The sequence below is a fragment of the Cnephaeus nilssonii genome (assembly GCF_951640355.1).
Source record: "Cnephaeus nilssonii genome assembly, chromosome: 6".
In the NCBI taxonomy this organism is placed as follows: Eukaryota; Metazoa; Chordata; class Mammalia; order Chiroptera; family Vespertilionidae; genus Cnephaeus; species Cnephaeus nilssonii.
The window spans coordinates 41,603,939-42,180,654 of record NC_137077.1 but is presented as its reverse complement, the minus strand read 5'-3'; the positions used below and the strand labels follow the sequence as shown (position 1 = coordinate 42,180,654).

Here is a 576,716-nt window from a genome sequence, read left to right as displayed (position 1 = left end):
TTAACCTCCCACCTCACTTGTGCTATTATCCCCATTCTACTAATTCTTCAAACATATGGAGATTTCCAATCTATTACTACCTTGTTACTGTGAAACACCTCATCTACCTTTTCAGTTGTGGTATAGGATCTAAACTTATGGTCCAATGGTAATAGCCAGAGGGAAAGGAGTGAGGGGAGGTGGAAGAGGGCAAAGGGGGAGTGGCTAAATGAAAATGAAAAACGGCTTTACTTTGGACAATGGGCACACAATGCAATATGCAGATTGTTTTGTTGAGTTGTACACTTGAAACCTGTATGGTTTTGTGAACCAATGTCACACCAATAAATTCAATTTTAAAATAAATGAATAAACTTAAGTTTCAATATTATGTGTGACTTTGAAACCTGGGGACAATCAGGAGAGCCTCAAATGGCCTAACTGCAAGTTCCCCTCTCCACTCTACTGCCACAAATAAGGGCCTAGGCAAGCAACCTTCCTGATCATGGGACCCAGGCACAGTTCTTGCTTAACCCTGAGTAGCAGGTCTTGGTTCCCTGCAAGCTGCCAAAAATATTAAAACAAGCTAATCACATCCTCCTGCAGAAACCAAAGGGTAACCTATTCTCTTGTCACTACTACAAAGCCAACTTCCAAGAATCACTGATTGTTCACTCTGATTCCCAGTGCAACCCCTGTGTGGCTCTGCATGGCAATTGGTGTCCTCCTCTCTCTCCTCATAACCCTAGGGCAGGAATTCCTTCCTCACCAATGGGGTGAAGAGGAGACGATCAAAACCCTAGTCCTTATAATCCATCCTAGTTTCCATGACTCATCATTACAATCATCATTTAACAAACAGGTTTAACTCCCTTCCCCTTCATTTCCATCATCATACCGTTGTAAATTCAACTATCTGCTCTACATTTGCAGTAAACTCTTTACTGAAGGAAATAACCAGTATTCCCTGATCTTCCTTTAAAGTCATGACCACACATTTTAAATGAATACTCAACACTACCTGTAATTCTTGTATATTCACTTAGTAATTTCCCACTCCCTGATAGGAGTATTTCACACTTGTATCTTACAATCCCCAGTCTCCTATGCCTTATCCCCCCCAACTCACTACACTCATTATATTAACCTTCTTTTTGTTCCTTGAACTCATTGAAAATGTTGCCATCTCTGGGTCTTACTGCTAGCTATTCTTTCTACCCAGAATGCTCTTCCCCCAAATAATTACATGACTATTGGCAATAATAATTAGACTCAAATGTTACCTCCTCCAAGAAAAGACCTAGCTAACCACACCAGCTATAGGAGGCCCCTATACATTAATCCACTCTACAACATTATCCTATTTGTTGTTTTCAAAGCACAAACTAAAATTATTTATTTATTTGTCTATGTTTTTAATAGTCTTTATTCCACCAAAATGAAAGCTTCATGGGAGTCAGAAATTTTTTAACACTATTCCAAGAGTCCAAAACAATTTCAGGTACAGAGAGATGCTTAATAAAAATTTGCTGAATTAATTATTAGGGATTAATTTTCACATAGAAGAGAGACAGTAGGAATACTAAGCATTTCCCATTGCATTTTGGCAGCTCTCCAATTTTATCTTTTAAAATGGAGTTTCTGTTATAATTTTTAATAATTTACAAACTAAGAAAACTTCATTTAGGCAAACTTTCTGTTTGAATCACTAATCATTTATGTCTCCTTAGGAGTTACAAATCTTCCAAAGTCACTATACATTACTGATGACGAAAGTTTAATCAAGAATTTGAATCTATACCTCAATCAATATCAATAAATCTGTTTTCCTACACCTTCAATCATGTTTATTATATTGATTTGGCTTAATGATGATTGGCATATATTTGCAATAAGAGGAAATAACTAATTTTTCTAATATAAATTCATTCCATTTAAGATTTTGGTCTCAAATGTTACCTGAAACCCACATTGTCAGCTCCCCAGATTCCTTATATTACTGTGACCTATACCACTATATTCCATTACATACCACTCAAATTCATGACATGTAATTAAATATAAATAAAACTGTGTCAGGAAACAGTACTTAAAATAATTTAATTCTATAGCTATTTCATGGTGTACACACTGTGCCAGGCACTGCAGGAGATTCACAGAAGAGTAAAGTGTAGTGCCTGCTCTCAACACACTTACAGCCCTCAGACGCACCGCTTTGAGAGATAAAGGACATCATTGCGTAAAGTGTTTCATTGGGGTGATCAGATCGCCTAAAAACACCAACAATTTGATTTAAAAATTATGTACCTGATGACAGAAACTTGTAACAGCCGAAGGTTAAGTGTAGCTTGACACCCATAATTTACCAACTAAAATTATCTTGTCTTCTTATATTTTCTTTTAAATAACTTCAGGGGAATAATATTTGGCTTGGGTTTAAACCCTGGCCAACTCTAAAAATTGTTCTGCGGTATCTGTAAATTATTCTAATGTTATTTTTCTACCTTATGTTTTCCAGTACTGAAGATAATATAAAAATAACCAAGTAAAATCACTTTGTTCAATAAGATTTGGTCCAAATCTTAGTTTGATGAGTCCAATCATTCAAGTTACCTCTGGAGGCCAGTTACTGGCAGATCATATTTGACAGGCTCATGTCATGTCAAATTCCTCCTAAGGCTCAGCAGCTATTAGTAGCTGAAAGCATTTTGTAAACATTCTTTAAATATCTTGTTTAAAGAAAAAAATGTTTGGGGATACTGAATGAAGAGAAAACAATTTTTTAGAGTGTTAGGTCAGGGAACTCACAACAAGGGAAAACCCATTGCTTTGCCTTTGTGGTGAGACAGCCACCATAAATTTAGATAGTTGTCAGGAATGATTTATCCTTCATATCAACTAGGTTCTTGGTCCATGGGTTTTGCAAGCCACTTTGTGTTGGACATATGGTCCTGCTTATAGAAAGTAAGGAGAATGGTGAGACCCATTGGCCCACCACCAATGCAGATTTTAACTCTAAGGAGCTTTAAAGAATTAAAGTAGAGGGTATGTGTTACTTTTCACAACATATGTGTTTATTTGTGTTTCTCATTACTTTTCCTGAATAGGAGTGGAGAGATAAAAGGAACTAAAGAGCAGTGGGACAGATCTTTTACAAAGAGAGAGGAGTTTACTTTTTATTTCTCTGTTGTTCACATATAAATCTCTACAGCTATGATCATGGAGAAAGTGCCCAAGAAAGTCACCCATTACAATGGCAAATGAATTTTATCTCTGATGCTAAAACATTGACAGTGCTGCTTGAAACAATGTGCTAAGAAAAGCACGTGGCATATATTTGCTACTGCAGAACTGGGCATAGGGCTCTCTTTGACCCACACACTCCTTGAATCAAGTCAACATTTAATAATGGAAAACATCTTGGCACTTCGGCGCCACCAGGCAGGAGGAACCTTCTGGGCACCATAGTCTCACTCTTGGTCTTCTCTTCTTTCCTTTCTACCTATATATTTCCTGTTAATCATTTAAGGCCCAACCCAAACTCCAACTTCCTCAAAAGCCTTCCTTACAATTCTAACCCCCACATATTATTCTCTCCACAGAAACTTTATGACATATATAGTGTATGTCACTTAAGTTAGCATTTTATTAGATACTAGAGGCCCGATGCACGAAATTCGTGCAAGAGTATGCCTTCCTTCCCCCGGCTGCCAGCACCGGCTTCCCTCTGGCACCCGGGACCTGGGCTTCCCTCTGGCCACCGGCAGGCACCTGGGACCTGGGTAGCCCCAGTTTCATCTGGAAGGTAGTCTGGAAGGACGTCCGGAAGGATGTCCAGTCTAATTAGCATATTACACTTTTATTATTATAGACTAGAGGCCCTACGCACGAAATTTGTGCACAGGTATGGTCCCTAGGCCTGGCCTGCAATCAGGGCCATCTTCCCCAGCTGCCTGCAGCTGGCCCCGCCCCCCACTGCCACCCACCCCTGGTTCCCCGTTCACCATCGGGTGATTCGGAGCCTGCCAGCCAAGGGGGGAAACCAAGATGTCAGCCATTCCACCCGTTCCCGCCCCCACTGTGGGTTGCCCTCTGTGTGTGGGGTGACTGGTGGGGCAGGGGCCTTGGCCTGGTGTCACCTGCATCCCCCACCAACCACCCCTGGTTCCCTGTTCATCATTAGGCGATTGGAGCCTGCTGGCCAGGGAAAGGGACCAAGAGGTGGTCAGTGCACCTCATAGTAACTGGCCGAGCAGTCATTCTGGTCATTCCACCATTAGGGTCAATTTGCATATTACCCTTTTATTATATAGGATTGTACTGTTTTCTAGCAAAAGCCTAACTTCAGGAAAAAAATAACCCCAAAGATTTGTATTTCTTTCATTATTCCTTACAGGGCCCAGTACCTTGTTGGTCACACAATATATGCTTTGGAAATGTTGATCTTGTATTGAAAGGAAGGTTGTGGATGCGAAACTGTTGGCAAGTTGCTCTCAAAATTATCAAGCTCCAGTTTATCTTAATATAGTCACTAATCAAGCAACCTATATAGACAAGCTGCAATAAATAGAATAGCTTGGCCTCTCTTCTCAAATGAGTTAATTTAGCAAAGTAATCTCGATTTTAAGTTAGGATCACATTTTCCAAGTGACATCAAAAGCTTCAGTTACAGGCTCTTTTTTTTTTTTCTTCTACTGCTACTTATGGTTGCACAGAGACCCCCAAGGCCTGCTGATTACATTCCTTGTGACGGGGTTCAGTGCTGAATATCCCCTGCTGTCATTGATGGATGTAGACTTACCTTAGGATTCATGTAATCCAGGACTAAGGTTTACCTTCCCAAAGGGAAGGAGGCAAATCTTCCTCAGGACCAGAATTCAATGCATAATGTGGGTAAAAATGTCTATTGCATAGGGCTGTTTAGAGGTTTACATGGAGATGGGTGGTGATGAGCCCTTAGTTGGTACCTTAATACAATTGGTTAGGCACTCAATAAACGAAGATAGTGTTGCTAGTATTATAATCTTGATTTAATTATCCATCTCCAACCTCGGCATCTATGTCTTAGTAATCCAATTTGTTCTTTTGGTCACTTTTATTCAGGGATTTTTCTTGTCTTTGCCATTCGAACCCCTCATAGGTCCCTCTCCATCCTATCAATCTTCCAAGGCTGAGATGGTGGAATACAATGACCATGACTGACCTTTTCCCAATAAACTGGTTCACATCTAACAGAGGCCACCCTCAAACTTTTTATGTCCTTATTTGTCCTCTCTGGCAAGCTGTTTGGGGGTCTCTTTGTACCTTTTAAAAATCAGATCACTTTGAAAAAAAGAACTAAAAATCAAAACAATGTTCATGAGCTGTTTATTGCAATTCTGGTAAGAGACCAGATGGGATGAAGATTAAAATTAATAGCTAAAATGAAGTAATAAGGCTTGGAAAGTATCTGTTAATACCAATTATCCACATTCTTTCATGCTATCCTCTCATTACCATGGACAATTGAGAAATGAAATATGCAAATTCAGTGTTATCCAATTTAAAAAAGAAAAGAAGAGTTATACTAAGGAGTTATATTATGACAGGGAAAGAAACTATACTTAAGGCATTATTTTCTTATTCTAAAATGTCATCATTTCTTTTCTTATCCAGATTCTCTGTCAAGAAAGACATTTTTTCCCCTGTGCCTGGCTTCTGTCTCAATCCATGTGCCACTTAAAAATGAAGGGACATTTATGCACTTATTCAAGGCCCACTTTATGTCTAATTTCAATAGTAAGAGTAACTTTTTTTCTGCTACCAAGTAAAGAATAGAAATTCAACCTTTAAAAAATGAAAATTTTCTATCTTGACAATTGAGTCAAGATGAATTTTAATCCTCATGATTTGTTCTACTTTGTAAGACTTTTGTAGTCCTCCCATAATTTCTTATGTTGTCCTACTTTATCTTTCCTTGTTACTTTTATTTACCTAATAATCTTAAGAACATAATATTCTGAATTTTAGTTAAATACAAGATATTCTTTTGATAAGTGTTTATTATTATATTGAATTTTGCCTTCTTCAGAGAATCAAACAAGTAAACAAACCAAATTATTACCAATTATGTGTTGGAATTTACTCATTAATGCTTGCTTCAAGATTTCTGTTCAGCCCTTTTTGCCATTCAATTGCATCCAGCAAGAATTTATTGAGCCCATACTCTATGTCTCAGCATATATAAAGGAAAAGTAAAACATAATTCCTAACCATAAGAAGTAAATAGTCTACTTGAGATTTATTTAGTGTCTACCATGTCTAAAGCACTATATTAAGGTGTATTCACATATCAACAGTTACATAACAGTACACAATAGAATACTAGAGTTTAAGAGAAATTACTTTGGATTCAGTTCCATCTATGTTCAATGACAGTCATTAGCTACTTTGCCTGCCAGGCCCAATATCCTTTCCTAATTTTATAATTTAACTGATTCCATCCATGTCCACTGAAAGGTATAGCCCTACTTTATAGCATGATCCTTTCTGCCCCAAACAAGAGCTGCTTAGATCAGTTGTTGATACTTGATTAATAGAGGCAATCCATAGACTGGAGGAAGCTCATTCTCTTCCAATATCTCTCTCTCTCTCTCTCTCTCTCTCTCTCTCTCTCTCTCTCTCTCTCTCACATTTTTAACTCAAGATAAAGAGACTATATTTCTTTTGTTTCCCTAGCCCAAGGAGATATACCCAAAAAAATATTACTATGAGAAATGTCTGATATTTTACTGCCTATTTTTTCTTTTCAGATTTTTTTGGTTTCAAGTCTAACAGTTAAGTCTTTAATCCATTTTGAATTTATTATTGTGTATGGTGTAAGAAGGTGGTCTAGTTTCATTTTTTGCATGTACTTGTCCATTTTTCCCAACACCATTTATTGAATAGACTCTCTTACCCCATTATATGTTTTTGCCTCCTTTGTCAAATATTAACTGACCATAAAGACATGGGTTCATTTCTGGGCTTTTTATTCTGTTCCATTGATCTATATGTCTGTTTTTATGTCAGTACTATGCTGTTTTGATTACTATGGCTTTGTAGTATAGTTTGATATCAGGTAGTGTGATTCTTCCAACTTTGTTCTTCTTTCTCAAGATTGCTGGGGCTGTTCAGGGTCCTTTGTGGTTCCATATAAATTTTTGGAATTTTTTTTTAGTTCTGTGAAATACACCATTGGTATCTTGATAGGAATTGCATTGAATCTGTAAATTGCTTTGGGAAATATGAACATTTTAATGATGTTAATTCTTTCTATCCATGAACATGGCATATGCTTCTACTTATTTGTGTCTTCTCCCATGTCTTTCTTAGTGTCTTGTAATTTTCCCACTATAGGTGTTGTACATCCTTGGTTAAATTCATTGCAGCATTATTTACAATAGCCAAGATTTAGAAGCAGCCCAAGTGTCCATCAGTAGATGAGTAAATAAAAAAGCTGTGATACCTCACACAATGTAATACTACTTAGCTGTAAAAAAGAAAGAAATCTTACCTTTTGTGACAGGATGGATGGACCTGAAGAGTATTATACCAAGTGAAACAAGCCAGTTTGAGAAAGACAAATACCATGTGAGTTCACCTATACATGGAGTCTAATGAACAAAGTAAACTAACAAACAAAATAGAGGCAGACTCATAGATACAGAGAACAGAATGACAGTTGTCAGAGGGGAGGAGGGTTAGGGGGCTAGGTGAAAAAGATGAAGGTATTAAGCAAAGGAGGAAACTAATAGACACTGACAGCAGTGTGGTGATTACCAGAGGGAAAAAGGGTAGGGGAGGTAGAAGATGGAAAAGGCGGGATAAATGATAATGGAAGGAGACTTGACTTGGGGTGTGAACACACAATACAATATGTAGATGATGATGTATTATAGAATGCATACCTTAAACCTATATAATTTTATTAACCAATGTCACCCCAATAAATTTAATAAAAATTTAAAAACAAAGAAGAGGAAAGAAAAGAAAAGAAAAGAAAAGAAAAGAAAAGAAAAGAAAAGAAAAGAAAAGAAAAGAAAAGAAAAAAAAGAAAAGAAAAAAAAGAAAAGAAAAGAAAAGAAAAGAAAAGAAAAGAAATATTTATTTATTTCAACAGCCACGTCTTTACAAAACCTTTAGGTAGATTTTGAAACTTCACCCCACAAATGTCCCTATTGGTTCTCTGAACCACCTAATATCCTCCTAGTAGATTCATTTTACTACTGAAGTTCACCAGAGTCTGTTTCTATTACTTGCACTAAAGAATGTTGTAGCAGAGCCGGCTGATTCTCCACCAAATATCTGTGCTCCCCTTCCCAAAGTTGTTTCTAGGAGATGCTTCCAGCCAGACTCTGTTACCAAGTACCTTGCCACCCTTCTGTGTTCCTGTGGCTAATTCTCATTTATAGAATATAAATGTCAAGGATTTGTGTCATTTACAGACCCAAGTGGTAAACAAGTAGGTGAGGCTTCTCTACCTTTCTTTCTTCCTGTGTCGGTAGAGTAGATGTTGCCACCCAGAGCAACCTTGGATGCCACATGTTGAAAATGGTAGATCCTCCATCAGCATGAGTCCCTGAATAACTGTGTGGACCAGAGTACCACATCCTCCCCCTCCCCACGACCCTTACCTCCTCCATCACCTCTTCTTGCACATTATGAAAAACTACTATTGTGTTAAACCATGGAGATTTCAAATTGTATCTATTATAGCAGCTGGCAGTACTTTAATACAAGCTAGCCAATACAAATGAAAATGTGAAAGTATTTTTATTAGCATTTTGAAGACTTTGAAACAACTGGGGAAAGCCTATTTGGCAGGGGCAAGAGTCATCTGACACTCCTCCCAACGATCCAGCTGTCAGGATGCCAGACACTGACCTTCTCACTCACCCTACCCCCACTCCATTCTCTCCTTACCAGCAGAAAATGACATTTTCTCTTTCCTCAGCAAGGAACTGCTCAATGTATATGCTTTCCAAGATGAATTAAGTTCTGAGGTCAGTGTTGCCTTATTAATGACATCATGAAGCTATCTTAACACTTCTGTCTTCTTACTAGTACTTTTGGAGCCTTCAAAGGGACTCTGAGCCAGAAAGATGCAGGTTGGACAGATCCAAACACACAAAAAAAGCAACTAATATGTCCTCTGAGAGAAAGAGCTTGGAAGGAGGTTGGAGAGCTATGGTTTCTATTAGTGTGGATAATCATGCTTGCACAGGACTAAGAACATTGAGATATATGTGTCAAAAGTTCTAAGTTTTCCACACCTGACTACATTAACTATATTAAACAAAATGTTTGTCCTCATTTTTTTTGCCTGTAATTCTTTCAATAATAAGTTACCAAGTAATAATCTGCAGCTTTGTGGTGTGTGGCGGTGTGTGTGTGTGTGTGTGTGTGTGTGTGTGTGTGTGTGTGTGTGTGTGTACAGGATCAAAATGAGTAAGAAATGCTTATCCACAGACTTTTGAGTGTTTTCTGAGCACCTGGTGAGTAACTCTCCCTGAGCCTGACCCTTGGGCCCTGTACACCACTACTTGTATTTTTTGGAGAATGTCTGTTTGGAGGAAGAGTGGGGACTGGATTAGCACAATCCCATTTGAACCAGAGCTCTGCCATTTGTTTTATATAAATTTTAACCTCCTTGTGACAACTTCCACAGCTGAAAAATGAGTTGTGATATTTGCCCAGCCTCTCCCAGCAGAAACTAGGAGAGAATGTGCAGAAATGCAGAAGTGAACGTTCATACAGCTCTGGAACTCAGGCTGTGCAGGGCTCCAGCTCCCTCATTGTGTACGGCCGTATCATCACGGCCCTAAAGCTTCTGTCCTCTCACCTTTTGGCCGAGGAGGGTGTCAAAAAGTGAACCTTCCTCTCTCTCTCTGTTTTCTCAACTATAAAACAGGGAGAATAATATACCCTTGGCTAGTTTGTTGTGCTCACCGTATCTAAGGTACTTAGTGCAGTGCCAAGAAATCTACATATGGACCCTCAGTAGTTGTTGCAATTGTAAAAATTATGCATTGCCTGAGGCCAAGCAACATCTTTTTGAAGTCTTAATAGAGGATGTCTGTATTTCTGACAAGGTTTTTCATTGCCTTATGTACTCCAGTTTCATCTATCACTCCTCATTCCTCAAAGTTTTGTGGGGTTCTTTTAGAACTCAGTTGAGGGGATTATTAACACAGTCCCATTATCTTCTCTCCAGAGTGTCCTGAAAAGTATTCGCCTGTAAATTGAAATTTACCAACTCAACCATTGTTGGATTACTAGAATAACCACTGCATGATTGTAATTGTTCTCTCTCTGGCATTGTTTACCTTTATAAAGTTCTTTGTGAATATCCTTCTCTTCAGAGTATGTATGGTAGTATATAATAGACTTGTTACTTTTGCATTTATTTTTTTCTGCCTTTTTCATAATGTAGTCCTGAACTATTTACAGTTAGTTCTATATTTCAATACTAGGGATTTGCAAGTCTCTGGTGTGTGTGTGTGTGTGTGTGTGTGTGTGTGTGTGTGTACATATCTTCCATTTCTATCAGTGTGGAAAATGGTATTTGCAAATTTTTTTTTGTGAGGTTGGCATTTAGAGTTAAGACATTTTGGGAAAAGATTGTTAACAACATAAAAATGTAAAGGGAATTACATTAACTATGAGTGGTTATGTGTTTGGTTTTGAATGGATCTTAAGATACCAGATTTTTAAAAGAGCTTAAGAAATATTATCTGATGATAACTTGGATGATTTTGATGCAATTTACACATTCTAAAAACAAGATGTAAGTTCTTGTCCCCTGGATGTCATAATGTCTCCTTTTAAGCCACCTTGTCAAGACCCATTTATAACCTTCTTATGGGGTTCATAACTCTTTCTTCTCACTTACAGATTTCCTACCCATTAAAGACCATAAATTAAAGCACACCAAGATAACCATTAAAGTAACATACTTCTATTATGAAAGATCGTTGGATAATACCCAGTATCTTTGTTTCCAGTTCTTATAAAGAGTTCTTTTCTTTTTCTAAAACCTCAAAGCCCTACTTCACCTAATTGGTTAGTGCCCCATACATTTTTCATTTTCTAACACAGATCTCCTTTGAAGTGATAAGATTAAAAAACACATATACATTTTCTCTTTCAATCTAAAAAGTTACAGTTCTGTGTGAAATTTAATATTATATCAAGTTTTAACACAAATCATCACCAAGCTGTGAAATCAATACCTTGAAAGGACCAAGGTTTAACCTTAAAGAATTTACTTTGAATTTGAGTTATAAACCTCAGAAGGAAAATACATTGAAAGGTTGCTATAACATATACACCTTGTTTTGTCTGACCATTTGTATCCTATCACTATTACTAAGATGTGGAGAAGTGCCTAGAGGAAAGGAGGAAGGAAGGAAGGAAGGAAGGAAGGAAGGAAGGAAGGAAGGAAGGAAGGAAGGAAGGAAGGAAGGAAGGAAGGAAGAAGGGAGGGAGGGAAATTCAGAGAGGGAGAGAAGAGAAAGGAAAAGGACAAAGTGGGGAGGGAAGGAAGAGTGAGAGGAAGAGAAGGAGAGAGGGAAGATGAAGATTCTTGTCTAAATTGTCAGAAAGTGGACTTATTTTATCTCTCAGAAGGAGAGGAGGCTTATGATTTTTTGGTGCTGCTCTGTACCGTGGAGCCCACAGAGAAATAGTTCTACAGGGAAATTCCCCAGTAGGTCAGTTACTTCTGAATCTCTGCATTTTGGAGAAGAAAAATTAAAACTCTTGTTTTAAAAAGAAACTAATATATATCTACAGTCTATTCTCCCCATCATAGTATATGGTATATGATTCTCCCAGCCCAGATCAGAGACTTTAGCTGCTCTGATTCAACAATATTGAATGTAAGAAACTAGCCATATTATACGCTGGAGTGGTACAATCAATATTCTGCCATTCCTGTGCTTTGTCTACAGTCACAATCTAGTTTTAAATTAAACTCACAGTGTGGAATTTAGTTAAACAAAATCTTCACTTATCTGGGTTATGGTAACATAATAAACTCAATTTCCATAAACCAGGCAATAAAACGAATCTTATAACTTTGTCATTCTATTACATGTAGAAATTATGTAAGTGGTTAGGTTGAATTTTTCACTTTTGGGGCTTATAACACAGCCCTTTTAATTTTGCCTGGAATACCTTTTTCCAACACATAAACATAGTGAGGACATGTACCTTTCTTCATGGAAAAGATTATTTGCCATTGAGTTCCATTTCTCTGCATCCCCAGAAGAAGGGGAATGGAGGCCCTGCAAACCTGCTGATATGAGTTATCAGGATGTGTAAGGAAGGATTTGTCAAGAGGTCACTGACTTTCCTGTTCCTACTTGCCAGACTGACTCAACCACCGAATTCCTCTCCTTCAAATGCATTCTTCCTGTTGCCTGGACTCTGAAAAGTCATAGATATTAATATGTTTGGCTCTATTTTTCTGGCAGAGTAGACTCTCTTAGCTATACTCTGGAAGAAATATTTTTTTCTTGCCTTCTGGCAGTCTGTGAATAGGTTAAATCAACTCATACATTTTTTAAAAGCCAGTGTTCAACTGGTAGACTGAGATTCTGGTTTTCAGAGCTACAGTGAAACATGTACTGATTTTTTTATTCAAAGAAAGGTAATTTGTTTTTGCATTTTAAGAAAACTCTTTTAAAATAGAGTTCAAGTGAAATTTCAGCTATGCTATTTAACTTTCAGCTACATTACTTGAATGAGAAATAAAGTTTAGGGGCCTCACTGAGAGAATTAATTTTTAATGAGAAGAAAAAGAGTATAGTATTCTTATGGAGGACATACACAGATTCTGTAAATAATAATAATTGCAAATAAGACAAGAGCAAGTACTCTTTTCCTCATTAAAAAATTGTATTCATGCAATATCTTCAAAGTTACCAACTTACTTCCCTTCCCATCTAAAGCCCAGTATCACATCTACTCCTTCCCTCCTGGTATATTTTCTATCTGTTCTCTGGGTTATGGATGCCAATCTCTTCCAAACAGAAGCAGCTACATCTTCAATCTGGTCAAGTATTAATTGAGCCTTGCCTCCAACCTGGGCAGAGAATGCATGAAGTAAGAACCACAGTGGCTCAGGTAACATCACTGTAGCTGGAACAGAAAATCTCTGGGGCTGGAACAGAAAATTCAGTGATGAAATAAGGTCAGGCACAACATTCACTATCCTCCCATGGACATTTCAATCTAAAACCACTGTAGACCTTGGGCCAAAGAGGTCAAGATGTTTATTCTTCTCTTCACTGGGGGGGGACGGGGGGGGAGAGAGAGAGAGAGAGAGAGAGAAGAGAGAGAGAGAGAGAGAGAGAGAGAGAGAGAGAGAGAGAGGGAGAGAGAGAGAGAGAGAGAGAGAGAGAGAGAGAGAGAGAGAGAGAGAGAGAGAGAGAAACTACAACTCAAGGAGACAGAAACGTGAGGATCACTTTGCTCTTCTTGTCCTCATTCTGAGAACATCTCAGAGTGTCTTTCCACAACAAGATGTATTTATTTGGTTTGGTTTGTTTGTTTTTTTTTTGTTTTTTTTTGCCCTAGATCTGTTGCCTAGTTTCATGACTTGACTTGAAATTTTTCTCCACCTTCAACACCCAGCCCCATTTCATCTGGTTTCTACTTTGCCTGGATGTCACTTTCTCTAAAAAGCCTCCTTTATTTTCCAAAACTAGATTAGGTACCCCACTCAATGTTCCCAGGGCCTTTATCTTACTGTCTTTCAATTGCCTACCTGGAATATCCCTGAGGACTGAGACATCGGCTGGCTCGGGGAGGAAGACCAGAGGAAGAGTGCTAGTGAGTTAATGAATGAATCGCAATTTTACCTTCTCATTTCCTCCCACTTTTCTCTCATCATTCATTTGTTGTCTTTCCCAACTGCCTTCATGATAGCAAAGATAAGAGGGGTTTAGGGTGGTAAATAAAACACTAGATTTGGTTTCAGAAGCCCCGAATGCCCTAATTTTGTTATTGTACTCTTTGTGTTACCTTGAACTAAGTTTTCCTTCAGCATCTTTCAGATTTGTTGTAAAGGTAAAAACAAAATATACTAGAAAACAGCCTACAAACTTTAAAGTGTCATTCAAATGTAAAGTACTATCAGAAAAATTATTTCCCATTCCTACCAGTTGAATATAACACCTGCTATGGTTGGATATAAGTTATCAACAAAATTTTTTGTAGCTATAACATTCATCCTACTAAACTCATTGATTGAGAACATCAGAATAGATGGAAGAGAACATGAGTTGGTACCACAAATATTTGGATTTCTAAAATCTAATTCAAGAATTAAGAATGTGGCTCTCCTCCTCTGGGCCCAAGGTCTTATTCCTTGAAGGCATGCCTCCTGTCAGTCAGCCTTATTCCTTTATTGCTCTCCACATAAACACCTCCTTCTCTGGTCCACACACATGGTTCCTGTGTCCCTCCACATGGGCTGCCCTTCCCCCTCTCTAATATAATTAATCTCAAGTACATATTTTCATTTGTGGTAAGTTTCTTCCTCTAAGTCGCACATGAAGTCCATTCACAGTGGAGAGTGTGTTCATATATTCATTCATTCATTCTATGAGCATTTATTGGCCTCCTACTATGTGCAAAGCACTGCTCCTGGTGTTGTAGGGAACACCAAAACAAATGAGACCTACTCCTTCTTCAGAAAAACTTATATTCAAGGAGGGAAGACACAGACTAAACAAAGAACTGTTATCTGATGTTGGTATGAAAAAGAAAGAAAAGTAGTCTAAAGAGGATTAATCAGTGTACTATAGCAACATGAGAGGAGTGATAGCTTCTAACCAGGCCAACTACGGAAGGCTTCACAGAGCAAGGTAATTTGAGCTAGGTCTTGAAAAAGAGAAACAAATAGAGATTAACTTACTCTAAGCAAAGGGAAAATATGAGTAAAATAACAGGGCTTTTTGGAGAATTATGAGTGGTTTGGCATAGGACATATGGAGGGATATAGTAGGACTTTAACCTGGCAAAGTTAAATTTAAGTCAAACACAAATTTCTTGTGGCCATGAGATATATACAATTATTTTACTCAGACAAGGTAAACATAGTTCTAAAGTAAACTGAAGGGATAGAAAATGAACATTCTTTCATCTAATAAGGATATATGGAGCAACTTTAGTTGGGACTGTGCCAGGTGCTGGAAATAGAGCAGGAAGCATGGAAGAGGCTCTACCCTTGAGGTGATCCCCAGCCTGATGGGGAGACTGACTGACTGTTAGATAACTATGGTACAGTGCAGCAGTAGAAATACAGAGTGCTGCCCAAGGCGGAAGGTAGTTGGGAAGAAGAGGTGTCCAAACATTATGCTCCCTAAGAGAAGATCTGCTGTGTCTTGTTCATACCTCTATCTCTAGTGACAGAAAAAGGCCTGGTTCATAGTAGATATTTAATAAATATGTTGATTGAATAAACTAATTGGTTGATATTGTATGAAGTTCCACCTATATCTCAAATCATAAGAATGAATACAGATAGCCTATCAAAAATGGTCATAAGTACAACAAGAGTGACTTTTCATCCCAATCTCTTAATTTTTTTTATTTACCCACATAAATTTACTCCTGTAATTTTCTAAACCTTCACTGTTGCTGATGCACCGAATTCAATGTCTGTTATTCTGTAAGACAGGATTTGATACAAAGTAGGTACTCAGTAAAGTTGTATTAGATAAATAGTTGGGTGGGTAGATGGGTGATGGGTGGATAGATAGATGAATGAATGGATGCATGAAGGACTGAGTGAGTGACTCATTCATCTGCAAGAAGCCTACGTATATTGAAGAACCTCTACACAATGTTACTTCACTACATGTATTTTTCTGATCCATTGAGGTGACTGGGGAAATGTCCATAAAATTTAAATAGCATTTTTAAATAAAGATATATAAATGTTAATTATGTAGGCCCTTAGTTAAGAATTACTGCTCTCATCAAAAGAAAAACCACAAATTCCACAATTAAAATAAAACTAATAGATCATATAGCCATACCTTAAAGGAAGAGTGTTAAATAGTTCAAGCACCATTCAGAAAGAATATCCCACTAAAAATTCACTATTACAACCATGTAAGGGATTTTTTTCCTTTAAACATATGCTCCCTATTTTTTAAAAAAACTTCCACATATTCTCAAAGATATTAGTCTTACCCTCATGGTTCAACATTCCAAATGCAAAATTTAACTGTTATCAATATAAAGCATCTGCTTTCCACATACGCCAATTTTTTTCAGAAGTTCCTTAAATGACATATTTTAATGATATCTAAACATGATACCTGTTCAAGACTTAGAAAGGCCAGAAAGACATTTAACTAGACCTCTAAAAAATTTTGGATTTCAATGGTAAGAATTATATTAACAATATGTACCATGTATTGACATCTATAATGTTTTACTCTAAGCTAACCACACAGAAAACATTATTTCTGGTATTCACAATTTGCAATGCAGTCACAGTCACCAAAAAATATTTCCTTTGAAACTTCCAAACTAACCTTGGCCAATATATACCAATAATGGTGTAAATTGGTAAACCTCTCTGGAGGGCACTATAGACTATTTCAAATGTCTCCAAATCTGCATCCCTTTTAACCCAGAAATTATAAAAATTATAAAAGGAAAAGTTTCCCCAAGATTTTTATAATAGCAAAATAGAAAAAATAATTTAAATGTCCAACTACAGCCATGGAAACTTATGTCATATAAAAACATTTATGGATGTTAATATCAAGTCCTGGTTTACAATTAAGTGGGGAAAGTATGTTATAAAATAGTATGTAAAACTATCCAAATATGTGCTTGTTTGTGTGCACACATGGACACAGGGACCTGCAAGGACAAAACCCAAGGTATTAACAGGGGCTATTCTAGGTGATAGGAGTATAAAGAACTCTTATTTCCTCCTTTTCACTGATCTATATTTTCAATTTTATTTTTTTCACAATAAGCATTGCTTTTACAACTTTTAAAAAGTTATTTTAATTTTTTAAATTATAGTTTTCATTTTTAAAAAATTTGTTCAACCTCAAAGAGAATAGCCCACAATTTAAGTCTATTTCCAGAGTTATTGGGATGCTTTAGCCATCTTGTAAAGAGACCCTGGGTTTCCACCTCAACATTTTATATCCCTGCAAATGCATGATGGTGCTATTTTTAAAAGTTCAAACTATTTATATATTGAAAAATTATATTATGCCCCTTCTATTCTTTCCTTTTTTTCTTGGTCACCTCCTTCTTACGTTTGTAATTGATTTGATGAGAGCTGGGTTGACTGAACTCTGAAATTTACCAATGCTCCAAAGCTTTTCTTACTAAAAAATTTTAAATATGTTTTTATTAATTTGAGAGAGAGATGGGGAGAGGGATAGAGAAACAGAAACATCAATACATGCTCCCTACTGGGGATTGAGCCCGCAACCTGGACATACATTTTAACCAGGTATAGAACCAGTGACCTCTTGGTTCATGGGTCAATGTCCACCCTTTGAGCTATACTGGCTGGGCGCTTACTAAAATTTTTAACTCAATTTATAATGTCTAACCATTGTTTTCCAAGGTGATAGTTTGCCACCTAAAACAAAATAAAATCTAAGACTTAAATTGTACCATTCTTACTCGTTTATCATTTTCTCCCATTTTAAAGAAACAGATCTTCTCCAATGAACCTACATACAAGTCCATTTTTATGAGAAAACTTCTTAAGTGACTAAAACTTTCATAGACATCCATCCCATCATCTTTTTAAGTTTAGTGGATCATGTTTTCCAGAAAATGGAAACTATTGGAAGAAGTCCAAGAAAGACCAGAGCAGGGTCACCATACATTATGAACTTTCAAAAAGAATTTCACTTACAAATATTTTGACTTGCAGCCTCTTAGTTTGAAAAATGTTATTTTCTGAGGTATATAACTAAGCTCTCCAAACAACACCACAATGAAAGAGGCATCTTTGATCTGTTTACAGGTAGGATAATCAACCCCCTTGTTAAAATCTCAATTTGGGGGTTTGTGTGTGTGTTTTCAGTCAGAACTTTTGCCTAAGGCAGGGATGAAAAATTATAGCCACACAAAATGTTAATCTATAAAAGTACTGAAATAACAGAAGCAAGGGGGAAATGTCAGTATATGTGTACAAAAATTTTGTATAGCGTACCAGCCTCGGAGTCAGACAAAACAGGACTCACAATCCCTGATTAGCCATTTTCTAGCAGCATCAACTTGGGGTAGGTCGTTAACCCCTGAAAAGCCTCAACATCCGCATTGGTACAAAGGCTTCTGAACTGGCCTACCCAACAAGGTCTTCATTTTAAAGAGGATTGAATGAGATACTTCATGTACAACACTTCACAGACCGCCTGACACACAGTAAGCTCTCCATACACATAAACTGTCATCATTTCTGAGACACCGGCATCTCTTCTACAGGCTGGTTATCATGAACATGTCGTGGATGTAGATCACAAGACATCAAAAGATGGCAATGTCCATGAATTGCATAATAATTTTCACTGGTAAGTAAAGTGCTATTCTGCCCTCTGTATACCACGGTCTGACCTTGAAAGGATTTTCCAGACACTGATGAAAGTCACAGGAGCTCAGGTCTGCAGTCACAAAAAGAATGTGGCTCTTAAAAGCTTACGGCAGACCACAGATATGGGGCAGTTAACTTATCAAGAGGAAATGGGCTCTGGTTTGCTTTGCAGGCCTCAGATCCAGGAGCTGCGAAATTGAGTCACCAGCTTGCTATCTGACCCTAGGCCAGCCACTTAACCTCTCCCTGACCCCATTTCCTTACTTAAAATCAACTCTCTGCTCATGTTCCATTCAAGTCATTATCTCTACCCACAAAAATTGGTAGTGACTAAGGTGGCCCATAGATTTTTGAAAGTTAATTTCAGTGTGTTGGGTTTTACAAAATAGAGTTGTGAAAGGTTTGGAAATAAATAGGTCCAGCTCTGCTTTTTGGTGTTCTGGTATTATTTTAAGGTCTCTCTTCCTGGAATAAAATCACCAACCCAGACAATAAGCTTTGTCTGACACTGTGACCCGAGTTGCTGATGAAGCTTCTTGTGTTGGTATTTCTGGGAGTGACAGAATGGAAAGGAACAAGAGTCCCTTTGTCAGAAGGGCATCAAGAGGGAAATAAATTTTAGTTATTTAAAGAGAATGTAGGACAAGCCAGGCAGTGTCATTTGTTAGAACTAAACCAGGAAGTTATATTATTGGGTTTTACACTCTGCCACTGTCTCCCTACTTGACCTAGAAGTAGTCTCTGAACCAATAAGCTGCCCCAACTACCCACGTACACAAAATAAATGTACATACACATCCCTGAATAATCATCCAGATATGTTTCTCACCTTCCTGGGATCTACTGTGAACACCTTGAATGCAGAGGTATTTTGTGTTTGGTTTTTGTCCTCATTCACACAATCACTAGCTCCATATATGTTGCTGACAAAAGGGGTGATGAGGGAAATTAAGTGTCTAAAGTGTCAAACCTAAAAGCAACTAAAGTTTACCCTATTTGTCAGTTTTTTAAATATCAACCATCTTCAGTAGAAAGCTTTATACAATATTCTATACTTTTTCCTGCCTTCTTGCTGACTTGACATCAGCCCCATCACCATGGGTTGATTTCCTGGACTCTAGTAAGTTTTTTGTTTCCTCACTTGCTACCAGAAGCAGCCCTTCCTGCTTCTAATTTGGTTCTTTAAGTTACTGATAAATTAACAAGGCATATCAGTTAAAGTTAAGTTCAGCTGTAACAGAAGCCCAACTGTAGTAGCTTAAACACAAAAGGTGTGTTCACTTGCGTGAAGGAAGTGTAGAGGTAAGCAATCCAGGGAAGAGGGCTCCACAATGCTATCGGAGGCCTCCTGTCTTTGCTCTGCCCTATGTGATTTATCACAGTCTAACGAGGCTGCTATTACAGCACCATTTCACAAACCAAAGAGAAGAGAGGTAAGGATAACAAAAAAAAAATATTACAGAAAATTTACCCATCTACCCAGACATATAAGAGTATATTGATAGACTACCACTCCACTACACAAATTTAGATGCACTGATCTAGTGGAAGAAATAAACAGATATAAATACGATGAGAGTTCTTATCATGCTGTACTGTTCTGTTCATTAATCTGTCTCCAGTTCTAAAAAGAATATTCCACAAAGGAATGCACAGTCTGGTTCATCACTGTATTCCTAGGTCTTAGTACAGTGCCAGCTACATAGAAAGCCCTAAAATTATAGTTATGAAATGAATTCTATGAAAGGGCTTCAATCTAGGTGCTGATCAAAAGAGTAAAGGAATAGCTACCCTAAAAGTCAAGGTAAGATGTACAATGATAAAACTTTGGGCATTATCAACAGAGGCTTGTCTCTTATCGGATCACCCATCACTAGATGATCACAGCAGTTGTTGGGATGCAGGAAAGGTCTGGGAAATGACTGGAGCTAATTATGTTGCCAGAAGCTTTAGAGGAAATTGGGGTTCTGAAGCCTGAGTTTACCAATGACTGGGATTGGTTTATATTTTATTTTCTTGAAAGACTTTTGCTGGAACCCAAGATTTATAAGTATGTTTGCTAAATGATATTCAATTCATGTGAAAATTAAGCTTAAAAGGGAGATGAAACCAACCACTTAAATCCATCTTTTAAGTATGAATTATAGCATAATTATGAAACATAATGATCACTAATTTCACTTTCCTACTAGCTGAAAAGGAACTGGGAAAGGCATTAATTAACCAGTATAGCCAAACTTCTTTTCTGTGGGTGTTTGTTTTGTTCTTGTTTTTGTTTTGGCCACAATTTCTTTAATTCAAAGAAAGGAAATAATCTTATATTTCCTAGGTATGAATTACAAAAGTAAGTGATATAAGAAAAAAAATATTTTAAAGAAAGCAAAAGATAAGTTTTTGTGTGTATAAAAAATTATAATTCAATGTGTATTTTGCAGCCTTTCCCCCATCTCCTAAGAAGATAAATAATATATTCTCTATGTAAAGGTCTAGCAACTGATAATACTACCTGTTTCGTCTATCTGAGGAACAGATGTGGCAAAAAAAAGTCTGATCATATGGTCTAGTAAGAATGGAGGAAATTACATAAAAACTAGTGGCCTGGTGCATGAAATTTGTGCATGGAGGGGGGTTCCCTCAGCCCAGCCTGCATCCTCTCCAGTCGGGGACCCCTTAGGGGATGTCTGACTGCCGGTTTAGGCCCGATCCCTGGGACCGCTGGCTCCTAACCATTCACCTGCCTGCCTGCCTGCCTGATTGCCCCTAACTGCCTCTGCCTGCCTGCCTGATCGCCCCCCAACTATTCTCCCCTGCTGGCCTGATCTCACCCCCAACTGCCTCTGCCTGCCTGATCACACCTAACTGCCCTCCCCTGCCAGCCAATTTGGTTCTGATTGGTCGGTTTCTATGCCAGTCAGCATCAAAAGCTCCACCTCCTAGGCAGCCATTGACTCCTCACAGTTCACCCAGATTTGGTTCTGATTGGTCGGTTTCTATGCCAGTCAGAGTCTCTGGACCTATTTCGGGCCTGATCAGAGAGGCAGGGCTGATCAGCAGCCCCCAGGGAGGCCCAGAGAGAAACAGAGGTGCAGCTGCTGGAGAAACAGAGATGCAGCTGCTGGCGAAGCCTGGAGAGAAAGAGAGAGGCAAAGGCTGATCAACAGCTGGAGGCTGCAGATCAGACCCTGCCTCTCCCTCTAGGCCTCTCTCCGGGCCTGATCTGCAGCCCCCTCAGCAGTCAGTGCTGGGTCGCTGCGCCCACACCGGTGGCCACAGCGACCCAGCACTGACTGCAGGACTGACTTCCGGTGTTCGGTCGAGCCTTCGGTTGGTCATTACAGACCCTGGGTTTTTATATATTAGGATACTTTCTTTCTCTCTGCAATTTAAGATGACGCAAAGGAGAATTTGTCTAAAAAGAGCTTTCCATTAAGAGTTAATTATTTAAGTATTATTTTCTTTTCATGTTAACTTGCTCAGATTCCCATTTTTATATTAAAATATAACCTAATAACAATGGTAGATTCTGAAGTGGGAATTCAGAGCTCTATAAGCACTTTTTTTTTTTTTTTTGCTTGGTTGCTACTTGATCAATCAATCAAAATTTGTTTGGGGTACTTACTATGTGACTAACATTTTCTAATCTTTATTTGCCTTGATTCTGAAATTTTTATTTTTAATTTAACATTTGAATATAGTATTACCTGTAAGTTCTCTCACATCCTTGAATGAATAATGTGGAGGATCAATGGATGAATGAATGGTGGATACATGATGCATTAATGGACAGATAGACAAATGGGTGAATGGATATACAAAGAGAGACAAAATGCTACTAACACATAAAACAGTAAGAATATAAGACAACATATAAAAAAGTACAAAATGTACAATACAAATTCTATTGCTGCAGGAATTCAGAATTAATAATAGATGGCATTGACAGGGAAATGTTTATGTATTTTAGTCTCATACCCCAGCCCTCGAAAAAAGATAACTCCTACACAACATCTATCACCTAGATTTTTCTTCTTTCAAGGCTGCAGTCATTGCTGAAGAAAAATCGCATAGCCTCTTTCTCCCCTTCCCTTCATTGAATTTTTGGCTTTTATTGCTTTCTTCATTTTAGGTCACTAGTCTTCTTCCCTCTCTCTCTCAGAAGATTGCATCTCCTACTTCACAGAGAAATTTCTAAAAATCAGATAAGAATTTTATCATTTTTTGTTGTCAAATTCAATCAATACAATTGGTCCTTAACTTTCTTGACCTCTCTGGGGCATTTGACACTGATCACACCTTTTTCCTTGTTGAAATGGTTTTTCTTGGCAACCATGATGCTCGTCTGACCTCACTTCTCTCTCACTTATCTGGCTCTTTCTTCTCAGATCCTTTCATAGGTTCTTCTTTCTCAAGTTATAGTTTTCTTTATATTAGTCAGCAGATGCTACAATAATGCTGCCTAAAAAAAAACCCTCCTCAAACTCAGGGACTCACAATCACAAGCATTTATTTTTGCACTTTTAAGTCTTCACAGAACTGTAGTTCGGTCTAACAAGAGTAGGCTCAGCTTCAGACTGTGTCAGCTGGACTGGACTCCAAGTTGCAAGTAGAGTTCAGATCTACTCTGCCTGTTTTTATTCTGAGTACAAGCTGAAGGGACAGCAGCTGTTGGGGGCATGTTTCTCCCACAGAATATCATCAGAACATAATAAGGGAAGCACAATTGCACAATTGCATTGCACAGTTCAAGTGTCTGCTCACATTATGTCCACTAACATTCCATCGGCTATAGCAAAGCATAGAGCCCAGACCAATGTCAAGTTATGGGTGTATAATCCATCCACCATGAAGCTATTGCAAGGGTATGATGTTCAATTACCAGGAAATGAATAATTCAGAATAATCATTCAATTTTGTTTTCCAGGGTTCTTTCCTCAGCCCTTTTCCCTTCTCATCTCTTCTTGGGTTTTTATGCATACTCATTTTATGTTAATGATCCCTAAATCTATATAGCTTCCATCTAAATTGTTCTGCTGATCTCCAGACCAATATAACAAGTTACAAATCTCTGGTTGGAATTCTTGTCTAAAATTTATATTTAGCTTGTCTGAAATTCAAGATAAAATAACAATTTAATGAATTATATACCTTGTTATAGATAAAGAGCACAAACTTGTTACGCTCATCAAATTAATGCTTAGCAAGGGGTTATTATGTGTCAGGCACTATTTTAGTTTCAAGAGATAGAACAGTGAAAAAAAGTTTAAAAGATTGCTATTCTCATGTAGCTTACATCATTCACATGCTGTTAAATAAATCTAAATTGTTATGTATCAGTCAGGGTTGCATCACCATGTAACTACAAATAATATAGTAAAAGGGATTTATTATAGAGGTTAGTCCATAACAGTTGTGGGAGTCTATGCAGGCTGAAGGAGGAGTCTATGCAGATTGTTTTCTCTGGGACTAGGGTTGATCCACCATAGTTAATTTACTCTAGGTCAGCCAGAGAGGGAAAGCTGAATATGGATGAGAAGAAAGACAACCAGAAATCATGAGGATGATCTGGGACCTATGTCTGTCTCTCACCATCTCAACTTTAATACCCTAGGCGGCCTGCTGTGCCCTCCCCCATGAAGCTGCACGTTCAATTGGCTAAGCATGTGGGGAAGTTGATGGAGGGCATCTGATGAGAGCTTGTAAGCCGCAAGACTGGGAGCTGCCCTGCACCAGCTAGGTAAGCCAGCAGACCTGCAATTACATGGGTGAGTTGCCACTGGGCCTGGTGCCCAGCACTGACCTTCAGAACTCAATATGGCTGCAACGTCCCTTGAGCTTTCCAAATCTTGGACAAAATGTCTCCTGTGGCCAACTCTAACCAAAAACCATTCAGAAAAGAGAATTTTGAGAAATGTAGTTTCAGAGTAGCTAAATTGACACGGCACAAAGCCATCACAATTTGTTAAAGTAGGTTTAGTTGTGAGTATGCAAAATAGGACCAGAAGCATAGATACATGGAACAGAATGACAGATCTCAGAGGGGAGGAAGAGATTAACTAAAGAACAAATATGTATATATGCGTAGCCCATGGACACAGACAAAAATGGGGCGAAGGCTTGCGGGGGGCGGGGGGGGGGGGGGCGGGGGGGGGCGGGGAGGGAGCTGGACGGAGGGAGGCAAAGGAAGTAAAATGGGGGATATCTGTAATAGTATCATCAATAGAAATTAAAAATAAAAAGTAAATTATGCTTTCTTTAAAAATATTTAAAATGAATGTAGGAGTGGGCAAAAGTAGGTTGATAGCTATGAGTACAAAACAGTTTATTCTTGTATTATTATTTACTAGCGGCCCAATGCACGAAAATCATGCAAGGGGCTCGGCCCTCACAGCCATGGCCCTTGCAGCTGCAGCTTTGTCCGGAAGGTCGTACAGAAGGACGTACGGAAGGTCATTCGGAAGGTTGTCCAGCTGCCCGGTCTATTTAGCATATTATGCTTTTATTATTATAGATTGTATTATTTTCCATACAAACAACCGTTAACCTACTTTTACCAACCCCTGTATATATCAGGGGTCCTCAAACTTTTAAAACAGGGGGCCAGTTCACTGTCCCTCAGACCGTTGGAGGGCCGGACTATAGTTAAAAAAAAAAACTATGAACAAATTCCTATGCACACTGCACATATCTTATTTTGAAGTAAAAAAAACAAAACGGCAAAAACACCCGCATGTGGCCCGCGGGCTGTAGTTTGAGGATGCCTGGTATATATATTTGTGTGTATGTGTGTGTGCATGTATGACTTAAACATGACCTGATTGGTATATAGAATTAGAGGTGAAAGGATTCACCCAAAAGGCAACGTATAACAATTTATCATGTTAAACAGTTTGGCCTAGCTTCAGAAGCTTATCTTTTAGAAAGTGTGATTAATAACATACTTGCCTGCTTAGGGACCTTACAAAGATTTTATGGAACCTGATCAAAAGATGCTAGTACATCAATATACAAATCCCAAATGTTAAGAATTTTTAAATGTTTGGAGGAAAAAATATTACATAGAGACAAAAAAAAATCCATTCTTTACATGTACAAGAACTTCTGGCCTCATTTACTGCTCTCCTGCAGTAAGTTATTGGTGACCCCAAAAGGTGAATGCCCCAACCCCATGACTAACTTGCATGCAGGTACTAATTTAGTCTCCTGGAAGCATCTGGCTCATCACTTTTACTATAGTTTTCACACAGATTCTGAAAAAGGTGTCAATCACTTGACTATCTGGGTACAACTGACATAATTTAAAACAGATGTCACATCTCAATAATGGAAAGAAGCTTCTGCTTGGAGAACGCTGAAGGTACAGGAAATGCACGCAGCCAGCAGGCCCTGAGGCAGAGCCCACTGGGCAAATTCTTAAAGTAGAAGTTGACCTGAAGGACACCCTAACATTCACTTTCTTTACCTTTTCCCTTTGCCCTCTCTCACCATCTACTCATCCTTCTTCCTGGATCTAAGGAAAGAAAGCAATAAACTAATTCACACTAAGGTGTAAAAACCTGATAAGACTGCTCTGGGACATTAACAAGGTCATAAACCAAGGAAAACATCCTAGCAATGAGATTTGGGGGAATCTTGAGCCAATAAGGGAGGAAATAACCTAGCCCAGATTCCCTCAGATTAATCCATCTACTCATTTAGAGCCTGCCTTATCCCCTCTCACAGAGGACTCACAGATGGTAAGAATGAGGACTGTTTTTCCTCACCGCTAGTGCTTCCCCATGGACTCCAGATGTAGGGGAACTTCAGCCCACCATTTGTGCTTGTTTCTTTTGAGCAATTTAGGTGTTCTAACTAGTAACAGGCCAGCACTCTCCCCTCTGGTATGCTGCTTTTTCTACGGACTGAAACTCATAATCAGAATGCTCAAAATAGCTTTCTCCACATCTCTTTTCCTCACTATTGAAATTTCTCTGCAAAACTAAATGATTCGGTGGATAGATAGATAATAGATACCTATCATAAAGGAGAAATATGAATTTTCAAATAAGCAAACAAAAGGAAATGGAATTCAAAGGAGCCTGAAAAGATTTCCTTTGCTGATATCAGGAAGTCTTTCAAACCAATGCTTGAGTTTGCACACTCTACAGAACTGTACTTCTAGCCTTCCACAGTCCTAAAGAAGCATCCTTAATGGTCTAGCCTTGAATCCTCCTACCCTATTGTCTGCCCTTCTCCCTCTCCCCCTTACCTCACACACCCGCCCCCCTCCTCATGCCAACGCTCCATATCCCCAGTCTTTAAGCAGCTCAGATCCATTTTAATGCCAAGAGAGCACTGCATGGGGCCCCAATTTACTGGAGCCAAGGGCAAAAATAAAGCAATGAAATTGTTTGCAGGAGCTTAAAATAACTAGTCTGGCAAAGCTAAGCTACACTTTGAGAGAGAGGGCAGAGAGACAGAAGAGAGGATTCTAACCATCCCGCTGTCCATAAATGACCTCCCTGCTCTGCCCAGCAGGGCACTTCCTCCCTATGAGAACATCTCCCCCCAGGCAGTGGCCGTCTGTCATTCAGCTTTTTATCTTTCACCCACATACCATCTTTTTAAATGTCTGCTGAATAGGAAAAGACCAGTGGCAATGAGAAAGGGCTCTTAATGTAATTTAATATGACTTCAGAAACCACAGCCAGGAGACAAATACATCAGTGGAAGTATTTTTTCTTTTAGAATGACCAAAATTTACTCATCATGAAATCCTGTGTTGTAAGCATGTCCCAAAGGATTGCAAAACAATAGCTAGATTCACCAGCTTCTTCCTTGCTAAACAAGACTCACCCTGTCCCTTAAGGCAGCCAGCAACCCAAAAAGGCTTTGCACCCTGTTCCAAAGGGCAACTGACTAAGAATAAGAAGGAGCCTTAAAAAAAAAAAAAACTGAAAAGAGGAAGTCCTGGGCCTGTACCGTCCAGGGCACTGAACCAAGTCACTTGGAGGTCCAACAATTGGGCATAGGTTAATGAACACCAATCTCAGCGCTTCTCTACAACAGGCACAGAACCAACTTGATGCGCCAGCAGGCGCTCAGACACTTGCCTTCTTGCCAAACCCTGGGGCAAGCTGGATCCGGTCTCCATTATCTCATTTGATTCTGAGCCACTGGCTACAATGGTGGGTGAGGTCCAAGCCCTAGTAATTCCCTAGGCTTTGAATGGTTCCCAGGAACTCAGGTCAGCTCAGGCACCTCCACGGAGTCCACGCTCAGACTGCATATCTTCCCCTTCTCCTCCACCAGCAAACAAGCAGCTTCCAAGCTGAGCCCTGGAGACTTCCAAACTGGAGGGAGCCAGAACTAAGACCGGATATTCTTAAGCAAATAGGTGCAGGAGCTGGCATGAGCACCAAGCCAGGATTTCTCAATATGTTCTGAACATGCTGATTCCCAGACAGATGACCAAAGTGTCAGGTTTATATTACATCTCCTTCAAAAGTCATATTAAAGACCAAACTTGTCCCGAATAAATAAATGCCATCCACAGCCATCACAAATCACAAGGCACTTTCTCTCATAGCTATAGCTACCTGAAAAATTTGGGGAGGTTTAGAATCAAGTCTTAGTTTATCTTGATATCCCCAGAATCTAGCATTGAGTCTGGCACACATGGGTAAGCAACAAAACTTTATTGAGCTTAATTATCTGTGCTGGTAATATGATACATATCATAGATCACATGCTCCCTTGTGTTAAACCCATTTGTATATTATATTGACTTTACTTGTACACCATATGATATGTATGTAGAGGACTCAAGGCATCGCAGGTGATCAATAAATATACATTCATCAGAGAAATGATGAGTCAGAGAAATGATGAGTTCCTCAGAACGAAGAAATTTGTAAAAAGCTAATTTGGGTTTATTATTTCAAAATTACCTGCCACCAAAATTTTTTAACCACCATCACTAAGAAGATGCAGAATGATATATAGGTTGTCCCCAAAAAATATATACAAACACTTTGAATAATTATAAAGGCAGTTTTTATTTAAAAAAACATTTCATTTTCAAAATACCAGCTGTTAAAGTGTATATACATTTTTGGGACACTCTGTATATTAACTGCTAATCAATACTCTAATGGGCACAAAGGGGAAAGAACAGCCATCCCCCAAAAGTCAAAGGTTTAGTGCAGAGTGGAAGACTTGTTGCCTAGTGAGTTAGTGTTTTCTGCACCAGCAGGGCTACTTGGTAAACTCCCTGCAGCGGGAAAGCTTTGCCTGGTGCTGGTGGTCTCTGGGTGTCAGCACCTGGCTCCTGGGCTCATTGCCCAGCAATCTGGAGCTGGGGGTAGACACATCTCAGAGTAACTTTTCCTCTCTCAAACATACGACCTTTAGTGGGTTGGGGGAAATGGTTCCCATGAATACATCTCATATCAAGAATTGTATGGTATCTACATATTTGTGTAATGCCTTTTCAGTGTTAACAAATTCAATTTGGTGACTATTACAAGAAAACAAGAAATTCCTACATTAAGGTAGAGATTTAATGCAAATCAACTTCCTGTGTGATACAGATTATGAAGCAATTCATTAAAAGAAACTACTTTTCAGAGGGTCTAGAAAAATAGAACCTGGATGACATCTTAAATATACACCATTCTCATTTTACCCAAGCTAAATAATTGTATGCTATTATAATAATACACACTATTACTAGGTAATAATAGGGCTGCATTCATATACTAAGCACTTTACAAACTACAAGCACAATGGTATTTGCAGCCAAGGTTACTGTCAAGTTTGCAAAAAGCTTGCTACCTCCATTCTCACATGCTCACGTGCCCTAGGACAACTGACTTTTCCAAAATCCTTACAAAAGTCACAAAAGGGAGAGGTAACTGAGAAGTAAAGAAAGGTGAGGGAGGTTTGCTGTTCACAAAAGGACCTGGGTTTATGGAAAAGAGCATGGACTTAAACTAATGTGGATTTGAATCCTGGCTCTTATTTATAAGCTGTGTGACCTTAAAGATTTAACCTCTCTTTTCTAATAGAGAAGAATGGTGATAATAATACCCTTCAGAAAACTGGTACAAAGATTAAGCCAGAATAATGTCTATGAAAATACCTTGCATTGCACTCAGAAAATAGTACATGCTCATGAATACTTAGTTTTCTTCTTTAGGTAAAAATTTTGCTTAAAATTCACAGTTGATACTGGGGATCTTGGAGAACTTTGTTTACTCCCCCTCCCCATTGTTCCTACACTCTCCCAGGTAGCTCTATGCTCCATCCTCACAGTTCCACCCTCCATTCTCTCCTCAGTCTTCAAGCCAAATAAAAATTTTATCTCAGGTAAATGAGACTTTAATGAGTTAAAAGGGTACCTTCCTACAGACACGAGAAGTTTTTTACGAGTCTAGAATTTTGGTTCATCTTGGTATCCTAAAGCAACATCAGGTAGAGGAATTGGTCTGCGAGTCTTTTTAATTCAGAAAAAAAATAAAATTAAAATATGAGCTGAAAAATCTGAGTAGCCCTGTTCGGGGACAGGTGTGGTAACCAGTGTAGTGGAGACTACAAGGAAAATGCTGTATGTTAACCTAGATCATTGCACGGGGTACCTTCCTTGCAGGGAACTCAGAGCCCTTTAATGCCAAAAGTTGCACTTGTGCTGGAAATATATTTGCCCTATTTTAGAAGCTACTAAAGGGAACAAACTTTAACACTGAAAATTCTTCAGATGGTTTCCCTTTAGGATATATTTAGCTCAATAAAGGAAAAGTAATTTACTTGGAAGATTTATTATGCATTTTCAAAAGGTAGACATTTACTCTCTCCTCATCACCAGGATTAGGCACAATTATGTCATTAACCTTCCAAACATTCCTTTTGGATGGTGGTGAATTTCCCAATAACCCTTATGGTCAAACTGAGGTCAGAGGTAAACAAAAGGTTAAGTATCACAGACTCTAGGGTCATATAACTTCAGAGGCAAAAACCATGATTGGAATCTAGGTCCTCTGACTAATTGCCTCACTGCCATCCAGGCTGGTGTGACTCCTCTGATGGCTACAGAGGCTTTTAGTTCCTGATGCTTACAGGTCATAGGAAAGCTCAAAAGAGATGGGACAGAGAGGGGAGGCTCCTTAGCCTGCTCTATCATGGGTCCCAGCTTCCATAGCTGGGGTTTTATAGAGAAAAATCTAGAACCAATGAATGGGTCCACTCAACAAGGTCACTGACCTGGAGCAGAGCAGCATCAACAAGTACAGAAACCACACAGGGTTCTTGCAGCTGAACTTTTTCTTGCTCTCTACCTCGAAAATAGCAGAAAATCCCTGTCCTCACATTATGTGAATTATCTGCTTTGCATCTCAGGTCCTATGTTTGCAAAATTAAAATAACTGAAATTTAGTGAGATTCATGCATTTTCTTATTTAATCTTTATAACAACCCTACAAGTTACATATTATGCTCCCACTTTACCACTGGGAACACCAAGGCTCCGAGAGGCCAAGTGACTCACCCAAGTGAAGCGACAGAACCGGGACTGTTACTAAGCGAGGTTTAGTGGATTCCAGAGTCTGTGATCTTTCTGTTGTGCTTGAATTTTCTCTTTTTTTAAAAATATTTTTATTGACTTCAGAGAGGAAGGGAGAGGGAGCGAAATATAGAAGCATCAATGATGAGAGAGAATCATTGATCGGCTGCTTCCTGCACGCTCCACCATGGGGATCGAGCCAGCAATCTGGGCATGTGCCCTGATCAGGAATTGAACCTGGGACCCTTCAGTCCCCAGGCTGATGGTCTATCCACTGAGCCAAACCAGACAGGGCTGAATTTTCTTATAGAGAAACTTTCTATAAGGTAAAGGCCTGATCAGACCATTTCTCTCTCTCTCTCTCTCTCTCTCTCTCTCTTTCTCTCTATCTCTATCTCTATCTCTATCTCTATCTCCCTCTCTCCCTCCTGCCTTCCCTCCCCCTCCTATATCTCCCTACAACTTCTGACATTATGATAACTCTCTTTAACTGGTATTGATTTCTTTAAAGTGAAATAAATTCAGCCTCAACCAGGAATCAATTTGGCTCCTCCTGTGTATGCCAAGGAAAGACTATACATAGATATTGACTCCACAATACTTGGTTAGTCTCAAGATCCCCAAGAGATACCCAAATTATGAACTTTCATAAAAGGAAAATGGTGAGATATATGGCCGCCTGGAGTAGCCACAGATTCTAATGTCACTAGGATAGTAGAATTTAATGTTATACTTGCTAGAAAAAATAAAAATAAAAAAGCATAAGAGGGAATCTTTAACGTAAACATGACCTCTGTCACATCCTCCTCTTGTTACTTTTTTCCCTTTACTCCTAATTTAGCAACACCCCTCCCCAGTCATGAAAATAAAAAATGTCTCTTGCTTGAATGTCCCCTAGAGGATAAAATTTCCCCCAATTAAGACTCACTCACCTCAGTCATGCACTTAGATACTAAAAAGCTCTAGGAAGCTTCAGAGTGTTGTTATACAGCCCTGAGATCACTTTCAGGAAACTACAATGCTTATTCATCTTAAACGGCTGATATTTTGGACTCAAAAGAAAAGTAGAGGGCATTCTCTAGATGTAAACTGCAGAGAAGGAGAAAAATAAAGTTCCAATCTTAGAGAATTTTGAAGGAAGTAACCATCCATTTCCTATGTAGTAAGGGGAACAAAAAAATGCTAGCATGAAAAGGGTTTTTCTTTAAAATATAGGTCCCTTTTCATAGCCAAGACATGGAAGCAAGCCAAGTTCCCATCCATAGAGCACTGGGTAAAAAAGTTGTGGTACATATATACAACAGAATATTACTCAGCCATAGAAAAGAATGAAATACTAACATTTGCAATGGCATGGATGGACCTGAAGGGTATTATGCTAAGTAAAATAAGTCAGACAGAGAAAGACAAATACCATGTGATTTCACTTACATGCAGAATCTAAAGAACAAAATAAACACACAAATAAAATAGAAACGGACTCAGAGATACAGAGAACAGACTGATGGCTACTAGAGTGAGGGGTGTGGAAGGGGCTGAGGAAAAAAGTAAAGGGATTAAGAAGTACAAAATGGTAGTTACAAAATCATCACAGGGATGTAAGGTATAGCATAGGGAATACAGTCAATAATATTGTAATAACTATGTATAATGTCAGGTGGGTACTGGAAATATCAGGGGTATCACTGTACATTATGTGATTATCTAACTACTTACTATGCTGTACACATGAAACTATTATAAAATGATATTTAATGTCAACTGTAATTAAAGAATAAAATTAAAAATAAAATGTATGTACCTTTTCAATTGAATCTTTTTAAACATGATAAATTATGGGAATCAGGAAAACACAATTTTCCATTTCTACCCATAGGACTTTTTTTGTGGTGCCAATAAATCAGAGCATAAACTTGAAGATATTTAGATGGCTTCACTTCTCAATTCTTCTTAATACAAATTCATTAGAATAATTTTCTAAAAATGTGGGAAGGGAATATCTATTGTTAATATGCTGTTTGAGTCTTGCAAAACTGTTTTAGTTCTGCAAAGTTTTTGCCTTTATTCCTTGGCCTTAATTAAGTTATAAAATAAAGAAAATGCTATACAATATAGCAATATAAGTATTGATTTAGTTATGTTTGATCTTCTTTTTACCTTTTTCATTTTAAATTTCTTATAAGTTGGCTTGAGTCAGTTACACCAGGAATTAATCAATGAAGCCTTTGTGTGGATATTAGATTTATCTGTGACTCAATACTATTTTACAAGTGAAACGCAAGCAAATATCTCCAAGCATTTTAGTGCAGAGCCAGCTATGGGAGGGTTGGATTGGGAGTGGCTAGAGATGGAATGATTATAAGCAATAGGACACATGCACTATCTAATCACCAGAGGAGTCATTCCATATTGTTAAAATAGAGGCAGAATGTTCTAAACTCTTGGAGAGGATTCAGATGAAAGCATTGTGTGTAAATATAAATATACACATACATCATCATTTAATCCTCACAACAACCCCAACGGTAGATATTGTGATTATTCCCATTTTCTATTGAGAAATTGTAATACAAAAAAGTTAAGTGACTAGTTCACAGCCAAAAATGACAGGATTTGAACCCTGGTAATTTACCTCCCAAATTCATTCAACTATTACACAGAATTGCCTTTTTAAGAAATTAGAAACAGAGATCTAGGAAGGAACTGGGATCATTGTCCCAAAGATGTATTAAGTGATTAATCATTTAAAATATGGCCATAAAGAAGGAAGACCTGGCAATTATTGTTAATTTTATCTCTATAGAGAGATATTCCTTTGGAATTAAGAAGAAAGGGGCCTGCAACTACCCTGCTGCTATCTATACTCATTAAATTAACCATGTAATTGTCAAATGCCAAACCCACTTGGTAGATACAGCCATAATGTTATTCTTTAAAGATAAACAGTTTTGCAAACAAGCATCTTCCCACTCCCACTGACAACTAAAAAGCATCTCTGTGTGGGAGGCGGAGTAATTACCTCAGATGTGAAGTAGGGACTCCAAACCCATGAGGAGGCTCTTCATGGTTGCCTCAGAAATACTGCTGGGGGTAAGGATTGCCCTTATAACTGTGCTACCCAATACTATAGCCATGAGTCAAACATGGCTATGAGGTACTTGAAATGTACCTAGTATGAAGTGAGACATGCTATAAGTATAAGGCACACTCTATATGAAGACTCAGTAGGAAAAAAAAAAAGCAAACATCTCCAAACATTTTAGTGCAGAGCCATCTATGGGATGGGTGGACTGATAAAATATCTCATTAATAACTTGTATATTGATTACTTTTTGAAATTATAATCTTTTTTTATATTTGGGGTTGAAATATTTAATGATTTCATTTTATATCTTTTAAGGTGGCTGAATAATGACCTCCCAAAAGATATCAACATCCGAATCCCCAGAACCTATGAGTATATTATTGTACATGGCAAAGGGGACTTTGGAGATGTAATTAAGTTAAGAATCTTGAAATGGCAATATTATTCTGGATTATCTGGGTAGGCCCAAGGTCACCACAGGATCCTTAGAAGAGGGAGACAGAAGGAGATTTGACTGTAGAAGATGCTACACTACTAGCTTTGCAGATGGAGGAAGGGGCCACAACCCAGAGAATGTAGATGGTCTCTACGAGCCTGAGTTGTCAAGGACACAGATTCTCAGCTGTAAACTCCAGAAGGAAAACAGCATAACTGATGTTTTTATTTTAGACTTCTGACCTTAGAACTATAAGAAACTTGTGTGGCTTTTGGCCACTAAATTTGTTGTAACTTGTTACAGCAGCCATAGAAAACCAATATATGTAGTTACAAGGAAATTTAAAATTACAAGTGGCTCCCTCTTGTAGCTCACATTATATTTCATCAGGACAGCCCTGCTCTATGCTCTGCTCTGTCAGTCCATTCTCCTGCTAGAGTGACCTTATGCTGTCACTTCTCTGCTCAAATGCTGTCAATGGCAACATAGGTGGATAAAATGAAGCTCAGATTATGTTTGGCTTTCAACTTTGTCTCTGTCACTTCACATTTTCCAATCTTTGCAGTTTCATCAGCACTATATCCCCTAAATGCCTTATCTTTCAACCAATCTGGTCTACCTCTATTGCTACAAATTTCCCTTATGTTCCTGTTTTTGCTCCTTTTTCCAAGATGTTCCCTCTACCCTAAATGCATTTTTTTTCCCATTTATGCTCATCAAAATCCTGTCCATCTTTCAAAATTTAGTTTAAGTTTCAATTCTCTATGTAGCCTTCCCCAGCTCCCAATAGGAGTTAATTTAGCTCCACTCTATACTTCTTTTTTTAAAAATATATTTTATTGATTTTTTTTTACAGAGAAGAAGGGAGAGGGACAGAGAGTTAGAAACATCGATGAGAGAGAAACATCAATCAGCTGCCTCCTGCACACCTCCTACTGGGATGTGCCCACAACCAAGGTACATGCCCTTGACCGGAATCGAACCTGGGACCTTTCAGTTCACAGGCCAACGCTCTATCCACTGAGCCAAACCGGTTAGGGCCACTCTATACTTCTTGTAGTGTGTTATCGCTGGTGTGGTAGCATTACTGAAATCTGACTTAGAGTTGAAATGGTCCTGCACTGGAGCTCTTCCAGAAGCAGGAGCCACCTTCCCCATCCTGGTCTATGTTCACCAGTGGTGCCCTTGTTGTGCCAGGGAGAACAGTGCAGAAGTTTCAGGGTTGAGTCTCAAGGGGCAACTCTGGGTTTCTGCTCCACTGCTGTAGTACAGGTGCTGAGAATTGATCTGTGGACACCATAGATCTATTTGAAGAGGGGACTTCCGGAAAAGACTGGACTTTCTTTGTGAACTGGTGGAGACTCAGCACTGGTGAGATTTGACATCAATGCCTCATCTATGTGCCTCAATTGTACTCACAGGCTTGTAAAAGCTGAAACATACTGGAGACGAAGATAGGCAAGAGAATCTGTGATACCCAAATAAAAAATTTTAAACAGAAAAAAATGTGCTTCCCACAGTGCTTGGGTAGTATTCATGCCAACCTGCTCATTTATGACAGAACCACAACCAGAGCACAGATCTCAAGACTCCTAATCCATCATCCATTCAAGTATTCTCCCCTGCGGTCATTTTTCTGTGGTGAGGTCTTCAAATAAAGATTTTTCTTTATTTCCATGAATTAAATATTTTCATAAACATTAATTTCAAATTTCATTCATTGAAAACTATGTACTGGGGAAAAAGGCCAGATGAAACCTGTTATGCAATGGCAACATTAAAGGTCCCTTGATTATATTTATAGGTGATGACAGCTCTCTATTCTTAGTTCCCTGAGTGACACCAGCTACCCATCATGAAAATTCTGAAACATTGCCCCCAAAGAACAATGTGTTAAATTATGCCACTTTCACCACCTTGTAAAGTCATAGCTCAGTGCTCCTGGCCTGAAACTTCTGCCTTCAGATGGCTCGGGTTGAAATTGGACATAAACTTAGGAAAGGTGTCTTACATTTATAGAGTTATATACAGGCTATATTACTTTGGTTGATCCACACAGTAACCTTTGGAAGGTTGGTAAAACAGATATTTTCATCCCTATTATATAGCTGAGGAAGTTCCTAATGGTAGGATGTGGTAGAGGGGAAGTTCAAACTCATGTTCTCACACGTGATCAGAAAATATATCTTAAAATGTAGACAACTCACAGACTGTTAGCTTTAAAAAGAAATCATCTGTTCAATACCCTGGTTTTACTGGAAGAAGTAAGACTGGCAAATTTCCTCTCATCACTGAGCTTTTGGCTTTGCTGGTCCCACTTCATTAAAATATTCTGCCAGCTGTCCTCCTCACCCCAAACCCGAATCCTCACAGAGAGGCTATTCACATCCAGAAGCTTTGACTAATCCCCCTGACGAAGCCAGAGTCCCTATTCAATAATCTGCCTGCACCCTTGACTTCTCCATAGCACATACTACTCCAGTAATTTCACATTTATTCATGTAATTCTTTGATGATATAAGATTGTATAATCAATTTAAATATGTATCTTCCTCTCTAGTTAATAAGCTTCATGAAGGTACCGTTGTATCCCCAGCATCTAGGAGAATGCTAAATTTGAATAAATATTTACTGGATAGATTCATTTATCTTGAACTCGTGTCTCCTGATTCTAGTCCAGTTCTTTTTATCTATTGTATGATGGAAACCTGAGTTAATCCTTCTCCACTTATATTCAAAAATTGGTCAGAATTCTCTTAAAAGCAGAGTTTCTTAACTGAGAGACAGTGAAAATTCCACACACAAACCAAAAGATAATGTATTCACTCTCACAGCCCAAGGGCCCCTATGTCTAATAGAACCTACCGGTGGAGAGACTCTGGTTCCTTAATCTTTTTATCCCTGACGTAGCTCAAGTATCTCAAGCTTCACTAAATGGTGAATAGAGATAGATCTCTACTAGTATTAACAGCTAATTGTCTTTGACTCCAAAAGGTATGCAAACTTTTAGAAAAATCTCCCTTCAGTCATAAATATGTGAAGCAATCTTCAGGACAAATATACCTGGCCATTGCTCCCCATCACTCTCGGGTAACCCAGGACCAAACAACTCCAGACCCTCAAAAATCTCATTGAAGTCCACTCTGGGTCAGAGATTCTGCTTCTTGGCATTGTTCCCAGTGAATTCTGTGGCAGTGAAACTGGCGTACTACGTGAGAGCTGATGAGCGGAGACTGTTTCTGTATAACCCACAGCCATTTGTTGTGAAGGTGCTCTTCCTCTCCACAGGCTCCTTCTCCCATAGAGTTCAGGTGGAAATGGGTCCTGACATGTTAAACTGTCATATTCCTCCCCTCTGACCTCCAGGCCAAAGCTGGGTCTGACTCTGCGGGCCAATCTCCCTCTTCCACTCTGGAGAGCTCTCTCCAGAGGTCTTCTGAGTTTCCAAATGGCCCCCACCCAAACTCCATTCGGGTTACCTTAGTCCGAGACATATTTTTAAATGATTTTTAAATTTGTTTTCTTTTACTGATTTTTTAGAGAGAGAAGAAGGGAGAGGTAGAGATAGAAACATCAATAAGATACCGAAACCGGTTTGGCTCAGTGGATAGAGCGTCGGCCTGCGGACTCAAGGGTCCCAGGTTCGATTCCGGTCAAGGGCATGTACCTTGGTTGCGGGCACATCCTCAGTAGGGGGTGTGCAAGAGGCAGCTGATCGATGTTTCTCTCTCATCGATGTTTCTAACTCTCTATCCCTCTCTCTTCTTCTCTGTAAAAAATCAATAAAATATATTTAAAAAAAAACATCAATAAGAGAGAGACATCGATTGGCTGCCTCCTGCACACCCCCCACTGGGGAATGAGCCCACAACCAACTGGGGTATGTGTCCTGACCGGGAATTGTATGGGCAACCTCTTGGTTCATGGGTTGATGCTCAACCACTGAGCCACACCAGCCAAGCCAACAGACAGGTTTTTATCAGTCTGGCCAAGTTCACTTTTCTTGCCAAAGGGTCTTCAGACCCTTTGTAAATCAAGGCAGAAAAATATGCCTGAGAGAACTGCCCCCTAACTACAAAGACCAGAAAGATCAATGCCCTAGCTTCTATCCAACAAGATCACCCTAGATGAATTCGAATGGACAACTAAGTCTTCCAGGTATTAGAGACACTTAAAAAACTACCTAAAATAGTGGAAAGTATCACCAGATCTGCAATAAAAGAAAAGAAACCTTTACTTAAATTCCATTTTTTATTACTTGCTGTCTAGATTACCTCAGGCAAATCTCTCTCTGAGCTTCGATTTCATTATCCATTAATTGAGGACCAAAATACCTATCTTAAATAACTGGTGTGAGTATTAAAAATGAAATAGTGTATGTCACATGGCCTAGCACAAAGAAAGTGAAACAAACATTATTACTCTATGACCTTCCTTTCAAAGGAATTGGGACTAAAATACAGAGAGAAATAGACCTATTTACAGACATAAAAGAATAGGGGGGAGAATGTAGAGCCCAATATTAATATCCATAGATTTACTCAGTACAAGAATTCTTTCTCCCAGCTACATTTACACCTCACCATCAATTCAGAATCCAGTCTTCCCTAGGGATTAGTTGATAAAACTACTGCTATCTATGAGCCCATTCTTGAGAAAATTGAGGCAAGGAGGAAATGACTTTCCACGTACATCCATGAAGTTATTAGAAGCATGATGTAAAATCAAATTAATCATAATGTAAATGAGTAAAAATATTAAAAGGAGCTATACTTTTAGACTTCTTGGTATTTCACAAGACCAGTCTAATAGCTGTTTTTTTACTTAAAGCCTACTGCATATCAGACATTCTGCTAAGTGCTTTATGCAATATTTTTATTCAACAAATATCTATGGAGCATTTTCTATAAACCAGGCATTGTAATAGACACTGAGAATCTATATAATAAAAGCCTTAAGTGACCATTATGGCAGAACAACCAGTTGCTATGATGCGCACTGACCACCAGGGGCAGATGCTCAATGCAGGAGCTCACAGCTAGCTAAGGAGCAGCGAGCCGAGTGGTAAGGAGCAAGCAGGTGAGTGCTAAGGAGCGAGGGATCCGGGATTGTGAGAAGGATGTCTGACTACTGGCTTAGGCCCAATCCCCCTGGGCCCCCCGAGGGGTCCCAGACTGCAAGAGGGTGCAGGCCAGGCTGAGAGACCCCCCTCCCCCCGTGCACGCATTTTGTGCACTGGGCCTCTAGTATAATGATAAGCAAAAAGAAATATGGTATCTGTTCTCATGGAGTCCTGGGCAGGACCCAGACACCAATCAAAAAGTCACAAAAGTAACTGAGCATTTACACACTGTGTATACACCGTGAAGAAAAGTTACACAATGTGAATAAAGTTTACAGTGGTGTGTAAGGAACAGCTTCCCAGCAGAAGTGGCATTTGAGCTGAAATCTAAAGGATAAATAATGGTGAACCAGGAGACCAAGAGGGAGAGAAGTCTCCAGGCAGAAGAAATAACATGTACAAAGCCCCTGGGGCATTTGCAGACACTAGGTCCCATGTGGCTGGCTCATAGACAGAGAGGGAAAAATGAGGCCAAATCGGTCTGGAGCAACCCTGCAGGGCCCTCTATCCACCACTGGAAACTTGAGTCTTCATCCTTAAAGCAACAAGAAGTCATTGAATCAATCAACCAATTAATGAATCTATTGAGTGTTTCCGGATTTTTCTGGGACATTATCTTACTACAAACATCTACAGAATATATAGTACAGAATTCAAATCTGCTAGACCACTAAATAAATACTCTCTGCATCTGATTCATAATCCAATAGCCCTGGTGAGTTAATAGCTGCCAGATAGGACCAAATCTTTTTTCCACAAACTCCAGTGCAGACTTTTAGAATCAAACAGGCATGATGATACATATGCTATGCCGCTCAACACATGGGTTCAGTAGAGATGGAAAACTAATTCATGATGCTAAGACAGATCACCACTTCTCATATATGTTATTATAAAAGTAAGACATTTTGAGGTAAAAGCTGAATTTTGGCTTCAAAGGCTCTAAAGACAGCTACATCTGCACCACTCAACATAGCAATCTGGAAGTTCACATGGTGAGAATTAAGCATTTCTCAGTTTAAACTGTGAAATGCATTCAAAACTAGAGTTTTCTATTAAAATTTGCATTTTCTTTCATACCTGGCCAGCAACTGTCGTCTTGTTACAAAGTCACATTATTTATAGCATGAATATTATTGAGATGGGCTGGTGCTCTGATCTCCACGGGCTGTCACGGGCTGGGGAAGGCCTGATGAAGTGAGGACAATTCCTCTTGGCTCTCAGTACAGTAGGTGAGATGGTGTAAGACCAGAACACAGCTCATCAGAAGACTGCTTTAAGACAAGGTTTGGGAAAGCAGAAACTTAGGTTAAGTAAAGTTTCCAGATGCAAGAAATGTCACAATGAGTCCGTGATTTCTTAAAGCTTTTCATCTCCTACCCCTTGTGCCAGGGGTTGCAAATATTTTCAGTGTTTCCAAGCCCAGTTATCATTGTTGCATTTATTAGCATCTCTCTTTAGTCTATTAGATTGACTTCATTTCTATTAAGTTCACTTCAGGAGTAGCATGCCACTTGTTAAATAAAAATGGGTTTCATTTAAAAGTTTTCTATTTTAAGATGTTTTTAGATACCTTAAAGCAAGCAGAAATATCCTAGGTGGTTTATGTTTGTTTATTTGCTTTTTGCCTAAGCTTAGTTAAGTAACTACTGCTCTTTATTTTGGTCCAACTAAGGACCCTGAGCCAAATATACAAAATGTATAAGAAATGAAGAAGAAGAAGAGCCCAGCCAGTGTGGCTCAGTGGTTGAGCATTGACCTATGAATTAGGAGGTCCCAGGTTCAATTCCTGGTCAGGGCACATGCCCAAGTTGCAAGCTCGATCCCCAATAGGGGGCGTGCAAGAGGCAGCTGATCAATGATTCTCTCTCATCATTGATGTTTCTATCTCTCTCTCCCTCCCCCTTCCTCTCTGAAATCAATAAAAAATATATTTTTAAAAAATAAAATGAAGAAGAAAAAAATTGTGTTAAATTTTTAGGGTCAACTGTCTTCAGGATCATGAATATATGCATTCCTATGAAAAATACATGTCATTGTGTAGTCAATTCCTAATTTCTGAACTGGCAACTCATCCATGTCCTCTCATTTTTTTCTGCCCACCTTTTGGCCAGGATGATTATTACTGTTTCATCATAACATTGATAAGAGGGAAAAGTAACAATTTATGGAATAAAACTCTGTGGTGTTTTGTTAGCAGCTCTTGTGACAGTTTGCTCAGACAGGGCACCGACACTCTCTGATCCAATGGGATTTCTGCCGCATCGGAGGAAGGCCATCCATGCTCTCCTCTTCCATTGTTAACATATCTAATCAAGACCTTGACCTAGAGTTCTTCAGAATTTGGAGAAGAACATAATGGCACACAAATTTAACAGCTGGACTCCCAGCACACTTATACTTTGCACAACACAATTCCACATAAAAAGTTGTGTGGGGTCACAGAAGGAGCACTCTGAGTCAGGAAGCTGGATCAGCAGCTCTGCCTCTGCTAGGAACTTGACTCGTGATCTTGAGTAAGTGAAGATTCAGGGCAAATTTCCGCCCCTTTCACAACTACCCCAAGTAGAATGCGACATTCTGTCATCCTCAGTACTCCTCCAGCACTCTCCCCATCCCTTTCTGTGGATCTGTAGTAATAGTTTGCAAACATATAGATATCTCTCTATTCTCCTCCAATGCTCATCCCTTTAGTTTCTTTGGGAGCAGAAATAAATCATTCATTTTCACCTTTTTTTAATATATTTTTATGGATTTCAGAAAGGGAGAGAGAGACAGGAACATCAATGATGAGAAAGAATCATGAATTGGCTGCCTCCTATAAGCTCCCCACTGGGGATCGAGCCCACAAGCCAGGCATGTGCCCAGACCGGGGATTTGAACCATGACCTCCTGGTTCATAGGTCGACGCTCAACCACTGAGCCATGCTGGCTGGACACATTTTCACCTTTTTACTGACTTTCAGGGTACTTGACATATAGGAGGTCTTCAACAAATGTTTGTTGTATAAATGGAGGAAGATTCATAATGGGTTCAACTCTTTAAAATTAGACAGGGTTCAGGTGATCTGGGACTCCCATCCCAGTTTTGTCATTGTCAGCACTCTGATCCAAGTCCCTCATGTACAGGTAGAATAATTATACCTAATTTACAGAGCAGTGATGACTAATTTAAATAATTATTACAAAATACTGGCATATAAAAGGTTTTCAATAAATATTATTTCTACTCCCCTCCCCCACCTAAAAAGGGGTATATTCTGTCAAGTTCTAATGGGCAAAGTTAGTTGCTGGTGCTCCTCTAGAGATCTTTATGCATCTCTACCCGTTGACATCACATGTTTTGAAATCTCCCTCTCTTCTCTTTCCCCAAGAAAATTTCTGTGGCCTTTCCATCTGGGTCATGCATGGCTCACTACTAAACTGGTTAATGTGTTTAGTAATTCTCACACATTTTGGAGACATTGTTGTTGCCAAAATAACTGAGGGGCGAGAGTCAGAGATGCTAAGCATCCTGCAATACCCAGGAAATTCCTTACTACAAAAAAAAAAAAAAAAAATTACACTGCCGTAATGTCTGTAATGCCTCCCACTGTAAAGAATGTTTTAATTGCAGAAATTTCAAAAAGTCTTATGGTGGAGCCACAGAGAGAAAGGACTTTTCTGTGACACCATATTATGGCCCCTCTTCTGCCCTTATATAGTCTTTGGCCAGCCCATCTCTCCTGATGTATTTCTGTAAGAAAAAAAAACCTTGTACTTCCATCTCCCACCAAGTAGCTGGATCATGTCCACAACCACTCTTACCCCTAAAACTGCCCACTCTTTCTACACATCTGACCTCATGGTCTAACTACATATAATAAACTCTGTGGGAATCTTCTCATGGGTAAGGGCCATTTCTTTTCACTTAAAACAGTGATGATTGACCTGGGAAGCAATAATTAAGTCTGGGTATAGATAAACAGTAGGCAAACTTGCACAACCAAATTCCTCATTACAACCCGGCCAATGTTACAACTAATGACAAGCTGTGTCAAAAATAATGACACATGAAAACCCCTCACTCAAGTGTGTTTAGTTCAAAGACAATCACTTCTAAGCACAAAACAAGCCCCCTATTCATTCGGATGTCATGCAATTGTAAAGTTTATGCTGCCTAATTTGGAAAATGGTTAGCTGATGCATATTTATATTTCTGTCTAAAAACTAGAGTGTTAAATCTTTTCCCCTGAAGAGATGCCGAGTTGATCAAAGATAAAGTATTGTCCTAATTCTTTTCAAATGTAGACCATCTTTAAAAAGTTACAGCAGGAAACGTGTCTATGATTAAATAAAGTTAAAACTCACATGATGCTAGCAATTTAAGATTTTTATCTTTTTGATGGGACTAATCTCAAAGCATTTTATTACTGGATCAAGTCCCTTTTTCCAGAGCCTGGGTTCTGTGTCCAGGACCCAGCAGGTCATAGGTTTGACTCTCAAAATACACAATTTATGGAATAAAACTCCTCCAAGGCTGAACTGAAAAGCACAGAAGGTTCTGGAGTGCAGCAGTCTGCCTTAAATCCTGTGTATTCACAGGCACTGGGCGTCTGGCCCTCTGGCTCCAACCCAAGGAAGTTGCTGGTTCGTCCCTGGGGTGATTTAACCTTCACTCCTCAGACAGCGCTTATTTAAGTGCTTTGCTCCTCAGATCCAGTCTTTGGCCCCCTTGTTCTTGAGGGGCTCCCTGAACCTCTTGTTTCTGGTCTATGACCCACCGAGGACCCCTCTAATTAGAATGGAAGAAGCAGATGAAGCTGTCCCTAAGCACTTTCCCGTGAGCCTGAGATCTCTGACATCGCCTTTCAGCCTGAACATTTTGAATCAGCCAGAGCTGGTTTGCGTTCCCCATATGATGTGATTACCTGAACGCAGTGTAGCAGGAGGCCTAGACCAGATGCTAGAGGTGGTTTCGAACTAAGGCTTCTTATTCCCTAAGATTAAAAGATATATGCTAATTCTGCTTTCCAGGGCCTGAGGCATCAGATTTGTCTGTGAAGACTTCCCCCAGATTGGAAGGGAAGTGTCATTAAAAACATCATTAAAGTTTTTTCTATTCTCAAGCAGGGCCCCACAGTCCCTTAGACAGCACAATTGCTTTCCTGCTGCCTGAAGACCCATTCTTTGGGGCCTAGGCAGCATCTTGAGAAGGATGGATAGCTCTGGTCATATTCTCACTGCATCTTCTCCCAACACAAATCCCCTCAGGATGCTGCTCAGTAAATGGCTGGCAAACTTCAGCCTTCTCCTCAGCATCAATGACCAGACTGTAAGGAGCACTGCCTCAACCCTTATCTCCCGGGTATCTCACAGGCATCTGTGAGGTCCACGTTATTTCTTCCACGTCACACACAAGAAAGCTGTGGTCCGGCTTCCACAAGTGACCAAGGATCAGAGGAAGAGGAGAGCAGAGCTCACACTGGAACCCCAGCTGTCTGGTTCCAAGACCAATGCTCCTGCCACCACCCCTGCAGCTGGCTTCTCTCTCGGGCTCCCTTCCTGGCAGCAGCAGGGAGCACCCGCTGGGCCTGAGTCCTTGTTTACAGAGGGCTGCTGGTGAATTGACAGCAAGAAGCCAGCGAGCATTAGCTTGCAACAAATGTGGGTCTCTTCAGCTTTGCTTATGACTGTTTTAATCGGACAAATCTAAATAGGACACTAGCGTGGGTATTTATTTTAATTCAGCCTCCAGACCACAACTGGGGAGCATGTTGCTGCTGGTTCTTAGCAGGTCAATTAGTGGGTGAATGCTGGCATCCTCCAGGGACCGTATCTTGCTTTACAATACTTGGCCTACACAAGCGCCCTTAAATTATAGGAATTGAAATACAACATATTACATACCCGGGTCCACACAATCAAAGGGAACTACCCTAATTATGTCTCGTCAAAAATGGCTCAACGAGGTCCCGAATTGTTTAGGTAATTAAGGGCGAACCAACACCGCTTGTCAGAATTACCCAGTTGCATGTGATTTTCTGTGCTCTGTAGACAAGCCCTATAAACCTTCGTCATTCTTTTGTGTACTTTATAGACTTCCATTTATGTTTATCTTTACAGGCTTATGTGAATTTTTATATTTTACAGGCTCAGTTATTTTTGTGGGTATTTCTCAACTTAATGAAATGGTTCTTTCACAAGCCTCAGTTTCAACATTTACAAGATTCATCACTAAAGACAGGAGAGGGCCTACTTGAAAACAGTCTGTCAATTCACTCTTCTGCCTGGGACATTAACGACATGCAAGAAGCCACGTATGCAGACGGTGTAAGACAGGCAGCGGCTCCCCCAACTGTGAAAGGGGGGGACCTTAATTGTTATTTCAGTGGCCTTTGGCATTCATCTCATTTCGTTACTCTTGCCACCACGTCCCAATTTCTTCCTTTCTTTGCAACTAAATCATTCTGAACATGTTATTCTCTGGGACACTGATCCCATTCACATCCATCGGAGGGGAGAAATATAATAAGCTAAAAGTGAATGGATCTGTTTTTCCCTTCTAGTTGAACACAACAATGGGATGTGTTAAATATCCTTCTCTGACTCTTTTTATTGCCATGTTTTCCTGCACCTAATCACTTTTCCTTCTGCTGTCTGCAGCTGAACAGACACTGGAAGTCAGCTGCAAACCCTCCAGTAGAACAGGTTTTTAAATGTTTTGCTGCCTGTTAATTGTGTGGCATTGTCCCTCGTTCTGCATTTGTGAATGGACTATGCTGTGTGTTTGGAGCTAAGCAGACAGCTCAGTAATTTGCCACCAACAGTTTTCTCGATGAGCAAACTCTCCTCTGTGATCCCTGCAGTCAAGGTTAGAAAACCAGGAAGTAGAGAGTTGGAGGAAAATCCTAACTTCAAGGATGTCTCAGTGCTGAAGTTCTCACTAGGGTGCCACTGCCCCAAATCATCAGAGCTCTCTCCAAAACCAATGTCCAGTCTCATCCTCATTAATAGTTTTGGTCACCCAGATGAATTCTTTTCATTGCCAGAGGGGGAGAAAAGGCCTCGGTTTTTATGATTTTATAACCCTGTCATTAGAAACGTTTGAAACGGCATTCCACCCTCAGGTTGCATTGTGTGGTTATGAACTTCATTGGATCACTGCTCCATCAACCTGACGTTAACTGCTGCAATTTACAACTGCTCCAGCTCTCCATCTATTATGGTACCTTTAGCACTGGAAAAAGAAAGAGGGGGTGGGAGGCACCTCTGCTGCCCAGGGGATGTTTAAAAGAATGTGATGTCTTGTTAAAACCTGAAGGGGCAATGAGGGGGGGAGAGGGAACCTCTGAAGACAGCAAACCAAAGCCTGGTAAGGAATAAAGCCTCGCTCCTGCTGTGAGCATTGGTGACCTGGCAAGTCCTGCAAGGCCAGGGAGTGAATAATTCACTGTGCGAGTCATAGGCCTCCTGGTAGGCCACAGCATTGCTTTGTCTTACAAATATGTTCTCCCACAGAATCAGACTTTGACAGGCGGGGCTGCTCCAGAACTGTTTAAACAAAAGCCTTATGTGACAGAAAGAGCACCCTGTGATTTTGGCACAAGGCTCCCAGCGCTGAGGTTCCTGGTGAGCACTGGGCTGGCTAATAAAGCGGCAAGCATCAAAGCAAAGGCAATCACACCCGGAACAGGTCAGAAGACGCCGAGCCCTTGTTCATGTTCATGATGAAAGTGTGATGAAGTCAGACAGGAATCCATTTCACCACACACATCAAGTAAAGGCACATTCATTGTCTAATGTGGACCCACCAAATGAAGAAAGTAGAGTGTAGCTGGGAATCCCAGGTGACTTTTAAACCTTGGGTCTTGCAATTTAATTAAAATAGAAAAAAAATATATGTCTCCCTTGGAATGAACCAAAAAGACATCAATATTGTTTGGCTGAATTTACTCTTTTTGGTGGCTTGAAAGTAAACTACAGAGGGTTTTTTGGAGGCCACTGTAACTGGTTGATTTTCTTGGGGTTTGGAAGGAGGGCCTCAAGTGTTAGGTCAAAGGGAAAGATAGTCTGAGTTCCTAGCCTCTCTTTTTCTTTTTCTTTTTTTAAAATATATTTTTATTGATTTCAGAAGGGAGAAGGAGAGATAGAAGGAAACACCAATGATGAGAGAGAATCATTGATTGGTTGCCTCCTGCATTCCCCCTATTGGGGATCAAGCTTACAACCTGGGCATGTGCCCTTGATCAAAATTGAACCTGGGAGCCTTAAGTCCACAGGCTGATGTTCTATCCAATGAGCCAAGCCAATTGAGGCTAGCCTCTCTTTTTTTTATAAGGAGACCAGTCAGTGTGAAGATGTCACAGAGGGAAGCTGTAACCCACCTCACCATTCTTTTGACATTGTTTCTGTAAATGCTGATTCTCATTAATATATAGCTTGTAGGTAAACAGCATGTTTGTATAAGAATCCTAGGAACTAAATTCAGAAGATATAGACTCTAACCTTTAGTCATCCTTCAACCATAAAACCAGGATGATATAAAACCAGGATGACAAAAACCAGGATGATACATACCAGACCATCACTTGACCGGCTTCAAGTTCCTTATCAGGATGGACTGGGCTGGTCATCCTCTTCCCCTTCGTCTCTTTGTTCTGCTTTCCCTCTTGCTCCTTATAAAAAACCTTTGCCTGCACTGAGGTGGAGAGATAGGCTTTGTGACAAGAGTCCCCCATCTTCTCAGGTGTCCAGCACTTGAATAAATCTCTTTCCTTTTGCACCAGCACCTGTCTCACAAGTTTGGCTTTCATGGCAGCAGGGAGCCTAACCTTGGTTTTGGTTACAAGCGATGAATGAAACAGAAAGATGTTAGAGCCAGCCTCAAGGAAGAACATTTCACAGACTTACCTTCCTCATTATGTTCCCCTTTCTGCCATCTGAGGAAGTAAAGTGTCACAGAGACCTTACAAAAGACGTAGATTACCCCATAAGGCATCTGACCTTCCTAGAGATCAATGTTTCTGTGACTTAGCTGATTTGTAAGTACAGGATGGGGACATATCTGTCTAAATTGATACATAACCATAACTAAATTGCACATTGCTATGTATCACAAACTGCAAACTAAGCTAAACCAGCCTTGAAACACAGACTCCCCAGCAAAGCTCCCATATCTCTGAGCAGAGACTCAGAACCTGGCCCATCTCTTGGGAAAAGGCTCTAAAAATCCTAAAACCAGGATAGCACATACTTGGCATGAACAGTCACTTCTCTCCACCTCCTCAAATAGGCTCCAGGATAGAAGTGATGTGAATTAGCCATGGGGCTCTTTCCTGCTACTCAGATGAGAGTTAGTATTGGCCCACATCCCTGCCAATCTTCAGCATTGCCAGGTTTTTGTGTTTTGGTTTTTTTTCCTGATGTGTAGTGGTATCTCATTGTAATTTAAATTTGTATTTCTCTGGTAAGTAGGGCAACCACAAAATGTATCATCTAAACCAAAAGTAAAAGGGACTGTTTTTAAAATTTTAGCAAGCAAAGAAGAGTAAACTCAGACTGTTATTGACAAACTGGAATATATGATCCCCCTACTACTAACTAAAAGGTTAAGTACTTTTTTATATATTTGTTGGCTATTTGAATCTCCTCTTGGAGAAATTTTTCTATTGAGTTATCTATCTTCTTCTTACAGATAACAGAAGTTCTTTATATATTCTCTTTGCATTTTAATTATATATATATATATATATATATATATATATATATATATATATATATATATACTAGAGGCCTGTTGCACGAAGAGATTCGTGCAATAGGCCTTCCTTCCCTTGGCTTCCAGCACCGGTTTTCCTCTGGCACCTGGAACCCAGGCCTTCGCTCCGGCAGGAGTCAGAGTCTGCCTTCTTCGTCTTCACTGCATACTCCGGCCAGAGTCTGCAGTCTTTGTCTTCTCTGCAGACTCTGGAATCTTTGTCTTCGCTGTGGCCAGAGTGCCACTCCTGTAGATCCCTTTGCTCGCCCCCCCCCCCCCGCCCTCCCTCTCATAGCAGGCGTCCTGTCCCACCCGGTCACTCCATGCCTGGAGCAGCTGGGCGGCTGCCATCTTTCTCCTTCTAATTTGCATATTATCTCCTGATTGGCTGGTGGGCATAATGGAGTGATGGTTAATTTGCATGTTTCTCTTTTATTAGTGTAGAATTCATTGCATATCCTACCTAATAAAATGGTAATATGTGAATTACCATCACTCCGCTACGCCCACGATTAAGCCAGCGGGAGGCACAGGGGGCGGGACTCAGGGTGGCCAGGGTAGCCGATTGGGCCAGCGGGATGCTGAGCTTGCGTTGGCACGAGCTCAGCATCTGCGCCATGGCTGTGCTGTGGAACAGAAGGGGCCTCTGGGGCAGCGAGCTCACGTCCCGCCGTGGACCATCAAAAGCGGGGGAGCTGGGTGCCTGTCTGCTCCGGCACCAGGCCTTTCGGAAGCCTCCGCCGAGCCGGAGGCTTCTGAAAGGCCTGGTGTACCAGCGGACAGGCACCCAGCTCCCCCGCATCGAAAGCAAAAGCGTGTAGGGGACCCTACACGTGCATGATTCAATCATGCACTGGGCCTCTAGTATTTCATATTTATTTACATATGTATATTTCATAAAGATATATTCTTATAAAATTAATTAATTAGTTAATAACATACCACTAATCTGTTATATTTTAGACTTTAACATAACACATTGCTAACATGCTTGAAAATAAGTGCTCTACAACATTGCAATTAAAATGCTTTATACTTTGCTTTTATCTAGATCATCAGCCCATGCTGTGACATATTAAGGCTTTTATTCAGAGTCTATTTTTCTCATTGAAAGTTTTTCTTATAAACCAGTATTACACATTTTAAAATATATTTTTATGATTTCAGAGAGGAAAGGAGAGGGAGAGAGAGATAGAAACATATCAGCTGCCTCTTGCATGCCCCACACTGGGGATTATGCCCACAACCTGGGTATATGCCCTGACTGGGAATCAAACTGTGACCTCCTCGTTCATAGGTCGACACTCAACCACTGAGCCACGCCAGCCAGGCCAGTATTACGCTTTATTTTAATTATGAAATATCTCAATTGAAAATTAAAAGTTTTTTTAAAAACTTTTAATTTTCTATAATTTTGTTAATTATAGAAAATAACAATGAACATTCTGGAACATTTGCCATATTTGCCTGTTTTACTTATGTTTGTAAGTAAAACATTACAAATATAGTTCATAATTTCATCTTGTCATTCCCCAATCTTATTCCATTTCTCCCCCTCCAAAGAAAACATCTCTAATGTTTTTCATTTTCATATGGCTTTAATATTGCAACTTATATATAGTCATGTTCTTACAACACATATATGGTATGTTTTATATATGGTAATAATTCTGTACTTTTTAACTAAACAATCTTTTTTGAACTTTATACATATTTATACACATGGTTCTAACTAATTCATTTTTAATTGATAGGTTAGTAGGCACCTATCACAATTTCTTCATTCTCCTCTTGATAGACACTGAGGCCATGAGACACCTTTGTTAAAAACAATGCAATAATAAATAAAACTCCTAAGTATAAGGTTTCTCTAAGGGATATATCTAGAAGTGCAATAGTTGCTTCATAGAGAATACTCAGATACAACATTACAAGATATTGCCAAAGTACTCTCCAAAATGTTCTCCCTAACAGTATATGTTCTCAACCTTGTGTGCAAGTTACAACTGCTCCACCTTCTCCACAGCACTTAGCATTGTTCACTCTTGCCAATCTGATGGGCATGAAATTGTATCTCACTTTTCTTTTTTTGTATTTCCAAAATTACTAGTTAGTTTGAGCATCTTTTTATTGTCCATTTTAACTCCCTCTTCAAAGAATTACCTTTTGGTTTCTTTTGCACCTTTTTTTTGGGGGGGGAAGGGGGTTGTTTGTCCTTTTTTTTATTAACTTATAAGAGTGCTTTATACAGTCCTTTAATAATTTTTGGTCAGTTATATGTATAACTAACATCTTTCATCATGAAACTTACCTTTAAATTTTGTTATAGTGTATTCTGTTGAACACTTACGTTAAATTTTAGTGTAGTTAAATATATCAGTCTATTCTTTCATGCTTTGACCTTTTTGTGGTATCTCTAAAATTCCTTCTCTACTCTCAGGTTATACAGGTATTTTCTTTTTGTCTAAATACTTTTATTTTTTAATTTCATATTTAGGTCTCGGATATACCTAAAATGATTTTGTATAGGTTGAGGTAAGGATTTACATTTATACATGTGGCTAACAGATTGTGCCAGCAAAATTTATTGAATATTTTCTCCTTTCTTCTAAAATGATGTAAAATGTAACCCCTATCATATATACACATGTATCTGTGATGAGCTCTCTGTTTTTTGATTGGTTTAATTGTTCATTGTTACAGTGTATAATAGGCCTTGAGATCTGATAGGACATGTCCCCCACATGTTGTTAATCTTCACAATTTTCTTATTTTTCACAACTTTTCATTTAATGTTAATTTTAGGATTGAATACCACAAAATATCTATAAAAATGTATTAGAATTATACTAAACATATGGATTAATTTGAAGAGAATTAACATCTTTATAATATTTAGTTATCTTCATCATGTACATTATCTACCTCCCCACTTATTTCGTTTAGAAGATTCTGTCCATTCGTTATTAAATTTATTTCTATCTACCTTTTATTTTTGGTTCTTACTATAAAATGGCTCTTTCGATCTATTTTATTTTCTATTTGTTTCAGAATGCTGATATTTTTATGTTGATCTTATAGCTACCAATTAATGTTGCTAAACTCATTATTTCTAAGATTTACTTACAAATTCTTTTTGTTCTTCTAAGTGGGGAATCCTATCACCTGCAAATACGGATAATTTGCTCTCTTCTTGATTAATCCTTTTATTTTTACTTGTCTCGTTTTATTGAATGGAATCTCCAGTACAAAGGTGAAAAGACAACTTTGTCTTTGACTAAGGGTATGCTGAGGAGGGAGCATGCCAGCATTGTAATGAGGCTGTCCGGCCAATGCCATGTTCTTTCTCATTCATGAGCCCAGCATTCTCTCACGTTCATGTACATATTTAAGATTATGCTTTCTTGGATTTTATTCCTATTTATACTTATTTTACTTTGAACTCACCTTTCAGCTTTCAATCTTCCACCTAAATTTAGACAGGCAAAGGGCATGCTCACAACTGACACATCATCCCACTGGGATTTGAGGCCACAGCACCACAGTAACAAACAGGGTATATTTGTCCAGATCGTTTCCTCTGCTCTCCTCTCTTTAGAATCTGTATTAGCAATTGGGAAATGGTTGAGCATTTAGGTGCAGTCCTCTGTATTCCCCTCCAGTTGTCTAACAGAAGTCTTAATACCAAGACTTGCCCTGGAAATGGAACCAAAAGGCACCCACCAACACCTGCCTTGTCACCACCCCCATCAGAGACTAGCAGAGTGCCTGGGCAACACTTGGTCCAGACTTCTCCCCAATCCTGGAGAAACGATTTGGGGACCCTCATGATGCAGGGTTCTAGTAGGTCCTCTGCAGTGAAATCACTGTGGGCAGGTTTGGGGGGTCCCTACCCCTCAGTTTCTCTCTCTCAGATCAAGAAGTTGCTAGGCACTTCCAGGCCTTTTCAAACGTCTTCAATTATTCATCCAATGAACAGAACTAAATAAGCTATTTTCACAAAATGATCCTGTTTTTAATTAACATTATCTCATGTTGCTCACCAATACCTAGTTTCTCTCTAGCCTCCAACAATCTTCTTTTCCCCAGAAGTATACACACTTCTGTAATCACACTGTCAGGAATGTCCCGCATTCTCCCCAAACATTAAAAGCCTCCTACAGTGTCCCCAAAGATGCTTTCTGCTCCACTGACCTCATCTTGTGATGGAAACCACAAGACACACTGCAGCACCACACCAGTTACCTCAAACAGCACAACGGTGATGTAGGACATGGTCGGAGACATGGTCTTTGAGAAGCAAGGGTGGATAAATGCTCCCTGAACCCCAAAATTGTCACTCGTAAGCAGGGATGATAATATCTTTTTGTGATTGTTGGGAGGATGAAGTGAAAAAATATATATGTGCCTAGTAGTGAGGCTAAAGCAGAGAAGGTGTTCAGAAAATGGTCTTCTCATTCCACCCATAATTGGGCCCTTTGCCCACATAGTAGAATGGGAGGTGAAACAATTCTGGAAACAGAGCTACTTGTGTGTGGTGGAGAGAAAGTTTAACCAGCCTATATTAAACCCTTCCTGTGTGCCAGTCACTCATGTAAGCACTTTGCATATGTGGTATTCTCTGCCACCTTTCAGATCATGTTTTGGAGGCACAGAGTGGTTAATCTAGCCACCCAGCTAGAACACACAGAGATACATCAGGGTTAAGAGGATGAGAAGCAGATGCAAAGTAAATAAAATTATGTTCAAAAGGTTCACAATAGTGTAAATAAATAAATCCCTGAGAGTTGTTTGGACATAGAGAGGAATTAGGTGTGGGAAGTGGCCTAAATGATACAGGATTGATATAAACATCTTGGATATTTGGGTCAAATATCAAGCATTATAGGAATACTAGAAGCCCGGTGCACGAAATTCGTGCACAGCAGGGGGTTGTCCCTCAGCCCAGCCTGTACCCTCTCCAATCTGGGACTCCTGGAGGGATGTCCGACTGCCCGTTTAGGCCCGATCCCAGGATGGGGCCTAAACGGGCAGTCGGACATCCCTCTCACAATCCAGGACTGCTGGCTCCCAACTGCTTGCCTGCCTGCCTTCCTGATTGCCCCTAACTGCTTCTGCCTGCCAGCCTGATCACCCCCTAACCACTCCGCTGCCAGCCTGGTTGATGCTTAATTGCTCCCCTGCCAGCCTGTTTGCCCCCAACTTCCCTCCTCTGCCAGCCTGGTCACCCATAACTGCCCTCTCCTGCAGGGTTGATCACCTCCAACTGCCCTCCCTTGCAGGCCTGGTCCCTCACAACTGCCCTCCCTTGCAGGCCGGGTGCCTCCCAACTGCCCTCCCCTGCTGGTCATCTTGTGGTGGCCATCTTGTGTCCACATGGGGGCAGGATCTTTGACCACATGGGGGCAGCTATATTGTGTGTTGCAGTGATGATCAATCTGTATATTACTCTTTTATTAGATAGGATTAGAGGCCTGGTGCACGGGTGGGGGCCAGCTGGTTTGCCCTGAAGGGTGTCCCTGATCAGGGTGGGGGTTCCCTTGGGGTGTGGGGCAGCCTGAGAGAGGGGCCTGTGGTGGTTTGCAGGCCGGCCACACCCCCTGGCAACCCAAGGGGAGGCCCTGGTATCTGGAATTTATTTTCCTTCTACAATTGAAACTTTGTAGCCTGGAGAGGAGCCAAGCCTGGGGCTCCGGCAGCCATTTCTGTGGCAGTTAATTCACCTTCTACAATTGAAACTTTGTTGCCTTAAGCAGGTGGGCCCGGCCAGGGTGTGCGGAAAGCTTTGCTTCCCCTGTTGCCGCCGGCAACCCTGGCCTGCTCTCTCAAGCTCCATTCTGCCGCCCTTTGTTTGAATTTGTTTACCTTCTATAATTGAAACTTTGTAGCTTGAGTGGAGGCTTAGGCCTGCATCGGCTATGGAAAGCTTGGCTTGCTCTGTTACCTGGGAAACCTTGCTCACTGTGGCTGTAGCCATCTTGGATTGGGGTTAATTTGCATACTCGCCCTGATTGGCTGGTGGGCGTGGCTTGGCTGGTGGGTGTGGTCTATGTAGCGGAGTGATGGTTAATTTGCATATTACCATTTTATTAGAGAGGATGTGTAGAATATAGAAATACATGTTCAAAGGCCGTTGGAAATGTAAACACAGGAGTACACACAAAGGTACAATCTGATTAGAACAAAGAGTTCAGTTTTGAGTCATTCTGGGCTACATTTACTGTAACCGTTAAAAATAAGGGATGATCTTTACCACTTCTAGACTGAGAAAAGTGCAGGTTTTGCAGATCAATTAAAATGTTCACGATATAATCAATTTTGAAAAAGTTTAGGTTATCCATGCATATTCATGAAGGCCCTCTAGAAGTTGTGTTCCTAACCTTTAAAAGTGACATCACAGGTTTTAATTTCCTCCAACAATGCGAACAAGCTACTCAAATTATTAAATATTGTGGTATTATCTCTATACAGTCTGAATGCTGGTCTCAAGCCAAACCCCCATCTCTTTTCCCACTACCCAGTGAAGTCCCTGTCCCTAGCAAGCTGAGAGTCATACGAGGGCCACAGCTGAATCAACCATCACAGAAAAGGGCAGGCTCAGGGAGGCTGGACTGAAGGGGAGCCTGCTAAGGGAGGTGGCAGTCATTTTGCCTCATGTGATAGGAAGACAATCATTGCAGGAAGCAGAGCACAGCGCCCAAAGCACTGGGCAAGGGACAACAGGAATGGTCCAGTAGACCTGTCAGTGTCAGGAAGCCTCACCAGGGAGGCCCAACATACAGTGTTGGTGCCAAAACAAAAGACAGCAGAGCTATAGGGGATCCGGGAGGGGCTGACACTTGAGCACAAGGAAGGTCAGAGGAGTGGAATGCCGAAGAGCAAAGACCCAGATGTGAGTGTGGTCAAATCTCAGTAAGGGGCTCAATGATGTTGGGCAAGTTATGCACCCTCTTTGAGCCTCTATTTACCTACTTATAATTAGGGATGCTAATATTATCTACTTTGCAAAGTCTCCGTAAAGATTAAGTAGGATGATGTATGTAAAGCACTTAGCACTTTGCCTGGCACAAAATGTATTAAGTACCTAATATATGGTAGCTGCTATTATTATTATTATTATTATTATTATTATTATTATTATTCAGGGCTTCTGTCACCTGTCAGAAATGTTCTAGGCACTAGGAAGTAAACCAGCAGGTACAGGAGAGAGTTCAGCTTTATTAATTAATTAATTTATTTATTTTTATTGATTTCAGAGAGGAAGTGAGAGGGAGAGAGAGAGATAGAAACACCAATGATGAGAGAGAATCATTGATTGGCTGCCTCCTGCGTATCCCTCACTGAGGATCAAGCACTCAACCTGGGCATGTGCCCTGACCAGGAATCAAACCGTGACCTCCTGGTTCATAGGTCAATGCTCAACCACTGAGCCACTGCGGCCAGGCAAGAACTCAGCTTTAGAAGGGCCAGGTTTCTAGGTGACTTTGAAGAGGAATCACACATATGAGAACAAGATGGATAGGGAATACAGAGACTGGATGAGGACTCAAAGGTGGAGTATTAGAAGCTTGGTTTTCAGAGCAGGGGCACAAGGTCTAAGCCAGATGCAAAGCCATGCCAGCAGAAAACGGTGACCTGCCACTGAGCCTCAGAGGCTGGGGTAGAGCTCCTTCGTGCCTCCATCCAGAGTCAGGCTTAGTCGCAGAGACCAGGACAGGGCTGAGCTGGCAGGCGGCAGGAGCAGCTGGAGAAGACGGTAGAGGGTAAAGATCAAAGCAGATGGAACCCCGGGGATCCTGGGCCAGACACGGTTGGGCTCTCTACACTCTATGCTCCCTAAGCTGTTGTTTCCTCTTCTGTACAATGCACTCAGTATGCAACTGGATTTGATTATGTACATCTGATAGAATAATGATGTTCAGCATTTTCCCCCCTGGGGAAATGTGTCAACAGGATTTCAGATCAAGTTTTACAATAATGAAGCAACCATGAAAATGTGGCTGTCCCAGATCTCTGCTCTCCAAAAAATGTCATGTCTTCCAGACATGATACACTTATGAGTGAACATCAGATGTTCAGTTTAAAAGTGTGTATTTACTTGATTATGTGCCCACAGGAAAGCCTGCAATTAGCTTAAAGTGAAAAGCTTTGTGGAGTTCCAAGGACATAGCATTTCTCTTAGAAGAACCTGTGTTGTGTAATGTGATCTGTACATAGAGTGGATCCGCAAATAGCCCCAGGCAAATGCCTAGTGCTCCGGAATCATGAGACTTTCCTTATGAAGTGTCAGCCTGGTTGGGTCAAGTCTTAAGACAGACATAATTATCTCTAACATGATGATATTTCATACCAATACCAATATATAACTTTGGGTTTCGGCTTAGGAGAGAACATGCAACTGGTTTGGCCCCAGTAGAGTGTGTGATTGCAAAGACCACACCCTTACACCTTTTAAGTTTTTTTACAACTCCCCAGAACAGATATATAGTGGTTTTCTGGCCGCCTAGCAAGAAACCTGGTGCCCCTAAGCTATCCTGGCACAGCCTCTGAAAATTTTTAAGATGAGCTAAAGTCAAGGAAAAACCGATCTGGGTAATTAAAAGGCACATAAACAAAAGATCACTTACCAAAATGACTTGATACCCTTTAGTAAAACCATTGTAAATTGTGCTTTGGGGAGAACAAAATAATAAAATATTATAGCAAGTAAACACATTATTGCATTAAACGTAATCTCAGAGCCATGGACTTGGCCAATTCTGCTTCTATAATTTTCTATGATCTTTGTTATTTTTAGCTTGACAAAAGCCCCGAGAAACCAGACTTCAAAACAATGATCCTTGTTACAGTGCTGGGGCAGTGACATAATGCAACACATAAAATGGGATCCAATACAAAATTCTAGATGGGCCCCTCTTTGTTGTACACCATGTACACACATACACACATGCACACACACATACATACACACACACAAAAATCATACCATCTCCCACCTTTCTCCACTAAGCTGAGTGTATTGTTAGGCTCACAGGGATGAGTTCTGAGCGTGAAGGAAGAGTGAGCTCTTTGTGCAACAGAGGAGGGAGCTCTCATGGGGCAAGAGAGAACAGCAAGGAGGCCTTGCCCGGAGGGAGAGGACACACCTTCTCTCTCAGCAAAGGGAGAGACACAAAAAGCCTCTCATCTCCACCCACTGTGCAGGCCCCTCACAGTCCCTGGGACTGGACAAAAACAACCTTTGGATCCAACATCGCCATGGGCTTTCAATCCGCCATTGGGTCAACTAAAGCCAACCCAACATTTAGAAGGGTGGGTCAAGGTGGATCTCACTTATGGTTAATATGAAGAGACATTTTCCCAGATCATAAAGAGCCTCAGTGAAGTCAGATTGGAAAATCACCAATAACAGAAATATTGAACTGATTTTACAAGGCTTGCAAGGGGACAATAAACCAATATTTGCAGAGACTCTTATAAGCCATAGACTGTGCTGTTCCCTTTACATGGCTATGTTATTTAATGGCTATGTTACGTTAGTTAACTCTGAAGGAGAGAACATGTCCCTATATTCCATTAGAAAAGTACAAAACAGTACAGATTTCTTCAAGGAACACCAAATCCTGCTCAGGAAATACCAACCCAATAACATTTTGGCAACCAAATTAGGAGCCAAAATCTCCTACACATAGGCTGTAAGTATTCTTCATTTTCCTTTTTGTGGGATCAGAACTAAATTCTGGAAGTCAGAGTATGCTCAAGGTTAAGAAATTCCTTATACCCATGCTCGGCAAACTGTGGCTCGCGAGCCACATGCGGCTCTTTGGCCCCCTGAGTGTGGCTCTTCCACAAAATACCACAGCCTGGGTGAGTCTATTTTGAAGAAGTGGCGTTAGAAGAAGTTTAAGTTTAAAAAATTTGGCTCTCAAAAGAAATTTCAATCGTTGTACTGTTGATATTTGGCTCTGTTGACTAATGAGTTTGCCGACCACTGCCTTATACCATCAAATTAAAAAAACTAGACTTCCTAGACAAAATTATAACAATCCCTCACATTTACATTATGCACTTTATTGAATGGGATACAAAAAAAGAGCAAGATATTCCTCTGCCCCTCCCAGAGCTCATGTAGAATGCCACAGACAAGCTAGCAGGCAACTACAATGATGTGGGCTAGAAGGAGAGGCTGCTGGGGAAAAAGACTGGAGGGTTCTTTCCAACCCAACCTCCCAAGGGACTCCCTATGAACTTCCAAACACCCTCTAGTACCAGGTGTCATTGTCAATTTTATAAACGAGGAAGCCAAGAATTAGAAAGGCTAAGTGCCTTGCCCGAGTCAAACATATATATTCAGATGGGGAGTCTTGATCACATTACACAATATAGCATCTAAGCATGAAATTGTTCATCCCTAAAGCAATAATTTATTGAACAGGACACAGATTACTGTAAAGGGCTGATGCCATTTTCAAAGGTCCCTAACTTAATCTCAGGGACTAGTTTTAGGACTAGGGGAATTTGATTCAATATTTTTAAGTCTCCATTTTAGTCTTACCTTTTAACCCCACAAAATTATGAATCTGGTTCAAATTCCTTTCAGAGAAACCACTGGGGACTATTTCTTTATCAGAGTATCTTTTCTATTAATGCGAACTAGAGTTGACCCTCAACATTTACAAAGGCTAACACTGTAAAAAGAATGTAATTTTCTCTACAGAATGTAGGCTTTCATTCACACCTTCCATTAAGAAATATTTTATTGAGGGCAGGCAATAAAATATAACCAAACAATTTAAGTGACCCCTTTCAGAGCGGAAAACACCACAGTTGATTGAGATTAGATACCAAGCGGTCAGTTATGCTCATTCATCAGTGACCTGACTCATCTCAATGTATCAGCATCACTACACATGCATTCAAATCTCTGCTTCAGCAAAATTATAAATACTACATGTCCTGGATATTTCAGTTTTGTATGTAATTGAAACTATTAAGGTTAAATCATTTTTTTATTTTCAATTACAGTTGATATACATTATTATATTAGTTTCAGGTGCACACCCCAATGATTAGACATTACATAACTTACTAAGTGATCACCCCAATAAATCTGGCACCCATCTGACACCATACATAGTTATTAGAATACTAGAGGCCCGATGCACAAAATTCGAGCAAGAGTAGGCCTTCCTTCTCCCGGCTGCCGGCACTGGCTTTCCTCTGGCACCCGGGACCCTGGTCTAATTAGCATATTATGCTTTTATTATTATAGATTATTAATTATATTCCCTATGCTGTACTTTACATCCCCACAACTCTTCTGAAACAACAATTTTTACTTCTTAAGCCCTTCACCAAGGTTAAATATGTTAAATCTATAAATGCTATAGGTTCCAGTACCTGATTCTGGAGACTTGCATTCTAGTGCTGTTTGGCTGTGAGGCAATGGGTCAAGAATTTCACTCTCTGTGCCTTAGTTTACTCATCAGAAAAACTGAAGTTGAAGTAGATTATTTCTAAGATTTCTCCTGACCTTACTGATTCTATGTTGACTAAGAGCAGCTTTGAAGTTGTAGATTGCAATATGAAGACTGTTTTAGTCTGTTCATGTTTCTATAGCAAAATATGATAGACTGGGTGAAATATAAACAACAGAAATTTATTTCTCACAGTTCTGAAGGCTTGGAACTCCAAAGCCAAGACATAGATTTGGTGTCTGGTGAGGCCCCTCTTCCTGGTCCCTCGATGGCCGTCTTTTCACTGTCCCCTCAGATGGCAGAAGGAATGAAGGAGCTCTCTGCGGTCTCTTTTATGAGGGCTCAATTCTCATGACCTATCACCTCCGTGAGGCCCCTCCTCCTAATACTCTCACCTGAATTTGGGGGAACACAAACATTCAGTCTATAGCAAGGGCAACTATTTGTTAGAAGTAATATACACATTATCACCTCAATTCATTGTCATTAAAAATATTTTTTTACTCTCTTCAGGGAATATATTTTAAAATTTGCCTCTATCACTATACTGTTGTCCATTGTAGCAGGGGAGGTGGGGAGATGGAAGAGGGCATAGAGAGGGATAAACGATGATGGGAAAAAAAATAATATAAAATTTGCCTCTATTATACAATTACTAGAAGCCCGGTGCACGAAATTCGTGCACGGCGTGGGGTTGTCCCTCAGCCCAGCCTGCACCCTCTCCAATCTGGGACTCCTGGAGGGATGTCCGACTGCCCTCTCACAATCCAGGACTGCTGGATCCCAACTGCTTGCCTGCCTGCCTTCCTGATTGCCCCTAACCGCTTCTGCCTGCCAGCCTGATCACCCCCTAACCACTCCACTGCCAGCCTGGTTGATGCTTAACTGCTCCCCTGCCAGCCTGTTTGCCCCCAACTTCCCTCCTCTGCCAGCCTGGTCACCCCTAACTGCCCTTTCCTGCAGGGTTGATCACCTCCAACTGCCCTCCCTTGCAGGCCTGGTCCCTCACAACTGCCCTCCCTTGCAGGCCGGGTGCCTCCCAACTGCCCTCTCCTGCTGGCCATCTTGTAGTGGCCATCTTGTGTCCACATGGGGGCAGGATCTTTGACCACATGGGGACAGCTATATTGTGTGTTGCAGTGATGATCAATCTGTATATTATTCTTTTATTAGATAGGATAGAGGCCTGGTGCACGGGTGGGGGCCAGCTGGTTTGCCCTGAAGGGTATCACAGATAAGGGTGGGGGTTCCCTTGGGGTGTGGGGCGGCCTGAGCAAGGGGCCTGTGGTGGTTTGCAGGCCGGCCACGCCCCTGGCAACCCAAGGGGAAGCCCTGGTATCTGGAATTTATTTTCCTTCTACAATTGAAACTTTGTAGCCTGGAGCAGAGCCAAGCCTGCTGCTCCCTCCGGGGCAGAAGCCATTTCTGTGGCAGTTAATTCACCTTCTACAATTGAAACTTTGTAGCCTTAAGCGGTGGGCCCGGCCAGGGTGTGCGGAAAGCTTTGCTTCCCCTGTTGCCGCCAGAAACCCTGGCCTGCTCTCTCAAGCTCCATTCTGCCGCCATTTGTTTGAATTTGTTTACTTTCTATAATTGAAACTTTGTAGCTTGAGTGGAGGCTTAGGCCTGCAATGGCTATGGAAAGCTTGGCTTCCTCTGTTACCTGGGAAACCTTGCTCTCTGTGGCTGTAGCCATCTTGGATTGGGCTTAATTTGCATACTCGCCCTGATTGGCTGGTGGGCGTGGTGTGGCTGGTGGGCGTGGCTTATGTCGCAGAGTGATGGTTAATTTGCATATTACCATTTTATTAGAGAAGATAAAACCTGGAAAGAAAGTGCCATGATTGTGTGTAATAAAAAAGGAGCAGCAGCCATACCAATCAAACAAATGAACATTTCACCGTTTCCATAAAACCAAGTAGTCAACATATATATTCTTCTAATCAACTGTACTACACTAGTCCTCCCTTATTCACAATTTCACTTTCCAAGGTTTTCGTTGCCTGCAGTCAACCACAGTGCGAAAATACTAAATGGAAAATTACAGAAATAAACAATTCATAAGTTTAAAATTGTGGGCCGTCCTGAGTACATGATGAACCATTCCAAGTTCATGATGAACCATTCCAAGTTCATGATGAAATCTCGCGTGGTTCGCTCCGTCCCCCAGGACATACGGTAAATCATTGCTTTGTCCTGCATCTCCACACAGTACACGCTCCCCGCCCAATAGTCACTTAGTGGCCTCTTGGTTATCAGATGACTGTTACAGCAGCGTGGTGCTTATGCTCAAGTAACCCTTGTTTTACTTAATCGTGGCTCCAAAGCACAAGAGTAGCGATGCTGGCAATTCGAAAAGGTCAATGAGGAGCCATAAAGTGCTTCTTTTACATGAAGAGGTGATTACTGTACGGTAAGATATTTTGAGAGAGAGACCACATTCACATATATTGTGGTAATTATTCTATTTCATTATTATTGTTGTTAATCTCTTACTGTGCCTAATTTGTAAATTCTACTTTATCATAGAAATGTATGCATACGAGTAAACGTAGTATAGGGTTCAGTGCTACTGTAGTTGCAAGCATCCGCTGGGGGTCTTGGAACGTACCCCCCGCAGATAAGAAGGGAGCTACTGTAAGGCTTCATGCAGTACGAGGTACTCAGTTCTTAAATCTACAGAAATTCAAAAGCTGTTTAAAATATCCTGGACTTTGGGCCGTACTGTAATCATATTTCACATTGCTCATAATTGCTTTTAAGTGTGTGAGTGAAATCTAATTCTAGATCACCATTTTCCAAAGCAGTCCCACAATGACTGTGGCAGGTTTGCTGCACGACAATGCCTTTCTCAAGCTTGCATAGCGGTGGTGATAAAACTGCTGCTGGTGATTAATATTCATTGGCTGCCACAATATGCCTACAAAACCATATGTGCAGCATAAGCCTTCGAGCATCCTGGGCTCAGAGACAATCCTTTTCCCCTAGCAGGACAGCCAACAGCAAGTGCAGGGATCACAAAGGTCAGTTGAAAGCTCTGGTCACAAACTGGGCTTTCTGCGAACAGGACGCAGCTCACAGAGCTGGCCTGTAAATGTTTTTAATTTAGTTGCCAGTATTCAAAAATTGGAATCTGCAACATTTTTAAAACCTGGACTTCTTGCTTCACTTGAATTAGAAGTTATGGCAAGGCCCACATTTCTGCATGGCAACATGGATTGGAATCGGCCCCCTATAAAAGGGTTTCTCCACATCCCCACTTCATTCATTCACAATATTGTTCTGATCGACATTACATTTCCAACCCGTGTTTAAACCTATTTTTAAATAATCTTTTAGGAAAAAATATGAACATATGGCCTGAGTTAACTCAGAGGAGCATGTCCTGCACATGGGGCTCATTTGCCTGGGCCTGGCACAGCGCAGGCATGCAGAAATGTTTGCTAGACCAAACTGAACTTAATGCAATACACGGGAGGAACCTTGGGTACCTGGGTTTAGCATTTTGTGATCTCTGGGAAAATTGGAAACAACCAATTTCGATAAGGGGATAGTATGACCATGGGTATGGGCTCCTTTACCACACTGGCATCTGGTGGCAGTGTCCTAATGCCCCTCTCCCAATGAACCGTGCACCTCAACACCCTCATTAAACTAATGACTCCACCAAACAGCCAAAGTTCTTCAATCAACACCAGCATCAAAGCCATATTGGTGGCAACAGAGGCCAAGAGGTTTGGAATTATATGTATCACCTGCTCCCTGCAGCAAGTAGTGCCTTAGGAAAACTAAGGACGTGTGCCAAGCACTGTCCCCTGACCAACTTGATCCCCAAATTCTACAGACTTGTTGCATTAATGAGCTCTCAGCCCAACGCAATCAAGTACACGCATGCACACACACAAAACACACACACACACACACACACACACACACACACACACCACACGTTCACACAGGCTGAGATAGTGTGCTTGCAAGAGTGGAACAATGGCACAGAAACAAGCCATACAGATGCTTTGTCCATGGCTTTCCAGTCAAGAAGTTTCCAAAAAATATGATACATTTATTGCATACTGTCTACGCAAGAAGTTTTAGCCTAGGTAAAATGTTCATGTTTGGCCCTAGCCAGTATGGCTCAGTGAATAGAGTGTCAACCTGTGGACTGAAGGGTCCCAGGTTTAAATCCAGTCAAGGGTACCTACTTCGGTTGCAGGCTCGATTCCTGGCCCTGGTCAGGGCATGTGTGGGAGGCAACCAATCAATGTGTCTCTCTTACATTGACGTTTTTCTCTCTCTATCTCTCCCCATCCCTCCCACTCTCTAAGAATCAATGGAGAAATATCCTCAGGTGAGAATTAACACACACAAATATATCTTCATATATGCAAACAATAGCCCACTTAATTTAGGACATGATATGGTTAAATCGTAATACCTTTTCTGCTGCTTTAAGCAAAGGCTTCTTATTGCTTTTCATAGAAAACATTAGAGCTTTCAGGTTTTTACCCAGTGGTTTCAGCTCAGTCATCCTGGTGCCAAAAGCTGCAGATCACAAACCCTTTCACCACCAGAGCTTGGGCAGAATGAAGATCTCAGAGAGCAGGAGCTCCACTGGATCAAGCACAGCACAGTAGGACGAGAGAGCAGAGCCCAGAATGGACCACACACAGAGTCAATATGCCGTGTCAAATGTTACTTCATCAAGATGTTTCTGCCTTCATCTGCCCCACACACACATTGACCTATTTGCTGTGAAAACTGAGACAATGGAAGGGGAGTCCGTAGCATTGACTTGATAGTCAATAAATATTACTTCAATCTAAATTTCCCACCTTTGGAATCTGGATATAAGTGACATGCTTTCATTTTCCTAGGAAAACCTAAAAATTATGCCATTTGTTTACTCAACCATGTGAAGAATCAAAGGTCAGCTAAGCGTACCACATTCACATAAAGATTGTAATGAATTTTTTCTATAAATGGAAAAATGTACATCCTTCTTATGACAGTAGGTTGGACATGAAAACAATGGATGACTAAATGTATTCCTTTTGAACACATTTGAGTAGGGACTTTAAATATAAAACCATCTTTAAGTGAAAAATGGATTCTGTATAAAATATTCATTGCACATTCTGAATGTATTAGAAATTTAAAGTGGAATATTTTTAAGTAATTGTATTCCAGATATTCCTTTTTATACTCAGATACACTGGTGTGTGTTTTTTAAAGATCTAATTTAATAGTAGAAAACTAAAATGGGAATTTCTAAAGGTAAAAATGTCGGAGTGTAATTATTTAAAATGTGCTTTTTAATTTAAGCTCTAAAATTAAACAAAAACATACATTGTACTATCTTTTGCAGTGGATTAATAATCCAAATAATTTACCTGTAAGGGTTGTAATTAAAGTAACATATTATCCCACCTAGAAATTGCACTGTCTTCTTCACATTGCTGCTCTGCTTATCCACTCGATACCAATTCCTATTCATTCTCTCTGGAAAATGTTGGACTTAACCAGAGAGGATGAGCTACTGAGATGGCCAACTTGATCCCCAAGTTCTACAGGCCTTTGGCATTAATGCACTTTTTAAAAAATAACAAAGAGAGAATATCATTAATGACTAAAAGAAATTGGGAAAATTTTGAAATGCTCCCTGGCTTTGAAGTATAATTGGAAAGACCTTACAAAGTAATGACATTAGTTTTATGAAGAATAACAGGCAGTTAATTCTGACTCTCGTTTCCCCTAATTTAATTCAATCACTTATTTTACTTCCTCTAAAACTTATTTGCTATAACTTTCAAACAGTTGCCAGAAGAAGATAGGTTCCAATGCTGAGATTTTCAAAATTATGAATTTGACACCCCCAGGGTACATGGCATGGAGCGTGGGGATTGTTGGCTCAGGCAAAAGACTAGAGGCACCACGCCAGGTCTCCACCCTTCCAGCCTCAACTGCCAGAAACAGTATTATATTTCCCTGTTAATGGTACTCACTATAAATGAAACTTTTAAACTCACAAAAATAATATTATGGAACATATTATGCAGAAACATTTGTTCCTCCTTTTCCAGCTCATCTGGATGGGAAGCAGCACATGTGTCTAACATATATGGTGAGCAGTTGACAGCAATTCCGGGGAACAGTTGGGTTCGTGGCGCTTGGTTGATGTTAATACTGTGAATTCCTTCCGGTTGGTCATTTATCCTCAGGAAATGTCCTGATTCTCTATCACTATTTTCTAAGTCTTGGAACAGATTATCTCTCTGAGAATCTTTGAGCTGTCAATACACGGAGGTCTTTATGTGGTTGCTTGGAAGACGTTGCCAACTTTTCCCAGATCTAGGAAAATCTCTTTCTCCTCTAGTCTTGTTGGCACCAACAATTCTCAGTGAATATTTGATAACAACAACAACCAAAAAATACATGAGCAATCTAATAGCTATTTTGTTTCTGGGTTTGCCAAGGTGATCAATCACATAGAACTTCCCATCAACAATTTGTATAACTTTCCTTATTCGAACACATGTTGTGGTGAGATCTACCTCCTCAATGGATAATGTTAAAGAAATTTATGAATTTGTACCACTTCTAATGACTCACTTAGAAAAAAAAGCATTTGGGGGGAATTCATGAGATTAAGGAAAATGTAATAAAGAACAAGTTAAGATTTCCCTCATGCCTGGAAAAAAAATCAAACATTGTTTTACATCAGAAAGCTTGACAACTACTACTCTATGTGTGTGTGTTTTTTAATATTTACTATAAACAGCAGTAAGAGTTGACTCCTCCTCTTTTTCCTCTGAAGCACTTTGTGTTTTTGGTAAATACCACTAGCATCAACCAGTGGATTATCTTACTAACGTGGCTTAGGTGCTGGCCCCCAGCACCTTCAGGCTTGAGAACATGGAGAATATGGACTTCCAGGAAACCAAAAAGTAGTTTAGAAAAAAACGGCCATAACATCATCCCTAGAGTCCATTCCCTTAAGAAACCCCATTGAAGGACCTCTTTACTACTACTCCTATTCAGACTTCACTAACTTGTTCTCATTGGGTTAGATCTGTCTTATCTGATACAATTCTCTATTGCCTGGATGTAGAACTATGGCCTTGTTTCATATAAGTCTCTTCATTTTTATTTCTATGCATGCTTGTTTGCATGTCAAAGAGGCCTTTGCTAAATGCTTCAGCATCATGACTCCCACCTTTGGCACAAAGGAAAGAGGCAGTTAGTCTCCTGAACTCTCCCCTGTGCCCATGCAGAGGAACAAAGGCTTTCCCTGAGGAGTCAGGCCGCCTACAGGATAACCAGAAAAAAAGCATCTTCCTTCTACAGAATCTTCAGGAGCATTAGAACATGGAGCCCAACGATAGGCTCATTCTCATCACATGGTACCTGGGTGTGAATGCCCAAGGACAGTTGTCTAGTCCTTTTGCAGAACAGGACTGGCTATGAGGAGAGAAAGGTGAGGAGAAAGCTGTCTGTGAATGGCCAGTCATGTTGGGCCTCGGCATAAACCCAGTGCTGATGAGCTACTTTGGTCCTGAGCCAGCTGACTCTGACACAGAACATGCTGGGGCTCACTGTAACGTACGGGAGAGAGCTGTTTGTTCACTGAGGGCATTTTTGAAGACACTGTAGCCAAGAGGTAAAGTATCAAGATACCTGCTTAAAATAGATGGTGCTCCTGCCAAGGATAAATGCATACAAGACGAAGGCTTCGGCACTGGGGCTCTAGACGGTTGTTGGAAGCATCTGCTTACATCTCCAAGAGGAATATCAATCCTGCAGGGTGTGAATGTTCTGGTGAGTCAACCTGTGACAAGAGCATACAAGTTAATTACAGTTATCAGAGATTATTTCATATTAGTGCAGCAGCAAACCTGTTAGCCTGGTCTTTAGCTCTTCTACTAACGGGGAAAGTTATCCCCTTGTGTATTATGGTTATATGAGCGCACTGAAGCTTGCCAAAAACATTTTTTTTAAAAGCCAGTGCATAAAGCTGGTTGGGTTTTGATATCTGCTGTCTAAAGCTTCCACAGAGATTGGATTAATAAGAAAAGATTATGCTCAAAGTTGCAATTTGGAAACCCCCAAAAAAGAGACATGTCCTACAATTTAAAAGGATCTATGGAAACCTTTTCACCCAACTATCACACAACAGCAATTAGAGCCTGAGATGCCGGAAACTGAATTCATTACCAAGATTACCATCATGGTTTAAAATAAGGATAAAAGGGGGTGTAGCCTGGGACTGGGGGCACAGGAGCAGGCTGGGAGATGACAATGGAGGAAAAGGGGACATGTGTAATACTTTCAACAATAAATAATTTTTTTAAAAAAAGAAAAAATGAGGATAAAAGCCATGCCTTTGAATGCTAAAATATAAGCTCATTCATGTCAAGTTGCTGCCTCTAACAATATCATAAACAGACGACAATTTGTGGAAGTCAAGTTTCACTTTCATGAAAAAATAATCGCAGTTGGAAGGGCAAATAGGAGTCAACTGTGCGGGCCTCCAATCCTCCACCCTTCACCTCTGATCCCACTTTGCAAAGGAGGAAGCTGAGGCATGAAGAAACAAGGAGGTTTGCCCCGGTCACAGAGCTAGCTGGTGCCAAAGCAAGAACCAGAGCCGCTGTCAGCTGACTCCTAAGTTCCTGCTCTTTCCAACCTCCACACATTAGAGATGCCACCTATGTATTCCTAGCTTCTTACAAATAACACTATTCTGCAAAATATTACACAATCCCAGTTTTAATCCATTTTTTACAATGAGTCCATTTACAGTTTTAATGCACATAATCTAAATAACCAATCATTATACGTGATTAGCCTGGATAGAAAAGAAAGTGGAACACTGGTACAAAATACATTTTCATACCCAAGTTAAAGACGTAGGTGGAGCTAAAAGCCACTTTTTTAATATACTGGTATAAGATCCCACCATTTTTCTAGATTTGAGTTTAAAAAGATAATCGGAATTCCAGAAAGTGTGAGTGATTAGCAGGTGTTAAAATTGTACCAGTAGGGATCTGAGAATGTAGGGTTAGTGGATAGGGAATGAGCCCTAGTTTGTATCCCAAACCCAATCCAGATCAACCTTAAATCACAGGGTGTGCAGCCATCCCCCCACTAGTCCCAACCCAAATCCCATCCAAGCCACAGAATAGCCCAAGCAGAACAAGTCAAAAACTCTCCATGTAGAAGATTGGCCAGGAATGGGGCAAGGCTCCGATTTTAACCAAAATTGAAAAGCAAATCAACAGCATGGAATCATAACCCTGGTATTCACTGCCATCTGATGCCATCATTGCCATGACACAGAGACGTATAATAACTAGCTATTGTTGTGGAGCCAGAGCTGATTTGACATGAACCAGCAGGAAGGACCGCACTGGGCAAAACTGGCAAGTTTGTTTGGTTCTCTATCCATCTTCCATCCCAAGGGGCCTCTTTCCTTACCAGGGGAATCACAATCCTTGGGAGCCTCTGCCTTCCTCTTCATGGTAGTTTTTTTAGAGTCCATGCTAAAACTTCACTCTCCGAGCCTGCCACAGTCTCTCCACCAGGCAGGCATCCTCCTCCCATCACCACTTAGCTTCTCGGTGTCCTGCCTTCAGCAATTCCTCACCCATGGAAACCTGATGACAGACAAACCCATACTGGCTTGTTAATGATTGAAGGTGATTTAATGCTAGATTGACAGCATTCTAAAGATAGAAAAAGTGGCAAATTCTTCTGTGACATGCCCAGGTACTCGCCAATAACTGTCAACTCTCATAAATCAGCATGGGGAGGAAAAGCACAGCGATTCTGAAGCAAGTATCCCTAAAGGCAAGAAGAGAAGGTCACAGGCATCAGGAGCCAGGCCAGATGATAAAGAGCTCCGGCAGGGAGGGGAGCAGCTTGATAATTCTGAGCTTTACTGCGTCTAAGTGTGTCTCGGGCCCTTGCACAGACATTAATGCCCTTTATCAGGGAAGCAGAAGGGAGAGCGTCAAGATTGAAAATCAGACCGTGTGAGTGTGAATCTGGTTCCACCATTTAACAGTTGGGTGACCTTGGCCAATTTGTTTGACCTCTCTACACCCGAAGTGCCTCATCTGAATCTCATGGGATTATTTTGAGGAATCACGTGAGCTAATGGCAGTAAGGTGTTTTACACAGTGCTTTGCAAAGAGCAGTTGCTGGGCAATGTCAAATCATTAGTGTTACGTTTTCAACATGAGCCTTCCTGGTCACCATAACGAAGCCTGTGCACTTTCCGTTTCATCACGCTTCCTCTGCAGCCAGCAGCAGCAGCAGCCTCCTAGCACCAAGGAGGACTAGCACATAGTGCCGAAGAGTGCAGGCTTTGCCATCCTGCAGAGCTACGTGTGATTGCTCCCTCTGCCACATACTGGCTTTGTGACCCTGCGTAAGTAATTTCACATCGCCGAGGTTTCTCAGTTTCCTCATCTGAAAGTGGGAGTAATAACATCAATCGCCTAGGCTTCCTGCCAAGATTGAATACAATAGAGCACGTGAAAATGTTTGACACACAATCTGACATGCATGCAGGAAATGCTCGGTAGTAATAGCTGTCATCATCATCATCATTATTCCATCTTAGGCATGGGTGCTTTAATGACTCATCACTCTGCCCCAGTTGCAGTCCTGACCCAAAAACCTTCATCCATCAATTCTCAGTTCAAATGTCACCTCGCGGAGCAGCTCTGCCAGGCCCTGGCCCTTTGAAGTCAGTCCCTCCACACCTTACTTTGTTTATTTACCTCCTTGTGATTGTCACAATCTGTGATTAACTTGGGGGTTTGGGTTGACTTGTTTATTTTCTTTTTCTCCTTACTGAAATGTAAACTCTATGAGAGAGGAGGGGGCCTTATCTGTCTTCTTCATTACAGAACAGGGTCCGGGTAGCAGAAAATGCTGGGAAAATATCTGAAGAGTAAAAAAAAAAAGGAAAATAAAGAGAAAACGCTGATGAAGGAACTATTTCCAGGTTCCTTAAGTTATACGACTAGACTGTAGGATCCCCGATGGGCAGAGAGTGTTTCTCTCTCTCTAATTGTCTGTTGTATACCCATACCCAGCAGAATCAGCTCATGATCAATGTTTGTTAAATGAATGCATGTACAAATTCTACTCTCAGACCCAGCCTTCTGGCCCCTGGTGCCCTCAAGGACTTATTCTGAGGGTATCTGAGGGGTATCAGTGGGAAGTTATCCAGGCCAGTCATCAAATATCTACCCTGTGAGGCTGTGATTATCAAAGTTTGGTTTGCATAAGCATCACATGGGAAGACTTAAAATCCATATTCTTGGTCTTCACTACAGCTGATACTGGATTAGAAGATGGATGGGACCTCATATCTGCATCTTATTATACTTTCCAGATGTTCCTGATGTAAGATATTAAGGATAACACTTTGAGAAACTCTCATTAAAATATCTACCTCAAAGAAGATGTTTAAGACTTAGTCTTGCCCTGGCCCGGTAGCTCAGAGTGTCGTTCCATACACCAAAAGGTTGCAGGTTTCATTCCTAATCAGGGCACATACCTAGGCTATGGGTTGGATCCCCAGTCAGGGCACTATGGGAGGAAACTGATCAGACAGTAAGTCCAGAAAGAATAATGCAAGACTTTTAAAGGTTAAGATGAGTATAGGTTAAAAAGTGCTCTTGAACACTTTGGGAGTGCATAGAATGGGGACATCTAGGTGGGCTCTAAGACCTTTGAGTTTGACATCAAGAGAGGAAAAGGTCATTCCCCCATTGGTGCCAGGAAACTAGAAGTTTCCTCCATGTACCAAGCCATTTGACTAAGCAGTGAGTTACCAATATTGTTGATATCCTCAACATCTCAGGAAAAAAAAAAAATGTGTCCTGATTTCAGAAGTCTGACCTCTTCCCACAGCATGACCCACTGGATGGAGGCACTGCTAACAGAAGTTTCTGGAGAAATGAGTTCAGTTTCAATGTTGTTTTGCTCTATATTTTATGTTTTTCAAGGACATTCTTTGAAAACAAAAATGATGGGGCAAACTTCAAAAGCTTTGCTTCTACTTTTTTTTAGCTTCTTTTCAAGAGCTGGATGAATGTGGGAGAAATAGAATCAGGGTGGATACTTAAGAATTACATAAAAAGAAAAGGGCAGATTTGAGGGGGAGAAGGTAAGTTCTTACTTCATTAGAAGAAAAACTGTCAATTCAATTAGTATTTATTTCATTTCTGCAGGAGGACGGGCATTGCTCTGTGTAACAAAATACTGAAGAAGAGATTTCTATTTCATACATTAAATAAATTCGAGCTAATTAGTAATCATGTTCACTTTCTTCTAAAATTGAATCATACTATGGCAGAAAATATATAACAAAGTATGTCATACTCTACCGTTGGAAAGTCCCTTATCAGCTCCAAGATTTATGTTACCACCCAACCTTAACACTTTCACCTGGGGGGCGGGGATCATTTTTTAAAATCACATTCAAACATTTTTCTCTGTGTCTAACCATTTCACTTCATTTTTACACTTAAAATTTGGGCCATGAGTAGGATGAGGGTGGTCTTTCTGCTCCGTCGTTTTCTAGTAGGTTGTTTTAAAGATATTTAATCCATGTAAGAGAAAGGAAATAGATAATGTTGAACGTTTGCCTGGTCAATGTAAAATGTTGGCAAAATTCCACTCTCTGTTCTTCAGGATTCTCAAAAGATGAGCTCATATATTTAGTGTAGGATTTAACTCTCCCTTCTGTCCCCTAAGGGATTCTTCCATTCATGGAGTTCCTTCTGAAATCAGAACAGCACATGATTTGAGCAATAATACCTTAGAATGTGTGAGGTGTGGTGAAAGTGGTTGGTATTGAATAATCAGCTTACTGGGTATTCTCGATAATATCCTAAAGCTGGTTAAGTATGGCCTGAGGGAACCTTAGTTTAAAGCAGGTCAGTTTAGCCCAGCTAGTGTGGTTCAGTGGTTGAGTGTTAACCCATGAACCAAGAGAACACGGTTCAATTCCTGGCCAGGGCACACGCCTGGGGTGGGCTCGATCCCCAGGAGGGGGCGTTCAGGAGGCAGCAGATCAATGATCCTCTGTCATCCTTGATGTTTCTATCTCTCTCTCCTTCTCCCTTCATCTCTCTAAAATCAATAAAAACATTTTTTTTAAAAACAGATCAGTTTAGACAACTTCACATAGTTGTCCTATAATCTATAACTAATGTCAGTTATAGATTTGCTGGATGCTTCAAACATAGAGAGGGAAACGAGAGGATTTGCTGCTCTCTGGGACTCCACTCCACAAGGAAGAGCTGGTTATTGATATGGAAGGGAGTGGCAATGTTTCTTGAAATTAAATAAAAACAAACCAAAAAAAGGAATATGTGTGTATAGATATTCTCCCAAACTCTAGATAGGATGTTTAAAAATCAGAAAAAAAAATGAGCTTATGGAGGACAGAAGCTATAAAAGGAAACACGTCTCAAGAAACTCTAAAAATTGCAATCCCTGCTAAAACACGTTGAGTGATCTTGGTGAGAAAAAGGAAGAACAGAATTGAAGACTGTGATGGCACAGGCTGCTCTCAGGGAAGCTCCGATTTTAAAACTTGGATGTGAACAGTCCAGCTGACTCCACAGCCTGGCTCATGCTTGTGCTGCCAAAATGCCTCCTCCGTGTCCTGCACTCCCACAATACCATGAAGATCTACCATTTATTGACCATTTACTATGCATCGGGGGAAGATACCAAACTTCTTTTCACAAATCATTCAATCTTTATTACCACACTGCAAAGTAAATAATTATTTTCTCTAGTCTAAGGATGAGACAACTGAAGTTCAGAAAGACTATGTAAATTGCCTTGAATCACATATAGCTAATGAGCAGTAGGGTTGGGATTCCTATAAATGGGTTTATATTGTACTTTTAACTAACTTATGAGGAAAGTGTAATAGGAAGATGGGGAGATGACATAATTTAGCAGAGGACAACAATAATGATGAGACTAAAGACTTATTGTACACTTACTCTATACATTTCATCTCTACATATCTCATCTACATGTATGTCTCTTCATATATTATCTCACTTAATCCTCCACCAACAACCCTATACAGTAAAAACTCTTATTATCCCATTTTAGACAGGAGGAAACAGATTAACCTTCCCAAGATTACATGGGCAAAATTTTGAGCCCCTCCTCTTAAGCAGTAGGTTATAATTCTTTGCAAAAGGAGGCAGTATTGACAAATTCCTTTTTACCTTCAATTAGTCATTCAACAAATATTTGCTAAACACCTGCTGAAAGACTGACTGCCACTTTTCTAGGCACTAGAGATGCAGCAGTAAGTAAAACAGACACAGAAAATAAAATAAAATAAAACTCTTCCCTCACAGAGCTTAAATTCTTGTGGGGAAAGTCAAATAAAAAAATAATATAAAATAGTGCAGCTGGCCGAAACCGGTTTGGCTCAGTGGATAGAGCGTCAGCCTTTGGATTGAAAGGTCCCAGGTTCGATTCCGGTCAAGGGCATGTACATTGGTTGCGGGCACATCCCCTGTAGGGGGTGTGCAGGAGGCAGCTGGTCGATGTTTCTCTCTCATCGATGTTTCTAGCTCTCTATCCCTCTCCCTTCCTCTTTGTAAAAAATCAATAAAGTATATATATTTTTAAAAAATAGTGCAGCTGGCATGGCTCAGTGGTTGAGCATTGACCCATGAACCAGGAGGTCACAGTTCAATTCCTAGTCAGGGCACATGCCCCAGTTGTGGGCTCGGTCCCCAGTGGGGGGCATGCAGGAAGTAGCTGATTAATTATTCTCTCTCATCATTGATGTTTCTATCTCTCTCTCCCATCTCCCTTCCTCTCTGAAATCAATTAAAGCATATTTTTTTAAAAAGAGAGAAAAATAATATATAATATATGTTAGGTAGTGATAAGTAGTAACTAAGAAGAAAAATAAAGCCAAGGAGAAAAAGAAGCAAAGACAAGACAGAAAGTATGCATAGGAGAATGAAATCCTAGATAGAACATCTACAAAAGGTTTCACTGAGACTTTTGAACTAAGAACTGAAGGAAATGAGTGCATGAGCCCTGTGGTTATCTGGATAAAGAGCATTTGGGGCATAGAAACAGCAAGTGCAAAGGTCCTGAGACAGTAGGCTGCCTGGTGAATTAAAGGAAGCAGTGTGGCTGAAACAGAGTGAGAGAGGAAAACTGGAGGAGAGAAGGCCAGAGATTAATTGGGCATAGAAGTGACAGAACCAGATCATATAGTAGGTTATGGATAGAACGTTGGCTTTTATTTTGAATAAGCTAGAAAGCCATTGCAGGGTTATAAGGAGGAGAATGATATGATGTGGCTTATGTTTGAGAAGGATCACCCTGGCTTCTGTGTGGAAAACAAACTAAAACAGAGCAAGGATGAAAGCAGGGAGACTAGTTAGGAGGCTATTGCAAATATCTGATAAGAGATGATGAAGGCTCATCTAGGGTACTGGAAGTAGGGAAGGTGAGGGGTGATTACATGCTGGATATATTTTAAAGGCAAAGCCAAAAGGATTTGTTGATGTTGTGAGAAAAAAAATACCATAAATCAAGGACTCCAAGATTTGGGAGCTAATCTACTAAAAGACTGGAATTGCCATTATAGAAATAGGAAAGAAAGGTGTTTGGAGGGAAGGGATAAATACCAAGTGTTGACTTAGATCTTGTTCAATTTGTGATACCTATTTGATCTCCAAGTGGAGGTGCTAAGTAAGCAATTGGAGTATGAGGTACAAGGCTAAGATTCTGAGGAGGAACTGGGTTGAAAACATAAATTTGAAAGTCATCAACATTAGAAATGTAACTCAAATAAACAAATTAAATTGGAATAAAACAATGTTACTGAAAGCCATGAGAGCAGATGATACTAGTATCAGGTAGGGAACAATAGAAAAGAGAAAAGGACCAAGGACTGACCCTGGGCTTTCCCATATTTAGAGTTTAGAGATGAGAAAGTCACTGTGGAGAAAAGTAGGCAAGAAGAAACCAGGAAAGCCATTGTCCTAAAAGCTAAGTGAAAAAATATTCCGAGAAAAAAACACCAACTGAGTATGTTAAATGGCTCTCATAGACCAAGGAGAAGATGATCACTGATCACAGGATTTAGCAATGTGGATGGCATTGGTGACCTTAACCAAAGCAGTGTTGGTGGAGTGGGGACGTGAAGAATCAAGGAGATCTCAAATACAGACAACACATTCAAGAATTTTTCTTATTTAAGAAAATATAAAAAATGGAGCAATAACTGAAGATGCATGGAATCTATGGAGAGATCCAGGCCTCACATGGAGGGACACGAGCAGAAAAGGCATAGTGTGTGGACACATATGCAGATGGGAGGTAGGTGTGCTGGGAAGAACTGTGGAAGCACTCTTCTGATGGCTTCCATTTCCTCACTGAAGTAGAAGCAAGGCCATCAGCTAAAACTGAGGGAGGGAGGATATGTTAAAGCTTGGAAAAGGCCTGGCTGGCATGGCTCAGTGGTTAAGCATCAATCTATGAACCAGGAGGTCACGGTTCAATTCCAGGTCAGGGCACATGCCCAGGTTGCTGGCTCAATCCCCAGTGTAGGGTGTGCAGGAGGCAGCCAATCAATGATTCTCTCTCCCTCTCCCTTCCTCTTTGAAATCTATAAAAATGTTTTTAAATGGTTGGAAACGAAGGAAAAGGAAAGAAAGAATTCTCTAGGAAAATAGAAAATTATATTCAATAAGAAAACACACCACAATCGATGGATAGAATTGTGGCCTGTTTAAGGATAGTGATCATAAATTTGAGGTGCCAATAGGAAGCACACTTAAGTGTTTTTTTCCTTATTCATACTAATAGAGCTATAGGCATGGAGAAAAAAAATGAGTTGAATTTAATGAGGATTAGAGAGCGAGTACAACAAAGAAAGGGGTGGTCGTGGGAGTTGAGGTTGTGAGCAAAGGGACGATAATAATGATTGGTCATGTAATTTAAACTAGGTAATGATGGGAGAGAGATTATAGGGATGCTGGTGGGGGGCGGTTAAAACGTGATAGAGTAAATGTATTAACACAAGGTTTTCATGTACACTTGTAAAGTCTGTGCACTGCACAAAACCGCCCAGCTGAAATCCAGGCTGTGTCCCAAGCCATGAGCCCTGGCATGGGTCTGCATCACCCAAAGAGGACCCCTCTTTCTGATTTACCTACCCAAAGCATCTGTCTTTGGTGTTTAACTTTGGCAGAGACACTAGAGTAAAGGTCCTGAAGTCAAACTGCCATAGGAACTGAGCTATAAACTTGAAAAAGGTGGTCAGAGAATTGAATATTTGAAATTAAGATTCCGGCAAGGTTCAAGTTAAGGGTAAAAGCAAGGTCTCCTGGAGTATGACTGACTATGAGAGGGAGTTGCTGAGATAGGACAGAGGGCAAGATAATTGGAGGAGAGAACCTCAAGAATCTCCTACATGTATATTTAAATTGTCAACAATTAAGAAAGAAAGAATGATGAGGGAATGGCAGTGAGCCAAAGCTAACATCTTCAAGAGGTCAGGCTGAGTGGTCCAAGATGTGCTAATTGACTGCAACACAGAAGGGGGACTACTGGGTGAATCACGTTGATGGCATGAGAATTGTAGCTGAGTGGTTTTATTGAGGAGAGAGAGTATAATCCAGAGGTGGAAATGAGGAGCAAAGGAATTCACCTACCTCAACTCCAAGCCCAACTGTACAACAAGAAGGGAAGGGAAAATAGCAAATTCTTGAGAGGGCTTCAGGGGAAGCAGTGTCTTGAGGAGAGCAAGAAGGTGAAGAGAGGATTCAGTGAAGCCTTGAGGATATGGGGAATTGTGCTGACAATTGATCTTAAATTCCAAGGGGCCAGTGAAATCATTTGAGGAGAGGTAGGGTGTGAATGACCCACGTCCTGTGTGGTTCAGGGTTCAGGATCTGGAGAAGGGCCACACGCAAATGACAGAGACGAGACAAGAAATAATAATTTGGAAATATTGGGGGCCAGGCGGGAAAGCCCAATGCAAGAGAAAGGACTTCCACTGGTGCTCAGGCCTAGCCAACCTTTTATTCAATTTTGGACACACATCTAGCCCTTAGTCAGGCAGGTAATTGCGGTAACAGACAGACTATCCTAAAGGTCAGTAAATATTAGAAAGATTTACTCTGAGACTATTTGGTCAGGAAATTGCTTGAGCCCCCATTGTCTGGATTAAACAATCGGTGCATAGCTCTGGCCCTTGCCAGGGGCTCAAGGGTCACCAGCATTCCGGGCTCCTTGTTTACACTTCTCTGATAGTGAAGACTATGGTGGCTTCCCACAGTAGAGTCATAAGGGAATTAGAGTCTAAGGATGAAAATGGTTGGGCAGACCTGGGCTTCATGTGACAAGTGAATTTATGAGAGTAGTTCCAGTAGTCCCAATGCAGTTGAGGAGTTAAAGAACATATATGTTAGCAGGGAGATAGCAGGGGCTTGGGGTGTATAGAAACCTAAAGAATTCTATGGCATTCTCTTGACTTCTACTGAAGGAGACCTCCAGGCCAGCAGAGGGTCCTATTCTTTTGCCCATCTAACCCAGCATTGCCCAACAGAACTTTCTGTAGAAATGTTCTATTATCTACACTATCCAATATGGTAGCCACTAACCACATGTACCTCATAACCCTATCCATATCCCCAACCTTTACCCATTCTCTTTACTACTAACAGGAAACCTACTCCTTATCTGGCCTCCAAAGAAAATGTTCCTCAAATTAGGAAGCATAGAGTGAACCACATAAAACAGACTGGAACCCCAAGGGAGCTAACACCTATTCCCTCTGAATAAATTGGAGTCGATAGTTCCAGAGAAATCATTAGAGGTGATAATTAGAAATGAACACACATTATCACAAAGGTTTAGCTTAACAAAGTTCTAGAATAGATTATTGCAGACCTGATTTCTGACACCTACTAAAGGATATTCACCAGAAGCCAGCATTGCCTAAGAAAATGGTATGGAACCTCTCTAGGGACCATTTTACAATCACTCAGTAAATGTTCTCTGCTGATGGTGACAGCACACTTTGTCCCCAAACATTCACATCTATCCTAGAAACTTCCTGGAGTCCAAGGAAGTCACAAGTCAGAAAGGATGGCCTGTACCTGGGGAACCAGCAGCAGAGCAGCATATAAATTAGGTACCTCCAGACTCAATGAGCAAAGAATCGAAGCACATCAAAATAGATTAAGAAGAATTAAGTTGGGAACATCAAATGGGATAATTTCCATTCCCATTACTGCATACATGGGACACCAGAGAGAGAAAGGCAAAAATAAAACCAGTTATTTCCAATGCTTCATTGAAAGAGAGAATCGCATTGGGTTTTCCTCCTTTCCCGGTGGGTTTCATCACTGTCCCAGCAGTGGCCACTGCAGCACTGCCTCTAGGATGCTCACCGCCCTGGATGCTGGATCTAAGTGGTGCTCTTTAGCAAATAGGGAGATTCAAGTCAGAGTGAGGACAAGGGAGAGAATTTGAGCTCTCCAACCAAAAGCCACCCAGAAAAAAGCAAAGGGTTTTCTTTTCTAATCCTTTAAGAGAATGCGTATTTTTTCCTCGTCTCCAGGGAACCTTGGCCATCTGAGGATGGTGTGCATGCATATGCATGTGTATGCATGTGTGTGTGTGTGTGTGTGTGTGTGTTGTATCACCTGTCTTTCTCTCAAAGGCAATGTCTCCCTTTGTAAAGCTCTGGTGACGGCTGCTTGCAGGGGTTAACACAGTGTCGCCACCACTGACCCCCAGGCAGACACGGCTTAATGAGTCAATAAGGGCTAACCTTCAGGAGCTATTAAGTCCCTGAGAGGGGAAGCCAAGAAACATCTGTCTCCTCTGCTTGACAACGGTGTCATGTATGGGACATGCTTTCCTGGCTCCGGGAGTTAGCCAGGCAGCTAATAAGCTGAATTCCAGGGAAAGGGAAATCTGCAGGCCACTAATAGAAAGCACTCTTTCTGTCATCCAGTCACAGTGATATCCTCGACCAGGAAAAAAAAAAAAAGCAAGTAGTCTGCAAAAGGTACCAATTATAATTTTCCGTTAGAAATAAGTGATGTTTTGTGGGCAGTTCCTTTGTGAAATTATCTCTTAACATAATTGAAAGCATGGCTACCATTTATTGAGTACTCACTATGGACTAGGAGCCATAATAAGCACTGTAGATGCCTCTCCTCCCGTAATCCTCAAACCACCTTATAGTCTTGACACCATTTAAATGATAAACTGAGACTCGGTCCAAAGCTTCATCTAGGACCTTCCCCACGGTGATAAATGGTGGAGCCAGGGCAGTCTGACCCCAGCAGCCCTCAATCATTAGGATGATATTGGATAAACGATGTCCAAGGTGAAGGCGACAATCAGCCACCACACGCTGAGCTGCAGCCCCTGTGTCAAGTTGAAGATCCTGTATTCTAATTTAATAAAAATTATCCTGCATGGTCTTCCATGTCTGCATATCTAATTTTAGAAAACCTATTGTCTGACTTCCAGGTTTGACTCTCTGCTCACATGGAGTCAGATTAGCTTTCCCTCTCTCCACTCTCCAAATTAATGATAGTATCTGTATGACACTGAGCTAATCTAGTGCTCTCCAGGAAGTCATAATTGCTCTCAGTTGCTACTTCAAACAATCTTCAGGCTCATTTCGAGATCACTGCCAATTAATTTTTTTAAAGTCTTCAAAAGTAAGAAAAGCTCCAGAAAAATCAAAGATAGAAAAATGCTGTAACTATGATCATGATGTAAGCCCTTGTGGTATCTAGTGGATATGATGGAGAAATGAAATGACATATTAGGTAACTGACATTTGGTAAATGCTTACCATTTGTTTGGCACTGAGGTAAACCTTTTACATAATTTATCTTACTTATGTCCAAGGTAGACATTTCTCCACTTCACAGTTGTTAGAACTGAGGTTCAGAGAGGTTCCATAAATTTCCCAGTGTCGTTCTGCTAATAAGTGAAGACCTTGAAACTTGGGTAGTGACTCCAGACTTTGACTCATGGGAAGAATCAACTCGTTGAATCCAAAAGCCAAAGAGTGTTTAATATTAGATCTCAGAGCACAATTTGTAGTAGGGCCCTGGAGCACTTTAGATGCCTCTCCTCCCATAATCCTTATATTCTTGACACCACTTAAATGATAGTGTGCTATCTTTGGCATTTCTTATTCAGTCTCATGCTTATCACAATTGCAGATGACACAAATATCTCTAACTGGCAAATTCAAAATTCGATTAGACAATAGGTAAGATGAGGTTACTTAAAATAAATTCATGTAAATAGTTTTATGTTGGTTCACAAAGCCAATTACATACTATGGAGGGGAAAAAACCTGGGTGGATAATGGCTCATTTAAAAACTTCTCTTTAAAAGCTAAAACAGCCTTGGGTTACAGTGATAAATGTAAAGCATCAAGGAGACTTATTCTACACTAGAGGCCTGGTGCACAAAAATGTGTGCACTCAGGGGGGCCCTCAGCTTGGCCTGTGACCTCTCACAGTCTGGGAGCCCTTTGGGGATGTCTGACTGTCCCATGGGGAGCAGACCTAAGCTGCAGTCTGGCCTCCTTCTGCGGGAGGCAACGGCGACCGATCAGGAGACGGCGCAGGACAGTGAGCGGCCGCCCCCCAACACCCCTCTTGATGGCCCCACTGCCGCAGCCAGTCGCCACCATCCCCTGACCACCATCCCCTCCCTCTGCCCACTGGCACCCGCCTTGGCTGGCCTGGTGCAGCCCACTCACCAGCCCCACCCCCACCCACCCAATGGTCATTCCGCTGTTTAGTTGATGTGAATATTAGGCTTTTATTATGTAGGATGTGGTGTATTGAGTCTTTAAAAAGAGATTCTCAAACTGAGATTGCTTCCAAGCAAAGCAATCAAATGGCATAAAGTGGGGAGATCTTGCCATATACAAGGTGGGACAAAAGTTGTGAGTACACAGAGCACAGACTTTATTCTTGTGTTATGATTAATTATTGTATTTTTTCCATACAAACAACTGTAAACCTACTTTTGCCCCACCCTGTATATTGAATGATCTGAATCTGGAACAATGAGCCTGAAAAGGAAAAGATTTAGGAAGGTAACATACAATACAGCATTAAATATATAAAATAGGGATTTGACTTGTTTTTTGTTGTTGTTGTTGTTTTGTTTTGCAAAATCAGAATAAGGAAGTTGGGTAGGTTTACTGTGGTGTCTAATAAGACAATAAGTGAAGTCTCCTGGACCCGCAGCCTAATGAGCAACTGAATGAACAAATGAATAAGATGTTAGAGTAGAAGCTAAATGACTATCTCTCAAGGTACGGTGTCCAAAGAGTCCTGAATGTGTGTGAAAGTCTCGATTTTCTGGGATTCCACAGTCTTTATTCTGGCAGACTATCCAGTTGCCACTAATTCTAAGGATGTGGACTCTGAGAACCCCACACACATCCTGGCATTCTTCTCTAAGGCCTCTCTTTCTGGGCCAGATGTTTTAGATCCTCATAGGCTCGGCACATCAGGAGAAGGTCACTTGTAATGTTCTGTCTCCCACAGCACAGAACCTTGTGCTACATCAACCCGCAGCCGAGGGACAGGCTAGGGACTGACCAAAGGCCAAGTCTTTCAAAAGCAAAGTCAGGAAGTCACAAAGAGGTGGAAGCTAGAAAGTCCCTGCAGATTCGGGGGACACACTCCAGTAACAGACTGGGGATTGGGTAACAATGCTCCTGGTTACCCCCACTTCACCCAGCAGGAAGACTTGGCATTAGAAAGAAACTACGGAACTGCAAAGTGGATGGCCCATGGCCCAGGCAGTGTTCCAAATGCATTACAATTGGTAACTCATTTAATTCTCCCATCAGCTCTGCAGGATCTCACACCCTTTCTACAGACTAGGAAACCGAATCCTAGAGAGAACTGACAAGGTCCCCAAGAGCACACAGTGAGTAAGCACAGGGGCCAGGAGCCCAGCCCTGGGCTCCTAACCAAGCTCTCTATTGTTGGCTGAGTTGTGAATTTGTACTGCCACCCCCTCTTCTTAAGGTGAAACTCCCTAGAGGCAGCTTCTGACATTGAGCACCTAATATGTGATCAATAAATAATTATTGGATGCAATTAGTACTTTAAGTCCCTGGAAATTGTTGATGGTGACCAAGATATTCAGGACTAGGATACGTCCAGAGAAACATCCTCATGCTGCAGTTTAATCCTTGAAATAAAATCTGCTTATTCTCCCCATTCCACTTTGTCTCCTGTTGTTTTTTATTATTTTATTGGCATGTTATTGTTATTTAACACGGGATGCACAGTCATTTATTTGGGTGTAGGCAAACCAAAGGATAAATGTGGAGACCTAAAAGTTCCAGTATCCTTTGGGTGCCTCACTTCCTGAAGAAAAGAAAAAAAAAATACTTAATTTAAACTTGTCAGCTGGTAACTTAGTTCAGAAAGTAACTTCCTTTACCAGAAAGGACATGATTTCCCTAATATACACTCAAGCCTTTCTTTGAAAACAGGTTTCACTCTCAAAACAGTGTACTTTTTGTGAGTTTAGTTGAAAGCCCCAAATTAAGAAAATCTCAGTTTTCCAAAGCTCATAGTCGAGGAGGCCTGAGAACTGCATGAGGGAGATGTGGGACCAGAAGGACTCACCCCTGTGCTTTTGTCCAGCTGTGGTGAGGCCTGAGATCTGGCTCAGCTCAGTTACAACAGCCTCAGTAAAGCAGCCAGCGGATGTCCTGTGGGAGCAGGAGTGGACTTCACAGGAATTCCCGCAGCCCTGGCCTTCACTCTCGGTCCAGCTGGCTCGCAGTCGCAACAAGGCAGAATCCATTAGCTGAATGACCCCCAGCAGCTGTGGTAGCCTGAAGGCCCCATCCTCTGCGATTCACCAGGCAGCTAGCCAGTTCTGAGCCAACTACTTTCTGTGTGATGAATCAGCTCTGGCCCTCAAAAGAGAGGCATGTCCACATGTGCAAGGTCTCTGGGCTGTGCGTGTCCCTTAGAGTCATTCCACTTCCACCTCACCAAGAACACCCACGATTGGGCAGGCACTGCTCTGGGCACTGGGAATCCAGCAGAGGACAAACCAGTCAACCCCCTGCTCTTATAGCAGTTACATTTTTAATCTATCCTACAGAAACAATCAGAAATACATCCCCCAAAATGGCATAGAATAGTACTGACCTTCAACAAATAGACAGCCAGATATTTCTCCAGCAAAAGAGGTTTATTCGGGAACAACAAAGAATTGCAATTGAGGACATTTGGTCTAAAGACAAACCACACACAAGCCCAGAGAAACTAAGGAAAGGAATACTCTCTTATGGTCTTGGAAGTGGCCGTTGCAAAGAAAACTAAGTTCAAAGTGTACTGACTTTTCATTGGCTGAGTTAGGACATCTTCCATTGGATGAGCTGTCGGGCCAGGAGGAATCTTTCCTTCCATCTGTTGAGGTAGCAATGCGTATCACTTCCTGCCAGAGATGCAAGATACTTCTCTTCCTGTTGGGATCTGTGGTGTGTGCTGAGTGACAGATGTGTGAGAGTCCTCCTAGCACAGTGGTCGGCAAACTCATTAGTCAACAGAGCCAAATATCAACAGTACAACGATTGAAATTTCTTTTGAGAGCCAAATTTTTTAAACCTAAACTTCTAACACCACTTCTTCAAAATAGACTCGCCCAGGCTGTGGTATTTTGTGGAAGAGCCACACTCAAGGGGCCAAAGAGCCGCATGTGGCTCGCGAGCCGCAGTTTGCCAACCACGGTCCTAGCATCCCAACTCCATGTTAAATGAGATGTCTATTTATTAATTTTCACAGTAATATTACAATAGCAAAGTATCAGAAACAATCTATATAACCAATAATGGTAGACTGGTTAAATAACCATTTAAAAATCACGTTATATAAAAATACCTAGTGATTTAGACAAATGTTTCCAATATATTAAGTGAGAAAAAAAGAAAAGATTACAAAGCAAAGAATGCAATATGACTCCAAACTTGTGAAAGGAAAAAAACGCATATATGTTTATTTTATACCACTGGCCCAGTGCACGGATTTGTGCACATTGAAATTAATTAGAAGAAAGATTTGTGTGGTAATTATGTTACGGCAAAAAATTACATGTCAAAAATAGTATATATAACATAGTATCATAAAGTTAGAACACACGTGCGATTGGCACCAGCGAGAGCTTTATATGTATCGCACATGCGTGAGTCAACGTTTATTTTTAAATTGCCAGTGCGCATCATATGTACCAGACAGTCGGTCAGACAGTCGGATGGACTGTTGGTCACTTAGCCTTTTATATATAGATAACGATGTTATTACATAATAAACATATAAAAATTTTTCATCTATGCATATAAAAATAAACTGGAAAGATATACACCAAAATGTTAACTACAGTTATCTTTGGGTAGTGGGATTAGTGGTGACTTTATATTCTTTGTATTCTCTACAAAATTATCTTTGGGTCAAATTTATGTCTCAGTCAGGGTCCAGCTAGGAAAACAGTCCACACCAGGTAGTTCAGTATTAAGAATTTCATATGGGAACTAGCTGCAAATGCTTGATAAGAGATGAAAAGTACACAGGGAACAGTGAGCCCAGCAATTAGCAGAATCAAAAAGCTCCAAGAAGAGGGAGGAGAAAGAAAAGAGGTAGTGTTACCAACATCAGGAGCCAGAGCCGCTCAGTGGGATCTGTGACTCCCAGCAGAGAAGACAGGTCCTCTTTGGGAACACTTGAAGCAAAGGGAGGACAGAGGAGATATCCTGGTTCTGTGCACTACACCTATGCCTTCCAATCCCCTGCATGGCTTCCCACAGGCTGAGCCAGAGCCAGTTGGCAAGGAAGTCTGGGAAATGTAGTTTGAAGAGGAAGGTACTTGTAATATACAGAGTCCAAGGGAAAGGGGCGGGGGTTATGGATCTGAGAGCCAAAACACAAGTACAATAGATTTTTTCATAAATGCATTATTTATGAAAAATAGATGCTATGTTTTTTAGGAGAAGAAAATCTAGGACATATTTCCAAATATTCTCTTCCTCTTGCAATTCAAGAACTTAAATGAAGCGCTTGTTGTTTGCAAGCCATACAGAGGCATGTACATTGTCAAAATAAACATCGTCAGAATGCTGATGGTATTAGGGGGAAATTCATAATCCAGGTCTCCCTTCTTGCTTCTCAGATTCTCACCCCCACTTTGCCAGGTGCCCCTTGGCTGAGTACCCTCAGCTGCCCCAGGTTTCTGAGACGGTGCCCACTTGGGCAAAGTTAACCTGTCTCTCTCTTCTCCACCCAAACTCTCAAGCAAACCCTACCTGTTCCAAAATCTGCATTAGCTGGGTCCCTTTTGATGCTACTCTGAGAGATTTAGTGTTGAAGTGAGAGAAAGGTGTATTTGAAACAACAAATTAGCTACTTATTCATCTCACAGGGTATGTGATTAAAGGGCTGCAAATGTTTCAATTAAATTCAAACAGTTTGTATTGACTTACTTGTCCATGTCTTCAAGTCCTCTCTTGGCCAGAGTTACAATGTCCTGACCCTGACATCGTGTGCCAATACTCCCAGAAGTGAGCATTCTTGTGGGAGCCAAAGGCTTTGACCAATGCCTGGTGCATGTCCCTCTATCCACCCTACTGGCACCCTTTTCAATTGCATTACCTTTCTCTTCTATGACCCCAAGCACAAGTGCTGATCACACAGACCCACTTACACTACTTCACACCCTCCTTTGAAGGGAGAGCATCACTTTACCACTTTGTGACTGGAGTTTTTTTTACTGATCAGAGGTAAAAGAGGCCGAAGGGGCAGGAAGAATGGGGGGTGGGGAGGTCAGAATCCTGTAGAAAAGCATGTAAGTGTGGGCTGTTGAATCTAAGAGATGGACCTGATATAAAAGGAAAGTGTGGGAAGAGATTTTAGGAAATGTCATGGAAGTGAATCACCAGATTGGGTAACAGTGGGCAGATAGGACATAAATGGATGGAGCAGAATTGACCTTAAGACAAAGTATGCATGGGACAAAGGAGTTCTGCCAACAAAGACTAGGGAATTGGGTGCTAGAAAAGCCTGGGGGCGGGGGCGGGCAGTCAGTCATGCTCCGCAGGAGCCAAAAGCCATTTCACCAGGCAGATGCATTACAGACGCAGCTACAAATGATACAGTGCTGGGGAGATTGGAGGAAAAGGTAGACCTGGGAGTTGTTCACATATAGAAACATGAACTGTGTCAGGGGTGCACTAAATGCTAATTGCTCAATCACTCTGTGGGGTGAAACGATTTGCAAATGGAAGTGGATTATCATTGTTCCATCGATGCAGTTACTGAATATCATTTCCCTCCCCACTAATGAGAACTCTGGGTGAGTTTCCACAAGATTTGCTACATTTCCTGGTCTTTGGTAATCTCGTGACATCAGATCCTCCTTTAACTCCAGCCATTTCCTCCAGAATGTAAATTCCTTTCGTATAACAAAATCCACCCTAGTATATGGGATAGAATAAAATGATGCCCCGGTCATGTGAATGTAGAGTAGCATGCTACAATTCTCCAAAATTAAATGACTCATCATGTCTCCATGCCTTGTCTTAATAAAAATGATAAGTGTGAATATACACATCACTTGCTAGGCACTGGTAATAGAGAGGAATTGCAAAGACGAATAATAACCATAGGCCAGCACCTTACAATGTAAGCGTATTCCCCACAACAAAAGCAAAAACTAAGAGACGGGCAGACAGTGGTTATTTAGGAATGCAGGTTTGGGTTTGAGATCAGTCCCAGTGCTTAGTAACCTAGTTCAGTGGCTTGGCCCATTATTTAACCTCCCTAAGCCTCACTTATTTTATTATAAAATGGGGATAATAATAGTAGTACCTCATAATAGTATTGTGAGAGTAGATGAGAATGCATTCCAAGCCCTCAGCACAGTGCCTTGCTTCATACATGTTAGCTATTAATATTCAGAGAGTTGCCTCAACTCTCTGTTTTGCTGTGTCTCTGAAGTCTTAATCTCTCATTCCAATCTGCTCACTTCCTTCCATCCAACTCTACAGGCCACAGCAATATCCAACAACCCACATATATTTCTTGAACCGGAAGGCATCTTATAAAGTGTGTATCCAGCCAAGAATGCTCAATCAAGCATGTGTCAGCCCCTCTGGGCACCAGTGGTATTGAAAAGCACTAACCTACTCTCAACTTCTCATTTTCCAGAGGAGCAAACTGAGGCCGAGAAAGGTGAAGAATCTTCCAGGGTCACAACACCATTTCCGGAATCTGCTTATTGACAGACCTGGCTCCGAGCTGAGACTGAGAGCCAAACATCTTGACTCTGATTGCACAATTTTGGCACTACTTCAGGCTGCCTTATGGAATTCAGCAAGCATTTCCTGAGAAACCACAGAAGAGGTCATGAAGGAGAATAAGATGGTGACCCTGCCAAGAATGGCATCGAAACCTAATCAGGGAAACAGGCATTGGTGGTGTTAAGAATTCTAAGAGACGTGCCAACAAAGTGCTAAGATGGTTTAAGTGCTGCCTCTAATTCATGAAATGTTCATAAAGAAGGTAAATTTCTACTAGACTTGGAAGGCTAGGGAGTTTATAAACTCTTTGAGCAAAGGCCCAAAGGTGGTGGAGAGGAGTTGGGGGAAAAAAACTAATACAATCTTCTTGAACAAATGAGATGAACTATAATGCTGAATATCTGGGTCCAGGAAAAGTCAATTGTCCAAAGTATTGTATAAAGATGAAAGTGGGAGAAAATGCTTCTTCTGTTCTCTTCCCAAAGTATCCACAGAGCATCTGCTTTCTGCCCATCACTGGTTCTGAAAGATGGGAAGTCACAGAGAGTAGCACCAAAAACAATTCACATGAGATTCCACTCGGAAGACATTCAGGGGGATGAAGAGGCTCACTTCTCACTCTTTGGAAAAGTGTAAACAAACAGGAATACAGCCAGGCCCTCTATTCAAAAGTTTTGGGGATGTTGTTGGCAGTAATTAGGACAATTGTCATTGTTATAGTTGATTCTACTTGAGAAAAAGTAAAAACGCCAATATTTTTACATTTCTGCCTGCTCTTGATTTCCAGTAAGCAATAACTACAGCTTTCCATCACGAAGTAAAACTATTGAAATAATAGAAATAACACAGTTCCATTTTTTTACAACCTTTTAAAATACTAAGAATAGGTTTGGAGTAGATTAAATACTACCATCTTGTACTGGTTAGCTATTGCTAACAAACCACCCCAAAACCTGTTGGCATGAAACAATTATTTAACTACGCTCTTGGATTCTGTTTGGTTAGGAATTTGGAGAGAATACGGCAGAGATATCATTATCTCTGCTCTTTGAGGAGACTCAAAGTCTGGAGGCTGGAATCATTGTGGAGGCATCTTCACTCACTGGTGGTTGATGCTGGCTGTCAGCTAGGACCTCAGCTAGACTGTCCATCAGGGCACCTACTTGTGGCCTCATTATATGAGCTAAGAGAGGCTTCCTCACAGCATTGAGGCTGGGATCCAAGTGTGAGTGTCCCAAGAAAGCAATACAGAAGTGTATGTCATTGCATGCTCTAGCCTCAGAAGCCATATAATGTCACTCTTGTCACTTTCTTGCTTGAGGCAGTCACAAGATTACCCAGGTCCAGGAAGAGAAAATGTAGACCCCATGTTTCAATTGGAGGACTGCCAAAATCACCCTGAAAGAATACGTGAGATGGGAGATATTACTGCAGCACTTTTTTTTTTTTACTTTAAATGATTTTTTAATTTTTCAATTATAGTTGACATACATTATTATATTAGTTTCAGGGGTACAACCCAGTGATTAGACATTATATAACTTACTAAGTGAGCATCCTCATAAATCTGGCACCCATTTGACACCATGCATAGTTATTAGAATATTAGAGACATATTCCCTATGCTGTACTTCACATCCCCGTGACTACTATAACTGCTTTGTACTTTTAAATCCCTTCACCTTTTTCACCCATCCACCCAAACCCACACACATATGGCAACCGTTAAAATCTTCTCTTTACCTATGAGTCTGTTTCTATTCTGCTTGTTCATTTATCTTATTTCTTAGATTCAGCTGTTCATGGATATGTATTTATTGCCATCTTATTATTCATGTAATACTGGTTTAACATTTCATATAATACTGGTTTGGTGGTAATGAACTCCTTTAGCTTTTTCTTGTCTGGGAAGCTCTTTATCTGTCCTTCAATTCTAAATGATAGCTTTGCTGGGTAGACTGATCTTGGTTATTGGTTCTTGCTTTTAATCACTTTGAATATTTCTTGCCACTCACTTCTGGCCTGCAAAGTTTCTGTTGAGAAATCAGCTGACGGTCATACAGGAGCTCCCTTATAGGTAACTAACTGCTTTTCTCTTGCTGCTTTTAAGATTCTCTCTTTATCTTTAACCTTTGTAATTTTAATTATGATGTGTCTTGTGTGGGCCTCTTTGGGTTCATCTTGTTTGGGACTCTCTGTGCTTCCTGGATTTGTAAGTCTATTTCCTTTACCAGGTAGGGGAAGTTTTCTGTCACTATTTTTTCACATAGGTTTTCAATATCTTGCTTTCTCTCTTCTCCTTCTGGCACCCCCATAATGTGAATGTTGATATGCTTGAAGTTGTCCCAGAGGTGCCTTACACTTCATTTTTTTTATTCTTTTTTCTTTTTGCTGTTCTGATTGGGTGTTTTCATCTTCCCAATCTCTGATTTGATTCCCTTTTTCATCTACTGCACTGTTGATTCCCTTTAATATATTCATTTCTGAATGGTTCTTTTTTATGTTTTCTAGTTCTGTTTTTATGTTTCCTATCTCTTTGTTGAAGTTTTAAGTTTATTTACACTTCCCCTACTTTCACTGAGCATCCTTATAATCAGTGTTTTGAACTTGCATCTAGTAGATTGCTTGTCTCCACTTTGTTTAGTACTTCTACTGGAGCTTTGTCTTGTTCTTTCATTTGAGATATGTTTATGTGTCTCCTCATTTTGGAGGCCTCTCTGTATTTGTTTCTATGTATTAGGTAGAACTGCTACATCTCCTGGGCTTAGTAGAGTGGCCCTATATAGTAGGTATCCTATAGGGTCCAGTGTCACAGCCTCCCCATTCACCCGAGCTGAGCACTCCAGGTACACACCCCCCACCCCATGTGGGCTGCATGCACCCTTATGTTGTAGTTGAGCCTTGATCCAGGCCGATCAACTGGTTGCAAGAACTGGCTGTACCCACCATGGAGGATCAGCAGTGCAGGGGCCCACCCCACAGAGCAGGACTTACTAAAGCATGCTTGCTGAGTCTGCCCCTTGAGTGTGTCACTTGTGGAGGTCACAGGTGGTTGGATGGTGCTTTGATGTGATCTGCAGATTTCCATTGTGTGTGCTGGCTCTGGGACCTCCTGGGAGGTGTAGGCCAAGGTTAGCCACTGCCTGTGTTCTTCCCAGAGCCACCCAGCATGAGCTACAAAGCAATCCTCAGATGACTGGTACTTTGCTGGACTTGCAATTGCCCAGAAGAGGCCAATATGCAAACCAAGGACCATTGCCACTAGAGGTGCAGGGCACACTAAGGCCAGATACTGCTTGTTTGAGAAACTTTAGGAAAGTCTGAAGCATGAACCAAGACAGGAAATTCCTATGGAAAAGCCACTGCAAACTTCATATAACTTCTCTGAATTTCAGTTCTCTCATTTATAGAATGGTATGAGAATACTTCCTACCACATAGGATCATGGTGAATACGATGAAGGGGAGTTGCATGTGTAAAGTGCTATTTGAATATTATTTTCTGAAATGAATAACTCTTGCAAGTTGGGTGGGGCAGGGTCTCAAGGAATCACCAGGATATGTAAACAGTTTTAGCCAAGCTGATGGAGACTCAGATATGGTGCCTGCCAGTTGCTCAGCAGTGGGAGGGCTCATCAAAAGAACAATGGCCTCTGCCAGCACTTCTTTCTGAGTAAAAGTTGTCCCTCCAGCTTTCACCCTGATGCCAGGCAATTCAGTTCCTCCTTGTATGTCTCTGGTGACTTTTAGTCTGCTGTGCCAACACTGGAGCTCAGAGGGAGTCAAAGTAAATCTAAGCATGGGCCCTCCAAGATGAACTTTCTGGGACTTCAACAGACCTCTGCTCCCTCAGCCTCAATGCCTGCTGGTTTTCACAGAAGTTATAGGGACTTCTCTTCCCAGCACTGGAACACTGAGCTGGGGAAGTGGGGGGTAGCTATTGTGGGTCTGGGATCCCTCAATCATCAGGGGGGACCTCAGCAGCCAAAATATCCATCCTGATTTTTATCCTCTACATGTGTGTGTGAGACCAGCCAGTTCCCTATTACTGCCCCTCCTACCAATCTTGATGTGGCTTCTTCTTTAAATCCTTAGTTGTAGGACTTCTGTTCAGCTAGATTTCAGGTGGTTCTGAATAATGATTGTTCTGTAGTTTAGTTTTAATTTTTATACTAGTGGCCCGGTGCACGAAATTTGTGCACAGAGGGGGGGGGGGTTCCCTCAGCCCAGCCTGCACCTTCTCCAATCGGAGACCTCTTGGGGGATAACCGGCAGTCAGATATCCCTATCACAATCTGGGAATGCTGGCTCCTAACTGCTCACCTGCCTGCCTGTCTAATCACCCCTAACTGCCTCTGCCTGCCTGCCTGATTGCCCCTAACCCCTCTGCCTGTCTGCCTGATCGCCCCTAACCTCTCTGCCTGCCTGCCTGATCACCCCTAGCTGCCTCTGCCTGCCTGCCTGATTGCCCCTAACTGCTCCCCTGCTGGCCTGATCTCACCCCCAACTGCTCTCTCCTGCAGGCCTGATCTCACCCCCAACTGCCTCTACCTACCTGATCATCCCCAAATGCCCTTCCCTGCTGGCCTAATCTCGCCCCCAACTGCCCTCCCCTGCAGGCCTGGTTGCCCCCAATGGCCCTCCCCTGCCGGTCTGATCTCGCCCTCAACTGCCCTCCCCTGCAGGCCTGACTTTGCCCCCAACTGCCCTCCTCTGCCGGCCAATTTGGTTCTGATTGGTAGGTTTCTATGCTAGTCAGTGTCAAAAGCAATGCCTCCTAGGCAGCCATTGGCTCCTCACAGTTCACCCAGATTTGGTTCTGATTGGTCAGTTTCTATGCCAGTCAGCATCAAAAGCTCTGCCTCCTAGGCAGCCATTGGCTCCTCACAGTTCACCCAGATTTGATTTTGATTGGTCGGTATCTATGCCAGTCAGCGTCTTTGGGCCTATCAATGGGGCCTGATCAGAAAGGCGGGGCTGATCAGCAGCCCCAGTGGAGGCCTGGAGAGAAATGGAGGCGAGGCTGCTGGCCCAGCCAAAGAGAAAGAGAGAGGCAAGTGCTGATCAACAGCTGCCACACAGACTATGGATCAGACCCTGCTTCTCTCTTCAGGCCTCTCTCCGAGCCTGATTCGCAGCCCCCTCAGCAGTCAGTGCTGGGTCACCACAGCAACCCAGCGCTGACTGCAGGACTGACTTCCGGTTGGTCAAGCCTCCGGTTGTGACGGACCCAAGGTTTTTATATATTAGAATGGTTGTGAAAGGATGTGAATACCGTGCTTACACGTACCATCTTGACCAGAATCTACTTTACTGCAGCATTTTTAGAACATACAATCTGTCACACATCCCAAAGAATGTCCTACATCTGCCTACACTCATGCCTAAAACTTGCACCATAAAAGGAGTATCCTGTGGTGATCAAGCTATTCAGCAAGAGTTATTCATTTCAGAAAATAATATTCAAATAGCACTTTACAGTGTCCAACTCCCCTTCATAGTATTCACCATGATCCTATGTGGTAGAAAGTATTCTCATGCCATTCTATACATGAGAGAACTGAAATTCAGAAAAGTTATATGAAGTTTGCAGAGACACTTGGGAGGGTAAGGATAGACTCAGAATTTGAACTCAGAACACTGGATTCTAAAGTCTACATTATTTTCACACTTCCTTTCAAGTAAGTGAAAATGTGTTTATAAATTGTGATAAATACTAATACATACATAGCAATCACTAAGCATCGAATGAATGGACAAATGAATAAACACTAGTCTCTAAACATTATTTAACAGAACTGCCAGTCACTTTATCAGAGCACTACGGAAATGAAACACTAGATATCAATAAACAAATAAATAAATACTGGACCTTAAAAATATTTTAACAGAATTGCCAGTCATTTATCTGAGCACTAAGGAAATGGGACACCAGCCAGGTTAGTTTTGATGAGACAAAAAAATCTCTTTGGAGGGTAAGCCCAAAGAAATGCAGCAGTAGAAATCTCTGAAAGCCAATGCTGACTCTCAGATGGGGGGTGGGTACTGTGTCAATGCTAAGAATAACATTGTGAGTGCTTTCAAACTTTGCCCTAAAAAGTTTGTAAGGGGAATTTTTATTTCTATTTTTATTTTCAATAATAACTTCAAGATGCAATAGAGAATTTATATAATTCCTAGTCGAGAAGTAAGTAAGTTTCTTTAAGATAATTAAATATTCTTGGAACACTGAAAGAGTTGATTTTTATGTTTAATTCAAATTTTTCCTTCAACTACAAGTTTTAATTAGAGTATTACTTGTCTAATCTAAAATTTTAAAAAATTCTTATCATCTCCTCCCAGTACTACTCCCCAATATTATTCTAGGAGTCAGCAAACTTTGGAGGAAAGCAATCTTGTGTAATTTTTTAGAGTTAATCAAACCTTACTTGGAAATTAATTCTGAGTATTAGTTATACCTGAATTAAATGTATTGAATTCATTATTAAAAACCAAATTATTCGTTCTACCTCAATTAAATGCACAGTGAAAGTGATCAAATAACTTAAGATCTCACTGTTACCTTTAAAATGTATTTAAGGATAATAAGTGAGGAAGTAAATTCTCAATATTTTAAATGTTTTAAGCATTGGCATTGTAGGTAGAGAAACTGAAAATTTTCAAATTCTGGTTAGACATAAATGAATACAAGGATAATCTTAATATTTCGAGACTACAACCATTTTTTCCTTAAAACATTCTTTCAGTACCCTTGCTTTGCCATTAAAAGTTCTTTAACATTAAAGTTGCTAAACAATGGTCATTTATGTGATTTGTGTATTTATAAATCTGCCCCAGATAGGTACTGGAGCACAGAGACCAATTCATATTTTACATAATTCAATGTGCTTCTTTTTATTTCTCTGCTGAATAGAAAAATAGTAACTCTCAAGACTGTAATCTTCTTTATAAAATGGGCCATTAATGATTTACAAGGGTGGTTTGTTTGGGTTCTTTTTTTCCAAAGGAAGGGAAATAAAACTTTGCATGAGTTTTCTTCCAGGCTGGCTTTTTCAGAGCACTAATAGGGAAAAAGTTATAAAATATTGTGAGTAAGTAGAACCAAGTCCAACCTCTCCCCCCTTGGCTTCCTGGACCCTTTATATCTGCTGTTTATTTGTTTTCCCCATTATTTCTTTTTCCATCACCCCCTATCCTTCCTGCTCAAGAGAATCCTTCTTTATACCTTTTCTGGACCCGTGTCCAGGTCATTTTCCTCTGCTTCTCCATTTATGGTATCCCTCATCCTCTTCCAAAGTCCAGATCAGACGTCACCCTTGGCTGGAGCATCCTCTAATACAACGATTTTCAATGTATAATGGTATGCCATTATACAAGGCTGTGCTGCAAGAATTTTTAAAACATGCAATACCTGACTATTTAGTCAGGGGCACTGACTTCTTTTCCCTTACATTTTTAAACAAACAAAACCAAAAAAAAAAAAAAAATGACAGCCAACCCAACAATAGCCATCCGGTGGGAATGAATCAAAATTATACCTACTTATTTTTATCAGATCAGCAAAAAATAGATATGTTTTGGTGTGTCGAAGAATTTCAGTAATTAGTTTATGAGTGGCAGGAGATGAAAAAGGTTGAAAACCACTGCTCTACTACATCCAGGGATCATTAATCACTCTAGCCTCATCTCATACTGTAAGTGTAATGTAACACTTATTTCATTCTGGTTGATTTTTAAGTGGTAGCTCTTTACATATTCACCTCCCCAAATAGATTGCAAATTGTAAAATCCCTGAGGAAGGAAGCCATGTATTATTTCATTGTGATAATCCTGCACAATGCCTTACAGTAGGCTCTTGGTTTTGTTAATGTTTATAATAGCTCTTATTTATTGGTTTAGCATTTTAAGGAATTATTTCAACTCAATGTCACAAGAACCCAATATATAAGTACTATCATTATCATTTCCACTTTACAAAAGAGAAAATGAGATCATAGCATTTAATTAACTTTCCCAATGTCACAGTTAGTGAAACAAGAATTTGAACCTGAGTGTCGGATTCCATAGCCTAAACTACTATCCTCTTAGTTTACCTCCCACTTGGTAATTTTACAATCAATTTAAATGAAATCAAGAAACACATAGATGTTATTTATTCACTCAAAATGAACACTTAAAATGGGCAAAAGAAATAGCTCCATTTCTTATGTATCATCTTTGCTTATCTACAGACATTAGCTGTCATTTACAACTAATCTCTGTAATTTGATCTCTCATATGCCAACACCTAGATTTTCTTAAAACAAGATTTTTTTCCTTTGACCAAAGTAAATCTGTCCTCCCATAGTAGTAATATCATACTATCATGAGTATTAGCAAAGCACACTACTAATCATTTCACTCAGATACACTGTATATAGTCATGGAGAATAAAAGAGAAAATATTCTTCCATTAATATTCCTTGTATCCACTAAATAATAAAGTAGGGAGTAAGCAGGAGGTCAAAACAAGGGTTCAAGTTGTGTCTGCATAGCCAAACCAGAGTCAAATATCCAATAGGCTGACTGGTATGTTTTTAAATTACTTTACCACTCAGATTGGTCAAATCAATTTGTTTCATGTATGCCAGCAATCACCATGTTGTAAATGCTTTCCCCATGTACCTACTTATTATGTACAACATATCCTAGAACAATAAGAGACAAACTAATTGAGAAGCATTTAACCCAATCTTTTTCTTATTCCTCCAATACATTCTCCACACTGCTGCTACAGCAAGCTTTCTAAATGCAATCTTGAATGAAAGAAATGAACTTCATGTTTATTCCTAATCAGCAAAATGTGGGAGCAACCGAGATGTCCTTCAGTAGGTGAATGAATAAATAAACTAAGATACATCCAGACAAGGAAATATTATTCAGCACTAAAACACAGTGTAGGGGTAGGATGTATATGGATACTTCTATATCTTCCTCTCAATTTTACTATGAACCTAAAACTGCTCTAGAAAAATAAAGTCTTCTGAAAAGAAAAGATAAATGAACCTCTACTCATACCTTTTACCTTATACAAAAAATAACCCAAAATAAATTATAGACCTAAATGCAAACCTTAAACTATAAAATTTCTAAAAGAAAATATAGGGTAAAATCTTTACAGGTTGCTTAGGCCAAGATTTCTTAGAAAATACACCAAAAGCAGGATCCATAAAAGAAAAAAAAAAGATAAACTAGACACATCAAAATGAAAAGTTTCTACTCTCTCAAAGACACTGTTGAGAAAATAAAAAGACAAACCACACACTGGGAGAAGATATTTGTAAAACAGCAGATAAAGCATTTGTAACCAGAATATGTTTTTTAAAAAACCTCCGAACTCAATATAAGAAAACAAACAACCCAGTAAAATAAATTGGACAATAGATTTTGAAGACACCAAAGGAGATATATGCATGGCAAAAAAAGAAAATTTTTTTAAGCACACATGAAAAATATTTACCATCACTAATCATATGGGAAATGCAAAATAAAATCACAGTGGGGTACCATTACATACCTATGAGAATGGCTAAAATTAAAACACACACACACACGCACACACACACACACGCACACACACACACACACACACACACACACACACACACACACACACAACACTGACAATACCAAGAGCTGGATGCAGAGCCACTGGAACTCTTACCGTATATTACCAGTAGCAATGAAAGGGTATAAGCACTTTGGAAAACAGTTTGACAGTTTCTTACAAAGTTAAATATACTCTCTCCACATGACCCAGTTATTTCACTCCTAGGCATTTACCCAAAAGAAATGAAAACTTATATTCATACCAAAAAAATGATTCCTGAATATTCATAGAGGCTTTACTCAAAATCACCAAAAAGTGAAAGTAACCCAAACGCCCTTCAACTGTGACATGGATAAACAATCTATAGTATGTACGTACAATGGAATACCACTGGACAATAAAAGGAAATGGACTGCTGATACACGCATCGAATGGTTGATTTTCAAAAGCATTATGCTAAGTGAGAGAAGCCACACTGCCCAGATTATACATTATATGATTACATTTATATGACATTCTATAAAAGTCAAACTGAGAGGAACAAAAAAACAGATCAGTGGTTGCCTGGGATGGGGGGGTGACTTCCAAAGGGCACCCTAACCCTAAAGCACTCTGGGCGTGATGGAACTATTTGACATTTGTCTGTGAGGGCTTGTACAGGACTATATGCATTTGTCAAAATTTGTGGAGTGGTACACCAAGAATAGCAAACTCTACCATATCTAAATTTATAATTTTCTTAAACCCATCCATGGCTCCCCATCACTGACAGGGAAAAGCTTCATTTGCTTTACACCAGCATTCCAGGCCCTCCCTCCTCTCTAGGTTCTTCTCCTTCCCTGACCTCAGACAGGTCAAATCACGTGTCTGCAAGTGGCCTCACCGTGTCTCACCTTTCTGCTAGTCTGTGGTCCTCCAAACATGCCCCGGCCCATCACCGCTTCGGGCTCTCTGCCCCTGTGTCCCACCACATACACCTGCTGCTCCAATCAGGCTGGATTCCTTGTAGGTCCCCAAGATGTGCAGGCGATTTGTGCATGCTCTGCCTGAAATTTTCTTCTGCCTTCACCCTCTTTCATATGAGCCTGGTGAACAGTCACTTGTCTCTTAAAATTCTGTTCTAACATTACCCCTTTATGAAACTTTGCCTGAAGCCTCTCCCAGGAAGAGTTAGTGCCCCCTCATGCCCCTAGGGTACCATGTATAGACTTCTATCTTGACACTAAGAAACATAGTAGGCATTTGTTTCCACATCTGTTGTGAGCTCTTTGAGGGCAGAGACCTTCTTATTCGTTTTGTATGACCACTACATAGAATATTTCTGGCACATGAGTGCTATTTGATGAATGAATCAATGAATTAATCAATGAATCAATCAATGAATGAACGGACAAACAAATGACCTAATAAATCTCCTTACCTGAAATGCCCTACTGGTCCACTTAGAAAAGTCTAAATTGTCCTTCAAAAGAATACTCATGATTACTCCACTTCTAAGTAGCCTGCCCAAGCACCTGCTCTAAACTTTTTGATATTTACCCACTAGTGTTATAATTACCTCTTGACTGCACACATTTATATAGAGATAATTACATTAGACTGTGAGTTCTTCCAGGGGTTCACTAAACTCTAAATCACCAGCCCCCAGGAGACAATGCCTGGCTCGTCATTCAATAAACATGTGTTGGCCTGAGCTTTTTAGAAAAATAGAATCCATGCCTTCCTTGGTCTCCCAGTCCTGGGCCTGGTTAGGCGGCAGTGCTGCTTACCATAGGAAGTGTGTGAAAAGAAGAAAAGTTACACGCATTAAGTTCTTAGAGAAGGGAAAAGGGGCTCACACTTGTCAGAGTAAAAAGACATTCATAACCCAACAGTAATAAGTGTGGGAATTAGAAATGACCTTGAACCACGTTTTTCTCTGGAAAAATAATCCCAGAAAGTAATAGGAGAAGCAAAACTGCTTATGCCAAAAGAACACTTGGAAGGTAAAACCTGAAGTGAGGTGACACACACTATCTCTTCCCAAAGGACAGAACTGGTTTCAGGTCTCCGCTCTGCAGCACCTCCCCAGGCATGTCTGCAAGTCACCGTTTCACCTCAGCGAAGGTCTGCAGTGTCACGGGAATGATTTAGAACCTGCAGGGGGAAAGGAGTCCACTAACGAAGCGGGTAGGGGAGGATTCCCAGTTCAACTTGGCCGGGATACATTCAGAGTACAATGTACTAACATACTCTTCAAATCTCTGAGAGAGGGAGTTTCAAAGAAAATGACCAAAACAAATATTTATGTTACAGAAGAGGACTCTGTGAATATTGAATTTTTCCAAAACTCCCTCATGGAGCAGCATATTATCTCACAATTCATCTATGAAATCATTGACTAAGCCTCTCTCTCTCTCTCTCTCTCTCTCTCTCTTTCTCTCTCTCTCTCTCTCTCTCTCTCTCTCTCTCTCTCTCTCTCTCTCTCTCTCTCAAGATATCACTGCCTTTGCCCATTTGCAGCTTGTTAGTTCATCACCTAACAGGTAGTAAAATATTATGAGCTTAATGAGACTGTCCATCCACTGTGTAATCCTAGGCTTGTACCTTAGCAAGTCCTTTACCTGAATAGAAAAGACAGTTCTGCTACTTATCATAAAATTCCCATTAGTTATAATATTTTAAAATATATACCTTTTTCCTAGGTATATATGTCTGTGTATCTGTGTCTATGTTGATTCTTTTATTTAGTTACATGAGTCTTTTTTTTTTGTAATGTTTTCATTGATTTTTAAAAAGAGGAAGAGAGAGTGATAGAGAAACATCGATGAGAGAGAAACATCATCGATTGGCTGCCTCCTGCACGCCCCCTACTGGGGATGGAGCCAGCAACCCCAGCATGTGCCCTGATGGGGAATGGAACGGTGTCCTCTGGGATCCTGGGTTGACGCTCAACCCCTGAGCCACACAGCCTGCACAGTTAAATGTATCTTACTAGTAAACTTGTTAAGCAGAAATGCACTATAGACCTAAAATGTGTAGGTCCACATGCAGGGCCAGGACTAGGAGAGTCAGAAGAGGTGCCAAAGTTACAAAATTTAAAAGAGCTACTCTCAGGGGCCCACACAGAGCTTTTTCACTGTCAGTCCTATTGGTCTAAGGCAGTAGTCGGCAAACCGCAGCTCGCGAGCCACATGTGGCTCTTTGGCCCCTTGAGTGTGACTCTTCCACAAAATACCACGTGCGGGCGCGCACGTACAGTGCGATTGAAACTTCGTGGCCCATGCGCAGAAGTCAGTTTTCGGCCTGGGCGAGTCTATTTTGAAGAAGTGGCGTTAGAACACTCAAGGGGCCAAAGAGCCACATGTGGCTCGCGAGCTGCGGTTTGCCGACCACTGGTCTAAGGCTTTGGAGAGTGATGCAACATGATGAGGTACTGTGTGAAAAACACACGCATCCTCTCAAAAAAATGTCAAGTGTTTCCTCCTCACATAGCTGACTACTTCTCAACCTGCAGGTGCTAGCTCCAATGTCTCCTCTTGGAGAGAACGTTCCTGAACACCTTCTCTAGAATAAGCATTCCCTGTTGTAGTCTATCATGGCATTCTCTTAAATTTCTTCTCTGCATTCATCAAAATGTATAATTGCTGCTTCTGTATTATCATTTTCTCATGAAAATGCAAGCTCATTCAAGCAGGAATTCTCACTCTCTTGTCCACCATTATGGTCTCATTGCTTAGCACAGTGCCTGACACATAGTTGACACACAATAAAATATAAATGAAACTGTAATGAATGATTTAGGGCCGTGGTTGGCAAACTGCAGCTCGTGAGCCACATGCGCTCTTTGGCCCCTTGAGTGTGGCTCTTCCATAAAATACCACGGCCTGGGCGAGTCTATTTTGAAGAAGTGGTGTTACAAGAAGTTTAAGTTTAAAAAATTTGGCTCTCAAAAGAAATTTCTATCGTTGTACTGTTGATATTTGGCTCTATTGACTAATGAGTTTGCCGACCACTGATTAAGGGGATGTTTCAAATCCAGATGTGACCTCTGCCCTACTGTGCTGGTCAAAACAATTTCAAAAGCCAAACCAGTTTCATGAAGAAGGGTTTCTTGACAGGAGTGTCAAAGTATTTGTAAGTACATTTTAAAACCATCACAGCAGCTCACTTCCTAGGCACAAATTATACAGGCAAAATACATATACCTCCTTCCCAAGACCCCTAGAGTTTCATGGCATCAAGGTATCAGGCCTCAGGTTCACAATCTCATCATCAAATCAAGTGCAAATTACCTGCCCCAGGTACAGTTCTTTGGGCGTGGTTTTTAGGTACAGATCCTCTCAATTTGAAGACTTACGAAATAGAATGACAAGTTGTCTGTCCCACATACCTAACATATGATGGTGGACCGGACTTTAGACAAGCATTATAGACACTCCCATTCATAAAGGAAGAAAACAAGAAGCACTTAGTAGTCTCTGGCTCGTGGGCACAGGTTGCCAGTTCCTTGCTTAAGGCCCAGTCCTACTTCCAAGGAATGATACTCTGTGGTTCTTGGTGTTGGTTTCACCCTCTAAAGTTATTATTACTCTTCCATAAAAACGAGCCTGTTTGCAGATGAGTAGGTTTCTCAGCCCTTCCTGCCCATGTTAGTTGGAAGGAACAAAGGCCTCTTTTCATTTTGTTTTGTCTGTGTCCTTTTCAGTTCAAGCTGATACAATTCCTTTAAAATTTTTGTGGGATTTTTGTATGTTAATGTATAATCCACTCCATTACTCCAAAGCTCTACAAATCTCTTTAAGGCAAGCCTCCTCTACCTTGGGCTTTCTTGTGAGGTTGCTGTTAGAAAATGCCCTTAAGAGTCTCAAAAGTCCTATTGTTTAACAGAGAGGGTCTGTGAGGCAAGCCCATAAGATCCTTAGAAGATGTTTTGTCTATTTGACAGGATCTAGGAGGCGCCACCTGATGTCTTTCTGAGGTCTTAATAAGGGATGTTATGGGACCACCTTGGATTCGATCTTTGCCCTGAAACTATTCCTTAATTTGAGACGGTTTCTTGGTTTTGGTTTTGTTTGCCATCTGGTTAGACTAGGAATAAAGAACATCTTCATTTTCCAACATAGGGAGTCCTGGAATCTTAATATTTTTCTCTAAATGTTTACTAAAAACTGAACATTTGCATTTGGAGCTTTTCTCTCTCTATTTGTATCTTAGCATACACATCTGAGAGAAACCAATTGGCCTTTTCAATATTCTGCCTGCCAATTTTCTTACCCAGATCCATCCGTCCACTTGGTACATTTTCTCTTTTCTACATTACTATAGGTGACAATTTTGCTAAACTTTCCATGACCATGTGAACAAAGACCTCCTTTCCCTGCAGTAGTCAATAAAGTTTTCCTCGCTTTCCTTTAAACTTTTGCAACAGATTCCTCAAGGTCCATCAAGCTTCTGCAAACAATTTCTTCAGGGCTCTTCTAGCATCTGCCTGCTGCTCAGATTCAAAGCTAATGCCACGCTTTAAGTTTTTGTTATAGGAGAACTTCACTATAAAGTAAAAAAAAAAATCTGTTTTACTTATCTACTGATGTGTAGCAAATCCCCCCAATACTTAGTGGCTTAAAACAACAACAAGCATCTTATCTCTTATGGTTTCCGTGGGAAAAGCTTTACAGGGTAATTCTGGCTTGGGGTCTCTCTTGTGGATGCCATCAAACAGTGGCTGGAGCTAGAACAGTAGGGGGATTGGAACAACTAGGGGATGGCCAGGCAATTCTCTCTTCATGTAGTTCCCAGGATTCTCCAGGAAGTCCCTCTGTGGGCTTCTTCACAGATGGTGCTTGGGGCTCTAGCATGAGCGTTCCGGCAAGCAAGGCAGGATCTGCATCACTTTATGTCTTTGCTTTGAATTTGCAGATGTGCCCGGCAGGCCTGGCTCAGTTGTTGAATGTCGACCTATGAACCAGCAGGTCACGGTTCGATTCCTAGTCAGGGCACATGCCCAGGTTGCAGGGCTTGATCCTCAGTGTGGGATGTGTAAGAGGCAGCCGATCAACGATTCTCTCTCATCATTGATGTTTCTATCTCTCTTTCTCTCCCTTCCTCTCTGAAATCAATAAAAATTATTTAACAAAAATAAATAAATAAAATACATAAATAAAAATTTGCAGATGTAGTTTCAAACTGGCACATCTAAGAAGTAGTAAAGTTGCCCTTAAAGTACTTGCTACCAATTAATTAAAGGAAGTGGATGGACAGATTCATTCACTCATTCTATTACTCATGCATTTATACTCCTTTAATCCTCTGTATATATTGTGTTAATAGACATATCACATTGTTTTCAAATAACCTGCTTTTGTATCTGTCTCTTTCCTTACACTGTTACATCCCTCCAGGTGAGAACTGTTTTATTAATCATTGTATCTCCATTAATCCAACTCATAAAAGAGGCTCAAATAATAAAAGAGGCTGATTAAATAAATGAATAAATGGCAATTGTACATTGTTTACAAATACTGAAATGGAATATTTCCTATGAAGTAATAAATCACCAAAAACTAAATTTATGTTTCTATTCCCTGTTGCCAGGAAACGCTGTTTCTATTAAGAAAAGTCAATAGCATCATTCATGTTTATATTGGCTTAATTTTACAAATGTACATTTTCAGATCATTTTTTGTACCACTCTTTGATATAGTCATCTACCTACACATAAACTACATTGAGGGTAAACCTTTCCCCAGAGTCTAAACAACTGAAGCAAGTGTCAGTAATTCCTCGCTCCCCCCCCCCCCAAAAAAAAAGGCTTGATCTAATCACAGCATAGCACTGACTACTCAACATGGGAAAAGTAACAAAAGAACACTTTTTTTTAAACAGCAGCCTGAGCAGGAGAAACTATCATGGCAAAGGTATGGCCCCCATGAGGAGGACTAACAAAGCTCCGCTATGATTCTGGATTCACTTCCATCTTGCTGAGACTAAGCTAAGGAAGCCTCAGGACACAAAACATCTTTAAGTGCAAAAATCAGATGACTTTGAAGCCAGGGTGTTGGGAAAAGATGTACAGCTCCAAGAGACTTGACTACGATAAATAAGACAATATGGTAGCGTATAAGGCCGGGTTTCCCTCTGCATGAGAGATTCAGGGAATAGGGCAATGGACATTCAAAGTATGCATGTTGCAGGGGGGTGGAGGGAGCAGCAAGGAGGGACAAAACAAGAAGAAAAAAAAAAGACCCAAGATAAAGATTTAAGCAGAAGGAGACCAAACAGGCAGATTCTCTCTCCACACCTTCACACCCTCACCTACGTACCAGGTTCCTCCCAAGATGCGGGCTGGTTGGGGAAGCTGCCAGCGACCGTCAGCGAAGACTTGGCTGACCTCCGGGCACTGCAGCCCCAGAGCTTAAAGGCAAAGCAGGTTGTTTTGTTTTTGTTGTTAACTCTGTTACCCAATGATCTTTCAAGCTAATGGATCAAGTTGACTAGTCACACATGCAGCCGTTTGGTTCCTTATATCAGCTCCTTTATTTGCCCCCTAAGAATCAGATGAAACAACTGTTTGGTATTTCACTTAGAGCAGAAGATGTTTGGTATTTCACTTTAGCAGAAGATGTTTTCCAAGCCCCTCTCCCTGGCGGGCAGAGGACCCTTGTGCTTTGCCAGGGCTCACACAAGTTCTGGGAAGCTGTGGGGGAACCAGCAGGTACATGAAGGAGAGTTGTGAGACGCTGAGAAGGAACAAGGATTGGACAGAGATGGACAATTATAAAATTAAAGTGCATTTTTCCACAACAAATTCTCATCTGTTGAGAACTGTTGTTGTTCTTCTCACCCTTGAGAAAACCATTGGCTATTCTCCCAATTCAAAAGTTACATGGAAACGTATCGAAATGAAAGTGCTGCATTTATAACATGTCTTTGGGAAAACTAAACCTTATCTCAAAACACATGAGCTGTTGATGCCATGAAAAACAATCCTGTGTGTCAGGAACATGATTGAGGTGAGGTCAGCAGAGCTCCGCTCCGCTCTGAAATGAAGTCACACAGGACAGAGTTACTGGACGACATCCTAATAACCTGAGCACTCACGTCATTTGATTTCAGTCTCTGATCAAAATGGTGCTTCAATCAAGTTTCCTGTTTTTCCGCCCTGTTACACAATGATCCGTTAAGGCAGGTGGATCAATTTGACCAGCCATCCATGCAACCGTGAGAACGAAATTTACAGTTCACTTGCAAAAGCTGGCATCATGCAGATACAATGCCTGAGAGGCGGTTTGGCATTTCCGTTTACCATACTATAAATCTTTTCTAGTGAACAAAGAGGGAAAACTATCAAATCTTTAATTGCATTTAAATGAGAACCCTTTCCATTCCCTCATATACACTCTTCAATCAAAGAACCTAAAAGCTCTAATATGAGGTGAAGCATTCTATGCTTGCATATGCAAGCAACTCAGCTTTTTCCTAAATTTTGGAACAGGAAACCCTTGAAACACTTCTAAGCTTCACATTTAGTCGAGATGTGCCAGACACTGCAGAGATGGAGTTATTTTCTTAGCCAACATAGGATGAACAGCATGTGATCCGCACACCTTTTACTCTAGCAACAAGCTGCAGGGACTGAAATAAGGTGGATATACTAAGTTTATGAGGAAAAAAATGCTAGGACTCATCCTATCTCGAATTTGCTAATTAGGAGATGGAAAGCAATCAAGTTCCAATATTTTGAACTGTAAAAAGAATCTAAGTTTAAAAGTCGACTTTTAAAAAATTTATCTTTATTGCAAGTATTATAGATGTCCCCTTTGTTTTTTTGTTGTTTTTTTCCCCATTGACCCCCTTCACCCTGTATCCATCCCTCCCAAGTCTTCACCACTCTATTGTCTGTGTCCATGGGCTATGCATATCCTATATAATAAAACCCTAAGATGCAAATTGACCGAACGGCAGAACGACCAGTCACTATGACGCACACTGACCACCAGGGGAAAGACGCTCAATGCAGGAGCTGCCCCCTGGTGGTCAGTGTGCTCCCATAGGGGGAGCGCCACTCAGCCAGAAGCCAGGCTCACGGCTGGTGAGCACAGTGGCAATGGTGGGAGCAGCGCTAAGGAGCAGTGAGCAGGCAGGTGGTAAGGGGCAAGGGCTCCTGGACTGTGAGGGATGTCTGACTGTTGGCTTAGGCCCACCCCAGGGAGTGGGCCTAAGCTGACAATCGGACATCCTTCGAGGGGTCTCAGACTGCAAGAGGGTGCAGGCCAGGCTGAGGGATCCTCCGGGTGCACGAAATGGGCTTCTAGTATGCATATAAGTTCCCCAGTTAATCTCTCCCCTGCCCCCAACCCTACCCTCCCTCTAAAATTCATTAGTCTGTTCCATGGTTCTATGGAATTTCCTCAAAAAATTAAAAATGGAACTCACATTTGACGCAGTGATCCCATTTCTAGGAATATATCCTAAGAAACCCGAAATACCAATCAGGAAGAATATATGCACCCCTATGTTCATAGCAGCACAATTTACAATAGCTAAGATTTGGAAACAGCTCATGTGCCCATCAGCAGATGAGTGGATAAAAAAGCTGTGGTACATTTACACAATGGAATATTACGCAGTGATAAAAAAGAAGGAACTCACCATTTGCAACAGCATGGATGGATCTGGAGAGTAAAAGTTGACTTTTAAATTATACGTCTTAGTACGTTTCCCACCAAGAATACTTAGAAAATGAATTATATACAATTCAAAATAAAAAGACTCAAATTTCAAAAACAATTATGAGACATTTCGTTAAAATTTTGAAAAAAGAATGGCAAGAATGAGGTGAAACAGGTCCTTACATCTCTCCCAGCATGATGTATTAATAAAATCATTTTGAAAGTAGTTGTGATATGTATCATGATCCATAAAAGTATTAGTGTTGTTTGGCCCAGATTTTGCAATTTGAATAATCAATCCTAAGGAAGTAATTTAAAAATATATGGAAAGAAAGGATGCTTTCATAATATTATTTATAGTGACAAGAATTGGAAACGATTTAAATGTCCCAGAATTAAGGAAATAATTATATAATTTGGTATCCAGCCAACAATATGGACATAGTTAAGAAAACTGTGGTCTTGTTAGGGCAATAAAAAGCAAAGGCATATTTTTCCTTTTTAGTAAGTTCCAAACTTGCTTGAAGGTGGTTATAATATAGTTACATTTTAAAAACCATTCTTAAAGTCCTAGAAACCCCACCAGTGCACTTGAGTGTCATGAGAGCACAACACTGAGGACGTTTTGCCAAAGAGGCTATAGCTAAAGAGGCAGCCCCACTTCCATTTCTCCAACAATAGGTGTGTTTCTCAATACGAAGGCAGCCATTTGATCAGACTTCATGAAAACAGCATACAGTTATATAGCTTGCCAAATAATTATATTTACTGCGTGCTGGGTGCCTGCAACCACGATAGGCTTGGGGAAGAAGGGAAGGCAACATGTCCCAGCCTTTAAATTGCTGCTGACAAATCATCGCAGAAAAATCAGAGTTGCTGAGAATGGGTGCCCAGGGTAACGTGGGTGCACGTGGAGGCAGAAGGCAGCAAGTGGGGTGAACAGCCTCTCTCTGTGACATTTCCCCACGGACATTGCTTCTGGCGTCTGGAAAGATAAGCACGACTTTATCAGGCAAGCAAGTCGAGAAAGGGCATTCCAGGCAGGGACCCCCAAGCAAAGGCCTGAGACAAGCACACCACAGTATATTCAAGGAGTTAGACAGAAAGTAGGGAACACCGGGGCTTGTTAGCATGTTAGAAAGAAAACAGATCATGAAGAGCCTTGTGTGCCATCATAAGGCACTTAGGCTTCAGTTAGCAATTTAGACTTTGAGTTTTCTCAAGGTTTTCATTTTCATTAGAAGTGTAATCACTTAGAACTAATAAAAAATAATATCGAATGTCAACTGTACATAAAAAATAAAGCTTTTTAAAAAGAAATATAATAAAACTCAAAAATAAAGTTTTGATGCATTTTATATGTTCAAATTCAGTTTCTTGGAGATCAAACGGTGAGAAAAATAGGGCTATTTTGATAAATATAAGAATAAAAATGTAAGTGCAAAAATTTGAAACTGGGGTTAGCTGCAATCATATAGCAATCTCAGCACCCAATTTATTTCTGAATTTTATTGTGATTGTGAAGAATCAAGAAAAATTCTAATTCAAAAAGCTAAGAAACCAAATCCTACCAGGGTTGTTTTGGGTTTGGTTTGGTTTGATTTGGTTTGGTTCGACCCCCAATACTTCACCTTGCAATCTCAGGCCACTCCTGAGATCAATGGATCCTGAAAGCATTTCTTGAAGAATATACATTTTGTTTCAGATTTGAGTCACTGAAGTATTGAACAAGCAAGTCACATACTTATCACAAATATTGATCCAAAGGCTACCTTCTGCCTATGTGCAGTAGGAGATTAAAGGGGCTTCTATGTTATAATTTCTCCTTTTTAAACTCTCTCTCTCTCTCTCTCTCTCTCTCTCTCTCTCTCTCTCTGTGTGTGTGTGTGTGTGTGTGTGTGTGTGTGTGTGTGTGTATGTGTGTGTGTGTTAGCACAGGTGGCATGGTCTGAAGGAGACTGGCCTCTGTCACCTTCAGCTCTCTGATTTGGCACCACTGAAAGTGAGCAGCAGTCTTTCAAGTAGATTCATTCTCAGCAGGAAAAGAAAGGAAAGGAGGAGGGATGGGAAAGAAAGGTGGGAAGGCGGAGGGCTCTTCCTCATAGAAGAACGTCAGTTCATAAAAGTGGAGGGCATGGTGGATGTGGAAAAATCGCCATCTTTGTAACCATCACAGTAAGGACTGGTTTACTAGTAAGCAAAAATCACCAATGGATGCTCAATCTAGGGGAGCAAGTTGGATGCAGAGCCAGATATGTACACGTTCTTAAAGTGTCTTCTCACCAATTGCTTATGAGTTGCAAGGGGAAAATAGTAGCTATACAGTCAGTGAAGAAACTAGCCAATACCATGACCAGATCATCAAAATTAAGGTCATATGCCTCCTGATGCAACGTCCTGAGAAGGACACGGCATTTCTTTGTAGTATTCACTCTGAAATTGTACAACTGAATCTCATCATGACAAAGTCTCATAAAACTCACACTGAGAAACACTATAAAACTAGTCCTATAACCCTTTTTTAAAATGCCAATATCACAAAAGAGAAAGAAAAGCTGAGAAACTCCTTCAAATTAACAGACTAAAGAAACATGATCCCCAAAAATGCAACATGTGGTCCTATATTGGATTCTATAGGGGGGGGGGAAGATCTTGTAAAAGACATTATTGAGACAATTGATAAAAACGGCAATGGACTGTAGATTAGATAACACTATCATGCTAATATACAATTTCCTAAATTTGATAACTGTACTGTGGTTACATAAGAGAATATATTTGTTTCTAAAAATACACATTGAAATATTAAGGAGTAAGAGGGCAGGATATAGTCAAGCTATTCTCAAATAACTCAGAAAAAAATGAATGTGTGTGCTTGAAGTCAACAGGTATAGCCAAAAATTAATAAATCAAATGCTATTATAAGCATATTATAGAGAGAGAGCCCAATTACTAAAAGAACTTGAAGAGCTAAAAGAGTTTAAAGTGGTTTCCCCTGAGGAGCACAACTGAGGAAGGAAGAGGTGAGGAAAAGATTTGCTGCTTTTCTGTACCATTTGACATTTTAACCATTTAACAAAATTGTCGCTTAAAGTAAATGACGATTACTCCAGTAAGTACTGAGACAGAGGGACTACGAGCAAGGGAAAGATGTGAACAGATTGTGCTTTGGGAAGAAATCCTGGCCGAGTCTGAAGAATGGGGCAGAAGGAGCTGATGGAGACAGCCTGTTGGAGTCCGAAAGCTTTAATGATTATTCCTTACATTTGGGTTAGGCTTTGCAACCTGCAGTATTCTCTTACTCCATTCTCTAAACTGAATCCTCACCACTCAAAAAGGCAACAATTAGACACCGGGTTTCAGAGGAAATGAGCGTGCAAGTGAAGCATTATGCAAAGAAAGCATCGCCAACCTGACCCCCACTTAAAATCCACAGTAAGAATACCAACAGGCTGCAGCTGCCAGGAAGCTCCGAGGCACTTCATGTTTATCATAGGATCTGTGCTGAGTTATAGTTTAAATATATCTGTTCTGTCTTCTTTCCTCAAGGCTCGGGGTCTTTTAATGCTATATTCTTACTGGAACAAACTTACTGTCATATGCAGGAATGGCAGTCTTCAAGCTACCCGTACACCAGCCCCCCAACCCCCTATCGCTGCCCCCAAAGAGAACAAATGGTCAACAGTGGTCTGGACTGGGTTGTTTTCTATTCCCTGGGATCTTTTTTAATCTTCTCCAATTTGCCACTCTGGCTGCAGAAAAACAGGCACAGTTGGCCCAATCCGGGATGTTCGTCCCACTCGGGTTCCACCAGCTCCACCCCAACTCGCCTCCCCGGGATGAAGCAGAAGCAGCGGTTATGATCCTGAACCTTCTGTGTGGCCTGGGGCAGAGCACTTGACCTGCATGATTTGAATTACTAGGTGTACCGGTTAATAATGCGGATTTTGTAATCAAAGAAAACACGATAGTTTCAAGAGAAACATCAAAAGTGCTTTATTCAAAGTAATGCCCATTGCTAGCTACACATTTCCCCCATCTTTCAGGTAATTTGTGGATACCGTCCCAATAGATCTTTTCTTGTTTTGAGGCAAACCATTCAGAGACCCAATTTTCCATTTCTTCGTACGTTTTGAAGTGCTGCTCAGAAAGTGTGTGTGCCATCGATCAGAATAAGTGGTAATCTGAAGGAGCAAGGTCTGGTAAATATGGCAGGTGGGTTAATACTTCCCAGGCAAGATCTTTTAAAGTGTCTTTAACTGGTTTTGAAGTGTGTGATGGTGCGTTATCATGAAGCAAAATTACTTTGCCGTGCCTCCTGGCACATTCTGGTCATTTCACGATCAAAGTGTGGTTCAAATTGATTATTTGTTGTCGGTAGCGATCAGTATTAATGGTTTCACCTGGTTTTAGAAGCTCATAATACACCACCACCTTCCTGATCCCACCAAATGCAGAGCATTGTCATCTTTCCAGAGCGATTTGGCCTTGCAGTCAATGTTGATGGTTGACCCGGATCAACCCATGATTTGGTGCACTTGGGATTCTCAAAATAAATCCACTGTACATCGCCAGTCACAATTTGATACAAAAAAAGACTTTCTTTTGTGCTGTTGAAGCAACATTTTACTGATGACTTTTCGGTTTTTCCTTTGTCTTTCGTTCATTTGATGTGGCACCCATTTTCCTTCCTTTAAAATCTTTTCCATTGATTGTAAACGATCGGAAATTGTTTGCTGAGCAACGTTTAATCTCTCTGCAAGTTGTTTTTAAGTTTGACTCGCATCTTCATCCAATAATGTTTGTAATTGTTGGTCTTTAAACTTTTTCGGTTGACCTTGTCGTTCTTTGTCTTTCACATGGAAATCATCACTTTTAAAGCATTTAAACCATCATTCACAAGTATCTTGAGATGGCGCATGTTCACCATAAGCTTCCCAAAGTATTCAGCAGCACTTTCTTCAAAATAAAGTAATGAATTAAAACTTTCCGCAAATGCTCTTTTTTGGCACGAAATTCGACATTTTCAAGCATAAAAATATCTATGATGTTAACACCTTCAGAAAAGTTGACATATGAAGTTTTGAAGCTTGTTGTCAATACAACAAAATAGCATACATATCAAATCGCATATACATATATATATATATATATATATATATATATATATATATATATCAACATACGTGTAACTCCATCTATTGAAAAAAATCCTCATTATTAACCGCTTCAACCTAGTATGCTTCCTGCAGTCCTATGGGGTGAGTACTATTTTGTCGTCCCCACCTAGCTGTGAAGAGAATAACATTAAGAGAGATTTAGTAGCCAGCCAAGGTTACACAGCCAGTTAGCAGCAAAGCTAGGTGGGCCTCAGTCCCAGAGTGTGACGCTCTGAAAGCGTATGTGTATGCATTGTGGTAAATGCAGCATTATTCTTGGGTGGTCTTCCCGGGCCACATGTCGCTCATTCCTTTAGCTTTCACTCAAGGTGAAGTAAAGAAGGGGGTCTTTGTGAAGCAACAGAATGCACCAGGTTCAGGGAGCCTTTGCCTCTAGTTCACCCCAGGAGTAATGTATTCATCTTATCTTAGCAGTTGCTTAAAGGTACTAATTCAATTTCTGGGTTTTAACTAGTGGATAAAGACAGGCCTATTCCTGAAAGGCTGTGATACGAAGCATCTGAGTCAGATTACACCAGAGCATGTGCTGGGATATTTTTAGCACAGGACTGTATATAGGACATAGTTTTCTGGTTGTGTCACAATCTTGCAGGTGTGCTTTCTATTCACATTTTGAACAAAAATAGATACATACATCGGTGATAGAAAGATAAATGCAATACAGTTTCTGCCCTTGAAGAGTTCCAAGACTAGTTACAGGGACAGAAAAAGTAGAAATCTAGGCAAAAAAGAATGTTTAAATCATGGCATAATGGAGGCATAGGAGCACAGATAGTAGGAATTTAAGACATCTTAGCAGCCTGCTTCATTTGTACTACGTATTAGCTGCCAGGTGCTGGAAAGACAAGGATGCACAAAAATCAACAGTCCCTGCTCTCAGGGCACTTCCGTCCTCGTGGGGGAATCAGGCCTGGTCCAACCGCAGCCCCGGAGAAGAGTTACAGGCTGAGAAAAGTGCTACGAAGGAACTCAACGCTGTCCAGGGAAGACATACAACAGGAGACTCGACAACTTGAACAGGAGCTGGGACGCGCGTTCCTGATTGGCAAGCCTTCCCCTGAAGAGGTGACTGTTTTGAGCTGAGTGAAGAGGAGAAAGGAGGCATTGACTTAAGAAAAGGAAGGGAGGGGTGGGGGGCAGGCTGGTGTGGCTCAGTGGTTGAGTGTCAACCTATGAACCAGGAGGTCATGGTTCGATTCCTGGTCAGGGCACATACCTGGGTTACAGGCTCCATCACCACTGGGGAGGCATGCAGGAGGCAGCCGATCAATGATTCTCTCTCATCATTGATGTTTCTATCTCTCTCTTACTCTTCCTTCCTCTCTGAAACCAATAAAAATATATTTTTTGAAAAAAAAGAAAGAAAAGGAAGGAAGTAGAGTACATTACAGACAGAGGCAACCACATGCCAAGGCCCTGTGATAAGAGAAAGCAGAGCCTTTCTAAAACCTTGCAAGAAACTCATGTGACAGGAATGCAGAGAGCAAGGGAAATGGGTCCTAAATGATAAGGGGAAGGCACACAGGGACCCAGCCAACAAGAGCAAGGATATGGGTGGGGGAGATTTAATGGTCAATAAGACTCTTCCCTTCTCTCTATTTAGCAGTTAGGTACCCTGGCACTTAGGCAGCTTTTGATTGCCTTTCAATAGCCATGCGCAGTGACAAAAGAATCACAGAGCACTGCCAATGTTCAGACAAATCATGTAACCTCTTAGTCTCTTCAGTTCAACATTTTGGTCCAGGTAAATGTTTTTAAATTTTTTCAGTTATGTGAAAATTTTTAACATAAAAAAATATTAGACCCTTTCCACTACCAAAAGTTGGTAGTGCTTTTACTAAACACTGATTGGGAAAACATAATGATAAATAGGTACTATGCTTTCAGTCCAGACTTTAAATGAATTTCAACAAAGTTAATGATAGTACCCATGTACATTTGAAAAGTTATAACTCATGTATGCATCCCAGACATGTGCTTTCTTTCATTTACAGGGCAAAGTTTATGACATACATGGATTTAAGACCACTAATAAACCAATGGCACCCCAATAAGTTCAATTTTTTAAAAGGAACACTTACAAAAACCATGTGGCCCATGGTTTGGAAATCACAGGTCTAAATAAACTAGTATATAAGGTTTGTTTTAGCTCTGAAATTCTGATTCTATCAATTTTCAGTAAGAATGGTCTTAATCCTTCTACATAATGGAGCAAATGGCAGAAATCACTTCTCCTTTGGCTAACACTGCATCTGAAATCTTTAAATCACAAAGCCAATTGGGGAAATCTGCTTACATTGACTATGATTTAGTGAGATTCTAAACATGTGTGCTCTGCAGCTGATTAACAATGCTCTTTAATGTGTTTTTAAGCTTCCTGAACCTCTTAACCTCAGCTGTTCTGAACCTTGATGTCATCAGCCTTGATCTCTCTATGTTCACATTTTCTCTGTGGGCTTTACTTTCAGACAGGCCCTTTCCACACAATGACTCCAAGAGCTCCAGGCTGGCAGCCTCTAGCATTGCAATTCCAGAAAGAAGAAAGAAAGAAAGAAAGAAAGAAAGAAAGAAAGAAAGAAAGAAAGAAAGAAAGAAAGAAAGAAAGAAAGAAAGAAAGAAAGAAAGAAAGAAAGAAAGAAAGAAGGGAGGGAGGGAGGGAGGGAGGGAGGGAGGGAGGGAGGGAGGGAGGGAGGGAGGGAGGGAGGAGGGAGGAGGAAGGAAGGAAGGAAGGAAGGAAGGAAGGAGGAAGGAAGGAAGGAAGGAAGGAAGGAAGGAAGGAAGGAAGGAAGGAAGGAAGGAAGGAAAAAACTATCTTCTCTCTGGCTGGTTTGGCTCAGCGGACAGAGCGTCGGCCCTCAAACTGAAGGGTCCTGGGTTAGATTCCAATTAAGGGCACGTACCTCTGTTTCAGGCTCAACCCCCAGCCCCAGTCTGGGGTGGGTGCAGGAGGCAGCCAATCACTGTGTCTCTCTCACATTGATGTCTCTCTCTGTTTCTCCTCCTCCCTTCTACTCTCTCTAAAAATCAATGGAAAAGTATCCTTGGGTGAGGATTAACAAAAAAGGGAGAAAAAACTTCATATCTATACTAATAAAGAGCTAATATGCTAATGGTCGATGCCCCGTAATGGGTAACGACCAGGTCATTAGCATATTAGCTGGGGCGTTGCGCTGGAGATGGGGCAGGAGCGGGGAGGCACCCGGAGAAGGCGGGACCATCCCGTGCTGGGGAGGGCAGGGGTGAGAGCCCACAGCGGCCCCCTCACCAGTCCTTCACCACCCACAGCTGGCACTCTGAGTGCCCCGCCGCCCACCTGCCAGGGGAAGGAGCACAGCAGGCGGGAGGCTTCCACGCTCTCCTCTGGCGCCATGCTGGGGCAGAGCCGCCACATTGCTCCGGAGAGGGGGCAGAAGCGGGGAGGTGCCCAGAGAAGGTGGGACCAGCCTGAGGTGACTCGAGGGCCTGAGGGCGGGGCTTGAAGCGGCCAGAGAAGGCCAGAGGGTTTGGGGGCTGGGCCAGGCGTGCTGGAGCTCTGCGTGGACAGGTTCCGGCGTCAAGGCAGGGCTGCAGGTGGGTGGGCAGCGCTGGGCTCCTAGTTTTTAATAATTCCTATAAGAATCCTCAAATTGAATCTCTTTGACCTGGATTAGGCGCCTTGTGCCCATTCCTGGACCAATCACTCTAGCCAAGAAGATGGAATTTATTGATTGACCACCCACGCACTTGGGAGTGGAGAGGTGAAGAGAGGTTCCATTTACCTTGGGAAATACCTAAGAACGGGATAGCTGGCTCATATGGTAAATGTATCAAGTAATATACAATAAAATAAGTGTAAGAAATTGCAGGACCATTTTCCATTACTCCAGAATAAGTGATGCTATAGAAAGGGTTCTTGCAGCGCCTCTGAGTTCACCGATCTTGCCTCAGAGAAGCAGCCATTGATACTTTGTCTTACCTATTGTGTACTCCTTCAATGCTCCGACAATTCAGCCTGGGAGAAAGCAAGCACTTTGTGTCTTTCTATACGAAAGTATAGAAAGTATAGGACTGGTTTTGTGTTGAGGGGATAGTGTGTGTTGCTTAGATGTAGCTTAGATTGGGGCACTGTCTGGATCCACAGAGTCAAGCAAAGCCTAGAATGAACTACGCAGGAAGAACAAGAGACTGGCATGCTTTCTTCCTAGGCCCAAAGGAAGGAAAGCAAGCCTGGGGTTCTGCAGTATAATACTTGGTGTGTGTTCAGCATTCAGCATGAACAGTGCCTGAATAGATGTCTTCCAAAAGTATGAAAATGTAAGCAGATAAAGTGTGACAATCCTACGGCACTTACATTGTTGGTTGTCTTTTCTTCCGATTGGTCTGAGTACCTGAAACAATTCCTGCAGCCTAAATTGCTGGGGACTCAGATTAACTAGCATCAAACCAATCCTATAATGGAATCCGTCAGCAATTACACACAGCAAGAGGTTAAGCAAATCTTAGGGAAAGCTTTTTACTAATCACAGAAAAAGCCACACTTGACTTCTATTTTAACCCATCCCACTGTATTGAACCCAATGAAAGGAATCAGAGATGGCTGCATAAAGAATATAGGTACGCTTCAGTGGTCATTTTTGTAGAATTTTAAAAATTTACTTTCCTGGTTTAAATTCCATAATGCAACACCTTTCCGTCACTTCTACTGCAACTGTAAAATAGAAAAATTGACATATGTGTAAAGAATATAATAGATCGAGGATCATATCTGACAAAGCTGTAGTTATAAGAATTATGGTGGATGATAAGTAGCAACTGGAGAACCTCAAAAAGCTTTCTGGCTTGTCTTGGATGGCCACCCAAAAGTTTCATTGCTCAGGCAAACATTCCGTCTCTGGGATTTTGGAAAAACTGGACTGGAACTCTTATGAGAACCTATACTTCCTTCTTCTGGTTTGATGACCAATATTACCCAAATAGCTTCTCTCGTTGTATTTAGCACTTCTGCTATAGCTGCTGCCAGAAATCAGAAGTTTAGAGATCTTATCACAGTTAAAAACAAACACTAAAATGGTTGAGCCACTCCCATGGTTGAGTGAAATCTTGCCAGTCCCTTTTCCTTCCCCCAACAATGTCCAGATACAGAGGACTAGCTTTCCTGACGTTTCTCCCCACTCTCTTCCTAGATTGTTTTCACCTTTCTCTTTTCTGAGAAGGAAACGGGGCTACCCACTTTTTTTTTTTTTTAATTATCTAGAATGTGACCAGGAGATGATGTTTTCGTGGTCGCCCTGGTTGGAAATGCTCTCTCCTCCCCCTGAAGGCCAAGTATGCTAGTATCCTATGTTTGAGCATCACTCCTGTGATATTTAACCCTCACTTACTTGTTTTCTAATTAGTTTTGTCCATATCTTTTTCCTCTAATAGAGCAGTTTCATCATGGACCTGGGCATGTCCACCCAGTTTTTGCATCTCCCTTGACATCTAACCGTGTCTTACAGCAAGCAGACTCACAAGAAATATCTGTTGAACAATTGAATGAATTCAGACATTGAAGAAATATTTGGTGAGCACCTACTATCTGCCAGGCACTATTCTAGGCACAGGGGAGAGCAGCAGGGAAGCACGGAGATAACACTTATTCTGTTGAAGGAGTCTGAGCTCTCTTGACTTGCACCCATAGGATACAAAAGGGTTATTTTCTCACAACACAGAATATTCGGCCTCAGGTGCTACTTTAGTCACATAGAGATAACTGAGGAGTGGTAAAGGGCATGTATTTTTTTCTGTTTACCATGTACCATTCTAAATAAAGCAGTGCTAGCATTGCAGCATCCTATCCAAGAACTGCATATAGTCCACCTGAATACTTTTATAGATTTTATTCTATCTTTAGGTCTCTGTGATTCTCAGATATCCAAAATTGATGTGTATTACTCATTGAAATTCAAAATGGTAATTTTTAGTCACAAGTAGGAAGTAAAAAAGGAGAATGATTGCTTCAAGATCCTGCAAGATGTTTCACTATAATTACATGCAGGATTTAATAATGGCCAAGTCTGACACATACATTCCAACATTCTGTTGAAATTAACTGAGGTAAAATATTTGTGGGTCTTTTCCCGCTTTTCTTCTCTCTATATTTTTAATTCAAAAGAATGAAAGGAGCCTGATTGCCAACTGAAGAGAGTTCTCTAGATTGCCTTTTTTTTTTTTTCAAGTTGCATAGCCACAATCATGGTTACTTGTTACCTGTCTCTACCTTTGGTAACACTACCTGGCGATCAAGTTGCATTAAGAGATGCTATTTTTATATCATGCCATTGGGCATATGCATAAAAGTTTTTAACATCTGACATTATGCAACAGAAAGACATTAGAACTAGCTCCAAATGAATTTCTTATTTAACCAATTTCTAAAAAAAAAACTTATTTTTTAAATGTACCAATTGTCTAGCAGAGTTAAACAATTATGATTCTTTCAGGTCACTGTGTCTCCTATTCACCACATAAATAGCAGCGTGATGGTCTAGAGCAGTTCAATTTCTTACTTTCCTTATATGCCTTCTTTCTCATGTAAAAGCATTAAGGAATTTTGACACAATGATAAGCTGCTATTTAAAGCCTTCACTTGTGAGATTGGAATGCAGTGCATTCAGGAGAAATGTACAAGCTATGCATTCATGCTAGGTCAGAGCCAACAACATGAGCATTGTTTAAAAGCAGGAAACAATTGGCTTTTAAAATTTCCTTGACCTTGATTACATTGACTGTGGAGGTGATTATCAGAAAAATTTGATAATATGTTTAATATTCTTATACAGTCTTATAGGAAGCAAAATATCCTGGTGATAATTAAAAACATTGCATTGCTATCCAGATGTTTTGTTCTTTTAATGCCAAACATCTGGATTTTAAAAAACATTTGGATAATTGAGTGCGTTTTTAAAGGTATTTTTTAATGTGAATTTATGCTTGCTATCAAGTGGTCATAGTTGCTTAGTCAACATCAGAACGTGACTGTTTTGTAGTTTTATATTATAATACTAGAACACAATCTCAAAAGCATATCTGGAAGAGATTTATTTCCCAGGTAGAGTCTTCCTTGATTTCTGAAGAACTTGCATCCAGTTGTCAAGGGATGTTTATAAAAATAATACATGGATGAGTGATCATTATCTAATGAAGCTGATATTTTACAGGAGAGGCTTTGCAAAGCCAGGATTACACATCAAGATGGAATTGAAGGAAACTTCATTTCAACTCAAGGAGCTGGAGCATGATCAGAGGGTTATCAAATTCATAGGCTAACACGCACCTAAAGCAAGCGAAAGAAGTTCTTGCATGACACATTGGACACCTGGTGATTATTAGCAAATAGACTGAAATTTTCACTAAGGGAAATCGCTATGAAAATTGATGAAAAATATTAATTTCCTTGGAATTATTGTTATGGAAGTAAAACTACATTTGATCTAAAGATATAGTAAATAACTAGAACCAAACAGAAATTTGAAGCAGTTGGGAGAAGATAGAACTATATCAAAAGATATTTGGTATTACATTACTTTATATGTAAACAAAACTCTATTTTTGAGGATAGGAGAAACTTTTCCCCATTTATTTTGTATCCTTCTTTAGTTCTCTGAACAGTTTCGTATACATCCTATGTACTCAGTTAAATGTTTGCTTATTCTAAAAATGTCTCAAAATAAATGACCAAGACTCTAGGCTTGTAATTTATGAACTGTCTATAAAGAAAGATTTTTTTAAAAATCTCCATTCTGCCTGCTAAATGCCTCCAGGTACTTTTATCTAAGTTTGTTTTATCTACATCAAAAAGTAATACAAATGAACAAAGGCATCCCAAAGTTCTTATTTCGTTGCCATGGATAGAAGAGAAACAAAAGGGGGAAAGGAAGGGGAGAGGGGAAGAATCCTTTCAGAAGAGATACAATGTCCCAAGCACAGTGCCAAATATTTTATATCTGTTGAGCTATTTGAAGACTTGGTTACTTCCTTCAACAAGTTGGCAATTTAGTAAAGAGGATATGATGGGTACTCTACCCATCATCCAAGGTAGGATGTGAGCAGTGCTCTAAGATAAGCACAAACTGAGAGCAGAGAAAGGGACCACTTTCAACTGGGAAGGTCAAGAAATCCTACTCATTGAACAATGGCTAGGATTTCCACAGAATGAGAAGGTGCGTGGTGGGTAGAAGCTGGGGAATCTAGAGGTCAGCATTTCCATATGTTGGAAAATGTAGGGTAGAAAACGAGTGGGAAATGCACTTTACCTGGTGGATAGGGTACATCAGTGCTTTCCAGACACATCAGATCAAAAACATTATTTGCTTGTATCTATAGGGAATTTTCAAAATTAATTCTTGGAAAACTTTTTCTTCTTTAAATAAACACTAAAAAATGATCATTAACATCAGGTAAGTTTGGGAAACCCTCCTAATGTGAGGGTAGATTGGAAGAGGAAGGCTATGTATGCATTTGGATGTTATCCACTAGGCCAGTGGTCGGCAAATTCATTAGTCAACAGAGCCAAATATCAACAGTACAACGATTGAAATTTCTTTTGAGAGCCAAATTTTTTAAACTTAAACTTCTTCTAACGCTACTTCTTCAAAATAGACTCGCCCAGGCCGTGGTATTTTGTGGAAGAGCCACACTCAAGGGGCCAAAGAGCCGCATGTGGCTCGCGAGCCACAGTTTGCCGACCACGGCACTAGGCAGTCCATTTGCAGATAAGAATTTTACTGCTTTGGTCAATAAGCAAAATATTTCTAAATTTTCTTTCACTGTATCCCTTTGACTCTTAAATCACATTCTTTTAGACACTAGGGAATTCAGGACAAACAGGTAAATGCAATACAATTCTCCACATGCCTGTGCTGAGCAACTGAGAGACTATGAAGTGTGGATCCTCACAGCTGGAGCAGAGGAGGCAGCTGCCATGCTGTGTGCTCTTACTGGACTGGGTTAGGCTATGTTCTCAGTGGCATGTTTAAACAATCCTCTGAAGGCAATGAAAAGCAGTTGTATATTGGTCATGGCTTCCTCTGGGTTGCCCCATTGACAGGACTGGGGTGTGTATTGATTGGATGGGGTATGCCAATCTGACTTGGTCTCTTCTATCTCGACTTTTTAAGTAGCTGTTGGGGACTGAATAGACAAAATGAAAAGGCACTGCTGCTGGATTCAAACCTTTTTATTTATTACTTTTTAAATATGTTTTTATTGATTTATAGAGAGAAAGGGTGAGGGACAGAGAGACAGAAACATCGATGATGAGAATCATCGATCGGCTGCCTCCTGCATGCCCACTACTAGGGATCAAACCCAAAATCCAGGCTCGTGCCCTAACCGGGAATCAAACCAGTGCCTTCTTGATTCATGGATTGGTGCTCAAACCTTTTTATTAATGAAAACGCTCATGTATGTTTTGTGACGTTGATATCATGCTCTTTCTGAAATATATATATGTATGTATATGTATTCTTATTGTATACTGCTAGCAGAAAGCCTATTGGCATGATGGAGTTTGTAATGCCCCAGAAGAACACTTCTTCTTTTCACTTTGTCCCTTTTTTTCCTCCCGGTTTTATCTTTCTGGACTCAGGTCCTTTTTTATAAACTCACCTCTTCTTGGCTTGGCTCCTTCCTGCCCCCCTTTCAAACCTGGTTCAGCCCTTCCTGCTCCTTCACAGGCTGTCATCATCTGAACTCATTCTCACACCTCCTGGCTGGGTCACATCTCTACTCTCTCTCAAACTCTCTGCTTTTCATTCTTGCCCATGAGCTCCATCGGCCCATATCTAGCCCTGCCTTTTCTGACTCCTAGTCCTTTCCTTTTGCTTATGCTCCTCTTTGTGCCCTACTGTCCAGCCTCATTCCTCCTGTCTCCACGTTTCCTTCCCAGCCCTTGATCAGCTTGAAGCTACAATAGTATCCCTAAGTTCTGCTTAGAGATAGAGCTGAACAGTGATTAGCAACAGAGGCTAAGAAGAAAAGGGTCGACAGCATAGGTTCTTGGACTCTATTGTTTGGTCCCAAATAAGAGCCTCTTGGTGCCTCATCCTCATCATTACTATGGGCCTGCCAGAAGCATGTAACTCATGGAGCTGTTGTGAGGATTGAGTAAGCTCATATATGTCAAGCACTTAGATCAGGTCCTGGCAGGTTAATATCATATGTGTTCACTGTTATTTGTGTCTTTGCTCCTGGCCTGTAACTTATGTCTTTTTTCTTCACATTGAACATCTCTGCACATTTGCCCAGTTAAAACATTAGCATATTATTTGTAAAAAAAAAAAGTTCTAATATTATTCTTTAATGTCAGAAAGATGAGAAACTTGCTTGATTGCTACACTATTTGTCTCTGTGTCTGTGTACGATAGTGCACAACAAAGACTCTGTCATCCCTTTCTCCTCCTCACGCCTGCTCAAAGAAATGGCTGGTCCATTTTTGTCAGCAATGAGTTCACAGCTAAGGTTTGGATTGGTGCAAGTGATGCCTCTTTGCTACCCTAACACTAAGAAATAGCAAGTGTCTCTTTATCTTTTTCTTATTTGTTTCTAGCTCTGTACCTTGGCAATTGGTGTAATGCTCGTGGGATACAAATCAAAATTACAGAAAATACGGAAGAAGGAATAGAAAGAAGAGACTAGAGAGGAAGCATTTACAAATTGCTGAAGGATGAGTACCAGCACCTTATTTTAAAAGAAGAAATGAATTGCAGGTGGGTGAGACCCGTCATCCTCTAGAACAGAAGATCTAAGAAATGTCCTACATCAGATTCTCCTGGAGGGTTCTATCCTCAGGATTTCTGAAAAGTGCAGAAATTTTAAACAAATTCCCAGGTGATGCTAACCGTGTAGTGTAGGGGCCACATTTAGCTATAGACTTTTCTTCCATCCCTTTTTTTCATAATACTTTATTCTTTACTTTGTATTCATTAAAAAAACTAATAGTGTTTCCCTTAATGTCTTCCTGCTTTAAAACAATTTAGTTTTCATTGAAGTTACTACCATGTATTTTACTTTCGTTCCTATCTTCTCTGTTTATAACGTTGTCCTAATTCCTTTACAATAAATTCCTCTCTTCCCCGAGTCCATCTCCACTTATCCTGCTGCCACACCCAAACTCCTATTTCTCACTTGCACATCCTGCCCACATGACCAATACACACTGGAATAGGGACTGTCCCCTGGGTAAGGGTATAAAAAAGCAGGGTCATGGAGTTGGATTAAAGCAAGCGGGACATTACCATGAGAATTTTCCAAGAGTGTGCTGAGCCAGGAAGAAGACAGGAAAACAATAGGGTCAGAAGCTCAATGCTAGATGACAGACATGAAATCTGTCAGGCTGAATGTTAAAGGAGGACTCTAACAGACATCTGTCACTTTTGCTTTCTCCACACTCCTTCCCTCTTTTTCTGGCCCAGCATATAACTTTTCCTCTAAGGAGCTGTTTCTTTTACACTTTGTGAGACTGATAATTTGGAGGCCAACTGTCATTATTATTCCATCACAAGAATATAAACTCAGTAGGAGGAAATAGCTGAACTTTTTGTTCAAGCTGCCTGATGTCTAAAACTGTGCCTGGCGCATAGCAAACATGTATTTATTGAATCAATGTAGGAGATACTCACTGAATAAATGAGCTCAGGTCGCAATGGAATTCTGCTTTAATGCCAACATTACATGCAATAGACTGCTGATTGCTAGAACCTGGATGTTATGTGATCAGAAATAAAATTTACCCCTCCTGCCCCAAAATTAATTAATTAATTAGTTAATTAATTAATTAAAGTAAGCCTCGGCCACAGAGCATGTGGACTATGCCTAACCAGATCTATAGTTTATTTTTTAAAATACATTTTTATTGATTTCAGAGAGGAAGAGAGAGGGGGAGAGAGATAGAAACATCAGTGATGAGAGAGAATCATTGATCGGCTGCCTCCTGTACACCCCCCACCAGGGATCAAGCCCAAAACCCAGGCATGTGCTCTTAACCAGAACTGAACTTGGGACCCTTCAGTCCTCAGGCAGTCTCTCTATCCACTGAGCCAAACCAGCTAGGGCTAGATCTATAGTTAAAAACAAATTTTAAGTTCCTCAGGAATAAAACCTTTTTATTTCAGTGTAGCTATCCTATGCTCCAGAAGGTGCCTAATGGTTTTTTTAATGAGTAGAATGTATAAATGAATAGCAAAGGTTTATTAAGAACTTCAGGCTGATGATGATAACACTTGAACTAAATCCCCTTCTAAGTTTCGCTTTCCCATTTTCCAGCCTGAAACTCTTTGGTCTGTAAACCAAATCCACATTCTTTGTCCGAGTAGAAACATTGCCTTAGAAACACATAAACACTTCCTTCTGAGTTTACAGAGGCAGATTAAGTACACATGACAGTATCACCTATTTCTCTCTATAACTGAAGCAATTTTTAATGTACTACTATTACTTTTTTCCTCTTTAACCTCACTCTCCACCTGACCTACCTGTTGCATTCATCTCCATCTGCCATGTTGAAAATCCATCTAACATTCCCCTCCATGGGAGAATAGCCAAGTTCAGAGACTACATTCCTGAGGTTCGTTTTCAAAGATAACTCAGGTACTATCTGAATGTGTTGACTATCTAACGGTTGTAATGGGTAATAGGACACAGGTTTCATTTCCTCTCTTCTGAAATTAGCATATTCTTTTAAACTACACCATCATAGGTTAGTCTTTTTTTATTTCCTTTTTTTAAATGGCATCTAAAGATTCACTGAGTTATTATACAGATGCACCAATACACATCAAAGATTACTTTCTCTCCTAAATAGTTTAGTACAAGAAGTACAGTTTACCCTTGAACAACACGGGTTTAAACTGTGTGAGTCCACATATATGTATATTTTTAAAAAATAAATTCTCTGGCCTGTCTGGTGTGGCTCAGTGGTTGAGCATCCACCTATGAACCAGGTCACAGTTCAATTTCCAGTCAGGGCACATGCCCAGGTTGCGGGCTCAATCCTCAGTGTGGGGAGTGCAGGAGGCAGCCGATCAATGATTCTCTCTCATCATTGATGTTTATGGCTCTTTCCCTCTCCCTTCCTCTCTGAAATAAATAATATATATATATATATATATATATATATATATATATATATATATATATATATATATATTTAAAATAATAAATAAATAAATAAATAAAAATAATAATAAAATAAATAAATTCTCTGAATGTATTTTCTCTTCCTTATGATTTTTTAAATTACATTTTTCTTTACACCAACTTACTTTATTACAATAATACATATAACATACAAAATATGTGTCAATCAACTGTTTATGCTATCAGTATAGCTTCCTGTCAACCATAGGCTTCTTAGTAGTTAAGTTTTGGGGAGTCAAAGTTATATGTGGATTTTCAACTGCACAGGGACATCAGCACCTCTAACCCCCATGTTTTTCAAAAGTCAACTGTAATTATATAGAATTATGTTTCAAAAAATTATCTGGGTGATTTTTTAAAAATTATCTTTATTCTTGAAAGTACTACAGATGTCCCTTTTTTTCCCCACCATTGACTCCCTCCACCTCAAACTGGGTGATTTTTATTATTGAAATACTATCAGTGTTTACTAAAATTACGCTTTTCATGTGTTCGTGCATACACAGAAGAACTTGTGCTTCTGTTTGAAGAAGTATGAAAATGTTAAGCAGCCATCCCCGCTGCTGGCTCCAGTCACATAGTATCTCTTTTCATTCAAACAGAACTTTTTTTCAGCAGTAAGAGCGTGGCAAGACCTGAAGGAGGTCCAGCCTTTTGGCACAGGAGTACAGACACAGCTCTACTGTTCAACACTGAAATGCTATTTATTAGATAAACATTACATTGAAATCGCCAAAGAACATACAAGGCCATTACAAGAGTAGGCTTTTTTTGCCACCACTTATTTCTTTTTATGTTATCTTCTTAAAGGAGGACTTTCATACCAGAGCAACCTTGGGGAAAATGAGACCACAAAAAAGGCTTTCATGGTGGTGATTTCTAGACCCTCCATTCTATTCTTTTGGATATTTCCTTTTGAACATGGGCTCTCTTTCCCACAGCTATGCTTGGCCTCCTGGTTTGCAATGACGTTATGTCTGTGTTGGTGACTTCCCAAACTGCCACTAGAGAAAATCAGTGCCACAAATTTAACATGAAGAACTAAATTCTAGCCTCAGTTTTTCCCTTCTAATTCAAGGACTCTTTGAATGTAGTCTTGATATGAGCATTCATTTTATTTATTTATTTTTTCACTTGTAGGTATGGAAGAAAAAATAAAGGTAAAAAGAAAATCCAAATGCCACATCTATATCACCAACATTGCATTTATTCCCCCCAATTCTGTCAACAAATAATTATCAGGCACCTTCAGTTTGAAAGAAAAAACAAACAAAATTATCCAGGAAGCACTATGATAAATAAGAAACAGTATTATTGCCAAAGAACTTACCATCTATTAGGGATACAAGGGGTAAATTAGCTACCACACACACTTTTGAGTATGTACCAAAAGAAAAATATAAGTAAAGAGAAATTTGAAAAGAAGAAGTTACCTCTGGAGGAAAATGAAGAAGGTAAATTAAAGAAGCTGTAATAAGGGTAAGTGATTTGAGCTGGATCTTATAAAATGGTTAGAAGTTCAAAAGGCTGAAATTGGAGGAAATAGAGGAAAAGGCATGGGCAAACATCAAAAACAAGTGAATGAGGTACATGTTGGAAGAACAATGAATTGTCCAGTTGTGTGGCCATGACCCATTTGGGCAGCATGAGATGTGGTTTGTGATAGCAACGCCACCCATGTACACTTCTGTTTGGCTCTTGCTCTCCTCTGCATGGCTCTCCAGCATCAGCTCCTGTCAGTGTCCCCATCTTGCAGGAGGAGGGTTGACTTCAATGATCATTGTCATGGCCCAAGAGAACCAAGACCAGAAAGCCATTAGGTTGGACTTAATTCTGATCTAAGGGGTTAGAAGATAAATTGTATGCATAGTCCTTAATATGAATAAGAAACTTCAGACCCTTCTTGCCCACTGCCATTAGCCAGAGAACTGAGTGAGGCTCAATAAAATTTTTAAAAATAACAAATGAATGACGGAAAAGATAAGAAAATTGATCGCATATTTGTGGTTGCTAAAATTATTAGCAAACTGTTAGCTTTTGATGAAGCCATCTGGACATGGTATTCTTCTAAATTTGCCATATTTTGTTAACAAATACATCTAAAACATAAACTATTAATTCAAAGATTATTCATATTCAAATTTCTAACCATTTCCTTGGGTATACATGTCTTCTCCTAGATCGTGCTTTCATAGCTCAATAGGGGGAGAAATTCCTGGAGTAGCCCCACATTTGATTTGAGTTGTTAAAAATCAAAGTACACTTTTTTAAACTTCTCAGTGCTCCACTTTTCAAACTGAAATGCTATGACAGTATTTATGTTTGTAATTTTCTAACATGACCAAGCAAGATAGAAAATGTAAGGCCAAAAAGATTAATTGCTGCTGAAAATGCAACCCCATCACAAATTATTTTAAAAGCCCAGAACTAATGAAAAAAGAGTTAAATCTATTTGTTTTTAAGGAAAAACTTTCTTCGGTCCAACTCCAAGAGATGATTAATTGCGGCGATTTTCTCATGTGTTCCCCTGATCTCGCTGCACTGCCTTCATTGAATTCAAGTGGCAGTTGGGGCTGAATAGCTTAATATCTTCGGGTATCACATGTCCTGCTTCAAATGTAATTACAAGTTTCTAGAAGCTGAATATAAAGGACTCATTTATAACGGCTGTTCAGGTTGTTTACTATAGACCATACATGCAGTTATTCAGAACTGTAAACTCATTCAGTTACTAATAGCCATTTTATAAAAAAAAAAAAAAAAAATGAATAAACCTCTTGAAACAGGGAGGTTTTACTTTAATCAGTACCTCGATGTTAAATGTTGCCGTTAGACCAAAGTCCAAAACTGGGGTTTGAGTTTGTGCCATTACGGTATAAATCATTCATCAGTCTGTATACTCACACTGACCCGCTTCTCTGCTGCTCCCTGACCGGCCTTAGCATCTGAAAACCAGAAAACGGAAGTGCCTCTCTGCTGAGGAAACATGACGGTGGTCCATCTGGAACCCTGAGCCATGGTGAGGAACCGTCTATGGTGCATTCATTGTTTGAAAGCCGCAACAATCCCTAATTAGGAAAATTCTAATTAGCACAGTGGTAACACAATGTGCTTGGAGTTTAGTCTGTGTTGTCATTTTTGTGCTTTCATTTGTATAGTCAACATTCTGTCCCTTGCTTTTCTTTCGGCTCCTTTTTAACAACAACAACAACAGGTAAATTCTTATATTTCTTGCCCTATTTCAGGAGTTGGAAGGTTCTATGACACTAATAAGTGTGAAACGTGACCTGTCACCTAGTTGATTGCTTTAGTTTATGTAAGGCAGTGAAAACATTACTTAAATTAAACACCATTGGAATTTTTATGAAATTTTATTCATTTTCAATAAGATCTTTTTTTTTTTTTTTTTTGAGACATTAGCAAGTTGATCTGTCCTTTTTTCAATCGGCTTCATTTTTCCTCTCAGGAATAACATAGATTATCAAGGGTCTTTTTTTTTTTTTTTTTAATTGATTTCAGAGAGGAAGGAAGCGGCCTCTGGGGTTCCAGAACTGAAACATCAATAATGAAAATCATTGATCGGCTGCCTCCTGCATGCCCCGTACTGGAGACAGCCTGAAACCCAGGCATGAGCCCTTGACTTGGAATCGAACTGGGACCCTTCAGTCCCCAGGCTGACACGCTATTCACTGAGCCAAACCAGCCAGGGCTATCCCAGGTCTTTATTTCATCTGGTACCTCTCAGATTGCTGTTCGCCCAGGCCCTGAACAAAACTATGAAAGACCATCTCTCTTCAAATGCAATATTTCCATAGGAAATTGTGAGACCAGCTACCCTGACTGATAAATGACTGGCAAGATTGGGTTTACTCGTACAATAAATGTAATTTTCTCTATTTCTAATATTCTACCACATGTATGTTCCTATGGGTATTTAGTCCTCTCCATAGAGGGCAAAAAAAAAAAAAAAAAAAAAAAAAATGTTCAACTAAGAATATCCCTGAACTGCTGCCGGGGAGGGGGACGGTATTAAGTGGGGTGCACTAGAGATGTTAGGCATCCGCCTGGCTGCCCAATGGGGAAATCCATTTTCAGTTCCGTCTCCCAGCAGAGTAGCTTTCCCGGCCGGGGAAGGCGGAATCTTCCCTTCCCAGTACCACACACACCGAGTAGTGACTCCGGTAGGACAACACGCCACCCGCGGATGCACACGCGCCGGAGCGCATTGGAGGGTGAGGCGCCGCTAACGCAGCCGCGGTCGTGGTACGCCAAGCAGGTCCCGTTGGCAGATGGCACTGGAGGGAAGCCAGCAGGTACCAGCAGGTCCTGGCCCCTCCACAGGCGGCCCCTGGGGTCCCAGAACTGTTCCCTCGGTCAAAGGTTATGCCGTGGAAAGACACAAGAGACAGCTTTCAAGCAGCTTACATTCCAGAAGAGACAGGGGAGAGAAAAGAAATCATGTCCGGTGCTCGGAGAGGTGAAACACCGGAGCAGGCTACGGTTCTCCAGGTTTACGCTGAGGGATGGGAACATTGGCTTTAGTTCAAGCTGTAGGGACAGCCTCTGAGAACCGAACTTGGGAGCTGAGAATTTCAGGCAGAAAGAACAGAGCACAGCGCTAGCCGGTTTGGCTCGGTGGATAGGGTGTCAGTCCGTGGACTGAAGGGTCCTGGGTTTGATCCCTGCACGGACCTGGGTTGCAGGCTCTATCCCCGGTGGGGCATGTGTAGACACATCCGATTGATGTATCTCTCTCACATGGATGTTTCTCTCTCTAATGGGAGGAAGGAAGGAAGGAAGGGAGGGAGGGAGGAAGGAAGGGAGGGAAGGAGGGAGGGAGGGAGGGAGGGAGGGAGGGAGGGAGGTTTGCTAGAGCCACCGTGACAAGCACCCCAGACAGAGTGCCTTAAACAACAGAAGTACATTTCCTCACTGTTCTGGAGGCCAGCAGTCCAAGGTCACAGTGTCCACAGCGTTGTTCTTTCTGAGGCCTCTCTCCTTGGCTTGTAGATGGCCGTCTTCTCCTTGTGCCTTTGCAGGCTCTTTCCTCCGTGTGTGTCTGCTCCCTAACCTCCTCTTCTTTTAAGGACACCGGTCATACCGGATCAGGGCCCACCCATGACCTCATTTTATCTTGATGGCCTCTTTACAGACTCCGTCTCCAAATACAGTCACACTCAGAGGTACTGCGGGGTTAGGACTTCAACATATGAATTTGAGACCACACTTCAGCCCATGACAAGCTTAGCGCAGTATGGCGAGCAAAAGAGAGTAGAGAGGGGGAAGTAGAAGGTAAGGATTCCAGGTACTATTTTATATGTTTTTCCAAGACTTATAACCATAAGCTGAGCCCTTTCCAAGACTTATTTCCGTGCTTTATTCAGTGTATATTATTCCCAATAATTTTTTGAATGACTTATGTATTGTGCAGACTTGGTGCATAGTTTTATACACTTTCCTTGTTATGTTGAAATCATTGGCACAAAATGATGTGGCACTAACGATAAAATAGTTCTCATGTCATAGTATTATCATGAGGATCTAACTAGATGATGCATGTAGTCACTTAGCACATTGTCTAAAATATAGTAAGCCCTCCAAAATGATGCCTGCTTATATAATTATTGTAATCATCCTTATTGGCAAGTGAGCCCCAGGACCCAGTCAGGAATAATGCTCTCCTTGCCTCCCCCGCCAAAAAGGAAAAGTGAGGCTTGTCCCTGAAGAGCCTTCTCCAGACACATCCTCAACTAACTACAGAGCAAGCTCAGAAGATAAGAAAATGACGTGCTCACCACCTTTTGAATGTTGTGAGGAAACAAACTTGCTCTGTTGATGGGGATCTAGCCCGGTCATCTGGGATTGAGGTGCCTGGGCCAGAGGAGAGCTCACTCTGTGTGAGGAAAAGCAGACCTTTTCCTCCCCCAGGCTCACTGCTGCCCGACCCCTCGGCAGGGCCTTTCTCCATTTCTCACCGTCGAAGGCCATCCTTTCTGTACAACTTTCCTTCATTAGCTCCTATGTACCATCCCTACAGGATATCAATACAAACAAATAGAAGGGAGCAAGCGAGAGAGTTTTTTAAACTCCCCTAATTGCTGGAAACAAAAGCCCTCAGAAAACTCCAGAAGGGCCTTTGGCTTGTGTGAACAACTGTATTTTATTCCGCAGTGAGCAAGTAAGGATACAAGGCTTCGTTGGGACTAGTGGAAGCAGCTAAAAAAGAAGTAGGTGAGCTAATCATTCAGGCTCCTGGGAGAGGAGTAAAGGGAAGACCCAGGATCCTCCCGGGATATCCCTCAGACATCGAAACCAGAAGGGGTCCCATGGCTAACTTCTTTGAAACTCACCTAGTTCCTCACCTGTTTCTCACCTCCCATCTCTCACCCAGCTCAAACCCATGTCACAGGCCACAAGAGTTACCACCTATGGCTTAGTAACTGAATTCTCACTCACAATTCCCAAACATATGAGGAGAAGGGAGAGGCAAGAATAAGAATAAGGGGAAAAGAAAGGGCTGAGAAGGTAGAGCAAGGGATAGGTTTCTGGCATCCTCTTGGGAACTCTGAACACGTTTTCCTGAAGAAACATTGTTATTCATGGTTTTTGTGTCAAATAGACCCATTAGTGCTCTTATTTGGTGGTTCCTGAGAGAACAAAGTCCCTTTTATTGTGGGTCCTCCTATCTAATAAAGAGGGAATATGCTAATTGACCCTCACGTCATTGCAAAGATGGCGGTGCCCACCGCCAATAAGGAGGGAATATGCTAATTGATTGCCACGCCCCCAAAGATGGCGGTGCCCACAGCCACAAGATGTGGCGCCCAGTCCCCTCAGCCCCGCCGGGGCAGCAGGCCCGTGGCAAGGCTGGGCCCGTCCCCCCCCACCCCAGGCGGGCCCGGCCACTCCACGCGCCTGCCTCCAGAGGCCCCCGGTCCCCTCAGCCCCCCAGCCACCCAGGGCCGGCTCAAGACACAGGCAAGCCTCAGATGGAAGCTGCCCAACTGCCCAGGGCCACCCAAGGCTCAGGTAACCAGGGCCGGCCAAGGCTTATGCTGCTGGCAGTGGCAGTAGCAGAGGTGTGATGGGGCGTCACCTTCCCCTGATCACCAGGTTGCCTCCACCCCTGAGGGCTCCCGGACTGTGAAAGGGGGCAGACTGGGCTGAGGGGCCCTCCTCCAGTGCATGAATTTTCATGCACTGGGCCTCTAGAATTATATAAGCTCTGATGGCTAGCCTGGGAGCGTGACCTCTGCATGGTATTGTTCCTATTGGAAAGGGCATTATGAACTGAGTAGAGATTCCATGCATATTTGTGTTTTGTTATCCTGACCACATGTGGTGGACAGAATAATGACCCTCCAAAGCTATGCATGTCCTAATCCCCAGGACTATGACTATGTTATCTTACCTGGGACTTTCAGATGTGGTTAAGGTTAAGGACCTTGAGGTGGGGAGATTATCCTGAATTAGTCAAGTAAACCCAATCGACTCATGAGAATCCTTAAAAGCAGAGAACCTTTTCTGATGAAAGCTGGTCAGGAGGCAATGTGACTATGGAAGAACGGTCAGAGATATATAGCATTGCTGTGTCTGAAAATGAAGGAAGGGCTACAAACCAAGGCATGAAGGCAGTCCCTAGAAGCTGGGAAGATGAGAAATGGATTCCCCCAGAGCCTACAGAAAGGAAAGCAGCACTGTCTGCACCTGGACTTTAACCCAGGGCAACTCATGTTGGATTCCTAACCCACAGAGCCATACAATAATACATTTGTGGGTTTTTTTTAATCATCCTGATTTGATGCTAGCAATAACTAAATACCACTAAAGTCATGTGTGTTTAGTTTAGGAAATTTGCAAATTTGGGGAAACATTTAAAAAGCAAACAAAAGTCACCTGCCATTCTATTATCCTACAATATTCATTATTAACTTTTAGGGGTATATCCTTCCAGTCTTTTTTCTCCTTACAAAATTAAAGCACACCTTTAACAAGTCCATTTTTGAAAACACAAATACATGTTTTTCCCCATCTAAAGTAAAATCATACTTCACATGTTATTTTTATAACATGCTTTTCTTTTATATAGTGTGAATATTTCCCCACATGATTATACATTTTTTATAGCAGTGTTATTTTTGGCCACATAATATTCCATTTTATAATCAAATCAAAATTATGTTAAAAATTCTTCTAAAGGTGACTATGTTGCATTAACTTCTAAGGTTGTGGTTATAGATTATATATGTATATGTTTATATATTATAATATTACTGTATTCACTTATAAATCTACTAGATTCACTTATAAATCTACTAGAGGCTCAGTGCATGAAATTCGAGCACGGTCCAATCCAGGACCCCTCAGGGGATGTCCAACTGCCAGTTTAGGACCAATCCCTGCACAACCCAGGACCGCCGCTGGCTTCTAATCACTCACCTGCCTGCCTGATCACCCCTAATCACCTCTGCCTGCCAACCTGATGCCCCTAACTGCTCCCCTGCTGGCTTGATCGCACCCTAACTGCCCTCCCCTGCCAACCTGATCACCCCTAACCACCTCTGCCTCAGCCCCTGCCACCGTGGCTTTGTCCAGAAGGAGATCCAAAAGATGTTGGTCTAATTAGCATATTTCCCTTTTATTAGTATAGATACCAGTACTATACATTGTCACATTATTTTCCCATCACTTTGTCTTCAATTCCCACTCAAAGACTTTCCAATTTAGAAGTTTCTAGTATTCATCATGACGTATGATCAGTCAGGCATTGGCCAGCAGGTGTCAGGATAGAAAAGGTCAAAGGTTCATGCACAACCTCAATACAGGCACACATATTGTACTATATTAGTCAGCTATATCTAACTCATTAAAGAGTCTCACTCTGAAAAGGAGATTTAGTTCAATTTTCCATTGAACTTCATCTCTCACAGAAGGCGATCCAGCCTTTTCCTAAATATTCCCAGTGACTGGGAGCACTCTCCAACATTAGACACATTTTTCATGTTAGGGCCACACATTAATAGAAAATATAACATCCTTTTCAACCCAAGTCTGTCCCCTTCTAATACCTACCCACTGGTCTAGTTGACACTCCCAAGAAATACACACTATCTTGATACCTTATTCTGCACGGTAGCTTTTCAAATATTTGAAGACGGCATCATAACCATGAAATGTGTGGATCTCCTAAAGAAGTGCTGGGATTTTGAGATCATGATTGACCCATAGTTAAATCCTAGAGACATGTTGTGCCGACATTCTCTTAGAGCTTTGTTGTACCGACATTCTGTTACGAGTCTTCAGAAAAATGTCAAGCAATTCACTTATAACTGAGAAGGCAACAAATAGAACAATTTCTCTCTCTTGGGCCTTCATTTTCTTGGATCTAAATTTCAAAGTTCTGGAGATACTAGAAACATTCCAAGGGGGTAGGGGTTAAAAATAGTGTCTCCCTCCTGGAGGACAACCAAGAGCTGTTCAGGGAAGTATCTTCCTAGAGAATCACGCGCTAAGGAGAGGTTAAAGATGAATGGGCAGATTATCTAGTTTTTATTGTTTGTTTGTTTTTGAAACATCGGTTTAGCAGTTTTGTTTTGTTTTGTTCTCCAAACTTCACCTGAGGATATTTTCCCATTGATTTAGAGAGAATGGAAGAGAGGGGGAAAGACAGAGAGAAATATCAATGTGAGAGAAACATGCCCCGACCGGAAGAGCTTGCAACTAAGGTACATGCCCTTGATGGGAATCAAACCTGGGACCCTTCAGTCTGCAGGTCGAGGCTCTATCCACTGAGCCAAACTGGCTAGGGCCAAGATTATCCAGTTTCATGTTGTCTCCTTCCACGTTGTTATTCATCTAGCCTGGATTGCAGTCCTAATAAAATATTCCAATCTTGCCTCAACTGTTACCTAGGTATTCAAATAAGGATCATGGAACCCCTTTGGTAGCTAAAGGGCAGAATTACCATCCTGGCAGCAGTCATCAGCAAGAGAGCTTTAAGGTAGGGGTTGCAAATAGGTGTCATCTTTAATGCCAACACCAATCAATTAGTGGTGGCTGCCTGGAGCACTGTTGAGAAAGAGTCTGAGGCCATATCCAGATTCAGCAGAAAAGAATGCTTTGATCGATTACTGCTATAGATCATGAATATGACAGGGGGAGTAGCAACATCGAAGAATGATGAATACCATCCTTCCCCTAAAGGAAGTTGCATATCAAGGAATATGGGTTACAACCTTGGTGGATCTGAGTTTCCTTTCATTAAGAAAGAAAACGTGTTTTATTTGGAAGAAAATATACTAAGAAAGCTATCATTTCACACCATAATTTTTCTAGGACATTTGACATCCAGGTCGTCCTCCGTGGGCACATTCCAGTTTGTCTCCGTACCTTCTAAAATGCTCTGCCCAGAACTCCCGGGAAAGTGGTGGAGTAGGGACCAGCACAGCTGAATACATCCCCAAGTATTCTTGGAAACACAGAAATAGGATAAAACCTACAAAGCAGCAAGAGTAGCCTCCAACACCTTTCTCACATCTAAGATAAACAAGGGAAGTGCATTGAACAAGTCTGACACCTCCAAAAAGAAACAGGCAAAAACCTGAGGAAGATGCCCCAGTGGCAGAAACTCTAGTACTAGGGTAAACAACTTCTATGCCATAGTTTTTAAATTCATAATTTAACAGGTATTGTAGAAATAAAAGGTGAAACACTTCATTAAATAACATTTAAGAAATAAGGCTTATTTATAGAGAAATGTAATGATAAAGTTTTATATAAAGTAAAAATACCAGGCCGGAAACACAATCATAAATGTTCAACATATTCCTGGACTATTCTAATTTATTTGTCTGCATAGCTGATGATTTTCTTAATTGTACATGAAACCAAAAGTCACGGGACAGAACAAAGTTGAACAGTGTCTAGTCTTACTTTAGGGAACTATGTGGTCTCTAATTAAAAGCTGTGCAGTCCAAAGACCTCTTACCCGGCTGGCTTGGTCCCAGGAGAGTCATGAAGTTTTGTGCTTATTGTTGTGTTTTTGTGATGTTTCATTGTTGTTTTTATTCATTCCAAAGCTTGGTTGATTAAAGCAAGCTGGGGTCAGAGGGGTAACCTCTCCAGGGGACTCTAACGAGAAGCCAGGTTGAGTTTTAGCTAAATTCTTATACAGTTTCGTTTACCGTCTCAATACTCTAACAATTACTCAGCCCGGCATACCAGCTGCTGGGATAAAAATTGACCACGAGATAACGTCTCTCTGTTCCCAATTCAGCCACGGCCCAGCACTTTCTCATGTATGCAAACTGTAGATGTTGTGTCCAATCTAGGAGGACCTCAGAGAAGCACGGTGCCAAATAAAGACAGGGAGGGCAAACGTATACATAATCAGAGTATTTCTTCCATCATGCTCATCAGTCCAGGGCTATGAAGACTTGGTTCCCAGAGCGCAGTTGTTTTTTCCACAGAGTAAGAGCATTTGGTACATTTCTGGCAGATGGCGAGATAAAGTCCATTTGCTAAAGAAGCCACTCCTTCTTTGATGTGGTTAATGATGACCTCTGGGGGTACATACCAACCTTATCAAAATCCATCTGGGTAGCGCTCTCTCTTGTAAAAATGCCTCCTGTTGCTTTACTATTAGTATTGCTTTCGTGCCAACAGTGTTCCTGACGCTGTGTAATCCCAGGAAGACAGAGTTCCACACCAGTGACTTGAAACTTGAATAAGACAGACCCAGAAACTGAGACATAAAACTACAGGTGAGAATGTGGGCAGATCCTGAAGATTGTAACTTGCCTTTTTATTTTTCTTCCTCTTTCCTTTTGTTATCCATTAATCCATAGGTTTACTTTTTCCCTCCCGCTCCTTATTTTTTTTCTGTGTTACAGAATAGAACTTGCTGATTGTAAGGGGAAAAATTTTTTTTTCCCCCAGAAAAATGCCAAAGTACATAAAGAAATATGTGAAAGTTCCCTCTCACAGTTCCAGGGCTAACAGTGAGGTGTGTGTTATTCCAGACTTTTTTCCTATGTGTATCCTATACATGACTTTCAATGTTGCTTTAAAAAAAAAAAAATCAAAACAGTTCCACACAGACACATTCACACAAAATGAATTTTGTTAAGATCTTTTAGGAGAGAAGTTTTAAGTCAGCCTTGTAGATTCAGAGGAAAAGGACCCCAAGGATTCGTATGGGCAATAGGAAAATGAAACTAGGAGATGAGCGGAAAGTCTAAAGCCATCCATGAATGAAGAATTAAAGGAAGACTTCAGAGTAAACCAGAGAATTGAACAGCGGCAACAAAAACAATAGAGAGAAAAGGGAAATGTGTACCTTATTCTTAGTGGTATGCCCAGGGTCTAGCATAGTAGGTTTGTTTGGTTTGGTTTTATTTACTAAATGAACACTCTATAATCTCATTCCATTGTCAAATTAGAACCCAGGAAGGCAGGAATACGTTTATAATAGTTAATGAGACAAGTAATTAGCTTATGATAATCATTTTGAGAATGGGAAAAAAAATGACCTTTGATGCTGGCTTTTACATGTGGGAGAGGAAGAATGTCAAGGGAAAGGCAAGATAGACCAAATGTAGTTGGTGATTATGGCAGACATCGGGGGAACACTGTAAAGTACTTGTTTGGGAAGATAGCCAGACAGGATGAACTGAAAGCCCGGGGGAAATGGATGAACATTTGTGGAGCTCCAGCATGTGACAGCGTCTTTCTAGTGGGTTTATTCATCAGCAACCCTGTGAGGGTGGGGTTAATGATATCCATTTAAAGATATGGAAACAGGGTCAGAAGGTCTGGTGTCCCAAATCTCTCAGCTAATAAGTAAAAGAATCTATTTTCTTTTTTTTTTTAAATGTATTTTTATTGACTTCAGAGAGGAAGGGGGAGAGAGAGATAGAAACATCAATGATGAGAGAGAATCATCAATAGGCTGCCTCCTGCACACCCCCTACTGGGAATTGAGCCTGCAACCCGGGCATGTGCCCTGACTGGGAATCCTGGTTCATAGGTCGACGCTCAACCACTGAGCCACGCCGGCCAGGCAGAATCTATTTTCCAACCCAGGCTTTAGTGCTCTAAGCTTAAACCGCATTCCATGTGACCAAAGCTTCCTCCAGAGCAGTGTGTGGTAGGGATGGGCTTATCAAACTGACAAACAGTAGCACAGAGTCTTGCTCAGAGCATACCATTCGCATCGGCATCACCTGGAAGCACAGGCGTGGGGGCCCCACTCAGAATTACTGAGCCAGATCTGCATTTTAACAGATCCCCAGGTGACTGGTACTGTATGCATCTGGAAGTTGAAGAAGCACGCACGCAGAACATCATCTTCCTTAGAACTCAGCACCACTCCTTTAGGAGAATTTCAAGAATTCTCTACAACTGAAAAGCCTGTAAACAGTGAGAAGCTACTAGAACTTTCATTTGGTCCCTGGAAAATTGGGTGTGGGACCCTCTTTAATCGTTTCATCCTTGCTCTGTGCATATCAGATGGTTCATATAGTGAACGGAGTTAAAGTCAAAGGCCACAGTTGCTCCAATAGGCAAAGAGTGGACCAATGCTTTGCAACAGCAGCCACCAAAAAGGCAATTTTCCACTCAAGCTCATTCCTTTCTTTTCTATCCAAACATATGACAGCCAATTTTAGCCCCATCTCTACTGCTTAGACCTCAAAAAACAACCCCTCACAAGCTGTGCATGTTGTGTGGTAGGGATGGGAAAGTGTTTGCTTTGGAAACTCTCCCTGTGTGTCTATGCACTACTGGGTTTAGGTAATTAAGACCCAGGAGAGTGAGAACTTCATTCCAGTTGGTCCCTCCCACTCACTCAAGATGCAGCTGCCGCTGCACAACTGGAAGCAGGGAGCTCTCCAGGCTGCTGAGCTCTGTCGTCAGCTGCCCAGTGGCCTTGAGAAAGCCACTTGTCCTTTCTGTGCCTCACTTGCCTCACCTGTAAAATGGGCCTCACCTAGTTCACAGGACACTAGGAGAATTAATTAGTGTTTGCAAAGCTTTGAGATTCCCTAGATGAAAGTGACTATATAAGTGTAAATTATTATTATTATTATTATTATTATTATTATTATTATATAAAGTATGGATACCAGATTAAGCATGGGATTATATGTCAGCCTCCTGGGGAAGGTTGATTTCTGGATAAACAAAAAGTGCTATGGACTGTCATTATCCACCCTCCTTTCCCATGTCTGATCAGGAATGCATCGTGATGTTTGCTAGGCTAATGTTGCAAAAGGAAGTCTTCCTTCGTTCACTCGTAATGAATTCAGATGAGATGGTAATGCCTAAAGATTAGGAAATCTCTTGAGCTATGTAGCTCCAGGATCCAGCAGATCCTGCAACCCATGTGCATTGTAGTCGCCTGGTGAACAGGTACGGCGGCAGTTCTGTACCCAGCCTAATTACCGAATCAGCCCAATTAAAAGTTTGCATTTCCCTTTCAGACATACTCTAAATGAAAGTATGAATAAATGCCGAGTGAATTTTAAATCTCCCCCAGATGATCTCACCACACAACAAAGTTAAGGAAATCTGTGAGGGATTAAGGCCACTTCTGTTCACCCTGAACAAAACTGAACCAGCTTCACAGCACATGTGCCGTCCTTTCCCTCTGCTAGGACCTGGCTCTGTTGTGTGTGTGTGTGTGTGTGTGTGTGTGTGTGTGTGTGTGCGCGCGCATGTGTGTGTCACAGGGCTGGAAGTTCCAGGTGCCAGCCAGGCAGAGCTGCCACAGAAGGAAAGCAGAACTTTTGAGGGACTAACTCAATAAAGAGCACTTAATGTGGGGTCCCACACTCCAACAAGCGGCAAGGGGTCTACGGACTCCCCGAAATAGCCTGAGGCGTTTATGTGCATGTGGATTTTTCTGGGGGGAAGGTCCACAGTTTTCAAAGATTTTTCAGCGGATTGTGTGACCTAAAGAGCCAAATGTTTTCCTCCCATTTAATGTCGCTATCCTTGGACAGAAACAATTTCAGTTCCCCTGGGACCCTAATTCACACTTTTTCCTGATAGGGCAGTAATAACTACACGTGACATCATGGTCCTCACAATTCCTTTGCCACGCTGATCATTCTTAGGCTTGATAAAGTCAACGTGAGCCTATAACCTGAATCTGGTTCTGATTTTATGTTCCGTTAGGGATGCTCTGTTATTCCAAACCTTTCTTCATTGGGAATAACATTTGGGCTCTGCTGTCCAAGTTTTCACTAAACTTCCAATGCTTATCCTGTCCATTGAACTGCCCTTTCACTGTATTAAAATGATGAGACTAGGATTGAGATTTGGGGGCGAGGGAACTTGGTCTGAGAAAGTATGAGTTTTTATTTTATTTCAGATAAGCTCCTGGAAATATATATATTTTCCAGAGCAATCAATCAGAATTCTCTTGGCAACTAAGCAAACCCACAGACCCCAGTTCCCTGGCGTGATTTATGAGATTTGCTTCCCAATAAAGTGGAGGGTATTCCTGAAGAACAGCTTCTCACCCAGCAGTTTTTAATTGTAGCTTCCGAGCTAAGCCAAGCATCGGAAAGAAACACAATGGATGCAAAAATTCAAGAAGCGCAAGAAGAGATGGAACAAATTCTATTTCGAGGCAGAACATTCTCCTTAAATCACTTTCTAGCTCAATGACTTTGCATTTTTTACTGATACAAATATTAATTCAAATGCTAGTATATAGCATAATTCAGAGAGGATCATAACAGCATTGGGTAGGGTAAGGATTTTTTTAATTCTTTTTTTAATGGTTTTTTTTTTTCTTTTGAAGGGAGAGGGAGAGAGAGAATAGCATCAATGTGAGAGAGAAACATTGATTGGTAGCCTCCCCTACACACTCTGACCGAGAAACTAACCTGCAACCTGGGTATGTGCCCTGACCGAGAATCGAACAGGCAATCTTTTGGTGCACAGGACGATGCTCCAACCAACTGGCCAGGGTGAGGATCCTTTTTAATTATACTAAAGAACATCGGACTGGGAGCTAAGGGGCTTGAGTCCTAGGACATCACTTGCTTCCTATATGAATTATCACTTTCTTCTTTGTACATTGAGGAGGATCTACTAGACACCCTCCAGTTCTAAATTCTACACTCATGAAATTTAGACAAGTACTCTAAAGACTATTTAGGGGCATCCTGTTCAGGTTTCTGATATCCTTGGCACCACAAGGAAACCTTTATTAAAAAGCTGGTTTAGCCCTCAGTGGTTAGAGCATCAGCCCATGGACCAAAGGGTTTGATTCCCAGTCAAGGGTATGTACTTGGATTGCAGGTTCAATCCCTGGCCCTGTCGGGTGTGTGAGGGAGGCAACCAATCAATGTGTCTCTCACATTGATGTTTCTCTCTTCCTCTCTCTCTCTCTCTCTCTCTCTCTCTCTCTCTCTCTCTCTCTTCCCTTCCTCCATTCCACTTTCTAAAAATCAATATCCTCAGGTGAGGATTAGCAACAACAAAAAAAAAAACCGCTGGTTTAGACTAGGAGCTGAGCTTAGTGCCAGATATTCAAGATAAAGAAGACAATATCCCTGCACTCAAAGAACTCCGAATCTAGCAGTTTAACATTAATATAATACTAAGGGATTAAACTAGCAGAACCAGCAAAGTTCCATGGGCACACAGTGAGAGAAAACAAGGCAAGGGCATTTGAAACAAAGGAGGCAGTATGAATACTTCCAGAGGCCTGGGCATATGAAATGCCTGATTAGATCAGGACACAGAATGAGCCCAGGACCCTGCCTGCTTATGTACCCTAGTGAACCAGGCCAGGCAATCTAAAAGGAAATACCAAAGTCTCAAGTCTCTGTCCTTCTAGTTAATCTGTCCCTACTTCCTCCACTCTGGACTCATCCTTGTGCCCTCTACTTCTAGAGTCAAGCAAAAGGCAGCTCCACCCAGAGAGAAGGACCACTGAATGCTCCCAAAGTTCATCATTACTCATCATTTCTTTGCTCCTTCCGCCTCGCCTGACCCTGTGTGGTTTGTGCCTAATAGAAGGAAGGGTGGGATGGAAGACTGGGGCTGCCTTTGGCTGCCTTTGGCCCTTTCTGCTGCAGGGTGAAGAATCATTTCACTTCTACCCAATTTCCTATTCAAATGTCTTTACTTCTTTTTTTTTTTAATTTATAAATTTAAACAATCTCCCCATGGTGTGTGAAGCAAAAACCACACGTGGATGCCTCTCTACAAACCCCAATTCTTGTCTGTGCACTTACTTCATTTTGGAAGTGGGGGATGGTTGTTGGAAAAAACACCCATTACATCCTAGACCTCAGCAAGGGGCAGGGGCGGCTCTAAGTCTTAGCAGGCACATCCCTCAAGAAAAAAACAAGGTAGACAAGGCAGCGTAGGGCAGCCAGCAACAGCGATTAGGAGTCCGCATCCCCGAGCGGATAATATGAGGTTTCTTCTGAATAAGAGCAGTCTCCATGAACGCGATCCGCAAAAAAAAACGGTAACTCGGACATCCCAGCCAGCGCCCTGGAGAGGCGGTGCAGACACCACGCTGCTGGGAAGTTAAAAGTGAACCAGTCCTTCCTGTATTTACTTCTTTTCCCATTGTTCAAGTTGATTGGCATTTCTTGAATAGCTCCTTGCTCCTCTTTCCATATCTTCTGTTGCAAAGTAGTAACCAGATCTCTTCCCTGGGAGTACAGACTGAGAAAGTAGAGTGTCTGGGCAAAATACATTCCCATCAGTATTAATGTGTTGCTCTTCATAGAAGATGACAATATAAAGAGGGCTTTCTGGCCCTAGCCGGTTTGACTCAGTGGATAGAGCATTGGCCTGTGGATTCAAGGGTCCTGGGTTCGATTATGGTCAAGGGCACATTGGGGGTTGTGGGCTCGATCCCCAGTAGGGGGTTCGCAGGAGGCAGCTAATCAATGATTCTCTCTCATCACTGATGTTTCTATCTCTCTCTCCCTCTCCCTTCCTCTCTGAAATCAATAAAAAAAAAATGTTTTTTAAGAGAGCTTTCTGGATTAGTATTAACTCATTCTTTCGTCCCATCTTCCTTGGGACTATAGGAACATTACTGGTAGGCAACTAAACCAACAGTACAACAACCAGGATTCACACTGAGATCTTCCTGTCTAATGCTCACACTGAGCTACCACATTAACTCATTAGTATCAAACTAGCAAGCAACTGCAACAATCTACAGTTCTTATGCAATTGGTTAAAATAAACTTTCCCAACAGTATTTAGTCAAACAACCGATGTTTCCCCCAAAAAGAGTTTTGTAGTCAAATAATTTGGTGATTAAAAAGCTAAACAGTCTCCCTACTACAGGACTTCTCAGAACCTTTAATGTGCTAATTTGGTTGGTAAATCTTTAAGTAAATGATTTACAAATTTATTAGACCTTTTATTCCCAATATAAATAGGAATCACCCTAACGAACTATTAAAAATCTATGTTGCCAACCCCCACTCCCAGATAATGAGAGTCCAAAGCAGCCACGGAATCTTTATTTTAAGACATCCCAAGTGTCTCAGATGCACATGACCTGCACGCTGAGAAACGCTGACCTGGACTGTTTTCCTAACAGGGCTCTTCAGAATACAATTTGGGAAATGTTAATGCTGGTGTAGGGAATTAACTCAAGGTCACTCAAAAAGGCGGGGGGGGGGGGGGGGGAGGGTATTTGTTTTGTTCTACTACATCATAGTTCTCATTCACATTAGTTTGAACACGTTTTTTGTTATTGCTGCAAGGTAAGACCTCATCAATGAAAAGGGGCAAACTCGCAATAGACTTGAGAGGGGACAGCCAGTTATTGACAACAAGACCCCAAGGTTCTGGTACCCAAAATTAATTCTAGCAGGGCTAATGGTACCAGGGTCATGGTTTAAAGGCAGAGAAAGAGCAGAACACTGTAATGGGGGGAGGGGAGTAAATTTAAACTATAGTAGAACTTAGCAAAATATCAGGTTAGCTCTCCAGGTTTTTGTGAACATCAACAATTAACCACTTAACACCTCTGAGTTATCAACCATCAAGTACCAGAAAGTAAACACACCAATGGGATTTTGATTCTTTGGAATCAACAATATGTGAAATGGGTCAGAGCTGTATCAAGCCAGGAATAGTGCTAAATACACACTGGAGCAGTGTCAAAGTGGAGAGTATTCCTACCGCTTCAGTAGGACCCACTCCAGACTCTCTGGCTAATTAAGAAACAGTACCTTAGGGTACACAATGGCAGGCAGCACTTTGGTAAAATGAAATCAATATTTCAAAGAGGGAAAGTGCAGTGTTTTTAAAATGCAGAGTAACTATGTTCTAACTGGGTTTCTGGAGACAGCACTGTGATTGAATACAGGTAATACTTATTGTCTAAGGATAATTAACACTAGGTTTGTAAAATCATTTTAAAAGTGAGTCAACTTAAAATAAACAATATTTCATTTTTAAAAGGAGAAAGAAGTCATAAAACAAACTGAAATTATTACGGTAAGTTTATTTCATCTATCTGTGACTTAAAATGCAGTGAGACATTGAAGGCTAACATTATACAGCATTGCATGTTTGAGTGAGGACAATTTTTTGAATTCACTAGGCAATATTTTTTTATTTAACTTATTTTCAAAAACAGTAATGATAGCATTCAAATATTTAGCTATGGAATTCCCACCTTTTATTTAATTTTAGAATCGTGTATTATCAAAGTTGTAAGAGAGTCTCTGGATTAGCAAGACTTTCATTCATGTTATAGAAACTTAGGGTGGTTTAAGCCAGTTTCTTATCCAACCAAAATACCAGTGTTACCTGACATTAAGAATCTGTTCGCTCTGAAACCCTCAGCTATGCTGTCCTTTTTGTTAGCAAGCTCTCCCCAAAGAACCAAAATGGTCCTTTGGCTACTTTAGGATTATATTTTACTGCCATAGCAGCAAAGTAAAAAGCAAAAGGCCCCTTCCCAATAGTTTCAGCCAGTAGTGTGATGTAAATGTTTAACAACTGGCTTTCTAGGAAAAACAAATTGTAGTTTGTAGCATTTGCCAATTTCCATAGTGTAAATATTTCCACCATGGCCAGTTTCAACCTACCAACTTGCCATCACTAAACACGGAGTTGGGAAGAGATTTGCAGTAGTCCATTCTATAGTATCTTCACCATATACATACAATAAACATAAATAACCTCAAGAGCATCTATACTAATAAAAGGGTAATATGCTAATTAGACCAGGTCGACCAGCCATCTTCCAGACATCCAACTTCCTTCTGGACAAAGCCATGGTGGTGGGGGCCAAGGCAGAGGCAGTTAGGGGTGATCAGGCCAGCAGGTGAGAGCAGTTAGGGGGCAAGATCAGGCTGGCAGGGGGTTAGGGGTGATCAGGCTGACAGGGGAGGGCAGTTGGGGGAGAGATCAGGCCGGTAGGGGAGAGCAGTTGGGGGCAACCAGGCCAGCAGGGGAGGGCAGTTGGGGTTATTAGGCAGGCAGGCAGGTGAGTGGTTAGGAGCCAGTGGTCCTGGATTGCGAGAGGCATGTCTGACTGCTGGTTTAGGACATCTGGCAGTCCGACATCCCCCGAGGGATCCCGGATTGGAGAGGTTGCAGGCCAGGCTGAGGGACACGCCCCCCATGCACAAATTTTGTGCACCAAGCCTCTAGTAGGTAATAATAAAATATAGTACAATAATTAGAAAGCTTTGAGTTTTGAGGATTCACTACCTTTATTTTAATATAGTTCAATTGCAAGTTTATATATTCTAATTTTTAATAATAGCTGTTTGCCCTAGCCAGTTTGGCTCAGTGGATAGAGTGCCAGCCCTTGAACTGAAGGGTCCCGGGTTCAATTCCAGTCAAGGGTATGTACCTCGGTTGCAGGTTCAATCCCTGGCCCCAATCAGGCACGTGCAGGAGGCAACCAATGATGTCTCTCTCACATTGATGTTTCTCTCTGTGTGTCTCTTCCCCTCCCTTGCACTCTCTCTAAAAAAAAATCAATGGAAAAAAATATCCTCGGGTGAGAATTAACAAGAATAAATAATAACAACAATGGTTATGTTTAACAAATATTTTGCAAAATTCCTAGAAATTAACATTGGCTCTTGCAGGCCAAGATGAGCCAGCACACCCCTAGTCACATCAGAAATTCAGAAGGAAAGTTCACAGTAGCCTGGCTTGGGTCCTATGCCCATTTGTAGAGCCATCTCTAAATCCCAGGGGAAGTGGTGTACTGACTGGCCAAACCTGGCATGTGTCTGGGGATGGATTTAGACTGCAAGCGTGTAGACTGGGGAAGAGTCTATAGTGGTAGGAAAGAGTGGTTCTTCAATAGAAAGTGAGAGAAATGGGCTGGGCAAGCAAAACAACAGACATCCATTTTAATAAATGAAATACTGCACATATAGATAACAAGGGTAAGCATAGAATGTATAGTCCACTTTGAACGTAAATATACTATTAATTATGCTGGAACTATAAATAAGGAATGTAAGGCCCAGGTAAAATAATAGGCTGTCTTAGAGTCACACACATCAAATGAGCCAGGACTAGAGACCAAATGGTCTTCTTCCTAGTTCAGTGCACGCCATAGGCCTCCATTGTGATGGTGTTCCTTTATTTTTCTCCCTTTGGCATGGTTGTCAACTAGAAAATAAATAAAAAAAAAAAAAGGATAAGAATATACTTCGTGGTTGAAGCTATCACTTGAAAATTTACTTTTTTAAATTATGTAGAGTACTTTGTACATTTCAAAGTTTCTTACCTAATGTTTTAGCTCGCTACATGTTACTGGTGAAAATATGGAATATTGAGAACAATTTAACAAAAGCCTTAAGAGCCGATACCCTCTCTGTCCCACCAATGTGACGTCTGTGAACTAGAATCTCTTCTGTTTCCCACGTGAAGGATACATTCAGACAGCCACGGCTTTTAAGAATCCAGTAAAGACTTCCCTGAGGTTTGAGAGACTCTTCAAATACAGTTTATAAAAGAGTCAAAGGATCTAATTTGGAAATTCATTTAACCAGCGGAAATTGAAGGAATAGAATTATCTAAAGGATATGAAACGGGGAGAATATTATGGTATATGAATTTCTTTAATATCATTTAAGGGAAAGTTTATGAATGCAATTTTTAACGCACACAAACACATTTCTTTTGCAAGTTATAATGAATTTTTAAGCTATACAAACTCATCTAATTGAAGATAAAATACTGCCCCAGCAAGGAGCCCTGACTGTAGAAATCCATTTCCCTAGAAATGCATTTATTTTGCAGTTAAATAGTAAGTGAAGGAGTAAAAGAAGAAACAAGGACGCTTCTGCGGAAATGTTCGCTCCAGGGCCCAGATTTCAGAAAGTTAGAGCTTTTGCATCAGAAAGAGGACTATACTTGGGAACTGAAAATATGGGTTCGGGTCCTGCCTCTGCAACTAACTGGCTCTATTACGTTGGAAAAATAACTTTACCTCTCTAAATCTTAAATTTTTATTTTAAAATGTGGAGAAAATTGTAGCAACTATACAGTTGAAAGTACAATGGCTGGTACACATTGGATGCTCAATAAATATTTGTTAAATGAGTTAAACGTGTTTGTGAGGTTACTTTGCAAACTGTGCAGATATAATAGTACTTCCCGTTACTATAGTAATAGCAGCTGACTCAGTAACATATATTACTTATTTATTTTTTTGTGTTTCCTGCCCCACCCCAACATACACAAATACAAGCACCATGAAAGCAGGAATTTTTGTGTTTTCTGATTTTATTTCTCAATTGTTTTTATCTTTTGGGACTTAAGGACCTCGGGGCAGAAAAATAAAAATGACTATGGAAAGTTTTATGTTTCAGGCTCTCTCTTCTCATATAATCTTGATAACCAGACTAATATATCTATAGCAGAAAGAGCTCTTGGCTCTGAATTACCAAGGGCTTAACATGGTGAATTCAGTGTTTTCTTGATACAAATTCTGTCCTGATCTCAGGAGGATGTGTTTGAATTGCACCAAACACATCTAAGGAAGAGGAAGCTAGGAAAGACTTAAGGTAGACCAACTTGTCATATGTTACAATAGGAAGCTGAGCCCCCCTCCTCCTGAACATAAGATCCATGAGGGCAGGGATTTTTCTCCAGCGCCTAATACAGAACCTATAACATGTGATCCTCAATTAACAGTTGTGAAAAATAAATATTTTGGGGTGAACTTTCCCTTAGATTTCAGAAAACAAAACTGGACAGTTGAAAGGCCAAGTCTGTGAGATGGGCCTGGAGTCCAAGAGACGGTTATCATAATCTTTACAGAGCAGGAGAGAGACAGGGGCACGCTGAGTGCAGGGGAAGGGAAATATTGGTGTGTAACTGAAGAGAAGAAAATATATTTCAAGGACTGATAGAAATAAAAGCCTGAAGATGATGGGACCGTGTATTTTTTATTTTATTTTATTCTCACCTAAGGATATGCTTAGAGAAAGGAAGAGGAGAGAGAGAGAGAGAGAGAGAGAGAGAGAGAGAGAGAGAGAGAGCTATGTGAGAGAGAAATATCCAAGGGTTGCCCTATGCATTATGCACCCGCCCCCAGGCATATGTCCTGCCCAGGCATTGAACTTACAACCATTTGGTGCACAGGACAACAATCAACTGCCACCCAAGCAGGCAAAGCCCATGTATTTTTAAGCAGCCTGAAGCTCCTAAAAGAATTAAATCAGCCAATAAAAAGAATTTTTTTTTCTATATTTTGAAAGGCTGCCACTTAGAAGCATCAACCTCTCTTAAAATAATCAGCTCTTGCCCTAGCTGCTTTGGCTCAGTGGATAGAGCATCAGTCTTGAATTCCAGTCAAGAGCAGGTACCTTGGTTGCAGGCTCCATCCCCGGCCCTGGTCAGGGTGCACGTGGGAGGCAATGTTTCTGTCTCTCTCCCTTCCACTCTCTCTAAAAATCAAAGGAAAAATATCCTCGGGTGAGGATTAACAAAAAGTAATAATAATAATAATAATAATAATAATAATGATAATAATAATTTGCTCTTGGTCACTTAGAATAAATACAAGAGAGAGGAAAAAGGCTAAACCCACTCAGTGCCTTAAAGCAGCTTCAGTGTTACCTATTTCAGAGGCATTCGCCAGAAAGTGAATTCTTTTTTTCTCTCAGACAAGCCCTGTTGTCTCAATGCTTTCTTCACGTGCATCCTAACTTTGACAGATAATTAACCAGTAGTTGGGAAACAGCACTTCTCAAAGTGACAAGGTACCTTTTAAAATACCTTATAGTTACCTGAAAAGCCTCTCTCATCTCAGAAGTTGTGACTTCCTCAGTTTCCCTAATGGCTGACACCTCCAGGAGGTAATTAAAGTTAGCTCTGTGCAGCGCTCTTAAAAAACACTGTTCCTTTCAGACTTCTGAGCGTAAAAAGGACATAAGGGTGCATTTCCGTTTAAACCTGGTGCAACAGACTCCTAGTAAAGGCTCCATAGAGATTTCCTGTAAAGCGCGGAGCCGTAAAAGGCCCGGAGTTTCCTGCCACACAACAGTGACACCGATTAAAACGAAGACCAAAAACGACACACCTTGTTAACGCGTGCTGTGATTCTTTATCAACGCCATGGAAACTGGAATGTTCTTTTATCCTTCTGAACTTTCTTGAAATGACTACCCAAACTCCCTTAATACACAGGCAGGAATGCACTTGGCAAGCTTTCTAGAGAGAAAAGAAAAAAACAAGAGCTCAGCTTTGAAATTACTTGACATGATTTAATGTGAGTCTTAGACAGAGACATGGAAGCCATTGGCCAAACCTCAGGCTGCACATTGCAACGGAGACCTGGACACCAGAGGGGATATCATTGCTAACCATCCCTGGGAGAGGCAAGCAGGTTCGCGAAATGTGTAAATAACAAGTCCATATGGTGATGACTGCAGGACCAGAGCCAAGGGGATAGGCCAGGATCTCGCTCAACAAACATGTCCACCGAGGCCCTCGAAAGCCAGCCACACAGTCCAAGCCGTAGCCCTGCTCTCCAAGGCGCAAGCAGCTTTCTCCGACCCAACAGAACTCAGACACCGGCCTGGAACTGCTGAGCCAAAACATGCTCCCAGTCAAACACAGGACTTTACCTCCAACACTGTGATAAATGTAAACTGTTCTAGAAACGACTTTTAACAATTGGATATTCTATGGAAAGATACAGTAGGTCTTAGGGTTACGTCGGAGATCCGTTCCTACGGTGCGATGTAACGCGATTTTCGCCGTAAGTCGGAACCCACCTACATTAGCACCCATGTCACTCACATGGAGCACACACACAGCAGTCATGAAGTGAAACAGTAAAAGGAAATTAAAAGAAAGATAACAATTCCTGACCTTTACTTGTGGTAAATAAATAATAAAAAAACATAAAGCACGTATGTACATACGTTGAAATGAAGGAACTTGTATTTTTTATAAATAAATGGGAGATGGCGACGTAACCACGAAACGACGTACGTAGAGTCCGACGTAACCCGAGGACTGCCTGTATTGCATACTGCTGTACATCATCTTGGGGAGGAGGTAGGGGGAGATCATCGTTACTGAAATAGCCTTGTGTTTGGACAGGAGTCGTGGCTACAGAATAAGAGCAAATGTGGTGGAGTTGGCTGTCACTGTCTGGACGGGGACTCTGCAGAAGTACACTTGTGCAATGGTAACTTGGAACTGCAATCAGTCCATTCACATTTTAATTTCACTGCGGTTTAATTGTAAGAAGTGTAAAAGCAAACAGTTGGTATGAAACCCAACTGTGGCCCGGCCAGCGTGGCTCAGTGGTTGAGTGTTGACCTATTTAACCAGGAGGTCATGGTTCAATTTCTGGTCAGGACATATGCCCGGGTTGCAGGCTTGATCCCCACTGGGGGCATGCAGGAGGCAGCTGATCGATGATTGTCTCTCATCATTGATATTTCTAGCTCTCCTTCTCCCTTTCTCTCTGAAATCAATAAAATATCTTTTAAAAAAGAAAAATCCCAACTGTGTTTTTCTTAATGGTGTTTTATTTTATTTTTTCTGTAGACCATTCCCTAACAATTAGAATGATTAAGAACTGATTTCATGATCTGCCACATGTATCTGATGAATAATCAATCAATTGATACAGTGATTTTATTTTACAACTTATATTTAAATTAAAAAGGGAGAGGAAATTCTTCCAAGAAGTTTTTTTTTAAATGAGCTTTACTTAAATGATGTTTAAAATAAAACACTAAAGCACTAAAGTAATTCAAAGTTACATCTTCTACTCCACTTTCACGTATGACATTTCAGTGACTGGGTCATGAAAAATAAAGAAGCAAGAATTTGATAAAATAGGTTATTCCTATATTTGGAGTTAGCCAGTTCATCTGCCTGATATTCTGACCTGTGGGTTTATACAGACATTTTCTTAGAGACAGCTGAAGTATACGGAGAGGAACTCTGACACTGTAAACAGAAATCCTATTCCTAAAAAGGCCATTGATTACAATTGTGTACCAAGTCACAACCGGTCTAAGCCTCGTGTATAATATGGGGTCAATAATTCAAATTTCACAATGTTATGCTGAGAATTAAGGATAATGATGCACGTGAAAATGCTTGGTAAAGCCCAACCAATTGTGGTTGGATGTTAAATTTTAAATGAGGGTCCCCTTCAGTTAGGAGCCAAAGCATAGAAGCTAATGCCTTGCTTGCTGCAGCCTAGTCAGGGGGACTCTGTCTGAGTCTCTCAGAAAAGCTGGGGGTTCCGTGGATGGCAGGGCAGATGATCCGCAATGCTGAGCAAGGGGCTAAGGGCAGTGTCTTAGGGTTGTCTTATAAAGCAAAACATAGCTGGTATTTACTATGTATCGCACACTTTGAAAAGCGTATTAACCTATTTATACCTGACCACAAACACGCAAGATAGAGGTGCCATCAGGATTTCTCCCATGCTACAGGTTGGACAACTGAGACAAAGAAGAGAGGATAGAAAACATGAAGCGGTTCGAGGCTTCGCAGAACCAGAACACAACCCCAAGCTCGAGGCCCAAGAGCCTGGCTTCTTAATGCCTCTGGTGCCCACACCAGCACAAGACAAGGAACGTGCCTGAGGGCCTATGTCCCAGCAGTGCTGTGAGGACCAAAGAAGCCTGGCTTCGAACAGAGAGCCCCAGGCTGCTGGGTGTGGGGTCCTGGAGACCAGAGGCAGTGGAGAGGCCAGTGGCCACCAGCAGTGATGGAAGTCAGTGTCCGGGCAGGTTGCATTAACCTCAGCAAGGACAGGGGCTGATACCCAGGGAGAGGACAGGACAGGGCTTTTCACCAGGACCAGATGCTCATCTGCTGCAAGGCATTACTTACCTTTCGTGGGCAAAATCAAGTGTTTCCTTCCTGAAGGAGTGTGGAGCCTGGAGAGGAAGATGGCTTCATGGGGCGGGGGGGGGGGGGGGGGGGGGGGGGCGGGGGGAATAAATCGTAGGCTCAGAGCTGCCCATTCGAGGTCTTTCATTCACTGTTCCCTCAGCCTGGGTGCTCTTCCCCAGATTCCTAGAGTCTTTCTCCTGCTTCATGTAGGAGTATGTCCAAAAGCACTCCTAGGGCAGTGGTCGGCCAACTCATGAGTCAACAGAGCCAAATATCAACAGTACAACGATTGAAATTTCCTGTGAGAGCCAAATTTTTTAAACTTAAACTTCTTCTAACGCCACTTCTTCAACATAGACTCGCCCAGGCCGTGGTATTTTGTGGAAGAGCCACACTCAAGGGGCCAAAGAGCCACATGTGGCTCGCGAGCCGCAGTTTGCCAACCACGGTCCTAGGGAGACCCCCATGGCTCTCTGTGCTCTCGCCCTGCTTTAAACTACCATCACCTGCTGTAATCACTTTGCTTATTATCTTTCCTTCAACCAGCACGTAAACTCTGAGCATGAGGACTTTGCATCCTTTCCTGCTTTCATCTCAATGCTAAAACTGGGCCTCGTGCATAGTAGATGCTCAGTAATAGTTCTTGGCGGACTGAATGCGTCAGAATGTGCGCATGTCAACTCCAGGGCATACATATTTAGGATAACAGAGCTAAAAGGGAACTTAGAGTTCAATCTGGTGGATCCCAAATGTGTTGTGTGTGTGTGTGTGTGTGTGTTTAATCATCAGAATGCACTCTTCAAAGACTCAAATATAAGTGGGGAAAGCCTTAACAATGCGGCTTGACCTTTGGAGTGAGTGGGAAGGCACTTTCTAGGAAGAATTGTAGAGGACTGTTCAGAGACCACTTATCTAGAACAACTGCTTTATTTTGCAACCGAGGAAAGTGAAGCCCAGAGAGGTTCTATGATTTGCTGAGAGTCACTGATTCCAAAAGCTCATTTTCATGAACTCCAGTTTAAATGAATGGCACATCTGCAAGGGGCCTGCTCTGTACCAGGCCGAGTTACGTTTCTGGCTCCAGAAGTAAGCCCCTTGTTTAGATTTCGGGCGATGGCGACGCTGCCTGGAGACTCCCGAGTCATGGGACTTCTTGACTATTACAAATCCAGGCTCTGGGTAAAGAGTTCCACTGCTTAGTTTTCTGTTCTAATATCTAAACTTTGGCAAACACAGCTAATGGCACAGCATGGGTCTCCCCTGGCTTTTTCTTATCATTCCCCTCGCTAAGCCTACTCTTGCACACCCAGGATCTTCACTCCTCTCCTTCTGCCGTTCAGCGAGGTTCCTCTCTCCCCTCATCCCGCCCCTCCTCCAAACAGAGCTGTGCCGCACATGGTCCACATCTGTCAAAACGCCCTCCAGCTACACACTCCAAAGTACTTACACACACAGTTCTTCCTGAGTATGTGCATGCATGCGGTGCGCTCTCTCGCTCTCTCTCTCTCTCTCTCTCTCTCTCACACACACACACACACACACGTGCACACATATGCACACACACACAAACCTCACTCAGCTCTTGCTGTAATAGGCTTTACCTTCAAGTCTTTGACAATCCTAGTGCTCCCCTCCCCCCACCTCCGCCCACCTTTTTGTATCTTTCCTCCTCCTCCTCCTCCTTCTCCTCCCCCTCCTCCTCCTCCTCCTCCTCCTCCTCCTTCTCCTCCAGGCTATGCCAGGCCTGACTCATTTGCCACTTTACTCCATTCCATGGTTCCTGCAGATGGCAGGGGGAGTGGCACCATTGGCCATGAGTACCAAGTGATATGTTATTATGGAAAATTCTTCTGTAAATGAAAGTCAGCCATCTGGCAAAATGTGTAACAAGCGGGGAACCAAATCGAGAAAGAAAAATCCATGAAACGTTTGCTCATTTCAGGTTGGGGAGGAAGATCAAAACAGAAGACGATCTACTAAGATCCACCTAGTTAACACAGAACAGCCTAGATTAGTGAAGAAACACCTGTTTCCAGCCTTGTGTACCTAATAGTTAAGTTTTAGGTCTCAAATTAAGTTTTGCCTAGAGAAACTTGTGGGAGGCAATATTTTTAAACAAGTTAGTTGGAGAAAATTTCCACCGTTGCCTGGAATGTGAATAACATTATTTTGTCTTGATTTTACTTTAAAAGTAAAGCTATCCTATTAAAAGATGTTTAAGTTTCTTGTTAATTTTAAAAAATATTTAATGTCAAAATTTTAAAATTATATAACATTTCTCTTTTGTGTCTATATTCCAAATACTCTGGTTTTTTTAATTCTTCTATTCATGTAACCTTATATCAGAAGAGAAGGTCAAATGATAGAGTTAGAATTATAATATATTTCTTCTCATAAAAAGCTATACATCAACCACAATGAAGATTTTTCCACTTTATTTTTAACTGAGACAGAATTTTGGCACAAAGCCGAGAAAGAATGTGCTTTATGAAAAACAGACAATGCTGACTTTTCCATAACTTGGCTCTCTCAAGTGGAAAGTTATTTTCTAGTAATGAAAATACAAGACTATTTACGTTTGAATAATAATCATATTTGAATTAGTCACATCATTGTTGTGATAGGAATTATCCCTGTCAAAAGTGGAAATGGGAAGTGGTGATTATCAAAACAATTTTCAAGGACCTCTTAGTTCCCCAGTATGCAAATGAGATGATAACATGCAAATCTCAAAACATTCTAATCAGTCCTTCAAAAATAAATCGTTTCTGGCTCCTACCAATGGAATGTGTCCTCAGGAAAGATCCAGGATCCAACATTTGATCCGCCCCAAAAGGACCAGGGCCTTTCCGTTGCGCTTGCATTCCACAGATGGGAAACTTCAAACTTGGACTCTATCTTTCTAAACCTTCTTTCCTGATTGTAGCTACATCTTGCTCTTCCTTGTTTGTTTTCCTGGGCTCTGACCTCCAACCTCTCACTCACACCAAAAAGTTCCTTCCAGAGGGGAATCTATGCCCATCCAGAGTAGCTCAAGTTGGTCAGAGCATCGTCCAGTTCACTGATGGGTTATTCGTTCAATTCCTGGTCAGGGCACATACCTGGGGTTTGGGTTTGATGCCTGGTCGATGTTTTTCTCTCTCCCTTCCTCTCTCTAAACATGTCCTTGGGTGAGGATTTTTTTTTTTTTAAGAGAGTCTATGACTGTGAATGAAAAAAAGGAAGAAAATCTCCCATTGCTGCCCGGCCAGCTTGGCTCAGTGGTTGAGCATTGACCTATGAACCAGGAGATCATGGTTCAATTCCCAGTCAGGGCACATGCCCGGGTTGCGGGCTCAATCCCCAGTGAAGGGCGTACAGGAGACAGCCAATCAATTATTCTCTCTTATCATTGGTATTTCTGTCTTTCTCTCTTTCTCCCTTCCTCTCTGACATCAATAATAAAAATATATTTTTCAAACAAACAAACAAACACAAACCTCCCATTGCCCAGCTTGATGTTGAACTATTTGTTTATACGTCTTTCCCATCCGCTCTTATCTTTATCTGCTCCTTGGAGTAGTGGCAGTGCCAAATGAAATACCGACTCAGTAAATGTGGGCTAGTTAAGATCCTTTTGATTAGAAGCAACAGAAGAAAACCTCACAGTTGCTCAGGCAAAAACAAACAAACAAACAAACAAACAAATAAATAAATAAATAAAGTGGGAGGTTTTTCATAAAGATACAGAGGTGAATTCACACAACACAGTAAGGAATGTGGCCAGGCTTCAGGAGGACTAGAACAGGAATGGAAAAGGGGTCAAGAATTTCTCCACCCCTCCTCCAGACCCTTCTGCCTCGTCCTTCTCAAGGTACTAATTTGTGCATCAGGTGAATATGAAATAGATGCCCATTGCTCCTAAGTTTAAATATTAAAGTTTCAGTCTCTCGGAAAGACAGGATCTTCTTCAAAATGCCACCGAAAGAGCTCTAATAGACCCAGCTGCACACCCTTGACCTAATGATGGTGAGGGCGGGAGCCATAGAGTTGCTTGGTCCATTCAGAAGGGGTGGGTGGCAGTGCTGATGTGCTGGACACACACAAGATAGTAACTACCCGGTGACTGAACCAGGAAAACTAACCAGCAAATGGGGTCAGGGTGACAGGAAAGAGAAATCAACATTATTTTAGCCAGCAGAAAAAATATATATTTGTAACAGACAGGGCTTAACTAAGTGGAAACCACATGGAACCCCAATATAATAGGAAGATTAAATGTATAACTTGGGTGACCTGTGAGGAAGGATTTCTCGTCTCTTCTCAGAAATCCCCAGGAAAATGATCCCACTGAATTACAGCTTACATACAGCAAGGCTTCTGAAATTCTCTGATAACTTTCTTTTTCAACTTTGTGTGAGAGTTGAGGTCAGCGAGGAGGAGTGTGGGAGTGTTGCGGGGGGGGGGGGGGGGGCAGGAGGGGGCAGCTGGAGAAGCAAACATTTGAGGTGCAGAAAGCAGCTCCATTCTGCTGTGCCCCGGAGACCAAAGGAGGGGGAACTTCTCCTTCAGCATCAAAAAGCCTGTGTCATCAGCAGTCAGCTCCACCTCAATCTGCTTCTTTGGCTGTAGTCCCTTCAGCCTAAAGCGAAGAGCAGTTAGAAACCAGGCTCTCGGTCCAGACAGCTCCCTCCACTTAACATCTCCCAGGCCCAGGATCCAGCGCCCTGGGTGTTGTAAGTTCCTGCGTGTCTGTTATATATCACCGCAGCAATGGTGTCTCCCAAATATAAACGGGATGTTGAGAAAATGGAGTGTCTTTGCAAAGCTGAAAAACGGCACAATGTACAACAGAAGGCTGTCGCCTCATATTAGCATTAACTAAGGGACTATCTCAGGCTTAAACCCAAAGACCGGAAGAAACCCAGTTGTAAGAAAGGGTAAGACTATTTTTTTGAAGGTATGAATGACCTTAGAATGCCTCTGGGGACAAACACAAAATCTAAAAACATACATTTAATGTCTATTGAGCATAGTTCTATCCTAAAATACTATCATCTAAAATTAGAGCAATTGAATAAAGAAGTCAGCCACTAGTGACAGTATTAAGAGCTTAGCTTTGGGTGGGTCTACCAGATCTCCCACATGAACTGCAGCCCATTCCCAGGACTCGGGAATATTTTTGTGTCACTTTCTTCCCATCTGTCCCAGCAGAGCACTCACCCGCCATGAGGGAGATGGCGGTGGCAACAGAACCTTCTTCCTTTTGCACTTCTCTTCTCCCCTCTTAGAAGCTTCAATTGTACAAGTGTTATTTGAGGGAACTGGAGACAAAGAAAGAAAAATTGAAGAGAACAGGGCAAGCATGGACCCACTTAAATTTTTTTTAAAAAATGGTGCTGTTGACTTTCAATTCCAAAGTAAAAGTCTACAAATGACTTACTGGTCAACATGGTCATGAAAAATATGCTTTAGCGTTTGTAAATTCCCTGTAAAGAAAGATGAACTTCACAGACTCACTTGACTTCTTGCCAAAGAATTTTTCAAAGACCCTAGGACCATTTATCTCCAAAGGGGGTGCTGGCTGCAAAGCCTTGTTAAAAACCTATGAGATTTTCACTTCTGTCATCCTCACCTTTCTGGGGAATATCAATGTTACTGAAACCCAAATGAGCTCTTTATCTGAGAAACCTCATGTCTTCCCTCGGTCTGTCAGTCAGTCTTTCAAATACTTTCCCCGTGATATCTACTATGTCTTTCCCCATGATATCTAGGCACTGCATTAGATGCTGGGGAGGAGACAGTAAATAACATAGTCACTATCATTGGGGGCTTCCAATGGGTGGAGGGGAAAAAACAGTGATAAAAACAATATGTAGGGATGAGGACAAATATGTGATACCTTAATCAATAAAGAAATTAAAAAAAAAACAATATGTAATATTTCTGCCTGGAATCCCCATGAAACTATTGCAATCCTGATAGTCCTGCCCCTGCTTGAGCTGTGTGTGGCATAACATTGTTCACTCCTCTCCACAGCCAAATAGCTGCAGTGTTGGAAAAGACAACATTTTCTGATCATGGAAGTACCAAATATTAAGATAAAGTATCACTAAACATAGGAAAATCTAGTAGAAAAAAAAAAAGCAGATAGATTACAATCTTCAGAGAGAAGGGCTGGGTTACAGAAGCACCAAAAAAATGAAACAAAGTGTCTTCAAGTGAGATGTATAATATAGAAAGAGTAAGTTTGAACAATTAAGCACATGCTGAAGAGCCTAAATGCCAGGACTAGGGTAGGGTTGAGTACAGTCAACATATGCTCCTAAACCAGACATTGGATCCTGCTACTCCCTTACTTAAACATCTCCCTTGGATGGTGGTAATCATTTTGCAGTATAAAAATGTATCAGATCAACACATTGCACACCTTTAAATTACACAATGCTATTATATGTCAATTATAACTCAATAAAACTGGAGGGAAAAGGGGGGAAATAGAAATCTCTTTTGGCTCCTTGTTGCTCACTTAACAAAACTCTAAGAATTCACATATTCACACCATAGTTTATGAAGAAGGAGGAGGAGGAGGAAGTGGAGTGGGAGTAGGAAAAGAAAGAAAAGAAAGAGAAGGAGGAGAAACTACAATATGCTATGTAGCGTTTTAGGCAATGAAAATACAAGGCCATGATCACTGCACTAAAGAATCTCAGTCCAAATGAGAACGCAGATTTAAAAAACAGCTGAGATACAACGTCTTCAGATCCATATCATATTAGGTACAAGGTGTCATGGAAGCACAAGGAATGGAGAGCTGAATTCCTTCCCAGCACGAAGGGAAATAAGAGAAGGCTTTAGACAGAATAGATTTTCAAATGAAGACTTGAAGGATAAATGGGAATTCTTTAAGAGCTAGAGAAAGAAAAGGCAACACAGCAAATTCATCACAACAAAGGGACTGAAGCATGATTTCACTCATTCTTTCCTATGGAATTACTCATTTTTTCAGGAGGATCAGTCAGCCAACTCAGTCCAGGTGATTATACCTGTGTCCACAGCCGGTCCTAGCAAGTGGAACTCTGGGTTTTAAGAAATAAGGATGTTTTTATATTTACCATGGACAATCACAAGTTTTGTATACCTGTGCAGCTTAAGATTTATGAATGTATTTATTGCCCGGTTGATTTTTTAATCTAAAAATCAAGAGTGCTTTAGGAAAAAAAAATTAAAAAATGAAAGGAAAAGCTGGCAATTATCCACATAATTTGATGCATATCAATAATCTTTATTGCACATGCAAAGGGAGATAATTGGGTAACAATCTGGTAATTTTGGCTATAACTGAACGGTATGATTTATTTATTCTCAAAAGTCTTCTAGGTGCCAGACTTGGTGCTAAGTCATTGAAAAGATACAACCCTCCTTCAGAAAGCATACATTCTACTGGGAAAGACAGACAATAAATAGGAATATAAGTTTAAGAGATAATAAAAGGTGTGACAAGTTCCAGGAGGGAAATGCAGAGTGAAATGATAGACAGCTGCTCCTGCCTGGGGCAGCAATGCTTCAGCAGAGATATAAGTGAGCCTGAAAAAATTTTTATTTCCAGAGCTACATGCTTTGTTTGGGTTTCTACATGGATGAATTAATAATCCTATCTAATAAAAGGGTAATATGCAAATTGACCGTCACTCCAACACACAAGATGGCCACCCCATGTAGTCAAAGATGGCAGCCCCCAAGTGGACACAATATGGCCGCCACAAAATGGCCAGCAGGGGAAGGCAGTTGGGAGGGACCAGGCCTGCAAGGGAGGGCAGTTGGGGGCCATCAGGCCTGCAGGGGAAGGCAGTTGGCGGGGGACCAGGCCTGCAGGGGAGGGCAGTCGGGAGGGACCAGGCCAGCAGAGGAGGGCAGTTGGGGGGGACCAGGCCGGCAGAGGAGGGCAGTTAGGGGCAATCAGGCCAGCAGGGGAGCAGTTAGGCGTCGATCAGGCTGGCAGGGGAGTGGTTAGGGCAGGGATCCTCAAACTTTTTAAACAGGGGGCCAGTTCACTGTCCCTCAGACCGTTGGAGGGCTGGACTATAGTTTAAAAAAAACTATGAACAAATTCCTACGCACACTGCACATATCTTATTTTGAAGTAAAAAAACAAAACAGCAAAAACACCCGCATGTGGCCCGCGGGCCGTAGTTTGAGGACGCCTGGGTTAGGGGGTGATCAGGCTGGCAGGCAGGTGAGCAGTTGGGAGCCAGCAGACCTGGATTGTGAGAGGAATGCCCGACTGCCCGTGTAGGCCCAATGCTATCAGGATCGGGCCTACACAGGCAGTCGGACATACCTCGAGGGGTCCCAGATTGGAGATGGTGCAGGCTGGGCTGAGGGACACACCCTCCCTCCCCCCCCCCCCCCCCGCTGTGCACAAATTTCATGCACCAGGTCTCTAGTTGTAGTATAAACAGGAAAGAATGCATTTTGGAGCTGGACACCCAGAATCTGCATTTGGCCACTTTGGGCAAATTAATTCTTGTTTCTGGACATCTGCTTCCTCCGCTGCAATTTGGCCATCATCATATCCACTTAAGTAGTCCACTGATGGAACTAAAGGAGGAAAATTCAATAATAGTATTTTCATATACATTCAGATACATGTGTCTATATTAAGTCATTAATACCTCAAACCCTAGAACATTAGCACCATTATTATCCCATTTTACAGATGAGGAAATGATGGGGAACTCAAGAAGTTCAAAATGTTTAGCTTTAGATACAGTTAGTGGGCTTGGTGATTAATGCATGTAGAAAGCTATTGTTCCAGGGACTGGAATGTATGACTGGACCTGCTCTGACTTCAGGAAACCCGCAAGCCGTTCGACCCCCCTGCCCCAGGAGGACTGCAAGCTGCCAAGATGGTATCTGAGCCATTGTGCTCTGGGGAGAGAATGCCTGCCCCACCCTCCGCCTGGGACCCCCTTCAGGATGCAGATAAAGAATCACCCGTCAGCAGATGAAGGGATGCTCGGAACCGACTGCAGCTTTTATCTGATTAACCTTTTTCGTTGAACTCCAAACCCCTTACCTACTTTCTCCTCAATTCCAAACCCTTTACCTATACTTTTCTTCTCCTTATAAAACGGGTCGGCTTGAGATGAGATTTAAGATGGTCTTTTTAGGGTACATAACCTGCCATCTTCTCAGATCGCTGGCCATCTGAATACAGCGCCCATAAAGATTCAAACCCGGCCTCTACTTACTGGTTCTGGCGGTGAGAGGCAGCACGAACGCTGGCTTTCCCGGTTTCAGAAACAGAGCATCCATAAGATAGAACTGGGGCTTAAACGGGGGCAGTGTCTGCTGACCCCACGCTTTATAAATACTATGTCATGTTGCCCCTGATATCAGTAGCTACCAAACAGGGCTCAGTTAGTCTTCTTCCCTTCACTTTGAACAAATACAGTTTTAGAAAACAGAAATCCTTTTACAAATGAATCCTAAGAAAGTTATGGATGAGCACAAAGCGTTCTCTAAAGAATGCTCATCACTACTAGAGAACTTTTATTTTAAAAAAATCTTTTTAATGCTACTGTCCAACAAATGTATCATATAGCCACAAAATAATGGCTTTAAAATAATATTAAATGTCATGGAGAAATGTTCATGATATATGAACTAAAAAGCAACTTTCACTTATCCAGTGTGATCCATTTTTGTAATATATGTATGCCCCCCCCAAAAAAAAGACCAGAGAATACATTTTCTTTGTGCCTTTCTAAATTTTTCAAAATTTTTATATTGAACATGTTTCTACAGAACAAGAGAAACAATAAAAATTGAAGTGATCAAAACACGACTCCTTTTTAAGTGGCCTGTTCCTTTTTGTCCGTTCACATTATGTTTTTCCTTGTGGAATAATACTTCTATTAACAAAAACAAAGCATTCCAGCCATATATTGCATTCTCAGGAGATGAAGGACCACAGGTGGTCATTAATAATCATTTGCACTGTCACCCAGTTTGTCCTCTAAAGAACACCTCCTCCAGGAAGCCCCTCGCACCAAGTGAATTGTTTTCCTCGCCAGGATCTTACCCACCTCTCCTCTCTGAAGCAGCAAGAGGGGCAGGTGAGGTGGCATGTGTGTTTCAGGCGCAGCATCTGGTTCCTTGCCGCTTCAAACAATGAAAACGTTGCTCTTCAGTGTGGAACAGAGCTGAAGAACGGGTTGCTGGAATGACATTCATTTAATGGCCATCCTGCCATGGTAAGGAAATCAGACTTCATTGTATCTGAACTGAGCTGGGAATCTCATCAGCATTCTTCTGACTGCAGCCACAGATGATACTTTTGGGTAGAGAGCCCTATAGCGCACTAACCTATAAAACAGATAACTAGGGGAAGCACTTCTCTATCACAAACGAAGCTGCTTTACTTTACAAAAGATGCCCTTCGGAGCTTTTTTCGAGTGTGGACCCCTGTGAGCGGCTGTTTGTTTCTTTCCAGGTCATTAACTATTTGACAGAAGGATGAGTTGAGGCCAAGGTGGGCTCCAGAGCCAGGGCCACTAGGAGCTAGAAGTCAATGAAACCTGGAAACTGAGCTTTCTGGTTAGAACCCCGCCCTTTTTTTTCCTGCCTTGTGTCTGGGAAGAAACTGCTAGGGAGCCAAGAAAAGACAGGCAGATTCTCAAGACTAATTTTAGTGTACTTCTGAGAAAGCTACAATAGGGTTACACGTCTGGGGGAGAAGGGAAGGAAGAGGAGGAGCGGGGGATGGAGGAGGCTCCTGCAGACCTCGGTGGGAGGCCTGTCCCTCTGACTGGACAGGGTGACTGGGGTTTTGTTGCTCCCAGCAGGACTGCAATGGGAGGAACTGTGAATTACAGATCTCTGTCAATGCCAGCTCTGCAGCTGCAGCTTTGGGACAAGGGCTCTTGTTTTTGCAAATTAAGAACTTGCCCTAAAACTATCTGCTTGGAAGGACCCTAAGGAAGATCAGTCCTGGAGATTCTTCAACCTCTACTGTAGTCACAGGCCCTGAGTTTTGAAGACATCTGTATCTCCATTAACTGGATGGACCCAAAGACCATTCAAAACAAAAATAAGATATACCCCGTTTATCTCATCCCATTCCCTCAGAATCCTATGCCCACAGCTTTCTCTTCAACACACGACAGGCCTGGACCTCATAGTCTATTAGCGGCCCTCCCAGGTCCGCCACACACACACACACAGCCCACACCCGAAAAGCGGGCTGGTTTTAGGTTTAACTGCTCAAGCGTGGCTTTCTGTTTCACTTAATGAAAAATTTAATTTTCTGGCAATCATTGATCTGGTGTCAGTCCTTCATTCTACGGGCAATGATTTATGGCCAGATTGTATGATGTGCATTGATCCAAGGCTTTTCATTCTCCTGTACAGCCTTTATTTTCCACTAGTCTCAGAACCAGAGTCAGTGGATTTGCTCTCTGACAGCCAAAGCATCATTTTCAGTAGCAAATGCAGGAGTCAACCGTAACTCGCCTCTGATTTTCACTTGTACCTAGCCTCGTTGGTACCAGCTTCAAATCCAAGGTGCCCACTTTGGCCAACAAAAGATAAGGATCCTTTTTCTGCTGATTACAAGGCACCATGTTTACACTCCAGGAGTGGCCTCCCGAAGCAGTTGAACCTGTTGACCAATTACTGCCTAGAAGAACAGCTAAGTAGTAATTATGTCCAACCAAACTCAGCTCCCTGGTCAGAGGCACTGTCACTTCTAAATAACTTTTTCCTAAAGATTTCCTCATTCATTTATACAGGGCTCCATTGGGGGGGGCGGGGAAGGGGGACGAGGAGCTGAATTAGAATCCAATCAGGTTGCATTCCCACTCAAAATGAAACATGATTCAGGAGTGAAATTAAGATTTCTGTAGGGAGGAAATAAATGAGTTTGGGGTCATCTCTTCCTTCAAAATACTCTGCTATTTTAATGGGACAGAATTGGGAGGGATGCAGCTAAGTTTTTCTTTAATTTCTTAAACAACAAAGAGCTCAGAAATGAGAAAATCCTCTAATTTGCCCAGAGATTTTACTGCGTTTATTGCCCATTATTTTACTCAGAGACTTTGTGTAGGTATCCTTTTGACAAATTTAAGAGCTTGTGATTCCTCTTCCTTCAAAACAAAACAAGACAATCTCCCCCCCCCCCCAAAAAAAAGGGCTTTCTTTTGTGGAAAAAAAACCACACAACCTTGATCCTTGAAGGCTTTGCAAATTGTCAGATTTCCTACCTTATTTTGGCAGCTAAAAAGTTAGTGCCTGGTTGGGGAACACTGGATCCCAGGAGAAAGGCTGAGAGGGAGACTGTTTACGTATGCATTTTTTACCTTTTGAATGTTTAAACTTATGCATGTATTACCTACCTAAGACTGTATAAAATTTAAGTAAGATGGCACATGGCAACTTAGAAGGCTGTTCTTTATTCTGCTATTATTCCCCACCCTGGCTTTGGTGAGAATCCCGAGGTTGCTTTGCTTTGCTTTATTTGTATAAGACCCTTACTTGGCAGAATGAAAAGTTAGCAACCTGATGGCATCCCTCTCCACTCCATACTTCTTGACTTTTGTCTTCTAACCTAGGTTTAGGGTTTTGACTCTTATTGAATCAGTGCCTTTTATTATCAGTTGCCTCAGATTCTTCATGAAATCAAACTAGGTATGAATACACAAATACCAACACACACCACATACACACACCAAGTCACACACACCAATCCTAGTGCTGAAAGACCCCTGGGAAGCTCCTCTTCCCATGCCCTGATGAATGAGGGAGGCAGGCCGGGAGGGTTCCTACTGGACCCAGACCCAGGTCTTCATAACTCCCATTCCATTGCCCTTTCCATCAACATTGAAAGTGCATTTTAAATCAACGCTTTATAAAAGGACTATTGCATACCACTTGGAATAACCTAATAATTGCAAAAGTTATCTCCAAGAGCTAATATTTACTTTTATAGAAAAACTAGAGGCCCGATGCATGAAATTCATGCAAGGGTAGGCCTTCACAGCCCCGGCTACCTGCTCTCCCCCACCACCACCCCACCCCATGCCTGCACCCACCTGTGCCTGGCACTGCCTGCATCTGCTGCCACACACCCCCGGTTCCCCAGTTTCATGGAGCTCCCCCTCTGCTGGGCTATCGTGGGGCAATGGCGCCCTCCCCCCAACCCCCGCCACACACCAATCGCATCGCACCCGCCTTGGCTGGCCTGACGCCAGTGCGTGTCATAGTGTGGTCCTCCGGACAGTCGTTCTGCTGTTCCACCATTCAGTCGATTTGCATATTATGCTTTTATTACTATAGATGACATGAGCCCAAATATATGTATCTTATGCTTTAGCAGCGCTTTTATATACAGCAACTGGTGTTACTTTGAGGAAAAGAACATTATTGTTGTCAGTTTCTGCTCTGCTGGTTCCTTCCTCCCCATCATCGTAAGCTAAAATATACACCACTTAGCACAGCATCCAGGGTCCTTTAGACTTCCGCTGTCCAGCCTTGGCCTTCAGCTCCCTACTTCCCACCATACCTAACTACTTCTGGGCTCCTGAGCATGCCATTTCCTCTCGTGTTTTCATGTGTCTGCCCACGCTGCCCCTCCCCCAGGGACATCTCTCTTCCACCAAAACCACTCCTCCCTCCACATTTCTTCTTTAAAGACTCAATGTCACTTCCTGGAAAACTCTCAGTGGCCTCACAGATATCATTAGCGGTTCCTTCCTTTAGTTTCCCACTAACACTTTGGAGGTGCCTCCTTCAGCATTGATCTCATTGTTGGGGGTGAATATTTATGACATTTGTCTCCCTAATAAAACTGTGAACACTAGAGCAGGCCAGCTCTTTTTCATAATTCTCTCCCCCTTTATGCATTGTGCTCAGCATAACATAGGTGATCAGTTAGTATTCTCAGAAGGAAAGAAGAAACAGAGGGAAGAAGGGAGGCCATCGTTTGGGATGCGGAAAGGAAAAAGCCCTCCTGCCCTGGCTGGCGTGGCTCAGTTGGGTAGGTGTCATCCTATGCACTGAAAGGTTGCCAGTTCGATTCCTGTTAAGGGCACATGCCCAGGTTGAGGTGCTCGATCCCTGGTAGAGGACAGCCAATCAATGTTTCTCACATTGATGTTTCTCTCTCTTTCTCTCTCTCTCTCTCTCTCTCTCTCTCTCTCTCTCTCTCTCTCCCTTCCTCTCTCTCTAAAAAATCAATAAAAATATTTTTAAAAGAAAGAAAAGAGAAGAAAGAAGCCTTCCTGCATGTCCCCCTTTGGATTGTGGTCTAAGTAAAAAAATGTTTGCCCTGAAGCTAGTGGCCCAGAAATAGCTGCTTAAAAAAACCTTTACAGAAATCAGTGCATCGTGGGCCTTGGGTAAGAAAGAGAGCAGGCACACGCTTTATTGCCTCCTTCTCTTCTTTCTATCTAGGCACATGCCTGGGAGCTACTGCTCAGTGGAGCGTTCGCCTTGCCCTGTGTAAAGGCAGAGAAGCACTCCTGTTAGCCTTCAGCACTGAGTGACATGCAGAACGCCCGGCGCTCTGCCTGCATAATAGTTATTACACACAAGAGTGAGCGAGCAGTGACTTTCCAGCCCAGGCGCGATGTAGGCCACCAGTTCATTGTACCACCCGGTCCCTAGTCTCCTGAACTTTACTTAATGACACCAGTTTCTCCAACTGGGAAGGAACAAAAGAAAAAAGTAGTCTGACAGCTGAGGTCTAATCCCCACTGAGCCATGTGATGTGAGCACATTTTTTCCTCTTTCTTCTCATCGCCTCCTCTACAAAATGAGATGTTTGCACTAATGGCCTCCCGCAGCTCTTCTTGATCTAAAAACTGTGATCTTGTGTCAGAGCACATTGAGGACCAGGGATCACACACTTAATCGATGTAAGAGAAGGCCAATCAATATTTATTGCATTCAGATGATGTGCAGGCTCAGTACCAAGTACAGAGGTATATGTGAGGGGCGTAACAAAGCCTCAGAAATGACCCCTACTGTCAAAGGGCCAGCAATCTAATCAGAGGGTTCAAACACACAAAGTAAGTCAAATATTATCAGGGCAGATGTACAGAGTGCCAGATGAGGGGGAGAGAGGGTAAAACTTTGACATGTTAGCAAACCTCACTCATCACAGAACCGGGAGGGAATGAACCACCGGAGCACTGGCAATAATACATCTTTATGATGTTCATAAACCGGTGAATGATCTATGGTTTCCTGTTAGACATTTTAAATCCATTTCAGCATCAAATTTAAAAAGTGAGAAGAAAAGAAAACGCAATCCTCCGGCATTAACTAACCCTCAAGACCGTAATAAAAACAATGTCACTAACAGTAACAGTAAGAACTCGCTAAGCGCTGGTCACCAAGTCCATGGAGAGGAGAGGTCTTTACACTATTCTCATTTCTCTCAGGTCCTGAAGGCACAGGACTGCCTGCCTCCTCTCACCCATTTTACGAGGGAGTATGAGAGCTAGAGCTGCTTACCAGCAACGCCAACTTCAGACTAGACGAGTTTTCCTACAACTGGCCAGGTTGTGCCTCACAGAAGCACGCGCTGGACCTCACCGCCTTGAGATCTCATGGTGCATTTGGAAAAAATGTACCCCTGGTTCTCTGAGTCCATTTTCAGCTCCTTATCTGTGAGGAGGGTTGTGTGGGTTTTTTTTCCCCCTTTTTCTCATATTGAATTATTCTGCTTTGGTGGTTGAAATAGAATTTTTTCACAAGAGTGGGTTGTAACTCAGAAACTCTATAGAGAGGATGGAGTGCGTTGATGTGCACGGCACCCTAATGTCTTCTGTTTGTCTATAAGGCTCCTTCCCCTTCATTACTTCACAATGTAGAAAGCGAAACGAAAAATGAATTCCCTGACAGGTAACCAACCCTGAAAATTAAAATATAACCATCTGATGATTATGTCAGTCTCCCACTTAGCTTTTAACCTGATGGAGTTAGTAAACTAATTGCCTTGATCCACTCTGCCCGACCACATCATGAGTGACATATTGCTTTGCTAATGCTTTGGGACAGTGATGCAGGGGAGAGTATGCCCTGGTCATGTGGTCAGTGCGTTCACATAAAAGGCTAACTTCTAGGCCCATCCATGGCTCTCACTCACCAGAACACTACATCCAGCTCCCAGAGGATCAGGAATGCTGCTCCAAGCTGCTCCCACCCCTTCCTCCCATGTGACTGCCTGTCGATTTCAGAGTTGGGGAGCAAAATCAAGTTTCCTTTTTTTTTTTTTTTTCCTGCTCCTGAAATGGCACATAGCCACCATGTCACTATGTCCCCCTTCCCATCTTAAACTCCAGAAGAAAATGGCCTATGAGCCTGGCAATCTCTCTGTGAAAGTTGTCCCTTTCTTGTACTCACAGCCTATAACCACACTATTGAGCGTGTAATGCTTTTTCTTATGCTTGCTTGAGCTTCGTTTTATTTTAATGCCCCACAAATCCCGGGCTCAGGGTGGCAGTTGGGTCATGCGGTGGGAGTATGACTGGCAATTATGGAATTATTTAAGCTCCCCGACATCTGGGAACCTCTGCGCCAGCCGGAGCATGGTGAGGGGAGGAGCTCATTCAGACCCGGCAGGTCACACTTGGAGGTATTTATGGAACACCATGCGCTATCTACGGGAGATCTTCCAGCCAAGGGCCAGAGAGTAAGCAGCATCCTGAAGCAGGTATTGCCACTTTTCCTAAAAAGGAGACAAAGTGTAGCAAAATCTAAGATCTAGAGTTTGAGAGACAGAGGGTTGATTTCAGTCTTCCTTCAGTGATTCAATGGCGCGTCCCAAAGTTCCTTTAGATGGGGGGAAAAAAGAGAGAAAATAAAGCCCCATTTAACCCATATTTCCGAAAGGGCATTAAAAGCCATCATGCCACACTCTTCAGCTGTCAACGTGAGTAAGTTTTGGCTGTCTCCTCATTGCACAAAGAAGATCTGAGATGAAGCCGATAGGGTTAATAGCTGTGAGCAAAAAGGACACTCCCCCCCCCCCCCCTTCTTTCTCTCTTTTTCTCTGACTCACACACACAGATGTGATGTGAAATAGATAGTATCTGGATTGGAGTATAAATGAGGAAGCCAGAATCAGAGAACCAAAATAAACCAAACACCAATCTGTCCACCAGCCCAGCCCCTCCATTTGGCGATGGAGGTCTGGAATTAATCTTGTTCCCCAACGTTGGGGATCTCCATGGGGCTCCCCCACACAGCAGCTGTGCCCCTATCGCATACCGACGCCATTGGATTTCACCCTGCTTCCTCATTTGGCCACCGGGACTCTGGTCCACACTTGAACCTCAGCAACTTTGGTTAAATGCTGACAACCTGACACTCCCTCTTCCTGAGGCTAAGACCCTGCCCCTGCACCCTAACCTCTGCTTCACCCAGCCCGCTACCCCCTCCTCCCCCCCATCTCCAGCTGTCTCTACTGCCCAGATGTCTGCCCTGAGCTCTTCAGACATGGACCACACTAGCCCTGGCCGGATCACCTTCTGGATGTGCTGGCCAGCCCTCCCCCACCTCCCTCCCTTCTCCCTGGCAGCCCTCCTTCGAAGCCCCAGTTATCATTCTCTTTATATCAGCATCTGCTCTGTTGCAGTCCCTGTGCAAGGCACTGGAGCTGCTACCCTGAATTAGGCAGCACTCTGCCCCCAAGGAGCAGACTAGTGAAGAGCCAGCAAATCGATTAGTACAAAGATTGCTGTGGCAAAGGGGTGGACCCTGACCCAGTCTCCTTTCTCCACTCTCTTTTGTAATGGCCTTCAATTCTCTCATATATCCTGGGAAGGCTGTTTTCACAAGAAGCTATCAGTTTGGTTCACTTGACTGTTAAAATAGGTAGTAATTCCTTTTTTCATGAGCAACATGGAATGGTTGCATATTAGCCAGAAATTATGATTTCAAAATCACTGCTGGCTAACCTCCCAAAAGCCTGATGCACGTTACTGACAGAGGACTGCCTGAAGGTCTTGCAGATCAGATCAGCCAGTCCACTTTACAGAGCCCTCCTGAGGTCCCCAAGGCCCACCCGTCAGGCCCTCTGAGGGCCTCCAGCAGACCTCTTAGGGGTTTGGTGGAACTCTGAGGCCTCCACAAACTCATTTTGCTCTAGACAGCCTAAAATTTTACAGAAGGGGTTAGGTATTACCATCTTCTGGAAATACCTTCTTCTTTTGAATTCTTCCACACCACTTTCTCCCTAGTTCCTTTTTATCTATCTTTTTGGCTATTTTTTAGTCCATTTTGAAGGTGATTTTCTTGTTTCATCCTAAACTGAACTTACCATTTCCTCACGTCGAACTTGACCCTGCATTTAAGCTCATTCATGATGCAGCCTCTGCCCATCTTCCCAAGCTCATCCAAGCCTCCACTACCACTCTGCCTTGCTCCTCATACTGCGCACTCACCTCCTCATACATGTGCGTGCACATGCATACATCTTTCCCTAGGTTAGCTCATCTTTTATGTGCTTCTTCTTACAGGAAGCCTTCCCGGCCTGACTCTACCTCTGACCCCTCCAACTATGTGCTTGCTTCTGCTATGCACTACCAGAGCACTCTGGACTACGCACTTTATTGTAATTGTCACACACACTGTGAAGTGCCTGTGACAAAGTGAAATGAATTAAATTGCTCCTTCTGAAAAATGAATTTTCTGAAAAGTGAACTGAGAGATGCTTTGAGAAACAGCCCCAAGAAACACACTGTTGTCTGCTATGTAAAGATGTTGTTGAGGATGTTGCTCATCATTTTTCTCGAGCCTTCTTCATGCTTCTTTCTGCTCTTCAATTTAGCCAACAGTTGTACTTCTCCAAATAGGATTGTTTTTAGCTTAGACACATTTTCAATTGTGTGAGAATTATGTAATTCTTGCTATATTGGCTGCTAGAAACAGGAAAGCTAAATTGAGGCCCACTCTTTATGGGATGAATGCTATGAATTTGTCTCATCTCTGTTTTCCATTTCATACTTACTTTCAAATTACAATTTCAGGTTAACTTGCTATATGTTCTTGTTGCACAATTGTATGAGGATTTAAATCTTTTTTGGAATAAGTTCAGGCATAATCAATCAAATAACATATGAAGTGATAGAGGAGTACAAAGTCAAACAGAGAAACATCGCTTCTAAATGGGGAAGGGGTTACCAGTCCCTTTAATCTGGGAGTCACTGAAACCCCAAATGGGCTTAAAAGACAACAACAACAAAATATTATTTTAATCTGAAACGTTCAGTGGTAGCTTGTTTTTAGGTAGGCTTTGGTCCAGGGTCTCAAAGAAAATCCAAAAGGGTAGAGACTTTGCTTTACTGTTGAATTTCCAGCAAAGAGAAACGTAAGTGCTCAATAAATATTACTCGAATTTACTGTTGCGGGATTTCTAAAAGTTCCTACAAAGTCCTGGGCCCAGACCTGGATCACATGCCCATCCCCAAACCAATCTTTTGATCAGTGGGATCCAGAGCTCTAATTTCCCGGAATTGGGTCACATGATCCTTAACAGCAAAACCAAGGATGCGTCTCCAAGGAAACTGCTGACAGTGGGGGAAGGTGGTTCCCCAAAGGAAATCTGGGGCATTACAAAGAAGAAGAAACAGATGCTGGTCAGACAACACAACAAATAAGCACATCAATGGACTATCAAGGAGGCGATGCTTCATTTGAATTATAAAGGGTAAGTGGGAGCTAGTTAGCAGGGCAGTTATCAGTGGGTAACATTCTAGGTATGTTCAAAGCACACAGGGATAGACTAGCTTGATGCTTTTGAATAACTATAAATAATTTATATGGTTAGAGCAAACAAGGGCGGGGAAATAATAAATGAGAGATAGGCAGAATGCAAATGAGGCACCTTTTAGGCCAATCCCAGGAGGGTGCAGCAGATCCAGAGAGCCCTGGAAAGCCGGTGTGGGGTTTCCAGTAAGGGAACACGCCTTACAGCTAAGACTAAGCAGGTCATAACAAGGTCAGGACTGATTCACCCTGGAAACACTGAGTGGGGCTGAGTCTGCACGTTGGGAAAGGAGTCCCAGATGTGAGCAAAATAAGGAAACTGGGACAAAGCAAAGCCTAGAAATCAAACAGACCTGGGAATCAAACCGGGCTGCCACACCATCAGGTTCTTGCTTTTTTAATTCCCAATCTTGTGGCCTAAACTGCTGTAGACTCTTCCTCTTCATGTGAAAGTACTCTTCAGTAGCCAAGAGGCATTCATAGCATGATTTGGTTGGGTGTAGATTCATTTGCTGGGGTTGCAATAACAAAGAACCACAGACTGAGTGCCTGAAACAGAAATGTATTGTCTCCCAGTTCTGGAGGCTAGAAGTCTGAGGTCAAGGTGTCAGCAGGGATGGTTCTTGTGGAGGGCTATAAGGAAGAATCTGTTCCACGTAGCTCGCCTAGCTTCTGATGATACCTTGGCTCGTGGACACATCACCCTGATCTCTATCTTCTTCTTCACATGATGTTTCCTGTCTATTTCCAAATGTCTCCTTTTTTTCTCTTTGCTTGTTTGTTGTTGTTTGTTAATCCTCACCGGAGGATATTTTTCCATTGATTTTTAGAGAGAGTGGAAGGGAGGGGGAGAGATAGTGAGAGAGAAACATCGATGTAAGAGAGACACATTGCATGCACCCCAACCAGGTTCAGGGATTAGGCCTGCAATTGAGGTACATGCCCTTGACCAGAATCACCCCGCAGGTCAACACACTATCCACTGAGCCAAACCTGTAGGGCCAAATCTCTTCTTTTTATAATGATTCCAAGTCAGGCCGGATTAAGGTTTATAACCTGATTACCTCTCTAAAGGCCCTATCTCTAAATAAGGTTAAATTCTGAGATACTAGAAGAGAAGATTTCAAAATATGAGGACCCAATTCTTTTTTTTTTTAAAGATACATCATATATAATAAAAGCCTAATATGCAAATTGACCGAACGGCAGAACAACCGGTCGCTATGACATGCACTGACCACCAGTGGGCAGATGCTCAACGCAGGAGCTGCCCCCAGCTCTCAGGCCCCAGACCAGCCAAGGCGGGTGCCAGCAGGGGCCCCTCCGGTTGCCCCACGGGTCACCCCACAGATTGGCCCTGATCACCAGCCAGGCCTAGGGATCCTACCCATGCATGAATTTTGTGCACTGGGCCTCCAGTTTCTTATAAAAGCTTTAAAAGAAAAGTAGACATTACCTAAGTGAATCAATGCTATATAATAGAGATGTAATATGGCCGAAACCGGTTTGGCTCAGTGGATAGAGCGTCGGCCTGCGGACTCAAGGGTCCCGGGTTCGATTCCAGTCAAGGGCATGTACCTTGGTTGCGGGCACATCCCCGGTGGGGGGTGTGCAGGAGGCAGCTGATCGATGTTTCTCTCTCATCGATGTTTCTAACTCTCTATCCCTCTCTCTTCCTCTCTATAAAAAAACCAATAAAAAATTAATTAAATAAATATGTAATATGCAAATTGACCTTCACACCCTCGCACAAGATGGCCGCCCCCATGTGGTCACAAGATGGCCACCCCCATGTGGTCACAAGATGGCCACCACAAGATGGCCAGTAGGGGAGGGCAGCTGTGGGCGACCAGGCCAGCAGGGGAGAGTAGTTGGGGGCGACTGGGCCTGCAGGAGAGGGCAGTTGGGGGCGATCGGGCCGGCAGGGGAGCAGTTAAGCTTTGATCAGGCTGGCAGGGGAGTGGTTAGGGGGTGATCAGGCTGGCAAGCAGAAGCAGTTAGGGGCAATCAGTCAGGCAGGCAGGCAGATGAACTGTTGGGAGCCAGCAGTCCCGGATTGTGAGAGGAACGTCTGACTGCCCACAGGGATCAGGCCTAAGCTGGCAGTTGGACATCCCCCAAGGGGTCCCAGATTGGAAATGGTGCAGGCTGGCCTGAGGGACACCCTCCCTCCCCCCCCGCCCCCCCCCCCCCCCATGCACCGGGCCTCTAAGTTTATTTATAAAAGGTATGGTACCATGTTGGTTTGTAAAGACAAAGAAAATACCATTAATATGAAAAAGCCAGAAGTCTACAATGAAGAATGTTTTTTCAAATGAAATTTTTAAATGATTCTTTCTAACTTGTAGGATTTTGCATGGAGGCTAGTATAGAGAGGGGTGGTTGTGAGAAGATGTCTTATAAATTGGCATTATATAAACTTTCCACCTATCAAGTCCTTTCTGCACACCTAGCATTCAATCCTCCCAACAGTTCTCTGAGGTGGATGTTATTATTTTCACTTACAAAGGAAGAAATTAAGCATCTCCTAGAGCAGTGATGGGCAACCTTTTGAGCTTGGTGTGTCAAACTTTGCCAAAAAACTGAGCATAACTCGGGTAGTGTGTCACTTTGAGGAAAAAACTAACTCCAAGACTCTAGTCGCAAATGTTTCATCCTCAGGAGCAGCAAATGTTTCATCCTCGGCATGCGGCCGCCTCAGCAGCTGCATGTCAGAAATGGCTACACGTGTCAGTGCTGACATGCGTGTCATAGGTTCGCCATCACTGTCCTAGAGGTTAGCTAGATTATTCTAGGCTAACTGGATAAGCAGTGGGGCTAAGATTTGATTCAGATTTCTCTGGTTGCAAATCATCACATGTACGATCCAACATAATTTTATGAGGGTCCTGGTTGAAGACCAAGGGCCACATTTGGATTGAAAAGGTAAGATGCTGCTCCCCAGTACACTTGTTCAAAGAAGCAATAAGCCTCTTGTGGGAACAACTGTATATGCCCTAGATCTAGAATGCCTGACATGTTTGCTCCATGTATAGTAGATGCTCAATAAACACAATTCTTGTGAAGTCACCACAGAGCTATTGCCTCTGATATCAGTCTTATCACAAGAAAGTAGCACTTTCCATTAATAGAGAGACCCAAATGCAAGAATATATTCTCCTCATGAGCTTCTCCATACCTAACTCCTCCTGCTACTAATGCCTACTGGCTCACAGAAGAGGGCTTTCTCATGATGATGTGGCTGTAGGAATTGAATGATGCCATCTTCCACTCCATTCTCCATTGATTCCAGTCCACTGCCATGCAGTTTGTTGGGAAACTGCTTTCATTTGAAGGTCCTGATTGAGAAAAACAGATAGGCACCCAAAGATGCTAACAAGGAGAGTGGACATTTTCCCCTCGAAAATACTGCTGTTCACTACCTCTATGGGTGGTATAAATAATTTTGTCAGTCTGGGGCAGTTCTGGAGTTTAGATAAAAGCTAAAAATGTATAGCTTAACGGAAGCATTTGTAACTCTGGCAAGGTAGACACAACTTGAAATGCAAACTCCAATAAAATGCTGAGGAGCAAGACAGCCTAGGTTGCTTTGCCCAGATTCCCATCAGTCACAAACACACACTGAGCAAGTGGGGTTATTTCAAAAGCCACAGCTTTGTTTCCTGAGTTATCTGTGCTCACAGATAAGGAATGCAGCCCAAGTATCTGGAGGGGAGAAAGTTTCTACAGTGCAGGAGAGATCTGAGTCAGAGCCCAGCACCGAGGCAATCATTTCCCTGGTTTTGTACCCTCTTCTCCTCCTTTTGCCTTTCGATGTTATTTCCTTACGGCTTCTTTTGCATCTGCTCAATTTTTGCTGAGAATTCCCTTGTTTCGCTCCCAATGAAAATCAAGATTTGGGGAAAAAAAAATCTGAAATTAGCAGTTTTGATTTGAAATAAAAATTGCACGAATCAACACTCTCCCCATCACCCTACGCCCACATACAGTACATACACCCATCCTCATCTTCCTGGAAGATAAAACAGTACCCTAGAGGGTGTGGAAGATGGAGAGGTCAAGAAGCTTTGCAGAGACACTGCCAAGTTGGGGTTAGTAGCTGCCCTGGGATCTGCAACCTGGGGGGGGGGGGGGGGGGGGGGGACGGAGGAACGGGTAAAGAGGGGAGAATAGTACCTACACAGTGTGAGACCCCACTGCAAAAAGTAAGAGGTTCTAAGGTGGCATCAATGTCAAGGCAAAAACTTTCAGACAGGCTGAGTTCTAGTTGATTCTGGGCGAATGTGCTTGAGAGCCCAGCTCTGGGAATTGGGCAGACTGAAAACATGGAGAGTAGCTTGACCAGTGAAAAATGATCGTCGTGATCAAATTCATAGTTTGACCACCACTTGAAGTGCACCGTGCTAACCTGGGCCTGGCCCCTGTCGTTGGGGTGGCTGCACTCACTCTTCACACTTGGGAGCTTTCTTGGAGATGCACAGGGCCATCGAGGAGGGGAAGGAAACGGACTAGAGGCTGAATCTTCAGCGTTTTGCTCCGAAGCAAGTGACAGCCCAGCCTGTAGGATTCCACAGATATAGGATGCAGTCCAAGTGGGTCTCCAGCGAGGCCAGGCGCACAGGAAGGAATCTAGGAATTTAATTAACTACCTATCCCCCCCCCCCTCACACACACACACACACACACACACACACACACAACCAATGGGAAAGAAACCCCAATAGGCAACCCCCAAACCGTTTGATCAGAGAAAATTGGGTTTGTCCTTTTTCTCCCTTCACGTCTTTCAATCCATTTGGGGGGGGGGGGGCATAAATCGGGGGCGGGGCAGAGGAGACGATGCAACTGCCCTTGGGAACCCGGGCTGCGCCTGGGTGAACTTCTAGCAGATAACCCGCCCCCTGCTCAGTCCCGCCGCTGCGCGCAGAGCCAGTCCTGCCCAGCGGGCCACGTTCGCCGCCTGCCTCGCCTCCGAGAGCCGGGAGACCACCTCGCCTTTCGGGCCCAACCCGGCTGCGCGTGGGCGCGCCGAGGGCCTGGATCCCGGGCGGCATCCGCGCTCCGCGTTTTCGCTCGCGCCTGGCCCGGCGGCCGAGGGCGGGGTGCGCGGCGGCGCGCGGCGCGGGGCTGAGCCGGGGAGCACTCGCCGCAGCCGGCAGCCAGCGCCGCGCACCTCCAGCGGCCGCCGCCGCCCGACAGCGCGCCCCGGACGTGCCTGCTCGCGCCCCCTGCGCCCATTTCCCCGAGGGGCGCCGCGGCCGGCACGGCGACGGTCCGGGCTCTGGATGGTCCGCGCGCTGCCCGCCCTCGCCCGCCCCTGACGCCGCGGACCGCAGCCCCGCAGCCCCAGCGCGGCGCCGAGGACCGTCCAGCCGAGTTCTCCGTCCTCCGCGCGGGGTGAGTAGCAGCCCGGCTCCGGCGGGCTCTGCAGAGGGGTTGCGGGCGCGGCGTGGGGGGCGAGCCCTGCAGGGGAAGGCCGGGCACCCTCGGTGTCACTGCGGGGTCTGTGACACCTAGGCTGGGTCGGTGCGGCAGAAAAGCAGGGAGAAGGTCACAGTCGGGTTGTGGGGGGCTGTGTCGACTGTGAAAGCAGACCTGGGCTGCAGCACCGAGAGGGCTGCCTGCATGGCTCCTGTTTGCTGCATCGCAACCAACTCTCCCCTGGATTCTCTCCTGCCTGGAAGCCCGCGCGGTGGCCCCAGAGTTGGGGCGATGCTGGCGCAGGGAGGCGAGGGTGCGTTGGCTTGTGTCCGCCGCTTAGGATCGCCTGTCACCTACCGGCGTCGGGAGGGAGGGTGCCCGTTCTCTCTCGAGGCTCGGGGGCAGGGGGAAGGGGGGGGGGGGGGGGAGGACCGACTGCTTTTTGGCAGGGGTGCCTCAGCTCCCCGCCCGGCGAGGAGGTTTTTCTGGATGCAGCACGTCTGTGAGAAAGCATGGGAGCGTCTCCCTTCCTTCAGGCAGAAAAAAAGTTAAAGAAACTGGGCATGTTAATGATTAGCAGGACCGGGACTCAGGATGCAGCAGAAAGCTGTTAAATTTTCATTGCCCTCTAAGAAAAAGGACCGGCAGCGCCGTGTTATTTTGGGACTTGGGGAAAATTGTCCACAGATTGTCTTCAGGAGGCTGAAGAGCGAGGTGGGGGTGCGGGGGGGGGGGGGGGGGGATCGGCTGGCCCCGCACTGAGTTCCAGTTTGCCCAGGGAGGATGCAGAACCAACAAAGCCAAACACGTTTGCTTGCTGATGTGAGAAAGCGGATGGATGGGAGGCCGGACTGCAGCCACGGACGAGGTGAAGAACACGCCATGGGAACCTGCAGCAAGAGAACGCCTTGCCTCTCCGGAGGAGTTCAGAGGCGTCGGTGCCGTAAAAAGCCTGTGCCTATATGTGTGGGGCCTTTAGGATGAACTTTATGAAGGACAAATTATACTTAATGAAATTGTCTCTGTGCACGCCGGCCACTTTGGTCTACCTACTCATTTTAATCAGTACCTCAGAAGGCTGTGTCTGCAGTTGATGTTATATAATTGATGGGCTTCAGCATCAGATACGTTTTAATGCACTTTGGGAGTGAAAGGAACTTCCATCTGCCCCTTCAGCCAGGCCCAAGGTGTATGTAGCCGGGTGTGGGTTGGCTGCGTGTTTGCCCTGATCCGGCTCCAGATGTGTGAGCTCAGCTGTTGCCTGTCACTTAGGTGACAACTGGCCTTTTCCCACTAAGCCTTTGCTGCCTCCATTATCCTTAGGGAAGTGTCAGTGTTCAGCCGCCTTCTATTATCCAGAGTGGACGCCAGCCCCTTGGGAGGCTGCGGCCTTGTTTGACCATCCCCAACAATATGTCTGTTTTCAGACTCTAGGAAAGAAAAAAAAAAAAATTCCCATGACAGCAAGATAGATACATTTTGAATTAAGCACCAACTTAATCCAAAGATTCTGCTTTAATCAAGACAGCTCTGGAAGGATGATGCAATATTTGTCAAGCCTTTTTCTCTGGAACAATATTTACTCCCACCAGGGGATTTTAAACTTAAACAGCAGCCATTTATCTTGCTGTCTGGTGGGGCCCGGTTCAGTTGGCCTCCAATGTGGTCCTAGCTTAGGTGGCTGGGCTGGGCCTGGGACAGAAATCTGTCATTGTAGCCCAGCTGGAGCCTGAAGAAAGCAAAATACAGCACCTGCTGGTACCAGAGGGTTTTTAAATGCCATCAACTGGTGAGTCAGGAAACACAGAAGGAGATATTTTACAAGCTCTTCCAGAAATGTTTATACAAAGGATTTAAAGGTTAACAATGCATGTGCTCTACATATTAAAACTAAAAGGTGCTAGAAATAAATGCACATTTCCCACAGTTAAGAGTTAGCACACTTGATGATGAACTTGAAAAATCTCTGCTTTAATACATCATGGCTAACAGTAGTGACTCATTCTTGTGAATAAACCCAGGGAGACAGGAAGGGAGGGAAGGAATGGAGGAGGGGAGGGAGGGAAGAAAGAAGGGGGAGAGGGAAATTGGATGGTACATAGAGGTAGCCATGTTGATGTGAGCCAATGGTTTTCCTTCCTTAATTTGGTACCAATTGGTAATTTATCACTCTGTGAGCCTGTTGATTCATAGGTTTTTTTAAAAAGAAAAGTGATATATTTTACTAAAGTGGCAGATGTAATCAGTTCTGCCAGCAAAACCAATGAAACTTTAAAACATGATAAATCATGTTTTTATAATCAAGATCCATGGAACCACCATTTGTTTTTATAATAAAGGAGGCTGTAATGAGTCAGCTTGGGTCACCCAAATAAAATCTAATATCAGCTGGGGAGAAAAAAATCCTTATAGGGTTAATAGCTAAACTATTAAGAGTCAGATGTGGGTAAAAGTCTGGTTATTCATAATATCCTCTCCTTTTGATAACTCAGAAATGATAAAAGGTTAAAATTTGAAGTTTTTTAAATTAAGGATTTTAAAAAGTAAGCTTAAATCTAAAGAGTGACATTTTAAAGAGTGACATTGTAAGATACCTTCTCTAAAATCTTTTATAATGACAATAATAACAAAACACAGAGTTGAGTATTATGAGTGACTCTTCATAATACTCAGGAAATGGAACAAGAATTTAAAAAAAAAAAAGAAAAGAAAAAGAAAAATTCCCAGTAATTAAGTAGCTCTTTTTGTGGCCTATACCTATAGTTTGGGTTGTCCAACATTATGGGAAATTATTTTGAAGAAAGATTATCATTGGTATTCTAGTTATTGCAGTTAATTTCCTCCTTAAAGTCATTTATAAAGAGTAATTATTTCCTTTTACAGAAGAAAAGTCATTTTAAAAATCTAAGTGACTTTCATTGAGGATAGAAATGTTCAAGATGTCACTTGATCAGAATAGGGGCCTTCCTCTTAGAAAAATAGCTCCCTCTTGTTTCCCCTTCATTTTGCATAAAATAATATCAATTCTTGAACTCTTCGTTGTGTGAGAATATTCAATGTGCTTAAATCCAAGTGCAATGATTCCACAATCAAGAGGAGTTAGGAAAGTGAATGAGCTATGTTTTTTGGTTGGTTGGTTGGTAAGTTGGTTAGTTGGTGGTTTAAGGAACCATTACTGCTTTTTCTTGTGGTCACAGAATAAAACAGTGCCCTATTTCCCACTAATATCTTTAGAAGGTTGGTGTGAGCTAACGAGTTGGGAGAGGAAGAGACAATAATCCGGGTGCCAAGTGGTACATTGGTGCCGTTCCTGGAAACCTCAGGCAGCACGGGGGAGCCGGCGCTCCAAGACAGAGTGCCAGTGACCGAGGTGGCATCAGGGAAATTGCAGCCCTCCCCGCTTCTGGACTTCTCCACCGCTGGACACACATCAAGTGCAGCGCCTCAGCTCCCCAGTCACTAGTACTCACACCTTATTGGTGGCCGTGCCATCCTGGAGTGAAGGGCCTTAACCGCGTGTGTGTTGGTGAAGCAGCGTCGTGGAGCAGTGGGAAAGGCCTGGCCTGACTGCGTGGGGATCCACCTACACCTCGTTTCCCCCATGCCCCTCTCTGCTGAAGGAGAGATGGTGGGAAGAGACATGCCTTGCAAGTTGGAGCCCGCTGATGTCATGACACTTCTGGCGCGGAGACGCAACAGAATAATCAGATCCCTTTCCCGCGTGCCAGAATGACACGATTTTTCCAAGAACCGTTCCCGAGCCAGTGGTCGACTGGCCCCAACTCTTTCCAGTTACTAGGGGGGATCAGACCTCTCCACGAGAATGTAATAACTCTCCCCGCGTCTCTGTTTTGTGCACATGTTTAAACTCTCAGTGCATTTCGGTCACTTTTAAAGGGACCTCTCTATAGGAACAAGAATGATTGCCCAGCCTGAACTGATTAGACCCTTTCGGGTTCATTTCCCTATAAAGAGAGATTTTAAATTTAAAACAAAAATAAAAACGTCAGCAAGGCAGAAGCAAATGTCAACATTTTAAAACGTAGAGCTGTAAACTAGCAAGCAGCTGTCATTTACCTTTACTTAACTCCCTTCCCCACCCCCCTCCTCCCTAAGTTTGGTCCTAAGTGACCCTAAAAAACAACTGACCAATTAAACTGAAGTTCCATTTTTCTCACTGGGTAGATTGGAGGTAAACTCTTGGGAGAGATGCCTTTCATTTCTAGTGGATTACACTTCAGGAGAGAAAAAAAAAATGAGTTTTGTTATTTCAGTTGCTCTGGTGCTGAAGTCATGATCTCCTTTCTAAGAGTGTGTCCCGATTCCTGATTTATAGCCCCCACCAGCTTTTGCTTTGTGTATGCCCCTCTCTGTTTCCTTCTTTTGTCTTTGGGTCTCTGGAAAGAAAGGTTTGTCAATAACACGGTGAAAATATTGCAGTCAGATGCAGACCTGTAAGGAGACTCCTCCGTGCAGTGTGCTCTCACTCAGCTGCCCTTCTTTTATCTGAGGCTCAGATCCCACAGCTCGCAATTATGGTCTTTGACTTCGGTAACAATTCTGTTTGAAATGTTTCCAATTACACACAATATTGGCGGCATGTAGCAGCTGCATGCCAAAAAGCATTTCGAAGTATGTTCCAAGAATCAGGCTGTGTGATTGCTTTTAATTTAAATAGAGGCTATTGGGTTTCCTGTGACGTTTTTTTAGAACTACCTTCACACACACCCCCATTTGTGTTACCTTTAAAAAAAAAAAAGTCTGATATGAAGTAGACCCACTGAATGTGATACAGCATTGGCCCTGGGTTTCTAGGATGGGCCTTCGCTTTGAGCCGGCAGAACTGAACCGTTCGAGGAAACCTGAAAGAGACGTTGTACAGCAGTTTGGATTTCCCCAAAGGAGAAAAGGTTATCTGATAGCATATGATCGGTAGCTAATATTTTCAAGCGTTTCCCCCTTCTTTTTTTAGGAATCTGTCGTTATCATTATCTTTTTACATCACTGGAAATTGTTTGGTACACTATCTTTCCTTCAAATTCCTCTGTTCTGTTGTTTTTTTTTCTTTTTGTGAGCCCATGAACATGTGTGAAAAACGCATCAAAAGGGGAGAATAAGGACAATAAGAATATTCTTAAAATGGGAGATGTGGGGGGGGCGGGACCAAACCCTCTAGATTTGCCCCCTCTGTGGGCTTCAAATCTCTGAACACTGAAACCTTTTAAAACGGTAGTGGTTAAAGTCTTTTAATAGCTACCAGATATACTTGACTTATTAAATCTGCAAATAAGAAAATGTACACTCTCAGGACGGGGAGTGAAGGGATTGGTCATGGGCCTGGAGGGGGTTCTGTTGCCAGGCTGGTTTGTTGGCCCATTGGAAACACAACACCTAGAGCTAGAGGCTATCCAACAGCAAGGTGCTAAGATGGCCCTCATTAAGATGTTTTCACATAGGCTCTTTCAATCCTGGCAAAAACATCCCATAGAATATAGTGCTTCTTTGGGTTGAACAGTAGTTGACTTGCATAAATGCCAAGATCTCTTCTGGCATTTTTGGAACTCCTCCATCGTGTAATAAATAGTGCTGTATAATCCAAATTTGTAAATGCCATGTTTCATGTAGCCCCTGTAGAGACAGCTGAAATTAACCCCGGGCGGCAGGGATCGTTGAGATCCTGGAGGTTAGGTTACTGCCTAGATCCAAAGAACGACCACGAATGAACCGTAGTGGAGGCCTTTGATCAGACCTAGGAGAAGGTGTGAGGCTGGCCTTGGTATAGCAGAGTACTGTGAAGCGGTGCCCGCCAGCCGCCGCTGAGACCTTTCCTTTCTCCTTGGAAACTGTCTTTCAATTAAGTAGACCTTCTTAGAGGAAATTTGCTCAACTCAAGGTAAAACGAGGTTTATGCTGCGTTACCAGCTGAGCACCCCCATCCTGCCAGACACCCGCCCCACATAGGCCCATTGCTATAGTGACAAAACCTACAGTAACTATGGTTGAAATAGAATGTCTATTAAAACCCTTTTCTATATTGGCCAGCTCTTCTGCCCTCATTAAAATGCTGTCTTCTGGATACACACCTATGCACTCTCATACACACACACACACACACACACACACACACACCATTCTGTCAGTCTAATAATAGTAAACTGACTTAAAACGATGTTATAATTTCACCAAAGGCATGTATACTTTTTTTTTTGCTTATCTCACTGTTAAGCAAATAATATGGTAATCTCCTGAAGAAACTCTTAACTTGTTAACTGTAACTGGTATCTCCGACTGTTACTTACATACTTGAATAATCTAGGTTCCATAGTTAGGATCTGAAAAAGGGCTAGATAGAGTGGCATTCGCTTTGTTTTAAAACATGTCTTCCAAACAATGTAGGGCATGGTTGGATTTTATGCAAGAAGACTGCTTAGTGCTCTCATGTTGAAATACTTGTTATAATGTGTGTCAAAAGAGACGGCATTTTAAATTCTTCTGTGACTATGTAATTAATAAGTATGTTCAGTGCTTGAAGTATATGCATATTACATAATTTTTAGCAAGAGATAAAGTTAGGTCTGAAGTGCATTAGAGAATCACAGATGTTTCTTGTAAGGAAATACATATGCTCCAGAGGAATTTTGAACTGCTTTCTGATGCTTAGCTTTGTTCATTGCAAGGATCATATGAATAATTTCATTGAGTGGCCTTCGTTCTTATTTACACAAGCCCTGAGAAAGGAGCCGAAGTGATAAATAACTTGCCCCCCCTCACCTAGTTCTGTAATGCTTCAGCCTTTTATGTTCTTGTGAATGTGGAGGGAGGAAATAAAATATACAGAGAAGATGTTTGTGTTTAACTAACTTAATCATATACTAGTATGTTCCCTTTGTGGGCCTTCTATAAGTTTAAACAGCTTGGCAGGCTAATGGCCAAAAACATGTCCTCAAATACTGCCAAACATGTTAAAGGCAGACCAGGCGTTCCGCATATTGAGGTATTGGAAATGGATTTTTTTAACCTTCTGAATTTAAAGGAATAAACCAGAAAAAAAAAATCACACTCTCCTTTCCCCCTCCTTACCCACAGAAACCAAAATTATTATTCATTGCAGTGCTGAAATGAGACATTGATAGGAATAACGATACTTGTGTGGGAGTGTTTTAAACTAGTTTGATTTGGCTGGTTTGGCAGGAAGCAACCAGGTTGCCATGGTGTATGATGGGTCTTTTTTTTGTATGTATATGCTTGCATTGCCTGTAGACACTGGCTCTTTAACTTTGGTTCAGTAACTTTTGGCCAAGTACTTTATCCTGTTTCTTCTTTGAGCAGACTTTCAAGAATAGACAGTAGTGATGTGGTATAAACACACACACACACACACACACACACACACACACACACACACACACACAAGACCGTTTTTCTATAGTCTTTTTCTGAAAATCAGAAAACTTGGACTGTAGTACAATAGCTATGTGATTTCCCTCTCAGCTTCTCTGGGCCTCAGTTTCCTCATGTATAAAGTGAGGGAATTAGGCTAGATCAGTGCATTTTAACTAAAGGTTTGAATTGTAAACACCTATAGAGCTTTTTCAGAATGCAAATATACGAAGATGTTTAAGGCAGTAGGTTTGGGGTGGAGTCTTGTACATTTAACTTGAAAGAGCTCCTCAGGTAATTTGATGCACCAAGGAGCTACTGATGAGATAATCCCTAAGAGTGTATTCCAGTCCTAAAATGTTATATTTCTAATCCTATAGGCTCAACAGTCCCCTTCCTTCCTTCCTTCCTTCCTTCCTTCCTTCCTTCCTTCCTTCCTTCCTTCCTTCCTTCCTTCCTTCCTTCCCCTTCTTACCTTTCTTTCTCTTTTGTTCATTCATTCATTTATTCATTCACTCATTCCTAACAGCTATGTTCATTCCTAATGCTGCTTTTAAAATCTTATACTTATCATTTTAACCTAGCTCCAGGAAGATCTTTGTTCCGCTCCTGTGAGTCGATGGTAATTAATGTTCGGGAAGAGCCATATTTGTTCACCTTTTGGGTACCCTCCGCCTTACACAATGCCTGGCATGTAGCAGACACTTAACTTCAACAGAGAGTCCCAGAAGTCAGGAAAGTTTTTGAAAATGTAAAATTAGTTATGTTTTTAAATAATATACTCAATATGGTTGTTGTTATTTTTTGTCAACCTCCAGATACCTTTCAGGTAAAGTGCCTCTAAATTTAAAACAATGGGTATAATGGTTCATCTGGAAAACAACATTATAAATACATTATTTTTCTTATGTTTCCGGATTTTTGGGATACTCTATAGTGTTTTGATTGTTTTTGTTTGTTCTTTTCAGATTAACAATTGCTTTAAATTTGAAGGTACTTCACTTGAAAAGATAGCTGATAGTTAGAGGTTGACCCCCCGCCAAAAAAAAGATATCAAGCATATTACTTAAAAGTATAATTAGCATACTATTGAAAATTAGTTTATTCTATGAAAAACATAATTTACCCTTGTTTCCTTACCTATTGGGCTCCTTCATTTATTGAATAAATGAATGTCCAATTTTCTGTTGTCATCTTAGAGTGTGTCCATTTAAAAAATAGTCCCTCCCAGCTAGTGTGGCTTAGTGGTTGGGCATCAACCCATGCACCAAGATATCACCAATTGGATTCCCAGTGAGGGCACATACCCGTGTCATGGGCTGGATCCCCAGCTGGAGGCAGCCAATTGATGTTGATTTTTTCCTCTTCCTTTATCTTTCTCTAAAATAAATAAATAAATAAATAAATAAATAAATAAATAAATAAAAATACGTTATGAAAAGAAATAGTCCCAACCATATCACCACAAAGGTTTCAAAGCTTATCTGACAAATGTACAACTTTATTACAATTTTAAGTCTTATTTTTAAGTATTTTAAATTAAAAAGATTAAAACAAATTAAATAGCTCTTTACAGATTGGGACAAAAGTAGGTTTACAGTTGTTTGAATGGAAAATAATACAATAATCCTATCTAATAAAATAGTAATATGCAAATTGACCATCACTCCAACACACAAGATGGCTGCCCCCATGTGGTCAAAGATTGCTGCCCCCATGTGGACACAAGATGGCCGCCACAAGATGGCCGCCACAAGATGGCCAGCAGGGGAGGGCAGTTGGGAGGGACCAGGCCTGCAGGGGAGGGCATTTGGGAGGGACCAGGCCTGCAAGGGAGGGCAGTTGGGGGCGATTAAGCCTGCAGGGGAGGGCAGTTAGGGGTGACCAGGCCAGCAGAGGAGGAAAGTTGGGGGCGACCGGGCCTGCAGGGAAGGGCACTTGGGGGGGACCCAGGCCTGCAGGGGAGGGCAGTTAGGGGCAAACAGGTTGGCAGGGGAGCAGTTATGCATTAATCAGGCTGGCAAGGGAGTGGTTAGGAGTGATCAGGCTGGCAGGCAGAAGCGGTTAGGGGCAATCAGGAAGGCAGGCAGGCGAGCAGTTGGGAGCCAGCAGTCCTGGATTGTGAGAGGGATCCCAGATTGGAGACGGTGCAGGCTGGGCTGAGGGACACCCCCCCCCCCGTGCACGAATTTCATGCACCGGGCTTCTAGTCTACCTAATAAAAGAGTAACATGCTAATTGACCATACCTTCGTGACACCTACCAGCCAATCAGGAGTGCTTATGCAAATTAACCAAACAAAGATGGCAGTTAATTTGCATACACTTCGTGCATCAGGCCTCTAGTTAATAAATAATATAAGAATAAACTGTTTTGTATACTCACAACTATAAGCCTACTTTTGCCCCACACTGTATTAATGAGTTTTTCTTTGGTAGTGTGTTTGTGTGTGTGTGTGTATGTGTGTGTGTGTGTGTGAGAGAGAGAGAGAGAGAGAGAGAGAGAGAGAGAGAGAGAGAGAGAGAGAGATTAAGCCCTTTGTCCTTTTCAACAACTGAAATACCAATTTCCTTTTTTTTTTTTGGATTAGTGATACAATCTTAAACTGGTTAATTATAAATTATTTTTTATAGCCAGCACTTATTTTGATCCTTCTATAGTCATAATTCGATATATCTTTCATACCATATAAAATGCTTTAAAACTGTTCATATCCATACCTTCTAGAAGTTCACTTCCACAATGTATATGCATTTTTGTTCTAGATAAGATAATTCAGAATTTCAATAAAATATGATAAGCACACTCAGTTTTTCTAATAATAACTATGATGTATCTGAAAGTTTTATTATTAAACATTGGAGAATTCTGTTGCAAAGTTTTGTGAAAATTGATTAAAAAGGCTTGTTGTCCATAGTGTGTCTTTTCTTTTTCTTCTTCAGTCTTTGAAATTTTGGGTTATTTCCTATCATTATCCATTATTTACCATTACTGTAGAGCAAAGGTAGGGAACCTTTTTTCTGCCAGGGATATTTGGATATTTATAACATCATTGGAGGGCCAAGCAAAATTATCAACTTAAAAATTAGCCTGCTATATTGGGTCAAACATTTCATTAACTCACCCCTAATGCCTTGGCAGGGCCAGAACAAATGACTTCATGGGCCTTGTATGGCCTGCAGGCCGGACGTTCCCCACCCCTGCTATAGAGCATAAATAGACAAAATAAAAAGAACTTAAACCAGTCAGTACTGCTTCTGGTTGTGAGCTACACAGTACAAAAGAAAGCAGAAATTTGATACTCTATGTAGGTCATTTGAATTTGTTGTTGCATATGCCATTCTTAGAGGGGAGGGTGTTTTGTTTTAAGAGCTTTAAAAACCCACCATTCCAAAACCTGGGTAACTGCCAGTTTCCTTTGAGCTTCTTCGCTGTGTAGGCATGGCCAGAAGCAAAGTCAGCTAGCTTCGGCACTTTTTTCATCCCGCATGCCCATTGCCAAATCAAATAATCAGGGCCTCAGAGTGGAAATGTCTACCTGAATTATCTAGGTTGTTTGCACAACGTAACTGGAAAGCTCTCTCTTTTGATTATGTGAAGAGATACTGTGAGGGACTTTAGTTAGGAAAAAAGATTAAGTTGTATGTACAGGGTTTAAGGGTCATTGGAGATAAACTGAGAGTTGGTTCAAGTATTGTATAAAGCTTTATTATTTGTACATTTCACTTCCCTGAAATTTACAGCGAATCTCCCTGTTTGTGCTAGACTTCAAGCTAATACAAAAGGACACCTGTAGGTCTTTCCAGATGGGCTCTTGGCTCACTCCATCCTTTTGGTTCTCTGTTCAAAAGTCACCTGATGTTAGATAGGCCTTCCTGAGCACCCTACATAAAATAGCACCCTTGCCTTTCCTCAGACACCATCCAGCTCTCCTGAAACCCTTTAACCTGCTTCTCCAAAGCACTTATTATCTGACAGATATTTACTTAATAGTTGTCTCTTCCATGAAAAAGTCTTTATTCCATCTTGTCTACTGCTTTATCCCCATTCTTAAAATATGCCTGTCACATAGTAGGTGGCTTAATACATATCTGCAGAATCAATTACTATCTTCTATATATATAAAAGGCTAATATGCAGTGTCCCTCGGGAGTTCAGCTGGGAGTCTATCACTCAGTATGATGTGCACTGACGACCAGGGGGTGGCACAGAACAAAGGAAGGCCCCAGGTGGCAGCCAGCAGCTGGGGAAGGGAGGCCCCGGCCAGCAGCCAGAAGGAAGACCCTGGCCGGCAGTCGGAAGGCCCCAATCAGCCCTGATCGCTGGCCAGGCCTAGGGACCCTTCCTGTGCATGAATTTCGTGCACTGGGCCTCTAGTAGATATATAGGAAGCTAGCTAGCTATGCTTCTAATTGGAACACTCCCTCCCCAATCTAATAATATGTAGTGCTAAGCAGGTTAGAGAGTTTTAAACTTATATTCTCACTAGAGGCCCCGTGCATGAAATTTGTGCATGGGGGGTGGGGTCCTCAGCCCAGCCTGCACCCTCTCTATTCTGGGACCCCTCAGGGGATGTCTGACTGCCGGTTTAGGCCCAATCCCACAAGCAGTCAGACATCCCTCTCATAATCCGGCAGTCGGACATCCCTCTCGTAATCTGGGACCGCTGGCTCCTAACCGCTCACCTATCTGCCTGCCTGGTTGCCCCTAACTGCCCTCCCCAGCCAGCCTGGTCGCCCCTAAATGCCCTCCCCAGCCGGCCTGGTCGCCCCTAAATGCCCTCCCCAGCCGGCCTGGTCGCCCCTAACTGCCCTCCCCTGCCGCCTGGTTGCCCCTAACCACCTCTGCCTCAGTCCCCACCACTGTGGCTTTTTCCGGAAGGATGTCCGGAATATGTCTGGTCTAATTAGCATATTACCCTTTTATTAGTATAGATTCTTATGACAGAACTATAAAGTTAGCAAATGGCCACTCTCATTTTAAATAGTGAGCATTTGTGGACCATTTTAATGTTATATGTAAAATAAAGACGTAGCCAAAACCGGTTTGGCTCAGTGGATAGAGCGTCGGCCTGCGGACTTAAGGGTCCCAGGTTCGATTCCGGTCAAGGGCATGTACCTTGGTTGCGGGCACATCCCCGGTAGGGGGTGTGCAAGAGGCAGCTGATCGATGTTTCTCTCTCATCGATGTTTCTAACTCTCTATCCCTCTCTCTTCCTCTCTGTAAAAAATCAATAAAATATATTAAAACAAAAACAAAAAATAAAATAAAATAAAATAAAGACATGTAACAGTATAAAGACAGAAACCAGTATTATGTTTTGACCTAAGCAAAAATTTTCAGAATAGAGATTTTTGTTGTTGTTTGTGTGTGTGTGTGTGTGTGTGTGTGTGTGTGTGTGTGTGTGTATTTGCAGCTAAAGTATCTGAGCTGCATAAAGCCAGAGAAACATGCTAGAATATAAGGAAAGAGACAGATCAAATAAATACCGCTATCCCTTCTTTCCACCACAAAGTGACCAATGAAATGCAATCATATAGCAAACTGATGCCATATTAATAGAAGTAAGATTGAATATTTGCAACAAGAAAGCTATGTGACTGTCCTTTTCCTAATGCACCCACACTACTTAGTAAACTCTAAAAAAAGAAAATAGAGGCAATATCATCAGACAGTCTTGTGATGTTGCTCTGTATGTTAGAACAGAGTTGTTACTTTCACTCAAGAAGTCCTGACTTAAAGTCCCTGGCTGAGTAGCTCAACCAGTTAGAGCATCGTCCCAATACACCAAGGTTGTGGGTTTGATCCCCTGTCAGGGCACATACACAAATCAATCAATGAATGCATAAATAAGGGGAATAACAAATTGATATTTCTGTCTCTCCCTTCCTTTCTCTCAAATCAATAAATAAAATTTTTTTAAAAAATCTGACTTAAATTCTATAGGTGAAAAGCTAATCCTCTAAGTGATGTCAGCTAGCTTGTTAGGAAACCTAGTTGCTTGAAATTATTATTTTAGTGTCTTAGTTTCCATAGTTAAATTGGCAGTGAGTCAGCTTTCCTGTTAAAGAGCTAAGCCAACTTATTGTCCAGAAATTATCATGTTTTTAACTCAGGGGTTCTTTACTAAAAATAAGACTGTCTGAAGGACACAAAGCACTTTCAGATGCCTCTCATTTGCCTCCACTGCATTTTGTGTGGAGGTCTAACCAAGGTTATCTCTGATTTACTGATGAAGAAATTGCCTGTCAGTTCAAGCCACAGCTTCCCAAGGAGCTTTAGTTTGGCAGTTTCTAAACAAGTTAACATTTGCCGTTCAGTTTTTAGAAAGAAAAAGAAAGAAAGAAAGAAAGAAGTGTGGCTCAGTTGGTTGAGCATCGTCTAAGGTACCAAAAGGTTGCTGGTTTGATTCCCAGTCAGGCACGTTCCTGGGTTGTGGGCTGGATCCCCAGTAAGGGGGTGCAGGAGGCAGCCAATCAATGTTTCTTTCTCCCTCTCTCTCCTCTAAAATCAATAAAAACGTATTTTTAAGAAATAAGCACTAGTAACTGATATAAAATTGTACAAAGATGTTTTATTGTTTTTGTGAATATTACTGTGTCTGTGTGTTCTAAATTAAATGCTCTCAGATAGCCTCTCCTAGTAACTAACTTGCATGTGATCTTGGATAAGTCACTGAATTTTCTGGACTTCTTACCTGCTCTTGGACTCAGTTTTCTCAGTTATAAAGTGAGAAACTTGGTGAATTTTTTTACTCAAAATTTCCTAATTCTAAAATACTGTACTGGATTTGGAGACTAACTTCAGGGGGGTATATAATACATTGGAGCTGATATTATTTTTTATTAATTATCACTATCTAAGTGTCTGACTAAAATTATTTAACGATCTACTTAAAATTATTCCTATTACCCAGATGCAACTTTTAAAAATGACCTCTTTATTCATGATTCAGTGTGGATAATTCAAAATTCAACAATAGCTGTGTTTTAAAGAGTTAAGAGAATATACACTTTCCCTTACCAAAAGTCTTTCTTAATAGGGTACATTAGTGTTTAATATGAGGAGCTAAAAAGTACAGTAATATTAAGAGCAAATTATTAATCTGATATACACTGAGTGGCCAGATTATTATGATCTCTGAACGCATAATAATCTGGCCATTCAGTGTATATCCTCTATAATAAAAGGCTAATATGCAAATTGTCCCCTCGACCAGGAGTTCGACCAGCAGGCAGGCTGGCCAACTGCCCATTTCCCCTCCCCCTGGCCAAGCTGGCTGGCCCCCACCCATGCACAAATTCATGCACTGGGCCTCTAATACACACACACACACACACACACACACACACTCACACACGCACACACGCGCGCGCGCACAGACACACACTGAGTGGCCAGATTATTATGCATTCAGAGATCATAATAATCTGGCCACTCAGTGTATTTACAACAATGGCATCTTATGTTCAGACTAAAACTTACAAATGTGAGTTCCGTGTTTCCACATAGGAAATGTGGAAACTTTTTAAAATGGAACTCAAAGTGGCATGTTCACTTACTCATGTGATCAACAGTGACTGTAACTTTGTATAAAAATGTGTGTGTACATTGACCAAATTGGAATTAATGTTGGGAGCTTTAGAGAGAGTTTGTTGTAAAAGAAAAATAACTCAATATCCATTTTAGCTACATTCCTAGTATTTTTTAAACTGTAATAATATTCTTATCTCCCCCACTCTCCAAATAAAAGGTGGTGTAACTATACAATAAATGGCAAAACTCTTTCTCTATTAATCTTAAATACTACATGTTGGCATATGTCACCATACCTACTGGCCTGGGTATTCCATTTTTGCAGCACTGTGATTAATTAAATCACTAACTTCTTAGCAAATTCTCAGGACCTTGGATCTTATTCGCATTCTAATTAGGCTCAGCCTGAAGTCACAAGCAGCCCACCTTGAAGTATTATAGCATCTGTATTATATCTAAGAAGATGGAGTCTGTGAGTTGTTCCCATGAACACGGCATCCCCCTGCAGGTTCCTAAGTGACTGAAGTGCTGTTGCAATGGGAAGGACTGTATAAATGTGACATTAATAATCACCAGTTTGAATCTGGGTCACTTTAGCCATGACTCAAAGATCAAACGCTATCAGATGGTAATGAGTGTGTGAAAGTACTGCAGGAAGACATTCCTTCCCTTAATGACACCTTTGTGGGCCTTCTCAGCGACGGTTAGAGTAAAGCCGGCTGGAATAGAAGTAAAGCCGCCCGTGCCCCTTGGTCTGGAGGCCAGCCCACCAGGGTCCAGTGGGCGCACTTCTGCGGACATGTTGCAGGAAAGGTTCGCGGTGGTTTCTGTTGTTGTAGCTGCTTCCATGGATATACAGACCCTTTCATCTTTAGCCTCCTTTGCTGACCATTTATTTATTCACTTCAAAGGATGGCAGCTCTTTTGCATAGTCTCTGCCATCTTTTTCCTCTTCCTGAAAACTAAGGAGAAATTGCACTTACAAATAAGTGGACGTTAACCATTTAATGTTACACGTAGCTGGTTTTATTTCCGTTTGCGGAGATCATTTTCATTGGGACACACCTTTATGGAGCCCCTGGGGTTTGCCAGGCCCTATGGTAGGCTCTGGGAATACAAACATGAAATAAAAGAGGTTCCTGTCTTGAAAGAGCTCACTGTTTTGTAGGGAAGGAAGGCATTTAAGCAAAATATTGTGGTAGAGGCAGGAATAGAGAAATGTACTAGATATAATAGTGTCATAAAGGTAGATTATAGTGTGGATCACGGAGGAAGGCTGCCAAGAGAAGGAGATGGTTGAGCTGGGTATTAACGATTGAATAGGAGTTGGCCAACCCATTAAATTGGAGAATGACCCAGTCTAGGTAGGTAGAAGACTGTGGGCAAAAGCAGGAAACATGAGACAAGCATGATGCTCAGTGAATAGCAAGACGATATTTGGATCTAAGATTAGTTATGCTTTTAAATCATGGACTTATTGCCACCTTTATAAAACTTCAGTTCCAATCAGAAAGCATAACTGTGATTCTTTTTCATGTGGTTGACTTTAAACTTCTGAATAAGTACTCTCTATTCTCCGTCAATGTTGCCTCTACCTGGCCAGCCTGCCGGGCATTTACATGTGTGTCTTTTCATTGTTATGGTGCTACAATCTAAATTTATTTACTCTTTGGTTTCACTACCAGGTTTCAGTTTTAGCCTCGAGTGTTTAGACAACATTACAGAATGAGTGTTATACTTTTATGACATTTGCTTTAGTACTGTAAGAGCTTTCCATGAAAGCTAATGGTTGGGAAAAAAGAAGCGTGAATGTCACCAAGTGGCGTCCATATGTGTTTTATTGTGTCAGTTTTGTTTTCATGAAAACTTTTTTTTAATCTTAAAAAAAAAACAAAAAAACCCTTACCAAAAAGAAATAGCAGACAATAGGGATGAACACTATCTTCATTTCCTGATTGTTATTTCTTGAACTCCTGTTGTAAAAACTATGATTCAGCTGGGGGAATAAAAGCCATAACAGTATAATTTTAAAATACTGTACTTTTATTTTTATTTCTTTAAATATATTTTATTGATTTTTTACAGAGAGGAAGGGAGAGGGATAGAGAGCTAGAAACATCGATGAGAGAGAAACATCGACCAGCTGCCTCCTGCACACCCCGTACCGGGGATTGTGCCCGCAACCCATGTACATGCCCTTGACCGGAATCGAACCTGGGACCTTTCAGTCCGCAGACCGACGCTCTATCCACTGAGCCAAACCGGTTTCGGCTAAAATACTGTACTTTTAAAAGCAAATCATGTATGTTTGTTTTTCAAAGCTATAATCTATTCTTAAGTTGGAAGGTTCCCCTGTGGTTCAATATGTGGTGCTTCAGTGTGGTGATATTAAAATTGTGATTTAACATATTTTGGAATTTCTGCCATCTAGTTGTTCATTGAGCAATCGGGATGCTTTCAGGCAGTCTGGCGTGTGATAAATATTTTGCAGCATATGTGGCTGAACATGCCAATTTCAAAGGGCTTTACGAGCTTTGATTAATTTTCACAACCACCAGATGCACTCTGCCTCATTAATGGGAAGCCCACAGACAGTAGAGCTCAGAGCCTTGCTCGAATTCTTCCAGCAAAGTGGGTTTCAAACTTCTTTTGGATACCTACCCACTTTTCTCAACCTCAGCATGGGAAGTGGGACTGTTCTTGCTGGAAGGCAGAAAAGGGGCTCGTTATAGGGCCGTCTTATGTATCGAAAAAAAAAAAACATACGAGATGCCAAACTTGAATTCCAGATAAGTAATATTTTTAGTATAAGTGTGTTCCAAATATTACAAGTCCCTAAAAATAAAAATGAGTTGTCTATCTGGAATGCAAATTTAACTGGGTATCCTGTGTGTACCTGACAACTCAGAGCTCCTGGCTGTCACCCCACCCTCAGCCACGTGCGGGTCCTGGTTCTCTGGACACAGTTTGAAAACGACAGATAGGAGAACTCTATCCAGAGGCTGAGAGAGAATGAATAGTACAGAATGGGATCGCCTCCTCGGCGGTGTTAGAGAACCTCCATGATCAGGCATCCATCGCTGCACATAAAAATTTCAAAGAATTGCTGCCTGTCTTGTTTCTTAGGGTAAAATATTTTAGTCTCCCAATCTTTGGGAGCCACGTTTGTTGAGTCACCTGTTTGTAAAAGTCCGTTGAACTCCTGTGAGTAAGGAGAACTGATGCTGTAATCGGAACTGCAGGCTGGCCAAGTAGAGTCCATACACGTAAAGGGAAAAACGGGCGGGAGCTTCTGCGTGTGATTCGAAAGCAGCCCCGGGGACAGATGTTTCACACCCGCTTCTTCTCGTCTTCTGGCCTCGTTGGCATGCACCATGTTTTAGTGGCCCTGGCTTGATGACAACACCCATTAAAATTATTGGGTTATTTTGCTCCAGTATTTTAAATTTTTTTAAATTGATTTCAGAGAGGAAGGGAGAGGGAGAGAGAGAAAAAAAATATCAATGATGAGAGAGAATCATTGATCAGCTGCTTCCTGCATGCCCTCTACTGGGGATCAGGCCCTCCTGTTTTATAGGTTGACACTCAACCACGGAGCCACACCGACCAGGCTGCTCCAGTATTTTAAAGCAGTCCTTGGATATCACTCTCACTTTTCAAACCAACTCGCCCATGGAGTGTTACTTCTTCGGCCACTAAACTTCTCAGTGTAACCCAGCACAATCTGATTGGCGGTCAGAAGCCATTAAGTTTGTTTAGTGTAAAACAGGGACTCCCGGATTAACTGACGAAACATGTTTCTTTAAGTATACAAGAAACTGAGGACCCTCTTCTGCCTCTGTGGGAACCCAAGTGTTTGATGCGCTGATAACTCCCTATGTTGTTGTTTTTTCTATTTGCAAAAATGTCAGGAGTGATTTATTTCATGGTGATTAAATTAGGAATGGGTATGATTTTATTCTTTGTTTCTTTTTCAATTTTTCCAAAATTTTTGCTATAAGTATGTTACTTTAAAATCAGAAAAGCAAGTATTAGTGATATACAGGGTGGGGGAAAGTAGGTTTACAGTTGTTCATATGGAAAATAATACCATAATGAATAAATAATAATACCAGAATAAACTCTGTGTTTCACGTACTCACAACTGTAAACCTACTTTTGCTCCACCCTGTATTTTAAACATTTTCGAAGGCACAAAAGCCCATAAACAATATTTCCATTTTTAAATGGAAATCATCTGAGATTTAGATGATAATTTTTAAAATTTGTAAATGTTTATATATCTTTGAAGGTCAATTGTAATGTGAAATCTACCCAAATTGTTTACACTTAAAATTTATCTCATTCATTCATGCATTCGTTTATTCATTCAGCATCTTTATTGAAGAAATAGAATGTAGACATATTTCTACATATTACAAGAAAGGGGGCGGTGGATGGAAGGAAAAGGAAAGGGAGACCCAAAGATAGAGGACCCATGATCTCCATCCTTCAGGACGTTACTATCTTGTGGGGCTGGCTGGAGATGTACTCAGACAGGTACATCTGAAATGAGAAAAAGTGATTGGCCTTAATTAGCAAATGGGCTCTCTGATGTTCAGGAGGCTGCGTGTCATCATCAGTACTGGAAGATCACCTGCCATGAGAATCCCTGGTTGTTTTCACACACCAGGCCTGGAGCCCTGGCCTGTGTTGATCAGTAGTTAGATCAGCCCGCGCACCAGAGAGGGGCAGATTCTATTCCTGGTCAAGGGCACGTACCTGGGTTCCAGGTTCGTAACCTGCCCAGGTTTCTCTCTCACATCGAAGTTTCTCGTTCTGTCTCTCTCTCCCCCTCCCTCCCTTCTACTCTCTCTAAAAATCAATGGAAAAAGTATCCTTGGGTGAGGATTAACAAAACAAAACAAAACAAAACAAAGCAAAACAAAAAGGCCTAGGACGCTGCTTCCCACTGCTGGCTTTAGATACAGGCTGGATTTGTGCTGGGTAGTTTCCTCCTACCCTAGGCTAGTTTCAGGGATTTTGCTTTTAATGAACTATATAATATAATCTACTGGGACATTTTCTTTTCTCTATTAGCTTCTTTTTTGAATTCTCATGGAGCAAGGAATAGCCTTGTAATTTTATTCTTAGGATACTTCTTCATAAAATCCCTTTTACTGGTCTTTTTTTATTTTTAGTCTGAAACTCATATGAATCTGTAATATGGAAAAGCCCAAAATATTTGTATTTTTTCTTTTAAAATATTAACACGTGCACAAAATTACCCATTCATTATTTTTACCTCCTTTTCACAGTTCATATGGGCTACATTTTACTCTGCATTTCTCAGTGACCTGATGAAGGTGGAATTTAACAGGCCATTTGAGGGGATTTGCATGATAAAACCTAGGAAATTAAAGGTTTTGTGTTTGCTAAGAGAACCTTTGAGGTTAAGGTTAAATTCACACAAACTATTGCATATTAAATTAACGGAGTTATTGCTGACATTACTATGTAAATGTGAAAAATAATCTCCCAAATGTACAAAATAGTTGCTTTAAACTAAAGCGAAATATTTTCTTCTTTAACTATATGCGTTAATGTTTATATAATAATTTTCAAGAACTTACTAAATATGAAATTTTTTACTTGTTTAAATGCACTTTTGGATTTGGAAATCCACAGAAATAAATACGAAAGAACTTTTTAAATCTTTCATTTTTCATATGAATAAACTCGGAATTTTCTAGAAAGAAAAAATATGTGTGCCATTTGGAACTGCCTAATCATAATTCTGGGATCTATTGAAATCAAATAAATGTCTTGATCACTTGAGCTGCCAGATGGAATTTTATCTCAAACCAACATAGCTTCTTTCATACTTTAGGACTCCTGTGATTTTTATCACAAAATCACATCATACCCTATTTGGAAGGCAGCCACTCAAGCGTGGAATATGACAATTGTTTAACAGTGCGTAGTAAAACTTACATAATTTATGACTCATGGAAGGGAACAGGATCCAGTTGAAACTTCAGGGTAATTCAGGTAGGTGGACATAACCACCCAGGTGTCTTGGAACTATTCCCGTTTGAGTTGGCTAATGAGCTCATAGGCTGAGGCCTCCCGTCCTGTGCTGGCTTACTTGTCCATTAGCTCAGTGCCACCCAATGTCACGCTGGGACATTGATTTCACATTGACTCACAAAGGAATGCCTTGGGTCACCCAGGGACTGTCTAGTCTGCAGCAGGTGTCCTCTGCGGGACTCCGATTTCAGAATCTGCTGTTCAGCTGATGACCTAACCCCTCAGCCGCACCACCCAGAGCAGAATGTCCAGTGCCATCTTAAACACGAACCTTGGTGGAGTGCTGTAGTTCCATCATCGATCCATCTGTTCCAGGATGACATCACCACGAAGGAGTTAATTTGTCTTGTTCTGAAAGTCATGTTCAATTGCACAGGTCAGCAAAGGATGACAAATGACTGCTTTTTACTTTTCCTCGAGTCTCTGTCTCACTTTTTCTCTAAGATTGCTGAACAGGACAGTCAGTTTCCTTAATCAGCACAGCTGGTGCCATGAGAATGACATACAAGCAGAAAAAAAGCTAGTGCTCTCTAAAATCTGAGTTACCCAGTCCAGAACGTTAAATCCAGCATAGACTTAAATGGACTTGCTCACAGAAAGCCTCCCAAATCCAACAGGCACTAGATGGCAGTCTTAAACAAACTTGAAATGACCTTTCCTCTCTTCATACAACTGTATTACCTAAAAGCACTCACTTTTGTTCCAGAGGAACTTGGAGTTGAACTCTACTTCATAAAAATTGCATCTCTAAGGGCACTCTGAAGCTTGCCACATTATAGAAGTTTGTTTTAATTAAGAACAATTGCTCATATGCTTTTAAGGCCCATCACTGAACTAATTTATTTATGAAGTTATTGTAATGCATGTTTTAACTTTACATTTAAAATGTCAGAAAGCTTTTCTTAGACTTTAAAAGCTAGAAAAAAATTATGGTGAAAAATTATGCAGCTGTTAAAAATAAAGATACAGAGGTAAATTGTACGAAAAGCTATTCGGGATATATTTGAATAGAAAAGGTAGATTATAAAATAGTAAGTAGGCTGTGATCTCTCTGGGGAGAACAGTACATGCCTGTGTTAGTGTTTGTGTGTCTATGTTGGTCACTGGGGGATGAGATTATGGATTTTTACTTTCTGCTTATTTTCTACCAAAAACTATGGTGTTTTTTTTCTGCAGTACAATAGATTTTTTAAATGCATACAATAGAGTTAAATTGTCTTCCTGATCTAAGATGAGCTTCTTGGAAATATTGTCATTTCCTTTTTTCCTCATGTTATTTGTTATTATTTTCACTGTGGGATTTTTGTCATTTAAAATAATGCAGAAAGTGTTTCTCGTGTTCCAAAGTATAGTGAAAACAGATATTATACATATTAACAAATTCTCAATGATGATTTACATGTTCAATTTATTTATTTTTTTGTTTCATCTCCAGGTGGGTGCTTTTTGGATCAGATTCCATTCACAATGAACATTTATTAAACACCAAAGATGAGCAAATCACAAATTATAAATAATGGGTTTTAAGGTTGGAGGTGAAGTTTTGTTGAATTATAATCAGTTTTTCTTTGTGCTGTTTCGTGTGTGTGTGTGTGTGTGTGTGTGTGTGTGTGTGTTTAATGATGAATGTGTGACTCAGCTAAAGATGATAAATAACCCTTATACTTCTTACCTACCTTCTGCCTTGGACCTTGATGTCATTTGGAATTAATGTTTTTTATAAGAAGGAGAAAAGTGTGATTAAAAACAATTGAAGTATTTTTTTAATTAACAACAACAATATACCAAAAGTTTAATTCCATTTGGGAAATACTCAGAAACAATCTGACAAAACTGAAAATTTCTAGAGCAGACTGTATCCTAGTAACTTTTATAAAGAAAACTCCTACAGGGCAGTTCCGTTCGGGAGGGGTCAGTGCAGACATTGGGAGACATTAGTGATTATACACATAAAGAGTATATCTGGGGATGGGTGGTGGGAAGAGATTAACCAAAGAATTTATATGCATACTAGAGGCCCAGTGCACGAAATTCATTAACGGGTAGGGTCTCTGGTGGTAAGCACACGTCATAGCAAGTGATCAAACTCCCAGTCTCCTGGTCGAACTCCCAAGGGGACACTTTTCATATTAGGCTTTTATATATATAGATATGCGTAACCCATGGACACAGACAATAATGTGGTGAAGGCCTGGGGTGGAGCGGGGGGGCGGGGGGGGGGGAAGGGATGGAACAGGTGTGGGGTGGAGGGGGTCAATGGGGGAGAAAGGAGGACATCTATAATACTTTCAACAATAAAAAGTTTTCTTAAAAACAGAATGTATCCTGCCCTTAATAGAATGTCTGACATAGGATGTATACTCCATATACAGTATATTTGTTCATCAATTGTGTCCATTGGGAATATTTTTTGTATACAGTAGATCATTTTGGATTGGCAATCTGTATTCATTTTATTAAAAAGGCTTTAGAGAAGGGTTTTAGTAAGTCTAAATCTGCTGGGCATTAAATTATATTGATTCCTCCACATGACCAGATAGTTCCATTGCATACAATTATTTAAAATAGTAATAATAATGTCTTTGCCCCTCATATACAGGAATTGGAAGCGTAAAGAGATTAGCTAACCCTTTGGCAAGGAGAATGGCATGCAAATTCACCCAATTCATTCAGCCTCATTACCTCCATTACACTGTTTAAGACATGATCTAATTCATCTCTTTCTATTTTCTCTTCTGCACCCTGAACTTTCAGGTCCTTGAGGAGAACTGTGAGCTGCTCATGTTTGTTTCTATTCTTAAAATCAAGCATATAACATGGGCTTTAAATTGTTTTACTGGCTGAATAAATAAATGTTTCTCAAACGAAGGGCAAAGTTTGGTACACCAGATCTTGATGAATGTATCATCCCCTGTGAGAGTCACTGTCCGTTTCTGTATCTCTGGTCCCCAGCTGAAAACAGCACACAACGTTTGATGAGTAGAGAGAGAGCGATGGAGTGGGGCTAGGGGTCCTTAAACTTAATTAAAGCTTCAGAGTGGACGGTTGTTTTTACAAACACATTCTCGTTTCATCCTGGTAACAAACGATGGGTCGATTGTCTCATTTTATAAATGAAGAAGCAGGTTCTTTCTAAGTGGTTGGGAGAATCACTGTGGGCCGCAGTTACTAAATGGTAACACCATTAGACTTCAAGTCTTCTGAACAAGGCCAGTACACTCTGTCCCAGTTTGCTTAGATCAGCTCTTAGGGTACCCACGCCGAGACACCGGTCACACAGTCACCTCCCACTCCAGCGCTCAGTTTGCCATGAACTGTCCTCTAACCTTCTCCACCATCTGCATCTCTCCTCCTGGGTTGGTAGCTTCAAAAACCACCTAGGTATCCAAACTGGACTCGTGGGCATTATCCTCAACTCCTCTTTTCTTTTTCACATTCATTCAACCAGAAGTCCCATACAATTCACTTCCTAGACATTTCTGGGACCAGTCATCCTCTTCTCTCTGTAGGAAACACACCTCTGTGATCCATCTCCAGCATAGTCAACTTTTCATGGGGAACCGGTTACTGAATTTCCCCGGGGTAATCTCAGTTCACTGATCCCCCATCCAGGGTTCTGGTCAGCAGTCTTGCCCCCTTCCGAGTGCTCTATCTGAAATGAAAAGCTGACTGCCATTCCTTTGTTCAGTTTGTGCTTCCCCTAGGAGCCCTCCATAGCCTGGCTCTCTCACCCCTTCAAGCATCTTCCTCTAGACCCTCTCTTACCTTTAACCGTCAGCAACACAGGCCAGATGAGAGAGTCCCACATCGCTTGCTTAAATTGTCTCTTTCCAGGGCAGAGCCACATTCTTCCCCCTCCCCTACGCCATTCCCTGTGCTCTTCTGGCTCCTTGCAGGTGACTATCTTAGCCACAGAATCAGACTTTAAAAAGCAAGAGACTTGGGGAAAAGCTTCCCAGAAGCTAGTTGTAGTTCATCCATCAGTTCCTTTAGCAGAATCCTCTCCAGCACCCGCTCCTCACCAGCCTCTGGTTTAAACAAACAAACAAACAAACAAACAAAAAGAAGCTAGGGAAACTGGCTATGGGGGAAAAGCATTGAGGGGGAAAGCAGTTGTAAACAAATGCACACAACAAATGGGTAAAACCGCAGTCCTGGCCAAGCTCCTCCACTGGGCCACTGGGAGGGACTTGCTGCTTTGGTTGCAGGGGGGAGTGAACTCGTAACAAAGGCTTCCTTTTTGTTTACCTCTTCCCTGTCCCTGCGCCCTCTAAGGACCCATCATAAATTCCACACTGCCTTCTTTAATGCCAGCTCATCCTCGTCTTTATGACCTCTGAAAAAGAAGCACTTTGAGGATGGGAGGGGCAGTTTTGAGATGGGTCAGTTGCTCCCAGGCCCCTGCTCAGCTCCCTTTACTCCCAACACATCCCCTTCTTGACAGTACTTCCTGAAGTCTCTTGGTTCTTAAGATGACCGCAGACTTTCCCTTCCACCCGGCGTGCTGTTCCCTCTCTCCAACTTGCCTGGCCGACTAAAGTGTGGAGGATCCCTGTTTTAAAACTCTCAGAGCTGATGGCCCTCCTCAGACATCACCCCCAGCCCTGCCATGCTGGCTGAATGCTTGCTCAGCACAGAAAGAGCTGCTGACCCCAGACGTGTGCTGAAACCAATGGCAACTCAGGTTTCAATGAATCTGGGAGCCCCAATTAAGATATTAATGTTCGTATTTGTTCTTGATGGTACTGACTCAGATATTTATGAATAATATTTTTAAACATGTGGGTATCTGTGTTAACTCTTCTTAGGATTCTTTGTTTGCTTTGTGTTTGTTAGTGCTAATGTTCTTACCCCAAATACAATGTATTTAAATAAATGCAAATTTAATGCAGGCTAATCCTTTTAGCAGTAATTGAATTATTGTTCTTTATTACCCAGTGAGCTCTATAGCTGGATCCATTACAGTAAATGGATCCTTTTGCTTTGATTACATTCCACTAGGACTTTAGAATCCAAATGATTCCGCAATTGTGGTGGTGGGGGGGGGGGGGGGGGATTGAATCCTCTTACAGCTAAGCCTTTCAAGGACATTTCTTTAAATACTTCAGTGCAGTTTGGGAAATGTTTGTATTCGTCGTAGATTTGAAAATATGACCTTAAGAAAGATTTCAATGGCATTTTGGAAAGGGACATTTTTCATAGTGGGGGGAAGGGTGGCGTGATGAGTTCAATTTTCTTGATGTTTATTTCACTTTAGAATTGCTCCCTATTTGCGGTGACTACATCCTGGTTTATGCCCATGTGTCAACATAATTATTAATTGCACTCTAAGCGTGTCCTGTTCTGCATGATAAATTATGTGTTCTCCCAATCTATATTCTACTTATTTTTCAAACAATTGATCAGGATTTTTGTTTGTCTGTAATTAAATCTTGCAAAGAAATGAAACAAATATATATATATATATATATATATATATATATATATATATATATATATGCCTTTTAAAAACTCCAATATTTGTGTAATTTGAGAAAAGAGCAGTCAGTATTCTTACTCATCCGGCTTGAACTTGGCTTACCACAGGCAAGTTTCTTTTTGTGATAATAACTTAGCGCTTTATCTTCCAGAGCCATGAAATTGTCCCAAAAAGCAACTTAGAAATTTTAATAAAGTCTGCTAAAATTGGAATGCAGGCTATGTCTTTGTTGGTGATCTAATGTTTCTGGGCAGTAATCCCCATCAACTGTCTTCGCAGTGAAGTTTCTTCCACCTCTATATCATGTATATAATTTATTGTTTCTCATTTCCTTCTATGATGTAGGGAATTGAAGCCAGTCTTCCTAGGAGAATGTTTACATCTCTTCTCCACATTCTGAGCTTGATATTTAAATGTTACCTTTGCGCATCTGCCTGCAGGTCTTTTGTCTTGCTTTGGTTCTATCTGTTATCGGATCTTTGTTTTTCCTTACATTTATTAATTTATCATTTCTTCTATTCCTAGTTATAATTTTTAAATTTATTTATTTTTAAGATATCCTCCAGGGTTTCTTTATTTCAGAATTTGTTGTCCTTAATACTTTATACAGCTGATTTCAAAAGCATTTAAAGTACATTAGCAACTTTTCTTAACTTCCTTAGTTATAATATGTAAATAGCACAATTTGAGTCTTTTTAAAAATGTTGTTAATATCTTTTACATCCTCAAATTGAATTTCACTGCCTTTTACACACTCTAGTGGGGTTTCCTCCTTCTCCTAATCTTTCCCTTTGTAATAGTACCATGTTAGCAAGTATACTTTAATTTTCTAACACAATAAATGAGATAAGATATCTTTGCCTTTTAAATGATTTGAAAATGGGTGAGACATTACATTTTCACCTGTTGATCTTGGAGCAGCCATAAGATGGTAGTTCAGTGATTGTGACAAAGTATCAGTCTGTGGTTTTGAATTAGTAATAGACCTTGGCCATTCTTAGAGATGAGTTTTCATAGTTCCTGTACATAAGCATTCAGAATGTACAACTAAAATGGAAAATAAGATAAATTTCCTTTTACACTCTGATAAAGTCTTTGTAACATGCATCTTATTTAGGGCTTCTAAAAAATATGACCTTTAAATTGAAACCAAACCAGTTTATGCATTCTTTGACAGAATGGAGTTAACCTTCTACTGTAAATAACTTATTTGAAAATACATACCCACAGAAGATAGATGCCATCAGGAAGCTATTCTATGACTGAGAGTTACAAAATCCATTAAGTTCAGTGGTGTAGGGGGAAAAAAAATAGTATTCAGGAGAAAAATTTGGGTGGAGTGACAGGAAGCTTAGTAGAAGAAAGAAGGCCAGAGAAGTAATGGGAGTGGTTCAAAAGCACTTTCTTAATGAAAAATGCCTTTGTCTGCTTGAGACTTTCCTATTGTGTTATTTTTTCCCCCACTGGATCTTTTCCTCACTAACACACACAAAAGCAAAACAGAATAAAGGTTGTTACTAAATATATAGTCCCATTGTTGGCTCGGTATCCACCATCTTGCTCTACCAGATGACAGTTTGTTATTAGTGGCCGGTATTTGAAGGATGTTGGTTTGATAAAGTATAACCCCTGAGCCACTTCCCTAACATGATCTTCCTAATATCTTCAGACCGTTTCTGAGGCTTATCTCGTTCTAATCTTGTCTGGCAATGTGACAGATGCCTCGGGGAAGCGGGAAGGATATAACCTGTCTTCTGAGATTTATAGCATTTCAGGCACCACAAATCCTGTAAGACATTTTTGTTCTTTGGGGGGCTAGGACTGCATTAATATTTTTTATATTAATAACATGAGTTAGCAGCATTATTACTGGTTAGCAGTAATAGTTCATGTGTTATTTGCATGAAGATGGTGCTTTTGACCTGCCAAGATATAGGGATTTATTTTTTCCCAGAATCAGCTGCACATCCAGTCTTGCCTTACCTTCCTTGTGAACAGTGGTGGCCACATGTAAGATGACTGCCCAGAGCCGGGGATACTGGCTTAAGCCATGGCAAAGCACAGATGTGACTAGACAACTGTCTAGTCTGGAAGACAACATAGAAATAATCAATGCTTGTGTTTAATGGAAAATTTGATCACATGTGCGCTCTCTCTCTCTCTCTCTCTCTCTCTCTCTCTCTCTCTCTCTCTCTCTCTTCTCTCTGACATTATTTCCACACTATCCAACAAATAGTTTCAGACAAGAGAAATGGTATAACTAAGTTTGAACACTGAGTTTGAATAACTATATGCTGAAAGATTGCCCATTTTATCTGAGGTATCTAAAAATTGAACTCTCCACTTACGTTTGAAGAACTGGTCCCTGCTTGTTTCTTGTCCAGTGTGTGTAGAACTGTGGGTTAGCACATTCATTTTGTGAAGTAGGGTTTAAGGAGCATGGATAAAATTGCTTTATTTGCCTACTATTTGTATATTGTAGAAAATCCTTCAGCACAGGCTCCAGGCTTCACACCTGGAATATAGCTTCCCTACTGTGGGAACTTGGTAAAGACCTTTAATTATGGTCGGTCAAACCAGGTAGAATCAATACCGGAGCCAAAGACAGGCCAGTTACTTATACCTAAGGGAAGAGGCAGCTGGATGTTTCCTTTCGTACAGAAAGTCTCACATCGGTTTGACTTGGATACATTTTCATTGGGAAGGTGCATTTAAATAACTTCTGAATATAAGCTGTCTGACAGCTCATATGGATTATACAGGTTGACAGTATTTTCTAACAGTTTGACATGGGGGATGATGGCAGTGACATGGGAGAAAAAGATTTCTTTGAGTTTTGATGCTTGTTTAGCACTTCACAGAGGCCTGAACTCATTGTCCTTTGATTTTCCTTTTGGAAATAGAAGTGCTTTTTTATTTTTTTATTTTTTGCAAAATGCTTACTGCTCCCAATTGCTTAATTTTCTACAGAAGTGTGCCCTCTGCAGTGCAGCCTAAAAGCTAGGACTCCTCTAGGGAGTACAGTCAATAACACTGTAATAACTGTGTGGTGTCAGATGGCTCCTCGACTTACCAGGGTGACCGCTTCTTAATTTACATGCAAATGTCTAATCACTGTGTTGTACACCTAAAACTAATAGAATATTGTACGTCAACTGTAATTGAAAAATAAAAAATATATATATTTTAAAAAAGAATTCTCTTTAAAAAGCTAGGACAGACATCACAGATGAAAAATATATACAATCCATCATGCCATTCAGTACGCACAGTTCGATGGCAGTGTTTGTTTTTAATGTCTTGCCTGTCAGCTAGCTATTTGACTAAGAAAATTAACTAATTCAAGAGACTTGCGTTTCCAACAGTGGCTTCTGCCTGCTCAGTATAGCTCCCTTGGCTGCGGTTCATGCCGGATCAACGGCATATATCAGCTCTGGCTCCTCCAAGGGAAAATGAAGTTCTTTAAAAGAAAATAAGGTCATAAAAGCCAAGCAATAGCACTTTATTACTCTCGGTAAGAAGACTTTAACAACAGAGTGTTTCTTTGTAGCTTAGAGACCCAGCAGCGCTCAGTCCCGGGAGCGTGGGGTCCAGCGCCCACTCCTGGCTGGCATCTGCTGGGTGAAGCCCAGGGCGACACCCGCTGGGGACCCAAACAAGCAGCCTCCTGTTGGAGACCTTCGCTGCATTTTCCACAACAGCCTCGGAATTCTCCTCAGGCAACTTCACATCTGGAATTTTAAAGAAAGTTTGCCCTTCAATAAAATGGTAGTAAATCTTAGGAAACATTGTACAATTTTTTTTGTTGTTGTTGTTGTTTTAATTAACCTGGCATTTCTCTACTAAACCATTAACAAATTATTGGTTGTTCCCTCCCTCCCTTTTTTACCCTGAATGGCAATAATGGACAAAGAGAAGAATGATGAAGTGCTCTTTTGTGTGTTCCTTTTGAAGGAAAGGGGCATAAATATTCCGTAGCCTATCTTTTACATTTCTTACCCAAGAATATGTATGCGCTGATCCAAGGCGTAGGTATTACATTTCAGGTACACAAAAGAGCATCATGTAATTATGAGGATGTAGAGTTTGTAAGGTTAAACAACATTGGAGCACAGGTCTGATGGGCAGCTGTGTGTGACACGTCTTCATGTGGTCTGTAGAAAGACACTGTCTTCCTGGGAAGCCCAACTTGGAGGCTGTCATCACTACAATATGCCAATTACTAAGCGCGTGAAGCATCTCCCTGAAAGCCCATTTTAAGGACGCCAGCCTGCTATTAGAATAGTCTAATCAAACTCTGAAAGCAACAGTTTCTCGTTTTAAAATGTCAAAGCTGTTCCCTTTTTGATTGAAAAAAATTGTGATGATTTTGGGATGAGGATCTCCGTGTGTCTTTGAGGAGCCTTTTTTATAGATAAAGAAAAAGTTTGCATGGTTGCATAAAACAGTCATGAAACCTAGAATTTGGATTTGCCAGTCCTGTAAAAACAAGACGACTCCCGCAGAAACCTCAGAATGGTACTAACTCGGATGTTCCACGAATTGTGCGTGACTGATAACGTAAGAATGGAGCCAGCCCTTCCAACCGCCAAAGCAACTTTTAAACAGACCGACATGGAAATAGAGCATTTGCAGAAAGGGAGAGAGGGTGGCATGTGAATAGGTGATATGAAATCTGAAGTTTTCTTTTCTGTTTGCTATTTTGATTATTGATTTGTGCCCCCCCCCCCCCACTTGTATTTATGAAGTATATGTTTATTGATTTCAGAGAGGGAGAGAGAGATAGAAACAGCAATGAGGAGAGAGAATCATTGATCGGCTTCCTCCTGCACGCCCCCCATTGGGGATTGAGCCCACAACCCCGGGCATGTGCCTCCCGGTTCATCAGTTGATGCTAACCACTGAGCCATGCTGGCTGGGCTGCCCCCACTTTTAAGGGAAGCATGTGGGGGGAGTGCAAACTAGGGCTTGCTCATCTCTTCTTCTAGTAGACAGAGAGACCCAAACTACTTGAGCTTGCTGGTTATTTAGAATTTGAATTGCATTTTCCCAGACAAACAATGTGACCAGTTACAGTTCACTTATTCCTTCATCCACTTAACAAAGACTGACTGAGCTACTCCTCAGTCCAGGCACTTTTCCCAGGCCCGTCCACAAGACGTTAAAGCAGAGTGCGTGTTGAAAAAACGGACTTTATTTCAAAAGCACCCAACCACTGTCTTGAACCCTCTTCCAAGCTCTGCTTGGTGCAGCGAAGGCCAGGCTCCTGTCACCGAGTAGCACCCAGCGGTCACCACTTCAGTAGAAACGAATGACCTGTGTTCGGTCTGTGTCCAGCACTGAGTTGTGAACCCTTTGAAGGCAGGGCAGTATCTCCTGGCACATCGCAGATGCTCCAAAAAGATTTGTTGAACAAATTTCTGCATTATCCATTTCAATCCCTCTTTGAAACCCATAATGCAGTTCTATACTGTAGAACATTAAGAAGTCAGGATGGAATGTATAGACTTCTTGACTAATGGTCGAACTCATTTGTTCAGTCATTTAATAAAGATTTATTGAGGCTTGACTCTGTGTCAGACCCTAACTCTGAATAAGGGTCAAGGTGCAAAAGCACAGACCTGGAGCCAGACTGCACGTGTTTGAATCCTGGCTCCAACATTTACTTGCTGGATGACCTCAGGCAGGTCGTTTAACCTCTTCTGTAAAGTGGAGGTAATCACAGTCCCTCTTTTAAAGGGTTGGCGTGAGGATTGAATTAAATGCTTTATATATACAATGCGTAGGCCCTGTGTGGGTATTAGTTGTTACTGATGTGGCTGTGGTGTTGGTGGTTATTCCAAAGAGCAAGGACAAGCCTGTGGTGAGATGAATGAACCTGGACAGGTAGGAATTACCAGGTCTCCCAGTTTGGGAAGCCATTGGAACCTGTTAAGCTGGGGTACAGTGGTAGTGAAGACTGTCTGGAGTTTTTTGCCTCTGCCAAGGCCAGAGAACCTCATTCAGTGAATTCAACAGCAATCGCTAAAGGCTCCCTTGTAAGTGGCCACTTGAACATAATCAATAGGGCTTTTTATGTCTGCATCACAGAAAAGGATATGGATTGTATTCAGGAACTGAGTGGGCTGGTAAATGTTTGCTCACCTTCAAAGTGGAATTAAGAGATACATAATATTTCAGACCTACCTTCAGGCTATTTGTAAAGAAAATCAAATTTGGTGATTAAATACTGAAAGGTGTAATTCTTTTTACTCCCTGGCCCTTTAGTATAATGGAAGGTTTATGTGCACTGAGAGTAGAAGTAAGGTTATTGCTAATTCTGCGTAACCAAGCAGCATATAAAGAAAATGTATATAGAAATAATAGTCATTCTAGAAGGCCTCCAGAGGGATGCTTTTACAAGCTGTTCTGTAATAAGTAACCTGTGTTTTTATTGTTAAAATATCTAGAATATATTAAAACTTACAAATATCTATTTGTTATATTTCAAAATTGTGTTAAACCATAATGAGAAAGATTTCATCTGAAACTTGACAAAACATTAAAATAATTATTTTTGTGTTTCCTTATTTAAAAAATTAATTATGTGTATGTAGTACTTAGGTAAATATATGTTGTGAAAGACTTTAAATTTTAGAAGTGGGGATAAGAAAAGAAAAGAAACATAGCTAAACAGATTTTATATTCCCACATAAAGATTATTGTTTTCCACATATTTTTGAACACAAAAATATGTGGAAAACAATAATATAAAAAATATTGGGCTAAGTTCATTCTATTTTTCTCTGTGTTCTGACAGAAAGTATGCATTCTAAAAGAGTTTAAAGATTTTTTTTTAACTATACCCAAAGTTAAATGGGATGGTCCAATTTTTTTTTTAATTGGACCATTCCATTTAAGTATTTCTGGTTCCTCCATTGAATAACTAGTGAACTCTTAACAAGTCTAAAAGGTAAATAGAGAAATCATGCCCACCTTTGGAACACATCAACATCCTATTCCATACTTTTTTTAAAAAGGAGTATTAGGAATATACATTTTTATAGTTTTCTTGGAAATAGTGTCTTTCTCCAGCTACCATTGTGATTATTTTTATAGTGTTTTGTTTAATTCTAAAAGTTTCCATTTAAAAGATGAGTTATTTTATAATTTTCCTTTTTTGCTCAGTGGTATTTTCTAATTTCTTTACAATAAGAATGATAGGTACTGTATAATGAACAATTACTACATACAAGGCTTACATGAATTTTTTTTCTTAATATTCATAATACCAAGCAAAATTAATTCAGTTCTAAGGCCCTATATAGCATTAGCTTACTTAATGCCTGCCACAACTTGATGGGTATTTTATTATCCCCATTTTTCAAAGAAGGAAACTGAGGAACATGTTCAGTGATTTGCCCAGGTCACCTGAGGTAAGTGGCAGAGCCAGGCTTAAACCCAAGTGGTCTAATTGTACAACCCACTCTCTTAACGGCTGTGCTATGGTATCTTTCATTCCATCACATTCCGATTGTCTGATATTATCTGTACTGTACAGACGAGGAAACGAGCTGAGAAAGTTAGTTAAGGCACTTGCCCAGGCTGACATATGTGGGAAATGGTGGAACTGGGAGAACATCCAGGTCCCTCTGATTCTAGAATCCATATGCTTTTTAGTAATATAATGCAATGGACATGTTGGTTTGAGAAAAAGGTTTTGGGGAAAAAAATAAACTGAGGGTGACATATAAATATTCCTATTCTAAGACGCCACTTCCCTGTTTGCCAGAAAATTTGTTGTGTTTACTCTACTTTAAAATAGGGTCTTTATGTACAATTCTGATAGAACTCCCGCTTGTAACTACTGTTCACAACTGCCTAAGCTCAATTCTTTGCTTCCTCCCTTGATTCCCTTTTAAAAGAAGAGAGGGGACGCCTACCTCCTGTCAGGGAGGCCCCGGCAGTGGATCCGTCAGGAATTGATGGTTCCTGAGATGTTACTGGTAGTTCTTACAGTGCAGTTGGCCATAATGATAATAAGAATAAAAAGAATAAATATACCTCACATCTGTGGGGCACTTTCTCTGTTCCAGGCTCTGGATTAAGCACTTATCATTTGTTGTCTTATTTGATTTTCACAATGGCAGACATTATCATTTTCTCCATTTTACAGAAGTAGAAATAAGATATAATGACATTAGGTAACTTTCTTGAATGTATATGAGTAGTGAATGGCTCATAGAGATTTCAGTCAGTATCTGTCGTGCTTTAGAAAAACCCATCTTCTTAACCCCCGCTCCCCCCGCCCCCCATGCCATTCTGTAGGTTAAGGACCATGGGAATCACCAGGTAAACATTATAGAAACCAGAGTGGGCTTTTTGGTGGGCATCAGCTGCTTCTTACCAACTGGTTTTAAAAATTCAAAACCCTTCATTCTGCTGACGCAGAACTGCATGGGCTCTGTCTGTGAAATGAATGGGGTTGCTGCACTGCACCCGTCCAGATGCGGACAGTCCACTGGCTTCTTTTTGGGAGGGAGGACGTCCAAATAAACATCTCCTCCTCCGTTAGGCCACACACAGAGGGAAGCACCGCGCTCGGAGCTACTGGCCTAAGGTCCATGCCTCTCCTGGCCCGGCTCCCCGCCTCCTTTATGGATTGGCCACCGAACGGAGATGGCACCCTCACTCCTTACAGGTGGATCCGTACCGACTGCCGCTCAGAGGAGACGTTAACGCTTCCCATTGTGTAGGCTGCTGTGTGACAAACGCCTCCTGTTTTCCTGGGGCCCTTCACATCTGCTAGCAGACCTGCAGTCAGAATTGCCAGGAGCTTTGAGAGATGGCCAGTTCAAAGGAGTTTTGTTTGGAGCGATCCCAGCCGACTTCCTGTTTGCTAGGCCCGGAAAAGAACCCTCCTACACACAGGTAGGAGACCCAGAAGGCGGATATGTGGTTCCGGTAGACATTTATTTTCCCCATCTTTATTTTATTTTTTCTCATGATCCCCTCAACATTCTGATGTGTGATCACAACCATCTGTACAATTATAGTTATTTAACCTACTGTAAGTTTAAAATTGAAGGTTGCATAGGTGTACATTAACAGGGGTGGTGCTGATAAATAAAAAAATAGAGGCAGCTGATCACAACAGCATTTTAAAATTAATGAATGCGATTGGCTTTAATTATAAAAGAAATGCATATGTCTAGCAGGCTTCCTCAATAAGATCTTTTATGCTGACTGCGGCACATATTTCCTCAAATAATTGCAGAGCTCAGCTTTATCATTAAGCAGATGGTTTCTATTAATTCCCAAGGCAAGTAAATGATTGCAATTAACCAAATACTCAAAACTTGAGGATTTTAGAGTTCAGGCCTATGGCTTCAGACATGAATCTGTGTTTCCCTTTTTTCTAGAGATGCAAAGAAGAGGAACCCTTTTGACAATTTCATATTTCCCACTTTATATGGGAGCTTTGAAAGTAATTTTAAGAGTCCTCAAAGCTAAGTTCCTACTAAGTCCCTGTTGCCCTACTGCTTCTCAATTGTTGTGGTTTTTGTCTCTATTTTTTGTTGTTTTGGTAGTGCAGAAGGGGTTAAAAATATTCCAGGTAAATTTGAATTCCAGCTGAAAGAGTTCAGATACTCTGTACATTCAGGTAGTACCATACCGGTTATTTCTTTTAAACAAAAGGCTGCTTTGCCTTTTTGCCCTAAGATACAACATGTGTGAGACTATTTCATTGGCATTTCCAAAGAAAAGATAGACTGATGATGCCTAGCCAGTGTGGCTCAGTGGTTGAGCATCGACCTACGACCCAGGAGATCACAGTTCCATTCCTGGCCAGGGCACATGCCCAGGGTTGCCAGCTTGATCCCCAGTAGGGGGAATGCAGGAGACAGCCGATCAATGATTCTCTTTCACCATTGATGTTTCTATCTCTCTCTCCCTCTCCCTTCCTCTATAAAATCAATAAAATATATATATATATATATTTTAAAAAGAGTCAGCGCAGAGATAGTACTTGAGCTGAGGCTAGAAGGATGAATAGAAGTTTCCCAAGTTGTCGGCATGGTGGGGAAAGAAGAGTGTGTACAAGGCAGGGAGGCCCCAAAGCAGGGTAGGTTCAGGGACCTCTCGGATAATTACATGTTGCCAGAATGCAAGTTTCAAGGGAAGAGGGTTGGAAGCTCAGGACAGACTGGCCGGCTGGGGCCAGATAATGATGCCCTTGTATGCCTTGCTAGAGAGGAGTTAAGATTGTATCCGGTACGCGATACTCTTTGTGGCAGCAATCCGGAGAATATTTAGGTTAGAGGATGTGAGACCAGACTGGGGAGATAAGTGAACAATCTATTGCAAAATCCAGGGAAGAGAGAGAAGTCCATGGTGACTTTCAGGTTTCTGGTTTAGGCAGCAGCTAGGAAGAAGCAAGCATGTTCTATGAGATAGGGAATGTGGAAGGAGAAAGTAAAGGCTGCCTTTGAGTCATCCAAGTGGAGATGCCAGTGTGCGGTGGGGGTGCAGGGTGAGGGTGTTACGTGGTCCCAGAGCAGGAAGGAGACATATGGCTTTGAGTCACAATAGGCCCTGCCCTGAGCACTCTGCATCTGACTCATGACACTATGTCCAGATAAGCTTAACAACAGATAGTTTAACCTTTGCTTCCCGTGTCTCTTAAACTTTTAATTTGTATTCACACAGATCCCCTTTGGTGTGGATTCTGCTATAGCTTGTTGGACGTATGTCCTTACCCCTGACCATGCTTCAGCAGTACCGCTTGATGCCACACACGCCTAAGAACAATGGGACACGAGGAACGCTGGGGTGGGTGCAGGTTGTCAACTAATGTTATTCTTACTGCTTGTATTCTAGCTTCCTATGGGGAGAAGCTGCCTTTATCTAAAAGCTAGAACCACGCAAGTTCTCTCTCTTCTTCTTACACTAAATCATAGAGCCTCTGAGACTCAGGTTTGCATCTTTATCATTAGTGTAAATCGGAGGTGGAGTTGGATAGGACAGCACATTTTTTTTCCATCCAAAATAACGACCTCTATCTTCCTGTCATCCTCACCTCCTCTCTGAATACTGACCATTAAGGCCCAGGTCAAATTTCACCTCCACACCTCCTTGAAGTGAGCCAGCCCTTGCTGCTTGGAACTTACTATTTTGCATCCCTTATTTGCCACTTAGCTCATGCTGCATCATAGAGTTAGTTATTCTGGTGGCATGGATGCCTTGTAATCCTAGATCAAACTCTCCTCATGGGAGACCCTGTCTTTGTCTTCTGTATTATGCCTATGCTTAGGAAAACACATGGTAAATATTTTGGTGTCAATATATTAGGGGAATTTAAAGATATAGGATGTGTGTGTGTGTGTTTTCTACTACATATACTGTGAGTGTTTAACCTTGATTTTCCTCTCATAAATTAAACTTGTCAGTTATAGACATAGCTGCCTTCATTAGGTCCATAATATTATTCATCTGAGAACCTTGAAAGTGTGTTTATGCAGTACCTGACCTTTAATAATAATAACTCATATTATTTGAGCATCACGAATGTTATCCCATTCTGTCTTTGAAAGTAACATCATGAATTAGGTGTACTGTTTTCTCCTTTTGACCGATGGGAAAACAGCCTTAGAGAAGATCAGTAACCTGTCCAGAGACACATGGCTGTGGAGCAGCAAAGCTGGGACATGTGCCCAGTTGGGTTGAGCTCCAACTCCAAGTCCTGGGGTTTTATCTATTGCATTGTGCTACTGGCTCTTGTGCATTTATTACATGACATCATCTGCCCGGGGACCTTCTGGATACCTGTTGTTAGCTTGGTTTACAGATGATTACATCTGTCTCCCAACTCTTGCTCTTTAGGCCAACCACTTCCTCTTACTAGCACTTGCTAGGAAGCTGCCTCCGGTGGAGGTTTGAAGTAGCTCATTTCTAAGACCCTTCCCATTCTCAGAGTCTGTGTAATAAAAGATAAATATATACGGGAAATAACATTACCTGGGTAGAAATTATTCCAGCTGCAGAAAGTAACTTCAGATCTGCTCTAGATTGCTCCTACTTGTGAGAATGGATGCATACTGGGAACCTGCAGCTAATTACAGGGAAAAAAAACAAACAAACAAAACTTGGGTATGTTTTGTCATAGCTATTAATAAGCAATCAACATGGCTGGTTTGAACTTCTCTCCTTCTTTTCCCTTCTTGCAAAATAGTTGAAATGCAAGGAAAGTGAAAGGCCCAGAGACCAACCACCACCACCACCAAACAAAGAAATAGAGTTCTTGGAAAATTCACAAAACTATGTCATTCATCCAGCAAATGTAAGCGGTTTTATTGCCTTTTTAGAAAAGTTGTTCCTCATTGAAGTCAGCTTGAGACATTCCTGAGGACTGAATGGAAGATTCGCCTGTTAAAGGGTTCCCAGTGAGGGAGAATATTTAATTCTTTCATCAGTTTGCCTCATACATTCCTGAGAGCTGGAGAGTATAGAGTCAGCAGCAAGGCAGGTGAAAAGTTCCTTCCATTATATGAATCTGTTTTCATTTAACTTTTATTAATGTCCACTACTCCCAGTTTGTCTCTATATAACATAATTTTGTCTGTGATTGATTACCAGTCCATTTCAAATTTATGTGTACTGTGATTTAATTAACTTTACCCTTAAGCAGTGTGTTTTGAGACATATTAATGAGGTGGGAGTCCTCTCAGAGTATTCATAATTTATACTTTTTTTTGGCTTGGCATCAAACTTTGAAATTCTACAAGGCAAAGAGCTGAATTCCAAGCCTACATGACTCCAAGGAAGGTCTCCATATATTTTCAGGCATCTTTGCTCATCATTGTTTAGAAAAGATTACCTTCTTACATCTAAATTCTTCTTTTCTCTGCAGCTGGTTGAAAATTTACTTGGGGGAAAAAACTGAGCTGCAGAGATTTTTTTTTTTACTGAATCATTCAAATTAGTTTCATGATAGTCCTTCTAAAAAGTAATATTGAATTTTAATGTGTTGAATTTTAATGTTTTTCAAGAACACAGTAAAACAGGTTACAAATAAGCAATTTAATGTATGTGACTCTGAGAGATTAGATATTTCTCCTATGTTCTGCTCAGTGCGTGCTTGCTATGAGAACTGCAGAATGCAGCCTTGCTTTATTGTCATCCATCCAGTGACATTCAACAAGTATTTCTGAGGCCACACTATGTGCTAGGTGCTCTCGGAATTCAGTGGCTAGCCCTAGGAGTTCCTACCCATTTCTCCTCCGTACCAAAACATAGGAAGAGCAGCTAATCCTCATCTAGTACAATAGGAAGTCAGGGGTAATACTAAACTTTTAAAATAAAGTATAATAGTTTTACAGATTTAGCAATATGGAGATAAGTATCAGAAGAAATAACTCCAGAAGTTAAAAGTAGTTGGCTCTGGTGGCCAAACTGTTTCTGTTTGCAAGCCTTTTAGCAGTGTTTTTCTCTTAAAAACATTTGCATGGATATTACTTTGATAAAATAAAATTTTAAACATAATTAATTTTACCAGATGGTGGTTCTTGGAGTTCTGGGTAGAAATTGAACCCTGTCCTCATTTGATGGAACTCTCCTGCCCTGCAGAGGGAAAGGTGCACCTACCTTACTTGCCTCGTGGTGGGAAAAGCCCTGGACCTGGAGTTAGATCCATGAATTGGAGCATGGGAGTGGGGAGATTTTGCCTCACCAGATTCCCAATCCCAATAATGAATGTTACAGGAGGATTTCAATTGGTGAAACATGGTAGACTACAAACATGGCCTGAAAATTAGCTACAAAAATCAAAAGATTATTGAGGAATAGGATTATCAACACAGTACCAAAAATATAACATTTTTGCACTAACCATTAGTAAAGAATAAAATAATACCTTATAATGGAGAAATCTGGTGTTCACCAGCTTAACCAAGTGATCATCCTAAATTCAGTAGTAGTTGGGCAACCTGATATTTCTTGATGTGAAGCAATATGAATGAAGTACACATCACCAATGAAATCTTTCCAAGAACGTTTAACCTGACTCCAAACAAGCCTTACACAGTTTACAGGAAATGGAGGGCCTACCACCATATGCTAAGAGACAATATAAAGAACCAAGTCCAGAATGTGGGTCCACTACAAGGCAACTGTCCTGACTCTTCAAAAAGTCAATGCCATAAAAAAAAGGAACAGTATTCTAGACTAAAAAGACTAAAGAGACCTAGTGACCAAATGCAACATACAAGCTTGATGGATCCTCATTAGGAGGAGAAGAAAAGCTGCATTAGAACATCTTTTAAACAAATGGGAATTTTGACTATAAATTAAATATTTGATATTATGGGGGGAAAAACAAAACTATAAAGCCCTGTTTTATAACCTTGCCTGCTTTGGCAGCATAGAAAAATAAAACCAAAGGCCACAGAGCCGTATCTCGGTGAAATCTAGCATGGGCACAGCCCAATTCTTGGGGCTTCCCTCTGCGCCACACTCTGCCCACCGAATGCCATGGCTGTAGCTTCCAGCTCTGGCACTTACCAGGTTGCTGCTATTTCCCAGCTTCCTCTCAGAGCTCCATTTTCTTGCTAAGATAAAGCAGCTCTACCAACCGCATGAGGATTGTGTCCAAGTGAGTCTTAGGCTGCCTTTGTAAACGGGGAAGTGCTGTATGAATGTGGAGTCTCCAGCCTGTTTCTCTTCCTTGTTCCAGACTCCCACACCCCATGGAGGGGAGTATTGACTCTCTGTTGCTGACTAGCACTGGCATAAGCATCTTAAACGTGAACACATCCACCACTCTCCCTTCAGAGACAGGTCAGCCTGATGCAGGGAATGTGCCCATGTGACCCCTTCTCACCTGACCCCTTTGGCTGGCGGTGAGAGTTTGACTGGCCTTCACCATGGCTGCTGGGACCACTGTCTCTTGTCCCCGACCAGGAAAACGGTTCTGGCTCTACCTCAGTTGGTTTTGCGCTCAATAAGAGAGGAGAGGAATTGGCACGATTCTGGTATGAGCAACAACCAAACTAGATAATTAAGGACAAAAATAATCCTCTTTTTGACCTGAATAAGTAAAAATTTTCTCTATACAATATGAATTATACATTTAGTTGCCAACTCCTGCTTTGTTCTGAGCTGTCTGGACCTCACTTCAGCACCTCGGTGACTCGTCGCTTTCTTCCAGAAGAGGACCTCTCAGGTAGCTGACTGTACCTGGATAGTAATGTGTTTCTTGAAATTGTACCTCATTGTCTTTGAATCATTTTATCTATGAATGGGGTTTATAGAGCAATTCCAGGTGAGCTGATAACATACTTGCTTGCTTTTAAAAAACAAATGCCTAAATACCTCTTTTATTTTTCTCTTAAATATACACTCAGTGTGTGTGTGTGTGTGTGTGTGTGTGTGTGTGTGTGTGTGTGTGTGTGTGTGAATGAGGCCCAGTGCATGAATTTGTGCATGGGTGGGGTCCAGCCAGCCTGGCCAGGGGGAGGGGACATGGGCAGTTGGCCAGCCTGCCTGCTGGTCGAACTCCTGGTTGAGGGGACAATTTGCATATTAGCCTTTTATTATATAGGATATACACTGAGTGGCCAGATTATTATGCATTCAGAGATCATAATAATCTGGCCACTCACTGTATATCTTCTGTATCTTAAGGGAAGATTTCTAAATACAGAGTAAAAGGTCGGAGAGGAGAAAATATTTCACAGCCACTGCGCTATGATAAATTCCTTTCAACGTTCATTTAAAGCTTACCGTGTGCTAAGTCCTTGTTTATTGTGGTAAGCGTCATATTGTGAGTGCATTTAGTGCTCTGAACAACCTTACTCTCACTCCCATTTTACAGATGAAGAAACTGAGTCTTAAAGGAGAGCTAATTTTCCTAAGGCCAATGCGATGAAGAGGCTGAATGGAGAATTTGTAGGCTGGCAGTGGCTCCAGACTCAAGCCCTCAGTCACCGCACTGCTGCCATCTTCCTGTCCCAGCAGTTTCCTCTCCTCCTGTGGGAGAAAATGCTGTCATTTAATTACCCTCCCCAAAGTGAAGTGGGAGTTTGAGGAATCTTAGCGCCAGCTTTTATTGGCTTAGGTTATGTAGCATAAATAAAACTATTGATTAAACTCTTGAAACTTTCCTATCTTTTAATGTGTCCAACAAGATCTTAAACAAAACCAGGGAGGGTCATGCTGTACACACAGTATAATTCCTGATTGACTTGACTAGGTGGAACGATATTATGTTGTATCTTCTCACACCCGCTAGAATGCCAACTGGAAGAGATATCAAGTATTCTTCTCTAGGACATTAGATTAAAATTAAGGGGCTCTGTTCCACCACTTCTTTAACTTTCTCTGAAGTCCAAAATCAAAACCAGAACTCTAGCATACTTGACATTTCTTTCAGTCTTGTGCATTAATAAAACTTTTTTTCTTGGGATACATTTAGGAAGGCACAAAGGACTCTTATTTCTTTAGAAACTTAATGCATAAATATTTTCTGTTCTTTTAAACAGAAAAATTACTGACCTTTTCGACTTAACTGCAAGGTTCTTAATAACTGATTAAGAATAGTAATCACTGATATTTCTAGAAAAATAAGATTGCTTACAGAAAGCTCTGATAAGAATTGTAGAGGTGTCTGCTCATACCACGACAACTGTCAGCTGTCCCATTAGAAAAGGTTAGCAGTATTTTCAGGATAGGATGTAAGATCTCAGTAATATAAAGACAAAAGATTTCTGATTGTGTTATTTTTGTGAATATTTAAATCATTTTCTAATTTTAAGATAGAGTTTGGATATTCTATTTGTTTGTACTTTCAGGAGACTGTTTAGCATCCCTTTAGCTATCAAATAAACATCCTTTTCTCATTTATTTATTAAATTATTTGAAGTATATATGCTCTAGTGGAATTTACAATTCCTTTTAAAGCCATTAAATATAATTCATTTCCATGTGTTTTCATGAAGTTGATAGTGCAGCTACCTGTATCTCACTTTTGGGAAATCAAAGGCAATAAATGGTTGGGTTAAAGATCTGATGTCTTTAAAGAGGAAAAAAATGTTTATGTGTAACATTGCAGCAGTTAGCACCAAATGTAATGCACTTATAGGTAGGAAAACTCACTACCCATGTGCCCCCACACTATGCAGTCCATGTTGAAGGATGTGATGAGTAAAATTAATAAGAAGTGGCTCTATCTTAAGCAGCTTCATATCTAATTGGGAAGACAAAAATTATATACTTTAAACTATTAGGGCACTAAACCTTTCAGTATTAACTGCAGTATTGAGCTAAAACCTTGATACTCCCAAGTGTGATCCTCAGTTCTATTGCTTGGAGCTTATTAGGATTGTAGACTCTCAGACCCCACCTCTTACCAACTGTATCAGAATCAGCATTTCAGGACGATCCCCAGTGAATACTACACATATTAAAGCTTGAGAAACACTGAGCTAGAATAATGCAAGCAGTGTGTTTTAGACCCCAGAGCACTGCCCAACAGAACTTTCTGCAGTGGAGGAAACAGTCTATTTTATGTGCTGTCTCATGTGATTGCTGCTAGCTGATGTGGCTGTTGGGCACTTGAAATGTGGGTAGTGCTGTTGAGGAACTGAATTTTTAATTCTGAATCTAAATTTAAGTAGCCACGTGGGGCTATTGGTTACCATATTGGACATGGCAGGAGAACAAAGGGCACTAGATCAAGAATCGAGAGAATTAATATTGTTTCAGCACAGACACTAACTGTATGGACCATCTTGGGGAAGTATTTTTGACCTCTTTGTGCCTCCCTTTGGTCATCAGTAGATGACGGATTGAATTAAGTTATCTTATAGTTGTATTTTAGTATTACTGCTACAAGACTATTCTGTTGAAAGAATGCTTCTTTGAACAACTGAGTCTTGACATGCCATTTTAAGAGTATATTCAGGGCAGAGTCACCAAGGCAGGAAGGAATAAAAGATAGATTTACTAAGTGGTGGTTCCACAAAGGAGAAGAGCATAGTTTGATAATTGGCACATATAAAATATTCAGAACATGTCTTGTTCCTCGCTGTATCCCCAAGGCCTAGAGCACTGTTCGGTACAGAGTGAACACTCACTGAATATCTGTTGCATGAATGAATCAATGTGAAGGTTAAATGAAAACTAACCAAACAGTTGGTATTTAAGTTCATTTGATTTGGTCTCTGTCACTGGGTTTGTTTTATTCTGCTTTGTGTTTTTGTTCCTTGGTAGATTTGTTCAAAAATAGTCTCACTTCAGTGCCCAGTTAAAGCAAAACTGAAGTAATTCAGTAGGCATATTTGTATAGAGCGAGATGTTTTCATTTAACCAAACTGAAATACAGTCTTTATGTTGAAATTTCATAAATATAAGAACTGAGAAGAACCAAACAACCTTATAAGTAGATTACATATTGTTTTATTAACCTTTTGCACTCGGATATCAAGTGTGACTCGACACGGTTAGCATCGGTAGCAGCTCTTTTTATACTCTTTGAATGTATCAATAATTTGAAATATAAAAAAATCCAAATAAATAAGTTTGTATGAAAAGAAACTCCAGTTTTTTATTCTACTGCCACGCTTTGTAAAATCTGGGGTATTTAAAAAATTAAATCCCGAGTAGAATAAAGGAATCGAAAAAAGCAAGCGAGTGCAAAGGGTTAAACAGTTAATTTAATACCATCCTATATAATAAAAGCCCAGCGACTGAACAGCAGAACAACCAAAACGACTGGTCGACCAGTCGCTATGACGCACTGACCACCAGGAGGCAGACGCTCAATGCAGGAGCTTCCCCCTGCTGGTCAGTGTGTTTCCACAGTGGGAGCACTGCTCAGCTGACTGGGATGAGCCGGCTGCTCCCGCAGCAGGAGCAGCCACTCAGAGGGTGGGTCCCAGCCACTCAGCTGACTGGGATGAGCGGTGCTCCCACAGCGGGCCCTGCAGGCCACACCCCCCACCAGTGCACAGATCCCGTGCACTGGGCCTCTAGTTGTTAATAATATGTATACTTACCAGTACCCCCAAACCCACTAAAGATGGATTAAATTTTCCATGATTTGGGTATGATACTGAATGAGTCCTCAAAGCAAATAGGGAGAAAAACCTACACAGGTGCATCCCAAACAAGGAATAGGCCTGAGATATGGAAGGGTGGGCAAGGGAAGAGAGAAGAGGCAGAAGAAGACAGTGATATGTGGTCATCTCAGGGGCAGGTCAGGAAACCTCAGCATCAGGTGTCCCAAAGGAGCTGGCAGCATCTCAGCCAGGTGAGCAGGGTTCAGCAACTTGGGGCCCGGGGTCTTCTGCAGGAACATTCAGGGTTCAGGAACTCGGGGCCTAGGGTCTTCTGCATGGGTGTTCAGGGACTCACATTAGAGAAACTGTGAGAACTGAGCAATGAAGCGGGGACCGAAGAAAAATTCCCAGTTCTGAAGACTGGGGCACATAAGAATGTAGGAAACCAGAACCCAGAAGCTCATGGTTAGTTCTGGGGCCCTGGATCCTGAGTATGGGAGGGCTGTTCATGTCCAACCTCAGTGAGGAGGGAGCTGGATATAGAATTAATCTGGACAAATACAGGGGTGGGCAAAAGTAGGTTTATAGTTGTGAGTACACATGACAGAATTTATTTTTGCATTATTATTTATTTGTTAATTGTTGTATGAATTATTCTTATTAACCTACTTTTGCCCACTCCTGTATTGTCATTGGTCAGGAGGAGAGATCAACTACATGTCAGGAAGACAAAAACCCATCAATTCCTACTACAGCATGCGATGTGGATTTCTTTGTCCTTCTTCCATGGTTTATATATGAACGAATTTGGTCTTTAAGATAGGTTTACCTTCTAGAAACATAAATCTCAGTTTCTTGGTTTTTTTTCCAGTATCCTCTTTTCAAAAAACAGTTCCTTTCCTCCCCACTCCCGGGGGCAATGGACGTGGGGCCGGGGGCGGGGGGGGGGGGAGGCTGGGGAGAGGGTGCAAAAATTGGAAGAAGTGCAGTGCACCCAAGAGGGCAAGAATTCTTCTGATTCTGGTATCAGCAGTTCCCGCTCTGCCCTTCACAGGCCAGGTCACCTTAGGCTAGTTACTCACTTCTCAGCTCGCTAATAATACCTACCTCAAAGGGCTGCTGAAAAGACTTAGTCTACTGTTACATGTAAAACCCTTAGCATGTGCCTGGCTTATCAAAAGTGCTCCCCACATTTTATCTCTTGCTATTGTCGTTAATAATAATAACACTATGGCTTACACACTGCTCTCAGCCTCTGTGCTAGGTTCCCTCCCTTTCCATAGTAGCCAGCAATGGACTCATGAATTCACCTGACCCCCATCCATCCTGGGTTAGTGCATGTGCCTCTGCAGGAAGGCACTTGTTCCCTCTTTCTGCCTCTCATCCATCAGTTCTCATCATCATGGGTTTTTCCATTGTCAGTGAAGAGCCCTTTCCTGACCATCCCTCCTCCCCAAGTCTTCTGTTATTTTCTTTCCTGGCACCTTATTCTTTTCCTTTATTATCCTCACCATCAGCTGTAATTATCTTTGCAGGTTTGTGGTTTTGGATAGTTCTCCTACTAACTGTAAGCTCCTACTTAATGCATCTAGTAAAATCTCAGTAAATATTTCTCATTAATGTCTCATGTTTTCTGGACCTACCTCAGTTGTCCGTCATAGGAGCTTTGTTGAGGATACAAGGAGGAATGCCATAAGTAGCTAGACGGGGCGGAGCTAGTGATGAGGGAATATTGAGAGAGGAGGTTGAAGAGGAGAAGTGGGTTAGTTTTGTCCTAAAAGCCTTTTGGGGGGTGGATAGTTGTGTGGGTGCAACACGGTGAAAGGGGTCAGCAGAGGAAGAGGTCTGCCACGTGGAGTGGATGCCATGCGTACACATTCATTTCCGCTTAGTCTCACTTTTCCAAAGTGGATTTTTGTCTATAGTTAGGATCTTTGCCATTTTTTAAAAATATATTTTTATAAATTTCAGCGAGGAAGGGAGACGGAGAGATAGAAACATCAACGATGAGAGAGAATCATTGATCGGCTGCCTCCTGCACGCCCCGTACTGAGGATCTAGCCTGCAACCCAGGCATGTGCCCTTGACAGGAATCGAACCTGGGACCCTTTTGTCCACAGGCTGATGCTCCACCCAGTGAACCAAACTGGCTATGGCACCAATTTTATGTGTTTTCTCTTTTTTTGTGTGTGTGGTTTGGAGGTACAAAGAGGTGTTATGGTCACATTGCCTGTTTATTATACAGTTCCCCGAGTACTTTGTATGGAAACTTTATAAATAATGGCTATTTATAATTGTTGTCTAGACTTAAAAAACAGTCATTTAACAGGCAATGAAATAATTTACTTGCAGTTGTTATACTGTAATTACACACACTGCATTTAAGGGGCCAGTGTTTGGGGCTCAGGCTGAAAATATGTCTTGTTCATAGTGGTGAATTACTCTTTATGAACAATGAAATGTGTATTCACTAGTATGGAATACAGAACAAGGACACTACAGCCACTTCTCAAGGATCAAATTATTAGTTGAATGTCTAAGGTCATGATAAATCTAATAAATGCTGGAGAATATTAACATAGTTGTTTTTTATCTTCAAAATAACACATGTTTATTGTGAAACATTTATATAATACAGAAAGACTATAACCCTGGAGTAACACTGGAAACTTGTACCTTCTATGCTTGCTTTCTCCTGTTCATGAATTTTTAAAGCATACAATTAGAACCCTACTGTACATGTCATATAACCTTTTAAAATTTTAATATAATATTAATGATTTTCTACGTCTAAACATTGTCTGTAGCTGCTCTGTTCAATACTGTAACCCCTGGCAACCTGGGCTGTTATGCACTAGGATGGTGGCCAGTTGGAACTGAGATGTGCTATAAATACAGAAAACATACCAATTCAAAAGGCAATGCAAAAATAGTAAAATAATCTCATTATTAATTTTTATGTTAACTAAGTGTTGAAGTATTTCAAGTACATTGGGTTAAATAAAATATGTTAATAAAATTAATTTCACTCTTTCTTTTACTTTTTTTAACGTGCCTACTGGAAAATGTAAAATTAGAAATGTCACATTCTATTTGTGTTGGACAGTGCTGGTTCTGTAGCAATATTTTGTAGCTGTGTAATTGATTACATGAATATAAAACCAATTCTTAACCAACTCCGTCTTGTTAAATCTTCAAGATGCTTCTTACTTTTCAGTATTAAAAATTACTCTCTGAACACTGTACATAAATCTTTTCACACATCTCTGATTGTTTCTTTAGGATTTACTGCTAGAAGTAGAATTGCTGGGAGAATGGAAAATTTTAAATGAGTAATGTTATAAATAAAGAAATGAAAAGTAATGTTTTTTCTTCTCTTTATTCAGTTATGTTCTCCTGGTAGAGAAAGACATGCTTCCCATCGTTAGCAATTGCTCATTTTACATTGAATCAAAAACACCATATCAACTGTATTCAAGTAAAGTAAAATTAGCTCTAAGTTGTATTTGAAAAGCCTGCTCTGAATGCTCATGTTTCATGTGAAAAGCATTATGGGTTAGAACTCAGCATTATTCTTCCTCCTGAATTAAAACACATATACTTTAGGTTGTTGATTGGGGATATGCATGAAATGGGAAAGATTAACAATACATAAATTTTTAAAACTTTCTGATTTATCTTTGTAATACTGTGTGATGGGCAGGGGCTAGGGATGATGAGTTTAAAAGATCATTTATCAGAGTTCCAGTTATTTTATCTATTACTTGTATAAAGTTATAACCTAACACTATTGTTATGCAATAAAAGCAAAGCCTTAGGATATTTAGCAATAAGGCATATATTCAGTGAACAGGGTTGTACTTTTCTTGTAATCTAAATTGGATAAAAGACACTGAATTTTTTGCATCACACAGCCAGTGTAAAACCTTCCTTTCTTACATAGGATTTTTGCATTTTGTACTTTTCTCTAGTGTCTTAGGGATTCTTAGGGGAAATGTCTGGAAGCTTTAGGAGTTGCTGAACTCTCTTTCATATTCCTTGGGTAGTATCAAAGAAATTTGATTCAAGAAATAGAGTTTATGTTTGACTAGGCAATTTAGTATTATTGAGGATTTATTGGGCTAAATAGTGACTTGAATATAATTTAAGGGGAATGATTTGTGGCATTTCTAATGTATAAAACGAAGTGTGTCTGCTTTTCTGTCACTGTTTTATTTAAAATAAGGAATTACATCAGCTACCAATGGAAGAAGAATAAATAAAAATCCATAATTTAATCCAACTTGGCAAATTCTTCCCTTTTCCTAACTTTGTATCTAAAGAATTTGAAGAATCAACCCTACCCCCATGAGGCCAAAGACTCCAAGCTGGATTTTTCTCCTGATGAGTGCGGGGAGAAAAGTGGACTGATTTTTACAGAATAGTTCTCATAACTACAAAAGAAAAGATAATGTCATATGAGACTCTACCATCTACAATTGGGATTATTATTTATAGTTGCTTTGTTTTATCTTCCCTTCATAGTAGGTAATCATTTGAAATAGAAATATTTATAAAGCTCTTTTGTTTCTAATTTGTGGTAAACTTTTCCCATCTTTACCATCTGATTGCAAAAGAGTTTCTCCATTAATTTAATGAATACCTTCATGGTCTGCCTTTCAGATCATGTGCATGAGAGTGCAGTATGTCCTGCTAGCATGGGATAATTTTCCATTTTAGAGTAGCAATGGATCCGGGATGGCCTGACTTCTATAAGAATCACATCTTTATCTAATTGATAGCATTAAAAAAAACAATATTTTATTTCATATAAACAAATAGAAACACTTTTTTCTTAATCTTATTCTGGCTTAATTTATATCTCCCAGGTATATAGACAGGCAGCTGCCATTTTGCCTATTAGAAGTATGAAAAAATTTTAGAGGTCATTCATTTGTATTTCTTTTAACTTCTGAATATAATTAATGGAATGGGGTGGTGGAGAGGGACATCTGTAATACTCTTAACAATAAAATTTTTAAAAAAAAGAGGATGGGGGAAAATTAATGGAATATTTAAATTACATATTAAACCTTTGCCATGTGCAGGGTTATCATGCAGTGCTGACATAAAAGTTCAATAGGAACATGTTTAATTGAGTAATTCAGGCTACAGACAATGCTTTCAGAGAAATATTTTGATTACAAATAAAATCAAAGTAAAACATCTAGTTTTGAAGGACTAGGTATTTTTCATAAATTAGAAAAAATATATCTGCCAAAATTCATTTGAGTGTAATTTGTGTTTTCATGTGTAATACCACAGAGCAGAAAGTCTAAATCTGACACATCTATTCATTAAAAAAAGAGTAGAGCCCTTGCCAGTTTTCTCCTTGGTTAGAGCATCAGCTTGTGGACCAAAGGATTTCGGGTTTGATTCCCAGTAAAGGGCACGTACCTGGGTTGCAGGTTCACTCCCTGCACCAGTTGGGACGCAGTCAGGGTGCGTGGGGGAGGAAACCGGTGGATGTGTCTCTCACATCGATGTTTTTCTCTCTCTCTCCCCTCTTCCCCCCTCCTTTCCACTCTCTCTGAAAAGCAATGGAAAAAATATCCTCAGGTGAGGATTAATACACACACACACAAGAGTAGGGGAAGAGAGGCTATTTCAAGAGAGGCTCTCCTTAGTAGATGCACTTTAGAGGCAAAGAGTCATCTAGATGAAGATTTATTTGAGATGTAACCAGGAGTATTTCCTAACTATGATGATGGAGAAGCTGTGCAGTCCTTTTAAAAATGTAAATAGCACAGCTCATTCACAGGTTCACTGGATAGCTTACATATACATATTAGAAGCGTGATGATTATTTCTTGATTTCCTTCACACATGAAATGGATTTTCTTTTAGAGCAGTTTCGGGTTCACGGCAAAATTGAGAGGAAGGTACTGTATAGAAATTTCCCACAGACTTCCTGTCTCCACACATGTATAATCTTCCCCATCATCAACATCCCCCACCAAAGTGGCACATTGGTTACAATTGATGAGCCTGCATTGACACATCATAATCACCCAAAGTCCATAGTTTACATTAGGGGTCACTCTTGAGGTTGTACATTCTATGAGTTTAGACAAATGTATAATGACATATATCCATCATTATTGTGTCATGCAGAATAGTTTCACTACCCTAAAAATCTTTTGTGCTCTATTTATCCCTCCCCCACCCCCACCCCTGGCAACCACTTGATCTTTTACTGTCTCCATAGTTTTGCCCTTTTCGGTTGGGCTGCATACCGGAGGCAACCAATCAATGTTTCTCTCCCTCTCCCTTCCTCTCTAAAAAGTCAATAAAAAATATTTTTAAAAAGATATAGCTATCTTAGCTTTGCACCACATATATTGGTATTTTAAAATGCTAGAGCACTTTGATACATGTTTCCAACACTTAAGATCATTCTACTTAAACAGAAGACGGCTCAAATGCTCTACATTATCTTCTTGGGAAGAGGCCGTTGTCCCCTCCTTGTCCTTTGTGATGGACTTCGGTCCATCGATAATAAAGACCTTTAACATCTGTTGAGCCCTTACACGTGGCGGGCATGGTGCTTTGTATGTATTATTTTCTTTGCTCACATCAACAACGTTATGATGTAGGTTCTTCTATTGCCCCTGTTTTAGAGAGCAGGACGTGGAGGCAACAGGGAGGTGGCACCATTAGTGAGTGGCAAAGCTGCCAAATGAGCTAACTAAATCCTCACCCAAGGATATTTTTTCCATATATTTTTTAGAGAGAGTGGAAAGGGGACACAGGGGGTGAGAGAGAGAAACAAACATCGAGGTGAAAGAGATACATGATTGGTTGCCTCCCGCATGTGCCCCAACCAGGGCCGGGATTGAACTTGCTACTCAGGTATGTGCCCTTGACCAGGATTTGGACCTGTGACCCTTTGGTGCACAGGCTGACACTCTAACCACTAGTAACACTGGCCAGGGACAGACCCATGTTCTTAACCGTAATGCCTGCCTCGCTATCTTCCAAACAAACATCTCTTCTAGAAATGATCATATCTGATGTGGAAGAAATTTAAGACAAATGTGCAAATGTAAACAATGGTTATTACCAACAATCTTTACTCAATAGTTTAATTTTGACCCTCCTTTTATTATTTCAGGAAAACTTCAAATACTATTGGATTAGTAGAAAAATTATGAAAAAACAATCAAGGTTACACAGCTAAAATTCAGGTGCTTATACTTTCCGGTTCTTTGTTTTTCTATAACACGCAGTGCTTCAGAATAGCCTTGATTTTCATAATCATCAGATGTTCTATGCAAAACATTTTGTAGAGCTGCTGTATTGTGGAGGTACTTGCTGTTTCAAATTACCTATGTTGCAAAGGCTATTTTAATGAAAATAAAATTAGCTTAAAGATAGGAAGTGCTTTTGATTGGCTCAATGAAGCCATGGTCAATTCAATTAAAATGTTAAAATATATTTCAGAGGAAATAATGCTTAGAGTCAAATTAATTCAACACAGTTGTTCCTGAACTCTTACTGTTTACCTTGGAATGGGTACTGTGTTTGATACTTTGAAGATAAATGTTATTCACAAAATGCCTAGTTAATAAAAAATTGCTTCAGAATGCTGTTTGACATCAAAGATCTTTATCCTGAACTTTGTGATTGGGTCTTACTGGGTAAGTTTTCACATAGATAAGATTCTCAGGTTTATCCAGATCACCTGTTTTGACTGTGTCTATCGATATATTTCCACCTGTACTACATAATATGACTCCAGATTTTTACCCTTCAGTGCACCCAGAAGGCTCATATTTATAGTTGGGCATCCCTTGAGCCATCTGTAACGCCGAGTATGTGAAAGACATGCATGTGAAAATTCATTGCTTCTACCAGTTCCCAACCTATTGTTTCAAATAAGGTTGGGAACAAATGCACTAGTGTGAAAAGTAGTTTGTTGAAATATTTACCAGGTGATCCTCTTTGTAAAGGAGCCATGAAAAGACCTACTTTCCTACTTGTCTTGTTCAAAATTCAAGAGTTGTGCCTCCATATAAATTGGGCTAGAGGGAAATAAAAAAGACAGGCAACCTAATTAACCTTTAAATGCCTATTCTAGGTTTAAAGGGGACTTCAAAAAAACACACCAAACTACTTTTAGAAACACCATTCAACTAACATGGACTGCTTGGGACACGGGTAGTCTTTATATTTAAGTGGTTAAGGATAAAATGGATGGAGTACCATAAAACATGCTTCCTCCACGAGAGCTCCCCGAGAATTCTTGGATCCCTCAAGATCAAGTTTGTGTAACATATTAACTTTAAAATAACCTTCCCAATTTCTTCTTTTACACAAAGATTTTACTTGGTAATGGAAAAACACAAAACTTTGTCCAGCCACCAAAGTAATAAAACTCACTGTGGCAAAATGCTACATGGGTTGCCAAGGAAACATGGGGTGCCAAGGAGAGGAGCATGAATACAACCAAGGCTCAAATCCTGCCATGTGTACATGGCTCTCATTTCCAATTTTTAGGGTATATTTTTTGACCACATATTACATTTATTAAAACATGACACATTTTCAGATAGCTATACTTTCTCTTGGCACATGAGGTGCTAATTCTGTGGACTGTGCTGTGATATAATTTAGAAACCAGATTTGCAGTGCTAAACTTGTAAATATCAGGGCCAAGATGCAGCCTGAATTAGTTAGCTAAGAAAAAAAAAATCAGTAAAACTTGCCATGCTTTGATCTGGTTCTGTTGCAATGGACTCTATAGTCATTTAATTCCACATTATTCTAGTTGTAAAAGCAAAGTATACAATGGCATTTCTCAAAACCCCTGATTTCACTTGAAATAGTTAGGCAACTAAAACCAAATTAGGTTGTTCTGAAGGTAAGTGTCTCACTCTTCATTGTTGGATTATATAGATACTAGAGGCCCGGTGCACAAATTCATGGGGGCTGATAGGTGGGGGAGGGGTCGAGGGAGGTTGGCCAGCTGGCCCCACCCCCAATGAGGGGGAGGAGAAGGGGCGATTAGGGCCCCAATCGGGCCAGTTGGCCGCCACAGTGCGCATCATAGTGACTGGTCGTTCCAGTGGTTCCATTGTTCCGGTCGCTTGACTTTTATATATATGGATGGTTTTTATAGGAGACATTCTCGGTGCTGGGAGAAATGGGATAGATTGCAAGAAGACTGTTGCTTTTGACGTTTAGCTTGTTAGTTCATTTATACTGTTATCACTTTTAACTATATTCTGTCATAACCATTTTGAAATTGAATTACATTTTAATTTTAAAGGTATTTCCCTTCATCCATGAACTCCATAATTAGTAAAGAAATAGTGTTCCTCAAAATGATTTTTTAAAGGACTTTTGCCACGTTTTTTTTACTTTCAATGAGTCCATATTTATGTTACTACAATATAAATTGTCCAGATAGATTATAAGGTACATTTTTAACTCATTTATTCTTCCCTCATTAGATTTAAGCACACACTACCACATCTTGACATTTTATCTGATTCAACGTGAGCATATATTGAAATTTCTTTGAAGGTTACATTTAGGTTTGTCATACCCCACTATATTGTTAACCAACCAAATTCAATCAACAGTTTGATCTTCTGCCTAAATTACAGAACTTTATTTAAATTAAAAAACCTTTTGACTTGAAAGTGTATTGTTAGGTTAACGCAGATAACACATAAATTGAAGCCTCAATCAATTATAATAGGAGAAAGGACCATTTGTCATTGTCTTCTTCACAGTTTCTCCCCAGGGTGCTAAGCACTTTTCATACATCATCTCTTTAAATTCTCAGCATTTTACGTTTCTGTTGTGTAGCAGAGGAACACCAGGCTAAGAGGGAACGGAATGACTTTCCCCACATCATGAAGTCATTGATAGAAGGGTCAGCATTGGAACTCAGGTCTGTCCTACTGCAGAGTCCACTGTCAATATTCTCCTCACGCACACTGACCACCTAGGTCCTACCTCTTTCTTCTCTACATTCTAGGTTATGTTGGCAAAGCATTGCAAGGAGTTAGGTTGCCAGTGTGACTGGGGGACCTCATCTGTCCCCCTGTGGAGATCCCATATTCCTCTCTTACTTCTATAACTTCAGGTCCACCACAGATGTGGTGACTCTTAGATATGGAGTGCCCTTATCACTCATCATCCAAAGCTGGACACTTGAGAGGGTGAAAGAGGATGCTCTCAGTATTTTTACCTCAAAAGGAGGCACAAAGTAGGATCTTCCAGAGCAGATGAGATATGTGGTTACCCTACACAAAGCAGTGGTTTGCAGGGAGGGTGTGACGTATGAGAACTCCAGAACCCCGGGAAGGAGTGTTGTGGGTGAAATATACCATACTGGGCTACTGCTACTGAAAGGGAGAGGAAGACTGAGAAATTCTGGTTTAGATCAGTATTTCTGAATTTCTCTCAAGCGTGTGCCTCTGTTGCTAAAACACATAGGTCTTCCTTTAAAGTTATTTAAATTGCTAACTGAAGTAAACATTGGATTCAAACACTCCAAGTTCAGTCAGGGTTCTGCTTTATTTTCAAGCTACCCAGCGCCAGGCCACCTTTCTGGTCACTCTTTCTCGAGGTGCTTCCTCGCCTGCCCTACCTCTGGTCTGGAATTGTGCAGAGCAGTCTCGTGGGAATGTTCATCCGGCTGTGGACTGACCACAGGAGCAGGCCGTGTCACCAAGTGAAGGGATGCTGTTTTGTTACCATCACCACCACTGACCAACATTCACCCAGAGGAAGGGTGGCGTTGGTCAAGTACATTAGCCACAAAAGTCTGAAGTAGCTCTTCTATGTGGTAAAAGTCTAAAGCTAATGCTAAAAATTAAAAAAAAAAAAGCCTGTTAACTACACAGTGGAAGCAACCTTTTGGTTCCCTAACTTAATGCTATTTAAGAATTTGTCATGTTGAAGATATTTTTCAACATTAAAGATAATAATGATTACTAACTGAGGGTTATGAAGGTTAGTGAGAAATAATGTAACCCTTCTTTTAACATTTCTGGTCTGATTCTCCCAAATAAAGAGGAGGATTATTAGTTATGAAGCCACAGTGCATTTCATAGCAGACATGGTGCTTTAGATGAATTATCACTTTTACTGCCACATCAACATTACGATGTAGGCACTATTGTTGCCCCATTTCAGAGATTAGGATATAGAGGCACAGGGAGGTGGTACAGCTAGGAAGTTCGAAAGCTGCCATATGAGCCAAAGCTCCAAGATTATTGTAACTAAGTACAATTTACAGTTTTTCAGAAGGCTAGAGGGATAGTATTGCTAATTCTTTGAGAAATATTACTCCTGCCTCAATCAGTAGATAGATACTCCTAAATACATTTCAAGATCATTTAGTTGAACACTAATATTGAATACAGTTCAGTTTTAAATAAAAATGGGATTAAAATTTATCTTATAACTTTAAAATACTTGAATTCAATAGTGTTGTAGTTTTAAAATTGGCAGACAGATGCACGGACAAATATAGAAACATTAAGGACCACTGAACTATTTTTAACACTTTCAAATAACGTTGGCAGCTGTTGCTAGTGTCAGAACTTAAATAACCATTGCTTTGTTAAAAAATAAATCCACAACATATGGATTTCAACATGTTGTATGTTTATTGTTTGTACTTCTTAGGGAAAGACACTTCAGTTGAAAAAATGAGAAATTTTCCAGGGTATGAAAAATCATCCTTGTCAGCAGGCAGGCAATCATAGTGTTATCAACATATCTGTTCTCAAATATGTCTGATGCTATGAATTTAGATAACTTGAACACTAAAACTGGTGTCTTCCTGATGGGATGAAGGCATTGTATTGGGTAATATCAGGCATGCATTGTTTCAGCAAGTTTACCTCCCAGGATAGGGTGCATGGGGCTGAGTGAGTGTAGAAGCCAATAGAGAATAAGTTAAAAAGGAAAATGAAATCAAAGTAGTGACATCTCTGTGGTCTACAGAGAAGAGATAAAAGGTAAAAGAAACAGTAAAAAGAGATGAACATGGTTGCCTTTGGGAAGCAGAAAAGGGGAGGATCAGGGACTGTTATTTTTCAAAACAAGTCTTTGAAAATTGTTTGCTTTTTTAACTATGTGCTTGTGTCATTTCAATGAAATTAGATTTCACAAAGAAATTTAGAAAATGGAATAGGCAGATACTTTGTTCTTAGTTTAGTTTGGGAATGTGTATCTTTCAATCTGACAAGTCCTTTGACACATAAAATAAATGGTTCCGGTTTCATTTTAACTCATCAGCCCTTGAGTTTCCCAAGGTGTTTCTGTTGGATTGCATGTGTTAGTGGAATCATTCTTTTGTAACAACGATTAAGCTGTATTTGTGTAGCTATTTCTTATGGGAATACTGAAAAGAGACTCAGATAAAAAGATGATGATCTTTCTCCTGAAGAACCGGCACATGCAGAGGAAAATAGGAAATGCAGAAAATAAAAGGTTCTGAAATCCCAGAATAGAAGACATAGTTTCAGTTGCTGCAACCTGAAACTAATTGCTTTTATTAGGCCATTAATGTTTCATGTTTTGGGGATATATTTGTATACTGTACAACTGCTGGACTATTTTATTGCAATGATGACGCCTCAAAGGATTTTAAAAAGCAACAAATGTATTTTGGAATGGTTATAGTCTTGGGGCTGCTATGTGTACATTATTGAATAGCTTCCTAATATACAATGGGATGGTATCCATGTTTTATTGTATAATGATTCTTTAGAAGAGACACACTAAAGCTTTGAGGGAGGGGAAAAAATGAAGAAAGCATTGACGGTCTATAAATAGGGACTGGATAGTGAGTGACCTCGAGGCAAAGAGCAGCTCTTACTCATCTTTGCACCCCCTTGTCCAGCGTAGTTTCTTATATCCACTTACGAGACAAATATTAATTGAGTACCTATTATGCACCAGGTTCTAGAGCTTCGCCAGTGAACAAACCAACAGAAATCCTTGCCTTCATGAAGCTTACGTTCCAGTTGGGTAGGGGGTAAGGACAGAGACAGAGGCCAAACAGATGGTTATGTAAAATGCTTAGTAGTCTGTCACATGGGGATGGGCTCTATGAAGATAAACAACTCAGGAGCAAGAGATGAGGAGTGTGGGCAGAGGGAGGGCAGGAGATGCGATTTTAAATAGGGTGGACACACAGTAGGCACACTAAAATGCTTGTTCAGATTATTTCTTGACAAAACCAATGTGTCCAACTCTCTGGGAACTTTGAACTGCTTATTTGGTTTAGTAGTAAGACCATCCTGTTGGGCATTCAAGCACATCATTGGGGTTGAAGCAAATACAGGAACCTGGACAAAACCAACAAGGTTGCATGAATAGCGCAACCCCAGTGTGGGCAGAGGGATGGTGTAAAGGAGAATCAGATACAGATGCTGGCTTCCCAGGCCTCCCAGTCCTGTTGGTCCTGAGCAAGGCCACCAAGCGCTTTGCAAAGTACAAAGGATTCCCTGTAATAATGAGAGGCTGTTTGCTTGTTTTTAAAACACCCTTGATACCCTGGAATGTACAAAGCGCAGGCTTTGAGAAAGAAAGAAAACCTTACAACTTAACCTTTGATCCGAACGAGATCAAGCTGTTCTTCATTTGGCCTCCTGCTTCCAGTACCTGGGTGCCTGGGTTTCTTTGAAATAATATTATTTTTACATGTCTCTAATACATATCTCCAAGGAAGGGCTGGGGAGCCTCAAAGGTGAGCTGTTCAATCACTTTCATAGATATTGGGTTTCTATACCCCTTCTCCTGTGGAACCTGATTTGGGAAAGTCAGTATTTGTTTTTGACTTTCAGGGAAGTCAAACAAAAAGGCCAACAGATGAGAGCCCTCCCCACAGGGCAGGCCTCACAGGGAAATCAATAAATTCTTTTCTGTTACCCTCATACCTGTAGGCTTCCTCTCAGCATCCTGCAAGCCAGGATAGTCTTTTATTCTTATTTTTATCCACATCTGCAAAATCCATGAGGACACCTGCAGATTATTCTGGGTTATGTGCAGATATGCCTCTCTCTCTCTCTCTCTCTCTCTCTCTCTCTCTCTCTCTCTCTCTCTCTCTCTCTATCTCCCCCTCTCATTATGGGCTGGGCTGAGGATGCAGCCCCGAAGCTCAGCCTCCATTCCCCCGCCAGCTTCCTCACCCTGGTGGAATAATGAGACTCTGTCTTGAGAACACGTGTTTATTGGTAAAGACTGAGAGTCCTTGTCTAACTCCGCGGGTGCAGTGCCCTTGACTATCCTGCCTGGCCTTACTTGTGGGCTGAGCTGTTGGAAGGCGTGTGTGTAAACACCGCAGTACCGCAGTGAGGGGCGAACTGGGGCGGGGGGGGGGGGGGGGGGGTCACCCTCAGTGCGTGCCTGCTTCTTTTGAAGTGTCTGCTGATTGCACCATTGTCATGCCAGTGGGGAGAAGCCTTTGTTTCCCGAGGCAAGGCTCTGAAGAGCCTGCTGATAAGACTAGGGACCCTGGTGTGAAACTGACCCTTTGAACTAGGAAGAATCTTTTAAGGTAAGCAAGCCTTGGCATTTCTATCACACAACTTTTTATTAGCGCTCTTAACGGAGCAGGTTGGTAGCCGTGCAGGTTGCTCTCCTAGGTTAGTGTTCTTGCTAGGCATGTAAATAAAGGTACTGTGTGTTTTTTAAGTTCTTCTGTATTAACACCGATGTGGGCTGTGGGCTCCTTCTTTACAAAGATAAAAACAATCCACTTGCCCACCTCAGTAAAGATTTGGGGGAAAATAGCATTCATCTGGGGGAATCACTTATTTACTCCTGCGATGAGATTCATTACACCAGGAATAAAATACTAATGAACCGCTAAGACTTTCTCAAGAAATGTTACACTTTCCGACTGAAAAAAATGACCTTGATTATCTTTCAGACCAAATGGCATGAGCCATTTCTTAGGAAAGGTCTCTGGTCAAACAGAAGGTAGACATGTAGAAGAAATGGTAGTCATTTTTTAATTGACACTTTAATATCTCCAGTGTTCTGCAGCGTGGGTATTCTCATAATATTAACTGCCTTCACCATTCAGCCCTTTAGTCACTCAACAACCCTTCGTCAGTCGTTACTAAGTGGCAGGTGTTGTTGGGCAGTTCTCAGATGCCGCTCTGAGCAAGGCAGTCTTGTTCTCCACCTTCCCAAGGCTTCCAGCCCAAGGCACCAAAGAGGCAATTAAGGGTGAGCAGACCATGGTAGGAAGTGACAGGTGAAGTTTTTCCTGGGCTTTACTTTAAAGGAAGAATTGCGCTTTCCTTTTTCAACGGTGCTTTGAGAGTTTCCATGTTTTATGTCTGAGTTTCCTTTCCAACTTTTCCTTCACGTTAGCCTCGGTGCATCCCTAGATGGTTTCCCAAAATAGAATTTTCCACTTCAGACTAAGGAGCTGCAGATGACGGGGGGGGGGGGGGGGGGGGGGGGGGTTGAAGGCACACGCCTGGGAACTTTCATTTGCGGTTCTACACTGTCTAAACCCCCAGGCGACAAAAAGGGCTCGAGTGGCTGCTCAGACTTCCAGGCCCAGTGCTTCCGTGGGCCTCCCTGTAAGGCAGGGCCCGCCCCGCCCCGTCCCGCCCCGCCGGCTGCTGCTCTCCGAGGGAATAAATGCAATTGTTTGTTCTCCACCACGCTGGGGTGTAGCAACAAGTTCTAAAATAGCCTTTTGTTTAAAGTGGCCCCTATGCATACAGCTGACCCCTGTTTCTAGGTTTTCTAGACTGAAGAAGTTAGCGAGTTACAGGATTTCACAGCCAAGGACCTTGCAGATCGCCTACCATTTTGTAGATGAAAAACTGAGGCCCAGATGGGTCAAGGTCCTCCTAAGCAGAAGCAGAATCACAGTGAGGAGCCCGCCCTCCCCCTCCATCCAATACTCAGAGTGGAGCCCCGCAGCCCCTGAGGACCCCGAGGGCACCCCACTCCACCACTGCATCTCTCCTCCTCCTTCGCGCTGCTTTCTGCCCATCTGTGTTTTGAAGCTGGGCAATTTGGAGATACTTCCCACGTGTTTGACCTAAAGCAGATTTCTCTCCCTATTGTTTTTCCTTTAAATAAACACATAAAGAGTAAAGCCAGGTCTCCAGGTCCCGTCCCTCCATGTAGATATCATGCTAAGTGAAATAAGTCAGTCAGAGAAAGACAAGTATCACATGATCTCACTCACATGTGGAATCTAAGTAACAAAATAAACTGATGAACGGAGTGGATCCAGAGGCACGGAAGGAAGCATGGAACAGAGTGCGAAATCTCAGAGGGAAGGCGGAGAAGTGTGGGTGGGTGGGTAGGAGGTAATCAACCAAGGACCTTGTATGCATATATGCATGGCCCATGGACACAGACAACGGGGCGGTGAGGGCCTGGGGTGGGGGCACGGGCGGGCTGGAGGCAGTCAATGTGGGGGGCGGGGGAAGGGGGGCATATGTAATACTTTCAACAATAAAGAATTATTTTTTAAAATAAGATATTTAGAATAGCTCTCAATAATAAATAAAGCTCTAAAGAATAAAGCTATTTATGCGACAGTTCTTTCTCAATGAGTTCCGTTGATGAATTTTAACACTCTTAATTTGGTATATGTTGTATATCTATGTCTACAACTGTTGAGCCCAGACCAATAAAGGTTATCCTGAACATTGCAGTAGGGATTTTCAGATTTATTACTATTTGCCTTGTTTTTTTTCTTTTCCCAAACAGTAGCTCATTTGTGGGAATTACATTACACATAATGTTCAGGCATACTTCAATTTTAAGCCAAGAAAGTTTAAGGTAATGGTACATAATATTCTAACAGGAAAGTATGTTGTGCTAAGATTATTACCATATAATAAAGTTCATAGTGCCCTAAAGCAATAGAATATGAGGATCCTTTATAAAAATACTTAGTCTAGGGCCAACACCCCATCCCCTGTCCTTTTCCAGTTTCCTCCCCCTCAAAGCCACAGTCTCCATACTTCTCATTTCTACTTTCAAAAGAAGGATTATTATCTTTTTCATGATTTTTTTTTAAATGCAAAAGTGGTGTACTCAGTCATCATTAATATACATGTGGCTCAGCGGTTGAGCGTCGACCCATGAACCAGGAGGTCACAGTTCAATTCCTGGTCAGGGCACATGACTCTGTTGCAGGCTTGATACCCAGTAGGGGGCATGCAGGAGGCAGCCAATCCATGTTTCTCTCTCATCATTACTCATCATTGATGTTTCTATCTCTCCCCTTCTCCCTTCCTCTCGCTGAAAATCAATAAAAACATATTTAAAATATATTTTTTTCACTTTTGTTTGCTTATACAGTTAACTTTTATAAAACCCAAAAGTGACTAATTGATGGATTAATAAAAATGAGATGAACATAATTGCATTTCATATCCTGATAAAAATCACACGGGAGCAGGAGTCGTCATCGTATCCTGCTGTGTACCCGCAGACATGTACTTACCTTGTTCTCTGGCTAATGAGGAGAAATTAACACTGTCACTGTGTGATTCAGCTCAGTGATAAGTTCATGTATCATCGTTCACATGACCAGCCACCAGACATCTTCTGTTTCTCTGCCTTAAATCAACACAGATGTGCTGGCTTTGGAAATGTCCATCAACCTCTTGTAGGCTCTGCTGCCTGCTCAGATGCAGCCTGCACCGATGGGTGTGATGGGATTAGAGGTTAGTTCTTCCTCACACGACTGTGATCATAGCTCAAGAAAAATTCTCCCATGCATTCATCAAATCAGAAGTCTGAGCACGAGAAAAGCTATAGGACTGGTGCTGGAAAAAAGGAAAAATGCTGTAGCAGAGGAGAGTAAGAGACACAGTTGTGAACTGATTGTCGGCTGTCACTTGGCGGCAAATAAGTTGTGGGATAGGGGAAACCTTTCCGTCCTCTGCCAGTGAATTAGAGTCTGTTTAGTTCAAAAGGGTTCAAACACCTTCCCAGCTTATGTCTGTAAGGACCGTGTGATTTATTGTTTTCCTGCTTTGCCTACACAACTTGATCTGCTTATGTATTTTCAGTAAATAACCCCTGTCCCCCCAAATGACCTGTGATCTGCCTGCTATGTGTCCATGTGCTGGGATGCTCATGAACATTTAGAACTCAGGAGACGGCAGCTGCCCAGCAGCAAGTTTCAACAGTGGGGCAGCAGTTCACTTACATCAGCGGGAGCAGCACTTGCCTCAAAAGCTTCATGAATGTGCAGCTTATGCACAGGGGATGCAGTGAAATTGCAGGAACTGTGTGCATAATTAAAACCAAGCATTGCATACCCCCACAATAATGGGTTTAAATTTTAGATGTGAATTGGCTTTAATTTCTAAATTTCTCATTTCATGTTGTTGTTTTTTTAGTCCATTCTTCAATGCATAAGAAACCATCGTTTTCAAAGGTTTTGTGGATTGAAACCAGCACCACAAGCCACACCAAAAGAATAGTTTCACCTGACAGAGTAAAAAGGAAATTAGCTTTCACGTGAGAAAGACATCTTTACGAAGGGGGGTGAGGGGCAAATCCCTTAAATGAAATGTAGTCCCTCAGAACTTTTCATAAAAGAGATCTGAAATCCCCTCATCAGCGTGACTGCTTCGTGAGCAATATTGAAGATGCGAGTGTGCAGGCAGAGTTTTGCATTGACTTAACTACACTGTGAAAACTTAAAGCATCTCCACTTTTTCATTCCACAAATTTACCATTGTCTTAGGAAAACTAGTTACTAACGTGAATGGTGTCTCTAGACCAATGGTTCCTAAACCCAGTTACCAATTGCAGTCACCTAGGGGGACAGTGTGACGTGCAAATGTTTGGGTCGTAACGGAATCATAATCAACAGGGCTGTGATCCAGGCATCTGTATAGCTTAAGGCTTTCCAGGGGATTGCCACTCAGCTCAGCAGTACTTGCTTTTGATCACCCTTAATGTAGAAAACCTAATTCCCATCCATATCTGCTAGCAAATACTCTTGCCCTAGTCTACAAATAGAATAGTTAAAATTTATTCAATAGACATTTTTGGAGTATTTGTGCAAGACAAAACGATTCCACCTTCACTGGGAATTATTGGCCTGCAGCCCACAAAACACACATGCCCACGTCCAAATCCCTCTGTCTTCATGGAAACATGGTTAAGGGGCGGGCCCCTCGCAGACTTGTTGGGTTCTAACCACCAAACTGGAAGGTGGCCATTTTTTAAACCTCACAGTCAGAGGAGCCACGAGGAGGGAGGCGTCATGTGTGAAGCAGAAAGGAGACAGTCTAAGACCGCGGTCGGCAAACTCATTAGTCAGCAGAGCCAAATATCAACAGTACAACGATTGACATTTCTTTTGAGAGCCAAATTTTTTAAACTTAAACTTCTTCTAACGCCACTTCTTCAAAATAGACTCGCCCAGGCCGTGGTGTTTTGTGGAAGAGCCACACTCAAGGGGCCAAAGAGCTGCATGTGGCTCGCGAGCCGCAGTTTGCCGACCATGGGTCTCAGAGAATACGGCCTGGACTTCTGCCGGCTGCCTTTTCTGAACCGAAGCCGTTTTCGAAGCTCAGCTACCTTCCTGCTCTGTGTGGCCTGAGACACCTCTAGATCCTTACAGTAAATGAGCCCCTTTCCTCCTTGAATTGGTTTGCTTTCTGTTGCTGACAGCCATGGAGTCCTAATGCAAACTTCATTCAGTAGTTTCATCAAAATAGCTCCCTAACGCCCCTGTCACGCTTGGATGCCACCCGAAGAGAGAAGCAACCCGTCTGTGGAATCCGTTCCTGAGTGACTCTCATTCATTCCATTCAGATTCTCTGCCCACTGAGTGTGCTGCTTTTTGGGAGGCAGGTGCCCTTGCGTTCCCTGCCAGAATATTCCTAAAGACACTGGAATGATAACTAAGCAATTTTCCTGTACTCTGCCCACCACATTTCCCTGAACAAGAAGTTTCCTCTCCTGGCACCACTCCCAGGACGCCTGTCCAGGAGCGGCACCTCCAAGCTGACTTGGCGCTGTTTGCAGAAATCAGCTCTTACCATCCCCTGCTTGTTAAGTGCCCTCCTATCTTAGGATGTACCCTTTGCCTAGGACCCCACTTTTCTTCGCATCTCGTTTCCTGTTTTAATAAACCATCAGCAGAATGGATACTGCGATGTGATTATTACGTAGAATTCCTGAAGTCCACCTCTGCTTTTTGTAAGGAAGTGGGTTTTTGTTTTTGCCACAGACTCAAAAGTTAAAATAGATGATTGTCTAACGCCTCTTTTTGCCAGGAATCACGTTTGTCACATAATTAAATAACCAGTCCCGTCCCCCCACCCCCAACCCCAATAACTAGTATATGCGGATGGATGATGGCAGGACCAAAGGGAGGTGATTTGTGGAGGTTGTAGAAATCTCACATTTGACCTCGCCTTAGGGGATGAAGAAGGTGTGGGGATAAATCAGAGGTTCCTAGAGCAGAGAATTGCCCCAGCAGCTGGGAATATTCTGGTGTGTATTGATTTGGGATGAGGGATAAAGAAGCAAAATGGAGTCACTGTGGCCCCCATTCCCATTTCCTACGACCATAGGACCCAGAAGGAAAATCAGCTTGCATAATTTCTGTTACTTTTTATTTACTTTTGGCGGTATAGTACTTTCTTAGAACAGATATTGAAGCCAGCGGCTCTTAATTGTTTTCTGTGTGTGTGTGTTACATTGAAATAGGACATCTCTTGTGATGGTTTTGCAAGATTGGTATGGTGATAGTCTATTTTGGGAAAATTCCGGGGATTTTAGTGTGTCTTAATTTCTTTACTACCCGGCACTCCGAGGAATCTATCCCCTTGTGTAAAAGGAGTGTGAGGGGAGTCTGGACATGCTCATCCCAGGTGGGAGTCACTAAGCCCAGGCCTCTCCTAGATGAGTAACAGGTGTGAAGTGTTGTCTGAGGGCTCTTCTCTTTGACAGCTGAATTGAGCCATAAAATGTTTGAGTAATTTATGCAAGTCTCTGGAAGCCCACATATAGATTGTTAATCCCGGGTTCAGAATGCACTAGTGTTGATTTCACAATGAAATCCTTAATTTTTTTTTTTTTATGTGTCTCTTACCTTTAGCCTAGGTGAAAATACGCAGATTTCCTCGTAAGTCAAAATGAATTTTGTAAACTGTTATCCATGGTATTAACATCTTCTCTTGGCTTTTAAGTAAAATGAGAGTTTATCATAATCATATGTTTCAGTTCATATTTAAAAATATTACAAGATGGCCATGACTGGGGTTAAGAGACCCTTAGAACATCTTTAATTTCAGTTAACTGCTAAATTTGCATACTCTTTTTGTAAGCTGGATTTTTCCTCCTAAAAAAAATAAAAAAAGCAAAGCAACATGTGGTTTGTTACATTCATTGCTCTTCTTAGCCTGTTTTGCATTAGGAGGTTATGGAAACCTAAGACTGAGCGCTCCATAAAGAAAGCCTTACGGCAAAGGAAAGAAATAGAGAAAAGAGACATCTGAAACTTGGCCCCTTTTCCCTATCTGCCCTAAAAATACATTCCAGTGTAAAATATGGGTCCTTGAAAGTTGGAAGGAGAAAGGAGCAGAAAAGCAAATAATTTTTAAGAAAATCATTAAGTACCTTGGTTAAGTAGTCCCTATATATCTCCTTTAAGAACATCTAAAACATAAAACCTTCTGGAACAAAGCAAAACTGTAAATGTCCATTCATTCTCAGGCCATCCTGTAAATTTACCTTTGGTTCTCCTCTACTCCAAACAGAAATTGCCACCAGGAATCTACCCAGTGAGGATCAAGCCGCCATTCCTGTAGGTAGGCTTCTAGGAGTAACATGGCAGGGACCTCAGCCCATTTTCTCCTAATTTCTCCTTGTAGTGTCACCAATGATGGTGGCAGTGAATATTTTCCTCACAGTGCTCAGAAAACCTGCAGGCTAGGTAGTACACTAGTGGTGATCTTGAATTCTTTTTCTCCTTATAATCTTATTATAAATTAAATTGTTACTACATAATACCTGCATAATAAGGCCTACATGTTCCTCATAGGCTTTCAAGGATCCCAAATATTTATGTATGTGATCATCATATTTATTTTCCCTAAGAATTCTTTTAATTAGGCATAAGAAACAGAATGACCAGCAATTTTTTTTTTTTGGGGGGGGGTAGGTTTTAATTCTGAAAAAGAAAGCTTCACTTCATGAAAAGTATTGTTAGGGATTAGACACCTGCATGTTTGAGAAAGTCATTTTAAAGCTTCTTGGAAAGACAAGGAGATGGTCATGAGTGTTGGCTTGTGTAGGAATTTGCCCTCTTATCTTCTGAGTAGTGGCTCCATTTGAAGACATTGTCTTACCCATATCATTGGATTCTTTCAAAAAAAAAAACTTTTGACTCTTCAGGTCCCGAAAACATGACATATCATAGAACTATTTTCTAATGATACTTTCAGTCTTTGCTCAATTACTCCCCCATCCGAAACATACTTTTCCAAAAGGTAGAGAAAGCATTTCAGAGATTCCTGGAATCCTGTTAAAATCAACTGAAAGAGAAGCTGAAAACTTCAGAAATGGTTGCTAGTGGAAAAGGTGGCTTGGTCTGTTATGTAAGCAACAGTGCAGTCAGGTCTTACATCGGAACCAGGGTTTGTGTTAAGTGAAAATGTTTGCCCTTCAGTAGGAAGCAGATTGTCTTCACAAGCCAATCTGACGTTATATGAACCCTAATTATTTGAGCTCATCTGCAAGAAATTTTTGTAAGGGGACATATTGGCCGTAAGAAATGCTGCCAGACAGATGATTAATTCTATTATCTTCTTTTTTCATTTGCTGCAACTCAACTGAAGGACCTTAGTAAAAAAATAATAATAACGTATTATGGTCCTGGGAGTTGAGCTGTAATCCATTTTGTCTGACAAGTTTATTAATGGCTGCATTACTTCAGTGCCTTTTGCCTTCAGGATGTCATGTGAGATGTGTTCGGTAGAATGGGTTGCCCACAAACTGTGAACTGAACCATTCTCATGATCTGTCCTTCGTTCAGCATAGTCTGCCTTTGAGTTGAAGAGGTGATGGTTGGGCTGCTGAGCCCATCTGAGAGGGACACGCATACCCATATCTGAGTAGGAGCTTAGTACGCTCTGATACGGGTAATGACTTAATAGGCAACAGAGCAACTATTCTATATAAGTGATCCTCGAATACAGGCTGGTTTTGTTGTGTTTGGACAATGAGATGATTTTGTAGCTATAGAAATTAAAATGGTTGAGTGAACTACTTTGAAGTTCAGGGTTTCATTTGTCTGAGGGTCCCCAGGGTTGGCAATGGGGGCCGCACAACTCTTGAGAGAACAAAATACTGGCATTAAGCTTCCCTAAAGGAGGCTTCATTTCTACCTAAAATAGTACAGTATTTAAAGCTTCTAGAGTTATTCTCTCTACTCTCAGCTGATGTTGCTGAGGGACAAGTTGGGGAAAGCAAAGCATTTTGTTTTGCTACTTGTAAGAGGCTCTGCTTTAAAAGCAGATGACAGTTGTTTATGATTATAGGCTCTGATGTCAGACCAGGTTTTGAATCTGGGCTCTTACACTAATTAGCTCATGATTAAATGGTTGAGTGACTTACCTCACTGTTCTCATATAAGATCTACCTCATGTTGTTACAAAGATTTAAAAAATATGTATAGGATCTAGCACAACGCCTAGCATACAAGTACTTCATAAGTTTATATAATAACAAAAGAGGTTCATTTGGCGCTATTCTGTTCTTAATATAGCACCCAAGTTAGTGAAGTAACTTGTCCAGAAAGACACACAATTCTAATACGTAGTTGACTCCACATTCTGTACTGATTCCACCACTGTCCTAAGTCACTGCCTAGGCCTTGAAAGGAAGGCCCTGTACCAGGTACTCAGTGGAATGCCCTAAGGCAGTGCTTTCCTTCCCTACAGGATGCTGAGGATGTTCTCCAGATCCACTGAGACCCCTCTTATCCCTGACAAAGAGCTACTTCACCATGACCATTTCCAGAGAAAGCACACCCAGGTTTTCCTTTGGAAACCCTTGTTTTCGTCTCTTTCTATACCTCCTTTGCCTAGAGATTGTGTTTTGTCTCTAACCTAACTTCCAGTTTCACTATCCCACACACTCTAAGGTTGACGTAATACATCTCCATCACTCTACATTTATGCTTGTCTTGAAAATTATTCTTCAGTGTGGTCTACAGCAGGCTGTTACGGACTTGGTTGTGTCTTACAGGGTAGGATTGCAGCAGTGTGCATGGGTGTTGGATCAGACAGTTTTGCACAGGGAACTGTTACAGCCCATGCCACTCCAGGGTGTGGCACTAATGTAACTGACTGGAGAAGAGTCCACTCCTGTAGTCCTGGCTTTTGCACCTTACCACGATTAACCACATTTAACCAAAGTCTCCTCCATCAGGTCATCTTTATTATGTTCAGTACTGTGATTAACAGAAGGGGGGCAGTTGCTGCTCTCAAGAAGCATCCAGTCTGGACTCAAGGTGAACATATTCAAAATGACGAACTGACCACTCAAGAGAGAGGGTATCATGTTGTGGGCTATGTCAATCCAACAATCCGACATCACTGTTTTCACCCAGAATATCTGGACACTAAACTAATTGGGATGGACTTGGCAGAAGGAGAATGGAAGCATTTGCGAAAGCTCTTTGAAGGAGCAAGAAACACAAGAAGGCCTATTTCTTAAAGGTGTACCTCTTCTATACACTCATGTTAACCAAAATAGAGGGCTCTAACCCATCCTTCTTGGTGTAGCTGCTCAGTGTAAAGGTTGAGCCGCTGGGTTATCCCAACGCTGAGTGCACATAGGAAGAGAATCCCACTCACTCCAGGGAATAGAATTTCTGGTTGGAAAAGAAACGAAGCTGTCGTTTGGGTGGAGGGACTGGCCTGAGTAAGATGGGAGTCTTGGGACGAGTGGAGGGTCCTGGAGCAGTGGACGTGCAGAGTAGAAGCCTTTGGCCTAATAGGGCTTCTGGAGACACTTCCTAGACCCACCCTAGTTCAGCCTGGAAGGAAGAGTTAGCAGGCATATTAAAGTGAGTGGCTACACAGCTGCACGTAATGAAGCAGCAGAATAAGGCACAGTGGTCATGAAACAGTATGATCTGGTTGGAAACCACTAGTTCCAGAGCCAAAGTGAAGTGTGGCAAGTGATGGGGCTGGAGCTGGAGAGATCAGTGGGGGCCTGAAATGGAGGGTCTTCACTGCAGAGAGCCTTAATTTTACCCCACGGAGGTGCTGGGAAAACTGGGAAGAAGGGATTTTAAAGTAGGAGAATGGTATAGTCAGGTTTGTGGTGGTCAAGTGAAGGAGAAAGAATGTAGGGATGAGAAGACCCAAGAAGATGAGTTAGGCTGCATGCTAGGGTGGGGAGGATCGGCTGCTGCCAATCATTGGGGTAGTGAGGAGGGATACGGAGCCAACAAAGAAAAGTTAAAGGGTGCAAAGATCTGATAAGTAACTGAATGAGGGTAAACAAGAAGGAGGGCACCCAGAGTGAAGAAAACATCTGTGATGATCAGTTTCTGGCTTAGTGGGTGGTACCATAAACAGACCAGGAATAGAGGAGGGAGGAGGATATTGATTTGGAGGTGGATGGAGAACATGATTTCGAAAAATTTGAGCTTTCTAAAGGGAGTTCAAGTTAGCCAATTAGTTTGAGTTCTAGCAGATCTTATCAGCCAAAAAGAACAAATGACCTAAATGATAAATTTGATGAGATTTCTTTTAACATTAACACTGGAAAATTGAACCTCAAATTAGTTGACTCGCTTTGTAAAAAATCCAAATAAAAACGAAGAAAAAACAGTCAATGGACTGATAATTAAGATATAAATAGGAGTGCTTCCTTTGTGCAGCGTCTGAGACAGGTTCTGTGGAAGATCAATAGGAACAAAACCATCTTCACCACTCAACAAACATTTACTGAGAATCCACTATGTACCAGGCCTGTGTGTCTCCGCACTTGGGATAGATCACAAAACAAAACAGACGTGATCCCTGCCCTCAGCCCCTCTCTAATTCAGTGCACTGTTGAAGAGACGAACGCTGCAAGCAAAGAGGAGAAAGGAAATATGAAGACTGACTTATACCAAACAACTGTTACTCATCTAGAACTATGTGGCTCAAGACCGACAGAACAATTTGAATTCCAAATCCTGGCCCTGGCCCAATCTAATTAAAGCTTGTAAGCCAGTCTCCACTACAAAATCACCTCCTTTCAATTCCCACGGTTGCAGAAAGGGACTTGGGATCTTAGATAAGATAAAGAAATGTTATGGAAAGCTGTGCTGACCTTTTTCTTTTGGGCAAGAGGCCTTTGGCCGCCTGGAATCGTTCTTTGCTGACACCTCTCTGAGAACACCTTGAGTATTGGTGCGGAGTTTAAGGAGCATAAGTAAATACACGAGTGAGCAAAATAGCTTTGAGCACGTAGTTCATGAAATAAAGCAATGAATATTGTATAATATTACATTTTAAGACAGAGCAATATTTATTACTTAATGGTTTGCATAAACACTAACTGCTAGATTGTAGATTCCCACTGAACACAATAACTTTCCAAATGTCATGTTCATCTCTTGGGTAGTCCTTTCACATAGATTATCTTCCAGCCTGAAAACCACGCACCTGTTTTTGTTTTATAATGTGCTCTTTAACACAACAGGACATAAAAAACATGTTTTATTTATTTATTTTTAAATCTTTATTGTTGAAGGTATTACATATGTCCCCTTCTCCCCCCCCCCGACCCCCCATTGGCCCCCTGCAGCCCGCCCCAGCTCCCCACCCCAGGCCTTCACCACCTTATTGTCTGTGTCCATGGGTTATGCATATATGCACATAAGTTCTTTGGTTGATCACCTTCCACCCATCCACCCTCCCCCGCCTTCCCTCCGAGATTCCACACTCTGAAACCATGTTTTAAATATCAACAGGAAGATCAACGTTGAGATTAAAAACGAAAATCCTTCAGGTTACCTTGAGTTTGTCTCCCGTGGACAGTGAAAAATATTTGCAGTTTCAAGTGAGAACTCACATCAGGGGTGAACTATTGGTTGTCTTTCAAGGAAACTATGGGAATGCTGACTCATTGAGGAATGTGGGCACCCCATCTGCAGCCCCGCCCCCCCCCCTCGCCCCGCAATCCACTCTGGGCTTCCACAGTTCGGTGTATTCACCCTCAGACACACTGTGTTGTCTTTCCTACCCTTGCCTACTGAGGCAGCGTCCAGGCTTTTCCCATCTGGTTGCCCTGCACTGTTCTCTCTACCCTCCCTCTAATTAGGGCATAGATACAATCATGTCACTCTTTGCTCAAGCTTCTGTGGCTTTCCACAGCCCCTAGAATAGCTTAGAGGCTTGTGCAGCCCTTCACAGCCTGGCACTGCTTTCTTTTGGTACTGTCTCTAGCCCCCACCGCCCTACCCCCCTCTTACTCCTCCCTCTCGGTCCTCACACCACATTACCATGGGCTTGCTAAGAGCTGCTCACTGTCTTAGACATCAAGCTTTGATGGGCTCAACCTGGACTCAGCCCTGTTCCCTATCCCAACTCCCTTAATTTCCCTGATCACCCACTTTTAATCTATAAAGGTTCCAGTTTAAATGTCACCTCCCCTTCACACTTCCTTGATCCTCATCTTCTAACCAGAATCAATTGATCAACATTTCCCATTATTTCTGTCTTAGAATTTTAGCCACACTGCAACTGTAGTATAACCACAGTGCATTCGTTGTTATGTATTTCGGAAAATAGAATCATTTATTTTTTCCACTCATCTTGTATATTTTCCTGTGCTTTCTTTTTGGAATAAATCAAGATATAAATAGAATATGAAATTTAGAATAGGTAATCCTTAGCTAAGGGGAGCGTCTAGGTCTAATAGTGCTGTCCTCCAACAAATACTTTTGGACTCAACCAAAGAATCTGTCAGTGAATCATGGATGGGCACACGAGGCACCAGTTGGAGCAGCTCCTGCTCCAGTATGTCTGGCTCCATGGAACTATGGGACCGGTGACACCCCCTTCTCAAGTATTGTAAAGAAATGCAGCAGAGATTTCTCTCTTCAAGTTTGAACCTGGGAGGAAGATAGCAGGGAGCGGAACTATGTATTTTCCCATATCCACCAATGCTTAAATCAAGAACGTCACTTTCTGCTTCAAACTTTTCTTTCTTATATTAATTATAGAGGCCCAGTGCATAAAATTTGTGTGTGTGGGGGGGTGTCCCTCAGCCCGGCCTGCACCCTCTCCAATCTGGGACCCCTCAGGGGATGTCTGACTGCCCGTTTAGGCCAGATCCCACAGAGGATCGGGCCTAAACCTGCAGTTGGACATCCCTCTTGCAATCTGGGACCGCTGGCTCCTAACTGCTCGCCTGCCTGCCTGCCTTCCTGATCGCCCCTAACTGCCTCTGCTTGCCAGCCTGATGTCCCTAGCTGCCCTCCCCTGCCAGCCTGACCGCCCCTAACCTTCTCTGCCTCAGCCCCTGCCACCGTGGCTTTGTTTGGAAGGACATCCGGAAGATGTCTGGTCTAATTAGCATATTACCCTTTTATTAGTATAGATTGTAGTCTATTTCCTTTATTGTTTTTTAAACTGTTTATAAAAGTCTTATATGATCATTATAAAAATAAAAAGATTATAAATGGTGTAAAAATATGAAAATACATTTATTTTACAAATATAAATTCAAAAGTAATAGTTTCCTATAATCTGCCTTCCCCTAGAATCTGTATTACTAGTCTACTATTTATATACCTCTAAATAGTTTTTCTACGTGTATACTAGCTTATATATTATTAGTTGTAACAATGTGATCATACTATATATTTTGCATCTTAATATATCTTGGATATCTTTTCATGTATCGATCTCCCAATGTTTATTGGAATAATTATTCTTCATTTCTTAATGTTTTGGCAGTTTTTCAGCAGTGTAGTCTTAAGTTTATGTTAAGCCACAGATCTCTACAGGAGTTGAAAAATTTGAAGAACTCAAGGTCAAGAAGCTTGAACGCTATTTTAATGATTTGTCCATGAAAAGTAACAAACATTTCCTGGATGGGGAAGGGGTCAAAACAGTTGGGACAGAGGAGTGAGGTAGGCAAAGATGGCTGTCAATTGATACTAAAAGTTAAAACCCTGAACAAGAGTCAAACAAAAGGACCTGATCCCATATTCTCCCACCCAGCGTGGGCTGTAGACTCAACACCGCACAGCCGTGAACACCTATCTGATATCAGTGTCATACCAGCTATTGTTTTAAAAGACTCTGAAAATATTAGACCTGGTGGAGCCTCTGGCAGCATCTAGTTTCAGCTGGAAGAGCCTGAAGGTCACCTTGGGAGAGTGGAGGATGAGAGGATGGGAGGACGGGAGTTGTGGGGGAAGTCTGCGAGAAACCCAGGCAGAGCTTCAACCGAGCAGTTTCACTTTCAGCTGATTCTATATTAGGATTTCTATTTTAGTTGAGATATGGATTGTGTTTCCTCCTCAGAAGTTATAACCATTGACCTAGCCCATGTCATTTTTAGAAATGAAAAACAAACCAGAAAACAACACTGATACCTTAGAGAAGTGATTTATCCCAGTGTCACAGAGCTAGTAATTGGCAGAAAATAGACATTTAAATCTCCTAACTCCAAACCCAATGCATCAGGGTACTTTGAAGGGAGGATTTGCTCACTCACTTCAGAAGAGGTCGGAGAGGGGGGAGGGGACGTTGGCTGGGAGGATTGGAGTAGTAAGTCTAAAGAGGGATTGGGTGTAGAAAATGTTAAAGAACCAGTACTCTTTAATCACATTGCTTTAAATATAATCAAAGGGGAAAGAAAATAATTGGAGACCTGGAGAAACTGCAACCTATTATAAAACACCATCCTGCCTGTTCGCTCTGGGAAGAGCTGATACCTGCCTTGGGGCCCTTCCTGAGGGAGCTACAGGCTCAGATACCGGTAACTAGAATTTACAAATGTTCAGTGACCGGCAGGGTATAGGGCCCAATCTGAGGTACAACAGATATGTTCAAAATTAACAAGAAAGAAAAGCATTTCATATAAACTGTCAGTGGTACCAAACTTGGTAACAAGCATGAAGAATTATTACAATTCTCTGGACCTCATTTCTTTATCTGGACAAGATGTACCAGGTAGGTGGTTGGCAACTCTAAAATTGTATGATTTTGTGATTTAAAAAAATTTTTAAAGCCATTTTAATTAGAAATTACAGTCTACATATATGCATATTTGCACTTCTTAGTCACCTATCTCTATGTAGGCAGAACAACTCAAGGTCAGAACAACCAAACTGCTGTCCTAGACTATGCCTTCACTGAAGACTCAAGCTGGCACCCTACTTACCATTATATATGCCGACTGGCCCTCGGACCCAGTGAGTGAGATGTCATTCGATGACTGTTAGAGTCCTTGACCTCTCTTCCGTATTAAGAAACTTAATGACATCCAATCATTTAAATAGACTCTTCCTAGATTGCTGGCAATTACTTACAAATCCTTCCAAATGTCTGAGACCAAGAACAACTCTGACTCTTAAAACTAGAAAGCAGGTCTGTTTTACACATGAGAAAAAAAAAAAAAGGCATGGAGCAGACCTCAAGGTCACCATGTACAAATCACAGGAGAACCAAGGAATACCACCAATATATGTTGTACTTTACATTTCGTACTTTACCTCTTTCTTCCAGACCCAATAAAGCTGGCTGGCATTTGACAAACAAACGCCCTTGGCATTTCTGTTTTTCTTTCACAGTCTCCTCCCGTAGGATGTTGCAGTTCAGTCTGGGTTTAGATTAGAAATGGAGTTATCTGTACAGGTATGGTATAGCTGTGAGGGCCTGAGTAGAATGTCCAAAATCATTCATTCACTTAACGCCTGTTAATTGAGCTTGTCCTGCTATGTGCCTGGCGTGATTTTAGGTGCTGAGAATACAGGAGAGAATCTCCAAAATCCCCACCTTTTAGCAGAGGAGAGAGACAGCAAACATGAACACATAGACCTGAAGCAAAGCTAAGTTCTATGAAGATAAATAGCAACAGGAGGGAGGGGTGATATTTGGGATTGAGGGGGTTGGAGAAGGCCTCTCTGAGGAGGTGAGAGTAGAGACCAGGATGGGGTGAGGGAACCAAGTCCTGTGAATTTCTGGGCTTCCTTTCCCAGCCTCCCTTCGAGTGTGATTTGCAAGCAATGAATATTCCCACCTGGCTGAAACAAAAAGGTGCTGGTGGGGGTCCTTGCTCTCCATCCTGTAAATCCACCCTTGACAAAAACAGTGCCTTTCAGACCGGACTACATGGGCTGTTGTATTCAGATTGAACATTAGCTGGAACCTTTTAACTGTCTCCAAACTGCTTCATCGTCAAAAAAGTTACAAAAGCAATAAAGCTGACAGTACCTGTTGAAAATGCAAGGAACAGTATGTGTAAGTAATTGTGTTAGAGGAAGCACACGTTCAATGGCTGGCATTTAATACTGAGAAGTGTTGCTGTGGTTTGTAGTTGGGAAGGCTCTGTAGCCTTGGCTGCTGTGTGTCACTCTCCTTTAAAAGCTGTTTCAGGAAGGATCCACCTGGCTTAAAGCATTGGCGTGCTGATCCTCCCTTTGTCATAATGACGTGATGGTTTGCTGTAAATCAATAACTGATTGCACATTTGTCCAATAGATACTGTCAATTGATGACTTCCGGGAGGAAGCCCAAACAGAATGAAGCAGGAAAAGGAAGATCTAACCTAGGTATTCATGGTTAATTTCACAGCTCCACAGAGGACCTTTGAAGTCCTCTCCCCGCCCTCCCGCAAATCCCCACACTATCTGAAGGCTGGAGGAGCTCTATCTTAGAGCTGTTTGGGAACTGTCTTCAAAACTAGAATGTATACTGCCCAACAGAGAGTCAATTTGAATTTCAAATCCCGTTGTCTCAAACAGTGTTTCCAAGCTAGCCTACCAGCAGAGCCACAACGTTCTTTTTTCTTTTCTTGTTTCTTTTCTATCTCTGCCACTTTAAAAAAGTAACAAAACAAAAAGCAACTTCTCCAGCAGAGATAACAGAAATTGGCCAGAGTTATTTACTTGGCTGCTCTATTTATGGCAACTTGTTTGTGTATTTTTAAATCACAGTTACAATGAGCTATTGTTCAGTTGTGTACTGTAGAAACATATATGTTGCAAACGACTCCCAAGGAATCCTGATGGTACCAGGTTCTTTTCTTTTACCTAACCAAAAAAGTTAAAAATAAAAAAGCAGGATACCGAAGGAATTTGACCGTTTTAATTTGCTTTTATTTGCTAGCCTTTTATGAAATGGCAAAGCTATTAAATATTGCCTCCTCTTCTCTCAATTTCCTCTTATCACCATGTGATAAGGAGGCGATTGCAGAAATTAAAATCTGTTGTTGAGAAGAGATGCAGACCTCTGCTGCAAATATTTATCATTGCTTTCTGGGCTTGCTTGGAGGTTCTGTTTTTGCTTTTCTTGGCCCTTTCTGTGGACACCTGATGCCAAGCTTCCCTTTCTCTTGGTGTACCTAGAAATAGCTCCGAAACAAGATTAGCCTTAAAGTGTGGGGCAGGCAGGTTCTTGTGTTCGAACAATGATATTCACTTAACCTACTTATAAAAACTTTCAGTCATGTACTTGATTAAGTGCATCCCGTGACCTGGCTCCTCTTCTTTTTGTGGCTATTTACTGATAAAAATAAATCTCCTGCGCTAAGCTGTAGGAATCACTTGGAAATGCGAGAAAAGTCCTACGGGGAGAATTCATATGTTAATGAGCCCTTCCCGGGGAGAACTCGGTTCTTCGTGCCATTTGCTGACATCATTGTTATGGGCAGAGTGGAGATGATTTCTTTAAGAGGTGGTTTTGCATATTCTCCCAGCGCTCTGTGGTCCGCGCGTGCACCTGCGGGAGGGGGAGTTTACATAAGCGTCTTGGGGCACTTGCCTCTCCGCTGCTCCACTCGCTGAGGCTCGCGGCGATGGAGCGGGTGGACCGAGGTAGGTGCCGGAGCCGCGCGGCTGGCCAAGTGGGTGGGTAGCTTTTCGAGGAATAACGTGCTCGCAGGACCTCGTGGAGACCTGCCAGGGGCACGGTCAGCAGTGACAGTTCCTGGAAAGAGAGGGCGGCGGCGAGATCAGGCTGGGCAGGCGCCTCCTGCGGACCGGAGCGGGGAACCGAGCCAGCCTGGCATCGCGAGCGGGGCGGCCGGCCCGCCGCGCTCCGCCGAGGGTGGGACCGGCAGGAAGCGAAATGGTTACTTTTTTTTAATGCGGGCTCTGGTTACTTTTGAAGATCGGTCCCAGGCGGGCCCCCGGAGCGGAGCAGAGTCGGGGTTTTTCTCTCCGCGGTGGAGGATCCTGGGGAGACGCAGAGCTGGGACTTGGGGGATGCGGTGGCCTGGACGAGGCGACTCTAACGCGGGGAGCAGAGTCAGCGACGCCGGCGGGGACAGAGGGTCTCCGGGGAGCAGGAGGACCTTTTGCCGACCCCCCACCCCGACCCCTCCCACGGTTGGTTGGGGGCTGCAGGGGTGAGAATCGCCGCGTTGCACCGAAAGTGGGCTCGGCGAGGACAGGCCGGGGAGAGTGCGTCACGGCGGGGCGGGGGCGGGGGCGACCCCCTCGCCCGCCGGGCGGGGCCAAGCGCGGCGCCCTGTCGGGGGGCGCGGCCCGCCGTGGTTTAACGGGGGCCCGGCGCTCGCTGCTCCCTCCCTGCTAGGGTCTCCTCCGGAAATGGGTGGGCGAGGGTGACCGGGAGGGCACCCTGCCCTGTTTCCCTTCGCGAGGCACCGCGCGCCGGCCGCCAGCCTCGGCCGGTCGCAGGGCGGGTGGGCGGCGAGTGCTCGCCGAGGGGCTCGGGAACCCGCGGGCCGGGGCGGGGGCCCCGAGGGGCTGCAGGCCGCGCGTGGCCCCGCTGCCCGCGGCCGCAGGTGGGAGCCGCGGTCCGGGTCCGGGTCCGGGGCTGGATGGCCTCGGGCGGCGTGGACTGAGCGCCGCAGGCTGCAGGGGTGCGCGCGTCGGTGCGCGCCCACGGGGAGGAGGCTTCTGCTCCGACGTTGGGGGCCCCGGGCCACTCGGTACCACCGTTCAGCCGCGGGGCGAGTCTCTTGCTTGGAGGTGACCCTACGCCGGGAGGCGGCGCGAGGCTTTCTTCCGGAGACGGGTAAGGGGGTTCGAAGGCGACTCCAGCCCCGGAGACCGGGGCCCTCTTCTGGGTGGGCGTCGCGTCAGCGCCTGGGAGGGAGGGGTTCACTCCCCTCCGCTGGGTCTGGAGCTCGGCCTCCGGGTGCGGGAGGCCGCGGACTCCGAGAGGGAGCCGGGGGATCGATGCGACCCACGGCCCGGGGCGCCCCCTGGCGGCTCGAGCCGCCACCGCCGCTCGGAGGGTAGGGATCGCGGGGCGCAGGGGGCGCTGACGCCGGCTCCCAAGTGTCTCTGCGGATGCGGGCGTGGGGTGGACCCAGCGGATCCTCGACAGCCGCCGCTGAATTTTCCCCGAAGAAGGGTGGCATCCTTCCCCCCCCCCCCCCGACTCCCCTCCTGACCCCCTTTTTCAAAAGCTCGGGTTTCTACATTAATCTATGTCAGTGTACACCAGGCTATGTGTGGAATTTGTTTTTACAACTCGAGTCTTGTGACTTCTCAAACACTTTCTTGAAGTGTTTTCTCTGGAAACTTGTTTCAAATGAGTGCTGTACGTTTCACAAAGAGGAGTGTTGTTCAGAAGCCAACAGGTGACAGGGTGAAACCCGAGTCTCTGTGTACATTGGAGTCAAGTCTGGCTGCCGTTTCCTTGGGCCGCGGTTGAAAATAGAAATTCAGAAAATCAATAGGAGACTGACTGGAACACAATTTTAAGAAAAGACCTGCGTCCCCCCCCCGCCCCCCCCCCCCCCCCCCCCGTTACGGAAAACATAATGAGTCCATTGGAACCGTGCCTCGCGCGGTGCGCCTCACACCGCCGCATGCGTTTTGGGTTTTGTCCTGATAGACCGGTTTGCAGCCAAATAACCTGACCCCCAAAGCGTCGCTCTGGCAGGGGACCACGCTTTGTCATCGTGTTTCCTCCTTTTGTTAAGCAATCTGTCTTACTGTCGTGGAATGTATTTGTGCATGAAATTAGGATGCTTGGAAACCCGGCAGGGCCCCCATTTCCTCTTGGAAAAATGGATAGCTTCTTGGCAATGGGATGGTGCACGACAGGCCACGCCGTTGTTGGGGGAAAATGTACAAGTTGGATGGACGTTTACCTGGAAAATACAGAAAATGCCAAAGGACACATGGCCTCGTGCCACTAATTGCTGGTACAAAGTAGTTTTAGTTGAGGGATGTTTCATAAGCGATAGGTTCAGATACCTTCGTTACGTTTTTGCTTTTAATTTTTTTATACAAAATATATTTACTTTTTATTCAAGTTATCTTTACAGTTCACGTCGGCGTAAGTAAATGTGGGTTATGCTCTGTTAGCAGCGACTTTGGTCTTGAGCAGACCATAGGCATTGATAGCTCTTTGGGTGTGTGGAAACTTTAAAGAGATCATTGTAGTCATTTTGCTAGCCTGTGCCTTTTATAGGCCTCAGGCTTTTTTATTTTTATTTTTTATTTTAAGTTAGGGACATCATAAACAAGGAGATGTGTGCACCCATAAGGGTTATATTTTGTGTACTGAGAAGAATGGAAGTGTTACAAGTTTCACTGCTACCAAATTAGCCTGGAGTTAAATTTAATTCACCTGCATGTTTAGCCTAGCAGCAGAGTAACTTGATTTGGGTATGTGTGATCTGCACCTTCTTGTTAACAAGCAGTTTAACAAAGAAGTTGTTAAGTAGTTTGTGGTCCACTGGGTGGCACTTAGCAGCAGGGGACACCTCGGGGATGTTAGCCCACGGACTTGACAAATCAGTATCTGTTCTGGTTTTGGGTGATCAAAGGATTTCTAACTCCCCTGGGCATGTTCACGTGAGAAATACTTATTCATAAAGACCTTACCATACCAGGGTAGTCTTCACGTGGGAACTAGAGTGGGATTACATTGGGGAAAGTTTTTGTAATTAGGGGTATGACCTTAGACTTCATTTACATTGGCGGCCACTGAAAATTATTTTGTTTTCTGTTCACATGCTTTTGATTTGATTTGGTGACTTGGTCCAAGAAAATGATGAATGATGTTATAGGAGCCCTACCAGAACTGATGTACAGTTATCACCTCAATAAGGGTCTGATTGAATTCATTGTCCTCAACTCCCTCAGACCCTCACTCTCCATCTGACTTGCCTATGTAGTTTCCATATTGGTACATGACAGATGTTTCAATCAGGTAAGATTTGAAAGTGTCTTTGACCCAGTTTCTCTCTTTCCTTTTACCTTCTTTCCGAACATGTTTGGGCTCTCTTGGTGATAACGGCTAATAGGTCCCTCCCAGGTTCCCTTTCTCTTTCCTGACCATCTCTATCCTGTTAATTTTCCTTAAGACCAGGAGTGGCACCCGCCTACTCATAACCTTTTTGTCCTCTCCCATTGCCTAGAGCAGTGGTCGGCAAACTGCGGCTCGGCTTCCGAGCCTCGGTTTGCCGCTCTGTTGACTAATGAGTTTGCCGGACCACTGGCCTAGAGGATTAAGTGCAAAGTCTTCTGCTTGACATGTACTACTTTGAAAGTTCATTCAGTGCTACCACTGCCACCCATTGTTGCTTCTGTGGAAGAATCTGTCTTCCAGTGAAACTGTCCACTGTTGACTGCCTCTGGACCTTCATATACTGTGCTGACGTATTAAGCTTCAGGGAAAAATAATAAAGGTTTAAATATAGATGTCAAGGTCAATCAAAATAATAATCCTTAGCTACTCTGGGTGCAGCATACAGCTCATCAGAAAATAAATGGTCTCCAAACACCAAAATAGCATTGCAAAATAATAAAGCTACTTTTTAATTCGAATAACACCTTCATGTACTGTATGTTATCTTATTTAACCAGTGATGACTGCGCTTATGGGAGGAATGCCTAAGCCCTTGTCCACAACATAATTATTCTATATGCTTTTAGATAATTTTTTTCAAAGGAATAGTTGCCTAATTTACAGCGTATTGAAAGCAACACATTTAAAAAGATTTGGAGGTTGTTGGTTGTGGGCCATGGGAAAAGGTTACTTAAGAAGAAACTCAAGTAGCAGGAACCCAGACGTCATGAGAACAGGGAGAGAAAAAACTTATAAAAACTTGTCTACCATCTTAGCCACGGGGCCATGCACTCCTGGACATCAGCTCTACAATGTGAGGTAGCCCTCGAACCGGCCCTGTATTCTAGTTGAGGAACCAGGTTCTCAGGTCACACCCAGCTGGGATGGCTGGATTAGAATTCCTGTGTCTTGAATCCTGAAGCCAGTGTTTTTCTACTGTTGATTTTTTACTCCCAAGTGGAAAGATGATCAGCCAAAGACTAAATCATATAGAATTACACATATAACCATCATTAAAGAAAGCAAGAGAATGTATAATGGAATTTGGAAGCATTCTCGGCGCGATGGATACTTTTTTTCAGTTCTGGCTTTTAATGGAATAAATGTCAGTTGCCTTCTTTCTGATTTTTCCCAGAACCATTCAATAACGGTCTTTAAAGATAAGGATGAGTGAGTTAATGGAGTGAATGCATCTAGCAGTAAATTTCATGAGAAACCTCTCATTACATCACCATGTTGGATGAATGAAGCTGTACTCTAATTTGGGTAACAAGCGCTACCTCACAGCCAAGCATACTAATATACTGGGTCCTTACAATAGTTGCTCTCCCTAACACCACTGGAAAGATCCTGCCATGCTCTGTAGACCATTATACGTGCTGTGTGTGCATGCACGCACGCATGCGTGTACACATGTATACGCGTGCATGTGCTTGCATGCGCACTGTGTGTATCCTGTTAGAAATTTTATGTAGGGATGGGTTAGGATCTGAGTCCAAGGGATCTGGGAAAGGTGGTCAATAGTTGGGCAAAATTGTTTGCTCCACAGGAAGCTAGAGCCTTCCCAAACTAAAATAAATGATGAAACTCACATGTTCACATGTCAACATTCGGTCCTTTTTTATTTTATTTTATTAACATGTTGTTCTTATTCCAGATGTCGCTGGTTAGCTTCAAGGAAATCTATGTAGTCACAGGGAAAGTAACAATGCCAGTTGGTGCCCATCAATAGTAACTTTAATTCTTTATATTCATATAACTTTTTCTTCTTTAAAACTTTCATATCCTTAGAAAATAGATGCAATTTTTAAGAACCAGGCCCCAAGATGTGGTGGCTTGTCAAAGGCATGAAGACTTCAGGGCTGAGTCCACTGAATGCTGAGAGCACCAGATTCCATTCCCCTAAGGATTGCTCTTCCCTTGGGTCACATGTTCTCTTGACAATTATGATGACGGAGAAGTCATACATCTGAGAGCTGTTTGTCTTTGGGTCTTTTTAAATGGAAAGAAGTAGCTATTGAACGATTCCAAAGGGGGAAGGGAGAAAAAGGACAAAGGAGGGATATGGTTCCATTTTGTGTTGTCTGGCTTGAAGTTACTCCCACGATAACCCTTGTCTTTCTTATCTCATCTCTCTCTACCCAACCTCGGGCTTCTTTCTCCCCACCCTAGTGTCCACGTCTTGCTCTTCTGTTTGTCATCATTTCTCTCCTTGACTCCTGTAGTTGGCTTTTAGTCTTCTCTTCAAAATAAAATCTGCAACTATCATAACCTGCTCGAATTTAATTCCATTTCCTGCTCTTTGTGCTTGCCGTCAGTGCCATCTTTGATGGCGGTGTTCGTTCTTAAAGGTGTTGCTTCCTCTCACATTTCCTTAATGGTCAGACTCTGGGACATGAACAAACCCAACCCTGAAAACGTTTACTTCTCTCTGCATTACAAGACTTATTTACATCCAGAGTTATAAAGAGGTGGTGGAGCGGTGGGGCCCCTACTGATTCATTCCCTTAACAGGGTCAGTCCTAGTACAAAATGGCTTACTGCATAGTTGTCATTCATGTGTGATTGGGTTCATTCAGCTTAGTACAGCATTTCAAGACCAGGATAATAAACCTGCCTCCCCATAATCACAGAATACTGATGGTTTGAACTATTTGGGCTTTTTATTCTATTTATCTCCAGCATCTAACATCATGCCTTGCACATTGTTTTTTAAAGGAACATTTTCTAAACAGCTATGTTTAATTGAACTATGGTTTGGTAAGAGAATATGAAAAATACACACTTTCAAATGGTGTGTTGTGTATGTGAGAAAGAGGAGCAGGAAGAGGGTGATAAAACAAATGAAGCAAAATGTAAGCAGTTGATGAGTCCGGGCAAATGCTGTAAAGGAATTGCCTACTCTTCTTGCAACTCTTCTGAAGTTTGAAACTACATCAAAATAAAAATTATTTATAAAAGTAAAATACAAAATAAATAAAGGAACATCTAAGTGGTTCTGAAAAATCAAAACAAAAAAACCCCACACCAAACAACTTGAAAAAAATTTCACCCACTATCATAACCCCATTTGTAAACTGATTTGTGTCCCTCTTTCACGTGATTAACCTTAAGAGACAACACCTGGAAATGAAATTAATGGAATTTTTCTATCAGATTTAATTCACCCATGGTTTCATGTTTAGCCTAAAAGGAGGTATTTTGGCAGACCAAACAGTCACGTTTACGTGTCATTAGGAAGAGCAAATACCATATAGTCATATACATGCCTACGTAAGGGATATTTGTGAGATCATATTTTTATTACTTTTATTATTTTAACCTTTTGCAAGGGCAAGAACATGCTCAGCAGTCAACTGCTGTCGTATGTGATGAGATGAGACAGTGATATGCTTAAGAATATATTCTGGGTCTGCTGACAAGTACAAGTCATTTTAAAAAAGTAAGAATCCAAAATCAACTTTTTTTGTTATTAAAGAAAAACAGAAGCATCTCTTACCACAACCTGGTAGGTGGAGGTCATGCTATATAACTTTTATTTATTTTTTTAATATTTTTGTTGATTTCAGAGAGGAAAGGAGAGGGATCGAGAGAGATAAGAACATCAATGATGAGAGAGAATCATTGATCGGCTGCCTCCTACACGCTCCCGCAGCCCGGGCAGGTGCCCTGACTGGGAATTGAACTGTGACTTCCTGGCTCATAGGTTGATGCTCAACCACTGAGTCACGCCAGCTGGGCCTCTTATTTTTCTAATGTTTATTTTTGGTCAGCTCTGAGAACTTTCTAATAAATGTAAATGACTTGTTATTTTGTGTAATTATCTGCTGACACAAAGGAAAAAGAAAGAGGCTTTCTCCAAAGAATCAACTCTGAAGCAACAATTCATGAGGCCATTGAATTTTTATGATCCTTTCAACTGTCTTCTCCTCGAAGTCCTTCTCTGGGCCAAGTGGACGGTCTCCCATCCAGTTACGTCCCTTTGCGTGCCTGCAGTGCAGTCGCGCGGCTGGTTCACCAAAGGAAAGGAGCTGGGGCAACAGATCCACCTTGGGGAGGCAGGGGCTGAGGGCTTTGAGGTCACAGGCCGGGTTCTAAGGGTGCTGCCAGTTCCCTTACTGACCTTGGACGGTTGACCTGTGGCAAATCACTCTGAGGCCGTCTCCTCCTCGGTTAACAAGATACACCCTGATTGGGTTGCTTGATATGGTGATTAAATGCCATAACACTAACAGGCGAGGCCCAGAGAACTATGTTAGCTGTCAGAGGGCCAACAGGTGAAACCAAAAGCCGTGATACAGTGACTGTCACTCAGGACCCTTCCGTTGGTCTCTCCTCTCTCCGCGCAGTCGCGGAATGAAGTGCTCAGTGTGGGTTGTGGAAAGGCTGGAGGGTGTGTGCGAGTTGGAGGCCTGAGATGTGGTGGCACATCCAGATGATTGGGAGGTGGGGGTTGTGGCCGTCAGTGCCGAAGTTGATTTACGTTGAATAGGATGGTCACTTACTGTGCCTTTTCCATAAAAGGCTAATCAAGGAATACAGCCCTCAAAGGAACTCAGATCTTTGGCAATCTGCACCTTTGTGTTACCTTAGAAAACCCATGGTTTATCTTCATTTGTGGTGTTTTCTCTTGTTTTATAAGATCGTGACACTTAATTTTTAGGTTCTATGTAATATTTATGTTCTTTGTAAGTTTGTGCAGCGTAGGTACCTTAGTGTCTTCCTCCTTGGCCAGATGTGTCAAGGGACAAATAGGTATATTTCATGATTCAGGTGAAATTTCATTGCAAGCACCCCTGCTCCTGGGGAGGTGTTTGAGTTACTAATTCAATTCTTAACTTCTAGTTTTGGACATATGGGAGCTTTTGTTTGTTAGTGTTGTGTGTGTGTGTGTGTGGGTGTGTGTGTGTGTGTGTGTGTGTGTGTTTAAATGAAAGCAAAAGACTAAATCCAAGAAATGTTCTGTCATTAACACATTCTTTTTTATTAAGGAGTAAGTGCAACGCCCTGTGTTAGAAAGCCTTTCCTAAGTCAAGACATGAATGAGTTGCACCTGTGTGAAATGATGACTTGCTTAAGAGGTCATAACCTCCCAGTGGTGGTGTAGGAAATGAGGTCATCTTTACTTTTTGTTCAGGGCGAAGGAAAGTTAAATTTATTAGTTGGAATAATATCTACTGTGTGGCTTTGCTCCTACTGCTGGGACAGATCACAGCCAATGGGTGTTTGGCCTTCCATTTGTGTCTTTGAGGTATAGAAGAAAAACCGTACGCTTTTCATAATCATATGTTTTAGTAAGTAACCTTTTCTAACAGGGTAAGTATTTAGAGTCGCGTTGAGATAATCACTGATAAATGACTTAGTTTCAGTCTGGAAGTGTTGAGGTTTTTCCTACCTGTTTAAGCAAACAAGGGAATTTTTTAAGGCAGAATAATTTTTAGAAGTCTGATGTGGCAGGCACATAGTCTGGATCCTGGCTTTTATTTTAGCTGGGTGACCTTGGGCAAGTCACTTAACTTCCTTGAGCCTTGTTTTCTCTAAACTTGGGTTGGGCTATTTATCTACAAATTTTTTTTGGTAGAAAGAAAGGGGCAGTTATAAAAAGCTTCATCTGATTCTGAAAATCTTGTATCTTTGTTTCGTCTTGGGGCTTTGGGATGAGGGGTGGTTTTTAAAAATCAGAAAAAACTTATAAGGAACATAAATGGTGATGATCAAGTTCCCTGGGTTGTAGGGCAGGGACTGTTTCCGAGACGCCTTTATAGCCCTTCATCTGAGGGGACTTCCTTTGCCCAATAGCAGGCTGATAGCATGTCACACATAGTAGGTGCTGCAGAACGTTTCAGTGGATGCCTGCTAATAATGCAGCTCAACACTAACAGTCAGCACGCTGGGTTTTATTTTAACCTCGCGCTTGGATTCAGTTATTTTTTGTTGAAGGAACTCATTAATGAATGTCTGGCTAACTTCAGCCCATAGATAGTAAGGGCTTGCAGATTTAACATGCTATATAAGGATTTAACTGTGCTATTTCTACCCAATGAGTAAACTAAGTTTAGTGTCTCTCAAAACTTTATTAGAAACCTGAAACCTAAGCAGTTTGGCCCAGCGGACCCACGCCGCAGGCCGCAATGCCTGGGTGGGGAGAATCGATGAGGACATGTGGGGAGTGGAGTGGGGTCTGGGGCCATTTTTCATGGCACATAGTGGGGAAGGTGGGAAGAGGTACAATCCCCACACTTCTTTTTTCAACTCATGGGACTTCACAGGGATTTCATTTGTGGGAAGTGTAATCTGATGTGTCAGGCAAGGCGATTTTCTTGAACCTTTCCAATGAACCATTGTGTGGAGAAGCACCTTCGAAGGGCCACTGGGACTAAACTAATGTTGGTGGCATCTTCCGAAATGCTGAGCTGGAAAGGGGGCTATTTCTGCATTATGGAGCCCTGATTTTAAGTGTCAGTGGGCCTGGGGGCTGGGGGCGGTGAACTAGTAAGTTGGGTGTTTTCTGAGGGCCCAGCTATATGTAAACAGGCATCCAATAAGAGCCATGCCTGCAGGTTTTCAATTTGCTTTTTCTTATATTGTCCACAGCAGCCATTGTTTGATGTCCTGTGACTGAGAAAACCAGCCTTCGAACGTTGCTATGCCTTTGGAGATGGAGCCCAAAATGAGCAAACTCGCCTTCGGGTGCCAGCGAAGTTCCACGTCAGATGATGACTCTGGCTGTGCGCTGGAGGAGTATGCCTGGGTGCCCCCCGGACTTCGACCGGAGCAGGTGGGAACCTGGTCGTCCCGTGTTGTGTTTTTCAATGAGTTAAGATTTTTAAAGAATTTTTAACAATTTCTAGAACATCACTGCCACACTGACACGCTACCCTCCTCAGTCCTCTCTCCCCTTTGGATGGTTTTACAGTTTTGCTTTTCAAGGTCATACCTCGTTTCTCAATGAAAGTTTTCTATTCCTCTTGAGCTCTTGGGTCCAGATTCCTAGGAGGATGCTCTGGTGACCGGAATCCAGAGCACTGCTCATGCATTTGTTAAGTGGGTTTCTGATGAGTCCCTTTGCAGAGAATGAGAGGAATTTAACCTTTTGAAAGACTCCTATAGCAACAAAAAGGTAATAAAAGAGGCAAGTTTCCACGCCAGCTCTCAGCAGAGCTTTTGCTTTGGAAGAGAGGAAATGCAGAGCTGGGAGAAACCATCTGAAGTGTCATTGCGTTGACCTTTGATAACCTTGCACATAAAAGAATCTGTCACCACTCAGTGGGGATGGAACACTAATATTGAAGAGCTAATTTGGGGCTTTGTTTGGATTGCTATTTTAAGGAAGATGAGAACATTCTGGATGCCTATTTTTATTTTCCCAATGTCCTTATAATGATGAACTTGTTAAAAATTGCAGGTGATAAATGTTATCATAGGGCTGAGGCATAGTTTGAAATAAAAGGTGTGCGGTTGCTTGAGTTATGGTTGTTTCCTGTATGGTGGGAAACTCTCTTGAGAATAGGGGCTTCTCATTCTTCAAGGGCCTAGCATCATACTTGGCACACAGGTGTACTCAGTGTTTTTATAGCTGCAAACGCTGCTGTCGCTGATACAGTGGGGAGAGGGGAGAGTGCCGGTGCACTAGATAGGAAAGCGATATTTTGACAAACTGCTTATTAATAAAGAACCCCTGCCCTAGCGGATTTGGCTCAGTGGATAGAGTGTCAGCCTGCGGACTGAAGGGTCCCAGGTTCGATTCCGGCCAAGAGCACATGTCTGGGTTGTGGGCTCGATCCCCAGTGGGGGACTTGCAGAGGAGGCAGCCGATCAATGATTCTCTCTCATCACTGATGTTTCTGTCTCTCTCTCCCTCTCCCTTCCTCTCTGAAATCAATAAAGAAATATTTAAAAAAAAAAAAAAAAGAAAGAAAGAAAAAGAACCCCTTTTAGAAGCTTAGGGTGGGTAGGTTTTGTGAGATACTAAGGTATTGAAGCAGGCAGGCCCCCAATTCCCCAATCTCCTGTCTTTCTTTCCTGAATCCCTTTTCTTCTTTCTCAGCACTGTGGTATTCTTGAAGGGATGCTCCTTTAAATAAAACAGGAAAAAAAATGAGTTCTCCTTTCCAAATGAACCAAGTCTAGCTCACTATGGCTCCCCTCCAGTGTCTTTGGGGAAATTGACTCCGGTATTTAGAAAATAACACCCATGGAAGCAAAGAAAGCCGACGCTTGGAGAGAACCTGATAAGGGAGAGTTTACAGAGGGTAACAAAACAGCTTTTTGTCTTTGTAACATGTAAATTTCAGAGATCAAATTCAGCGTGCTTGTGTGCTGGCGGGGTTTGGGACAGTGTCGCGCCGCCTGTGTGGCCATTTGTAGCATTCACCCAGGACTCTCGCTGACCCTGGGGAGACTGGGCTGGGGAACTGTGGCATTAAAGGTGCATATTTTATGGCGTGTAATTTATGACGGCCCTAATTGTCACTGCAAATTACATTCCTGAAGAGGAGTTAGCAGCTGGCTGCGAGTTGGCTCAGCTGGTCTTCTCATTAGCACAAGAGGCCAAACCTTGTCCCTGCAGGGACAAGTAACTTTTTAAGATGGAGTGAGCGAAGACGCTCACTTTCTCCATGTCTCTCTCTCCCTCTCTTCCTCAGATCCAGCTCTATTTTGCTTGCTTACCAGAGGAAAAGGTTCCGTATGTTAACAGCCCTGGAGAGAAACATCGAATTAAACAGCTTTTGTACCAGTTGCCACCACATGACAATGAGGTAAAATAACAGGAAGAAGGCTAAGAAAATAAACACCAAGCATTGCGATGTCCCTCATAAACCCCAGCTCCTCCCATCTCTTGCCTTTCTTCAGTTAAAATATGGCCGGAGAATACAGCTTTCCATTCTTTCGGAGAGAAAAGGGTGTCAGTGCAGTAAACACAAGTTGGTTTTTACAGTGTTTGCAGCCACCCACCGGAGACCAGGGGCCTGCAGGTGCCTGAGACCGCCCCACCCCCTCATCCAGGCTCAGTGCCTCACGGTAGTTCAGGCCCGGAGTTGACTTGAGTGCCTGCAGAATGTAGAGCAAACGTGGCAATTAAATTGAAACCTTTTGTAGAAAGGTTAATATGTTACATTTTCTTAGAGTCTCTGCTGACAAGAGTTGAAATTAAACATTTCGTATTTTAAGAAAAGAGTGTTCTTTTAAATTGCTTTTCCCTCTTGCTAGAGGCCGTAAGGCTTTGAGTCAATGAAAGGTCTGGTGTTATTTCTAAACTGGAGATGCAGGGGGCAGGCCAGCTAAGCGTGCGCTTCGTTTCTGGAAATGGAGAGCGGGTGAGGGGGATGTGCTCCAGGGTGGTCCTTCTGTGTTCCTCCCGCGCAGGTGCGGTATTGCCAGTCCTTGAGCGAAGAGGAGAAGAAAGAACTGCAGGTGTTCAGCGCTCAGCGGAAGAAGGAAGCGCTGGGAAGAGGCACGATCAAACTTCTGTCCAGAGCCGTGATGCACGCCGTGTGCGAGCAGGTAGCCCTTTCCAGGACGAGTGGCCCGTGGTGGTGATGTGGATGGAGTGGGCTGGGGGTGGGAGGGTGACAGGGCCAGCACACGTGTGGGCCCCAAAGGCCTCCAAAAACTAAGCCAAAGAAAGGCAGCCTAGCTCTTCATCAAATGGGGATTCATGTTTATAACTGGCTGCACTGCCGGGTGTGCCGGGACAGTCAGTCTGCCCGTAGGCAACCATCGGGTGACCTCCTGCTCCCCCTAGGGTCCTGGCAGGTTGGGCGGTGCTAGGGTACACCTAGTGTTCACAAAAGGCAGACATAATGAAGACATTCAGACCCTTACCGGCCATTCTCAGCGTCAGAAACGCACCCAGCAGGAGGCTGGCTCAGGGAAACCACCCTTCATGTGAGTGGGACAAAACCCTTTTTAGGAACAGTCTTGGGGGGAAGTCTGTCGGAGGCCTGCTCATTTCAGCTGAGAGTCGCACCTAATCCAGCATTAAGGAGCTACTTAATCACTCATAGGAGGGGAGAAAAATAAAAAGCTTTCCTGACAAATTTGGGACTTAGTGGCAAGTGGAGAGGCTGAGAATCCCGTCATCCCAGAAGGATCGTTCTTTCTGTTTTCAGTGCGGGTTGAAGATCAACGGAGGCGAGATTGCCGTGTTCGCCTCGCGGGCGGGCCCCGGAGTGTGCTGGCACCCGTCCTGTTTTGTCTGCTTCACGTGTAACGAGCTGCTGGTGGACCTCATCTATTTTTATCAGGATGGAAAAATTCACTGTGGCAGGCACCACGCTGAACTGCTCAAACCCCGGTGCTCGGCATGTGACGAGGTAAAAACGTTCATCCCTTAACGCTGGGAAAAATAAGCTCCCAGTCAGCCAATATTCCACTGTTCACCTCTAAGCAAAATAAAGAGCGGGCCCCAGGCGTCTGTGCCTCGATAAGTGGGAGGCTCTTGATGGATGGGAGAGAAAAACGAGTGGCAAGGAGAGCAGAGCAGATGATCTTATTCCTGTTAGGGAAAGGGGGAACAAACCAAGACTGTACACTTGTTTGTACACATCCAGACACAGTACGGCAAGTCATGCACTACGTTAACAGTGGTTACCTGTGGGGCACGTGGGAAGGGATGGTGGTGTGAAAGGAATTTTTTTCTTAAGCTTTTTAAAGTCATTTTAGATTGACAGAAGAGTTGGAGGTGTTAGAGGTCCTTACACCCTTCTCCCAGCTTTCCCTGTTGTTAGTATCTTCCAGAGTTATGTGCATTGAAACTGAGAAGTTAATATTGCTGTTATACCATTAACTAAACTGTACACTTTAGATTTCTAGTTTTGCTACTTAATGTGTCTTTTCTATTCTAAGATCCAATCCAGGGTACCTCATTACATTTTTATATATATATATATATATATATATATATATATATATATATATATATATATATATATATATAAATTTTTTAGTCTCCTTCGCTCAGTGACAGTGAATGTTCAGTTTTTTCTTTATACATTTGTTTGGGGTTGTGTGTGTTTTTTAATAATGTGACATTTGAAAATTTTTTTGAAACCAAAAATGCAAAGAACGGAGTCTTTAGTCTGCCGATGGCCACCAGGTCAAGCGAAGCAGCAGCCATACAAGTGTGGCTCACACAGCCCAGCGTCTGGATTGCTGTACATGTTGACTCCACAGACATTTTTACGAGTTTTCTATTAAAACACAGACCACTGAATTATTTCAATGTTAATGTCTTCTTTGCCAGATTATGCCAATAAAATGCAATTGGGGAGCAAAATAATGACCAAATTAATTATCTCCAATGAAGAAACCTGTTTTATTTTTCAATTATGGTTGACATTCACTATTATATTGGTTTCAGGTGTACAGCATAGGGGTTGGACATTTATAAAGTTTAAACAAGCACTTAGTTTCTCTTTTTTTCACATTTTCAATGACGGCTCTTGTTTTATAGCGAAAGCAAGTTAGAGTCAAGCTTGAGGCTGTAAGAAACAAGGTTAGCCATCTCAGCGACTTGGCCTTGGAAAGAGCTCGCAGTGATTCTCTGTCATCCTCTCTTTCCTGTTCCTCTTAAAGATCATTTTTGCTGATGAGTGCACGGAAGCGGAGGGTCGCCACTGGCACATGAAACACTTCTGCTGCCTTGAGTGTGAGACGGTCCTGGGCGGGCAGAGGTACATCATGAAGGACGGCCGCCCGTTCTGCTGTGGCTGCTTCGAGTCTCTGTACGCGGAGTACTGTGAGACCTGCGGCGAGCACATCGGTGAGTCACAGCCCGGCCTGTCTGCGCAGCCTCGCTCCCATCAGCCTTTGTGATTGTCCACAGTCTATTTTTTTTTTAATTGAGGTATAATTTACATACAGGAAATGTACAGATCTTAAATGTTTCAGTTGTATGAGTTTTGACCAATGACTATAGAATCGATTCTCATTTGAGGGATTTGCATTCTACAAAGTCGCCTGACTGATGGAATACCGAGCATTGCTCCTAGGACAGTGGCCGGCAAACTGCGGCTCGCGAGCCACATGCGGCTCTTTGGCCCCTTGAGTGTGGCTCTTCCACAAAATACCACGTGCGGGCGCGCACGTACAGTGCGATTGAAACTTCATGGTCCATGCGCAGAAGTCGGTTTTCGGCTCGCAAAAGAAATTTCAATCGTTGTACTGTTGATACTTGGCCCTGTTGACTAATGAGTTTGCCGACCACTGTCCTAGGGGAAATACAGGGATAGGTTCCTGCCCGCCCCCAGTCACATATATTGCTGGTTCATTAACACTGAAGTTGCAGCCAGCAGCACTGTACCATGTGACTGAATGAAGCTTATCTAACACACGTATTTTTTCTATAAGGCAGATCACAGCCTTCCTGTACTTAGGATCACTGGACAGCATCTTAGCACTATGCTTGAGGGCCATTTAAATAGCAAAAGCACCAAAAAAGTACAAAAATCTAAAGGAAACATGGTATAAGTAGACCACGAATATGCCACTTGCTGAAAGCACAAGAGCGGAAACAGAAGGCAGAGGATCACCTTGTTTGACCTCACCTGGGAGCATATATGGTGGTCAACTCAAATTTTTCACCCCTCTGCACATGTCCGCAAATGACCTTGAAAACGGCAAATACTGATTTGGGGGTTACAAACCAATTTTAGCAGGTAGGCAGATTCACAGATACGGACTTGGTGTGACCCACAACCCTATCAAGAAACAGAACCTTCCCATCACCCCTCTTCCCGTCTCTTCCTGCTCCCTTTGTTTCAAGGTTGAACTGTAGCCTGTTGTTCTGTCCTTTCTCAAAACAGGTGTGGACCACGCCCAGATGACCTACGACGGGCAGCACTGGCACGCGACCGAAGCCTGCTTCTCCTGTGCCCAGTGCAAAGCCTCTCTGCTGGGGTGCCCCTTCCTCCCCAAACAAGGCCAGATCTATTGCTCAAAAACGTGCAGCCTCGGCGAAGACATCCACGCCTCCGATTCCTCCGACTCTGCGTTTCAGTCTGCTCGGTCGAGAGACTCCAGAAGAAGCGTCCGGATGGGCAAAAGCAGCCGCTCGGCGGACCAGTGCCGACAGTCTCTCCTCCTGTCCCCCGCTCTCAACTACAAGTTCCCTGGCCTCTCGGGCAGCGCCGACGACACCCTCTCTCGGAAGTTGGACGACCTGAGTCTCTCCAGGCAGGGAGCGGGTTTTGTCAGGGACGACTTTTGGAAAGGCAGAGTCGAGCACGAAACCCCAGAAGACCCCGAAGAATGGGCCGAGCATGAAGATTATATGACGCAGCTCCTCCTCAAGTTTGGTGATCAAAGCCTCTTTCAGCAGCAGCCCAACGAGATAGATATTCGAGCCAGTGAGCACTGGATATCTGAGAACATGGTTAAAAATAAGACCGAGTTAAAGCAAAATAACCAGAGCCTCGCAAGTAAAAAATACCAATCTGATATGTATTGGGCACAGTCACAAGATGGCCTGGGAGATTCTGCGTACGGCAGCCACCCGGGCCCGGCAAGCAGCAGACGGCTCCAGGAGCTGGATCTGGACCATGGGGCCTCGGGATACAGTCATGATCAGGCACAGTGGTATGGAGATTCCCTGGAGTGCTTGTCAGACTTGAAACCGGAGCAGAGCGTTCGGGATTCTATGGATTCTTTGGCTTTGTCCAACATCACAGGTACGTACGTAATCTAGGGATTATGCGGTGTTTGGAAAAAGAGCCACTAAAAAGTCTGTTCTGGAAATTTACCGTTCGGCACCAGGAGTGGCTACGTTAATTAAAATTGGAGACCAAGGGAAGGAAGGCGTCTCATCCAATGCCAAACGCTGTCTAGCAAAACAAACATGCACATGTGTGTGCATATATGTACACACACACACACACACACACACACACACATATATTCATATATATTCTTAATATACATATACTTTAATATATATTTTTTATTGATTTGGGAGAGGGAGAGAGAAATAGAAACATCAGTGATGAGAGAGAATCATTGATCAGCTACCTACTGCACGTCCCCACTAGGGATTGAGCCCGCAACCCAGGCATGTGCTCTGACCGGGAATTGAATGGTGACCTGGTTCATAGGTCAACGCTCAACCACTGACCCACACCGGCCAGGCTCATTACACTTATTTTAAAGAGGAAGAAACTGACTTATTTCAATAATGGAGTCTGTATTTGCGTCTGAAAGATACTGTACTCTTTGGATTGTACTGTATAAAATTCAAGTTATTAAAATCAGTCTGCCACTTTATAAGCTCATAACATTTTTTTTCCCTGCATTGCCCTTTGGCAACAGATAGCTCAAAAATAGCTGAATAGTTTTTTACCCAGAATATAAAATAATTTCACTTTAATGTTTTCAAAGCACATTCATATCAGTTATCCATACTGTATCCATACTGAAAATGACCCTGAGCTGTATAGAGTGGATATTATTGCATTTTCAAAATGAAGAACTTGAATTACCAGAGGCTAAATGCCTAACTTCACAGAGGTTTTTCAAGGCAAGATCAAGCCTGGAACCCAGTTTCCCTCCTGTATCTCATATTTGCAATAATTGTCTTTGGGTGCAGAAATGTTACCTGGCTAGATATAGTCAAACAAATGACATCCAGTCCTTTCATAAAGGTGACATTTCCGTAATGTAGACAGGAAAGGCTTTAGCCCTGTGCCAGGTGCTGCAGCGGCAAGGAGGGATGAGCCAGCGACCCCCCGGGTTTCTGTTGGACTTGTCAAAGGAGAGTTGAGCAACGGTGGATGAGACTAAATTATGAAGCACCTCCTGTTTTGTTTTTAAAAATTTTTAAGATTTTTAGATTAATGTTTAGAAAGAGGAAAGGGAAGAGAGAGAGAAACACCAATGTTCTCCCACTGACCGGCTGCCAGCTGCACACCCCCTACCGGGGATCTAACCTGCAACCAGGGCTTGTGCCCTGACCAGGAATCAAACCGGCAACCTTTTGGTGCACAGACGACATTCCAATCAACTGAGCCACACTGGCCAGGGTTAGCATCTCCTGGGGTTTAGGTCCTATATTAGGAGTTTTAACATTTATCAAAAAATGGACATCATTTGGTACACAGATTGTTAGGGCTAGACATTCCTTAACAATACAGACTGAATTAGGCTCCCTTTAGAAAGTAGGAAGTTATGTAGTACCTACTAGACACCAGTCCACACCAGTCCTTACTGTCACTTCTGTCTGCTGGGTATTCATTTACCTTCACTTGCCTGGGCCCTCTTAAAAAAGGAGAACAGTATCAGTTTTGGGAAAAGTTTCAAAAGTAAGGCTAATTCGGAGGTGGCATGTTATTTCCTGGGTTGAAGGGGAAGAAGACTGGATGGCAGTCTAGGTTAGGGGCTGGCAGACTTCTGTGAAGGGCTAGATAGAACTTCTGGCCACACAGGCTCTGTTGCACATACTCAGCACTGCCACTGTGGAAAGCAACCGTAGATAATACGTAAATGAGTAGGTGTGGCTGTGTTCCAATGAAACTCGATCCACAAATAGGCTGTGGGCCGGATGTGGCCCTTGGGCTGTGGCTTGCTGACCACAGTCTCGGTATGCAATGAGGAAAATGAGTGTAGGTGTAAGAGGAGGACGATACGGTGGCCATGTGGATGCAAAGGAAGGGACTGATGGAGATGCTCAGGTGAAGCCATCTGGCTCAAATGGATTGAGAGGCAGAATTCTACCATGTCATGTGAATAAAGTAATCATGAGGTATTTTAAAAATAAATTTTTATTGATTTCCGAGAGGAAGGGAGAGGGCGAGAGAGAGAGAGAGAAACATCAATGATGAGAGAGAATCATTGATCAGCTACTGCACGCCCCACACTGGGGACCAAGCCTACAGCCCTGGCACGTGCCCTTGACCGGAATCGAACCTGGGACCCTTCAGTCCGCAGGCTGACACTCTATCCACTGAGCCAAACCCGCTAGGGCTAATGATGAGATTTTTATGAAGAGCTTTTACATTGCTGCTGTTCATGCCATGTCCTGTAGGCTCCAAAACCACTGGACTCCTAAGAAAGGCTGTGCCCCTTGGGTCAGTAACAAAACTCATACCTCCCCTCTTTATATGCATGTTGTGTTTACTTTGTGGGTGGAAATCAAATATTGAAATGGAGGAGAATTTCCTTTGAAATGCTGCCTTTCAGTAGCTCGTTTGCAATAATTGTCAGACGATTAGGGTCACGGAGACTCACATCTTGTCTTGGCTTTTCTTGTAGGGGCTTCGGTGGATGGAGAAAGTAAGCCGAGGCCATCCTTATATTCCCTGCAGAACTTTGAGGAGATAGAGGCCGAAGATTGTGAGAAGATGAGCAACATGGGGACTCTGAACTCCTCCATGCTGCACCGGAGCGCCGAGTCCTTGAAGAGCCTCAGTTCAGAGCTGTGCCCAGAGAAGATCATGCCCGAGGAGAAACCGGTCCACCTGCCGGTGCTCCGGCGATCCAAGTCCCAGTCCAGGCCCCAGCAGGTCAAGTTCTCGGACGATGTCATTGACAACGGGAGCTATGACAACCTGGAGATCCGGCAGCCCCCGATGAGCGAGAGGACGCGGAGGCGGGTGTACCACTTCGAGGAGCGAGGCGCCAGGCCCCACCACCACCACCACCACCACCGCCGCCGGAGGAGCAGGAAGTCGCGCTCTGACAACGCCCTGAACCTCGTGGCGGAGAGGAAGTACCCGCCCAAGGACCGGCTGCGGCTGTACACGCCCGACAACTACGAGAAGTTCCTCCAGAACAAGAGCGCCCGGGAGATCCAGGCGTCCCTCCAGAGCGCCGACCTCTACGGGCGCTACGCCCACGCCACGTCCGACTACGCGCTGCAGAGCCCGCAGGTGCCCCGCTTCCTGGGGCTGTACGGGGAGGACGACGACTCCTGGTGCTCCTCCTCCTCCTCCTCCTCCGACTCGGAGGAAGAGGGCTATTTCCTCGGACAGCCCATCCCCCAGCCCCGGCCCCAGAGGTACGCCTACTACACCGACGACCTTTCCAGCCCGACCTCCGCACTCCCCGCGCCTCAGTTTGCCCCGGGCATGACCAAACACAAGAAGAAAAAGGGACACAAGGGCAAAAACTGTATTATTTCTTAACCCAGTAGCTGTGGCGGTCCTGTCTCAACGTAGCCATGAACCCTCTTGACTCATAGCCTTTTTCTTTCGTAGGAAAGTTGCTAAAATAGTTGGAAGTGCTTTGCCCACGTACATGAGCTCCCCCCCCACCCCACCCCGACTGCTGTTTACAGCGTCAGATTAACACTCAGAAGGTGTGATTGCTCCCATGGACCCTCCCCGGATGGTGCCCGTCAGGTACATTAGGGTGCTGCATAGCTGCTTCGGTCTCCGGTCTGCGAGAGAGTCTTCTAGAGACTGTCCGTAAGGTGATTGGACGGGGGGGGGGGGGGGGGGGGGTACTGATTTTAGACGACGGAGAACTTCTCAGCCGCCTTTGTAAAGCAATAGTGTTTGTCCGTTGTCCGCGCCAGGTTGGCCCAGGGCCTGAGCGGTTGGTCTGTCTGTCTGTGCGGCACGCACGTACTCACACCGACCCAGCCAACACTGTGCGCCCCATCTCACGAGGCCACCTCGTCCCCTTGCAGCCCTCTTTAGCCAGGTAAACTTTGTATTATTGTATTAGCTCCAGCTACAGATTGAAAAACAAAACAAAAAAAAAACTTTGCTATTTATAATGTAGTATTTCATAGACTTAAAGTGTATTCCTAATTTAACGGTGCAAATATTAATGTACATAATGTACAGTTCAGATTTTAAAGCTGATATTTTTATATCCCTGAATTGCAAGATGTTTGTTACACTGCAGTGCTAGATTTGTTAGGGAACCAGAAAACAGCATTTATGGATGAAATGATTGCTTGTATTTTAGTCAGGGTTTATAAGTTTAGATGGTCAAATTTATATTGCCTAGTGATGGAGAGTTCAATTTTTTTTATTCCCCCCCCCTCCCAATATTAAAAAGGCTCTGTATGCATGGTGGGGCTATGTAAATAGTCTTTAAAACTATGGCCCTATTAATCTTCCGAGTGTTATTTATGGGTCAAGCAATGTAAACTGTATAAATGTAAAAACAAACAAAAACCCCATATAGACCCCTGGAATATATGGTAAAAACAAGTAGAAACTGTTTGGGTGGATGTTTTTTTTTCCCCACTTGGGGATGGTGTATGTGGGGGGGAGGGAGGTCCCATGTTTAGCAAGGTGGTGATTATCTCATGGGAAGAGACCAAAACTACAAGGATCTGCTTTTTTGTGGCAGAGGACTTTGTAGATTTATTATTTGAAGAGAGGTTATTCCTTTTCATCCCTCCCTTCCAGCTAATTTGTTGGCTTTTAGCAGCAATTTTGAAAACCGGGCCTTCTGATTATGTTTTTCTTTTAAAATCTTTAAATTAGAGGATGCTGTACCACTGACTATTTCAACTTAATAGGAGGTTCTATTTCAAGGGAAAATTATCTTAGACTTGAACTAATGAGCTGATATTTCGGTATGTGCCATTCTTGCACATCCGGTGCAGTCCTAGCTGAGGTCCCAGTGGTATTTTGGACCTTTTGGAAGGTATTAAATAAACAATAAATAATAAACAACTACTTTTCTGAACACAAATTTTTGCAAACATACCCAGACAGCTTCCACTTTGCTCCTGTGTTCCGGCATGACTTCTTTTCCCGTTCTTCTGCCGTTACCAGACCACCATTTGATGCCTGCACGTCCTAGTAGGTGGGAAAGAGGGCTTGTGGCACAGAGGCACGGCTGTCCATGTTTACCGGAATGAGAAAAGCCGCTAGGCCTTGGGAAGGAGCCACACGAACCCAGTAGGTAACCAGTGGTCGACAGCATCCCTTGCACACATCCCTGGACACAGCAAGCCTTTGTATCTGGGCTACACAGAGCCCTTCAGAAACACACCACTGCTGAGAGCTCTTTACTCAGTAACTCTATCATCAGTTCCCTGGTCTGGTTCATTTCAAAACATCAACAATGAAAAGGAAATGCATGCACATGGCAAAAAAATTCAAACAAGAATGAGTGTCTCCTTTATACTCTTCACCCCCAGTCCCTCAGGCCCCCTCCCCAAAGGTAACCACTGCTATTCATTCCTAGTGGAGCCTTCAGATGGTAAAGCCTAGTTACATAAACACACCTCTTCTATTTTTTTAAAATATATTTTATTGATTTTTTACAGAAGAGGAAGGGAGAGGGAGAGTTAGAAACATCGATGAGAGAAACATCGATCAGCTGCCTCCTGCACACCCCCCACTGGGGATGTGCCCGCAACCAAGGTACATGCCCTTGACCAGAATCGAGCCTGGGACCCTTTAGTCCGCAGGCCGATGCTCTATCCACTGAGCCAAACCGGCCAGGGCTAAACACCTCTTTTAAAAACAGTATCAAACTATACACACTGAGACTTGCTTTTTTCACTTTACATGTGGACATTTCAAATTGGTGCATATAGACCTACCTCATGCTTTCAATGACTGCATAACAGTCCACTTTTAGATATACTGCCATTCACTTAACCTTGGTGCTGGACCTGAATTTCCTCATCGACACCTTATCCTGCACTGGCAGGTGTGCACAGCAATTCTGAGCAGCACACTCACTGGGACAAAGGCTATGCATGTAACATGTTGATGGGTATCAACAGTTTTCCTCCAAAAAAATTACCCTGATTGACATTTACACTAACATTGTGTGAGAACCCTTATTCTATCACATCTCACAGAACATAGAAACACATTTTTTTTTTAAACCTTTGTGGAACCTAATGCTGCCAAGAATGGGCATCCTTTAGGAAAGACTGTTGCTATAGGGTGCTCATAGAGGATGGATAACAAATAATAAACAGATCATGCTTAGCCTGGGAAAATGTGGTTATAAATGAAGTCACGGTCCTCAGTGGTTTTCAAGTCATTCTCAAAAGATTAGTTGCTTTTGCTTCTCACACTTAATTTTTACATTTCCTTTTATAAGGGTTAGATTGCCAAAGGCTGAAGGAAATGCAGAAATATTTACAATGATAATGCAATCTTTAAAGCTTACTGGCAAAGGAAGAAAGGAAAGCGACTGCCTTGCAGTTCTATCAAGACTTGGCAAGAAAATTAAGCATAGTTGCTAAAAGGTGATTTAGTTAACAAGAGTGCAAAATGTGTGGCCAGTCACTAAAACTAAACTCAAAAATTTGGTCCCAAGATAAATCTCAGATGTTAAAACACTGCCTCTAATCTCAGTATGGGTGAAGCAGAATCCTAATGGTTGCATTTTCCTCACTTCAGGCCAGATTGGAGAACATTTGGCTTATGACCCATGGAGGGACGCTAACAATGACAGCAGGAACTCTGGTGGTGTGTGCTACATGCCCATGAGTCCGATTCCCGGGGATCCTATGAGTGGGTGATGCCCACAATGTCCTGTCCTCAGCAGCCCTGCTCAGCTCTGTAACTCCTGCCTGTGGCTTCCTTGATGGAGTCAATCCATCTGGTATTTGATCTCCTTTTCCTGCTGCCTTCTATTTTCTCAGCATTATTGTCTTTTCCAAAGAACCTGCCTTCTCATGAGGTGCCCGGAGCAGGACAGCTTCAGTTTTGTCATTTTTGCTTCCAGTGACATTTCACGCTTTATTTGCTGTAGGACCCACTTGTTTGTCTTTCTGGCGGTTTAGGGTGTCCGTAGAAATTTAACACTGTATTTCATATGAGTCCATTTTTTTCTTCCTAGCCTCCTTCGTCCACCTTTCACATCTGTACATAGTAATTGAGACTGGAAGGATGTGGATGACCTTAGGTTTGGCCTCGAATAGCACATCCTTGTTTCTTGTGATCTCCTAATTCTTCCACTGCCTTCTCTTGGTTGCAGTCTCCATGGGAATTCATGACTGGGCCAAGATAAGCAAAATCTTTCACAATTTCAATGTCCTCATTGTCTTTGTTAAAGTTGTATATTTCTTCTGTAGTCATGATTTTATCTTCTTGCTGTTCAAATGCAGTCCTGTTTTGGCTTTTTTTTTTTTTTCTCACTTTCATCAAGTTTCAAATTATTGCTACTTTCTTCCCATAAGATGCTGTCATCTGCAATATTTACTGATATTTCTTCCACTAATTATCACTTCCTGAGTCTAGCTCAGTTCTTCATGTGATATGTTCTGCATACAGATTAAACACATAGGAAGATCAGGTGCACCCTTGTCTGACACCTTTGCCTATAGGAAACCATCTGTCCCTCCATATTCTGTCCTGACAGTGGACACATCAGGACAGTCAAGGGCTGAGGCACGCCCACTTTCAGTGCAATCCTCAGCTTTGCACAATCAACACAGTCAAAGGCTTTACTGTTGTCTATGAAACACAGACTGACCTGAAATTCTTTGGAACACTCGTTTTAGCTCTCGTTAAAAGGTAATGATTCATTTTGTGTATGCATTTGCTATTCTTGACTCTCTGCTTTATAGTTCCCGAGTTAAATAAAAAGTTCCAGAAGTGAAAGGAGATACCATTTGTTGTCTAACCCTTTCACATTACATACAAATTAAGGGCCTTTTTAAAAGGGTGGTAACATTGGGCACCCACGACTGCTAGATTTCCATACATGGCACACATCCCTGCCCAACTTGGCCCTTGGGTGTTGGGACACAGACATGTTGGTGTGGACTTATTTCAGGAATGCCCAGAAAATTTCACTACAGCCATTATTGACATCGTGTGGGCACACGCGTGTATTGAGCTTCGTTTCTAAGGGACACTTGACTCCTGCCACGAAAAGGAGAACCAGGTTGCTAGACCTTCAGATTAAGAGAAATTGGGAATTTGAACTTTTGTGAAATATCCCAGTTTTAAAATACTAGCAACTAATTCAAACATTTCTAAAACATGGTGAATAAAATACGCCTGCTATCAGCAAGTCTCCAATGCATGAGTTATAAATTCAGGAGCCTGAAGCTGATCCCCTGACCTTGGAGCTGCCTAGGGGAGGCACAACAAATTCTTGTTTATGGAAATACATGTGACCTTTTTGGATACACAAAGAAGAAAATTTAATGGGATAAAAAAATTACACTAAGAGTCTCATTGTCAATTCAATGTTAGTAACACAATTATGATAAAAATCTATTTTAGTTAGTCAAATGAGGAAGTTGCTAATTGCCTAGGTAGGTTCTCTAGCCATTCTTTGGACCTGTTTAAAAGCAGAAGGCATGCTCCTGCCCTGTCCACACGGGTTCTGCAATCTCACACACCAGGAAGGCTTCCAGGTAAACGGGGCCAAGGAGAAATAGGCAGGAGCAAACTGAATTTTGCACCTCTGAGTTCACATATTGCCAAGGTCATAAAATCCTGACTTTTCCGGGGAGTAAGTGTAAGGGTGGCTTTCACAGATAAGTGTGGAGGAAAAGATAATGGGTACATATAGAATTGGTCACAGGATTAGAGCCAAGTTATTCTTTTTAAACAGACCTATTAGAATTTCCATTACAGGGATCAATTTTAGCCTCAACTTTTCTTTTTGCCAAGGAAAGTTCACATCTCTCCTGCTGTGTGCATGGGTGCTGTTATGCCAACTTGAGAAGTAACTTGCAACCCCTTCCCTGGAAGCATTTGATTCCAGACAACTTAGTACCACGAAGAATAGGAAACCAGTATAAATGCTGATAACTTGTTTCAGCATTTTTATAAAAGTGAACCAAGAGACTGACCTTGAAAAAGACGATTACAAGGCTAATAGAACCCACCACTAAGTTGATCTTGGAGTGGTGCAAAGCATCCTGGACTCCAGGAGTCAGGCGTTCCGGCTGAGGAGACTCGCCTCCCTCATTAATTCGAGCAGGTTAAGTGCTCTGACCAGTTTCCACTCTGTAAAGTGAGAGCCACACCATCGCCAAGGCTTGCTTCCAGCTTCAGTGCTTGGTGGAGACTGGACTGAATTTTTCAGGTCAGAAAAGTCTTCCCACTCAGCAGTGTCACTTCCCTTTTTGTGACTCTTTCTTTCATTTACCAACATATCTGTCTGGCCAGGATTCCAGAAAGGATCCCTCCAAAGACCACGGCTCGTGGGAGCTGGAAATTTTAAAGCAAGCTGGTGCTTTTTAATATTAATGCTTGGGATTCTGAGTGAGCAAGAGGTTACACTAAGTCATGAGCAAGTTTGGAGATAATCTCCCCCCAGAATGCATATGCTTCAAGTCAGCGTTAGCCTCGTTAATTAGACAGTCTGAAGACTGCAGCAAGTTATGTGAAAGGTATCATCCTCCCTCATGTTATTTCTCCCGTTACCAGGATGAAAAGGAAGATTTTTTTTTCTGTATCTCAGAGGGCTGCTATTGGCAGCAATCTTAGCCTGGAATCTCCGAACATGTTGTAAGCAAAGCTGAAAAGGTGTTAACTATATTTAATTAATGTTGGTTCCTAGGAGAGTTGAATTACCAGGTTCATTCCACTTAAATGGCTCATCTCCAGCTCCACCAGGGGTCCAGGTATAGCTCCCATAGAGCCGAGTCCTGGGCTGTAACATGCTACTTGCCCCTTAACTACCCCTCATGAACCTCAAAGGTGTTTTCTATAACAGCTCCAAAGCAGAAATCATGGGAACCAATACAGAAGGTAGCAGCAACTGAGGGTAAAGTGATAACCAAGCTTTTCCACCATTTCCAGGAACACTGAATTCAGAGTTTAAAGATTTGAGCCGCCAGTTTTGCTCAGTGGTTAGAGCGTTGGCTCTCGCACCGGAGGTTCTTGGGTTTAATCCCCAGTCAAAAGCACATACCTGGGTTGCAGGTTCGCTCCCCGGCCCTGGTCAGGGCGCTTGCGGGAGGCAGCCAGTCGTTGTGTCTCTTTCACATCAATTTTCTTCACTCCCTTAGTCCTCCCTCTCTTTCACTCTGTGAAAATCAATGGAAAAGGTATCTTCAGGTGAGGATTTAAAAAAAATAAATAAAGGTTTGAGTAAATCTCTGGCATTCCCACTTCCAGCAATCTGACCTTAAGGCAAGTTATAACTTCTCTTGCCCTTGAATGTAAAATGAGAATACAATCCCCACCAGCTTATTACATGGGAAAATGTTCGTGAGTCAAAAAAACACTAGAATGTGACTTTAACCTTGTTTAGATAGTGAAATAACTGAGAAACATGGTGCTTCTCATAATCCTATTTAGTATATTAAACCTGATACACATTTTAAGCCACATCCAATATGGTACACTAGATTCTACTGTAAAAAAGTAGCAGGATACCAGGTTTTAAAAATGGGAAGTTCCTGCCAAAGTGGGGCTAGTCCCACACACCGACCCCAGCTTAGCAGTTAAGGACATTATCCCTTTGCCAACATTGCCACCTCAGGACAGAGGCGGGGCAGGAAGGCCATGGCCATCAAGCTGCCCCGGGGAGAGGAGATGCTGAGAGAGCTCCGTCTCTCCAGGGCCCTGGGATGGATCAGGTTGCTCCTATGTTCACAGGAGACCACCTCTCAATTGAGTAGCCCTGCAGCAATGGACACCACCCCTGTGATGTCCACGGACTGCAGTGCTGGGGCGCCACGTCGCACAAGCCCGTGGCACAGCTAACATTCAGTCCTGTCTAGGAGAGGAAAGGGAAATCAAAAGATTGAGCACAAAACAGATGCCTCAGCCTGGTGAGCTGCTCGCTGATGGACTGCATCTTCTTCCATTCCTCCCCCAGCCTCGGCCCTGCCTCCCACAGCCCCACCCACTGGGGGCTGACCCCCTCCTGGCTTCAGAAGCCTTCCCCACCTTACCCACCAGACAAAGCGCAGGCTGTGGGCAGAGGCCATCTGGGATCTGGTGCCAGGGAGGAGCCCAGGTGGCTGGAGCTGGACCGACTTGAAGGTGTCGCAGACACTGGGCCAGTGTCTTTCTCAGGAGTTTGGTCACGAAGGATGGACTCTTCCCACTTGGAGGATGTAGGGACAGTCACTGGATCCTCTCCCCTTCTCAGGCAGCTTGCCCAGCCTCATGCTCTCAGTGAACCCTCAGTGCCATCCAAGACAGTGTCAGGGTCTCAGCCAGGAAGTTCATAAGTGGGGGTGCCAACAGGTGACCCCAGAAATGGGCCCTGGGCCAAGGGGAGCTTTCCCGTAAGAGGCAGTTCTGAAGGCCACATGGCCATTGGCCAGGGCAGCTCTGCCCCTTTTTCCTCCTCCCCATCTTATGGGTATTCTAACCAGGAAACACAGACAGCACATGGGTAACCTGGGCATGGAGGCATACCCCAGACATCCTCTTGCAGCAAGTATCTATATAGGTTGTGGTTATTTTACATGTTCTTGAATGTTTATATTTCAGAAAACCTCTACCATTTCATACATACACACATGATTGACAGTTTAAAACCTTATACAACTTTAATGATCACGGTCTATCATTAGAACACCATTAATCTGTGGGAACAGAGCTCAAAAAAACAGCATGCTATAGATCCAAGCTGTCTCTACTGCTATACAAATATGCACGAGGCTTTAATGATATTTCTCATCAAGTGACATTTCAAATATGACTTGAAACAAACTCAGTGGACTGGCAAAGCCTTTTATACAACCAGTCCCCATTACTCCAAGATCGATTATTACAATGGAAATGTGGGCCTGGTGCCACCAGCCAAGGGCAACTTCAGTGAAGCCAACCCTCCAGTATCATTTACTTGAGCAAAAGTGAGCCGCTAACAAGAAACCAACCATGTGGCTTAAACCAGTGGTCGGCAAACTGCAGTTCGCGAGCCACATGCGGCTCTTTGGCCCCTTGAGTGTGGCTCTTCCACAAAATACCACGTTCTAGGCGAGTCTATTTTTAAGAAGTGGCGTTAGAAGAAGTTTAAGTTTAAAAAATTTGGCTCTCAAAAGAAATGTCAATCGTTGTACTGTTGATATTTGGCTCTGTTGACTAATGAGTTTGCCGACCACTGGCTTAAACAATAAAGACATTGATTCCTCTTTCACACAACAGTTCAATATTCCATTTGGTCATGCAAGGATCCAGGCTCCTTCCATCTTGTACTCTGCAATAAATCAAGGCTGGGTTGTTATTGCTTCAATTTTGGGAAGGGATAGAAAAGAGAATGGAGGAGGCATATTTATTGTCCTAAGGGTCCCAGACCAGAAGTAACAGTACTTTCACTCCAATTCCACTTGAGAGAACGTAGTCTAACTTGGTCATACCTAACTACAAGAAAAGTAAATGCAGTCCTAATGAGGCAGTTATATGACTCAATTTTGACTCCATTACCATGGAATAAGGAGATAATATATTCTAGCTACCTTAGTGACTAGCCTCCCTTTTTTAGTATCACTGAATTGGGTAACATCAGTGCTCTCAAGAGAACTGGCAGGAAGGAGATGATAAATGTACTGTGCTAACCCACAAACCTTGGTGTGGCCCGGAGAATGTGGCCGTTACGGGAGCTCCAGGTGTCAGCCTCAGCAGCATCACAGCCGTACAGCCACCTGGGTGGCCAGCAGCCTGCAACACTGAATACTGTCCACCAAGAATACTTCAGGGATGGCCAGACCACCATCTCCAAAACGTTTGCCAAGGAACTGTCAGTCTTGGAGTTTAGGACCATTGGCAGGAAGCTCTGAAAGGAAGCTGAAACCACTACATAATATTTCGGCAAGGTAGCAGAGTCCTTTCTTAAGGGGATCTGGCCTCCCCTTCCTTCAAGAGGTCCCGCATCTGTGAACTGGCTCAGGGCTAGGAAGTGGCTGAGGGTGTATGAGAAATCAACATTTTTGACAAGAACAAATAAATACAAAAGTAGTATTTTCAAACCTCATTGTTAAGTAGGAGAGAAAGGACAAAGTTATAAGCATTCAAAATCCTTCACATTCTGCTCTCAACCTACCCTTTTCCACATTCCTCTCCTACATCTTCCCCAACCAGCTTCAGTCCCTATACTGTCCCTTCCTTCTAGACTTCTAATACTTCTCTTCTTCTGCTGGAGTAAGACCCAGGGGTTAAATTTCACTTCCTTTGTGAAGTCTCAATAAATTTGAATCCCTAAAACATCCCAAAGGATGCTAGGAACTGGGGTCACAAAGACAGCATGGTTCCAGAGTCCTCCAGAGGTTACTACAAAGATGTGGGATTTTAATCCTGCAGTTCTCTGAAACCAGGCTCATAATTACACACCCACTGAGCACTACTCTGGGCTCGATTTTATGTTTAACTGCTTTCTCAGATATCAAGACTCCCTATGACACCAAAGGTAATAGTTTCTCAAACTTCCTCCATCCTGCTGAGTGGATGAACTGAACACAAAGGAGTAATCTTGCAGTAGAAAGGAATAAAAATCTACATTTCAGCAAAACACTTCAAAACCGTTAAAAAGAAAAACGACAATATAATTATTTAAACCTAGTTGCTTTATTTTGCACTTTTAAAATTCACAAAAAGCTTCACAATATCTGCTTTCCCCTTTTGATCACCAAGGCTTTATAAGACAATGAAAATTTTATCACATCAGTTGGACATACTCAAAAACAATGGATAATTTACAAACAAATTTTTTTAATGAAGAACATTTTGCAAAATACACACGCTGGTACCCATCTGAATTTATCTATCCTAAAATTAGACTTTAATGCTTAAAGAAAAAAAAAAAAAACACACAGAGAGATTTAACACTGACAAACCTACCAGAATAAAGCTGGTGGCAAGCTTATTATAAACCGCTTTAATGTTTAAATGTTATCTGTTGAACCTACATTTAAATGCATTGTGGGTAAAAGTCCTATAATTTAATGAATTTCAAAAAAGTGAACAACTCTTTTGCCTCCATGGTAATTTCTCAAGTTTATTTATTAAATTGTGACATCTCGACTAAAGAAAATGGATCCTGGAACTACAACACTGAAGGAGAAGAAACACATGGGGACAGGGGAGAAACAAAATCAGTACTTTTATTCTTTCTAAGGTGGTTGTAATAAACAAAATCATTGCTCATATTAATAAAGAATACCAGAGATGATATGTGGGGTTGAGTTTTGGCTATGTACAACATCTAAATGGCAATAATTAAAATTCAAGGTCTTATATAGGAAACTTAAGAAAATAATAGTTGCCTTCGATTCAATTTTAAATTTGTGTAATGACATAATACATTTTTTGAGGTACCTATTATAGGACCTGCTAAAATTATTTATACTGCTATGTCCACATTTAATAAAATGTTTATCTACTCTGGGTAGTTAAGATAGTATCAATAAAGGCCACTAAAAAATGATGCCAGAATTCAGGTGAGAAGAGTGGAAATGGAAAGAGGATGGGAGGATAATGATATTGGGTAGTAATAACAAACATAATTTTTAAGGTTTCCTAACTAATGCCACAAAATTACATATTTTGGCTAAATGCCCCTGGACAGCTGGAAGTGATCAGGAAATGAGTGGAATATCCTAATCATCCCAGTTAGATTCCTAACTAACCTGTTATTTGGATGGCTAACTCATAAAGGATGGTTTACACAGACTGCTTGGTGAAAGGTCATTGTTCGAGGCTTATTACCTACTCTGCTTTGTTTCTTCCAAGAACACCTTTGAAGGGCTAAGAACCCCTTAGAAAAGCAGCAAAACAAAGAATTTTTTAGAATTCAAAGAGATTAACAAAGGCATAATTGGTAAATAGTTTAATCATGGATATGTTATCAGTCTTCTTTCTTGAGATAGGGAATATGGGCCAATGGGAAAAAAATGTAGCTCTACTACTCCCTCAAATTCTAAATTTTTTTCTTTCAATTAGAAATTTTAAAAGAAATTTCAGCTTTAAAATGGCCCTCATCTTTAATCTCAAATTACCTATATATGATGTTGTCTAAGACACACACAATTCAGGATTATTTTAATAGAAGACATTAATTTAGGTTCATTTACTTAGAAAACTGGATTTTATTGTGAGGTGTCTTTTAAGAGATTTAAGTGCTCTAGTTACCGCAATGAGAATTTATACTCAAAGCAAATATTCTCTAAGATACCAAGGTATTCAGTTGATTTGGATCTTATACTTAAACATATTAAAACTTACAAAGCCTAAGATAAGCAAGCAACAAGTCAATAAGATCACAACTTAGAATTCTAACATTTTCACATGGTATCAATGACTATGAAATGCAAAAATCTTATAAATGTTTAAGTGGAATGATCTCTAAAAATTACACTAGTGTGACCAAACAAATGATCACATACTATGGAAGACGATAGCACATGAGTAAGTACAGAAAGCTGTTCTCCAGGACTTGAAACATTACTTGACCCATCATTTTAGAGGGGGGAAAAGGTAAGTAATTAATTAGAAGGCTCTACACACAGATAAAACAAATTCTAATTAAAATATCTTAAGACTATTTTAGATGTTTATTTGATATTGGAATTGTGGTCAACTATCATAAAGTATTTCTCTTCATCAAAAAAAAAAATCCGTATTTTAAGGATTTACACAATCCAGTGGGGGATGGGGACTATCCAGTACCTTTTTTTTTTTTTTTTTTTTTTTTGGCCTGAGCAAGTAACTTTTTAAAAAGGCTCTCCAAAGTCTTGACTAGAGGTGTCATACTCTGCAATGAAATGCTTGAGTTCTTCCACACACCGCTCACCTATTTCATGTAAATTCTGTCTCAATGCAAACTGTATGGACTTTTCTAATGAAGGATCTTTTTCAATCAGCATTTTCACAACCATCCCAAAAGTTTCACAGTCTTGTCGGTAAACCTAGAAAGATGAAATACATTGTCGTTAGCTGAAAGTGAAAATAACTAGTCAAAGACTGAGCTGGTTCCGTTGGCAGAATTATGATGCTAAAGTTCAAAAGGGAGACAGTAATATAACTGAACCTCTGTCGACCCTGAGTAGTCACTAATTGCCAAAGGCCATTTAAACCTCTATCTTTGAGGTTTGCTGACAACTTCAATGAGCAGGAAAACACTGCTATACCCCATCACTGACTACCGAAGTTAGGCATGACTTTTGTCAGCATAAGGCAGTCTACAAAAAGGACATCAGACTAGAGGTGAGAAGAACTAGGAACAAAAGACTAGCGAGGTAAGGCACATTAATGGACTTATTAATTTACTTGTTTGGAAGAAAAAAGTTTCTGAGCACCTAACTTCAGATCATTTGTTTGAACCATGACTAGATGACAAATTCAAAATTCTGTTTAGTACAGTGGTCGGTAAACCATGGCTCGCGAGCCACATGCGGCTCTTTGGCCCCTTGAGTGTTCTAACGCCACTTCTTCAAAATAGACTCGCCCGGGCGGAAAACCGACTTCTGCGGATGGGCCACGAAGTTTCAATCGCACTGTATGTGTGTGCCCGCACGTGGTATTTTGTGGAAGAGCCACACTCAAGGGGCCAAAGAGCTGCATGTGGCTCGAGAGCCGCGGTCTGCCGACCAATGGTTTAGTACATAACAAACAACTATAAGAATGCCAAAAGTATCTACTTAAAGAAAATTTCCAAGCTATAAATATCTATATATATAAAAGCCAAGTGCCTGGAATGACCGGTCTCTATGACTGGCCCGATATGGGCCCCGATTGGCCCCCCAACCTCCCTTCGCCCCTCTCCCCCGCCAGCCTGCCCCTGATAAGCTCTCCCACCCTGACTGGGGGCAGGGCTGGCTGGCCAACTGCCTGCGGCCCCTTGCCCCTGCCAGCCCAGCCCTGATCAGCCCCCATCAGGGGGGGCCAGCCAGACCCCACCCATGCATGAATTTGTGCACCGGGCCTCTAGTTTAACTATGAAGTCACCAAGGTAGAGTGTGTATGCACATGTATATATAAATCCATACATATTACTTATATACATGTGTATATATTTTCTACCTCAGTGTTTATATTTTACTTTAATATAATATATAATTTTTATCAGTAGCAATTAGATGTTATTTCCTGTCCAAAAATTGCTGTTTCCTCCATACTATTAAGAAATGTAATTTCTTTAATTTATAGTCACAAAATACATTTTAGATGTCTATGTTATTTTTCAAACTTTGTTATTCATGCATTTAGAGAAAATTATAGTTAAATCTCCATGAAAATTAAGTGAAATACAAATTACCCTTTTTAAAAGAACTATTAAATTTTGACTTTTCTAAATTTAACAAAAACAATTAATATAACATGTTTATTCTCTGAAAAAGAATTTTGTTCATTTAGAAAAAAATAATTTGAGATATTGTTTGGCTTGTGATAGTGTTTACTCCTCAAATGATCATTGCTAGCTGTGGTAATTGCTGCTGTATTTTTAAAATGTCTGCAATGTTTGATTTCTTAAAAATAAATATTTAAAGAATATTTAATTTTGACTCTCACTAATAGGTGGCTAAATTATATTCAATTCATGTCCTTGCTCTTGAAAACCATCCATAAGCCTCAAGAAAATCAATAGGATAAGTTCTTCAAATGACAGAGAAATGAAATATATAAATCCCTTAGCTGCTTTCTCCATTTCAGGGTGTGCATGTGCACCCCCCCTCCCCCCCCACCCCCCCCCCCCACACACACTTTTGCTAAATAATGATGAAATTTACTTATAATAAGTTTAATTTCAGCTATTTAAACCAACCATTTATTCCAGTTTATCCTAAGATTTACATGACCCAGAATTGATAATACTACTCTAATAAACCAACATAGAAAACAGTATACCATTCACATACTATAAGTGATGTCAAGGCAACAGAGCACATTAACTGCTCTAACAAACACAGAGTACCCAAGTCAAGCCAATGCAGCCCCCATGGGGGGAAGTCAGAACCATGATGTTTCAGTCTTAGTGGAGGTAAATTCCTTACCAAACCAGCCAGCCCACATAATAACAGCATTCTAATGCCAACCACAGGCCTCAGCAGACCACTTTGTGGGTGGCCTAAATTTTATAGGCTCCTTTATAACAGATGTACTAGATGAGGATAATGTTACACTGTGAATTAACCTGCAAATTCTTTAATGTAAATCTGCTGTTTTACCTAAACTCTAACTCTTCGTTTAGCATATTTACAGAACATAAATGTGCTACAGATGTGCATATCAAGAGTAAAACCATATTAAAATGTGTTCATACACTTATTTAAATTGTAAACTACTATCACTCTGGAGACAAGGTAATACAAGCATTTAAAGATTGTGTTTTATTTTTTAATTGTAAGTCCTTTTTGAATTATTCATTGAAATAGACAAATATTGTACATTAGATAAGAACAACTAGAACTGCCCAAAGCAATGCAATCTCCACTAAAGGGCAAATTTTCTAAAGAGACTGCTTCAAATACACTGGTAGGCCATTAGACAGGAAATAATTAGTTTTTTGTTAAAGGAAGAACCACACCCTCCAACATTTTATAAATAAAATTCACAACTGTCAGAAACCTATTTCCGAAATCTGTTCCACAGTAAACTCAGTCCCAAACAGGAAGGGTGTAGTTATCTGTAGGAGAGTTTGTTTGCTTATGGTCCCTAGCTGGAAATGCATTCTAATCTTCAGATTTGATATCTACAGGCCACACAGGAAGATTATTTTGTTGTTGCTTTTCCCCCTGATTGGACTTTATCAAAATGGGAAACAGGTTAAAGTTTGGGTGGGGTTCACATAAACTGCAAAGAAAGGTAGTTAAATTTGCCAGTATAATAAAAACACTACCCAAATGTGGTTTCACACAGTCCTTTACTATAGTAGCCTGTGTTAATTAATTCTCCCAAAGTACTTCTAGGAATAAAGGAATATGATGAAATAAACTGCCAAGGCATTTTACTATTAATTATGCTTCTGGTGATTGGAAGAAGAGCATCTGGCCAAACAAGCTCAATGGCAAGCTTGTTCTGTATCTAAAATACCTGTAATAACATAAAGCACCTCTAAAATGTGCTTTAGGCCTCAACCCTGATCCCACAAATAGAGAAACTAAAAATTAAGACCACATGAGTTGTTAGAATTTTCATTTCAGACAAGTTTTCTTTAGCATTAGCATTCCACTGCTGTCTGAGAAATCAGATGGAATGTCTGAGGTCAGAGCTGTGCTATCTAATACAGCAGCCAACTAGCCACAGGAGGCTACTAAATTTGAATATGTATGCATATACTTACCTTAATATTTAATTTACAATTTAGTTTATATTAATGTTAGGAGGTAACTGGTTAACTGCAAAAGTGAGGCATGCACACAGCCTTAAAAAGCTGGGGAATCAAAGAAAAACAATTATTTTCTCTATTGTTGTTGCCTCATCATTCTATATATTTTCCTTAATCTGAACTCATTTGGTTCAAATGCTGTATGTCCTGTGACCATCCTGGAAAGGTAAGGTAAACACAGACTATTAAAACAAAGCATAAAGGAGACATTTAGATGTTGAAGGTGGTATTGAAGCTGGATAAAACAGAGAAGCAGTTCCATGAACAGGCTTATTGAGTTCAAATCTCGACTCCACTACTGTGGGAGGCTGAATAATGTCCTCTACCCCACATCCAAGATGTCCATACCCTAAACTCTGGAACTCATGAGGATGTTACCTTACATGGTATAAGGCAGTGGTCGGCAAACTGCGGCTCGCGAGCCACATGCGGCTCTTTGGCCCCTTGAGTGTGGCTCTTGCACAAAATACCACATGCAGGTGCTCACATACAGTGCGATTGAAACTTCGTGGCCCTTGCGCAGAAGTCGGTTTTCAGCTCTCAAAGAAATTTCAATCGTTGTACTGTTGATATTTGGCTCTGTTGACTGAGTTTGCCGACCACTGGTATAAGGGACTTTGCAGATATGCTTATGTTAAGGATTTTGAGTTGGGAGATTATCCTGGAATATCCAGGTGGGGAAAATGTATCACAAGAATCATGAAAACTAGAAATGCAGGAGGGCCAGAAAAAAAAAAAAAGGAAATGTGACCACAGAAATAGAGGTGGAATGATGAGCTTTAAAGATGGAGGAAGGAGCCACCAGCCAAGGAATGAGGCAGCCTCTAGAGAACCGACAAGTCAAGGAAGCGATTCCCCCCTAGCAACTCCGGAGGAAGTGCAGCCCTGCGGACTCTGGTTTGGGCCTGGAGAAAACCATTTCGAGCTCTGCATGTTTTTTTCAAGCTCACATGGAATATTTACCAGAATAGACAACATCCTGCAATCATAAAACACACCTTAACAAATTGAAAAAACAGAAATCATACACTATATGCTCTCAAACCATAAAGGAATTAAATTAGAAATCAACAGAAAGTAGAAAAAAATCTCAAAATATTTGGAGATTAAACAACACACTTCCAAATAACACAGAAATTAAAGAAGTCTCAAGAGAAATGTAAAGATATTTTTAACTAAATGAAAATACAACTTATCAAAACTTGTGAGATGCAGTAAAAGTAGAGCTTAGCAATTTATAGCATTGAATGCACATTAGAAAAAATAAAGATATAAAGTTAATATTCTAAACTAGAAAACAAGAGCAAATTAAATACAATGTAAGCAATGAAATTGAAAACAGGAAATTAGAGAAATCACTAAACCTAAAGCTGGTTCTTTGAAAAGATTAAAAAAAAAACAAAAAACCTCTAGCCAAGCTAACCAAGAAAAAAAGAGAGAAGATACAAATTATTTAATATCAAAATTGAAACAGGGGTCATCACTACTGACCTCCTGGGACATTAAAAGGATAATAAAGGAATATTATTAATAACTCTCTGCCTGCTAATTTGATAGCTTACATGAAATGAACCAAGTCCTAGAAAGACACAGTGTCCAAAACTCAGACAAGGATAAATAAATCATCTGAATAGGCCTATATCTATGAAAGAAATTGGATCAATAATTAATAAACTTCCCAAACATTTAAGGAAGAAATTATACTACTTCTCTACAATCACTTCTAGTAAACAGAAGCAGAGGGAACATTTCCTAACATTCTATGAGGCCAATATTACCCTATTACCAAAATCAGACAAAGACATTACAAGGAAAGAAAATTACAAGACCAATCCTATATAATAAAGAGGTAACATGCAAACTGACCCTCACACCCTTGCACAAGATGGCCGCCCCCATGTGGTCAAAGATGGCCACCACAAGATGGCCATCAGGGGAGGGTAGTTGTGGGTGATCAGGCCAGCAGGGGAGGGCAGTTAGGGGCGACCGGGCTGGCAGGGGAGGGCAGTTAGGGGCGACCGGGCTGGCAGGGGAGGGCAGTTAGGGGTGACCGGGCCGGCAGGGGAGGGTAGTTGGGGGCAACCAGGCCTGCAGGGGAGGGCAGTTGGGGGCAATCGGGCCGGCAGGGGAGTGGTTAGGGGGTGATCAGGCTGGCAGGCAGGTGAACGGTTGGGAGCCAGCAGTCCCGGATTGTGAGAGGGATGTCTGACTGCTGGTTTAGGCCCACAGGGATCAGGCCTAAACCGGCAGTTGGACATCCCCCAAAGGGTCCCAGATTGGAGAGGGTGTAGGCTGGGCTGAGGGACACCCCCGCCCCCAGTGCACAAATTTCATGTACCAGACCTCTAGTCTATATATATAAAAGGCTAATATGCAAAGTGTCCTCTTGGGAGTTCGACTGGGAGGCCGGGAGTTCGATCGCTCACTATGACGTGCACTGACCAACAGGGGGCGGCGCAGAATGAAGGCCCCGGCTGGCATCCGGCAGCCCAGGAAGGAAGGCCCTGATCGGCCCTGATCGCCGACCAGGTCTAGGGACTCTACCTGTGCACGAATTCGTGAACTGGGCCTCTAGTAGCTCTCATAAACGTAAATAGCCAAAAATTCTCAAAAAAGATTAGTGAATCAAACAATGTAGTAGAATTATGCAACACAACCAAGTAGGATTTATTCCAGATATACAAGACTCATTCAACATTTGAAAATCAATTATTAGAATCCATCACATCAATAGGCTAGAAAATCCCAGCAAGTATATATATGGAGGAACTTTAAATGCTTATTGTGAAGTGAAAGAAGCCAGTCTGAAAAGGCTACACAATGCATGATTCCAACTATATGACATTCTGGAAAAGGCAAAACTATAGAGACCTTAAGAAGGTCAGTGGCTGCTGGATGAAGAGGGGGGATACATAGGTGAAGCACAGAGCATTTTTAGGGTGATGAAACTACTGTGTCAGATGCATTCTGCATTTGTCAAAATCCAGAGAATTATATGACATGAAGAGTGAACTCTAGGGACTTTAGTTCATAATAATGGATCAACATTGGTTCATCAATCACAACAATGCAAAATGTTAATGATGGATGAAGCCCTGTATGGAGAGGGGGAGTATATGGGAACTGTCTGTACTTTCTTAGAATTTTTCTATAAACCTAAAAATGCTCTAGTAAATAAAGCCTATTTTAAAAAAAGAATCACACAAGCAAATTTTTAAAGGGGGGTAAGTTATTTACTCCCGGTGCCTCAGATTCAGCATTGACAGACCTGACTATGCTGTTATAAGGATTAAATGAGATAACCAAGAGCACTCAGAATAGTACTTGCTATACAGAAAGCATTTAGTATAAAGTGATGCTGATGATGGATGGAAACAGGAAAAACAACTCTTCTGACTTTGTCTAGAGAAGGGAGCATTAGAAAATGGTATTAGGACTAGTTCTTTTTTTAATGTTTAATATCTAATTTTGACATTGAAGACTATAGTTTGTTTTATCATTAGTGCTTTTATTTTGATTTCAGTTTTATCTCAAGTTGTCCTTCACTTTCTGCTAACATTAATAATATACATATTTAAAAATCAATATGATGATCACATTTGCCATTTCAAGAACTAATTCTTTAAACATGAGAAGTTCACTCTAGGGAAACATGAAGAAGGAAATGGCATTATGGGGAATTCAACTGGTTTGGCATAGCTAAAGCATAGATTATGTTCTCCTTCAAAGTAGATCATGAAGAGCTTTCTTTCAAGGAGTTTAGACCTCAAACTACAAATTAGCAATAAGCAAATGGGAAAAGAGCTACAAGGAGGAAGCGGGTCCCTTTGATGTATCAGGAAGAGAGAATGGTTAGGAATTAATACTACGGACTCCTGAGAGTGGGTACTATGAATGTCACATGACATGATGTATTAAAGATGAGATTAGAGACTGTACAAGTAATTAAGAAGCAATATGGATATGATAATGTAAAGAATGATGGATGGAAGATTTTTAATTCATTTCAAGGGGAAGGGTACTGGGAATGGGAGATAAGTTCAGTAACTAATACATAATTGAAGTATCCATCAAAAGGAATTTGAGTAGTGAGTCTAGACTTCAGAAGAAGGAAACAGAAGAGAGAGGATAGGAGGAAGGGAGAGAGGGATTGGGGAAAAAGTTATCTTTACATTGAGGCCAGTTGAGGCCATGGGAGTTCCTTAAAGAAAGGGGTAAGTTCTTTCTAGTCCCAGTATTTGTACACAGTAGATACTCAGTAAATGCTGAATGAATAGCTAAAGTCAGCTCTAAGAGAATGGTAATATAAGATCAAGAGGCAGCCCAGAGTAGACATCTAAAATCATAAATATCAGCCACAGAAGAGACAATACAAGACTAAAAACCAGAAGAATGAAAGCACAGGTGCCAAGGAAAGTTTGTAAAATAAGGATATAGTCAATCAAATGCCAGAGAAAGACCAAAGAAATTGACAGACAAAATACAGTATATTGATTGAATTTGGATATGAGTAACTGGTTAACTATAAGAGCAGTTTATTGGGATGATGAAGATAATAGAGCTGTGCTGTCTAATATAGACACTAGCCATAAGTAACTAATTAAATTTTAATTTTAATGAATTAAATTTAATTTAAATTAAAATTCACTTCCTCAGTCACACTAGCCCTATGTCAAATACTAGTGGCTTCCATATTGGACAGTGCAACTTTAAAACATTTCTATCATCACAGAAAAGTCTGTTGTTAAAAAGAGCTATGGAGTGAAAAAAAGATGAACATGTAGTGATAGGTGTTAACCTGGTAAGTTAAATAATATATATATTTGCACCTATTTTGTCATTAAAGTGGAAATAAAAGCTTACTACTTTTAAAGGACCGTTGTGAAATATAGTTAGTATCTTTGAAATGTTCTACAATATTTTGATGAAATGCAAGTAAAAATGTAAGTTAAAACAAGTAACTCCAATAGAGACTTAATATACAAGCAAACATTCATAATGTCTCATGTGTTGATGAGGTTGGATAAAAAGTGACAGCATATTGATGTTAAATAGTGGAGACAAATTCAGACCCTTTAATTTTGAGTCTGTAGTAATGTAGAAGGCATCAAAGCTATTATAACTATGTTGCTCTTTGTGCTATATTAATAGAAAATATATCTTTGAAATGTCCTCCTCATAGCTGCGGCCCCATTGACTCTTGGAGCACAGATGCTAAAAAGGCCACTGATATTTGCTAAGAAATGCATTATGAGCACATGGGTTAGATCTCAAATGCCTTCACTGAATATGTGGGTGCAATTATTACAGCCACATAAAAAAGAAATTGCAAGGCTAATGATAAAGTGGATAAATGCTAAAAAAAACAAACACACCCCATAGAAATCAATGTTGATAGAATTCTCATCCATAAATGCAGATCAACTTATAAATTTACAGGATTCTAAGATTAACATATAAATGGTTTTCATTTTACCCTTTCCAGCTTACTTGTTCTTTCAATCACAATACCCTAAATAAACAAAAATAAAAGTAATTTCAAAGAGTTGAAGAATCCTTCACTGATGCCAAAAGCAGGTCCTACAGAGATTAAATATAGGAACTAGACACAACTTAAATTAATACTAAGTGAAAAAAGTTGCAAGGGAAATAAGAGATACCATTTATGTATGTTTTTTAAAGTTTATTTAATTTAGGGATACATATATATAAAAATACAAACACATGCATTAGAATGACAGCTGTGAGAAGGGAGGGAGCCAGAAAGGATCTGAAAGGGGTCTTATCTATATCTGTAATATTTTATTTCTTTAAAAAAAGAAGAAAGCCACAAATATTGATCTCTAGTTAATGGCATACATGCTGAATTAGGAACAAAGTGTAATGAAATTTGCAATATACTTTAATATGCATCAAAAATAAGATTAATTAATGGATGAATAGAGGAACAGATATATGACAAAATAAATAAAATGAAAATGTTAAAGAATCTAGGTGACTATATGGATGTGCACTGTATAATTCCTAATGTTTGAAAATTTTCATAAAATTCTAAGGGGAGAGATGTAAAGTAAAATTAGGAGCAATGATGGATATATGTGTCTGATCATCTCAGCTTACAAATGAAAATGGTTCTGTTTTGCTTAGACCTTGGATGATGAACTCTGCATCTTCTCAATGCGGGTTGAGAATGACAAACATTATCCTACCTAATAAAAGAGTAATATACAAATTGACCATACCTCCGCTACACCCACAAGCCACGCCCACAAGCCACGCCCACAAGCCACGCCCACAAGCCAATCAGAGCGAGTATGCGAATAAACCCAACCAAGATGGCTACAGCCACAGAGAGCAGGAGGGAGGCTTGGATTTCCCAGGCAACAGAGGAAGCCAAGCTTTCCACCTGCCCTTGCCAGGCCTAAGCCTCCACTCAAGGCTACAAAGTTTCAATTATAGAAGGTAAACAAATCCAAACAGAAATGGCGGCAGCCACTGAGCTGGAAAGAGAGGGAGGCTAGGGTTGCCCCCGGCAATGGAAGAAGCAAAGCTTTCCGCACATCCTGGCTGGCCCAGGCCTCCGCTTAAGGCTATAAAGTTTCAATTATAGAAGGATAATAAACTCCAATAGAAATGGCTGCCGGCCACAGAGCGAGCAGGAGGCTTGGCTCCGCTCCAGGCTACAAAGTTTCAATTGTAGAAGGTAAATAAATTCCAGATACCAGGGCCTCCGCTTGCATCGCCAGGGGGCGTGGCTGGCCTGCAAACCACCACAGGCCCCTCGCCCAGGCCGCCCCACACCCCACGGGAACCCCCACCCTGATCCGGGACACCCTTCAGGGCAAACCAGCTGGCCCCCACCCGTGCACCAGGCCTCTATCCTATCTAATAAAAGAGTAATATGCAGATTGACCATCACTCCAACACATAATATGGCTGCCCCCATGTGGTCAAAGATCCTGCCCCTATGTGTACACAAGATGGCCACCACAAGATGGCCAGCAGGGGAGGGCAGTTGGGAGGCACCAGGCCTGCAAGGGAGGGCAGTTGAGACGGACCAGGCCTGCAAGGGAGGGCAGTTGGAGGCAATCAACCCTGCAGGGGAGGGCAGTTAGGAGTGACCAGGCTGGCAGAGAAGGGAAGTTGGGGGCAAACAGGCTGACAGGGGAGCAGTTAGGCATCAATCAGGCTGGCAGCGGAGTGGATAGGGGGTGATCAAGCTGGCAGGCAGAAGCAATTAGGGGCAATTAGGAAGGCAGGCAGGCAGGCGAGCAGTTGGGAGCCAGCAGTCCTGGATTGTGAGAGGGATGTCCGACTGCCCGTTTAGGCTCGATCCTACCGGGATTGGGTCTAAACGGGCAGTCGGACATCCCTCGAGGGGTCCCAGATTGGAGAGGGTGCAGGCTGGGCTGAGGGACACCCCCCCTTCCGTGCACGAATTTCATGCACCAGGCCTCTAGTCCTATATAATAAAAGACTAATATGCTAAGTGTCTGGTCATCCATTCAACCAATCAAAGTGTAATATGCTAATTATATGCTAAGGCCACTCAACCGCTCGCTATGACGTGCACTGACCACCAGGGGACAGAAGCTCTGACTGGCAGGTTAACTTGCTACTGGGGTCCAGCCAATCGTGACTGAGCGAGACGGGCCAGACACGCCCTGGAGCCCTCCCGCAGTCCCTCCACGGCTGGCCAACCTCCCACGTCCCTCCCTGGCCCTGTGTGTGCACCAGTAGGGTCCCACGGCCTGGCCTGCACCCTCTCGCAATCCGGGACCCCTCAGGGGATGTCGGAGAGCCAGTTCCAGCCCAATCCCACAGGCCAGGCCAAGGGACCCCACTGGATTCATGCAACGGGCCTCTAGTTATAGATATTAATGAATCTGTAAGTGCATATATAAATTTGAATGAAAGGCAGCTGTGCCTACCAGACAACTAGAACTCACATGTGCAAGGCACTGGATTTCATCAGCCCTGTAGCACATCCTGCTCAAGGAAATTAGGTTCTAGTAAAAAGAGTGATACATTTAAGATAACCATAAGACAAGGTAGAATAAATAAATGCCATGAGAGAAATAAAAAGTATTAATAATTCCTAGTAAGTAATTATTAATAATTCCAAAGAAAAGATAATGGGTAGAAGGGAGAGGATTAAAAGCACTGAGAATGTTCCATGCAACTTAGAAGCTTGCAAACAAAAAGCATAGTACGTTTAAAAAGTAATAAAAGGAAGTTTTAGAAAAGATGGCTAATGGACAGACCAAAATCAAAATGGAGATAGATATAAACAGGTTGGACTTCAAATAACTTATAGACTTATGGTTTAATTCCTCCTTGGAGTTAAAATAACTTATGTTACACTGTAGACATTTTTTTCTTATTCATCAGACAATAAACCACTGGAGATTGTTGATTACAAGAAAAGTAATGTATTCATTACTCAATATCCCCTTCAAATCTGATTCAGTAGGCCAGGAAAAGTAATTTTGTGTTTCAAGCCAGTTACTGGTTTGAAAAAAAAACAAAACACTTCTAAGATTCAAAACTTACAAAAAGGCTAAATATAAAGAAAAATATTCATAATAAAGACTAACAACAATTAAATCTATATATATAAAAAAAGAGGTAATATGCAAATTAGGCCGGGACTCCCTAACGGGTCACGACCAGACAGGAGGAGGTTGCGCACACAGGTGAGGCCCAGAGTGGAGACAGAAACAGAGGCAGGGGAGCCTGCCCGAGCAACCACACGGGCTCGGGCGGCCCTGGAGCGGGCACAGGCGGGGGTCGGGGGACACTGCAAGTCAGGCATGGGTCCCGGCCCCCCGCGGCACCGATCTGGCCTCCCGCGGCAGCCGGTGCTGCATGAGTCAGGTGTGGGTCCCGGCCCCCCGGGGGGCACCTCCTCGCACAATTTCAATCGCACGCTGGGCCTCTAGTACATTATAAAATAGGTTTAAAAATTCTAATTGCTGAAAAAGTGGTTAACAATAAACATTTTGTTTGGAGGTTCTAGCAGGGGAGCGCAGCTACTTGTATACCCTTGACCGAAGACCGGTCCTCTCCTCTGGGGGGAAGGTCGTCCTCTTCAACCGAGCGCGCAGCTTCGGGAGGGACGCACATGGATCGGTGAGGGAGGAGGGGGACACCCGCCTAGCCAGCCAGATCAGCCGAATCAACCCTGGCGATCAATGGGGTGACAGATGTCGCAGCCAGATCGCCCTCACATCCAACAATAAACATTTTGTAAAATGACAAAATTTTCATGTGGCTTTTAATTTCATGTCTGAGAACAATATAAATTCTTTAATAAAGTCAGGGAGGGAAAGGCTTAATTAGAAATTTTCTCAAGTTAATGTCTAAAACATCCATCACAATGAAAGAGATCACAGGTTAAAATGGCAAGTCAGCTTCTTAAAAGATATTTGTCACTTAGAATGTATTTCAATTGACTAAAAAAATCAATTTTAAAAGGTATATGTAATATTTAAACTGATTATTTTACATATAGCTAATTGTTATAAAATAAATTATTATATTGGGTGAGAAATGAAATGAAGCTAAGGCGTATACAAGTAAAAGAAGAAAATAATATACAGTTTAAACTATGGTTATCAAAAAAATGTATTTTACAATTAGTTCCAAATAAATCTTTTTAGAAAGTAATACATTTTAAATTGCTCATGAGGTAGTTCAGTCCTCAAATGATTTAACATTAAAAATCAAAAAATTACAAAGTCCTGACTGTACAAAAAAGTCATGTTTTAAATTGACTAAGGCCAAAGAAAGGAAGGAAGAATTCAAGGAAAATGGAGAGGAACCCTACCTAGGCAAAGGTCTTTATAGCTAGAAATGGTGATGGGTTACAATTTTAAAGGGTTATCGTTTGTTTAAACAAAATAACATTTTGAAATTATTGGCATTTAAGAAACATTAAGTCACTAACAATATTTTCATGTAGGTTTTCACATTCTTTTATGTACCAGGAATCCTCACAAGTACTCTGAAATTGCTATCTTAATTTTATAAAAATAATGAAGCAGAGAGAGTAAAAGGAGTTAGTTTTAAGAAGTATGCTTAACATTCCCAGCCTAGGTTTCTCATCTATCTCTTACCATACTGCTGCAATAACTCACGAGAGTTATATAAATCCAAAACATAAGTAAAGCCCTAACTGAGACTAAATCCTTAACAAAGATAAATTAATCTGCTTCGTTTTGAAGAGGGATATACAGCAAGTGGCTTGGAGGGGCCTGGAAGGCAGATCAGCTGATCATGATTCCTAACTATCATGAAACATTATGTGTGCGTGTCCTTCATGTTTAATACTTTAAGTCATGTCCCTAGTGAAATCTGAAACTTGGATTATTTTTCCAGACAGCTTCAGGGATGTCACTGAGAAAAATGTATGAAAAACAAACAGGTAAGATCAGCCATCTTTACCATGCTCAGAAAAGTACTGCTGTTTTATAAACTGCATATGCTGGGATGATTAAAGAGCACTTTATGGTTGAAATGTGGCATTTTCAATGTGTTCTGCAGGGGAGGATTGATCTTTAGCTTTTTTTTGCCAGGTGATTCAGTGAACCAGGTACATTCACTCTATTATACCATTCCTTTCGTCATTAAAATTCTGTAATTATATAGGTGATTTTAGGGGAAATCATTTTCCCACTATGAAATTTCTCCATGTCTCATTCTGACAAATTAAGTTATGGTTTCAGCACACGTGTGCTGTTGTGCTACTTTTTCTTTTTCTGTTTCCTGGGATTTTGGACAGTTTAAATATTTTGTATGTACTGAAGTTTAGAAAACCTTTCATTTTTGTTACAGTATTCAAGGTATTGTGAATTTTCAGCTCAACATGAAGTTCTTGTTAATGCAATAGTTATGAGAGACTTAAAATGTTTGCTAGTCTCTTTTTTAGTAAAGGTGATGGCAGTGGGGGTTGTTAAGAGGTCACTGAAACCAAAGGTGCCAGGGAAAAGGCAGGAAACACTAATGGTGGGCACGATTAATTATAACTCCAGTATAGAGCAGCTTCTGCAGTTTCTGCTCAGCTGTCTCTTCCCACCTCCACCCCACATCTCGAGAGAAGCCTCTCTGTCAGGTATATTTATATTATGTCCACTGAAAACTATGTATTTATAGAAGATAGAATTTAAGGGATTTTGGTGAGGAAGATGAATCCCAGGGTTTACAACATTATAAACTGGGTGTATGATGCTGACATTGCCAAGCAATATGGGGGAAAATGGATGGCGGTTGAGTAGGGAGGCATGTGGAGAAAGAAGGGAACTAAAGAAGGGAAACTGCCTAATGGCCTTCCTGTTCCTGGCTCTAAACCTGGTTTCTGTTGTATTTCATAAGCTTTCAATATTTTCCTTTTACTTGCTAAAGGTAGTTTGAGTGGGTTTTATAACTGGAAACCAAAAGGAACTTTTGGTTAATAGCCTGATATATGAATCTTATCTGGCCTCCTGGGAGCAGCAGAGACCTGTGCAATCACACCTGCGCTGCAGCGTATCTGCTTGTCAGCAGTGCTTTCACACTGGCAGGAATGCCAAGGTGATGGTATGAACCTATTTTCTCTTCAATGAAATTGCAAACCCATCACAGATGCTTCACAGGCTTTATCCAACACAGTTAGAGGGAGGCTATACTTTTACATGGTGAAATCTAAACAATTACCAATCTTTCGAATTCCCACTGAAAATACAGCTTTTGTTACTTTTGAGAAAAAAAAAAGCAATGTATCTGCTTTCAGCTCATCATATTCAAATGTAAGAAATAGAATATTATCAGTCTACTTAATCATACTTCTACCAGAGCTAGGCTTTTCAAACAGATAATATATAATACCACTCTGGATACTTCTAAGATGTGTTTCTTCTTCCCAGAAAAAAGGTATTATTAATGACTAACACAAATAGCCCAACTTTATTTTAAAAATAGGAACTGCAGTATCACGTATATTAAAAGTAGGTTAAAATTAATTAATATTTAAAATAATTCATTATTATACTTTTATCTCTGAAGGCATTATATACACTGGGGAAAGTCCATAAATTCCACTGCATATGAATGAAAACATATTTTCAAGGCCTACCTACATATATTTTTCTAGTCTATGCTTTATAAAAAATATTTTTTATTGATTTCAAAGAGGAAGGGAGAGGGAGAGAGAGATTGAAACATTAATGATGAGAGAGAATCATTGATTGGCTGCCTCCTGAACGCCCGCCCCCCCCCACCCTCATGGGGGGCATTGAGCCCACAACCCAGGCATGTGCCCTGATCGGAAATCGAACTGTGACCTTCTGGTTCATAGGTCAACACTCAACCACTGAGCCATACCAGCTGGGCTCTAATCTATATTTTGAAAAGCAAAGTATATAGAGCAATTGATATACAATCTAAATGAATGTGATGTCCACTTAACATCACAAATAAATGATGTCTCAAATAATGCTGAAGTTCCTTCCAAGAACCTGAAAAATACTTATAACAATACTGTGTACACAAATGAACAGACACATGCTAGAAGCACAACGCTCTCGTGATTCCATCAGTCAGCTATGCTGCTACTTCCATTTCATTCTCAACGTAAGCTCTGGGTGCTGGTCACAAGGACGGTATTAGTAAATTTTAGTAAACGAAGATCTAAATCTGGTCCTCAAAAAGCCCATTTGAAGATAGAGTTTAGCTATGGCCAGGAATTTGAGACAGGAATCCAGTCAAATTAAATTTTTTGGTAATGTTTGCAGGTGATTTGGGGTAAGCTGATATTACTAAATACTGTATTTCTACTTATTTGAAATTAGGGCAAAAAATGATGTAATATGAATTCTACTGGAATCCTGAAGGTATAATGAAACTTACCATATGTATTTTCAATATGTTGAACATTCATTAAAATAGTGTTTTAAAATTTGACTTGCTGGTTTAAAAGTATATACTTTTAAATTACTAACTATGTTTGTTGACAAAATCACTAAAACTGGACTGATTGGTATATTTTAGGTAAGAATAATAGAAAAAAGCAGGAAAAAAATCTTTGTTTGGATTAGCAGCACTGGACATTGAAATGGTTCAGATAAAATAAGGGTCAAAGGGCTGACCACCTTACTAAAAGAGCCAAAAAAAACAGTAGACTGTGGCTTCCCCTTTAACCTTACTTCATGCAACATTACCATGTGCTCACGTAGATACAACATAGACAGAATTTTTTCTTATAAACACATCCTGGAAAAATGCATTAAACCATTCCTCTCCTCATATATATTTTCAGTACCCTATGTCAATAAAAAGCACAAATATCAAAATGTGGCTTCATTCTCTGAGAGTTCAGTGTCTTCGTGTTACAGTATTTAAAAGTCCAGAAAGTAATATTTATGGTTAGGGCTTATTTCCTGGGCAAACATGAAATCATTTGTATAATTGCTAAATTATTCTACTTTTAAAAGGGACTACAGGCAGTCCTCGGGTTACGTCGTTTTGTGGTTACGTTGCCATCTCCCATTTATTTATTAAAAAAATAAAAGTTCCGTCATTTCAACGTATGTACATATGTGCTTTATGTTTTTTATTATTTATTTACCACAAGTAAACGTCAGCAACTGTTATCTTTCTTTTTTTAAGTTTTTTCACTTCATTACTGCTGTGTGTGTGCTCCATGTGAGTGACGTGGGTAGGTGGGTTCCGACTTACGGCAAAAATAGCGTTACATCGCACAGTAGGAACGGATCTCCAACGTAACCCAAGGACCTACTGCACTTCCATGCTTGGAGAGGTATCACAGTCTGGAATCTGACTCTGTTGTATACCTCCTTATTGCTATTCCTATAGTCACAATGCTGTTGTGGAACTAACAATACAACCCTGTTTCTAATTGTTTAGCTTCTAGTTGTTCTATTCTAAACTGCCCTACTCACAGATGCCAGCATCCTAAAGATGGAAACGCCTTTTCAGAGAACACTGCTGCTCTGGCTTCCAACATCTGATCCAATTAAATTCTTCAACAAAATCTGAACTACTAAAATCTTATCACTCACCAAAATGCCATCCACCACATATTTTTTAGTATTTTACCTGTTCTCATAGATCATCAAAATTCCCTTACATGCTTTTCTACTACTTTAATTGCTTCAAATTTTTGTACAAAATATCTTGCACAAACTTATTCCAGATCATTTTTTCTAGGTTACTTTAAATATTTAAGAAATGTATGTTTCTTTCTGTCTACCTCTTTCATTATACTGAGGGCAAACATTTTCTTTTGCTTCCTTTGTAACTGTCTCCCATTAAGTATAAGGCTGGGAACAAAATGGATCTTTAATTATCTCTGATTAACTTAAAAGCTTAAAATCATATATTTTGGCCTTGGCTCAAACTTTAATTAGATAATTTTAGCCATCCTATCCAATTGATCCCATATGCAAATTCTTTAAAATTAGTAAATAAATTTGTTCACAGGACTGTCAATAAATATTGTTCCTTTATCAAGTAAAGGTCATAATTACATCTTTACTTGATTTAGCATTACAAGGAAAGTGAAGTAAAATAAATATTCTCAAATCAAACAGGCAAGAAAGTTTATATAATAAAGTCATTTCAAAATAGTGAAAAGCCTTAAAACACAATACCTTGAAAAGTATAATTTTATTATTTCTAAATATATAGTCACCTCAACTTTTGAAGTATTTAAAATGTAAAGACCTTGATTCAGATTTTTTTTTGACAAATAAAACTTTCTTGTATAAAGTTATTCACAGAATCGTGCTGATGGTTTGCTTAGCAAAATGTTTTTTTCTGTAGGTTGTGTAAAGTGATCCTTGATCCAATATACAGACCACATCTTGGGTTAAAATACCCAATTCCTGCTGTACAGATTAACAACACTCTACTATTCTGTGGGAATCCAATCTTCTAACCAGAGTATAAAAGATTTGGTCTAAAGTTCTCCCCCACCCCCTAAGACAATCATACTGTAGGAAGAAAATAAAATTCAGTTAGAAGCAGGTTACTTCAGTGTACATTCATAGAGTTTTCACTGCTAAAATTGAACCCCAAGGGACAAAATAATTTTTTAAAGACTACTATACAAAGAGACAAGTCTTAAAATGTCAAAAAATATGTATCATCTTTTGCAAAAAACAAAAATAAACCACACACACACACACCAAGCAAACCTAAACCCCAAACAAAACTCATCCAGAAATGGTACCACTTAAGATGTCACTATTTAAGAAATCAAAAGAATTATACACTAAGATGAAATAATTAAAAGGTAAATGTATTGCATATAAAACAAGAGAAAATTTTCCAGTTCTGCCTCTGTCGCCATTGTGTAAGTGTGACAGGAAAGCTGTAAAAACTTTCCCCAAACACTAAATCTCATCCCGTGATTAGAGCCAGTATTTATCTGATGTAGCTCAATTGTGTAGCAGCTGCATTTTGCATTCTATTTTATTTAATTACAGTTAAGTTATTTCAGTGTTAGAGACAAAAGCCACATTAAATTTGAATAACCAAAATACAACTTTAAAAGTCAAATTCTGGCCCTGACTGGTGTGCCTCAGTTGGTTGGAGTGTTGCCCTGTGTACTGAAAAGTTGTGGGTTCAATTCCCGGTCAGGGCACATATGGAAGGCAACCAATTGGTGTTTCTCTTTCATATCGATGTTTCTCTCTCCCTCTCTCCTCCTCCCTTCCTCTCTGAAATCATTCTCCTCACATATTGAACACCCTCAAAACTATCCACATAAAAATCAGATTACACCATGTTTTCTTAGCCTTCGATTATATTTCAATATAATTACACAGTAAAAGCTATAAATTCAAGTCCTTTGCATCATAAAATTCAACCTCTTATGACCTTGAAGAATGAGCCACTCATATCCACAGGTATGTAAAAAAAAAAAGGAAGAAAATGTAAAAAATGACCACAGATGTAATTTCTTACTTTGCTCCTACAAAAGAAGCAACTTCTCATTTATACTGAACAAAAAAATGTCATTTAAATCTAATTCAATCTTCAAAACTACACAAAAAGAAGCCTTTGCCTTCAACCCTTTTTAAAAGTTTCCCAGAGACACAACTCTTATAGAAAGGTAGGCTCATAAGCACTTTAAATATCCAGTTTTACTTTGTTTAATAGACATCATGGATTTTATGGTCATGGAGCCCCGAGGTCTGGGCTATTGTGTGACCCTGGGCACATTACATAACTCTGTAAGCCCCAGTTGCCTTATTTGCAATGTGGGGATTATAACAGTACCTTAGCTCACAGGGCTTTTGCAAGGATTATGTGATAGAACAAACATAAAGTACTTAATACTCGGAAACCATTCACTTAAACACTTGAAGGCCTACTAGTCAATAAATATTTGGGGACCTGCTATGGACCAGCTCTGTATACCTGGTAAACAAGAAAACATATAGTCCCTATCCTCAGAAAGCTTTCCTGTTTTATGTGTAGAAAGATAAACAATCAAATGTATGAAAACACATCTATCTATATAAAGCCTAAGCAACCATCGTAACCGAATGGACGACCAAACAGGCTGCGTGAGGTGACTAGGCCGGCAGGGGGATTAGTGAAGGGTGACAAACAACTGAGCAGCAGGCTGTGTGGGGCGACCAGGCCTGCGGGGGGGGGGGGGGGGGGGGGGGCAGTTGGGGGCAACCAGGCCAGCAGATGGGGGCAGTTGGGGGCGACTAGGCCAGCAGGGTGGCAGTTAGGGGCAATCAGGCAGGCAGACAGGTGAGCAGTTAGGAGCCAGTGGTCCTGGATTGTGAGAGGGATCCCAGATTGGAGAGGGTGCAAGCTGGACTGAGGGGACCACCCTCCCCACCACCCCTGTGCACGAATTTCATGCACCGGGCCTCTAGTAAATGTATAATTATAGTAAGTGTTACAAAGGAAATAAAGTAGGTTTAGTAATGAAGGAACTACTTTGATTGGTCAGGGTGATACGGAAATGTTTTAGGGTAACATTTAAGCAGGGGTCTGAGAGGTGAGGAGAAACCAGAGAGAGAATTCTAGGCAGAAAGAATAGCATCAACAAGGCCAAGAGAAAGCATGTTCTGAGAGGCCGGTTTGACTGCATCACAGTGAACCACGAGGGTAATATGAAAGATATTTGGAGGGAGAGGTGGTAGACAGGACCAGCAGATCTCTATAGCAACAGTAAAAAACTTCGGGTTTTTATTCTAAATATAATGGGAAGCCACTGGAGGGTTTTGAGTAAAGAAACCATTATATTTAACAGGTTTAAAAGTCAGGAAATAATCATAGCAACATTCCATTTGGCTAGGAAGATCTAGATTCAAAGCATTCTAGAGCACTGAAACACACCTTTGTTTAAAAATACTATTGTTTGTTCCTTTTAAGTGGAAAATTCTTAAATATATTAGCCATTTCCTGCCTTAATTTTTAAAAAGACATCTTAAAAACACTGAAAAATAGAGCCTCCCCTTTTAAATGCATCATGATCAATAGCAATGCTGAGTTATGGATATAAGTTTAATTTGTATCATTTGCCTCTTTAATTCTGAACTGCACAATATGTAGCTGCTCAAAAACCTGGGCAACAGAACTGGTCAAACTTCCTGGAATGCATGTAACTGAATGAAAGACAAAAGAGAGTAAGTTTGTGTCATTAATTTTTCCCCCCAATAAAATCATCACCTTCTCTGCCTTATGGGTGAGCATTTTTTGCTTATTTAGTAACATTTAAGGTGTTTTTCCTTGGTCAACTATGGATAAACAATCTGGTTTGTCTTTTCTATTCTTACTCAATGGATGCTGCTGTGAATGGTTGGAAAAAGTCCAAAACTGCAATTATTTGATCCTCCATGACCTCCTTAATCTCTCTTGTTGACTCCATATCAACATACAGCATATGGGGCACTCTAAGCCCTTTCCATGCTGATAGCACTCTCCCCTCCCTATCCCATTTCCCCTTACTTTTAGCAAAACTGCCTCTCTCCTTAACTTATCTCTTCTCTACCTCAAAAATGCTGCCACTTTATTCTACTTTGCCCTAGTGCCAGAAAAAGGTTTCTCTAAATTTTGAAGGTTATTCCCTCTATCTGTGCTACTGATAGACTTCTTGCTTCATCTATCATTTCATCTGTTTTTATCTTCAGTCTCTGTCAAATAACCCTTACCTTTCACAAGTGGTCAAAAATAACGAACTAGGTCTCAGGTTTTATTTCTTCTCCTGCCACACACTTGAATGTACTTGTTCTCTATTTCTGACTCCACCAGCCTCTTTCAGGCTCTCATCCTTCATCTAAAGTGTAGCCAAACATTTCTGTACAACCAAACTAATCTTCAAAAAAATATCCTGATCCTAATTCTCCTGTATTTGAAATTCATCCAGAAACCATACTGCCTGTCAGCTTAATTCACACTCTTCTAATCTAGCATTTAAATTTTCAACAATCTGGCTCTAATCCACATATCCTCAGAAAACTATCCCAGGCTTGCTATCTACTGTCTTTTCTCTACCAACAACTTTCTGTAAATTATAATCTATAATCACATCCTTTTAATTTCTCATGTACTACTTGGGGACTGTACCCTTTAACTTGAGATTTGCATGCACTAACTTGAGTTGTTAATGCCAGAACTGAACTGCCATATACCTGTTGGGATTGAAACAGAGTATTTTCTTCCTGATTTGTATCCTTTATAATAAAACTATAATCTTAAATACAGCACTTTCCTGAATACTGTCAGTTGTTCAAGCATATTATCAGGCCTATTGGGAGTCATGGGAACCCCAAAACTTGTAGCCAGTGGATCAGAATGCAGGTGGCCCAGGGACCCCCAAAGTGCAGCAGATGTCTGAAGTAAAGGCAGTCTTGTTGGGACCATGCCCTTTAACTTGTGGGGTCTGCACTAACTCTGGTTGATTAATGACAGGATTGAACTGCAGGACACGATGTTAAAACACAATACTTCCAAAGTCTTCCTACCAAATCAAGACTATTCAAGATCCTTCTATTAAATCACAATAATTACAATTTTACCAACATCTACTCTATTAAGTCATAGTAATAAATGTTGTGACCGGAGAGTAGGGTTGAGGAATGAGGGTATGGGGGTATGGGGGAGAGATTTAAAAATGCCCATGAAAGATAGGGTTTTACCCAAACTAAAGTACTTGTAATTGTTGATTATTCCCTTTAATTCCCTATTTGCAATCTTATGTGCATGTCATTCACCCCATCTATAATCTTTTATCTCCTACTCTACCTAAGAGAGTCCTATCTGAATTTTAAGGATCCAAGCAAATGTCACTTCTGAACTAAAGCCTCTTTAGTTCTCCTAACTGAAACATATGTATCACAGGTCTAATATAAACTTGAACAGGTCAATTGAGCTTTGTTTTCCTTTTCCAAGGATATTTTTTCCACTGATTTTTAGAGAGAGTAGAAGAAAGGGAAGGAGGGAGGGAGGGAGGGAAAAAGCGAGGTAGGAAGGAAAGGAAACATTGATGTGAGCACATTGATCGGTTGCCTCCCGCATGCACCCCAAGCAGGCCAGGAATGAACAAATGAACTGGCAACCCAGGTACGTGCCCCCTGACCGGGAATCAAACCCAAGACCCTTCAGTCCTTCAGTGCCTGGAGCCCAAACTCCAACCACTGAGTAACACCAGCCAGGGCTGAAACTAATTTTTAAAAATCTGTTTCAAGGCAAATAAGCCTAATATCTATATAAAAGCCCAGCGACCAGAATGACCAGAACAACCGGTGGCTATGACGTGCACTGCGGCAGCCAACCAGCCTGATCCAGGCCCCAATCACCACCCCCTGCAACCAGCCCAGCCCCTGATTGGCCCCCAACATCCTGATCAGGGGCGGGGCTGGCCAGCCAACCACCCATGGCCCCTCCCCCCCAGCTGGCCCAGCCCAATGGGCCCCCATCAGGATGGGCCGGCCGGACCCCACCCTGAATTCGTGCACTGGGCCTCTAGTAATAAATAGGAGTAGTCACATTTCTAATATAAACATGAACAGGTCAACTGAGCTTTTAAAATACATAAAATGAAGACAGGGCAAAACAATACACTGTTATTTTCCAGAAAACTCTCCTGTCTCAAAAAAACTTAGAAACACGTTCTTTTAAAAGCATAACTAAGCTCTTAAAGTAAGAGGTATTGTCAGCAGTCATAAATAAAGAAGCAGTAAAGAAACCAGTGTGATAAGCTAACATCGTGGGCCATGGCTGCCCCAAAGAACCTGGAACTCGGAGACTGCTGGGGAATGGGAGGCATGACCTCTGGCCCAGTCAAGGTACAAGGCCTCTACAGAAAGCTAAAATTTTTGTGAAAGGATGAACTAGAAAAAAGAAAACAAACAAAAATCACCGGTCAGTAAAAGAAAATGACAGGTAAACTTCTCCGTCTTAATCTGGGCTCCAAGGAAGAGGTGCAGTTTCCTCTAAGAATTTATTAGCACAGGTCGGACCTTCATATGCATTTGAAGTTCTAAATATAAATTTACCACTCCAAAATACAAATTATATGAGGGAACATGCTTCTGTGAGCAAGAGTCAGCAGAAACAGCAAGCTGGATTAAAGCTCCGAGACTTTAGATACTGAAATCTAAAGTCACTGAAATGATAAATGATAGAAAATAAGATGTTTTAAGGACTGAGAAAATGGAAATATGAGCAATAAATCTAATTCTAGACATTTTTAAAAGAAAACCAATTTGTTCAATTTTACAAACTGAACTTCTAAAAGTGAAAAATACAACTGAAATTAAGAAGTCAATAAATAGGTTAAACAGCAAATTAGAGACAACTAAAATAAGTCATAGATTCCTGAACAAAAATTCATAATTTCAGATTTTTTAAAAAACATTTTTATTGATTTCAGAGAGGAAGGAGAAGAGAGATATAGAAACATCAATGATGAGAGAGAATCATTGATTGGCTACCTCCTGCACACCCCCTACTGGGGATTGAGCCCACAACCTGGGCATGTGCCCTTGACCGGAATCGAACCTGGGACCCTTCAGTCTGCAGGCCAATGCTCTATCCACTGAGCCAAACTGGCTACAGCCATAATTTCAGATTTAAAAAGGTAATAAAGATAAAAGAAAAAAAGTTTAAGATACATGAAAAAAAAACTACCCATGTCCAACAGGAGTACATAAAATTAGAATAGGGAATAATCAAAATTCAAAGAAATCATACTTTATAATTTCCTAACTCTAATGAAAATTACAAAATCTCAGAAAGCATAAATTATCTTAAACAGGAAAATTTTTAAACAATCCATATCTAGACACATTATAGTGAAACTGCACATTAAAAGTAAACAAACTTTAAAAGTAACCTCTTCCTTGCCCCTTCATAGGTTGTCATAAGGATACAATTTTTTACACCAATAATAATTTTAACATCAATCTCAAGATATATGTCAGTCATATGTTATAAATTTATAAGAAATCCTCTCTTGTAGACTCTGAAAATCATAAAAATCTGGCTGTGTTTTTGCAACCAAATGAATGAGATGGTTCTGCTTCTTCCGTTACTTCCTAATTCCTTGAAGGAAAAGATTCTTGAAGATTTACTCTAGTAAATCTGAAATCAAGCAAAAATGGCAGAGCCAAACTACATGGGACTGAGGGTGCTTCGGGCACTCTAACCAGTTCCATTCATTGAACTATTAAACATTAACTGTGAGCCTACTGAAGGTGAGGAACTCAGGATGATACAAAGATGATTAATTGGGTCATCTTCCTTTCAGCCAATTGAAAAGGTATTGTAGGAGAGCATATGCTAGCTATGGGAAGGAGGAAAAGATGTTACTAACTTTTGACTGTGCAGCTTTCATGGCAAACAGTACTTGGTTGTGTAACTGGTGACTTCAATGAATAAAAATAAAATTTTAGAGTAAATAAAACAAAACTTAGAAAGTTATACATGCTGCAAACAAACTATCCTCCCATAACATCAGGTTTCAACTAAAAACACAATTAATTTATTTTATGCTTTTGCTTTACATACGGCCCTGATCTCTTTCACAATCACAATCAAGAATGTACTACATTAGAAAACATGCAATGGAAAAATATTTTTATGTAATAAATCCTCTACTGAGAGAATCACATGCATTTCTGCAAGCTTGATCCTAGTGGTACCAAGAAGTTTTACTAAAATCGCTTATGATTAAATATTTTAACAGAATTAATGAGTACTATTTAAAATCTCTAGATTAAAAAAATCTTTATTATTACTAAGACCTCATTTGATCTGTAACATTTGGACCACATATACAGTTATAAAGGGATGAAAAACATATGTAGCATAACAGTTGTTGAAACAGCACAAGTGGTTTTTCTTCTTAGCTCTCCTCAAACAGTGCCAATAAAGAATGCTAATAATAGAATAAAACTTCAGGGCAGAACAATGTAACCCATAATTAGACATCAATGCAGTATAAAACTGTCAAAGCTCCTGGGCAAGAATTATTATCGAGGACCCTCAAAAGAAGTGTGTGTGTACATGTATGTGTACGTGTGTATGTGTATATGCCAGTAAAGCTAATGAAACCAGATAAATAATCTTCCAAGTTAGAAATAGCCTAAAGATTGAAATAAACACCACAATTTAATACAGCAAAAGACAATGAAATGTGTATGTTTAAGCAAACATTCAGGAAAAATTTGACATAAAGTGATTTAGTGGGGAGAAAGTGACTACTATATTTGCTGACATGTAATTATAAAAATTTAAATTAAAAAAAAACTTAAAACTTTGTAACTTGAATTCACATACCATATATATGATTATTTCAAATTTACCCTGAAATAAAATATTTTCATCAATCTAACATGGGGATTGTATGGATAAAATAATAACTAAAGGGCAAAAGCCCTTTAGTTATTATTTGCTGTTGTATATATTTTTAAAGTTTTCCCCCAAGCAAATTAATCTTTAAAAGATATATGTACAAAAATCAAGTCCTACCAGCCTCAATACAATCATAACCATCACAGATAAATGGAGATAACAATATAGCAGTATATTATCACCATCCTGATAACACATTTCAGGTATTTAATATTTACTTTGCCTTTTACGTTTTACTTCTAGTAAAAGGGAATCAATAGATGAAGGGAATTGGAGGAGTCATTTTTTTGGTTCGTGGTTTTAATCACATCAATTATCATTTCAATCTATTCACAAAGACTATAATTCAAAACACAAGGATTACCAAAGGAACAGATTGCTTTTTAGTGTAATTTATAAGTTACTTGGTAGGAGTTTGGGCCTTATTTTTCTAAGTTAGGATTCCAGGCTATCCCACAAAAACCTTGTAAGCTCACAAGAGTTAAATACCTTTCATCTACCATGAAAAATAGTACAAAATAGTAATAGCAGCCATTTTGATTACTAACAATGTCCTAGGCAACTTAAATTTCTATTCTCACTTAATTATAACATTATCATGAAGTGGGTAATATTACCATCCCCATCAGAGTAGTGAGCAAAAGCACAGCTCAGAAAATTGAGTTTCTCAGAAACACACAGTAAGTGCTGAACTAGGATTCAAGCCAAATCCTCTAATTCCAAAATTCCTACACTACTTGTTATAACTACTACAATAATACAGCAGCATTGTGGCAATTCTCTATAAATCCTTCTATTAACTATGTAAAATTCCATAGTGTGGTTACACTAGAATCTAGTTAGTCATTGTTCTTAGGGAGAAGATAAGGATCCTTGATGGGAGTTAGAGACACAAGAAGCAAAGAAAGGAACAGCAAGGACAAATATTTAAATAAACCCAAATAAATATTAACTGCATAAAATACTGTTTGTATATTGTGGGATTTAAAATATACATGAAAGGCCCAGCTGGTGTGGCTGGCTCAGTGGCTGAATGCCGACCTATGAACCAGGAGATCACGGTTTGATTCCAGGTCAGGGCACATGCCCAGATTGCGGGCTTAGTCCCCAGTAGGGGGGTGTGCAGGAGGCAACCGATCAATGATTCTATTTCATCAGCGATGTTTCTATCTCTCTCCCTTCTCCCTTCCTCTCTGAAACCAATAAAAACATACTAAAATATACATGAAAGTAAAACATAAACAGTAATAGATCAATCAAGAGGAAGTTCAATGGCGTTAAAATGCTATAAGGTGCAGCCCTGGGTGGGTAGCTCAGTTGGTAAGAGCATCATCCCAATATACCAAGGTTGTGAGTTCAATCATTGGTCAGGACACATACAAGAAGCAACCAACGAATACATAAATAAGAAGAACAACAAATCAATGTCTCCCTCACTCCTTCACTCCTTCCTTCCCTCCCTCCCTCTCTCCCTCCCTCTTTTCCTTCCTCTCTGTGAGATCAATCTTTAAAAAATAAAGTTAAGACAGCAGATTTTATAGGAGGGATCACATCTAAAAAACGGGTGATGAGAAATAAAGGAGAAAAATATTAGAACAATTTATGTTTTAGGAATTCCTCAAGGAATTCTAAGGAAAAAGAAAAATCTTTTTGATGGTACTTCTTATGTCTAGAAATATAGATAAGGACCAGTGAGATTAAAAAAAAAAAAGCCAAATGGAAAATGTGAAAGCAAAATTACAAAGTCCCCCGAAATTAACAAAATATTTCATCATAAAATTATTTTTATATTCATTTTTAATAAATGGGGGGAAATAAAAAACAAGAACAGAAGTAATAGGACAAGCCCCAACCCTGACCGTGATGAGAAAATGGCTCTCATGGTTAACTCTATATAAGAAACTTGCTATAAAATATTCCTAAGAAGTAATCTGAAAGTAGTCAATATTCCAAAAGTAATACTTATATAATACCATAATCACTTCGTGTTTTTCAACATACAAAGGGCTTTCACATAAAATTGTTTATTCTGAGGGAGAATGTGCAATTAATCCCATTTAACAAATGAGGCAAAGGGCTCTGAGAGGTTAAAACACTAACTGGAAGCATCCAGCATTGACTATGCCACACACACTCCAGTACTTACATGCAAAGGACTCAGAGACCACTGTCAACTTACAAAAAGGGAACTGAATAGCAAAGGATAGTAATTTGAAACCAGTCGAGAAAATCCGTACCTGACACTGGTGGACAGTGGAGGAAGAGGAGAGGTGAAAGAAGGAAGCTCACACTTGAGTTTATGCCATGGGAACATTTGAGTTGTGTCCTTTTTGTTTAGTAATGACATCCCTGGGGATAAGGTCCAAGATGGCCTCACCTCTTCTGGTACTTGTAGCATTTTAAGTATAGTTCTGATTAGACTTGGTATCTGTACTGTCAATTTTTATATTTTTTATAAAAATAATATCTTAACAGAGTCATCAATTTTTATATTTATAGATTTACATCAGATATAAAACAATTTATCTTTCAATTTAAAGGCTGAGATGCTTGGATTTGACATTTCAAATTTGATACAACTCACTTCATGATATAGTTCTCAGATGAAACTCCCTTAGATAATGAAAACTTTATACTTGTACTTCAGCAACAAGTTTCTGTAGTAGGAGCATGACCAGAATCTGAGTGATAAATTATAACATTTAAAGACTTTGAAATTTGGCCAAAATAAATTATATATTTTCTATGTGTTTTGGGAATGAGACTTTTTCAGAGGTAAATCTTATGTGAGTATGTATTACCAAATCTATATATGTAAAGCCTGAACAAGTGGCTGGTAATAATGGAGTGTTAAATAAAGTAGGGTAGACTTGATGTCTAGACAAGATAGTGGTGAGAACTGCACTTTTAAGAGGTTCAGTACTTGCTCTGATAAAAAAAGAAAAACAACGAATGTTTCTATTATGTAAGGCTAGTATGAAATGCTTAGATCATGCATATATAACAATAGAGTTACCACTACTTTGAAAATAATTTCATTTTAATCCATCATATGTTAAAAGCTGATTTTTTTCCATGTTCCAACTCTAGTTAACATTTCAAGAAGATGGTATATTTGATTACTCTTCTAGCCTTTTTAGTTTAAAAGTAAAGCAAAATATCCTATTATATGTTCACAAAGAAAGAGCAAAAGCTAGTGAGAGTTGCTGGGAACCATCAGCTGTTTATTTATTTATTTAAATATATTTTTATTGATTTCAGAGAGGAAGGGAGAGGGAGAGACAGAGAGAAACATCAATGATGAGAGAGAATCATTGATCGGTTGCCTCCTGCACGCCCCCTACTGGGGATCAGACCCACAGCCCGGGCATGTGCCCTTGACGGAAATCGAACACGGGACCCTGTAGTCCGCAGGCTGACCCTCTATCCACTGAGCCAAACCAGCCAGGGCCCATCAGCTGTTTAGATGGTGACTGAAACTATACACTGCAAAAGGCCCACAGGAAGAACAATGATCAAATATAGCATCTTATTTGCTGAAGAAAACATTTTCTGTACAACTCATTAGCTAAACAAACATCAATTAATTAGACTGATTATAGCAATGGTATATTTTAGTTTTTAAAAAACGTTTTACCATAAAATCCCTGTATCCTTATGAAGAGGTTAAAAAAATTAAAACGCCTAAAAACGTATAATCAAATCTGAAATTAGCTACACATAACAGTGTGTCTCGAAGAAGCACTCTTAGCTATATATTTTTAGTATGGTTTAGATTAGAAAGGGACCTAAAAGATTATTCAATCCAATTTTTTTACTTTGAGAAAAAAAGTAAAAAAAAAAAAAAAAAAGCTAATGAGCAGCCCATATGGTCACAAAAATGGTGAACGTGTAAAAAGGCATCCAAATTTGAAAAGAAGTAAAACTAATTATTCGCAGATGACATGATATTACACATAGAAAACCCTAAAGACTCCATCAAAAAACTACTAGACTTAATGTAATTGGCAATGCAGCAGGATACAAAATTAACACCCAAAAATCTATGGCTTTTTTATACACCAATAAGGAACTTACAGAAAGAGAAGCTAAAAAACAATCCCATTTACCACTGCAACAAAAAAAATTAGGATACCTAGGAATACACTTAGCTAAGGAGGTAAAAGACCTGTCCTCAGAGAACTACAGAACGTTGAAAAAAGAGACAAGAGGAAGACATAAATAAATGGAAGAATATACCGTGTTCATGGATTGGTAGAATCAATATCATTAAAATGTCCATACTACCCAAAGCAATCTATAGATTCAATGCACTCCCCATTAAAATACCAACAGCGTATTTCACAGACCTAGAACAAACTCTCCAGAAATTTATACGGAATAAAAAAAGACCCCAAATAGCTGCAGCAATCCTAAGAAAGAAGAACAAAGTTGGAGGGATCACAATACCATATATCAAACTATATTACAAAGCCACTGTTCTCAAAACTGCCTGGTTCTGGCACAAGAACAGACATATAGACCAATGGAACAGAACAGAGAACCCAGAAATCAACCCAAGCCATTATACTCAATTAATATTTGACATAGGAGGCAAGAGCATACAATGGATTCAAGACAGTGTCTTCAATAAATGGTGTTGGGAAAATTGGACAGATACATGCAAAAAAATGAAACTAGACCACCAACTTACACCATACACAAAAATAAATTCAAAATGGACAAAGGACTTAAACATAAGACGGGCAACCATAAAAATCTTAGAAGAATCCATAGGCAGCAAAATATCAACATATGTCGTAGCAATATCTTTACCAATACAGCTTTTAGGACAATGGACACTAAGGAGAAAATAAACAAATGGGACTACATCAAAATAAAAAGCTTCTGCACAGCAAAAAATAAAAAATAAAAACGAAATAACAAAACAACAAGAGAGCCCACTGCATGGGAGAACATATTTGCCAATGTTATATCCCATAAGGATTTAATCTCCAAAATTTATAGGGAACTCATAATAAAACTTTAAAAAAGGAAGATAAACAATCCAATCAAAAAATGGGCAAATGATCTAAATAGACACTTTTCAAAAAGTATACATACAGAAGGCCAAGACACATATGAAAACATGCTCAAAGTCACTAATCATCCGAGAGATGCAAATCAAAACAACAATGAGGTACCGCCTCACACCTGTCAGAATGGCTATCATCAACAAATCAACAAACGACAAGTGCTGGTGAGGATGTGGAGAAAGGAACCCTCGTGCACTGCTGGTGGGAATGTAGACTGGTGCAGCCACTGCAGAAAACAGTATAGAGTTTCCTCAAAAAATTAAAAATGGAACTCCCATTTGACCCAGTAATCCCACTTCTAGGAATATATCCCAAGAAATCAGAAACACTAATCAGAAAGGATATATGCACGCCTATGTTCATAGCAGCACAATTTACAATAGCTAAGATTTGGAAACAGCCTAAGTGCCCATCAGCAGATGAATGGATTAGAAAACAGTGGTACAGCTACACAATGGAATACTACGCTGCTGTAAAAAAGAAAGAACTCTTACCACCCCAACAGCGTGAATGGACCTAGAGAGCATTGTGCTAAGCGAAATAAGCCAGTCAGAGAAAGATAAATATCACATGATCTCACTCATTTGTGGAATATAATGAACGACATAAACTGATGAACAAAAATAGATCCAGAGACATTAAAAGCATCAAACAGACAACCAAACATCAGAGGGAAGGGGGGGGAGGTGGGGGGGTTCGGGGGGTGTAAGAGATCAACCAAAAGTCTTGTATGCATGCATAAAAGCATAACCCTTGGACACAGACAGTAGGGGGCTGAGGGCATGTGCTGGGGAGTGGGAGTGGCTGGGGAGAGGTCTATGGGGGAAAAAGGAGACATGTGTATTACTTTAAACAATAAATAATTTTTAAAAAGGTGAAGGTGTAGTTCAAATAAAAATAAAAATTATATATTAAGTAGCTTGATCTAGACTCACAATAAAATCTTATTAACCTATAAGGCTAATGGCCTAGACAGGCAACAAAATGATTTGTAAATTAACTTGATTTTTCTTAGTTAATTAGAGTAAGTAAAGAGGTTCTTGGATGGCTAGGAAATAAAATTTCTTTAATACATCAAGGCTGGCATAGCTATCAGTGACTATAAAAAATGTCTTTACTAGCCCTGGCCAGTGTGGCTCAGTTGGTTAGAGCATTGTCCCATGCATTGAAGGGTCATGGGTTCCATTCCTGGTCAGGGCACATATCCAAGTTTCAGGTTCAACCCAGTTGGGACGCATACGGGAAGCATCTGGTCGATGTTTCTCTCTCTCTCCCTCTCCCTTTCTCTCTCTAAAAGTTAAAAAAAAAAAAAAAGTCCTTACTAAAATAAATGTACATTCTGTTTGAGTCCTTTTAAGTTAAAAGAAAGAAAACAAAAATAATCCCCTTAATAAAGCGTTTCTTAATACTCTCTATATTTAAATGTTTTAGAACACCCGATTAGCAGCATATCTAGATCTGAAATTATTCTCATCTACATTTTATTTATAAACTAGAGGCCCGGTGCACGAAATTCGTGCACTGGGGAGGGTGTCCCTCAGCCCAGCTTGCACCCTCTCTAATATGGGACCCCTCGGGGGATGTCCAACTGCAGGTTTAGGCCCGATCCCTGTGGAATCGGGCCTAAACCTGCAGTTGGACATCCCTCTCACACGGATCGCCCCAGGCACCCCCAGGGAGCGGCCACGCCCCCATGCCACGCCCCCTGGGGTGCCGATCGCCCCAGGCACCCCCGGGGAGCGGCGGCACGGGCGCGGCCACGCCCCCCGGGGTGCCGATCTCCCCAGGCAACCCCAGGGAGCAATGGCAGGGGCGTGGCCACGCCCCCCGGGGTGCCGATCGCCACAGGCACGCTCGGGGAGCGGCCACGCCCCCTTGCCATGCCCCCAGGGGGTGCCGATCGCCCCAGGCACCCCTGGGGAGCGGCCACGCCCCTATGCCACGCCCCCAGGGGGTGCCCATCGCCCCAGGCACCCCTGGGGAGCGGCCACGCCCCCATGCCACGCCCCCCAGGGTGCCGATTGCCCCAGGCACCCCCGGGGAGCGGCAGCATGGGCGCGGCCACGCCCTCCGGGGTGCCGATCACCCCAGGCACCCCCAGGGAGCGGGCACGGGCGCGGCCACGCCCCCCCCCCAGGGTGCCGATGGCCCCAGGCACCCCTGGGGAGCAGCGGCACGGGCGCGGCCACGCCCCCCCGGGGGTGCCGATCGCCCAGGCACCCCCGGGGAGTGGCAGCAGGGGCGTGGCCACGCCCCCCGGGGTGCCGATCGCCCCAGGAACCCCCGGGGAGCGGCAGCATGGGCGCGGCTACGCCGCCCGGGGTGCCGATCACCCCAGGCACCCCGAGGAGGCGGGCACGGGCACGGCCACGCCCCCCCCCGGGGTGCCGATCGCCCCAGGCACCCCCGGGCAGCAGCGGCACGGGCGCGGCCACGCCCCCCGGGGTGCCGATCGCCCCAGGCACCCCTGGGGAGCAGCGGCACGGGCGCGAACACGCCCCCCACGGGGTGCCGATCGCCCCAGGCACCCCCGGGGAGCGGCAGCAGGGGCGCGGCCACGCCCCCCGGGGTGACGATCACCCCAGGCACCCCCAGGGAGCGGGCATGGGCGCGGCCACGCCCCCCCGGGGTGCCGATCACCCCAGGCACCCCCGGGGAGCGGCCACGCCCCCATGCCACGGCCCCCCCCCGGGTGCCGATCGCCCCAGGCACCCCCGGGGAGCGGCCACGCCCCCATGCCACGCCCCCCGGGGTGCCGATCGCCCCAGGCACCCCCGGGGAGCGGCCACGCCCCCATGCCACGCCCCCCGGGGTGCCGATCACCCCAGGCACCCCCGGGGAGCAGCTACACGGGTGTGACCACGCCCCCCGGGTGCCTATCACCCCAGGCACCCCCCGGGAGCGGGCACGGGCGCGGCCACGCCCCCCCGGGGTGCCAATCGCCCCAGGCACCCCCGGGGAGCAGCTGCACGGGCGTGGTCACGCCCCCCGGGGTGCCGATCGCCCCAGGCACCCCCGGGGAGCGGCAGCAGGGGCGCGGCCACGCCCCCCCGGGGTGCCGATCGCCCCAGGCACCCCCGGGGAGCGGCAGCAGGGGCGCGGCCACGCCCCCCCGGGGTGCCGATCACCCCAGGCACCCCCGGGGAGCGGGCAGGGGCGCGGCCACGCCCCCCGGGGTGCCGATCACCCTAGGCACCCCCGGGGAGCAGCTGCACGGGCGTGGTCACGCCCCCCAGGGGTGCCTATCACCCCAGGCACCCCCAGGGAGCGGTCACGGGCGCGGCCACGCCCCCCGGGGTGCCGATCACCCCAGGCACCCCCGGGGAGCAGCGGCTCGGGCGCGGCCACTGGGCACCGCCATCTTGATTTTATCAACGGTCGACAGGCCACCCGGAGTCCCGCCCTCAGCCTCCGCTGGCCCAATCATGGGCATAGCGGAGGTGCGGTCAATTTGCATGTTTCTCTATTATAAGGTAAGACTAGAGGCACGATGCACAAAATTTGTGCAAGAGTAGGCCTTCCTCCTCCCCTCCCCCCGCTGCCAGGACCCGGGCTTCCCTCGCAGCCCTGGCTTCGTCCGGAAGGACGTCCGGTCTAAATAGCATATTACGCTTTTATTATTAAAGATTATCAGATGAATATAAAATCAACTCTTATTTCAACAGAGACTTAAGTAGAAATATCTGCATTTCCATAAAATAGCCTTATGTTAGAAGAGTATTCTGAAATAGCCAAAGATGTTTCAAAAATAAATTTGCCTTCACAGTACTTGTTCTTTTTTTAGTTATTACCCACCAAGTAATAAGAAAGAAGAGACTTTTCCCCATACAAATGATAAATTTTCTGTGATTTGAGGAATACCGTGAATAAGGCATTTAAAGAATATTTTCAGGCATATCCCTGCAATTACACTAGTTTCGATTTTAGTAATTGTATCTACTAATATAATTTTTAAGAATGATTAACAATAATTGGTATTATGCAAGATACTAAGATCTTCTGCAATCATATACTCGTTATTCATTAGAATCATGAGAGGTTAACAGACACTCTCGTGATTTCTTATACAGTTATTAAAACCTGCACAGCACTTCATAAGACATAAAAACACAGGCATTTGACACCCATAGTATTAAATCCCCCCCAAATTGCTCATTTTAAATGTAATACTTTATTTTAAAAATATACATATAAATAAATAAATAAAAATACACATATAAAACTTATTTTTTAATGTGGAGGAATCAGAGAAACTGTATTTTAAAACATGGTTCACAAGGGATTATATATATTTATTACTAGGGAACTAGTTAGTTATACATGCTGATATAGAATGGTCTCTAAGATACATCAAAGAGGGAACATAATATGCCATTTGTATTTAAAGAAAAAGATACAGAGACACACAAACCAACTATTATCTTTACTCATTTAGATGAATTGTGCTCCAGATGCATGGGTGTGTGTATATGTGTGTATATGTATATATGCACAAATATAATATATAAATTGTGTGTATATATACTGGCACACATATATATTCATATCACATATGAGTATATCTACATGCTGAAGGCGGAGGGGAAGTGGGCAGCTAAGAGTTATGGGTGAGAAGCAAATTTGTTTTATACTACATAATCTCTTGTACCTGTTGAATTTTATGCTTGTGTATGTTATTACTTAAAATACAGCCTTTAAGGAATGGGTGGAGGACATTTAACATAAACCAATCAGAACACTTACTTTTGAGATATGACCATAACTTTAGTTCCTAACTAAATCCTTATTACTGTCAGTATAATCAAATGTTCATACCTGAAAAGACTCATAAATATTTGTTTGGGGTGATACACAGTGTTACAACTGTCAAGACTCATCCAAATGAATATTTAAATATTTGTGCATTTTATTATATAGCAATTATACCTATTTAAAAATTGATAAACTAGAACTTCTCTAATTTACATAAAAATAAGGTGGTAGCTTTCAACCATTTAACACAGTATAAACTACAGAAAAATATAAGAAAAAGTCACCTCCTCTAATTCCTTGTTACTCCAAATATATTCCACAGACTAGTAGAATCAGCATCTTCTGGGACAATGCTAAAAATTTGAATCTCAAGTCCCATCCCAGATTTACTGAGTCAGAATCTGTATTTTAACAAGATCCCAAAGTGCACATTAAAGTATGTGAATCTCTGATAACCTACCAGAGAATGTATGGTAGAAATCCAAGAAGCTCTACAGATGTACAACAAAGAGAGCGAACTGTAGTGTAAGTACTGTGCCTGGAGGGTGAATAGATGGAAGGTTCTTTGTTCAAGACTAGTCTGCACAGGAAAACATCCTAATAAATTCCAGCTGCACACTACCTATCCTTCGCAGTTGTTGTATTAATTAACTACTACTCGGCTACTTATTGTCACTTCAGGATTTTAGCTACCCTAACACTCTTAGTCAAATGAAGTGCCAGGCAAAACATGAATATGCATATTACATATGTATATTCCAGATCTACTCAGATTATCTGATTCTATCTGAAGAGGAAGATAGCAAATCAAATCTAATCCAGATCTTGAAATTCCAGTGGGGAATTACAAGGAGACTTTTAACATCATTAGATACCAGGCCCCAGGAAAACAGTCTATATCTAAGCACAAGTTTATCAAAGTATGAAGGACCTTGCAAATCTTAAACATGAGAAAGTTCCACAGAGTTAAGGTAAATATTGCTTTATCCCGGAGGTGCAGGAGATGGAAGAAGGGTATGTAATATGGAAGATTTAATTCAAAGTAACAGTTTGTTAAAAGACAAGATTCTTCACTGGTAAAATATCAAGTAGTGAGATGCACTTCCAAATCAGATAGTTCAGCAATAGTAAGTATATTAAGACTTGAGAGACATCAGTCAAAGACTTGAGAGACATCAGTTAAAATTATCATCCATAATTTTGTGGGTTAAGTCTCTCTAGGAATTATTATACTGACAGGAGAAATTCTGAAATTTGCTGAAGTTCAGAAGTCAGAAAACTAGGGAAATATCCCAATAATTAAATGTAAAAGACAGCCCAAATTAGGAAAGAGGGGGTAATATGGGAGGAAAAAGGGGGAGGAATGATATACCATAGGATGCAAAGCCTAAGGAGGCTAAGTGTGTTGTGGCAAAAGAATGGATCATACCCACTAAAGGATATTCAAGTAAAACTGGGATGATTCAGATGATCTCTAGCAACACAATATTCAGAAATACAACTTGATGTCTCTGGCTCAAGGATTTGAGACCAGTGCTTCTCTGCCATAACTGATCATGACCTTGGGAACTTCTTCAAAAAGCACCTGCACCTTCAACCTTACCAAATTTTTATATGCCCAGGGATGAGATGGCAAAATTATGGCAAAGGACATGAATCTACTCCCTCATAGATGCGATTCTGATACAATCTACCTCCTTATGCATGTCCTTAAACATCAAATCACATTTATAGGCACTTTAAATTATACCAAATTTTGGCCTACAGATTTATTTTATATCATAATACTACCTCAAGTTAATGACTTTCTTGGGACTCAAGGGCTGAAGGACCTGATTTCTATAAACCTTCAAAAACACTTTATGTGGTCATTTATCTTTACATCTGAACACATTGCACTTGACACAACAGAAAGAAAAAACAGCTGAGTATTACACCAATATTTATATTTTTACACTTTTCTAAGCTTGATTTGTTTGGGGCTATTATATTGTTTTTCAAAATATCTTACGCATCTGAAAAATGTAAATAATAACTTCTGGACAGCTGTGTAACTACCATCAAGCTTTCTCAAGCCTTTATAATATTCCATCCATTGGGTATTTAATACCTAAAAATAAAATATGCAAAAGCTAGAAATGGAAAAAATTGAGAAAAATCCCCTTAAAACTACTTTAATTTTCAAAAGTCACTTAATTTTAGACACAAATTTATAAAATAATTATATCATTACTTGATAGCTATCTAACATTTGGGGGACTTTTGGTTTTTCTTGCATATATATATATATATATATATATATATATATATATGCATGCACCCTAGCAAAAACATAGTAATTATAGTATTCCAATATGTAACATCATTAAGTTTTCTATTTTATAATACTTCTAATAACTGTTTTACTTCTCTATTAACATTAGAATATGGCAATGTTCTTTAGACTTATTTTTCCTTCTTTAGGTCATCTGTCTTTGCTGTAATAATCTCAATATACTTTAGTATCAGATTTTTCATGTGTTTGAACAATGGGCAGATAAAAATAGAGATGCAGTCATCCCTCTAGGTCAAACACATATAGGTATCCAAAAAGTACTATAAAAACTGGTTTCATATTAAATAATTTTGTGTGTACTGCTAAGCTAGCCTCTACATCTGACTAGTAACCCACCTTTTCAAGATCAAATAGATCAACTATGAATAATAACAAGATGCAATAGTACAGATATTAATAAGCCACAACCAAAAATAATAATCTCCTCCTGTTACTTAAGTCAAGTTTTGCAACCAGTTATATTCTTAAGAGAATCTCTCCTTTAAAGAACTGCAAATCGGGTGGAAAAAAATAATAACATTAAATCATTCATTCAACAAACATTTATCAAGCACTTACACTAAGTGCAGGGCCTAGACACTCTGTTAGGTGGTCAGGTAAGATACAGTGTCTGATTTCAAGTGACTCAGAAACTATTTCAAAGTTCACTTCTAGGTTTATGACTCCATCCATAATCCATAAAAGAAATATTTATTAAGAGCCCACTACATGCTAATGACTGTTCTAGGTAATGGAGATAAAGCAGTGAACAAAAGGTTCTTGCTCTCATGAAGTTTCCATTATGGTGCAGGGAGACAAGCAAGCAAATAAAAGCGTATGTCAAGTGGCAAAAATAGCTACAAAGAAAAATCAGAGTAAAAAGACAGAGGGCAGTAATTTTACATAGGGTAATGATATTCATATTCATATTGAAGATAAATCCTGTGAGTAAGCCTTTTATTTTTTTAAAATATGTTTTTATTGATTTCAGAGAGGAAGGCAGAGGGTGAGAGAAACATGAGTGATGATAGAGAATCATCAACCAGCTGCCTCCTGCATACCCCCTACTGGGGTTCGAGCCCCAAACCCAGGGATGTGCCATGACCAGGAATCGGTCTGTGACCTCCTGGTTCATGATCAACACTCAACCCTGAGCCACACCGGCCAGGCCAAACCTTTTATTTATGCTCTCATTTAATTGATATCTTAAAAGGCACCAATCCATCTTCACTTCACCAAGTTAAACAAAATTTTCCCAGTCTCCATTTTCCTTATATTCCTCCAAGCATCTGATACTGCTGACCATGTCCATTTTTAAACCCTACTGGTCTACATGACAAATTTTCTATCCATGTTCTTAACTTTAGCCATTAGGGTGATATCAATATACGCTTCACAATCACATCTAGGATTTGGTTAAGATCTTCTCCTATCTAACCAAGGGAGATAGATTTAAATTTTTGTGGAATTGAACAGAATCTAGAGAAAAAATTAATTTTGTTCCAAATTTCCAATAGTTTTTAGAATCTTTTATCTATATAAAAGCCTAAGCGACCGGCTGACTGTTTGACCGTCCGACCGGTAGCTATGATGCGCACTGACCACCAGGGGGCAGATGCTGAACGCAGGAGTGGAAACCACAGACATGGAAACATGGAACTGATGAATCTCAGAGGAAAGGGGGCAGCGGGGGAGAGGGTGGGAAGAGATTAACCAAAGATCTTATATGCATACTAGAGGCCTGGTGCACGGATTCATGAACCAGTGGGGTCCCTCGGCCTGGCCTGCGCCCTCTCACAATCCGGGACCTCTCAGGGGATGTCAAAGAGCCGGTTTCAGCCCAATCCCCGCAGGCCAGGCCAAGAGACCCCCACTGGTACACGAATCCGTGCACCGGACCTCTAGTAACAATATAATGACATTGACTCAAGGCATTGAAGAGAAACAGCAAAAACAAACCCTTGTGCCCCAGCCTGCTCAGTTGGTTAAGCATCGTCCTGCGCACCAAACGGTCACTGATTCAATTCACAGTCAGGGGACTTACCCAGGTTGTGGGTTTGGTCTCCAGTCAGGGCATGTGCAGGAGGCAACCAATCATATTTTTCTCTAACCTCTCTTTCTCTTTCCCCCTTCCTCTCTCTAAAATCAATAAAAACATATTGTTTTTAAAAAACCTTGTACAATATATTACATTTTATAAAGCCCTTTAGCAGTTTATTCATTTAATCCTCACAAAGTGATAATACCCTATGAGGCAGGCGATATTTCCAAAATGAAACACTTAAAATTTTGCTATGCGTTAATATAAGGAGGATTAAAAAGACAATGATTGCTACTTTTTTTAATCTTTGGTAAGGCAAAGCCTCTAGGTGTTTTCCATTCCAAAATTGTATTTCACACTACAGTTTTTGTCCTAGAACTATGCCTTAAGCAAACTATTTAATCTATTAAAATCAAGATCCTACTTTCAAGAATGATATCATTAAAATTAGATTTAAAGAGCTATCATTCATTTTTCTTTAATATTTGAAGAATTCTTAAAAGTATAATGAAAAACATAAGAAATGTCTAATCCCAATATTCAAACAAAACTTACTAACATTTGGTATATTTCATATTTCTTTTAGCCCATTCCTATTACTTTTATTACTTTTTAAATTTCTTCATACTAACTAGAATATTAATATTCTCTAAAAAGGAAGCTTGCTTTTTATTTAAAAAAATAAACAAGTAAACAGGAGCCAGGGACCAAACTGACCAAAATTACTGTGAAATCAAATCAAACAATTTTTATAATTTTTAAAATTATTTCAGAGTCACAAGTGGGAAAGAACAAAATGAAATCTATTTATTCAATAACTATTTACTGTAAATACCATGTGAAAAGTGACATGAACAAAAGATTATGAACCTTAAGAAGACTGGATTCTCACCTGTTCAATCTCTTTGGTTTTTGATGCTATTGCTTTGGAGCGGCTGTTTAGCTGACTGTCTTCAAATAATTCTATGCCATCTGCTGCATTTGACTCAGGTTCTTCTGACTGGTCAATGAACAATGGTGCTGTGGATCCTGCCTTTAAGAGAAATTACAAATCTTTAATTGCTTTGTTAAAGGGCTTGTATAGGCACTAACTTACAGATTCTATCAAGAGAATGTGCTAAATTTAACCTGTTTTAAGAAAACACTTTCAATTTCATTATGCATAATAAGCAGGAGAATTAAAGAGGAAATAATTGGTAACTTAAAAATGTTAAGTATGACAAAGTCTCTAGACTTAATTCCAAAATTAAATAAGTGATTTTAAGACACAGCTAGAAGGTCTGTCCTATAACTATTCCTTAAGCAATCTATTTAAGAAACATTGAAGAGAAAAATTCCAATTGGAAGTGTTTATAAACATAAACATAAACATAAACATGGGCCTGGCCAGTGTGGCGCAGTGGTTGAGTGTCAAACCATGCACCAAGAGGTCGCTGGTTTGATTCCCAGTCAGGGCACATGCTCCAGTTGCTGGCTCGATCCCCAGCAGGGGGCATGAAGGAGGCAGCCAATTTATGTGATGTTTCTCTCTCATCAATGTTTCTATTTCTCCCTCTGTCTTCCTCAATCTCTAAAAATCAATAAATACATATTTTTTTAAAAGGAACATGAAAAAGAGCTCTATTTTCAGAAGTTAAAACTACCTTGCTCCTGTAGCCTAAAAATTTATTGAAATAAAAAGAAAACAATCCCCAAAAGCAATAATAACTTCTATTTTAGAACAACTCATTAATGAATAAATTATCATTAATAATAATGATAAAGCCAATTACTCGTACTTTCTAAAAACACTGGAGAAAAAAATGAGGAAAGACTTTTATTTTAACTACACAGGTAGATCATCAGATTCTTTTTTTAAAATATCTTTTTATTGATTTCAGAGAGGAAAGAAGAGGGAGAGAGAAATAAAATATCAAGGTCTAATTAGATTTCTGTTCTGAATTCACTGTTTCATCACTAGTGGCTTAGCATGATTTCTAGAGATACTTTTAACAGCGAAGTATATAGATAATGCATTTTCATTTCATTCCATATTTATATTATTCTTACACTTCTAACTATTGGAGACTTTCACAGTATAATTGTTGAATTCAGTCATTCATATTCATACTATTACTATATGTGGTAAGTTTTAATATATAAGAATAGTTTCCCCAAATATATTTTAAAATACTAGAATCAAATATTTTCTGCCCATAATTTAAAATCTAGACTAAAACTCTCAGAAGGGAAACATAAAGGAGAAATGATGCCTTACCTCATACTCAGAAATTTCAGGTAAGTTACTTTCATCTGCCTTCTCTAGCTTTTCAGCAGCCCACTTGCTTGCAGCCTCAGCAAGTTCCTTTTGAGTTAGCTTACTGGGTTTGTCTAACACCTAATAAAAACAAAAGAACAGTTCTGTTACAATTCTTGAGGGCTTTTAAACTTCAAATACATCAAGAAGTACACCCCACTTACACTTAAAATCATAGAAGCCTTCAAATAACATCTAGAGAACAAGTACATTCTTTATTTGCTTTTTCAAAAAATATTCAACATTGAATTTAAGTAGCAATTCATTTGGGACATACAGACTAGCCTTTTAATTCCATTTACATAAAACTTCAGAAATTAATCTAAGAAACAGAAGATACTGACAATGAACTAATATACTAATAGTATTTAGAATATATTAAGACATCATATGGATTTCAACTTTTTATCTGTAATTATATTCAATGAAATAAATAATGCCAAATCTCATCAGGATAAATTTCTAATTAGTGCAACAGAAAAGTCCAGATATGCTATTTTTATAATTTGTAATAAGTTATATAAAGCCTACTCTTTACACAAAACCAATAAACTTAAACTTTCATTTTTTAAAGAGGTTCTTTTTGTTGTTGTTTTTGTTTTTACTTATTTTAGAGAGAAAGAAGGGGAAAGGGAGAGATAGAAACATCAATGATGAAAGAGAATCGTTGATCAGCTGCCTCCTGCACACCCCCTATGGGATCAAGCCCGAAACCTGGGCATGTGCCCTGACCAAAAATCGAACCAGTGAACTTTTGGTTCATGGGACGATGATCAACCAATTTAGCCACACTGGCCAGGGGTTAAATTTCATTTTTTGATACTACAATTACTTCCCTTCTTCAACTACTTACAACACTAAACAAGAAATGGGATATGAAGTTACAGACAGACCTGGGTTTGAATTCACTTGCCAGATAAATGATTTTATATACATAATTTATGACATTGTGTGTTTTAATTTCCTCATTTAAGAAATAGGGATAAATAATAGTCACTGTTTTACTAGACTTATTGGGGTGATCCCTTTATATAAGTTATATAAATATCTAATCTCTTTGTTATACACCTGAAACTAATATAATACTATATGTTAACTATAATTTGAAATTTTAAAAAAATTTAACAATATTCACTGTTTTACAAAGTAGTTTTGAGAATCAAGAGAGGTAACAGACCTGAAAGCATCTAATATAATGCTTAAGATTCTAGTTTTCCTTTCTTTTCCATATTCATTGTTAATAAATCTGTTATAATAACTAAAATATATTTGAAGATTGATCACTCCATGTGCTCAATATAAAAATGAAGAAAATAAAATGTTTTTCCTGGATTACATATGATTCTCCTAATACTTTTTACAGACCTATGTTATAGAATAAGATGTAAAAATTGTAAGGCAAAAATTAGAACAAGTCTTTCCTTAGGCCCTTATGGTAACTGATTCCATTCTATTTTATTAGCACACATTTTCATCAATTAGGCCCTTCACCCCTAATCTTATCCCCACCTCTTCTCTAAAGTCACATCATTGGCCAAAACTGGTTTGGCTCAGTGGATAGAGCGTCGGCCTGCGGACTCAAGGGTCCCAGGTTCGATTCCGGTCAAGGGCATGTACCTTGGTTGCGGGCACATCCCCAGTAGAGGGTGTGCAAGAGGCAGCTGATCGATGTTTCTCTCTCATCGATGTTTCTAACTCTCTATTCCTCTCTCTTCCTCTCTGTAAAAAATCAATAAAATATATTTAATAAATAAATAAATAAATAAAGTCACATCATTGATTCCAAATATATCTCCTCTGGATCACAGGGCCAATAATCCCTGTTATAGTACACTACCACTTATAAAGTACTTGTATATGTAAACCAAAAAGAAAGTATTTTAGTTAAATGGTATTCCATGAAGATGGCTAGAGTAGACTTTATTACCCCAACTTATAAATCAAGAAACTGAATGTCAAAAAAACAACACACACACACATACACACAAAAACAGTCATTTCCCAGTTACTAGTAAATCCTGAGCTGAAACTTAAAACTAGGTCTTCCAGGACAACAAGGCCCTTGACCTCCTTCCATAGCTTATTCAATTCACCAACCCACTGGCTTGCCATCCGTAATGTTTACTGGAAAATAATAACAATGCATCTATGTGGCGGTTATTAAAGAAGCCTAAATATCTAAGTCCAAAGACCTACCCATACATAAAGTTAAAATGTATAAGTAATTCTTTTATTATTACTTAGTAATAAAATGTAAACGTTTTTTAAAGATTGAAAGAACAGCACACAAATATATCAAAGAAGAAAATTACACCTCACTTTTTGGGGTATCTGTTTTATTCAACAAAAACAAAACAAACATTGTAAGTTATCTCTAGTAATAAAGGAAGCAAAATCTTCTGTAACTCAATCCTCTATTCATCTGTCATTAAATCTGTACATTTAAAAAACTCTCATTTGAAACTAACTTCTAAAAGCAGAAAACAAATTCTGAAAAAAAGGCCTTTGACCTCCTTCATGAGGGCAGCCATACTATTGAAAAGAAAAAGTCCTCCAACCAAATCAGGAAATCTAGGTAACAGAGCTCGCCAGAGCTACCATGTAACTCTGGGCAAAAGACAAAGGAAGGTGCACTTTCCAAATACATAAAATGATTCTAGATCTAAAATCTGAAATTCTGATTCCACCTTAAGACAAAAATGCAAACAATCTATATAAACTGTCAGACAAAAATATCTAAAATCCATTATCATTTCCCACTAAATATATTTTAATATGTGCCACAAAATTTTATGTTGTAACTTGTTTTTTCATGGCATTATAGTTCAAGGTAAATGAATATTTCATGTATAATAATTTAAATATTCACAGTGACTTGGATAGGCAAGTACTATTTGCTTTTCTTTCACTTCTACCTGACAAGAAAAACAAGCTGGTCTTTCAGGTGGGATAATGCACCTTAACAAGGTAAGACAGAAAAAGAAAATCTAATCAATCTTTCCTATTCAAAACCCAGCATTCTAAAATCCCGATTTCTGGGAAAGCTCTAAAGATACAAGTTGTCACAAAGACACCATTTTCTTTTCCTTTGTGGCAGAGAAGCACTGTCACCTTAATAGCAGCATAAACTGTATCTACTCTTGTGATACCTACTCTTGCTGAAAAGCCAAATGTACCAAAGACAGAAAAATAAAAAGAAGTGAGGAAAGAAGAGATGTAACAACAGTAAAAGAGTGTGAGGTTGGTGAAGAGAATCTCTAACTATAGAGAGCAGATAGAAAAAAACAACTCAAAAATTTTAAGTTTTGAAGATTAGAACCAAAAATCATCGTTTCAACACATTTTAGGATGCTGCGAAGGTACGGACTGGAAGAATGATGTAGTGAAGAGTAGTTATGTTATGTCCTTGAGAAAATTAACTTCTGAGCCTTTTCTATAAAATGGAGATATATAACTACATTTTAAAATGGCAAGATAATTACAACCATAGTGTTACCGAACACCTGCATCATCTCACATAATTACTATTGCTTTTTTGTGGTGAGAACATGTAAGATCTCTTAGCAACTTTCAAGCATATGATATATTATTATTAACTATAATCACTATGCTGTACATTAGATCCCCAGAACTGTGATCAACATCTCTTCCGCCACTCACCACCCCCATCCCCTGGTAATCACCTTTCTCATCAATGTTTCTGTAAATTCTGCATTTTTAGATTCCACGTGTAAGTGAGATCATACAGTACTGTCTTTCTCTAACTATTTTACCTAGCATAATGCCCTAAAGGTCCATCCATGTTGTAAAAGGCAAGATGTCTCTTTCTCATGACTGAATAACATCCCATTGTGTGCATACACCACAACTTCTTTATCCATTTATCCATTGTGGGACACTAAGGTTGCTTCCATGTCTTAGCTATTGTAAATACTGCTGCAATGAACATGGGAGTGCAATTATCCCTTCAAGATCCTATTTTATTTCTTTTGGGTATATACCCAGACGTGGGATAGCTGGATCACATGGTTGCTCTATTTTTTAATTTTTAAGGAGCCTCCATACTGTTTTCCATAATGGCTACACCAATTTACATTCCCTCCAACAGTATACGTACAAAGGTTCCCTTTTCTACACTCCTTCCTCAACACTTACCAGTATCTCTTATCTTTTTAATGACAGCCATTCTAAAAGGTTTGAGGTGACCTCTCACTGTAGTTTTGATTTACATTTCCTTAGTGATTAGTGATGTTGAGAACCTTTTCATGTACCTGTTGGTCATTTGTATACCTTCTTTAGAAAAATGTCTACTCAGTTTCTCTGAACATTTTTAATAGAATTTTTGTTTTTTTCCTATTGAGTTACATAAGTTCTTTATATATTTTGGGTATTAATCCCTTATCAGATATTTGATTTGAAAATATTTTCTCCCATTTTGTAAGTTGCCTTATCATTTTGTTGATGGTTTTTCTTTTATGTACAGAAACTTTAGTACATAAAGTGTACTAATGTGGTCCCATTAGTTTATTTTTTACTTTTTTCCCCCTTGCTTTTGGTGTCAAATTTTAAAAATCACTGCTAAGACCAATGTCAAGCTTATCCCCTAAATTTTCTTCTAGGACTTGTAAGGTTTCAAGTTTTTAATCCACTTCAAGTGGATTTTTACTTATAGTGTAAAATAGGGGTACAATTTGTTCTTTTGTATGTGACTACTCAGTTTCCCAACAGACTTTATAGAAGAGACGGTTCTCTCCCCATTGTATAGTCTTGGTTCCTTGTTATAAGTTAACTAGAAGCCCGGTGCACGAAATTCGTGCACGGCGGGGGGTTGTCCCTCAGCCCAGCCTGTACCCTCTCCAATCTGGGACTCCTGGAGGGATGTCCGACTGCCCGTTTAGGCCCGATCCCACCAGGATCGGGCCTAAACGGGCAGTCGGACATCCCTCTCACAATCCAGGACTGCTGGCTCCCAACTGCTTGCCTGCCTGCCTTCCTGATTGCCCCTAACCGCTTCTGCCTGCCAGCCTGATCACCCCTTAACCACTCCGCTGCCAGCCTGGTTGATGCTTAACTGCTCCCCTGCCAGCCTGTTTGCCCCCAACTTCCCTCCTCTGCCAGCCTGGTCACCCCTAACTGCCCTCTCCTGCAGGGTTGATCACCTCCAACTGCCCTCCCTTGCAGGCCTGGTCCCTCTCAACTGCCCTCTCCTGCTGGCCATCTTGTGGTGGCCATCTTGTGTCCACATGGGGGCAGGATCTTTGACCACATGGGGGCAGCTATATTGTGTGTTGCAGTGATGATCAATCTGTATATTACTCTTTTATTAGATAGGATAGAGGCCTGGTGCACAGGTTGGGGCCAGCTGGTTTGCCCTGAAGGGTGTCACAGATAAGGGTGGGGGTTCCCTTGGGGTGTGGGGCGGCCTGAGCGAGGGGCCTGTGGTGGTTTGCAGGCTGGCCACGCCCCCTGGCAACCCAAGCAGAGGCCCTGGTATCTGGAATTTATTTTCCTTCTACAATTGAAACTTTGTAGCCTGGAGCGGAGCCAAGCCTGGGGCTCCGGCAGCCATTTCTGTGGCAGTTAATTCACCTTCTACAATTGAAACTTTGTAGCCTTAAGCGGGTGAGCCCGGCCAGGGTGTGCGGAAAGCTTTGCTTCCCCTGTTGCCGCCGGCAACCCTGGCCTGCTCTCTCAAGCTCCATTCTGCCGCCATTTGTTTGAATTTGTTTACCTTCTATAATTGAAACTTTGTAGCTTGAGTGGAGGCTTAGGCCTGCAACGGCTATGGAAAGCTTGGCTTCCTCTGTTACCTGGGAAACCTTGCTCTCTGTGGCTGTAGCTATCTTGGATTGGGGTTAATTTGCGTACTCGCCCTGATTGGCTGGTGAGCGTGGTTTGGCTGGTGGGCGTGGCTTATGTAGCGGAGTGATGGTTAATTTGCATATTACCATTTTATTAGAGAGGATTAGCCACATATGCATGGGTTTATTTCTGAGGTCTCTATTCTGTTCCATTAACCAATATGTCAGTTTTTATGCCAATACCATACTGTTTTATTATAATCTATACTAATAAAAGCCTTGGGGGTGATCAGGCCATCAGGTGAGGGTAGCTGGGGGCATTCAGGCCAGCAGAGGAGCAGATATGGGGCAATCAGGCAGGCAGGCGAGCAGTTAGGAGCCAGCGGTCCCAGATTGTGAGAGGGATGTCCGACTGCAGGTTTAGGCCCGATCCCACAGGCCTAAACCTGCAGTCAGACATCCCCCGAGGGGTCCCAGATTGGAGAGGGTGCAGGCTGGGCTGAGGGACACCCTCCCCAGTGCACGAATTTCGTGCACCGGGCCTCTAGTCTATACTAATAAAAGCCTAGGTGGCGTCTTGCCCTCACATCATCACAAGATGGCCACCCCCATGTCGTCACAAGATGGCTATTAGGGGAGGGCAGCTGGGGGCGATCGGGCCGGCAGGGGAGCAGTTAGGTGTCAATCAGGCCGGCACGGGAGTGGTTAGGGGGTTATCAGGCTGGCAGGCAGAAGTGGTTAGGGGCAATCAGGCAGGCAGGCAGGCGAGCAATTAGGAGCCAGCAGTCCTGGGTTGTGAGAAAGATGTCCCAGATTGTAGAGGGTGCAGGCTGGGCTGAGAGACACCCCCCACCCCAGTGCACGAATTTCGTGCACCGGGCCTCTAGTTTTGCAATATAGTTTAAAGTCAGTAACTGTGATGTCGCCAGCCTTGTTCTTTTTTCTCAAGATCACTTTGGCTACTTGGGGTCCTTTTTAGCTCCACATATATGTTAGGATTGTTTGTTCTATTTCTGTGAAAAATGACACTGGAATTTTGATAGCAATTGCATTGAATCTGGAGATTCTTTGGATAACATGGACATTTTAACAATATTAATTCTTCCAATCCATGAGCACAAAATGTCTTTCCATTTATTTTTTACCTCTTCAATTTCTTTCATCCATGTCTTATAGTTTTCAGTATACAGATCATTTATCTGCTTGGTTAAATTTATTTCTAAGTATTTCATTCTTTTTTATGCTATTATAAATGGGATTATCTTAATTTCATTTCCTTATAGTCCCTTTTGGTGTATAGAAATGCAACTTATTATTCCAATATTCATTTTGTATCCTGCAACTTAACTGAATTTATTAGTTCTAAAATTTTAGTGTAAATTCTTTAGAGTTTTCTATATATAGTGTCATGCTAGCTGTAAATAGAGACAATTTTACTTCTTCCTTTCCCACTGGAAGCCTTTGATTTCTTTTTCTTGCATAACTGCTGTGGCTGGGACTTCCAGCACTCTGCTGACTAAACATGGTGAAGGGTGGGCACCCTATCTTGTTCCTGGTGTTAGAAAATGCTTTTAGCTTTGCACCACTGAGTACAATGTTAGCTATGGGCTTGTCACATATGGCCTTTATTATGTCAACGTACATTTCCTCTATACTCAGTTTGTTCAGAATTTTTATCATGAGTGGATGAATAGATGTTGAACTCTATCAAATGACTTTTCTGCATCTACTGATATGGTCGTATAATATTTATCCTTCATTTTGTTCATGTGGTATAACACATGGATTGATTTATGGATGTTGAACCATCCTTGCATCTATGAAATAAATCCCACTTCATCATGCTGCCCATCAAATATGTCCCAACTGAATATTCACTGCTACCTGGTTATGGTCAAGATGAGCAAGGGCAGCAGCAAAGACTAATTTTAGCATAACTTGTGAAAAAAATTCTATGATAAAACTGCTCATTCACTCTGGTAGCTACTTTCAAGCTGTGGTTACTTACCATTCAAGTTTTTAAATGCAAATTACCCCCATTATGACAATAAAGAATAAAAGCATCTGTACTAGACAGTTTATATCGTTTACTTTGTAATTCCTCTTCAAATAGATTTTATAAATATAACAAACCTTTGATGAAGGAACTGTTGAAGAACTTGAGGGTGAAGTGTCTCTTGATGTTTTCAAAGACTGAACAGGTCTCTCTTTATCTACATAAGAAAATGTACAATGAAATTTTTTAGCGCATCTGTTTTCAATTAGTGTGATTTTGTATTTGAATAAACAAAGGGGGTATACACTTATTTTAGTACTGAAATATTCCATTACATTATTAAATTAAACCAGTTAATATTTAAATCTACTGATCCTTCTAAGAGGCTGAGCACCATCAAAATTTTTAATTAACCTAGAACCAGTGGACATCATATATGGCCATCTGTATAGGCCACGCCAATGCCAGTTTGCAAACACAGAACCACTGAGAAGTCCTCAAGAAAGGCAAAAAAAATTCAAAATCATAAAAGCTTCCTCCTCCAAGTTCTTAAAATCTAACTTTTAATACATCACAATAAAAACCCAAGGGAGTTATTGTATAAATCCCACCAAAGAGAACTAGCTAATTAAGCAGTAGCTCACAGAGAGAAGCATGTAGGAAATTTAGCTGGTATTCCTTAAATGCTTAGACCAGTGATGGCGAACCTATGACACGCGTGTCAGCACTGACACGCGTAGCCATTTCTGATGACACGTGGCCACTGAGGCGGCCGCATGCCAAGGATGAAACATTTGCGAAATAATGTTTTTTCCTCAAAGTGACACACTACCCGAGTTATGCTCAGTTTTTTGGCGAAGTTTGACACACCAAGCTCAAAAGGTTGCCCATCACTGGCTTAGACAGCCTAAAAAATAAAATTAAAAACTAGAAAACTATAATTTAGAGGGCTAATCCAGCCCCTGATATAAATGAGTACCTAGATATATGGTAAATGATTAATAATAAATCTGAATGAGATAAAATCATTAACCTTTATCTTTAGTCAATTCAGACACCCATGTCAAGTGCTCTATGTAGACCATTATTTTTATAGAAACTTTAGCCAGTTCAACAACAACAAAATGAGTTTAAATATAATCTTAAAAATAACAATGAGTTGTTCCTGACAGAAAAAAATTTCATTACATTGTCTATATGTGTCAAATATAACATAAATCCCTTGCTCTTAACTTCTAGAAAAACTGGTGAAATTATGAAGAAGAGGAAAAAGTGACACCAAGTTTGCAGTGACACAGAAGCTGGTCAAGACTGGACAGTGAATTAAGGCCAAGAAAGCAGTCAAGAGCAGAGGCAGAGACAAAACGACTTTACAACTGAGGCAAAGCCAGCTTCAGTCAAAAAAAGCCTCTTAGGCTCTTCCTGCTGTGGCCGAGATAGCTAAGCAAGGGCCTGGAGACACACAGGCTTCTGGGGCCCTTAGGACAGTAGTGAGTAACATCTCTTCCTAATGTCCTGCAGACCAGAAAGGCTTTCTCAGCCCCCGCCCCCCGCCCCCCGCCCCCCGCCCCCCCCCCTCCACCCACACACACACACCTCACCTCTCTAGGGACATTTGGCAATGTGTGAAGATACTTTTTATTTCACAAGTGGGAGAGTTGCCTCTGATACATAGTAAACAGAGGCTAGGGATGCTGCTAAACATCCAGAAATGTACAGGACACAACAAATGTCAATTCCTGCTCTAGGCACAGTATTCCAACTCTGAAGCTCCAACAGTCTTAAAAAAGACATAACCCTAGAATCTTTTAACTTGTGGTATCATTAAGAAGTTTTCACACTAAGCAAGTTTAAAAGTTCTTGTAGACCTTAAAAATCAAAAATAAAATACCAATCATCACTACATCCCCAAATAATTCAGAGCATGGCTTATTTAGTCATTCCCTACTGTATTTCCATCGCACCTGGTAAATTCCACATGATCCTGTGACAGTGTCAGTCTACCCCCCACACCAAAAGCACCTACAGGAGCAAGTATCACAGCTTATTTATTTCTGAATTCTCAGGACCTACCTAGCTTGAGTCCTTTAAGTAAAAGGCACTCAAAAATTGGGTGAAAAGATAATCTGTTCTTTTACTGTTAGACTGCAATGAACTCCCCATCCTAGTCAGATAATCTATTCCTTGAAAGGAAATGAGAAGCTGAACCAATAAGCACAGCACATTAAAGGCATACTTGTAGGTTCAATTCGGGCACATAGCAGCTAGACACAGAAAAAAACTTTCACAAGCACTTGTTAATTTCTTACCTAGCATTTCCTTTACAAACAAAACATCAGCACTATGGCTATGCCAAGTATGGTGCCCAAGTATAGCCTTACAATCTATCTTGATTGTAGCTGCAGAAGGGCTAACTTAAGCAGCTATCAACTAATGTCAGTGTGCAGAAGCAAAGGAACACTGAAGGGTAGGGCAGGTGGCTTGGCATATAGCCACATATATTCATATATACCAAGTTCATGAAAGGGACAGACAGGCAAGAAGCAAAAGATAAAGGATGACATAGAAGGTAGCAGAAAGGGCACAGGAAAGGTAAAAAGAAACCCCCTGAACCTACTGTTGTACCTGTCAATGACTTGTCTAGTCTATAGATCTCAACCTTCTATGAGGTAACTATTGCTGACCGGGAATGGCTGGCCCGGGCACCTCACCCTTGAATCCCCTATTATCTGAGTCTACTGTTCAACTCTGGTTCCAACAGTAGACTACTGGAGCAGTTACACACTTTCCCTTCTATAACCTCAATCAATTCAAGCCCCCACCCTTTCACAACCCCAAATAAAAATCTAGCTCAAAACTCACCTCTTTCTGGCTTTCCTTCATTCTGCCGTTTGTAGGAAGCAGCAGCACGCACGGATTCTAAGGAAAGGTGGGCAGGGAGGAATTACTACCAGTAAGCACCTCTGCGCCCAGGAGGAACAAGAGAAGGACCCAGAAGTAGTAGTGATGAGAATAGGAACTTCTAAGCACTTGCTGGTGATCCTAACCTCTTTCCTAACCTGCCTTCAACTACAGCTGCCTGATCAGCCACCACGGAAGAGGAGTAACATAACAGGAAAAAATCTGCTTAAGATCCTAAGTGGACTGGGTCCAAGACCAACAACATGAAATATGAAGATGAGGCTAACCAAGGATAGCATGGGCAGACAGAAATGAGGAAAGGATCATAAAATAAGATACCAAAAATTGAAGATGAGATCATATCTTACTCTTAAGAGCCTAATCTAATCTCCTTATCTAATCTCATCCATAAAGTCAACATTCAAAGGATTGATTAAAGAATGACACCAAAATATCAAAAATGAATTATCATTAGCAATAAAAAAGAACACAGGATTTCATAGTAGTTATTTTGAAATGCTCTCAATAGGAAGCCTATTACTAGATCGTGCTATTTCTTTTTATACAAACTTTCTCATAGATGAATTTTCTTTTTCTTTTTATCCTCACCCGAGGTTATTTTTCCATTGATTTTTAGAGAGAGTGGCAGAGAGAGGGAAAGACAGAGAAATATGAATGTGAGTACTGCATGCGCCCCCACCAGGGCCTGGACTGGGTAGGAGCCTGCAACTGAGGTACGTGCCCTTGACCCGAATAGAACCCAGGACCCTTCGGTCCACAGGCCAATGCTCTATCCACTGAGCCAAACCGGCAAGGGTGATGAATTTTCTTTATACATAAATCCACACCTACTGTCTTTGTTGGATCCCTAATTATCTCATACCTAGAAGCATGTAAATATTTTATTAGCTTCCTGCAAACTCTTGATGCATATAGAATCAGCTTTCTAAATAGCCTAAATATTCTAGCAGAGATTCCCAGGTATCTTTGCAATAACATACAAATTCCATCTTCTATTATAGACCCCAAATTGCCAATTTTACCTTTTTTTCTGAGAAAGTAACACACCTTTTCTGAACCATTTTGGCACTGTCAGCACCTTGTATTAAACAAATGGTGCCCTCCTACTTTTGGAAGAATGTGGCTGAAGATGCAGTGTCCCTCTTATTGTTCACTGATCTATCATCAGGAAATTTGTGTTCCTCCTGAGCAGCTGATATGTTTTTACCCAAGGTACACTGTGAACACTATTACTGCTCATTTCCTCTTTGTCTTAGGCAAATCCTTAGTTCACCTACAGCAACTACTGAGAGCCTTATCATAGGCATTTATTTAATATACTAGAGGCCTGGTGCACGAAATTCGTGCACGGAGGGGGGTTGTCCCTCAGCCCAGCCTGTACCCTCTCCAATCTGGAACCCCTCTCACAATCCAGGACTGCTGGCTCCCAACTTCTTGCCTGCCTGCCTTCCTGATTGCCCCTAACCGCTTCTGCCTGCCAGCCTGATCACCCCTTAACCACTCTGCTGCCAGCCTGTTTGCCCCCAACTTCCCTCCTCTGCCGGCCTGGTCACCCCTAACTGCCCTCTCCTGCAGGGTTGATCACCTCCAACTGCCCTCCCTTGCAGGCTTGGTCCCTCTCAACTGCCCTCCCTTGCAGGCCGGGTGCCTCCCAACTGCCCTCCCTTGCAGGCCGGGTGCCTCCCAACTGCCCTCTCCTGCTGGCCATCTTGTGGTGGCCATCTTGTGTCCATATGGGGGCAGGATCTTTGACCACATGGGGGCAGCTATATTGTGTGTTGCAGTGATGATCAATCTGCATAGTACTCTTTTATTAGATAGGATAGAGGCCTGGTACAGGGTTGGGGCCAGCTGGTTTGCCCTGAAGGGCGTCCCGGATCAGGTGGGGGTTCCCTTGGGGTGTGGGGCAGCCTGAGCGAGGGGCCTGTGGTGGTTTGCAGGCCAGCCACGTCCCCTGGCAACCCAAGCGGAGGCCCTGGTATCTGGAATTTATTTTCCTTCTACAATTGAAACTTTGTAGCCTGGAGCGGAGCCAAGCCTGGGGCTTCCTCGGAGGTTGGCAGCCATTTTTATTGCGGTTATAATTGAAACTTTGTAGCCTTAAGCGGGTGGGCCCGGCCAGGGTGTGTGGAAAGCTTTGCTTCCCCTGTTGCCGGCAGCAACCCTGGCCTGCTCTCTCAAGCTCCATTCTGCCGCCATTTGTTTGAATTTGTTTACCTTCTATAATTGAAACTTTGTAGCTTGAGTGGAGGCTTAGGCCTGGCAAGGGCAGGTGGAAAGCTTGGCTTCCTCTGTTACCTAGGAAACCTTGCTCTCTGTGGCTGTAGCCATCTTGGTTGTGTTAATTTGCATACTCACTCTGATTGGATGGTGGCCGTGGCTTGTGGGTGTGTCAGAGGTATGGTCACTTTGCATATTTGTCTATTATTAGGTAGGATTACTAACTTTATTCTTATTTTCATTTAATTTTCCTTTTACATAAAAGCCTTCACCCATTTTCGTAATCCTATTTTATTAAGTGTTTATTTGTTAACCTGTCTCAAATTCTTTGTAGTTCAAGAAATAAGGACGGGGATGTTTTACAGGAGTGTCTGGAGTGTGAGGCTGGCTCGTGTTAGCTGGTGAGAGTGGAATGTCTGCATCTCTTCCAAACTGCAAGTTTAATGACTCCACATAGGTAGCCTGAAATCAGCCACAGTGGTAGCATTTACTCCATGGATATCGGCAAATATCACAAATCAGGTAGTTTTCCCCTCCAAAGAGTCAGTTTACTAATACATGCTGTTTATTGATTTCGATTCCAAATTTCAGAGACACTACAGGAATTACCACATTTAACTACAGAGTTCTAGCCATGCTGCCCTAAACAAGCTTGGACTATTTAATAAATTCTAATAGACTAGTAAAACCACCTAGTTGAAACTGGCTCAAATTACAGAATCATAAAAAAAAAAATCAAGTGGTTGTTTTAATTTTTTAAATTTTAGAGTATATTTTAATACAAAAGATAGTAGAAACAACCCCACTGTGCTTAAACTCTTCATCCCAGAGTTTCCAAGGATAGGTGTATATTAAAACCAAGAGTCTTGTCCTGGCCGGTGTCATCCTGCGCACCGAAAGATTGCAGGTTTGATTCTTGGTCAGGCACATGCCTGGGTTGTGCATGAGGCTGCCAATATATGTGTCACTATCACATTGATGTATCTCTTTCTCTCCTTCTCCCTTCCATTGTCTGTAAAGATCAACTAAAAACAACAACAAAACAACCAAGGGTCTTTCTTCTTGTCCTCTACTACAGCATATTAATGATTTCTAAACAAGGTTTTTTTAAATATTTTGCCATTTGGTTTTCATGCCTTTGTACTTCTGTGTTTATACTTCCTAACTACACCTTTCTCTTTCTTCTTTGTTGGTTATTGTTCCTCAAAGTGAGTGTTCCTAACCCCAGTTCTTTTTGCTCTGCTATTCTTATGTGGCTCCAATCTCTATAAATACCCATGTTTTTCAAATCTGCTTCTTTAATTTACATGTCTTTATTTCTAACTGACAGGATGCTACTCTTTAGCTATTACCTCAAATTCATCTCACACATGATCTTAGTAAGCAGCACTAACTCCCTGCTTGGGAGCAGAACAAACAGGCTCAACACATTTGTGCCTTTGCTGTGACTTGCTAAAGAAAATAAGTTCCAAATTAGGATAAAGGAAAGAAACCAGGAAAGAAAAATTCTGAATAGGGCAGTAAGGAAATCAGAATCCAAGTCCATATTTTGGTGAGTGAAAGAATAAATGGGAAGGAAGAAAATGAAGAGGAATTTCAAGTACTGGTTCCATAGACCAGGTATAAAGTTCTTTCCATGCAGATGAAATCAAAGCTAGAGAAGCAGATTATTATTCTAACAAACATTTAAAAGTTCTAAAAGAATGTAATATTTGGTGACTCTCTGAAATAATAGCTGATTTAAATATTAATAAAACAATATTTGATGACTCTTTAAAAATAAAAGCTATAAATTTGATATGGTCTTTCTAATGTGTTATCCGGATGAAAGCCATGATAAACCTAACCAGACTCATACAATCCTAATTAAGTGTTGTTATTGATAATCTATGAAAGAACAAAGGACACTACTAGAAAAAAAATCATCATTAAAGATCATAAAATTATGAATTCTGTCTTGCATATTGAGTGTCAGCCTATGAACCAGGAGGTCGAAGTTCAATTCCCAGTCAGGGCACATGCCCGGGTTTCCAGCTTGATCCCCAGTAGGGGGCATGCAGAAGGCAGCCGATCAATGATTCTTTCTCATCATTGATGTTTCTATCTCTCTCTCCCTCTCCCTTTTGCTCTGAAATCCAACAAAAATATATTAAAAAATAAAAACAACGCTCAGTTGATTGGAGCATCATCCCATACAACAAAAGGTTGTGGGTTGGATTTCTGGTTGGGGCATGCAAGGAAGACAACAGATCAATGTTTCTCACATTGATGTTTTTCTCTCGCTCTCTGAAGAAATCCATAAGCATATCATCGGGTGAGGATTAGAAAAGAAAATAAGGGGAGCGTGGGCCCAAAGTCAGAACTAAAAAACAGACACATGTTCAACCAAAGAACTTGTATGCATATATGCATAACCCATGGATACAGACAATAGGGTGGTAAAGGCCAGGGGCAGGGGCTGGAAGGGGTCAATGGGGGGGGGGGGGGGATATGTAATACTTTAAGCAATAAAGGTTTAAAAAGAAAGACAAACAGACATAGATCAACAAAAACAATAAATTTCCAAATCTTCCAGAGTAATGATATTTAAAAATTCAACCAAAATGTCACACTGCCTAATTCATATATGAGCATCACTGGTAAAGTTGACATTATAATCTATAGCAAATGTTTAGACTGAATTAACAAAGAGGCAGTTTATAATCACTGACATAATCATCCCAGGAGCCACAAAGCCTTTAATGTTTAAAAAAAAGGCAAGGCAATTTTTATGCCATTGTTTTGATAGAGGAAATGCTTTATAACTTGAATTTCAACAAAGTACCAAGTCTTCCATGAAATCCACAAGTGAAAGAAAGACAAGATTGGGGATCACAACTGGTTGAATAACAGCAAATAATGCAGATAAATGGCTGAAGTCCACAGAGAAAGGTCTCTAAAGTTTCTATATTAGGTCTTACCTTACGCTACTCTACAAAATTATTAATGATTAATATAAAACACATAATGCATACTTCATTTGCAGATAAAACAAAGCTATTTATCTGCTGCTAATATATAGGATCACTAAATGAGATTTTTAAACCTCTATGGAAGAAAATTATAAGCCAAAGTTAATTAGATGAAATTTAATATAACTAGATTTTTTTAATGCATTAACTATACACAAACAATTGCATCAGAAAAAGTACAGCTGAAGAGCATTTTAAGAATAAAATATAGGAAAATGGTTTAGGATTCAATTGTCTACAGTCTCAGTAAGGATCAGTAATGCAATGTGGTTGACAAAATAAAAGTTTACTTCTGGCATCACAACTTGAAAGGAACAGAAAAAAATTTAGCAAAGCAAAAGGTCCAAAAATCATGCCAAATAAAAGGAACAGCTGAAAGAACTAAATATATTTATACCTGAAAAACAAAAATCGAGAAGATTATGATGGGACTCTTCAAATACATAAAATGGTTATAATATAAAAAAATATTATCTTTATGGGTTTAAGATAAATAGCATTATGTACATGTTATAGGAAAATATTTTGTTTTAATTAAAGTGAGCTATACAAAGATGGAAAGGCTAGATTGTGATACATTAAACATCACAGGAAGTACTTAACAAAGAATGGGTATGAGTGACTAAACTTAGTGATCTCTGGTGCATTACAATGCTATAATCAATCCTAAACAAAAGATAAATAAAAGTTGAGCTAGGAAAACAATAGGATTCATTTGAAAAGGGGGAGTCAAATGGGAAAGTAAATATCCGAGAGAGCTGACAAATGGGGAGATGTTTGGTCAGATTAATTAGAATAAAAATAAACTTCAAGTAAAAATATTCAAGCCCGACCAGTGTGGCTCAGTGGTTGAGCATCAATCTATGAACCAAGAGGTTGTGGTTCGATTCCGGTGGTCAGGGCACATGTCCAGGTTGCAGGCTCGATCCCCAGTGGGGGAAGCTGCAGGAGCATGATGTTTCTCTCTCATTGATGTTTCTATCTCTCCATCCCTCTCCCTTCTCCTCTCTCTCTATAAAGTCAATAAAAACATATTTTAAAAAAATATTCAAAACAATTTTAACTAGAACAGTCTCATAAACAAAGGAAAAGGAAATGAGGTTAACTAGGACAACCCACCCTGGTGGCATGTAAATATGGATAACAAAAAGGAACAAAAAATAATATGGTAGTCACAGCTTTGACCAGATTAGTCCAATTAAGTTATAAGTAGAAGTCTTATACATGAAGCACATGATAAAAATAATTTGATTTAGGAGGATAATCAGTCTAAAGCAGAACAAAGTTCCATAGGTTTAACCCAAAAAGCCAAGTAAAAGAAATTTAATTAAGTGCATGTGTGCACGTGTGTGTTCGTATGCACATGTATAAGCTCAAAATGGGAAATAACTAGTTGAGATGAAAAAGGAGTAAAAATCATTCTGTGGCTTATAATTAAGCACATAACAGACATTAAATGCACAGAAGAATTATGAATAATTAGTCCTTAAATGGTTACCATGTGCCAGAGGTAGGTATTAGAATTATAGCAGTCAGTCTACTTCACAAGTTATATAAATTTCTAACCACAGTGCTAAACACCTGAAACTAATATAATATAGAATGTCAACTGTAATTGAAAAACAATTTTTAATAAAAAAATGGTTACCATGGCCAAACTAATAAGTGATTATTAAAATAAGTAAAATTACTCTGAAAAGTATGAAAAAGCAAAAAAAAGTTAAAGAATTAGCAAAATGATAAAATTAGCAAAATTATTTTTACCTGTTATTTATACAAACATTTTATATCTATGGCAAACCCTAGCTGGTTTAGCTCAGTGGATAGAGCAGCAGCCTGTGTACTGAAGGGTCCCAGGTTCGATTCCGGTCAAGGGCACATGCCCCGGTTGCAGGCTCAATCTCCAGTAGAGGGTGTACAGGAGGCAGCCGATCAAGGATTCTTATCATTGATGTTTCTCTCTCTCTCCCTCTCCCTTCCTCTCTGAAATCAATAAAAATATATGAAAAAAATAGAACTTAAGGTAATTTAAAAATTAAAAATAAAATCTATGGCAAAATTTTCATTTACATTAGAAAACTAAATTAATACAATACTGCTAATTAACCCAGTTTAAATGACTGATCATTGAAGGACCCTGTTTCTCAGTCCTTTTTTTTTTTTTTTTTAAGAAAAGCAAGGTAAGGTGCTATCAATATTTGTTACAATTAGATTTAAAGCAAAAGTTGGTATCATAAATATGTGAATTAATAATTACTTTTCCCATTTACTGATCAAAACAAGACTTCATTATCTTTTTGACAGATGATCTTATGCAACTATTCTGAAAACCATTTACATGAAAGGAGCATAGAAAAACATTTAATAGTTCAGCCCAGCCATGGCCAGCATGCTCAATGGATAGAGCATTATCTAATTCACCCAATAACTATCATAAATAACTTAACAGCCTTAGTATAAGCTGTCAGGTAAGAATTTCAAGCCTCCATTTTACTCATGCTTTGTTTGAAAGGCTTCATAATCAGTTTCCCATGATACTTTCCTCCTCTTAATCAAATCATTAATAGATTTGGATTTAAGTCATATACATACAAAAACTATGTTCCTAGAAGGTATCTGGCTAATTTTGGATATTTCTGGCTGTGCGTGTGAGCATGCATTACAACTTTCAGATAGTTTTTCTCCTTGATGGAGAGAAGGGTGGTAGGAGAGAGGGAGGAAATATCAGACTGTTAACACTGAACTCCAGAATAAAACTGTTACCTGGAACTATTCTGAAAACATTTTAAGCACTCAGACATATGTGTGTGACCATTCATACACATGTAATTAAAAAAAATTTTTTGGAAGCCCCACTCTATCTAGCTCTGAAAATAGTAAACAATTGATAAATGTTTCTTAAATACAGGAATCCAGCAACAGCTCCAATGGAGACATTCTGATAACCTGAAGTGATTTTCCATCCATCTTAACACCCAGGAGGCACAGACTGTTAAACTAAAAATGTTATTATTTGAAAAAAAACAGATAATAGAAAAGGAGTTAAAAAGGAAAAAAAAAATCCTAGACTTTTCTGATTTCTCGACTTATAATTCCTTATACCTAGTAGATACTTCTCCACTTACAGAAATCTGAAATGAAAGATAAGCCCAAATGTCATGTTCTCCCATCCCCAGAGTGAGAATCTCTCTTATTTTGACCTGCTCATGTTAGGTTATCTCATTTATGACATATTGATTCTTGTATCAGTTATATTTTACATATGCTATATTTACAAATTGATAAAGTTGTTACCAGTTGGGGGAAAATACACATACATATTCTAGTTCCTTGGTGACAGGGACATCTTTCTATCTAACACAGTGCCTTGAATATAGAAGGCAAGAAGAAATTTTTTGTGAATGAAATTTTTTGTGAATGAGCAGGTAGTAGAGTCTAGAAATATAATACAGGAAGATTTCATTTATTTATTCCCACACACACTACGCAACTCAGTCAGGATGACATTATTGCACAGAATGTCATGCTTGTCCAAATTTAAAGAAAACAAATTGAAGGTTGCAAAAGAATAAACATAAAAGTAGGTTTAACTCTAAATTCTATAAGGCTATACTTTATATTTAGGGAAAACCAGTGATATTTTTCATGAAAAATGTGCTGTCAGATATACAGAGATATTACCTGGTGACAAAAGATTAAAGAGGTTAGAACGGCACAAAATGGCAGAAAATCAGGAGTGTATAACCTTCCAACATGCTTATAATGCTGAAGAATTATAAGTGAAATATCATGTGGACTGCATCTTGAAATGGTTTAGAAAATGAGTGCCTGTGTATGTGTTTGTGTGGTGTTCATTAAACTATTCTTTCAATTTTTCTGTAAGTGAAATTTTAAAAAAGAAAACGTTAAAAAATATACCTTCTACAGCACCTATAAGGCAATCTGTCTTAGTACTGTCTCATCAGTGTAAAAGAAAAAGGAAAAGTTTTTAAAATACATACTTCTATGTTGAGACTGATGGAAAGAGTAAGTTTTGCTTCTTTCTGGAGAGTAGCTTCTACTACTGACACTGGAGCCAGATCTGCTGTGTGGAGAATCCTTTCTGCCAACAGGTGATTCTCTTAAAAACGGAGTTTCTCTTTTATGAGGAGACCGGTCCCTCACATAATGGGAAGTGTGGAAACTTTTTCTTCTAAAGCCATCTCTCACGTCCCTTTGAAAAGAAAAGAGGTTAATTATATCCTTTACCCCACATATCCACAATGGCAAAAGCTCTGAATACCAGCTACTCTTCAAGTAATCTTGGTTCCCTTTTCTACCACCACCTAATTTCTGAAGTCAGCCCACAAAATGAAACTTTATCAGTGAAATATGTTTTAGAATGCATCGTTTTTTCACAGTTTGGGATAGAACCAGGTGGTAAGTGTAAAAGTTACTTTATTTTAAGCAAGCACAGTAATTTTAAAATGTGAAAACAATACAGTCAAATAGCTTCTACATCTTTTTGCCATTAAAAATATACCACCCAGCTATCATATTCTCAGACACCTAAAGGATGCCAAAGACTTCCCAAGTGAGATACTTCATGGCCTATTATCGCCTTCCAAGTACAGTATATACTGATTTTCAAATGGTGAAATTTTGCCCCCACATGACAATTTGGCTATACCTACAAACATGTCTGTTATCACAATTAGAAAGGAAGGGCTACCACTGGTGGATGGAGACCAGGGATGTTGCTAAACCCTACATTGCCCAGGATAGCTCCCACACACACAACAATAAACTATCTTACCGAAAATGTTAATAATGATAAGGCTGAGAAACCCTGATATATGCTTATTAAGTCATTGTTTTCTAAATTTGTATTCTTATCTCTAAAAACCAACTTTTTATAATCACTTTTATTTTTACAAACTAGAGGCCCGGTGCACGAAATTCGTGCACGGAGGGGGGTTGTCCCTCAGCCCAGCCTGCACCCTCTCCAATCTGGGACCCCTCGAGGGATGTCCGATTGCCCGTTTAGACCGGATCCCGGAAGGATCGAGCCTAAACAGGCAGTTGGACATCCCTCTCACAATCCAGGACTGCTGGCTCCCAACCACTCACCTGCCTGCCTTCCTGATTGCCCCTAACCGCTTCTGCATGCCAGCCTCATCACCCCCTAACCACTGCCCTGCCAGCCTGATTGCCCCTAACTGCCCTCCCCTGCAGGCCTGGTCACCCCTAACTGCCCTCCCCTGCAGGCCTGGTCACCCCTAACTGCCCTCCCCTGCAGGCCTGGTCTCCCCCCAACTGCTCTCCCCTGCAGGCCTGGGTCCCCCCCAACTGCCCTTCCCTGCAGGCCCAGTCGCCCCCAACTTCCCTCCTCTGCCGGCCTGGTCAACCCTAACTGCCCTCCCCTACAGGCATGATCACCCCCAACTGCCCTCCTTTGCAGGCCTGGTCCCTCCCAACTGCCCTCCCCTGCTGGCCTGATCGTTCACAACTGCCCTCCCCTGCTGGCCTTATCCCTCCCAACTGCCCTCACCTGCTGGCCATCTTGTGGCAGCCATCTTGTGTCCACATGGGGGCAGCCATACTGTGTTGGAGTGATGGTCAATTTGCATATCACTCTTTTATTAGATAGAATAGAGGCCTGGTGCACGGGTGGGGGCCAGCTGATTTGCCCTGAAGGGTGTCCTGGATCAGGGTGGGGGTTCCCTTGGGGAGTGGGGCGGCCTGGGCGAGGGGCCTGTGGTGGTTGGCAGGCCGGCCATGGCCCCCTGTGACCCAAGCGTAGGCCCTGGTATCTGGGATTTATTTATCTTCTATAATTGAAACTTTGTAGCCTTCAGCGGAGGCCAGGGCAGACCAGGAAGTTGGCTTCCTCCATCGCCAGGGAAACCCAAGCCTCCTGCTCGCTCCATGGCCGCAGCCATCTTGGTTGGGTTGATTTGCATACTCACTCCTGATTGGCTGGTGGGCATGGCTTGTGGATGTAGCGGAGGTACGGTCGATTTGCATATTATTCTTTTATTAGATAGGATTAAACTTCTTTATTAAGTAATATCATTAACTCAAAGTAGGAAGCAAGCCTAACTAGCAAAACTATAAAATCAAAACTATCTTTAAAACACAAAGTAGCTTGGCCAGCGTGGCTCAGTGGTTGAGTGCCAACCTATGAACTAGGAGGTCACGGTTCGATTCCAGGTCAGGGCACATACCCAGGCTGCGGGCTCCATCCCCAACGTGGGGCATGCAAGAGGCAGCCGATCAAAGATTCTCTCTCATCATTGATTTTTCTCTCTCTCTCTTCCTCACTGAAATCAATTAAAAAAAAACAATAAAGCAAATGAAAATTATTGAACTATTAAGACTTGGGCTTCTATTTAAAAGAACATGTGGAATCAGACAGGTTTTAATTGAAGATTTAGCAAATGTACCTTCATATTAAAATTAAAAAACTTTAGCCCTAGCTGTTTTGGCTCAGTGCATAGAGCGTCGGCCTGTGGACTGAAGGGTCCCAGGTTCAATTCTGGTGAAGGGCACATGCCCAGGTTGTGGGCTCGATCCCTAGTGGGGGACGTGCAGCAGGCAGCTGATCACTGATTCTCATCATTGGTGTTGCTGTGTCTCTCTCTCCCTCTCCCTCTCCCTTCCTCTCTGAAATCAATAAAAACATATTTTTTAAAAATTAAAGAACTTTAAATTTCAGAAGAATGCTAAAAGACAAAGTAATGGCATGAAATTTCCAATGTTAAAAATAATTTCAGCATATTGACTAGCACTCCCCAATATGTAAGTAGGTTGTTGTCATTATCTGATTAGTATCCAAAATATATTGCCTTTATAGATACACTTAAGTTTCTCTGAGCAAAAAACAGTAAAAACTCATGATTAATGAACTTGAACAAAATACTAAAATAAAGAAATTCTAATATATTCAAGTTTAATCACTAAAACTACAGGAGTCACATCAACATCAGTGAGAGCCAGAGTGGCTGTACAGGTATTACACAGATTTTAGGAACTGTACCAGGTGCTAGGGACCTAATGGTGAACCAAATGCATGCAGTCTCTCCCACCACAGGACTCCCGGGTTAGTCAGAAAGGCTGTTATTAAAAAATAAAAATAAAAAATAAAACATGTAAATACAATAAAGAGTGCATGCAAAGAAACTAACTGGTAACCTACTCAGTCCAGGCTAGAGACAGTGATAGCTTAGATACGGCAGAGCAAAAAAGGAGTCACAAATTTAACATGTACAAGAAGACACCTTGGAAGATTCAATGGCACATGATAAATGTAGTAAGTATGACAGGAAATGTTAAGCTGATTCCCAGAATTCTGGCGTTGATGGATTATTGAAATGAGAAAAGAAAACTATGAGAAGTAGGGATGGCATGGGGGAATCCACATCTTAGATTCGAACATGCTAATTTGAAACCTCATGTAACCTCTTGGTAGGCAACTAGAGATACTGATGCAAAGACCCGAAGAGATTTTGGTTATAACAATAAATTTGTCCGTAGATAGGCAGTATTTAAGCCTTGCGTATGGATGAAAACAAAGGATAAAAAGAGTAGAAGGTCCAGAATTTGGGGCTAGAAAACTACCACCTGAGAGAGAAATGGGCAGTCTGAAAATGAAAGATGGTCACAGAAACATGAAGGAAAGGGGTAAGTTACCAAGAGAGCCGAGGGGAGAGTGCTCCAAGGGGAGAAGAAAGGTCTCACACTGCAATAAAATGAGCTCTTACTGTGAACTTACTTTGGGGATGGAGAGGAGCAGGCCCATATTGAGAGAAAAGATTGCCTACTTTCTCTCGGGAGAAAAGGAAAGAAACTCTGAGCTACAGTTTCCTGGTCCTGACGCCAGATGGCAGTAAAATCACAACAGAATAAATTGTTCAGAACTATCCATGGCCTGGATACACTTGGGGAAAATACATGTCAGATTTCAATATCTCAGAGCAAAGTAATGTCTCCTCCCCTTCACATCAACCTCTCCTATTGCCAATAGCATTAAGTAAAAACATCACAATTGGGCCCATCTGGTTTGCCTCAGTGGACAGAGTGTCGACCCGAGGACTGAAGGGTCCCGGGTTCAATTCCGGTAAAGTACCTCGGTTGCAGGCTCAGGGAACATGCTGGAGGCAACCAACACTGATGTTTCTCTCTCTCTCTGTCTCTCCCCATCCCTGCTACTAGCTCTAAAAATCAATGGAAAAATACCCTTGGGTGAGAATTTAAACACACACACACACACACACACACACACACACACACACACATCACAATTGGTATTCTCTAACATAAGTATCCTCTTTGATAAAGTGGTAATATTAGCCATCATTTATTCATGTGTGTGTATGTATATATATTTTTTACATCTACACCTACATCCCAATATATGAAAATAACTATGAAGAACTACCCTGACTCTGAAGAAGCTTAGTATCAGATTGGGAGAATGGGACATAAATGTTCCAGAGGGCTAGTACTGTAATTCAGAAGAGAAATGTATATTAGATGGGAAACCTGTAAGTTTTTAAAGATGAAATTTAGATCAACATTGTTTCAAGCCTCAAATATACTAACCGCATTTGAAAAGTAAAGAATCATAGGTGAAATTTTAGTATTTTTTACTTAACCCAATTTATTCAAAATATTATCAATATGTAATCAATATTAAAATTTTGGTGAGATATTTAATATTCTCTTATTTTTTTAAAATCCTTACCCAAGGATATGTTTTACTGATTTGAGAGAGGGAGGAGAGACAAAGGAAGAGAAACATTGATGTGAGAGAAACAGCGATAGGATACCTCTCGTATGTGCCCCAACCTGGGACCAAACCCGCACGTGCCCTCACGGGAAATCCAGAGTCAAATTTGTGACCTTTTGGTGTATGGGACAATGCTCCAACCAACTGAGCCACACTGTCCAAGCTATATTCTCTTTTTCATTGTAAATCTTGAAAATCTGTGTATTTTATACTTACAGAACATCTGTGTGAACTGCCATATTTCGAGTGCTCAATAGGCACATTCAGCTAGTGGTCCCCATTTTGAACAGCACAAATTTAGGTGGTGGAAAAAGTATTCTAAGCTTCAAGAAAAAGCAGAGCAGAATTAAAGGGTATTATGCAAACAAGAACAGAGTAGTCAGAACAGTGAAAAAAATTTAAAGGCAGTGACTTAAAAGCATAGGAAGGAAGGGAAAAGAAAGTATTATCAAATACTGCAGAAGTTGGAAGAGATCTCTGCATTTAAGACCTAGGAGTCATATGACCAGTGACTGGGCTGTCCAGTGAAGCTTTGGAAACCAAAGCACATTAGAAAAAATTAAGACATTTTTTAAGCCATTACTTTTCTGTCAACAAAATTTGACAGAGGGAAGAAGAGAGAGAACTGGGACAATATTTTGAGGGAAGGAGCTTATTTGATCACATCTGGAAATGGAGCAAAAGGGTTAATTTCCTGTAGAAGGAGAAACTCATAATTTAAGACTCAAGAATGTTACTGATAAGGAAGAAGCCAAAAATCAACAGGAGAAAATGAGACAAACAGAAGAGAATGGCACTGAAGGAAAGAAGAGACGAAAATGAAAAGGATAAAGAGGAAAATTCTTATTTCCCGAAGAGAAAATATGAGAAATCTCATCTCAGAAGGGCTTTATCTCAGTAAAGTAATTCTAGAAGTCATCAATAGGAAGTAAACAAAGTAAGAATGTGACAGAAGCTTGAGGCAGAGTAGCAAGTTTTGATCTCTACCCTTTGAGGGAAAGTACTAATTAGAACAGTGTTCCTCAAAATGCAGTCTCCAGGCTTGCATCAGCATTACCTGAAGGTGATAGAAATGCCCATTAAGGGGCATGAAATCATACCTACTGAATCAGAATTTCTGTGAGACCAGGATTCTGGGCTTTAACAAGACCCTCCGGGTGATTCTCATGCACACAAAATTGAGAAGGTTCTCCAAATAGAGAATCTCACTAACATGTAAGCGCTGTATATAAGGATGACATCGATAAGTCAGTGGTCGGCAAACTCATTAGTCAACAGAGCCAAATATCAACAGTACAATGATTGAAATTTCTTTTGAGAGCCAAATTTTTTAAACTTAAACTATATAGGTAGGTACATTGTTATTAACTTAATTAGGGTACTCCTAAGCTGGCCTTTGCTAAAAACTCAAGGGGCCAAAGAGCTGCATGTGGCCGTGAGCCGCAGTTTGCAGACCACTGCTCTAAGTCAAAAGCAGAAACTCAGAGCCCATGAAAGAGGCAGAACAATTCCCAAGGATGATTCTAGGATTTGACCATGCCTGCGGATAGCTAAAGATAAGAGCTGAAAAACATAAGACCAATCCCGACCTACTGTTAAAAGGTTATCATCCAATCAGGATAGAGAGGAATGGAGGGGAAGACTGTGAGCCAGAAATTATAATCATCGAGGAAGAAGGAATGGGATCCTGGAAATTTATCAGTGAGTACAAAGAGGAGGACAGGGTGGTATAAACGGGGATATGTGGCAATCAATGTCTGAAGATATGACATCTTTGACTGTACAAACTGGTGGGGTACAATGGTGCAGTCAAGAAATACAAAAGTGCTAACGATAGGAGTACAATTCAAACTGAACATAAAAGGAGTTACAGAAAAAATAGTTGACTATGAGAATGTTGACAGTGTTTACCTTCAAGATACTGTACCCTGAGGCAACTACTGAAGGCAAACTTATTGACATAAAAGACGAAAGTGAGCCCTAGCCAGTTTGGCTCAGTGGATAGAACATCAGCCTGAGGACTGAAAGGTTCCGGGTTCAATTCCAGTTAAGGGCATGTACCTCAGTTACAAGCTCGATCTCCAGGGCACCTGTGGGAGGCAACCGTTTCTTTCTCTTTGTCTCTCCCCCTCACTTCCACTTTCTCTAAAAATCAATGGAGTCCTAGCCAGTTTGGTTCAATGGATAGAGCATCGGCCTATGGACTGAAGGGTCCCAGGTTCAATTCTGATCAAGGGCACATGCCCAGTTGTGGGCTCAATCCCCAGTGGGGGGCATGTAGGAGGCAGCCGATCAATGATTCTCTCACATCATTGAAGTTTCTCTCTCTCTCTCCCTTCCTCTCTGAAATCAATAAAAGTATATTTTTTAAAATGGTATGTAGAGGAAGCAAACTACTATAAAATAAACATATTTTTAAAAATAATTATGATAAAAACTAATAAAAATCAATGGAAAAATATCCTCAGGTGAGGATTAACTACAAAAAAAAGATGTGACCAAAAGAATGAAATGTGCCAGAGGAAGAGAGATGAACAAAATTCTTCACATTAAAGGAACTCTCAGAGGTATTTCACAATGAAAAGGCAAAGATAAATGTTGGAAACTGATCCAACCTTAGAATGCAGTATGACAGTTCACCAAGGCATAAAAAAGATGTTTGTTCTGTATCTTAAGTTATACAATGAGATGGCACCAATCTAATAAGCTTTGTACAAAGAAATAAAACTCTTTAACTCTCATTGTTTCTAATGTGTTAAATTACAGTGTACTAAATAAGTATTTAGGTTTATCTTTTTTCATTTCCCTGTACATTTCTAATTGACAGTTTGTTTTGACAAAAAATTGTAAAAGACACAAATGTAATTTTTCCCATTGACTTTTAATATTGCTTTGTGAGAATAATGATCACCTACGTGGAGGAGGAGGAAAGTAATTGAGCAGGGGTATAAAGAAGCTTCTAGATACAAGTAATATTCTATTTCTTAACCAAATTGTGGTTACACTTATGGTAATTCATGGAGCTGTACACCTTGATGTGTAATTTATGTATGTTTATTAAAAAGAAAAGTGCCTATTTCTTCTAAAAATGTGATATAGAAAAAATATCGTTCCTTATTTAACATGATCTGAAAAGATTTTTTAAGGAAAATGAACAGAACTTTTAATCTTTGAGAAAATAATTTTCACTAATATTTATTTTATGAAAACACAAATTGTGAGACCAACTATTGTCAGAAAATCATTAGTACATTTTAATGATTTCTTTTGAACATACAAATAGCATAGGATTGCATGACAAGCCCAAAAGAAGTGAGCCTTGTCAATTTCAGCTACTATCATCTGGTGTTAGGTCAGCTACCCAGAGGACCACTAAGAAATCAGTGCAATGTGATTAGGTTCCTCCAATTCAGGATAATCGTCTGCAAAGGCAAATCTTCCAAGAAATCATCCAACTTCCTATATTTTTGCTATTTATTTTTCCATTATTCAGAAAAATGCTATCTTAACACAGCAACTCTTAACCTTCAACATCACTACCAAGTATTATGATTCTTTTTACCCACTCTATAGGAAAAGTCAGTGAACAGATTCACAACATTTTATAAATAAAACATTAAAAAATAACCCTTTATAATAAAAATATTGTTTTTCTTCCATAGTTTTTCTTAAATCTTTAGAGTCTGCTACTGTATCTATGCAACTAAACACTATCAAATGACTAATCTTCTTACATAATAAAAAGGTAATATTTAAATTACCATCACTCCGCTACGCCCATGATTGGGCCAGCGGGTGACACAGGGGGTGGGACTCGGGGTGGCTGGGGTGGTGATTGGGCCGGCAGGACGCTGAGCTCGCGTTGCCAGCGGCGACGCGAGCTCAGCGTCTGCGCCATGGCTGTGCTGCGGCACAGACAGGCCTCTGGGGCAGCGAGCCGAGCCGGCGTTTTGGAGGTTTGGAGGCGGCGGCGCGGCTCCCCGGGGAGGAGTCTGGCGGCAGTTGGGCCGCAGGAGCACGTGGCGGCGGCCCCAGCCTTCCTGGGCAGGAGGCAAAGGCAAGACCCTGGCCTGGGCTCCGGCCGCAGGAGGACCACGCCCCCGCCCCGCCTCGCCCTAGGGGCCCAGGGACTTCGGAGCTGCCGACCAGCGGACAGACAGCTTACATGTGCATGATTAAATCATGCACTGGGCTTCTAGTGAACAAATAAACACAAAATGGTTATTAATAGAAAAATGTTGTCTTCCATTGTCCTTCTGTGCAACTCATGATTTTAATTCTATACTACACATTTAAGACATTTTCTATTAAATTTTTTACATTTCATTTAAAAATACTTAGCCCTAGCTGATTTGGCTCAGTGGACAGAACGTTGGCCTGTGGACTGAAGGGTCCTGGGTTCAATTCCCAGTCAGGGCACATGCCCAGTAGGGGTAATGCAAGAAGCAGCCAATCAATGATTCTCTCTCATCATTGGCGTTTCTATCTTTCTCTCCCTCTCCCTTCCTCTCTGAAATCAGCCAATCAATCAATCAATAAACAAATGATTGTTGATAATTACTAGATTTAAAATAAATAAATAAAAATATTTATATTTCATAAAGTTCAAGCCAAAGATACCATTACCTCGAGGCTTACCTCAATTTCTGCTACTTCAACAAAACACCACTAGTACATTCAAGAAATACTTCTAGCCTGGCCAGCATGGCTCAGTGGTTGAGCATTGACCTATGTATGAACCAGGAGATCACGGCTCGATTCCCGGTCAGGGCACACGCCCAAGTTGTGGACTGGATCCACGCTAGGGACATGCAGAAGGGCAGTCAATCAATGACTCTCTCTTATCATTGATGTTTCTTTCTCTCTCTCTCTCTCTCTCTCTCTCTCTCTCTCTCTCTCTCTCTCTCTCTCCCCCCCCCTCTTCCTTCCTCTCTAAAATCAATAAAATATTTTTAAAAAAAAGAAGAAATACTTCTACATCCAAAAATTAAGAATTAAGTTGACTGCTAAAAAAAAAAAAAAAAAATGTAGAAAAACCAGACAAAATTATTTTTTAGCAAACTGCTCAGAGTCATCAGAGCTAAGAATTCTGTAAAGAACTATGGAATCAATAAAAGGGGTAGAAAGCCCAGAGAGTGGGGCTTATCTTTTAGGGGCTGCTTTTCCCTATATGTACCTGCCAATTTCAGAAGCAGCAGCTGAGAGGATGAAAAGTTGAGAAATAATTTTGATAGCTTCAAAGGATTATAATATAAAAATAGAGTCCAGACCTTACCAGGGAAGGAGGGTTGGAACCCCAAAGGGCCACAAAAGAGCAGGGTAAACTGGAAATAGACTAGCCTGGCTTCATATGACCTAAATTCCTTAAGGTAACCTTGGATTGCTAGTGACTCTAACCCTTCGTTTGAAATACTCAGAGGTTTCTTGATCATTAAGATTCCTTAAATTTATTTCAGATATAAAATCCTATTTTAACAAAAAACAACAACTAAAATCACAGAAGTAAAATAAATTTAAGCGAGACATTCTTAACTATAGAACTGTTTCCAAAAAAACTGTACAAACTAAAACAAAGCCACATAAACAACTGTCACTGAGTACTTAAAATGCAAAACATGAAACCTCTGTAGATTAGTTTTCCCCAAAAAATTAAAAGGGAAATTATCAATTGATAGAAATATCACAACTTTATGCATACTATTTTTATTTTGAAAATGTGTTAGTCCCGCCCTAGCTTGTTTTGCTCAGTGGATAGAGCATCAGCCTCTGGACTGAAGGGTCCCGGGTTCAATTCCAGCCAAGGGCATATGCCCAGATTTCGAGCTCAATCCCCAAGTATGGGGCGTGCAGGAGGCAGCCAATCAATGATTCTCTCTCATCATTGATGTTTTCTTTCTCTCTCTCTCTCTCTCTCTCTCTCTCTCTCTCCCTCTCCCTCTCCCTCTCCCTCTCCCTCTCCCTCTCCCTCTCCCTCTCCCTCTCCCTCTCCCTCTCCCTCTCCCTCTCCCTCTCTCCCTCTCCCTCTCCCTTCCTCTCTAATATCTATAAAAATATATATGTATATTTTAAAATGTGTTAGTCCTTCCTTGGCCAGTGTGGTAAAGTTGGTTAGAGCGTCGTCCTATGTACTGAAGGGTCGTGGGTTTGATTCCCAGTCAGGGGACATACCCAGGTTGTGGGTTCAATCCCCAGTTGGGGCGTATACGGGAGACAACTGATCGATGTTTCTCTCTCACATCAATGCTTCTCTCTCCTTCCTTCCCTCTCCCTGGAATCAGTGAAAAACAATCCTGGGATGAGGATTAAAAAAAAAAAAAATGTGTTAGTCCCAACACTCATGATTATCTATAAAATTCAATCAACATCAACTAGTATAACTTTCTTTATGCAAGTATTATACTGATTTTAAAGAAAGAATTTTGTTTATTTTAACAATTACCCTGAAACATGCTAAACAGCAATAGGATAGTAGAAACTGGGGCACATTCTTAATGCCATTTCAAAAATCAGAGGGTAGAAACTTTGCACTGCAACTACTGCAAAGTTCCATTTACACAATAAAACCTACATTTAAAGTCTTCAAACTATGTTTTTAGCTATGTTGAAAATGAGGATAAATGCATGATATAATGGTTTCAATACAATTAATTATCAGGCAAATCAAAAAGAGCCTTTGAAGAAATACAAATAACAGTACAACTGGAATGCTGACTATAAAGATTTTTTTTTTAAAGCCATACTTAACTGAACTAATATTTTTTATTTTCAAAAAAACAGTAAGAGTTGGGACAGCATCTAGGGCTGTATCACAAACATTTCAGCCATAATGCTGGACACACGCAGGAGGCAAAGTTACCTGGAGAACGGAATATGGGAAGAACTAGTGCCCTATAATGCACTGTTCCTCAGAATGTAGTCTTGAAACTACCTGCACTATATTTACCTTGAATGTTGGTTGCAAAAGCTGATTTATGAAGCTCAGAATTCTCACCTATTAATATGCATCCCCTCAAGGTAATTCCAGCCCATCACATCAGTCAAACCAGACAAGTTGTGATGGACTCCTAAGTTTAAGCAGACGTATGTTTACCAGTTAAGAGTAAAATTTAATAAAGTAGGAGGTAGGGATGTAAGAGGAGAGAAGAAAGGGGAGAAAGACAGCATTTCACTTCTTATCTGGAACCTCATTTTTCTTTCCTTCCCACATCCAACACAAATATTCCAAACAAAATACCGACTACTTCATTTCTAGTCAACATGAACTTCAAAAAGGAATAAAGATTGCGGGAATCATTTGAAAAAGCAGCTAGTAGAAAAAACTTAAGAATAAATTTAAACCTCATGTATCTTCTTTTAAATGTGGAAACTTTAGAACCAAGGTGCTGTGACTTAAGTGAAGTGAGTTCCCACATTACCTTTTATTCTACACTGCCCACAAAAATGAATGTCTTGCAGCAGAATTGTGATTAGAAGTTTGATGACCAAGTCCAGAGCCCTTTTCACAAAACCACATCTTTACACTTAAAAGTATTCTAGGCATAGATGTGGACTAAGAGATCCCCCAGCTAGAATAGAGATCTTACCTCTAACACATAAAACACTGAGTACTGTTACAGAGATAAGATAAACTTAAATTGCTACAACAAAAATACCCCAAAATGCAGGGTTCAGTCACTACACAAAAGAAGTCTAGCTACCATCAAACAGTCTAGGGCAGGCACGCCAGGGTGAGAGACTCCACTCCATGCAATCATCCAGAAACCCAGGCTGACCACTCTGTTTCAACATGTGGCTTCCAAGGCCACGGGTCTGCTGTCATTCCACCCCAGAACCCACCCGGCAACATGGGAAAAGGTAAATGTGCGTGGAAGAACACATACAGAAGCAGAACTCCTATTTATATTTTACTGGAGGTAAATTAATCCTATGGCCACATCTAGATGGGAGGAAGGCTGGGAAATATAGTCCACCTATGTGACTAGGATGTGTGGAGAAACATCGACTGGTTACCTCACGCACACACCCCAACTGGGGACCAAACCTGCAACCTGAGAATGTGCCCTAACCTGGAATTGAACCTACGACCTTTCAGTGCATGGGATGATGCTCTAACCACTAAGAAACACCAGCTGGGTGCTACCACAGTATTTTGTTTATTTCCATTTTCATGAAGTATCTTTTTCCATTCCTTTACTTTCAGTCTGTGTCTTTCCATCTGAAGCGAATCCCTTACAGATAGCATTATGTAAGGGTCTTTTTCTTTTTAACCATTCAGCCACTATATGTGTTTTGATTTGAGCATTTAATACATTTACTTGCATTTAAAGTAATTGTTGATAGGTATGTATTTAATACCATTATTCATATAATTTACTTTATCCTTACCTAAGGATATATTTTATTGATTTTAAAAGAGAGAGGGAGAAACATTGATGTGAAAGAAACATCAATAGGTTGCCTCCCATACACACCCCAACCGAGGATCAAACCCACAACCTAAGTATGTGCCCTGGTCAGGAATCAAACCCACAACCTTTTGGTGTGCAGGACGATGCTCCAACTAACTGAACCACCTAGCCAAGGCCTTTCTATTTTTTTATCTTTTTCTTCTTCTTCCTTCTTAAAGACTGTTTACTATTTCTTATAATACTGGTGATGAATTCCTTTAGCTTTTTCCTTTTTTTTGTCTGGGAAGATCTTTATCTGACCTTCAATTCTAAATAAGATCTTTGCTGAGCAAAGTAATCTTGGTTGTAGGTCCTTTGCTTTTCATCACTTTAAATATTTCATGCCTATACCTTCTGTCCTGAAAAGTTTCTGTTGAGAAATCAGCTGACAGTCTTATGGGAGCTCCCTTGCAGGTTACAAACTACTTTTCTCTTGCTGCTTCTAAGATTCTCTCTTTGTCTTTAACCTTTGGCATTTTAATTATGATGTGTCTTAGTATGGGCCTCTTTGGATTCATCTTGTTTTTGTTTGAGACTCTGTGTACTTCCTGGACATGTATGTCTCTTTCCAGTGGTCGGCAAACTCATTAGTCAACAGAGCAAATATCAACAATACAATGGTTGAAATTTCTTTTGAGAGCCAAATTTTTTAAACTTAAACTTCTTACAACGTCACTTCTTCAAAGTAGACTCGCCCAGGCCGTGGTATTTTGTGGAAGGGGCCAAAGAGCCGCATGTGGCTCGCGAGCCACAGTTTGCCGACCATGGTCTCTTTCCTTCAGAAGTTTAGGGACATATTCCGACATTATTCTTTCAAATACGTTTTCAATTCCTTGCTCTCTCTCTTCTCCTCCAGCATCCACATGATGTAAATGTTGGTATGCTTGAAGTTGTCCCAGAGGCTGCTTATACTATACTCTCATTTTTAAATTTTTTTTATTTTTGCTGTTCTGACTGGGTGTTTCCTGCTTCCTTCTCTTCCAAATCTCCTTATCTTCTGCTTCATTTACTCCACTGTTGATTCTCTATAATGTGTTCATTTCAGTTACTGTATTCTTCATTTCTGACTGATTCTTTTTTATATTTCCCATTTCCATTTTTATGTTTCCTATCTCTTTGTTGGAAGTTCTCACTAAGTTCTTCTATTTTTCCCCTAAGTTCATTGTGAATCCTTATAACCAGTGTTTTGAACTCTGAATCCAGTAGATTACTTGATTCCATTTTGTTTAGTATTTTTTCTGGAGTTTTGTTCTGTTCTTTCATTTGGGACGTTTGTCTCATTTTGGCTGCCTCCCTGTATTTGTTTCTATGTATTAGGTAGAGTTGCTAGGTCTCCCAGTCTTGGTAGAGTGGGTAGTAGGTGTCCTGTAGGCACAGACTCCCAAGTAACCCAAACTGGACGCTCCAGGTGTATTTCCCTTCTACACCCACCACCACCGTTTGGGCTGTGTGCATCTTCCTGTTGTAGTTGAGCCTTGATTATTGTTGGCACATCAATGGGAGGGATTTATCCCCAGGCCAATGGGCTGTGAGGACTGGCTGTAACTACAGAAGAGGAGCTGCTGTGCTAGGGCCAACTCCACAGAGCAAAATTCACTTCAATGGGGCTCTGGTGTCCAATGAGTTCATCCTTTGAGTATGTCATTCATGGAGGTGATTGAGTGGTGCTCTGGTGTGGTCTGAAGCTGTCCGGGGGTGCACTGGTTCTGCGGCCTCCTGGAAAGTGCAGGTCAAGATCAGCCGCCACGTGTGCCCTGCCTAGGGCCACCCACTATGAGTAACAGAGCGATCTGCAGATGGCTGCTGCTTGTGCTGGGCTTGGAGGTACCCAGGAACCAAGGCCAGCTGCTGCTTGTGCTGGTCCTGGGACCACTTAGTAAGAGATAGTGTGCACACAAAGGCCAAATGCTGCTTGTTTGGGGTATGTGAACCTTTGAAAGATTTTAGGAAAGTCTACAACATTAGCCTTGACAGGCCATTTGTATGGAAAAGCCACTGGAAACGACTTGGGTGGACCCAAAATTGTTGAAGTTCTCACTAAGTTCTGGAAACGACTTGGTGTGGGACAGGATATCAGGGAATCACCAGGGCAGGGTGAACATGATAGCCAAATTGATGGAGACTCAGATATCTCACCCACCTGCCAGCCTACAGGGAGAGGCCTCAGCAAAGGAACAATGGCCTCTGCCAGCACCTCTGTCTGGGAGGAAAGCTGCCCCTCCAGCCCTCATTCCGAAGCCACAAAATTTAATTCCTCCTCATATGTCCCTGGCAACTTTCTTGCTGATGCCTTAGCACTAGAGCTCACTCAGAGCGAGAGAATCCAAGCACAGGCCCTTTAAGAGGAATGCCTGGGACTCCAGCAGCCCTATGTCTCACTCAACAACAATCCCCAATGGATTTTACAGCTAGAAGTTATGGGGCCTTATTTTCCAGGCACTGGAACCCTGGCAGGTGAAGCCTGGTGTGGGACAGAACTCCTTGCTCCTTAGTGGGAGCCTCTGAAGCCCTGATATCCCTCCCGATTTTTAACCGCCACATGTGGCATGGAACCAGCCGATTCTGTGTGTCTGTTCCTAATACCAGTCTCAATTTGGCTTCTTCTAAACATCTTTAGTTATATGACTTTTGTTCAACTAGATAGATTTCAGGCGATTCTGAATGAAGTTTGTCTGTAGTTTACTTGTAATTTTGATGTAGTTGTGGGAGAATACGAGTACCTCATTTATCTACACTGCCATCTTGAGCAGAAGCCCCTTGAGGTTAGATATCTCGTGAGTCAAGTATCAAAGTAGTTATGTTATTAATTTCATCTTTTTACCTGTATTCAGGCTGACGACTTCCAGAATGATCATCTCTTGTCCACTTATAGTTAGATTCATCCTGTAAAATAAAAAGTTACTTAGATATCTATTTGTGTTATTTTGGTCATATAGAATATATCTAACAGTAATACTAGGAACCTAGTCTCTAAGATCAAAATAATATGAAAAGAAAAACACCTTTCTAAATTTCTCTGAGGCTAAAAAGCATAAAATAAAAAATATACAAATCATCCATTTCAACAACTAAATTAGTAATAAACTGGGAATCCGTGGTACCATTTATATCTATGAAAATGCTTAAATATTTCTCTGGTAGGCCCTAACAGTCTTACTGCCAAGGACATATATACCAACATATCAATAGCTAAGGGCTGTTCAAGAACAAAGGATCAATTTAAATTTAATTAAGCAGATGTTTCTCGGCCTTTCATTTTATTCATATGTCAAGTTCTCTCATCAATTTTCAGGCTCAATAAAGAATTTAGTACTTTCCCACTTCTCTCATTCAAGTTTTCATTCCTCATCTTACCTTCTATTAAATTTGGAAACAAGAAATCTCACTTGTTGATAAGCTATGTTAGAACAAAATGTGGCACTAAGTTTGAAATTAATCAAAGAAAGCAAATACATTTTGCCCTCTAAGTAGACACATTTGAAAAGGTTCATAAAAAAGAAACACATAATAATCCACACCCAATTAACTTAAAATTATACACAGAACAATACAACATTTGAATTAGTACTTATAATCGGAAACAATGATTCAGCTAAATAAATACTATTTTTATTTCCTTTAGCACCACAGACTCTGCTCTTATATAAATAAAGTCTATTCATCATTTTCCTTTACAACATTAAATATAAATAAAAGAAAAAACTCAACAGCTATAATTAAATATTGGATCAAGTAAGTAGTTTGCATTATATAACTGAAGTCTAGAAAAGAATCAGTTTCATAAAAGTCCTAAAAATCTCAAGTGGGCTTGTTTGAAGAGAATTTAAAGAGGAAATGTTGTATACAGTATAAACACTATTTATAACAATAATAGAAAAAATTATTGTTGAGGCACTATTATGCTACAAGGTTTTAGAAAAAAATCATGTTCGTGAGGATTCAAATACAAATTGGTCCATTGAATCCAAAATTCCCTCTCCACAGTAGCAAATGGCCACAGGGTTTTCACAAGAGGGTTAACAACTTTATGCAAAGACCAAATTGTTTCTTCCTGAGGCTACCTGGAATAATGGCTCTGATGGCAAAATCCAGTATTTCTAGGATAGGATATTGCATATTTACTTTTCAAAATGGAATCCCTCTTCCTAAAGGAACAACATGACATGTTAAAGTTAAACAAAATAAAAATTAATTCTATGAGAAGGAAACCCTAACGCTCCCAACTTTCAAAAGTAAATGTAAGAAAATACTGAATAGTCTCATTACCACTATAGAATTGTCAGCGCAACATGACATGGCAGTGAGAGAACTGGACTCCTATACATATACCCACCCTAGATAAGTCACCTTACCTCCATTTCTTCAAGTGTAAAGTATGGAAACTAATTCCAACAGCAAATGTGAGGTCAAATTTTATCATAAGAAAAGCTTGAATAAGTACTGTCAGCTACAATATTATACAACAGGGAAGGGGGAAAAGAGACAATGTAGGAAAATGGTCTAGCAGAGGAAACATGCAAGCTACATTAAAGGATTCCATCAAGGAATATTTTCAATTAAGTTCAATGACAGGTTACTGCAACATTAAATACATAGTTTTACATTATTAAAGATGATCACAAAAAACAATTAACAGCAGTCATAATACTAATGGTACCAGCCAACATTTTAAAAGTGCTTACTATGGGAAAGGTGATGTTTTGAGTGCCTTCTAATCTGAGTTAGTAAGTAGATTTTAATAATAACTATAGCAAAAATGAAACAGAGACTCAACCTTAACCCAACCTCACCCACAGCATTTCATCATGCTAAAAATAAGCAAAGTAATTATAAGTGGGCACATTTGTAAGAGATGGTAACCACTTGGTCCTCACTTACTGAGTACCAAGGGAACAGATTACCTTTAACTGCTTCTGCAAATCCCTGATGATGTGGGCTAGTTGGAATTAATGTCATTTAGATATAGCTCTCCAGAGTGCTTACCCACTTTGTCCAGCACCCCAAGATTCTTCACTACCAGTTCCCATTTGACAGCTCCAGCAGGCAATTCAACAGAGCATCAAGCAGGAAGTGTTTATTCAACTGCCTTCATGGCCAGTCACATAAATTTTAAAATTACATGACTTTTAAACTTATAAAAAAACAATTAGGACATGGGGGAAATTTACATACTCCTCTGTGAGGTGGACCACTTCTTCGATCATGAGAAAAACTGCGGCCCTCGTCATAGTCTCGGTAATCAACATGACTGTAATATCTATTGTAGCTTCCTTCAACCGGTCTGTCTAGCAGTGGTGGTTTCTTTGTCACAATATTAACTACTCTATGGTAGCCATCCTAAAACAGACAAAAAGAAATATATAACAATCACTAATTTCTCTATTTGGTTTTGGAAAGGTTTTAAAAAAGCACAGGAGATCTTATCCTTAATCAAATAAAGTAAATGTATAAACAAACAAAAATGCTTTAATGAAGTAACATGAATATAACTAATAATACGGTCTTGACATGGATTAAAGGAAATAAAATTGTTCAATGAAGAAAACCAGGTGTTTAATAAAATAGCATGCAGCAATGCAGAAAAACCAATCATAAGTAAAAGAAAAATATTGTTTTAATAATAAACAAACTACAGAAAGTAAGAGTGTTACAATAAATCTAATCTCTAATTGTCTAGGAATTTTAGAAATAAAATCATTTAAGATAGCATACATCTTTGGTCTATTGTTAAAGTATACTGTTCATAAGAAATGCAAGATTTTTTTACACATTAGCAACAGCAAATAGGGAGGTAATACTGAGGTAGGATGATCAAGAGGAAACATTTTGCTATCTCTTCACAGCTCTGGACAAAGGAGAATTTTTAACTTCATAGATTTGGACACAAAATAAAACCCAATGTAAAATTTGAATGAATTTTCAAAGTAATATGTTGTTAATGTTTTAAAGTTTTAGCAACTGAATGGATTATTTGTGGAGGTTAGGAAATTGGGCAGAGGGAGAACAACACTGGTCTTAGATTATTAGCTGCTGTGAAGTAACAGAACAGAAATGATGATCAACAGTAAAAACTAGAGATACAGAGCACATATCTGTAAGTAATCTGCTCTTGAGCACTCTGCTAACTTTCTATCAATATCAGGTGAGATAGAGGTGGAAGAAACTGGTAAGCTATCACAATATGTAAGACATGATCAACTAATGAGTTAATTTAACAAAATAAAAAAACAAAACATAAAGCCCAACATTCAAAACTGGATTCTTTACCATACTAAACCTCAGTTTCATTATTTGTAAAATTAGCTTAATACTAATACCTACCTCATGAGGTTGGTGTGAGGGCTAAATAAGAAACAGATTGTAAAGCATTTAGCACAGTAGCATAAACTAAGTGCTCAAAGAATGTTTGATTACTATTTATGTAAGTCTATGTGAAGCACTAAATTTTTAAATTGTCTATTCCTTAAATTACTTCTTAGCATTGATAACTACAACTATTCAGTTAATAAGTTATTACATCCTATTCAAACTTCCCAAAGGGTAGGAAACTTGTTAATGTGCTTGGAAAAAATAAATAGTTCCTATCTACCTGACAGCTAAAATATCTACCTAATTTTTTTTCCCCAAGGTGGTTTCCTTCTTTAGTATATTAGATAATAAATTATAAGAGACATTTTATATGTTTTCATCAGACATAGTACACAGCCCTAGCTGGTTTGGCTCAGTGGATAGTGTCGGCCTGTGGACTGAAGGGTTCTGGGTTTGATTCTAATCAAGGGCACATGCCAGGTTGCAGGCGCGATCCCTAGTAGGGGGTGTGCAGGAGGCAGCCGATCAATAATTCTCTCTCATAATTGATGTTTCTAGCTCTCTCTCCCTCTCCCTTCCTCTATGAAATCAATAAAAATATATTTTTTAAAAAAACCATAGTATATAGATGAATTTATTGACTTCCTTCTAAACACTATCTTTCACTGAGCTTTCAATTAAATCTAAGCAAATGCTAAGCTTCCAAAAATGTCATTAAGCCAAAATTAGTAACATGACAATTTATAACATTTTCTAATTCAAAATATATTATTCAAAAATGTTAATTCAAAATTTGTTATAAAAGTAGAATTACTGATTTCTCCAGTTCTAAGAAACCATAAAATTCCATTCCACAATATCCTTATTTGTTTGTACACACTTATTTGGAGGATGGTGGGGTGCATATGCCTAAACATTTCTATAAATGGAGAGAGAGCTTTTTCCTAAGCAGCCTGTCCTTTGTTCAACTCCCCCAGTTACTACAAAATTATTTCAGGATTTTAAAATGTGTATGGTAAAAATTTCAAAGAAGTAAAACTAGAATAACATTTAGTTATATATTTAACAAAATGTTTTTAAAAAATAATAAATGAAAAAAACCACAACTCCTAATAACAGCTCTTATATCCAGCAATAAAAATCAAACTGTTTCCTATGTTTTGAGAAAGTGTTCAAATATAAGTACATTATAGCATCTCTGCTCTGTAGGCATCGAATCTTAAAGAAAACTCCCTACCTACATGAAAAGATTTAAGGAAATGAAAATGACTACATAAGTCTGTGACAAAGCAAAAATATTTTCAGAGATAGTTCATGCCTTATCCAGATATAACATTCATGGATTTCTTTTTCTTTCTAATGAAATGCATGATGAGTGGCAAAAATTTCAGAATTTCTCTTTCAAAAGCTTATACTATTAAAGTTCAAACAGTAGTTTTCATTACCTGCAATGTCAGTCCTGAATGAAAATACTATCACTGTTTGAAATTCCTGTACAAATCTTACAATAAGCTATAAACATGTAATTTCCCTCTCTAAATGCTAACAAAAGTACACAAGGCTTCAGAACTGGTATGTTTGGAACCTCCATTTTAGAAATATCTTAGAAAACAATGGCACCATTACATACAAACCAGAAATAAAAACTAGAACTTACAAAGTAAAACTTAAAAGGTTTTTGAGGATAAAAGGGGTCATTTTCAATTAACTAAAAATGAACTCAATGAAATTATTAGGCTGGATACTAATTATGAGGATTACTATTTCTTTGAAATTATTCTCCAATGTCAATAAAATATATTTTGTACACATTTTAACACAAAAATATTTAAAATAAAAATTTTAATATATAAGCACCCCCCTTTAGCATTCTTTTTTTTAGAGATACACATTGAAATGTTTATTTGCATTTGAAATATGGTATCTTGGATTTACTTCAAAATAATCTGAGGAGAAAAGCAGTGAATGCACAGACAAAACAAGATTAACCTGAATTTTGATAATTGCCACTTAGATGATTTCTCCATGGGGCATTCATTACATTATTTTGTCTACTTTTATATACTTAATTTTTGCCCTTATAAAAAAATCAAAAACAGCAAAAACACACCAACCTACCAGTAAAGTAACTGGTATCGTACTTTGCTAAATACGATAGCTCATGTAAACAATCAATGCCATCACTTCCTAACACAACAACTTACACTACACATACAAGCCCTGTGGGCAAAAACCTCATTGGTCTTATTCACTGCTCTGTACCCACCATCTGGAATATCATTTGGCACATAGTAAGCACCACATTCATAACATATATTCTACTTTGCTATCCCAATTTTATATCACTTTGGCATCACATGCTTTTTACTAGAAAAGTACCTAACAAACCATATCTAACTAAAAAATTATATTACACAGGCTGGTAAACTTTTGTTTTCTAAGTATGAGGTTTCCTCACTCTGATCCATCCTAGTTTGTGACCAGCATTTTTATTGTAGCACTTATTGGTTTAATTAGCTTGCTGAGTTTTCTTTTTTTTAAAGGACATACTTACAGAGAAGAAGAGGCGGGACCAGGGACGGGGAGGGGAGGGGGCGGGAGAGGGAGAGAGAAAAAGAAAGAGAGATATAGATGGGTTGCCTTCCTGCACTCCCCAACCTGACATCAAACCTGCAACCCAGGCATATACCCTGACCAGGAATGGAAACTGCAACCTCTCAGTGCAGGGGACAATGCTCAACCAACTGAGCCACTACAGCGGGCTCACTTGCTGAATTTTCAATGAAATATTCTGGGTCATTTCAATGCCTTTTGGGGATAATGTATCAAATATATTAAACTGGAACTGTCCCAGAAAATTAGGACACATTGTTATAGAATGTAGCCAAGAACTGATTATATCTCTCTGAAAATAGTGACAACAAAAAAAAGGTAAGCTCGGTAGGATGGGCTCAGTAGGTTTAGTATCATCCTGTGCACCGCTTGGTGGCCGGTTCAATTCCAGGTCAGGACACATACTTGGGTTGTTGGTTCAATCCCCAGTAGGGGTATGTGCGTGCGGAAGGCAGCTGACCGATGTCTCTCACATCAATGTTTCTCTCTTTTCTCTCCTATCCCCCCGCCATCCCTCCCCTTCCCCCCCCCCCTTCTCCTCTCTCCCTCCCTCCCTCCCTCCCTTCTCTCTCTCTCTCTCTCTCTCTCTGTCTCTGTCTCTCTGTCTCTCTCTCTCTGCATGTCCTCCAGTGAGGACTGTTGCAATTCTGTCAGTCAAGAAAGTTAAACACCTGCTAGGGCAGCTCTAAAATAATATTACTAAATCAAAACTAAGCAAATTAACACTTAAGATTCAGCATTTCATGTAATTTTCACATTGAAGAAAAAAAAACTTTATAAAAACATTGCACTTGCCCTCCCTAGCCTTGGCTCAGTGGATAGAGCATGGGCTGATGCTCTAACCACTTGGCAACACCGGCGAGGGCATAAAAATAAGGACCTTACAGACATCTAGCAGTTAAATGCAGATATTCTGCAATAACCAATTTCCTCCCAGTGGAGGAATGTGTATCCTTATATACAGACTCTCTGTAGTGTACCCTTTGGGCTTTACATCCTATCTACCCAAATTTAAAACCAAATAAAAATTTCTGTGAAAGCCCCTTATAAAAGTAATTTATTGATACACAAATAATTTTTAAAAGCTATAAAGTTGTACACTGAGGATGTTTCCAATAATCAAATTTAGTGTAATTTAATATGGGCACCAAACTATATGAGTGTCCAATTGCTTTTCCAGGTTTAACAAAGCTAGAAGGCCACAAAAAAAACCTGCTTTTATTAATGATAAAATAATAGTATCATAGGTACCTTCTCGAGTCTCCCCTTCAAGTCATACTATATCATATCCAATAGTTCCTCAAATACATTTCTGATATATCAAAATTGGGGATGAATGAGGCAAAGAGAGGAGAAGAAAAAAATGCAGTAAAATTGCTTTTCTAGTAGAGAATAGAACCCAAATATAAAAAATAGAGTATTATCTTTCTCTATCCCAGGCACTAATTATAGTGGTTTCTCACCTTTAAAAGAATTAACTACAGCTTTATATTTAGAAAATAATAATATACTTTTTCAAAACTTTAAGTGAAATTTTTATTGAGTTATGACATACACAAAAAGGTATACAAATCATAAATACACTCCTGGATAAATTCTCTTCAGTTAATCACACTGTGCAATTACTCAGATCAAGAAATTGAACATTCCTAGCAAGCAAAAGCCTTCCCATGCTCTCTCCCAGTCATTACCTTTGTCTTCCCAAATGTAACCACTTTTCTGACTAGTTTTGCCAGTTTTGAAACATTATATAAAAGAAAACACACAGGATATACTCATGTGTATGGCTTCTTCCTTTCAGTATTATGTTTGTGAGATTCACACGTTGTTGCATTTGGCAAAATTCCATTCATTCTCATTGCTGTACTGTTGTAAATTAATTTATCCATTCTACTGCTAGACATTCAGATTGTTGCCATTTTGGAATTATTATGAATAATGCTGCTTGTGAACATTCTTGCATATGTCAATATGATATAACAATATAGTTTTTAAGGAAATATTAGATAATCTCTGCATTGTAAGATACTTTTAAAACTTTTAAGCCATGTTTTTATTAAATCTAGTCAGAAATTATAACTTGACTGAGTTACATTTCTAGTTTTAGTGTCACTTAACACTTTAACCCAAGGATTCAGTTGAGACCATTAAAGCAGATGTGAATATAAAATTTTTTCACCTAAATATAGGCAACAAATAGCAGTATCTGTTGCATCACCACTAACAGAAATCTGATATTTATGTATCAAATTATTGCTATTGCAAATATCTCAAAATATCATTTACACTCATCACTACTTTGAAAATCCTATCTAATAAAAGGGTAATATGCAAATTAACCATCACTCCATCACAAAGATGGCGGCGCCCATAGCAGCCAGGTAGGGATGCTGGCGGCATTGCCCAGGAGACATGAGCCCAGCATCCCGTGCCCCAGCCACGTGGAAGGAGGGAGGGACCTCTGGGGGCAATGCGAGCCCAGCGTCCCGCGCCCCGGCCATGTGGAGGGAAGGAGGGGCCTCTGGCCAGAGGCCGGGACACGGGATGCTGGCGTCGTTGCAGGCTGGGCTGAGGAACCCTCCTACCCCCCTCCCCAGGAACTCCTCCCACCCACCCCTTCGTGCATGAATTTCATGCACCAGGCCTCTAGTATTGCAATAAAACTCCTACCACTAGCTCTTGATATTTAATGATTTAAGGACCTACCAACGCAGTAAATATACTACATCACAAATTTGGTTTTTAATAGTTTATTATCTTCAAATAAGTGGTTCTGAGAAGGGATCCTTATATTCACCAGGCTCCTAAAGGGATCCATGTAACAAAAAAAGGTTAAGAACCTATGTTTTATTTAACTAAAATGTAGGTGTAACATAGAAGGCATAATTTCCAAGAATCATCAAAGGAGTACATAACATTTTGAGGGAAAAGAAAGGCTTTATGTTACTAACCAAACTAAGGCCCAGTTCACCGGGAAAAAAAAATGTATCTGAGTCTTGAGGAGGGGGAATATGGGAATACAGAAGGATTTATAAACTAGGAGAGGTTGATTGGGGAGATGGGGAGACCAATCTAATGGAATTAAAAGAAAAAAAAGGAGACCTGTATAAGGTCGGGGCATATTCTGTGCTCTCAAAAGGAGAAAAGCAATCTAAGCTCTTCCCCCTCTAGGAGAAACCATGTAGCTGGAGAACGTAAGTAAGATTTCCCATTGGGCAGTTAGAGACAGTTGAGTACAGCTACTCTGACATCAAAGGCAATTGTGGTATAAAACTTATCTCATGATCTCACTCATATGTGAAATCTAATGAACCAAATAAACTGATGATCAAAAATAGACCCAGAGTCATAGAAGCATGAACAGACCGTTGAACCTCAGAGGGAAGGCAGGGGAGGGTGGTTATGCATATATGAACTCATTTGTATATATTCATAACCCATGGACACAGACAATGGGGTGGTGAGGGTCTGGGCAGAGGGAGGACCGGAATGGGCTAGAAGAGATTAATGGGGGGAAAAAGGAGGACCTATGTAATACTTTCAATAATAAAGATTTTTTTTAAAGTAAAAAATAAATAAAACATCTCTGCTTACTGCTGTTGAAATTATTTTACAAAAGAAAAGAGGCTCTGTTTCATATATATATATACACATACAAAAGTGGATTAAAAAATGTTTTTGGTTTGTTCAGATTTTACAACAATATCCTCATTAACTGAGGACTTCCATCAACCTGTGGTCTTTATTTCAACTTCTGATATCATAAGTGACATCAGTGTTCATCTACAATCTGCATTTCTTAACTCTTCATATAAGAATCACCTGATGAAATTTTAAACACTGATGTCCAGATCCTACCTGCAGATAATTATGACTTAACTAGAGGCCCGGTGCACGACATTCATACACTCGGGGGGGAGGGGGATTTCTCAGCCCCACCTGCGCCCTTTAGCAGTCTGGGAGTCTGACAGCTTAGGCTCACTCCCTGAGGGGAGCGGGCCTAAGCTGCTGTCCAACACGCTTAGCGCTGCTGTTAGCCCAGCTTATGGCTGAGCGGCACTCCCCCTGTGGGAGAGCACTGACCACCAGGGGGCAGCTCCTGCATTGAGCATCTGGTGGTCAGTGCGCGTCATAGCAACCAGTCGTTCTGCCATTCAGTCGATTTGCATATTACCCTTTTATTATATAGGATTATCTGGAATGGGGCCCATACATAGGTATTTAAGAGCTCCCTAGGTGATTGTAATGTAGAGCAAGGATTTAGCGCCTCTAATCTAAATCCCTGATTCAAAAATCTAGCCTCAAAGTTTTCTTGATCTCAACACCAATTACCTTCACCCACCTTCTGTTCCTCACCACTATACATTGAACGTTAATCACCCAGAACTGTTATGTCTTGAAAACTCTACTAGTACACTCTAAATTACCAATTGCCTTTCTGCCACACCCTGGTCTTCAAGCTCACTAAGCTTTTCTTGTTCCTCAACCCCCTCACTTCTTTCAATCCACCTTCCCTCTCACTGCCTGACTCCCTTTCTTAAACAGTCCATATCACATAATATATTACCTCCATAATTCTCTGGGTCAAAACCTTCAATATCCTTATCTCCCTGGGTCCACCACTCAACTTGCAATCTTCAATACAACTTGCTTTCCTCACTCCTAAACTGGACTTCTCAGGTATAAAACTTAAGGTACAAAAAAGTCCTCAGCAAATCTTATTAAACACCCCTACTCAGAAGATATTCATAATGTTTACTCCAAAACTTCAGTGCTGGACTAAAGTGTTCCTCCACCTCCTCAACTTTTAATAGACGATCTTGCTACCTCTTACTTCAGAGAACAACAATGGCTATTAAATAGGAACTTCCTCAAATCCATTCTCACATATTACCCTAACTGAAGAACTGGAAGGCCCTTCTTATTGGTCTTCATGACACTGATATAACTGATTAATCCCATCTTAAAACTCTTTCCCAGCTCCCCTGCCTAGCAATAGCCTCCAGTCTTAATAGCTCTTTAAGCCAATTTTTACTGCAATATGTTCTATAATATAATATAGCATGCATACATAATGAAGAACAGTATACTTAAGGTTTTATATCATAACTTCTTCCATAATTTCAGCATTGAGTGGTTCCCATTGTCTAAAATTATATCACTGTAAATAAATCCTGCTTACATTTTATGGTATCTAAAACATTCTACGGGGTTCTATAAATGTACCATTCAACACTAAGTACTGTTTTGAAGATTAGGAAGTTCATACATAAAATCTCTCATCCTACCTAATAAAATGGTAATATGTAAATTACCATCACTCCGCTATGCCCACGATTGGGCCAGCGGGAGGTGCAGGGGGCGGGACTCGGGGTGGCCGGGGTAGCTGACTGGGCCAGCGGGACGCTGAGCTCGCGTAGCCAGCAGCGGCGCCATGGCTGTGCTGCGGAACAGAAGGGGCCTCTGGGGCAGCGAGCTCACGTCCCACCGCAGACCATCAAAAGCGGGGGAGCTGGGTGCCTGTCTGCTCCGGCACCAGGCCTTTCAGAAGCCTCCGCCGAGCTGGAGGCTTCTGAAAGGCCTGATGCACCAGCAGACAGGCACCCAGCTCCCGCCGCGATCGAAAGCGAAAGCGTGTAGGGGACCCTACACGTGCATGATTCAATCATGCACTGGGCCTCTAGTTTGTAATAAGCAGACACTAGTTAAATATAAAATTACCATTTAAAATAAGTTATCCCCGCCCTGGCCAGTTTGTCTCAGTGGATAGAGCATCAGCCTGCGGACTGAAAGGTCCTGGGTTCGATTCTGGTCAAGGGCACATGCCCGGGTTGTGAGCTTGATCCCCAGTAGGGGGCATGCAGAAGGCAGCCAATCAATGTTTCTCTCTCATCACTGATGTTTCTATCTCTGCCTCTCCCTTCCTCTCTGATATCAATAAAATTATTTTTTAAAATAAATATATAAAACTAGAGCCCCCGTGCACGAAATTCATGCATGGGATGGGGAGGGGGGGGGGTCCCTCACCCCAGCCTGCACCCTCTCCAATCTGGGAACCCTCAAGGGATGTCCAACTGCCCATTTATGCCCCATCCGGGTAGGATCGGGCCTAAACGGGCAGCCAGACATCCCTCTCACAATCCAGGACTGCTGGCTCCCAACTGCTCGCCTGTCTGCCTTCCTGATTGCCCCTAACTGCTTCTGCCTGCCAGCCTGATCACCCCCTAACCACTCTCCTGCCAACCTGATTGATGCCTAACTGCTCCCCTGCTGGCCCAATTGCCCCAACTGCCCTCCCCTGCCAGCCTGGTCACCCCTAACGACCCTCCCCTGCTGGCCTGGTTGCCCCTAACTGTCCTCCCCTGCAGGCCTGGTCACCCACAACTGCCCTCCCCTGCTGGCCCAGTCACCCCTAAATGCCCTCCCTGGCCAGCTTGGTCGCCCCTAACTGCCCTCCTCTGCCTACCTGGTCACCCCTAACTGCCTTCCCCTGCAGGCCTGGTTGCCCCTAACTGTCCTCCCCTGCAGGCCTGGTCACCCCCAACTGCCCTCCCCTGCAAGCCTGGTTCCCTCAAACTGCCCTCCCCTGCAGGCCTAGCTCCCCCCCAACTGTCCTCCCCTGCAGGCCTGGTCGCCCCCAACTGCCCTCCTCTGCCAGCCCAGTCACCCCTAACTGCCCTCCCCTGCAGGCCTGATCACCCACAACTGCCGTCCCTTTCAGGCCTGGTACCTCCCAATTGCCCTCCCCTGCTGGCCTGATCGCCCACAACTGCCCTCCCCTGCTGGCCATCTTGTGGCAGCCATCTTGTGTCCACATGGGGGTGACCATCTTTGACCACATGGGGGCAGCCATCTTGTGTTTTGGAGTGATGGTCAATATGCATATTACCTCTTTGTTATATAGGATAAGTTATCCCTTCTCTGTACCTTATTTTATAGTTTGGAGCCATCTAAATGTGCTCAATTAAAAAAAAATTAGAAAAAAAAAAGGGCAATCCCCCAAAATTGAAAGCAAAGTGAAACAAACCCAACTATATATCCAATTGGTGGCATAATCCCACCAAAAATTCCTTTGTCTTTGAAAAATAAATTCCTAATGGAATATATTCTTGTACAGGCAAGAATTCTAAAAAATAAAATAAAAATTTTAAATCATCTTTTTTCCCATCCTTGCATTTGTCCTACATTATGTTTATAGATATTACTTGTTTATTGTTCTAGGTAAAGTATAAAATATTTTTATCAAGTTGAAAAAAAATTAAAAATTAGGACTTTGATTAGAAACATAGTCTATACATTAACCTGAAATCACATCCTATATAATAAGAGAGGAATTTGCTAATTATCCGTTACGCCATGAGGCGTAACAACCGACCGCGTAATGACCGGGTCACAGACCTGCAGGAGGGTGGGGCAGCAAACTATAAGTGGGAGGCGGAGAGCTACAGGAGGGGGCAGGGCAGCAAGCTATGAGTGGGGGAAGGGGGAGGGGGCAGGGCAACAGGCGGAGAGCTACAAGAGGGTGGCAGCAAGCTACTGGTTATAAGCGAGCAGTGGAGAGCTACAGGTGGGGGCAGGGCAGCAAGCAAGCGGGAGGCAGAAAACTACAGGAGGGGGCAGGGCAGCAAGCTATGGGGAGGGGCAGGGGGAGCTACAGGAGGGCAGGGCAGTGGGCGGAGAGCTACAGGAGGGCGACAGCGACCTACTGGCTCACAGACTGGTGCGCAGGGCTACTAGTATGGTAATAATTAAGTCTGCTCATTCTGAAAGATATATGGTAAGTCTCTTCATTTTTTCCATCTTAAATCATTTTAGATCAACCCCAACCTAAGCTGTAACCTAGGCCAAATGACAACCTTGAAGGTAACACCACCAATATAAGTGGGTTGTAGGATTTACTTGTAACATATAAGTAATAAACAATATATAAACAAATATATCCATACGTTATCAAGCCCACAAGCCCAATCTCCTGGTGCTTATAATGGGCCTGTGCAAAAGATTAAGATTGACAGCTTCTTGCTGAAACCGGTTTGGCTCAGTGGATAGAGCATCGGCCTGCGGACTCAAGGGTCCCGGGTTTGATTCTGGTCAAGGGCATGTACCTTGGTTGCGGGCACATCCCCAGCGGGGGATGTGCAGGAGGCAGCTGATCGATGTTTCTCTCTCATCGATGTTTCTAGCTCTCTATCCCTCTCTCTTCCTCTCTGTAAAAAATCAATAAAAAATATATTTAAAAAAAAAAAAAAAGATTGACAGCTTCTTGACCTTCCTCAAACCCTCCCTTGGATTTCTATATAGGATTTTGTGGAGTGCATATATTTATTCAATAAACACTGAACTTCTTACTATGTGCCATGTACTGGATATAGTGCTGGGAAAATAGGAATAAGCAAAATAGCAAAGCTCCTTGAGAAAAGACCTGATTCAAAATTCCAACTCCCAGAGCCACAAAGAGACAAGCAGTAAGACAGCATACCAGAAGCTGCCTGCCTGCCTGCTCCTGATCTGCCCCTACTTTAGAATTTCATATATCCAATTTGCAAACAATTTTAGGAATATAGAAAAATAGGTGTCAGCCAATAACAGGAACAGGTGCTTAAATACTTTGTGAAGTGATGGACTGACCGTTACCAAATCTAAAATTTTCTTCACAAATATAAACCCTCCATTTTAAAAATATAAGCAGGAAATATAAAATAGGGATTTTCTAAATAATTAAAATGTTGACGTTTACTTTCACACTTTAAACTTTTAAAAGATAAGCTTAATCTATCTATATTTCAACCTAGAATGGTAAATTTTTGGCCCTTGAAGATTTTGTTAAGAGGCCTAGCTTTGGTGTACCAAAATTACTTAGACTCTAGGTTTTGATTTATTCTACATGTAGAAGGAACTTACACTAGGGTGATTTCGAGGAGGTGCTCGTTCTCTTGGAAGCCTTTCATAGTCATGTCGTCCCTCAGACCACATTTCATCTCTTCTGTGAGCCACTATAGGATAAAAAAGAAACCAAAGAATTATAATTTTTTTTGTTATTAGGCAATAATTGAGAAGATGAAGGAGTAAATGACTACTTTCCAACACAAGTTATTTTCCAGAAATACTTAAGGGGGAGAAAAAAAAATGTAAATGGCCAAAAGAAAAAAAGAATGATTAAGGCAATTCTTCTTCCAAACAATTTTGAAATTTTCTTTGAAAGAAAATAGAAAGCTTCCCCCCTCCCTTCCATTCTTAAAAAAAAAAAAAAAATCACTGGAAAAAAATATCCTTGGGTGAGTGTTAAGAAAAAAAAAAGGACCATAAAGGTGTGGGGTTATTTCTGGGCTCTGTATTCCATTCCATTGACTTATATGTCTGTTTTTATGCCGGTACCTTGCTATTTTGATTACTATAACCTTGTAGTATAGTTTGATATCAGGTGGCGTGATTCCTCCAACTTTGTTCATCTTCAAGATTGCTGTGGCAAATTGGGGTCTTTTGTGGGTCCACATAAAGTTTTGGAATATCTGGTCTAGTTTTGTGAAACATGCCATTGGTATCTTGATATGAATTGCATTGAATCTATAGATTGCTTTAGGTAGTATGGAATTTTTTTATTTTAATGAACACCTTTATTACATGAGCTAAGATAGGAGGGAAGAGGATTTATTTGCCTTTCCAGGCCTGGATTTCCCTCAGATAAAACTCCAGCTCCTTGCCCTCTAGCACATAATCATCTGTGCAGCCACACTGGCCTGGTCTTGAAGCAATGCATGCAAGAAGTTTGCCCTGCTGAAACTGCTTCTTGAGAAGACTGCTGATTTTGGCATTCTTTCTCCTTTGATCGGGTCTTCTGAATTTTCTTTGGTCGAGTTTTGTTTAAAATCTCTTCCTCCTCCGGAGTCAGCTTGGCCCCCTTTTTGTGGCCCAGGGGCAGTGCATAGTGGGTACATTGTCCTGTCAATGAGTACAATGTAATTCTTTTCTAAGCTCCTGGTGCAGATCAGTTTGTTGCTGGATGCATTGTAAACATCAATAATCCTTGTTTTGTATGTATAACACTTGGAGCCCCAGAAGTTGCCCACGTACCAACTCAAGGCTCAGTACTTCTTGTTGCCTCCCCACATGCAGATTATGTGTATGTGGTGGAGTTCAATCTTTGTGTTGACAGCAGGGTGTCTCAGCTCATATTTTCACTTCTTTTGGTAGGGCTTTCTCTTGCCCCCGGTCTTGTAGGGCTTATGCCAGTTGTCCCAAGAGATGCCCATGCCTGGAAAGAGCTAGTATGGACATTTTAATGTTAATTCTCCCTATCCATGAACACAGCAGAAGCCTCCACCTACTTGTGTCTTCAGTTTCTTTCTTCAATCTATATATATAAAAGGCTAAGTGACCGACCATACATCCGTCCGACCATCTGATACATATGACGCGTACTGGTGATTTAAAAATAAACACTGACTAGCACATGCACAATACATATAAAGCTCTCACTGGCGCCAATCGCACCCGTGTTTTAATTTTATAATACTATCTACACATATAAAAGGCCAATATGCAAAATGTTCCCTTGGGAGTTTGACCAGGAGTTTGATCGATCGCTATGACATGCGCTGACCACTAAGGGGTGGCGCAGAATGAAGGAAGGTCCCGGCTGGCAGCCAGAAGGTCCTGATCAGCCCTGATCGCCGGCCAGGCCTAGGGACCTTACCCATGCACAATTTTCTAGTATTATACATACTATTTTGACATGTAATTTTTTTGCAGTAATGTAATTACCACACAAATCTTTGTTCTTTCAATGTGCACAAATCTGTGCACTGGGCCACTAGTGTTTATAATTTTCTGAGTGCAGGTCTTTTGCATCCTTGGTTAAATTTATTTCTAGGTTGTTTTTTATGCAATTGTAAGTGAAGATAGTTTCCCTTTCCAATAGTTCATTATTGGTGTATAAAAATGCATCTGACTTCTGCATATATTTGTATCCTGCTACTTTACTGAATTCATTTATCAGCTCTAGCAGATTTTTGGTGGAATCTTTAGGGTTCTCTATATACAATATCATGTCATCTGCAAATAATGAGTTTTACTTCTTCCTTTCCAATTTGGATGCCTTTTATCTCTTCTTGTCTGACTGCTGTGGCTAGGACTTACAGTACTATGTTGAATAAGAGTGGTGAAATAGACATCTCTGTCTTGTTATTGATCTTAAGGGAAACACTTGTGTAGTTTTTGTCCATTGAGAATTATGTTGGCTACAGGTTTGTCATATATGGCCTTTATTACGTTGAGGTATGTTCCCTTTATTCCCACTTTGCTGAGAGATTTTATCATAAAAGGGTGCCAGATTTTATCAAATCTTTTTCTGGATCTACTGATATGATCATGTGGTTTTTCTCCTTGATTTTGTTTATGTGGTGCACCATGGTAATTGATTTGCAGATATTGTACCAACTTTGCAACACCAGAATAAATCCCACTTGATCATATGATCTTTTTAATATATTGCTGGATCCAGTTTGCTAATACTTGTTGAGATTTTAGCATCTATGTTCATCAGTTATATTGGCCTAAAATTTTCTTCCTTTGTAGTGTCTTTATCTGGTTTGGAATTAGTATAATGCTGGCCTCATAAAATGAGCTTGGGAGTCTTCTCTCCTCTTAAATTTTTTTTTAATAGCTTAAGGACAGATGTTAGTTCTTCTTGAATATTTAGTAAAATTTACCTGGGAAGCCAGGACTTTTGCTTGTTGGGAATGTTCTGATTACTGTTTCCATTTCATTAGTTATAATCTTCCTATTCATATTTTCTGATTCTTCCTGATTGAGTTTTAGAAGATTGTATGCTTCTAGGAATTTATCCATTTCATCCATATTGTCCAATTTGTTGACATATTTTCTTATAATCCTTTGTATTTCTTTGGTGTCAGTTGTTACTTCTCTTTCATTTCCGATTTTATTTAATTGGGTCCTCTCTCCTTTTTTCTTGATGAGTCTGGTTAAGGTTTGTCAGTCTTGTCTTTTCAAAGAACCAGCTCTTGGTTTCATTAATCTTTTGTATTGTTTTTTTAGACTCTATTTTGTTTATTTCTGCTCTGATCTTTATATTCTTTCTCCTACTCACTTTGGGCTTTGTTTGTTGTTCTTTTTCTAGTTCCTTTTAGTGTAAAGTTGGATTGTTTATTTGAGTGTTTCGGGGTTTTTTTGTTTCTTGAGGTAGGCCTATAATGCTATAAATTTCCATCTTAGGACTGCTTTTGCTGTGTCCCATTCATTTTATTGTGTTTCTTACACTCTTTACAAAGAATAAAGTTGTTCCTTCTTTGGGCCTCTTAAAGCACTTTGCTATAACATTATTATATCAAATTATTTTCAATTTACTTTTCTTCCTCTTCTCTCTCCCAAACTAATATCACTGCAAAGTGAATGACTGTGCACCCCTCTTACTTAGTAGAGGTACTTATTAAATACTGGCCAAATAAATAAACATAATATTGATGACCACCACATGAGCCATTCTGGAAAACATTAATATTTCTTTGTATCTTTTAATTATCCAGAAAACTTTCAATGAGCACTATTAGATTATGGTTCCTTTCATACTTTTCATGACACCAGTGCCATTTCATTTTCAAGTAAAAGGTCTTGATGAGAATCCTTTAGGTCTAGCACCCAAAGCAGGGATTCTCAACCCTGGCTACATATTAGAACCATCTAAAGAGCCTTAAAGAAATACCAGTGTCTAGGCCCTATTCTCTGAAATCCCTATATAACTGGCCTGGGTGGGACCCTGACACTTTTTAAAAATCTTTTCTCAGGATTAGATGTACTGATCTAAAAGAAGGTAAACATATTCCTCACATACTAAATTGAATCAAGAAGTTTTTAAGAGCTGTCTTGAACTAAAAACTACATAATACTATTTCAATTGAAAATGTTTAAAATTCCAGGCAACTAAATTAATTTTAGAACACTTATTTAAAGTTCGTGGGGGGAAAAATAACATTGATGCCAATTAAAATGATCAAAATATAGCAAAGTATCTACTATAATTAATCATTGTCCAGTGTTCAGAGAAAGATAAATGCAGAAAATAACAGAAGCTAAGAAAAGGGAAAGGAATTAGGGAAATAACATGTACATAAGAAAGTTGCAACTGACAAAAACAGAAGAAGCGTATTGCAAAGGAGTAGAAAATAGCCCTGCATAGGCAATCAATAAGCTTTCATTTCCTCCCCTGAAGTAGGTATTATTCCTCCCATTCCAGATAAAAACATGGAGGCTCTGAAAAGCTCAAATTCCAGAACCAAATGAAGCCTGGAATCAGACTCAGGTCTGTACGACTTTAAAGCCCACACCCTATCCATCATATTACACTGCTTCACAGCAAAACAGGAAAGGACAGAGAGAACAAATTCAAGGGCATTAAATGGCTCAACATACTAGAAAATTAGAGTTCACTGAAGGCTTATAAACCTGGAATAAGGTTGGGGCAAAATGTCATTCCAGAAGATTATCCTGGGAGTAAACAAGATCGATTAAGAGAGAGAGGTTAGCAGGCTCCAGGAGGCCGCTCCTCCAGCCACCTACAAGAGAACTGAGCTTTGCCAATGACTGTAAATCCAAATAAATACCCAGCTTTCTAAACCGCCTGTTGCCAACAGAAGCCCTAGAATGAACCCCTGGATTAAGGGGGCGGGGGGGGGGGGCATAGAGAAAAGGAGACCACTGACTGCTTCATAACGAATCATGTGACTTAAAACTGTGAAAGTAATGCATTCTCTACTAGTTTGACAAGTTACTTGACTTTTCAATGCTTTAAGGATACGTCTTTTATAAGACCCACCATACTGTATTTAAAAACTTATAATAGGAGAGTCTTGATTGTCCATTGTAGTTATCAAATAACTAAAATTACATGTTAGACAAAATACCAGATGTTTGCTTATATATAACTAGAGGCCCAGTGCACGAAATTCGCTATTTCCAGGGGGAATCAGTATGCGTCATAGCGACTGGTTGTTCCACCGTTTGGTCGATTTGCATATTAGCCTTTTATTATATAGGATATTTACAAATCTAAACAACCCGGCCTGCACCCTCTCCAATCCAGGACCCCTCGGGGGATGTCTGACTGCCGGTTTAGGCAGTTAGACATCCCTCTCACAATCCAGGACCACTGGCTCCTAACCACTCACCTGCCTGCCTGATTGCCCCTAACTGCTTCTGCCTGCCTGCCTGCCTGCCTGCCTGCCTGGTCGCCCCTAACGGCCTTCCCCTGCCAGCCTGGTCGCCCCCAACGTGCATACAGCTGGGGTCCCTCAGCCCGGCCTGTGCCCTCTCGCAATACGGGAACCTCAGGGGATGTCCTCGGGGGAGCAGGCCTAAGCCAGCAGTCAGACATCCTTAGCTCTGCTACGGAGGCAGGAGAGGCTCCCGCCACCGCTGCTGCACTTGCCAGCCGTGAGCCCAGCTCAGGGCTTCTGACAGAGTGGCACTCCCCCTGTGGGAGCCCACTGACCACCAGGGGGCAGCTCCTGCATTAAGCATCTGTTCCCTGGAAATCAGTATGCGTCATAGCGACTGGTTGTTCCACCGTTTGGTCGATTTGCGTATTAACCTTTTATTATATAGGATATTTACAAATCTAAATCTTATTTCATTATCTACATGGAAGTTAGAGTCTTAATTGGCCAGCCTTCTTCCAGTCTTTTACTCTCCATTTGACCCTTAAAAAAAGATAATCAATTCACTTTGCTAATACATCATTCATATCTGAAGTTTCCCTAATCAAGAATCCAAATAGGCCGAAACCGGTTTGGCTCAGTGGATAGAGCGTCGGCCTGCGGACTGAAAGGTCCCGGGTTCGATTCCGGTCAAGGGCATGTACCTTGGTTGCAGGCACATCCCCAGTAGGGGATGTGCAAGAGGCAGCTGATGGATGTTTCTCTCTCATCGATGTTTCTAACTCTCTATCCCTCTCACTTCCTCTCTGTAAAAAATCAATAAAATATATTTTAAAAAAAAAAAAAGAATGCAAATAGTTTCTTATTCTCTGCCCTCCATATGCCCCCTCTATCATTTCACTCAACCTCCAAAAGGATTATTAATGCCAGCCTCATCACCCTGCCACAGAAAATCACACACTAACCTGGAGTTGTTTGACATAGTTCCCAAACTGAAATACCTCTTTCCATTCTCTTATTCAACTTCCAACCATCCATCCAAGGCTCAGTTCAAAATCTATTAGTCTCCACAATGCCCACTTCTACACCCAACAACACTTAAAATAGAATCCAAACTGTTGACTGACAGGCCACACATGACTGATAGGCCCAAGTTTTGTGTTGTGGTGTTTTATCTTAAATAAAATTTTATCCCATTGACAAAACTTAAAAATGGGAGATATCACTTTAAAAATCAACAACTGTATTTCCAACTTTCCTTGAAAAAACTGGATGCTATGGCAACACTGGGATCACACAGTCACAATGAACTGTACCTGAGCAGCAGATGGCCCTTTTTGAACGGCTCTTAGATGTGAAGTCTGGAAATGACAGTCCACTGCCTGATTTATGTGACTGTACCTGTAGCACTGCAATCATTCCAAAAATACCTGACTGTCTATCAAGCACTAGACTTACAAAAAATACAGCCTCTCCCCCACAACCTACCTTAGTGGAAAAGGCAGAGAGACAAGCAATTAGGATACATGAGATAAGGGCTGTGATAAGGGAAGTAAAGGGCACTCAATGCATGGCTATGGTATCTAACTCTGTCTATGGGAAGTCAGGCAACACCCCTCAGAGAAAGTGACAGCTAAACTGATCTTTAGCAGTCACAGAAATTATCAAGAAAGAGATCAGGGGAAAACAAAATGCCAGAGACAGAGAAAAGAACCTTTGCCAAGACCCTGAGGGGAGACAAAGTATTTGAGAAAGTTAAATCAGTTCAATATGGCTACAGCCATCACCCAACCTCAAAAGCAGGTGTCAAAGAAAAGCTTAATTGAAAGGGCTGGAGGGAAAAGCCAAGTGTTAGTTCAAGTCAAGAGATGAAGTAGAATTTCCATAGTGACTGAACATGTAAGAGTTCGTTAAGCAGGGAACAGAGGTTTCAGAGGGCACAGCTGTGTTGAGAGATGAAATGTAGAGGAAAAAAGGAGAGAGAGGCAGTGATAGTCTAAACCAAGGGAGGGGAAGCACAAAGCAGCACGGGGATGCGGGTGTAGTAGCATAGAAGACCAAAGGGGCTTACATCTTGGGCGGTAACCAAGGATAACGGGGATGTGGAGCATGGTAGTTTTGGCTGGCCACAAGTTTGCCAAGAGAATTAGTCCCAGCGGTCCCCTGGTGGACGCGGAGGCATTCAGGCCTCTCAAAATGCAGCTGCGTCCTGGCTGGATTGCACTTCGGTCTCTCTGTAAGACATCGGCTTCAGTCCGGATTGTGCCGGCTCCAGGAAAGGCTCTGGGTTCCAGGCTGCTGCCACGCAGGCTCCCATGGAGTGGTTAGAGGCCTGGTCTGTGTGTGCTGGTGGGTAGAAGTTTAGTATAAACTACCTTGTATTATTTTCTGATTTTTCTGTAGGAATGATGGGCCTGTATACATCCTCTTAGAAAAAAAAAAAAAAAAAGTTGTGTGCCCATTATAGATTTACAGGAAGAAAAAAGGTGCCAAGAAGTTCAACATTTGTCCATACCAGTACTCAAGATGAGTCATTCCCAAATCCAAGTCTCCCCAACTAGATTAAGATATCCGCCAGGGGATATAAAATAAAAATAAAAATAAAAAGCCTGTTTTGCACTTTTTTGTAGCTCTCAAAAGTGCCTACTACCGAACTGGATACGTCGAACACATTCAGTAAAATTTACCGACTTCCTAACATTTCTGGCGTCATTGAAGTTACCTAGTTCAGTCCCGTTTTGCATATTAAGGCGCTCAAGAGACGCGAACTGTATCTCACACTTAACACTTTGCTTTTTTTCCAAACTCCACCGTGTCTGTCCACCCTCAACCGCAGAGGCAGAACTGCTCCCCGACTCACATGCAGCGGGAGACGCCAAGTCCCGCCACGGAAAGCGCCCGCCCGCCCGCCCGCCGCCACTCCCGCGAGGCCCCCCGGCCCCGGCCCCCGCTCACAAAGGGAAAACGCGCTCACCAACTCTGGGCCGCCGGGAGTCTCGGTGAGTGTGGTAGTCCGCTCGTCGCCGTTCTCGAGCAGGCACTTCCGGCGCGCGCATGACGTCAGCCAAGCGCCCGCCTCCGGGCCTGCGCCGGGGTCTAAAGTGAGCCGGGAAGAGGCTTTACCGGAGCTGCCTTCTCGTCCGCGGCGCCGGAACCTTCCCAGCCCCTGCGATGCCGAGGCCACTACGAGGGGCCAGGAGTCGTCGGGGTTGAGCGACTCCCCCCGGAGCCGAGGGCTCGCGCTCTTCCGATCGCCCGGGCCCGCCCCACTGGAAGGTAAACGCCTCCTCCGCCGCGGCCTTGCCTCCTGCCAGCCCCTCCCAGCCCCCGCTGCCGAAAAGGACGTGCCTTTTCTCCCGCCAGCCTTTTTATTCCTGGACCTTTACCGTTAGCTGCCTGCGCAGTTCTCGCCGGGACGGCTAACGCGTTCCAAATGGGAAACTTTTCAAAAGAGAGCTACCGCGGTTGAGTTTCTGAAGTTGTCTAAGTACGTTCCCCAGAGCATCTTGCCCAGTCCTGCGCGAATGGGCACGCCTTCGAATCAGTATTTTGCCGTTTGTGAGCGTTCGAAAGCCCCTTCTTAAAGATACACCACACACGCTTCTTAATTCGAAAATCTGACCGTGGTTGAGCCCGATAGAACTTTCAGGAAGTTTGCTGGACTTTATGTGCATCAAAATGTGGGGCTAAAACTTTCCTCTTAATGCCATTCCAGAGAAAAATATTAAGACAACCAGAAAGGTGCCCAACCAAAGTATTCGTGGAAATCCATGGCTTAAGTTCTTTCTGAGGTCCCAGGCTCTTTCTGCTGTGTGTGTATGCCAAGTATTATGCATATTTGAAAGCACTTTTTGCTCTTAGCTTTAGGGAAGATTAGTAATGTCAGAGTTTTTCTCTTTTTTTAATATATTTTTGATTTCAGAGAGGAAGGAAGAGGGAGAGAGAGAAACATCCATGATGAGAGAGAATCATTGATTGGCTGCCTCCTTCACACCCCCTACTAGGAATTGAGCCCGCCACCCAGGCATGTGCCCTTGACCAGAATCAACCGGGGACCCTTCAGTCCGAATGCCCATACTCTATCCACTGAGCCAAACCAGCTAGGGCCAGAGTTTTTCTCTTATCTGTTTAAAACGTACTTCATTCACACTATAGGCCAGCACTGAAAGGGTTAGTGTGAAGAATCCACTTGAAATAGGACCAGAAAACTCTGTACTAGTAAGTGGTGTCTGGAGAAAAGTAATTCCTTAATTCACCCAACTGGGAGTCATTATTAACTATTACTAAGAAGTAAGGAAGATGTCTGAATCTGGCATAATTAAATCAGTGATTGCTTGTATTTGGGTTTTACTTGGAATGAAGAACATCCTGGCTTAGATTGCTTTTGGATCTGTTTGTTTTCCTTTTTAGAAATGAGTGGTGGATTGGCCCCAAGTAAAAGCACAGTGTATGTATCCAACTTGCCCTTTTCCCTGACCAACAATGACTTATACCGGGTAAGTTTTATTAATAGTACTATTATCTTCTGAATTATCTATTTGAGAAACAGTTGTAGCTAAAGCAAACAGTTCTCCTTGGTAAAATTCGTAATAAGTACATTGCAATGCCTGTCCTGCAGATGGGTGGTTGAGAAAAACTGGAAGGAATGACATGAATCCTTTCTTCCAAGTGTGCCCTCTTTCTCTGTGCTACTTGAGGTAGATGTTAAGTAGAGAGATGCTGCACAGATAGTATATATTGCTTGATTAATTACTTAAGATAGTTTTAATCCCAAAGAACTGAGGAGAAAACTTTAGCTTCCTTCCTTGTTACAAAATAGAGACATTTCTGTATTTATTGAACACTTACTGTATGCTGAGCACTCTTAGAGATACTAGGAACACATCAACAAACAAAAACATGAAAAATCCCTCTTGGCATTCACAATAAAAGGGTAGACGATGTGAAATGTAAAAAAAGTCGAATGATGTTATTTGTTAAATACAAAGTTAATGCTAAGATGTTAGGTGCTAAGGAGAAAAAGCAGGAAAGGAGGGTTATTAAATGTTAGGTTTGGAATGGAGGTGAAATTTTACATGAGTGGTCTAAAACTTTATTGAGAAGGTGACTTTTCAAAAAAGACCTGAAGGAAGTAAAGGCAGCTGTCTAGGGAATAAGCATTTCAGGCACAGAGTAAATCAAGTGAAGAGAAGAGGAGGAGCTATCAGAGGTAAGCCCATGCAGGGATGCCTTATAGGGCCTACACAGATAATGGTAAAGACTCTGAGTGAAATGAGAAGCCTTTTGAAAGTGTTATATGGAAAGCTGTCTCTATTGGCCTTCAGAATTCAGTGTGGCTACACAGCAATCCAGTTATATCACATTCCAGCATTATACAAGTTACTCATAGGACTCAAAACTTATCTTCATTGATTGCATATATTAGTGTATTCAAAAACACTTTTCTAAGAAGCAATACATCATAAGAACTATCTATATAGACTGAGTGGCCAGATTATGATCTCTGAACGCATAATAATCTGGCCACAGTGTATATCCTATATAATCCTATATAATAAAAGGCTAATATGCAACTTGTCCCCTCAACCAGGAGTTCGACCAGCAGGCAGGCCGGCCAACCACCCATGTCCCCTCCCCCTGGGCAGGCTGGTCGGACCCCACCCATGCACGAATTCATGCACCGGGCCTCTAATATACATATACACACACGCGCACACACACGCACACACACACAGAGTGGCCAGATTATTATGCGTTCAGAGATCATAATAATCTGGCCACTCAGTGTATATAAAAGGCTAATATGCAAAGTGTCCCCTCAGGAGATCGACCGGGAGTTTGATAGCTCACTTTGACAAGTGCTGACCTCCAGGGGGAAGCGTAGAACGAAGAAAGGCCCTGGCTGGTAGCCAGAAGGCCCTAATTGGCCCTGATGGCCAGACAGGCCTAAGGACTCTACCTGTACTCTTTTGAGAAACTAATTTTCCATTTGCATGAACTTCCTGCACCAGGCCTCTAGTTACTATATAAGTATTGGCTGAAGCAATAAGTGAAATTGTGAGATTGCTTAGGGTGAAGATGTAGAAGTAAAAGAGAAGAAAGGGCCAACTATAAAGTTTCACCAACACATTAAGGGGGGCAGAAAGAGATTTGGGGAATGGAGCTTTCTTGTTTTATGTTTTGTTTTATAAGCAATCTAAGGATCTGTCTTCTGAAACAGTGATTGCTTAATTGGGTGGGAGCAGGCTGGGAATCATGATGTTGGGAATACTGTGCAACATTGTCATTTGAAATACAAGGATTCTCTGGAACTGTGGTGGAGTTGATAGTTGCCATAGATATACCACAGTAACACAGCAACTGTATAATGTGTGTGCCTTCAATCTACCACACCTGAAGAGTGGGTTTTTTCCTCTGTATGTACTCGTTTGTCAGAAATTTAGAAACAGACAGATACCTGGACTCCAATAACAAAATTAAAAATATTATTCTAGTCACTAAAAAAATTTATCTTACAGACTAAAGGCTAAAATTTTTCATAAACTATAACAAAATGTGGCAAGTGTATACAACCTGAAAATTTAATGTTTTTGTGTGATTTTTAAATTAAATTGTAAATTGCTATGTGGTATTTTGTTTCAGATATTTTCCAAGTATGGCAAAGTTGTAAAGTAAGTATTCACATAAAATTTTGAAAGTTCATTTAAAAGTTTATCTTAATTTACTTCTCCATTTTTAATGGTAGTCAATTAACTGTATTTTATAAAACAAATTTTTGATATAACAAACTAAATAAAGATACTATTGTTAACATTTTTACATATATATGTCATTTTTCTATGTATGTAAACATGTATAAACAATTTTCTTGAAAGACAATTAAATTCTGACAACTGCCTTTTAAGGTAAATACTATTATTATCCTGGTATTATTATAAATGACAAGCTGAAGCACACAGTAAAACTAAAATGATATTGATAGTTTGTGGTGGAGACTATTTAAATCCAACAGTTTGATTCCAGAGCCTACTCCCTTAACTGTACCATTACCTTTTCTTGTTTTGTCCCTGTCTGTCAGAATCTCCAAATGAATTTCCATACAAATATATAACTAAGAGAATGCTATGAAGTTAAAGACACAGAGTTATAAGCACCCATGACAGGGAAGACCTGATTTAGTCTAGATAGTAAGGGTAGAGTTACCTAAGTCAGGATCCATTGAGTTGAAAACTAAAGACCGAGTAAGAGTTAAGTAGGCAAAGCAAATGGAAGAAACATTTTCAGTAGAGGAAACTGCTTGTGCAAAGGCCCTGTGGCAAGAGAAAATAAAGTGACATCATGAAACAGAGAAAGCCAATATGACTAGAGGTGAGTGAACAAGAGGGAGAAACGTTAAGTCCAGAGATAGAAGCAGGTTCCTAATCTTGCTTTTTGGCCATGTTACAAGATACTTGGTTTTCATCCTAAGAACAACAGGAATCCACTAAAGAGTTTTAAATGAGGGAATGACATTGTTTTACTGCCTTTATATTATCAATATTTAGTGCCTGGACTTGCAGCTAATTGAGTAACTGAATGACAACATGAATAAACAAATAGATGTACTCTTTTGAGAAACTAATTTTCCATTTGCATCTATCTTTTTGTTTTAACATATTGAGCTAGGCTTAATAGAAACAACCATAAAGAAGTTTTTATTATAATACACTAGAGGCCCAATGCACGAAAATTCATGAAAGAGTAGAGCTTCCTTCTCCCAGCTGCTGGCACCGGCTATCTTCTGGCACCAGGGACCCAGGCTTCCCTCTGGCTGCCAGCAAGCACCTGAGATCCAGGCTGGCTTCCCTAGGGCCGCCTGCAGGCACCTAGGACCCGGGCTGCTTGCCTCCTCCAGCCACCAGCAAGCACCCGGGACCCAGGCTGGCTTCCCTCCGCCCCAGCTTTCTCAGGAAGGACGTCTGGAAGACGTCCAGTCTAATTAGCATGTTACCCTTTTATTATTATAGATGAGATGAGGCATGGTTTTTACATAACTAGATTTCTGTAGAGGCTAGCAGAAAGATGGAGAAAGTATTTCTAGTTAAAGAAAATAGTGTGCCGGGCCAGCACAGCCAAGGGTTCGGCGAGCCTGATAGTGGGCGGTGAAGGATTGAAGACAGACAAAGAATAACCTGGGTCTAGGTGGATCTTCTGTGCCTGGCTAAGGCCACAAAGAGAGATCCAGATGGCAAGCTGAGCCTTTATTTTATAGCCAAAGGTAGTGGTCACCATAGTTACAATGTTCTTTTGAGTTTCACTTGTTTTGGCAACACTTGCTGCATCTCCCACAGCCCATTTGCTACCCAGATAAGATCTAGGGATTGTCATAAGATCAAGCTTAATTATGCTAAGAGGGCTGTGCCCTCTAAGCTGGGACTTGTTTGTGGCTTTGCCAACAGGTCAGTCTCGAGGCTTAACCCTATAGCCACTCCGTACAAAATAGTTCACCTTATACTCTATCCCAGCCTTGGAATCTGCCATTTCTCCAAAGAGCCCTGTTGAACATTGTCTTTTAAACTATATTTAATGACAAAAAGGACTCAGAATGTGAAAGGGATCAGGAGAAAGAGCAGACTCTACTCTTATCACTTAGGTACTTTGGGTGGTATGGCTAAGAACCACAGAGCTGGAGAGTCTTTAAAAGAATTTTAAGAATGTAGTTAGAGTCTAAAACCTAGAAAAAAATAAGTAATTTTACTTTTTGTGTTAAGAGAATACTTTGTTTTGTTTTTTTCTACAAAACTTAGTAGAGAAGAGGAATTAGGCTGAGTCTTCAAGATTCCATTGTCTCTGTAATCTCTGCTTCATCCTTAAGCCTCTGATTACAGTTTGATTTATCAGACACTCCTAATCATACATGTGTTCACTAGTTAAATCATTATCATACTTTCTTATTTCCATTCTTGATATCCCATAACTTTGCAGAGATAAGCTATTTGTCAAATGTATTCATTTCTCTTACTCTGTAAATGTTTTATTAACCCTTTTTGAATACTGGTGTCTTCCAAGTTATTAATATCTGTTTTATTTATTGCTGCCTCATTATTTTTAATTATTTGTTTATGCTTTTAAGGGTTACTATAATGAAAGATAAAGATACCAGGAAGAGTAAAGGTGTTGCATTTATTTTGTTTTTGGATAAAGACTCTGCACAAAATTGTACCAGGGCAATAAACAACAAACAGGTAAGCCTTTCATTCCCAGTAAGGTTTTTAACCCAAAAGGCTTTGTGCTCATCCAGGCCAAAAATATGGGGATATAGTGGGTGATCAAGTCTGACAGGTATCAGTAGGTTCTAAGGTTATTTAACTTGTGGAAAGGAAAAGATGCCAAAACTGTACTGGGTTCCCAAAACATTGGTAGAATAAGGAAGTAAGAGTCTATTCTACAGAACAGAATTTTTCACATCTAAGTAGTCAATTGCTAAAATAATCTAAAAAATAAAATGGAATTGAAGGTTTCAGGAAATGGGATCAGTGAATACATCTTCTGCACTTACATTTTCTCTGGTTTAGTTATTTGGTAGAGTGATAAAAGCAAGCATTGCTATTGACAATGGAAGAGCAGCTGAGTTCATCCGAAGACGAAACTACTTTGATAAATCTAAGTGTTATGAATGTGGGGTGAGTATACCTAAAACTTAATGTAATTTTCTGTAGTTTACAGTACTTTCACACTAGTGTTTTATTTGTGCTCTTCTAAACTTCTGGATGGCTAAAACCAGGATATGAAAGTTGTTTTAATTTGGGACTCTACTCATCTAAGCAAACTCAATTGAAATGGAGTATGTAAAGGTAACCTGAGTTAGGTGATACAAAGTGACATTTTCTCCAGTTTCTAAATCTTTGAAAACTGTTAGGTTAAAAAGTATTGACTAATTACTTATATTAGTGTGGAATCCCTTGTCAGTCCCACGTGTTTCAGGGTTCCCGTTCAGGTCCAGTTTCTGGAGAAGGCCGAAATCAAAATGAAAAGAAGCTAGGAAAGAATCAATTTGGGTAAATGGGGGGCCAGGCGGGAGCCCACCTCTAGTGGGAGGACTACTGCGTGCTCTGGCCTTTGCCATCCCTTTTATTGGGGTTCTGAGATACACCCATATCCTTTAGGCAGGAAATTCCAATAATAGACAATCAGCAAAAATTTACATATGATTAACAGGTGAGAGTTGCTTTAACTACCAATGTCTCAACTAAACAATGAGTGACTAGCTCTGACCATTCAGAGCGATTAAGGTTGACCAAAGCATTCCGGATTCCCTTTTCACATTTAACTTCCAATATCTCAATGTTAGGTTTCCGGCATGTTAGTGTCTTGAAAGATTTTAATGACCCATAAATATTTATGTTAATAGGATATTGCCTGTTTCTATAATATTTTGCCAATTTAGTGTCTGCCCCCTGGTGGTCAGTGCGCATCATAGCAACTGGTCGACTGATCATTCCAGTCATTCTGGTTGTTTGGTCTTACCGATAACTTAGGCTTTTATGTATATACTAGAGGCCCGGTGCACGAAATTCGTGCACAGGATGGGAGGGGTGTCCCTCAGCCCAGCCTGCACCCTCTCCAATCTGGGACTCCTCGAGGGATGTCCGACTGCCAGTTTAGGCCCAATCCTGGTGGGATCAGGGATCAGGAGAATTGTACCAGGGCAATAAACAACAAAAAGGTAAGCCTTTCATTCCCGGTAAGGTTTTTAACCCAAAAGGCTTTGTGCTCATCCAGGCCAAAAATATGGGGATGTAGTGGGTGGGATCGGGCCTAAACGGGCAGTCAGACATCCCTCTCACAATCCAGGACTGCTGGCTCCCAACTGCTCTCCTGCCTGCCTTCCTGATTGCCCCTAACCACTTCTGCCTGCCAGCCTGATCACCCCCTAACCACTCCCCTGCCTGCCTGTTTGCCCCCAACTTCCCTCCTCTGCAGGCCTGGTCACCCCTAACTGCCCTCCCCAGCAGGTCTGGGTCCCCCCAACTGCTCTCCCCTACAGGCCTGAGTCCCTCCCAATTGCCCTTCCCTGCAAGCCTGTTCGCCCCAACTTCCCTCCTCTGCCGGCTTGGTCACTCCTAACTGCCCTCCCCTACAGGCTTGATCGCCCACAAATGCCCTCCCTTGCAGGCCTGGTCCCTCCCAACTGCCCTCCCCTGCTGGCCTGATCGCCCACAACTGTCCTCCCTTGCAGGCCTGGTCCCTCCCAACTGCCTTCCCCTGCTGGCCATCTTGTGGTGGCCATCTTGTGTCCACATGGGGGCAACCATCTTGTGTGTTGGAGTGATGGTCAATCTACATATTACTCTTTTATTAGATAGGATAGAGGCCTGGAACACGGGTGGGGGCTGGCTGGTTTGCCCTGAAGGGTGTCCTGGATCAGAATGGGGGTTCCCTTGGGGTGTGGGGTGGCCTGGGCGAGGGGCCTGTGGTGGTTTGCAGGCCAGCCATGCCTCCTGGTGACCCAAGCGAAAGCCCTGGTATCTGGGGTTTATTTATCTTCTACAATTGAAACTTTGTAGCCTGGAGCGGAGCCAAGCCTTCTGTTTGGATTTATGTATCTTCTATAATTGAAACTTTGTAGCCTTAAGCCGAGGCCTGGGCCGGCCAGTGTGTGCAGAAAGCTTGGCTTCCTCCATTGCCGAGGGCAACCCTAGCCTCCTACTCTTTCCAGCTCCGTGGCTGCTGCCATTTCTGTTTGGATTTATATATCTTCTATCATTGAACCTTTGTAGCCTTGAGTGGAGGCCTAAGCCGGCAAGGGCAGGCGGAAAGCTTGGCTTCCTCCATTGCCAGGGAAACCCAAGCGTCTCTCTTGCTCTCTGTGGCCATAGCCATCTTGGTTGGGTTTATTTGCATATTCGCTCCTGATTGGCTGGTGGGCGTGGCTTGTGGGTAGAGCGGAGTGATGGTTAACTTGCATATTACTCTTTTATTAGATAGGACTAGTGGCCCGGTGCACGAAATTAGTGCATGGGGGGATCCCTCAGCCTGGCCTGCACCCTCTCCAATCTGGGACCCCTTGGGGGATGTCCGACTGCCGGTTTAGGCCCGATCCCGGCAGTCAGACATCCCTCTCATAATCCGGGACTGCTGGCTTCTAACCGCTCACCTGCCTGCCTGCCTGCCTGATTGCCCCTAACCAATCTGCCTGCCAGCCTGCTCGCCCCCATCTGCCCCCCACCCCACCAGCATGCTCGCCCCCAACTGCCCCCCCCTGCCAGTCTGCTTGCCCCCAACTGTCCCCCCTGCCTATCTGCTCACCCCCACTGCCCCCCCACCGGCCTAATCACCCACAACTGCCATCCCATCCTGGCCTGATCACCCACAACTGCCCTCCCCTCTTGGCCTCTAACTGCCTCTACCTCAGCCCCGCCACCATGGCTTTGTCCAGAAGAATGTCCAGAAGGTCTCCTTGAAGGTCTCCCAGTCTAATTAGCATAGTACCCTTTTATTAGTACAGATAGAGGCCTGGTGCATGGGTGGGGGGTGGCTGATTTGCCCTGAAGGGTGTTCCAGATCAGGGTGGGGGTTCCCTTGGGGGACCGGGTGGCCTGGGCTAGGGGCGGGGGCAGTTTGCAGGCCAGCCACACCCCCATGAGGTGAGGGTCCCCACTGGGGGGGCGTGGCCAGCCTGGGTGAGGGGCTGAGGGCCATTTTCAGGCTGGCCACACCCTCTTCAGAATGGGGGTCCCTGCTGGGGGCCCTGGCCAGCCTGGGTGAGGGGCTGATGGCTCTTTGCAGGCTTGCCACGCCCCCCAGCAGGGACCCACGCCCCAATGGTGGCGTGGCCAGCCTGGGTGAGGGGCTGAGGGCCGTTTGCAGGTCCTCCCTCAGTGGCTGGCCTGGGCGACCCAAGCCTCCTGCGCTCTCTGGCCTGCTCCATGGCCACCGCCCACAGGCCCCTCCTTTGGTGGCTGGCCCAGGCGGGTGAGAAGCTTGGCTTCCTCTGTCACCGGGGGCAACCCAAGCCTCCTGGCCGCTCCAGCTGGCTCCGTGACCGCTGCCATCTTTGTCCTGCTAATTTGCATATTCCCTCCTGATTGGCTGTGGTCATCGCAGAATGATGGTCAATTACCATATTACTCTTTTATTAGATAGGATAGATGGTTAGTCTAACACTGTCAAATATGAATACAATGCAAGCCACAAATGTAATTTTAAATTTTCTAGTAGCCACATTGAAAAAGAAATAAAATTTAAATCTTTTACTTAACCCAATATACTGTATCTAAAATGTAAAATATTATCATTTGAACTATTATAATTAATATGTTTTAAAATTAAGATATTTTACATTCTTTTTTCTTATTGTCTTCAAAATCTTGTATATATTTTACCCTTATAATGCACATCAATTTAAACAGGTTCTCACTAACCACTAAAGAATTATGGCTAGTGGTTACCATAATTGGACAGTGCAGGGATAGTCTAGATATGAAAGAAACAAAATGAAGTTAATTAATAGGAAAAGTGAGGAAACTAAATTTGATTTTGAAACATAATTTTAAGCAATATCTTGGGAGTTAGGAGTAGTTTTGTCCCAATTTTATCAAATAATAACTTAAAATGTTTACATCAAGGTAGATAGTCCATTTAAATTTTGAGTTTTTTAGCTTGTATTTAAAATGTTTGGAGGAAGAAAACTTATTTTACTCTTAGCTCTTTGTGGACTTATAAAATACTTCCTTATTGTTAAAATAGTTTATTAGGAGTTAAAATTTCCTTCTAAATATTAATGGGTTTTGTTAATTTCTTCATGTATGTTCCCAGTGTGACTATATCTTTTTTTATTTTTTTAAGTTCTAACACCTTTTAGTCTTTGGGTACCAGGCAAGTTTCTATTAATAACACAACAAATATAATATTTTTCCTTTCCTTCTTAATGGGAAACAAAAGGAAAGTGGACACTTAAGTTATGCCTGTCCTAAAAATATGCTTGGAGAACGTGAACCTCCAAAGAAGAAAGAGAAAAAGAAAAAAAAGAAAATTCCTGAACCAGAAGAAGAAATGTATGTATATCCACTCTTACTACCGTAAATACATTATAGTGTTGCTTCAGTCTTTTTACTATTGGTTAAATGCATTCTGATTTTTTTTTTTTTTTAATTTAGTGAAGAAGTAGAGGAAAGTGAAGATGAAGGAGAAGATCCTGCTCTTGACAGCCTCAGTCAGGCCATAGCTTTCCAGGTACTAAGTAGTTATTTTAAAAGGCACCATGCCGTAGCAGCCTTGGGTTAACAGTTTTATATTCCTTGCTAACTTTATTAATCATCTCCTCGTCGTGGCAACCTGTCTTTCCCCTTCTCCTCCTAAACTTCAGGAGACTGGCTGCTTTTCTAAGGTCTTTACAAACAGTATGATAGAAAAATTTCTATTGGCTCTTAGATTTTAAGGGCTCTATAACACTTTTAATATCATATAATTTGTTTTCATTATAGAATTGAACAGAACTATTTTATTAAAGTGAGTTTAGCCCAACAGAAGAGATTTTATTAAAGATATTGAAAAGATATCTTTGAAAGAAGCTTCGCTTTAAAACAAAACCAAAAACATATCTTTGACCACTAAAGACCCTAATACAAATATATGAAACATTTTTTTCAAGAAGGATACATAATCCTAATTTTTATATAACCAGATATTTTGTTTGAATGTAGTTGACAAATGGTAAATGTATATGTCAATTTACTTTTCCTTTTAGTAACTAATTTCATATTTTATAATTCCCACCTTCAGCAGGAATGGAAAGTAGGCTTCATTTACTGTGCCTGTTAATTAGTAGAAATTGCCTAAAATAATTTTGAGTAACATGGTGAAACTGGAATATATTGAGAGTGAGGGAGGAGCATCCTGATGGAGTAGAATTGTTTGCATGGACTGCAAGGGTGGGAAGTGTTGGCACGTGTGGTGTGTTTTTGCATTGTTTTAAATTAATGTACCATAAATAATATTAAACAGGTTCCTGGTTTTGTTTGTTTTCTTACAGCAAGCCAGAATTGAAGAAGAACAAAGAAAGTGGAAACCCAGTTCAGAGGGTCCCTCAACCTCTGATGATTCAAGACGCCCAAGGATAAAGAAAAGCACATATTTCAGTGATGAGGAAGAACTTAGTGATTAAAATTATATTTATTATGTAAATATTAAAAAAAATTTTTTAATCTTAGAGTACCAATTTCAATTGGGACTGAAGATTGTTTTTAGAATGTGATCATACAAATACTTAATGCCAAATAATTTTTTACTATAAAATAGTTTACCCTGGCCAGACAGCTTAGTTGGTTAAAGCGACATCCCAATACACCAAAGTTGCGGGTTCAGTCCCCAATCAGGGCACATATAAGAATCAATCAATATATGCATAAAAAAGTGGAACAACAGCCTGGCTGGTGTGGCTCAGTGGTTGAGCATCGACCTAGGAACCAAGGAGGTCACAGTACGATTCCAGGTCAGGACATATGCCCAGGATACGGGCTCAATCCCCAGTGTGAGGCTTGCAAGAGGCAGCCAGTCAATTCTCTCTCATCATTGATATTTCTATCTCTGTTTCTCTTTCTCTTAAATCAATAAATACTTTTTAAATTACTATAAAATAGATATTGAAAAGAAATTTTAAAGTATCATGCTTCTATCTTGCCGTAGCAGAGTGTTAATAATAAAGATTTGTTAATAACCATTAATCTTAAAAATAGTATATTTGAATAAAAAAGAGAACAATATATAATAATGCTATTGTCATCCCAAGAAATAAGGTATATATTAAAAAGATTTGTTTGAGGGTTTATTAAAAAATATATTAGTCTTGATTAGTTTACATGAGGACTTTTAAAATAAATTTCACCAGCAAGGAAAAAACCTTGCCGAAACCGGTTTGACTCAGTGGATAGAGCGTCGGCCTGCGGACTGAAGGGTCCCAGGTTTGATTCCGGTCAAGGGCATGTACCTTGGTTGCAGGCACATCCCCAGTAGGAGGTGTGCAGGAGGCAGCTGATCGATGTCTCTCTCATCGATGTTTCCAACTCTCTATCCCTCTCCCTTCCTCTCTGTAAAAAATCAATAAAATATATATTTTTTTAAAAAAAGAAAAAAGCCTTCATAAAGACTGGAAAAGTTGAATGATTTATTGTTATTGAATATTTTAAATTTTTTCAAGAGAATTTTGTTTTTAATAGGGGTGTTTGTCACCTTATTTCTTATAGCTAGATCCCAATCTGGATACATTGTAATTTCCCCTAAAATATAAAGTAGCTCTAAAATGCTTATCACCAAACAGCATTAATTTACCTTGCCTTTGGGACCCAAGTTCCATTCCCCAAAAGCAGCTAACTTAACGTGTTTCTTTTCATATGTACATATATTTTCCTAAATAAGATGCATATATTTTTTCACTTAATTCATAAAGGGATAGAGGATTTTTCCATCTTCTATACTCCCCACTGCCTTCCTCCATTTCTCAGTATGGTTATGTTAAAATTGTTGATTAAGTCCATTTTTATTTTATGACCGTGTAAATACTGTTCACTTCTGAGCTAACAAGTGTGCTGTTATATTTTTGCAGAGTTAATTATTGTCTCATTTTTTATGTATTATATATCTTTTATTTATGACAATCTGCCCATACCTTCTGCAGATAGTTATATGGGAATGGGATTATGGAGCCTTTAATTTTCTACTTTTGTATATTTCTATAGTGTTTGAATGCTCTTAAAAAGAACACCCACTTACTAGTTTTCTTAAATTACTAAAAGCAATAAAAATATTTCCACTTTGAAAACTACACAGGCAATGAAAGTGTTAACCGCTTGCCAGCAAAGAATCTAGATTGCAATGAGGTAAGTGTGCATATATGTGGAACACAACAGTGATCATGAAATATGTAGGCATTAAGATGGATGAATAGTAAAACCTTGGCTACCATATCTAGAGAAGTCTTAAAGTACTTGAAGTTTTGCATATAATATACCATAGATAAATAAGTCATTTAGACTCAAATCATATATAGAAGAGTGATAAGTGACAGGAAGGGCCATGGAATCTCATAACAGCCATTCAGCTTCAGAAATGGGTGAATGGGTTAAAATGTCCCACATAGAATAAGGGTGTTCCTATACAATGTTTCATCTATTTTCAGGTTGGAATCAATGTGGAAATGACTTATCCTGTCAAAAGAATCTTAAGCTCTCCTTTCATCATTGTCAAAGACAGAATACCAAGGCAGCTGAGCAGGAGACACAGAGAAAATATAGATGCAGCACCAAACAAAAAGAAGCCATTTCCCATAATAAGCAATTTCACAGACTATTTGCAGAAAATATGGAAAAAAGCTTAAAGCCTTTTTGGAAAGCAGTTCAATAAGCACTGTTACTAAAGTAACAATGCAAACAATTACAGTCAGAGACAACTCTAAGTCCACAGAATGGGTTTATCCACTATCAATTACTTTTTTTTAATATTTTTTTTTTTATTGATTTCAGAGAGGAAGGAAAGAGAGAAATATCAATGAGAGAGAATCACTGATAGCTGCCTCCTGCACGCCTGATGCTGGGGATCGAGCCCAAAACCAAGGCATGTGCCCTGACCGAGAATGGAACCATGACCTCCTCGTTCATCAGTTGATGCTCAACCTCTGAGGCATGCCAGCCAGACCACTATCAATTAGTTTAAATATATATATATTTTTTTTTTAATTGATTTCAGAGAGGAAGGGAGAGGGAGAGATAGAAACATCAATGATGAGAGAATCAGTGATCAGCTGCCTTGTGCACACCCCACACTGGTGATCAAGCCTGCAACCCGGGCATGTGCCCTTGACTGGAATCAAACCCGTACCCTTCAGTTCACAGGCCGTCGCTCTCTCCACTGAGCCAAACCAGCTAGGGCTCAATTACTTTTAAAATTGCTTTTATCAGATCCAAATTTTAAGAATCCTTAGGTATGGATAAAATCAATTAGGTATACATAGAATCAATTAGTAGTTTTAGTTAAGATCTGGTGCCTATAGTAAGCTGACCAGAAATATAACAGCTTTTATACAATGTGGTCTTAAGCAAATTCCTTTCCCAGAGAGTTGCATTTCTCATCACATCTTTTCAGATGCATAGCTCTATGCAAAACACAAAACAATTTATAAATGAGATGTTAGTTTGGTTAGGACTTTATGAGTATACTCAAAATGAGTTAAATCCAAAAACAGTCTTTTAACAAATTATCTGAAAGAATTTGTATCACATATTTAGCCCTGTGCATCAGGCACTGCCTTAAATATATCTATACTAAGAAAAGGGTAATATGCTAATTAGACCGGACATCTTCCAGACAAAGCCACAGTGGCGGGGGCTGAGGCAAAGGCAATTAGGGGCAACCAGGCTGGCAGGGGAGCAAAGTTAGGGGTGACCAGGCCAGCAGGGGAGAGCAGTTAGGAGCGATCAGGTCCACAGGCAGAGTGGTTAGGGGCAAGCAGGTGAGCTGTTATGAGCCAGGGGTCCCGGATTACGAAAGGGGTGTCCAACTGCCGGTTTAGGCCCAATCCCTGCAAGACATCTGGCAGCCGGACATCCCACAAGTGTTCCTGGATTGGAGAGGGTGCAGGCCAGGCTGAGGGACCACCCCCCACACACACGTGCACAATTTTCGTGCACCGGGTCTCTAGTATATATATAAAAGGCTATTATGCTAAGTGTCCCTCTGGCCATCTGACCGGTTGCTATGATGCGCACTGACCACCAGGGAGCAGACACTCAATGTAGGAGCTGCTGTGACACACTGGCCATTTACAAATAAACAGCACTGCAGACCTGGTGCCAACAAAGCAACACTCTGCTTCCCCCATGTGGGACACAGGCCCCAACACACCACCAAATCACAGCCAATGCTGTCAAAACCCCATGGCTGGAAATGCGGTCCCCAGCCCAGCCCAGCCTGGAAATGGCTGTGGGCACTGGGTAATGACATCACATAGCAATGCCTGGCTTCCTCTCCCTAGCAACTAGCCTCCTTGGAGTTTCTTCAGCCCAGGAATAGACTTGCTTTATTACCAGGTGCAAACATTTTACACTTTAACCAAATGTCTGTGAAGCGTTTTTGTCTCATTTGATCCTCACAGAAGTCCTGGTGTAGGTAGATAGAAGACTCAGTAGAATCCTATTTTCATTAGCCAGAAAACGGAGATTTAAAAAGTTTAGAAACTTGACCCGACTGAAAAGCAGTAAGAAATGGTGGACCTTGAAAATGACTTCAGATTTTCTCTGCGCAGAATATAGTCAAACACTGCTGCAGTTAAATATTTTACCCTTTGTTCTTCCTACATGATCTACAATAATAATCTGCTTCATGTTAATATTTACTGCTGTGTTGCTGACAATTACCTGAAAGAGAAGTTAGGGTGCTTCACTGGGCTGGAAAAAGTTTAGCTAAATCAGAAAGCAAGTCTAATTAAGCAAGTTTATTTTATTTATATATATATATATGGCTAAATTGACTCGCACATGCGCGATACATATAAAGCTCTCACTGGCACCAATCGCACATGTGTGTTTCAATCTGTCATTGTCGATCATGAATTTGGTACACTTCTATTATAGAGAAAGGGCGAATAGCGATATTAAAATATTTCTTCTAATTAATTTCCTTTCAATGTGCATGAATCCATGCACCAGGCCACTAGTGAAAAATATAAACTAACAATCCCTTTTAGGTAGGCATTATTTTCATCATTATATAGATGACAGAATTGAGGCACAAGTCACACAGTCAATAAGCACAAAAAGGTCTGCACAGCTAGAGAGGCGGATTGTCAGAAAGCAAAATTTGCTCCCCTTTCAGTTGCTGATATAATGTAGCATTTTCAGGCCAAAGTTCTGCAGCTGGGATCTGCCAGACAAAGGCTTCTGCCACCAGAGACACATGACGGTCAGCATCTTCCTCCACAACCCCCGTGGCTCCTGGCAGCTAACAGGCCTTACCCCTGCTGAGGCTCTGACAAGGCCCAGCACTATTTCTCAAACTTGGTCAAAAATTCTGGGAAACACTAGCACTGAGTTCTTAATTATTTTTCAGAATGATTTTTATTTTTAGAAATGTTTCCTTCAAATTTGCTGTTGATTAAGGATGGTTACAAATTCTTTGCCTACACGTCTTATTCGGAGATGGAGTCCAATTACTCTCTCTGAGTCTGAGCTGACTTTCAGTGACTTGCTCGGTCACTAGAACGTTTTGGAAGTGATATTTTGGCATTTCCAATGCTAGGCCATAAGAAGTTTTGAGGCTTCCACCTGAGCCTTTTGAAACACTTGTTCTGAGGGCCAGCACTCAAGGAGCTCCCCTTGTGAGACCAGACATCATGCTGTGAAAAACAAGCCACATGGAGAAGGTGCAGACACTCAGTGAGAAGTTCTAGCTGAGCTCCCAGCAGAGAGAAAGCACCAGCTTGTCTGCTGACATCCATGCAAATGAGTTCTCTTAAATATCAAACCCATTTAAGTCTTCTGATTACTGTGGCCCAAAGACAATTCCAAAGTCTGTCATCAGACATTGAAACAGATTAAGCGCAGCACTGGATTAGACTCAGTGCTTCTCTTATATCTCTCTTTTCCATGTCATCTTTCTCCCACCTTTTTCATTAATCTCCAGAGTTTTAGAAACTCCATTTTGTCGTTAACCCTTTTTCTGACATTCCTTTATTCTTCTTTCTCTAGATCTGAAAATATCCATTTGGAAATTGGGTTGAATGTATGTTAAAACAATTGGAATTTATGCGAGAAAAAAAGATACATAAAATGTGCAGAAGATTGAAAGGAGTAGTTTTATTTTTTAGGACCAAGTTTTATGAAGTTATCCCATAGCACTAATGGTGAGTAATTCAGAACTTAAATACATTTGGAAAAATAATTATGCCTATTATACTGCCTTACTAAACACAAACATATAAAAAATCCTGTGCCGGAAACAAATCAGTTTCACTAAAAGAGAGATGTTGACAGGAAGGCTGGTCAACAACCTTAATTGCTCTAACCACTCACCCTTTAGTTGAGACATTGTTAGCTGAAGCAGCCTCCACCTTTGTTTGACACATGTAAGTTTCTGTTATTTCCTGCCTAAGGGCTACATGTAAGTTTCTGTTTATCTTGCCTAAGATGTTTTCCCCAAAGCCTCAATAAAAGGGATGGCAGGGCCAGAGCAGTCAGTAGTTCTCCCACTAGAGTTGGACTACCGCCTGGCCCCCCATTTCGCCAAATTGAATTTCTTCAAGTCTCTTTTCATTTGTGTGCGGCCCTTCTCCAGAACTCGAACTCTGAACTGGAACCCTGAACCACGCGGGACGTGAAAGGGATTCCTACAATCCTGTTGTTTGTGAGGAAAACTAATGCCTTTTTTAGTGTAAGTTTTTTTTTTTTCCAGAGAAATATTATTTGACCCATAACTTAAACAAAGTAACAAATTAGTAAGACGTTTTGAACGAGATATGTTATAATGGGGTTCAACATACTAATAATCTACAATGGAAAGTTTTCTAGGGAACCTCTGAATTCAGGGGAAATTTTTAAAGAATAAAATATGACAATAATAAGCACTACTTTATAAATTATGCATAATGTTTTAAGTTTATTTTGTTTCTTATGCTTAATGATAGTAATTGTGTAATGTATTACTGAATGCTCACTAAGTATTAATTTTTCATTGGGTATTTTTTTAATTACTTTATTGATTAAGGTATCACATATTTGTCCTCATCCCCCCCATTCCCATCCCAAACCCCTCCCCATGCATGCCCCCACCCCCCTGTTGTCCGTGATCACTGGTTAGGCTCATATGCAAGCACACAAGTCCTTTGGTTGATCTATCTCCCTTATCCCCACCCTCCCCTACCTTCCCTCTGAGGTCTGACAGTCTGATCAATGCTGTTCTTGTTCATCAGTCTATGTTGTTCATCATTTCCCCTAGATGAGTGAGCTCATGTGATACTAGAAATACACTTATAAGAACCGAAAATGAGACAAGCAATAATGGTTATGCTGAGAGGCAAATGAGTCAGTCTATAGTGAGTTTCTTTCTGGGCCAACAGTTCTTTTGAGTCCCAATTTCTATGTCAAACAGTTCCTTATGTGTACATAACAGCAATGATATTTCAGTTCTGGATGGTGGACAAATGGTGGTAATGCAGGTCTGACTCTCTCTGGTTTGGTCCTGGGCAACCTGCAGCGATGCACATCTGCTGACTGCTAGTATGGCAAGGCATTGTCAGTGTCTTCCATCTCTGGACTGTTTCTCTTCTGTCTTCATGGCTGGAGCAGTCCTGTCAATTCCTCTCTGTTGCAGGAATCCACATGATCTCGGAGTTGTTTTCTGAAAATATACAAACATATTCTCGACCAAAAGTTAATAAAGGAATCTTTTCTATAAATTTGACTTGTGATCCTTTTTCATTTTTTGCCCAAACGATTTTCCTTTGGCTTGTTTTGACACCATGTATGTTTTACATGGGTGTCTTGCTGTTAGCATTACAAATGAAAGTTAATTTTCTAAAGTAAAAATTTTCTAGATGTAATTTACTTACAAGATATTTTTCCTTACATGATATTCTTCTACTATCCCCCCTTTTTTGGTTTAAATATTAGGAGGCTTTTGGAAATTGTATGCTGTAATCTTGATAGCTTTTAAATTTTAATTTTTTGCACTAAAATGTGACTGCTTTAGGTTCATTACATGTTACGCAATTTTACCATGAGATGAACTACCAATAAAAATTTTAGTTAATACTTTAGGAACAGCTTTTTTGTCCAGTACAATTGATTTTTCTAGAATATTCGCTTATTACAATTAGCCAATTTAAATTAGCCTGAAAACTTGACTACTATTTTACTGTCAAATTTAATACTCTAACAACCATCTTATTTTACCCTGTAAATATTAGTGGAAAGGATTATTTGCTTTTTTGAGTAGGCCCTGAGCATTCCTGGTTCTAGGCTGGGTTTAGATATCAAAAACCCCAGTTCCCCGCATCATGGGTACGAGACATCTCCATCAAGTCTTGTTGCAGTGAGAGGGCATCTGCTGTCAGCCACATTGGGTATTTTTTAGAAATTTTATTTTTATTGATTAGAAAAGATAAAATGTTTTCTCCAAATTTTAGGTGAGTAGATTCTAAAACAGTATGCCCTTAATTTATTCTCAAAGAACTACACTAGAGGCCCGGTGCACAAAATTCATGCATGGGGGGGAGGGGTGTCCCTCAGCCTGGCCTGCACCCTCTCCAATCCAGGACCCCTCGCAATCTGGGACCACTGGCTCCTAACTGCTCGCCTGCCTGCTTGCCTGCCTGATCGCTCCAACCTGTCTGCCGGCCTGCCTGATCGCCCCTAACCACTCTGCCTGCCTGCCTGATGCCCCTAACTGCTCCCTTGCCTGCCTGATTACCCCTAACCACTCTGTCTGCCGGCCCAATCACCCCAACCGCCTCTGCCTGCCTGCCCAATTGCCCCTAACCACCTCTGCCTGCCGGCCTGATCACCTCTAACCACTCTCCCCTGCCAGCCTGATCGCCCCTAACTACCTCTGCCTGCTGGCCCAATTGCCCCTAACCGCTCTCCCCTGCTGGCCTGATCATCCCTAAACGCCTCTGCCTCAGCCCCCACCACCATGGCTTTGTCCAGCTGATGTCTAGAAGGACATCCGGAAGATGCCCAATCTAATTAGCATATTACCCTTTTATTAGTATAGATGTTAAGCCACCATTTCACATACAAACCACTGCTACTGATAACATATATCCTATGTTGAATGCTTAATATGTGCCAAGTAGAATTCCAAACACTTTAAATGTATTTTCCAATTTAATCCTCCTAAGAACTCAAGGATGCCCATATTACAGATGAAGAAACCAAGTCACAGAGATGCTAAATAACCTACATGTTTTATGGCTGTAATATTAGATGATCTTTAAGTTTATGCAGAGTCTGTCTAAATAACATATCTTACTTAAATTATAGGAGTTAGCTTGGGCTTTATCTTCCTACTCTCTTTTTCTAATATATTTTTTAAATGATTATCAAGGGAATGAATAGAATGAACATCAATAGAATGCCAGATGCTAATACATAGATGTTATAATAATGTTGCCTTAGCTGGTTTGGCTCAGTGGATAGAGCATTGGCTTGTGGATTGAAGGGTCCCAGGTTCGATTCCGGCCAAGGGCGTATGCCCAGGTTGCGGGCTTGATCCCCAGTGGGGGGTGTGCAATCAATGATGGTTCTCTCTCATCATTGATGTTTCTATCTCTCTCTCACTCTCTGAAATCAATAAAAATATATTTTAAAAGAAGATTAAAGATTAATTTGGCATACTGTGAAAGCTTATCAACCAAAAATTCCAGTGTAAATGAAAAAATACTTAGTTACCCCAATACAATCTTACTGGACTGGTCTTTTAAAACTGATGTTTTACTCTCCATAGCTAATTCTAAGGTCAGAATTCTAAGGATGGACCTGAATGTTTTATGGCTGCAGTACTGGATCATGATCTCAGTATGAGCTGTTTCTGCATTTGTCTTAAACTGTCAAAAGCCCATGATAATTGGTTTTTAAATTCCTTGCTCACAAGACATCTATATTTTGTGTTCTATGTACTATAAATAATACTTTAGCCTGGAAAATGTCAAGCCTCTTTTTATATACTAGTAGAATCTCTGCCTCCTTTTAAGTAGGAGAAAAAAACCAACCACATGTTTTTGCATTCCTTCACTTAGTTCTCCTCTGATACACCCAAACATGTAGCTGTAGGTAATGCATACCCTCTCCACCATACTGTTTGAAATTCAAGAATCAAATTGCAGAAACGCATGTACATCAAATTATGAACTGTGTTTGTCTTTTAAAAATCCTTTGAAAAAAATCTTTACTTGAATAGACTACAGAGATAATGATTCATGCCATAATTTTATCTCATGAAAGGATAGCAAATCTCTTTTGGCTAACATCCCAGGAAAACACTAAATGTGACGTAAATCTAGATGAAACATAGCTATCAGATTCTGTACTCATTTTAAGTTTCTTAAATGTATACCCAAGTACTGTATTTGATCACCTGTAGCCACCAATTACAGAGAAGACTGAAAATAAAACCACTCTCATGGTTTTAAGTCCTAAGTAGTCAACCACTTTTTGCTACAGTTCTGGGAGATGCAATTATTATATCAAACACTACATAATTTTTGCTTTATCATTCAGTTATCTGTTTCAGTATCTAGCATAGATTTTCTTTAATAGTAATAGTAGCAAAATGAAAAATAAAGCTACAATTTGAGAACCTACTATGTTCCACATATATTACATACATCCTTGTCAATTGTCTTCATAGTCCTGGAAGACAGATGTTGACCATAGGCAAAGGTCATACTCTTTGTTCTAGTCTTTTGAGCTCTGACTCAGTCCACAGGGAGAAGAGAAAGAACCATTGATGTGAAAGAGAAACATCAATTGGTTACCTCCCATACGCGCCCTGACCAGGGACCCAACCACAAACTAGGTATGTGCCTTGACCAGGAATTGAACCAGCAATCCTTTTGTTGTATGGGACGACACTCCAACCAACTAAGTCATTCAGTCAGGACCACAAGGGAAGTTTTTATAGTTTGGTTTGGTTTAAGGAACACTTAGTAGTCGTGACTAGTGACTTGATGTGTGACCATTTACCAAATGTCCTACCAAGCTGGGATAGCATTAAGAACTCAGGGCTAGTGCTACACTGTCAAAACCAAACCAGCTCTTTCCCTACTCCATTCTGTGCCTATGAGGGTATGGCAGTCAGGCTTAGGACTTGGCAGAAGCCTAAACCACACCCTTTTTTTCTGCTCTCCCTTTGTCTCTTTTTTCCCAGGTGACAAAATCAAGCTCAGTATCTCGTCCTGGCACAAGAAGGTCTGGGGTGGATAGCTCAATGCTCAGGGAATTATTTTTCTCTCGTGATTTGTCCTTTGTTCTCTAGCTCTGCCATGTGTCATTTTCATACCACTGAAACGGCAAATTTCAAGACTTGAATGTGTGAATAGGGGATAGGGTCGGAAGGAGAGAAAATACTTGCCCACTGGTTTGCTTTGACTATTGGTTTCTATGGCCACTAGCCTAAAGAAGTGGAATTTTAGCCTTTTTCTGGTCCAGCTCTCTGGCGTTTTATGTTAACATTTGGAGCCAAAGATCTAGCTAACAATGAAGCATTCTTTTGTATTGTTAAGCTCCTGTTGTGCATCTAGCTCCCTCAATACCAACACAAAGAGAAGGAGGAAAAGGCCCAAGATCAAATTCAGATTTTGCCAGCTAAATTCCATCCAGCACCATGCTGATACTAATCCATTATTATAATGTTAATAAGCTATACTAACAAACAACTGTACTTTGTGCTAGGCTGTGTTCCAAATGATTTAATCCCTACAACAAACATATTGCCTCTGCAATGAAATAATTCAATAAAAGTTGAACAGCACTATATTCTGAGTGTTGGAAGTAAAGAAGGAGTTAAAATATATGAAAAGGCAACTTGTAGGAGTGCAAGCCTCCTTAGTGCTGGTATGAACAATTAGTTCTCAGCTGAGACTCAATCTGAAAATTATAGGTATCACTTTGTTCACATATAATGCCATTAATTGCTTGAGGAAAAAATATTGAAGTTTTTCTTATTTACATTTCTATCAGTTAATGGGTTATCATTCTGTGTTCACTTTTGTGGAATAATAACTCCAAATTATTTCTAAAATTATTATTTACCTTGTAAATGAAGCACTTTCTCCCATGGACACTCAGCATTCTGGATATAAATGGAAAGGATGGAAACTGAGAAAAGAAATATTACTTTCTAGCTTTCCCCATCACAAGATTTTTACTTATAGATCATAATTCAAGAATGTCAGCCAACTTCAACTAAAAGCCTACAAATAAAATTATTTTAGAGGATGGGAGATCATAGGGTCTGATAAGCCAGTTACACTATTCTAATATAGTTCCCCATATCTTGTGTTGCACGATAAATCTAAGTCTCTACAGATCATTATGGAAGAGCTAAAAAAATAAAAGACAGCCAAAAGTTGAAACCAGATACAGAGGAAGGTCAATGAGACATAGTAAAATAAAGCAAAAGTAGAATCAGAGATTGGCCAAGGAGAGAAATCAAGTTGCCCAAATGACACAGTAAAAACTAGTGGGCATAAATAGAAAAAGGCAGAGACCTAAAATTTACTTAAGATTTACATCTGCTTGGGCAATCAAGGGACACACACACACACACACACACACACACACACACACACACACACACACACACCTTTGTGGAATCCAGCAAAAATGTGCTGTAGCAGCCACTGTTTTGGAACATAAAGCCTTGTAGAAGTTCCTCCATTGGCTTTGAAGGCTTTAAAGGCTCAGGCTCTCAACCTGGCATTTGACAGATGCTAAAGTCAGACTCCCCTGGGTCAGGTAGCTTGGTTTTGTTTCCTTCTGTCTCTTAAGTGCATTCAGGTGGTTGTAAAAGGCACTGAGCCAGAAAGCGGGAGAATTATCTCTGCTAATGAGACACAACTCAAGGCACACCAGCATTAAATCAGCAGAGCCCTACTCGTATCATGTTACTAAGACCAAGAATTGACCCTTTGGCAAAGGTTCTGCCAGTTGGCTCTTTCTAAATGGGGAAAAACATTTATCCTCATTCTTGGGATCATTGGGATTATTGGCTCTGACTTCAGATAAGCAGGATAAATAAACCTCAGCTCAAATGGAAGCTTCTGTTGCATTCCTCCATGCCAGATTCTCACAGCTTATTCTAACTGAGAATTTCTAATGGATTACATATATTTTCTTAGTTGCTTTTCTCATATGTATTTACCTTTACCTATGCATGGTCTAATGGACACCTCTTATGAGTGTTGTCATTTAATGTGTTTTCTAATGACTAAATGTTTGCCCTATTTTGGCAGTGATAAAGAGCACACTTAGCAGATAGCATGTCCGGTGGATTTAGTTTTTGCTTTTGTTTAGGAAAACAGTCAAATAGCTTATGAACAAGTCCCTTTTTAAAAAATCAGTAATGTATTTATTTAAATAACAGTCCTACTTAAGTTGCCTTAAATGGGGACAGGAGAGATAAGGTATCCATATGCCCGGCTAATTTCACATGATCTCTTTACTAAAAATTATGGCATAGGAAATTACAAACTTTAAGATGTTTCTAGACTTCTCTCTTATGGTTCTTTGCATTCCCCTACACCTACCATCTATGCTTGAGATTGCAATGATAGTAAAGTAGGATAAGAAAGGACTAGGAGTGAAGTGTAAGAAAAAGGAATGAATCAGAGAGGAGGTCCTTATATTTGGTTCAGATTTAAGTACTGGATTATTGATTTGCAAATAGGCTAGTTCCCTTATGTAGACAATATATGCAAAGCTGACATATAATTTTTTAATTGCTATATATAACTATACCTCACTTGTCTAAAAGTCATTTATCCAACAACCTCTCATCTTAGGAAATAAGGGGGGAAAGCTTATGATAAACCAAATGAGACATTATAATGTTTTTACACTAATGCCCATGAACTTTACCCAGAAGGCAGCCCTTTGAATTTTCAGTCAGTCCCTATTTTCCCCGGCCTATAGCTGCATAGAAGCAACAGATTAGAAAGAAAGACAAAGCAGGTGTCTTGGTAGTGGACAGCTGCAAAATGAGGGAAGTGATAGAAAAAATGTAAAAGCAGATTGAAGACCTTAAACATGTTAGGCATCTGAGTACATCTATTATATATGACAAACAAATCTACACATAGGAATGATGGAATACCTGTTATGTTATACTGAGGTGTTTAGATAAGTAATTAGAAGTCATTGAGGACCTTTAAGTGCTTAATCTCAGATTTACATATTAGTTTTAATCAGCCAGACAAGAAATATTTAGCAAGAACCCCACTACCTGGGTTAGCTGGGGTCACAGAAGTCAACAAGTTATGGTCCCTGTCCTCATGGGGTTCGCAATGTGGGGAAGAAATTATATAAAGAGTCAAAGGTTCTAGGTCAGGCAGAGGAATGACTGAAATGCAAAAAATATTAAAGGGATGAAAGCGATAAGACTTAGATGTGGAAAGTGGATGTGGAGGTGACAGAAAGTCAAGATTCTCCCATGTGGACAGTGGGGTAGATTTTGATGTTGGTAACTAGGATATGAAAAGCAAGAGGGAAAATATATTTGGGGGAAAGGATGAGTTCACGTTTGAGGTGCTTATGGGATAGCCAGAAATACTGCTTGGAAATTCCAAAGAAAATTATTTGGCATTATCATTGTGAGGCTTAATTGTATGTGTCAACTTGACTGGGCTAAGGGATGCCCAGATTGCTGGTAGAACATTATTTCTGAGGGTGTCTGTGAAGATGCTTCTGGAAGAGATGAGCATTTGAATCACTAGACTGAGTAAAGAAGATTTGCCCTCACTAATGTGGGTGGGCATCCTCTAATCCTCAAGGGCCTGAATAGAACAGAAGGCACAGGAAGGGCAAACTCTCTCTCTCTCTCTCTCTCTCTCTCTCTCTCTCTCTCTCTCTCTCTCTTCTTAAGCCTGGAACATATATCCCCTCCTGCCCTCAGAAATTGGAAGCTTCTGGTTTGCAGGCTTTTCGACTCCAAGACTTAACACCAGTGGCCCCCGTGTTCTCAGGCCTTTGGTGTCAGACTGGCTTTTCTGGTTCTCCAAATTCCAGGTGGTATATCATAGCATATCTCAGCCTCCATAATCATGTGAGCCACTCCCCATAATAATTCTCTTCATATATATCTCTGTTGGTTCTGTTTTTCTGGAGAACCCTGACTAATACAGCTATGTATATGTGATGATAAAAACTGTAGGTGAAGATGAGAATACTGCACATAGAGCAAGAAGAAGATAAAGTACAGGAATTTATGCAACATCTACATTTAAAATATGAATAGATGAAGAGGAGCATAGATGAGCCTGACCCTTTTAATAGTAAACAATAGTTTTTTCTGAAAACTCTCAAGTAGACTTCGATTTATATCTCATTGGCTAAAACTATGTCAAATGACCACTCCTGGCATTAATGGAGCCTGAAAAATCAAAATTGTTTGATGTGAGGCACATTGATGTTCCAAGTAAAATTGGTGTTAGTGAAGAAGAAGAGGTAATAGATTTTGCATAGGTAATAAGAGCATCTATAATAATAAAAGCCTAAGTGACCATTGCAACCAAATGGACGACCCAACAGGCTGCATGGGGCGACCAGGCTGGCAGGGGGTTTAGTGAGGGGCGACCAAACAACTGAGCAGAAGGCTGCATGGGGCTACCAGGCTGGAGGGGATGCAGTTGGGGGCGACCAGGCCAGCAAGGGGGGGGGGGAGGCAGTGAGGGGCGACCAGGCTGGCAGAGGGGGTCAGTGAGGGGTGACCAGGCTGGAGGGGGGGGCGACCAGGCAAGCAGGAGGGGCAGTAAGGGGTAACCAGGCCAGCAGGGGGGGCAGTTAGGGGCAATAAGGCAGGCAGGCAGGTGAGCAGTTAGGAGCTAGTGGTCCTGGATTGTGATAGGGATCCCGGATTGGAGAGGGTGCAGGCTGGGCTGAGGGCCCCCCCCCCCCCCCCATGCACGAATTTGTATACCGGACCTCTAGTTTATTATAATCTCATATGGTTCTGGAAGTTACCCAAGGAGGTTTTACAAAAACATCAACACCATAGCAAAGTTTTTTAAAAGCACTAGAAATAAAACAAAAGAGAAATAAGAATAAGATTATAAGACAGAGATGGAAGTGGAGTTTATTCACAAAATTGGCCCTAAACTATCTAGAAGTCAATTCAAACAGGAAAACACTTTAAAGAAAACTCAGTGTCCTTGAGAAAGGGTTTTTTGTTTGGTTGGCTGGTTGTTGGGGGGAGCACTCCAAAAGGCATAATAAAAAGAACTAGGGTGGGTGGGCAAACATCAGAGGGAGAGTGACTTATTAGGGAATAAGTTCAAAGCAGTAGAATGACAGCAATACTTTAAAAGACTGGATAGAGTATAAGTGTTGGTGGAGGAGGGAGACTGTGATTTGCAATTGTGAGAGTGATTGAGGATGACAGAGAGTAGAAGCCTTTTAGGATTAATTGGCTTGGAGGTTCAAAATGGCCCCGAGCTAAAACCTCAAATGGTGTCAGACCTGATGAAGCTAATGTCTATGCCTCTGTCAAGAATCTTTAGCCTTTGCTGGCATTCTAAATAGAACAGTGCATGGTATGTGCTGGGAGCTCCTGAAGAGAGATCCTGCGGCGAGAGGAGAGGAGAGTGACATTGTCCCTAAAGTGTTCTCTCGCCGAGAGTGACAGAGAGGGAAGGAGGCAGGAAGATATGTCAGTTCTAGGAATGTCATCTTCCAATGTAGTTTGGGGCCCAACGTGACTTGGAGGCTACAGTTTCCGCTTCAGGAAACTTTAAACTCTGCCCGGTATCCAGTAGTACCTGTATCCCTAAAGCTGTTTCTCCCCAAACCAGAGTGAGTAGGCACTTGGCGCCGCTCCATATGTGGTGAGAAGTGTTGTTGCACCTAAGACATGATTATCTTTTTTATTCATTTACCTGTGGTTTTGTGTGTGTGTGTGCTTTTAAATATATTTTTATTGATTTCAGAGAGGAAGGGAGAGGGAGAGAGAGATAGAAACATCAATGATGAGAAAGAATCATTGATAGGCTGCCTTCCGCACATCCCCCACTGGGGATTGAGCCTGCAACCTGGGCATGTGCCCTGACCTGGAATCCAACCATGACCTCCTGGTTCATAGGTTAACATCCAACCGCTGAGCCATGCCACTGGGCTTGTGTGGTTTTTGGTTTTTTAGGTCGGCAAAAGATTCTAAATGAGTAAGTGCCTTGTTTTAAAAATTCCTAGGATCTATTACAATGCTAGATAAATAATAATAAATAAACATGGCTTAATAAATACACATTTAGTTCTTTGTAGTTTTTGTATCCTTTACTTGCTTTTCATGGAATTTAAAAAACAGTATCATGGTAAATTCTTATGAAGCCAAAAAATGGCTTATTATAGAAACTATTAAAATTTTAAAGGCCTGGTAGGAAAGCTGTTTCCAGAGCTAAGGAATTTGAAATGTCAAGTTTTCTTTTTGCAAACATATAAAATTTAAAAATTGTAAGTTCACATTCTGAATATATTCTGACATTAGAATTTTAGAAAGCAAATAATGATGCTATAAACATATCATGTCTCTACTAGTAGTGTAAGTACAAGGAGATGTTAGAAATTCTTCATTGAAGTATATGTCCTCTCAGTAAGTTCTTCCTGAATGTCCCGACTAGCCACACTATTGTCCATTGATATCTAAAGTCAATTTCCTTTTCTAGAGATTCCTCACAAATCTGGCCATCCTATATAATAAAGAGGTAATATGCAAATTGACCCTCACACCCTTGCACAAGATGGCCATCCCCATGTGGTCAAAGATGGCCGGCAGGGGAGCATAGTTGTGGGCAATCAGGCCAGCAGGGGAGGGCAGTTAGGGGCAATCAGGCCAGCAGGGGTGGGCAGTTAGGGGCAACCAGGCCTGCAGGGGAGGGCAATTAGGGGCAACCAGGCCAGCAGGGGAGGGCAGTTGGGAGGGACCAGGCCTGCAAGGGAGGGCAATTGGGGGCTATCAAGCCTTCAGGGGAGGGCAGTTAGGGGTGACCAAGCCAGCAGAGGAGGGAAGTTGGGGGCGACCAGGCCTGCAGGGGAGGGCATTTAGGGGCAAACAGCCTGGCAGGGGAGCAGTTAGGCATCAATCAGGCTGGCAGGGGAGTGGTTAGGGGGTGATCAGGCTGGCAGGCAGAAGCAGTTAGGGGCAATCAGGAAGGCAGGCAGGCGAGCAGTTGGGATCCAGCAGTCCTGGATTGTGAGAGGGATGTCCGAATGCCCGTTTAGGCCTGATCCCAGTGGGGGATTCGGACATTCGGACATCCCTCAAGGGGTCGCAGATTGGAGAGGGTGCAGGCTGGGCTGAGGGACAGCCCCCCCCCCCACGAATTTCATGCACCGGGCCTCTAGTGTATACACACACACACACACACACACACACACACACACACACACATACTGAGTGGCTAGATTATTATGCATTCAGAGATCATAATAATATGGTCACTCAGTATATAATCTTGATTAATACCTGATACTTTATATTAAAACTAGAGGCCCAATGCATGAAAATTCATGCAAGAGTAGGCCTTCCTTCCCCCACCTGCTGGCACTGGCTTCCCTCTGGCACCCTGAACCTGGGCTGGCTTCCCTTGGGAACCTGGAACCCGGGCTGGCTTCCCTCCTCTGGCCACCTGCAGGCACCTGGGACCCAGGCTGGCTTCCCTCTGGCCCCAGCTTTGTCAGGAAGGACATCCGGAATGACGTCCGGAAGATGTCCGGTCTAATTAGCTTATTACCCTTTTATTATTATATATTTTCTCAAAAGGAATCATAGACCTAATGTAAAGCTTTAAAATATTAGAAGAACTCATAGGAGAAATCTTTGTGCTATTGGGTTAGGTAAAGAGTTCTTAGATATGAAATCAAAATCATAAAATGGAAAAAAAATCTTAAATGGAAAAATTGATACAATGACTTCACCAAAATAAAATATTTTCCTCTTTCAAAAGCCCCAGAGAAAATGAAATGGCAAGCAACAGACCGGAAGAAAATATTTGCAAATAATATATCTGTAAACAGAATACACAGACACCTCTTTAAATTCGATAATTAGATACACTGGCATATTATTCAGCCATAAAAAGGAATGCAATTTTGATAAATGATACAATATATGAACTTTGAAACGTTATAGTTAGGGAAATAAGTCAGACACAGAAGGACAAATATTGCATAATTCCACTTATATGAGGTACATAGAATAGAAAAATTAATAGAGACAGAAATTAGAATATAGGTTACTGGGGAATAAAGAAAAGGGCAATATTAGTGTTTGATGGGTACAGAGTTTTTGTTGGGAATGATGAAAAGTTTTGGGTATCTATAGTGATAATGGTTACACAACATTGTAAATATATTTAACTAGAGGCCCGATGCACGAAATTCGTGCACCTGTGGGGCCTCACCCCTCAGCCCCCCAATATTCATGTATTTATGTATATGTGTGTATATATATATTTTGTCAATCCTCACCTGAGGACATTTTTCATTGATTTTTTAGAGTAGAAGGGAAGGCGAGAGGCAGAGAGAAACATGGATGTGAGAAAAACACATCAATTGGTCTTCTCCTGCCCATGCCCCGACTTGATCGGGTGAAACAGCACCGCCCCCGACAGGGCCGACTGCTGGAGGCCCGCTGGGGCTCAGTTGAGTGTATGGCGACTTTCTGTTTCTGCTCCCACTTCTGGCAGAGGTCCCGCTTGTAGCGACCACTTTCTGTCTTGATCTTCTTGTCCTCCTGTCCTGACTGTCCCACAAACAGCTTCTTCTTCCCGTCCCACTGGAGCCGCTGCTGGCCCCTTGTCAGGTTCTGGGCCTCGTCCCCCATCAAGTCCAGGACAGTGCCGGCCACCTGCTGCTCAGAGGCGCCCCTGGCCCCTCCAACACTCAGGCATGTTCACTGTCGAAGTCCTTGGGCCGATAGGGGACCTAGGAATCCTGGTCCCGCGGCGGGGCTTCCCTTCCGCCTCTTGGCTCCCGGCTCAGAGGTAATGCTTGCTGCTGTTTGGGCCCACGACCTCTGTGAAGACGCCCTCCACGCTCTCCCCTCCTCCGCCTCCTCCTCCTCTTTCCCAGGCTGCTCCGCCTGCCGCGGTGGGCCGCTCGGGGATATGCCAGCCAGGCCCTCCTGCCGCTCCTGCCGCTCCTGCCGCTCCTGCTGCCCTGCTGGAAGCTGGCGATGGCCTTGCAGTCCTTCTGCCTCTTGGCTGCTCAGGTCCCGGCTGGAGGCGTTGATCTCAAAGATGGTCGCGCCAGCGGTACTGCTTGATGCTGTCCACCAGCCTCAGCCACTGCAGCTCCTCCTCCTGGAAGCTCGAGCTGAAGAGGGGGTGCAGGCCCAGCCCCACGAGGTCCAGCTCCTTGGCCTGCTTCATGGACTCTGGCGAGGGCGCCGGCCACAAGCGCACGTACTGGTGCTGGGCGTTGTCGGCCTCGCGGCCCAGGCCCAGCAGCCCCAGCGACGCCTCCAGGGTGTTCCACAGGCCGTAATCCTCCTCGTCCACCACGCTCTGTGGCACCCGGCCCAGCACGCTGTCCACCCCAACCGCACCTGAGGGCTCCTCGTGGGGGCGGGCGAGGGTGAAGGCATGGCCCAGGAACAGGTGCAGGTCCAGCAGGTAGGGGACCTCATCTGGGGCCACCAAGCAGTAAGCTGTACCACTTCCCCTAGCCCAGGCCTCACGACCCACGAGGGGCAGGAAGAGCTTGCCGTTGGCGGGGAAGCTGAAGTTGATGATGTTGTCCAGCAGCGGGATGTCCAGGCCCCGGCCCGCCAGGTCAGTCACGATGAGGGTGGAGCACTTGCTGTAGGTGAACCTGGCCAGGTTGATCTTGCAGCCATCTGGTCCAGGGCACTGTAGATGTGGGGGCAGCTCACCGGCTGGAGCGGCCTGGGGAAGGCAGATGCTCAATGCCTGAGCCCAGGGTGGGGTGGGGGGGGGGCAATGGGGGTGGGGCTGCTGGGGGGAGAGTCTGTGGAGGATTGGGGGGGTCAATGGGGGAGGATGGGTGGTTGGCCACAGCAGTGCGCATCATAGCGACTGGTGGTTCTGCTGTTTGGTTGATTTGCATATTAACCTTTTATTATATAGGATACTACTATATTTACAAATGGTTAAAAAGTTAAATATGTATATTTTACTATAATTTTTAAAACTTTAATAAGAAGAAAACATCCAAAATTTTTAAATGAGTGAAGTTTTGAACAAACACATCACAAAAGAAAATTATAGGAATGGCTAATAAGACCATGAAAGAAATGCTCACATTGTTTGTCTTAAGAAAATGCAAATTGAAAGCACAATGAGATGCTGATACATACTCACGTGAATGGCAATAATAATAATAAAAAAGGCTGACAATATTAAGTGTTGTAGGAGTATAGAACTTTCATACATAGCTGGTAGGAATGCAAAATGGTACAGCAACATTAGGAAGAAGTTTGGCAGTTTCATAAAAATTTAAACATAAAATACCATGTGACTTAATAATTCTAGTCTTAAGTACGCAAGAGAAATAAGAAAGTATATTCACACAAAACCCTGTATACAAATGTTTATAGCAGTGTTATTTCATAATCACCAAAACTTGAAAACAACTCTTATGTCTTTATCTAATGAAATGTATGTTTATAATGAAACTCGTAGCCCTGCGCACAAATCCGTGCGCCAGTAACTCACCAGTAGCTCGCTGCTGCCCTCCAGTAGCTCTCCACCTGCTGCCCTGCCCTCCTGTAGCTCCCCAACCCCCTCTCCCTCAACCTCCCCTCATAGCTTGCTGCCCTGCCCCCTCCTGTAGCTCTCCGCCACCCGCCTGTAGCTCACTGCCCCACTCTCCTGCTGATCTGTAATCCGGTCATTACATAGTCAGTCGTTACGCTTCTCGGCATAACGACCATTTGCATATTACATCTTTATTATATAGGATTCCACTCAGCAACAGAAATGAACAAACTATTGATACAAGCAACAACATTGATGAATCTCCAAATGCATTGTTCTAAGTGAAAGAAGCCACACTCTAAAGGCTACACACATCCATCTGTATGTTCCACTTAGATGGCATTTTGGAAAAGGCAACTGTAGGGTGAAGAACAGATCAGTAGTTGCCAGGAGTCAGAGGTTGGGGGAAGGGTTAACTGCAAAGGGACTGCATGGGGGAACTTTTTTGGATGATGCAACTGTTCTACATCTTGACTACTGAGGTGGTTACATGTATTAGTAAAACTCATAGAAGAGTGGATTTTACTGTATTAAATTAGAATATAAATTTTAAAAACAATCACATATATGATATGAAAGTCTAGTCAATACTAATCCTGGAGAGCTATTGAAGTGCTTAGCGAAACTATGACTGTGTGATCAAGAAGCATATATTTTTTTAAAATACCAAGAGGCCTAGCTGGTTTGGCTCAGTGGATAGAGCATTGGGCTGTGGACTGAAGAGTCCCAGGTTCAATTCCAGTCAAGGGCACATGCTTGGGCTCTAACCCCAATAGGGGTGTGCAGGAGGCAGCCAATCAATGATTCTCTCTCATCATTGATGTTTCTAGCTCTCTCGCTCTCCATTTCTCTCTGAAAACAATAAATATATTATATGTGTGTGTGTGTGTGTATGTGTGTGTGTGTGTGTATAAAAGCCTAATATGCAAATTGTCCCCACAGGAGTTCGACCAGGAGAACAATCACTCACTATGATGTGTGCTGACCACCAGGGGGTGGCACAGAATGAAAGGAGGCCCAGCTAGCAGCTGGAAGCCGGGGAAGGGAGGCCCTGGCCAGCAGCCGGAAGGCCCCAATCGGCCCTGATCGCTGGCCAGGCCTAGGGACCCTACCCATGCACTATTTTCATGCACTGGGCCTCTAGTATATATATATATATATGTATATTACCAAGAAGGATGCTGCAGAGTATGTGAAGAGATGAGCTAATGTTATAAACATTATGCCAGGCATGATAATGTATTTTTGCACTATTTTGCACCAGAAATTGTCTTTCAAATATGCATTGGTAAATGAATCATTATATTACTTCACAGATAGACCCAAGCGATATGTTAAAGAATGCTATAAAAATAACCACTACACGATATACTAAGAGCCATAATAATAGATGAACAAATTTTGCCAACAGCTAAGTCATTCCACTATCTGATAAAAGTAAAAAGTTAGTGGAAAAAATGTCTTGCTATTGAAAACATCGGAGAAATTTATCCGGTTTGGGCAGCATGGGGTGTGTGCTTCTGGCAGAGTAGCTGGAAGCAAATGTGGAAACTCAAAACGATCAAAGTAAAGCCGCTTATCCTCCTAACAACTGGCATGACTTCATATACATGAAATCTAACTTGGACATCTTATCCCATAGAAATTCTTTGATGTCAGTTTAGGATCAATGACTTCTACTAGTATATACTTGCTAAATAACCAGAAGTTTCCATCTCCATTATTATAAAGCTCTTCTGCTAAATAAGTTAAGACCAGATTGATTTTTTAAATGGTCACATCTTGCATTTATAAAATGTGTGGAGAACTTTTACATATATACATTTCCTCATTTAAACTTAAAATTTATGCTTGGATTTGGAAGGATTTTTAGAAACTTCCAAACCTATAAAATTCTGTTATTTCAAATTAGTTCAGAAGTTTTATAGCAATTGAGTCATAAAAATACATATAATTATAAACATTCCAATTTATTTTGATCCTTTATTCCCCATAATAACAAGAAATTGTAGGATTTCTAGAAACCTACAGTTTAAGCAGCTGCCACCAACAGTGAGTGGTATTTGAGCTACAGATCTGATTCAAATAGCAAGTAAGACTCCACCTCTCTCTCAGACCACACCACACCAAACATCATCTTGTCACATGGATAGAAAGCTAGAGGTTTCTAATTTTATACCTGAGATATTTTTAGTACAATCCTTTCATTTAACAAGTGAGAAAATTGAGGACCCAAGAAGCTAAGTGATAAATACTTTGATAAATATTTAGATACAAAAATGTAGATTAAAAAATAGTTTTAGAGTAGAACCAAGCCAATTCAAATATATTACAACTTCCAGCTGATTCTTTACCTCTCTCATTATTTTTTTAAAAACCTAGAATAGCCCTGGCTGGTTTGGCTCAGTGGATAGAACATCCGCCTGTGGTCTATAGGGTCCCATGTTTGATTCTGGCCAAGGACACGTGCCTGGGTTTTGGGCTCGATCCCCAGTAGGGGGTGTACAGAAGGCAGCGAATCAATGATTCTCTCTCATTATTGATGTTTCTCTTTCTCTCTCCCTCTCCCTTCCTCTCTGAAATCAACAAAAATATATATTTTTTAAAAACCTAGAATAGAAATAAGTATAATTATATCTAAACTTCTATTTGTCTGGAAGGCAGAAACTCTGGGCAGAAGGAATCCTGGAGGTTGGGCGGGTTGCCCCTTGGGAGGACTCAGTGGGTTCCAGGATGATGGGCTACCTGCAAACCCACTAAGCTAGGGTTTTCAAGTCTCACTGGTGTTCAGAGTAAGAAGGAACAGCTGGTAAAAGCAAATGTTTATATAGAGCTTACAGTATTCCAGTTATAGTACTTTATGTATATCATTACACAATAGTTGCATGAGGTATTATTATCATTATCACTTTACAGATAAGGAAACTGAGGTCCAAAAAAATTAAAAAACTTTTCTGAAGTTATGCAGGGAGTAAGCTGTAGAGAAACCATCAGTCTGGCTCTAAGCATTCTGTTGAGCTACCTCCGAAAAACAGCTAGGTCTTCGACATTACCTACAAGTGCTAAGCATTGTTTCCAAGGGCTCTTAACCTCATAACAACCCCATAAGTACATGCTATTAATAGCCTCATTTCATGGATGTGAAAGCTGAGGCACAGGTTAAGTAATGTGTCCAAGGTAGCGCAGCTAGTAAATTGCAGAGCCTAAATTTGAATGCGGACAATTTGGCCTCAGATAATGCCCTTAACCATTGGTTAAGCAAACAGTCTTGTTTTGCTTGTTGGCATAATTTATTCATATTAAAAATTAAAAGTATACTTAACCTGAGAAATGTCGAGTAATATATAACTGTTTCGTGTATTACTGAAAAATCTGTTTTGTGTGTTACTGAAATAAGATGTGTTTGCTTCTAGAATGTAATGTACTAATGAAATATATTATTTAAATGGCAATGTGTTTGCTGCAAGAAATCCTTGTAGAAATTGCTGGAGTTATATTTATATTACTGCAAAAACTGATGCTAGTTCAATCATTTTCCTATGAAGATACATATGACAACAGATTGAAATTTCTCCTTAAACATCTGTTTCCAAGATTATGTCTCAGGGAAATATTATTTTCACTACTGAGAAATATGGCATTGCAGCTGTGTTTGTGCTCTTGGCAGAAAGACTTTGGGTACTTACATTTTTTTTCAGATATGTTACAGTAGATTTTTCTGGGTCAAACATTAATATAAAAATGATCCAAATACATTTGACTTTTCTAGGGGTTCTAAGTGTAGCTACAGTATTTATATTTTGTACTGGAGTTCATAAAGTTTTCTTAATATGTGATTGGGGATGAAATCTTTACAGCTGTGGAGTTTATTGCATGAAGAAACCGTCAACAGTGACTCTTCCTCTCAGTCCACATTGAAGGCCCTATAAAGCGTTTTGTGTAACTGGCTGATTGAGGAGGAAAAACCTAGGACTGATTTACAAATGGTTCTGCATAATATCCCGGCACCAAGGAGAGGTGGACAATTGCATCATTACAGTCCCGATGAGAGGTGGCCCCGGAGGCCATTACTGGAGGGAAATTCTCCTAATGAGCATAGTTTGGAGTAACACATTTGATAGTCCACCTTGTCTGGACTGAAACATATCAGAAGTATGGATCTGCAGGGATTCATAGGCACTTGCTAACATTTGGGCTGGATGGTCAGGAACGCTGGGTTCAAGCCTTAAAACATCTTCCAACTCCCTTTTTCAAATTCACCTCTTTTTAAAAATATATTTTTATTGATTTCAGAGAGGAAGGGAGAGGGAGAGAGAAATATATATATATATATATATATATATATATATATATATATATATATATATATATATAAACATCAATGATGAGAGAGAATCATTGATCGGCTGCCTCCTGCATGTCCCACACTGGGGATGGAGCCGGTTACCCGGGCATGTGCCCTGATCAGGAATCAAGCTGTTCATAGGTTGACACTCAACCACTGAGCCAAGCCGGCTGGGCCAAATTCATCTCTTAATAATGCATCTAGTGTCCCCATCACACTCCTTTCTGGATTTGGGGAAGGTGGCTAAGACAACACGTAGAAATGGGAGGCTATCCTGAAGCTAGCACTGGATTGGTTTGGAGTAAAGAGGAAATGCAGGCGGCATAGTGCCCTGATGGGTGGGTCCTTATAGTAAAGGCCAGACCATGTAATGACACACAGAACTGCTAGGACACAGGTGGATATAGGAAAAGAGGGAATTGTAGAGTAGAGGGAACAAAAGGTCAGGCGCTGACAGTGTAGTAACAGGTTATACTGTATTGAGATGAAATTGAGACTTACAAGCCACCTTAATATTTTGGTGTGTTTCCTTCTGACCTTTTTTTATGCTTTTTATTCAGTTTAGTCATTATTGTATATTCGATTTTATCTTCTGCATCTGTCACTTAACATTACAACATAAACATTGCCTCTTCTTATAACATCAACATAGTCTTGTGTGTGTGTGTGTTTTGTTTTTTTTAATTTGGGCAAGAAAGCAAAAGAGAATATACTAGTAAAGATAACATGCAGCCCTAGCTGGTTTGGCTCAGTGGATAAAGCATTAGCGTGTGGACTGATGGGTCCCGGGTTTCATTCCTGGTCAGGGCACATGCCCAGGTTGCTGGCTTGATCCCCAGTAGAGGGTGTGCAGGAGGCAGCTGATCAATAATTCTCTCTCATCATTGATGTTTCTATCTCTCTCTCCCTCTTCCTTCCTCTCTGAAATCAATAAAAATATTTTAGAAAAAAAGATGATATGCAGTGCAACAAACAGTGCTTACCCTACATTTATTTATTTTTTTGAGCCAGTGCCATTTTATTTTATTTTTAATTGAAGTACAACTGACATAACATTGTTAGTTTTAGGTGTTTAACATAATGATTTGATACTTGTATATCTGCAAAATTATCACCATACTGTGTCTAGTTAACATCCATCACCATACATAGTTACAGAATTCTTTTCTTGTGATGAGAACTTTTAAGATCTACTATCAGCAATTTTCAAATATGCAATACAGTGTTATTATCACCATGCTGTACATTACATCCCATGACATTTATTTGATAACTGGAAGTTTGCACCCTTTACCTATTTTTCAGCCCCTCCCCCACCTCTGGCAACCACCAATCTATTCTCTGTATCTATAAGCTTGTTTTGCTTTTGTTTTAGTTTTCACAGATAAGTGAGATCATATGGTATTTATCTTTCTCTGTCTGAATTATTTCATTTAACATAATGCCCTCAAGGTTCATCCATGTTGTCGCAACTGGTGAGACTTTATTCTTTCGTATGGTTGAATAATATTCCATTATATATATTTAAATAATTTCTTCATTCATTCATCAATGACCGCTTAATTTGTTTCCATATCTTGGCTACTGTAAATAATGCTGCAATGAACATGGGGGTGTATATTCTTTGAGTTAGTGTTTTCATTTTCTTTGGATAAACACCCAAAGTGGAATTGCTGGATGGCATTATAGTTCTATTTTTAGTTTTTTGAGGAACCTCCATACTGTTTTAGTGATGCACCAATTTACACTCCCACCAACAGTGCACAAGGGTTCCTTTTTCTTCACAACTTGACCAACACCTGTTATTTCCTATCTTTCTGTAAGAGCCATCCTAACAGGTGTGATGTGATATCTCACTGTGGTTTTAATTTGCATTTCCCTTATAAATAATGATGTTGAGCATCTTTTCATGTACTTGTGGCCATCTGTATGTGTTCCTTGAAAAAATGTCTATTGAGGTTCTCAACATCATTTTTAGTGACTGATTAAAATCCCATTTTTTTGTTAGATCATTATTTATTTAACTATTCCTCTTCTGATGGGCTTTCAGGTTATTTTCAATATTTATTAAAATAACTGCAATGACTGTCTTTGTGCAAAAGCTTTTTTGTTGTTGTTGTTAATCCTCACCCCGGGATATTTTTCCTTTGATTTTTTTTTTTTTTTTTTTTTTAGAGAGAGAGAGTGGAATGTAGGGGGAGAGACAGAGAGAGGGAAGCATCGATGTGAGAAAGACACATCCATTGGCTGCCACAGGGATAGAGCCTGCAACAGAGGTATGTGCCCTTGACTGGAATCAAACCCAGGACCCTTCAGTCTGCAAGCCAACACTCTATCTACTGAGCAAAACTGGCTAGGGTGCATAGCTTTAATTTTTTTTTTTTAATTTCAGAGAGGAAGGAGATGGAGAGATAGAAACATTAATGATGAAAGAAAATCATTGATAGGCTGCCTCCTGCATGCCTCCTACTGGGAGCAAGCCTGAACCCCAGCATATGCCCTGACCAGAATCTATCCTTGACCTCCTGGTTCATAGGTCAATGCTCAACCATTGAGCAACACTGGCTGGATGAGCAAAAGCTTTTTATGCACTTCAGGTTGTATCCTTAGGATATATTCCCCAAAGTGGAACTGCTGTGTCAGAGAATATGGATGTTTTTAATGTTAATATTTTCATTCTTAATTTGCCCTCAAATTCTTACAGGTGAACATCCTTTTTCCATAATAATCCTGTAATCTAAAAAGTACTGAAAATTGAAAGCATCTTCATATTTTACCTGAGTTGTAATCATTTAGTAGTAAAATCTGAGTAGGATTGATAGAAAGTGATTTATAGACTTTATTTTTCAACGTAGTATGAATATGTATGTTTTGCATAAATATTAATGCATTTGATTATGGGATACTGCTTCAGAACCCACTCAGAGAGTTGGGTAATTATATTTGTAACATACTGCCTTTTGAAAAACTCAAAATATCTTACTTTAAAACTATATCCAGGCTTAAGGGTTTGAGATGAGGATTGTGAACCTGTACTAGTAATGTTCCAAGAATGTACTGGATATGTTAATTTTAAAAATCTTTGCTGAAATTTTTGTCCTGGTGTTATGGGCTGAATTCATACTGAAGTCCTAACTACCAGTACCTCAGAATGTGACTGTATTTGGAGACAGTCTTCAAAGAGGTAATTAAAGCAAAATGAGGTCATTAGGATAGGACCTAATCCAAAATGACTGGTGTCCTTAAAAGAAGATATTAGGGCACATTCACACAGAGGGAAGACTTCCTAAAGGCACAGAGAGAAGGCAGCCATCTATAAACCAAGGAGAGAGGCCTCAGAAGAAACCAGGCCTGTGGATAATCTAGCCTCCAAAACTGTAAAATAAATTTCTGTTGTTAGGTTACTCCGACTGTGGGTATTTTGTTTTGGCACCCTAGAAACCAATGCAATGGTAACATATAGCTTTTATAATCAACAAAGTACCTCCATTTTGCAAAAACAATGTACCAACCAACTAAACTAAACCACGCCCCACCTCCCAAATCAAGCTTTTAAAAATATGATTGGTTTTATAATTGTTGCCATTACTTTCACAAGTAGACCACAATTCTTGTCGGTTTCCTGGAAGATCCAGCCAGTTGAGGAATTTAAAAAAAAAAATCACAATGTCTTAGGCTTGAAGGGACCTTAGTTGAAACAACAGTTTTAACTCCTTTATTTTACAGATGGGAAAAAAGAAGTCGCTAGCCTAAATTTAACCATTGCATTGCTGAGAGATTGAAGACAAGGCCTTAGATCTTGTCTGCTTTGGTGAATCATCCTCCTCAGGGTTTCTGCGCTTCCGAATCAAGGTCTGAGTCTCAAGAAGTGACACTTGCAAGAATTACAGATGATGCAGTGAGTTCAGAGATTGCTGTAAATGGGGTGATATGATTAATCAGAAAGCAGGGCTGGTGAACACCTAATCCTAATAGGAAATCTGAGCTCTAATCCTGACCTGTTCCTGAAAGAAAAACCACTTAACCAGGGCTCTAAGTTCCTTGTCTTTCAAATGAAGGGATAGGCTAGTTGAGGAGAACATTTGCATAGTACTTGGAGTTCTTTAAAATGTGCATTTGTGTAGAGAGAGTTACAAAGTGCCTGGCATATAGTGCTAAAAAAGGTTAGTTATTTTATTATTAATCACACAACCCCATAAATAGAGATGCCATTTTGCAGATGTAAAAGCTAAGAAGTACAGAAATTAACCACACAATTTTCCAAGGTCTCAACAGGGAAAGTAGGCCGAGACGGGGACTTCTATTTCCTTTGTAGTACACTAAAGCCCATTTAGGTGTAAGGTTATTATTTTACAATAATTTAGACTTGCTGCGAATCTAGAAAGATGTAGAAACAGTACGGTCAAAGAGAAGAGGGAAATGTTTTATGCAGAAGTAAGCTATGTATGTGAAGGAAGGGTTTGGGAAGATAATGAATTTCCTCTGCAGTCTTTACCACGAGGCAGCCTTTCTGATGGGGAATGGGGTGGGAGGCAGGGAGAAGGTGTGGGGCTCCTTAATGCCAGACTAAGTAGCCTCAGGAAAAACCTTGATCAGAGTAATGGCCCATTACTAGCATTTTATTACTTATCTGGTTGTGGATTATTAAATAGATTGGGGAATTGGGGCTGGAGGTTCAGGGACGAGTTAGATGGCTGTTGTTACAGTCTAGTACTGAAGCACACACAAGAAGAGGGCATCCAGTAGGATGAGATAAAATTAATGAGACCTGGGAGGAAGGTCTTCTGTTTTTAGTCAAGAGATGGTGTGCAGGCACATGTAAACCCGTTATTTTTATTTATTTTTTAAAATATGTTTTTATTGATTTCAGAGAGGAAGGAAGAGGGAGAGATAGAAACATCAATGATGAGAGAGAGTCATCCATCGGCTCCCTCCTGAACGACGGGAGCCCACAACCCAGGCATGTGCCCTTGACTAGAATCCAACTCGGGACCCTTCAGCCCGCAGGTCCAAGCTCTATCCACTGAGCCAAACCGTTATTTTTTAAAAAAGGACGAATGAGCACTTTAAACATATTTTTTAAAGCTACTGTAGAGGCCTGGGAAGCCAAAGTAGCGCATTTGTAATTAAAGCCAGGGTTAGATTCCTGGCTGTTATCTTCTAATTATGCAACGCAGAGGAAGTCATCTACCCTCTGGTGAGCCTCGGTTTCGTTTCCTCTGAGTTAAACGCGAAATTCCCTACTTGGTAAACCAGTCAGTGTTTTAAGGCCCCAGCAATAGCGCTCAAGGTGGGCTCCCGTTTCCCCACAGGCATCCTTCGGGCTGGGTCCGAGTAGCCCAGGGCGGCCGAGACTGGGAAAGCGGTTCTCCCGCTGGTACCCCCCCTCCCTCCCCGCCCCCGACCTGGGGCTGACCTCCAGGCACCGGCCCCAGCTACGACCAAGCTTCCCGGGAGGACAGAGCATCCCCCGCCAGCCCGCGGGACGGAGAGGCTCGGAAGCGCGTGGCGGCCCCAGCTCGCCCGGGATGCCTAGTGGAGGCGGGGAGAGCGGGCGGGGCGGCGGCGCCCAGGCCGCAGCGTCACCCCCACGCCGCCCGCCCGCCCGCGAACTCGCCGCGGTGCTGGGCCGCGCTGGCCGCGTTTGAAGTCGCGGGCGCGGCCGCTGGTTGGCGGGCGCGGGTCACGTGGGCCGGGCAGGAGTTTCCCCGACAGCTGGAGGCTGCGTGGGATCCGGCGGCGGCTCGGAGCTCGGCGCTGCGGCCCTCCCCGCCCCTCCTCCTCCCCGCCCGCTTCCGCCCGGCTTATTATCCTCCGTATTGACAAACAGAGCGGCCGCGGCGGCGACTCTCGGCGAGCATCGGTAGCCAAGCCATGGGAGACAAGAAGAGCCCCACCAGGTAACGGCGCCCGGCCCCCGGGCCCGGACCGGGCGGGCGGCGGGGCCCTCGCGCCGGGCTGCGGGCGGCCGCCTCGCTCCCCGCCGGGGCAGCCAGCGGGGCGAGAACGGGGGCGACGCCGCTGCTCCGCGCGGAGGGGCCGGCGCCGGCCGCCCCACAATGGAGCCGCGATGGCGGCGGCCTGAGCGGCGGCCCGGGGTGTCAGGGCGGCGCGGCGGCGGCGGCGGCGGCAGGGTGAGCGGCGACTGCACCGCGCTCGCGCCCTCCCCCTTCCTGACTCCCCTCCCCCTCCGAGTCGAGCGGCGGCCGGGCCCGCGGGGCCGGGGTCGCGGAATCGGGGCAGGGGGCGGGGCGGGCGGGCGGGCGGCCGCGGGCCGGGGCGCCGGGCGCGGCCTGCTGGTGACCCCGCGGGGCGTCGTGTCCGGGTTGTGTCCTGCAGGCCGAAGCGGCAGCCGAAGCCGTCCTCGGATGAGGGCTACTGGGACTGCAGCGTCTGCACCTTCCGGAACAGCGCCGAGGCCTTCAAGTGCATGATGTGCGATGTGCGGAAGGGCACCTCCACCCGGTGAGTCCCGCGTCCGCCCCGCGCGCCGCCCGCCCGCCCGCCGGCCGGGTCGCGGCGCCCGCCGAGGAGGACGCCCCTGCGGCTGCCCGCGCCCCCCCCCCCCCCCTCCGTGACACTCGCAGACCAGGCGAGAGGAGGCCAGAAGGAGGGGGCGGGCGCGATAGGAATTGGGTCAGATTGATCGCGACCCCAGCGATGGTTTGCGGTGAGGGCTAATTGAAGAGGCTGTAACGTCTTCCGCTGCCAGGAGGGCATCAATTATTGAAGGGAGGCAGGAGCTACTTGGATTCAATTCGTGTCACTAGGTGTAATACCCTCCCCCCCTACCCCACCCCACCCCGCCCCGCACACATTCCGGATATAACAGTGTTGGCTGCATTGTTGCGTTAGTGTGTAGGAACCAAAGGAAAACCATGAAGACCTCCTCTTTAGGAGCAAAAGATGTGATTTACTATCGTTCTTCAAAGTATTTGATTATAGAATACACAATAGGTTTAACTTCCTTTTTCATACAGACGCCTGGAAGGGTCAGATCAAGGTTTTGCTTCATGTTTGTGTTGCAGTTCTTTAATATTTTATAAATAGGTAGTTGGAGATGAGCCCAGTCACGGACACATTTTTACCGAAAGTATCTGAATATCTTTAGTTCGATCACATGGCAATCTGTTCGACTATACAAATGAGATGAATTGATCTCTGTCTATTTTCAGTCTTTATTTTATTGTAAGCTTGCAATAACTGAGTATTTTACAAAAACATTTAAGTTAATTTACTGGGTAAAGAAAATCATCCAGGAAATTCAAAGTCAGTGACAGTCTTGATATGCCAGCACTTAGTTACAGAGTTCCTTCGCCTTTATAGGAAGGTAGTTTTTTAAGTTAATTTATTGTAATCCTGTGATTTATAGCTTGATATTTAGTTAACATGTATTTTGATATCACAGAATCTGTTACAAACTAAATTACCACAAGAATATAAGTGTGCTAATGTGATATACTGTTGTTGTAAAAAACACTAACAAAATTGACTTTAGGTTTATATATTCAGTAGAAATTAGATTTCTAAAAATGAGAGATTCAGATTTTTAAACACCAGAGTATTTTATTAAAATTTTTAAATGTAGATTCAGAAATGGTTGGCAATGATTTAACATTTTAAGATATACTCAGTGAATGAAGCTAGCTGCTTTGGACATAAGTCTTTTTGTAAATCATAGTATGCTTTTTGCATATTCCCATCTTCATTGGATGAAATTTTCCATAATATCCTTTAAAAAGCAAATTTTCAAACATTTACAAAATTCAAGGAAATGGAACAGAACATTCTAATGAAAAAGTACCTGTTTTCTAAAATGAATGTGGTAACTATTTTTGGACCTGTGATTTAAGTATTTTTGAAAAGCAGAATATCTTTATATCTTTATGTCTTTGTAAGGTTGGAATTGGTTTAGATTATGTTTGTATATCTATGTTAGTACTTTCCACTTTTAAAAATGCTCAACAGACGATTTTCAGAAAATTTGGTTTTTGGAGGCAGGAATTTTAAAGTGGAGATTATAATGATTATTATAATCTTAATCTCTGGTATGAAATTATTGCTTTTTGTTGTTCCCTCTATTTTCTTGTAGCCATTAGAAAATTACTGAAACTAGAAGAGCCTATATGTTTATTTGCAGGGACAGCAAGGAAGGGGGGAAGCTGGTGCCCTACTCCACAGCCAGTCTTGGGGTTAGAGGAACCCTGAGAACTAGAGTAGGTGGTGGCAGCTCAGAAGAGAAGAAACAGGCTGAATACCTGGCACCTGGAAAAAGAAGGAATATGGTGCACAGGGGAGTTGGCCCAGGACAGAGAAGTGGGCCTAGTTTAAAAGAGGCTTGAGTCCCCCATGGGGGCCCCTGACAATTTTTACCAGTACATCTGAGCTCTTGTAGATCCAATTTTTAGTGGATTACTTGAGGAGGACTCAGAGAAGCATTCTCATTTGGATTGAAACTGAAGAGGCTCTGGGCAACTCACCAGAAGTCTAAGGGACACTCTGTTCCTAAAAGTAAGTGTTCTACACTACAACCCTCTCAGCTTCTTCCTTCCCCTCTCTGAATTGTCTCTTCTCTTTTGATTTTGGCTATAAATTAAGAGCTCTGAGAGCTCTAATTTCTCTGTTATTTTCTTCATACCATCATTTCTGAAAATCAGAATGGAATCCATGTTTAGATAGAACAGTGGAGCAGGGCATTGTTAATAGGGCAGATATTGATTGCACCACAAAATATTGCCCTCTCTGGTAATGTTAGAAAACAGGATTAAAGGACTGCAGAACACTCTGGAGAAGCAAAAGTTTTTAGTAGTTGGAAGAAGTAATTCTCTACAACTGACATGTTAATTAGCAGTTAAGGTAATTTCAAGGATAAGATTGGTGATTACCAAAGCAGGGACTAGATAGCTGCGGAACAGAAGGATGCAGATTGCTAATGACTAGTTTGCAAGAGGACAGACTGGGTTTGAATCCCTTGGGTCAGACTGACCTTTGAACTGATTCTGTCTTGGTCCATAAATGGGAGGCCAAGTGTAAGCCTTCCCAGACCCTTGAAACATCTTTTTTTCTAAACCTCCAGAGAAGATGGGGCCATGGTTCCCTATAAAGTCTTCAGTGACAGTTTTATTTTCTTTAAAGAATATCTAGTTAAAAAAAAAAGTCTAGTTCAGATCCTTTATATTACAGAAGACCATTTCCTTTGGTTGTATCCTTGGTAGGTCACGTTTTTCTGCAGAATAACAGTTTGTATGGAATGAAATGAGGTTATGTTTATAGCAGTATTTTAAATGAAATGTGATTTGATTGAAGTAGCTTCAATTCCTAAATTGATAAATTACATTCTTTAAATTTAAACCATTTCTATGATTGAATTTTAGTTTGTACTTGCTGGCCTTATTAGTTTAAATTTTATTAATCCTTTTTTAATCCAGAAGCTAAATAATTACATAGTTCAAGTACCTGAGGTTTTCTACATTGTGCTTTTGTGAGCAAAAATGATAAATATCAAAATGACAGGAAATTTTTAAAAAGAAAAAGTTATGGTGACAAATTGTTATCGAAAGTACTACATAGTCTCCTTCATATTTATTTTTATTTAAAAAATATTTTTACTAATTTCAGAGAAGAAGGGAGAGGGAGAGAGATAGAAACATCAATGACGAGAGAGAATCATTGATTCGCTGCCTCCTGCACGCCCCCAACTGGCAATTGAGCTCCCAACCTGGGCATGTGCCCTTGATGGGAATTGAACCCGGGACCCTTCAGCCCACAGGCCAACGCTTATCCACTGAGCCAAACCAACTAGGGCTCCTTCATATTTATATCTCAGCTTCTTATAACACATTGTGTCTCAAATATAAACCCAGGAAACTTCAGGAAATTAAGAGCCATTCTGAATCATCTCAGAAAATGAAATATTGAGTATAATGTCTGTGTGAGGAGAGTATAATGTAAAGTATATCCTCGCAGATATACTTCACCACCATGCACATGATGATTTAGATTAGTATCTTAATTGTCACTTCTTCATATAGGAATGGAAATTACTGCTTCATTCAGATAGCAAATATTAAAAAATGATGATGACACCCTAGCCAGTTTTGCTCAATGGATAGAGCATCGGCCTGTGGACTGAAGAGTCAGTCCCAGGTTTGATTCCCGTCCAGGGAACATGCCCGGGTTGTGGGCTCAATCCCCAGTTGGGGGCGTGCAGGAGGCGGCCGATCAATGATTTTCTCTCATCATTGATGTTTCTGTCTTTCCCACTTCCCTTCCTTTCTGAAATGAATAAAAATATATTTTAAAAAAGATGATGAAATGTGATCTAAACGAGAACCTATAAAACACCTAATTCATAGGAGGCTTTCTAGTGTAATTTCAAGTGGAACAGATAATGATCTTCTGAAGGTAAATTGTAATAGCTCCTTTAGGTTCCCTCAGATGTTATTTTAAAGAATGATGAAAAAGATTTTACATAATAGAAAGAGCACTACGTGTTGTACTAAGAGTCTGGTAACCAGGGTTCTTACTCATTTCAGCCACTTCAGTACCCAGCATTCAGCAATGTTTATTGAACATCTTATATAAGAGCAGAGCTAGGTACTGGACATACAGTGGTGAACAAAATAGATGTTCCTTGCTTCTTTTGTAAAATTTTATGATTTTTATCAAATCAGAAACACTTTGAATTGTACCAAATCTGTACATGAGGTAGTATTATTAAATCTTTCTTTTATGCTGAAGAGGTGAAATTTTCTCGTGTAAAGAAAAATAGTGTTTCTAACTGAACACAGTGTTGTGGTTAGGATCTGACTGTTGGTTTAAAGAATGAATTATTTCAGCTTCTATAGGATGGGATTAAACTATAAAATTCACATTTTGAAAAAACCTTAAACCCGTTATCATCTGATAAAAATCATTTCAGTATCATTGTTGTCTTTCCATACTAGCTTCCTGTCTTGTAATTTGAAGTTTGGCACAGACTCTCCTAGACTTTTGGTGTGGGAATGGGAGAAAAAATTGAGGACCATCTAAGTCAGTCCGCTTTTCAGATAATGCAGAATTCCTGAGCCTCCCTTTCCAGCTACCACACTGTTGTTCTAGGAGGGGTTGGGTTTCCTCCCTATGTCTTGGGTTAGAGTAGTTACATGGGCTCAGTGTTTACAGAGCATTTTGAAAATGATTGTGTTTGGATAGTCTAGGTAGTGGTTTTTAAAGTGTGATCTGAGGAACCCTGGAATTCCCTTTTAGGATCCTTTTAGGAAGCCTGTGAAGCCCAAACTATTTTCGTAATCATACTAAGATGTTATTCATTGTGTTGATATTGCAGTGGTGGTGCAGAGGCAATGGTGGGTCCAACTGCTGGCCCCTTAGCATGAATCAAAGTAGTGGCACCGAACTGTGACTTTCACGGTAATCTTCACCACCATGCACATGCAGTAAAAATAACGTCAGTCTCACTTAAGAATATCTTTGATGAAGCAGAAAAGTTACTAATTTTATGAAATATCATGTCTTTTTTAATATTCTGTTTCATGAACCAGGACGTACTGGTACATATAAAAGCACATTGTGCTTTATAGCAAAGTAGAGTGGTTGGTTCAAGGGAAAGCAATTGTGTTGCGGTGCAAGCAAAACTAGCTCCTTTTTTTGTAGAACATCATTTTTACTTGAAAGAATTCCTGGCAAACTATAGTTCTTCAGACTTGGATATTTAGCAGATATTTTCTAAAAAATGAACACAGTGTGTCTGTCACTTTAAGAAAAACAATTGATAGTATTTGTTGCCAATGATAAAATGGAGCTTTCAGGAGAAAATTAGAGTTTTTGAAAACTTGTAACCACTATAGTGATATTAAGAACTTAGACTACTTTAAAGATGAGATCATGTGGTAATATCAATTAATGTAATTTATGATAGTTTGTCATGAAATTTGTCAATATTTGGATGATCTTCATAACTCAACATTTTCCAATAACCAGGGTATGATTTTACAAAACCATGCATGGATATAATCCATTCAAGGTTCTAATTAAGCCAGTGTTTTTTAAGGGTACACTATGAAAACTTCCTTGATGTGGTTTCAGATTTCACATGCAGCTAATCTTTGAGAAACAACTACTTGTGTGTTTTTTTATGTAATATCAAAGAAGAATATTCACTATTATCTGAAAAGGCTCTATTAAAATACTTCTTTCTTATTTCTACTACATATTTCTGGGAGTCCAGATTTCATGTTCTTGAACCAAAACAGGGTAGTCCAGCATATTGAATGCAGAAGTAGATATGACAATCTAGATGACTTCTGTTAATTTGCACTTGGATGTCGAATGTGACTCGACACCGTTAGCATTAGAATAAAGGAATCGAGAAAAAAGCAAGCGAGTGCAAAGGCCATTTTGTGCTATTAGCTAGATAATAGAGGTTTGCAAAAATATGCAAGTGCCACTCTTCATGCAAAATTACCATTGTTTTGGAAAATATAGTTTTTTTCCACAAAAAATGTTATTTATATCAACATGTGATGTACTTTCTGTTACTTTTAAAAATGCACTAGTGTATATTTAAATTTTTTTCTGTTTATTTTATTTCTTGACAGATAAGACAAAAGCTCTTTTAACTTTTGAGAGTAGCAATCCTGAGACCAAAAAGTTCATGAACTGTTTGGTCTAGAGTTTTACTAACTTGGGTTTCTACATGCAACAGATTTATTTCAGCAGCATTCTTTTCCTTTCCTTTATCCTTTGTTGAGTAAGATCTCTATGTGACCTAGTTGTTAAACTCAGTGGCTTAATTTCAAATTCTTTCTATGTCATCTTTGTAGTAGTTGGTATTGGTAACCTTTTTAAAAAAATTGAAATTCTCCTTCCTTGCCATCTGTAATGCTACTTTTTCCCTAGTTTTCCTTGTATGTCTCAAATCAATTTCTGCCTACCCAGACTTGGCTTCTTCTCTTTGTATGTGGCACAGACTTTCTGGAACCTGAGCTAGAAACTATTATTGACTCATATTTGATTGTAAGCCATCATCCCTTATGTTCAGTCTTTCTCTGGATTTTCTCTCAAATCTGTCCTTTTCCCAGTTTATGTAAGTAAAATTTAGAAGCCCATATCATCTCTCTTGAGTTATTGGACAAATTTCTCTCTTCTCTAGAATGCTGCTAATGTTATCTTCAGTATAATTTTTGAAAACTATGTAATTATGTTGGTTCCTATATTAAAAAAGAGAGAGAGACTCTCCAGTTACTTCTAATCAAGGGTTAAGTTCCTGAGATTGATGTTTCAGGCAATAATAATCTATTCCTAAACTACTTTCCTAGCTTCATTTTCTGCTGTGTATCCCAAACAATCCTATGCTGCATCAGCACTGAAATATTTTGATCAGATGGTACTCCCAACTATCATTGATTCATTCTTATCTTTCTAAGTGTATATATATAGTAATTATTCCTAGAGAATCACCATATTGTAGTATTATTGTCTAGAGTTGTATCTGTTCTACCAGGCAGGGACTCTCTTACTCTCACTTTGGTATCCCCAGAAGCTAGTAGAATACCTGGAACATTGTAGGCATTTAAATTTTTTCAATTAACGTGTTGTTGTTTTTTAAAGTTGACTATTAAATTTGATATCCAGCATTGCTTTTCCAATAACTTTTAAGTCTGTATTTTTAAACATATTATCAGACTGCCCTGGCCAGTGTTGTTAAGTGGTTAGAGTGTCGGCCCACAGACCGAAGGGTCTCTGGTTCGATTTCAGCTCAAGAGCACATACCTGGGTGGCAGGTTCGAATCGTGGCCCACCTTCCATCCTCGTCCCGGTTTGTGCTCTTGCAGGAGGTGGCCCATGGATGTGTCTCTCTCATGTCAGTGTTTCTCTCTCCCTCCCTTCCAATCTCTCTGAAAATCGGTGGTAAAGTGCTCTCAGGTGAGGATTAACAACAACAAAAATATTATCAGCTGTTTTGTTTGCAATTTATTGGTATATATTAGTTTTAGCATTATTACTTTTTTACAGCTTACTTTATATTTTGAAGCTGTGTTAATTGATTAAAAACACAATTTTTACAGTTAGACTAGTAACAGATTTAGATTTACTTTCTTCATTTTTAAACATGGCTGTGGTATTTTTATAGCACAATAATGTTATAATACAATATGTGGTTATTTTGAAGATTAAAGTAGAATACACTTAAAGAACTTAGTATCTTATTTTTTTCTATTACCGTATTTATTTTTATTTGTTCTTGTCATATATATTTTTATTTTTTAATTTTCTTTTTTCTTTTCTTCTATTTGTCATTTATATTTTGAAAAACATACGTGTGGAAGTAGGAAATATAATTTTCTTCTCAGTTTTTGAACATACTTAGCTTTATTATTTTGTTTGTTTGTTAATCCTCACGTGAGGATTTTTTTCCATTGGTTTTCAGAGTGAAAGGGAGAGGGGAGTAGGAGTAAAAGGGGGGGGGGGGCGGATTTGCGGAGGAGATATTTCAATGTGAGAAAGACACATGGATTGGGATCGAACCTGCAACCCGGGTACTTGCCCTTGACCAGGAATCAAACCTGAGACCCTCCAATGTGAGGGCTGACGCTCTAATCACTGAGCAATGCTGGCTCGGGCTACCTTTATAGTTTTTAAAATTGACATATTAATTTCATGTTTTAGCATTATTTCAAAGGTGATGTTATACATGAATACCTTAGCATTTTTAAGAAATAACTTTGGAACGTTTTATGTTTTTTATTTTTATTGTCTTACCACCACTTATTTAGGTCTTGTCATCCAGACTATTGAAATTTATATAATACAGCTAAAAATGAGAAATTCACTACTGAAGTCATGAAAGAGTACAGCATATTATAAAATATATTTTATTTCTCAAATAATTATAAGATCTCTGTTGAATGATTTTTAAAGTTAGGATGGTTGACATTGAGGATCTATCAAAAAATAAAATATACTAAAACTAAATAGAGATTTGTGGTATTTGAGATTGTTTAATTGAAAAACAGTTTAGAATTCATATAGTGCATTCCTTTGAACTACTGAGTTTTAAAGTAATGGAACAAATTAAATTTAATTATTAAAATTGAACTAATCTTCATTTATCTGTGGACTTACTGCTTTTAAATATAAATTATACAAATTAGCAGGCACCTAATAGGTATAGAAATTAGATAGACATTAAGAAAATAATGGAATTTTCCTTCATCTTGTACTTTTTACTGCATCTAGTTGTTCAGAGTCAGACTAACAGGATTAGTCACTGATATCTTTCTAGAATTTGATTATCATTTTGCCTGCCTAATTAACTATACTTCAAGACCCAGCTCATGCCCTAGCGGCTAGCCGGTTTGGCTCAGTGAATAGAGTGTCAGCCTGATTGTAAGGGTCCCGGGTTTAATTCTGGTCAAGGGCACATGCTCAGGTTGCAGGCTTGATCCCCAGTAGAGGACGTGCAGGAGGCAGCCGATCAATGATTCTCTCTCATCATTGATGTTTCTATCTCTCTTTCCCTTCCTCTCTGAAATAAATAAAAAATATGTTTAAAAAGAAAGAGGGGAAAAGAAAAATAAAAGACCCAGCTCACGTGTCTATTTCCTTTGATATTCTCCTAGGCACATCCCAAACTTGCCTCCTTTTGTGTGTCTTTTGTGCATATCTCTCATTCTGTACTCCATCTAGCTTTAGCATTTTCTCATAAATATAGCACCGATTCATGCTTTCTCAGGAAGCTGAGTATTTTTTCTCAGAGGACAAGGTAATCAGAGAGGGGAGGATGGCTCTTTGGCTAATGTTATGAGAGTAACTATATTCTCTTTCTAGGATTCAAATAGTCCCTCAAAATTAATTTGTGATGTTTACCTTTATTATATCATTTAGCATACTATAGTTCTGTTACATATATGCATTTACTTGTTATGCTATCAGTTTCTAAGAAAATATGAGTTTTTCATGATCTTTTTTGAAAATGTTTGACAAAGTGCCTGGGAAGTAATGTGTTCAATAAAGGTTTGGTAAAAGAGGAACATAAGGATTAAAAAGAAAATTTTATTTATTTTAAATAAGCTTTGAAAAAGTTGGAATTTTGATACAGGTTGTATAAGTCATAATTTGGATAGGACCTCCTGTATACATGTGTGAACTATCAGAAATAAATAGAAGTAAAAAAATTCTATAATTCTGTAAATGGTTATTAGACACTACCATATGCCAGGAATTATGCCTGAACTATAGAATTGTGGATGAGAGACCTAGTTCCAGCTCTCTGAGAATTTGAATTCTAGCAAAGAAGATATCTCTAGGGAGTAAACAGAAGGAATTTAAATTAATTTTCCAACACAGTCCTAGTTTTTGGAGAAGTACTGTGCTCAAATTAAGTATGGAATCAGTTATTGCTGTGGCCATCCTATCTAATAATAGACAAATATGCAAATGGACCATACCTCCGACACATCCACAAGCCACACCCACAAGCCACACCCACCATCCAATCAGAGCGAGTATGCAAATTAATCCAAACCAAGATGGCTACAGCCACAGAGAGCAAGGTTTCCTAGGTAACAGAGGAAGCCAAGCTTTCCGCCTGCCCTTGCCAGGCCTAAGCCTCCACTCAAGCTACAAAGTTTCAATTATAGAAGGTAAACAAATTCAAACAGAAATGGCAGCAGAATGGAGCTTGAGAGAGCAGGCCAGGGTTGCCACCGGCAACAGGGGAAGCAAAGCTTTCCGTACACCCTGGCCGGGCCCAACCGCTTAAGGCAACAAAGTTTCAATTATAACCCCAACACAAATGGCTGCCGGCCTCGGAGGGAGCCCCAGGCTTGGCTCCACTCCAGGCTACAAAGTTTCAATTGTAGAAGGAAAATAAATTCCAGATACCAGGGCCTCCGCTTGGGTTGCCAGGGGGCGTGGCCGGCCTGCAAACCACCACAGGCCCCTCGCTCAGGCTGCCCCACAACCCAAGGGAACCCCCACCTGATCCGGGACGCCCTTCAGGGCAAACCAGCTGGCCCCCACCTGTGTACCAGGCCTCTATCCTATCTAATAAAAGAGTACTATACAGATTGATCATCACTGCAACACACAATATAGCTGCCCCCATGTGGTCAAAGATCCTGCCCCCATATGGACACAAGATGGCCACCACAAGATGGCCAGCAGGAGAGGGCAGTTGGGAGGCACCCGGCCTGCAAGGGAGGGCAGTTGAGAGGGACCAAGCCTGCAAAGGAGGGCAGTTGGAGGTGATCAACCCTGCAGGAGAGGGCAGTTAGGGGTGACCAGGCCGGCAGAGGAGGGAAGTTGGGGGCAAACAGGCTGGCAGCAGAGTGGTTAGAGGGTGATCAGGCTGGTAGGCAGAAGCGGTTAGGGGCAATCAGGAAGGCAGGCAGGCAAGAAGTTGGGAGCCAGCAGTCCCGGATTGTGATCGGGCCTAAATGGGCAATCGGACATCCCTCAAGGGGTCCCATATTGGAGAGGGTACAGGCTGGGCTGAGGGACAACCCCCCTCCATGGACGAATTTTGTGCACCGGGCCTCTAGTCTACACTAATAAAAGAGAAAGATGCAAATTGACCATACCTTTGCAACGCCCACCAGCCAGTCAGGAGTGAGTATGCAAATTAACCCAACAAAGATTGCAGGCTAATTTGCATATGTAGGTGGCAGGGGGCAGGACACTCCAGCTGCTCTGGGCCTCTGGGCAGCGTGGGAAGGCGGAAAGGTGGCTCTGGTCCGAAGCAAGGGAAGGCAGAAAGGCGGCTCTGGCCGGAATGAAGGCGGTACCTGCAGCCAGGGGAAGGAAGGCCCATTCTTGCACGAATCTTCGTGCATCGGGCCTCTAGTTATTAATAAGTGCTTAAGCTAAAATGTGCTTTAACATCATGGCCAATTTCTAATTTGATGGATTATCTGTCTCAAGAAATTTTAGCCAAATGAAGCTGCCACTTCATTGCTAGGTAAAACCTTCTCTTTCTCTCTTTGTACATGTGTATATATGTGTGTGTGTGTGTGTGTGTGTGTGTGTGTGTAGATGTGTATGGTTTTAAAAGAAACTACTGTTTTTAAAATAATAGTTGTTACATAATTGAAGATTTCAGAAGACTAAAATGATTACTTGCTGATGACAAATTTACATAGGATGTTATAGACTGTTAAATTTAAATATATTTGGTATTTACTCATCCCAGAAACCACCTTCTTTGAGAATAAAATAATTTCATAATAGGACTACATTATTAGATTTAATCTGTGTTTCTTCAGCTATCTTATTGGTTATATTGGCAATGCTAATTGTTTTTCTGTAAAAAGCATTGCTGAGAAGTTTTAGCAAATTAATTTGTGTAAAGCTTTTTACACAGTGGCTTTTACATAGTAAATGCTCACTAAATGGTAGCCATTACTGTTAAGTATATATTTGTAAGCATATAATATATGGCCCTGGCCAGTGTGGCTCAGTTGGTTGGAGCTTCGTCCCTGGCACCAAAAGGTCATGGGTTCGATTCCCAGTCAGGGCACATACCCAGGTTTTGGGTTCTGTCTTTGGGGCACGTATGGGAGGCAACCAATTGATGTTTGTCTATCACGTTATTGTTTTTCTCTGTCCCTTCCCTCTCTCTTTCTAAAAAAAATAATCAATAAAAAATGCTAAAGAATGTAATTTATTATTGCCAAATTAATTTTTATGTACTATTGGTGATTTCTGGGGGTGGGGGTAGCAATTCAGTAAAAGCAATATCTTTAAATTTCATTCATGTAGTGCTGTACTGCATTCAGAATTCTTTCCTATATATCCTTCCATTTGCTTATCAAACCACCCTACGTGGAGGAAAGGAAGATGGTCATCTCATCACAGTTTAGTGATAGTACCCAGATTGAGAATCAGGTTGTTTTGACTGATTGATCTTTTCACCCTTCCATCTCTGATAAACAGGTTTATAAAACAATCCTGTTCAGGTAAAAGGTTTCTTTGCTTATTCCTCTTTCCTTCAATATTAGATACAGGGCCAGCATACTTTGGTAGAAAGATTAGCATTCTCTGGGGCATCAAGTTTTACTCAAGGATTTAATGAAACCTTAGTTTTTGTTTTGTTTTGAAAGACATATTGACCTTAAATATTCATCTTTTATAGGTTGTAATTTTTGCTGGTATTACAATTGCATAAAAATGTCATAATGACTTTGTAAATTATTCATTTAATAAATATTGAACACCTACAATGTCTTTGTTTATTGACTTTCATGTTTGTTAAAATATCTACCCCCCCCCATTTAATTTAATTTAATTTAATTGTTGCCAGTATTACAGATGTCCTCCAATATAATATTTACTACCCCTTTACCTCCTTCCTTCCAATCCTTACCCCCCCAGGCCTTCACTACACTATTGCTTGTTTCCATTGTTTATGCATAGCCTATCTAATAAAAGAGTAATATGCAAATTGACCATCACTCCAACACACAAGATGGCTTCCCTCATGTGAACACAAGATGGCTGCCACAAGATGGCCGGCAGGGGAGGGCAGTTGTGGGCGATCAGGCCAGCAGAGGAGGGCAGTTGGGGGCGACCAGGCCTGCAGGGGAGGACAGTTGGGGGGGCACCAGGCCTGCAGGGGAGAGCAGTTAGGGGCGACCAGGCCAGCAGGGGAGGGCAGTTGGGGGTGACCAGGCCGGCAGGGGAGGGCAATTAGGGGCAATCGGGCTGGCAGGGGAGCAGTTAGGTTTCGATCAGGCTGGCAGGGGAATGGTTAGGGGGTGATCAAGTTGGCAGGCAGAAGCGGTTAGGGGCAATCAGGCAGGCAGGCAGGCGAGCGGTTGGGAGCCAGCAGTCCTGGATTGTGAAAGAGATGTCCGACTGCACCAGGATTGGGCCTAAATAGGCAGTCGGACATCCCTCGAGGGGTCCCAGATTGGAGAGGGTTCAGACTGGGCTGAGGGACACACACACACACACACACACACACACACACACACACACCCCGTGCACGAATTTTGTGTACTGGGCCTCTAGTATGTATACAAGTTCTTTGAGGGGGGTATGGAGAGAGATTGAGAGAATTTCAGAGCTGGAGGGAAATTTTCAAGAGCTTTCCTAATGTTTAGTCATTTCTTGAGACAGGCTAGTTTTTATTACTTGAAACCTTAATGGTAAAGGGATAAGATAGTCTTCAGAGGAAAGATCCTGAGAGGTTTCAGGTAGAGATGTTTATTAAAACTTTTGAAATAGGTTGAGGCCACTATTGTTTGCAAACCTTCCTTGGTTAGGATTTTCAGCTCAGTTTGGAGGATTCTTGTTGTGGTACTGTCTTAGGGAACTGCCAGGCACCATGTAGCAATCTTCTGGGTTTGGTCTTTTCTATTTGTTGAAACTCATGACTCAAGCCTAGCATCCTTTTGACAGGTAAGAAACAAGCCTGGAAAGATTGTGATTTGTTTGAGGTCAGTAACTAGTTAGTGTCAGATTCAGGTATTTGCATTTCCAGTTCTTTTTATTACCTAGCCATGGTAGCATTTAAATTTGCTGGCTAAGTTAATTTCATAAGGATTTCTTGTAAATTTCCTTATATCTAGATCTAGTGTTGTACAACTTGATAACTTCTAACACTAAACCTATTATAACTAATATAATAAGAACTTATGTTAAAATCGGGGCTAGCATAATTAATGAAGAACAAAGTACTATCAGTTATTTTCCCTGTGTTAACAAATATATATGTTTTCATTCATTTTTATTGCTGGCTAACATTTCATTCACAATTATTTGACCATTTTATTGTTGATAGGCTTGGTTTAGTTGAAGTATAAATATTAACAAACTTCATTATAGTAGCATTTATTGTGCTGTGTATCTTATCTTCTTTGATATCATAGTATTTCTTAGGAGAACAATTCCAGTAGATATTATTTCCCCTTTTATGTGTGATATAAATAATAAGGATCACTAATAATGTAATTAATAACCAATTTGATTATATATGTATATATGAATGTGCATGTATGATAAAAAGTTTTTATAATTCTAGGTGCATCTGCAGAGTAGGCAAAGTTGTTTTGGTCTTCTTTCATCTTTTCCCATCCCTTTTTGCTATTTATCTTTTGTTTCCCTAGGGCCCAAAATCTCCTCACCAATGTTCATTTCTAGCCTATATTCTAAATTGTTCTGATTCCTGCCTGGCTGGTGTGACTCAGTCATTGAGCATCGACCCATGAACCAGGAGCACATGATTCCTTTCCTGGTCAGGGCACATGCCCAAGTTGTGGGTTCGATCCCCAGTAGGAGGTGTGCAGGAAGCAGCCAATCAATGTTTCTTTTGAATCAATGTTTCTATCTCTCTATCCTTTCCCTTCCTCTTTCTCTAAACTTAATTTAAAAAAACATTTAAAAAATGTTCTGATTCCTTTATTTTCTTCTTTAGTAGCTCTCCTAAAATCTTTTCTGCTTAATAAAGTAATCTGAATAAAGTAATTCATTCAAATGTGAATGTAAATAAAAGTGAGCATGGTGGGTAGCGTTTTTTTCTTAAGATAATAACTCTCTGATGACAAAAGTATTACATGCTCATTGAAGATACTAAAAGAATGAAGAAGTGTAAGGAGGAAAATAGGAATGCCCACCATACTCCTATATAATAAAAGGCTAATATGCAAATAAACCGAACTGTGGAACATCCGAACAACTGGTCGCTATGATGTGCGCTGACCACCAGGAGGTGCACGCAGAACATGGCAGGCATCAGCAGTAGGTGGCAGCGCGCTGAACGTGGTGGGTGTCAGCCGCAGCGGGATGGTGAAGCAGGTGAGTGGGGGCGCCAGACCAAGGCCGGGTGCCGGTTGCTGTCATCCAGGCGAGCCTCGTGGTTACTGAAAATTCTTAGCTCCTGTGCACCGCGGTCCCGCCCAGCGCTCGCACTTGCTGCTGGCACCTGGCGCCAGCCCCAATTGCTCTGCTGTCATTGGGTGCAAGCCACGGCTGCCGGCCCTAATCGCTCCTCAGGGCTTCTCCACCTTCCCCTGCTTCTGAGGGGCGATCAGGACCGGCAGCCGCCTCTTTCACCTGAGCCGGCGATGACCCCGCTCGCAACCGCTGCCGGCACCAGAGCTGCCGCTCACACCTGCTGCTGGCGCCTGATACTGGTCCCGATTGCTCGGCAATGTCAGTGGGTGCAAGCGGCTGCTGCCAGCCCCGATCGCCCCTGAGGGCTTCTCCACCTCCCCCTGCTCCTGAGGGGCGATTGGGGCAACAGCCGCCACTCGCACCCGCTGACTTTGCCGGCCCCACTTCTCTGGCGCCGGCCCCAATTGCTCCACGCTGTCAGCAGGTACGAGCAGGACCGGCACTGTCAGCGTGTGGTAGTGGCAGATGGGACTCGGAGGCCATGGCGGGAGGGGCCGGGTGGGAGTGCAGAGGATGGGCCCAGACCCACCCCTGTGCCCACCGCAGTTTCACCGCCTACAGTCCTTTCAAGGTGCAGAAAGTCGTGCACTGAGCCCCTAGTCATAATATAATATCTCTAGCCAGAGATAGCTATTTTGTTGTGTTTAATGTGCTTCTTTTCTGTCTTTTTACACATAGATACTAGCATTTAAAAGTGCAAGTTGAGGTATCTGTTTGGAAGAATGGGGGAAAGGAGGAGACTTCCAAATTGGTGGCCTTCTCTGACTTCCCATGACTGCTTTCAACTTGCCTGATCCTCTATGCTCCAGTGTGTTTCACAGACACTAATCCTAGGGAATGCTCTTTGAAAACAAGAAATCAAGAAAGTTTGAAAATATTGTATGTAATCTTCATGGAGTTTAATAAAGTTTCTTAGAAGAACAACTTGTTTTATTTGAGTGTTCTCAACCTTACTTGACCAGAACATGTTGGGACATATTGTTCTGTAGACCCTTGCTATTGAAGTTGGTCCAATAGTGGTATTGGTATCACCTGGGTGTCCTTTAGAAATGAAGAATTTGCCCTGGTCACAGTGACTCAGTTGGTTGAGCATCAGCCCAAGTCCTAAGAGGTTACCAGTTGGATTCCAGTTCAGGGCATATGTACAGGTTGAGGACTTGATCTCCAGTAGGAGGCGTGATTGATGTTTCTATCTCTCCTTCTCCCTTCCTCTCCCTCTAAAATGAAGAAAACATTAAAAAAAAAAGAGAGAGAGAACCAAGATGGTGGCATAGTAAATGCCTGTACTTGCTGCTTCCCACAACCACATCAAAATTACAACTAGAATACAGAACAACTGTCATCCAGAACCGCGGGAAAGCTGGCTGAGTGGAAGTATTACAACTAGAGAGGTAAAGAAGAAAGCACATTGAGACTGGTAGGAGGTGTGGAGGCGTGGAACGGGCTGGTCTGGCACCTGGGTGTGCCACTTTTTTAATAGGGAGGGAGATCACCTCTTTGGAGGCCGCCTGGAGGAGCAACGAGTCCCAGTCCCACACCAAACCCCCAGCCCAGGGTCCCAGAGGTGGGGAAAGAAGTCCCTATGGGCAGTAAGAACTACGGGTTGTAAAAACCAGTCTGGATTGGGGCTGAGTGACACACAGGCTGCTAGAGACCCAGCTGCTCCTCTTAAAAGGCCAGCACTGCAAACTGAATTTACAAGCTTCTGCTTGCTCTGAGCTCTAGTGCCGGGCAAGGCTCTGAGGGACCCAGACAGATATGGGGAGAAACTGGACTGTTGGCTTCAGGGCAGGAATGCGGGGGTGGCTTTCTTCCAGATGGAAGATGCTCTCAGTGGTCATTGTTCCCGTGCTGGGACCTCCCTGGTATAGGGCTGACTGGCAGCCATTTCTGTTTGCTCCACCCTGGAGATTCCCTGAGACCCTGCCTCACCCAATTTACAACCCCAACCACCCAAGCTGTTTGCAGCGGCTTTTGCATATGAATGGCCTGTCCTTTCTTAGTCTAAAACCTGTCAAGCTGCAGCTGGGTCAGGGAGCCCCAAAGCTATTAATAAAATGCCTAAGGCCAGCACCAGCACCAGCCTGCCTTGTTTCACAACTGGGCCTCGTCTGGGCACTTCCAAACCCGATACATAGAGGAGGAATCTGTAGATCTCTCTGAAGCTCCTGCTGGGTGGCCCCAGGCAGTGGCTGACTTTGCACCTCCTTGGAGATCCAAGAGCCACTGAACCCAATGGTCAGTGTGAGACCATACCAGATTATAACTCTTCACATCCATAAGTGACACACTCTAGGGGCAGACTCAGTGATCACCAAAGCCCCACTGAAGCAAGTCATGCCCCATAAGGGTGTGTCCTGCTCATCAGCTCTCCCCCTGAAGTCACAGCTGGTCCCCACAGCCAATTGGCCTGGAGGTCAATTCTTCCCAGTGGTACCGACAGCAATCAAAGCTCAACTACAACAAGACTGTGCACACAGCCCACAAAGGGGTGCACCAAGAGTGTCCACCTCAGGTGATTGGGGAGGCTGAGCCACTGGACCCTTTAGGACACCTAATACACAAGGCCACTCTATCAAATCAAGGAGACTTAGCAGCTACCCAATACATAGAAACAAACACAGGGAAGCAGCCAAAATGCGGAGACAAACATGTAACAAATGAAATAAATGGAAGAAAGCAAACTACTGGATACAGAGTTCAAAACCACAGTTACAAAGTTACTCAAGAATCTTCTCAAATCCTCCGAGGAACTTAGTGAGACCTTCAAGGATCTTAGTGAGAATGCTAAAAAAAAAAAAAAAAAAAAAAGGGGGGGGGGGTGGGGGGAAAGGGCCAGTCAGAAATTAAGCATACACTGACTGAAATAAAGAATAATATACAGGGATTCAATAGTAGACTTGAAGACCCCAAGAATCAAGTCAATGATGTGAAATATGAGGAAGCAAGAAACACCCAACCAGAAGAGCAAAAAGAAAAAAGAATCCAAAAATATGAAGATAGTGTAAGGAGCCTCTGGGACAACTTCAAGCGTACCAACATCCGAATTATGGGGGTGCCAGAAGAAGAGAGAGAGCAAGATATTGAAAACCTATTTGAAGAAATAATGACAGAAAACTTCCCCTACCTGGTAAAAGAAATAGACTTACAAGTCCAGGAAGCACAGAGAACCCCAAACAAGGAATCCAAAGAGGACCACACCAAGACACATCATAATTAAAATGCCAAGGGCAAAAGACAAAGAGAGAATCTTAAAAGCAGCAAGAAAAAAAATAGTTATCTACAAGAAAGTACACATACGACTTTCAGCTGATTTTTCAACAGAAACTCTGCAGGCCAGAAGGGAGTAGCAAGAAATATTCAAAGTGATGAATAGCAAGAACCTACAACCAAGAATACTCTACCCAGCAAAGCTATCATTTAGAATTGGATGTCAGATAAAGAGCTTCACAGACAAGAAAAAGCTAAAGGAGTTCATGACCACCAAGCCAGTATTATATGAAATGCTGAAGGGTATTATTTAAGAAGAGGAAGAAGAAGAAGGTAAAGATAAAAAGTCATAAACAACAAAGTGACAACGAATATATATCAACAAGTGAATCTAAAAATCGAATAAAAATCTGATGAACAGAATAAACTGGTGAATGGAATGCAATCAGGGGCATGGAAGAAATGGAACAGACTGACAATTCTCAGAGGGAAAGGGGTGTGGGGGAGTGCGGGAAGAGATTAGACAAAGATCTTCTATGCATGTATGCAGTACCTATGGACACAGACAATAGAGGGGTGAGGGCCTGGGGTGTGGTGGGAGCCGGGTGGTGGGAGCTATGGGGGAAAAAGAGGGATATCTGTAATAATCTCAACAATAAAGATTAAAAAAAAAAAAGGAAATGAATCTCTGGCCCCCACCAAGGATTTATTAAGTCAGAACCTCCATTTTAACAGGATCCCTGGATTATTCATACACACCTTAAAATTTGAGGAGCACTGCTCTATAGTTTTTTTCAGGATAAGATGAGCTGGGTGAGGTTCTGAGATGTTCATTCAACTTGCTCTACTTTTCTCCAAGGGCTCCTCCCCCTTTATTGTGTGTGCAGGAAGGGTTGCAAGTATGCGTGTATGTGGGCATGCATGTGTATACAGGCATGTGAGTGTGTGGGTATGTCTTTGTTTATGGTGCCCCTTCTCTGTTCGGCCAACACTCCACTTATGAACTTTTATGTCCAAAAATGACTCCTCTGTTAACACCTTTTGTCCTTGCTTCTGTTTATTCATACACAACCATACATTCCTTCAGCCATATAGCTCATTCAGGGCTGGCTCTGGAAGCCTCCTGTGAGGAAATAGGGAGTAGGAGTAGATGGGTTTGCCAGGTAGAATCAAGTAAGTTTCTTGGAGTAGAAGATAGCTGGCCTTCCCTCAGAAGGGCCTAGGGGTTTTTAATTGTGTTGATTAGAACCCTGAGGTCTCATGGAATTGTCTCACAGGGTGCCAGTACCTTCAGCCAGATCACCTACACTCATTTTATTTATTAGGATTTTTCTTGGTTGAAAATCATTGCCTTGTTCCATCCATTTAGCCTTCTACAACTCAGATTCTTCTGTTAAGCATTACTGGGTTGTGACTGGACTTCTTAGTCTCACATTTCAAAGGGAAGAGTTGATAATGAATTTTGTGTAGTGGCAGGGAGATTTGAAGCTCTCTCTTGAAAAGCCTTTTCTCCTTCCTTACTTCACTGTATCTTTCCTTTATTCTCATCCTTTTTATTAGACATATTGCTCTTTTTGAAGACCAGGGCTGGTAAGGTCCAAAGGCACATAATCTGATTAGATGAGTAATGAGCAGTACAGTTTATAGATGCAAAATGAATTAACAATGTCATCAAGTATTACTTTTGTTAAAATTTATAAGACTATTCTATTATCTACGAGAACTCGTTAGCAAATTTGGTCACTATTCCCTTGTTGCCAATTTTCCATAAACTTAATGTCTTTGATTACACAGCATTTTTATATAATACTAGAGGCCCGGTGCACAAAATTGGTGCACAGGGGTGTGTGTCCCTCAGCCCAGCCTGCACCCTCTCCAATCTGGGACCCCTCAAGGGATGTCCGACTGCCCGTTTAGGCCCTATCCTGGTAGAATTGGGCCTAAACGGACAGTCGGACATTCCTCTCACAATCCAGGATTGCTGGCTCCCAACTGCTCACCTGCCTGCCTTCCTGATTGCCCCTAACCGCTTCTGTCTACCAGCTTGATCACCCCCTAACCACTCCCCTGCCAGCCTTATTGATGCTTAACTGCTCCCCTGCCAGCCTGTTTGCCCCTAACTGCCCTCCCCTGCAGGCCTGGTTCCCCCCCCCCCCCAACTGCTCTCCCCTGCAGGCCTGGGTCCTCCCCCAACTGCCCTTCCCTGCAGGCCCGGTCGCCCCCAACTTCCCTCCTCTGCCAGCCTGGTCACCCCTAACTGCCCTCCCCTGCAGGCTTGATCGCCCCCAACTGCCCTCTCTTGCAGGCCTGGTCCCTCCCAACTGCCCTCCCCTGCTGGCCAACTTGTGGTGGCCATCTTGTGTCCACATGGGGCAGCCATCTTGACCACATGGGGACAGCCATCTTGTGTGGAATGATGGTCAATTTGCATATTAGTCTTATTAGATAGGATAGAGGCCTGATGCACGGGTGGGGGCCAGCTGGTTTGCCCTGAAGGGTGTCCCAGATCAGGGTGGGGGTTCTCTTGGGGCATGGGGCGCCCTGGGCAAGGGGCCTGTGGTGGTTTGCAGGCTGGCCACGCCCCCCGGCGACCCAAGTGGAGGCCCTGGTATCTGGGATTTATTTATCTTCTATAATTGAAACTCTGTAGCCTTGAGTGGAGCCAAGCCTCCTGCTTGCTCCGTGGCCACAGCCATTTTTGTTGGGATTTATTTATCTTCTATAATTGAAACTTTGTAGCCTTGAGTGGAGGCCTGCCTAAGCCGACCAGGGTGTGTGGAAAGTTTGGCTTCTTCCATTACAGGGGAAACCCAAGCCTCCTGCTCACTCTGTGGCTGCTGCCATCTTGGCTGGGTTAATTTTCATACTTGCTCATGATTGGCTGGTGGGCGTGGCTTGTGGGTGTAGAGAAATGATGGTTAATTTGCATATTACTCTTTTATTAGATAGGATACCTTGGTAATTCACATTTTAACTGTAATTTTGCTGTTTTCCACTTGTATAGGATTTCATTATACATATTCTTAGTGCAAGAAAATATATCCAGTTTTATTTTTTTCAAATATGTATCTATGTTAAATTTTTATGTGTATTTAGTATGATAACGGAAAGAAAAAAAAGAGCTTCAACATTTAATAACTCCCTACAATTATGTAGTATTGTGGTGAAGAGTTTAGACTCTGGAGTTCCACTCTTTGGGTTTAAATATTGATCTCACCATTTACTGACTGTGTGACTTTCTGAAAGACACTCAGCTTTTTGAGCTTCAGTTTTTTCATTCGTAAAGTGGAGATGGTAACACCTACCTGATAGAGTTGTTGTGAGGATTAGATGAGATAATTCTTGCAAAGTACTTGGCACAGTGCCTACTGTATAGTAAGTCCTCAAAAAATGTTAGCTAAAAACATCAAATACACATGTGGTAATATAATTTATATAGGGTTTAACAGTCCCTATTGTCAAATATGGGTTCCTAGTGGGGTAACTAACAAAACCAGAGCATAAGAAAGTGTTTTCTGCTCTGGCTGGGTAATTCATTTGATGCATCTTTCGGATACACCATGGTTGTGGGTTTGATCTCCAGTCAGGGCACATATAAAAGCAACCAATGAATGCATAAATAAGTGGAACAACCAATCCACGTTTCGCTCCCTTTCTCTCTAAATATCAATAAACAAAAAGTTTAAAAAAAGATGAAAGTACCCTGGTAGTGTAATAGTGGTAAGCAGTGCATATACACTTAAGAACTGAAACATTTTAAAGCAGCATTTTTTACTATTTGCCATACTTAAGGAGTAAGTTTATTTTCAAGGTTGGAGTGTCAGCACAATCATGGTCTTTTTTTGGATACTGTCATCTTATATATATATATATATATATGTGTGTGTGTGTGTGTGTGTGTGTGTGTGTATGAGGCCTGGTGCATGAATTTGTGCATGGGTGGGGTCCGGCCAGTCTGGCCAGGGGGCGAGGACATGGGTGGTTGGCCGGCCTGCCTGCTGGTCGAACTCCTGGTCGAGGGGACAATTTTCATATTAGCCTTTTATTATATAGGATATACACTGAGTGGCCCGATTTTTATGCATTCAGGGATCATAATAATCTGGCCACTCAGTGTATGTGTCATGTTATGCTGTTACTTCTGCTTTGCACTCTCCTGTCCTCCACAACTTCTTTCTAATTCTTTATGATTGATTAAGCATCATATCTCTTGAGAAGCACTCCTTTATTCCTAGGCCAGAATGAATACCCTTTCAATTACTCTTAAAGCATTCTATGCAAAATGTAATGATTGTATTTACACAGTGTATTGAAAATATTTTGTTTTGTTTCTCTTTCCTTCCCTGGACGAATCTTGAGAGTAGTACCATTGGTCCTGGAGTCATATTTTAGTTTAAATCTCCACCTTGCCATTTGTAGTCATATAACCAGAGGGCTTTTTGGTGATTAATGATGTAAGGAAATGAGCACTGTTCTTAATAATAAAGATAATAATTGTAAATAATGGTAATAAAAATTCTCAATGCCTGTCTCTATGTCTTACATAGGTATTGATAATGCTTAACTGAACTGCAAAGGCTCCTTATCATTTATGGTTCTGTGGCTGCTTTAAACTGTTTTCCACTTCTTTTTTAACATGTTAAGAGCCAAGCCTGTTTTGTCTTCCTTTCCGTTTAGCCCACGATATCCAATTTCACCCATACGCTGGCTGCACCAGTGACTGACGAGGTCCGGACGGAAAGTATAGTGTCAGTTACCGGTGACTGACATGGTGCTTAAAATGTTAAGGGACATTAATATAATTTAATTTCATGAATCTGTGAGTCGGATGGAGTATGTTTAATTTTTCCTGTTTTATTTGATAAAAGAATTTATGTAAACCCAAGTTACCTTCATACTTGGCTCTTTCAGCAGTTTAAAATGTTTTCCTTTGCCATCAATTCAATGTATAGTTGATACTGCAGTTGATACAGCATTTTTTTTTTTTGTCTTAATGTCCTGCTTACTTGTTTGTTGAATCTTAACTAGAGGCAGACAGACCATTTAGTGGAAGCCATTGCATTAGTCAAGGGAAGAGACACTAGTGGCCCAACAAGGATAATATCAGTGGGAAAGAGAAACGAATGGATTCTAGATATGTTTAGGAGGAAATCTATAGGACTTATTGGGTGCTTGGAGATGGTTGTAGGAGGTAGGAAGTTGAGTTGTAGAGAGGGGAGAAGCAAAGATGAATTCCAGATTTTGGCTTAGTTAAGTAGCTGGGTAAATAAATGGTGGAACTTCTCACTGATAGGGGGAACAGGAGAAGGGCAGGTTTAGGTAAGGTAATAGTTCATTTTTAGATTTGTTTAATTTTAGGCATCTGTGGAAAATCTGAGAGGGGAGACTTATGAGGAAGTTGGATATGTGGGGCTTAAGCTTAGGAAAGAGAACAGGGCTAAAAATATTTATTGGGTAGTTATCAGTATACATGACCGAGTTGAAGACATGTGAGTGATAAGACAGATTAGGGAGAGAATAGACTGCATAGCATGAGAAAAGAAAACCTAGGACCGAAAATTGAGAAAGACTTTTGTGGGTTTTTTGGTGGTGGTAGAAGAGCATCCATAAAGAAGAAGAAAGAAATAGAGGAGAAAGAAAAATTAAATATGGAGTAAGAAACCCAGGAAAGTGTAGTTATAGAAACAGAGGGAAGAGAATGTTTTCAGAAGGTCAGCCATGTCAAATGGCCTTTACTTTAATCAGAACCTTAAATTTCTCCTTGCATTCTATGCAATGTTTATTTAACAACTGTGGCATTAAAATATATTTTTTAAGTTGTAACGATAATCTTGTGTAGTGCTTGTACTAAGCTTTTCATGATAGTTATAACAGTTCTGAATTATTTCTATAGGTTAAATAAAGGAGTTAATATTGGTAGGTTGGGAGATGAATATAATTTTGTTAGTATCTAACTTAGTTTCTCAAGAAAGAGAGCTTTAATTATCTAGTAATATCTATCATTAAGCCTGTACTTCCACAGGTAGTTCCTGATTGTAGCTACGGAAATTAATAGAATTAATTTTTAAAATTGGTTCATCTTGCTATTAAGAACTTTTAAAATGGTAAGTAAATGTCCAGTAATTTGAAGACTCTTGGAAAATTGTGTGGTTAATTGTGGAGGAGCATGAATGGTTTGAAGAAGCCCTTTTGCTTTTAGGAGGAGTGAATCATTACATTCTTTATGGATCAGCTAACCAAGCAAATCATAGTGTTTCCCATAAATTTGTATTTGGTCCGTAAAGTGATAGTCATCCGTGGAGTACATTTGATTTGATGTGACTCGTGATTCAGATTTTATGAGTGCTGAATAACAAAGTTATTTCTTAGAACATAGGCAATACTTTGAAAACTGTCACTTTGACCTCACATTATATTGAAATTTATTATGTTAGAAAAATTTGCCATTGTTTTATAAAATCAGTTTTACATGGAAGATATGTACTTAACATCTTTGAGATGGTTTTTAAGAATTGATTTGAAAACTAATGCAGGGCTTAGACTCTGGTGAGATTAATTTTAATATTATAATTAGAAAAGATGGGAAAAAACGTAATTACAGAGTAAAGGTTAGACTTCCTTATTATGTTGACATAATTGTTGGCATTTTTGCATATTAACTTGGATACTAACTATAATTAGTGTGTAAAGGGCTGCATATAATGCTCCTGACATTTTGGACTAGGATCAGGAAAATGTTAGATGATATTAAATGTCTGTAGAAGTATCCCATTTTAAGATATGGGGAAACCCAAAATATACTGTAGATGAAAGGGGAGCTGTTCTGTCCGGAGCAGGGGTCCTAGATTTTGCCTCTTTAGCTTTTCCAAACAGTTTGATTATTAATATCTTTACCATCAAGTGTCAGTCAAGAGCAGTTATCTCATATTTTCAATTAAGAATTTATCAGCATCCCTAAAATTCTAGCTTATAAAAATCAGGTATTGGAACATGAAAAATTATTTGTGTAAATGTTTCTGGCACCTTTTTAAAAATGTATTTTTATTGATTTTTAGAGAGAGGAAGGGAGAGGGAGAGAGATAGAAACATTGATGAGAGAGAAACATCATCGATCAGCTGCCTCCTGCACACCTCCTACTGGGGATCCAGCCTGCAACCTCACATGTGCCCTGACCAGGAATTGAACTGGTAACCTCCTGGTTCATGGGTCGATGCCTAATCACTGAGCCACATCAGCCTGACTGTTTCTGGCAACTTTTAAAGTCTGAGTAACTTCCTTTAATAAAGTAAATCTAATGTTATAGCTGATTTTATAATATTAGTAGATATAATTGGTATGATAACGATAGAGATTTACTTAGTAGCTACTATCTAGAATGTTTTATTAACTATTTCCAAACTATATGTATTTTTTTAAAAAAATGAGTGTCTAGTGGTATTTGCAATTCAGTTTTAATATTAATGTGTTCTTGTAGCTCTTTTATGCTGCAAATTGTGATTTCTAATAACATCAATTATTTTCTTTATCTTGCAATATAAAAATATAGTTTCAAAATAATAGTACCAGAATTAATGTAAACAATAAATCTCTGAGTGAAGTTTAGAGTTTCTTTATTGTTCTTTTAGTCCTTAGATTACATCCCTCTAAAAAACGTTATATTTAACATCATTTGAAAATAATTTCATTTCTGGGTGGTCATGCTGATAGTTGGATATATGGTTAGATTCTGGGCGTTGTTTCTAAACACTTATATTAACTTAGTTAATCCTTACAACTGCCCTGTGAAGTAGGTTCAGTTGTTATCCATATTTTACAGATGAATATATTTTTTGCCCTCTTGATTTCAGGTTAATTTGCATTAACAAGAAAATAGTACTGCTTTTGTTTGTCATTATGGATTGATATAGGGAAAATGGCAGATAAAAACTGAGGAAAAGGAAAATTTTGATTAGGAAATGAGATGGTATTTATAATTTGGGACCCTGAGGATAGTATATCATGGGAAATGAAAAGGGAACTAAGGCACAATAGACAGTAAATTTTTGTCAAAAGTATAAAAGAAAGACTAAGTACCAATCTTAGAATTTTTGTATATAACTGCTGTGCCCTGTAGAACTTTTCCCCCTCTACATAATAATGAGAGGGAGTTCTAGCTAGAAAAACCAGATAAAGTGGGATTCTATACTTTACTGATCTATTTAAGGAGCCAAAAAGAGGACAGTTTTCTGTAAATAACATTACTTAATAAGTTTATAATTCACTTTTAACCTTATTTTGGTTAACTGAGGTTCAACTCAATTATATATTCACACATTCCTCCATATTTATATATAACCCTTCAATAATGTCACTTATGTATGTGTGAATATGTGTATAATATCAAATTTCATTACACTGTAACAGGATTCCAAGTCCAGGACTTATCTTGAACAACTTTCACAACCATAACATCTTACATTAAATGTTTAAGTCTTAATGAAAATTAGAAAATAGTGTATCTGGAATCATCAAAACCAGTTGTAATTTAAGTTACTTCTTGGAAAAATATAATGTTCAAACCAGTGGGTAGTAATGGAAGTGAAAGTTGCTACCATGTTGTTTCCTGAGCAGTATTGTCATAAGTTCAGATTGATTTGATGGAATAGATTTTCATTAGTGAAATGCTTGATTTAGTACTTGATTACTAAGGAGTACCTTTTTGTGGATGAGCATTATGACTATTAAAGCTTACACAGGATACTTTTGAATAGAGCATCCTAATTTTTGGAATTTCTTTTCTAAGCTATTCTGATGAAATCTATATCTTAGTTGAGCTTATGGCATGGTAACACCGACAAATAAAACTTTCAATACTGGTGTCTAAGTGACCATTTTGGTTGCCTTAAAATATTTTCAAGACCTTTTTAATTCACTTACGTTTTTTTAAAAAAAAGTGCTTGATTTTATTTTAAATACATAAGACCTGAGTTTAATGGAGACTGCATTTTTTTGTAAATAAAATTTGGAAATTATTATTTAGTTCTTTTTAAAAATATGTATTTTTATTGATTTCAGAGAGGGAGAGGAATAGAGAGAGAGAAATGTCCATGATGAAAGAGTATCATTGATCAGCTGCCTCCTGCATGCCCCACACTGGGCATCGAGCCTGCAATCTAGCATGTGCCCTGACCAGGAATTGAACCGTGACCTCCTGGTTCATAGGTCGATGCTCAACCACTGAGCCATGCTGGCTAGGCTATTTAGTTCTTAATGACATCTTTTATACTAGCTTATACCATAAGGATAATATATTTGGATTATTGTTTTTGTACCTATTTTATCAATCTAAACATGCAAGACATTTTCTTTTCCTGTTAATTCTCACTCTATTTTTCCTTTGACTTTTTTTAGAGAGAGTGGAAGAGAGAGGGAAAGACAGAGAGAAACATAGATGTCAGAGAAACACATCAATTGGTTGCCTCCTGCACGTGGGCCCCGGCCAGGGAGGAGCCTGCAACCAAGGTCTGTGCTCTTGACTGGAATCGAATCTGGGATCCTTTGGTCTGCAGGCCAATGCTCTGTCCACTGAGCCAAACTGGCTAGGACCAAACAGGTAGGACCTTTATGCCATGTACTTGCTCACTCTTCAGGGAATAGAAGTCAACAAGATTTCTATTTAGTTAACTAGAAAAGTTAACTAGATGACGTTTTTTGGTATTTATCCTTTTATTACAGTTAGAAATGGATGTCTGTGTGATGCCCCTGTTTTAGTGAATGAGTCATTTAAAAATGAAAAGGGAGCCCACTGTATGGGAGAACATATTTGCCAATGATACATCTGATAAGGCATTAATTTCCATAATATTTAAAGTACTCATACAACTCAACAAAAGGAAGGCAACCCAATTGGAAAATAGGCAGAAGACCTGAATAGACACTTCTCCAAAGAAGACATAAAAATGGCCAAGAGACATATGAAAAAATGCTCAAAGTCACTAATCATCAGAGGGATGCAAATTAAAACAACAATGAGGTATCACCTCATACCTGTCTGAATGGCTACCATCAGTAAATCAACGAACAAGTGCTGATGAGGATGTGGAAAAAAGGGAACCCTAGGACACTGCTGGTAGGAATGCAGACTGGTGCAGCCACTATGGAAAACAGTGTGGAGTTTCCTGAAAAATTAAAAATGGAACTGCCATTTGATCCAATGATCCCACTTCTAGGAATGTATCCTAAGAAGCCTGAAACACCAATCAGAAAAATACATGCATCCCTATGTTCATAGAAGCATTATTTACAATAGCTAAGATCTGGAAACAGCCCTAGTGCCCATCTGTAGATGAGTGGATAAAAATGCCATGGTACATTTATACAATGGAACACTATGCAGCTATAAAAAAGAAGGATCTCTGACCTTTTGAGACAATATGGAGGGACCTGGAAAGTATTATGCTAAGCGAAATAAACCAGTAAGAGAAAGACAAATATAACATGATCTCACTTATATGTGGAATCTAAAACAAAATAAAATGGGGAACAAAATAGATCCAGAGACATGGAAGCATGCAACAGACTTAAGATTCTCAGAGGAAAGGGGAAGGGCGCAAGGAGATTAACCAAGGAATTTATATTAACCCATGGACACAGACAATAAATAGTGTGGTTAAGGCCTAGTGAGGGGGTGGGAGTGGGGAGGAGGGAGTCAATGGGAGGAAAAAGGGGGACATATGTAATACTTCCAACAATAAAGATAAATTGAAAAAAAAATTGAGTGCATTAAGTACTGTTATTTTTAAAATTCAGATTTATAGAAAAATGAATATAATTTACCAGACAGTTTGTATCTTAAAATAAGTAGAAATCTAGAAACAATCTTGACATGTGCTGTTAGCCTTTATGAAATATAATATTACCTTATAACAAGATAGAAATGTAAGATATTTATTAGAATTACATTTTTAATTTTTTGTTGAATAACTATTTTATACACAATTTTATCCTGTTTATGATTAAAACAAAGGAAAGAAGATACATTATCTTTAATTTGTTTTCATAGAATGAAGAACCATGAAACCAAAGTTTCTTGAGGGTAGGGGGGGATAGTTATTTAGTAACATAATGGTAAAAGGGAGGTGTATTATTGAAACATCTCTTTGTATCTTCAACAAGAATTGGTGTTTGCAAAGTCATCACTGCTGTATCACATTAAAATGAACAGGTACCTGATTAATATGTATTCAGTTAAAGGTAAAATGTGAACTTGAAGATGAAGTTCTATTTAGTAGACCCTTTTTCCTTTTGTTAGAAACAGATTTTTTAAATGACACGTCCATTTTTAGGCAACTATTTTAAGTGTAACTGTTAATAAAAAATATTACCATATTACTCTGTACAACTATTTAAATTAAAATCAGTGTTGTTATTTGTCCATGGCCTGGCATACTTTTATATGTGTGTATGGTTGATTTGTTGTAGGTGGCAAATGATTATTTTAAAGACTTATTGAGTGCTGAATGGGAATTGTGATGATGCTTTTTATTTGAAGCCTTGTATATTGTTAATCCACTGTAGTGGCCTCTAAACCAAAATTCAGTGAATGTTAATGACAATGGCTAGTTAGGGAATGACAGATTTTGATCAACTAATTATCCTTGTACTAATATTAAAAATGATGGTGTTGTTTCAGTGAAATGGAATAGTCTGGTAACTGATATATTTGTATATTAAAACATAACTGCCATTATAGTGGAACTTTATAAATGAAACCATTCAAATATTTTTTTTTGGCTTGTGTTTCTAATAATGTCAGAAGTTTTTGTTGACATGTGGTTAGCAGATAGTTTCTGTATTTGCTTTGGTGCATGCATATGTAGTTATCTGGTGAATTTATAACCCTTTCTCTGTAGTTCTGTATGTGTTAATAATCTCAAATAAAATGAAATAATCTTCTTATTCTGATAGAGAAGAAAAAGCTGGATCACTTACCAGTAACTGGAGTTCTCCTATTGGGTAATCTCCACAGATCCACATTCTTTGAAGTTATTGTGAATGCCTCGAGGACCAAGGAACCGTTGAAATTTCCAATTTCAGGAAGGTAAGCAAGTGCACTGAAGCATGTCTCTAGCATCTTCCAAATCCCCTCCCCCCAACTTTCTTACATATACATCTGTACTGCATGCCCCCTCAGTTCCAGTGGCTGTCCATCAGGAAGACTCTCATGCTGGACAGAAGGGCAAGAGAGGTGGATCTGTGAGGGAAAAGACCCAATAGGATAACTCAAGTTACTGGTAAGTAAGCTAGTTTTTTCAAGTTTGAGATGTTTTTCTCACATTTCTTCTCTTTAGAAGGAGCTCATTTAATTACAAAGAAAGGAAGTTGTTTGCCATAGAGTCTTTTTGTAAGCTTGATGTGGATTATAGAATTTATTATATGGATAATAAACACCTAGTTCTTAAATAGTATATGAATAAATGTGACATTAATTTCAAAGTGTATCATTTACGTAATGGCTGTTTATAAAAATTATGTTTATTACCTCATAGTAAATAGTATAATAGTTCTAAAGCAATACAAGGAGTCTCTGTGTTGAAATATTATGTTAATTCATTTGTGATGTTGCTTTTATTGAAGTAAACACTAAACACTGTAAAATTTATGCTTATGCCAAATTTGGCCAAATTCTTTTGACATAGTACTGAACAGCAAAAATAGTCTTATATAACTTGACTAGTACTTCTTACTGACATAGTTTAGTTGTACCTTTTAACTTCACTGAAGGTATATTGGGAAAGTAATTCAGGGCATGCTGCAATTATTTTTACCATTTTCTTGTTTATTGTTTATGGACTTAATGATGTGAAGGGTGGTGCTATTGGTTCAGTGTGTGCTCTCTGGTTTCTCAGGTACAAGATAATTTATTGAGCTGGCATGTACATGTTAGAAATGGACAGAGTTTCTCATTTCTCTCTCAGTCATTACCAGGTTATCATTTCTAAAAGGGCACTTTTAGCACATAAGAGCCTGTAGTGGTGCTTGCTTGCTCTACCTATTTTATAAAATTGTCATAATTTGCTAGTTACTTAAGGCCTCTCATAATCCAACCCCATTCTATTTATCCAGCCCTAATTTCTGCAATTTGGAACTTTGGTTTGGTCTTATCTGGACACTTGTCATATTTATATCTTGGTTTCTGCTTTTCCATTTTCTTGAAATGGCCTTCTTTCATTCTACTTTTCTCTACTTTAAGGTTGAGGTCATAAATCGTTTTATGCTAGCACCTCTCTGTTACTTCTGAGTGAGTAGAAACATGAGATTGCTCTGAAGATTGAATTCATGGAATATATTTAGGAAAGTACCTAGTAGTACATAGTAAACACTCTTCTTATTAGCTAATTAATAATAGATTGATCTTAAACACTTCTGTGATTATAGGTATAATTCTTATTTGTATGATACAGTTTAGCTTTTAAATATTAGCTTCAAGTTATATTGCTGTTTCTTTAGAAATAAACCTCTTAAACTGACTTGTATGGTCTTTTTTATAAGTCTTCACCTGAGGATATGCTCATTGATTTTAGAGAGAGAGAAAGGGGGAGAAAGAAGAGAGAGAGAGAGAGAGAGAGAGAGAGAGAGAGAGAGAGAGACAACGAGACAGCGTGGGAGAGAACATCCATTGGTTGTCTTTCTTATGTGCCCTGGCCAAGGATTGAACTCAAAACCTAGGTATGTACCCTGCAACCTTTTGGTATACAGGACAATGCTCCAACCAACTGAGCCACACAGGCCAGGGCATCAAGGATAGGATTTTATTGTTCTTTATCTTATTTAGTCTCTAACATCAGTGACTGAGATTAAATTATATCCACTGAAAAAAATCATGTGTTTTTTTTAATCTAAATTCACAACTATACTTAACTGTTTTTTTTTTTTCATTTATAAACAGGCTTATTTGGCTTATCAATGCCATTTGTACTGTATGTTTTTCTTAAGAACAACAGTTTTTTTTCCCTATAAAAATAGTATAGTGAAATTATTGTTTAGTACAATATAAACTTCTCCTATGGAACATTACAAGGAATGTATAGTTTTGAAAGTTAAGTTGATTGGCTTTACTTTAAGACTTTGTGAAGCATTAGAAAGCAAACTGGAAATTCAGTGTACTTGATTTTTTGAGGTTTGACTATTTTAGAAGGTTGTTGCTTAATTTTGATGATGCAGTAAATGAAATCTGTTTTCAAGGTCATTGAGGAAGGAAATGTTCCTTGACAGATTGAGTATCACTTCTAAATAATTCACTAGAGAGCCATTTCAGGTCCATTAGACAAGCCAAGATAAAGAACAAAAGTCAGATGACTTCATTGCTTGTTTTGAGTCTGCTTACGCACATCCACGTAAGACACTATTTAATTGCATGGTTTCTTTGGTTTGATAATGGTATGATGGTTATATTGAGAATGCCCTTATTCGTTAGAGGTCTATACTGAAATATTTATAATTGAAGTATCACAATGGGTTTAGGAATGTGCTCAGAAAATAAAATGCGGGTATTTGGGTGTGGTGTGTGTATATATCTTCTTATATAATAAAAGCCTAATATGCAAATCAACCGAATGGTAGAACGACCGGTCGCTGTGACACCCACTGACCACCAGGGGAAGATGCTCAACACAGGAGCTGCCCCCAGCCTGCAGGCCCCAGGCCAGCCAAGGTGGGTGCCAGTGGGATCCCCCTGATTGCCCCGCTGGTCGCCTCCCACAGAGGTAGATGACCGGCGGTGGGTGGGGCCAGCAAGCAGGCGGCACCAGGTTGGCCAAGGCAGGTGCCAGCGGGGGCCCCCTGATTGCCCCGCCAGTCGCCCCACAGATTGGACTTGATTTCTGGCCAGGCTGAAGGACCCTACCTGTGCAAGAATTTTGTGCACTGGGCCTCTAGTCCTATCTAATAAAAGAGTAATATGCAAATTGACCATCACTCCAACACACAAGATGGCTGCCCCCATGTGGTCAAAGATGGCCACCCCATGTGGACACAAGATGGCCACCAGAAGATGGCTGGCAGGGGAGGGCAGTTGGGAGGTACCAGGCCTGCAAGAGAGGGCAGTTGGGGGCAATCAGGCCTGTAGGGGAGGGCAGTTAGGAGTGACTGGGCTGGTAGAGGAGGGCAGTTGGGGGCGACCAGGCTGGCAGGGGAGGGCAGTTGGGGGCAACCAGACCTGCAGGGGAGGGCAGTTAGGGGTGACCAGGCCCACAGGGGAGGGAAGTTGGGGGCGACCAGGCCTGTAGGGGAGGACAGTTAGGGGCGACCAGGCTGGCAGGAGAGGGCAATTAGGGGTGACCAGGCTGGCATGGGAGGGCAGTTAGGGACAATTGGGCCGGCAGGGGAGCAGTTAAGCGTCGATCAGGCTGGCAGGGGGGTGGTTAGGGAGTGTTCAGGCTGGCAGGCAGAAGTGGTTAGGGGCAATCAGGCAGTCAGGCAGGCGAGCGGTTGGGAGCCAGCAGTCCTGGATTGTGAAAGGGATGTCCGACTGCACCGGGATTGGGCCTAAACGGGCAGTCGGACATCCCTCAAGGGGTCCCAGATTGGAGAGGGTGCAGGCTGGGCTGAGCGACACCCCTTCCCCCCCCCCGCCCCCCCCCCCCCCGTGCATGAATTTCGTGCACTGGGCCTCTAATATATAATAAAAGGCTAGTATGCAAATTGTCCCCTCGACCAGGAGTTAGACCAGGGGGCGGGGCTGGCTGGCCAACTGCCCATGGCCTCTCCCCCTGTCTGGCCCTGGCCCCAACCGCCCCCCCCCCCACATCCCCTACCACCTGCTGGCCCGGCCCTATTGGCCTCCATCGGGGCGGACCGGCTGGACCCCACCTGTGCACGAATTCATCACCAGGCTTCTAGTGTATATATAAAGAGAAATAAAAAGAAAGATAAAGAAAATGTTGCAAAAGTTAATTTTGAGTCTAGGTGAAGGGTATATAGATATACATTGTACTTTTAACTCTTATGTGGCTTTGATATTTTTCAGAAAAAAAGTTAGGGAGAAAGTATTTGAAAAAGAACTTTACTGCCCGGCTCAGTGGTTGGTTAAGTGTTGACCCATGAACCAGGAGGTCATGGTTCGATTCCAGGTCAGGGCACATGCTCGGGTTGAAGGCTCTATCACCAGTAGGGGGTGTGCAGGAAGCAGCCGATCAATGATTCTCTCTCATCATTGATGTTTCTATGTCTTTCTCCCTCTCCTTTCCCCTCTGAAATCAATATTTTTTTTTTAAAAAAGAACTTTACTGTGATTCAGTTTCTCTAATTCTAAAATGGGAATAATGGAACTTGTTCTTTCTATGCTTTGATGCAGGTAGGCACAGTGGGATAACCTTTGGTAGATAAAATGGCAATCAAGAGAACTTTTAAGAAATTTCTTTTTTACATTAAAGAAGAGTTTTACAATGGAGAACTTTTCAAAGAACATTTCACCTAAAAGTGTATTAGCAGAAAAAAGGATACCATGGTAGAGAAGCAACATTGAATAAAAAATGACTCAGAACTTTTCAAGAATTAAAAAAAGTGGAAATTATGAAATAATTAGAGCTTAATTACAACAAAACGTATCAAAACTTGAGGAATGCAAGAAAAGTGGGGCTTTAAGGGTAAATTTATAACCTTAAATGCATGTATTAGGTTGAAAGAAAATAAATGAATTAGATATTCAACTACAAAAAGGGGAAAGTAAAACCAAAGAAAGGAGAGGAAATAAAAATAAATATAGAATTTGGTAAGATAGACTATAATCCTATGTAATAAAAGCCTAATATGCTAACTATCTGACTGTTGTTTGACCAGTTGCTATGACGTGCACTGACTTCCAGGGGGCAGATGGTCTGACTGGTAGGTTAGTTTGCTGCTGGGGTCCGGCTTATTGGAGCTGGGTGAGACGGGCCAGACACGCCCTGGAGCCCTCCCACAGTCCCTTCCCGGCCCTGATCGTGCACTGGTGGGGGTCCCTCGGCCTGGCCTGGGCCCTCTTGTGATCTGGGACCCTCCAGGGGATGTTGGAGAGCTGATTTCGGCCTGATTCCCGCAGGCCAGGCCGAGGGGCCCCACCAATGCACGAATCCGTGCACTGGGCCTCTAGTCAATAATAAAAATAATAGTGATGCTTATTCAAATTAAAGCTGTTTCTTTTCAGTTGGTTAAGTTCTGAAAATACTCACCAGGAAAAAGATGATAAATAATAAAATTTAAAAGTGGAATGTAATTATAAATAATATTTTAAAGTGGAATATAATTAAAAGGCAATTGCATATAAAATATAATTACAAGTACAATTGTAATTTTAAAGATCACAGGAAATCACTTAATTTATATGTATATAAATTTTTTAAAACAGGTGAAATGGTCTGTTTTCTAGGGGAAGGAATAATTCTAAAATTGTACAAGAAAAAGAAAATCCAAGGAAAATAAAAACCATTTAAGAAATTAAAACTGTAATAAATTTCCCCAAGAGGAATTTTTAAAAATAGCAAGTTTATTAAGCTATAATTCACAAACCATACCATTTACCCATTTAAAATGTACAATTCAATAGTTTCTAGTATTTTACAGTTGTGCCACCATTACTACAGTCAATTTTAGAATATTTTCATCACCTCAGAAAGAAACTCTGTACCTATTAGCACTCAATCCCAGTTCTCCGCAAATCAGTGTTAGGCAACCACTAATCTACTCTCTGTGTAGATTTGCCCCTTCTAGACATTTCATATAAATGGAATCTTTAATAGATGGCCTTTTGTGGTTCAGCTCTTTCACTTATTTTTAAGGTCTAACCATGTTGTAGCATGTACCAATACACTTCATTTCTTTTTATGGCCAAGTAATATTTCATTTTACGGTATACCACATTTTGTTTATCCAGTCATCAATTGATGGATATTTGGATTATTTCCTACTCTTTTCCTATTATCAGCAGTGTGTACAAGTTTTTATGTGGACATATGTTTTCATTTCTCTTGAGTATATACCTAGAAGTGGAATTGCTAGGTCATATGGTGACTTGATGTTTAACTTTATGAGGAACTGCTAGATTGCTTTCCTACCAGCAATGTATGAGGGCCCCAATTTTTCCACATCCTCACCAACATTTTCATTATGAGTCTGACTATAGCCATCCTCAGAAGTGTGAAGTGATTTCAGAAGGAATAGGGTTTTTTTACTTTAATTTTAAATTTTAAATTACAGTTGACATACAATATTATATTAACTTCAGGTGTACAGCCCAGTAATTAGACATTATATAACTTGCTAACTGATCCTCCCAATAAATCTTGTATCCATCTGACACCTTAGGTATTATTACAGTATTATGGACTATATTCCTTATGCTGTACTGTATATCCCCTGACTATTCTGTAACTATACAATTTGTACCAGAGGAATAGTTTTAATGTGAAGTTTATTATGATTTCAGGTACACTTTTGTGGAACAGATAATCCCAATTTTATTTATTTTTATTGGTTTTAGAGCGAGAGGAAGGGAGAGGGAGAGAAACATCAATGTGAGAAACATCAATTGGCTGCTTCCTGCACACATTCTAATTGGGGACTGAACCTAAAACTTGGGCGTGTGCCCTGATTGGGAATTGAAACTCGAGACCTCTTGGTGCATGGGATGTCGCTCAACCGAGTCACACTGGCCAGGGCAATCCCAATTTTATACAAACTGACCCAGATAATAGAAGAAAAAAAGGGGAATGCTACCCTGATCATTTATTCGACTTTTAGCCCTGAAACCTAAATTGGAAAGAATATACAAGGGAAAGTTTATATTCAACCTCATTTATGAATAGAGATATAAAAATTATAATTATAAGAATATAAGGATAGTTCAATATTTGAAAACCATCAATGTAATTTATAAGACTTAGGGGAAAAATCTTGAAAGATCTAGTGAAAATATATGATAAAAGTCAATATCTATTGATTTTTTAAAGTAACCCTTAAACCATGAAGAGAATTGAACTTTTTTCTTCCAGTAAAGGTTGTCTTTCAAACAGCAAGCATCATGCTTAATGGTGAAACCTTACAAATATTCTCATGAAAGTTGAGAATAAGACACATACCTGTACTGTTAAGAAAAAGAAAATCCAAAAGGATTAGAGGAAGAAAAAGGAGATGAACAAATGACTAGAAAATCTTTTTTAAAAGTCAACTGACTTTAATAAGGGACTTAGTTACTGGATACAAGATCAACATTCCATTTGGCAATAGCCAGTCAGAAAATAAAAAGTATCCCTGTTACAGCAAATTCTATAAAGTACCCAAAGTTTTATTGAAGGACATAAAGTTAGACATGAATAAAAGGTAGGATATACTATATTTATGGGGGAGAAATATAAATATTGCTTTAAAATTACATCTCTGTGATTTATATGTAGTTTCAGACAAAAATCCCCATAGAATTTTTTGTGTGTGGAAAATGATCTTCATATACAAAGATACAGACACAAGAATTGCCAAGAGTTCTGAAAGAAGAAAAAGAATAAGGAGGAAGAACTTCTCCTGTGGATATCAAGACTAATTTTTAAATATATGGTATTTAGAATGAAATACTACATAGATATGAAAAAGAATGAACTGCTGCACACAAAATGGGATGAATTTCCCAGATTTAATGCTGAGCAAAGAAAGAGAGAAACAAAAGATTACCTATTGAATAATTTCATTTACAGGAAGCTCAAAAGCAGATTGACTTAATCAATGGTGATAGAGATAGGAATAATAGTTATCTTAAAAATATGGTACTGATTGCCAAGGGGTATGAGGGAACATTCTGTAGAAATGCTAATATATTGGTTTGGATCACTAAGGGGTGTTAGACATTTAAAAATCAAGTTGTATACAGCACTTGTATACTCTATGTAAATTATATCTCAATAAACAAGTAAAATAAAAGCATGGTATTTAAAGTAGTATAGTCTTAATACAGGAAAAGACAGTTTAATAAACAGAGAGTTAATAAATGGATCTATATGTATTTGAAGTTGGTAAGTGCTAGAAATGGCATTTTCTATCAGCAGGGAAAGAGCGTGAACCAGTGAATTGGTTTTTCATATGAAGGAAGGGACTAGATCTCAAACCATATACAGCAATAAAGTTAATTTAAGCACTGAACAGGAAAAACTTTTTAAAACAAGAAAGTATAGAAGAATATGTAAGGCCTTCTTTAACAAGTCAAGAAAAGAAGACTGAACCATCAAGGATAAAGAATTTGAGTACCTTAAAAAGAAAAACTGAGGTTTAATAAATGACATCATAAACCAAACATAAAGGTAAGTAGCACAGCTAGGAGATATGTGCAGTGTCTGTAATATCCAGTGGGTTTGTATCCATAATATATAAAGATCAAAAGAATAAGACAGATGATGCAAATATAAATAAAATGAACAATGGTTATTAAAGAAATTCATAGCAGAGGAAACTGGAAATTGGAATGGCTAATGAACTGAGAAGATGCTTAGTCTCATTTGCAGGAAATGCAGTTAAAAACTATGAGCCATCAATTTTCACTCATTAGATTGCAGAGCTCAGGATGGGGTAAGTGTTACAAAGTTAAAAATGTGCTTACCCTAGTATCCAGCAATTATTGTTCAAGATATTAGTCTTGGGAAACTTGCACATTTTCCCAGTAAGATTTTTACAGGGAGATTTATTTGGAAAAAGAGTCTACATGTCTATCAGGGATAGGAGTCGGGGATAAATAAGATACAAAACTAGAGGCCCGGTGCATGAAATGCACGCACAGGTAGGATCCCTAGGCCTGGCCAGCAATCAGGGCCGATTGGGGCCTTCTGGCTGCCAGCTGAGGCCTTCCTTCATTCCACGCCACCCCCTGGTGGTCAGTGCATGTCATAGCAAGCGATCAAACTCCCAATCTCCCAGTTGAACTCCTGAGGGGACACTTTGCTTATTAGCCTTTTATATATATAGACTAGAGGCCTGGTGCATGAAACTCCTGCACTGGGGGGGCAGGGTCCCTTAGCCTGGCCTGTGCTCTCTCGCAGTCTGGGACCCCTTGGGGGATGTCCACCTGCTGGCTTAGGCCTGATCCTCCTGGGGATCTGTGAGCCAGAAGCCAGGCTTGCTGTTCCTTAGCGCTGCCGTGGCGGTGGGAGAGGCTCCTGCCATGGCTGCTGCCAGCCATGAGCCTGGCTTCTGGCTAAGTGGTGCTACCCCTGTGGGAGCACACTGACCACCAGCAGGCAGCTCCTGTGTTGAGCATCTGCCCCCTGGTGGTCAGTGCGTGTCATAGCGACCAGTCGTTCTGTTGTCGTTTCGCCGTTCGGTTGATTTGCATATTAAGGTTTTATTATATAGGCCTGGCCGGTGATCAGGGCCGATCTTGGGGCAGCCGGCGTGGCGATCGGGGCACCCCACTGGTACCTGCCTTGGCTGGCCTGGGGCCTGCGGGCTGGGGGCAGCTCCTGCGTTGAGTGTCTACCCCCTGGTGGTCAGTGCACGTCATAGCGACCGGTCGTTCCACTGGTCATTTTGCCGTTCGGTCAATTTGCATATTAGGCTTTTGTTATATAGGATAGTTCTATAACAATTACCTAGATCTGTGTTCAGATTATTGTTGTTGGCTTTTTTGCTTGTTTGTTTATTTTTACTTTAAGAAACATATTGTACTGTCTATGCCCAGGGATTGTTCTAAGCATTTTATTATAAACATGAACTATTTTAGTCCTCTTAGGAACTCAGAAATATTCAGTCATTATCTCCATTTTACATATGGGAATACTGAAGCATAGAGGAGTAAATAACCTACCCACTCTCATAGGGAGTAAATAGCAGAGTTGGGATTCAAAGCTAGGTTTTTGAACCTCAGTTGCTTGGCTCCAGAGTCCACTATGCCATGCTTTATAATTGATGTATATAAATATGGAGAGACCTCATAAGTGTAAGGAAAAGTTTGTTGCAGAATGATGTGATCTAATTTACACAAAATAAATGGTAGTGGTTACTTCTGGTTGGGGTTGGGAAGTGAGGGAGATCTAGTAATAGTGGTGGAAGGAAACTAGCTTTATGGAACTGCCTGCTTTCCCGTAAAGAATATGCACACACACACACATTACTTTTAAACACCCACATTTAATGTATGTATATGCTTATTTAAAAAAAAACACAACAACACTGGAAGGATTGACCTTTATTGTTTTAATCTTCATTTATTTTCGATATTGGTTTATAGTAGAAAAAGAAAGCAGTGGCCTTAGCACAATGGCTATAATTTAATCTAGTTCTGAAATAGCCATTAATGAGCGCCAGACACTGAGTTAGGGATAGGCAGGTGAATAGGTTTCATCCTCTGTCTTTAAGGAGCTTAAGAGTTTTACAGGGAAATAGTTAAGAACTAATTTTAATTCGGTATGTTAAGTTTTAATTCGGTATTTCTTTTTTCCCCTGTTTCTCCATCCCCAACCCCTTCCCTCCATATACAAATAGGATAATGGGTAACTATCTTGATTTGGGGCATGGGAAACAATGAAATATCAATGGCAATCTTACTTCTTATTCTTTTACAAAACTACCAGAGAATAAACCTTTAATGTTTAGAGGTTGTAGCTTATTCATCATTGTCTCTCCAAAACTTAAACTTAAAATGCCATGTGCTTGGTATTAGTAGACTCCTAGATGTTTTAATGAATAACTGATGCACTTTCACACTTCACTCTTAAGTCAGCTAGCGCCTGAACCCAAAGTTCTCCTTAAGCTATCTGAGATGTCTTCTATTGGTTCCATTTCTTCCATTTGTTACTGAAGTCAAAGGTAATTTGATTGAAGACACTATATAAAGTCTTGAATTGTTTTGTGCCAAAGAACTCTGACTTGAGAAATACTTAAATCTGTAGGAAATTTTAAATCTCTAAACCAATTTTATTTTCATTGTGCTAAGTCAAATGCATTTTTTTAAAAACTAGTAGTCTTCTAATATTGGGATAGTACAATTATTTTTCTCAGAGTTACTATATTCTCTGTCTTTGAGTCACTACTGTCTTGTAATCTATATATTTAAAAGCCAAACAACCGGAACGACCAGAACGACCCGTCACTATGACACACACTGCAGCCGGCCAACCAGCCCGATGGGGGCGGGGCCGGTCAGCCAATCTCCCACGGCTCCTCCCACCCCCCCATTGGCCTGGCCCCCAATCGGTCCCCCCCAACCCTGATCGGGGGCGGGCTTGGCCGGCCAACCTCCTGCGGCCCCTCCCCCGGCCAGCCCGGCCCCTGATTGACCCCCCCATCCCGGTCAGGGGTGGGGGTGCCCGGCCAACCTCCTGCATCCCCTCCCCCCAGCCAGCTGGCCCCAATTGGGGCAGGCTGGCTGGACCCCACCCGTGCATGAATTCGTGCATGGGGCCTCTAGGTGTGTTTATATTCTGCATCTTATTTGTGAAATTCTTAATTTCCGAAAACCACATTTTCTTGAAGTTTTCAGATGGACTATGGACTGTTTCCAGATTGTATTAGTGTTTATTATCTGAAAATTCCACTGTCTTTTAAAATTTGTCATGGTATCTCATGAAAAGTAGTTACTGTTACCTCCTTTTGCTCCAGTGAGAGAGGTATGTTTCCCTTGATAGCAAATTAGAGTTAGGTGAGATCTTTCCCAAAAGGCCAAATTTTAATGTCTAAAAACTGCTGAAAATGGGTATACTTGAATAAATCATAGTGAAAAATGTTTATCCTACTTTGTAAGTTTAACACTTGGGTTATAATTGAGAAAACCCTTAAACATAGCATATTATTATGCTAGATGGATTATAGTAAACTATTGGTCAAATCCTGTTCAGTGTGTACATAGTGCTTCTTTCTTATTATGTAACCCTTTTGCCCGAGATAACATGGTTATCATTTGGTAGAACAATCCTGGCTCAAACCCCTGCCCAGAAATTTGATTCAGTCTCTTTTCTGGACAGTCTGGTAAGCTGTCATTGCTCTTATTCAGAGGGAACCCAAGAGGAATTTAATACTAAAGGAACAAACTAATAATGAAAATGTTAGAATAGTCCATTAATTTAAGGCTTCACATTAAACATGACTAATTTATAACAGTGCTGTTCAATAGAAATGTAATGTAAGCCAAAAAAGGGAGCCATATGTGTAATTTTAAAAGTTCTTTTGGCCAAATTTAAAAAGTAAAATGTAACAGATGAAATTACTTTTAATATTAGGTTGTATTTAACTCAATATATCTAAAGTATTGTTCTTTACATTATTAGTGAGATATTTTACAATCTTTTTCACACTAAATCTTCAAAATTTGGGGTGTATTTTATACTTAGAATGCATCTCAATTTGGACTAGCACATTTCAAGTGCCCAATACTCCCATGCGGCTTCTGCACTATATAGCACAGACTAGGGTATCTGGAAGAATATTTGGTTCTATATCATTCTTCTATTGCTTCCCATTAAAGATGCTTTGTATATTTTTTTCTTTTATTGCTTCACCTGTTCATGGGTGCTTGGCTTTACTATTGATCATTGGCAACCTGAAACTCTACTTTTCTTCCTAAAGTTGACAGAGCATTTAGGTCTTTCTGTAGTGTTCCTGTATATTTATGTTTACTTAATGTTTTTAGAAAAAGTGTAGTAAAGTTTCCTTCCTGTAAGCTTTGAATCAGAGTATTGACTCCTGCTTTTTCTCAGACTATCAGGCTCAAACCTTCTACATGGGCTGTGTAGATAGGATTACACATTATTATATTGTCATCTCCCTCACCCTAGCTGGGTAATAAACCTCTCTCTTCTTAGTGTAAGTCATTGCTCTGAACCAGGATTCCATATGATGACTTATTTTTGAGTGTCCATTCTCTAAGATAATAACTGCTTAGAGATTTTCAAGGTAATGCATTTTTTTATACCCTAGTAGATACTTACATTGCAAAATAAAGTCATATCTAAGGTACAATGCATATGACATTCTGATAGCCTGTTGGTTTCACCTTTCCTAGATGAGGGACATTTAAAATTATTCTCAGTAAATGAATTTGTAACCTTTAATATTGGTTATCCATGTGTCCCAAAACCAGCAGAAGAATCTTCTATGATTTATATCAAACAGTGCCAGACTTTGCTCTTATAATATGAGATTATTTGGACTTGAATATATAAATGCTCAGATTCTGGGAGTTTTTGTGTTCCCTCTTTTCTTATCTTAATTATTATTTAGCTTTCATACTTGTTATGAGTTTCTAGTCTTAGCCTACCTCTTTATTACTCCATCTCCCTTCCAGCAGAACCTCAATCCCATTCTATTTCTTTTCCAGCTCTACTTTCCATGCATACCTATGATTTTTGATGGTGTTCCCAGCACAGTCAAGTGCAGCATTTGACTGCTACTTATCCCTGATATTTAGGTATCAGTTTTAGCAACAGTATAGAATTAGTATTGGAGGTCCTGGCCTGATGTTGAAGTGAAGCAAAGACTATACTCATTCTCTCCCATCCGCTGTGATCATTCATCCTATTTAATTTCATTGTCCCTAGCCATGTGAAAACTGATAGTTGCTAATTGAGGTCACTAGTGTGTTGGCCAGATTCCTGAGTTAGAGGCAGTTATGCTGTATAGCCAAAGAAATAGCACTAGGCAGCATGTGGTAGCAGCTGTGAGCACAACTGAAAACTGGTAGAAGAGTGGGCTAGCACTTAGCAAAGGAGCACTGGATTAGTTTTCTTTTCTTTTTTTTTAAAGTTTTCTATCCTCCAGTTTGTCCTATCTACTGCCATGATACCAATTTTCAAAAAAATTCCAGTTTTAACTTCATCTGTAGATATTTACTGAAACTAATGAAGTGTCTAGTACTTTGTTAGTGAATAAGGTAGACACTGGCTTCTCAAGTGGTCATTCCTCTTTAAATGTCCAGTAACTCTTCACTGCCTTCAGGTCCAAGGCCAAGGTCTTATTCTTTTAGGTTCTGCAGTGGAGTCTGGAAACTGATGACTGCTTGTTTGACTCTTAGTCTTGTTTTGTTTGGTCCCCTTACTGTTGATCTGCACCATGTTTCAAACAAATCGAATTACCATTTTTAAAAATGCAGGTTATTTTTTTTAAATTTCAATTTCCAGCTTCTTTTTATTAATTGGAAGGTTTAGCAACACTTAGTTACATTGTTCATTGCAACAACTTGCCCCATTTAGAAGGGACTTTTGCTCTCCATAGTTCTTTATTTTATTTTATTTTTTAAAAATATATTTTATTGATATTTTAAAGAGAGGAACGGAGAGGGATAGAGAGCTAGAAACATCGATCAGCTGCCTCCTGCACGCCCCCTACTGGGGATGTGCCTGCAACCAAGGTTCATGCCCTTGACCGGAATAGAACCTGGGACCCTTAAGTCCACAGGCTGACGCTCTGTCCACTGAGCCACACCGGTTAGGGCTGCTCTCCATAGTTCTTATCATTTTCTGTTGTCTCCTGGATTTGTCTAGTAAGTACCTGGTCCTCTTCACTTATTTTTATTAATTACCTGGTCTCTGTAGATAATTAAGCTTGCAACCCCTGTTTTAGATAATCTGGTCCCTCATTACTTTAAACTTTTCTTTGATATGAATCTTTTAGTATGGCCAAGAGGACATCTTTAGGTAAGGTCTATACTCTTTTAACATGGCTTAGACATTTTTTGTGGTTTGGTTCCTCTTTATTTCTCCAGCCTTAGCTCTTGCCATTCACCGCAGTAAAGTTATATCCCAGCCATATCTACCACTCACCTACTGGTGTTGTGTGTTCTATTGTTTCTGGCCTTTGTGTGCGCGCGTACACACACACACACACACACACACACACACACACACACTCACACTAATCTGTGGATGATAGTTTGCCTTTCCTCCCCATTCTCTGTCCCCACTGCTTCCCCTGCTCCACCCCAAGTTTGGTTAATTCCTGTTAATGTCTTAATGTAGATGTCACATCCATCAGAAAGCCTTCCCAGCTTCCACAGGATCTGCCTATGTATTTTTATAACTTCCTGAATTTAACCCAGTCTTAACACTTACTACAAACTGCTTCTGATAGTCTCCTCTCCATCTATTTAATAGACTTTTTTTTTTTATTTCAGAGAGGAAAGGGAGAAAGAGATAGAAACATCAGTGATGAGAGAGAATCATCAATCAGCTGCCTCCTGCATGCTCCCTACTAGGGAGCAAGCCCAAAACCCTGGGCATGTGCCCTGACTGGGATCAAACCATGACCTCCTGGTTCATAGATCGACACTCAACCACTGAGCCACTCTTGCCAGAACTTAGATTTCTGTCCCCTAATTCCTCTTCCTGTCTTGATGACACACTCTGTCTTTTCCCTCTCTCACTCTCTACTTCCTGTTCATCTACAAATCCTGCATGATGTACCTCCAAATATGTTTAGAATTATACCACTTTTTCTACCCTCTACTGTTGCTATCTTAATATAAGCCACCATCATCTCCTGCCTGCCTATTATAGTAAGTTTCTAATTGGTTTCTGTTCCCCTACCATCTGGTTTCTAAATAGCAGCCAGGCCATTTTTTTTAAAAAAAAATTCCGAAGCTCTTTTTTTATCTGATCCTCACAAACCCCTTTGTAGAATGACTATTATTATAATAATTATTTTACCAAGAAAGCAGAATCTAGAATGGTTAAGTGGCGTACATAGGAACAGAAGCTATTCAGTAGTAGAACCAGAATTTAATTATATATCTTCATGTCTCAAAGTTTTGTCTTGTGGACCACAAATTCCCATATAACTCCTGCTCCCACACTTGCATAGCTTCCCCACCAGAGTGGTACATTTGTTATAATTGATTCACCTGTATTGACATATCATTATCCCCCAAAGTCCATAATTTACATTAAGGTTCACTCTTGGTGGTATACATTCTGTGGGTTTGGACAAATATATAATGACTAGAAGCCCGTTGCACGAAGTTTCGTGCAATAGACCTTCCTTCACCTGGCTGCCGGCACCAGTTTTCCTCTGGCCACCCGCTGATCGGAGCGCCTCCGGATCAGAGTTCCTCTCGGGGTGGCCAATCACGCTGCCGGTAGGTGCTCCGATCGGTGGGTGGCCAGAGGAAAACTGCTGCTGGCGGAAAACTGCTGCTGGCAGCCACTCAATCGGCCACCCCGAGTTCTGCCACCGGCGCCTTCTGCCGGCTCCATCGGTCCTCCCGCACCACCAGTCCCCGCCCCCCGCTCATCCTGTCAGCCCAATTGGCCACCCCAAGTCCTGCCCCCAGCCTGCCGCTGGCCCAAACGTCGGCGTAGCGAAGTGATGGTTATTTGCATACTTCCCTTTTATTAGGTAGGATATGTATCCACAATTACAGTGTCATAAAAGATAGTTTTACTACCCTAAAAAGCTTTAGTGCTGTGCCTATTAATCCTTCCCTCCACCCAGCCCTTGGCACCATTGATCTTTTTATTATCTCTATAGTTTTGCCTTGTCTAGAATGTAATCTGGATGTAATCAGAATGTAGCCTTTTCAGATTGGCTTTTTTTACTTAGGCATTTTAGATTCCTCCATCCCTTTTGATGGCTTGATAGTTCTTTTTTTTTTTAAGTGTTGAATAATAATTCATTGTTTGGATGTATTACAGTTTATTCATCCATCCACCATTTTGTATTCTCATCAGAAATGAATAAGAACTTGTGTTGCTCCACATTTGCACCAGCATTTGGTGTTGGCAGGGTTCTGGAGTTAGACCATTCTAGTAGGGCAGCCAGGTAATTTTCATTTTAATTTTAGTTAGATCTTATTCTCTTGCTCAGAACTTTCCCATTCTATTGAGGTTCTCATTCTCCTTAGCATAATAGAATTCCAAGTTTTTCCCCATTGTATGAAAGAAAGGCCTTACGTGATCTGGCTGTTGGTTGCCTCTTCGTTGCCTTTTCTCTTTCACTCATTGCAGTCAGACATTTTGGTCACCTTATTTTCCTTGAACATGCCATCCTTCTGCCTCAGGGCCTTTGCAGTTGGTCTTGCTTATCCTGGAATCCTTTACATCTAGATACCTGCATGGCTTATTCCTTCACTTCATTTAGGGCTCTAAATATAACCTCATCAGAAGAGCTTCCTTGATTTCTCTGTAGAAAAATAGCTCTTCTGTGTAGCTCTCTCTTTCCAGACCCTGCTTTATCTTCCTTTTACAACTACCTAATCATACTTTATACAGATATTAGAGGCCCGGTACACGAAATTCGTGCACTGGGGGGGCGGGGGCGGGGGGAGCTGTCTCTCAGCCCAGCCTGCACCCTCTCCAATCTGGGACCCCTCGAGAGATGTCCAACTGCTGGGTTAGGCCCGATCCCACTGGCCTAATCTGGGACTGCTGGCTCCCAACCACTCGCCTGCCTGATTGCCCCCTAACCACTCCCCTGCCAGCCTGATCGATGCCTAACTGCTTCCCGATCGCCCCCAACTGCCCTCCCCTGCTGGCCTGGTAACCCCCAACTACCCTCCCCTGCGAGCTCGGTCGCTCCCAACTGCCCTCCCCTGCTGGCCTGGTCACCCCTAACTGCCCTCCCCTGCCGACCTGGTCACCCCCAACTGCCCTCGCTGCAGGCCTGATCGCCCACAACTACCCTCCCCTTCCAGCCATCTTGTGGTGGCCATCTTGTGCAAGGGTGTGAGGGTCAATTTGCATATCACCTCTTTATTATATAGGATATGTTTGATTGCCTATTTTTTTCTAGAATCCATGTGTGCTCCATGAGGCAATACTTCTATATACCTGTAGAATAAGATATGGTACATAGGTTGTGCTTAGTAAATGTCTGTTGAGTGAATGAATGACTATATTATATCAAAAAATGTTTTAGTGTTACTGATTTATAATATTGTAGTAGAATATAATCAGAAGCATAAAGGAGACTTAGTTTTAATTTATTTCACAAATTATAGACTTTGTGAGGCTAGAGATTTTTTTTTCTTCTTTGCTATAGTCCCATCCTTAGCATGTTACCTGGCAGTAATATACATTTAATAAATATTTACTGAGTGGATGAGTTTATGTAAAGGAACAGTGATGTCTTTATTATAAGAATAACCAAATTATACTGTATTTAAAAGTAATTTTGGGCCGAAACGGGTTTGGCTCAGTGGATAGAGCGTCAGCCTGCGAACTGAAAGGTCCCAGGTTTGATTCTGGTCAAGGGCATGTACCTTGGTTGCGGGCACATCCCCAGTGGGGGGTGTGCAGGAGGCAGCTGATCTATGTTTCTCTCTCATCGATGTTTCTAACTCTCTATCCCTCTCCCTTCCTCTCTGTAAAAAATCAATAAAATATATTTAAAAAAATAATTTTGGAAGGGAAGGAGGAAGAGTGATAATACCACCTTGATTAAAATAGTTGGATTCAGCCCTGCTGGCATGGCTCAGTGGTTGAGCATCGACCTATGAACCGGGAGGTCTCTGTTCGATTCTCGGTCAGGGCACATGCCTGGGTTGCAGGCTCTATCGCCAGTGTGTGTGTGTGTGTGTGTGTGTGTGTGTGTGTGTGTGCAGGAGGCAGCCGATAAATGATTCTCTCTCATCATTGATGTTTCTATGTCTTCCCCTCCCTTTCCTCTCTGAAATCAATTTTTAAAAATGGTTGGATCCATTCATTTCCTTCCATCTTCACCATGTGCCAACTACTGCAAGCCACCATCTCGCTTGTATAGATTACTAATGTACCACTTAGTCTCTCCAACTCTTTATGTGTCACACACCAGTGCATTCTGTACACAACAGTTTAAAGATGGAAATGTAATATAAGTCACTTCTCTCCTGAAGAATATTTTAGGATATCTGTTGCCCCCAAAATAACTAGGTTCTTTAACTTGTCCCATTTGTAGACCTGACCTGGCCTTCCAACCTCCTGATCTTTCCCCTTACTCAATATTCTCCAGTTTTACTGACTTTTAGTTTCTGTAATGTCTGAAATTCTTTCCTCCTTTGTATATTCAATACTTGCTTTCTGCCTGAGATAATCTTTCTTCCATTCTTTCATTCGGCAATTCCTTTGTTTTATTTAAATCTGAATATGTCAGAGCTTATGGGATTTTTCCTTGAAAGCCTTATCTACCTTCACTCCTATTAAAATTGCTCATGGTTTTGGAGTGGGGGTGGGGAAAGACAACACTACAGTTTGTAATTATATATATGTAGCTAATGTTTTGGTTTACTATTATATTCCTAACACTAAGCATGGTGCTTTGCACATGGTAGGCACTTAATAAACATTTGTTTAATATGTGAAATAACTATGCAACAAAAGATGGAAAACAAAAAGAATGAGCATGAAGGGGGAAAAAGACCCAGAAAACATAAAGACAGTACAATATGCTTGTTAAAACAATAAATGCCCATGACATAAGCTCAGCTATTAAGCAAGACTTGGATTAGGTCAAATATAAAATTGACCTATGCACTTGATTTAGAAACACATCTAAGAACAAAATTACTAAGGGGGTTGAAAGTAAATCGATAGTTGAAACAAAATAGTAGGCAAATATAAACAAAAATTATCAATGGATTGGTATTATTGCTAGACAAAATTGAATTAAAAGCAGTAAACATCAGGTAAGAAAAGTTGCTGTGAAACTAATACAGGTTAATACAAACACAGTCCTTAGAACAACACCTGACATATAGAAAGCATTCAATAAATATTAGTGCCATAAAAATAGAGCAGTAGAGCAGGCATAATACTGATAACACCTGATGGAGCTCTCATAATAAAATACAACTACAGATCAGTTTTATCTAAGAATATTGATGCAGAAGTTCAATAGTAGATTCAAAATACACTATACTGTGTGTATAAAATACAGACTATGACTTAGAAGAATGTTTCAGGAATGCAAAGATATATTGGAATGCCCTTATATATAATTCAACATATCTATATCTATATATATATATAATTCAACATATCTATATCTATATCTATATATATATGAAAGCCTAAGCGAGTGACCATCCGACTGGTAGCTATGACACTCAATGACCACCAGGGGGCAGATGCTCAATACAGGAGCTGCCGAGCTGCTGTGACTTGGCAGCTGCAGCTCTTGGGTGACCAGCACCTGGAACCAGAGAGGAGGGAGCCCAATTCCTGGGTATGTCACCCAAGAACTGCCCTCTCGCAATCCGGGACCCCTTGGGGAATGTTGGGTAGCCGGTTTCGGCTCGATCCCCGCAGGCCAGGCCAAGGGACCCCACTGGTGCACGATTCCATGCACTGAGCCTCTAGTTAGTAGATAAAAGTGGAAAAGCCATGTGATTATCTCAATAGATCTTGAACTGAAGTTAATAAAATGAGACATATTTCTGAAAGTCATCTTTAATAAAATTTTAACATAGTTAAGAGGCATGATGTAGAAGTAACCACCAAACTCTTTGGATGACATCCAGTGCTTTTTTCTGGACATTTAGTTCATGTGTCTTCAAGAACTATTCTGGAACTGCCATTTTAGAAAGGGCAGCTGGTCCATAACCAATTCAGGCTCCAGAGAGACATGTTGTATGAGGTTCTAAATGGTGGTTCTGCAATATCAAGACAGCACAGCATTGTGACATGTAGAAAGTATGGGCTCTAGAAAGACACTGCATAATATCTCATATCTGTGGAATCTGAAAAATTGAACTCATAGAGATAGAGTATAATGGTTGCTGACAGGCAGGGGAATGGGAGAAATGGCATGGTGTTGGTCAGTGGTCGGCAAACTCATTAGTCAACAGAGCCAAATATCAACAGTACAACGATTGAAATTTCTTTTCAGAGCCAATTTGTTAAACTTAAACTTCTTCTAACGCCACTTCTTCAAATAGACTCGCCCAGGCCATGGTATTTTGTGGAAGAGCCACACTCAAGGGGCCAAAGAGCCGCATGTGGCTTGCGAGCCGCAGTTTGCCGACCATGGGTGTTGGTCAAAGAGTACAAAGTTTTAGCTATGCAGGATAAATAAAGTTCTTGTGATCTAATGTACAGCGAGGTGACTATCCTACCTTATATAATAAAAGCCTGATATGCAAATTGTCCCCTCGGGCGGTCATTCGACTGAGAGTTCAACCCGGAGACCGGGAGTTCGACTGCTCGCTATGATGTGTGCTGACCAGCAGGGGGCGGCAGGAACATGGCGGGCATTGGCAATGTGCTGTGACCTCGTGCTGGCTACCTGGTGGCGGGGGTGACGGGAACAAAGGTGCAATGAGAATGCAGGGCTTGCTCTCACTACCCCTGCTACCCTCCCCCGGGATGCCAGGGCTTGCGTGAGGAGCCCGCCCTACACCTGCGCAGCCTCTTGTGAGCCGGGCCGCAGCCGGTCGGGCTCCCCATGGGTTTGCGCAGGAGCCGGTCTGCAAGGCTGGCTGAGAGAGAGCACGCTGCCCGCCCAGCTTCCGTGCAGCACCACTGGGTGGCCCAGAGGCCCATGCTGCGCCCCGGTCGGCACTCACCGCATATCTGTGTGGGGATCAGGTGCCGTGACTTAGGTGGAGGGGGACGCGTGGGGGCGCGGGGGCCAAGTTGCTTCCCAGGGCCCAGAGGTCAGCTGGGATCTGCCCTTCCATGCCAGACACTCACGCTTCGATCGCTGGCCAGACCTAGGGACTGCACCCGTGCACGAATTTCGTGCACTGGGCCCCTAGTAGTTAATATTGTGCTGCATACTTGAAATTTGCTAAAAGAGTAAATCTAATGTTCTTACTACAAGAAAGGTGATATGAGTTTATGGATTTGTTAATTAGCTTGATTGTGGTAATCATTTTACAATGTATACGTATATAAAAACATTACTTGTACACCTTAATTATATGCCATTTTTATTTGTCAATTGTGCTGTAATAAACCTGGGAAAAAATTAAGTGTACACTTTAGATTCAGGCAGACATGGAGTTGAGTATAACTTGGAATGTGATCATGGTAGGCTTCTTAAACATTTTGAGCCTTGGTTTCTTTCTTTTAAAAAACAATATATATCTTCATTGATTTCAGAGAGGAAGGGAAAGGGAGAGTGAGAAACATCAATGATGAGAGAGAATCATTGATAGACTTGCCTCCTGCATGCCCCCTACTGGGGATGGAGCCCATAACCCAGGCATGTGCCCTGACCAGGAATTGAACTGGTGATCTCTTGGTTCATAAGTTAAAGCTCAACCACTGTACCATGCCAGCTGGGTGATCCTTGGTTTCCTTATCATGTAAAAAGGAATTTGAAATTAAATGAGTTAGTGAATGTAAAGAGCTTGGCATGATCCTTGGCACACATAAGGACAACCTTTAAAAAGTTAACAATTTTTATATGTTATACTATTTATTAAGGCAGTGAATCATGTAACATATTTTAGGAAGAAAATAAAAAGATTTGGTTTTTTAAATCTTACTCAGCTGGAAAATTGCTTTTATCTAAATACTTCATCCTCAAAAACGGGACATATCTAATACTTTCAACAATAAAGATTGAAAAAAGAAACAAGTATTTCATTCCCAGTTACTCATAACTAAAGTCTTTTTATGTTTAATTTTTTGACTTAAGTAAATTAACATAAAATAAAATGCACAGATGTTATATTTTCAATTTGACTACATTTAACCTTGACTTTTAATGTGATAGTATTTTTCATTTGCACTGAACTACTTACTAGTGAATTGCCAAGTTTAATTGAAAACTGTGATAACTTAGGAAATTCTGTGTTAAGAAAGCTCTTTTATAGGAAGTTAATGTTATTTCAAAAAAACTGAGTTGATTTGTAGCCATTGTTGGTCTGTAGAAGCTCAGTGGTAGTGTTTTTAGTAAATTGTATTTATTTGTGGGCTTGCTAACAAAAATTTCTGCACATAGCTTCCATTTATTAGTACCTAATACATGTTAACTAGTGTAATCCTGTGTACGATTATAAAGTTTGTCTTCTCAAGTTTCTTTTTTATGTATCTTATTTAGAGAGCCTAATATATTTCTGTTCTTCCTTTTAGTTCCCTTTGATCAAAAAGTAAAGATCTGAAGTAGTTATTTATGCCTGCTAATTGGTTGATTTATTACTAATATGTATTTGTAAATTTGTCAGTTTAGCCATACATTTGTGTTTTAGCTCTCTGTTTAAGTTTTGGCTAGCAGGAGCAGATGGGGAATTATGGGATGGAGGAGGAAATCACAACTGTTTCCTTAGCTGATCTGGAGGGTAAACTTGACTTAAATTTCATAGGATCATTAGGGATAAAGGATCCTGAAGTAGTTCCTTACAGTTTTTGGAAAGAGAAGCTGGGAGTTCACTAGTGTTTGGCTGAGAAATGCTGAGATAGAGGGCCATTTGTCCTTCCTAATTTCTGTTCATCCGTTTTTGAGGATGAAGTATTTAGATAAAAGCAATTTTCCAGCTGAGTAAGATTTAAAAAACCAAATCTTTTTATTTTCTTCCTAAAATATGTTACATGATTCACTGCCTTCCTTAGTCTTCCTCTCCTCTTTTACTTTAGGTAGGCCTATCTTTTGTTGCATTTAAAAATATATTTGATGTTATTAAGTCTTAACTTTCCCTTTTCAGTTATTTTGGAATATATGATCATGACCCATTCATTCTAAATTTAGTTTACTTATGTACAACCCCAGTTGGTCACTTAATATTTTGTAAATAATTTAACTGATTAGAGCTAAATCTATTTTAACGAACATATGAGTATTTATTTTAATTCAGAATACTATTTTTATTCTAAGAAGTATGGTAATCTTACATAAACTTCTTATATAGCCAAATTTTGGACCCAAATGTTAGGAGAACTTAATGCAAGCTTAATTAAATCTTCTGTTAGCAGATAGGAGATAGTAACCATTTGTTGATTTCTTACTACCCTAACTGTGAAAAATTAATATGTAGTATAATAAAAAAGAAATAGGCTAGTTGTGCTTGATATTATTAGGCTCAATATTTTTATTCTTTCTAATTATAAGTACCTCTAAAAGAACATTCTTTAAAATAGAATGAAATCTCTCTGATTATAGGCATCTTTTATTAAATAGGAAAAGCAATCTAAAGAAATTGGAATGGCATTGTATATTAAAATAGACAATTTTTTGAAGATTTGTGTTTAAAATTTTCTGCTTTTATTGTTTAGAAAGTGTATGCTATACTGATATGTACATTATTGAACCTGTTGTTTGTCTTGCACTGATTATTTGTATATGAATTATCAAGAAGATGTGTTTATACTAACATAATTTTTCTCTGATACTTAATGTGGGCTTGTTTACCTTCCCTGTCTATCTGTAGCATATACCACCAATTGGTACTTATGAAATTCCATCTAATTTTTTTAAATCCTCATTGGAGTGTATTTTTTCCATTGCTTTTTAGAGAGGGTGGGAGGGAGGGAGGGAGTAAAGAGGGGAGAGGGGCGTGGGGGGGGGGGAGAGAGAGAGAGAAACACTGATGTGAGAGACATATCAATTGGTTGCTTCCCAAACCCACCCTAACTAAGGTCAGGGATGGAACCTGAAACTCAGGTACATGCCCTTAATCGGGAATCAAACCTGAGACCCTCCAGTGCGCAAATTGATGCTCTAACCACTGAGCCACTGGCCAGGGTTCCATCTAATATTAATATCAATCTAAGAAACAATCAGGAATATAAAATTGTAAATGATTTTATATCTGCTGCAAATACGTTATATATTTACTAGAGGCCCGGTGCACAAAATTCGTGCACGGAGGGGGGTTGTCCCTCAGCCCAGCCTGTACCCTCTCCAATCTGGGACCCCGGTGGGATCGGGCCTAAACGGGCAGTCGGACATCCCTCTCACAATCCAGGACTGCTGGCTCCCAACTGCTTGCCTGCCTGCCTTCCTGATTGCCCCTAACCGCTTCTGCCTGCCAGCCTGATCACTCCCTAACCGCTTCTGCCTGCCAGCCTGTTTGCCCCCAACTTCCCTCCTCTGCCGGCCTGGTCACCCCTAACTGCCCTCTCCTGCAGGGTTGATCACCTCCCTTGCAGGCCGGGTGCCTCCCAACTGCCCTCTCCTTCTGGCCATCTTGTGGTGGCCATCTTGTGTCCAAGTGGGGGCAGGATCTTTGACCACATGGGGGCAGCTATATTGTGTGTTGCAGTGATGATCAATCTGCATATTACTCTTTTATTAGATAGGATAGAGGCCTGGTACAGGGGTGGGGCCAGCTGGTTTGCCCTGAAGGGTGTCCCTGATCAGGGTGGGGTTCCCTTGGGGTGTGGGGCGGCCTGAGCGAGGGGCCTGTGGTGGTTTGCAGTCCGGCCACGCCCCCTGGCAACCCAAGCGGAGGCCCTGGTATCTGGAATTTATTTTCCTTCTACAATTGAAACTTTGTAGCCTGGAGCAGAGCCAAGCCTGGGGCTCCCTCCGTGGCCAGCAGCCATTTCTGTTGGGGTTATAATTGAACTTTGTTGCCTTAAGTGGGTGGGCCTGGCCAGAGTGTGCAGAAAGCTTTGCTTCCCCTGTTGCCGGCGGCAACCCTGGCCTGCTCTCTCAAGCTCCATTCTGCCACCATTTCTGTTTGAATTTGTTTTCCTTCTATAATTGAAACTTTGTAGCTTGAGTGGAGGCTTAGGCCTGGCAAGGGCAGGCGGAAAGCTTGGCTTCCTCTGTTACCTAGGAAACCTTGCTCTCTGTGGCTGTAGCCATCTTGGTTTGGGTTAATTTGCATGCTCGCTCTGATTGGATGGTGGGCGTGGCTTGTGGGCGTGTTGGAGGTATGGTCAATTTGCATATTTGTCTATTATTAGGTAGGATATATGTATGTTTTGTAATATGTAATATATAACACTTAAATATCAGATTACATATATAGATACTATCTGTGTATGCATGTGTGTGTATGTGTGTATATGCACACACACATATGCATACACAAGGCCAAACAACAAGCTTTAAGTATGTTTCTGTTATTGTGACATCATTATGCTCTCAGGCACTGAGCTTTAAACCTTTAAATTTCCTCCTTTCCTCTGTCTTAGCAGCCCTAAATCCAGTTAGACTTCTGAGTTGTTGTTTTTCTCCTACTTGCTCACATAGCCCATCTAACCCCTAACGCCCTATTTTGGAACCTTGTCACCTCTTTTTCAACTATTGTAATAATTTTTTAATGGTGTCCTTTGCTTCAGGTCTGACCCTGATATTCTTGCTTTGTCAGCAGTGAGGATTCAAAAACGATTTCAATTTCTAAACTTTTTATTATATAACATTTCAAACATAAAATGTAAAAGTAGAGAGAATAGCATATGGATTGAACTTTTGATAGATAACTCCTTATTTCATTTTAGAATGAAATCCAAAATTTAGACCACTTCATAAAGCAACCAGAATTCTCCATAGCCGGACTCCAATTTGTCTTTCCAGTTTTGTCTCTTTATATAATCTCAGTATTCTAGCTGTACTGGGTTGCTTTCTAATTATTTGTTTTCTGAAAATGCTTTGGAAATTCCCTGTTTCTTCCTGACATTGTGACTACTCATTGTGCTCCCTATGCCTTAATTGCCCTTCTTTTCAACTTTATTCATTGAAATTCTACATGTTACTTAAGGCTCAGTTTAAATACCAGCTCGTTTCTTTTCCACTCTGACTCTCCCATTTATAGGTGTGCCTTTTTTTTTTTTAGGTATCCCTACTTCTCATTTATTCAGCAGATATTTATTGGACATATACTGTGTTCTAGGCCGTATTGGATTCCTCATGTCTGTTTCTTCTACTCAATTGAGGCTCCATGATGTTAGGAACCTTGCTGTCTTCATCGCTTAGTTCTCTCTTGCAGTTAGCACAGTGATTGCATGTAGGTTTGAAGTGAATAGTGATCTTAATAGTTGACCTTCAGTTGTTTTCAATTAATTACTGCATAATAAAATTATACATGTGAATATTTAGAGAGTTTTTAAAATTAAAAAGTATATTTTTGAAAAGTAAACTATTGTTAAAAGTGTGAAAATATAGATAAGGACAAACAAGATAATTAAAATGATCTTAGGAACCTAGAAATAATGACGGCCTGAAATATTTTTGAATACTTTGCATTGATTTATTCTATTCACTTTGATTAGCTCTATCCCCATTTGTCTCCTTCTTCCTCCCTTCTGTGTTCCCCTTCCCATACCAAATAGCACTGTCTTTTCACATGGATTTTTGGCAAACAGATTTATTATATACTAGAGGCTCAGTGCATGAATTCATGCACCAGTGGGGACCCTCGGCCTGGCCTGCGGATTGGGCCGAAACCGGCTCTCTGACATCCCCCGAGGGGTCCCAGATTGCGAGAGAGTGTAGGCCAGGCTGAGGGACCCTACTGGTGCACAATCAGGGCTGGAGAGGGATGCAGGAGGTTGGCCAGCTGGGGAGGAACCGTGGGAGGGCTCCAGGGCGTGTCTGGCCCATCTTGCTCAGTCCTGATTGGCCGGACCCCAGTAGCAAGCTAACCTACTGGTTGGAGCATCTGCCCCCTGGTGGTCAGTACACATCATAGCGACTGGTCAACCAGTCAACTGTCTGCCCCTTGGTGGTCAGTGCACATCATAGCGAGCGGTTGAGCGGCCTTAACTTATCATTAGCATATTACGCTTTGATTGGTTGAACGGATGACTGGACAACCAGACACTTAGCATATTAGGCTTTTATTATATAGGATTTCTGTGTAACAAATTATCACAAAGCATTTATTTTCTCATAGTTTCTGTGAATCAAGAATTTGGGAACAGCTTAACTTGGGCTTATTCTGAGGTTGTAATTACGATGTCAACTGAGGCTGCAGTCATTTGAAGGCTTGACTCAGCTGCAGCATCTGCTGCCAAGATGGCACACCCACACTGGCTGTTGTTGGCAGGAGACCTTAGGTCCTCGCCATGTGTACTTCCCTATAGACCTGCTTTCAGTGTCCTCATGACATAGCAGCTGGCTTCCTCCAGATTAAGTGATCCAAGAGTGAGCAAAACGGAAGTCACAGTGTCTTTTATTAGTATGACCTAGTCTTGAAAGTCCCACTTAGTCATTTCTGCAGTATCTTTTTGGTTACACAGCTCAGCACTTTTTATTGTGAGAGGAGTGGTACAAGGGCGCAAATGCCAAGAGATGTGAGGCTCATTGGCCACCATCTTGGAGGCTAGCAGTAGTTATTTGTAACTGGAAAATGTAGAGGTAATATGAAAAGGCCAAATAGCTTTTAGTTTTTTCAAATTGGGTATAGTGTAGTATTGCCATTTTGTTTGAAAGTGACAAGGTATGAAAGACTTAAACTCTTACTAGTACAAGGATGCATTCCTAAATCAAATTTTAGTAGTACTGTCAAATATTAGTTTTTATACACTCAATTGTCTGAACAACCTCAAAGAATAAGTAATAGTTTATTATTAATCCTTACTAGTATTTATTACACGTAAGACAGTGTGTTAAGGTATTTTCGTGATCACAATATTTACTCCCCACAATTACTATTTTCTAAACTAGAAATGAGATTTTAAAACATATTTTTATTATTGATTTCAGAGAGGAAGGGGGGGGGGAGAGAGAGAGAGAGAGAGAGAGAGAGAGAGAGAGAGAGATCAATAATGAGAGAGAATCAGTGATTTGCTGCTTCCTGCATGCCCCCCACTGGGGATTGAGCCTGCATCCTGGGCATGTGCCCTGAGTGGGAATCGAACCGCAACCTCCTGGTTCATAGGTCGATGCTCAGCCACTGAGCTACGCCAGCTGGGCAAGAAATGAGATTTTAAGTAAGTGTCAGAGTAGGATTAGACTCGAGGCAATCTTACTTCACCTCCTAGCACTTTTAAATATTATGCCATCGGCCCTAACTGGTTTGGCTCAGTGGATAGAGCGTCGGCCTGCGGACTCAAGGGTCCCAGGTTCGATTCCAGTCAGGGGCATGTACCTTGGTTGTGGGCACATACCCAGTGGGGAGTGTGCAGGAGGCAGCTGATCGATGTTTCTCTCTCATCGATGTTTCTAACTCTCTATCCCTCTCCCTTCCTCTCTGTAAAAAATCAATAAAATATATTAAAAAAGTAAATATTATGCCATCGAATCTCAGTATTTCAGTATCTTTGGAATGCAGAGAATATACATTCTATAAGCATACCACTAATATTTGGTAAATTGAAAAATACTATCACATCTAAAGCAATAAAAAATAAAATAGTATTTTAAAAAATAATATTATTGTTTATAATAAGTCTCATCTATGAAAGAGATGTTATTTACCAGTTTTTCTATAGGGCTCAGGAGCTTGCACAATAGATCAGATTTCCCAAATCATATGTGTGTTTTTTTCCTGTTCTTAGTACTGCTAACTTAAAATTATAGATTGCTGAAATGGTAGCAAGCAATGGCTGGTTCAGGTAATTCTGCATATTCAGATTGAACCCAAAATTAGGGATAATTTCTTAAGCTGTTCCTGTACTCTCAGACTTTTGATGAACCTTGTTCCACTGAATACTGAAAGTTGGAATATTTCAAATTGAGGCAATGGCAAATGTAATATTAATTAGCTTTTTGGTTTTTAGTGGGAAAGTCAACCTCTTGGTGATCAACCCTATGCAATAGGTTGTCTATAGGTTTCTTAAACTAAAAATTAAATTTATTATCTTGTATTTTAAATCAACATATTCATACTATTCAAGATTTAAACATATTTCTCAGATAGACATACCACTTGAGCAGATCTCTAAAAATCTTAGAAATTATCATTTCAGATGTTATTAGTGCCTTGAAGAGGCGCAAACATTTTTTACCACAACAGACACTTTCTATTAAGATGGGGGGGGGGAAACAATATATTCAGTAAGTTTTAAAAAATATATATTTTTATTGATCTCGGAGAGGAAGGGAGAGGGAGAGAGAGACAGAAACATCATTGATGAGAGAGAATCATCAATCAGCTGCCCCTGCATGCCTCCCCACTAGGGATTGAGCCTGCAACCTGTGCATGTGCCCTGACCCAGAATCAAACCCAGGACCCTTCAGTCACAGGCCGACGCTCTATCTACTGAGCCAAACCAGCCAGGGCTTAAGTAATTTTTTTTTTTTTAGAGAAAGACATTGTAACCATTCTGATCACATTGAATCAAAATTGGGAGGTATGCTTTTTATTGCCAGTTATACATTGAGGAATAATGTAACATAGATCAGGTAATTAATTGTAACCTCTTTTATAGCTTTGTATCTACACCAATACCTGGTGTTCTATCAGTACTGGTTGTAACCTACCTTTTCCAGCTGACATCGCAGTTCACAGTTTTCAATGTAGTTTCACTCTATTGGAAGTAACTTTTCTGTAGTTTGGTTGTCAGTGATGAAAAGTCATTGATTACTTCTCTCTCAAATAGGTTGTCTATAATCTTCTATACATATAAAAAGCTAATATGCTAAGTGTCCCTCTGCCTGTCCAACCAGTTGCTATGACGCACACTGACCACCAGGGGGCAGACGCTCAACACAGGAGCTGCCGTGATGCACACTGGCCATTTACAGAGAAAAGGCAGTGCGGACCTGGCGTTGACAAAGCAACACTCGGCTCCCCCCAAGTGGGACACAGGCCCCGCCACCACCCTGGAGCGACACCCCACCAAATCGCAGCCTATGCTTCCAAGACCCCAAGGCACAAAATGCAGCCCACAGCCCAGCCCAGAAACAGTGGCTATGGGCGCGGGGTAATGGCGTCATGTAGCAACGCCTGACTTCCTCTCCATAGCGACTATCACTCTTGGAGTTTCTTCAGCCCAGGAACACGACTTGCTTTATAGCCAGGTGCAAACATTTCACAGTTTAACCAAATGTTTGTGAAGCATTTTCCCTTGCCTCATCTCATTTGATCCTCACAGAAGTCCTGGAGTAGGTAGATAGGAGACTTGGTGGAATCCTATTTCTTTACATTAGCCAGAAAACGGAGATTTAGAAAGTTTAGAAACTTGACCCGACTGAAAAGAAGTAAGAAATGGTGGACCTTGAAAATGACTTCAAGTTTTCTCACTGTGCAGAATATAGTCAAACACTACTGCAGTTAAATATTTTACCCTTTGTTCCTCCTGCATGATGCACAATAATAATCTGCTTCGTGTTAATATTTACTGCTGTGTTGCAGACAATTACCTGAAAGAGAAGTTGGGGTGCTTCACTGGGTTGGAAAAAGTTTAGCTAAATCAGAAAGCAGGTCTAACTAAGCAAGTTTATTCTATATACAAGGGCCCAGTGCATGAATTTGTGCAGCTTGAAAGGAGCTGTGAGCCGTAAGGCTGTGGTGGGCACAGGGGGGCGGGTCTCGGCCCATCCTCTGCACCCCCGCCCAGCCCCTCCTGCTGTGGCCCCTGGTCTCCTCTCTGCCGGCAGCCCCGCTCCCACTGCTGCCACTGCTCCCACGTGCTGATGGCTCCGGCCCCGCTTGCACCCACTGACGGCAGGGAGCGATTGGGGCCAGCGCCAGCAGCGGGTGCGAGCGGGGCCAGTGCTGTCAGCGGGTGTGAATGGCAGCTGCTGCCCTGATCGCCCCTCAGTAGCAGGGGGAGGTGGAGAAGCCTTCAAGGGCGATCATTGCTGGCAGCTGCCACTTACACCCGCTGACGGCACCAAGCAATTGGGGCTGGCGCCGGGTGACAGCAGTGGTTGTGAGTGGCGGCTCTAGCACCAGCTGTAGGTGTAAGCAGGGCTGGCACCGGCAATAGGTGCGAGTGGGGCTGGTGCCGGCAGCAGGTGTGAGCGCCGGGTGGGACCTTGGCACATAGGAGCAAAGAATTTTCAGTAACCACCAGAGGCTTGCCCTGATGACAGCGACTGGTGCCCCACCTTGGTCTGGCGCCCCCGCTCACCTGTTCCACCATCCCGCCACGGCCAACACCCACCATGTTCCATGCACTGCCACCTGCTTCAGACACCCGCCATGTTCAGCTCATGCCCCCTGGTGGTCAGCGCACATTATAGTGACTGGTTGTTTGGTTGTTGGGTTGTTCTGCCGTTCAGTCTATTTGCATATTAGCCATTTATTATATAGGATATAAAAGGCTAAGTTGACTCGTGCATGCATGATACATATAAAGCTCTCGCTGGTGCCAGTCACATGTGTGTGTTTCGATCTATCACTGTCAATCATGAATTTGGTTGATACTTCTATTATAGAGAAAGGGTGAATAGCAATATTAAAATATTTCTTCTAATTAATTTCTTTCATTGTGCACGAATCTGGGCACCAGGCCACTAGTGATATAATAAGAACTAATTGATATTTTTTCACATTTGTGGTTTGTTTCAGCTGTAAAGCAAAAATATCTACTAGTATGCACATGTAACAGTATTAACTCTTCTACATTGCATGCTAATAGTATACTATGCCCAACTATATCATATATTAAAAGGATTTTGTACCTTCTACTTCCTCTTCAACCATATGTCATCAATTTTATAAATTTTTTTAAACTTTCTGTGTATGTTTTTGCTATTATGAGTACAGCTGTGAATGATACCATTGTGGTTTTAGACTTCTCTCATTTTTGGTGACAGAATACATCAGTTTTACACTGAAGACCATATTTTGCCCTTTGTTTTGTAAAAATTTACTTGGTTTTCCATAAAAGTACTAAATTATTCAAAAGCTTTGATGCTTCATGCCATTGTTTGACAAAGAATTATACTGTGGTCATTAGAGGCAGTAGGATGGTGACTTGCTAAAAAACAGTTTTTAGTTATTTATCAATATACTTCTCATTTCACTTTTCTTTTCCGGGTACTTTTGTGTACACATCAATACTTGCAGGTTTATGTGTGCAATAGGGCCAGTCATATTGATTGACATTTTATATTATGTTGAAGCCCTGTTCAGTGTTTACATCATTACTCTGAATTCTGGCATTTGTGGAATTGTCTATTTTTATGAGTTAAAACAATTTTTATGAGTTTGGATTGTACATTACAAAATAACAATGAGATTTCTGTGAAAAATCATTTGATCTTACCTTTTATTTATTTATTTTTAAATCCTCGATATGTTTTTATTGATTTTTAGAGAGAGAAAGAGGGATGGAGAAAGAGAGAGAGAAACATCAATGTGAGAGGGAAACATTGATCGGTTGTGTCTTGCACACGCCTCGACCGGGAATCGAACCTGCAACCTTTCAGTACATGGGGTGACATTCCAACCAACTGAGACACCTGGCCAGGGCTGATCTTACCTTTTAAATTTATTACACCAGACTTGCCTATGGAGCACTTGGTGGACTGACATGGCCCACTAGTGATACACAGATCATGCTTTGAGGACACTGCACTCAGCTGCTCTATGAACAGGTATTAAAACAGCCACAGATCTGATTATTACACAAGAAATAGATCTGGCTGGTAGAAAGTAAAGGAGAGGTAAAATGAAAGGAGCAATACTAGTGCATGGTGATGGCAATGAAAACCAGTGTCTTACCCACATTAGGCCAAGAAGCAGAGGAAAAGCAATAGGGCAAGGAGTAAGGAGAGACAATACAAAGTAAACTGCCTAACAGGGATAATTGACAGCACAGAATAAAGGTGAATGCTACAAAGGAGTGAAAAGAAACACCAAATAGAACAGCTGTATTGCTAACTGAAGGACAAATCAAGTATTTACATCAGAAACCTCAAGCAAAGGACAGAGCATTGAAGGTGCTATAATCTGGTGGATTTGTTATAGTCAGTACCATACCTTCTGTGGAATATGTAAAGATTCAGTGGACCAGAGAAAGGTGTCTCAAACAAGCAGTATGGGTACCAGATTTTCTGTAGCAAAGAATGGCATCTCAATTCTTGCAATATAATAGTTGTCAATAAGTGTATTAGTATCTATTGCTGCATAAAATATAACCTCAAAACTTAACTGCTTAAATCAAGAAATATTAATTACCTCACAGATTCTGTGGATCAGGAATCTGGGCACAGCTTAGCTGGGTCTGTCATGAGCTGCACTTGTCTCAAGGTGTTATTGGGGGAGGAATTACTCCAGGCTCTCTCACTCAGGTGGCTACTTGGTTCCCTACTACTGGCTGTTGGACAGAGGACTTCAGTTCCTCACTGACTTGTTCTTTGTCACATAGGCCAATCTGTAGGGGAGCTCATAGCAAGGCAAGAGAGAGTGAGCAAGATGGAAGCTATAGAGTCTTTTAGTAACATAACTTTGGAAGTGGCATCAATCATTTTTGCTACTTGTTTAAGGTCTTTCTAGGTTTAGCCAACTCACAAGGAGGATATTAGAAGGGACATGAATACTAGGGGGCAGGGATTATTGGGGACCATCTTAGAAGACTGCCTGCTACAATAAGTGAATAAAAAAAAGGAAAGAGCTCTGGCAGGTTTTGGTGGACCGAAGGGTCTGGGGTTTGATTGCCAGTCAAGGACCTGTACCTCGGTTACAGGTTTGCAGGTTCAATCCCTGGCCCTGGTCGGGCACATATGAGAGGCAACCAGTCTCTCTCTCTCTCTCTCTCTCTCTCTCTCTCTCTCTCTCTCTCTCTCTCTCTCTCTCCCCACCTCCTCCCTCCCTTTCATTTTGTCTCTAAAGATCAATGGGAAAAATATCTTCCAGTGAGGATTGAAAATAAAAAAGGAATGAAGAGAGAAACTTGCCCTAACCGGTTTGGCTCAGTGGATAGAGCGTCGCCTGCAGACTCAAGGTCTCAGGTTCGATTCTGGTCAAGGGCATGTACCTTGGTTGCGGGCACATACCCAGTAGGGAGTGTGCAGGAGGCAGCTGATTGATGTTTCTCTTTCATTGATGTTTCTAACTCTCTATCCCTTTCCCTTTCTCTCTGTAAAAAAATAAATGAAATATATTTTTTTTAAAAAAGAGAGAAACTTAAGCAAAAATAGCTTACTAGGTGTGCCAGTTAATAATGAGGGTTTTTTCAGTAGATGGAAAATTACACATATGTTGATATATATGTGATTTGATATGTATGCTATTTTATTATATTGACAGCAAGCTTCAAAACTTCATAATGTCAAATTTGCTGAAGGTGTTAACATCATAGATATTTTTACACTTAAAAAATGTCAAATTTCGTGCCAAAAAAAAAGAGCATTTGCGGGAAGTTTTAATTCATTACTTTATTTTGAAGAAAAGTGCTGCTGAAAGTTATCGTATACTTTGGGAAGCTATGGTGAACATGCTCCATCTCAGATACTTGTGAACGCTGGTTTAAATGCTTTAAAAGTGATGATTTTGATGTAAAAGACAAAGAACGTCTGGGTCAACCGAAAAAGTTTGAAGACCAACAATTACAAGCATATTGGATGAAGATGCGTGTCAAACTCAAAAACAACTTGCAGAAAGATTAAATGTTGCTCAGCAAACAATTTCCGATCGTTTACAAGCAATGGGAAAGATTTTAAAGGAAGAAAAATGGGTGCCACATCAACTGAATGAAAGACAAATGTAAAACCGAAAAGTCATCAGTAAAATGTTGCTTCAACAGCACAAAAGAAAGTCTTTTTTGCATCGAATTGTGACTGACGATGAAAAGTGGATTTATTTTGAGAATCCTAAATGCACAAAATCATGGGTTGATCCAGGTCAACCATCAACATTGACTGCAAGGCCAAATCGCTTTTGAAAGAAGACAATGCTCTGCGTTTGGTGGGATCAGGAAGGTGGTGGTGTATTATGAGCTTCTAAAACCAGGTGAAACCATTAATACTGATTGCTGCCGACAACAAATAATCAATTTGAACCACCCTTTGATTGTGAAACAACCAGAACGTTCCAGAAGACACGGCAAAGTAATTTTGCTTCATGCTGACGCACCATCACACACTTCAAAACCAGTTAAAGACACATTAAAAGATCTTGCCTGGGAAGTATTAACCCACCTGCTGTATTCACCAGACCTTGCTCCTTCAGATTACCACTTGTTCTGATAGATGGCACATGCACTTTCTGAGCAGCACTTCAAAACGTAAGAAGAAATGGAAAATTGGGTCTCTGAATGGTTTGCCTCAAATCAAGAAAAGTTCTATTGGGACGGTATCCACAAATTACCTGAAAGATGGGGGAAATGTATAGCTAGCGATGGACATTACTTTGAATAAAGCACTTTTGATGTTTCTCTTGAAATTACCATGTTTTCTTTGATTACAAAATCCACCATTATTAACCAGTACACCTAGTATACAGGCATACCCCATTTTATTTTTTTTCTATTCATTGCATTTTATGAAGGCAAGATCCTCCATAGTAAAAAGATTGACTTTATTATGGTGGTCTGGAATCAAACCTGCAGTATCTCTGGGGTATGCCTGTACTAAGTGGTCCATAGATACAATTTACAAGCATGGGAACTGAACCATAAAAGAAAAAAGTAATCTATCTATAATAATAAAAGCATAACATGCTAATTAGACTGGCCGTCCTTTTGGACAACCTTCCAGACGAAGCTGGGGCTGTGAGGAAAGCCTGGGTCCCGGGTGCATGCCAGCTGCCAGGGGAAGGAAGGCCTACTGTTGCATGAATTTCGTGCATCGAGCCTCTAGTCTCTATATATAAAAGACTAAGTGACCAACCGTCTGTCAGTCTGACCATCCGACTGACTGGCTGGCCGGTACATATGACGTGCACTGGCAATTTAAAAATAAACGTTGATATATGGGAGTGGGGTGTGGGGAGGGCAATGGTAAGATATGTACACATATAATACCTTAATAAAAAAATTGAAAAAAAAAAATAAATAAACGTTGACTTGCACATGCACGATACATATAAAGCTCTTGCTGGTGCCAATCGCACGCGTGTGTTTCGATCTGTCATTGTTGATCATGAATTTGGTTGACACTTATATTATAGAGAAAGAGTGAATAGTTTCTAATTAATTTCCTTTCAATGTGCATGAATCCGTGCACTGGGCCACTAGTCCTATATAATAAAAGGCTAATGTGCAAATTAATTGAACGGCAGAATGACTGGTCGCTATGATGTGCACTGACCACCAGGGGGCAAATGCTCAACGCAGGAGCTTCTCCTTGGTTGTCAGTGCACTCCCACAGGGGGAAGAGCGCCATTCAGCCAGAAGCCAGGCTCATGGCTGGCGAGCGCAGCAGCAGTGGCTGGAGCCTCCTTTGCCTCTGCGGCAGCACTAAGGACCCCTCGAGGGATGTCCGACTGTGGGGAGCGGGCCTAAGCTGGCATCCTCCAAGGGGTCCCACACTGTGAGAATGCACAGGCCTGGCTGAGGGCCTCCCCTCCCCCCAGTGCACAAATGTTGTGCACCGGGCCTCTAATATATATATATATATATATATATATATATATATATATATATATATATGGCTAATATGCAAAGTGTCCCCTTGGGAGTTCAATCAGGAGACCGGGAGTTGAATCACTTGCTATGACGTGCACTGACCACCAGGGGCAATGTGGAACATGGCAGGCAACCTGCAGTGGCAGCGGTGGGGCGCTGAAGGAGCAAGGGAAGGAGGAGGCAGGGAGGTGGGGGGAACTGCATGGTGGTGGTGCACAGGTGGCGAGGGAAGGAGGAGGTGGGGAGGCAGGGAATCTGATCGGCCCTGATCGCTGGCCAGGCCTAGGGACCCTACCTGTAAATGAATTTTGTGCACTGGACCTTTAGTCTCTGGATAAGAACGGTTTTAGCTAAAAGTAGACATATGTTGATCAATAAGTACTCTATTAGTTTATTCATATCATAAAAGAAAGGCTTGGGAAACATGGGTGCTGTTTTCTGCAGATTCTAAATCAAATGACATCTTTTACTATAGCCAGTCTCTATATTTAGAAAGATCTAGCATCTAAAATTGATGCATTTCAAACTACAGCAGGAAGGTAGGGGAGGGTTGGGGGGGTAAGAGATCAACCGAAGGACTTGTATGCATGCATATAAGCACAACCAACAGACACAAGACACTGGGGGTGGAGGGACGAGGGCAAGTGCCAGGGAGGTAGGGGGGGCTGGGGGAGGTCAGTGGGGAAAAACAAAAAGAGACATATGTACTACTATTTGTAATACCTTAAACAATATATATATATTTTAAATTGAAATCTGCCTGCCTCTTACTTAACCCTCAGTTCCACTTCTGGAAATTGAACCCACTAAAGTATTTGTAATGTGCTCAAGGATGTTTACTGTGGTCTTAGGTGTAATGGCAAATGAATATAATAATTAATAAAACATGATAAATGACAAAAAAAATAAAGTTGATGCATTTCAGTCATTGGTTTATAGCTTTCCCTGCATATTGGAATCACCTTGAAAACAGAAAGACCAAACCAAAAAAGGATGTCTGGGCTCTGTCTTGGCTAAATAAATGAAAACCACTATGAAAGTGGGGCTCAGACAAGCATATTTTTTTGTAAATTTTCATCAGGTGAGTCCAGTGTGTACCGGCTTAGGAACTGTTGTTTTAAGTGGTTCCTAATGGAAGGATTTGAGTACGTACCCTTTCTCTGGTTTAGTACAAATTGAATAAAGAAATAATTTTATGAATAAGCTTTCTTCATTCAGCATATATTTATAGTGTCTGGAATGTAAATACCAGTTATAGGAGATTAAAAAGAAAGAAAGAAATGAAAGTAATTTAAAAACAGGCATAAGCTATACTTCATAATATAGTTAGGTATCTATATAATATAAAAAGCTAATATGCTGAGTGTCCTTCCCACCTTTGCACTGACCACCAGGGGGCAGACGCTTAACGCAGGAGCTGCTGAGCTGCAGTGACTTGGCAGCGGCCTTTCTCAGGTGAAGCACCCCAAAACCAGAGAGAAGGCAACCCGATTCCTCGCGGAGCTGTGCGATTCCACCTTTGGCTCTGGGTTATGTTGTTGCTGTGGCACTATCGGCCCAGAATCTGGTGGAACACTTGAATTTGTGTTCCACACCCTGTACGACAGCAACTTTGTAGAGTGCCCTCTTGCACTCCGGGACCCCTCGGGGGATGTCGGAGAGACGGTTTTGGCCCGATCTCTGCAGGCCAGGCCGAGGGACCCCACCTGCCAGAGGGACCCTGCTCACTCTGGCATCGCCCTTTGAGCCATGGCGCCACCCCAGGTGTAGCCGGCCAGGGAGGGACCGCGGGAGGTTGGCTCCAGGGCATGTCCGGCCCAGTCCTACCCCGGGCCACCTTCTAATTAATTTCCTTTCTATGTGCACCAGGTCACTAGTTTACTATGATTATCTGACACAGTCCACATGTGCGGTAGGGTTTCAGAGAGGGAAGAGGTGAATATAGACCAGAGTAGATAAATTAGGCTTATTTGGATAAGATGGGGCAGAGGTAGATAGAAAAGGACATTAGTGAAATGCAGGAACTTGCTGCCCTTGACAGATCCAGATCCTGGGATCCAATTTGGAGAGATCTGACAGTTTAGCTGACACTCTGACCTTATTCTGTAGGTGGGTGGCTGCAAGAGAAGGGCAACTGAGGAGCTTTGAAAAATACCGGGTTTCACTCCTGGAGACTTTTATTCTGTTGGTCTGGGTGGGACCCAAGTAGTGTAATTGTAAAAACACTAATTTCCCTGTGGTGTTCATGTCAGCCGGGTTGGAACACTGTTATAGGATCACTTCAGGTCCCTGGACATTTTTTAGTAGGAGGGTTTAACATTCACCCATCCATTAAAAACATTAGGTATTTTTATGTCATGGGCACAGGGCAAACAGCAGTGAACAAAAGAAAACAGGAAAAAGTCCCTGTTTACACTCTGGGGGTTGTAGGGAGCTTATATTCTTTTCTGGTAGGGGAAGACAGGCAATAAACTAATAACATATAATATGGTAAGAAGAAACAAGTGCTTTGAAGAAAATAAAGCATAATGAGGGGGCAGAGTAATGACCACAGTGGGAAGTGGAGTTGAAGAGGAGAGTGCTATTTTATCAGGTTAGAAAAGACTTCCGTGACTTGGCATTTGACAATTGGAAGGAGTGAGGGAGTGACTGGGCAGAGGGGATAGCAGGGGACATCCCAGGCAGGAGTAAAGACAGTGAGCTTGGATACTATGAACTGAATTGTACCCCTCTGCCCCCAGTTTATATATTGAAGCCCTAAGCCCCAATGTGACTGAATCTGGAGATAGGGTTTTTAGGAGCTAATTCAGGTTAAATGAGGTCATAAGGGTGAGGTCCATAATATTGGTGCCTCATATTATAATGCCATAGTATTGGTGGCCTTATCAGAAGAGGAAAAGAGATCTCTCTCACTTTACCATGTGTAGATACAGAAGGAGGCCTTCTGCAAGCCAGGAGACCACGCACCAGAAGCTGAACCTGCTGGATCTTCATTTTGGACTTTCTATCCTCCAGAATTGTGAGAAAATAAAGTTAGGTTGTTTAAACCACCCAGACTACAGTATTTTGTCATGGCAGCCCAAGACACTAAGACATGGGAATAGAAAGTGTCAGAGGGGAGAATATAGAAGATAAAGAGGAGAGTAACTAAGTCATGTAGGGTTGTGGACGAGAGCAAGCATTTTGGATTTTATTCTCAATTGCCATATACTCTGGTTGCCAGAATGTAACAAGGGAAGGGTTTGGGTGGCAAGGAGGAACACATTATACCACTTTAAGCAGAGGAGTGATTTAATCTGATTTACATCTGGAAGGATCACCTGCTTTGTGAGAAAATGGTCTGTAGGAAAGCAGTTGAGGAATCAGGGATATTAGTTATGGGACTATTACAAGGGTGATATTGAGAAAAATCAGTCGTGATGGTAGTGAGAAAACATTCAGTTCTATATTTTTAAGGTAGAGTGGAAAGGATTTGTTGGTGAAGTGGATGTGAGTGTGAGAGAAAGTGTGGAATAAATATTGCTTCTAAGCCTTTGGTCCAAACAAATATAACTATGGAGTACTATTTACTAAGATAGGGAGACTATCAAAGGATGGAAAAGTGGGAGAAGGGAGGAATCAAAAGTATTTTGTTGAACAAACTAAGTTATTTTGAGTTGCTACTAGACAGCCAAGTGAAGATATTAAATAGGCAGTTGATATAAGTCTGGGGTTTAGGGGAGACATTGGAGTTTTTAATTTAAAGTTTGGCCTGGCTGGTGTGGCTCAGTTGATTGAGCACCATCCTATGCACTAGGAGGTAGCCACGTCAGAAGCCCGGGTTTCAGGCTCGATCCCCAGTAGGGGGTGTGCAGGAGGCAGCTGATCCAGTGTTTCTCTCTCTTCGATGTTTCTCTCTCTCCCTCTCTCCTTTCCTCTCTCTGAAATAAATAAAAACATTTTTAAAAATAAAGACTGGAGTATCAGTGTATAGGTCAGTTATTGCCAACCTTGGATGTACTTTATAATCAATTTGGGAACTTTCAAAAAAATTTCTGAGCCTGACCCCATCCCTATAGACTCTCATTTAATTTGAACGTGAGGTTCAGGCATTCATGTTTTAATTTGATTAGTGGTTTGGTTAAACATTTTTTAAAATAGCTTTTATTAAGGTATAATTGACATATACTATACTGCACATAATTAAAGTATACAATTTGATAAGTTTCAGCATGTGAATATACCTGTGGAAAAACATTTCCACAATTAATATAGCGAACATATTTGTCATCATCAGAAGTGTGTTTGTATCCTTTTCTGGGTTTTCCTCCTGTATGTACCTCCCTTCCATCCTCTGGCACTAGGCAACTACTAATTTGCTTTCTGTATAGATTAGTTTGCATTTTCTAGAATTTTGTAAGTAGAATCATATAATATGTACTCCTTTGTATGACTTCTTTAAGCATAATTGTTTTGATATTCATTTATGTTGTTGTATGTATCAGTGCTTCAGTTCTCTCTGTTGCTGAGTAGTATTCCATTGTAAGAATTGTACAATTTATTTTTTAAAATTTTTTATTAAATTTATTGGGATGAGATTGGTTAATAAAATTATATAGGTTTCAAGTGTACAATTCTGTAATACCTCATCTGTATATTGTGTTATGTATTTACTACCCCAAGTCAAGTATTCTATCAACATATATTTGACTCCCTTTATCCTTTTCTACCCCAAGCCCCCACTCCCCTTTCCCTCTGGTAACTAGCTCTGAGGGAAATGCAGTTCAAATCTACAATGAGATGCCACCACATACCTGTTAGAATGGCTGTTACCATCAAGTAATAATCTGTACTAATAATAGCCTAGGGCCGTCTTGACCAGACAGACAACCAGTCACCAGGAAGTGCATGGAGCACCTCTGGATCCCACCCCCGCTGCCCACAGGCTCCTATCATAGCAAGGCTGGCGGCCCGGTGGGCGGGGCAAGGCAGGCGCAGAGAGCAGGGCCTGGCTGCCAGGCACCGGGGCAAGCGAGTGTGTAGGCCCGCAGACAGACAGCAGGGTCTGGCTTCCAGGCGCTGCGGCCCGCAGACAGACAGCAGGGCCTGGCTGCCCGGCACCGTGGCCCACAGACAGACAGCAGGGCCTGGCTGCCAGGCGCTGGGGCGAGCAAGCAAGCAGGCCCGCAGACAGACAGCAGGGCCTGGCTGCCAGGCGCTGGGGCGAGCGAGCGAGCAGGCCCGCAGACAGATAGCAGGGCCTGGCTGCCAGGCCCCGGGACTGCAGACAGATAGCTGGGCCTGGCTGCCAGGCCCCAGGACCGCAGACAGATAGCTGGGCCTGGCTGCCAGGCCCTGGGATCGCAGACAGATAGCTGGGCCTGGCTGCCAGGCGCCATGGCAAGTGAGCGAGCAGGACCGCAGACAGCAGGGCCTGCCAGCCGCAGCGTGAGCTGCAGAGGAAACACCTTTTCTTGACTGCTCATTGGCTAAGCTCCCCGTACACCACTCTCGGTGTTCTTGGTAACTTGGGTAATAAGAATCCAAGAAGGTGATCTAGGGTTTTTCCACCTCACTCCTGGAGGAAAAACTAAGGTCTGCTGCTGGAGGGGCTAAGAAATGTCATATCTTGCCTTAGCCAGTTTGGCTCAGTGGATAGAGCCTCGGCCTGCCGACTGCAGGGTCCAGGTTCAATTCTGGTCAAGGGCATGTACCTAGGTTGCAGGCTCCTCCCTGGCTGGGGCCCAGGTCAGGGCTCATGCAGGAGGCAACCAATCGAAGTGTTCCTCTCACATTGACGTTTCTCTCTGTCCTTCCCTGTCTCTTCCACGCTCTCTAAAAATCAATGGAAAAATATTCTCAGGTGAGGAAGGAAGGAAGGAAGGAAATTGAAGGAAGGAAATTTCATATCCTATGAAAGAGACATCTTGAAAATGCCTAAAGAAAGTTGTCATTTTTTTGTGGTGAAGGAACTGGAGTCCATGTTGATGAAAACACCTTGGTGGCTGCGGCGTTTGCAATGGCAGCAGCAGCGGGGTGATGGAGGCGGCGCCTTCCCCTGATCAGCCCGGTCACCTCCTGCAGAGGGAGACCAGACGTCAGTAGGACATCCCCTGAGGACTTCCGGATTGGAGAGGGTGCAGGTTGGGCTGAGGGACCCCCCTCCCGTGCACGAATTTCATGCACCGGGCCTCTAGTTTATATAATAAAAGCCTAAGCGACCATTACAGTGGAATGACCACAACGACCAGTCACTATGATGTGCACTGACCACCAGGGGGCAGATGCTCAATGCAGGAGCTGCCCCCTGGTGGTTAGTGTGCTCCCACAGGGGGAGCACCATTCAGCTAGAAGCTGGGCTTACGGCTAGTGAGCACAGTGGCGGTGGCATGAGCCTCTCTCGTCTCTGTGGCAGTGCTAAGGAGCAGCAAGCAGGCAGGCGGTAAGGAGCGAGAGGCCCCGGACTGCGAGAGGCATGTCCAACTGCCAGCTTAGAGGGATGTCCCAGACTGCGAGAGGGTGAAGGTCAGGGTGAGGGGACCCCCGCCACCCATGCACGAATTTCATGCACCAGGACTCTAGTAAGTAATAAGTGTTGGGGAGATATTGGAGAAAGAAACCTCATAGATTGCTGGTGGGAATGTAAACTGGAAACAGTATGGAGGTTTCTTAAAAATTTAAGAAGAGTTACCATATAACCCAGCAATCCTACAGTTTCTTTATTCAACTGTTGATGGACATTTGGGTATTTTCAGGTTTTGGCCATTACACATAAAGCTGCTATGAACATTTGTGTACAAGTCTTTGTATGGACACTTCTTTCCCTCTAGATAAATACCTTGGTGTAGAGTAGCTGGGTAATGTGGATCACATTTGTTCATATGTTTCAACATGAGAAATTGTGTGTGTGTGTGTGTGTGTGTGCATGTCTTTGAGAAAAATTTTTATTAAAATTAATGTTAATTTATTAGTTGAAATTATTATAATTAATCTTCAATTTATTAGTTTCCGTTTTAAAATCTAGTTTTTTCTGCCCTAGCTGGGTCGTTCAGTTGGTTGGAGCATCATCCTGAACACCAAAAGGTTGTGGGTCTGATTCCTGGTCAGGACACATACCTCAGTTGCAGGTCCAGTCCCCTGTTGGGGCGAGTTTGGGAGCTGGCCGATCTATGTTTCTCTCTCATATTGATGTTTCTCTCTCTCTCTCTCTCTCTCTCTCTCTCTCTCTCTCTCTCTCTCTCTCAAAAATCAGTGCAAACATATCCTTGGGTGAGGTTTTTTTTTTAAAAAAAGCTAATTTTTTCTTAAATGTTTGTTCATTTTTACAAATCTTATTCAACTTACAAAATTTAACTTTTATCCCCAAGGCATAGTTATTTTAAAAAAGCATTGCAAGTTAATTCTAGTTGGAGTCAGGGCTGCAAATCATGGTATTTACAGCCAAGGACTGAATTAGATCACCTAGACCAGCATTTCTCAAGCTTTGTGTGCATAAAAATACCTATAGTTCTGGGACAAGGTTGAGAATTTGCATATCCAGGAAGCGCCCAGTGCAGATTCCCTTGGTTGGGTTGGTGGCCCATACTTCAAGTAATACCATCCTATAGGGTTAGTGTAGGTAGAAGAGATCCCCGAAGACTGACTCCTGGAGCACTGCACAATTTAGAAATTGAGAAAGAGGAGGAGAAATCAGTAAATGAGACTATGAAAGAGTAGTCTGTGAGGCAGGAGAAAAATCAGAAGAACGTGGTGTTCTAAAGGTTTGTGAAAAAGTTTTGCTGGAAGAGAAGGAGTGAAAAACTCAGTTAAATACTTAAAAAGACCGAGTAAGGTAAAAGCTACAGTTGATCAATGAATATGATAAAGTAATTATTGCTGACCTTGAAAGAATTTATTTTGGTAAATAGTAGAGACAAAAACTGATTGAGGTGGAAAACAGAAGAGAGAAATGGGGCAGTGGCTAGAAAGGCATTTGGACTTAGGGAAAGGTATTTTCTTTCTTTGTTTAAGATAAGAACTATTATAATGTATTTGTATCTAATAGGAATAACCTATTAGAGAAGAAAATAAAAATTGTTGGAGCAGAGGAGAAAGGAGATCAGTAGCAGGAGTGGTGTCCTAGAGAAGTGATCCAGTGGGCGGGTGGAGGCATTTTAAAAATATATATATTTTTATTGATTTCAGAGAGGAAGGGAGGACAGAAAGTAGAAACATCAGTGATGAGAGAGAATCATTGATTGGCTGTCTCCTGCATGCCGCCCACTAGGAATTGAGCCCGCAACCCGGGCATGTGCCCAAACTGGGAATCGAACCATGATCTCCTGGTTCATGGGTTGACACCCAACCACTGAGCCACGGCAGCGGGGTGGTGGAGGCATATTCTTAAATAGGAATATGGATAGGGAAGTTAGAGTGTATGGGCACAGATATATGGGAACCTGTGGAAATTTTAATCCAGTTGCTTCTATTTCCTCTGTGAAATAGGAATCAAGGTCATCCCATGATAATATGACATGTAATAAAAGTAAGCCTTCTTCAGTGTTCTATCCCCATGCTTGGAACAGTGATTTGAACATAGTGAGTGTTTAATAAATATGCAGGGAAGAGTAATCTTGGATTGGAAGGGAGAAGGGAAGGAGTCAAGTAGTAGGTAGTGTAGGGAGCTGCTGTTGGGTTAAGCTATAGTGGTGTTCATGGGACTGATAAATAATATGGAAGAAAAATTGAAAGGAATTGATGTTTATTTGGCTAAGATGAAGGAAAAGTTGAAGATGACCTACCTAAATGTAGCTCTAGAGCAGAAGTGGGGAATGTCTGGTCTGCGGGCTGTATAAGGCCTGCAAAATCATTTTGTCTGGCCCTGCCAAGGCAGTAGGGGTGAGTTAATTAAATATTTGACCAAATATAACAGGCTAATTTTTAAGTTGATAAATTTGTATGACCCTCAAATGATGTTGTAAATATTCAAATGGCCCTTGGCAGAAAAAAGGTTCCTCACCCCTGTTCTAGAGTGTGTCCTTGGTCTTTGAAGTTAAGTGAACTGTGATATTCCTTAATGATTTGAGGGATTTTTCAGAGACTTAATTGCTGAACACTCTAACCTAGTTTTTATAGCAGTTGTAGTCATCTATTTTGCCTGTACTTACCAAGGACTATCGTAGTAGTTGCCAAAGAATCAAGTCTCTCCTGCTACTGTCTTCCAGGAGTTTAGGGAAAATTGTGTCTGGGCTTCTGCAGAAGTGTTTGATATTGAAAATTAAATATATGGAAACCTTGCAGACTCTTCAAAATACTCTGCATAGATTCTTGAAATGGTGAGGGATATTGTTCCATACATTCTATAATCACAGTTAGGCAAGTGACAAGAAGAAAGAATACGTTGAACCTTAGGTATAAATTTAATTTGCATGGTGTGAATACATTGGATCAGTGGTTTTCCCATGGTAGTCATCACAGCCACATGTCAGGGATAACTGGGGGTTTGAGCATGAACACTGAGCACATGGGGGCTAAGGAGTCCCTACATCAACTTCATAGATGTATAAGTTAGTTTTTGCAGTTTTGTCTATTGAGAGTCCTTATAAAATTTTATTAGCATGGTGATTCTGCAAAACAATAACAAAAACATTTGAATATCCTTACTATAGGTAATATTTGAATTTTTTCTGATAAGTCAAATAGTGCTGGTAGGTGATTCCATTATTTAGAGGTGGGGAAAACCACTTATAAAGGACTTTTAATCCTTTGATTTAATAATAAAATTTTATAGCAAGGAGACGTACATTAAACTCTTCATTTTGTATTTATGGAGAAGAAGTAAATGACTCAAAATCAAGATGGCATCAGAAATTTTTTCAAGGAGGGAGGGTGAGAATAAATTAACCAAAGAACTTATATGCATACATACATAACCCATGGCCACAGACAATAGTGTGGTGAAGTCATGGGAAGGGGATGGGTGCAAGGTGCAGGGAGGTCATTGGGGGAAAAAAGGAACATCTGTAACACTTTCAACAATCAAGATAATTTTTTTAAAAAGATAAATTAAAAAAATAAAAGAAAATGAGTCCTTGGAAGTTGGCACCTATTCAAATCAGTGTTCACACAGTTGGTTAATAATTGTTTTTATACATTATATTTAAATTGTATTTATAATAATTGTTAATATCAAGACATGTTTATTGAGCATCTAATACATGTAAGATCTACTGTACTAGATGCTGGAGCTACAACAATAGGTAAGATGTGATCTTTTCCCATGTAGGTATTATGTAGTCCAGTTGGTGGGGAGACAGGACACAGCCATGCAAGGATCAATAGCATTTCAGAGCAGTGTGGAAGACCACAATTCTGCAGAGGTACTTTAAGGGCTCCACAAATATTAGATGCACATTTCTTTTTAAAATATTTTAATCATTTAAAAAATTAACACATTATATAAATGTGGTTTTTGCACAAAATATTATCCACAGAAGGAAGACCACAAAAGCTAATTAATTTATTCTTTTTTTTACAATTTCAAGATAAAGTAGCAAATCCTTTATTTGTATTTCTCAAACACTGTGAAAGAAGACACATAGCCCTAGAAGCATTTTTTTAGTCATTTATTTTCCCTTTTCTTCCTCTGCCCTCATATAACAGTTTTGTTCCCAAGCTATTCCTCAAAACCTTTCTAACCCCCACAAATAAACAAAACCTCTTCTGGCAATTTCTTTCAATTTTTCCCCCTTCTGAGTCTCCATCATAAAATCTCGAAAACTGATCTGTCAAGTAAGATCTACCTCAGAAAGCCTGGGAGGGGAAGAGTCATTGAGCAGGCCAAACTACAGGATGCTCTTCTGAGGGCCTGGGGAGGAGAAATCCAGGGACTTGACATGGAGTCATTTTCATCCCTCTATGTTTGTTAATCCTTTGTAGACTGCATGGTGCTAGAGCTCTCTGACCAGGTCTTCAAATGACAATATCCTAGGAGTCATTACATTAACAATATATGTTTAAGGACAAAAAAGAAATATGGTTTCTCACAATAGGAAGGATTTTATCATACAGCATTTTGCAACAGTGAACCTCAACCATCTTGTTTTGCATTGACATGTGTTGGTATTCTTTTATCTTCTATGACATTTGACACCAAAATTTACTTGATATGATTCATAAGTGGATGAATACTGGAGGATATATATGTATACTAGTCTAAAAATGAAAATGTCTGGTAATTTTGGAGCAAAGAAAATTGCTGTCCTCTTTTAAAAAAATGATGAGCCACCAAGGTTTTCAAAGTAAAATGTTTTGACAATGCAAGGGTAAGAAGTGGATATAAAGATAAGCCAAAATCGCCCTAGCTGATTTGGCTTAGTGGATAGAGCACCAGTCTATGGACTGAAGGGTCCTGGGTTTGATTCCAGTCAAGGGCACATGCCTGGGTTTCAGGCTTGATCCCCAATAGGGGGTGTGCAGGAGGCAGCCAATCAATGATTCTCATCGTTGATGTTTCTATCTCTCTCTCCTTGTCCCTTCCTCTCTAAAATCAATAAAAATATTTGTTTGTTTAAAAAAAAAGATAAGCCAAAATCTGTCAGCGATGTATATGAATTCAGGAAACCAGTGTTTACAAATTAGATATGTTCCTAGGATTAGACATAATAACTGATAAGTTAGCTACATTATAAAAACTTGGTGTCTTTTAGGTCTATATACCTTTAAAATCACATTATTAGGCAATAAAAATTTGAGCTTACTATGTTACTAAAATTTTAAATATTCATTGTTTCTTTATTTCATCTAAATTATTCATAAAATGACATATTTTAAAAAAGGGGTCAATGGTTAATGGCTATTTTTCCTGATGTACTGACGGTTTAGACATGAACTAAATAAAGTTCTTTCTACCCTGTCTATAATAAGTCCCCTGACTGCTCTATCACAGGACATCATTTTCTTCTTAGTGCTTTTGACAAAATTTACTTTTATTTCTTTTTGTGTAGTGTCTTTCTCATCTGCTAAGTAAACTATGAGGGCACAGACTAAGTCTGTCTTGTTCTATAGTGAATCTCCAGCACCCCACCTAGTCCTTGACAAGTGTTAACTGTGTAATAAATTTGTCAATGGGGTGGGTGCTTATACAGTCTTTCTTGGTTAGATTTTTGGATTTTGTCAACAAACTCATATTTGGGTTTAGTTCAGCCATTTTACGCATTGAGATTTATTATATTGCTTCAAATTACCATGTATTTTAGTGTCATGAACCAGATGGCTTCTTTTGGAGCTCTGAGTAATGCCGCCTCTTTTAGAAAAGAACCAGTAATTGTTTTATGTCTTGTTTGTCTTTTTCTTTTTGTATGTTCAATTTGACTAAGCTAATTTGTAATGAGATTGATCAAACTTAAAGCATTTTTCTTATATTTAGCACATATTGTATTGGAGGGTGGTAGAGGTGAAGGGCAGACACATAATTAGAAATAGTATGTATTAAGCCTCCTACTCACATGGAAGGTTTAACAGCTTCTAAAATATTTTGTTTTGATGAATAGTAGGTATCCATTAAATGGTTGTTGAAATGTTTCCTTTTTTTATGTTACAGTAAATTATCACTCTTGCCAAACACTGTCTATTTGGGCATTTATGATGGATAAATAGATACATAGGGACTCCAAAATTTTTGAATATAGTATTTCACAAGTTACAGCCTAATCATGATATATGTAAGAAGATAATAGAGTGCATTTGGGATATGGCTGGACAGCACTTATTTACTAATTCGATGACGTTTTTGTTCTTATCACAGAACCTTTGGTATTACAGATGTATTGTTAAGACCCTGAATAATAAAACCCTGAACACAAAAAGGCATATCTTATAAACTAGGAGCCTGTTGCACGAAGTTTCGTGCAATAGACTTTTCCTTCATCTGGCTGCCGGCACCAGTTATCCGCCAGCAGCAGTTTTCCTCTGGCCACCCGCCGATCAGAGCGCCTCCTGCCAGCACGATCGGCCACCCCGAGAGGAACTCCGATGGGGAGGCGCTCCGATCGGGCGGGTGGCCAGAGGAAAACTGCTGCTGGCGGAAAACTGGTGCCAGCAGCCATGCAATCGGCCACCGTGAGTTCCCCCACCAGAGTCTTCCGCAGCGCCGGCCTAAGCAGCGCCGGCCGTTTAAGCCGGCGGGAGGAGCGGGGGTCGGGGACTCGCGAGTCCCCACCCCCCGCTCCTACCGCCAGCCAATTGGCCACCCTGAGTCCTGCCCCCGCGCCTCCAGCAGGCCCAATCGTGGGCGTAGCGGAGTGATGGTAATTAGCATATTACCATTTTATTAGATACTAGCGTTCCCGTTGCAGGAAAAATCCTGCAATAGGGTTTCCTGCTGCACTCTACCCCACCCTGCCTGCTCTCTTCCCTTGTCTCCCGCCCTGCGTTCTCCGCCAGCCCCCCTGCTTTTCTAACTTCTCCGCCAACCCGCTCTCCTTCCTTCTCCCCTGGCCCCGCCTCCGCTCCTCCCTTCTCCCCCGGCCCGCCTTCTCTGCCAGCCCGCCTGCTTTTCCCTTCTCCCCCGGCCCCGCCTCCTCTCCTCCCTTCTCCCCCGGCCCCGCCTGCTCAACTTCCTTCTCCCCCGGCCCGGCTTCCGCTCCTCCCTTCTCCTCCCCCCCCCTCCCCCGGCTTGCTTGCTTCTCTGCAGCTTTGCTCCCTTCTGCAGCTCTTGGCTTCTTTCTACGCTGTCTCGATATGCAAATTAGCCGCCATCTTTGTTGGGATAATTTGCATATTCGTCCTGATTGGTTGGTGGGCGTGGCTTGGCTGGTGGGCATGGCTTGGGTGTAGCGAAGGTGCGGTCAATTTGCATATTTGTCTATTATTAGATAGGATGATGATGATTTATCCTGCCCCTTATTTCCTGAGTAAACTTTCTTCCACCTCTAAAATTCCATACTATTCTCCTTATTTTTCTCATTAAATAGAAAAGGGATCAAAGTTAGACCTTTTAAGCTCCCGGGAGATAGGAAGACTTTCTTTTTAACAGGGCACGGTGAAGATGAATCACTGTATGATAGGAAAAGAAGATCATCATAAGCTATGTTCCCTCTGTCTTCAGGGAAGAATCTTTAGAGCTCATTTAGCCCCTAGAGATCAGCAAAAAAACTATTTCAATAGGCTATATGCATACATGTATATTTATATATTGTGCTTTTCTCCCAAATTTGAAACAGAGCAAGTAATCCTAGAACAGAAGAGCAAAGGTATAATCTTTAAGTGAAAATCAACCACCATTAAAATAATAATAAAAGAATAGAATAGTATTTACACTGAGTGGCCAGATTATTATGATCTCTGAATGCATAATAATCTGGCCACTCAGTGTATATCCTATATGATAAAAGGCTAATATGCAAATTGTTCCCTCGACCAGGAGTTTGACCAGAAGGCAGGCCAGCCAACCGCCCATGTCCCCTCCTCCTGGCCAGGCTGGCCGCCCCCCCACCCATGCACGAATTCATGCACTGGGCCTCTAATATATATATACATATATATATTAGAGATCATAATAATCTGGCCACTCAGTATATTTAGTAAAGTCTAGGATAAAAAGAGAGAGTAAGAAATACAACTACTCAAGAACAGAAATAAACCTTTTTCTTAAGGAAAAAGAGAACCAGTATGGAAAATTTGTTGGTGATTAAAAAATAAAATCAATAACCAACAACACTAGGTACAGAAATTACATGGTTACTTATCAAACAACTAGTCTCACATTTCCACTTGCCCTAAGGACAGCTTTGCTTACATTTTATAAAATCTAAAAAGCCAACATGTCCAACACCAAGTTCATCAGTTCCTCTTGTTTAGAAGAGTCCTGTTCTTGGCTTCCTACAACTATGGGTCTTAGTCCGTTTGAGCTGCACTAACAACAATACCATAGACTGTGTGGGACATAAACAACAAACATTTATTTTTCCCAGTTCTTGAGACTGGGAAGTTCAAGATCACGCCACTGGCAGATTCAGTGTCTAATGAAGACACACTTTGACAGCCAATTTTTCACTGTGTCCTCACATGGTAGAAGGGGCAAAGAATCTCTCTCTGTGGCCTCTTTTATAAGAGCATTAATCCCATCATGAGGGCTCTACCTGCATGACTTAATCATCTCCCAAAGGCTCCACCTACCAGTATAATACTATCACCTTGGGGGGATAGGATTTCAACATGTGAATTTGGGGAGGAGGGTCACAAACATTCTGTCCATAGCACTGTGCTTCCTAATTCCCTGTTTCTTTCAGTTTTACTCCTATTGGGAAGGGGGTGTTGTTCTTTATCCCTCTTATTCAGCACATATCTGGTTGTATTATCCTTCTGAAATGTCAACAGATTCACTGCTTCAATTCCATTCCCCTGACTACACCATGGAATAGATCCTTATTACTATTACTTCATTTCTAGTTTGACGTGGTAGTCCTCTAGCTTGTTTTCTGATTCCAGTCTCTTACCTGAGCAGTTTAAATAATTGTTCTTTCTGGGTTGGTTTTGCCTTGTAGGAGAGTATACATTTATTATTTTGTTCTTACCACTGAGAATTTAACACTTAGAATAATTCTAGATTCATAACTCGTTTAAAAGATAAATTAGTGCCCTGGCCAGATAGCTCAGTTGGTTAAAGCATCATCTCGATATTCCAAGGTTGGAAGTTCGATCCCCATTCAGGGCACATATAAGAATCAACCAATGGGTGCCTGAATAAGTGGAACAACAAATTGATGTTTCCCCTCCCTCTCTCCCTCCGCACCTTCCTCACCCCCCTCCTTTCCTTCTTCTCTAAAATCAATCAATAAAGGTGTTTTTAAAAGAGAAAGAATTTATTTAATTCATCCTCCTGGCTTAATGAAACAAAACCTTCTCTACTAATATGCTTTTATTTTCACACTAATGGACTCATGTTTTATATGGGCCATATAAAAGGGGAAAATGATCCTAGAAAGATTCTGGAGACATAAAACTTGTTAAATATGAAAAGCAGCAGTTGTATTGTAAGATTCATGAAGTTGGGGAATTAGGATTATCCCTTTCTCACAGAAGTGGGAGTGACAGTGATGAGGAACGGTGTCACAGAATAGTTGGGTACCCACTTGGAGACATGCTGGAGGGAAGGGGGAGTGATTGATCATGTTATAAAAACCTTTTTTCCTTAACCACAGCACAGTAGTTATATTCCTGAAAATCTTCATGATGTAGAATATCCATGAATGAGATATTTAGATCTTAAGGAAAAAAAACTGCTTTGGGATATTGAGGTCATTAATGAATCCAAAACACCTAGAAAAATAATCAACTTTACTTAAAGGCAGTACTAAGTAAACTGAATATAAATAAATTAAATATTTTAAGTTAGTATTAATGGCTCCTGAATAACTAACATCAATTTATTGATTGCTTGAAACTTCAGGATTTTATACTAGGTTCAAATGAATGTAAATTTGTATGAATGTTTGCAATTTTACTGTAATTCAATTTTATTCATTAACCATTTTGGAAATTTATTTTGCATTAAATTTTGGGATGCAGAAGGGAGTAACATTACAAAATGTAAGAAAGGAAGTTGTCTTACCTTCATTTGTTATGGAAGAAATAGATTCAGAGATCCTTAATAACTTGGAGACCAAATGATTACTACACCTCACTTGCATTTTATATCTTGGGGTGATTTTGAATTTTAGGTGATTCACTATTCACTAGGCACTAGTCTAAACAAATCTTTTCTCAACTCTACCACACCTTTTAGCTTTCTCTTTCTATATTACAGCATTATTAAAAGAGAAATTAATTCTTGCTGCTCTTTTTCATTATTTGGTTACTTCTGTGTAGCGATCCTGAACAATGACTAAGCTTAGATATTACTGTACTCCTTTTCTTAAAAAAATATCTTCCTTCCTCATTAAACCTGATTTTATTATTCACTCATTCTTCAGAAAATATTTTTATATGCTTTTATTGATTTTTTTTTAGAGAGAGAGGAAGGGAGAGGGATAGAGAGAAACATAATGAGAAAGAAACATCAATCAGCTGCCTCCTGCACACCCCCTACTGGGGATCGAGGCCACAACTCAGGTATGTGCCCTGACCAGGAATCAAACCGAGCCCTCTTGGTTCATGAGTTGATGGTCAACCACTGGGCCACATCGGCCGGGCACAAATACTAGTATTAAGTATCTAGTATTTTTTCAGTACTGTGCTGGATACTAGTTATACAGTGGTATGTAATACCATCTCTTTACTTGTGGAGTTTATTTTAGAAGCAGAAACAATACAAAATTAAAACTACATCTTTTTCCCCAACACTCTCTATGATCCTTACTTTATTTTTTTATAGCATTTATTGGCATCAGAGACTGTTTTTTTCTTTTTTTATGCCACCCACAGAAAGTTGGCTACAGGAGGGCAAGAGTTTCTCTATGTTTTCCTAAAGGAATGTTCGTTGGTTGAGAAGTGAGAAAAGCACATCTGGCTAGTCATCGTGTCCCCTTGACCATGCTTCTTCAGTCTGTCTTAAATAACTCCACTGCTGCTTCCTTAGTTCAGGCCCCTTTTAATTTTGCCTGACCCATTAAAGTAGCTTCTTGAGAGCTTGTTTGGAGGTTCTAGCAGGAGAGCGCAGCTACTCATATACCCTTGACCGAAGACCGGTCCTCTCCTCTGGGGGGAAGGTTGTCCTCTTCGACCCAGCGTGCAGCTTCGGGAGGGACGCACATGGATCGGTGGTGAGGGAGGAGGGGGACACCCGCCTAGCCAGCCAGATCAGCCGAGTCAACCCTGGCGATCAATGGGGTGACAGATGTCGCAGCCAGATCGCCCTCACATCCTAAAGTAGCTTCTTAACAGTTTCCCTGCCTCTCTCGTACCTTTCCTCTTAAGACTGCTGCCAGTAATCTTTGTAAAATTCAAATCTGAATTTCTTCAATGCTCTCCCATCTATTAAGGGCAAATCAAACTTCTTGGGTTTTCATTATTGGGTTCCTTCCTGGCCATTCAGCCTTGCTCTTTTTATTTCTCTGCTACTCCCTGCTTTTCATCTCAAACTTCATGCTCCAGTAGTACTAATACACTGAGTGGCTAGATTATTATGGTCTCTGAACACATAATAATCTGGCCACTCAGTGCATTTGTATCTCAAATGGGTACCAAAAGTATTCTAGACTTTTGCTGGAGATCAACCACCTATTTGCCCTGAGCTTTCTATCAGCCAGTGCAAAGGGGAAAACTGATCAGGTGCATGATTTATAGTATCTTTGATATCAAATAAATGAGGTACTCAAGAGAAGTACACTGAGTGGCCAGATTATTATGCGTTCAGAGATCATAATAATCTGGCCACTCAGTGTATATTACATTTTTTCAAGCTTTTTCACAAAGTGTGGTGGCCAGACCAGAGGCATCAGCTTAGCTTGGAAACTAGTTAGAAATGCAAATTATAGCCGAAGCCGGTTTGGCTCAGTGGATAGAGCGTCAGCCTGCGGACTCAAGGGTCCCAGGTTCGATTCCGGTCAAGGGCATGTACCTTGGTTGCGGGCACATCCCCAGTAGGGGATGTGCAAGAGGCAGCTGATTGATGTTTCTCTCTCATCGATGTTTCTAACTCTCTATCCCTCTCTCTTCCTCTCTGTAAAAAATCAATAAAATATATTTAAAAAAAAAAAGAAATGCAAATTATTGGACACTACCTCAGGCCTACTGAATCAGAAACCCTGGGAGTGGGGCTAAGTCTTCCAGGCGATCCTGTTGTATGTAAATTTGAGAACCATTCCTTTAACCCCTTTTTTTAAAAGTTCATTTCTTGAGTAAGCTCAGCCATCACTTGCCATGTTTTCAGTGTCACTTTAATTTGTGTAACGCTTAATCTACAACACTAACCGTGATTTATATGTCAACTCTACTTGTGCATTGGTCATCTTTCCTGGATATCCTTCCTGTACTTCAGACTCTTTAGGCTCTAAACAAAATTAATTTCCCATCTGCAGAAATCTGTTTTACATACTGTTTCCTGTTTCCCCCTTCAAAGGATTCCTCCGTGCAGCTTTGAATTGTAGATTATGCAATATTTTCTCATTGGTTTTTATTTTGTCTTGCTTGTCTAAAGAAACAAGACAAAAAAAAAAAAAAAAAGGATTTATTTATTTATTTATTTATTTATTTATTTATTTATTTTTAGTAACTCTACTGACCAAAATAGGATCAGGATTTTCTAGACAGTAAAATTAAATATTGTTTATAGACCATCTGTTGAAATGTATTTTTATCTTATCCTCCCTAACTTTTTCCTTCCTTCCCTTTTCCCTTTCTCAATCTTCTTTTTCTCTCTCATTTTAAGAACTTAGAGACTACTTACTTTAAATCTTGACTTTAGTTACCCAAGTTCTACCATAAAGCTGGAGGAATCCTTGATCTGGGCCTATAGAGTGATAGCTTGTACTGGCACCAAAGATTAAAAGCCAGACAACATTTCAGATATCTCTGTGCAGTTCCTACAGTAGTTCTCAATAAATGTTTTTTTTTCATGAATAAGTGAGTGAGGAGGCCTGTATCAAAAGACCGGGCAGATCTCCAAGGTCAAAAAAGCATGGTGAGCTTGTGGCTAGATACATAAGGCACCCCAAGGAATTGAGTAATAATGACTGAGAAATTTCAACACTCAAATATTTATTAAATGAATAAATGAAAGATTTTAAAGGAAAAAACAAATAGTCATAGTCACAGATGGTTAGATATTTCTTTCTCTGAGGGAGAAAGGATAAATTTAAGTGTTATTTCAGTGTAAACTTTCAAGTTTAATTTTTAAAATTTATGTGTATTTTTATCTGTGCTTCCCTATGAGCATTCAGTTTGATACATATTTTTAATAATTTCATATTGATTTATGTAAGTTATATTCTAATGGTTTGACCATATATCTTGGGCTATAACTTTTAGCTATTATATTTCTACTAGAGGCCCGGTGCATGAATTTGTGCACCAGTGGGGTCCCTCGGCCAGGCCTGCGGGATTGGGCTGAAACTGGCTCTCTGACATCGCCTGAGGAGTCCCGGATTGCGAGAGGGCACAGGCCAGGCTGAGGGACCCCACCAGTGCACGATCAGGGCCAGGGAGGGACATGGGAGGTTGGCCAGCCAGGGAGAGGTCCAGGGCATGTCTGGCCCGTCTTGCTCAGTCCCAATTGGCCAGACCCCAGCAGCAAGCTAACCTACCAGTCAGAGCATCTGCCGCCTGGTGGTCAGTGCACGTCATAGCTAGTGGTTGTGCGGCCTTAGCATATCATTACCATATTACGCTTTGATTGGTTGAACGGACGACCGGACACTTAGCACATTAGGCTTTTATTATATAGGACTTTTGTTGGATTGAAAAAATAATGTTATTAAATTGTTAAATTGCACATCTGAATTACCTTGCATATGAGGAATTTTTTATCCTTGAAAATCATAATATATATCTATTCTCATAATTTGAGCTATTTTCTTATAAAGAATATGTATTCTTAAGTTATAATAATTTTTTAAAACTTTCTTTTTAACATACACACAGGAAACCTCGACCTGTCTCCCAGTTGGTTGCGCAGCAGGTTACTCAGCAGTTTGTGCCCCCTACACAGTCAAAGAAAGAGAAAAAAGATAAAGTAGAAAAAGAAAAAAGTGAAAAGGAAACAACTAGCAAAAAGAACAGTCATAAGAAAACCAGGTAAATTTAAAAAATATTTTATGGCACTTTTGAAATAATAAACCATTTTATCTCTTTTAATATGAGATATACAAAGTAGAAGTAAAAGATTTCATCTCCTTTATTGTCAAGTATCATGAAATTGGTTTTGGTGTTTTTTTTTTTTTTTTTTTTTAGTTTGAAAGGTATACTAGAAATTAAACACAGAGGCCATAAATATAAGCTTAAATGTGAGGATGTGTGTGTGTTTTTTCACTAGATTAAAAGACATTTGTGTTTGAGTTATTTCTTTTTCACTCATAAAGCCAGGAGTAATATTCACAGTATTCACAGATATTTGCATGGGCTTTAATCAGTCAAAATGGTCATGGGTTCAGGCAGAATAGACAATCTTGATGCCCTTACCATGCACATCAGTGGAGTAACAGCCCAGCGTATAATGTAACCTTAGCTGTTCCCAGCTTCCTCTGTGATGTAACTATATCATTGCCCTTCTGAAACATTTGTTTTAAAAATAATTGATAATATATCTGCAAAATTAGGATAAAGCTATAAAAGCACAATTAAGAGCCTGTTACTTCCAGAATGTCACAGTTTTTTGTCAAGAAGAAGATTCATGAATGAGTGGTTTGAGTAATGTTAATGATTTGAAACATTTAATAATATTTTTGTGGCTAGGTACACATGAATGTAGAGTTTTAAACATAGATGTTTTTATTTTGTTGTTCTTACCTAATTTATTCATTATGTGCACAGGAAGTTAGTAGACAGAAAAGCTAGTTTAAAATTGTATCATCTTTTGTGTGTTTAGGCCACGATTGAAAAATGTGGATCGGAGTAGTGCTCAGCATTTGGAAGTTACCGTTGGAGATCTGACAGTCATTATTACAGACTTTAAGGAGAAAACGAAGTCACCGCCTGCATCTAGTGCTGCTTCTGCAGATCAGCACAATCAGAGTGGCTCTAGCCCTGATAACACAGAGAGGGGAATGTCCAGGTCATCTTCACCCAGAGGAGAAGCCTCATCATTGAATGGAGAATCCCATTAAAGTTTATTTTCTCCAATTTCTTAGTTCTGTCATATCATGCAAATATACAGATTATGCCAAGAAGTACCACATTTTCATGACAAACATATTCATGCACAATTCATAATTTGCATTTTACATAAAATAGAAATTTGTTAGAATTTGTTAGATTTGATTGCAATCTATACCTACCAAACATTTCCAGACTTTAACATTTTGGTCTCCACAGTTAAAGGTGCCATGAAAATGTGGTTGAATTATTCATTATGCAGTGTTATTGGTAAGTCTATTTTCACTTTTAGTTTAGTGAATTCTAACACATAATTCTTGAATTCTCTACTATTGGCATGTAATGAAGTTAAATTTTATAACATAGTGCAAGCTGCCTAAATATGTATTATTTGAGAATTGTGAAACAAATAGTTATATGTATACAAGTCAAAGATCAACTTAATCAACTATTGCTGCAACAGGATTTTCTTAATGGCTATCCTCTTAATACACCTGCTGGTACTTGGTGTGGTTAAATAGAAAAACTGTTATTAAATAAAGAATTTGTATGAACCGTTGCCAATATTTTTGACACATTTTACTAAATTATTTTTCCTGAATTATGTTTCTGGTTTTACCTCCTTTTTTTTTTGCTTTCAAACATTCATTTGTTGTAATGTTTACTCTCAGACTAGTAAACAATAAAACATTGATTATTTAGCTTTATAATTCAAGTTTAGTGCTATTGTCATTGAACACTGGTATTTTCTGTATTATATAAAATATTAAAATTCAAATAATTATAAGCATTTGACAAAAGCAGAAGAGAAAAGAAACCTGCCATATTTCCATATTTTAAAAGCTGCAATTTTGGAAAAGCTTTAACTTAATAGTTCTATCACTGTTTCCTCGCCCCAAACTTTATCCAGGGTTATAGAAGTATGAATCTAATAAATACAGAAATGGCAACTGTTGCACAGAACTGGGGAAAAAAACTAGTCTTAAATCAGTTTAATTGGCCTCTTATTAAATGTAACAATTCTTAAGAAAATCATAGTGCCCTATTTTCAGACACAACTGCCAGTTTATGCATTTATCAATATCCCAAGATAAAAAATATTTACAGCTCCACTTACTATTATGTAAAGTTATGAATAAAATATTTTTATGACTACAGATTTTGCATTTTTGTTTACAACTAATAAAGTGTTTTATGTTATATTTAAAAATCAAACCTAGAAACCACACAGTACTTCTTAAATTCTCCTAAGGTCTCCTGCTTTTTCTTAGCCATTTGCTTAATATATAGCCACCTGTAGGAGACTTCTGCAATATCAATGAACTTAACAACATAACTTGGATACAAGATATCACATAAAGACATCATGATAGCATTTTAAGAAAAAAAAAACTGTAGACCCTGACAGTTGTGATATATGGTGGTTTCATGTGATAATGTAATTTTCTGTTTAATTGCAGTACTTTTTACAGGCACAATGGTACTGTCTTTTTTGTAAGATGCTAGTTGTGAAATACAGTTAATTGCATACAGTAAAAGTCTGTGATTAAAACATTTATATACCTCATTCTTTAGTGTTGTTAAATGAAAAATTAAAATTTGTTTTTATTATCAGATACTTTCAATGGAACTGCAACTAACTGGTTATGTTCTTTTAAAAAACGTGAAGTTTTTTCTGTATTTTTTTTTTACCATATTTCAGATGTTTTTAAAAATATTCTTATTTTTAGACAGCAAAAATTACAAATAATATTAATAGGGAAAATATTCTAAAATTTAAGTCAAAACTATGCTTTAGAGGTTCTGGGTCTTCTGATGATGCTCAAATACTTTCAGAATGTATTTTCAATGGACTGCAAAAGAGACAAATCTGACAGAAGGTGGGATTTTACCTGAATGGGGGTGGCACAGTCATCTTTCTATATTGGTGGGGAGATAATGTAGCATGGAAATTAAAGTACTAACTGGTGTCTGGCATTTGAATCCCTGTTGTAGAACCTAAGTGAGCTTGAGTAAATTACTCAAGGTTACTTCCCATCTGTTAAACAGGGTGATGATAATCATATCTAACTCATAGGGTTGTTGGGACAATTAAATGTCAATCCATATAAAGTTCTTAACCATTACCTGACACATACTGGATGCTTAATAAATGTGAGCCTTTGCTATCTTAACTGGTAAAATTCCATTACAAAAATACAAAAAAAATATTTGTAACAGAAATCATTTCCATACCCTCTGGTATGACAGAAAGGAATTGTGATCTATAGGTTACACTGAATTTTCTGCATCAGATGTTTGTTCTGATCCTAGACCACCTATCTTTCCATAATTAGAAAACCTGATGGTAGGCACTATGAGACAGCAGAAATGAACTGAGTTGCCTAGTTTAAAATTTTGTTTTCCTTCCATTCATCATAATTATCTTCACCTGCCTTCATTTCACCCTACCTCAAACACTTCCAAACAAGGAAGCAGACCCAAATCCCACCTTAAAACCTAATGTTAAAATATGCAAAAAGATTCAGAGCCTGGGCTTAGGGTACATTTTTAGCTCTGTTTCATCAATTTACCCTGTGATTGTAGTGGGTCCTTTTATCCAAATTCCATACAAATAGAGAATTTGGATGTTTTTCAGAGTTTATTACCTTATTTTGATATAAGTAAGAGTGAAGATATAATTTGAGGCATACAAGAATACATACTCTTAAAGCCTTTTGTATTAGTAGAAATAGTTGACTTAATAAAGGTTTTATATTTATTAAATGCTTTCCTAAAATTATAGTGATGATAGCAGACAAAGTGAAAACATTTAGAAAGGAAGAAAAACCTCAGCTTTTCTAAGTTGATTACATATTTATTACCTTTCTTTTAGGTAAAAATCCTTATTGCCTAAAAAGAATGTAGTTTCTGCATATTATATGCATTAATGCTAAATGGTCTAGAAGTTTTAGTTTCTACTAAGGCCCTTTTTTTACTTATTTTTTTTGGTCTGCAACTTATCTTTTTTCCAGAATCTTTTAAGACCTGATGTAGGTGAAATTGAAGATAATTTCTGTACTGTACTTGGAAAATTAAGTGAAAAAAGAAAAGTTTGTGTAAGAATAAGGATAATCATAAAATAGTACTTTGACCTATTAGCATTGCCCTCCCCCCCCCTTCCTTTTAACCAGAGGCACCTTCAGTTGTCTGGAACAACAAATGTAGAAAATTGATGTGTAGGAAAGTTATCTGCGTCAAATATAGCTGAGCAGAATCAAGAGACAGCGAAGGTTGCAGAATATAGGATGTGACTGATCGTTTTGTAAAAGCAGAAGGAAAAGAATTCCCTCAATTGCTATTGAATGAGAAAATAAGCCCTACTAATATCAAAGGCAAGGGAGAATAGGAATGGGGGAAAATGAGGGAAGAAGGGGAAAAACGCACAAATAATAGCAGAAATTAGAAAATGGGGTATTGGGGTGCTATCTGGATGATAGAGAAAAATCACTAGGAACGGGGTTGGCGGGAGAGAGAACAAATGGAACTTAGAACATGTTTGTCTCTGAAAATGCTTGAAAAACATTCCATGATAAATCATCATAATGACTCAGGAATTAAAGTTTCAATTGTGTTTAGTAGACTTTTTACTAGGGCAGCAGTATGTGGTAACTTCAGAATGGTTTCCTTCAAAGCCAGTTAATTTTAAAAAGCTGCCATAGAGAAGTATTACCTTGAATTATATGAATACTTCCCTGAATGCACATCCCCACTAGCCCAGGTAATTTAAGCATTATGTTTCTAATATGGCATTCTACTTAGCCAGTGCCGATATTCCTGCCTTTATGGAATAGGCCAATCCTGGCGCATACGAAATGCTGTGATAATGCAGGTACTTCTGTGAAAAAAAAAAAAAAAAAGCTTTGAAAGCTTTCAGTGCCATGGGACGTTCCATATTCTGAATCTTCTCTGGTGGTGGTCCCTGCCCCAATGTCAGTAGGAGTTGTACATTATAGTAGCTGTTCTTCAGTATTTTCCTGATCTAGGCTTTCTTTACATCAATATTATTCAACTCTGAACATTTATTGGGTATGTTTTGTGTACTAGGCACTGGCTAGGAATTGGTTACCGGAAGGACAAAGATATAGAACTCTTAGAGGAGAGATCTGTGAATTATTACAATGCCATCACTGCAACAATAACTATATATAAGATACAGAAGTAGCACTGAGCTGGGTATATTTGTCACGCCTTTGGTTCTAGAAAATTCATCTTCACTGCAAGCCCACACTGGATCTCATCTCATAGTTGCAGCCGATATTGTTGGGTGTCAACAAGTAATTTTAGCCAGCACCATTTCATTATTCCAGCTTGAATTTCCAAAAGTTTAAAACTTTAAGCCATATAATGTGAGATTATCACTTTCCCATACTTACTTTTAAAAATCAATAAACAGCTGAATGAGGTTTGCTATTGCGTTTTTATGAAGATTATTGAGGGAACATTACGTCCCTCAATCCAAATGGGAAATTGTATTCAGACCTGTTTCAGAAAAATACTTCTCCTGATAAATCAATTTACCTTTTTCTTATGGGCAATACTAATCATTAATGGTCCTCGGTGTTTATTTTAGTTGTGAGAAATCTCAGATTAAAAGGAAGCTTGCTTTTAACAATTATGTTGGGCTCAATTGCCTGCATGTCTATATTCTGATTTGTTATTCTTCAGTCTTCTAGATTCTGATTTTTATCTCATGTTTTTCCTTGTGTCATTCTAAAGTTCCTCAAATTTCTTCTGTAATAAGGCTAAATAGTGACACTTTTTTAAAAAGCTAAAAAAAAAATGGCTTTATTTCAAGGTGTGAGGATAAGCCCAACGGTAACTTCTTAGGGCAAGGAGCCAGTAAAGTGGTGCCTCTCAGCTGGAATTTCTGATGAGTGGAAACAATAGATGAGTTTGACAGGTCTTGAGATTATACCTTGGTTTAGATCTGCCGACCAACTTAGAAGTCCGGAGTTGGGATGAAAACTACCATACCATCTTTATACTTCCATTACTTACTTTAGCAAGAGAATCAGAAACAAAACTGGTTATCAAGATTTATTTATTCACTTAGATTTTTTACTATGTATTATTTTCATAGTCCTCTTTTATAATAACAGCAATGAATGAGCCTGTGTTTACTTTGGAGTCAGCAAGATTGAGAAGAGTTGGGCTACTGTTTAAAACCAGTTTGGGAGAAGAATACTCCAAAAATGGCAGTGAAAATGTTTTTTAGAAAAGGAGAGTGGTCTGACTTCAAGAGCAGAGTGACCTGGCCTTAGGCCTAAGGGATAGTTTTTGATCTTTAATAAGAGTAAATAAAAAAACAAACCTATTGTTCCCAGTGCCTGATAAGATAAATAATTTAAGGGATATTTAGAGCAAAAGATTTTTTTTTTTTACTTTATTAAAAATAAAATATGGAAATATAAAAAGAAACAGAAACTAAACAATGTAGGACTGAAGTGTGATGGTATCAGAATTCTTAATTATTTTCAGCCTTCAATTTTTGGGAACCTGGGTTAGGAGAATTTGTGCATGTGCTTTTTAAAAAAATACATATATTTTATTGATTTTTTTTACAGAGAGGAAGGGAGAGGAATAGAGAGTTAGAAACATCGATGAGAGAGAAATATCGATCAGCTGCCTCCTGCACACCCCCAACTGGGGATGTGCCCGCAACCAAGGTACATGCCCTAGGCAAGAATTGAACCTGGGACCCTTCAGTCCTCAGGCCGACGCTCTATCCACTGAGCCAAACTGGCTAGGGCGTGCATGTGCTTTTTAAATCTGATTTTCCCCATGAGTAAATTTCCCTGCAAAATCTAGCTTTTAATTTCCCTGACAGCATTTATTTTAAAGTAATCCTATATAATAAAAGGCTAATATGCAAATTGTCCCCTCGACCAGGAGTTTGACCAGGGGGCAGGTGGGCCAACCACCTGTGCCCCCCCCCTCCACCAGCGCTGCCCCAAATCGTCCCCCATACCCTGATTGGGGTGGGGCTGGCCAGACCCCACCTGTGCACAAATTCGTGCACTGGGTCTCTAGTAGATTATAATCTATTGTAATAATGGGAGTGAAGATTGAACTATGGAAAAATACAGGGATGGTCTATAAGATAGTCTTTACTCCCTTCCCCACTCCAGCTCCTCCATACTCTCCCTTGTAGATAGAAATGCTAGCTAAATTCTGGGATCATTTAGGAGCTAAGGTGTCCCCATTCATTGGATTTCTACTACCACTTTTTCCAATCTTGTGGCCTGTAGCTGAGCTTTTTTAGTTTTGTACTCTTTAATTCTCTTCCTGACCCTCCTCTTTTCCCACATTTACTGGTCTGAATGAACACTTAAAATGAAATACTTTTTGCTTAAACTAACTATATTATTTTCCAACTTTTTCCTTCAGTCCAACAAGGTTTCTAGGAAGTAGACTGTGAAAAATGGAGAAATTTCATTAGAGGCCTACTGGAGGGGATAATTTTTACTTTTAGAGTTTCTGATTCTTTGTGCTCTAAATAATCTGACTTGTCTTTCTCTGATTTTAAATTTTATTTGAACCTCCAAGATCATTCTAAGAGGTTTTCATATAACATTGTGTTTCTGTTTTCTTTTTAATTTGCATCACTCAGGTTAGCATTTATTTGTTCATAGTGAGACAACATGGTATTAATGGAAAAAACAAACATGGTCTTTGTATTCTCAAAGATTTTCATTCAAATTATGGATCTTCATTATTAGCGATGTGGTTAACAAACTTTTCTAAATTTCAGGTTCCTTTTTATTTAAAAGAATAAAATATCTCCTTCATATAAATGTTATAAGGATTAAATTAGATTATGCATAGACCTTTATAAAGTAGAAGTTATATAAAAATGTTCTTGAACTTTCCTCTGAAAAGGTATAAATTTACCTTTTTCCCAATAGGATGTTTTTGTTTTTTTTATTAAGAATCAAGTACTCAGTGTAAATAGAGGTGAGAAAGAAATACTGAGCAGAACCTAAAGTTTACTCTAGAGAGACTTAGAGAAGACATAAAAAATTAAAAACACTCATGAATTGAATGTCTATTATATATCCAGCATGTACTAGGAGCTCTGAGAAAAATCAAGATTAATCTTTTGAATATAATAATTCTTGAGATCTGGATCTGAGATTTTTCCAGATCATGGGAAAGAGCTCTATCCATAATTTAAACAACAGATATTGCTACTTTTAAATTTCTTTTTATCTGCCAAAATTTACCTTTTTGACATGATGAAAGGAAGATCAAAATTGATTAAAAATTTGGATATAACCAGCCTGTTATTAGAAAATTAAGAGGATGGTCTAAACATGAAAAAATAGGTTTAGGAAAATGTACATATACATAGTAAACTATTATAACATTAAAATATCCTAAATATCTAAAATAATTTAATTTTAGGAATATGAAAATGTAATGTGAAACCTAAAAATGATCAGAAGGGCATGCACACAGCTCCTTACACTCCAAGACAACCACATAAGATAGTATGTGAGTAATACAAAAATCATTTCTATTTTTGGAATACCTTATATACTTTTTCAACAGAATTTCCTTTTTAATTACAGGATTAAAAGGAGCCTAAAGGGAGGATATGGTCCAGAACCCTGATGTCAAGTAAATGGATTATTCTTCTTCTGGATATGCTCTTCCCATAAATTGTTGCAGAAATGAAAACTGCCATTCCAGTATTTTAACAATCTCTGGGTCATTAAATTATTTTTTATTTTTACTACATTTAATTTCTTTGTTGAGATAGAGAACAATTGTAGTTAGCATCCCTTTATATTAAACATCCTTGATTTGAGTACTAATTCTTACTCTAGTTTCTTAGAGTTGTATTATTTAGTTTTTTCCTCTCAAAATCTATTTTCCATTCTTATAAATGCTTACTGCTCTTTGTATCTCCTTGCGTTTATTTCTCTAAGAATTGTAAGGTGTAGTGGAAGGAATAACTTAATATTGTCTTTGTTTTTATTTGCCTGTCTCCCCTTTGAGGGCAGTACACTCTAGCCCCTTGTCTGGCATGTAGAATATATTCAATAAATGTTTATTGAATGAATAAGTGTATGTTTTCATTCTATTCACACATCTTGATAGGATGCTAGTTTTTCATTTTTTGTCAGGTAAGGCAAGACCCTTTATTTTTATAGGGGAAGAAACTGTTTGTGTGTGTAAAGCTTCCTTTCACTTTTCGGTACTGGAGCTGCTTTTGGGCTCCAGTCTCAATCTCTGTCCCAGCCAGAATCTGCTCCCTAAAAGGCAAATGTGATCATGTTACTTCCTAATTTAAAAAAAAACAACCTTCAGTGGCTCACCATTATCTGCCAGAGTAAGTTCAAACTCTTTGGCATATTAAACAAGGCACTCAAGTAACTAGCCCCTTCAACTTCTACAGTCTTATCGCTGATCATATCATCTCTTGCATTCACTTAGCTGTGGTATCAAACTTCTTGCAGTTCACTAAACACAAGAGCCTATTTCATTGATTCCCCCAGCCTGGAATTCCCTTAATGCCCCCCCCGCCCCCCCCTGCCCCCGCCAGCCTACCCCTAATCCTCCCCAAGACTCTAGGGCCAACTTTGCTATGAAGTTTCTCTTGACCACACCCACAGTGGAACTGATTGTTCCTTTGTGTGTGTGTGTGTCCACACCTTTACCGGCTTACATCCGGATGTCTGTATTGTACTTACAAGTATCCACTGTTCCACCCTACACTCCAACACGGCGTCCCTATACTCCAAGGTACTCACAGAGCACTTTGCACATAGTAGTGGTGCTCTGTAAATGTTCAGTGAGCAAACGGAGTAGGAATATGGCTGAGGAAGAGGAAGAAGAAACGCATAGCTGAAGAGAAAGCTCTGTAGGGAGAATATGAAATTGTTCTGGATGTGTGAATGAGTTGTGAGGAAGGTCAAAAAGATGTAAAAGGAGGGATCTCAGCTTTACCGGCTCCTGTGAGTAGGCAGTTAGACAGGAGCAGAGCAAGGATGACGGGCCAGGTACAGGCCACCAGGGCAGAAAGGCCTGGGCGCCTACAAAGGACAATTGTAGTGTAGGACCTCATACCCAGGGTGACCTTGCCTCCCTAGCATCTTGCTGGTCATGCTGTTTGGACCCCATGACCTTTCCTCTCTAGGGCTAACATCTAGGCCTCAGGCGTATTTCAGCTCCAGGCCCAGAAAAGCCAGCAAAATCAGACGAGCAAGGCCATGGCTGACCTCAGGACCAAATGCACTGTCCCCCTGCACTGGCACCAACCAATCAATCAGTGGAGACCAGGATCCTGAAAGAGCACACCTGGAAAGCTGATGAATATTCTCTGGAGATCTTCTCCTGGGACTTCCCCTTTCACTTCCACCCTTAAAACCCTTAGGAGGAGTATTCCCCCTTTCCTAACCTCCTCTCCCCCACCCCACCCCCAGATACCTTACCATTACCTTCCTCACTTCTAAGCTCCAAGGGCCCTATAACTTGTTTCCTAAACCCATTTCTTCTATGGATCACTTCCATCTCTATGATTTTACAAAGAAATGTTCTCTTACAGATTGAGTCTTGGCTCTGAATTCTTTCTTAGCAAGACTAAAGTATTGAGGTTGCTGAACCCAGGTCCGGTCTGACCCCACTGGTCTAACACCTGGTGCCCTTCTTGCTGCCCAACCCTTGGGAGGGAAAAATAAGCATTCCCAACAGTATTACAAGATCAAGAGGGACCTGGGTGAAATGGCTCTAATAGACAGTCTTATACAAACTTAGAGTCTGGGGAAGTCCCTGCTGAGGATGAGGGAGCTGAAAAACGGCTTAGTCATGTGCCTTCTAAGGGAAGGGCGTTTTATGTGCGTTGAGCAATTTAGTCTTTACAACCTCCCGGTGAGGAGAATATTCTCTCCATTTAGAGACGAAAAAATAGGCTCATAGAACTTAGGTTGCTCAACATCACGAGCTACCAGTAGAGAACCGTCCATTGGATTTGGGTCAGCTGTCTCCAACGCCTGTTCCTGTCGCCACACGTCTCCCGTGCAGTTCAGAGCCCGGGACTCCCGGGTGGGCGTCTCCCCACGCCCCACGCCCCACGCCCCGCGGGACCGGCGCCTCCGGGAGCCGCGCCCAGCCCTCGCGCGCTCAGTGCGCCGGCGCGTCCGGCCGCGGCCCGCCCTTCGGGGAGGAGCGCGCGGAGGCGGCGCCGGCGGGGGCGGAGGGCGGGCGGCTCGCGGCCGCGGCGGCGGAGGAACTTGTTGCGCCCGCGGCTGCGCGGTGCCGCTCCCTCCGCTCCAATTCGCGGGCGGGCGCGGCGGCGGCGGCGGCGGCGGGGAGGAGGCGAGGGCCGGCGAGATGCGGCGCTACCTGCGCATCGCGGTGCTGTGCCTGGCCTGCGGCTTCTGCTCGCTCCTCTACGCCTTCAGCCAGCTCGCCCTGTCCCCGGAGGAGGGCGCGGGCGGCGGCGGCGGGAAGCCGCAGGCCCGAGTGGCTTCCTGGCTCGCGGGCGGAGGACGGGGCGCCGCGAGAGGGGCGGGCAGCGCGGCCACGGCAGCGCACCCCGGCGGGTCGCACAGGTACGGGTCCGTCCCGTGTGGCGGGAGCCGAGGCGGGTGGGGGGCGAGCGGGCGGGCGCTGGGCGCGGGGGTCGGCCTGGCCGGGTCTGCGCGCGGGTCCGTCCCGCGCCGCCCGCTCCTGGGCCGCCGTCTCCGACCCCCTTTCCCCCCTTTTCCCTCCGCCTCGGGGCGCCCGGCGCCGCTCCAGCCTAAGAGCGCCCACACTTCGGTGTTTGCCTTCCGACCCATTCCCTCTGCGCTCTTTAATGCAGAAGAAATTAATTTTCAACTTTTAATTGGCAGTTGGTTTTTTAAAAAAGCGTTCTTTGAAAACAAGAGGTGCCTCACAAAAGCCTTCTTGCTGTAGGACGAGTCGGAATTCCCTCTTGTTTCCATGGAGTTCAGGTTGAGATCTTACACAGGCTGTCGCCCTAGTTCAATTGTGTGTTTTTTTTTTTATCCCCTCCTGAATGGGGAGTCTAATTTTTGTGTGTTAACGTTTAAATTTGTCATTACTAATTGGTTAGTTAAATCTGGACCGAGCACTTAGGCTGATTGGATTTGTCCTTGGGAAACAGTCTGTTCTGAAACTTAGAGCAAGTTCAAAAAGATGAGCGACACTTACCGTGCCCACGTCTTTGTGAGGTGGGGTGGAGGTCCCCTTTAAAAAGGGGCGTTTAAGAAGCAGCAGCAGGATTGAGGTGGGTGCACACAAATCTCTGCCAGAGTTGGAGTCGACGTGCGGTTTAAGGGGAGAAAAGAATGCGGCGCGTTACGAATGCTGAACCCAACCCGAGCGGTCCCACCTCCTCGGGGACAGACTGGAGGGTGGTGGGCGCCTCTGGGACCGGCCGGCCGGAGCCCTCCCTGCGGGAGCGGCAGAGGCTGCCTTGATAGCGAAGGTATGGGATTGGAAGGAGGAGGGGGCGCCGCGAGACGTGGGCTGTTGAACCCTCTTTGGAGAGTTGATGACCATTCCCCCAATGAAAGGGACATTTGGGCAGAGGAGCATGGAAATGGCCAGGTTTTTGCCCTCTGGTTTGATGACAGTCAGGCGAGTGCCTAGGACACCAGCACTCGATTCCTAAAAGCAGAACTACTTCCAGAGCCCGGTTTGTAAACTCCAGTTATCTGTCTTGGGAGAGGCAGTGACTTCAAGACCAGGATGAGGTCATGAAAAATACGCGTGAAAAGCAGCGGTTTATAATACTGTGAAGCACTGTAAATGGTGGAAACGAAATTATTTTTGTATTAGCTAGAATCATGTAGAAGCAACATCTTAAGCCATTGAATGAAATAATACGATGGTATTAGCATTTCAGTTTGATAGAGTGACATTCATTTTCAGTGCTTTGTCTCACGTATACTTTATTTTGTGGCAGATTTTTATAAATTGTATTTGCTTTAACCAGCTAATTTTAACAGTGTCTTTATTGGCCGTTTAGAAAATAAGCACCTCCATTTTAATACATTTTTGTTTTGTAGAACCATCACTGAAATCTTAATTTTGATGTGTCAGAGTAGAGGCAACCAAAAAGCTGGACATGACAGGTCCGCTGAGCAGCAGAACTCATTTTAAATGGGGCAGACGTCTAAGTTAAAAATAAAGGTGTAACCAAAAAGAACTAAAGTCTTTGTAAAACTGATGAAAGACATTCCACCACACGTTCATGCATAAGAAGTTTGGGCAGAGGGACAACGTGGGGAAGCTGTGTTGTCATGTTTTTACCCTATGCTTTGATTAAGGCCAGGAGAATTCCTGAGACATCAGGACTCTTAATTTTAGATATTATCACTTAGAACATCTTTTTATATTTCTCATAGACTTCAGGCAACTTCTTTGACTACTGTAGGATATGGAGTAGGCATCCGTCACCTCCCTTCCTGTGTTTAAATCATTTGACCAAGGTTCATAGGGCATTGGTCATTGGATTGGACCAGGATTAAAAATTATATATCCTTTAATTGCTCTCCAAGTGCTCTTTCTATGAAGCTGCTGTGATAAGAACCCAGTCTGTAGTGTTTCATCAGTGGAGAATGGGGCTATGAGGCAAACAAAATCGTCCCTTTTTCTGTAGGACTCGATTATCATTGTCGTCTTACCTTTCTTGAGGCTCTCTTACTTCAAAGATGAAGACCATCATTTCTTTCTTTCATTTAATACATGGGATCTAGGTTGATACCCAGCAGGATCCATGGGTCAACTCTCTTACAGAAAATATTGGTTGCACGGAATTCCATGACAACAGCATACTTAGAAAGGTCTTTCCAAGTACTCAGAGTGAAAACAAAAATGATAGGAACAGTGTTTTAGTGAAATCTGTTATTGATTAGTGCATTCCATTGGAATCTATTATTTTGCTATTTAGAAAATGCAAAGGTCTTAGAGTTAGAGAAGCCTGTGTTCTCATTCTGGCTCTGTTTGCTGTGCAGCCTTGACCACCTCACCTCTCTGCTTCAGTTTTCTCACCTGTAATATGTAGATAACTAGAGGCCCAGTGCACGAAATGCATGCACGGGTAGGGTCCCTAGGCCTGGCCGGCGATCAGGGCCGATCTGTGGGGCAACCAGCGGGGTGATGGGGGGGGGGGCGCCCTGCTGGCACTCACCTTGACCAGCCTGGTGCTTCCCGCTCGCCAGTCCCATCCCTCACCACTGCCGCCAGTCGCCTCCCTCTGCAGGGTGACCAGTGGGGCGATGGGGGGGGGGGGGGAGGCGGGGGGCTTGCTGGCACCCTCCTTGGAGGCGATTGGGGGGCAGTGCCATCCGCTTGCCAGCTGGCCCTGCCCCCCGATGGCCCCGCCACCGCCTGTTCACCGGCCGGCCCCACCCCCTGCTGCCGCCAGTCGCCTTCTTCTGTGGGGCAACCAACGGGGCAGTTGGAGGGCTCCCGCTGGTACCTGCCTTGGCTGGCCTGGGGCCTGTGGGCTGGGTTGAGCATCTGCCCCCTGGTGGTCAGTGCACGTCATAGCGACCGGTCGTTCCGCTGTTTGGTTGATTTGCATATTAGGCTTTAATTGTATAGGATACTCACCTTACTTAATTTGTAATAATCAGGATTCTTAGTTGTCAGTGATTAAAATCCAATAAAACTCACTTAAGCAAAAATAGATATTTATAGGCTTATATGGGTGCTGGAAGGAACAACACTGAAGGAAAAACGCCCAGGCATCTTCAGGGACCTCAAGGACTGGGGGCTCTCATTCTCTTCCACTGCAGACAGGCCTGGTTCATGGCGTGCTCCTTGCAATGTTTCTTCTCTAACCTCAAATAGAAAATTCTAGGGAAAGGCACTCATTGCTCTTGCTTTCTTCACATGTCCACCGTGGACCAGTCAGCAATGCCTGGAACGGGACCTCTGATCGTCTGGCTCTGTGTTGCTTGCACATCCCTGTGGTGGAGAGAATCCCATGATTGGTGTTGGAGAGGAGTGGTGGGTGCCTCAAAGGCGGGGAAGTATGGTGGGTGGGCAGTGGTTCTTCCTCCTAGAGTAACGCTTAAGCTATTCAGTATGGGACAAACTGTGTAAGTTATTCAACCGAAAGCAGTTACTATAGCCAGGCCTCAGTACTTCTGTGAAGGAGTTATGTGCCATTTTGCGACTTAGCTATTCAAGGGTGATTAAACTCTCGCATTTCACTGATGAATCTTGACAGTGATTTTCAAGATCTCATCCTGTTGTGACTATATAGCATATTGGCCATAGGGAATCAACAAACACTAAGCATTTCAGTGATACCATTTCTGGACTGTCCATGCCCTTTGTGTGACTGATTTTCAGATCTGGATAGGCCCGTGGTCGGCAAACTGCGGCTCGCGAGCCACATGCGGCTCTTTGGCCCCTTGAGTGTGGCTCTTCCACAAAATACCACGGCCTGGGCGAGTCTATTTTGAAGAAGTGGCGTTAGAAAAAGTTTAAGTTTAAAAAAATTGGCTCTCAAAAGAAATTTCAATTGTTGTACTGTTGATATTTGGCTCTGTTGACTAATGAGTTTGCCGACCCCTGGTAGGCAATCGAGTTGTTATTTCTGCTGGTCCTGGGAACACTAGTAGGTTTCATGGAGAATTTAGAGTGGCAAGTATAAGGGTTTTGGAGACACATATTTCAGCTTTGTCATTTACGGGCTGTGTTAACCTTGAACACATTTCCTCATCAGTTAGAGGTAAAAGTTATTTTTTAAGAAGAGAGGAGTTGGGGAAGTGACCAATGAAGAAGGTTGAATTACTAAAGTCACCTTAATCTCTGCTTTAAAAAAGTTTTTTTTTTTTCAATTATAGTTGACATTCAATATTTTTTTAATACTGATTTCAGGTGTACAGCATAGTGGTTAGACACATAATTTACGAAGTGGTGCCTTGATAAGTCTGTTACCCTCCTGGCACCATACATACTTATTACAGTAATATTGACTATAATTCTCCACTTTGTTAATGTAGAGACAACTTGTATAAAAGAAATTCTCTGCACCTTGTAATTTTAGTGCACTGAAGATCATATTTCACATAGTTGTAAAGTGTTTAGCACAAACCTGGCTCATAATTAATTAATTAAAATATTGTTCTGTGCTTTTGCAGGGGAAAGTGATTAGGCTAATGAGAAATGTGTACTTTTGATTTAGAAATCCTATTTTAAAACATTAAGATTATTATCAGCCATACCTGTTGAAAGTACTTTCCCCCCATGTTAAATTATTTTTTTTTTCAGTTTGTATACCATGTGGAGCTTAAAACTCTTATGTATTCAGATAGACAGTTTTTCTTCTTTATTTTTACTTTTGTCATTTCTAACAAGAGGGTCCCCCCATCCCAAACTTTTTTACATTTAAATCTTTAATCCAGCATTTTTTTGGGTGGGGGGTACAATGTGATGCTAACTTATTTTAGAAATGGTTATCTAATATTAGAGGCCCAGTGCACGGATTCGTGCACCGGTGGGGTCCTTTGGCCTGGCCTATGCCCTCTCGCAATCTGGGACCCCTCGGGGGATGTCGGACTGCCAGTTTCAGCCCAGTCCCCGCAGCTGGTCAGTGTACATCATAGCTACCGGTCGAATGGTCGAACGGTCGCTTAGGCTTTTATATATATAGATTAATATTGTTTAGTGCCATTTATATGTAAGTAATCCTTTTCCCACATCCTGTGTATTCATGAAATTAGAGATTTAAGGAAAAAGAAGCTAAAAGTGAATTGAAGTTGTCTGGAGACAAGTTTTAGTTGAAGATGAGTGACCCAGGCTCTGATCTTTAAAGAATGGTGCTGTGTCAGTCTCATGGGCCTGGGCTCCTTTACCACGGCTGATGCGTGCCTTGCAGTTGCACTGTTGGCTTGTGGCACCTCATTGAAGCTTCCACATTCTCATGCTGGATATGCCTGGACTTATCCCTGACTCTGTAAGTTGTGCATGGTTTTCACTGAAGCCTCATAGACATTTTGATAAGAAAAATAGCTTTTTTCAGTTTAATTAAAAAGTATAAAAGACTTTCCATGATCAGATTTAAGTTTTTAAAGAAAACTTTAAATTTGAGAACTGATGTTGTGGTGAGCATTGTGTTAAATGCTCACTTTACAGCATGAAATGTCTCAATTTTTGTAACATTTTTCAAGTACTGAAATTTTGGGGAATTTTATTTTTGGCCAGCTTTATTTTTTTAAACTTTTGATGTGTTGGTCCACAGGAAGTGGCTGAGATACCCCATGTTCACTCACTTTCCCTCAGTAGTAAAACCTTATACCACTATATGTACATGAAATCTTATATACTACTATATCTGGAATATATATGTATCAATATAATATAATATAACCCCCAAATTTGACATTGAATAACCCATACTTCTAACCAGTTTTACATGCACTCATTTGTATGTGCAATTTTGTGTAATTTTATTACAGATGTTAATTCATGTAACCACAACACAATCAGGATGCAGAACTGTTTTATCACCACAGAGATCTTTTGTGCTACCCCTGATCAGTTTGCTATGGACAAGCCATCTAGAGCTAGAAACTTTAAGCCATAAGAAAGTTGAGGATGAGCCACAGAAAAACTTTATTTCAATTTGACCCACAGTGAAAATACTGCATTTATGGACTTGTCTGATTTTTTTATATCACTGTTTACTGAAGACATACCCACTTAGCTTAGCTTATAGTTTTGCTCCATTAAAAGTATTTAATAGAATTACTACCTTTCGAATGTTGTATATCTAGTATCCATTTCTAATAGCTTTAAGGAATAAAAGAAAAAGCAATTAATAACCAGAACTTGGATAACTACTTTTACTTTTCCAGTATTTTTAAGCTTTATTATTTTTTTCTGGCCTGAAACTACAAGTGCTATCTGTCTCCAGATTAGTTGTTTTTCTTAATTTATTGCTTATAGTAACAGTTACTGTATGTAATGAGTTTCTACTCTGTATCTTAATTTTTAAAATCATTTTTTCATAAGAGAATGTAAATTTGGGAGGTAAGACACTTTATGCCACCTTTTGCTAGCAGCACCTCAGTGTTTTATGATTAAAAAAAAAGCACGTGTACTCACTAGTACTTATGTTTTACATTCCCATTAAAGAAAGGCAGAAAAACATCCTTTTATAAACTGTGTTTTCTGAGATTAAGTTATAGTCAAGAAACTTACCTAAAACTTAGCTTTTTTACATGTAGCTTCATCTGCATTAATCACTTGACAGTGATTACATGATCTGGCAATTCCACTTTTAAGTGTAGACTCAAGAGAATTGCAAACATATGCTCACAGAAAAACTGCATGGATAGTCATAACAGCAGCATTATGTATAATAGTAAAAAATTGGGAAACAACCCAAATGTCTATCACCTGATGAATAAACAAAATGTGTATATCCATCCATAAAATGGAAGATAGTTTGGCTATAAAAAGTAATGAAGTGTATGATAAATGCTACACTGGGTGAACCTTGAAAATATTACGCTAGTGAATGAAATCAGACTCAAAAGGTCACATATTATATGATTCCATTTTTGTGAAATGCCAGTAACAGGCAAAATCTATGGAGACAGAAAATAGATTTGTGGTTGCCTAGGGCCGAGGGATTGAGGATTGTAAGTTGAAGCAAAAAAATGGTATTATTATGTAATTTTAAGCAATAACTTTTATAGAAAAATTTAATTAGGGAGTAATTTTCTTTGAGAGTTTATTATCCATTTTCTACTGTTGTAAGGTTTGACATGGAGAGATGGAATAACCAGATTAGTTATTTCCTTCTTGGAACAAAGGTGCACTTTAGGATTGATTATCAATAAATTTGTTGAAAGAAAGCGGTGATGATGTCTGAATCTGAAGGATGGAGATATCTGTTTGAACAGGTTTGTTGTGAGGCTTAAAGGGATGTGAAAACATTTGCATCTGAAAAGAACTCTCTTATCACCACTGCTGAGCCTGTGTCTAGTGTGAAATGCAAGTCTTAAAAAAACTCATAACCATGCCTGGGGGGGACAAACATGTTTCCTGATCAACTTGTATGTTTTACTGGTCTGCACACAGTTGCTTTTTTTCTGATTTATCAACCACCTAAATTAAGGTATGTAACATGTTATGTTTGAAAAGGGTGTCCCTTTAAAGGAAAATCAGATTGCAATGTATCTTTTTCCCATTGATTTTAAAATTTAGACTTTATAGTTTTATGCAGTAGTGTACAGAATTACTTAGGCAGCATTTTAAAAACCACCAGTGCCTGACCCTGCTCTTGGAGATTGATTTAATAGGTCTGGTGTGAGGCATTGGCACTTGTGAGAGGTATGATCAGAGATCTTTTCGAATCTGAAATTACATAAACCTTTCCTTGTAGAACAGTAACTTATAATTGAATCCGGGGAGAGAAAACAAAGCTTCAGGGTGATTGGATATGAGGTGACCTGGTTTAGTACCTCACTCTGAGTTCAGACTTGGTTAATTTAATACCCAGGCCTCCACTGTAGTGATTTCAAACTAGACTGTTCTGAAAAGGAATAACGATGAAAAACATGCTTTTTGTAACGTGAAGCATTGTTTTGTTTTTTGCTCCAACCTGCAGTTGAAGGAGAAAGAACACATTCGAGCCTCCATTTGAGCGTGTATAATATAGCAAAAACTGACATAATGTAGATAATGAAACTGAGCCATGATTTCATATTTTTTCAGTTTGAAACACCATACAAGAAGCTTTGATTGAGGATTAATTTGAAAACATTTAAAGTTCCACTTGCCTTTTCATCAGCATTGTGGCATTTTAATTTTGCTTCAGGATAAGCAAATATTTTGTTTGGCTAAAATGGATTTTATTCTAAGGGGAGTATGTGCAGTCCATGAAGGAAATTTTAATTTTATTTTCTTAATTAATCCTCATCGGAGGATATTCTTTCCACTGATTATTTTAGAGAGAGGTGGGGGAGGGGGAGAAAAACATAGATGTGAGAGAGACACAATGCTTCATTGCCTCCCACACCCCTGCAACCAAGGTACATAACTTGGGGAATAGAACCCGAGACCCTTTGGTCCATGGGCTGATGCTCCAACCACTGAGCCAAACCAGCCAAGGCGGAAGGAAAATTTTGATGTACACTTGTATTTTCTGTGTTGTCTAAGGGGGGGATTTTAATATATTAGGAGAGTTCCTGACTAGGAAACTGGTTTCCAATCTGTTGTATATTCCACCCTAAGGTTTTAAAGTTCTATTTAAAATAATGGTACCCTAAGTAATGGAGAAATCAATTTTCAAAAATCCTCAAATTACTGTAGCAATATTGAATTTGTAAAATTGGATTTGCGGTTTTATTGCTGTAAAATAGAACAGTAAGTTATGTTTTGGGGTAAATTCCTTGTTAGTTTTAAACTGAAATACTCACTTAGGACTCTATTTCTGTCTTACTCTGTTAGGTGTAAAGATTTCTCTCTGTGTTACTGGAATCCCTATTGGATGCTGCCCTCTGATGTTTGTGGAATGAACTGCTTTTGGGAAGCGGCTTTTAGGTAGGCACTTAATATTTAATTGGCAGATCAGTCAGTGTAGGTAAGATTAGATAGTAGATGCATTTTTTAATAATAAATAGGATGTAAAAATGTTTCCCCCCTGTAATATATCATCATACAAGTAAATGATTTATTTTCTGTTTTTTCCCCTACTTTGTAGTTATTGCTGTGAAAAGGAATGAAGTACATAATGCATATAAAATGCTCTAATCTTTTTAGATGCTATGATAAACCATTGTTCTTAGTAAAATTTATGATCTAATTTTAGGTAATGAGTGATAAAGTGATAAATAGGTGGTTTAAGATAGACTTCCACTGATATTTACAGAGATACATACATATACGTGACATTTATTTAATTTAAAGTTAGTATTGTAAACAAACATTTTGTAAGTGGATGGGGACACCTTGGCAAGGATTATTTTGGTTATTAGCAGAAATTGATATTGGGGAGTGGGAGGATAAAGATCAGGGTTTAATGAAGGAGCAAATGACATGGCATTGTTTATTGATCTCTTAAATTCCTGAATAGTTTGGCCTTGTTCACTTCTCTGGATAAGGAAGGCACTGGATTGGCTGACCTCTCGGGTCCCTTTCCTGCCCTAACTTTCAGTGAAAGCAGCAAGTATTGAATGAGACATCAGCCTGTCTTCCTGAGATAGTGACAGGCGAGAGAGCGGCGGTAGCCTGAAATGCTCTTCCCTGAGGTAAAATTTGAGAGTCACCTACTTTTACTGTGTCTTGTGAGTCATTTACATTTTACTCATTCAGTTTGCCAGGCACAGTGCTGCGTGCTGAGAACCAGACTGTGAGTCTAGTTAATGTGGCTTCATCCTTCTGCAGCTTACATTCTGACTGGAGCTAGTAAACCTGAGATTGCAGAGGGTGATGTATTATAGCTATGATGATGGGAGAAACAGGTGAGTCGTCCATCAGGTGGGATCATCTTAAGGCATCAGGGAAGGCTTTCTGGAGGGAGCTACTGCAAGATGAATAGGCTCAAGGACAGGAGGTGAAGTAGTCTAGGTGGGAAGAACTAATACACATTTTAATATGTAATAGTATATATTTTACAATTCTTATATTCCCAATACATTATGTGTTTCAGGAACTAGTGGGAGGGAATCATTGAAATCAGATATTTTAATTATATCTCATTGCTATGGAAAGATTAAAATTCTAATATGGATGGTCAAATCAGATTATTCAAACTTTTAAAAATGATCTTATCCTTTTGAAAGTTAATCTTACCCTCAGCTTGATCATAATTTTGGAGAATTGGGGCTTCATATTTTTTATTTTTATAAAAGTCTGCTAATGAATAGAGCCTTGACAAGCGTCACCTTGCTGTTTTCAGCCTTGTGTCATAAATTTCCTCACTCTAGAAGCTTGGTAAGTTTGAAAACTTCTGTATTCTCTGATCTATATAACCCAGACTCTCTTGTAAGTTATAATCATAAGGCATGAGGAATAATCCTCCTCCTCAACTGCAAGAGTAGCCCAGGGAAGTGGACCTGGTCTGAATCCCGGAGCCTCTGTTTATTATTCCTTTTGCTTTGGCGTCCCCAGTCCCTGGAAGTAATTACATGTGAATGAATATATAATGTAAACCCTTGAGCTTGTTACTCTCCTGAATTTAAAGTTTTAAAAGTTACACTTCCCTGTTATACTCTCTACTTGTAATATTCAATCCATAGTATATATCTGTAACCATTTTGTTTCTTAGAACTTAGGATCCCTCACACTTAACTCATTCTCTTCAAACACATAGCCAAGCCAAAATGCCATATAATAGCCACATCCTTCCCTCCCTCCATTTCAGTATTTGTTCTAAATAATACCCCCCTTTTCCCTGACTCCACTAGGTTGCCTTGTCTGCCCCACCTCCTTACTTCAAAGAGGTAAAGCTTCTTGAAATTCCCTTTTACTGTACCCTTAGGTCTCATATTTTGCCTGGCACCAGTGGGCACCTAGCTGGCACCATTTTCTTCTTCCCAGGCCTGCCCCTGCTTTGAATCTATACGAATCTATAATAATAAAAGGGTAATATGCTAATTAGACTGGACGTCTCCTGCACATCATTCCGGATGTCCTTCCTGACGAAGCTGGGGCCAGAGGGAAGCCAGCCCGGGTTTCGAGTGCCTGCCAGCGGCCTGAGGAGGGAAGCCCGGGTCCCGGGTGCCGGGTGCCGGAGGGAAGCCAGTGCTGGCAGCGGGGGGATGGAAGGCCTGCTCTTGCATGAATTTTCGTGCATCGAGCCTCTAGTTCTTTATATAATAAAGAGATCAAAGTTTATCTGGGAGGATTATTTTCTCCCAATTTATTATATTGATCAATTTATTATACAATGAACATAGAGTAACATAAAAACGAAAATTGTCTCTTATTTATTCTCTTTCTCGTTACCAGCAAACTTCTTAAGAGTGTCTACTGGCTTACTTCTGTAAACCAACCAGCCCTTCACACCTCAGTCCACTATGAGCGGCGCCTGCCTCTCATTGAAGTTACCCCTGCCTCTCTACTGTTCTTCTGGGCCTCATCTCACTTTTCTTGTCCGTTTTGACACTGGTGACCACTTCCTCTTTCTTTCTTTCAACTCTACCAGTCTCTGGCTCTGGAGACTAGTGTCCTCAGCTCTTTGATCTGGACTCCTTTCTCTATTCCTGACTCCTAAACATCGAAGTTCCTTAGAACTCTGCTCTTTCCTCTCCCCACTGAGGATAATCTGTTCAACTGGTGTCTCTAGTCCAGATCTCATTTCTGAGCTCCACGGCTGTATTTCCAGCTGCATGTTGGTTATTGTACCTTGCCAATTCAGATACCTCAGACACTCTTGTTCAGACCTGAACGCGTGGTCTAGCTCCTCCCACTTTCCCTCATCTGTATAAAAAGATTGTATCTTGGTGTACCACTGACTTTCATCTGTCAGTCCACAGTGACTCTTCTACTGGTCTCCTTTCACAGTTGCTGCTGATGGCCTCCTCCTTCCTGTTGCCTTATCTACCATGCTCATCACTTCTTATCCAGCTATTGAATCTTGGTTTACAACTGACTTTCACATGTCAGTCCACAGTGACACTTCTACCCTTTTCCTTTCACAGTTGCTCCTGATGGCCTCTTCCTTCCTGTTGCCTTATCTATCATGCTCATCGCTTCTTATCCGCTAGAGTGATCTCCCTTCCCTGCCCACTGCTCCTGCCTTCTCTGTGTCTTCTGTATTACTTTACCTATTTCATCGGTTGTGGTTCTGAATCTACTTGTAGACTGTTGACTTTACAGATAGATAGTACATCATATTCATCATGTAAATTATGTTTTAGCAATTAATACTTATATTTAATGTAGAATTTTTATTTTTTTAAAGAATAGTTTACTGATTTTTTTTTTTTTTTTTTTTTTTTTACTGGTGCTTGGCAACCAGTAAATAACTAATGATTTTCCCCAGCATTTCCAGACTAGCCTACATGTTTGTGTAGTAAGCTTCTTGGGCAATCTCAATTTTTTTTCTATTTTAAGCAGTTACCATTATTTCTGATTAAATCTTTTAAAATTCTGTCTTTTCACCAAAGGTTGTAAATTTGTGGCTTTCCTACTTATCCCCAATGTCTGGCGTATGAAAGGAGTTCACATATTCATTACAAAGAATGAAGCTTTATATTATGTTCTAAAAATTATATAGATGTAAGCCTGCACCAGGATTGTGTGAATGTACTGGTGTCACCATAACCTTAAACATTACTGGGAGTTATAATTTTACCAAATACTAGGGTAAAATAATGGCTTGTTACTGATTTATATTTTGTTGATTATTTGTTGAATATATTTCCATATTTAGCTTTTTAATTTTTTCTGTATTGATATTTTACCTATTGAGTTTTTATTGCTTATTTTATGAACTCATAGAATTATGTGTTCTGCTTTTGCCATGGATTACAAATACCTTCCTAATTTGTTGCATTTTTAATTTTTAGTTATCTTTTTATTATGCAATCTCTTAATTTTAGTATTATAAATATTGTTTTAATATAATTTTTCTAAGAGTTGAGTTTTTAAAATACTTAATCTTTTTATTTATGGTGGGAATCAATTTTCAGTTCATGGAATCTATGGTTATAGGTGAATTTAATGTTATCTGTCTTCTCTTGAGTGGTCACATGTTCATTTTAAGAATTATATTTTTACAGGTAATTTTATTTTTCATGTTTTTACTTTTTTTATAGGTTGTTTAAAGTTAGGTTTTAGTAATTAATAGTTATATTTAATATAGAATTTAAAAATTTTTTAAAAGAATACTTTATTGATTTCATTTTTTTAAAGAGAGAGGAAGGGAGAGGGAGAAAGAGAGGAACATCAATGTGGAAGCATAACATTGATTGGCTGCCTCCTGCATGCCCCCAACCAGGGATCGAGCCCACAATCTGAGCATGTGCCCTCAACCAGGGATCGAGCCAGCAATCTTTTGCAGCACGGGATAATGCCTAACCAACTGAGCTACATCGGCCAGGGCTTTTAATGTAGAATTTTTAGATTTCCTTTTTTATGCTTGTATAATGTCCTGAAGAGTTTTTTTAAGTATTGTATTTTGTTTCAAAAGTGATTTATATACAACTCTTTAAAGGAGCTTTGTCTAGTTTGATAATTTGGCACTTTTTTTAAAAAAAATATATTTTATTGATTTTTTTACAGAGAGGAAGGGAGAGGAATAGAGAGTTAGAAACATCGATGAGAGAGAAACATCAATCAGCTGCCTCCTGCACACCCCCTACTGGGCATGTGCCCGCAACCAAGGTACATGCCCTTGACTGGAACTGAACCCAGGACCCTTCAGTCCGCAGACTGACACTCTATCCACTGAGCCAAACCGGTCAGGGCACAACTTTTTTTTTTATAGTAAGAGGAAAAACATTTTTTAAGCTATATATTAAGGAAATTATCATTAGTGTTTCTGAAGATAGTTTTCCATTTTGTTAACTGCAGGTTTTTAATGGTTCATGACAGTAATTTTTTCATTTGAGTAATTGTTTAGATTCACTTTATATATTTAATCATAGTGCTAATTCCTAGTCTAAATATTATATATTATTTTTCTTTATGGCGAGAACATAGTTTAATAAAAGCCCAGAAGAACACACTGGAAGCTTTTCATGCTGTTTAAATAAAAATCGAAGAGAAATTACATTTGACCCTTGAACAACATGGGGTTGAACTGTGCAGGTCCACTTTTATGCAGATTTTTTTTCAGTAAATGCTTACTATATTGTAATTGTATGTTCTCTTATGATTTTCTTTATCTTAGTTTATTGCAACAATACAGTATGTAATACAAAATATATGTTAATCAACTGTTTAGGCTATTAGTAGTTAAATTTGGGGGGAGTTAAAAGTTATATGCAGATTTTTGACTGCATGGAGGTCAGTGCCCCTAACTCCCACATTGTTCAAGGGTCAACTGTATTGTGAACCTTTTACAGCAGTAAAATAAATCTAATTCTAAGGCTTAGAATCTGTTAACAGTGTTTGTATTAGAATTTCTCATGTAAAATATTATTTAAATAGTATTTTTTTCTGATTTTCCCCTCTCAGCATTTTACTTCCATTAGTTTCAAATCTACAAAGGTTATGAGAATAGTATAGCAAGCACACTACCTACCCTTCACCTAGCTATTTATCTATTATTAATTAATATTACATTTTGCCAGCATTTTTTTTTTTTTTGGCTGAACCATTTGAGAGACAGCTGCAACCCTTGTTACACCCGCCTAGTTACATGTGTTCAGCTTGCAGCTCCTAAGAACAAGAACATTCTCCAGTATAAGCGTAATAAAATTCTTACTTCAGGTTGTTTAATACTGACAGGATATATATTCATATTACGTCTTTCCTCCCTCATTCAGGATCCACTCAAGGGTTATATATTGCATTCAGTTATTAGATCTCTTTAAAAGTCTCCTTCCCTCTAGAATAGTACCTCAGCCTTTTGGGCAGGGTTGGTATCCTTCATGATTTGATATTTGTGTTGTGTTTTGTTTTGTAGAATATCCCTTTATTTAGATTTGTCTGTCTCCTCATGATTAGTTTCAGGATTTTTGGCAGGAATACTCATAATAGATACTGTACTCCTCTTTGGGCCTGCTCTCAGGAGGCCTATGAAGGTCATAAGTTTAAATAATATTATTGGTTAAGTTTGATCATGTGATTAAGGTGTTGATATTACAATTCTAAACTTGTAAAAGTATCTTTATCCCCTTTGTAATGTGTGGGGATAATACTTTGATACGTGGTTTTAACATCCATTGGTTATTCTTTTTTTAAATTTAATATTTTATTGATTTTTTACAGAGAGGAAGGGAGAGAGGGAGAGAGAGTTAGAAACATCGATGAGAGAGAAACATCGATCAGCTGCCTCCTGCACACCCCCTACTGGGGATGTGCCCACAACCAAGGTACATGCCCTTGACCAGAATTGAACCTGGGACTCTTCAGTCCGCAGGCCGATGCTCTATCCACTGAGCCAAAGCTGTTAGGGCCCATTGGTTATTCTTGTTCAAATCATCTATCTATATATATAAAAACCTAAGCGACCATTACGACTGAATGACCGGAACGACTGGTCGACCTGTCGCTGTGACGTGCACTGACCACCAGGGGGCAGACGCTCAATGCAGGAGCTGCCCCTGGTGGTCAGTGGGCTCCCATAGCGGGGGTTCCGCTCAGCCAGAAGCTTTGGCTCATGGCTGATGAGGGCAGCTGCGGTGGCGGTGGTGGCAGGAGCAACGGGGCCAGGATGAGCAGCAGCGGAGTTGTGCCCACCCCGGCTGGGGTTCCTCCCCAGCTGCCTGCTGCTTCAGCACTGCTACATCCCTCAGGGTCCCAGATTGCGAGAGGGCACAGGCCAGGCTAAGAGACCCCATCCGTGCACTGGGCCTCTAGTCTATTATAATGGTGATTGCAAACTAGTGATTTTCATAATTCTGTTATTCTTTCTACATTTATTTCTTGGCATTCTTCTTTAAAGAGTTCCACCTCCCCCTTATCCCTTTATTTGGTGTCATTGTAGACTCATGGATTCATTTTTTTAAAAAAATATATTTTATTGATTTTTTACAGAGAGGAAGAGAGAGGGATAGAGAGTTAGAAACATCGATCAGCTGCCTCCTGCACATCCCCCACTGGGGATGTGCCCGCAACCAAGGTACATGCCCTTGACCGGAATCGAACCTGGGACCCTTGAGTCCGCAGGCCAACGCTCTATCCACTGAGCCAAACCGGTTTCGGCATGGATTCATTTTTTAAATCTAATGTGTTATCATGCATCACTCTCATAATTCCTGTTCATGCTCAGCTTATGCCAAATTTAGCCATGGGAACCCTCAAGTATTATCTTTGAATTATGTGAAGACTTTCTTCTAATCACATATCTGTGGAAAATAGATTTGACTTAAAAATGTCCTTTTGGATAACATTTCTTTAATCCATAGGGCCTTTTTTTCTTAGTTACACTGATTAAAATATAGCATACTTTCACAGAGCTTGATAAGATTATGCCACTCAGTTGTCACCAAAATTACTTGAATGGCTGTTTCCCTGTTACTTCTAGATGGTTTTAGTTTCCCCTTCCTATAGAGTAGAAGGTTATATTAGATTTCTTCCACTTGCAATTATATCCTGTCCTTGGGGTCTAGGGACACGGTGGTGGACAGAGACATATTAAAGTATGTTTTGTCTTGTCACAGTTTAGGTGTTGAGTCTGTACTGTATATAATGCTTTTGCTAAAAAAGGACTCAACAGAAAAGCAAATGCAATTTGATGGTACTCCTTCCATAGAAATTGGTGGAAGGAGTGTTGGCAGTGTGACTAAAATAAGCCTTGCTAAAATGCCTGGGAGGAGGAGTCCCTGGGACTGGTTTTAGAGGGATTATTTTTTTCTTGAACATTTAACTTATTTTTCTTAAAAAGGTTTGTTATACTTCTTGTCTCTGTATGTAGAGAATTCTGTGCAACACATGACTATTATGGCTTACTTTAAAAATCTCTTGGCCTTTAGCTTTGGGGCAGGATCTAGTTAGGGCCAATTAAGCAATCAGAGCCCATTATAGATTCTCAAGTCTTGGTGCTTTAATGAGGGCCTTTATACCATGGAGAAGTGGGGTCTGGAGGCATTTGCTGGAAAGATTAGATAATTAGAGCTCTGTGAAATTGTTGTATGTCTTCACTGCTTTGTCTTTTATTGTGTCATTGTGTTTTAAGATGAACGAGGTTCCCACCCTTCCCCCCTCCCCCTTATTATAGGTATAGAAAGCGTAGATACCTAGTCTTCTCTCTGCTAGGGTTTTAATATTACAAACTGAGGGGCTCAACGGAGAATTGGGGGCAGATAGAGAATGCAGACAGTGGGGGAGGTATTGCTGCTTTCTGTTGCTGTCCATGGGAAAGAACAGAGCTTTAAAAAGATTTAAGCTTATGCTAACCCAGTATGTGAAAGAAGTGGCATGGCAGGCCAGGTGGGTGGGTAACTAATAGCTGGTGCTTGCACAGTGGAATAGCCATGTGCAAAATTATGTGACTGTCCCCACCTCAAACCATTCATAAAACCCATTCCTGGCAGATGAATCTAAATATTAAAAGCAAAGTCTGTACCTAATATTATGTTTTAATTTAATCATGATCTTAATACTTTGATGAATATCACCACTGCTTCTGGAATAGTGAAAATAATTCTTGCAAGAACACCATTTTATATGTAACTTCTCCATTTAACACCATTTAAATGACATTTAACTTTATAACTTATCTGGGAAAGGTTATTTTTTTCTCTTAAAAAAAGCATATCCATCTACAGCAGCGGTTCTCAACCTGTGAGCCTCGACCCACAGGTTGAGAACCGCTAGCAGGGTCGCCTAAGACCATCGGAAAACACAGATATTTACATTACGATTCATTAACAGTAGCAAAATTACAGTTATGAAGCAGCAACGAAAATAATTTTATGGTTGGGGGTCACCACAACATGAAGAACTGTATTAAAGGGTCGAGGCATTCGCCGAAACCGGTTTGGCTCAGTGGATAGAGCGTCGGCCTGCGGACTCAAGGGTCCCAGGTTCGATTCCGGTCAAGGGCATGTACCTTGGTTGCGGGCACATCCCCAGTAGGGGGTGTGCAGGAGGCAGCTGATCGATGTTTCTCTCTCATCGATGTTTCTAACTCTCTCTCCCTCTCTCTTCCTCTCTGTAAAAAATCAATAAAATATATTTTAAAAAAAATAAAATAAAGGGTCGAGGCATTAGAAAGGTTGAGAACCACTGATCTATAGAATAATTGGTCCATTAGCCTGAACAAAAGGCGAGGCATTGAAGAGTCTTAAGTTTCAGCCTCCCAGTAGAGGGCCCAGGGAAGAAAACGGTCCCTATGTTTTCTAGGAGACAAGTAATTTGGCTGAAGAGCTTTCTGCTCTTCCGAATAAAGGCTGACAGCCAGTTACCAGTATGTAACTGTGTGTGTGAGATATCCCAGTGTAAGAGCAATGAACCCATTTTCAGGCCCAAAGAGCCCAGTTAGACCAGAAAAGCAGCAGTTTCAACCGCTGTTTTAAATATCTCCAGGCCTTTAGCAAAACAGGCTTGTTAGTAGGAAGCACAGCAAAAACAGGACTCAGACTTAATTTTCTGTACTACTGTGAAAAATTCCAAATGTTGAATGTCATTTTAACATTAAGATGTATGAATTTGCTGAAGAATATCACCACTACTTCTGGAATAGTAAAAATCTTGTCAGAACACCATTTTATATGTAGCAACTTCTCCAAATATGTTTTATATAGTCAGTTGCTTGTATTCAATGTTATTTAATATGATTTTCTGTTCTCTAATAGCCTGGTTGGTTGAGGGACTGATTACCCATGTGCAAGATCAAGCATTTCCTCAGAAAACAGTCTGGGACCACTCTAACATGTGGGTGAATACTCCAGGATTCCAAAGTCCTATGCTAAAGAATATAACTACAGTAATTTTAGCTTGTAAATTTAAGAGAAATAATTAAATTTCTCATCCCCGCTACTGCAAATCTCAGTTATGTATACATACAACTGGTAATGTTAAATACTATAATTCCTAATTCTTACACATTTTCCAGAAATGATCTCTGTAAGCAAAAATTGAGTTAAAATCAAGTTTGTACATTTTTAGTGTGGATTGTTTGTATTATAATACTTTAATGTGTTACTAGTTTTGTCTTCTGTTATCTTCCATTCTTACATTACTTTAGCTGTCAGTTCCAAAAAGATTGTTTTATGTCATAATTACAGATGGGATCTTTATTTTATGTTATAAGTATGTTATTTTATTTAATAACAATACAGTCACACTTAATTAGTTCTGTTCTTTAGGTACTGGTAGGTTATAAAGGTTACACTGCTGCTCTGTGTTAGAAGTAGTAGGGTCTAACATAGCCTAGGCCAATAACGGGGGTTTAGGGAGTCTTTCCTTCCAAGATGCAATCCTAGAGTTTGACTTGTATGTTTTAGACCACCTCAGAAATTTTTACTACTCACTGATTACTTGGTAAAGGGGACTGAAGGTATGTCAGTGACAAAAGTTAGGTGAAGAAAACTTCTTGTAGTCACGTGGGTGAAGATTGGATATAATATTGAAATATTTATGGGTGAATTTCTGTCTGTCTTTGCTTCACAATGATTCATTAGTTAGTGAAAGGGGCGTGGGCAGGGGTTTTAGATGAAATAATAATGTTGGATGGTAATTGTTGCAGCTGGGAGATGGGCACATGGGGAACTTCTGTGTATTCTCTCTACCTTTATGTGGGTTTGTGATTTTTTAAAAATAAAAAAGCTTTAAAAATTGATGCTCTCCTTTTCAATTGGGGAGGTTCCTTGAGAGAATCGAGCCCTAATGTGCTAATGCATTCAGTGTGAGTAATGAATTAACTTCTCTTGTGTGCATCTAGAATGGTTTTAATTATATACCACTCTTGAGAGACGTGAGAAAGAAAGTAGTTGTGTGTGTGTTTTAATATTTTATGGTTCCTAGTGAGGAATGTTGGCCAAGAAAGGCTGACTGAGGGTATAGAACTGTATGATTGATTCAACATTGTACTCTCTTGTAATTTGATGTTTCTTTGCCTTTTAAATAGAAGTTTCGTACTTCAGTTTTTGAACATGGTCAAAATGCCGTGTTGTTAATATGTTAACTTTATACTAAAACTGTTTGAAAATGTGGTTTACTTTTCAATTAGATATGGTCTGAAAGTACAGCCCGTTGAGAGGATGCACCTAGCTGTAGTTGCCTGTGGTGAACGACTGGAAGAAACTATAACCATGTTGAAGTCCGCGATCATTTTCAGCATCAAACCTCTTCAGTTCCATATTTTTGCTGAAGATCAACTACATGATAGTTTCAAAGGCATAGTAAGTATTTGAGACTTAAGTCTATAGAGTTAAATATTTAATGGTGTACTGCTTGGTGGGGAGCCTTTTTTTCTGCCAAGGCCCATTTGGATATTTATAACATCATTCGAGGGCTGTGCAAAATTATCAGCTTTAAAATTAGCCTGCTATATTTGGTCAAACATTTAATTAACTCACCCCTAATGCCTTGGAAGGGCCAGACCAAATGATTTCGTGGGACTTGTATGGCGCGAGGGCTGGACGTTCCCCACCCCTGCTTTAAAGCAGCAACCATTTCTCACGTTGAGATGACACATCCCTACGTTGTGGGTTTAATCCCTGGTTGGGGCACGTAAAGGGGGCAACCGACTGATGTTTCTGTCTCTCTTCCTTCGTCTCTCTAAAATCAATTAAACATATCCTTGGGTGAGGATTTAAAAAAAAAATTACTTGTAAAGAGTCATTCAAAAAGAGAACATTTTTAGCTTCTTACATAAACTACTTAGTACCCCCTCCTTATAAATTGTGAATGTAGGAAATTTGAGTCAATAATTTTGTTGAAGCAACAATGATAGGTAATACTTAAGCAGAATTTGAAACAATACAGTGTCTTGCAATGCATTCAGGATGCTAAAGAGTAAACGTGTTCATTATAGATTTTTAGGTCTGTTTTGCCTTTTGTAATCTTTTTTTTAGAAGTTGGCATTGGATATGTATTTATCAGAACATTTTATTATCAGGAATATCTATGCATATTAAAAGCACATAAATAGACAAATACTTTCTAATTAGTTTCATATTAGTCTGACTTTGTAAATATATTATCTATATTAATAAAAGGGTAATATGCTAATTAGACTGGGCATCTTCTGGATGACCTTCCGGACAAAGCCATGGTGGCGGGGCTGAGGCAGAGGCGGTTAGGGGTGATCAGGCCGGCAGGGGAGAGCAGTTAGGGGGCTCAGGCCGGCAGGGGAGAGCAGTTAGGGGGATCAGGCCAGCAGGGGAGAGCAGTTAGGGGGATCAGGCCAGCAGGGGAGAGCAGTTAGGGGGTCAGGTCAGCAGGCAGGTGAGCTGTTAGGAGCCAGCGGTCCCGGATTGCGAGATGGATGTCCAACTGCCAGTTTAGGCCCGATCCCTGTGGGATCTGTTTAGGCCCGGGTATCCCCCGAAAGGGTCCCAGATTGGAGAGGATGCAGGCCAGGCTGAGGGACCACCCCTCCCATGCACGAATTTCGTAGTATGATATGATGCAATAAAATTAGTGCTTAATTTTTCTCAGTTTAATTTGTTTAGAGATTGAGAAGATTTATATATCAGGAAAAGTTGAAGGACATCAACAATTTACAAGGCTTTTTCAACTTTCTGATTTTGTGATTGATTTCCTTATAACTTTTATTATGCCTCAGATCTTTGTGGTGGATTCTCTCTAGCATATTATTATTTTAAAATTCTGAATGAAAAAAAATGGTGAGAAAGAAGACTCTGACTTTGTCTTAACTTTGTCCAACATAAAATGTGTAATATCTTAGTTTTTAGTTTTTAAAAAATGTTGGTATATGATCTTACAGAGAAAATTGAAAGTGAAAAATAATTAAACTGAGTTCTTATTTTTTTATATTTTTCAGCTCGACAGCTGGTCATTTTTGCAAACATTTAATTATTCATTATACCCAATAAGTTTTCCGAGTGAGAATGCATTGGAGTGGAAAAAGCTCTTTAAACCATGTGCTTCCCAGAGATTGTTCTTGCCAGTAAGTTTTCCCCCCAGTGTTTTGTTTGTTTTTTGACTCTTGCTTTTACACACATGAATTAATGAAGAGTTGCATTTAAATCATCACACACACACACACACACACACACACACACACACACACACAGTATGACTTTTCCTTTGAACGAAAACAAGGAATAAAAAACATTTCCATAGAAACCTCTGTTAAAATGAAAACTGTACCAGTAAATAATTTCTATTGAAACACTATTCCTTGCATTTTAATTTATTCAGTGCTATAAACTATTATATCTCTAAGAAGAAATCGAGGTCATCTTTTGCCAGCAGAAATATGGTGGTAATGTCACCTTCAAGTTGCAGACTTCATTATAATTTGGGAAGTAGATTGCATCATTAACCGTTTTTGTCTTACACCAAGTCAATTTACCTTTTCTAACTAATATTTTAACACAAAGACAATTTAAGGCATGTGAACTCACAGGGAGATGGGAACCATTTATTCAGTGGGGCTGTTTTTTGGTAATGTTGTCTGGCGATAAACCTTGATTATAATTTTTTAAATCTAAAATACTCAGATTTTAATAGATTGATGCTTTATTTTTCTAAGTGATAAACTTTTTTTTTTTTTTTTTTTTTTTTTTTTTTTACTGAGTTTCTCTTCCTTTAAAATGGATGAAAAGAACTAATGTAGGCTCTGTCGACTTCTTCCACGAAAAATACTGATGTGGTTATTATTTAACCTTATGTCTGATTTCCAGTTGGCAGTGAACTTGGAGTTTTATGCAGTCTTCCTAGTCTGCAACAATCCAGTAATCTGTAAATACACATTGTATCGTGGTACAGAAGCAGAATGTTGATATAAAATCAGTTGCCCTCATTTTTGACCCCACAACAGAGAGACAGACAGACCTACAGACACATGTACACATACTCTTTTAATTGGGGGCTTTATTCAGGCACTCCAGGCAACCATCAGATTTTTTTCAGCCTGATATTAAACCAGCTGGTGGGGGGAATTGGGTGTTTTCAACCTCCTAGCTGCTCATTAAGGTAATTGCTTAACCTTAGCTCTAGGAGGAGGTAGCATCTTTGAAAAGGAGCAGAATGAAGAACAAGCTCTTATTTTCATTCTTAACTAAAAAGGTTTAGCTTAACCTAATTATCGAGTCTTACTGATACACTGGATAGGCAATAAATTTAAATTTGTAGGAGTCAAATTCTAAAATTTATGGGTAAGGCAGAAATAAAAACAAAAATTGCCTTTGGGAATCCCTGTAGAAGATATGTTGGAGATTTAACATTTCTCTGGAAGTAGCAGCATAGCTGATCTGTCTTGCAAGACAAGTTTTGTTTTTACTCTTACTAAGTGTGTGCACATTTTCTTTGATTTGTTGGTGGACAGTAAGCACAGAAATAAGAGCATGAACTTAAGCTAAGTGGTCTGGGTTTCAATTTTGGCTCTACCGTTTGCTAGTTGAGACCAAAATGATGTAAAGGTGCCAGCCATTAGTGTTGCAGGCCAAGGGAACAAATTCATATCTTTTTTAAAAAATATATATTTTTATTGATTTCAGAGAGGAAGGGAGAAAGATAGAGATAGAAACATCAATGATGAGAAAGAACCATTGATCGGCTGCCTCCTGCACGCCCCCTACTGGGGATCGAGCCCACAACCCAGGCATGTGCCCTTGGCCGGAATTGAACCTCGGACCCTTCAGTCCACAGGCAGATGCTCTATCCACTGAGCCAAACTGGCTAGGGCCATATCTTTATTTATATTAGTTTATTTCTATATTTATCTCAAGAAATTAAAATTTGAGATAGAAATTCACCTAAGTTAATGTTCTTTAATTAAGATTTCTCCCTAATCTATGAGCATATCCTTTTATTTTATTCTTATTGTTAGTTTTTGTTCTTATTTGTTTTGATAGTGTTTCTTCTCTAAAAGTTAATATAAAGATTAGCATAGTATCTTTAACATGCTGTTGCAAAAAATGACTGATCGAGGAAAAATTGCTTTAAAAGTTAATGTAAGTTAGCTTATCTCTTAAGTACTTCTTTGATAATTAAATCTTCTTTTATGTTTTATACCAAATAAATAGAATTATAGTTAATGATTCAAATATCTCTCCTTATAGTTAATCCTGAAAGAAGTTGACTCACTACTGTATGTCGACACTGATATCCTTTTTTTACGGCCCGTTGATGACATTTGGTCTTTACTCAAGAAATTTAATTCCACACAAATTGCTGGAATGGCACCAGAACATGAAGAGCCGCGAATAGGATGGTATAATCGCTTTGCCAGACATCCATACTATGGAAAAACTGGAGTAAACTCTGGAGTTATGTTGATGAACATGACTAGAATAAGAAGGAAGTATTTCAAGGTAAGTCCCTGATAATAGGTAGTTGGTTATTTTCCCTCTGAAGTGTTTGGTTTCCGATTTAATTTTGCTTTGTTAAAAACTAGATCGAACTATTCAGAATATTTCCATTTATCTAAAATATTTGAAGAAATGCGTGTTCTTAGTATTCTGTTTATTAGAGCATTGCTCAAACGAGATGGCATTACAATGAAGTGAACTAACGCACTGTAGCGAACGTCACCTTCTTAGGTGGTTATTCCAGGCAGCAGCAGTCGTTCTGTAGTTGTGCAGCCGTAGAATACTTGAATTTAAAGTGTGAGACACCTTGGGGGAACACAGAGTTGCAGTTAAGAGCTTAAGACTCTGGTGCCTGCTGGCTTGGTTCAAATGCTAGAACCTTGGGTAAGTTTTGAACATCTATGGGGTTTAGTTTCTTCATCTGTGAAATGAGGATGGCAAGGTAACACAGTACCTATGTTATAGGCTTTTGTGAGGATGAAATTAGTTAGAACAGTGGCTAACTCATAGTAAGTGCACAGAGTATGCTACAAAGTAAGCACTTAAATGTCAGCTAAAAACAGTGACCTCTGTAACACCCATATAGACTTACTGTTTATCCCTTTACAGTTAGGACAGAAATAAACATTAAGAGATATTAAGTCATATCTGATATGAGTATATATGTATGTTTTATACGTTTATTTGTCAGATCTTTTTCTTATGGCTTCTGGTGGAACAGAATTTACATCATTATTTAATACTCCTTTCTACGCGTCTGATTTAAACCTCCCTCTTATTTTGGGTATAGGCAGCAGTGATGCTTGTAGCCACCCTCCCGCCACATCTTGACATTTCAGTCTTAGCACAGACAGTTTATACCCATCATTCTGTAGATCTAGTACTAGTAAATCTAGGTGTTCGGGTTTTTTTTTAATAAATCTTTTCCATTTTCTGAACCTTTCTGAAATCTTGATTTCATTTTACCTTTGTCTCTCACAATTGAATGAACGAATGAGGCTGGTGCGACTGTGTTCTTGCTTAAAAGTGAACATCTTCTTTAAAAGGTTACCCAATTTGTTAATATATCTTGAGTTTTAAAATCTCACATACCATAAATTTTTCTAAATAAGATTTCAAACTATGAGTTTTCTTCCTTTTCTATGCATAGTAATATTATACCAGAAGATGGTGCTGTAAGATTATCTGCTAAGGAATAATGTGACTTCTCAGTAACCTTTCATTTGAAATTCACAGAATTATGAGAAACTTAGTGTTGCAAAGAACCTTAGAGATAATTTAGTGTAACACCATTATTCACTTTTTTAAAAATTTCAAAATACAGCTATATAGTTCAAATCTATGATTATGTTTTACTTATTTAAATGTCATTCTTAAATACTTTAACAGTTTCTCCCACTCCCCTTTTATTTTTGTCTGTGGCATGTTCTAAACCAGCTGGAGATGTAGATATGGAAGTTGAAGTAATTGCTAAACTTTCAAACTTCAGCTTTCTTTTGTGTATTAATGACTATTTAACGAAGAAAAATATAAGAGGCATTGTACATTAATTTATTAGGTACTGTTTGCTTCATACCTACTGTCTCTATGTTCCAAACAACCCTACTCTTGCTCAGTGAGAACAATACAAATTTGCTTTGTTTTCAAATATTATTACATTTATGGTTGCTGGATGTTTCTACAAAATTTATTGAGTTTTTAATTCCTTTTTTATAATCTTTCTTTGTTTTCTGGGTGGCTTTCCAGGCTATATCTGTAGCAAACATTACCTTGATTTTTCCTGGCACAGGTCTTAAATTTTAGAGCTCTGAATTATTTGTAATAACTTTACAAACTGTTTCATACAGATCTGTGAGTGCTATCCCATAATTCTTACCTGCATGAAAAGAGAACACTTACTATGAGGTAGACTTGATGGTGGTTTTTACATGTTTGAAAGATGTATGTGACAGGGTCTGGTGGACCCCATTGCACCAATAAAGAGGATTTACTGTTTTATATATATATATATATATATATATATATATATATATATATATAAATAAAAATAATACCTTATGAGAACAGAATATCAATGAACATCTTACCAAAAGGGATAGAACTTTTCAGAGATTAGTGGAGTAACTAATTTGGGGGAATTGATGAGTTTCAGTTTCTAGCATTGCTGGAATATAATATGAATATATGAATAGCCACCTGTCAGTTTTATATTATAAGGTAGACTGATAATGGTAATGAGCCTATGAATTTTCAAAAGCATACATAATTCTAAAAGGGAAAGTAATTGATCTTAATATAATACATGTGTATTTTGGTAGTAGGTTTGCTAAATTTAGTAAATTAAAACTATGTATGAGGTTGGTAAAAGTAGGTCTATAGTTGTTCGTATGGAAAATACTACGATAATTGATAAATAATAATACAAGAATAAACTTGTTTTACATACAACTGTAAATCTACTTTTGCCAACTACTGTTTTTTAAATTATAAAACTAAATTTTTTTAAATATATCTTTTTATTGATTTTAAAGAGAGAGGGAGGAAGAGGGATAGAGATAGAAACATCAATGAGAGTGATCAATTGGTTGCTTTCTGCATGCACCCTACTGGGGATCAAGCCAGCAACCCAGGCATGTGCCCTGACCTGGGAATCCAACCGTGACCTCCTGGTTCATGGGTTGATGCTTGGCCACTGAGCCACGCCGGCTGGGCTCAATCATGTTTATAAAAATTTAAACAATTCATTATATGTAGAGTCAAAAAACAAGTTCCCCCTTTGCACACCGCTTTCCCCAGTTTCATTTCTTTTTTTTTAAATTTTATTGATTTTTTATAGAGAGGAAGGGAGAGGGATAGAGAGTTAGAAACATCGATGAGAGAGAAACATCAATCAGCTGCCTCCTGCACACCTCCTGCTGGGGATGTGCTCGCAATCAAGGTACATGCCCCTGGCCGGAATCGAACCTGGGACCTTTCAGTCTGCCGGCCGATGCTGTATCCACTGAGCCAAACTGGCCAGGGCCCCAATTTCATTTCTTTGCCAAAATGACAAACTTTGCAATGTACCATATCCTTCAGACTTTTTAAAAAACGGAATTTGAAACTGATACACATGTATATTAACACTATAAGTATAGGGTCCTATTCTGTATCTTCACTTTTCTTTTTTTTTACTTAGTAAAGATATAATTGCTTTTTCTCAGTACATGCAGTCTGTCACATTTATTTTTAATGTGAGTGTGGTATTGTAGAGAATGGATGATAGGGTTTTATTGTTTGTATGTACTAGTATGAACTTGAAATTATATGGCTGAAAAATATCTCATATATTTTAATTTGTGTTTTTCTGACTCTGCTACCAGTGTGGATAAAAATCTGATTATAATTTTCAGTCATTTCTTTTCCTCCTTTGTAATGACTGTTTGTCCATATCCTTAGGCCATTTTCCTAATTCTGTTGACTTGATTTCTCATTGTTTTTTATTGGTTGTCTTGAATATTCTAGTTATGTCATCAGCAAATAATATTAGTGTTGTTTCTTGTCCAGTATTTTCCTAGGGGGATTTTTAAGTCATAAAGGTTTTTTTCCTCTTTGATCTTCACTCTCCCTTCCAAGACTACGCTGGGCCTTGTAGTATATCTTTCATTGATTTTTCTTTGAATAGATATGTGTGTGTGTGTGTGTGTGTGTGTGTGTTTAAATCTATCTATCTGTCTATATTTGAATAGATTGAACCCAGTGAAGAGTTGAACATGGCCTGGTACAATGGGCTCACCAGTCCCTGCCTATTGAAGTTGTTGCTGGTCTTTATCCTTGTGCAGTTTATATTTTCCTTTTCAGATCCTAAGAATATTTTGTTAACCTGCTCAGTGACTTATTTCACAGTAATTTTTTCAACAAAGTATTTTCTTAATTCCTTAAGTAAAATTAGTTTCAGTCATTTTCCAGATTATTTTGGGAGGGACTTTAGATTCCTTTATTACTGTGATTACTACATTCTGACAAACTTCACACAAAGGTAAACAATTTGAGCAGATCATATTTAGTTTAAATGTTTTGTTTTTTCCCCCCAGGAATTCTAGCTTTTCTTTCTCTTTCTTCAAGGATAGATTGTTTATACCTCCACTAAGTTTATGTATATCCTAGAATAACTTACAACAATGTTTTTTTCAAACTTTGGAGAAGGATCAAAAATTTTTTTTAACTTGCAATCTGTCATGAGCCAATATTTTTCTAAAAATGATGTAAATAAGCCTGGCTGATGTTGCTCAGTGGTTGAGTGTTGACCCAAGAACCAGGAGGTCACAGTTCGATTCCCAGTCAGGTCACATGCCTGTGTTGCAGGCTCGATTCCCAGGAGGGGGCGTGCAGGAGGCAGCTGATCAATGATTACCTCATCATTGATGTTTCTATCTCCTTCCTCCTCTTTCTGAAATCAATAAAAACATGTTTTAAAAAAATTATATAAATAAATTACTAAAATATAAGATTACATAGATATAATTCTGTTAAATTCTATAAAAGTTTCTAAACCTCACTTTTAATATTTGTACTTAGTATTATTGAGGTCATAAAAAATTCACTGATTGGCATGATGCAAACTGCACTTTGAGAAATACTGGGTTAAGTCTGGAGAGTTTAAGAGAGTCACAGAAGTATAAGAAGCTTACTATTCAACTCCATCCCTTCACATTCCAGATTCTGTGGTCCAGAGCCCTCTTTCAATTCTGTTGTTTCCTCAGGTATTTGACTTCATCCTATCTAAAAAAAGAGTAATGTGCAAATTGACCATCACTCCAACACACAAGATGGCCACCCCCATGTGGTCAAAGATGGCCACCCCCATGAGGACACAAGATGGCTGGCAGGGGAGGGCATTTGTGGGCGATCAGTCCTGCAGGGGAGGGCAGTTGGGGGGAGGGCAGTTGGGGGCGACCAGGCCTGCAAGGGAGGGCAGTTGGGGGGGACCCAGGCCTGCAAGGGAGGGTAGTTGTGGGGGACCCAGGCCTGCAGGGGAGGGCAGTTGGGGGTGACCAGGCCTGCAGGGGAGGACAGTTGGGGGGGACCCAGGCCTGCAGGAGAGGGCAGTTGGGGGCAACCAGGCCTGCAGGAGAGGACAGTTAGGGGCGACCAGGCTGGCAGAGGAGGACAGTTAGGGGTGACCAGGCCAGCAAGGGAGGGCAGTTAGGGGCGACCAGGCCTGCAGGGGAGGGCAGTTAGGGGCAATCGGGCCAGCAGGGGAGCAGTTAGGCGTCGATCAGGCTGGCAGGGGAGTGGTTAGGGGGTGATCAGGCTGGCAGGCAGAAGCGGTTAGAGGCAATCAGGCAGGCAGGCAGGCAAGCGGTTGGGAGCCAGCAGTCCTGGATTTTGAGAGGGATGTCCGACTGCCTAAATGGACAGTTGGAGATCCCTCAAGGGCTCCCAGATTGGAGAGGATGCAGGCTGGGCTGAGGGACACACACCTCCCCCTCCCCTCGTGCATGAATTTCGTGCACTGGGCCTCTAGTGTTTTAAAATAATGAGCTATGAGGCTGAAAGGCAACTGATGAAATTCAGTATCTATTTTTGATATCAATTTTGAATGATCTCTCTGAAATGCCAGTTACAAAAGATTAGCATCAGTCTAAGAATAATAGTGATCATGGCAACAATAGTAATAGCTAACTGCATGTGTACTGTGTGTCAGGTACTGTTCCAGGTACTTTTTAATTATATAGTAACAGGTTTAATCCTCAACCACTCTATGACATAGACATAGACAGAGGTACTTGTGGTCTGCATTTTCAGATGCGGTTACAGTCAGACCATTGCCTGCTTTCTCTTTCCATCTCCTTCCCAGCTTTATTAGTATTCTCAATTCTACATGCAGCTTTAGATAGCTTCTTTTGTTACCTTTCCCGCTCCAGCTGGGCAGCCTTACTCACATTAAGGTTTACATTGGCGTCACTGGGTTTTGTAACAAAAGAAGTTGCTATTTCTTCCTGATCTGTAATGATTGCTAAGGGAAGAATGGGGAACTGTCGTCATGCTACCATTTTGAGCCTGGAAGCTTGAGGACCTTTTTACTGTGTTTACCAACAGAATGATATGACAACTGTACGGATGCGATGGGGAGACATACTTATGCCATTGCTCAAGAAATACAAACTGAATATCACTTGGGGTGATCAAGATCTGTTGAATATCATATTTTTTCATAACCCAGGTAATCATTTAATTTCTTAGATCCTTTGCATTTTTAAAAAAAATTACAGGTATTATTTAGTCAAAATGAAATGCATTTATTTGATTTTGGCTTTATATTAATAGTAAGTACTATTTATGTTAAAGACAGAGTAAAACTTTTCTTGAATATTGATTTAGTAGGAGGAGATCTAAATGCCAAATGTATTTTTTTTTTACTATTTTAAATTTTACTCTGTAAGGACTAGTTTTAAACTAAAATTTTTGCAAAATGTAATTCTGTGGGATTAGGGATATTTACTTAATTGTTTTGTCTTTCTTCACGTAGAAAGTCTTTTTATTTTTCCATGTCAATGGAATTATCGACCAGATCATTGTATATATGGAAGCAATTGCCAAGAAGCAGAGGAAGAAGGAATCTTCATTCTTCATGGGAACAGAGGTGTTTACCATGATGATAAGCAGCCAGCATTTAGAGCTATTTATGAAGCACTGAGAAATGTAAGCATTTTAAAATGTTTTTATGTGGAAATACTTGCAAGCTTATGGAGAACTTGCAAGAATAGTACAAAAAATTTCTATGTCCTTTACTGAAGGATATGGATATGCTGTTAATATTTTACCCCATTTGCTTTATCATTGGTTCTCTTTATACATACATAGTTTTTTTTCTGAATCATGTGCTTTTGTCCCTAAAAACTTATGTGTGTTTTTAGTTAGAACAAGGATATTTTCTTATTACCAACCGACAGGACAGATGTCAAACTCAGGAAATAAAATATTGATACAATACTTTAATCTACCATCCATGAGCTTTACTCTTCTTTGATCTAGAACAGGTTTTCAATCTTTTTTTGTCTATTATGGCATTGACATTTTGGGAGGAATAGAGCCCCTTAATTCCTGATATTATTAGAATGTTCTTCATATTGGCTTGCCTGATATTTCTTTAAGATTAGGTTCAGGGTATGCCCTCCTGGTCAGAATACTATTTAAGTGGAGTTGTGTTCTTCTCAGGGTGTCACATTCAGTCACCTCTGTCTGCTGTCTGCCTGCCTCTTATTGGTGACATTGATTTTAACCACTCAGTCAAAATGTTGTTCAGTTTATGCACTGTATAGTTATTTTTCCTCTTGCAAGCAGTTTTTGGGGAGACTCTTTAAAATCATGTAAATACCCTGCTCATCAAAATGTCCATAGTAAATTTCGTAGCCATTGTTGGTTCTTGCTCAAACCAGTCTTTATTATGGTAGTTACAAATTGGTGATTGTCCAACTCTAGCACTCCTTCCACATACAGCTTTTTGCCTGTTTATTGCTCTTTACACACACTTAGTATGAAATTAGTGTGTATTTTTTCCAATGATTTATAATGTGTTTTTCCCTTTTATTTATGTTGTTCTAAATTTGACTCTTGGGAGTCCCTTTTGGCTACCTCTTGTGCCCTTTTGACATATTCCCATCATTATTTTTAGTACCTCATTGTTTGTCCCAACAAATTATTCCAGGCTCATCTTGATACACCTTCCCTGCTGTAGCCCTGAAATTCACTATCTGACAAAGGTGCTCTGGCTCCTTTTGGTGGGCTCTGGGTGCTAGGTATCCTTATTGCTCCAAGGGTGTCTTCTTAGCCCTTTCAGTAACAGAGCTAGAAAATGTAAACCCACACACACTCGTGATCCTGCACCCACACCAGTGCCTCCAGTTCCATCCCCCCAAGGCCCTTCCTTGCTTTTTCCTACTCTGTGTTTCTGTGTTTTATCTTTTTCTACAGATAGAATCCTGGCTCCTAACATAAAACTTTTGTTCATTTAACTTAATCCTACAGTACATCTAAAATAATTTGAAAAATGCTGTGTCTCTGCTTCTCTCTTCACAAAAAAAACAGCCTGATCAGGATTGTTTCCAGTCCTTTATCTTCCCCGCCCCTGCCCTGGATGAGGGTGTGTGCTCAATTACTGTGTTCAGAAGTTACTTGGATTAGTTCTTTTATCCTCTCTTTCAGTGAGTTAATTTTACTCATTTCAAATACAATTGGGTTCATTGTTCAGTATGCTTTTAGTGTTACGTTTTCCCCCTCATCCTTGTTAATTTAACTTTAATCCAATGTGTGGAATATTAACCCTTTGCACTCGCTTGCTTTTTTCTCGATTCCTTTATTTTACTCGGGATTTAATTTTTTAAATACCCCAGATTTTACAAAGCGAGGCAGTAGAATAAAAAACTGGAGTTTCTTTTCATACAAACTTATTTATTTGGATTTTTTAATATTTCAAATTATTGATACATTCAAAGAGTATAAAAAGAGCTGCTACCGATGCTAACCGTGTCGAGTCACACTTGACATCCGAGTGCAAAAGGTTAATATACTTCAAAAAGTATATTCCCCATCTCTTTCCCCCACTCCATCGGTTGCCAGTTTCATTATTTTCTGGTTTGTCCTTGTACACATGAGCAGATGTGTGTATGTGTTATAATTCCCTTTACTAAACAAAAGGTAGCACACCTTTTTTTGTTTATATATTTTTTGCTCTTTGCTTTTTTCATTAAAATATTCTGGAAATACATGTATTTATATATATCTTTCTCATTCTTTTTTTATAGCTGTATAATATTCCATTTTGTATATGTACTAGCGTTTATTCAACTCACCTCTTGTGTTTGAATGTTTTGTTTTCCAACATTTTGAATTATAAATAATGCAGCAATGCATAACCATGCCATATGTATGTTTGTGTTGTCGGGAGATGTACCTTCAGGGTACATTCCTGGAAGTGGGGTTATTGGATTGAAGATACTGCTTATTTCCCCTGCATGGGGATTGCCTTTCAATTTATAGGAGGCCTGTTCCCCACATCCTCCTCAGTGGAGTGTGTTATCAAACTTTTAAAATTTTGCCTTTCAGCCCTAGCCAGTTTGGCTCAGTGGAGAGTGTCGGCTTGTGGACCAAAGGGTCCTGGGTTTGATTCCAGTCAAGGGCACATACCTTATTTGAAGGTTCCTCCCCAGCCCATGCAGGAGGCAACCAATCAATATGTTTCTCTCACATTGATGTTTCTCTCCTTCCCTCTCTCTTCCACTCTCTCTAAAATCAGTGGGAAAATGTCCTCGGGTGAGAATTAACTAAAAAAACTAAAATAAAATTTTGCCTTTTGTGTGAGTGAGAAATGGAATCTTAGTTTAGTTTTAATTTGTATTTCTCTTATGAGTAAGGTGAACATCTTTTTATATATTAAAGAGCCATTTTATCTTTTTTGGTGAATTTTCTTTCAGATAGTTTACCTATTTATAGTGTTTTTAAAGTAACTATTTTTTAAAAATATATTTTATTGATTTTTTTACAGAGAGGAAGGGAGAGGGATAGAGAGTTAGAAACATCAGTGAGAGAGAAACATCAATCAGCTGCCTCCTGCACACCCCCTATTGGGGATGTGCCCACAACCAAGGTACATGCCCTTGACCGGAATCGAACCTGGGACCCTTCAGTCTGCAGGCCGACGCTCTATCCACTGAGCCAAACCTGTTAGGGCTAAAGTAACTTTATTGATACACATTTTATATACCACAAAGTTCACCCATTTAAAGTATATAATTAATTCAGTCATTTTCACATATTTGCAGAGTCTTTATTTACCATCTCCCTGACAATAGTAAGTTCTTTGTATATTAGGGATGTTAGTACTTAATCTGTGATTTCTGTTGTAAATATTTTCTCCCAATTTACTTCATTTGTGGCATTTTTTGCTATTCAGTCTGTTTTTAATTTTGTTTAATCATGTTTATCAACCTTTTTGTAAAACGTCAAAATTAGAAAGCCTTTTCCTAACTACACTTAGGTTATAGAAATATTCACCTATGTATTGTTTTATTTATTAAATTTAGTCCTTTACTTATTTGGAATTTAGTCTTTTGTATTAGGTGAGGAATGGATTGCATTTGATCTTTTTCCAAATGGCAGTCTTGTTGTCCAAACTCCATTTATTTAAAAGTCTTTCTTTTTGGTTTGTTTGTTTGTCAGTCTTCACTGAAGGATATTTTTTCCATTGATTTTAAAGAGAGTGGAAGGAGGGGAGAGGGGTAGAGAGGAGAGAGAGAAACATCAATGTGAGAGAGCCACATCAATTGGTTGCCCCCCACATGTGCCCCAACCATGGTGGGGAACCTGCAACCCAGGTACATGCCCTTGACCAGGAATTGAACCAGAGGCCCTTCAGCGAGAGCCAACTGTCTAACCACTGAGTCACACTGACCAGGGCTAAAAGTCTATCTTTAACGCAAAGATTTGAGATACTGATTTTATCATATACTAAAGTTGCATTTTCATTTCTGTTTTGTTCCATTGATCTGTTCATTTGTGCACCAATGCCACACTATTTTACTTAAAAGACTTTGTGCTGTGTTTTATTATCTGGTCGGGTCACTTCTTCTTCATAGCCTGTCCTCAGTGTATTCCTAGATCTTGTATATTTATTTTTCCACAAATACCAACACTTTTAACTACATAAAAATCTTGTCATTTTTATTGGGAGTGTATCAGCTTCATATATTAGGGGCTGCTGAGATTTTGATGGTGTTGATACATCTTAAGAACAAGGGCTGTCTTTCTATTTGTGTCTCAGGATTGTTTAGTAGTTTTCTGCATACAGATTTTAAACATATCTTGAGTTTATGCTTAAGTATTTTATCTTTGTTGCCTTTGTAAATGGGGTTTTCTTGTTTAAGCATTTGTTTTTATTGAGTTTTGGGTGGAAATTATACTCTCCCTCTTCTATCCCTGCCCCAGATAATCTTTTCTCCCTCTTTTTTCTTGTTCTTACAGTCCCCTTTTGTGTGATTAAGGTGGTTTTACAAAGGAAGGTGATTATACCTCACATATCTCTAGGGTGATGCATGGAACCAGGTCTGAATATGTTGGGGACCAAGTCTTGGGGCAAATCCAAATGAAGGTTGAATTTATGGTTTTGTTTAATGAGTTGTATCACTCACTATGCATGCAGCTAATTCACTGATACTTAGGAAGAAGTGTATGTGACCACTCATCTCATGTAGTTCTGCTGTCAGGCTAGACTGTGCCTAATCTTTTATGGATATGAAGACAAGACATAAATGAATCATGGGAGTACTAGTTTGGCTTAGGTGTCGGCGCTGGATTCTAATTCTTATTAATTGTTGGTGACTGAAAACCTCTGGTCTAGTACAGCCTCATCAGTAGGAATCAGAAAAAAAAATACTTAACTGTAATCCACTGAGCTACACTCTTTGGAGAATTATAAAATTTAGTGTTGATGTTCATTTAATGCAGTATTTAGAAATCAATATCGTATTTTAATCATGTTTTTCATGGATTGTCGAAAGGTGATAAAAATGAACAAAAGGACTTTTGGAGGATCTGAGACTTTGCAGGATAGAAAAGAAATGCATACTTATAAAAATGTGATTTCTTTGTTTCCTTTGAGCATTAAAAATGCATTATTAAAGAATTAAATCTTTCTAATTTATTTGATCTTTTATCTTTTATAAATACGTACCTTTAAAATGTTGAGTTGGTTTTTAAGCTGATTAACTACACTTGATTTTTAAAAAATAAATCTTTTAAGATTATTTCAAATACTGAATTAATGATTTTATGTTTTTCAACTTAATGAAGTTAATCAACCCTTTATGGTGCTTTTGGTTAGTGTTTTTATCTTCCCTTATCTATAATTCAGTGAGAAGTGTAATTTTTAAAAGAATTGCATTCAGACAAAGGTATTTATGCAAGTTTTAGACAGACACTTAGTCATAGCCATCGAATACAGTGAACAATATGAATTATAAAGAATGTGTATCATTTTTAAATTGTAAATGCATGGCTATATCTGCCAGCAAATCAATTTTTACAGTCCACATATATTTCTTAAATATTAGTTGTTGAGTGAATAAAAATATTAAGATTAAAAATTGCAAATTCAAAATGGGAACAAAGTATTTTATTGCTCTATAAGGTATTTTCTGCTTAATGTATATCATCCTGAATTATTATATTTCTTGGTATTTCTGTGTTAAGTTTGATTTACTTCACACACCCTGCTTATATTTGCATAACTATCTCAGCAAGAGAGTTGAGTGCTTATTCCTACCCTACCCTCTTAGTCAGAGCCATGGTTGTACCCAGCATTTGCTGGATTGAACTGCCATTCTGCCATATTTTAAAAACATGTCTTGTTCTTTGAAAATGCCTTGAATTATTTACTTGTGGTCATCATAGTCTCGCTATTTGCTGCCTTTCCGTCTGCAGTCTTATATACAGAGCATGACCTTCCTGAAAGTCTGTGTACTGAGTGGTGTGCCAGTGACGAGGGAGGGAGTGATTAACTGTCAGGAGAGGTTTCTCAGAGGAGCTGTGACACTTGAACTGAGCTGTGAGGATGAGGACCAGGCAGAAAAGGGAAGGTGAAGATGAGCCAGGCACAGCCTGCGGTGTGGGAAGAGGCCTGCAGTCAGGTTAGGCACACGTGGGAACACCTAGATGCCAGTTGTGTACTGCACAACTCTACGGGCACTGCGCATTACGTGAATGGAAGAATGCAGTGACTTCAGGCTATGTTTGCATCGGAGGGATTTGGGGCTTTTGTTCGTTTCTCTCTGAGCTTGTGGTTGTCATCTCACAGTAGTTAGAATCCCTGGGTGGTCTCTGTCCCTGAACATGTGAGAACTCCTGCCTTGGCTTGCCCTGCCTCCATTGTCCTGTGGAAAGCTCTCCCTGATGCCCCAGTGATTACCATTACTTTCTCCTCCTCCAGAATGTGAGACCATAGTTCTGTTTATTTCACTGAAAATATTTGTTGAGAAAATGCTTTTGTGAGACTTTGTTTATTTTAAAATATGTTTTTTTTATTTAATTTACTTTTTTAAAGAATTATAAATATTTAATAATTACAAACATTGATAATTACAGATGAATGACTTAAGATCAGGAAATTAAAATATGTTTTTATTGAATTTAGGGAGTGAGGGAAGAGCGGGGGAGAGAGAAGCATTTATGTGAGAGAGAAACATTGATGGCTGTCTCCCGTACACACCCCGACTGACCGCAGACTGAGCTGGCAACCTGGGCATGTGCCCCGATCAGGAATGGAACCGGCAACCTTTCAGTGCATGGGACAGTGCTCAACCAACTGAGCCACACTGGCCAGGGTTTTTTTTTTATGAGATTTTAAATGGAGCTTGTCAATATTAAATTGATTGAAGAAGTTATTTAGAATTAATTACATATTTATATTTGTCTTTTTATTTTCTTCCTCTAGTGTTCTTTTGAAGATGACCACATCCATTCCTTATTAAGACCTTTAGAACTGGAATTGCAAAAGACAGTGCATACATACTGCGGGAAAATTTACAAAATATTTATCAAACGACTAACCAAAAGCATCCAAGACCGCTATGATAGACCACCCAAGGAAAGGTGATTCTTGGAGACTACTAAGTCAAATGAATTAAACCAACAAAATATTAGAGGAAACGTGAAGGAATAGTCTTGGATGAAGTGTTCAGGAAAGAATTATTCATCTTCAGAATAATTTCTTTTTCCTGAGGAAGTTAAATGAGCAATATATTCATTTAATGAAGAATAAATTGAAGTCTTGGACTCCAATAAGAAGACATTTTTCATCTCTGACGTTTTGTAATGTTGTTTGCTGTCATTCCAGTATTGATGAAAATACTAAATTGTTTGTAGCCTCTAGACTTTGGTTGACTCTTAAGCTCAAGTGAGTAAGAATAGTAGAAGGGACGGGGTGTATGAATGGAGAAGATGTACCTCATACACAGTGGGTTGCAAACTGTGAGTATAGCAATAATTTTGTCAGCACTAACCTCACTTTAAATGTGTGAGAAAAACGTTTACAGGAGCAGAAAAGATTCTGTTTCTAAAGAAATGTGATGTAACCATTGACAATCCATGTGTGCCTTCATAGATTTCATCTCTGTTTTAAAATCTTTTTTTTGACAATCACGTTTAAAATTATTTTTAGATTACAAGTAAACTGCACATTTAAAATGGCGCTGTATAAGAAAGAGTGAAAACAGTGAAAATTGGGTTTTAGTCTGTGTGTATGCTTGTGAAATATAGTATTTTCATGTGTTTATTTTTAACCTGTTTTGCCAAACTCAGATCTAAGATCGTTAAATATTTTGAAAAAAAAATTTTTTTTTATCATTTTAAATGAAGAATTTCAGCTTTACTGGGCATTCTGGAAGCAGAAAAAGAAATGATAATAAAATGAAAACCTAAATAGTAAACTATGTGATGGACCAAAATGCATAAGCTCTGTACT

The 576,716-nt window shown here is 40.8% G+C and overlaps 5 protein-coding genes and 1 pseudogene across 24 annotated transcripts; 4 read left to right on the top strand and 2 right to left on the bottom strand.

Annotated features, from left to right (window-relative positions):
* Nucleotides 1–178,954: 178,954 nt before the first annotated feature.
* Nucleotides 178,955–284,456, top strand: PRICKLE1 (prickle planar cell polarity protein 1). 6 transcript variants are annotated; one of them, XM_079775612.1, is made up of 8 exons: nt 178,955–179,452; nt 268,105–268,285; nt 270,153–270,266; nt 270,874–271,011; nt 271,620–271,823; nt 273,085–273,271; nt 274,314–275,177; nt 277,750–284,456. In XM_079775612.1, exons 2-8 carry the CDS (start codon nt 268,154–268,156, stop codon nt 278,619–278,621), a joined length of 2,511 nt encoding a protein of 836 aa, XP_079631738.1. In that variant the 5' UTR covers nt 178,955–179,452; nt 268,105–268,153; the 3' UTR covers nt 278,622–284,456. The 6 variants fall into 6 exon arrangements, with proteins under 6 accessions (XP_079631738.1, XP_079631736.1, XP_079631741.1 ...); XM_079775610.1 differs by having other exon boundaries at nt 268,102–268,285; XM_079775615.1 differs by lacking the exon at nt 178,955–179,452 and adding an exon at nt 254,371–258,050 and having other exon boundaries at nt 268,102–268,285.
* Nucleotides 284,457–284,616: 160 nt separating this feature from the next.
* On the bottom strand, nt 284,617–393,370 carry PPHLN1 (periphilin 1). 8 transcript variants are annotated; one of them, XM_079775617.1, is made up of 11 exons: nt 393,257–393,306; nt 392,354–392,628; nt 385,016–385,107; nt 372,365–372,529; nt 370,014–370,075; nt 353,977–354,188; nt 344,685–344,741; nt 341,960–342,039; nt 333,987–334,106; nt 332,622–332,762; nt 284,617–291,247 (listed from the first exon to the last, which is right to left on the bottom strand). In XM_079775617.1, the coding sequence occupies exons 2-11, from the start codon at nt 392,391–392,393 to the stop codon at nt 291,053–291,055; spliced, it is 1,164 nt and encodes a 387-aa protein (XP_079631743.1). In that variant the 5' UTR covers nt 392,394–392,628; nt 393,257–393,306; the 3' UTR covers nt 284,617–291,052. The 8 variants fall into 8 exon arrangements, with proteins under 8 accessions (XP_079631743.1, XP_079631742.1, XP_079631745.1 ...); XM_079775616.1 differs by lacking the exon at nt 392,354–392,628 and having other exon boundaries at nt 393,257–393,370; XM_079775619.1 differs by lacking the exon at nt 344,685–344,741.
* On the bottom strand, nt 385,633–386,364 carry LOC307102406 (small ribosomal subunit protein eS8-like; annotated as a pseudogene). Its single transcript has one exon. The product of its transcript is annotated as a small ribosomal subunit protein eS8-like (transcript).
* A 55-nt stretch (nt 393,371–393,425) lies between the features above and the next one.
* On the top strand, nt 393,426–407,039 carry ZCRB1 (zinc finger CCHC-type and RNA binding motif containing 1). Its single transcript, XM_079775625.1, has 8 exons — nt 393,426–393,558; nt 394,693–394,778; nt 396,925–396,953; nt 399,395–399,506; nt 399,837–399,944; nt 404,206–404,318; nt 404,421–404,496; nt 405,296–407,039. Exons 2-8 carry the CDS (start codon nt 394,695–394,697, stop codon nt 405,425–405,427), a joined length of 654 nt encoding a protein of 217 aa, XP_079631751.1. The 5' UTR covers nt 393,426–393,558; nt 394,693–394,694; the 3' UTR covers nt 405,428–407,039.
* A 29,752-nt stretch (nt 407,040–436,791) lies between these two features.
* YAF2 (YY1 associated factor 2) lies at nt 436,792–535,697 on the top strand. Of its 6 annotated transcripts, none has more exons than XR_013813674.1 (6): nt 436,792–436,978; nt 437,418–437,543; nt 468,191–468,262; nt 525,969–526,121; nt 526,912–534,670; nt 534,752–535,697. XR_013813674.1 is itself a non-coding variant. In XM_079774301.1 (5 exons), exons 1-5 carry the CDS (start codon nt 436,953–436,955, stop codon nt 527,147–527,149), a joined length of 615 nt encoding a protein of 204 aa, XP_079630427.1. In that variant the 5' UTR covers nt 436,792–436,952; the 3' UTR covers nt 527,150–535,697. The 6 variants fall into 6 exon arrangements, 4 of the variants coding, with proteins under 4 accessions (XP_079630427.1, XP_079630428.1, XP_079630429.1 ...); XR_013813675.1 differs by having other exon boundaries at nt 526,912–534,674; XM_079774301.1 differs by having other exon boundaries at nt 526,912–535,697.
* A 1,739-nt stretch (nt 535,698–537,436) lies between these two features.
* Nucleotides 537,437–575,854, top strand: GXYLT1 (glucoside xylosyltransferase 1). 2 transcript variants are annotated; one of them, XM_079774299.1, is made up of 8 exons: nt 537,437–537,736; nt 546,609–546,701; nt 557,947–558,118; nt 559,726–559,851; nt 561,971–562,222; nt 568,301–568,424; nt 568,731–568,903; nt 575,688–575,854. In XM_079774299.1, the coding sequence occupies exons 1-8, from the start codon at nt 537,516–537,518 to the stop codon at nt 575,847–575,849; spliced, it is 1,323 nt and encodes a 440-aa protein (XP_079630425.1). In that variant the 5' UTR covers nt 537,437–537,515; the 3' UTR covers nt 575,850–575,854. The 2 variants fall into 2 exon arrangements, with proteins under 2 accessions (XP_079630425.1, XP_079630426.1); XM_079774300.1 differs by lacking the exon at nt 546,609–546,701 and having other exon boundaries at nt 537,439–537,736.
* Nucleotides 575,855–576,716: the final 862 nt, after the last annotated feature.

Bases quoted from the DNA above. Each gene is read 5' to 3' on its own strand.
- PRICKLE1 (XM_079775612.1), top strand. From the start codon at position 268,154: ATGCCTTTGGAGATGGAGCCCAAAATGAGCAAACTCGCCTTCGGGTGC. The intron at 271,012-271,619 runs GTAGCCCTTTCC...TTCTGTTTTCAG, and splicing joins TGCACGCCGTGTGCGAGCAG to TGCGGGTTGAAGATCAACGG. The intron at 273,272-274,313 runs GTGAGTCACAGC...TTCTCAAAACAG, and splicing joins GACCTGCGGCGAGCACATCG to GTGTGGACCACGCCCAGATG.
- PPHLN1 (XM_079775616.1), bottom strand. From the start codon at position 393,338: ATGCGCGCGCCGGAAGTGCCTGCTCGAGAACGGCGACGAGCGGACTAC. The intron at 372,530-385,015 runs GTAAGTTCCTTC...TGTCTGTTTTAG, and splicing joins CTCCTCGAAATCACCCTAGT to GATGGCTACCATAGAGTAGT. The intron at 332,763-333,986 runs GTAAGGCATCAT...TTTCTCTTAAAG, and splicing joins CTGAAATTTCTGAGTATGAG to GCAGGATCCACAGCACCATT.
- ZCRB1 (XM_079775625.1), top strand. From the start codon at position 394,695: ATGAGTGGTGGATTGGCCCCAAGTAAAAGCACAGTGTATGTATCCAAC. The intron at 399,945-404,205 runs GTGAGTATACCT...GGGAAACAAAAG, and splicing joins CTAAGTGTTATGAATGTGGG to GAAAGTGGACACTTAAGTTA. The intron at 404,497-405,295 runs GTACTAAGTAGT...GTTTTCTTACAG, and splicing joins GTCAGGCCATAGCTTTCCAG to CAAGCCAGAATTGAAGAAGA.
- YAF2 (XM_079774301.1), top strand. From the start codon at position 436,953: ATGGGAGACAAGAAGAGCCCCACCAG. The intron at 468,263-525,968 runs GTAAGCAAGTGC...ACATACACACAG, and splicing joins AAATTTCCAATTTCAGGAAG to GAAACCTCGACCTGTCTCCC. The intron at 526,122-526,911 runs GTAAATTTAAAA...TTGTGTGTTTAG, and splicing joins AACAGTCATAAGAAAACCAG to GCCACGATTGAAAAATGTGG.
- GXYLT1 (XM_079774299.1), top strand. From the start codon at position 537,516: ATGCGGCGCTACCTGCGCATCGCGGTGCTGTGCCTGGCCTGCGGCTTC. The intron at 546,702-557,946 runs GTAGGCACTTAA...CTTTTCAATTAG, and splicing joins TTTTGGGAAGCGGCTTTTAG to ATATGGTCTGAAAGTACAGC. The intron at 559,852-561,970 runs GTAAGTTTTCCC...CTCTCCTTATAG, and splicing joins CCCAGAGATTGTTCTTGCCA to TTAATCCTGAAAGAAGTTGA.